This window comes from Malaclemys terrapin, chromosome 13 (genome assembly GCF_027887155.1).
Source record: "Malaclemys terrapin pileata isolate rMalTer1 chromosome 13, rMalTer1.hap1, whole genome shotgun sequence".
In the NCBI taxonomy this organism is placed as follows: domain Eukaryota; kingdom Metazoa; phylum Chordata; order Testudines; family Emydidae; genus Malaclemys; species Malaclemys terrapin.
This window is the reverse complement of record NC_071517.1, coordinates 6,614,556-7,105,516: the sequence shown is the minus strand read 5'-3', so window position 1 is coordinate 7,105,516 and position 490,961 is coordinate 6,614,556. Positions and strand designations below refer to the sequence as shown.

The 490,961-nt window shown below is 41.0% G+C and overlaps 2 protein-coding genes across 7 annotated transcripts; both read left to right on the top strand.

The window, feature by feature from the left end:
- The first annotated feature begins 5,060 nt into the window (after window positions 1-5,060).
- CEP112 (centrosomal protein 112) lies at window positions 5,061-296,210 on the top strand. Of its 5 annotated transcripts, none has more exons than XM_054048115.1 (28): window positions 5,061-5,443; window positions 9,221-9,339; window positions 10,913-11,103; window positions 12,620-12,789; window positions 25,298-25,394; window positions 28,204-28,278; window positions 44,458-44,505; window positions 44,634-44,711; window positions 67,380-67,466; window positions 71,127-71,226; window positions 72,483-72,601; window positions 75,764-75,907; window positions 88,298-88,452; window positions 88,795-88,924; window positions 90,502-90,594; window positions 91,584-91,643; window positions 98,607-98,686; window positions 143,010-143,145; window positions 151,833-151,940; window positions 172,271-172,453; window positions 207,410-207,640; window positions 220,054-220,125; window positions 240,043-240,105; window positions 245,155-245,304; window positions 272,861-272,950; window positions 290,452-290,553; window positions 294,213-294,277; window positions 295,727-296,209. In XM_054048115.1, the coding sequence occupies exons 2-28, from the start codon at window positions 9,240-9,242 to the stop codon at window positions 295,728-295,730; spliced, it is 2,931 nt and encodes a 976-aa protein (XP_053904090.1). In that variant the 5' UTR covers window positions 5,061-5,443; window positions 9,221-9,239; the 3' UTR covers window positions 295,731-296,209. The 5 variants fall into 5 exon arrangements, with proteins under 5 accessions (XP_053904090.1, XP_053904091.1, XP_053904092.1 ...); XM_054048114.1 differs by lacking the exon at window positions 5,061-5,443 and adding an exon at window positions 5,485-5,698 and having other exon boundaries at window positions 295,727-296,210; XM_054048116.1 differs by lacking the exon at window positions 220,054-220,125 and having other exon boundaries at window positions 295,727-296,205.
- A 52,464-nt stretch (window positions 296,211-348,674) lies between these two features.
- Window positions 348,675-378,298, top strand: AXIN2 (axin 2). Of its 2 annotated transcripts, none has more exons than XM_054048059.1 (11): window positions 348,675-348,918; window positions 350,913-351,881; window positions 358,383-358,523; window positions 366,040-366,142; window positions 368,304-368,444; window positions 368,744-369,231; window positions 369,402-369,584; window positions 369,902-370,132; window positions 370,791-370,886; window positions 372,150-372,317; window positions 376,512-378,298. In XM_054048059.1, the coding sequence occupies exons 2-11, from the start codon at window positions 351,058-351,060 to the stop codon at window positions 376,636-376,638; spliced, it is 2,502 nt and encodes an 833-aa protein (XP_053904034.1). In that variant the 5' UTR covers window positions 348,675-348,918; window positions 350,913-351,057; the 3' UTR covers window positions 376,639-378,298. The 2 variants fall into 2 exon arrangements, with proteins under 2 accessions (XP_053904034.1, XP_053904036.1); XM_054048061.1 differs by lacking the exon at window positions 348,675-348,918 and adding an exon at window positions 349,327-349,710.
- Window positions 378,299-490,961: the final 112,663 nt, after the last annotated feature.

Here is a 490,961-nt window from a genome sequence, read left to right as displayed (position 1 = left end):
AGCTTGTAGGAGGCGGCATTCCGCCCAATGCTAGGGCGGCACGGCCGTTTGTTGTTGTTGTTGTTGTTCCGCTCCGGCCGCCCTGTAGGGGGCAGCGGCGTGGAGGACGGGAGCACCCTGCAGCAAGCCCGGCAGGGCAGCCCGCGTCCTTCCCTCCCAGCCGACTGGAGTGGTGCGGAGCCCTCCCGGCAGGGGGCACAGTGGGAGGGGCCGCATGGCAACGTCCCGCTGAAGCCCTGGCCGCCCTCCTTCTCTCTCTCCCCCCGCTCTCTCCCCTTCCTCCCGCTTGCCGGGGCACATCTGCAGGGCAGGGAGTCCCCCTGCATCCTGGTTCCGGCCGTGCCGCAGGTTTGTTTGTTTTTTTTGCTTGGGGCGGCCAGAAAGCCAGAGCCGGCCCTGCCTGCTCCCTCCATGAATCTTTTAAGTGACCCTCTAAAAGATACACATCCACATGTTTACATTCGCCCCTCAGACTACGAGCACATTCTGTATTTCAAGATGCTCAGTAGTGGGCAAAATACGAGTAGAATGTGGCCCATACGTAAAAGCCAAATGCAGGTAGCTTGTTTGCAAAACAGGTTAGCTTCCTTGACAGCTCTGGAGCTTCAAGTTGGTCATCAAAACTGGTACACTATTATCAATGGCAGTGCAAGCTTCCCCATGCTCCCATAACATTCCATGGAATCACACAAAACTTCCATGAAAACTCACCTTGGACTGGGAGTTCTGGAGGCTTGAGGAAAGTTAATTTTCCTTATAAATTCAAGGGAACAAGTTTCAACTTTGGTTGCTTTTGTCAAATCAATTTTAACTCTGGAGTAGTGACCAGTGCATCCATTATCTGAGTTGTTACAGAGAATTCTTTCCTGGGTGTCTGGCTGGTGAGTCTTGCCCACATGCTCAAGGTTTAGCTGAGTGCCGTATTTGGGGTCAGGAAGGAATTTTCCTCCAGGGCAGATTGGCAAAGGCCCTGGGGGTTTTTCGCCTTTCTCTGCAGCATGGGGCACAGGTCACCTGCTGGAGGATTCTCTGCATCCTGAAGTCTTTAAACCACGATTTGAGGACTTCAATAGCTCAGACATAGGTTAGAGGTTTGATACAGGAGTACAGGTGGGTGAGATTCTGTGGCCTGCGCTGTGCAGGAGGTTAGACTAGATGATCATAATGGTCCCTTCTGCCCTTAAAGTCTATGATTCTATGTTAGTGTGCTTCAACCCTGTCCTGGAAGAAACAACTCTAGGGTAACAGGTTTGTCATCATTAGGTCTATAGAGCCCTTGGCTTTTCTCCTGAGTCGGCCAACAAGGATTCTTATTGCTATTTGTCACCTAAGAATTGGATTGACTTGGACCAACCAATTTCATATACTGCAATTACAAACCTGGGCTTTGAACAGGTGATTCAGAGATGAAAGTCTCTACATTTTATTTGATCACTTTGGCCAACCAGTTCACCAACACTATTTCTGTAGAGTACAAGTCCACTATTTTAAAATATAAAAAGATTACTTATTGTCATTATAATTACATTAAAATCTGAATTTAAATTTTTTTTTGATTAAGGAGTATAAGTCTTTTGTAGTCTGCTCATAAGATTGCACCAAGAGATGAAGCCTGGGTTGATGGACTCCATCAGTGGTTTTTGCACTGCCACTATGCAAATATGTGAATGGAATTTTCTAAGGAGTTACAGGCAATCTATCAAGGTAACTAGTAGTTGCCACAGCTATCTCTGAATGAACCTTAATCCAGAATGAATTCCTCTGAAGATTAACTGAGAAATCAAAGAGAACAATTTGCTACAGTATTTTAAGAAATTCTTCTTTGCTGTATTGGTGCATATGGAGCAGGATTAGTCATGATCTGAAAGAGTTTACTCACTCTAGACAAAAGCTATTTTAGATGCTTTGTGTAAGGCAAGGCCAGAGGGGGGAATTTTGGGAAGAAAAATAGAAATAAAATAATAAGGCTTGCCAATTTATGCTCTCTTTCACATTTAGGATCCCAAGTCATACAGACACCATTTAACTAAAAAGGGAGGCTGAATTCTACAGCTAACTCAAAACTCAAATATATGAATGCAGTTTAACTGGAAGGTTTGACCAGAACCAACTGTATTCAACAGCATATAAGAAGCTTGTTTGTTCTAGTCAATACTTGCAATTAAACAATGTTCAGCACCATTTCAGATGCACATGTTGACATTTAATGGAGAATTGCCAAAAATATTGTTCATTATTGCCAAAAGCCAGTTCTATTTTTTGTTGACCTTCAATTTCAAAATGACACACAAAAAATATTTCCCCCATTATTGATTGTTATCAAGCTATTGCTCAATAAAGCAAACAAAAAACAAAACCCCACCTGTCATCCACCAACCAATTCACTCTACAACTTCTCTCTCAATCCTTTTATCTATCTATCTTTGTGCTTGTCTACACATACTGTGCTGCAGCGCTTAGTGAAGACGCTACCAAGGCAAACAGGAGAGCTTCTCCCGTCAGCGTAAGTACTCCACCTCCCCTTCGATCAGCGGTGGCCAACCTGAGTCTGAGAAGGATGCAGAGTTTACCAATGTACATTGCCAAAGAGCCACAGTAATATGTCAGCAGCCCTCCCATCAGCTATCCCACCCTGCTCCCAGCGCCTCCCAGCCACCTGCAGCCCCATGGATCAGCACCTCCCCCGCCCTCCCAATCAGCTGTTTCTTGGCATGCAGGAGGCTTTGGGTCGGGGAGGTGGGGAGAAAGAGAGGGAGGACCGAGGACATTGCAGGCTCAGGGGAGGGGGCGGGAAGGGATGGAGTGGGGGGCAGGGCCTTTCGCAGAGCCAGAGGTTGAGCAGTGAGCACCCCCTGGCACATTGGAAAGTTGGCGCCTGTAGCTCCAGCCCCGGAGTTGGTACCTGTACAAGGAGCCGCATAGAGCCACACGTGGCTCTGGAGCCACAGGTTGGCAACCCCTGCCTTAGATGAAACCATAGTATGTATATGTGGCAGAATGAAAATAGTGAAAAAACAACAAATTCAAAGCTCCCCCCAGGCATTCACACACACAAAAGAGCTCAAACAAAGCCCCCTCAAAATGGTACGTGTGTTTGGTATGCCATTTTAATTGTGTTTAAACAATGTATTATTTAAGTCATCTTAAAGATTTATTCAGACACATGAAGCCTAAAAGATGCGTTTTGTGCACAAATCCCAACATACATCAAAATGAAGTAATTCTCCCAAAGCACCCTTCAATTAGACCCTTTCATAGAACTCCCTGCCTAGCAATGCCACTCCATACCCCCCAAACTCCTTCTTTTGGGCCCCACAAAACACGGTCTTCAAGATAACTGCCTAAACAGCTTTGTCCCCCCCAACCATCCCTCCGCCAACAGCCCACCTGACCTGACCCATTGCCACACCCCAGCAGAGCCCCACAAACCACCCATTCTACATCACAATCCCCCTGCCTTACAGAGCCCCCCCACTTCATCCATCTCCCGCCATAGCCTCCTCCGCATTCCTCCCTCACCCCGACAGTCGCCGACACAGCCCCTCACCCATCCCTCCTGCACCCCAACAGCCCCCCACCCCAATAGTCCCCAACACAGCCCCTCAGCCTCACCCCATCCCTCCCCCACCCCAACAGTCCCTGACACAGCCCCTCACCCCATCCCTCCTGCACCCCAACAGTCGCCAACACAGCCCCTCACCCCATCCCTCCCCCACCCCAACAGTCCCTGACACAGCCCCTCACCCCAACAGTCGCCAACACAGCCCCTCACCCATCCCAACAGTCCCCAACACAGCCCCTCAGCCTCACCCCATCCCTCCTGCACCCCAACAGTCCCCGACACAGCCCCTCAGCCTCACCCCATCCCTCCTGCACCCCAACAGTCCCCAACACAGCCCCTCAGCCTCACCCCATCCCTCCTGCACCCCAACAGTCCCCGGCAGCCCCTCCCCCATCCCAACAGTCCCCGACACAGCCCCTCAGCCTCACCCCATCCCTCCTGCACCCCAACAGTCCCCGACACAGCCCCTCAGCCTCACCCCATCCCTCCTGCACCCCAACAGTCGCCAACACAGCCCCTCACCCCATCCCTCCCCCACCCCAACAGTCCCTGACACAGCCCCTCACCCCAACAGTCGCCAACACAGCCCCTCACCCATCCCAACAGTCCCCAACACAGCCCCTCAGCCTCACCCCATCCCTCCTGCACCCCAACAGTCCCCGACACAGCCCCTCAGCCTCACCCCATCCCTCCTGCACCCCAACAGTCCCCGACACAGCCCCTCAGCCTCACCCCATCCCTCCTGCACCCCAACAGTCCCCGACACAGCCCCTCAGCCTCACCCCATCCCTCCTGCACCCCGACAGCCCCTCACCCCGTCCCTCCGCCACCATCCCAGCGCCCCACCCAATGCTGCATTTGTAAGGAAAGAGCTGCCCGAGCTCACGCAATTGTTTTACATTCCGACCGGAGGCAGCAAGCCCAGCGCTCCCCGGGCCATGAACTGCCCCACCCCGGGCCAGCCCCGCAAACCACGCGTCCCCCATGGCAGCCTCCCTCCTTCACAGCGCCCCCGAGCTCCCCCACCACGGCCCGGCATCCCCGGCAACCCCCTGCCCCCCAACACAGCCGCGTGCCCCTCCCCCGCCACAGCCCCCGCAACACCCTCCCGTCTCTCCCCTCCCCCCCCGGGCCGCTTCCTGCTGCAAACCCTCCCGGCCCCCCCGCAGAGCCGGGACCCTGCTCGCTGCGGCAGCGCCGCAGCTATGGCAACCCCCGCGGCCTAGCCCGGCCTACGGAACCGGAAGCCGGGCCCGGGGCCCCGTCACTCAGGGCAGCCGGGAGCGGCGGGGTGGGGTTGGTTTGAACCGTTGGCTGCTGAGCCCGGTTCCTAGGCTGGCAGCGCTCCCGGCCTCTCCGGGGCAGGGGGGCCAGGCCTGGCAGTGCCAGGGAGAGGGACGCTCCGTCCCCACTGAGCGGGGGGTGCTGAGCAGGGGCCCCTCCAGCCTGAGACCCCCCCAGACCAGTATAGGGACCCCCCCAGACCAGGTGCTCCCCTTCCCCTCCTGCTGCAGCAGCTCCCCCGTTGGGTGCTGTGCAAGCTGTGGGAGCTCCTGGTGAGACCCCCCCAGACCAGCATAGGGACCCCCCAGACCCGGCCTTGTGCTCCCCTTCCCCTCCTGCTGCAGCAGCTCCCCGGGTGCCCCCGTTGGGTGCTGTGCAAGCTGTGGGAGCCCCTGGTGAGACCCCCCAGACCAGCATAGGGACCCCCCCAGACCAGCATAGGGACCCCCCAGACCCGGCCTGGTGCTCCCCTTCCCCTCCTGCTGCAGCAGCTCCCAGAGCGCCCCCGTTGGGTGCTGTGCAAGCTGTGGGAGCCCCTGGTGAGACCCCCAGAGTGCGGGGCAGCTGTGCCCAAGCCTCGACGTCGTGGACCGGGAGGTAAATGGCGCTGCGTGGTCATGGCCCAGCTCATGGATTGAGGGGCGTGATGGAGGGAAATTGCCTCCCCCCCCATGCGAAATCCCAGCAGCGGGGTGCGAAGGTGGTTAAAGCTCTCGAAATCGTGGGGGAAATCACCTGTCATCACACGGTACCTAGTATCAGGGGGTAGCCGTGTTAGTCTGTATCTACAAAAACAACAAAGAGTCTGGTGGCACCTTAAGGACTAACAGATTTATTTGGGCATAAGCTTTCGTGAGTAAAAACCTCACTTCTTCGGATGCATGGAGTGAAAGTTACAGATGCAGGCATTATATACAGACACATGGAGAGCAGGGAGTTACTTCACAAGTGGCGAACCAGTGTTGACAAGGCCAATTCAATCAGGGTGGATGTAGTCCACTCCCAATAATAGATGAGGAGGTGTCAATTCCAGGAGAGGAAAAGCTGCTTCTGTAGTGAGCCAGCCACTCCCAATCCCTATTCAAGCCCAGATTAATGGTGTTGAATTTGCAAATGAATTTTAGTTCTGCTGTTTCTCTTTGAAGTCTGTTTCTGAAGTTTTTTTGTTCAATGACAGTGACTTTTAAATCTGTGATAGAATGACCAGGGAGATTGAAGTGTTCACTTACTGGCTTGTGTATGTTACCATTCCTGATGTCCGATTTGTGTCCATTTATTCTTTTGCGGAGGGACTGTCCGGTTTGGCCAATGTACATGGCAGAGGGGCATTGCTGGCACATGATGGCATATATGACATTAGTGGATGTGCAGGTGAATGAGCCCCTGATGGTGTGGCTGATGTGGTTGGGTCCTCTGATGCTGTTGCCAGAGTAGATATGGGGACAGAGTAGGCAACGAGGTTTGCTACAGGGATAGGTTCCTGGGTTGGTGTTTCTGTGGTGTGGTGTGTAGTTGCTGGTGAGTATTTGCTTCAGGTTGGGGGGGGTTGTCTGTAAGCAAGGACTGGCCTGCCTCCCAAGGTCTGTGAGAGTGAGGGATCATTTTCCAGGATAGGTTGTAGGTCGTGGATAATGCGCTGGAGAGGTTTTAGCTGGGGGCTGTATGTGATGGCCAGTGGTGTTCTGTTATTGTCCTTGTTGGGCCTGTCCTGTAGTAGGTGATTTCTGGGTACCCGTCTTGCTCTGTCAATCTGTTTCCTCACTTCCCCAGGTGGGTATTGTAGTTTTATGAATGCTTGATAAAGATCTTGTAGGTGTTTGTCTCTGTCTGAGGGGTTGGAGCAAATTCGGTTGTATCTTAGGGCTTGGCTGTAGACAATGGATCGTATGATGTGTCTTGGATGGAAGCTGGAGGCATGTAGGTACGTATAGCGGTCAGTAGGTTTCCGGTATAGGGTGGTGTTTATGTGACCATCACTTATTTGTACTGTAGTGTCCAGGAAGTGGATCTCTTGTGTGGACTGGTCCAGGCTGAGGTTGATGGTGGGGTGGAAATTGTTGAAGTCCAGGTGGAATTCTTCAAGGGCCTCCTTTCCGTGGGTCCATATGATGAAGATGTCATCAATGTAGCGCAAGTAGAGGAGGGGCACTAGGGGACGAGAGCTGAGGAAGCGTTGTTCTAAGTCAGCCATAAAAATGTTGGCATACTGTGGGGCCATGCGGGTACCCATAGCAGTGCCACTGACTTGAAGGTATAAGTTGTCCCCAAATCTGAAGTGGTTGTGGGTGAGGACAAAGTCACAAAGCTCAGCCACCAGGCTTGCTGTGGCCTCATCAGGGATACTGTTCCTGACAGCTTGTAGTCCATCCTCATGTGGAATATTGGTATAAAGTGCTTCTACATCCATGGTGGCCAGGATGGTGTTTTCAGGAAGAACGTCAATGCACTGTAGTTTCCTCAGGAAGTCGGTGGTGTCTCGAAGATAGCTGGGAGTGCTGGTAGCATAGGGTCTGAGGAGAGTGTCCAATGCAAACTGTAGAGAAAATAAATCCGAGAGGAGAGGGGGAGAAATAGCATCGCTCCTTTCCTTGCTGCCACCTTCCCTGGTTGGGTATGGCGGCTTGTTTGCAAAATTCTTAGCAGCGGGCAGGAAGGTGGGAACAGGTTGCTAGAAGATATCACATTGCTTAAGTGGTCGTGCAAACTGGAGATGTATGGAAGAGATAGCAAAGGAAACCTGTTCCGGTGTCTGGGAAAGTTGACGGGCTGAGTAAGATACGTATAGTGATATATCAGTCCAACTGCTAACAAGGGTTGGGAACCTGTTTAGTATGAGGCAAATAGCGCAGGATTGTAATATATGTAGTATAACGATACTTAAATCACAGAACATATAGATGAGGAAGTGGGGGCAACCTACCCTTGGATGGAAAATTACTGAATGATGAGTAACGCAAAGGGTCTCACATATCACTGACGGGTGGTTTGCAGGGCTGGCCCGGGATGGGACAGTTCATAGCCCTGGTACCGCTGGGCTTGCCGCATCCGGTCGGAATGTAAAAAAATGGCTTGAGCTCTGGCACCTCTTTCATTACAAATTGGAATTGTTTATATATAGTGATTTATTTGTGTAATTTCTAGCAGGAACAGCAAACCATGGACTACTTGTAAAGCATTGTAATTAGCATAATCTTGCAGTGTAATGTAGAAAATTTTTATTATTTTAAAATTTAGGTAGAAATTAATGATAACAGGAACCCTTGGCTCACTGCATTTCCAATTTCAGTTCGGTTTAATACCAATACCAACATTAGTATATGCATTTACAAATTTCAGTTCAGCACAAATGGAACACCAGATTAGAATGTTACATGATAGTATATGTTGCATAAAAATAGTTGAAGGAAAAGAAGAGGGAGGAAAAATACATTTTCCTCTTGATACGGAGTGTTATTGAATGTTAGAGCCGGGAGATAGATGGTATGTGAGGGAGGAGACTTTCCCTCTCAGCTGAAGATGTAAACAGGTAAATAGTGCATTGGATTATAAAACCTCAATCCTCCAAAGATATCTGTGCATGTACTTAAGCTTATTCACTGTCAATGGACCCAAAGGCTAGTGGGACTTGGGGTGTCTAATGTTAAGTACGTACATAGGCCTCAATTCTACAAACACCTACATTTAGCAATGATCATGCTAACTGCAGCCTAAAATATATAGAGAAAGTGTAAAATGCAATCTCCTGGATGGGAAACTAATGAATTTATAAATCATGGGATAGATAATTTGGAGGAAAGACATTTGTATGGCTCTCTCCAAACCCCGTAGTAAATTACTGTTTTTAAAAATGTACAACTGAGTGTTGTATTTTAGCTGTATCTTCTTGTCCCAAATAACTTTTTATCAAAATATTGTTTGTAATATTGTTCTTCCTGCTTTCCACATTGTTTTCATTTGTAAGTGGTATCTTGTCACTGACTTCCAAGCAGGAAAAGAGATTTTTGGATGAATATTAGCTTGTTTAATAGCTTTTAGGGAGTAATAAGATGGGTTTATTTATGACCTGTATCTTGCCAAATGCTTTTTTTATGTGTGGGTTATTGTTCTCCCTCCAATAAGCATTCCAAAATCAAACAAGCATATTGTTTGAGAAACTAATCCTGAGTGTTAGCTCTTTGCAAAGATCTGCTATTTTGTGTGTGTGTGTGTGTGTGTGTGTGTGAATGAATTTAATGCTAATGAAATAGCCATATTGTTGTTTGTTTTTTTTTAGATAGCTCAAAAAGTGAGTATTTGCATTTAGACATTAAGTAGATTAATCTATAGAACAATGAGGTTTTATATAATTTCTCTATTTCAATTTAAATTTTGCAGGTTGGCTGTTAAGTGCACAATGAGTAGTGAAGAGGAAACATGGGAGAAGTTGGATGCGGAATTTGATCACTATGTTGTAGATATGAAGCCGTTTGTGTTAAAATTACTACATAAATCAGGTAAACTGTGCTACGAATTTGCATGTAAATAAACATAACAGTCAGAAATACTCTAGTTTTACTACAGAATCTTGGTATATTATGAATCTCGAGTGTAAAATAATAACATCTGTATGCATTTATAATGCATTCTGCTAAATAACAAATCAAGTACCACAAACCTAATGTTGCAGAGTGCATCATCATATGTGCACAACTTTTAAAGTTTATTTTTAGGTTATCTTTTAAGCACCTTTTTGTTAATACTGTTTATTCAAGCTCATCCTTCTTATTTTGATGACGTAAATGTACTTTTGCATAAATATATTAATTCCTGTATTTTCCAATTAATGAATTCAGTGGAAATTAAAACTAAAATAGGCTTTGTCTTGGAGATTATGCCATTTATAAAATTGCAAGCATTTTTTTAGAGACCAATCTGTCAAGATACAATTATGTTCATAAAAGAAATAAATCCAGCACTGGAACTTTTTAAACTAATAGTACAAGTATCAGCTAAGGAGTGATGTTTTATGAGCTAAGTGATTACTTTATTTTAATAATATGAGAGAGTTGGGTTAGAAAATTGTTCCTCACACCTAAAACATGCTATTATATAGCGTTTCACAGAGTTCAGTCTTTTCTCCTTTCATGGTCAGCATGTACTTGGGGACATTGGGAGGGTATGGCTTGCAGCACTTTCAGTAGACTGCTGATACTTAACTTTTACTTCTCTATTGTACATAAACCAGCTAGTGCTGCCAAACACTTGGCTCAGTGTCTCACTTGGATGAGTTGGGGGCATTGAGTTTCAACCAGCTAGTTGTCATCCATTTGGATAAGACTGAGATGCTGCTGGTAATGTTGGGGATAAGCAACTGTAAATTATGGTGAATATTATATTTGTTGAGGATATGTGCCTGCTATTTGTAGCTAGAGTTTGCACGTTTAGGCTGTTGTTGGGTAGCAAGCTGATGTCAGAATATCACAAACCACAGTGTTGAGGAGGGTTTTAACTCCTATATGCCTGACTAGGAGACTGAGACTCTCTTTTGGATGTGAACCTTACTACTTTGATCATAGAAAGTTTAGATTACTGCAGTGTGCATGGGACTGTACTCTAGGTCAACTCAGAAATTGAAGCTGGTTCAGAAAGCAAGATAAACTACTAAGTGATATAGTTCTCTGGGAGTACATAACACTAGTTGTCCATGATCTGACTGCACAGGTTCTCTATAAGTTTCCAAATTGAATTTAAAGTATATGTTTTGAGCTGTATAGCATGGAAGTATTTCTATGGCACTCTTCTTAAAGTTAGTATGGAATTCAATTTTCTTTTTCTGTGATATTGTAGTGGATAAAATATTTTTCCATTTGTGTTTTGGTTGACCTGAAGTTCCTTTCCATGAAAAATATACACATCCTTGTAAAATTTCATGTTCTACCTTAAAACTTCCTTTGTGCAAAACTTACATTCTTGGTTGAAGAGATAGAGGTCTACAAAGTTATGCTGTGGTTCTTTCATAACTTCTGCTGTTCTTAAGTTTGTTCTGTTTTCTAAGAAAGTCTATTGTAATGGAATGTATTTTTCTAGAACGTCAGAGATGTGCGCTCTGGATTAAAAAACTCTGCGAGCCCTCAGGAGCAGGTGCAGGAATTATGGGTAGAAAGAATCGGAACTTGTATGCAAAATTGTTGCTGCATATGCTGAAACGAGGAATTCTAGAAGGCCCTTTTACACATAAACCCGAACCTGGAATATTGAAAACCTTGCCGTCATATATGGTGGGTATTCATTTCATTTTTATGGAGAACACACTTGAGTAGTTCATAAATGTAGTTTAAAAATTATATATTTAAGTATTCACTTTTGGTTACAGATGGAATCAAATTCTGCAGTGATTTCAGTGGAATTGCAAGGAGTGAATGTTGGCCTACAACTTGTACCCTGGTTCCATTAATAATTTGTAACTGGAGTTGGCAAACAGATTTCTAGGTCTTTGTGAATTTTTTGTGTGACCTGTTTTGTTTTCTTCTTCGAATAAAATAGAAGTTCAGAAAGTGTGGAAACATGCCTTTTTGATGATATCTGATTAGTTGCTAACTGATATTTACAGATAACTTAAAATATATTTAAAGGGACATAGTCAATATTTTCAAAGCTAGACTTAAACTTCAAATTGGTATTGTGAAAGGAAAGAGAGTCTTGTGCTTGAAGCTTAGGGCTGGTGTATTCCTGGCTTTGTTACAGACTTAGATGGGTAAATCAATTAAATACTCTACATGTATGTTTAAAAAAAAGTGTATATGGGGATAATGGCTCACATGGGCATTGTGAAGGGTAGGGCCTGACTTTTAGAAATTCTGAACATTCTACTGCTCCCATTGACTTCAGCACTTCTGAAAATCAGTTCTTTAATTTATTAGTATTGTAAAATGCATTTAGCTTTTTGGATGAAAGACATTACTCAGTGGTATTGCTACCCAATTTTTGGTTTTGAAGGGTTCTTTGAATTTTATATATGTTTGGATTAAACAATAATAAATTGATTATTAGATTGAAAAAATGTTGATTATTTTCTATACTAAACTAACCATCTCTGATCTCTTAGGCCATCAAAAGTATTTTTTTTTCCTGTTTGTTCTTTCCTCTTCCCTCCCCAACTTTAATGCCAAAAACTTAAAACAATTAATGTTTTAGAACAATGTTTTAAATGTTTCAAAACAATGTTCTCTCTGCGTGTTGAGGATGGCTTCATGATGAGCAGGGCCCCAAGGTAATGGGGATGCTGGGGTTGAAGTATTGGGCTGTGAATCTTACTATTGGAAGAGGCAACTGGGTCTGGATCATAAGGTGCTGGATTAGTGCAGGAAGGTTGGTCCCCAACTGGTCCCTAACATGGTATGTAGCTAAGCCTGATCCCACTCTTCAGAGCTAGTTAGCAATTTATGACACTGTTCAGAGAACAGTTTTGTTAGCTATCAGTAACAATAATACAGGCTGTGCAAAGATGTTCTGTGGTAATAAGTGCTATGTAAACTTACGACTATTTCCCCTTATATCCAGGACTCAATATTCTTGCCCCCCTATTTTAAGCATGCATTCATTGAACTTATTGGCAAACTCCTTTTGACTTTACTGGGAATGGAATTGCATTCTTTATGCTGCTATCAAACCAGCAAGCAAGTGATGATGATGATAAAGAAGGGTGCATATATTCCTGTTTTTTTTTTTTGGTCTAGATCTTACAATGTTAATCTTTTCTGACTAACTGGATCTTTAATTTTTTTTAAAATATAGTCAATCTATTTTGATGAACCAAATTCAACGAGAGCACAGAGTGGTAGCCCAGAAGCTTTACCTGACTGGGTCATGGGAGAACTAGGAACAAGTGAATTGAAATTGGAGGAATCATGGAAATTCTCTTCTAGAGAGGAGTCAGCTTTGGTAGCATCACCACTTGCACACAAGTAAGAATTCAAAATCTGATCTATAAATAATGCTTATTAACGTGGAATTGGACATAATCTTACTATAAAGTGCTAGTTTTTTGTGTATAATAACAATATGTTAAAAAAAGTTAAGGTTACAAAGTCAGTCACTCAAAAGTTTGGAAATGTCAGAATTAAGGTTGCCTGTACAATGTTAATTTGGCCCTTTGTGAGCAAGCACCATGATAGTCTTTAATTACATGATCACAAACTATTTTCCCTCCTCCACTGCTACAATTAAATTTTCCTGCCCTCTCCGCTCTCCCACTCTCTGGCTTCTGCAATCCTCCCTCTCCTTCCCCTCCCTTCGCCAGGTATTCACATCACTCTGTTTCCTCTTCCTCCTTGTACCCTGAGCATTGAGAAACACAGGAGAGAGTCTCCTTGTTTTCAGTTCCTGTGCCTGGCTTCACCGTGGTTTCTACAGCCAAGAAGAGCAATTGCAGGGAAAAGCCTGCCCTCTGCAGGAGCCCTGGACTCAGAGCATGCTCAGTGCAGACTCTTAGGAAATTTAGCAGCCAAACTCTAACAAGTCTCTACTGAGCTGGTGCAAACTGAAACGTTTGAGAAGCTTATAATTTGGCTATATTTGGGCAGTTTGATGGAGATCACAGAGATGGCAAAAGGTACATCCCTCACACCAGTGTGTCCCTTTCTGCCAATTTTAAGTCCCTGATCCAAAGCATGGAGGTGCTAGAACTTCTCAGCAAAATGATTTCATGTGGGCAAAATAATTTATTTTTCCTAATCTTGCTCAGAGAAACAGTTGAACGGTTTTTGCTGAAGTAAAAAAAAAAAAAACAAAAAACCCAACATTCAACCTGAAGCTGACAGCCAGCAAGGAAAATTTCAGCCTGAATGGTTAAAGTTTTTTATAAGCAACTGAAAGCAGGGTCTTATAATAGAAAGTGTTCATCAACCTTAACTATAGGTGGAGATTGACTAGTTGACTTTTGCAGGAAACTTTTTAATATAATCAGTTTAGGAGCTTTGGGAACAGCTCGCTGAAGTACAGTCAGATCTCCAGATCGACACTTGCAGTTGCTGAGAGTATTGATCAGCTATCAGATCTCTGAGTGCCTAACCTGACTTTCCTTAATGAACTAAATATAAAACTTACATTCCTCTTTTAGCAAGTTGGTTATCTTAGCAAATGTGATATTTTGATTAGAAATGTCTTTTGGATTTGTTTTATTGATACAGTCTTTGTTAGAAAAATATATTTACTTAAATTTCCCTTATATTTAATTCATGCATGTAAGGAAGCATGCTATTCTGGGCTGTATTCTTCTTCAAACTGCAAATTCTTCTGCAGTCTTCCCTAAATCTGTAGCTCTTCCTCTAACCATACATATGAGGATGAGGTAATATTTGAGATGTCAACTGGTGTAGTTTTATCTCCTCCAGTTGATCCAGCACAAATTAATAAATATAAAACCCGCTAAACAAACAGAAAAGTGCACAAGAAACTTTTATTTCACACGTGTATTTTTATAGTGAATAATTTATTGCAAATTGGAACTGAAGTTTAATGCTGCCTCATAAATTTTACAACCACTTCTACTTGTCCTTTGAAAAACCTCTTTTAATCTTAAAAGATTTTTCCCTCTTAGTGTGTTTTTGATCACTTTATAAAAACTTCCTTTACTTAGACCTTTTTGTATGTGAGGCATTTCTAATGACATTTTAGATTATGCTGTTTGTGTGCTAGCCCTTTTTTATTTTTTATTATTAAAGATGCAGTCTTTTTGAAGTCTTTTTCTTGGGGCTCTGTTAAGCAGCTCTTTCGTGTATAAATCCTGTGTTAGACTTTAGAACATCCTCCTGTGTTCTGCTAGCAGACATTTTCTATCAGTGCAGTAGTTCAAAGGTGGCTATGCTCTGATATCAAAGATTGGCCACAATTTTCAAGTCTGGATACTTACAATTAGGAGTGAAATCCTGACTCCATTGACTTCAGTGGGTGTTTAGCCATTGATTTCAGTAGGGCAATGATTTCACACTAGATACCCAATTTTCAGAGGCACTGAACATCCACATTGTTTATATTTAGATGATTAACTGTTGATTTAGGTGCTCAATGTTAGGCACAACCAAATTTGACATTTTTGCTATAAGATTTCAATATTATACCTCTCATTCATTTGCACACCACTGAGCCTTTGGTTTTTAAATCCATTATTTTTCTCTCATCTTACCCAAATGTTTTTGCCTGCGGAGGCTACTTTTTTTTAATCCAGGCTCAATTTGATAGGTGAGGAGTAAAACTTTCAAAAGTCTTATTGAAAGTCTATAGAAAAGTAAACATGATTTTTGGCTCCTATGTCAGTCACTTAAAGGGACTAAACATTTTACCAGATGGCTTCACTTCCTTCTAACAGTGACTTAAAATTCGGGAATGTCTTAATATCCATTAAACCTGAGATAACACATATATCACATTTGATACTCTTAGTTGGTCTTTCGGTTTCCTTCACTCATGCTCACTGATATGGACTTCTTATCTTGAGTGTAGATGCCAAGCATAGATGTAGAATATCAGTAGTTGCCATGAGAGTCCCGGCCCTGCCATGTTACTCTTCTAGGTTTTGTCATACATCTTGACACTTCTTCCCAAAAAGAAATGTCTAAATAGCAAAGGAAAATAAAATACATATGGCTTGATTAACCTTTTAGGCTTGGCCACCCTTGAATATGGGGTGGTGTGTAGCTGTGCCACCCTAAAAATAGAACTAGAAAGACTTTGTGCTTTAGAGATGCCTCTCCGAGACACGATTCCTCTTTAGCTCCCCTTTTATTTTGAGAGTGGAGTTGAATAGGGGTTGAAATATGTTGCATTAGCACTGTACAAGATGCAGCATACTCCTCCCCTCTTGCATCCAACCAACTCTGGTAGTCAACGTGTGAGGGATGTGGGCTGGAGCCATACCTCCATCTACTATCAGCCCTCCTTTTCCCCCCCTCCTTTTCTCTTTTCTCTGACTTGCTTGCAGGGAGGAATATCAGGGAACACAACTCTACCCATATCTGGACCCAAAGTCCAGATAGGTCCTATGCAACTGCACGGGGATGTGTGGTGGTGGAGAGTCGTTACCTCATTTTACTCTCCTGTGTTCTACATAACACTAAGATATTTTTCTAGACCATAGTTGGCAGCTATTGTGACTACTAAGAAGACAGATGTTGGATCTGGTATCTGAGAATCCCTCTAAAGTTCCATATAGTCTGTTAAGTGATTGTAAAAATGACACCCCCTTACTCATTAGATCTGGTCTCTGCGTGTATTCAGCTATCTGCTTGCTTACTTACTTACTATATCTGCTTACTTTAGAGGGGGGAAACCTTTTACTACTGTTATCCCTGCAGAATCAACCCAGTTCAGGCAGTATGAAACTGTTGCTTTTTATGACTTGCACATCAGCAGAAGAATTGTTAACTAAATTCTACGTGCCAGGCTATCTGCACAGATTATGCATCTAGTTAAGCCTGTGCAACCACAGGGAACAGAGTTGCACAGATGACACTGAGGAGTGGGGAGGTGTGGAAGGTCTAGGTTGGATATTAGGAAATACTATTTCACTAGGAGGGTGGTGAAGCACTGGAATGGGTTACCTAAGGAGGTGGTGGAATCTCCATCCTTAGAGGTTTTTAAGGCCCGGCTTGACAAAGCCCTGGCTGGGATGATTATGTTGGTGTTGGTCCTGCTTTGAGCGGGGGATTGGACTAGAACCTCCTGAGGTCTCTTCCAACCCTAATCTTCTATGATTCTATGATATCCTCCGAGGACAACAGGGTTGCATGGATGTAACTAAAGAGCAGCATTTGGCCTTGGAATCTTTATAGCAAGTGAAGATACATGATGCAATAAGAGCATAACATAATTTTCAGATCTCAGGCTGTGTTTGCCATGATGGTAAATAAATAAGCCTCATTCTACTTCTAAATTGAGCAAATTCAATATTAAAATTGTGACAGTAAATGTGGAACTCCATTATGACATTTTTTTCAAAGCCACTTTTCAGAGTAGAATTGCACTTTCATAGAAGATTAGGGTTAGAAGAGCCATCTAGTCCAAACCTCTGCTTAAAGCAGGATCAACCCCAACTAAATCATCCCTACCCTCCAGCCTATCTACCTCTCCTTCCAGCTTAGTGTCATCTGCGAACTTGCTGAGGGTGAAATCCATCCCATCATTCAGATCATTAATGAAGATGTAGAACAAAACCAGCCCCATGACCAACCACTGAGGCAATCCGCTTGATATCGGCTGCCAACTAGACATCGAGCTGTTGATCACTACCCGTTGAGCTAGCCAGCTTTCTATCCACCTGGTAGGCTATTCATTCAGACTATACTTCTTTAACTTGCTGGCAAGAATACTGTGGGAGACCATATCAAAAGCTTTGCTAAAGTCAAGGTATATCACGTCCATCGCTTTCCCCATATCCACAGAGCCAGTTATCTTGTTATAGAAGGCAATCAGGTTGGTCAGGCGCCCTTATGAATCCATGTTGACTGTTCCTGATCACCTTCCCCTCTTCCAAGTGCTTTAAATACATGTTGTCCTGTAAAGCATGATCATGGACGATGTTCTTTGGCAGTGTAGCGTTAGTCTGCAGCTAGTGGCTAGCAGGCAATCAAAATCACAAGATACTCACTTTTAGAAGTGGGTACTCGTTCAAAGAACACATCTGTTTTGTGTGGGGGGAAAACTTTAATTTGTGCATTAAATTTTTGAAGAGGAATAAAAATGGAGGAGAAAACCTGGGTTACTTTTACGCTTGGTAGTTCTTCTGAGTTACGTGTTAAAGTCATAAAGAGAGAGTTTCCACTTCACATAAACTGAATACAAAAGAGAAAATATTTAAAATATTTGAGCTATGCAAGGGGTAAGGAAGGGCCAAATGGAGCTTTATCTGTAAAAAGAAACAATATTTCATGGGAAGAGTTGATGTAAAATGTGTCTTTATTACTTTGTTAGCTCTTTGGGGCAGGGACCATGTCTTCCTTTGTTTTTATAGTGGTGAACATGCTGTCAGTGCTCAGTAAATAAATATTAAAAGTGTGAACCTTTTCCAGTGTGTTTCTTGGTGCCTCTGCAATTTATTGTAATGGCCAGCAGATGGCGAACTTCTTCCATTCTATGTAATAAAGCAAAACCTACTTTTCTTTGTACTGGAGAATGTGATCTATGTGGATAAGCAGTATGTTTTAGCTTTGATTAATATTCTGTTATCCTACTATTGGTAATTTAATTCTTACAGGTAGACTGTAGCAGTTTCTGAAGACATTTTAAAAATAAGCCATTTATTTCAAAGAAAGATGTTTATGAATTATGGTTTTGAGAGCAACTAAAACTCAGGTTTGAGTAACATAACCCAAGATTACCACCTCCCTTTTAAAAATCAGAGTAAAAGAGCACTTGTTGGCCTGCTGTACTCTGTTATTTTTGTACTGTTTGTGTATATGCTATTTTGCTTATGGAAATGGCTGTTTTTCCTAGGAACCTACTTACCTGTTACATTTGTAAAATAAATGCAGATTGTCAGATTTTTTTTTTTTTCTGCCAGAATGGGATTGGGTAATGCTGGACTTGATGGGACAAGAGAGGTCTTCATTTAAAAAATTGGGAGGGTAGATTTAAACTAGTATTGTATAGTTAGATTTTAATAGAAATCTGACCTTTCAAACTGAATTAGTAGATTATGCCTTAAAACCAATCCTGTTGTGTTGCACCACTCCAGGAGGAACCCACATTTTCTCCCACCTGGTTCCTAGTAGGAAATCATTTGCTACTTTCCTTTATCAGTAGAAAATTACTTCCTCTTTCCATGCCAGCCCACTGTCCTGGCTGGCGTCTGGGGGTGATGAAGTTGGAATCAAGGCTGCGGCCACTCCATGTCCACTTGCATTGGCACCCTTGTCTACTACTTCCAGAGGTGAACAGGGAAGACTACAAAGGAACTCCCCCTTATGTCCTGTATGGTTTGATTAAGGCTAAGCAACAGTCCCACTTAGAGCCCTTTTCAAGCTTCTACTTATAAAACTCAGCAATGCTGCTTCTTTTTTAAGGTCCTCTTAAAAATAACAAAGAGGTGCCTAAGTATATCTGAACACACTTTTCCAGTTTTAAAATACTTGAGTAATCTTTTGTGGGTAAGACTGAACATGACATCTGTTTTTTTTGTTTTTGTTTTTGTTTTTAAACCTGAAGCTTTATCTAGCCATCACATAACCTGAAAAGAAACAGCCTGTATTGAGATAAAGTATAGATTTACATACAGATAAAGATTTGTTGTCTTGCAATATAAAATAAATCCTGGCAGAATAAAATTCTGTTAAGGGTAGGAATGTTATGACTCACTGGAGACAATCTTTGCATTTTTATATTCCTTTTGTTCTTTTTCCTCCTAGTTTTTGTTTATCCAAACCATTCACTGCACTGCAATCACTATTGTTTATCCTCACACTTTATTGATATTTACTGATGCCAGAAGAAAGGTACGCTCCAGTTGGTACATTTCAGTGTTCCCTGCTGCTTAGATGAAAGCTCGGACTGTTTTCCTCATGGAAAGTTGGTTTGTGTTTCAATTTTCATAGAAGTGACTAATTTATACTGTACATCCAACAATTGTCTCTTCTTCATAAACACTTAATTCATCTCAGCATCTCTTGGCATAACTCACAGCTGAATTTTTTGCTGGGAGGGAAAGAATGTAAGGTATTTTAATAGTCTGACTTGACTTTAATAGTACATGGCTATTTATTAGTAGGTACATTGATTAAGGGGATATATTTTTATCTTAATGTGAATGGATTTGCACTGTACATTGAAAGATTCTTCTCTATAACCTCAAACTTATGGCCAAAGACAGGCTTATAATTCTTTCTCCCAGATCCTCTTCTTTACTTCTATTCTCCATTATGATCTAGATTATAGCCATTCTCGAGCCCATAACATGAGACTTACTTTCATCTCTCCCTTTCCTTCACATATACAATTCTGACACTTTTTACTCCACATGTTTGTTCTAAAAATACACCCTGTCCTTTCTTCTCTGGTGGACAAAGTTCTTGTCAATGCCCTAATCATCTTGTTGCTTAAATACTGCTGTCTTGTCCTTTTCAGGACTATCCCTACCCCGTCCAGTCAATGAGGCTGACATGAAATGAAACTCGCAAAACATTTCTGGCCTGTTGCTTTGACCATGTTACTTTCCACTCCCACCCTTTAAATTACTGGTTCCCCATGAAACGCAACATTAATTTCAAACTTCTTGTCTTTGCCTTCTAGATCTTACAGTGGTCAGTATGTGCTTATGTTTCTGACCTGCTCTCTTGTAGCTTTTCCTCCACTCTTGTGCTCTGTAGTGATGCCAGCCTCAATACTTGTTTCTTTTCCTTCTCTTACAGTTCCCATACCTTATTCTGTGCTTCCCTTTATGTTTAGAATGCCTGCCTCAAAATTGTTTACCAAATAACCTACTTCACTGCATTCGGGTCTATTCTAAAATCTGACATCTGTTGTCTTGTCTATGAGAAATAAGAGGAGGAAAGATAAGAGCCCTTAACGTTTGCACAATCCTTGGTGTATAACCTTTTTCTATGGTGTATAACCTTTTTCTATACCTCTTTCACCTTTTTTCTTCCTTTCCCCCATGTGCCTGCTCTGTGGCCCTCACTTGAATTTAAATGTTATAGTCCATGTGTTTATTTGTGAGCTGCCTCAGTTCTTCAGTGTGGCTAGTGCTAATGCTAGGGCCTAGAAATAGCCACACAAGCAGAGTTCCATCTTATGGATTCATTTATCCTCAATGATAGTAAGAAATCAAACAAGATTGTAAGCTCTTGGGGGTAGGGATTGCTTCTCCCTGTGTGTTCATACATTACCTGGCACAGTGGGGCCCTGATCTTGATTGCAGCCTCTGGGCACTACTGCAATATCAAAAGGTTATTCCTCCCTGTGGTATTTAGACCTTATCCTGGAAATATACATACTATTTTAAAGAAGAGTGTTTTTTCTATGTGTCTTTTTCCTAATTTCCTGTTTATATTTTTTCTCCCAATCTATAGTCCAGGTATCTAATCTTGCAGTGATAAGAACACTGCAGCACATTGTTTTGTAGGTTTTCTAGTATAATAACCTTTTGAAAGAGCAACTTTTATTTCAGCACACATACAAGATCTGTATTGATACTCTAGGCATTCCCATGGCAAGAAGTCATGAGCTATAGAAGTTGGGTTATATGCGTTTTAAAAAGCAGAGGCTATTGTTACTTTAAGCTGACATCATTTGTGACATGGGCCATATGGGAGCTCTATGTAATAGACAGTACATACATTTCTAACTTGTTTTCATAATCTATTTAACAAATAAAAGAAAATCTAATGTTTAATATTTAAATAATGTTTAATTTTTAAACAAAGGGGTTTTTGTTGTTTTAATCCATTATTAAAACAGGATAGAAATTTTGCCTACAGCTCTCTATGAAGGACTTCCATAATGCAAGTGTCATAAATGATGATGTTTTTGGTCACCATTATGTAGAAGGTTCATACAGTAACTGTGATTTAAAGTCTCCATTTTCAAATAAATTTGTGTTTTTCACCTTTTAAGCTTTCATACTGCTGGATGACTAAAACAGGAACATTTTTATCTTTCATGATAGAATTAAATCTTTTTTTAATGTATTTATAACTCTTGAATCATAATTAAGAAACAAATGTGTAAGCACTACATTTTTTGTGCAAAGAAATGACTGATTATAAAACTAGGCATTTAAAGTCTAACTATTATGATTCTAGCAACCTGGTAAAATGTTATGAAAAAAATATGATTTAACAAATGTTAGGGGCACAATTAAAATATTTTGATTACCCTAATATCTTGTCTGGGGCAGAACAATTTGATGGGTAATAGTTTCAAGAAAAGGACCATGTTTATTGTGAGATGTTGCTTGTAGTTTAAAAGTTCTGTTTGTCTTTTTTGGCTCCTGCTTCATATTGTACTGCAGGAAATGGTGGTAATGAATAAGTATGGGGTGTGCATCTTTTCTTGGTTAGTGATGAATTAGTGTCTGACTGCTGTTAGTGGGCCCTCTGTTGCTTAGTATTCTGTTTTTCTAGTATAGAGGTACTGACTACCTTGTTAAAAATGCCATGCTACTCTTTGCAGGAATAACAGTAATACATTGCAATTATCAGACAAAACTGTGTAAAGGACATGCAAAGGCCCAATGTACCACTTCTCTTAAGAAGTGTTGCACAGGCCTTCTGAACCGTGGGGGAGGGGGAAGAGTGAGCAGGAAGAATTTCACTAGCAGTTTCATTTTAGGGTCTCAGAAGACTTCCCAAATGTTAATTAAGCTGCTGTTCAACCTTAATCCAGCCCCCTTGTGCATATGCATTGTGATAGTTTTAATTAAATGAACACATGCTATTTTTTTTCCAGAGGACTCCTGCCTCAATGAGTGCTCTGAACACAGAATTATTAATTTCCTCGTGGACTTTTTTATGGCATTCTCCACTATATTAGCTGAGTGCTTCATAAACAGAAATGAATCTGCTTTCACAAGACCCCTGTGAGATGAGGCAGTATTATTTATCTCCATTTCACAGATGGAGAACTGAGGCTAAGAAATATTAAGGTAAAAAGACACCTAGGACCTAATTTTTCAGAGTACTTAGCATTATATAGCACTTCATATGATCGGAGGGTAGCTGCCATTGACTTTATTTGCAATTGTGAGTGCTCAGCCCTTTTGTCAATCAGACTGCAGGATGTCAAGTTGAGCATCCGGTATGTGAGGCATACACAATTAATGACCACGTCTGAAAAGTTTGTCTTAAGTGACTTGACTGACATCATGTAGGAACTCTGTGGCAGAAGCAAGAATAGAAATCGGTTCTCCAGGGCAGCATTCAACTGTCTTTACCATGAGACTGCCCTTTCTCGTCCTGCAGTACCCTGCCTCATTCACTGCATACCTTCCGAGCTTCTGTAACAAATCAGGTAGGGATACTACAGACAAAACAGCCCTTATTCAGCTCCAGAGGAGGTCCATCATTCACACTGAATGAAGCAGGGGTCCTGTGGAAAAATTAGTATGCGATCATGTAATTAAAGACTGTATCATAAAGCACACACACAGGGGGCTGAATTAAGTTTACACTCTTCTTCCTCTTATGTGGCATCTCCATTACTGGAGGTTTGTAACCATGGTAGCCCATTCTGTATGATCCTCTGCTACTCAATTTGTGGATAAATAATCCTTTTGATCCACCATTTATACCATCTCATCTGTCCAAGATCATCTTTTTCTGCTTAGTGTTTTTCTGTCGTCCGCTTTCTCTTCCAGTACCCATAACGTGTATTGACTGCTGAACCTCTTAGATTCAATTTGCAGGGCAAATTTTATCTTTCTTTTCATAAGATTTCTGACTAGCATTTGCTGAGTTTCAGTCATCTCCAATACTGTTTTGTTGGTTACTTGGTCTATCCATGATATATTTTCAGATTTCTTATATAACACCATAATTCAAAGGATTGTAATTTCTTTATTATCAATATTTTGGGGGTCCGTGTTTCATAACTGTAATTTAACACAGACCAAATGTAAGATTTTAAGAGTTAGAATTTAGTCTTCACATTTATGTCCCTTCTCGCAGGGCTCTGGAGCTGTGCTTCGGCTCCAGGCAAAAACCTGCAGCTCCACTGCTCTGGAGCTGCTCCGCGCTCCAGCTCTGGGCTCCGCTGCAAAGCCCTGCCTTTTCATCAGATATTTAGGTTAAGGCAACCTTAATGCTGGCATTTCCTAGCTTTTGAGTGCTTGACTTTGCAACTGTAGTAATATTCTTTTTAAATAATTTTTTGGTATGTAATTTCCTAGGTTTTGAAAGAGGAAACTGAACATACAAATTCCATCATGTGGCATCATAGTAACACCCACATGGGTAATCTGCAGGGTTGGAATCTTTAGCTCCACCACACAGACCTCTCTCACGTGAGCTAAGGGGGTAACTGATAGCAGGTAGAAAAGTCTGTGCCACAAGAGCCCGCTCCCTTCCAGAGCCTGGAATAGAACCCAAGACTTCTGAGTCTCACCATTCCTTTGTTATCAGCAAATATCTGTGAAACCCACTGGCAGAGTGTCCCATCTCCATCCCAAGTGATTGTCTAAACAGCATAAATATTCTTTTGTCAGCTATCACATTTAACATTTGGGTGTGGGGAACTGTGTGCTTCCTGCTCATCAAAGAACTGAAACAATGTTCCCGAGGCACTGAATTACCAGCTGTTGGGCTCTGACTAGAGCTGAACTGCCAGTGCCATCAGGAGTTAAAAATCTTGACGAACTAGCGGAACTCTAACCTGTGTCTGGTGTAAGAGATCTGAGACCAAAGAGCAGGGATCCAGTCAAATGATACCTTCAAAGAAGAATAACGGATGGTGTGTAATTTCCCTTCCATGTTGGATGAAATGATTTTTATGTATGGTTTTATCAAGCCCTTTGATCCTTCTGATGAAATGTGCTATGAACGGAAGATAATTGTCATATCACTGTGACCCTACTCGTGACATCAACTGAAAATTATCTCACCAATACTACAAGCTGCTTCATAATATAGCCTTTCTGTTTCTGAATATTATTCCACTGCCATAAATGCTTTAGTCATCATTAATTATGTGGAGCCTTTTCTTATTTTTCCCTTGAACTTAGGAAATTGTTCCAAAGTTATTACTTTGTCTATCATGTAGAGACCCAGGAATTTGATAGGTATCTTCAATGTACAATGCACAATATAATTATCAGTTTAGGGTGGGATTTTCCAAAAGCACCTAGGGGCATTAGGAGCACAAGTCTAATTGAAGCTGTGTGCATGATGTTAGAATTCTAATGATCTATATTATCAACAATTCACTTCCAAATAAGTTTTTCCCCCTCAAACTTTAGGCTATGTCTTCTGATGTTAAAAACACTATCCCTGGAGCAAAATCTGGGTATTTTTAGAAAATGCAATCTTTTAATTTCACAAAATAAAACCTAACTGTACGGGGCCAGTGCAAATCTTCTTTAGGAATAAATGGATTAAAATGTACACAATTGTAAAGAATAAAATTCCAGCTAAATTAATAATTGTCGTATCACCCAACATTCTTATCTATATAACAAGGAGAAACAAAGAAAACATGTTGAAATAACATAGCATTACATGGTATGTTAAATATTGTGAATTTATTTTTGAAGAGTATTTGAGAAATTTATTAATCTCTCCACTGTTTTTAAAATGCTTCAATGTAGATGCTACAAAAACACCATTTCCCCTCTTATTCGGTTAACCAATTTATTTTTAATCTGCATAACCTCACATAGTATTTTCTCCTGTATCTATTACTTTAAAAATATTTTGAGATCAAGATATCTGTTCACTGTGTTGTTAGATGTGAATTCTTTATATTCTGGTTGTTACTGTTTTGTGACGACAGGGAAAGATACAAGTATAATGGGAAGCTAGCGTTAAGGTCACATTCTATGAGTCCACCTCACCGGTCAGATGAGGACAACTGTGCCATGCAGATGCCTGTAAGATACTTTTTTACTTTTTTGTAATAAATTTGATCTTGTTTCAGTGAATTATTTTTATGTAGCCCCATAAAATTGTCATTTCTAATTGTAAAAGTCATCCCTGTGTGTGGGCAGAGAAATGTAGCAAACAACAGTGGGAAGGACTGAAGCTCACCAAAGTCTGTGCTCTGCAGTTGCCAAAAAAAAAATTTACATTGGTTACTTGCACTTTGTCCTAGGTGGATGACCCTGATTAAGTGCAGAACAAGGCTGGTCAGCTGCATTGTTCCCATTAAACAATTTAGCAAATTAACCGCTGTTGATGCCATCTTGTATTTTTCAATCATAGATTAAAGAAAACTGCTGAGGCTTTTTTGGCTGCATTTAATGATAGTTGACCTTTTGAAGGACTGAATTTTGGACTGATTGTTTTATCCAGTATCAGACAACCAGCATTGTGGCTTAGCAAGAGAGACTAAACAGACTTTATATAGAATCTTTTATCGTCCCAAATATTTGGTGATGATATGTCAATTGCAAGCAATTTAAAAACAAAAGTTCTTGCTAATAAATGTATACAGTTGTCAATATATTTGCTATTTCCCTTCATAAATGTGATATCTCTAGACTGTAGGTGGTATCATATGCCATATGTAATTGACATGTTTTTCAATTTAGTAGAGGTGCTAGACACTTTAAAAAAGTGTCTTATTGACCAGTATTTGCTTTATTTGAAGCAAAATAAGTGTTTAATATGAAACACTATTTTATAAAAGAAAAGGATGGTCTTACATTGAAGACTCTGGGCTGGGATTTAGGAGATCTGGATCCTGTACCTAGCTGTGCCACAAGCTTCCTGTGTGACTTTTGGCAAGTCACGCCATCTTATTTTGCTTTCCTTCATTATCTCAGGGTTGTCTACACAGTGCCTTAAGTTTCCACAAGAGTGATGTAAATTTTAGTCTGCACTAATATGTTGCATACTAACTGGCCTTTGTGGACCCTGCTGGAGCGCACTAACAGTTCCTTTAGTGTGTGTTAATGTAGTCCAGTTTCAATCAGTACTATGTTAGTGTGCACTAGGGAACTTCTAGTGCACACCAGAATGTGGGCCAGTTAGTGTGCAACATGCTAGTGCAGACTGAATTTACACCTCCCTTGTGTGACTAAAGCTCCGTGTAGCCAAGCCTTCAGATACCATTGTGACGAGTGCCATAGAAAAGCCTATAAATAAAATAATTCTTTTTAGCTTTGCTAAACAGTTTGGCTGTTTTGGCTGCCTGGAACAAATAGCATGGTATAGTCTATGATGTGCAGATGTTCTGGCATAATTCAGTCCCAGGTAGAGGAATTAGGGAGTTTACTTAAGAAGTAACGAACTCCCTCAATTGTGCGCTCATTCCTTGGACTAAAAGCTCAGTTCTCTACATGGTTATGGTGTCTGAATGAGAACACATTTTCGAACAAAGAGAAGCTTGCATGCGATCTTAAAAACTTCTAGTTAAAAAAACCTAATGAGACAAAATAATTCATGCTTCCGTGCATTGTTTTTTTAACTACTGTAGTTTACTACAATTAAACTTCTATTATAGAACTGAAATAGAAATGTCTGGAATATTTTTTTCTAAGTCTTTTTAATGCATTAAATAAAATAATTAGTTACTGTTATGCTACAGTGAAACAAACCCAGTGTGAAAGACACTTGTAGCCTAAAGCAATCACCAGTCACTGCTCAGTGTTGGAAACTGCTTTTCTGGTCTGGAGCTGGTCTGCTGCTCCTCTTGGCTCTGGTGGTGGCTGTTATGCCCAGTATCACCACTCCCTTCTATACTACAGTTCACTATCTTCAGCCTTCCTCTATTTTGTGGCTGGTCAGTGTGCTTGTTCCCCATCACAGGTAGTCCCACCCAGCTCTGTTTTGGGGTATTGCTAGGCATACATCAGTTCCTTGCAGAAAGGCGGATTTTGGTCTCATCTTATAAATTCACTCCCTGTGAAGGAGGTTACCACAGACAGGGAAAAAAATTATGTTCCATGAAAAATATTGAGGTTCTAAAATTTTGTTTCCCTTCCACCATGGAATGAAACAGACCTTTTGAAATTTTTCATGAAAAGTGTGAGAGAAACTCACACACCCCAGCATAGGAATATCGTAATAGCTGGGGCATTCACCTGGGATGTGGAAGATTCAGGTTTAAGTCATTGCACTGAATCAGACAGAGCAGGGACTTGAACCTGCATGTCTCAGGTGTGTCCCCTCACCACTAGTCTATTAGCTATTCTGGGGTGGGTTTTTCTATCTCTGATGTTGATTAGAAATTCCATTCTGAGAAACCATCCCAAGAAAAGTTTAGTGAAAATGGATATGTTTCCATGAAAAGTTTAAGTTGTGACAGAAAATGCTAATTTGACAGAAAAATGTTTTATTGAAAAATTCCCAGCCAGCTTTAATCACCACTCTGGAAACCTGCTTGGCGGGAGGAGGGGTATGTGGGGGGAGGGCATGTTCTTTCCGCTTTTATAATGCAGTTATATTTGTTGTTTTGTTACATTTTGAGGCTATGGAAAGGGAGCAACATTAGGCACAAATTATCTAGCAACAGGTAGGTGGTGGAGCTACCTGAATTGAAGCCAAGAGGAGCAGCAGCCCAATTCCAGACTGATGGTTTCTCGGGGGAAAAGTGAGTTTTCAAGGGGGACGAAAACTCTTCTTTCTTTTGATATGGCACCGTATTTTTTTTCCTTTGAGGGCAGTATGGTTCAACTAAAAGTTTCTTTAAATTCTATATTGGTCCGCTCTTCTAATATCTCCATTTTCATATTCCAGGGAGATCAACACAAAAAACCCATTTCTTTGGACGACAGTGATCTTGAAGTTCGTCTCAATAGTTGGAATCTTGGGGTAAAATAAATAGTGTATTTATTTATTGGCTTTAAATGAAAGCTGTCTGGTAATTTAGTCTGTTTCTGAAATAGTAAACAATAACTTGGCCATTCCTTTTAGAGATGGAAACAAGTTGGAAGCAATCATGACACTTTGAAAGATAAATCATGAATAAATGTCATTTTGAGAGGAAACTGTTAAAAAACACCTCTCTATATATCATTATTTTTTAAGGGATGCTGGCATAGGCTCAACACCTCTACCTTGGGTGTAAATCCAGTGATTTGCATAAATCCCTTGTGAAGCAGCCTGCAGTATTGAGGCTGATATTCCTGTACAGTCATGGCTTCCTAACATATTTGTAAATATTGTACTTTGTAACAACGTTGAATGTTGACAGACTTTACTTTAGCTTGTGAGATAAGTCATCTTTCATCACATAAATTAAATGTGAAAGAGAATACTTCATTCCGAAAATGAGATCGGATGGAGTTCTCCCTCCACCAAGTTCCACAGACAACCTCAGCATATATATTTATTGGATGTTGGCAGTAATGGATGATAGGGCTCTCTGTGCTTTATTTCCATTTTTATCATTAGGAGGACTTTAATTGGGCTTAAAACATTTAGATAGGACATTAACATTTTAAAATATTCCAGCCAGTATATTTTCAGTCTGTCGTCTCTCCTTAGGACACAGACATATTTTTAATAGTATTTTAATGTGCTGTGTGTTTTTGGCATTACAGTCTACATGAGGCAAATACAGTTAGACAATTAATGTATTTCTTATAAATAGGACGAAAGTAGTTGTTTGTTAAAATCAATTCAATATTGTATTTAAAATATTCTGTATTTTTTCATACATCTGTATGTGCATACAGATTTAGCACATCAGGTTTGATCTTTTTCTGTTGATCTTTAGCAATTAATTCAAGTTTTCTAGACTTGAACAAGTTTAGATTCTACTTTGATTTAAGATAGCTACCATATTGAGATTTTTCTCTCTTCATTCCTTCAGTTACACTCCTCACTATCTCATCACTCATCAGTATGGAACCTGAACAGCAGGGATTTGATAAAGTCCCTACTCTTTATAGCAATATTCTCTCATGATATTTTGTCTAATCCTTCTCCAATTTTATTAGGATTATGGATCTAGTCTAGTGGATCTAGAATCATCCAGTTTTCATCCACTTGAATAGATTTTTTTTTTCCCTCGCCCTTTTCTTTTTTCATCAGTTTTTCCACTTTGTATTTACTTCTGTGGAGCCAGATTCTCAGAAGATTGTTTGGATACTTATTGTATCCAGAATTATACAGAAGTATAATTAGTGTATAGGTTTTGTCTGAGTAAGGATTTGAGGATTGGGTTCAGTGTTCTGGAGTGGTGGTGGACACTCCACACTTAATACTGAAGCTTCTTCATATAAACCCATGACTTTACCAAAAAGAAGTCAATCCCCCTGAAATTTCCTATGTTGTATCTCATCTCAGAGTAGAGTTTTCTAGAGAGTTTGGAAGAAATTGGGAAAGGAATGTTAGTTACAATGTTTGAAGAATTTTTCTGTCATTCAGTTTTCAAAAAGTTTTCTAATATTTTTTGACTTGTATCTTCAAAATTGCTATAAATGTGTTTGACCTTGCTGAGGTGCCATTTGCAATTCTAAATTATTTTCTTTTCTTGAGGAGTTTGGGATTATTTCAGGAACAATGAAGATATAAGAGCTGTTTGGGTGTGTACAGTGCAATATTTAAAAAACATAAAAATGTAAAAGTTGCTCATATAAAATGGACCTTTCATTAACTCCAGGCTTTGCAACAGCAGCCTAGGCTGAGCAAGAGGTGTGGGAATTACTGGGTAAGTGATGGAGGAGGGAGTGGATGGGAGGGAGTGGGAGACTGTTGGATGTATGGAGATGGGATGAAGAAGAGCACGGAGGGCTAGGGAATAGAAAAGGGGCATGAAAGGGGAACAGGGGAAAGTGAACACTCAACTGCAAGTGACTGGCAGAGGCACAGGAAATATGCTTCCTATTAAAAGATCCATTTCCAATATTACTATAGCATCAGATCATTACTCATGTAAAAAAATGATGGCCAAGATGTTCAGAAGTGACTAGTGATTTTTGGTATCTGTTCTTGGCTGCCCAACTTGACACCTTAAAGGGGCCTGATTTTCATAAAGTACCAAGCACCACCCTCTGAAAAACAGGCCCCTTTAAGGTATCTCCTACTGGGCATTGAAAAATTGAGATACTCCAAATTGCTCACTGCTTTTGAAAATCTTGGCCTACACAGTTATGTAAATCTGCTGCACGATATAACCCATCATATCACTAAACAGATCAGTTATTCATAAAAATGTTCGTCTACTCCACCAACAAAATCATGCAATGAGTAAACTTACAGATCTCTGAAAAATTAATATATTCTGAGAGTATATTCATTTGAAAATCTTTCCTGCGTGGTTAAGAAACCATATACTCAATAGTATACCTCACACATTTCCATTACGAAACAGGAAACATTAAGGTTGAAAGGCTGTAATAATATGATGTGGTGAAAGTAAGCATTGAAGGATTATACTGCATCGAGGTACTGAGTGTTCATTTAGCCTTTTTTTTTCTTGATGTAAATCTGTAACTTTTTGGTAGGGGTGGAGGGCATGGAGGTAGGAATATTAGCTGGGTTCAGCTGAAACACACTTTCAACCTGAACACTTTTTGTTTAAAATGTTGTTTATTTGGGTTAAGATAACGTTTTTCTAGTCTATCTTCCATTTGGTCAAATGTCCGAATGCTGCTTATTTTTCTTATGCTGTGTCCAACACGGATGGACATAACCGTATTTAGAAATCTTGGCCCGTGTTTTGCATTCATGGTGTATGGTTTTCTTCACTAAAAATGTAAGCGATAACAGAGAACTTCTGTTTTTTTGCTTCTTTTTCACAGTATTATCTCTCATGCTTTGGTGCCTGTTGACATTCTAAATGTAAATTGCACACTTGCTTTTCTTCTTCCCAGAAGAGCAAAAGCTTGACCTTGAGCCAGTTCACTAGCTCTCTGCCTGCTTGTTCCAAATCTAAAGGAGAGATGAACGAAAGGGTCCTAGATGCACCTTCTTGGCCCTGAGAGCAACTCAACTTGTATACAGCGATAAAAGATCAATTTCTACCATTTTAAGACTTCTCTGAAAAACACATTTTTAAAAGATTCTAAATTACATACCGTGAAATTACCTGAATACTAAACTTCCAAACAGCCTTTTCAGTAGTAGTTGATGCTATACAAGAAATTCCTTGCAGGGGACAATAACAAGAACTTAACAGGCATTTGCAGACTATTGAGAAGTGCATTGTATGAATATCTAGCTAGATTAGATTACAAAAATTTTTAAACGTGTTAAGTATTTGAATAGTTGGGGAACTTCAGTCTCTGGATGTTTAACAAGTTATAATTTAGGGCTGTCAATCGCAGTTAGCTCATGTGATTAACTAAAAAAAATTAATCGCGACTAATCCCAATTTTAATCGCACTGTTAAACAATAGAATATCAATAACAAATAATAGAATTTACTAAATATTTTGGATGTTTTTCTACATTTTCATATATATATTGTATTCTGTGTTGTAATTGACATCAAAAAGTGTACAAAACCAAAACAATGTAAAACCTCAGAGCCTACAAGGAGATAATGCTGCTCTCTTAGGATCATAGAAGATTAGGATTGGAAGAGACCTCAGGAGGTCATCTAGTCCAATCCCCTGCTCAAAGCAGCACCAACCCGAACTAAATCATCCAAGGCACGGCTGTGTCAAGCCGGCCCTTTAAAACCTCTAAAGATGGAGATTCCACCACCTCCCTAGGTAACCCATTCCAGTGCTCCACCACCCTCCTAATGAAATAGTTTTTCCTAATAGCCAACCTAGACCGCCCCCACTGCAACTTGAGAACAGCTAGAGGGGGAAAGAAGTCTCAAAAGACCAGGAAAGGGTTTAAAGTGAGGGCCAATCAGCTCCTGGCTGACCAATGAGAGGCTGAGAGCTCATAGAATCATAGAAGATTAGGGTTGGAAGAGACCTCAGGAGATCATCTAGTCCAACCCCCGACTCAAAGCAGGACCAGCCCCAACTAAATCATGCCAGCTGGGCCTTAAAAACCTCCGAGGATGGAGATTCCACCACCTCCCTAGGTAACCCATTCCAGTGCTCCACCACCCTCCTAGTGAAATAGTTTTTCCTAATATCCAACCTAGACCTCCTCCACTGCAACTTGAGACCATTGCTCTTTGTTCTGTCATCTGCCACCACTGAGAACAGCCGAGCTCCATCCTCTTTGGAACCCCCCTTCAGGTAATTGAAGGCTGCTATCAAATCCCCCCTCTCTCATCTCTTCTGCAGACTAAATATGTCCAGTTCCCTCAGCCTCTCCTCGTAAGTCATGTGTCCCAGCCCCCTAATCATTTTCGTTGCCCTCCGCTGGACTCTCCAATTTGTCCACATCCTTTCTGTAGTGGGGAGCCCAAAACTGGACGCAATACTCCAGATGTGGCTTCACCAGTGCTGAATAGAGGGGAATAATCACTTCCCTCGATCTGCTGGCAATGCTCCTACTTTTGTAGCCGGCATTGCAAGGTATTTACGTGCCAGATATGCTAAACATTCATTTGGCCCTTTTTTCCTCCGGCCACCATTCCAGAGGACATGTTTCCATGCTGATGAGACTCGTTAAAAATAATGCGTTAATTAAATTTGTAACTGAACTCCCTGGGGGGAGAATTGTTTGTCCCCCTGCTCTCTTTTACCTGCATTCTGCCATATATTTCATGTTGTAGCCATCTCGGATGAAGACCCAGGACATGTATTCATTTTAGGAACACTTTCACTGCAGATTTGACAAAACGCAAAGAAGGTACCAATGTGAGGTTTCTACAGATAGCTACAGCACTCGACCCAAGATTTAAGAATCTCAGGTGCCTTCCAAAATCTGATTGGGATGGGGTGTGGAGCATGCTTTCAGAAATCTTAAAAGAGCAACACTCCGATGCGGAAACTTCAGAACCTGAACCACCAAAGAAGAATATCAACCTTCTGCTAGTGACATCTGACTCAGATAATGAAAATCAACATGCATTGGTCCACACTGCTTTGGATTGTTATCGAGTAGAACCCATCATCAGCATGGATGCATGTGCCCTGGAATGGTGGTTGAAGCATGAAGGAACATATGAATCTTTAGCACATTTGGCACATAAATACCTTGTGACGCCGGTTATGACAGTGCCATGAGAATGCCTGTTCTCACTTTCAGGTGATGTTGTAAACAAGAAGTGGGCAGCATTATCTCCTACAAATGTGAACAAACTTGTTTGTTTTAACTATTGGCTGAACAAGAAGTAGGACTGAGTGGACTTGCAGGCTCTAAAATTTTACATTTTTTATTTTTGAATGCAGTTTATTTTGTACATAATTCTACATTCGTAAGTTCAACATTCAGGATAAAGAGATTGCACTATAGTACTTGTATGAGGTGAATTGCAAAATACTATTTCTTTTGGTTTTTACAGTGCAAATACTTATAATAAAAAATAACTATTAAGTGAGCACTGTACACTTTGTATTCTGTGGTGTAATTGAAATCAATATATTTGAAAATGTAGAAAACATCCAAAAATATTTAAATAAATGGTATTCCATTATTGTTTAACAGTGTGGTTAATTGCGATTAATTTTTTTAATTGCTTGACAGCCCTAGTTATAATTATAATTTCTGATATTAACTAGGGGCAAAATGTAGTTTTAATCTTTTTTTTTTTTTTTTTTACCTCTAGGCGTGGCGTAGGAAATTAAATATTTCCTCCACATAAACCTGTAGGAATATAATCTAATAATCTTTTCTTTGTGGTGGGGAGCTGGAAATTCTTATTAACTGACCGGTCATCTTTTGGACAGTGCTAAAGACAGAATGTTTCCTTGAAAGTTTGTTTAATTTGATATGCTAACTAATCTCTTAATGCCGATTCAGTTATAACACCCACAATAAGATTGGTACCAAAGCAAAGGAATTTCCAGGGCTGCCCGGGGTGGGGGGCAAGTGGGGCAATTACCCCGGGCCCCACAGGGGCCCCCATGAGAATATAGTATTCTATAGTATTGCAACTTTTTTTTATGGAAGGGGCCCCCAAAATTGCTTTGCCCCAAGCCCCCTGAATCCTCTGGGCAGCCCTGGGAATTTCTGGGAATTCTGAGTGTAAAATGGAGGATTATTGGTCTAGGACTTATCAAAAGGAAGTAATAGTGGCAGATATTGTATATACAACTTTACACTCACATTAAATACATTTACCTTTCAGGGCTGTTCTGAGGATTATTTGATATATTTTAAAAGCATTTTACAAATAAAGTGTGTAGAAGTGCTCAATATTATAATAGATGTTTCAGAAAAGATATTTGAAAGACTTCTTATTTCATATGGTTGCATACAGGCTTTCTAACATTAGGCCTGGCAACATAAGAAGAATGAACAAACAAACAAACGAAAACACAACAACAACATAATGAAGCCCAGACAATCTCATTCTCCAACTCTAATATATGAGAACATATTTAATCTCTCCACAAATAGATTAGCATATTTGTTCTTTCGCAGTCATGGCATGTGGGGCAGTACAGAAGATGCTGCGGTACTGGAAATGCCATCTTTTGGATGATGCAGGTTCCTTCTTTTGAGCTCTTATGGCTCTGTCCATGAAATAGATTCCAAAGATGTAATTGGCTAATATACCCCATTTCTATTTAAAGAAAAATAAAGATAATAAAGAACTATTCTGTGGTACACACAAGTTGAGGAATGTGACCACACAGCCATTGCACTATTGGTATCCTGTCATTCTTGTATTACATGTTTTAAGGATACCCTGAATATGAGGCCCTATATACAATCAAAGTCTTATTCTGTTTATTCGTGAAATCTAACATTTCCCTTTGATTGGCTCTTGAAAGATTGTGTACATTTTCTTCACTCAAAACCATAATACTCCTCTGTAAAACATTTGAGAAATTACAGGTGGATAAAGACCTGCTTTTTCTTTTTCTCATTCTTATAGGGTTTTAAGTAGGGCCTAAATAAATAAATATTACAGTATTCGATGCGCTTAAATTTATATGTCCTCTGAAATAATCTTTTTCTGAATGTCTCTCTTTAAGATAGATCCACAAGTCAAGAGTGCTTTATGGCACTTCAGTACCAAAGCAGATTTAAATCACTCTCATGAAGTGGCAGTCAGGAAGCATAATGGACACCAGTGTGTATTCTTAAATGTCTAGTGGGAGGAAAGCAAGAAATCATTGGCTTGCGAGAGCTGGCAATATGTTTTGGCTTGCAATTGTAGCTTGAGAAGAAGAGTGAGACTGCTGGAAGCTTTCCAAAAAAACAATAACTTTTGCTTTAGTGTACATAGTGTATTTCCTATTCTAAATCTTCCTTCACCTTGAATTACCTTGATAAAAAATACTTCCAAATACTTTATGAAATGCATTTCCGTATGCTCAATATTTCTTTTAGAGAAGTTTGAATATTATTCTTCCTTTATCAGGTCAATTTACAAATAGAGTAACTCCCAGTCATCTGTGTTTGTATAAATGCTACTATCCAGGGCCAGCATGCTTGCTTTGTGGCATTATACTGAGAGATCAGAGTTCTGATCCTGAGCATGTTCTCTTTTTCACAGAGGAACATGCTCAGTTCTTGGGAGGACTGAAATGAAAAGATTCCTATTTCCACTGCTGCCATCTTTGTGCCATCTAGGCACCAACAAGCAAAATCTTATACTGTGCCCTGCCAAACCACTTGAAGGAATAGGTTTCAGAGGTGTTAGAAAGCACCCTGCTGCTTCCCACAAAGAGTTTAACTTAATGAGCTGACATAGAGAATGACCCAGAAAATAATTCCCATTTCAGCGCGCGCACACACACACACACTCTCTCTCTCTCCCTCCCTCCCTTAAGTAACTGGCACCCAGACCATTTATGGTTTTGCAGAACATAACAAACACCTTAGACTGCACAGGAAAGTGAATAGGAAGCAGGAATGGCACAAAGTAAGTGCTGGTGTGGCATGTCTAACAGCTTTCCCCATTAATAGTCCAAGTTACTTGCATTCTACCCCTTTTTTGAAAATACAGCCAGGTTGCGCATCCTGCAGTAATCTTGAGACTGTAAAGAAATGGATCACTGTGGTGTGAGAATTGCTTCAGAGAAGGAAAATGGCCTTATCTGATGCAGCTGTTTTCTGAGAGTCCATTCACAATGGGCCTGAGGTCTGATTTTTTCCAACGAGGAATCATTGACAGTATAAGGAAAGTATCCTCATCTCTGTCTTATCAACATATAAGTTCTGAGTATATGTAAAAATAGGATCAATAAATAAAGGCCTGATGCTGAGCTGCTAAGTGCTTGTAACTTCTTGTTTCTGGCTAAGTCAAGTCTAATTTGGTAGTCTGAATTCTTATCTAGATTTTTGACTGTTAGTACAGTTTTAGCAGATTTGCCTTTTTATTTGTTGTGTCTAGTTATATGGGAAGAATATGGAATTTAGAATGTGTTTGCAATAGTACATTTATAAGGTCAGATCTCAAATTTAACACTGCTTCCAAATATTGTCTTGTATGTTTTTTGATTCATGGGCCTGATTGACTCTACTTTTATTTTTTTAACGTGTGATTATGCATTTTTATTGCAGAATATTGCTTCTTATCAGAACTATCATGAAATGCTTTGTTTAGGGAAGTCAGTGTTTATGATTTCTGAACCAAATGGAGAGGTTAATGCTTAACAAGTATTATGATATGAAAGCTTCAAAGTATCTTTATGATATCAACAATGTCTTCCTCTACAAGAAAAATATTTAAACATCTATTGTGTCAAAAAGTGTCACATTGCTGAGCATAACCGTTTTGTTGCTTCTTGCTAGTAACACTATTGCCCCATTTGTCTTAGAGCATACTTGAATATCCCTATCACACATTAAATTATTTTAGCTCTTTAGATTCTAGTCATGTTTGGACACATTTGAAAAGTAGGCTTTTGATCTTGATAAATTTTGCCTTTCATAAATGGAACACTAATGTAAGATGACTTTTAAATACATTATAATAGTCTCTTTCTGAGCCTTTATTGAGTTTTATCTAAATTGATATGGGACTGTCCTTGATTAAGTTTTGCTGCCTTGAAGTTGAATTAGTCATGCAGAAAAAAAAATCTACTGTATTGCTGTTTTGAAGGAAAAAAGTTTTCCTTCTGTAAGATTAGTTGAGTTCAAATCTCCAATTATGTTGCAGCTACTTTGAACTCGTTTTGTCATTTTTGTAATTTATTTTAGAATCTGTTAAAAATATTTTTTTTAATTCTAGAGTATACAGCAGCCTAAAGACCGTAGGTATTCTATCACAAATTTTAATATACATTGCGAGTGATCAGACCTTGTTTTTAGTTTTGTTTTAGAAAAATTGCTTATCGATTGAGAGTAAAATAATTTATGAAGCAAACTTATTTTCCTTTAAATTAAATGTAACTGTTTATATTACCTTTGGACATTTTTTATTGCTTTTCTCTGATGTAAGCAAAGTTGTTGGTTAACTTTCTAGAGTGAAAAGAATTCCTGTGTGAGAGAATCTATATGGACAATAAAACATCAATGTGAGAAATAATATTTATACAGTATAACTGAACTAGTATTAACAAATGGATACTTTTGTAACTTCTTTCATCCAGAGCCCCCAAGGCAATTTGTAAACACTGAAATAGACTTCACCATATCCCTGAGATAGCATTTCATCTACCACTGAGTGGAGCCAATTCTGAAGTATGCTATGGTGGCTCTTTGATGTGTGATGGAAATACAACACAATAGTTCAGGAAAGGAAATGCACACAAATATTGTATCCAATTGAAATTGGAAGAGAATTTTAGTGAGGCAAGGTATGCTTTGATTATTTTTTTTGCATTGGAATTTATCCAACTAAAAATGGATTAACTCCCAACGTTTATCAAACGTACTATGCCATGGGATCTTTAATAAAAAGTGCTCAGGACCTTGATTTTAAGTCTCATCCCAAAGAATTTCTCATGTGTAAGATTCTCTTATAATAAAGAATTAAAAAGGACTGCCTAAGAAATTCTTTGGTCAGTGATTTACATTACATTTTCTTAGGTTGGACGGTGGAAGAAAGGGATAGAAAAATGGCTTAGGATCCACTGCTTAATTTTTTTTCTTCTTGGAGAAACTAAACATAAATTGGTTGAGTCCAGCAAGACTATTTCCTGGGTTCCTCAAAGTAATTAGCTGGAAAGGGATGTGAGGCTTTTCATTCTTCCTGGGGATAAATGTGTTTCTCTACAATGCTTATAGAGCTCATAATTAAACAGGTGTTCCTGGTGGGGCAGCATTTAGAGTAGTGGACTAGTCTAATTGTTTTATATTTGAAATAATTATAAATATAATTATTGTACTATGTATATAGAATACAATAGGTATGATAATTAAGTGATTAACATAATTTTCTTTTCAAATTTATGCTAAAATGTTAGTGCATTGATTCTTTCAGAAAACCCATCTAAAATGAAATGTTCTTGCTGCTTTACAGCATGTGTAAAACCACATTATAAAGTGCCTAGTCTGATCAGTAAAATGAAGTCCTCTGATAGGAGAACCATCCATTAAATTCTGTAATAGCTGGACTAATGTTTAGTAATTTCTTTACTTCAATATATTTTTTATTTCTTCATATTTTCAAAAATCTGGGCCAAGATTTTCAAAAATAAGTAGTGGTTTTGGTTATCCCAGGTTTTGAGTGCCCAAATGGAGATGTCTGAAAGTGTCCTTATTTTCAGAAGTGGGAGCTCTGCATTTTCTGAAAATTATGCCCCTTTAAGGTGTATGAAATTGGAAATCAAAATCCATTTTGAAAATCTAAAGTCCATCAATGGCTATTAGCCAGGATGGGCAGAGATTGTGGTCCCTAACCTCTGTCTGCCAGAAGTTGGGAATGAGCGACGGGATGGATCACTTGATGGTTCTGTTTCTTCCCTCGGGCATCTGGCATTGGCCACTGTTGGAAGACAGCATACTGGGCTAGATGGACCTTTTGTCTGGTCGTTCTTATGTAAAACCTGATCCATAATCTCTTGCTTTCCATTTGGGCAGGACTGTAGAAACAGTGGACCAAAGTCAGCCCTGCTGAATGTGGACACAATTTCCGTTCAAGTCCATTGCACTTGCACCCTCTTTTGTAGAAGGGGTAATTTGGGCTGAATGTGCTTAGTCCTGGGAATTTGGGGGCAAGGGCACTGTGTATTTCTTTCTCTAGAGACCCTTCTGGCTGTGGTAGAGCCGCAGCATTGACTGGCTGCCAAAGGAGATCTGTGCGTCAAAGATCTATCTATCTTTGTCCAGAAGGAATATAGCTGTCCTACAGGTTTAAAGTAGATAAAATTATGGCAAATTCTTGGGTGGCTTCAGCAATAGTGCAATGTATGCCTGAAGTTTCTTGGGTACTTGGCTCAGATCTTCCTTCTTGTCTCTCTATTCCAGTTAAACTCGACTATTTCTGTACAAGTCACGTCCTTTCTTTTGTTTGGTTTTTGTAGCTTCTCTCTGTTGCTTATTGTAAACATACCTACTGTATATATTGTGATGTTGGAGGGCAGCACCACTGTAAAAACTTTCCCACAGTGAACTCCGATTGGTGGTGTGCCTTCAAAAAATAAATTCAATTTTCATGCTGACAAATAGTTTTCAAGTCCTTTAATGTCCTTCCTCCAAGAGTGCAGCAGCAATCTTAGAGTGTACTTCACTACAAATCACAATGTTAGATAAGAATGTCCATACTTAAATTTCCTGAAACTATTCAGCATTTGTTTCTGTAGCAAACATGCTGGCTGACTGGGTTTGTTAGATTAAAGTAAGAACTCAGGTCAAGGTTCAGTTTAGTTGTTTACCATTTCAAAATCGTAAATGTTCTTAACTCTTTCATGTGTGTTTTTCCATCCTTGTTTTGAAAACCAAACATATTTTTCTCTTTGAAGAAGCTTACAGGGAAATGTGCAGCAAGCTTGCTGATTCAAATGTTTTTTTCCTACATGTTAAAAGTTGCCTTTCAATTCTAGTATTGAACTGCAATAAGTCCTGTATTATTTTAGTTTTCAAAGTATTCCTTAATAAGTGGCTTCCAAAGAACAAAATATGATGCAGGGGAGGAGCGGGAAGATTGAGTCCTGATATGTAGCCATTTCTGTGATATTTGCTGTTTAAAAGGAATAGGGACCCTGGTTATAATTTTATATATTTAGGGTTAGATTGAGCCTCATGCTAAACTTCGTATAAGGAATGGTGTGCAGCTGTGCCTAACCAGGAGAAGCCCTGTGGAAGGAGCTGATGCTCAGAATCACATTTCCTTTCCTGCTTCCTCTTTGCTTTTGCGGGAAGTCTCCTTAGTGCAGTTTCATTCCTCCACCATGCCAGCTCCACTCTGTTGGCTAATGCATTACAGGGACGGAGCCTTGGTTCCATCCACTGGCTTCCCGTCTTTCCCCTCCTTACCCACCTGCCTGAGGTAGTGGGAAGTGGAGGACTACTGGATGCATAAGCTTGCGGTAATGCAGTATGTGTGTACGCATGTGTGCTTACTTCACTTTACTGTCCTGCATGACCATCTAGGGTGGGGTAATATTCCAGGCATTAAATAGAAATTCCAGAGCAAAACTCAAATTAAATATGTACTGTTTTTTTTTTTTTACAACAGTATCTTGCCATAGGAAGTAAAAAATAAAAATAAATATGTAATCATTTATATACATGTTGGTATACAAATATTTAGCAAAAACATTGAACAGTGTCCGCTGGTTTTATGTGGGGTTTATTTGCAGCTATGGTTCTCTGTGCTTTGTCATATTGATGACTTAAAGTGGATGAGTAAGGTTTCACAGTATAGCTGATACCTTTTGACAACAGTGTCCAGATTAGAACAAAAATGTTGGTTTGTATAAGGTAATTGGGGCCTGAATTAGTGAGTGGAAGCCTTTTTAAAAATTTTTTTTATGTTGAGCGGCTTTGGTTCAGGCCCATAGGTAGAAGGCCACTGCTATATTAAGAGGTGTAAAAACACATTTTAGTAAATGGATGAAACATGCCATGGAAAGTTTTTACCAGATTTAACGTGTCTTTTGTTTATAGAAGTATAAAAAGTAATTTCAATACCCAGTGAAATACAGAACATATCTTTTTAAAGGTTATGGACTGTAGTGTGATAGCGCACAACAAAGTAAAGTGGATTATCTTTATCAGCTGATCAAACAGAAAACAACTTTTCGAATCAAGTGTGTTGTGGGTTGACATTTTTCCTGAAGCATGTATCGGTTGCTTTAAATTATAGGTATTAGTGGATATAGAGCTGAAAGTGTTATGGAAAATCCAGCTGAAATTTGACAGTTTGACTGAATTGCTCTTTCTTGCTGATGTGCTGATTTTCTGCCCTGCCCCACAGCTCTACTAATTTTGAAAAAGGGGGATAGTTTCCATAGTTTTTCCCCCCTCTTTGTTCTGAGTGTTTTTTAAACGGGTGTCCCCCTCTTAGCTTTCCCACCATCAAACTCTTGGCTTATGGGGGCTCAAGTGTTTTAAGGTGACCAAACTAAATTTCACAAAACAAAACGTGCTCTGTTGCCTGTATAATTGTTTGACTGACTAATGGGCAGAACAGAAGAATCCAAAATCTTTTCTACAAAAAAATGTTTGAAAAGTCAGTTTGTACTAAGGGTATTTGCAAATGAGAGTTAAACTGTATGTCAAGTAAAGATGTATTTTACTTCATAGCCAAAAAAATTGTCATGTGATTTACTATTCGACACATGGCAAACCTTCTACATCATACATATTTGGTTTGATTTGTCTTCGACCTTTGACTTCTTATTTTTAAATTTGCATGTTTCTCACAAATACAAGTCCCCCCCGCCCCCTTTTTGGGGCACTCTTCACTGTGATATTCCTCCTTTAATGTGGTCTAATTTTGAGAACAAGAAGTTTTGCAGAAGACTAGCATGAAAGGAATGAATGTTGAGACATTCAATGTTTACAGATCATTTTAAGTGGGTTTAATCCACAACAAGTAACAAAGTGGGAACATTTAACTTCAAAGCACATCTGGCTGCTGTTACAAAATCAGAAAATGTAAGACTTAGGCCATAGAACGTATTAGAGCCACATTCCCCCCCCCCCTTTTGTAAACAACTAGCATATACCTTCCTTATTCAAAGTGGTGCTGAAGTTAAGCAAGGCTGAAAATTACTGTGTGCATGCCCAAATAAATTATGTCAATTGGTTGTAAATCTTTAACAACTTTTATCTTTAAAAAGCTAAGAAAAATTGTTTACAATTTATGTGAAAAGTGTGGGGCGTTTAAAAAGCACTTACACCCTTGAAGCCTGATCCTGCATTCCTAGTTTCCTCATAACTTTCCTTGAGGTTAACTGAAGCTTACAGCATGTAGGTTCAGCCCCCCCCCCCCCCCCCAGCTATGGGGCCAAGAGGGCCTTATCCCTTGGAATCTATGGAGGGCTCTCTGCTCAATCCTAGATCCACGCTGGTGGGGAGGATTTGGCAGGGTGAGGTTATGGATAGGGACAAGACATTATGAAGAAGCAGAAAATTATGGCTTCAAAGTTTGTCACTGGAGCTGCAGCTTTTGTCTCTCCCTCTCCTGCTCCTTCTGTTAAGTTTTCTGTTTTTTTAATTTCTGTGCTTGCTCATTTTTCATTTCTCCTTATCCTTCAGTCTCTTCCTGCTTTCCTTTTCTTTCTCCCTTGTTTTCTCTCACTTTTTCTACCACGTTAATTTCATTTGATCTCCTTTCCCTACACCAAGGATACGATGGTCTCTTTTGTTCACCTTTGTCTGTTCATATCTGCTGTCAACCCAATATAAATCGGTAGTTTCATTGGTAATTTTTAAGGTGATGGTGTCCCTTCAATTCCATTATGCTGGAATATTTTTGGAAAGCCCTGACTGCACTTATTTAAATGTATAATCATGGTTTTTATGATGAAAATGGATAGCAAGGAAATAATGTCCTCATTATTCTAATAAGTGGATGTGGTCATTGTAAAAAGTTGAACTTTGATTTTTCTTTCTGAAATACAGTGATGCACATTAAATAATACAGGAAACTTTGTTTAAAAGAAGGTCTGGTTGGTCTGGTATAATAAATTCTTGCAAGGTAAATAGTGATGGGTTATTTAGAAAAAGGCTTTAATTTTTTAAATTATCGGCTTGGCTATAATGATGATCTTAAATGTATATAGCACCTTTCATCCAAATGGAACCTAGAATGTTTAAAAACGTTACTGTGTGTGTAAAATATGCTGACATTGCACATCTTTGAACTATAGCCACCTCTGGGGTGATATATGACAACTCTTCAGCAGCACATAAGAATACAACATAATATTTTAGGACAGGAAAGAAGAATACTGTGTCAGATTGAAATTACAGAGAGATTAAGCCTCCTTCTTTCATTTCTAAATTCAAAAAAGTGGCAAGCACTCTTGATATATTTCGTATTTGCCATGCCTGATAGATCAGTTTAATCTTCTCTAAAAATAAAGGACTTAATGTTGTAAGACGTGTATTGCAATCACATTTTCATTTCAAATCTTCATACCACATTTGACAGATTATATTCTTGAAAGCATTTCCTGGATGTTATGCATTCTGTGTGATGTGATGTTTGAATCTCATAATTAGAGAAAATTAAGTGAGATATAGCTGTCTGATAGAGGAAGTGGTTTGTGCACAGTGTTTCAAATGCAGTTCTTAAAGTTTGTGATTGAAAGGGCCGCTGTAATTATACAGTACTTTTAATGAATTTTTCTTTTTACAATGAGTTCCATGTATGATCGTTGTTTGTGTAGTCATATTGTAGTCAATTATATTTTTTGGAAAAAACATTACGCTGAATTTTTCTCTCAGCTTAACCAGTGGAAAGCCAGATTAACTCCACTGAAGCTAACAAAGTATATTTGCATTTACATCTACTTTTGAAAATTTGGCCATAGTTTTTAAAAGTTATTTTATAAGAAATAATGATGAAAAGCTATGTCACATGATCACTAAGCTGCTGTTGTATAATGTCTTGTTTTCCAGCTAGAAAATCCAAGATATTTGCGAGAGAAGCCCATACCTCTGTCTCTGGTAGGTGTTATATTCCCTTGATGATTTATGGAGGTAGACTGCATGTTGCCTTTTATATTTTTCACTTGAGAATGATTCTCCTCAAGGTAATGCTTTGAAATTTAAATATGATCTTTCTCATTCAATAGATGACACCCAAAATGGGCTTGGGAAAAATTAGCACTTTTCGGGATGAACAGTCACTGTTTCGCATGCACGAAAAAGAGGTAAGATACTTCTCAAGTATCTGGATCTTTAAATATCCTAAAAAAAAATTTCTTTCTAGTGAAATAAGTGATGGTTTGATCAGCAATCTCTGTTCTTTTGAAGAAGAGAGAGTATGTAATAAAAATAGTATATGTATAGCAGTGTAACTATGGATACGCTGGAAACCTTGCTTAAGACAATATACTTCAAGTTCACTGAGTTTGTGCTAAGCAAATAATTTATTTTACAACAATTTAGGAAAAAATTACACCCTCAATATTTAAAGAAAAACTGTACATTGGTAGCCCTTAAAAATGTCAGTTAATTTCCTTTGGTCCTGAAAACACTTACACATTATTAATTTTACCCGTGTGATTAGTCCTGTTAAATTACAGTATAATACAGATTCTAGTAACTGTATCTGTTTGACTTCAGTAGAATTTGCCAGTGTTCTGAAGGGCGACCACTCTATTTTAATTCATGTCAGTACATGCAAAATATGTGCTTTTGGAAATTTATGTATAGCATAAACATCAACAGCTTCCTTCTTCCTTTCCCTAACTCCCACCAAACTATCCTGTGAAACTGAGGAATGATATCTGGAATATACTGGAAGGCTGAAGGAGAAATGTGTCATGGGATGTGGGAAGTGGACAAGAGACCTAGGCTGTAAGAATTATTTTTGAAAATATGTAATGTATTAAATAATGTATCACTTCCTATGAACATAAATTAGGGGTATAATGGATTCTGGTGTCATGAACAAAGCACTCAAGCTTTGCTCTTATGGCTGATATCTTCACCAGAGCCCCTGGATGGAATTTACAGTCTTATTATGTACAATGTGGGGCACATTATTCCTTGTACTGTAAAACCAAATCCTTTAATACTGTAACAGGGAAATCTTTTTATGACATGCTTGTACCTATATTATTGTGACATCTTTGCTATTCCATCTGTACATATTCTATTTCACTGATGCATGTTAGCAACTTGGAGACTAGGCAAATACTGTGCATTCTATTATGCTCGGTCAGCCTAAGAAGCTGCTAGACTAGCAATTTGAAAATATTCTGAGGGTTAAACTTCCAAACCTTCAGCTAAGAGTTTGAGATCCATAAAACATGTACATTACTTCAGCCTAAATATCCCACAGTTCTGTTCTCGTGTTGTTGTTTTGTTTGTGGGAGGTTACAGTATTCAATTTTCATCGATCAGGCCATGCATCAGATGATACAGACATGGTGTGTGAGATAAAAGTAGCAGGCTGCAAATTTTATTCATTAAAATAACATACTGGGGTGCGTGGGAGGGCAACTGTCTCCTCTACCTTACCCCTTTGCCCTCGAGCTATCAGGCAATTATTTGAGTCCAGTGTGGGATAGTTGAGTTTGCTGATCCTATGCCTAACCCCTGGATAGCCTGTAACTGGGAATTTGACACTTCAGCTGGAATCCCAAACCATTTGTGTGTGGGATGAGAAATGCAGATGGAGGTGACTCAGTCTATGTGAGACTCAATTACCCGCTGCCCTGAGAACAACTGGGTTAGATGCCATTGGCTTCCTGGATGCTGTGCTTGTGTTTACACTTAGCCTGCCAGCACTGGATGCTGACTGCTAGTTGAACCATTTTTATAATTTTCCATTTTAAATTCTAACTAACCAAACAGGTCCTCAGGCTGGCATGGGGAGAGTTTTAAAAAGCAAACAAATAATCTCCCCTTCCACTCTATTGGATATTGGCCTATTTTATGCAATGGGAAAATCCCTTCCTCTTCCTGACCCTGAAAAGGCAATCTGGGTAGGACCAGGGGCTTCTAGCCAGGCAACTACAAAAAAGGGTGAGTTTGGGCGAGTGCATGCTTTGTGGGCTGGCTTGTAGCTCACATCCAGGAGAGGGCCTCTTATTCCCCCAGAGGGAGGAGCTGCATGAACCAGTCAGCTGCTCCTGCCTGCCCTGAACAGGTCAATCAGAGCTTGAGAGGTATCACTGTGATACTGCCCAGGGGTACTCAGGCACCTTGCTACCACCTCTGCTTAACTTGGGGAAGCCTTGTCTGTACCTTCCAGGGGTCAGCTCCCTAACTGTCCCAGTCACAGGCAACACAAGCTCTCCCCTCTCAGGCCACGTGGACTCTGCTGTCCCTCATGCAAGCGAACGATAGGCACACTCCAACCTCTGAGTCCTCTGAGTGTCACCCCATGGTGTCCAGCTCCTTATCCACTGAACACTCACAGAATTATTACACCTGCTCACAAAGGAACAGTGCAGTACAACTTACTAGTTATACCTTAGACCCCATCTCTGCTTAACACACAACATTTACATATGTGTATAGTGAAAACAAGACTAAGTTTATTTAACAAAGAACAGAGAGTCAAATGATAGCAAACAGAAACATTGGAAACAAAGGGTGACATATAATATCAGAACATACATTTTAGAGCCTAAACTCAACTAAGAAGATGTCCTCTTGTCTAATAAGGTACTATTTACCTCAAAGTCTTTCTCAGAGCATTTTTCAGGATGGCTGAGACTCTTTTCATGAGATTAGCCCACTGGCTACTTGCCTTCCCAGATGAAGGATAGAATCAAGGATGCCAAAGCATCTTTCTGCACCCCAGATATATCAGACCAGTCCTTTATTTCTTCACTTATAAAACAGGATTTTCACCTTGCTGTTTACCTATTCCTGTTAATTTTCCTTCTGAAGTCTCCTCAGTTTCTTCATTAGCATTTGATTCAGTATGCTAATTGTCTTCTATTGTAAGAGACAATACACAATGGTTGGCTAGGGAGATAAATGTCTCCTACCTCCTATTCTGGTGGAGTCTGTCTCAAGGCACGTTACCTGTGCATGACCTGCCTTATATAAGTATATGTATGTGTATATATACATAATCTCCGTACATATTATCCATGCATACATTTCTCAGAAATGTTGATGACCACTGTGACACAGGCTTTCAGGAGAAATCTTCCATGACACTCTTTGGTGAACTAGAATGTAAATACCAGACCCAGGGATGCCTATAACCTTTATGCACCCCTGTTCCCTCTGCCAGTTGCCATCAAGAGGTCCTTGGGTCACAATCACCTACCCCTGTTCATGCTTTTCCTGTGTGCCCAGGAAGGCACACTTTCTATGTGTCCCCACCCTCCAGACCCTGAAAAGAGCCCTACCGTGTCCATCTCCTGCTGGTCCAACAGAAAATCTCACCGCTTGTTTGGTGGCGGGGGCATTTCTTAATGACACTATAATAAATAAGATATTGATTGTTAACCAGTGATGTCTAGAACCTTAGCTGGTGTAAATCCTGTTTTTCTCAACTATGTTTCTTTTATTATCCTTCATCAGAAATGGCTGGCATTTTGTGAGATGATAGGAGATGTTTTGTGTCCAGGTCTTTTCATGTTATATCAAAGGAAAAAAACAAAACAATATTTTGTTATCATAATGGTAGTTTGCATATGTTAGATCCACCTGCTTTTTACTCCAGTTTTGATTCCACATTATTTTTGGACGTTTATTATTGAATGCTGTTCTAGTAATTTTTTCTTTAGAATATGTTACGTGAATAATTAAGAGGAAATGGTCACTTTTAATTATGTCTTGCATGTAGTGAGATCTTTGTTTTTTAAGATGACATTGTGGTACTGGAATAAATATCTGAATGCTACCATGTTTGAGCACTGAAAGAGAGAAAGCTGTGAACCTGTTCATTTATTGCATCTAAGATTCATTTTGAATTATTTTTTTTGTGGGTTTTGTGGGTTTCCAAACCCTGGGTTTGTGTGTGTGCGCTCTACATGGCGTGCTTTTATTTTTTGTGTCTTCTCTGAGAAGTTTGAAAATGCATTGTGAATTGGTGGGTAGCTTGAAATGTGTCCTGTAAACATCCTGGCCCAAAAAAGAATTGACTCTTTTGCTAAGTAACCCCATGATAATTGTTTTGTGATACCCTCCCTCCCAACCCCCATGCAGTAATGCTCCTTACAAACAGTACAGCAGAACTCTTATTATATGACTAGAATGATGAGCGTGAAACCTACTCTGCATATACAATTTTTTTTCAAAGCAATGTATTCAAATCTGAGAACACCACTTTCACCTGACTAAAATAAATACCCTTGAAAATGTGATGATTTTTGGTTAACTTTTAAAAATCTGCACATTTGTACTTTATAGCCTTTTTTTAATAAAATATTTGTCTTTCTTCCCTCATCCCCTTTTTAAAATTCATATTTTATGTATTTTACCTTAACATGCCAAATCCTGCTTGTCTTAACAAATCTTAGTAGTCCTATTGATGTTATTATATTTTATTCATTTATTTTGAGTTTATAAAATATCAGTCTACTCTATGCTCTGGGCTCTCTTGTGTAAAGACTGTCTCTATAAAATAAGTACCTTGTATTTTGTAGCAAGCTGCTCAGCTCACCATAATAATTACGTGAGCATCAGACAAAAACAGTAAATATAATGAAACAAATTGCCCCCATTCAGCACTCCTTCCCCAAATTCATAAGTAAAAAGATGGGCCTTGCGCATTGTCCAGAAAGTTAATTTCTCTAGAGCCAGTGGACCAAGTTGGGGGAAAGCAAATTCCATGACATGTTTAAAAAATGCAAAACAAAAAAAGATTTACACATGCTTAATTTTAAATATATAAACTACATTGTTGTAAGATTAAAGCATAGTACGTAATTCAGTAAACTACCCATAAATACTTAAAACTGCATAGAACTCCAAATCTATTAGCCAGAGTTGGAAAGGATAGGGCCATCATCTGCAAACAATTAGTCCTCCCGCCCTTTGATAGTGGATGTGTTTATAAGAACAATAAAACTTAGAAATGTCTTAACTTTATATGTACATGAAGGCTAATCCTAAAGACAATCAGTAGAAAAAAAAATAAATCTTTGGCCTAGACATGAGGAAGAGCAAGGCTGGGTGGCAACACTTCCATGACTAATGAGGGAATTAATCTGAAAAGCTGCTCCCTATCAACAACTACTAGTCCAACTCGATACTCAATCACACTGAGCAGGCTTGTGTAGACGTCACTTTTCCTGCCTTGCCTAGTCCTTTGGATTGGCAGTATTCAAAACCACCAGTTGTGCCAGGACATGGTAAGACAGGGTTTCATTAAAGGTAGAATAGAAAATAATAATAATAATAATTAATCAGAAGCACACTTATGTCAGCTGAGTAATATTGTGAACTGCAGATAGCAGGAATTCACACTAAGAGCCTCTGTAAAACACTCAACAAGTGATTCTGTTGAAATTGCAAAGTCTCCTGCAAACCACACAGTGGGGGATCCAGTCCCTTTTGCTAATGGTACTGTACTGTGGGCTATTTTTAACTTGAAAGGTTATAGAAAGTATTTCACAATCACCATATGCTTACTATTAACCAGGAGGCTTAAATGTGTTTTCTTCTTAGTTGGACTGTGAAGCTCAATTAAAAGTGAGGCCTTTTCATTTAGAGTATGGAAATATATTAACAGAAAAGTAGTGCTGTACAAAGGAAAGTTTTTCTAAAGATTTAGCTTTTTTTCAACTTCTTTGTGGTAAAAGGGGAGAGCATTAAATAAAATAACTGTGGTTTTTTGCTTTTAACCTTTAGCCCTTCATTCATAAGCCTTCCCTGCACCTGTTTTAATTTTCTAATGCCAAACACATGGCCATTTTCAATGATAACCACATCACAGAGTTGTTCAAATATGAGCATCATCAGGCAGTGGTTTGTAGTAGTTTTTCCCCCAATGCTTCTGACATGGATTAAACCATTTGGGAAACTGTCATCACTGAAAAATCTTGGATTCAAACAAGGAAGAGGCAACAAAACAAGGGCAGATCAGTTTTCAGCAGTTCAGAGCAACTGAGAACAGATGGCAGGAATGGTTCATCTTGAGGAATAGGCAAGCTCCCTTTGAACTTCACCTCCACCTATCCTGAATGCCACCCACCCATAGAGTGAAAAAAGGAGTGAAGTCCTTATTTATGTTTTTCAAAAACACAAAACTGACTATGTTGTTAAGATTTGATTTTGAACCTCTTGTGGAGTAGAAAACAAATCTATTTATATGAATCTACTATTTTAGTGGTTGTGGGTAGACCCCAATCAATTTACTTGACATAAAATACTTCATTTTGGAATTACTTTGTGTTTCTTTAAAGGGCTTCTTCGGTTCCATATTTTTTCAGTTTCACATTTTTATTCTTTGCTAGATCATTTTTTATCTTTGTTACCTTTATCATCTCTCTACAGTAGATTTTTTTTTCCCCAGTAAGCAAAGTATCTCAACTCAATAAATGCTCAACAGATCTACTCATGGCTTGATTGTAGATGAGGCAATTATTGAAGGCTATGCAGGGTGTAACAACTATGTTATGAAACTTGATATGTGACTTGTGAGACAAGGAAGGGAAATATGCAGTGTAGTTGTCGCCATGTTGGTTCCAGGATATAAAGCTACATCTACACTGCACACCTTACAAAAGCGCATCTCTGCCGCTGCAGTTGCCCCATTGTAAGTTGCACTGTGTAGCTGCTCTTTATCACCGGGAGAGAGCTCTCTCTGACATTTTTATAGTTAAATGTCTACAGGGTTTGAGATGTTGACAATGGAGTAACTCTGTCACCTTGTGGACACTTTGACCTGTGTTTTGAGGATTGGCAAATGTAGAGTCCATCCCTCATTCAAGAGGGAGAGAGAAGAAATGGGTTGAAAGGTGAGTAGAAATGGAGGACTATACCTACAGAAACTGTGACTCAAATTAAAGAGAACAGCTAAAATAAAAATGTCAAGTTAAAGAAGCGAGGGAATTTATAGAAGAAAAATGAACAAAGCATTTTAGAAAGATGAAAATGGTAGAAAAATAATTCAAGGAAAATGGACATTGAACAAGAATGAAGGGAAAAAATGCATCAAGCAGTGGGGAAGGCTGGCTGGAGGACCCAGATACCGGGACTCTGGTCTTAAATCTGGCAGTGTGATTCACCAGTCTGGCTTCTCCTTTCATTAGTTTTATGAAGTGGTCAGTGTGAATGAACTTTATAAAGGTTTTGATTCTTCCTCTTAATAGCTTTATTCCATGGGAAAATATTTAAACATACGAATTAGACATTTAAATGCATCCTTGATTAAGAGCAATTAATAAAAACTAATTTGATGACAGCATTCTAAAGGATGACTCTTGTAATTAACCTGAGCTTTTAAAAATGTAAAATTAAAATGGCTGTGCTTAGGGCTACATCACGGAGTAGACATTTTTCTCTTCATTAAAATCAGATATTTTTGCCAAGAATGTTATAAACTGTGTCAGTATTGTTTTCCTATAATGGGGTGTGTGTGCATATATATGTGTGTTGTGTGGGTTTTTTATCTATATCAATATTGATATATTTATATATCTATATCTATATCTATATCTATATCTATATCTATATCTATATAATTAAAAAAAACCCACACAACACACATGAGGAACCTTAAGAGCCTGAAGCCTGGGCAAAAAGGTTTAAGCCAATCTTTGTTGCTGTATTGTTTATATTTGTGTTAATAAAACCAAGCTCCAACAAGGGGCTGAGTTTGGACTCTCCCTAATATGTGAACTGTGTTAGAGAGCAGGTTAGGAAAGGCATCTGCTCACATGAGGTTTGCAAGGCTCTCTTCAATTGAAAGGTAAAGAAAGTCTTTGAAAATACAGTATAAATGTGATTCAGGCCCCAATCACCAATCTTTCATGAACTTTGTTTATTCTTAAAAGGAAAAGAATTTTTTGTAGGAGAGGAAAAAAGCATTCCACTTTGTGTTTCATCACAAACTATTAAACAGTTTATTAAGAGTATTTTTTTAACTTCTTAGTGTGTTAACCTGTATTCATTTATGAAGAAATGTAGCTGGGGTAGCAAATCATTGCACAGGGTTAAATTTTCTATATGTGCATTCTGCACATAAATTGCACAACTGTAAAACACCTGGAATCTCATATCAGTTGCTGATAATTAGGGGCCCTAAATCTATGCATAGACTTGTTAACTCATTTACAACTCCCATTGTGTCCATATTCAAATAATTTTACAACCACAAACTTAATTCTTTGTTGCTTGCTTAAATCATAAATAGAGACATATAGTACCAGTCCTGCACTACTTCTTCTGTTTATCTTCTCTGTATAGCTTATATATTTTTGCATTACAATAATTATTTGTTTTACAGTAGCACCTGGAATATCCTACCAAGATCAGGGCCCCATTTTCTATGCACTGTTCATGTGCATTAAGACTGTTCCTGCACTTTAGACCTTAGTCTAAATAGACAATTCAGACAAAGAGTGAGATCCATGAAATATTATTTCTGCTATTTTACAGATGGTGAACTGAAAGACACTGGGGTTAAGTGATCCATAAATAGTCTGTGGCAGCGCTGGCAGTTAAACCCAGATCTTCCAAGCCCCAATACGGTTCTTTCCTCATACATGGACATTCAAATTAGGAGAATCATCATGCAGTGGCTTACATACATACATTATAATCTCCATTATTGAATACTTCTGTTTCACCTGTGGGTGGGGAAAGCCTGAGGATTGCAGAAAGTAACATATTCAGAGGCATTCCCTCCTCCTTTCCCGTGTCTCTTCACAGTATCCACATGAGAGATGCCTTACTCCTGCAGACCTTATGAAATGTACAGGAGTAGGGTGAGTGCCTAAGTCTCCTGATGACCTTTAGGAACTTGTTGAAGGGGCCCGCTCGAGCCCCCACAAGGCTTTAGAGTGCTCTTCAGGGGCCACCTTCTATGAAAGATTTAGGAAGCTTGCTTATTCCAGACAAACCTAAATCGAATAGTTTGACCCCTGGCTTTGGAATTCATGTTGGTTTTTAATCCAAAATAGCTCAAATCCAATGATTGAGAGGGCTCATTGTGAGGCTCATTGTTTTCCACAAGCACCTGAAAACGGTATGGGGGGAATTGTGATTTCAGGGGTGGGGAATTTTTAAAGGGCCGGGGATTTGTGGTGGGTTATATTAAATTGCTGTTCTTATGATGTATTTTTTTCAGGACTTGTCTACATGTGGAGTTGCACTGGTTTAAATTAAGATGTTATTTTAAACTCTTTTAGTCAAGCCAGTGAAAAAGGCTGTGTGGATACTCTTATTTCAATTTAAACTAGACTTACTTAGGTCATGTCTACACTACAAAATTATGTCAACCTAACTTATGTTGGCATACAGCCATTACAGTTATTAAATTGCTTGCGTGTGTGAGAACACTTGGCTCCTTGTATCGGCGGTGCACGTCCTCACCAGGAGTACTTGTATCAATTGTATTGTCAGTGTGGGGCATTCTGTGATAGCCCCTGAAAGCCTGGAACAGTTGACATAAGCAACGTGATGTGTGCACTGACACTGCGTCAACCTAATTATATTTACTGTGACTCTACACCAGAGGGGGAGGTGGTGTTACTAAATGGGCGTAGAGAGACACTTACATTGGCAGGAGCCTGATTTAAATGAAGACACTTCCACAGCTACCTAGATGCAACTCAACTTACATAGATCTAACCATGTTGTGTTGAGCAGGGCTTACATTTACCTTATGTCTAATTAGAAATAAACAATGTACACCAAAATAAAAATGTCTGTATAGGGTTTCTACTAGTTTAGTTTATTTTAAATTCATACAAGAGTGTGAGCAGACCAGGCCAAAGTATGTAAAAAGTATATGGATGGCTGGGTGCCCTTTTTTAGAATTTCTATAATGCAGAATCAATAAATTATTGACTCCTATTTAGGCATTTAATGGGGCTGATGATCATACTTAGGCGTGTCCAATTCTGCTGAGTCTAGTAAAAGGAGTGGGAGGGGAGTTGTTGTGAAGCCTGTTATGGCTTACGGATGGGTTGATCTGTATTTTTTCCAATGTGCATTACTTTGCACTTATTAATATTGAATTTCATCAGCCATTTTGTTGCTCAGTCACCCAGTTTTATGAGATCCTTTTGTAACTCTTTTCAGTCAGCTTTGGACTTAACCATCTTGAGCAATTTTGAAATGTCTGCAAACTTTGCCACCTCACTGCTTATCCCCTTTTCCAGATCATTTATGAAAATGTTGAACATTGCAGGTCCCACTACAGATTCTTGTGGGACTCCACTGTTTACCTCTTTCCACTGTAAAAATTAACCATTTATTCCTGTCCTTTGTTTCCTATCTTTTAGACAGTTACTGATGTATGAGAAGACCTTCCCTCTTATCCCATGACTATTAACTTTGCTTAAGAGCCTTTTGGTGTGGAATCTTGTCAAAGCTTTCTAAAAGTCCAAGTACATTATAGCAATTAGATCACCTTTGTCCACATGCTTGCTGACACCCTCAAAGCATTCAGATGGATAGGGGAGGCATGATTTCCCTTTACAAAACCATATCTCTTGTTCATGTGATTTCTGACTAGGGTGACAAGAGGGCCCAATTTTATAGGGACAGTCTCGATATTTGGGGCTTTTTCTTATATAGGCACCAATTACCCTCTTACCCCCGTCCCGATTTTTCACATTTGCCATCTGTCACCCTATTTCTGACCCACTAAGTTTCTACAAAACTTTACTTACAAAAGTAGTCCCATTGACTTCAAAGTCACGAAATCTAATTTTTATTTACTTTAACTCTTCAATGTTGTCTTAGTAAGACCAAAAACTTATTTTAGTAGTAGATTGGCATGGCACTGAAATAATAGAGCTACAGACAATGTACAGCCGGGACGAGAAACATTTTTCCAAACTGACTTTGTAACTTTTATAATTTACTAATATTGATACTGCTGGTATTAGATTTCTTAACAATGCTGTATGTGCCACATATGTGACATTTACTTTCCATCTGCAATATAGTTTTTCTATAATAAAAAAAATGGAGTGGAAATTCTGAGATGAATTGCAATGTAATGGTGGATATGTGGAAAATGTGTGAAAAATGAATGTAAGTTTGATGTTTTAGTAGATACCGAGATGGCTGGAATTGAACAAAGACTCAGAGATTGATGAAATACACATTAGAAAACAATGAATCATATTTGTGAACAAAAAGCAAATGTGTGGGTTTCAAGTGTACATATATTTTGGTGCATAGAAACTGGGTTTATTTATTTATTATTACAGTTTATTTTCTAATTTCTGCTACATAGAGAAATCATTGGGATTTCTGTTGCTTAATTAATGTTTGGGGTGACAGATGAACTGGCTAATACAGTAACTCCTCACTTAAAGTCGTCCTAGTTAAAGTTGTTTCGTTGATCAATTAGGGAACATGCTCGTTTAAAGTTGTGCAATGCTCCCTTCTAACGTCTTGGCAGCCGCCTGCTTTGTCCACTGCTTGCAGGAAGAGCAGCCTGTTGCAGCTAGCTGGTGGGGGCTTGGAACCAGGGTGGACCGACAGCCCCCCATCAGCTCCCCGCTCCCCTAAGTTCCCTGTACAGCAGCTGCCAGCAGGCTAGCAATTGCAGCTATCCCTCCCCGCACCACTGCCATGTGCTGCTCCTGCCCTCCGCCTTGGAGCTGCTCCCTGAGCCTTCTGCTTGCTGTGCAGGGGGGGCTAATGTTAGAGTGTCCCCCTCCCCCCTGAAGGACCCGCCGCAGAATTGCTGCCGAAGACCCGGAGCGCCGAAGGACCCCCCCCACTGCCGAATTTCCGCCGAAGGCAGCAAAATGCTGCCCCCCCAAATCCTGATACCCTAGGCCACCGCCTAGGTTGCTTAAATGGAAGCGCCGGCCCTGCCTGCTCTTACACCCCCCCCCATACCCCTTCTTCTCCATATAGAGCAGGGTAGGGACTGGGAGAGAGACAGAGAGAGCCTGGGGCAGCAGCTGCTCTCTCAACTTCCTGATCCACTTAAAAAGACAATGCACTTAAGAGTGGGTCAGCTTACTTAAAGGGGCAGTGTGTATCTCTCTCTCTCACACACACAAGGTGTATGTCTGTCTCTGTCTGCTGTGCTATCTCCCCTCCCCTCCATTCCTGCTGCCTTGTAGAATGTGGGGTTACATTAACAACAAGGTCTTAACCCTTGAGGGCTCAGCTGAGTGCTAGTTCATCATTTAGCACAGGGGTTCTCAAACTGGGGGTCAGGGTTGCGAGCTGTCACCCTCCACCCCAAACCCCGCTTTGCCTCCAGCATTTCTAATGGTGTTAAATATATAATAAAGTATTTTTTTATTTATATGGGGGGGGGGTCGCACTGAGAGGTTTGCTATGTGAAAGGGGTCACCAGTACAAAAGTTTGAGAACCACTGATTTAGCAGCAAGACATTCCTGGGAAATATCCCACCCTCTTCCACCCTCTAACTTCACCACCTCAACCAAGCTTCACAATCATCATAGTTGTGAACAGTTAAGTATTAAATTATTTGTTTAAAACCTATACTTGTGTGTGTGTGTGTGTGTGTATGTCTGTCTGTCTGTCTGTCTATCTATCTATCTATTTTTTTGTCTGGTGAAAAACATTTCCCTGGAATCTAACCTCCCCTATTTACATTATTTTTATGTAATTCTTATGGAGAAATTGGATTCGCTTACCATCATTTCGCTTAAAGTCGCATTTTTAAGGAACATAACTACCATGTTAAGCGAGGAGTTACTGTAACTTGATTTAGGTAGTGGGATAATTGTCTGTTTGCCTCTCCACTCACTATGGCTTTGATCCTGCATGGGGCTGAGCATGCACAAATGCCAGTCGCTTCAATGGGAGTTGAGGGAACTGAGCACTTTGCAGAATTGAGTCCAATTGGAACTTTTGACTTAGGCCCTGATCCTGCAGTCTGGACTGATTTTTTCCTCTGTCACCATTTGAAGCCAATAAAATTCTGTGCGGGCACAAGATTCCGCCTGGATGAATCAACTTTCAGGATTGGAACTTTAAGCACTAAAGAGGATGCAATTTTTTGCATTTTAGAGCTGTTTTTTTTTCTGTTTATCAAGATTTGCTACTGTATGTGAACTTTGACAGTTAAACATTTCAGGCTTTTTGGCACTTACTGATCCTCAAGTGTCTTCGCTACAAGTGTTAGAGAATGTTCATGATGTATAAGAAGTGGGACAGTTGTCACTCCAAATAAAACTACTGAATGTTCTTTCACTGCAGCATTGAAGAATTCCTTAAAATATTTAATATGATGTGCTATTGTGAATAAAATTACTTTAAGTGACTAAATTTGATCAGGGACAAAACTAATCATTCACTTAAAAAATTTTTCCCTCAAAGTTGAAATCTATGACAATATTAAAAATATTTTCTTTTTTGAAAGACATGAAACAGATCTCCATGTAAATTGCGAAGTGACAATGGCTCTAAATTTTTAATTAATTTATAAGTACAAAAAGATGTAAAATCTGTGTTCAAACCAGTGCCTAAAGGATTTTGAGAAATATACTAGAGACTTGTTGGGGAAAATAAGTGACAGACTGAAAACATCAACTTTAGAGCAAACACTTTTATATTGGGACATTTAAAAATAATGTCCTGTTAATTCATAATTTGAGTGGCTATCACATTGTTTATAGCATAAGCATGTCCTTTACAAAAATTTTAACACTGAAAAACATCCATATAAATAATGAATATATGAGGCCTTTACCTTGTGAATTAACAATGAAAATTTTAAACCTTCAAAAATTTTCCTAGTGAAATTTTAATTTTCTTATTTTAATTTCCTGGTGAAAACTATAAATTATTAAAATGCAATTATATAGAAAAGGAGTTGCATACGAAGCCGCTCTTTTTATTGTGATTTTGGAATGTACTTAAAATTGCTTAATTGCAGTTTTATTTTTGTTGAGATATGGCACCAGTCTTGCAAAAACTGACACATATGCTTAATTTTATGAATTGCTCCATCCATGTAGGTAGAACCAGTGGTTCTCAACATGTGTCCTGTGGGCTGCTTGCAGCCCAATCAGCACACAACTGCGGCCCATGTGACATCCTCAGGAAAATACAGGTAGTATTGGATGTGGCCCACAATGGTAAATAGGTTGAGAACCACTGAGGTAGACTCTTAGATGTGTGAAGCTTTTCTATCTATGCAGATTGAATTGTAGGGTTAAGCCCAAAGCTAGATATCTACGATTTCCAAATGACAATTACCAAAAATTATTTCTACAACAGAAGTATGTATTTTAAGTAATGTAATTTTAATTTCTTCCTATATCTAACATTATAGTACCATGTGAGTTCTGTCCGTAAGTGAAATAATGTGTGGAGTTTTTTTTTAAATTGTACTGATACTTTTGATATCACTTGAAAAACAACAAGAAAAATGCCCCAGGTTAATGCAAATTCCAGATGGAAAAGCTGTTTTTATTGTGCATTATGTTCTATTAGGAAGAAAATTATTTATGACTTCCTTTAATTTGTAGAATGTGTTTGAAAATCTGATAGTTTTATAAATTTAAAACGAGTAGAAATGTAGGCAAAAAAAAATCTGTGCTCCCTAAAAGAATCATTTTTGGAAAATTCAAACACAACAATGGAGAAGCACAGTATCCTCGACACAGAGAAAAAAAGTAATTTTTGCATATAGCAAAAAACAATTCATATGCCAAACTCAGATTACTTGTTTATATAGAAACCTAGATTCATCAAATGGAATGAGTCAAACCTCTGAGAGGTGCCCCACTTGTTTAGTGATTAGATACTTTGGGGGCCCAGGAGGAAAGGATGTGTTGTTATTAGGCTTGATCATCCTGTTACATAAAGTCAAGGACTTCTCCTTAAGTTTTTAGCTGTGAAGGAAACCTGACTTTTCACCAGAGTATGATCTTTGTCAAGGATACCTTCATCTTGTTCCTTGATAAATTATTTGCAAAGTAGTTTGGTGTGGCAATGTAAGCTTTATTGTAGTCATTCATTCCACTGCTGGTGCAGCTTAGACATACTGTAGTTTTTAACCTCTGAGGAATTTTAAGATGAGATATTATATGTAAAATCATCTACAGTGAAGCAGTCCCCCTCTTTAAATCTTGAGATTTTTCTCCTGTTATTCTTCAGACAGCTTTATCCTAAATAGCTTAGGCAAAGGACACAGGCTGTGGACCTTCTTATAACTCTTGCAGAGAGCGGCTTTTTTTTGCTTAAGGCCTAAAGATCAGTCAGCTCTCATGTACAAAGCGCCCTTAGAGCGCCATGCTGGAGTTGCAAAGAAGTCAGCTCCACTGCACTTTAAGCTAAGGCCTGTTCTGTGGTCATGGTTGAGATTTTGTTCCTGACGTACACGAGTCTCACTTTCACTGCAGTTCTGTGTGTTGTTGTTCATTTTTCTGTTAATGTCTTGCCTCTTTTAGGCTTCAGGATGTTTCAGGTCTTATATTTCTGTTGGAAAGAATACAGTCAGAGTGATAAATAAACTTATGCCAGAAAAGGAGGTATTTTGTTAAAAGGGAAAAAAGTGTATGCCACACCAAAATAATCTCCTATCTCCTTCACCCTCCTCCCCCCCCCCCCCAATAGAGACCACTAATTTGTATTTTCTGCTTGAAATCCCTTTAAGATTAAGTGGCAGTACTGCTCTACAAAATCCTTTACTTACCAGTGAAAAGGGATGGTTTTAGCTCTTGCTTTATATAAAAAACATTTTATCTATCTATATACTTCCTTGCAAGTCATTATTCATGTATACATTATCTCACGGACAGACATAATGGGTTATAAGAAAGGATATGTGATTAATTTGAAAATGAGGAACTTTGTTTTGCTATTCTCTTGTATTTTATGAGTGCATCATTGTGGAAGTGGAGAGGGTAACTATATTTTGTAATGTCAACAGTTCAGTACTAAGAATTTAAGAGAAATTCATGCATCGATAAACTATACTCTAATTGCATAAACTTACGAAAAATAAACCAGGATAAATAAAGGTTTTATCGGTTTCCTTTTTCTGCCAGTGGCTTTCTGTGTGACTTTTGGCAAGTCAGTCATTCTGTCCTGCCTCAGTTTATTTTGGGGAATAAAATGAGGACAATTATCCTTACTCATCTTCATTGTTTAAAAATAAGGGAGTGGGGACAAACTTATTTTGTAAATATAAAATAATAAAACCTTGAAAGTGTTTCAGAATGTGCAGACAGTAGTTTAAATAAATATATAATATACCTAATTCTACTTGATAATTTGATGCAGAGAAAGTTTGACCTTTTGTCGCTAGCATCAGTTCACATTTCAACAAATTTTGCCATATATGTTTGTTACATACAGTCATGATAGCTAAGGAGAGTAGGTAACGAATTGCCACAGAAAATATATTATAATTGCGTTTCCCCATAGGATACTACAACCTCTGCACATTCTTCACTACAGGCCCTGTAGGAAATAGATTCTTGTTCACTTTCTTCACCATACTCTGTTTTCTGTGAAGTACATATACAAGTTTAAACTTCTTAGGATGAAATCATGTCCCCATTGAAATCAACAGGAGTGTTGCTGTTGACTTCAGCGGAGCTAGGATTTCAGCTTAATATCCTTGATATATGGTAATTGTTCCTTTCTTTCCATTTCATGGAAACATAAAGATGAGGTGGGCAGCAGCATAGATTTTGAGATTAGTGGGGCATCAGTCTGCCACAAGAAGCGAAAAACGGAATGTAATAACTACTGTACATGATGTTACACTGTTTGGAGGCATAATTTTAGAAGTGTGAAAATAGTATCTAATACTAAATAATGGAGACTTCCAATCATCTATAACTTAAAAAGATTCTCTACTCGATAAAATCTGTTGTTCAAGAGAAGTGCAGTGCAGTACTTCTACGATTCAACATTTGAATTATCCAGATGAAACACTATATGTGCAACGAATTCTTGTTTACTATTACTTAGCTCCATGTATTAAGAGTTTTGAGTAAATGGCATTCAGTAGGAAGTTTACTAATTACATGGTAAAGAATGAAGTTTTATTATGTTTCATTTTATATGATTATTAATCATTGTGGATTAATAATTTCTTTTTTGTCTTGGTGTTATGCAGGTGTTGAAAATTTTGTCTTGAGATAAAAAAAATAAGTTGCCCTACTTTATTTGTTCTAACTTTGAAGTTAGAATTTCCAGTTCACCCCTCACCCCACCCTATCCCCACACACACACTCACTGAAAAAAATCTGGCGAGTGAATGTAGAGTTTTGGCAGATATCCCAAAAATACTGATCTACATTAAACCTTCAAGATGCCACCTCTGGCCTGAAGGTGATTAGTCCAGTGAAGACAAGCAAACAGTGATCAATAGGAGTTCAAAGTATCTCTGAGCCCCAGGCACAAAATAACATGGCTGATCTGCATAGTGATATGTTTATATATCAGATAATTAAACAGATCAAACAGATTGTACTACTTCTGCAAATTCATGTGAAAAAAAAAATAGTGGCAGGATAAATGCTGGGATTGTGACATATGAAAAATTTGGGAAGCACCTAGATAACTGATATTTATGGCAGTAATAGGATGGCCACTAAGAGGTTTAGATTATGAGCTGCATTACTAAAGATTTCTGAAACTGCCTTTCTGAAAATGCAGACAAAGTGGGTGAGGTAACGTCTTTTATTGGACCAACTTCTGTTGGTGAGAGAGAGACCAGCTTTCAAGCTTACACAGAACTCCTACATTTCTGAAAAGGCTTTACAGTGGTGTGATGACATAATTGTTTGCTGTTGATGAGTTTTTGAAAATAGGAAGAAAGGAAAGTCTGACTAGGCACTTAAAAGCTGTTCTGTTGGTATCACCCTCCATAGCTTTAAATAACAGGGGCAGCACAGATGTTTGACATCAGTAATGTTTACATGGCCTTAGGGTTTAATTGCTTCATAGTCTCTGTGAGGAGAATAAACAATGACAGAAACCTAAAGGAATGATATTCAGACTGTGGCAATGGATAAATTTCACACTTCATTGCAAACTTTTCAGCTATGGATAAATATCTACTCAAAAATTAAGTTTTTTCTGTCTCAGGGATAGTGCATCGTGTACTTTCTGTTCTAAATTACCTCTTAATTAGGAATAAGGAGATGAATCCATATGTAAGCTGTTAGTGTACACGGACATCAGTACATAAACCAACAATTGCTTTTCTGATGAAGATGAATGCACTGAGGTCTAAATTGTTCTCATCTGCTTTCTTTCTGAAACACATGAAAGGGTTACCATGACGTTGTTTGTATCATATTTTGTGTTTGCAATATATATTAGACCTATAAAATATAACACAATTTAAGACCTAAAACTGCTGGTAGATGAGAGGAGCTGGCACAGAAATACTGTCAGCTATCACCAGTTTAATTTAGTGATAGGAGACTAACATGCTAGTAAGTAAAAGTTGCAGTTAACTTGACTTATTTAAGCGCATTTTAAATTTCAGAGATATTCCTTTCTTTGAGATAATTAAGAGTATTTGAAATGTAGGGGGAAAGCCCCTTCCCTTGCCCCAACCTGCCTCACACGTGCTTAACCCAGGGATGCTTAGCCCAGCTTGCATCCCAAGACACTGGGAGGCAAGCTGCAGGGAAGGCTCTGGTCCTGGCCCTGCATAGCAGTGACTCATGGCCAGGATTGCAAAGAGGAGGATGAGCCCTGTCCACAAGGTGCTTCTGAACAGTTCCTTCCCATGGATGGTTCCACATTCCTGGCTGGTGAGTGACAGAGCAGGGCCGTGACAGCAGAGCTGCAAAGGGCTCCCTGCCTGGCTGCGGGGCTGGTGACAGCCGACTCCTGCAGGTGTAAGGTGTGGGGAGGTCTGAGCACAGACCCTGCTGCTGAACAGCTTGTGCTCATGGACGGAGTCATTCAGTAGCAGGTTGGTCTCCCCGTAGCCAGGGACTCATCCTACTCTCTGGAGTCCTGGCCAGGGGTGTCTGCTCTGCCTCCCGAGGGTCTCAGCCTTCCCTGCAGTTTGCACCTCCTGGAATCAGGTGTTACTGGCCCTGTGGCAATGCAGGGAGCCCTCTGCAGCTCCGCTCTCATGTTCCCTCTCCCTCATTCTTATAACTGCAGGGCTGGTGCCACCCAGGCTGCACGACACCTGTTAGCAATTGATTTTTTTTTCTGGTTAATTTCAATGTTGTGCCAAAATAGAGGTTTGCCAACAAATATAAATTGAATCCTGCCAAACCTATCTATATGACTGCCCTGTTTGCCATTACGTCAATCTTTGTGTCACCCTTCAATTTTATATTTACTACCAAATCATTGATGAAAGTGTGTCAAGGTAAAAGTTCATCCCGACTCTAAGGGTTTGCCCCAGGCATATGCACAATTTAAAATCCTATTCAAGCCTTTAGAATAGGACATAAGTAGGACTTAAGTGGTGTCTAATCTTTGTACTGGCCCACTGTGCATCTCTATGTAAGGGAAAAGCTGTCAGTAATTCAAAAAATTAAATATTTTTAGGTTTATCACATTAAATAGTTGAGTTAATGGTTTCAAAATGGCTGTGGAAGATAATACAGCTGTACTTATGCCTCATGGACATAGAACTGAGTATCAAACTCATAATCTTAAATATTATGACCACAATTTTTCCAACAAGTCAATGAGTGCAGGATTAGTCTAACTTCAAAGATAAACTTTAAAAAACACTCTTTCCCAGCAAAAGAAAATCCTGATACCCCTAATTATTAAAATATATGCCGCCTTAAAAATTTGTTAATTAAATATCTGAAAAATAGGTTCCCTGTTTTACTTGTGTCTCTGATGTGGAGTTCCTCAGTATCTGGTGATGACATCACACATGGTGTCAGCAGAGCAGGCAGGGCAGAAAAACACTAGAATTTTAAAAAGTACCTAAGGGAGTCAGGCACCCTTCTGCCAATGAAAGTTGGGCATCTAACTTTTGAAAATCCCACCTTGTCTGCACAGTTTGGATAATGTCTTTATTTGTTGTAAATGAAATGGAGAATGCTGAGTATTTGGGACTTGTCAGGTAAGAATAGTTTAACCATTTTGTCTAAAATGGAAAAGGATTTGGAAATTTTAATCTACCTAAGGTATTTCAAATATTTCTATCCTTGAGTAATAAGCCTTCTCTCTCTTATCCTAAGCAAGCATTTTCAGAGTTTTTTGTACCGTATCTCTGGATACATTCATTAGCTAGTCCTCTTCAGATGAAGTTTAGAATCCTTTTCTGCATACTAGTGCCAGGTCCTGTTACACTTGAAAGGAAACTCTGCTGGAATTAGTACACTAGGCTACAATGCACTCTTGCTAATTGGGGAAAACTAGTTGCCAGTGAGAGAGCCTGTTTAACATATATATGGGACAAGTGCATATTATGAAATGTCTAAGCATTTGATTGTCTTGAGAATACAAGAGTCTGTGATACCTGGAAAATCAGGGGAATAGATTTCCTTTCCTTTGGATTAGACATCAGTCCACCCATCTGTGTTGAAAAGAGTTGTCTCTGTTGGCAAAAGACTTGGAGATGTTTTCTAGTATAGTAGCTTGCATAGGACTTCAGACCTATTTTGGGCTTTGGGTTAGACGTCCTTCTTAAGCATAGTACAGTTAGAGGTATTGGTACTTAAATGTGGAGAGTCCTTGATGGAAGGGCTTGCTGCACTTGCCTCTCCTACTTTCAACTGTTGACAGGATCTATTGCCCATAGGGTTTTCTTGTTAAATTCGGTGCAGTAATCGAATCGAAAGTTGTGATCTTTTCGTATGTGGATGTTTTCTATATACATTTACAAAAATATCTGTATTCATATATCTACGTGTTATAAAGAAGTGATATCAGCGTGTTTGTATTCAATATGTATATTTATATACATAAAATAAAATTAGATCAATGCTTGAAATATTGTGTTGATTTAAACCAAAGAAAATACAGAAAAATAAATGTAATGAATTAAGAATTTGATTCTTTGTCCCGGGGTGCTCCACTCACTGCCAGTATGGTGCCTCTTCCTGATCACTCTGGGGATTAGTTCTGGAGGCCAATGCCCCGTCCGCAGTTTGCATGCCATCGCTCTGGTCTGCAGCTCCTCTCGCTCCAGGACCTGCAACATCTTCTTTGTCACTTAGCCCTTTGGCCTGGTCACTCAGTCGGTCCATCAACAGTCCTAGGTGGTCTTCCCATTCACTGCCCCAGTGCCACTCCCTCAATGGCTGGTGGGGGAACCTGGGCCTGCCCTTTACTTCAGGTTCCTGTCCAGGGACCCTCAGTTCAACAGTTCTGGGCTTCCTCTCTCTGCCCTCAATGCTCCTTCCCTGGACTGCTTCCTACACTCTGGTTTCACTTCTCTGTCTAGGTGTACTAGCTCCAAGAACCCTCTCCCCAGGGAGTGACTGCCTTTTCTCTACAGCTTCCCCAGTCTGTAGCCCCCTTCTGGCTTTATAGGTCCCACCTGTTCCTGCACAGATGAGCCTGTTCCTAATTAGCTGCCTCCAGCCAAAAGACCCCCATTTGAAGCCTAATTAGCTGATTGGGCTCACCTGGCGCAATTCTGCTCTTGCAAGGCTAATGTGGGGATCTCAATCATATTCTTTTATATAATACAGTTTATCCATCATGTCGTAACCACAAGAGGCCAAATCTGTGGGTCCAGCCAAGCTGTGGGTGGAGGGAACGTGGCTGGGATCCTGTATTCAGCTGGCTGAGGAGAGTCGTGGCAATTCAGCATCTCTTAGAACAGCTTAAATGTTGGTCTAAGTTGTGCTAGTGGGAACAGTCCAGTAGAGAACATTCTGCTGGCCAGCCATTGCCACCCAGGACCCAGCCTGATGTGTCACTTATGAACAGCGGAGGTTGTAGGGCTGACTATGTTGGGGTCAGCTTTCTGGCTGCATTGCTCCCTGAGCAACAGAAGTAACTAGTTTTAAGTGGGAGAGCTACAGTATGGTCCAAAGTATCATTGGTCATTTTAGAAAGTTGTTTGGTAAACACAAAAGAGCTATGATACGTGGAGATATAATTCTGACAATGCTTTTCAAAGGCCATAATAAAAATGTATGAGAGATTTAAATTATCATCTTATCATCTTAGGTGAACAACTTGGCCTGTTTACAATGAACAGCAATATCATTGGTATGTTACATGGAAGCTTTTAAATAAACTACAATAAACAAATAAAAAGGCAAAAACAAGATGTTTCCAGCTTGCTGATTTGCCAGCAATAATCTTAATGATTTTGTAAGTAAAAGAATCTTTAGAAAAGGAAGTTTGTACAGAATATAAAATATGTGAATAATAGAAACCTACAAAAATAAACATGAGTGAGAGCTGAAGGACATCCTTTGTATAAATTGGAGAAACACCTGGCTAATAAATAGAAGAGCTTTTAGCATGATTTATGTGCATTATCACAAATATTAAAACTTTTTTTTCCACACTGTTTTGTTTAAAAATATAATTTTAGCTTTTTGGACAGTAATTGTTGTTTTTCACCAGCTGAAATCTTCTACAATTTTTTAAACAGTGGGTGCAGATTGAAACTGTTAATGTTTGTATGAAATAAATGGTATGAAATCACTTCAAAAACTGTACGTGGATTTTTTGTGTATCATTTATTGAGTAGCAACCCCTCTGCTCCCCCAAGCAAAAAACTAGTTTTCTAATTATGGAAAGTAAATAATCACCGAAGGGCCTTAATATAATTTTATTCTGAAAGTGAATTAATAACTATGAGCTACTTTTTCCTTTAAAGCTGGAGATGAAAACAAAAATAATGGAAGCTAAATTTCATGAAGAAAAGCTTAAATTACAGCAGAAGCATGATGCTGATGTTCAGAAGGTAAGAAATGTTTGGATGTTACTTCTGAGGGATGTACAGTACATGAATCTGTATAATATTGAATATGATCCCAATAAATAATTCAGAGCTGAATTTAGTTTCTTTAGCTTTTTCAGATTAACATTCATTTTGCTTTAAAATAAGATTTTGTTGTTTGTTGCAGTTTGCAAAAATTGATTTGAAAGGGAGATCTCCAATACTGGCATGAACTTGGAAAAGGAAAATGTTTCTGTGAAAAGTTATTTAATGTGCTACGTGATGATATTGCAGATATGGGTGTTTGAAGAAAAAAATTTTGCTTCACAACCCAGCAACTTCTGTGGCTTCATCTGATGGTGAAACTGACAACCTGTGGTTTTGTCATTAACTAAGAGCATCATCTGATTATTTTTCTTGAAACTCCAGCTTTAACTCTAGGATTCTGTTTGAAAATTTGTATTCCTTGGCTTTTATTAATTTTAGAGTAAAGTTCAGTGCCACTTAAACATTTTCTTTTTATTTTAATTGTTTAAATGAGTCTACGAAATGCATTTTCTTATCAGTATGGTAACAGTACTTGGTTTTACTATTTTATTTTGGACACCGTGCTTGAAAAAATAGGCTGTTTTAATAAATAGATTTGCAAACTGTTGAACACTTACAATTCAGCTTAACTTAGTTTATCAGACTGTTATTTTACTTTTGATTCTGCACAGCAATAAAATATCACTTCAGAATGGTTACTTTGGGCTATGTAGGATTTCTTCTGACTGTGTTGCAAAGCATCGCTTTGCAACTGATTAAAAAGACTGTCACCGCCTATATTGTTTATCTTAGTATCATGTTTTTTATCGTGTTTTTACATAAGGTCACATCCTCTGAGGTACTAAGTGCTTCTTCCAAGGTGCTGATTGTCCTTAATTCCCATGGAGTTACTGGGAGTTGAGTGCTCAATACCTCACAGGATGAGGTTCATGGGGCCTTATCCTAATTTAGGCTTTACTGAGTGTCTCAGTTTTGTTTTTCAAAACTGAGTCACAGACTTGGAGGAAGTCAGTTGACACAACACTATGACACATCAAAGACTCCCATAAAGGATGTTAATATTTGGTCAGGTGCATATTTGACTCATCTGTTCTGAAAGCTTGTAAGTGTAACTGGCTAGTGAAGTTGAGAGTCTAAAGGAAACAGCTTTGTAAGAATAAGAAATAGTTGAGATGCCTTCTCATCTCCTTAGTTGTTGTTTTTTTCAAACTGCTGTCAAGATTCCATCTTTTGAAGTTGTTTTATCATGTTGGGTATGTTTTAGAAGAAGTTAAATAGTGTTGCATTAATCCTTTAATCACAAGACCATTTAATGTAGGTGAGAGTAACGTTCTGTTTTGGGGTGGCAGCGTTCTGCTTGATGTGAGTTTTTAGAATTACTATAACGTTAAAACATTTTAAACATAAATGTTAAGTTTAACATTCAGTTTATAATATTCATTAAAATAGTGTCTTAAACTGCAGCCAGAAGCATAACAACTTACATAAATATACATCTTTTTATTTTAATATTCAGATTAGACAATACTATCAATTTAGTTTGTCTGTACAATTTCAGTGGTAAGTATATTTTTATAAATACAGAGGTGTTTGCATTTTTATAAATACAAATACTTATATAGGATTGTCTTTTGCTGTCAACATAGCAAGACAACTTACGTTGTTTAAATCTTTTTTATGAGAATGTGGAAAGAAAAAAGAGTAAAATATTTTTTTAAAATAATCTTGATGGTTTAAGGAAAGGAAGGAAGTCCAGATGAGAGGCTTCCATATCCCTACATATCTATGGCTTTCCTTCTGTGGCTTGCCTCCAACAGTAGTGCTCTCTTGGGATGGCCAGATTCATTCAGTGGAGGGAGGGAAGAAGGTTGAGATACCAGTGCAAGGAGTTGGTGGGGGTAAAGATCAGCAAAGGTGGGAAATTAGCAAATTATGCTAATGAGTCTGATAGGCTCAAAGTACTTGACTGGACAGAGAGAACTGGTGATTTTCTGAAGAATGAGAGTATGGAGATATAATGTTTATGTATAATCAAAGAGTGGTTATGGACAATGAAGATAGACAAAAAGTTGTCTTTACCTTTGGATTGTAGATTCCATTGTACATAGAACACATAGTAAATCTCCATTATAGAGTACTGTCTTTGGCTTGAAAGACCCACAAAACATAGTAAAGGAATTGCAAGCAAATATATAAATGGTTTCAGAGGTAAGGTAATGGGGAGAGGGAGTTTTTAATGAGATATTAAGGGTACAGGCAGATGTATTGCTGGGAGTGAAAAAGAAAACAACTGAATACTATTAAAAGTGTCAGACATGGAGAGGAAGTTGGAGTGGGTCATCAATGCGCACCCTATATCCCCATAGAGAATGTAGTGCTACCAAAAAACAGGGTAAGGACCGAAAATACTGTCCTTGCTTTTACTTTTGGAATAGCCAATTATATATTTTTGAGTGACCCAGCAGGGTCACTTGGTAAGATGTCTTACAGTATTTTAAAAGAAAAGAAAAGAATTGTTTACTCACTGAATGCCGAAGTGTTAATTCATTTATAAAGAAAACATTGCATCTTACATTTTCTTCCGTGTGTTTGTGTTCTTTGGTGGGATCCCATAGGGATTAATTGAGCATTTATCAATAAAATGTATGTTCACATTCTTGGATTGTCTTCAAAACTGTTAAATTTACTGTTACACTATTATTATATTGTGTTGGGGCTGAAACAAAAATGCGGGGTCTAGTGGTTGGAGCAGTAGTCAGAGTTGGGGAGTCAATCCAAGGGTCGGAGCCAGAGTCAGAATTGGGAGTCGAGCTAAAGGTTGTATCCAGAGTCAGAGAATCAAGCCAAGAAATTGAAGTGTCAAGCCAAGTGTCAGAGCCAGATTCAGAGCCTGGAGACAAGAATCAAGAACAGGACAGGATGGCAGGAACAGGTCCTGGAAGCAGGAACCAGGGGCAAGGTTGGAAAACAGGGTTGAGGAGTCAGGCAAGAAGGCGGGGTTCAGGGTAGCAGCCCGGTAGAACCCAGCTGCATGGACAACTTCCTCCTCGGATTTCAATAGGAAGCCCTGACCAATCAAAACTTAGTGTGTTCCTCCAGTCAGGCCCAGGGAAACCCTCTCTGTTGTAACTTCAGGTTTCGTGGTCTCTTCTGCTCAGTTGGTTAGTAGTGAGCCACTGGGTGGGAGCAGGTAGGTGACAGTCAGTTGGGAACCCTGTGGACCAAGGTTCAAGACCTGTGGAATCATGATGCTCTTGATGCCTTGTGAAGATCATTCTTTTTCAGAATCAGTTCTTTGTCTGTGTAACATTTTCTCTTCACCTTTTCTTTGTTTATAAGGACATTTACACTAAAATAGTATTTTTGTTGCTGAGAAGTTCATCTCCTGCTGTTGCCTGCTTGCCATCTGAATTCATCCTCTGTTTATAACCATTGCAGTTAGTTACTGTGGAAATGATAATTTCACACTTTTCATTACTTCCATGAGGCCAAAGCATCTCTTGACTACTACTCTTTTATAGATACAAAACCCTTCCACTGTTATATATCCACATATATGATATCGTTCTTTGGTTGTGGGTTATATTTTTATTTTCAATCACAGGTTTGTTAAAGTGTTGTGAATTTCTACTACAGATTTTGGATAGAAAGAATAATGAAACTGAGGTATTGAAGACCCTCTACAAAACTAAACAGAATGAAGCTGAGGAGACTATTAGGAAGCTAGAGAAGAAAGGTGATACTACGAGATAACTTTTTTTGCTTTCTATTTTTGTGTGGTGGAATTATATACATGAAAGACTGATGGCCACATTTTACCTTTAGGTGCACATGTTCAACTCCTATTGAATTTCAGTAGGAGTTGTGCGCATAAGTTTGCGGCAAAGATTGGCCGTAATTTTTCATTTGACTAGGGTGCTCATTTGATTCCCTTTGCACTCCATTTTCCATACTACATTTTTCAAGAGACAGAGTGTTCTTGTTAGGTTTAGTACTTACTGGTTTTTGAGGGGTCTAAAATACTACATAAACAGTAGTACTTGTGGCACCTTAGAAACTAACAAATTTATTAGAGCATAAGCTTTCGTGGACTACAGCCCACTTCTTCGGATGCCTATAGAGTGAAACAGTGTTTCTTGTGATAGAAATACTTTGGGATCTCAAATCCCAGTCAGAAGTAGAAAGTTTAGTGGCACATGAATTCTAAAACTAATTTAAAATAATCAGTTTGGAACCTTGTAACAAGTTCAAGATTAATTTTAAGCTCTGGGTGGAGAATTGAGCAATTTATTTATTCAGTGTATTTAGTCCAGCCCTACTTTATGGTTTATTTAAATCTTTATTTCAAGAATTTTGAAAAGTGACTAGTGATTTTGAGTGCCTCAATATTTGGGAGCCCAATGTGACATATCTTTAAGGGGCCTGATTTTCAGAGGGTAGATGCCTAGCTTCTTTTGAAAATTAGGATCTTTTCAGGTGCTTTAGTTGGGCACTCAAAATCACTAGTCACTTTTCAAAATTCTTAGAGAATTGTATGTAAACTACTATTGTTTTTCTGCTGTTCTGGTACATTTAAGAAAAATTGACAGCGCATAAAATCTTGATGCAAGGTATTTAGAGTTGCAATGTTTTTATATTTTCTTTAGGTTCTTAATTTTCTTATGTTACATACTTACTGAAGGTTTTACAGAATTCTGTATATTCATGTTTTCACAGAGAGAGAAAAAAAGTCACCAGGAAATATTTTATAAGTAAACAAAACCACAGTGGAAAGAGAACATCCCATATTTGTTTAAATATCCAGTTTTATGGCATGGAATTTAATGTTACATTTGTAAGGAAGTTATCACACAAACAAAATAATTTTTTAAAGCACAAAAATATCAGAAAGTGATATCAGAAAGGAAGACTGGAGTTATCTGATTGCATTTGTTGCCAATATTGGAAGAAGGCATCTCTTGAATTGGTTTATTTTCTTATTTTTTTTGACAGTTCAGACCCTTGTTCGCGAGTCACAAGTTGTCAGAGAGACTAAGGAAAAGCAGATTATGGAGTTAAAGAAGTTGTGTGAGCAGAGCACAGATTCTTTGAACAATGACTGGGAGAAAAGGGTAATGGATAACACTTTATTTGCTTTAAGTCTGAAGTTTTCATTCAATAGAAATGTAGAAAGATCAAATGTACAATTCATCATATTGATAATGATTAATTTTAAAAAATTAAAAGCGACACATGCTACTTCTGAAATTATTTTTCTGTATTCTCTGTGCTCACTTTTAGAGTAACGCTGCCAGTTTTTCTTAATATATTTTTCACCTAAAATAGATCTTTGTAAATTTGACCTACTACAAAATTTTGCCATTTTAATTTGTATCCACCACTATCACTACACCTAGTCCTCCAAAACATACGAGCAAATCCCAGTCTTTCTTTGGAGGCTATCTGCAAGCCCTGTCTTTTCCTTTTGACAAACCCATTTGCCTGGGTATACAAGGAAGGTGTCTTGTCGCATTCTTCTGGTGACAGTTTACCTGATGTGGATTTTTTATCTGTTGAACTGTTGCTGCCCACAGCCACAATGACTCTTTTGAACAGCTATTTGTGCAGGGACACTTAAATTGTTCAATAAAAGTTTTATTTACTTTTAGGCTTAAGGCATCATCAATGTGTGCTGAGACAGATGTATCACAGTACAGCTCCAGCCTTGCCACAATATTGTTGAGACAGTGTGCTGTTAACCCACTGGAGAGGGAGGAAGGTCGCCCCAAAGTCAAGGTGCCTCCCTTCCCAGAGAGGATGTGGTTAATTTTATGCCTTGGCACCTGGACCTATGAGCCAAAGGCCTTGTTAGTTTTTCTTCTTGCTTTGGAAGAAAACTTGCTCATACATTTTGTTTTTCCCAATAGCAAAAAACCTGAAGCAAGAATGCTCAGTGTTTTGTTTCTTACAAAAACAGTATTTTGACCCCGAGTTCATCGTACTTGCTCTGCATGGACAGTTAACTAGCAAGTGCTATGCCCAAAGCTGCCATTGTCATCAATGATACAAGTACACAAACAAGGATGCAAACAAAAATGCTATGTTAATTTAAAATCCACTAAAAACACAGGAGTGGTGTAAAGGCACCATTTACCCCTTGGGGAAAAAAGTGATAGTCCAGTGTTCCAAGACAATACAATAAAGATGGATAGGTAGAATATTTTTATAGTGTACATGAAAGTTATTTCATTTTGTCCTTCTCAAGTCCTTTTTTTCCTTTGAATAGATGTTAACCTTTGCAAACTCACATCATTACTGTCCTTTGTTGTATAAGGAGTCAAGTTGTTGACAGGAGACTCAGCATATTTTGCTGATGTAGTGTTGTAGAACAAACTAGAGGCTGTTTCCAGCATGATTTAGAGTAAAAAAAAAAAAAACATGTTGCTTCGTGTAACATTTACTTTAAAAAAATGTAATCAGGTATTCTCTGATTTTGTGCTTACTGAAAAGGCCTTTTTTTCATCTGTCCCAAATTTTTAATAAAGAAGACCTAGATAGCCATAAAATCAAGTTCTTTTTCTCCTGATAGTAAATATTGAGCCAATGATAAAATCATGTTAGTTGCTTTCATTGTGTGGAGTTCCATGCATCGTTTGGGTAAGAAGTAACTGCTACAAGGACAGGTTTCAAAGTAGCAGCGGTGTTAGTCTGTATCCGCAAAAAGAACAGGAGTACTTGTGGCACCTTAGAGACTAACAAATTTATTTCAGCATAAGCTTTCGTGGGCTACAGCCCACTTCTTCAGATGCATAGAGTGAAACACACAGACAGAAGATACTGTCCTATAATGGGTATCCATTAATTTTTTTTAACTTTGGTGGTCATTTTAATATTCCTGTGTGTAAGGATTGGTACTTTAATTTCTACTTTCAGATTATTTTTAAAAGCATGCTAACGACAATTGAGTTTCTTGCAATTGAAAAATAGATTCATTTTTCCAGCACTGACTTTCCCCCTCTATACAGTTTTAATATTTTCATTCTGACAGTTCTGGGGACTTACATTGTCCCTGTTCAGAGTAGACTTGATGAAGAGGTGGTCCTGAAGAATATCATCACTGCATAAATTTGCATAAAAATCATAAGATCAGCATTTCCAGTATGTTTCAGGCACCTGACAAGGAGACTGACCACTGCTGTGGTGTTTTTATTTAAAAAATAAATATGTATAAATTAATATGGTTTTAACAGATTTCAAAGTGTCATTACCCACATTTGTGTGACATTGCATGTTCTTTAGGTCATTATCGCGAGTGAAATGGGCATGTTTGAAACCTGAGCAACACACTGTAATGGTTCATACCATCAATCCGCCAGACAGGATCTGGCCAGTTTGACATAAAATTATTGCCAAGGTGACTTGTTAATTGCCAAGGTGACTTGTTTGAAGGTCCAAATTTTTAAATATATTTAGGTGCTTAGAAGGCTAAATCCTATTGAAGCCCTTTTTAAGATGAGATTTTTGCTTTTAAATCAGTTAGGTGTTGCAATGCTGATGGCAGCAACTCCTTAATACCTCTACAAATCTGGGGGCTCTAGCTCTTAACCCAGAAAGGGATGCACTTAGTGTTAGAATGGAAGTACACCTCACTCTGATATAACGCTGTCCTCGGGAACCAAAAAATCTTACCGCATTATAGGTGAAACTGTGTTATATTGAACTTGCTTTGATCTGTCGGAGCACGCAGCCCCGCCCCCCCGGAGCGCTGCTTTACTGTGTTATACCCGAATTCGTGTTATATCGGGTCGCGTTATATTGGGGTAGAGGTGTAATGTGTTGGGCAGTATAGTGTGGTAGCTCAGACTGGCGTCACAGATAACACTCTCTAATTCAGGTAAGTGGATAGTTTTGTTTCCAGGGTCCCCAGTCTCCTACATTTTGAGACATACTGTTAGAAGAAGGAAAGAGCAAATTATTTGTATAGTAGAAAATTTACAAAGTTTGTACATTAGTAAGTGGTTCAATTTCAATATTAAAATGAATACAAGATCAACAAAATTAATGGCAAAAACTACAAATATATTTTCAATGTTCTGTAAAAGGTAAATATAAATTGGTTGGTGTATTCATATTTAAGATTCTTTCCTTTTTAGTTCTGTAGCAGTGATACAGAAAATCTTATCATGTATTAATAAGGGGGGAAATGATAAGGTTTTTATTCTAAAGGTCAGAAAAGTCAGCTGTACAGTTTTATAAGTCACTCAATAGCCTGGTGATATTTTTTTTAAATATAGCTCCATAATGCTGTGGCAGAAATGGAAAAGGAAAAATTTGATCTTCAGAAGAAACACACAGAAAATATCCAAGAACTGCTTGAGGACACAAATGCACGTCTTAGTAAAATGGAGACAGAGTACTTGGCACAGACAAAGGCAACTGTAAGTTTTTTATATCCAGATCATGACCACAAATATGAATTGCAATGTTCAGGTTTTGTGCACCTGTGCATTTTGGAATGCTCATTTTTCTTAAGACATAGTGTATCAGAAAGTATTGGGGAAAAAGTTCAGATAAGAATTATTTTTATTTTGTCCCTCCACAAAAGTGTGCATAAAGACTGTGGGGCTGAAAAATATTTTTGACAGACTTACACTACCATGCTACAATGCTATGACATTGCTTCATCAAAGAGATAGTAGAAGTAACACTATTTCATTTCAAATGTCTAGGCAGTTATTTTTTTCAACAGAGTCAGATTAGAAATGATTGAATCTCACTTCCCTGCTTCTTTTAACAAAAGTAAAATTGTGAATTCTAGGGTTTCTGAAAGGTGCTGGATTGGTAGCACTGGAAGCTAAAATCCAGTGCAATGTGGACAGTTCCAATGCAAAATTCTTCAGACTTAACCATTAATATGCCTTTGATCTGGAGGGAGGATAATCTTTAGGAATGAAGATGATTCAGTCTCCATCTTTATTTAGTCCTTGGTTTATCTGCTGAGACTAATAACAACTGTATTTTTTGGGATGGAGGTTGTTAGTTGAAGTTACTCATTGATAAGGAATGTGACTGAGAGCGCCCTTTCATTACAGTAGGCAACCAACTTTCTTTTCTTTAACTGGAAAAAAAGACTGAGTACATACTGTAAATGCTTTATGAAAATGTTTCCTATTATTAATTTTACTTTCTCACCATTCCTCCTTCTAGCTACTGCTTTTCCCTATTCATGAAGCTGAACTTTTCCTCTTATTTTCCAGTTCTATTGGTTTATGCCAAAATAAGGTGGTTGACACTTTGTCTATGAAAGTCTTGAGAGTTATCATTTTGCTCAGCTACTCCTGTTGTCATATAAGCATAACCATAATCTGTTGTTGTTTGATAATGCTTAATGTGTCCAAGTCATTTTATTAGTGCTTTATGTCAGGGATTTTGTATGTGTGGTCCTTAAGAGTGTTTTTAAGAATTACTACACTAGAACAAACAAATATTAAATGAAAAGCTTCCATTTTGACATTACCTATTTTTTTCAGTTAGCATAATGAGTCCATATAATGCAGAGAGTATAGAAATAGCAGGATCCTTTTTCAGGATATATCTTTTAAGGGTAGGTATTCCAGAAGTCGTCACACATCTCCCTGTAATTGCTCATCTTTAGAGATCCACCATCACAGTTATAATCTTTTCAATGTAAAGCCTGGGTGAAACTCACTGAAATCCATTAATGCAGCTACCTCATGAATATGCTAAGAGATGTAAGTGGCTCCTTTTAAGGGCATGTCTACACTACAAAGTTAAGTCGACTTAATTTAAGTTGACATTCAGCCGCTGCAGTAATTAAGTCAGTTGGGTGTGTCCACACCCCACACATTGTGTTGGTGGAGTGCATCCTCATTAGCGGTGCTTGCATTGATGCCCAGAGCATTACACTGTAGGTAGCTATTCCACAGTTCAACTAGCCACATGGGGTTTTGGGATGGGTTTGCAATGCCGCATGAGACCAAAACGTTGTCATGGGGAGAGGATGGGACCATGGCTTCAACCTCCCATGATGCAGTTTCCTCCCTTCCTCTCTCCCATATGATATCAATGGCAAACAACCCATGTTTCTTCACGCCTTTTTTTGAAAGTCTGGCTTAGGCACATGTATGTCATAGCCTGAGAAGCATGGACCTCGCTCAGCTGTGCACTCTTGTGAGCATTACAAACACCTTAACCTGCAGCGTTTCCAGAGCCGAGACAGGAGCTGCCGCACAGAACATTGAGATGTTATTCAAGCAGCCCTGATTCAAGCCATAGAACAAAACAGTGCCCGGTTGCTGCTGACAGCTGTGCAGCAGCTGAACATGGTGAAGCACCATTTCTGGTCCCAGGAAACAAGCACTGACTGGTGCGATCTCATGGTTATGCAGCTATGGGATAATGAGCAGTGGCTGCTGAACTTTCGAATGCGGAAGGGCACTTTCCAGGAACTTGGTGCAGTGCTTTCCCCAGTCCTGAAGCACAGCAGCACTAAAATGAGACCTGCGCTAACAGTGGAGAAGCAACGTTCAGGACATAATGGATGGTTTTGCTGCGATGGGGTGCCCTAACTGCGGTGGGACAATAGATGGCACGCATATCCCTATCTTGGCACCAGAGCACCTTGCCAAAGAGTACATAAACCGAAAGGGATATTTTTCAGTGGTGTTGCAAGCACTGGTGAATCACGGGGGGCCTTTCACTGACATCAACATGGCATGGTCAGGAAAGGTGCATGAGGCACACATTTTTAGGAACATAGATCGGTTCAGAAAGCTGCAATCAGGGACTTTATTTCCAGATTGCAAAATAACCACTGATGATGTTAAAATGCCAGTAGTGATGCTGGGAGATCCAGCCTGCCTCTTGCCCCCATGGCTCATGAAGCTGTACACCAGCCACCTGGACAGCAGTAAGGAGCAGTTCAACAATAGGCTGAGCAAGTACAGAGTGGTGGGGGAATATGACTTTGGACATTTAAAGGGTCACTGACACAGTTTGCTTAGTAGACCTGGAAGCAATATCCCCATTGCTATCGCTACCTGCTGTGTGCTCCATAATAACTATGAGGCAACGGGAGAGAAGTTTCTGCATGGGTGGGGCGTGGAAGTGGATAGGCTGGCAGCTAATTTTGAGTAGCCAAATACCAGGGCACTAAGAAAGCCCTGCATCTCCGGGAGGCCTTGAAACCCGTTCCAGTAATGAGCCACAGTAATGTTTGCTGCTTATCTGTGTTGTGCCTTCCCATACCATCCCTTCCATTGCATCAGTTTTCCTGTACCTCCCTGCTCCCCTCCCCCAACCTGAATGCTAGGAATAAATAAAGAGTATTTCATTATTGAAAATTTGGCTTTTATTGCACAAACCTAAAAAAAAAAGAACAGGAAAATTATTTAACCTTGGGCAAACGGAGTGATAAAATTGGGAGGGGAGAAACCAGGTCAGCTTGTCTGTGAAAGCACAGAAGTCTTGCCCATCAAAGGTCTTTGAATGGCCACCTTTTGTTGTTAATACCCTCCCCCACCGCTTCCTAGAACGTTTGGGGGAGGGGGATTGGGACCAGGTCAATATTTGCAGGCCATTGTGCAGGGGTTGCAGAGGGAGTGTAGCCTCAAGCTGTTGTTCTTGTAGCTCAACCAGACGCCTCAACATGTCTGGTCCTTCATAATCCACAGCATCTCATCCTGCGTGGCACACTCATGCTCCTGGGATGCTCTCCATATCCAGTTTTTCAGACCATTAAATCCTGTAGGCTCTGAGCTCTGTATCAGCTGTCCTGGAGGTGTTCGTTACCTCATTGAACATGTCATCATGCATTCTCCTTTTCCATCTTCTAATCTGGGAAAGCCTCTCCGCTGGTGTGGAGAATGTTCTGAAGGCCCAGTGGTATAGGCGATGAGTCTTGTGCTGCAACTTGTGGGAACCCTTGTTGGGAGTGCAGGTGGACAATGCCATCTCCCCTCAGCAACATAGATGTTGCTTTGAGACCAGGGACCAACATTAAGCCTCCCAAATTGTGGTCTTTGTCCAAGGCGTTGGACTTGTCTTGGGTTTGGGGGTTATGGCCACAAGAGAACACAGGAAGCCCACCCCTCTTTCCATTAATGCTGCTGGTAGCAGTCACCCTAGGCTTTCAGATTCCGAGATCAACACCTGTTCCTGCCACCCGAACCACTGGCATGTTAGGGAAACTGTGGTTGAGGGGCCCGGAAATCACCATGGTTGGGGGATCACATGCTCTATCGTTTGAGGTACAAGCACTTGTAATGGAAACGTCCCCCGTCTTCTCAGGTGACCCTATGTGTAATGGAGGAGGCAAGGGAGCAGATGTTGCAACCATGTGGGTACAGACCTGGTTCTTATGCTGCTATGTTGTGTACTGCACTGATGCCAGCAGATTTAATACTGGAGTGGCATGGGAAAGTGTTCTGCTGTGCTGGAAGAAATAACGCAATCCTCCCCAGAAACCTTCTGCAAAGGATTGCTGAGTACCTCCATGAAAAAGTGTCCTGGAGATCTCCATAGAGGATTCCAAGACCATCCCTGTCACATATCAGGGGGCGCCTTCTGCGCAGCTGGAATGGCCACTGGGAAGCAGATACCTACTGCACTTCACTTTTTCTTCATATTAAACATAAAATATAAGAGCATGTAACCCCTATAGTTCGATTGGAATTCAGAAGCAGAATGTTGGTCAGAGAATGTGAAACCAGGACAAGGGAGTCAAACAGGAACTAAACACATTAAAGGATATACTGATGAGCCCTCAGTTTTCACTTCTTGGGAATAGCTCTGTCATTTTTCCTAGTGACATGGAGTTGAACTCCTTCAAATGAGTGAGTTTTTGAGACCGAGAAAAAGGCTATTTCATCCAGTTCCCACTCTGTGCCATCCTCTTTAAAATTCCATTCTCTCATCCATTTATATTGTTCCTTCTCAGTCACCTGGATCGGCAATGTCTATGGAAACTTGTAAAAACATGAATATAGAAAAGTTATATCTAAGAGCAATTTGCTTGGCTTTCAAGGCTTTCCTTCCTCACTTAATGGAAAAGTGGTCCAAGTGTTGATGGACAGTACCACTGTGACATGTTGCATTTCATCAGCAAGGTCGGGGATGTGGTTTATTGTCTTATCCGGAAGCAATTTAACTTCTGAAGAAGCTTGCCACATTTATTGCTGTCCATCATCCAAGGGAGGACACTGTCTTGACAGTTAATCTAACAGGATTTTATGTCCAATACAAATGGCAACTGAATTGTACAGTACTTCAAACGGTTTTATACAGGTCCATATTTGTACTGAAGGAGAATGCCAATAGTGACTCCTCACTTCTGGTCCAGAGGAGGAAGAACTTTTATTTTTCTCATTAGACTTGTACACCACTTAAAAGGAAAAGTCTATCCAGTAGCTCTAGGAGGTGCTCTTAACATTACTCAAATGTATATACAAAAAAAGACATCCACCTGACAATGTTTTTTTACTAGACTTGATTTTTGAGGTTTCTCTTTTCATTTCTTGCAATACTCTTCCTTCCAAGGATAATCAGGAAGATGAAATGGGAAAGAGTTTGGATTTTATTAACAGCTTTGAAGAGGGCATATCAGCGTTGGTACTTGGACTTCTTGGACTTCTTCTGGCAGCTGACTCCCCAATTCAACTCCCTTCTCTTCCCACCTCCTGCTTGTCACACACCAGGTACTTTAACTGGGTCCAGTATAGGGTTACAGGGCTTCCACCATCTAACTAATAACTCTCGTATCCTCTTTCCGCAAACAGGGTAGAGGATCCCAGAGGGGGACCTTGGTCTGTGAAGACTTGAGGTCTCCTTTTCTCGCAGAGACACAAGATTCACCAGCGAAATGGGAGCTGACCCTTTTAGCCTTTCTCCACATTGGAGACGGTCTGCAAGTTGTAACATAACTAAAATTTCTTCTTATAAATTCTTAATATTAAATTCCAAAGTCCTACTCCTTTTAACTGTGCCTCTATGATGCTGTGAGGAAGGCAAAAAGGCCCACCAGGCCTCTGCCAATTTGGTCCAATGGGGAAAAGTTCCTCCTGATCACAGAACAGGCAATCAATGAGACCCACAGCATCCTGAAAATATGGCTTCTAAACTATGACAACAGGGAGGGAGGAGAGGGCAGGGCAGCTAAAGGGCGAAAGAAGCCTCAAAAGACCAAGAAAGGGTTTAAAGTGAGGGCCAGTCAGCTCCTGGCTGACCAATGAGAGCTGGAGAGCTCATAGAAGATTAGGGTTGGAAGAGACCTCAGGAGGTCATCTAGTCCAACCCCCGGCTCAAAGCAGGACCAATCCCAACTAAATCATGCCAGCTGGGCCTTAAAAACCTCCAAGGATGGAGATTCCACCACCTCCCTAGGAAACCCATTCCAGTGCTTTACCACCCTCCTAGTGAAATAGTTTTTCCTAATATCCAACCTAGACCTCCTCCACTGCAACTTGAGACCATTGCTCCTTGTTCTGTCATCTGCCACCACTGAGAACAGCCTAGCTCCATCCTCTTTGGAACCCCGTCTTCAGGTAGTTGACGGTTATCAAATCCCCCCTCTCTCATCTCTTCTGCAGACTAAATATGTCCAGTTCCCTCAGCCTCTCCTCATAAATCATGTGCCCCAGCTCCCTAATAATTTTCGTTGCCCTCCACTGGACTCTCTCCAATTTGTCCACATCCTTACTGTAGTGGGGGGCCCAAAACTTGATGCAATACCCCAAATGTGGCCTCATCAGTGCTGAATAGAGGGGAATAATCACTTCCCTCAATCTGCTGGCAATGCTCCTACTAATGCAGCCCAATATGCCTTCTTGGCAACAAGGGCACACTGCTGACTCATAGCCAGCTTCTCATCCACTGTAATCCCAAGTCCTTTTCTGCCGAACTGCCGCTTAGCCCGTCGGACCCCAGCCTATAGTAGTGAATGGGACCCTATCCCTATCTCCCCGCAGCTTAGTGTCATCTGCGAACTTGCTGAGGGTGCAATCCATCCCATCATCCAGATCATTAATGAAGATGTTGAACAAAACCGGCCCCAGGACTGACCCCTAGGGCACTCCGCTTGATACCGGCTGCCAACTAGACATCGAGCCGTTAATCACTACCCATTGAGCCCGACGATCTAGCCAGCTTTCTATCCACTTTATCATCCATTCATCCAATCCATACTACTTTAACTTGCTGGCAAGAATACTGTGGGAGACTATATCAAAAGCTTTGCTAAAGTCAAGGTATATCACGTTCACTGCTTTCCCCTCATCCACAGAGCCCGTTATCTCATCATAGAAGGCAATCAGGTTGGTCAGGCATGACTTGCCCTTGTTGAATCCATGTTGACTGTTCCTGATCACCTTCCTCTCCTCCAAGTGCTTCAAAATGGATTCCTTGAGGACCTGCTCCATGATTTTTCCAGGGACTGAGATGAGGCTGACTGGTCTGTAGTTCACCGGATTCTCCTCCTTCCCTTTTTTAAAGTTGGGCACTATATTTGTCTTTTTCCAGTCACCTGGGACCTCCCCCGATTGCCACGAGTTTTCAGAGAAAATGGCTCTGCAATCACATCCGCCAACTCCCTGAGGACCCTGGGATGCATTAGATCCAGACCCATGGACTTGTGCATGTCCAGCTTTTCTAAATAGTCCTTGACCTGTTTTTTCACCACTGAGGGCTGCTCACCTCCTCCCCATACTGTGCTGTCCAGTGCAGCAGTCTGGGAGCTAATCTTGTCTGTGAAGACCGAGGCAAAAAAAGCATTGAGTACTTCAGCTTTATCCACATCATCTGTCACTAGGTTGCCTCCCCCACTCAGTAAGGTGGAGAGTGCGAGCCTTGCTCTGTGCTTCTACCCCTTCTTTCCTGGTCCAGTCAATATCCCTGCACGGTCAGGGGTGTGTGCGTGCGTGTGCGTGTGTGTGTGTGTGCGTGTCGGGGAGGAGGCAATCCTTGGCTACACGCCAGCCACATTGTGCTGGTCCACCATCTCAAATGGCCCATATAGCTGGCTTAGCTGGTGGTCTGGGAGAATCTCTCTTTGGAGTACTGTACGTACTATTACTTAATCCTCTGAAGTGGAGCTCTCTACAGGCAATATACAATGAAAGAGGTGGCTTCTTTAGAGCCTTTGGTTATAGATTTTGAATATGTAGAAGGAACTATACATTTGGGGTGGTAGTTTTTATAACCATGCCTCAAATGTTCAGCTCCATGGGGGAGCATGTGTGTGGAAGCAACAGTTGCTTCTTTTGAGAGGGTACTCATTTTGTCATTAAGGATAGTGCCCACCCAGAAGTGTGGAATTATACAGGCAGTGTATTGGAAGACCAGCAGTTATTGAGGGTAACCTTCCTTTGCTCAGTCTAGCAGTGATAGACAATCCTCCAAGGAAAGAAGCAGTAGGCAACTAACCTTCACCTAGATGTGTTCTAACACACTTGGAGAAGAAAAGAGTTCATTCTGAATTCCACATAAATTCTTACAAACCTCAAGGGAACTCCCTGTGTATCGTTAAAATACTAAAAGGCAGATAATTTGAAAGTCAGTTGTGAACTGTATTTACTATACACTGAATACACAGTTTATAAAGTAAATATTTGTTAGCAAAAATCAACAAGTCCCTTTCAAAGAGGTATCTTGTACTTTTGTCATCAATATGAGAGATTAAAGAAAAGTGACAGTTTGAATGAGCTAAAGGGCAACGTCAAACAAACTTTATTCTGTCATTAATGAATGTTGAATTGAAAAATTAGCATTCAGACCTTGTCATAGGCAACAGTAAATACGGAGAAAAATGGACACAGTCTGTCAGCAGGATTGAATTTAAGAACCATCAAAAGCAGACAGATCTTGCTGAGCAGCTCCTGATTTAATAATTAAACAAGGTAGAGTTCAAGGCATGGCTTAAGATGAAAGACTAGACTGTCACTGAAAATTAGTTTCTCTTTTTTTGTTGTTTTAGATTTTTTTCATTTTTCATGGCGTTTCATACTGTCAGGAGTGCCATTTATTGTGAACAAGTGAATTGGCTGAATGATATAACTCTTGTCAATGTTATAATACAAGTGTTTCCCCCACTAAAACAAACATTTATTTATTGGAAAAAATATATACTTTGGGTGCAGATAGCAATGGTTATGAAGTGTGTGTGTGATTTAGCATCAATAATTATAAAACACTGAAGCAAGAATGGCTTACTAGCTATGGAAACATTTTATGAAAATTTATGAAAGCTTTATGAAAAGGGGTTTTTGGCAGTAGTTTTATTACATAAGTAGCCATCTCTCTCTCTCTCTCTCTCTCTCTCTCTCTCTCTCTCTCTCTCTCATATATTTTCAGCCATCTCTGCCATAGACCTTACTTTACCATTATCCATAGCAGTTGTCCTGTGGTAAGTGTATATGTAGGAGGATATTTGGGAAAAAGACAAGGACTGGGAATGTGTGCACACCATGCAAGTGATTAATTGCAAGATGAGTTAATGGTCTAAATCATCCAAGTCAGCAGAGTCATTCTGGACTTACATCTGTGCAACTCAGAGAAGAATGTTTTGGGGAGGGGTTTGGGATATGTAATATTGCTGAGTCAGCCAACTTGAGGTCCTGAAGAGTGATGTCTTCTCCTAGAAGCTGAATCTCACCTGTGTAATCCAACCAGCCACTTCAAAGAGTTGAAAGCATAGTGTTGCTCCTTAAATTATTTCCCCCCCAGAACACTCATGCTGTATATTTTACTAGACTGTGACTATTTATGGTAAAAGGCCCTTAATAGTTACATCTCATAATTTGTGATATTCCGTAGTAAGAAATATGCTGTGCTGCTAAAAGGCATCTTCACCTCCTAACATTTTAAATAATAATTTGGGTGAATATTGATGCTTAATCTTGACTGAGTTTTTTTTATTTATTTTTGTTAAGATACAGAGGAACTCACAGTCCTAACCTGAGGAGTTTACAGTGTAAATTAAATGGATAATTCAAAATGCATTGAGAGACCCAGAGGAAGGCTCTGATTTAGCGCTTTTGTGTCTTCTTTTTAAACATTTGGGTGATAGTGTTTTCCACTGACATGGGTTAGTGTTTGTCATGTTAAAAATGTTTTGGGAGGGACATGCTTCATAAGTGAAAATGTAAGAAGAGGGAATTCCTTATGGATGGGTGACAGTAATTTCAAATTATAAATCTGTAGAAAAAACTCCTAAGGAGGGCCAAAACAAGTCAATAGTTTTGGAAGATCCTTGATGACTCTTGTTTGTAAATTGAGAGTGAAATCCGCCCATAGGGTATAATATGAATACCCGCTGTGGTTAGATTAGTGCACAAATCTAGATTGCGAAAACATTCACAATTAATTGGACAGAGTTCAATATAACCTTATGCTTAAAGGGCCAAATTCTGAGCTCAGACGTAGCTGCTTCTTTGACAACTGTTTTAGATCCTGATCTTGCATTAGACTCCCTATGGACAGCCTCCAGATGCAACATCCATGTAGTCCAGGAGGTCTAGTGACCCATACTGTACAGTGCACATTTCAGCTGCTGGATTATGGGGGGAATGCCCACAGTACAGCGCCTATCAGCCACAGTAGAGGATTCAGGGATATTCTTAAATATGCTCTTCATTAAGGAGCATACTGACCAAAATACTGACTGGATGAAGGATGGCCCCTCTTATTAATACTACATGTACATAATAAAAATGTCAACTGTTTTCATGCTATTTATAAAAGATATTACCCTGATTTGAAACTACGACTGTATCTTCTTCTAAAATTTACAACCATCAGTGCAGATTTTCCATATTAATTGTAACACAGTTTCATTGCATGCTACAAGCTTCTTAGGGGATTGGCTTTGTTGTGCCCCAATTGACAGCTTAAGTTATCTTTTATACTGTTATACTGTTCTCATTGGCAATTAAGTAGATAACTTTTTTACTTGCCAAATTTCCCCCAGCTGGCAAAGTGGGATATCTTCCTTATTTTATCATATGGTTCAATCTGTTGGGTAAAGGATGTCTGAAAGCTGCTGTTTGTCAAAAACAAGATAGTAATCTCCACTAGCTACATGACAAATCCTGTAACTTAAAAGTAAAATATACTTGAATTTCTTTGTTGTCTAAACAAACCAGACCCTGCAGCTGGCTTTGCATTGATGGAAAGAGTCTCTTTTAAAATGCAACACAAGTGTATGGTTAAGTTTGGTGTGTTTGAGAAAATATTTTAGACTGTTTTGCAAAGCTTGAATAATGCTATTCTGATTGCATGAGTGTGTCAGAAATGTCTCCAGGCACATTTAAATATACTACAAAACTTGAATGGAGTTGACAGATGTTTGAGTTTTTACTATCCTTTAACAGAGGGTGAAAATATTCTTCCACTTCCTCTCCCTTCCCCCACCTCCAAACCTTTGTTAATATAAAAATAACTTTGATTTGAACATCCTGAAAAGGCAGTTGTGTCTTATTTTCCCACCTCTGCCTTCTCAGGAATTCTATTCTCATTTCCTTATTCACTAAGATTACTTTAGGAAAGAATGGAGAAGAGAAAAAGTATATATTCTTTGGAATTCTCAGATATTTTTATTTTAAATGCTGAATGTTGTGAAATTGTGTTTAACACAAAAATGTTCAGTGTACATTTATAATTTATTGAAAAGGGATTCGTTATAAAGAGAGGTAAATATAGAGGGAAGCAGGCAGGGAATGCCTGTGTTCTAGGCCTGATCCTGATTGCTATGTCCCCTTGAGCCAGGGTATCTCTCTCTGTGTGCTTCCAATTTCCCATTTTTAAAATAGGGATAATACCACCTACTTCATGGAGTGATGTTTGTATTTGTGAATGGTATTTGTTAATATTTGTAAATTGATATGAAGACTTACTAAAAATGTGTCAAGCATTATTGAATATTGTAATACGTATATCATAATCAGTCCTCTTAATAGCCCCCTAATTTATAGCATGCCACACTTATCAGTATATCTCAAAATATCTCATACACATATGTGAGCACGTTTACTCAGATACACAAAGAAACAGTCTTTTATGTATGGAAAATATCTTTTATCAGCTGCTGTATCAAGTTATTTTTGCAGTCTCTTGGATATGACACTAAAAGAGACTTACTGCAAATAATGAACAACTCCTGAATTCTTCAATTCCTTGGTACCTCAGTATATTTATTGGGAACAGGCATTGGCCATGATTTCATTTTAGTAACTGAATAAGTATTTTATTACAGTAAACATTTGGTGCCAATATAACGTACAAATTAAATGAATTGGATTCCATAACAACATTATAAAGGCTTTATCTGAGCAACTGACTTGTTTGTTCTTGAAAGGGACTACAAATAAAGAAAATATATATGTGTTTCCTGGTATTAGTCTTGAAAGTTTCTTTTTTGGGCTCTGTCTTACATGCAGGCTGTCTATATTGTCATTGATCATAGTGTTGTTTGTTTCTGACAGGTATGAAGTAGTTCAAGATACATTACCCTCAATAACAATTTTTTCTTTAAACTGTTTGTTTTACTTCATATTATAAAAACTTTATTCTACAGAAATCTAGTGCGAGTATTGTTCCAGTTTGGGCCTGGGGGCAGAGGTCACACTTTTTACTTTGTTTGAAACATGTATATTTTGAAAGCTTTGATACATTATAGAATTTACTGTCCTGACTGATGACAGCTTTGCTTTTATAACTCTTGTTTTTCTGGACCACCAGAGAACTGCAGTTGCTCTAGGCTGTTGAATAACAACAGGAGTGTGCACTAATTTATTCTTAACAATGACCTATTCTTTTAGAACCAGGTGGTCAAAGAACTGGAGGCCCGTGTCCAGCAGCTGACTGTAGAGGCTGAAAGTAGTAATTTACAGCGTCAGAAATTATCTCAAGAAAAGACTGATCTAGAGCAATGCTACCAAGCAGTATGCACTGAACTGCAGGAGGTGAAATCAAGGTAATTAATAAAGTAGTCAGAGTTTAAACCAAAGCAATTCCAAAACTAAACATCACTCTCTGTCTTCAAGAAAATCAGTGGTCAATAATTCAGCCTTAGGAAATTGTCATGAAAATTTACCAACCCAGGTGCAAAAACCACTGTTCGACACTCACCAAGATGTTGATCACGAAAAAAACAAATATATTTTACATTGTACAATTTTATTTTACATTTTATCGAGTGAGAGGACTAAGTGGGTGTGTAGAATTTTGCAGAAGCTTCAAAAATTACATAAAGCAAATAAAGTGCCAAAATTTGAAGCCAATTTCCATTTTATTTTTCCTTTATTATTACTTGTAGGTGCAACTCCCTTCAGAAAGAGAAGGATCGCATAATACAAGATTATGAACAGAATATTCAGCAACAACAAAACAAATATGATATTGACATAAATTTTATGAAACAGGAACATGCTCTCTCAGCAGCTAAGGTATGTTTACAGACCTACAACCTCCCAGGAATAATGGGCATAAAAATGCTTGCCTACCAATTACGTATATAAGGGGACACACTTTCAAAATGGTCTGTAAGGCTTCAATCATGCAAATATTAAGGCACGTGAATAACTTTACTCAAAGGAGCTACTCACTTGCTGTGATGGCTTGGGGTATCTGTCTGTAGAACTTACGAAATTTGATTGATATTGTGAAGTTGTGTTATGAAATTACTGTAATTTTTGAATGCCTCAATATGTACGTGGATTCCACCCCTGCATGTGTGACCATGTTACATCCTCCTAGACCATACACAATGGAGGGTTTTAGAACTCAATGACCTCTATTCAGGTGAAAACACCTTGGAACATTGGGTTGGACTCAAGCCTAGGAAAACTAGTTTTATCCTACTCCTCTGCAGGGAGGTAGGAAAATAGGAGCAATGGAAAATAACTAAAATATAAAACAAAGAAAAGCCAGGTGTTGGAAAGGGGGGGGGCATATAAAGAGCGGAAGAGCATGGCTAAGAGGAGAGAAGGAAAGCTGGGGAAGAAGACTCCATGAAGGAGAAGTAGTGAAATGTGGGGGCCTGCATGAGGGAGCAGATCCTGTCTGCCTTCCTGAGCCCAGATGGCCCTCCAGGGACTCCCAAGGGAAGGATGAACTAACAAAGGGCATTGTGGTTAGGATATGTATTATTTTATATGTGATCTGTACTCTTTTGTGCATTTTATAATTACATAAAAGAGCAGTAATATGCAAGACTTCTGTGCAAGATGTCTCTCTGTGTTATATACTTCAGAACTGCCACATTCCTCCTGAGAGAGTTAAATGGTAAACCGTTTAGCTGAGCTCTTGTTTTGGATGTATGAATGTAAGGTTTTAGGTGCCGAAAAACTTGGGACATGCAAATTTTGACACCAAGCTTAGAGAGTTGGATGAGGCCTGTTTGAAAATTTGTTACCAAAAGAATTATGAAGGAAAATATTTTTCTTCAGGTACATATTAAAATATTGTCCTGTTTTTATTCATGAAACGTTTTGTTGCATACATCTTTGAGTTCAACCTTTTAAATAATCAGCACAAAAATGTAAGAAATTCGTTTTTTTATAAGTAGCCTTTGTGATAGGTTATCTAGCCTACATCATGTTCAAATCAAATATATATTATAAAAACATAGCAAATTTCAAAAACTGTAGCTTATTCTAAACATGATTAACCCAGAGCAAACATGGCATCCACATTTTGATCTGAATTACTGGAATGCTAAGATCTTTGATAAGAAAATGCTAAATGACTGTCTCCATTTTATTTTCAAATTTCTTAAATCAGCTGCTTGTTTGTTTTGTTTTTTATTTTTGTTTTATAATTTTTGACTACAGTCCCATCTGCACTTTTATGGACAAATAGAAATGAAGTACATATGACTAGTGTTGAAAAAGATTGTCTTTTCCAAATTTATAATTTTTTCTACTTTTTTGATGCAACTTTGAAAAGGAAAAGAGTAACTTATTTCTGTAGAGTAAATAGAGATTACAAGACAAACATTCACTCTTCTATTAAATCCCTACAGGCATCTGATGTGATTGAAGAATTAGAACAGAGTGTGTCTGAATTAAAACAACAGTTACAAGAATCAGAACATCAAAGGCAGCAACAGCTGAGGGTGAGCCCTGAATTTTTCACTCAGGAAAAATGAAGAGCCCTTTTTACTTGTTCCTAAGATTTGTATGAATAGAATGCCAAACTAAGATATATTTTGGAGCTCTTGGAAATCAGAGGAGCCGATCCCTCTACACGTAACAGAATAGAACTTGTTCTTATTCTTTTGGCTAAGCCTTTTAAAGAAACTTTGTGGCTATCTGTCTTATTTTCCTATGTGTTGAACTGATATAAAAATGTATATCAATGGATTATAGAGAAGTACAAAGTTGAAAAAAATCCCTGTCTCTGTCTTTCATAGCAGTATCTAAGTTTGTAAAAGTCAGGATAAACTTGTTTCATGACTGTTACAGTGCATCCCTGTTGGAGCCCTGGGTATTTCCTTTTCCCCACATCTCATCATGTTCTATTCTTTCTTGGAGAAGTGTAGCCATTTTGATGGCACAGGAGGACTATGTACTACTGTCTTTGGAATCCTTCAACATTTTTATTTGATAGGATGAATTGTTGTAAAGCAAGGAGAAAGCACTCTTTCTCCCCTCTTGCACTCATCAAGGTCTAACTTCATTGCCTCCCATCTTATTTTAGTCTGGGAAGCTAGGGACTAAGGGCTTGTCTATACAGATACTTACTGTGCAGCAAGCCAGTGTAAATCTTCAGCATATTAGCTTGCTGTGCTCTAAATGGCTGTGTGGACAAGCCCTGAGACCTGTAACTGAACCTGTGTCTTCTGACTGGTATTCTGGAGACACCCCAAACTAATCGAGTATTAGTAATAATGCTGTGTAATTTTTAGAACTAAAATAAAACATTAAAATTTTGTCAATTAATGTTTAATTATGAAATAAAGTTGGACATTTTGGTTGATGTGGACCATACTGTGTTCTAGTAAAATGTACAGGTTTTTTCTAGGTAAAGGCTGCTTTTGAATTATAGTAATCTGTTTAAAGAAGTAGCGATTCTTTATTAAAAAATCAATTCCTCAATTTGCAGGATCAAGAACACAAATTTCAACAGGAAAAACTTCATTTAGAGCGGAGTCATGAAAAAAAGGTAGAGTTTGAAGGAAAAATGAAAATGTTACGTGCACTTTCAGATGTCCTAGGCAGTAGCTAATTATTTAAATCCACAAATCCATAAAAAAGTGAATATTGGGTAGAAAGGGGGTATGTAACTGATGAAACCTAAAAGCTTGTCTAGTAATAAATAGCTTTTAAACAAGGATTAAGCTGTTAAAATGTTTTCCAGAAGTATAATGTCTGTGGTTCGAAACATATTAATGCCTGCTATTTAATTCACTTAGGGTGAAATTCACCCCAGTGAAGAGGATGCAGACAGGGCCCTATTAGGTACTCCTTTTGTTCTTATTGTGATTTTTCACTCTCTGCTATTGCTTTAGTAGAAGAGAGAGGGAGTTTGAAATTGCTATTGATATTTTAGCATTTCCCCCAACCAATACTTACTGTACCTTTTACCTGTACCCATACATATGCTCTATCATCTTCCAGAGGTAGTGTTTTGAGAGCAGATTTTTTTTTTAAAATTGTGCTTAGCACTTATAGTGCATATTTAATCTTGCAGCACTTTGCCAATATGTACAAATTTTTATACTTAAAACATCAAAAATGTTGACATGAAACAGTCATTCATTGCAAGAGTTAATTATTCCACGTGACTGTTTTTTTAATGATTTTGTCTTTAAAGTCAAAGCTGAGTTCAGCTGATGTAGTGATTAATAAGAGAATGTATGTATAAAAGTTTACATAATGGACTTGCATGACTTATTTTTTAAGCATTAGTGACAAACTCATGATGTGAATGAATTGAAATACAGCTACAAGTGAACTACTCTTCATTTACTTATAACAAAAGGAACAATGGATCTAAATGATGCATTGTTTGCTAGCTCAATGTTATAGAGGGCAAACAATTTATGAGTTTACCCTGTATAAGCTTTATAGAGGGTAAAATGGATTTATTTGGGGTTTGGACCCCATTGGGAGTTGGGCATCTGAGTGTTAAAGACAGGAACACTTTTGTTAGTTGCTTTCAGTTAAGTCTGCAGCTTTGGGGCATGTGGTTCAGACCCTGGGTCTGTGTTGGAGCAGACTGGTGTGTCTGGCTCAACAAGACAGGGTGCTGGAGTCCTAAGCTGCCAGGGCAGGAAAGCAGGGGCAGAAGTAGTCTTGGCACATCAGTTGGCAGTTCCCAAAGGGGTTTCTGTGATCCAACCCGTCACAGCGAAAGCTTATGCTTAAATAAATTTGTTAGTCTCTAAGGTGCCACAAGTACTCCATGTTCTTTCAGATCACTATAGTGACACTAGGGCTTGTCTTCATAGCCCTACAGTTCAGTACAGAGGTGTGAATTGCCGTGTGCAGTAGCATGGCGTCTTGTAACTGCAATGGGCAGACCCTGTGGGTGTGTGTCTAAAACATACCTCATTTGTGTTAACGTAGTCCTAAAAGGTGCTACCCCTTTTAGGACTATATTAATGCAAAACAGATACTTTTTAATTCAGACCTAGTTCACATTAAGCTAGTCCTAATGCCCCTGTAGCCCAGACTGTGGGGCTATGTAGACGTGCCCAAAGTTCAAATCCTGTCTTGCATCACAAGTGGAAATGTTTCAGTGTTATCCTAGACTCCATTTGCATGTGCAAAAAAATCACATAATTCAGTCTGGCAAAGTTAGCTAGTGAAGGAGCCGAGAATTTAATAATAAGAATGTTGAAGGTCAAAATCGAGGGTCGGTTGGCATAATTTGGACAGTATCTGGCTACAGAATGTTTATGCTGGAATTACAAGAGTCTTTGGCTGCACCCGATAACTCCTTCCAGTAGGGGAGAGTGAGAGACTGAGGGTGATAAACAAGATGTCATTGTGAGAGGAGTAGCCATGTTGGATCTATATTTTTTCTCTGTCTAATCTAATCTAGAGATTCCGTCCTGCCTGAGTATGCTCAAACCTCTTGTAGTTCCTAGTGCTAACTAGACTGGTCATGCACTATTAAAATTAATATTGCTCAATCCACTCATAGCTCCTATGTGTGACAGGACGGGAATATGCCATCCCTAAAAGGTGACTGAGCATATAGTTCAGGGCTACAGTGGCAAAGCTGAACTTTTCCTGTAAGGGATGGGTCTGGGCACCAGAACTGAGAGCAGGGAGTCTGTCTGTCCTGTGCTCTTATCCCGCCTGCAAGGCAGTATGGAGGAGAAAGTTGTATGATTCAAATTCAGAGGGTACAAGACCTGGATTTAGAGCATTCTGGGGGAGGCTAAGGGAATAGATTGGAACACTGAGTTGGGGGGTGGGGTTAAGACTGGCATTGGAGGCTGGCAGGGAGACAGATTGGGAGCTGGGGATGGAGACTGGGAATGGCAAGGCAAGGAGACTAGGTGTGGGAGCTAGGGAGGGAAAAGACTGGGGAACCAGAGGGCCAGTGATTTGGGAGAAACAGGTTGGATGAGGAGCTAAGTGGGAGACTGGGACTAGGAACCAATAGGGTGGGAGAAGAGAGAAGGAGCTGGGATGTGGGGGAGAACTGGGTATTAGCTGGATAAAGAGACTGGGTTAAGGAACCTGGAGGTGGATTTAGAGCATTCTGGGGGAGGCTAAGGGAATAGATTGGAACACTGAGTTGGGGGGTGGGGTTAAGACTGGCATTGGAGGCTGGCAGGGAGACAGATTGGGAGCTGGGGATGGAGACTGGGAATGGCAAGGCAAGGAGACTAGGTGTGGGAGCTAGGGAGGGAAAAGACTGGGGAACCAGAGGGCCAGTGATTTGGGAGAAACAGGTTGGATGAGGAGCTAAGTGGGAGACTGGGATTAGGAACCAATAGGGTGGGAGAAGAGAGAAGGAGCTGGGATGTGGGGGAGAACTGGGTATTAGCTGGATAAAGAGACTGGGTTAAGGAACCTGGAGGTGGGGGGGGGGGGGCGAAGATGACATAGAGATTGGATGAAAAGCCTGTGAAGGGAGATGGGGACAGGGACCGTGGGCAGGGGGAGAGCCAGAATGGACAATTGAGGAGGGAACTGGGACTGGCTGGACAAGAAGACTGGAAACAAGGAGTGGGGCGGGGAAGACTGGAGACAGGAACTGGGAGAGGAGGAGATGGGGACGGGGGCGTGCAGGGATAGACTAAGACTTGCTGAGCAAATAGACTGGCAGTTGGATCAGAAGTGTGGACAATGGAGACTGAGCTGGCTAGGTGAGGAGAATGGGACTGGGATGAGGAGCCAGTGGTGTAATATGGACTAGGACTGGTTAGAGGGGATGGGGCAGAAGGGATCAGGCTTAGGAGGAAATGCTTAGATGAGCCTGGAATGGAGCCCGAGTTCCCTGAGTCTCAGCATTCCACTGCTGTCAGCAAATATGTCTGGAAACCCACTGGCAAAGTGTCTCATCCCAGGCAGCCTCAATTCTAAGGAATGGAGCTGGAAGAGGCTGCAAATGGCATGGGCTCCAGGTAAAATCCCTAGAGCTAGGGGATGTGGACCAGTCAGCACCCCTCTCCCACAACTGGCCAATGGGTGCCAGAGACTCTAAGAGTGTGGGAGGAGCTTCAATGAGTGTGTGTTTCTCTCTTGCTGTGGGGCTGTCCTCTTCACCCCTGGCCCCATCAAGTTCCCCCGCCCGTTGTGGTGGGTGGGTGGCATTTCTAAAATGGCCTAACTTTAGAGTGCTTGACTTTGCAACGTTAATAATATTTTAATGAAGTTATTTGCATGTAATAAACGAGTCGTGTTTTTAAATGGCACACGTGATTTTCTTTAAAAATATGAATGATTACCAAAACAATTGTCATTGCTACAAGAACAATTCAAGTCTAAACTGATTCAGAACCAGGTCAAAATATATGTGCGCACATATGCATATATATATACACACACACACACACACGTATACACACACACACACATTTGAATTGGAATTATTACTTCCTAGCCTGTTCATATATTTTACTCTCTCTTCAGTTCAGCTTTCTTTTGTCTTTCTATCTCTGTGATATCTCTTGAGAGCTTCAGGTCAAGAACAACTATTGTCATCTCATCCCTTAGGGAATATGCCCTTTGACTCCTGAAATAGATAAGATAAAGCTTATTTCAGGATGGATTATATAACTATGTGATAATAAACAAGATGTGAAAAACTTTTGTTTTGATAGAGATCAGTACAGGTGTCCACATGTTCAGAAGCATTGATGTAACTGTGTACTGTGAAAATCTTTGAGATGAGACTAAAAAAATACATGTGAACCATGTTATTTACATACGCCCATAAAATAGAGGACTGATTCGCCTATAAAATACTAAAAACAATAGCCTGTTTTTGAGTAAAGGAAGCATGCATTATGAGTTATGTATTTAAGCAAACAGATTATACCAGTATCTAATAACCTTTATTGATCTATGGTGACTATTCCCTGTTAAGATCGTTGAACATCAAACAAACATTATCAAACAAATAATAAGTAATAACCCTAAATGTCACTGTTTGATTAAGGATACTTATCTACTAAATCAGGAACCAGTTAGACTAAATGGTTTTACAAGTAAAGGAAACACCTGCCTTTTACAAATAATCTCCTTGTATTCCAAACAGGCAGCTAAGTGTAGTAACTATGATACAATATTATCAAGAGCAGTTCTTGTAACAGCTGTTATACATATATAATATGCTAGGACAGTAAATACTGACTTCTGACCACCCTAATGGAAAATCCCTCTGTCTCTGAGAATGTTCCAAATCAACTAAATACTCTGACTTCTACACAGTTAGCTTCTGTACTGAAACTTTCTACCAGTGAGTCTTTTTAACTGTGTTTTTCATTTCTTGTTTTTCATCTGAGATATCAGTATGCTATATTGGAGTGTGTCAGTTGCATCTTGTTATAGACATTCAAGATCATTGATACAAATACAGATTCTTGCCTAGATATTTTCTAGAGAGATGATTTCTGATCATATTGTGCAAATACTTTTGCAATATGAAATCAGCTAAAATGTACTGGATTCCTGTGGTTCACATTGTAGAAGTTTATAGGGTGTGGGGGTTTATTGAATTTTCTTTTTTTTTTTCCCTTGAGGCTTCTGTAAAACTACAGAGTGCTTTGTGGAGCCAGAGCTGTGACTTCCCATCATTTGTACATGTTCACAACGCTTTTTAGCTGATGGCACATGTATTGCTTCTAAACGTTCTCAATGCCACTCTAGACTTCTGTACTTTATAAACCAAATTTTCTTTGTTTGCTCCATCTGTTCTTTTTCTCTCTCTGATGTAATTTCATCACACTCACTACTTTGAAATTAACAAATATTTAATGCCCACTTTATCCTAATATCAATTCTTCTATACTATCAATAAAATCATAATTGATGCAGAACCATGCAATCCCTTCAATTAGGTATGCATAGAGTTGTGCACCTATTTCCTAAGTCTCTGAGAACATTCATATTAATCAAACATCATGCTGCAAATAATTGGGTGCTAGAAGACCACTCCCTAAATTTACCACTACTCTTTGTCACAAAGAAAATATAGATATGAGGGTAACATCTCTACACTATTACCTCACAATGCTGAAAAAAAAAAAAATCCTTGACACCTAACCTGCCTTAGGCAAAAACCAGTGTGAACAGATAGATGTGCTTTGTACCATGCCTGGAAGGTTGACAGACTCTGAAACTCACTTCCCCCTGTTGGTCCAACAGAATCAGAGTAAAGAACCCTCCACAGATTAAAACTTGCTACTAACCACCTGACACTAAAAGGTAGGGCATATTAGAAACAGCCTAGGAGCTCTGAAATGGTTTACAGGGAGAGAGGTGATCTCAGATAGCTAGGATCTATACCATGTAAGGCCTTACAAGAACAAAATTGTCAGCTTGAATTGCACCCAGAAGTCAGTAGTCTTTTTTTTTTTAATCATTATTATTTATTACTTCTATTATACTAGCATCCAAAATGTGTTAGGTGCTGTGCAAACATTTAAACCAGTCCTTGCCTCAAAGAGTTTATAATCTAAATAGATTTAAAAAAAGAGAAAAAAGATGAAATTAGGAGAAATGGAGCCTTTAAGATAGAGTAAGCATGTGTGTCTGTACACATCTTCTGGAATCTGTACATGTGAGGGGGCAAGGGTGTTTGTTTTTTGTGTGTATGTACATATATATGTATAGTTATGTATGTGTATTGGCTGACTGAGGAGTTATATTTATGTTAAAGATTCTGTAAACTATTATGGGTGTGCATTTGTTTGGGTGTTAAGGTTAGATGCACAGTTCACATACACTGCAAAATTACAGTACCCAAGAATTTCAAAATGAGAACAGATTAATAAACCTTGACTTCTCTTGTGCTTGTTGAAGCATGTAGCTAAGAGAATATGCAGTCTTTCTCACATGCTTGTTGAATCACTCTCACTTTTTATTTCAATGAGGGTGAAGAATTCTAGAGTAGTGCAGTTCTCTTCTTCCTCTGTATCTTTTCTTTCCACGGGGGCAACTGCTCTTGGATGCCATAATATCTGAATGTATATTATACTGTGGCTAGTATGCTTAAGTAGCTTTAACCCATTTAATTTTATTTTTTAAAAATGCTTTGTGTAAGATATGGTTCAGACAAATCTGTATCTCTTATCTACCCTTTATTTCATGATCTCTCAGTATCCTCATACTGGCAATTAATACTAAAGAAAAAACTAGTTATTTTTAATACAGTTATTGTATTTTTAACACTAGAAGTTTAACATTTCTTTGGACAGGAAGAAAAATCACACTAGTAGAGAAGGTTTTATTCTGATAGTCTCAGCCTGCTGCTAATTTTGTCCCTAAACTTTGTTTGAACTGTGGAAACATCACATTACATATGTTGATTATATTTCAACAACTTCTTATCTAAACCTATGTGAAACTAATTTATTACGTTCAAAACTGATATAATGCTTAATCATTCTGTTGGTCACATGCTGTAGTAGCTAAAATGTAAAATTTTTCTTTGAAATGGTAGATTCATGGCTTCCAAAATGACCTTGATAAAGAGAGAGGGGATGCTCAAAAGAAAATTCGCAAACTGGAAGAGGCTTTGAAGTAAGTGAAACATGTGATAAAGAATAATTTCTTTCTTTAAATGTGTCTATGTTTTTATTCAAATTCAGTAAGTAGACCATATGCTTTGTGTTTTATAACAACACTCCTATAGTTTAGTTTGGGTCAACTTTCCATTATAAAACCTTATTTTTAGGGTTTTATTAGTCAGCTGTAAAAATTTAAAAAAAAATCCGTTCATCTGGTTTTAAGTGATAGGAATGTAACAAAATAGAAGTTAGTGGTTTCAGATGCTCTTTTCCCCTTAAGTAACTCAAACCAGCTTCAGTTTAGAACTGACATGTTTGCAGACCATTATTCCTTACTGAAGATTAGTTGTTGTGGACATTCATTAGGGGAATCAAGTTACAATTGAAATATTCATGTATTGTTGTTATTTATTTGTATTGTGGTAGTTCCTAAAGTTGTGCCCCTTGGTACTGTACAAACAGGATTCAGTGGTTAAGATGCTAGCTTGAGACTCAGGAGACCTGGATTCAGTTCCCTGTATCATTACAGATTTCCTTTGTGACCTTGAGCAAGTCACCTAGTCTCTGTGCCTCAGTTCCCCATCTGTAAAGTGGGGATAATAGTACCCTGGGGAATTTCCTTACCCTCCAGACCTGTTGTGAGGATAAATATATTAATAATTGGGACGTGCTCAGATATTGCAGTGATGAGCATTATATAAGTATATAAGATCGAAATATATAAAGGAGACAGTTCCTGTCCCAAAAAGAGAGTATAATCTAAGTATAAGATGAAACACTACAGGCGGATACAACAAATAGACTGGGGGAGTTTGAGGAACAATACCAATCTGCATGGCCTTGCATCTGAAGAAGTGAGGTTCTTACCCACGAAAGCTTATGCTCCCAATACTTCTGTTAGTCTCAAAGGTGCCACAGGACCCTCTGTTGCAATCTGCATGATAGCAGCCGTCATGCCACATCATCTTCCGTTCCGTTGTTGAGTTTGTAGTAGGCATTATGATAGAGGAGAGTTGGAAGGAGGGATTCGAAGAAGGAAAATATGGTACTTTTGTACATTTCTGTACAGAGTTCCTCCCATTCAAAAGGGGAATCATAGGAGAAAGCGTGAAGGTCCTTGTTGGAAAATTTTACAAATTGGCGGACCAGGCAGGCATCAATTGCACAGCGGATGCAGGTATTGACGTCTTGATACTGTATAAGATATTACAGGTAGGGCAGGGATATGCCATGAAATCCTTAAAATGAAGACTGATAATATGTGTTAGCTATGGTGGAGATTGGAGAGCCAGTGGAGGGTTATCAAAGCACTGGCCCAGGAAAATAATCTGCGTAGCAGCATTTTGGAAGGAAATATGTGGTCAAGATGGAATTTGTTGCGGCCAGAGAGGAGGAGGTTGCAGTAGTCAAGATGATGAGGTTAACTTATCCATTTTATTTCACTAAAAAGTGACTACTGGAAATACACACTAACATTTTCAGGGAAGAATCATAAGAATTTGTATCACTTAGATTTAAAAAGGCTGATTTGGATCTAAGATGCTGTATTTGAGCTCATTTTGTGTCATATTGCATCTAGTAAGTGATTTCCCAGGATTTGTGCCTTGTATCTGGAGGCAGAATCTGGGTTTAAAACATACATTTCAATTGTTTTGACCTAATACATCTCATATGACAGCTTTTCACAGTCTAAGTAGCCCATTGTGTCAATGATTAATGAACAAAGTAGACTGCCTAGTCTAGTGTGGTGTAAACCTTTGTAGTGTCTGATCTAAAGTGTAAAGTCTAAGCACAGGGGGCCAAAATTAAAGACAGAGGCCTGGATTCTAATCTTAGATGTGTAGTTGGAAATGCTACGTGTCCTGAAAATTCACTGTCATGCTAATTCAGTAGTGAATTTTTCAAGCTATGTGAAGACACGTGCTGACATCTGAGTTTAGAATTTAATGTGGGAGTCCATTTTTCAAAATTGAGCAGTTTAATGGGCTGTTTAAATCTGATAACTGGATTCTCAAATCAACACTTAAGAACATAAATAGCCCTTTTATTACACCTAAATGGTAATTTGAACACTCTAACATATTGAGATATCCAGTTTTGAAAGCTTTGACATGTAATGTTAATTTAGGGCCAGTCATTCTTAATAGTGTTGAGTAGTACCTTAATCTGTAAATAATCCCATTGATTTAAAAGATAAAGAGAACTGATGTGTTTTCCACAAGGAGCATTGCAAAGCATCCTCAGTTTTGCTTCAGATTGAGAGGACAGAGACTGTATCTGATGCATTCTATTGGACTGAAGCAAAGATCTCCTTTATACTTCTCCACTAATTCCATTATTTTTATTGGTGATCAGAAAAATCAGATTAGACCAGTATCCTTCTGAGTACTCTAGATTTGACAGGTCAGTGACGGTACTGAGATCTTCTGGAACTGTGATGAGAGAGCCCCCATATCTTATAAATATAATTTATATTGACACCCAAAGATCCCCAGTTAGGACTGGAGATCCATTGTTTTGGACTTTGTACAAAACATAGATAAGAGATAATCCCTGCTCCAGAGAGTTTACAATCTAAATCATCATCTAACAGTGACACCTCAGCTTCTTATGCACAGTTCTTCTTCGAGTGACTATACATGTGGATTCCAATCTTGGTGTTGGTGAGCCCAGCACAGGGTCATTGAAAACTTTTTCCCCTCAGAGGTATCCATTGGGTGGCTCAAGCTCCCATTGCTGCCGTGCATCACTGCATGAAGGTGGAAAGGGCAGAGCCTCCCCTAAGCCCCCTCAGTTCCTTCTCACTGCTTGTGACGGTCGTTGGAACTCTGTTCAGTACCAAAACAGTTCTGTCTCGGTCCCAGCATTTGTAAATATAGTATGTGTTTATATAATTAGTTTAGTCTTCAATATACTTAGGATAGTAAGCTTTAGTTGTGTTTAAAAGAAAAAAAAGATTTTTGGACTTGTTTTCCTGTTTGCAAGCTAGACATGGAGCAAGATTTGGGCGGGCTGTCCTTCAATCCCTGTTCAGAAAGGCTCTGATCCCGTCATCTGTTTTCATGACTTGTGAGTCACCAGGAGTGGAATGCACATGTGCAATCACTCAAAGAAGAAAAAATAATTACCGACCTGTTCCATAACTGTTATTCTTCGAGATGTGTTGCACGTGTCTGCTCCACGATCTGCCCTCCTACCCCTTGGCATTGGAGTTTTCTGTCTAAAAGGATCCGGTGGTGGTTGGAGGTGACTCCACCCTGTATACCTGCATGCAGTGGGAGCTGCCCCAGTGGGTACCCGCGGAGGGAGTAAAATTCTGACAACTGTTCTAGAGGCACACACACACACACCTACAGTGTAATGGACATGTACAAAACATCTCGAAGAGTAGGTTACAGAACAGTTCAGTTACTTTTTTCCCCTAGCAATGGAAAAGAACTTATTTCTATGGGCAACAGATAATCTGTCTCCAGGTGTGCCCCAATTTTATCTATTCTGGACTATTTATTATATCTGAAGTCTGAGCTTTTCCTTGTCACCATTCAAAGTGATCTATTGACATCTCAACATACTGTTTTCAGTTGGCAATTGAAAATTCTTCAGCCATTCCACTATTGTAAGATTCCTCAAAGGACTAGTTAAGATATCTCCACTAGTGAGAAAACCTATCGTGAACTGGGATCTTGGTCCTGACAAAGTTAATGGATGTTCCTTTTGAATAACTGGGAGAATGCTTTTTAATTTAACCTGTTGCGAAAGACATTTACAATTAAAAACTTTAGGTCATGTCAGACTTGATCATCCACATAAAGAGATAACTGCTCACCATGGCCCACACGTGCCTGTGACTGATGGGCCCCATGGCCGCGTGCACCTACGTGGTAAGCCATGGCTGGCTTCATCTGAGGCCCCTGCAAGCGTGGCTGGCCTCGGTTTACGTTCCCAGCAGCCATCCCCTGGACCAAGTGGTCGAGGTGCCGAGCCACATTCTCTCGTCTCTGGACTGGTGGCGGGATCCCAAGTCAGTGCTGCAGGGAGTCCCCTTCGCGACCCCGGCGCCCTCGCTCACCTTGGTCTCAGACGTGTCTGATCTGGGCTGGGGAGCCCATCTGAGCAAGTTCGACACCCAGGACCGTTGGCTGCAACACGACCTAACCCTTCAAATCAATGTCCGGGATCTCAGAGCAATTCGCCTGGTGCGCCTCGCTTTCTTGCCTCACCTGGAAGGCAAGGTGGTGCAGGTCCTGACGGACAATACTGCCGCAATGTGCTACATCAATAGGCAGGGCGGCGCCACGTCTTTGGCCCTTTGTCGGGAAGTGCTCAGCCTCTGGGACTTTTGTGTGCGGCACGCCATTCATTTGGGGGCCGCCCACCTGCCCGGAACCAAGAACGTCCTGGCGGATCGCCCAGCAGATCCTTTTCATCTTGCCACAAATGCTCACTCCATCCAGAGGTTGTCAGCCTAATTTTCCGCTGGTGAGGAACTCCCCAGGAAGTGCCACGTGTTCTGTTCTCTGCTGGGCAGGGACAATGGTTCTGTGTCAGACGCCTTCCTGATTCCATGGTCGGGAGTGCTGATGTACGCCTTCCCACCGGTGCTGTTAACCCACAGAATCCTGCTCAAGGTGAAGCAGGACAGAGCGACGGTCATCCTTGTAGCCCCGGCATGGCCTCATAAGCACTGGTTCACCATGCTCCTGAGTCTTTTGGTAGCCATCCAGTTGCAGCTGCTTCTTCAGCTGGATCTGCTGTCCCACAATCATGGGAATCTGCTGCATCCGAACCTGGCGGCGGTGCACTTGACGGTCTGGTTTCCGCGTGGTTGAGCGTGGAAGAATGGCAGTGTTCTGGCGGTGTCAAGCAGGTCCTGCTGGGCAGCAGGAAACCCTCCACCAGGGCTACTTATGTGGCTAAGTGGAAGCGGTTCATGTGTTGGGCCTTGGCGGAAGGCCCCCTTGCAAGAGATCTTGGACTGTTTACTGCACCTTAAGCTCCAGGGTCTGTCGCTGTCCTCAGTCAGGGTGCACCTGGTGGCCATTTTGGCTTTCCAGCCTCCGTCTCACGGCAGGTCGGTCTTCGCCCATCCCATGACGGCGCGGTTCCTGAAAGGTCTGAAGCACCTTTACCTGTATGTCTGGGACCCGGTCCCTCCTTGGGACCTGAACCTTGTGCTGTCCAGGCTCACGAGGCCTTCATTTGAGCCCCTGGCTTCCTGCTCCCTTCTGCTTCTCTCTTGGAAGGCCTTCTTTTTGGTTGCTATAACTTTGGCCCATAGGGTATCCGAGATCAGGGCGCTCACATCTGATCCGCCTTATACGATATTCTATAAGGACAAGGTCCAGCTGCGTCCGCCCAAGGTCATCTCCCAGTTCCATATCGGTCAGGACATATATCTACCTGTCCTCTGCCCGAAGCCTCATAATGTGGATGAGGAACGCAGACTGCATACTCTGGACGTCTGGCGGACACTGTCCTTCTACATAGAGAGGATGAAGCCGTTCCGTAAGTCTACACAATTGTTTGTTGCTGTCGTGGACCGGATGAAGGGTTGCCCAGTGTCTACCCAGAGAAGCTCGTTCTGGATCATGGCTTGCATCCGCTATTGGTATGAGCTAGCAAAGGTGTCCCCGCCAGTGATCATGATGGCTCACTCAACTAGTGCGCAGGCGTCATTGGTGGCCTTCCTCACTCCGGTGCCCATCCAGGAAATCTGCTGCGCAGTGATCTGGTTGTCTGTCCAGACGTTCGTTTCCTACTATGCACTGACCCAGCAAGCTCAGGCTGATGCTGGTTTCGGCACTCCAATCTGCAAGACTGTGAACTCCGAGCCCACCTCCAGGGATTTTGCTTGTGAGTCACCCTATCATGGAATTGACATGACAAGCACTCGAAGAAGAACAAACTGTTATCTATGGTTTGTAACTGTTCTTTGAGATGTGTTGCTCATGTCCATTCTATTATCCGCCCTCTTGCCCCTATGTCAGAGTTGTTGGCAAGAAGGAACCGAGAGGGCGCAGGGCCGGTGACGTCTGATATACCACGCCCTGAGCACGGCACTCCAGAGGTACTACTGTTAGCGGCCCTACGGGTACCGCTAAGGCAAAAGTCTCCAACGGCTGCGCACATGGGCGCATGCACACCTACAATGGAATGGACATGAGCAACATATCTCAAAGAACAACAGTTACAAAAGGTAGGTAACCATTTTTTCTCTGAGAGCGTTGCCTGTGTATATTCCACTGTGTTATGTCCACATTCCTCTTTTCCTCGGAGTTTTACTCTCCAAAGGACTCTGGGGTTTAAGAGAAGGAAACAAGGCAGTAGGGGACCACATGGCCTCTAGAAACCTATCTCCAAATACTTGGCTCTGTGAGGTGGTGCTTTTATAGTTTGAGTGGGGACACTACTTTAGAAAGTTTTTGAAGCTTAGCAGTGCCAGGAGTACATCCTACTAGTGTGAATGTGCAGTGGCATCTCTCTCTCGAGGAACTACAGTTACTAGTAAGTAATCTTTCTTTCTCCTTTTTTCAAAGATAACTGAGACAGTGCAGAGAATTGGCACACTCTGCTCTGAAAAGAGACAGATATATTGCACCAACTAAGTTTTTCATTGAGTTTGCATCTTGATCAAATTTTCAATATACAACAAACCCAGTATTTTCTGGGTGTATGAATGATTTACACACAGCAGATGTAAGTGTGACAAGTTTTGCTTCTTCCTCTTTTGATTATGTAGAATACTATTTCCATATGTTTTAGCCCAATTTAATTTTTGCCTATCTATTTCAAAGTTACAGAAATCATTTTCTTAAAAAAGCAAAGATTATTCTGAAACAAACCAGAAGTTATTTACTAAAAACTGCTCAGTCAAATGTTAGTGTTACTTATGTAGATGGATAGGGGCTTTTTGAAGATGGTTTTATACAGTAAGAATAGGCACAAAGCAAAAGTCTATATGTCTTTATTCAGATAATCTCTTAAGTATTTGGAATAAACAGGGAATATTTCAAAATGCTCAATACATTATTAAACTAGAACTTCCAAGCTTTTGGTTGACTATACTGTATATCTTTTTGTATTTGTGTGGGGAGCACATTCACTGTAACTATTTTCGCCTAAATGTATTGCAATGAAATTGTTTATTCTTCTTCAAGTACTTGCTCATGGCGATTCCAAGTAGGTGTGTGTGTGCTGCGTTCACAGTCGTCGAAAGGTTTTCCCCGTAGTGGTACTCTTCGGGTTGGCCGTGGAGCCCCCTGGAGTCACGCCTTGATGGAGGTGTATATAGGTCCCTGCTGACCAGTCGCTTCTTCAGTTCCTTCTTACTGCCAGTGAAGGTCATTGGAGCTGCTCTCTTCTCTTGCTATGGCAAGCGATCCCCTTCCGGACTTTCTCCTGTTGTATCTGTAACTAGTTAATTTAGGTTTAGTTAGGTTTCAGTATTTTTATAGTTAGTTAAGATAAGTTTCAATTGGGGATTCCCCCCCACCGCCACATTCATCTCCTCCCAGGGACCAGGGTATGCCTGGGTCTCAGGGGTTCAAACCATGTGGGTCCTGTCAGAAGCCTATGCCCAGAGGACACCCACCTGACTCCTGTTTGAAGTGTTTGGGGAAAGCCCATCAGACTGATAAGTGTAAAATCTGTAGAACTAAAACGGATAGAGACTTTGGCTAAAATTGCTCCTCATGGAGTCAGCCTTCCACCCCCAGCCAGCACAGGCGCCGTCCAACCCCAAGCCCAGCACTTCGGTGTGGAACGCGTTGACCTCTGTAAGAGAGGCTGCGGTGCCGAGAAAGGACTCAGCACTGCCACTCCCTGGCGCCAAAGACCACCTCCAGTGCGAGTGCCCGGCACTGCTCCCATATGCCGGTGCCTCACAAGAAGAAGAAGACTGACAGAGGTCGCTCTCCCACTAGAGCAGAGGAGTGAGGCTTTGCTAGTGGGATGCATCCTGCTCCAAGACACCCTGCTCCAGCTCCAACAAAGCTGGCACCATCGACTCCGGCCTCGCAGGGAGGTCCGTCGAGTCCGGTTCTTGTGGAATCCCCAGTGCGAGAGAGTCAGGTGGAAGAGTTGGACCTTCCCTTCACCCTGTACACCTTTGAGGTGGCCAGGGACCTTATATCTATGAAAGCACAGTCCCCTGCACTGGCCCTGGCACCACAAAGAACCATTGTGCATTCCAAGGGCAAGTCAGCTATGATGTGGCACCGTTTGCCCTTGCTTTGGCACCACTCCCTGGCATCATCTCGCTCTGCACCACCTTGGTCACCAACATCGGAATCATCGTCGGACTCAGAGGTGGAGTCATACAAATCTAGGCAGAACCCTCACCGCTCTCGGCACCGATCGAGACAGGCGGAGGGGCAGCCATTGCCTATGATGCCGTGGCCACCACAGTGACAGGCACCGGCTCAAAGGCCCTTTTGGACCTGGTGGGCCTACCACCAAGTCCAGGGTGCAGGGTCCAGATCACTATCAGTAGTATCAGAGGCACAGGCCCCTCCATCATCATCTGTAGCCTGGGAGCCTCTGCGAAGCCACGAGATTGGTGCCAAGGCCAGCACAAAGGCTGCAGTGGTGACCGGTACGGGGCCGGAAGCCGGTGCCTCTCCTGGCACCGTGGAAGGTGCATCATGCAGGGTGATCTCCGCGAGCTAGAGGGACAGGAGGATCCAGTGCCCCCACGGGCATCCTCCTCATCCTCCCCTGATGAGGCAGCGGCTGGCACATCTACCACACTACCGGCCATTGGCAACAGAGCTCACCAGGAGTTGCTGCCTGTGAAGGTGTTCCCATATGGCCCCTCATTTACTGGATAACACAAAGAGCTACAAAGCTCTTATGGGTGAAAGGTATAGCTTTGGAAAGTGATGTGATGCATCTGATGAAGTGGGTTTTAGCCCACAAAAGCTTATGCCCAAATAAATTTGTTAGTCTCTAAGGTGCCACAAGGACTCATCGTTGGTTTTGGTGATACTATTGTGTCTTCTTGTCTCTATAGGTAGCCTGTAGTAATAAGTGGCCGTGAGAGTGAGTGGTTGGACAGAATGAGCACATGCCCTGAATTGAGGAAAGCTCATTCATTGTTAAGTCTTCAAGGCTCAGTGAGTACTCCACTTCCACAAATTCAAGCCACTCCTTGACTCTTGATATCTGACATAATATTTGTTTTAGATTTTTAAAAATATTAGGAAGTGTGAACCTTTTTTTAAATCTGCCAGAGTCTCCTTTCCTTATATTTACTCATTTGATCATTTGTAAAAATCAGTAACTTACAATGGGGTCTCCCAGCTCTCAGTACAAATCAGCAAGATCCAACTGTTATATTAGACTTCTATATGAGAAATGTTTTGTTTTGCAGTGTTTCTTTGAGTATTTTTGGAATGAAAGTAAGTAATTACAAGCTAGTCCCTTAAAAGAGAGCGAGAGTAAACCTTTATAAAACAACTCTATCTCCCCTTGTGAGAGGGAAAAAAAAATTCACCCTCTTCAATAGAAACCATGCCTTGTGGAATTGCAGCTCAGAACACAGTAGGTGTGTCAGTGGTTTCTCATAGAGTTCTTTGATCTGGATGCACTTTGATTCTGAAATGGCCACAGGATTACATCTTAAGTAGCTAGTCAACTGGAAATGCATAGAAAAGGAAATGGTAGACATTTGGGGATCTTTTAGTGGTGTGACAGCATGCAGTGTTGTTGCAGTTTCAAACACATCCAGGTAGATTCATGGTAAAAGTGATTTGAGACAGAGTGTGGAGTAGTAAACTTCTGCAAATCTAAAGATATAGTACTTTAAATAAGGCTACCATAGTTTTAATGCAGTTTTCTACTGAGTTCAAATTTACATCATACTTCACTCAAGTTGTTTTCATGGAATTATATTAAATACCTGTAAAAAGCAACAGAGGGTCCTGTGGCACCTTTGAGACTAACAGAAGTATTGGGAGCATAAATACCTGAGGTCAGAAACATACATTTGCAAAGGGTTTGCTCTGTAATATTTAAAACTGCTGCAGGTGTCTTGGTAATCCTAATTTATATGTAATACAGGCACTACTTGTCAGCCATCTCCTTCTAGCTGAAATTGATAGGGTTATTTCCTACAAGGTAATGTAAAATTTGTTTGTCCTATAGCTAAAACCTTACTATCTGTTTGTTTATTTAGGACAAGGGATTGTTTTCCTGGTCCGTTTTTGCTGATTGCATCATAATAGTATGTTATTGGAGGTGGGCATTAATAGACTAAAGCCCCGTGTTTCTAGTTGTTTTTACTGTGAATAATGTAAGGGGAAATAAGAGAAAAGGTATTATTACTATTTATAACGTTCTAAGCTATGGGCCAAGTAAGCACAGACATTTAAAAAGGAAGAAAAATGCTGTATACCTTTGTTACTAATGAAAATGTCTTGTATGCAAGGAAAAAAACCCTATGAGAAATAGACAATTTGGTTTACTTATCTTCATCTAACACTAAACTGTAGCCTGAATAGTTTCTCACAACAGACTAATGACCTGCTCTGTCTCTCCACTGGTGATCTGGACACCTATCTATCTAAAATACTTATATGGCCTCCATCACCATAATATCTGAGCAACTCATAATCTTTTAATGAATTTATCTTCACACAACATCCTTGTGTATTAGAGGAGTATCACTTCCGTTTTACAGATGGTGAACTGAGGCAGAGATGATAGACTAAGCGACTTGCCCCTGGTTTTATAGAAAGTTGTTCCCTCACAAAATCCAACTCCACTGTAGAGTTCGAGCACACTCTGTCTGCCACGGGTTTCTCTCTGGCCAAACTCTGTCAGAAAAGGATGCCCCTTGTCTTAAATTATAAAATCATTTGGGCAGAGACTGTGTTCAAAGCTCCATGTAAACTTACAGCACTATATAAATGATTACCATCACCATGTATAAAATAATGCTTTTGGTTACAGTGGAACATCTCAGGCTAGGGATGGCCTATTTAGATTTAAAAATGAATAATTTTGTTTAAATCCAATTTTTTAGTGAAAAATACTTCTTAGCCTGTAAATGTTATTGCTGAGTTTAGTTAAACGAATGAAGTTTTTCCCTTAAACTAAGAGAAATAACCAGCAGTTATTGTTCATAAAGAAATACAGTATCAAGTTGTTTCCTAATCTTCGCTACTCAGTATGACTATGCTTCATTTCCTTACTGTTATAATATACGCAGTCTGAATGTTTTTATGAAACTGAATCTTTCCTTTTTATACACATTATTATAATACATTGATTCTACTTGTCTTATTTATATGCAGTTTACAGTATTTTAAACTATTTTGCCTTGGCTGGTAGGAGAAAATATGTCCATTTGTTATATTTCTAGCAAAAAATCTATTTACAAAAATAACTTCTGATGTGCAAATGATTTTTGATCAAAAATGCCAAAATACTGAATGCTTTAGTCATTCTGATGCATCCATTAGAAATGTTACTTATTCTTTCCAAGATGGGGCATACTTACTGGGTATCTGTCAAAACCAACAGTGTGTTACTCATAATAAAGAGCAAGATGAACTATATTCCTGTAACCATAAAATGTCACTAAACTGTTACCTTTCCTTTGTACTGTTTCTCTTGGTGCTAAATACCATGGTAAACTCCAGGCCATTCCATTCCCAGTCTTGTAAAATTGTATTGTATGAAGTAGTTATTTAAGCGGGGGGGGGGGGTGGGAATCCTGACTGCAAGAACTTTTTTAAAAAACTGAACCCTAATTAAGAATTTTATTGAAATGGATTAAAATGAGGTAGGCACAGTATTTTCACGGAACTCCAGAGGAGTTGTATGTTCAGTAAAGAAATACAATTCTCATGGTTGATAAATACGTAGTTATATTCAAAATTCAAAGATTGACAATTTGATGTTAGGGTAGAATCTATAACCAACGATATGCCAAGGATTTCATATTAAAATTACTTTTGTCCAGTGCCAATTATTCACTTTCTGTCAGTAAAAATGCACATACTTCCAGGGTTGGCATCAGTCCATACTGGCATACAAAATACAGCTTAAAAATGGTCACTAGGCTTCAAAGATGAAAGTGAAATTAAATCTCTGAAGTACAAATGGAAGGAGCAGAATGGGGATACACTGGAATGCTGACATCATCCACATTCTGTAAAGCAGCAGTTCTCAAACTATGGGTCGGGACCCCAGTGTGGGTCGTGACCCTGTTTTAATGGGATCGCCAAGGCTGGCGTTAGACTTGCCGGGGCCCAGGGCCCAAGCCCCATGCCTGGGCCCAAAGCCGAAGCCTGAGTGCCACCACCCAGGGCCAAAGTCCAAGGGCTTTGGTGCTGGGCAGCGGGACCAGGCTTCGGTTTCAGCCCTGGGCGGTGGGGCTCAGGTTACAGGCCCCCAGTGTGGGGCAGCAAGGCTCGGTCTTCAGCTTTGGCCCTGCCTCCCAGGGCAGCGGGGCTTGGGTGGGTTCAGGCTTCAATACCCCCTCCTGGGGTCGTGTAGTAATTTTTGTTGTCAGATGGGGTTCGCGGTGCAATTAAGTTTGAGAACCCCTGCTGTAAAGACATCAGAAAAATAAAGGTGAGAAGCAATCACAATAATATGAGCTCCAATCCTTTGAATACTAAAGGGGAGCATTCTGAGTCTGTCTGAAGGCAATTGCCTTGAAGGACATTTTCCAGATATTTTTTCTCCTCCAGGCCCATAATTACTGCAAGTATATTTACATAACTAGAGGTGAAAGGAAAGAATAAGGTGGAGTGGGTTATATAAACCATGGAGCTAGTATTTATGCTGCCTTTTCAAGATCTGAACAAAGCATATCTTCAGATCTTCTTCTTACCGGGGATCAGATCTACAGGCTGCCAGTAATAGTCTGGAATCCAGAATATGCTTGTGATTGCACGGCCACATAGAACTTTCACCTTGAGAGAGTCTCTAGGTAATATTTTATAGGTGTGTATGAAAGTGTGAAAATAAAGTTAACCTTAAATTTAGACTTCATACCTTCTGTCTTCACAGTGTAATATTGGCATTGCCAACTTTTGTGCTGTAGCTGCTTCCCTCATGAACAGAGTATAGTGGTGGTTACGTACATACCCCAGAAACAGTCGTGGGTCCTGATCCAAAACTTTTCTACTTTGAGTGCCTGATGAACCAATTAACATTATTTATTTTCCTTGTACTGCTAAAATCATAATGTTCCTACAATTTTTCACATTCTACAAATAAACATGGTTGAAGAAAACAAATTTGAAAGGAATGACATGGGAGAAGGAGAGTATTGTAACATTGCCTCTACAGGTGCAATCTTTTCAACTAAACATTCTTCTTTGAGTGCTTGCTCATGTGGATTCCATTCTAGGTGTGCGCGTGCCCATGTGCACCGTCGTCAGAGATTTTTGCCTTAGCAGGATCCATAGGGCCAGCTGTGGAAACTGCAAAGGGCAAGCCAGCCGCTGAGTCCCCTCAGGAGGCAGTGGACCGCCACCGATCCCCGAGATAAGGCCGCGCTCTCCATCTCAGTGCCACAGATCTCCTGTGTTGCAGCCCATATCCTCTGGGGCTCGCCCTCGGTCACTGGCACTGCGATCGCAGTACCCGCCCTCTTGACACGGATCACCTAGGGGGAGGCGCCGGTCTCTGAGCTACTGGCACCATTTGCCCTCCCACTGGTCATCCTCTCGGCGCAGATCCTGGTCGCCTGCCCCGTGAGAGCACTCCCCATCGTGATTCCGGTCTCCTCAGCCCCAGCACCAGTCCCCTTGATACCGGCACTGATCCTCCCACTCCAAACACTGGTCTCTGGCAGCGACAATCAGCAGGCAGACACAGGCGTCGACGGCCCCGCCATGGTCAATGGAAGGGGATTCCTTCAGCGTGGAAGGGCTGGTCAGCCCCTTGCCAAGACCCCACTGGCACAATTGGGCACCTGAGGCTGCGTTGACGTCTACGGCACCACCTTGGCAGCATGGGCAGTGGCCAGCACAGTGGCCTTATTGGAGTGCGTGGGGAATGCTGGTGATGACGATGGCCCCCTTCGGACCGCTCATCTGATGCCACATCGGAGCAACAGCTGGCAGCACCGGGCTTGGTGCATGTGACCTGCTCGGAGGTCAGGGTACAGGAGACAGTGCCCACCCAAACCCCCCTCCCTCATGGAGGATGATGCCCCAGAGACTCCTCTGGCGGGACAGTTGTTGTCTTCATCCCCGGGCGAAGCAGTTGCAGGACTCTCGAGGGCCAGCCCGCTGGATGAATTTAAAGAACACCAGGCCCTGCTTTGACGGTTGGCTGAGAACTTGGGTCTAGAGGTGGAGGAGATGGCCGAGCAGGCAGACACCTTGTTCAATGTCCTCTCTGCCTCTACCCCGGCATGTGTTGTGTTACCAGTGCATGACGGGGTGCTGAAAATTGCCACGGCCCTCTAGCAAACCTCGTCGTCCATCCCTCCCACCTCCCAAAAGGGCCGAAAAGAAGTACTTCGTCCTGTTCAAGTACCTTTATGCCCACCCACCTCCAGTCTCGCTGTTTGTCTCTGCGGCCAACAAAAAGGACAAGCAGGGGCACACCAGGTCAACTCCCAAAAATAGAGGCCAAAAGACTGGACCTTTTTGGGAGAAAAATTTATTCAACAGCCAGACTGCAATTCCGGGTGGTGAACCATCAGGCCCTCTTGGGCAGATACAATTTTTATGTGACTCCCTTTGTAAGTTGAAGGAGTCCCTCCCTCAGGGTTTGGCCCAGGAATTTGGCACCCTGGTGGAGGAGGGCACTGAGGCGCCTAGTTGCTCTCTCCAGATGGTGTGGGACACGGTGGACTCAGCAGCTAGCGTGGTCACATCAGTGGTGGTCATGAGGTGCAGCTCTTGGCTTCAGATTGCCAGCCTGTCTGAAAAGATGCAGACCTCTATCCAGGGGATGGGAACAGTCTCTTTTTGGAGCACACTGATGCGAGGCTGCATGGGTTAAAGGACACTCGGGCCACCCTTTGCTCGCTGGGCATGCATACACCGCAGTCTGCACAGAAGCAGTTCTGGTCACCCCTGCTGCCAAGGCCTTGTCAGCCTCGTCAGGGGTCTGCAAGAAGGGATAGAGACACGAGCTTTAGTCGCTGCTGCCCTTCCTCCTCCTGCTCACTCGTGCAGCCTGGCCTGGGAAAGAATCCCAGGGGCCAGAAGCGCTCATTTTGAAGGTCAGTTCCCGGATCCAGCTTGTTCTTTCCTTGACTGTCTTTGTCCTGACCATTCAGCCTGGTCAAGGGTCACCTCGGACCACTGGGTGGTGGACATAGTATCTTGGGGCTATACCCTGCAATTTTCAGCCGCCCCCTTCACCGTCCCTCTTCAGGGACCCTTCTCAAGAGCGACTCCGAGTCGAGAACCTCCTGCACCTGGGGCCGGTGGAGGAGGTCCCATGGGACATGAAGGGAAAAGGTTTCTATTCACGCTACTTCTTAATACCGAAAGCAAAAGGGGGTCTCAGACCCATTCAGGACCTGCGTTGCCTCAACACGTCTCTCAGAAAGTTGCAGATTTGCATGGTCTCCCTGGATCTGGGAGACAGGTACACTGTCCTCAACTTGAAGGACGCTTATTTCCATAATTCTATATTCCAAGGTTACAAGCATTTCCTTCGTTTCATAGCGGGCAGACACCATTTTAAATTCATAGCACTGTCCTTTGGCCTCTCATTGGCCCCTAGGGTGTTCACAATATGCATGGCGCCAGTGGTTGCTTACCTGAGACATTGAGGGGTCCAGATATTCCCGTATCTCGACGACTGGCTCGTCAAGGGCAGGTCTCAGGAGCAAGTGCAGAGGAGCCTCCATCTGCTGTGTTCCACCTGCTGCAACCTGGGCCCGTTAATAAATGAGAAAAAATCCACCTTAACGCCAGTCCAGCGAATAGAATTCATTGGGGGCAGTTCTTGACTCCACGTGAGCCAGAGCCTTCCTTCTGGAAGCGTGTTTTCAGGCCATGTCGGACCTGATCTCCCATGTAAAGAGCCACCCACTCACCATGGCTCATGCCTGCCTGTGGTTGTTGGGCCACATGGCCTCATGCACATGCCCAAGGTCGTTTCCCAGTTTCATACTGGTCAAGACATATACTTATCCATCTTCTTTCCAAAGCCTCATGCATCAAATGAGGGGCGCAGGCTACACACCCTGGACGTCAGGGGGATGCTGGCCTTCTACATAGATAGAACAAAGCCATTCTGTAAGTCAATGCAGTTTGTTGCGATGGCAGACAGAATGAAAGGTCACCCAGTTTCTGCTCAAAGAATTTCCTCCTGGATCACTGCCTGCATCTGCTACTGCTATGAGCTGGCGAAGGTGCCTCCACCAACGATCGTCACAGCGCACTTGACTAGGGCACAAGTGTCATCAGTGGCATTCCTGGTGCAGGTGCTGATCCAGGAAATCTGTCAGGCTGCTACCTGGTCATCTGTCCACACATTCACGTCTCATTATGCGCTTATCCAGCAAGCTTGAGACGACGCTGGCTTTGGCAGAGCAGTGCTGCAAGCTGCAAGACCGTGAACTCCGAGCCCACCTCCATTGATACTGCTTGTGAGTCACCTAGAATGGAATCAACATGAGCAAACACTCAAAGAAGAAAAAACTGTTAACTACCTTTTTGTAACTGTTGTTCTTTGGGATGTGTTGCTCATGTCCATTCCATTACCCACCTTCCTGCCCCTCTGTTGGAGTTGCTGGCAAGAAGGAACTGAGAGGACATACGGCAGGTAGCGCCTGATATACCGACGCATGAGCACCGCACTCAAGAGGGTGCCACAGCCGGCTCTACGGATACTGCTAATGCAAAAATCTCCAACAACCGCGCACATGGGCACGCACACACCTAGAATGGAATGGACATGAGCAACACATCTTGAAAAACAACAGTTATGAAAGGTAGGTAACTGTTTTTTCGACTGTCAAAAGAATACATGCAAGTGATCTAGTTAAGTGCTTCATGACTTTCTTTACTCTGTCTTTTTTTTTACCTGTCTGGAGAGCCAAGGCTAAGCACTTTGCAAGTGCTGATGATACAGAGCAAATGTTCACCAGCTGGCTCATTTAAATTCACTCTATAAAATTGTTTGTTTACACAAGAAACTAGCAACACCTCTTTTCTCCATTGCCTGTCTAGTCTTCATCCAATCTTGTTTAAAACTAAGAGCTTTGTATAATGTCACCGTTTTGGGGGCTATACTTTCCAGAAACTGACAAAGCCCATCTACTGACAGGCTTGCACTTTTAAACAGCAGTTACTAAAACATGTTGATACTGTTGTAGCTTTTTTTTGTGTGATCTGTTTCAGATGACATACCAGAATAGCACCACATTCTTTCAGTCAATATTCTTTCCCCCCAAAAGCTGAGGGGACATGGCCATGGAAATTCAAATCAATATTTAATCATTGTTAATTTTATATTTAAATGTTTTAACCTGTACTATTCAGATTTTTTTATTTATGTTTTGGAGTTGCAGGACAAAATTCTATTCCATTTTTATACTGGGCTAAATCTAGAATAACTACACTGACTTTGAGATTTGCACTTTGGATTTTCATCAGCATAATAGAGAGTAAATTTTGCCCAATATGTTTTTAGTCCTTTATTTCTGTTTTGTAAGTGATAGTTCAGAAACTATATTATTGTATGTTGATTACACATTTTGCATAAAACATGTAAAATTGGCAAAAGTTGGATTTTTGAAAATTTCATGTAGAAATGCAAGAGGTTATATTTCTTAATTAACAGTAGGGCTTGGTTAAAGCCTAGAACATCTGACCAGTCTGAACCTCATTGAATTTCAGGATTGTGCTTCTGATAAGAATCAATGGATTAGGACCCTGGCTAATTGGTTTTGTTGTAGGTTGGCTCAGAAAAATCAGAAAAAGATATTTCTGTTGAGGTTTTGGTTAAAATCTGATGAGAATTGTCTGTGAAATTTCAGTTGTGTCAAATCCAAACTCATTCCTGATGTAGCCTTGAATCTGAATTTAAAACTGATCTGATAGAACAGATCACTGCATCCTTGTTTCATCTTTAGTTATGATGAGATTTTTTTTCATGTACAGTTTGCAATCTAAACTAAAAGTTCAGCATCGCTAACATTTCAGGGTCTATAAAGAGGTATTTGTTCTAACAAAGTTAATTAATTGGTCTTTTGATGGTATCAATGTTTTTCCAAGTTTTAGAATATGATTAAAAATGCTGGAACTAACAGGTAGCATATATAAATATATATAACAGATATTAATTGGTTGGCAATTTAGGTTATTTGACAGCTGAGCACGAGAGATTGTTCAGCTTGGATATATAATCCAGTTCTGTTCCTGCCAACTTTCAGCCCACACCATATGTATAATTTTTTTTTTTTTAGGGATCCTTCCAATGAGAATCTGATAAGAGCAGAAGTGGCTCTTTTAAGGATGAGGCTAGAGAAGTGTCTCAGCAGTACATAAGAAAAGGTTTCTTTCACTTCATGGTGCTTCCTTATACTGAAAAAGAGAGATGACCTGTGTCCCATTATGGTAGTCTCATTACAATCTTTAACTTACACATGCTGACATTAGCATCTATTAATTCTACAATTGTCTGTCAAGTGTTGTTCAGTGTTCTCAACTTAAAGGATGCCACTTCCATGTTGCTTTCAGAATGGCTCTCCGAGGATTACTATAGCTATTACAAATACAAGGTTTTTCTGCATCCCCAAGGCTATTTAGGAAGTACCTCACAAAGGGGGTAGACAGACTCAGGCATCAAGGTGTTCATAGATTCCTGTACTAGCTGACTTGGTGAATTGGGGCTCTGTCTCACTAGGCCTTAGAATGGTCATTCACCATGGCATATGCACTGTTTCAGTACCTAGCTCTACATAAACCGGGACAAATCTACTCTTGTACCAACCTAAATAATTTCCGTTATTGTTTCTGGCATGGACAAAGCATTTTCTCTTACAGATATTTGCCAAACTGTCCTCCTGAGGAAAATCCTCTAAATTCAGGGAGATTCTAAACCTGTAGCTAATGGGGTTGTGATGAACTGAGAGATATCTGCATTATTCTTACGAATATTGAGTGACTCTGGTTTTCTTGTGCAGTTTTGTATCGCTACCTACTTGAACTTAAAGGGTTGCCAGATCAATGCTGAGGCTTGGCCTAGGCAGGAAATAAAACAAACATTAAGAGATAAGATATCTCAGGCTTTGGAGCAGCTAAGTGAACAGTGGGGCTATCATCAGGAGATGCTAAAGATCTAAAGGCTGAGACCCTATATATCAAAAAAGCCTGACCCATTAAAAAGTATGGTTAAAAGGTGCCCCTGGCAGAAAGCAAAGAGGGAAGTGGTCAGCATGCCACGAGACTGACGCAAAGTTGGGAGAGAGAGGTAGACACTGCAAGGCTGGCTGGCTGTCTCTGAGCAGGGCCTAAGTGTTTAGGGCAGGAGCAGCTAAAGGGTTCAGTAAGACCCATAAGGCTAGGTCTCTTCTTGCGTTATTTCTAACCAGTGTCTCTGAATACTGCATGCCTCGTGTTACCATTAAATAATACTGCTTGAGAAGTCTGTGGGGTCCCTGTAATATGGCTCCTGGATAGAAGTCAACAGCAGGGTCCAAACCTTACTTGGGTCTTCTGAAGTAAGTATGATTGCTATCCAGAGGGCAGTAACCCAGGTCCTGGTCTAAGAGAAGGCGAATTTCAGAATTCCACCCCAGGAGAGGTAAAAGTCAGAGGTCTAACACCGGTCAGAGTGCACTCAGTGAAACCTCAAGAAGGGATAGCAGTGGAGCTAATGCAGTAACCCTGACGGTGCTCATAATGAATGAGACCCTTACAACACTGGTTTAGTTGGCAATAAATTTTACTTCATCTGTGGATAAAATGTGAATACTTCTGAGAATTCCTCCAAATATTTTCTGGAAACCTTGTCAGTGGGAACTCTTAGATAACGTGTTGAAGGAAGTTTGCTTCAGTCCACTGTGTCGATCCTTTGTGATCATACAATCTGGGCTTGGAGCCCATCTCCAGAATCTGGCAGTTTATGGATGATGAATTGTGGGAGACCAAACTGCACATAAATGGTCTGAAATTGAGAGCTAACATGTAAGTTAGACTCTAACATTTTTTCCGTGATTGATCAGTGGCTTGATGTTTAATTGCTAACAGACATCAAATAAGCCATATATTACATCAGCAGATAAAGTGATCCCAACCTCTGTTTTGGGAGACAGTGGATTGGTACCTGACTCATCACATGCTTTCTATACCTCTACATCCAGCAGCCAAAAATAATGTGAGAGTAGGTTATGTCATTCATATACTGTAAGGATAACATTAGTGGTCCTTGAAACCACTGTACATAGATCGCAATCCATAGACCTCTTTGCATAAACAGTGATGCAGATTGCCCTCAGTTCTTCTCCAGAAGAGATATGGACTGATACTGTCACAGTCTCATTCTGCTGTGCTGAAGCAAGGAATTTCTTCATCTTTCAACCAATTTTGCTGAGACTTTGTTTTTTTAATAGATGCAAGAAATCTCATCTGGAATCATACTGGTTGCCCTCACATGCGACAGATGGTATTAGTAAACGGATTTCTTAGATCACGGGCGGGGAGCATATCTCCTACCAGTATCATTGGGCCTGCTAGCACAAGAAGTTGGTCATGTCATATATTTCACTCTGAAGTCACTTCACCTCAAAGTCTGAATCGCAAGGTGTTGTCTGCTTCTGATCTGTCGTGCTCTTGTAGAAGTGCAACAGAGTCCGCTTCAGTCCTGATATATTTCATAAGAAGTGGAAAAGGTGTTTCTGTGAGCAGCAAATAACAATCTGTCTCCACCTCATATTTCTGTATATCTCTTTCGTGTTATTTACTATACTTTGTCTTACTATAATTTGTCTCTTAGTCCTGAATCAAACTGTACTTGCCTCACAGCACAGCATGTTATTTACCAGTGCACAATTCTTCTATCTTGAATATCCCACACTGTCACAAGATATCTGAAAGGGCTGATTTATAATTTCCCCTAGGACATAGCACTGTTCTCACATAGGACTTTAACTTAGTATGGACAGGATTGAAGGTCTCCTCTTTTGAACCCTTGAGAGAGTGTTCTTTATTCCAGCTATCACTAAAACCAGAATTTTAGTTGCAGTAACATCTGCAAGAAGTGTCAGTCAGTTGTAAGCTTTAATAGTTTATTCCTCATTTCAGTTATTCTGGATCCTCAACCTAAATTGTTGCCAAAAGTGGTGTCGGAATTATTCCTAAATGAGACCATTGGTATTCTTCCTGAAACTACACTCTGACCCATGGCAAACTAGATTCCCCATGATATCAAGAGGGCTTTGAGCTTTTATGTGAATAGGGCTAGTGCTTTTAGAAAGTCACCTAGACTACTTGTAGCCTTTGGGGACCACTGTAAAGAGAATGCTATTTCCATTCAGTGCCTGTCTAAATGGATGAAGCAGTCTGTTGAGACATGTTACACGTTAGCTAGTATGATAGTACTACAGGATATTCTGACAGCCTCCTCTCTTTCCCATCTCCTACAGAGTTTCTTTTGAAGCTCTGTGGCTTAACAGAAGGCACAACGGTGGTTGGGCCTGTGTGATCCTTTTATAGACCCAGCTCTGAACACAATGCTGCGTGAGTGCTAGCATGGCCCCAACAGGCACTGATTTCTTGAGGTTTGTTAATGCTCAGCTCAGTTGGTGCAGTGGGCACAGATAAAAGTAGACAGAGACAAAACTCTCAAAAAACAAAGGTTTTTTTGTGTGTAACCTACCTTTCTTTGGCGTCGGCAGTGACTCTCTGGAATCATCCTTGGCTACATGGCTTTCTTTCCGTTAAGAAGAGTAGGCTAAAATGTTGCTTTATTTGAAAGGCATTCTGCTCTTCACTTCAGATTCAGCAAAACTTCTGTCAAATGCAGACATTAGAAATTCTACCTAGGGTCTTCCATCTTTTGAGATGACTGTTCTCCTACAGAGCTCCACAGTCATCTACTACATTTCTTTCTTTAGCCTTGTCCTGATAAATACATATAATGAAAATGATGAGGGGCACATAAAGCTGATGCCTCCTGAGAGAAATAGAACACACACTCTCCCACCCCTGAGTTGAAAAGAGAGAAATAGCTTGAAAGCAAGGAAAAAGAAGAACACGTATACAAAAAAGAAAAAAGATGATGAAAGAAGAAGGGGTGAAGGAGTACAGTGATGATCCAAGCTATTTTCCTTTAGTTCAGACAGTTATTGCATAATTCTGTATTGACGGTTAAGTTTAAACATGGACTACCAAAATTAGCCTTTCATTGTGTATAAAAATGGTAACTTTAGGGCAACTATGTTTTGCAGTGAGTCTTAGGAATTTGTTTGTCCCAAGTGGTTTAAATCAAAATAATTTAGGAACCAAAAAAGTCAATAAAAAAACAACAAAAAACATTCTGTCACTGGTACATATTTCCAAATTGCAATCCATAGTTGTCTCCATGATATCACAGTTGGCAATTGTGAAGATTGTTGTGATGTCATAATGAAATAATTATGGCTGCAGGTCAGATATCAGCAAGAACTGATATAAAAAAAAGATGAATAAACATCATTTAAAAATGAAAAACCTGAGTCATTCCCTTATGACACTGAAGAATAATTTTTAGAAATATTGTTTAGTTTTCCAAAGTGGTGGCTTCCAGCTCTACTTAGGTACCATAGCACGTGCTGTGTAAAACCAACTCTTCAGAGGGACAGCGGCACAGCAACTAGGTATAAAGTGTTAGGTGAATAAATGGAGCTGTAGCTTTAATTAGGAGTTTTCTTCTTAGTTAAATCCAGACTCTAAATATTTGCTTTATATTTTTTATTTTAATATTTTTCAGAATAATTGCTCAAAATGTAGCTGCTTTCCTGTAGTTAATTCCATTTTTACTTGAAAATGAAGAATTCATGTGTGTTTGGAGGAATTCCTGTAGGAATGGAAAAACTATTACTATATTTAAAGCAGGAAATAATTAAAGAAATATGAGAGGGCATTGTCTTTCATTCCAAATGTTGCAATAAAGAGCGTGTTAAGAATTTGTATTCATATTCATCCTGTTCATCATTCTCTTTTGTTGATTAAAAATTACTTACTGTTGTGTTGGCACAAATATTTGTATTATGTTGATTTAAAACCTCTGGTAACTTTAAGTGGTTGAACATTTTGAATATAATGTTCTCTCTTAAAACAGCTTTCCCCTCACCCTAAGAATCAATAGAAAAACAACAAGCTGTTCCTCACTCTGTGCTCTACTAGAGCATCTGAAACCATTTAGCACAGAATCAGTCAAAGTTTCCAGCATATTGTAAACATTCCTTTAGCTATAGTGAACATGCTGACATAACCCTCACTCTAGGGGGCACAATGTAAAGTATGAGCGGAGGACAGAAAATATGTGGTAACCTTATTTAACAGTCTTAGTTTAAAAGAAAAAAAAGTCCTATTAACTATTTGTAGCCTGTCATTTTCTCATATTCTCCAGAGGCCTGTTAGTACTGGTGAAGTTTGTATTTAAAGGAAAACTCTAGTTTGACACTTTTTTCAGAAGATCCGTTCATTTTTCGTCTTTTGTCCTTACATAATACAACAGCATGATTACAAAGTGTGGCACCTCAAACTTGTGTAATGACAGTAGTGTGACTACAATAGTGAAGCATTTGAAGCATTGTATTTCACTTGAAGACTAAAATTAAAATATTGCTGTATAATGTGTGTAGTCTGAATGTGTCTTATTATAACAACATTCGGATAGCAATGAAAACCAGTCTAATGAAAGTATCCAGTTTCCTTAATTTACTATATTTCTAGTTTTTGAACTTCTTCCAATTTCTTCCTCCCACCTCTTGGTCAAATAATACACTAGGAGTAGGATATTTTGCAAGACATTTTGCAACAGCAAAGTAACAAATTGAAAATATTTAGCTGGGTTCTGCAGCTCTTACTCCTGCTGGGACAGATTCTCAGCTGGTGTAAATTGTCCTAGCTCCATTGATATGAGGATCTGTCCCATTGAGTTAACGATGTGAAAACTCACCATGAACAAATGTGGCAGTGTCGGGGGAGATGAAAGGGATTTACCTCTTATGATATATTGTTTAATATATCATACTTTTTAATATAATTTTCCCAAATACACTGTCCCGTTAAGGTTTCTAACACCACACCATTTACAAGTGCACAGATTATGTATTTTATACCATTACATGACTGGAATTTGGGATGATATAAATTGTGTTGGGTTGTAATAGTGGCATGAAAGTCGTCTGTTGACGTCAGTGGGCTACTCATTTGCTTGAGGTTAGGCATGTGTTTAAATAACTTGCTGAATCGAGGCTATAGTATCCAAAGGTGAGAAATGAAAAGGAACCAGTCCTTGTATTGCCAAAAACAATCCAACTGGTTGAGGATTTGTTCCAGTGATTTAAGACAGTGTCATTGGTGCCCTTCTTTTCTCTGTCTACACCTTATCTCATCCACCAATACAAATTTAACTACCGTCTCAAATGGCTGTGACTCTCCGATCTCCCTCTCTGCTCCAGACCTAGCTCCTGTCCAAACTAAAAACACAGCCTGGCTCTCTGATATCTTGTTGTGAATGTCCAGCTGTCAGATCTAGCTCAATATGGTGAAAAGAGCTCTTAATCTTATCCCTCGCCCCCCAACCCCACCCCAACTCAGCCCTCCCTGCAATCTCCTTTCTTGATTACTATGACAACACTCCCATCCTGCCGGTCACTCAGCCTGTAACCTGGGCATCAGCTTCAATTTGGACCTCTCTCTAGGTCCTCACATTCAGCCTATGATTAAATCTTGCAGATTCTTTTGGCATAACATCTGAGAAATATGGCATTTCCTATCCATCCACATAGCTAACGCTCTCATCCAGGCTCTCATCATCTTGTGTCTCAATTTCTGCAACCACCGTGCATCTGGACTTGGCAAATGTAATTTTGCTCTGTTCATATCTATACAGAATGCTGCTGCAAAGATCATTTTCCCAGCCTGTAGCTTTGACCATTTACTGGCTCCCTTTTCTCTGTTTCTCAATCATAAGCTTCTTGTGCTCACTTCCAAGGCCTTCATGGTCTATCCTCGCTCTCCCTTTATCTCTCATTCGCTATCAAGATGTTGATTCCCACCTTCAATCAGCCCATGATGCCAGCCTCTCTGGCTTACTTGTTAAATTTTCAAACAACCACTTCTGTGCTTTTTTCCATGCTGCCCCCTCACACTTGGGAGTAGCTCCATGTAAATATCTGCACCGCTTCCTCATTAATCCTCTTCAAAAGAGTTATTAAAACTCTCCTTTGCTGCGATGCCTACAAAAATCTTGACAACGCTTAGGCTGCTGGTGTGCTGAGTAGGGATGTAAAAGGTTAACCGGTAAGCAATAATCTTACCGGTTAACCCACCTTAACCATTAACTCCAGGCTGGCCCCAGCAGCCCTGCGCTGGCCAGCCTGCCAACCCCTGCGGCCCCGCGGTTGCCGGTGCAGACCCAGCCGCCCCGCCCCGCTGAAGCGGGTCCAGCCGTGCCACCCTGTTAGAGCAGTGCTTCTGAGCGGGATCAGTCCCAGCCGCTTAATCGGTTAACCGTTTAAATGACATATTTGTTATCGTTTGAACGGTTAACTTTTTTAACGGTATTTACATCCCTAGTGCTGAGACCACTGCTTATCATACTAATATTTACTCATTGTTACCTTTTACTCCTCTGTCTGTTGCTATCTATCTGCTCTCCTTTTTCTTATACTTAGATTGTAAACTCTTTGGGGCAGGGACTGTGTTTATATTCTGTGTTTGAATAGCCCTCCTGCACAATGACTGCCCCTTGGACCCTGGCTATGGCTTCTAGGTACTGTGGTAATACAAATAAACAATAATAATAGTAATTATATTTAATCATGGTCTCCTTAATTAATCTACAAGGCATTTCTGCTGAACATAACTAAATTGTATTTCTGTTCTTTCTCATAACTGCATTTCTACACATGTGAAATATTTATTCTAAATACATTAATGGCTTTATGTAGTGGCTTAGTTTAATATCACCCATGATTTATGTAAAACATAAGTACATGCGGTTTATGAAAAAAGCATTTAAAATAATTGTATTCTAAATATCATTCATTTGTCACAGCCTATTTGAAATAATGCAGACTAGCTTTTTGATGTTAACATCCCAAATTATGCAAACTGTAAACATTTTATACGTGGGATTCATGCTTTTCTCAGCAAGACAAGCCCATATATACTTAAAATCAGAATAAAAAAATAAGATTGTCTACTTCACATTTTTATTTTATTTCTCTTCAGTGATGAATACAAGTTAGAATGCTTTCTAACAGCTTCAAAATATTAAAGTGCCCAGGGACAGGACAGGGATGATGATTTGAAGTCAATAAATATTTCAGCTTCACATTTCAGCCTTTCTTCTTCATTCCTTTGATCTGGCTTTGGTTTAGTTATCATTCCGCTTGAATGACTTCACACTGTCTTTCTTCCTCTCCACACCAAAAAGAAGTGGTTCTGCATATATTCCACATGTTTGAGCTTTGTCATTGTAAAAGATAGCCATAGTTTCCTCATTGTTTGCTGGTAATAACTGCCTCTAAAATAAGATATTTGACCACATATAAGATGCAAGCTTTTTAAACCTAATGCATAATTTATATAAAAAGCTATTATTTCATTATCACAGTTTATTAAATGTAATAAAGCATGAAAAGTAAAATTGTTTTTTGTGTTTCAGAGAATTCTTCATAAAAATGAAGAATTATTTTTTTACAATAAACAGTACAGAATGTTAACCCCCTGAATTCTAAATGATAAGTATTTATTATTTTATGCAGCTGAAAAGTCTGCATTTCTAAAGGTTGAATTAAAGAGAAGCTGGTCTATAAAGTTACCATCAAGAGATCTTTATTTTCCAACAGTTACTCCACCCCTACAATTGGAAATACTGGTTGGTCCTTGATCCTGCAATTGGATACATGTTGGGGAACTCCTGCACCTACATGGATCCCCATTAATATTAATGGGATTCCATGTGGGCAAAAGGGTCTTCCCATGCAGATCAGATTGCAAGATTAGGGCCTTGCTTTCTATTTTGTGTTTAGAAAAATACTATAAAATCTCAGCTACCTGTGGTAGATGGTGATATATGTGAATCTTCTAGTGGTTATTTTGTGCATGTTATAGACAAGAAAATGTTTACAGCAGATTATGGACTATCCTCTACCGTGAATGTCTGTTTTTCTTTTGGATAATGTCAAAATTGTTGAGCAGGGTAAATTTTAAATTTGGGATTTTACAGATACTCAACATTCTGTGCTTTATGATCTCTGTCGCATCTTCATGTTTGACTCTGATCTTGCATTCTTCCAAGTGGGCGTTATCAGCTTTACTGATTGTAAAGAATAAAACAAAACTATGGCCTGATCCTTCTTCCATTGAAGTCACTGGGAGTTTTGCCAATACTTTAATGGGAACAGTCTCAGACCCTGAATCACTGAAATGGTGTAAGTCTTTCCTTTAGCAATCCAAATGTTGGCTCCTTTTCATCTCTCCTTTGGGCATTATCACCCTGATTTAGCAAAGTACTTAAACACATGCCTAATTTTTCAAAACATTGCATCCATCTTTAAAACACAGACACTTCTTGGGTGAAATGTAGCCATTTAATATTGCCCGGGAAAACAAAACAGTACAGAATTCTATGTGTAACTCAGCATGATGTGGGAAGGGTGTGTGTGTGGGATTTTAGGTAAAGACCCTGTAAAACTCTGCTGGGACATTGGTTTAGTACTGACACGGGAAGGAGTGAATCAATCACACACCATTTCATCAAGTACCAGAGGATATTTGTGTAGGTGAAAAAAATAAGACAGATAGCGATTTCCCTTTGTTGAATCTCCAGTATATAAATGATGAAAACCAGATTTCATTATTTAACTTCGCAAATAGAACATTTGTGTTACATAGGAAGAGCAAGGGGGAACCTGTATAAAACTCCAAGACAACTTGGACTGTAGATACGTCTTTAAGATACTGATGAATGACTCTTTAAGATGTCTATCTGGAATATGTGTCATGCTTCTGCTGATGTAAGGGAGCAATTTGTTCAGATCTAATTCTTGGTAATACAGGAAACATCAATTAGCAACATAAGCAGGGTCCTACTAAATTCACAGTCATGGAAAATGCGCCACGGACTGTGAAATGTGGTTTCCCACAGTGAAATCTGGTCTTTTATGTGCTTTTACCCTGTACTATACAGATTTCATGGGGGAGACCAGCATTTCTCAAATTGGGGGTTCTGACCCAAAAGGGAGTTGCGGGGGGGGGTGTCACAAGGTTATATTAGGGGGGTTGTGGTATGGCTACCCTTACGTCTGCGCTACCTTCAGAGCTGGGTGGCCGGAGAGCAGTGGCTGGGTGCCCAGCTCTAAAGGCAGCGCCCCATCAGCAGCAGCACAGAAGTAAGCGTGGCAATAACATGCCATGCCACCCTTACTTCTGTGCTGCTGCATTCAGAGCTGGGCGGCCGGAGAGTGGCAGCTGCTGACTGAGGGCCCAGCTCTGCAGGCAGCAGCGCAGTAGTAAAGGTGGCAATACCATACCATGCCATCCTTACCTCTGCACTGCTACTGGCGGCAGCTCTGCTTTCAGAGCGGGGCTCCCGGCCAGCAGCCGCCACTCTCCAGTTGCCCAGCTCTGAAGGCAGCACCACCGCCAGCAGCAGCGCAAAAGTAAGGGTAGCAGTACCACAACCCCCCCTACAATAACCTTGCAAACCCCCCCCCATACAACTCTTTTTTGGGTTAGGATCCCTACAATTACAACTCTGTGAAATTTAAGATTTAAATAGCTGAAATCGTGAAATTTACAATTTTTAAAATCCCGTGACCGTGAAATTGATCAAAATGTACTGTGAATTTGCTAGGGCCCTACACATAGGCTTATATGTTGCAAAGATGCACTTGACTCTTTGTCTGAACAGTACTCTGATAAAACTTAATGTGGCTTGATAGTACTGATGAGATCCTACCATATTACCCACTTTTCCCAGCAATTCAGTTTTTGTCTGTAAAGTTGTCCAAACTAATTATAGCATAATGCTTCCATTAATTAGTTTATGCATGATATAATTTTGGCAAAACAACTAGATCAAGAAGGATTAAGTTATATAGCAAAAATATTTTCATCTGCAGGATGTCAGGATGGTGATTCAGTCTACCTTTTTGGCATCTAGAGCAAATACATTTTTGGTCTGGTCATAACTGCCTACTTGGAAGACCTTTGTGAGATGAAATTTTGGTGGTTGCAGTGTATCCCTTTTTTGGAAGACTTTTCCAGTCCTATCCACTTCCTTGAAAATATAAACAAGAAAATAGTCATGATATTTGACATGTGTAATGTACTGTAAAATGACAGTTATTTGGCTGCATTTTAGGAGATGTATGTTGGTTTGTCTGTACAGCATTTGTAAATCACTTTGAAATGGCAAGATTGAACCTGTTGCATTTGCCACACTGCTTAATTTTCTTTTACATGTTGATAAATGACTCTGCTACATATTTAGTTTATATGTATAGTATTTTGAACAGAAAATGAGCATTTTGCTTAAGCGAAAGACACTTCAGGAGACTATGAAGAAAAACGTTATTAAAAATATGCAATTGAAATGTTTTCAGAAGCTATAATGCTGTTCAATTTCATCTTCCATGTAGGAGAGAAGGAAAAAATACAGGACCAAATTCTGTTCTGTTACACCAATATAAATCCCTAGTGATTCCATTGACTTTAGGGAAGTTACTGTAGATTTACATCAGTGTAACACAGTCTGTCCCACAGGAGTTAAATTGCATTGTGTCTAACTCTAAAGCATTGTAGAATGCAGCTTAAATGAGACACTGTGTAAAATAAAATTGTATACGATAGAATACTCTTTTCAATGCCACTTAGTTTAAGGGCTCTCTACTTGCTGTAATTTTGTAGAAAGGAGTGGAGTGATTGGCTTCTTCGGCAACAATCCTATACATGGATTTTGCCATTGGACCAAAATGGCAGTCCTGGTTTAGTGTTATGGTACTTCAATAATAATACTTTTCACTTCGGTGCTCTATTTCGTCTGAAGATCTCAATGAATTTCTGAACATAAGCAACTATTGAGATTAATAAGGACTATGTCTATGGGAACACTTTACCTGCTACTGAAATTCCACTCTTCTTTGAGCAATTGTACATATCCATTCCATTGTAGATGTTTGCACACATAGTGCACGGTCATCGGATATTTGTCCCTCAGCAGCACTCTCAGCCACCCCTCAATTTCTTCTTATTGTCCGTGACAGTTGTTGGAGGTGTGTGTTTTTGCCATTGCAAGACCTTCACTTCTCCTCCTCCTCCTTCTTGGTTTAGAGTAGTTTATAAGATTTCTAGATAGTTTGAAGGTGGAAATAGTGTTAAGTTTTAGTTTTTAAGGCTTTGGCCTTGCTGGTTCCCAACTGGGAACTGGTGCTAGTACTAGGGTCATGTCTTGGTCTCCAGGTTTCAAATTTTGTCACTCTTGCAGTAAGCCTGTGCCTTCAAGTGACCTCACCCCAACTGTCTTAAATGCTTTGGGGAATAGCATGTGAGTGACAGATGTCACCTTTGTAGGGTTTTTAGCCCTGATCCAATAATGACAGACCAGTTTTCTTTTAATGGAGCAACTCTTCACCCAGCCTTGGAGCCTTTCTGCTCAGAGGGCGCATCGTGCAACTCCGAGTCTGTGAGGAGTCCCCGCTCCCTAGTTTTAACTGAGCTGAGAGGCTGTTCTTTGTTCCCAGTGCTGAAGAAGAAACACTGCAAGTCTGCCAGGGACTTGACACTGAAATCCAGTACAAACAAGGGCACTGAAGTGTACTTGAAGAAAAGTCACTTCCCAAGAGTGGATCAAGAGGGGGTCATTGATTCTGGATCCTGACCTAGGCCCCTCAAGACTGACCCCTGAAATGACTGCAGCTTCTCTATTGGTCCAAACCTGGGGCTCTCAGAGTCAGAATTCATTTCTGGCATAGTCTATGCTGGAGGCTTATGCAGTGTCTCAGGAGCTGCTAAACCTCTTAGTGCCTAATAGTCTGGCTCTGGCACACCACACAGTACCGATGATACCTTCAGTCCAAGTGCCTATAAGAATGTTATGGACTAGGGCAAAGTTAGCCATTTTTTGCCAGTACCTCCACCTCCAGGGTCTGAACATCCCTGGCCGGTACCAACGGGATCAGTTGCCCCTTAGCAAGAGGAAGCAGACTCATCATTGGATTCTGAGATTGGCTCTTACATGTTGCAGCCCAGACACGTACTGCAACCCTCCTTCCCCCAGGACTTACCCACCGTGGTACCTGTGGAATCCCCAACATTGGCAGTCACACAAAGACTGCTGGCCTGGGCATAACTGGGTCCCAGTCCAGTACCAGTGGCCCTTGTGGAACCTTAGGGGTTTTCCACCAGCATCCAGGTCATCCCCACATCCACCATAGTCTGCCTCTTTTTGGATAAGTGTCATAAATGTCTGCTCCAGAGTCACCAGCTACCTTCCCCTGGTACCGGGACCAAGCAAGAAGTTCTCTCCCTTGAAGGAGTTAATGGAGGCTCTACTTCACCAGCTTTTGGCTTCATGTTCTTCCTCTTCTGATGAGATGCTGATTACAAGGCTCATCAGCAATTGTTGAAGAGGATGGTTGCAGCTCTTGATATTCAAGTGGAGGAGGACCATGAGAAGTCACACAAACTGGTGAACATCTTAGCCTCGACAGAACCCTCTAGAGTAGCTCTTCCAATCAACAAGGCTATTATGGAGAACGTCAAGGTACTATGGTGGATCCCATCATCTCTTCTCCCATTGCAAAGAGGACAGAAAGGAGGTTCTACGTCCCTTCTCGATTTGAGCATTTGTATAACTATCTCTCTCCAGGCTCCCTGGTAGTCTCCACTACTGAGAGAGAGAGAGAGAGAGAGAGAGACACCATGCATTGATGCCAAAAGGAACAGAGTTGAAGATGCTGGACATAATTGGAAGAAAGCTTTATTCCACAGGAGGTTAACAATTTAGGATTGTGAGCCAGCAGATTCTTCTGTGTCATTATGACTTCACCTTGTGGGATAATGTTTTAAAGTTCAAGGACAGGCTACTGGATGAGGTGAAGCTAAAATTCAGGACAGTGGTGGTTGAGGGCAAATTAGTGTCCGGAACAGCTCTCCAGGCCAGTTTAGATGTGACTGACTGCAGCTAGAGCTATGGCATCTGCTATTACTATGCAGTGGTGTTCTTGGTTGCAGTCGTCAGTCTCCCTCCAGAGATCCAAGAGACCATCCAAGACCTCCCGTTGGAGGGTCCATACTTCTTTTCAGAAAACACAGGTGACAGGCAGCATAGCCTCAACGATTCAAGGGTGACACTTGAGTCACTGGACATCCAGTGACATAAATAAAACTGTATTCGCTGCAGCAGTCTCAGTGATACATATTGTTTATGCCTCGTTCCCAAAACCTATCCAGAAGAAAAGTTCAGGTTATGAGAGGCAACTGCCACCTCCCTCCTCTTCTGTACCTGCCAAATCAGCTAGGCAAGCTCAATCTTCTAAACAAGTGTTTTGACGTGTTAGTCATGGATACACCAGTCTCCAGAGTGACATCCTATCCTATCCTATCCTGTTGTTAGCCAATCATTTATCCCACTTCCTAAGTGCTTGGTCTTACCTCAGATCAGGTGGTCTTAAGCATAGTGGAACTGGGATACACCCTTCAGTTTGTTTCTGTTCTTTGACTGTTTGCTCATGTCCATTCCACTTTAGGTGTGCATGTGCTGCATGCACAGTTGCTGGAGATTTTTCCCTCAGAGGTATGTCGGACCGGCTCTAGCACCGTCTTGTGCCACACGCTCATGTTGTTATGCTCATACAAAGCACACGGGATCTTTATAGAGGAAGGTAAATACGCACAGCATTTATTGAGAATACCACAGTTAGCTTGGTCGGCTGGTGCCTGGAGCCGGCCCTGCAAGCAATTTACTTACCAACTTTCGTTCCAAAGTCTCATACACATAAAGACAAAGAAAAGATCCATGCGCTGGTCGTTAGAAGAGCTTTGGCTTTTTACTTGGCTCGGACATTTAGATCAATGTCGCAGCTGTTCACTGTGATTGCAGACAGAATGAAGGGCAATCCTGCGTCCTCCCAAAGAATCTTTTCTTGAATTTCAGTTTGTATTTGTTCATGCTACCACCTGGCTAACATGACTCCCCTGAGCAGGGTATTAGCCTATGCAACCAGGTCTCATGAAATTTTTGCAGCTTTTCACACTCACGTGCCCATCTCGGACATTTGCAAGGCGGCAACTTGGTCAACAGTCCCTACTTTTGCCTCATACTAGGCCATCTCCCCTGAATGTAGAGACGATGCTAGATTTGAGTGTGTGGTCCTCCAGTCCCTGTTCAGGTAGACTCTCAGCCCTCCTCCAGAACGAACTGCTTGTGAGTCACCTACAGTGGAATGGATGTGTGCAATCACTCAGGTTACTAACCTTTCTGTAACTATTTTTCCTAAGATATGTTACACATGTCCTTTCCATGACCCACCCTCCTTCCCTCTTCTACTGGAGTCTATCCAGTAAGAAGGAACTGAGGGGGTTGGGGTGGCTCCTTTCTTTTCACCTGCGCCCAGTGGTGAGAGGCAGCAGGGGGCTCTTGCACCGTCCCAAAGGGTACCACTGGGGAAAAAAAAATCTCTAACATCTGTGCATTGGATGTGCACACAGCTATAGTGGAATGGACACGTGCAACACATATCAAAGAACAAAGGTCAGTAGCCATTTCTTACCCAGGAGGTGGAACAAGGTGACTGTTTAACAGCTCAGAACCAAGGGTACTGTAGCATTGGATAGACAATAAAGAATGGATCCCATTGAAGCTATAGAAGGCATTTAAGGTCAATTCTCGTTACTCACTTTCATATTTAACTAGTTTAAACTAGATTCAACACCTTAGGAAATATGCCTGGAAATGTTAGTGACCACAAATACATCAATATTGTCACTCATTCCAAAAACTGGCACCCTTTAAATAAACTAGAAAATATACAGTAAAATGATGAACTGGTTTAAAAAAGTGACTCAGGATGGAAGCTAATATTTTAACAATAAAAATATCAACCTGCCTACAATATCTTGCATTCAATAGTGCTTTTTGTTTTAAAAGATCCCAAAACACTTAAAAATTTTAACTATGTACATGGAACTATATTCTCCAGGGAATATGAAAGCATTGGCTTAACAGTGTACAGCAATGCAGTTTAGGACAGAAGGTGAGCAAGAATAGAGCTTCAAACAAATACTGCACTTGGGTCTAACTACTCAAGTTAGAATTTGAACAGGACATTGGGGTTACTAGCTCGACTGTATAGATTACTTGTCTGTCTAGGGAGCAAGTATGTAGTAAGCAGTGGGTGGACTTGTATTTGGTAATTTCATATGTTTCAATATTTTATGACATAAATACCAGAGCTGATAATGTCACACAGTAAGGCTTTTAACTTCTGCCTTTTGAAGAAAGTAAAGATTAAATTTGAGAATGACACTGTGGAGAGTATGTATTTAGGAGAACCATTATCATTTACAGTTTTATTGCTGTCTGAGATCATAAGTGATGTTCTGGGAATTCAGGTATGCTTTAAGACTTTAGTGGCTGTATTTGTAAGTTTGTAATTAAGTGTAAATCTCCATATTAAATGCTTGCATAGCCTATTGAGACTTGAGTTCTATTGGATAGCCTTCTTTGCTGCAATAGAAACTGACAATGTTAAGGAATAAGTTCTTGAGAATAGGATATTCTGCTCTTTTAATTACTTATTTTATTATTTGAATTGTTGATTTCTTTGTAATCTTCTGCACAACTAAAATATCTTTGTTTTTACAAACAGAAGAAAATGGATGCAATTAAATTTTAAAGCTCTTTCCACAGCTGTGCCCTCCATAAATCCGCAATCATGCATACCCTGAGACCTGACAGTGGGGCTCATAAAGGTTTTGTCCATTGTCAAGGAATCATTATCCAGTTGTTTTTAAAAGAGAGAGAGAGAGACTGACTGGAATTTTTAGCTAATTGTTGTCTGTGTGATATTGGGCAAGTTACTTAACCTCTGTGCTTTTTCATTCTCCCTATCTGTAAAATGGGCATAATAGTATCTATTTCACAGAAGAGTTGGGAAGTTTTATGGATGTTTTTAAATGATTGTACACAGTCCTTGAGAATTTACATGATAAAAAAAAATTCAGGAAATTCTTACTTAAAAATTCAGTTCTCACTATTCTTCCACAGAGGGCCACAGTCACTTTAACATTGACCCTACATTCATTGACATGATACATCATTATATAAATACTAGTAGCTGGAAATCTGTGCTGTCACACTAGTGTAAAGTCAAGTGTTTTAAAAAAATGGCTGAGAACTTAAAAATTGGATGGTAACAGACTGTAAAAATCCAGTGATGAATGAACCTGATGATATTCTAAGCAAAAAGAGCTGTCAACCATGCTTGTAGCAGTTTGTGTTGCTTCCCACTGACTCAACATTCTAGGCTTCAGAGTGCTGTTGGGAGTTTATAGTGAGTGTTGGGTGTGGCGTTGGGTGGGTGGTTGTGTTAATTTGTGTGTGGGTTGTTTTGTGCAGGGAGAGTTGTGTAAATTTGTGTAGGAGGTGAATGAGGGATGTGTGCTATGGTCAAGGGCATATGTGTTTGGGATAATTGTGTATGCTGGTTGTAGTGTTGTGATGATTTGTGTCTAGGAGATTGTGCTGGGAGATTTGTGTTGATTTGTGAGGGTGGCAGTTGACAAAATAATCCACTCATTTGCACAGTCTCCCTCATACATCCAATTAAATTGTTATATGCAAATTAGCTGTAGAATAAGGATCGAGAAAGTCTCCCCGGGGCACTTTTTTCAGGTTACAGGCCTACTTCTGCACTTCTATGAGTAGAGCCCTGTGGTTCATCTCTGGTTTAGACTGTACCAACAGGCTACAGATCCTCCTGTTTACCACCTGTATTTAGTCACAGCAGGTCCAGCTGGTTTTGGCCCCTGTGATGGGATCCTCTCCAGGACCTGTGACCCAAGCTGGTAAAAGCAGTGACAGAAAACAGCTTGTTCGAAATAAATTATGATTTATCCATCCATAGGAACATCACAAGTAGAAAGAAAAGGGTTAAAAGTAAAAAGAATCTATATGCCTCTTAACCTTATCCTTTCCTTGCCCGTTTAGTCAAGTTCCACTTATCCCAGTCACCTCTGCTGAGTTTGAGGGTCAGCCTGCATCTCTATAGACCTTCTCTCTGAATTCACAGGCTGTCTTTTAACCATTTCAGAGTTCTCAGAAGCTGGTTCATACTGGTTTGTGAGTTTCTCCAAAGGGGATCAGAGATAATTTTCCAGCCTTGGATTTCCTGTATTGTCCATTTGAGCACAAAGCAATTAGAATTGTCTAGACTTATTAGCTTTGTTTGCAGGAACCAAGTTAACTGACTTCATACTTAACAAGCAAACCATCAAACATCAAACCCACAGATTATATAAATTATATAAATAAATAACAAAGAGACTTCTAAGAAGGCTCTTAAATATCTGCCACAAAAGTCAAATTTGTATTTGCCCAATGCTGTTACAGCTTAGTGAGCGCCTAGGCAGAGTTAAGGTGGTTATGAAACCGCATGGGAACTTTAACTGAGAAGTTCCTTTAGTTTTGAAGGGAGTGCTGCATTTGAACTCAAAGCAATTTTTCCTCTCCTAGTCTAGATGAGCTGTGTTGCTGTACCTGGATGGCACTGAAGTGTGGGACACAGCAGTTGAAAAATAGGTTTTAGGCAGTGTCCCCTCTCCCACCCCTCACCATTTTAGACCACATTGCACAAGACAAAAGGGTGGGGGTGATAGAGGAGATCTTTCTATATCGTTGATACTGGCATAAGAAAACTCAAACTGGAAACAGTAGGTTTTATGGAGGTAATGTCCCAGAGCTGTTTCATCTGCATTATCTTTTAATACGTGTAGGGGAAAAACAAGGAAATTGAAACAAAAAGGCATTAAGTTTCAAAAAGTATTTGAGATGTGCTAGAAACCAAATATATATTAAATACAATTTTTTTTATATACTTTTAATGAATGAACTATTGAATATTTACTACCCATCTGAAATTCTCTGTATTCTTTTGTTAGGAAAGACATGTTAAATCATGAGGACAATTGCATTGAAAAGAATAATAAATTCATAGGTCTGGAAGGGGTCTTGAGAGGTCATCTAATCCAGCCCTTTATGCTGACTCAAGGCCAAGTATACCTAGACCATCCCTGATAGGTATTCGTCTAATCCAGAGGTTCTCAAACTGTGGTCCGTGGACCACCAGTGGTCCGCGAGCTCCGTTCAGGTGGTCCACAGTTAGTTCCCTCTAAGGTGTGTGCCTGGGTGGCCGCACATGAGAGAATGAAGGGCCACCACCTAATTAGTGGAGCTGTGTAAGTGTGGCTGCGCTAATTAGGTGCAATGACCCTGGAAAAGATGCACATGTAAGGTGAGGTGGTGGCCTTGGGAGGAATAAGGGGTAAGTGGAAGGGGGCAGTGTGGTGCGAAGAGGGGGTGGAGGGAATTTGGGATGTGCTGGGCTGCGGCGACCAGAGAAAGAGGCGACTTTCCCCAGCTCCAGGACTGCGCCTGCCAGGGAGAGACGGCCCCCTTTCCCAGCCTCAGCTCTGTGGCTGTTGTCATGGGGAGATACCCCCCTCCTTCCCAGCCCCAGGTCAGGGGCTGCCACAGCATGGGAGAGAGGGAGAGACCCCCCCTCCTTCCCAGCCCCCGCTCAAGGGCTGCCATGGAGGGGGAGAGAGGGCACATTCATCGCATTAGAAAAGTAGGACTATTGATATGAAAATATGAGTTGTGTGCTTTTATTTGCAGAACAAAAAAAGTTAATTATTATTATTAAGGTTTTTTTAATATAGCGCTTTTATCCAAAGTGCTTTATAATAGTTAGCTACCGGTACAAACAACATTTGGAAAGATCATTAAGCGGTCCGCCGAGACCCTCAGCAATTTTCAAGTGGTCCACGAAAAAAAAAGGTTGAGAACCACTGGTCTAATTTGTTCTTTAAAACCTCTAATGATGGGAATTCCACAACCTCCATTGGGAGCCTGTTCCAGTACTTAGTTATCCTTATAGTTAGAAAGTTTTTCTTAATACATAACCTAAATCTCCCTTGCTTCAGTGCAACTCCACAGTGATCCCTGGGTATTATAAATTACATTGTTTTCTTTTCCTCAATGTTGTTACCTTTTTTTTTTTTTTTTTTTAAATTACACTGGGATTGTGAAGCTGTTATGGCTTGCAGTCAGCATGCCACTCTCAGAAACTAATAATGATTAAATGTTCCTGTCATTATCCATATTGTAGCTGACTGGTAGCTGGTGTGACTATAAATAACCAATGACTAGATTGTGGCCCTAAAGCAAGCGGATGGTTCCTAAGCCCTCACCTTCCCAGGAACAGCCCTAAAGGCACTGTGTCTCAGATGTCATACCTCTGACTAACAGTCTATCTCTGCATCTTCCTATCTCCTGGGAAGTAATAACATTCTTCTGGCCAACACAGCTGGTAAATTATTACTCTCCTGTACTGGATCTGCTCCAATGACAGTGAGTGGGGAATCTCCATTTAGTCCTCACTCAGCTGCTCCAGGGAGGGTGTAAGTGGGTGACTAGCCTTGCCTACACCTACTGGCATGAACCTAAAGTCATGGTAGCCCACACTGGGATGTATATAAAAGTTGGATTCTTAATCCACTCTTATTCCCTTGAACAGGCACATAATCCAAGTCAGAATCTGATCTCAAAATTAACATAATGGGCATTATCTAGCTTCCATAGAAAAAGCTCTCCGTGATTTCAGTAGTTGCCAAATGCCTAGGTTAGCCAAATACATCCATTTTAAATGGCAGGAATACTTAGCAGAAGGTAGACTATGCTAATGTGTTACTTTGAAAATTCTTTTTCTTTATTTTTAAGGGAATTGAAGTGGCTGGCACATGACAAATCTCAGGACTGTAAATGAAGCCATCTGTGTTAATGCTGTCTTCACAACTATTTTTGGGATAGAAAACATAGAAAGGGAGAGAAATTTTGCCTTACTGCGGCATGTTTCACACTGAATTTTAGTACATACACCTTGCTCATAAACTGGATATTTCATACTTTTGTTCTCTGTGTCCATGCCGTTAGGCTTCAGGAAAACACACTCTTCTGTAAAATACATCTTTGTCAAAGTTATTCCTTCATCTCCATTTATAGGTTTCACCAACCTTTATAAGCATTAGGCTGCTCAGTCCCTATAAGTGGGTTTCCACAGCTGCCAGAAATGTAAGAGGACATGGCAAAGAACTTACATAGTCATGAATCTGACTGACTGGTATCATTTTAACAAGAAAACATTAAGGACTGTTATGACCTACAAACTTTCAATATTACTGAAAAACCCTATCAACTACAAATTGTGTGTATGCTGAGCAGTGGGGGTATGAAGTAAAATTAATCACCCAGGAATGTGGTGTGTGTGCTTGTGGGGGTGTGTGAGAGAGAGAGAGAATTCTGAAATGTCATAATGAATAGAAGATTTGTGTTTGGTGGGTTCTTTATGCTGGGAATGGGTTGTTTATAAATTGGCTTATCTTCCCTACCATTCTGCCAGTGTTGCCTTTTTATTTAATTTTTTTTTATTGTGTCATATTGTGGTAGGCATCCAAAGGCCCTTGGGAACCTTACTCACAATAATACTGGTTCATACTACATCTGAGAGAGCCTCTTGAGGTTATTCTATCTCATGTAAATCACTGGACCACCACTGTTTTCCATTGATTTGATTTGTAATACTGTAATAGCTTACTGCATTTGATTATTACATCCAGGAAGACATTCTAGAAGCTAAGGGAAATGATTATGATGAAGCACTAAGGAAAAGTAAATAAAAACATTTTATATTCCATTTATAAATACACTTCACAGTGCTTCTTCCTCAAATTGCCATCCTAGACTTCATAGTCAACTTTAACTGCAATGATTTGTGCTTGTGTAAGACGTCTAATTCTGTTGCCTTACCTTTTATGCACTGACACAAGAGGAATTTGCTGCTTTTTTATAAATAAATTGGGGCCAAAGAGTAAATTCACCCTTTTTTTTATATTCATGCCGACTCAGCTTTAGGGGATTTGAGTGATGTAAGTGTATTGTACTGGGCCCCACAACTAGTACAACAGAAAAAATAATCTTCAAAGTGAATATTTTAGTGCTTCATGCAAAGCACACTGCTCAATGTCTGGGGGAAAAAATAAAGCTGCTCTTACATTTGTGAACCACAGTCCATTGTTGTACATGTTTTCTAAGCTCCAATATAAATCTTAAATGTATAACAAGTAGACAGTACTGACGCCCACACCCTTGAAAAAAATGAAGTCTTATTCCTGATTATAATGAGCATGTTGTATCTGTTCATGGGATTAAATCCTTGAAATAAAGGAAGGTACATAAAATCAGATTTCTAAAGGTTAAGTAGAGTTCATTGCATTTATTTCATAATATTTCAGTATGAAACTCTAGTCTTCAAGGAAGTAGATGCATGAAAACCAATTAGGAAGTTCTCTAATAGCATAAAGAGTGACACCTCCTTTTAAATTTAGTTTTATCATCACATTATTGGGTAGACAATGAGTTCCATTGTCTCTTGTGAATTATCAGTGGGGATATGTTTGAATAGGCTGTATGTTTGTTTTTACTTCTTATCTGGAATTGATGCTAAGGCTTCAGATGGACAGGAGGAGTAAATTGTCTCCCAGGATTCAGTCACCTAGGGTAGGGGCCCTTGGGGAGGATTAGAAAGACATTGAGGTTCCCCCTCACGATGTTTCCTCTAAATTAATTCTCCTAAGCAGCACCTTACTGGTGGCATTTTGCTAGGATCTCTCCAGTTTGTCTGCTTTTGTTACCTCACTTTAAGGAGGTTCTACAATGCACAGGGACCCAGCAGAAAATTAATTCAACCTATGCTGTATTAATTTTCCTGTAGAATCCCAATGGGGCTGGAAGAGGGGGGAATGATGCATGTTCTTCTTATCTCTGCTTTGAGCCTTCTCCTTCCCCAATTTCTACAGGCAGATGCCACCCTCCCCCCCCACTCCCAGTGCGTGGATTTCAGGGGGATGATTGAGTCTAGATATGAAGGTAAAGTATCTGGCTCAATGCATGACTCAACTGTCATGTGTCATGTGATAGTGGAAGAGTATTCCTGGCAATTGAGCCATACTTAGTACATAATTTGCCTGTGTTTTTGTATTTGTAAACTGTATGAAATATCATTAAATCCATAGCTCCTGACTATCATGTGGTATGGTACAACTTAAAATGTAGCCGTTCCCTCTGCACATTGAATCTAGAGATAAAATCATATGTTGGTTTTTTGCCACTTATCTGGGTATAATCTTTGGAAAGGGAGAATGGTTTAACAGTTCAAGCATAGAATTAGGAGTCAGGAGTTCCGAGGTCTGTTCCTGGCGCAATCACTGACTTGCTGCGTCATTGGACGATTCGCCTAAACTTGCCATGCCTCAGGTTTCCTGTCAGAAAAATGGGGCTCCCTACCTTCCTCACAGCAATATTTTGAGAGTAACCCAATAATGATTGTAAAGCATTTTGAGAGTCTTGGGTAGAAGTTACCATAGAATTACAAAATGTTATGAATCATCATTATTTTTCTATTTAAAGTGTGAAACATGACAAAAACAAAGGAAATGCAATTAAGTATATGTCAATCTAAAGAACTTGGTCTTCTTGGATTTAATGAAACATGTGAAAAGTGTGCTAGTGTAAAAGAATATGGGGAGACCTAAATTGTTCAGACAAGATCATAGGGAATGCAAAGGAGGGTGAGCCAACTTAATATGTATATAGTTTTAAAAGTAACTGAGAAGCAATATTTAATTTCATAGGTTAAAATAAGGGACTGTTACAGAAATAAAACAATGTTTTGTATAAAGAAAAAGCAGCTGGTACTAGTTGTTTGTAAAAAGAACAAGCTACTGGTATGTAAGTGGGTTGGAAATGTGGTGCATTAAATTCATGTAGAGGATTGCATCTTTACGCAGTCCATAAAAGGAAACTAGAAAATGGAAATGTTTTGGCATTGAGCATAAAGAATGTTTGCCTAAGGGTTATATATATCAGCTAACAATATTACGGCGAGAGCATAAAAAGGCTAAGGTGGTTGACAAAGAAAAATGGCAGAACTGTTTTCACAAGGATATTTCCAATGTATTACGTGAGAAAAATCTAACAAAGTATCATAATTAAAATTAGCATGTAAGTCTTTTTGTTGTGCCCAGTTCCTTTTTTACATGGAGGGGAGGAAAAATAGGTATGCTCTATATAAGGCTGGGTCTACACTACCCGCCTGAATTGGCGGGTAGAAATCGACCTCTCGGGGATCGATTTATCGCGTCCCGATGGGACACGACAATCGATCCCCGAATCGACGCTCTTACTCCACCAGCGGAGGTGGGAGTAAGCGCCGTCGACGGGAAGCCGCAGAGGTCGATTTTGCCACCGTCCCTACAGCGGGGTAAGTCGGCTGCGATACGTCGAATTCAGCTATGCTATTCGCGTAGCTGAATTTGCGTATCTTAAATCGACCCCCCCCCCTCCACCCCCCGTAGTGAAGATGTAGCCTAAGAGAATTCTCAGTCTCTTACGTCTGAGTTGTCCTACAGTAATACAGGTCAGCAGAAATATAGGGTATTTTTTCAAATATATTTTTGTTGTTACATGACCATTTAGTTTTCTGTGTGTATTTAGCCATAACCTACAACAGTTATTTGATCTTTTTGAGGATAGAATCCTCTCCTAATCCCCCAACTTGTGAAGATTTAAGATGCTTTCTTTGTCAAAGTTTGTTATGAAAGCAATAGAAGCGGGTGGGAATGCAGCAACTTCCAACATATTGGAGTTGGCAGCTCCCAGACCTTTATTAAAAGATTGCTTGTTGATAGCGAGCTCAGTGCTGGCAGGGTGATGGGATAGATAACTGTTGGTCTTTTCCATCTCTAACGTGTCTGATTTTGATGGCAATCATTTCAGTCAAGAAATGGGATATTCACCATAAGGGGCTATCCCTGCGTATAAAATGAAAATGTGAACCAGAACCACCTAGTAGATCCAGGCCTTGTTTTAACTATTTTTCTGTTGCTATTTATGCCACCATGCTATGCCTCTCTATACTAAAAGGTGTTTGTATGATCTGGCCTTTGATATTAAAAATGTAATATCCTTAAACATTTCCTATTAACTTATTTTTCTTCCTTTCAAAAGTTTGCATCAAAATGTTTAAAAATTATTTACGAATTAGGACAGTGATATGTCAGTACAGTGGCAGATGCCTATGATTTTTTGCTTATGTATATATTTTCATCTGTATATCGTGATAGTTTTGTTACATCTTGATAATTTGTAAATATTTTAAAAATAACAATGCAAATATGTGTACAGGTTCCTAAAAATAGTAGTTCGTTCTTTGATATATTAAGATACAGTGCCTTGGGATAATAAGACTTGGAAATTTAACTCATCACTTCTGTAAAGGCTGAATGGATGTCCTAGTATTAAGGGTTTTCACTAGATTTGACTATGCAGGTACCATATGCCTCATGTTTTCAACACTTAATATTTTGATATATGCCAGGCGGTTGAATAATCCTGTCTCCCCCTTGGCAGAGATGGTACAGGGGACATGATCAGTTAAGGGAACAATATAGTCTTACTGCAAAGCCTTTTTTTTTTTCTCATTTAAATATCAGTGGAAGATACATTATAGTTATTGAAGGAAAGGTTAAAGAAAAAGTTTATATGTGGCACAATAAAGCTGTATCATTTAAGCTGTTGTATCTTAATTGAAGGCGGTGTTGCTTTCATGATATCCGTATTGGGTTGCTAAATCCAATAAGAGAAAGTGAAAATCATGCTAGACTTCTTACCCAGGTTACTGTTCTGTTCTTCAAAGTATTACTAAGGAAAGTTTTGGGCATAAGCTGGGACAGAAAATTGAAACCTGAATACTATTTTAAACTGATAGGGTTAAAGGCCTTTCTTTTACACCAGCACACTTGTTCTTTTATTTGATACTTGAACTCTGAAAATGTTCTGTGACTTTCTAGGGAGAAGGAGGAGCAGCTGACTCGGGTGACAGAGGTACAGAGGCTGCAGGCCCAGCAGGCAGATGCTGCCCTGGAGGAGTTTAAGCGGCAGGTGGAGCTGAACTCAGAAAAAGTCTATGCTGAAATGAAACAGCAGGTGAGAAGGTCACAATGCCAGCCTTTCTGAAACGCTGTCTCAGTAGGATAGCATATTCTGATCTTCTCATGCCAGAAACATGTTTCACTTGATAGTGCTACATCAAAATCTTTCACAATGTAGTGACTTTGCTAGCAAGTCAGAGGGGGCTGTTAGCAGTTGATTCATCTTTATAAGAAAGCCAGAATTGTCATTGTTACACAGCTATCTACAGTTGTATTACTGATTAGAGCTTTTCCAGGATTCAGAGTAAAATGTCTTAGTCTATATACTTTTATGGAACAGTGTCTATACTTTCCCACTTTTTCAACTTTGTCTCTCTGGCTATTCTTTTAGGGACATGTCATTCTCCTATTAATGGGAATTTTGCAATAGTTTCAATGAGAACAGAGCCAGGCTCATTCTAATGGTGGTCACTGATGAGCAGATGACAACAAAAGCCTTTTTCCCACTTGAAAATTACTATTAACGATCATTTATTTACATACTACTTCGTGTGATAGTCATTTTACAGAACAAACTAGATTAATGTATTGTCCCGAAGGAGCTTAGAGATATCACACGAGTGAGAATAATGAACAGTAGAGTGGGAAGGGATGAGAAATAAAGGGAGACGCAGGTACATGGAGTGGCCTACTAATGTCATAAAAATGCTTATGGTATCTCAGTCTAGTGAATTGACCTGATTCATTCTGCCTTGCCAACTTGCCTCTTTAATGGGAAAATCCAGTTGTTTCTTATTACAGGATGATGTAGCATGAGACTTACAATGGATTTAAGGGGCAACTGGTGGTAAAGCACCTTGGTGAACAGTTCTATAAACTAGAGATTGCTTCAGTTCTGAGGCTTTCCTCTTGCTCTTGCATTGGAGAGCAATAGAAATAGTGGAAGATGTGATCTTGTTGCAGTTGCCACTTCTAGCCATCCATAGATCTCTATAAAATATCATTTGTGCTTCAGAATTGTTTGGGATGAAAGGAGCTATATGAATGTATGATACTATAAGAATCAACAACTTCTTAAAGGGATCGCTTCCGCATAATCCATATACAGCGTAGAGAGAGATAAGATTTTTTGTTTACTGTTTTGTTTCAGTATGAAATTGATTTGGTAAAATGATGGAAAAAGAGTAAAAATGATATAAATATTTACCGGTAACTGAAATGAAATATAGCATAAACATAATTGAGATAAATACTATACAGATATATACGTCTTATTCAGAAATCATTAACTTTTTAATTCATATTAGTGGTGTAATACGAACCAAATATTGGTGAGAAACAAAGCAGTAGTGCTAGAAATTTGATTTTCATTCTTTTCAACAAAATAAGCAACCTTTCAACTTTGCGTGCAGTCTATATTTTTAACAATTGTTGTTTTTGTTGTGAAATGCTGGTTTTGCTTCTTTCAAAATCTTCAGTATAAAAGCAGCAGAGCTGTAAGGCATCTTCTGTTTTAAAAGTCTTGTACAGAGAGCAGATAATGGAATTTTGAAATAAAAAAGCGGAGTCTGTTTTGAAAAGGCAACTTTTATTTTGCAAACTAGACCCATCAGGGCAATAAAACAGGCCCTAAAATTTCAAAGTCACTGTCCTACATTTTTCTCTAATCTGAATCTCTCCTTTTTTACTTAAATTACTACATTTTACTTCTGCCCCAAGTGAGAAATATATTTTAATTCTTATTGAAGATATGGTTTCATTGAGCCAGAAAGATTGGGCTCATGATTTAATTATTTTCAAGAAAAAGTTTGCGCAAAATAATCCTGAAAATACATTCATCATGAAGTGTGTGGGTTTTTTTTAATTTCCTTAAAAAGGAAACAAAAATCTGAAATGCTCCAGGAAATTTAAAAATACATTTCATTGAATTCCATAAAACTGCTGTTTTTTTTTCATTTTCTATGTGCTGAATACCATTCCATTTGTATGTTAAATACAGAGAGAGAAAATGTATTTAAGATAACAAAACTGTTCTTTCTTTCGGCTTCATTCACTGATGCCTCAGTCCAGGTTTGTGATACCTTCAGCTTCATCCAAAGTATTGTTGTGAAGGCCAAGATTATAATAGGGTTCAAAAAAGAACTAGATAAATTCATGGAGGATAGGTCCATCATTGGTTATTAGGATTGGCAGAGATGCAAAACCATGCCTTGAAGTGTCCCTAGCCTTTGTTTGCCAGAAGCTGGGAATGGGTGACAGGGGATGGATCACTTGATGATTACCTGTTCTGGTCGTTCCCTCTGACGCACCTGGAACAGGCCACTGTGAAGATAGGATAGTGGGCTGGATAGACCATTGGTCTGACCCAGTATGGCCGTTCTTATATTCTTATTGAATTGTGGTGAGAGACTGCCTTATGACAATGTCAAGCAGTGGTTTGTGTGGTCTTACTGAATGGAAATGGTGGATAGTGTTCAATAATTGACTGTTTTTGTTCATAAACAAATATCATGGTGTGAAACTATGGCGGAGAAAGAAATATAGAAGCTATCTAAGACAGTAAAATATTTATGTGATTTATTTTAATTCATCAAAGAGATAAAATGTTAATGGCCAAATTGTCAAAGGAGCTTTCTGAATGGCGCTGCAAAACCATCGGCAAATAGTCCCACCTGCATGCATTTACCCTCTATTTTCTGCAGTTGCTAGTTTTAAAATGAGTAGTTTAGGATGCTTCTTTGAAAATTTGACTGAATATCCTCTTTGCTATAGCAGGCTGCCCTAGTTATTATCATCATTGTGATCTTCTCTTTCTTTTTATTTGTATTACGGTTTCGCCCAGAGAGCTGAAAGAAAATTGGGGCTCTCTGTATTAGGAGTTGAACAGATAGATAGGAAAACCCTGCCTTGTCCTGAGGAGCTTACAGTTTGGGGCATGCAGATAATGGCTTGTGTTCAGTATTGAACTGATTTTCTTGGCAAAGAAAGAACAACTCAAAGACCAAATCCTTTTAATTCCCTGCCTTAGATAACTGCATTTGACGTATAGCTTAGGAAGTGTCATTAGTCTAGTGCTAGCTACTGCTGTTTCACTGTAATAATGCTGTCAGTGTAGACCTATTCTGGAGGAAGTTCTCCTCACCTGAGACAGCTCTCCTCCCTCTCCTCTCCTCTCCTCACCACAAGCTGGAACTTTGGGGATAGAGTGAGGAAAAAAATGGAAGAATTCCTTGTCTGTGGTACATGAAACCACCACCACCTAAGGCAGTGGTTCTCAAACTTTTATGCTGGTGACCCCTTTCACATAGCAAGCCTCCGAGTGTGACCCCCCCCCATATAAAATAAAAACACTTTTTATATATTTAACACCATTATAAATGCTGGAGGCTAAGTGGGGTTTGGGGTGGAGGCTGACAGCTTAGACCCTCCATGTAATAACCTTGCGACCCCCTGAGGGGTCCTGACCCCCAGTTTGAGAACCCCTGACCTAAGGCATTATCCACCTGATGTGTAAGACATTAGCAAGGTTGTTAAATTACATAATGATGAGAGAAATCCATCACAAGTGAGGAACTGCAAAACAAATGCTTACACAACATTCTTTATTTGGCTCATCATTGTGCTTTGTTATTACAGGAGTTCCAGTGCAGTATGAGAGTATGTGCTGTTGTACTTAGGCCTGGGAAAATGAGTTAAGCAATAGTTAGCCATAATTTTTAATCTTCATGCTCTTATTGGTTTGTATCAGTCTTTGTTTAATTTTTGTGTGTTTTGCATACTGACTCGGATTATTGTTTCCATCATTGGGATATTATATTTTAATTTCATAAACACTCAACACGCTAAGGTTAAACAATGAAAAATTGTAATAGTGAAACACTGTGTAAAATGATACGCTAATTTAAAGAAATTTGTTCATAGCTGAGAATTTCTTTTTTTAACATAAGAATGGCCACACTGGGTCAGATCAAAGGTCCATGTAGCCCAGTATCCTGTCTTCTGACAGCGGCCAATGCCAGGTGCCCCAGAGGCAATGAACAAAACAGGTAATCATCAAGTGATCCATCCCTTGTCGCCCATTTCTAGCTTCTGGTAAACGGAGGCTAGGGACACCATCCCTGCCCATCCTGGCTAATAGCCATTGATGGACCTATCCTTCATGAATTTATCTAATTCTTTTTTGAACTAGATATGCAGTAGATGTTCACATTTTTACTGTTTGAACTAACCAACTGTTAAACATTTTGTCTGTATGTATATTTCAGATATTATTGATTTAAGGCAGAATTCTGACTAGTTTTACGGCATGAGTAGTCTGTGACTTCAGTAAGTAGTAAGGTACTATTCAATGAACAAGAGCATCAGAATATGGTCCTTAATGTTAAAACTTAAACGTACTGAGGCAAATTATGCACTCAGTAAAACCAGTGTAAATCTGGACTGACTCCCTCGAACCTAGACTGTAGGAACCATTTGGGGCAAACAGGGTTGGTGAAGTGGGAGGTTGTGCTACCCACCTTTTACTCCCATTGATTTTGTGAGAGCTGTAGGTTATTAACACCTATTGATATCAGGCCCACAACGAACAAATAGATACATTAAGAGCTGATAAGTATTACCTTACATGGAGGTAGTCCTATTGTTGACTATTATAAAATTTTAGTATTATGCAAATTATTTGATATATGAGAGCTGTGCTGTGCTTGTCTGAGTAAATGTCTATGTAGTGATTTAGGAGAAGATTTTTGATAGAGGATTTTTTTTTTTTTTTTTTAGAATTTACACTGTTAATATAACAGGCATTCCATTAATGTGTGGTCTAACCTTATTTTGCTCACAGTACAACAGAAAGACGTCTCCATCTGGACATCATTTATTAACACTTGATCTATATGATTGTTGTGGTAAAACTTGACATTTTTGGGAGAATCAGCACTTTGGCAACTCTTTGATTTAAGTAAATTTCCAGCCATCTAACTAGCTCCCTCCCTGCCCCCAACGCTGCCCATTTGATTTTGAAATGCTTAATTAGGCACAGTGGAATGTCTGTTTATTTCTTGTACTTTATTGGAAAGAATTAGATTGGCAATAAAATTTTGCCTTGAAATACCTTGACAATTTCTGGTTTAATGTTGAAATTTTCAGTGGTTTTTTTTTTTAAATTGATGATTGTGGGGGAAAAAATATCCCTAACACAAGTGCCCATTTACCATTGCTGATTTGTCTGTGAAGGATTGAAATGAATTGAAGTGAAAGTAGCAAAGTATATGGGCATATTTCAAAGGATCATGTCATTACTTAGAAAGTAGTCTCTAATGGCAGAAAAAATTAGAATATTTTTGAGCGTTTTGGTGGAGAGCATTAAATGGATGTTGCATCTACTAAGAATTATCTTCTTTGGATTTACTGTTTAATGAGAGCTTCATTGTGCCAAGCCTTTTGTGACCATATAGAGGAGTAGAAGCAAGTAAGAATCTCCTTTCCCTTGCATGGCCACTTAAGGTCTGCCTGTATTGCAACTCTGGTGCTAGGGGGGAGAACAAAGGGCTGTGTGCCAAATGCTTCCCTTCAGAGCAGAGAGGGAACAGGCAATAGATGGAGCAATGATTTCTCCTATGCAAGCTTCAGCCAGTGGATCTGACTGGCCAGTTGGAGAGGATTATGGTGCACCCCACAAACGGGTGTCACAAATTACTCTCCAGCCTCTTGGGTATATGTTCGCCTGTGCAACCCCTGGCAGCAGGCCTCCCACTCCAGGTCGACAGACTTGGCTTACGGAGTTTGAGCGACTTCTTTAAAAATAGCTGTGTAGAGGGCCCTTTGAAGTTGCATCTTGGGCTGGAACTTGGGCTTTGTAGAGTACCCCCTTCCTTAGGCTTCAGAGTCTGAGCACCAGTCTCCAGCACGGTCTGTACAGCTATTTGTAGTGCGGTAGTGTGATCCTGAGTCTGTCAACCCTGGCTGGGGGGCTTGCTGCTGCTGTCTGGTATCTCTGAAACACAGTGCCTCCTCTTATTCTGAGGTGCTCAAGTAGCCCAGCTAGTTTACCCCTGGGTTTCTAACATAGCGCTGTGGGATTAATTATACCAAAAATACTCCAGTTGACTAATTCTTTTGCTTTCAGTGGGGCACCTTTCAGAGTAAGGTACTGTACTACCCAGTGTGACGAGTGTGGCAGAATTGGGCCCTATATGTTCATCCTAAACGTAAATGGAAAACTCAGATGTCAATTGCGCATTCCTTCTTGACAGAGCAAATCAGTTTATGCTTTGCCTTTATTAAGCATATAGCACACTTTTCTGTATAACGAGTATTTCAAGGCTATTGTTTTTCAGCTAAGACATGTCAAACCATGTTGTAAATGTTGATAGCATGTGGCAGTCATGCCTTCTAAACTACTAAGTTATCAAGCAGTTCAGAATATAGGGATTGTTCCTGAGCGGTACTGAACTCTTCAAACTCTCATTGACTTCAGTGAGGCTTGCAGGTTATGAACCTCTTGGGGTCAAGTTCATAAAGAGCAAATGATAATGTAAGCGATTGTAGGAAACTATGCTACAGTGACTAAGCTTCAAGTAGTACTTCAGAGAAACAATACTGAAGCTCTCTTTTCACCCGTCCTTTCTCATTTCCCCTCCACACATGCACCCAATTCTCAAATAAGCTACATATGTTCTTCCAAAGACAAAGTGATATAATATTGGAGCAAATGCCATTGCTTTCTCCTAGTTGGATAGAGCATAGAATGACCTACTGACATCATAAAATGGAATCTTTAGTAACTATAGTAACACTGGACTCTGAACTGCACTGCAAATATTAAACTTCTGAAATCCTCTTTTCATTGTAATGTTAATTAAGGAAGTAACAAATGGAGTGGGGTCTGGCATTATCAGTTAGTATAATTGATATTTGGTTTATTTATTCATGTAATTTATGACTTTGAGATATCACTTGCCATCTGCTTCTTATTTTTCAATAAGCTCATGGTTATTAAGTCATCTGATGTCCATTAGATGGGTGACTGAAACAATTTCAACTTTAAGCTCAGTTTTGTTTTTTCCTGATCTAGGTGGCTGTCCTATGACAAAACTTCATGTATTGGTGTTTATGTGGGTATAAATATAACTGATGTTTTATACATGCTGCTTCGAGCATTAGCCAGTTGATTTTAATAGCATACACTGCATGCTGCATCAAAGACAAAGGGAGAAAAATCAGACTGGTTTATAGAAGTTTAGATTAAAAGCACTGTATACACATCACTCACAAAAGAAAAGTATTTACAAAGCCAAATAGTAACTGCCAAAAAATGAATAAACAGAATATGTGACAATATTTTGGCTCTAGTATTTGTTGGGATTGGCAAATGAGAATCAGAAAACCTCATTGCACTTCATGGCCAATATGCATACTCTGTGCTAGAGATTAAATAACAGAAACATATTGTTTTATTTGTAGAGTTTATATAATATATTACTTTATTTGTATACATTTTCGGTGTCAATTTTTAGAACATTTTCATTATTAAAAAGATTCTTTTAATATTTTGGACTTTATTTTGCTTTAGTTTTTCATTTTTGTAAAGTGTAGTTGGGGAAAAACTAAGGGGCCTCCCTTTCTTTGATGTATGAGATGGGGAAATAAAGGACTACAAGGATGGGTCTAAACTGGATTGAGAGGAGAGAGAAGGTGATGATAGCAACGGAGGTCCCTCTTTTAAGGGCTTACTCGGGGCGGGGAGGAGAGAGACACAGAAGAGAGGCATTGCTGTTTGTGCTCTGCCTGCAGTTCATCCCCTTCCTATATCTGGGAAAACAATTCCTGGCCATGCATCTTTCCCTTTACTTGAGATAACTTTTAATTAAAATGGCTTCCCCATTGTTAGTGATCACTTTCCTCCTCCTTATCTGGCTTAGAAGTGGCATTGGAACCCATTGGCAAATACATCTATGGGCACTCCTTTAGGCCAAATAGGAATTTTAGCTTGGGGTACAGAAATTCATTGTTTTTCTTCTTCTGGTACGGCCGATGGACTTGCAGCAGAAAGTGGATTCCTTATAGCTATATTCCCTTTCCCTCTTCTACCCCCTTTAGGGAGGTACTGCTACTTAGGTTGGGAACTAGATCTAAAAGGAATTGGTGGGTAAGAAGTGAGGTGTTGTATTGTATGTACATAAACCCTTGGAAATGTGACACACAACTGATAGTTGTGCTTTTGATACAAAAGCTTTTGTTAACTAAGTTATGAAATTGCTTCCTTGATACCATGTAGGGGAATCTGTGTGACTCATTATTCATACGCAATGACTGTTTTCGGAGAACCTGCTGCCAAATAATTCTCCTTTAAGGTTCTTTACTGATTTTAAGATAAATTTATTTTAAATGTATAGATTGTGCATCCAACTCAGAGCATTACTTCCACTAAATTTCAACAAGCAGTATATTTAAAAAAAAATATTTTTAGTCATGTATAAATAATATTCAGTTGATTTTTGTGGGATGCTACAACTAGTGAATGAAAAATAAGACCTTGCATGCTAGTCAGAAACAGGTGATATATTTGTGTAACTAACTAATGATCCTCAATATACTGATATGTTCATTTCCTTACAAATGGGGATTTTTTTTATTGACTTTTATCTTCAGGCCTTTGATTAACCATCATCTATCAAAAATGTGTCAAAATGTGTTAGAAGCTATACATTTAAAAACTAAATATTCCCTTTGTTTACCTTGTAGATGGAAAAGGTGGAATCAGATCTAAGCAGATCAAAATCTCTCCGTGAAAAGCAGTCAAAAGAATTCTCTTGGCAGTTGGAAGAACTCAAACAAAGATATGAGCAACAGGTCAGTCTGCCATTTTTATTTGGTGAGACAAGGTGGGTGAGGTAATATTTTTTATTGGACCAACAAAAGTTAGTCCAGTAAAAGATATTATCTCACCCACTTTGTCTCTCCAATCTCCTGGGACCAACGCAGCTGCATTTTTATTTGGTGGTATTTGTCTTTTCAGGGTAGTCAGTGTAGTCCGTTCCAGCATCCAGCCTAGTCTTGGTCTGACTCGCTCATTATGTTGGCATTCTTTCCTTTCTGTCAAAGCTGGCTACTCTGTTTGCAAAGCCATGCATTAATTACAAAAGCTCCTTGTTTTCTCTACATCTGCTTTGCTATCTCTGGGCACTGACTATTTCCTAAAGGATTCCCAGCCCTACAAAAATAAAAAATGCATTTATAAAAAATAAAATGGCTTGACTGCCTCTGTCTATTTTTTTCTCTTATTAAAAAATTAGATAATTTAGTTTTAGTCTATTCTTCTTTTTAATATTTTAATTCATTTTTTGGTACAAACTGTGTTTTTAGAAAAGATTCTTATTTAAGTATAGTCAGTGTAGTGCATTTATCATTTTAAAGATGTAATAAGCTTTTTCAGTGCTTAATTTTGATAGGCTGTTACAGTAGCTCTCTGGCTTACAGGATGTACTAGCTTGCTTCTGCTTATTGTAGGAAGCTTCTTATATTTCTGTTCCTTTCCCTTTCACAACTACTGTGGCTCTTCAGTAACACTTTTTGGGGGCTGAAAAGTTGAAGCCATCTTATGGGCTGCAGCAGCAGCATTATTATCTTCTAAATAAAGGACTTCTTTCTGATTTATAGCAATGATATGGTAGCTCCATAAGCTGCATGTAATCCATTATCTAGATTTTTGGGCCAATACAAGTTTGTATTTCCGTGAGGGAAACCTAGATTCAGTTCCCTGCCCAGATTTGTGTCTCCAGGCTAGCATGAGCAGGAAGTATTGCAGAGGGAACACATTCAGCCCTCGGAAGTATGGGAAGAGATCACCCTGGCTTAACCAGGAGATCTTCAATGATCTAAAAATCTAAAAAGAGTCCTACAAAAAGTGAAAACTAGGTCAAATTACAAAGGATGAATATAAAGAACTAACACAAGTATGTAGGGACAAAATTGGAAAGGCCAAAGCACAAAACAAGATCAAACTAGCTAGAGACATAAAGGGTAACAAGAAAACATTTTACAAGTACATTAGAAGCAAGAGGAAGACCAAGGACAGGGTAGGCCCGTTACTCAATAGGGGGGTGGGAAATAATAACAGAAAATGTGGAAATGGCAGAGGTGCTTAATGACCTCTTTGTTTCGGTTTTCACCAAGAAGATCGGACATCTAACATAGTGAATACCAGTGAAAATGAGGTGGGATCACAAGAGGCTAAAATAGGGAAAGAACAAGTTAAAAATTACTTACAAATTAGATGTCTTCAAGTCACCAGGACCTCATGAAATGCATCCTAGAATACTCAAGGAGCTGACTGAGGAGATATCTGAGCCATTAACAATTATCTTTGAAAAGTCATGGAAGACTGGAGAGATTCCAGATGACTGGAAAAGGGCAAATATAGTGCCAATCTATAAGAAGGGAAATAAGCACAACCCGGGGAATTACAGACCAGTCAGCTTAACTTCTGTACCTACAAAGATAATGGAGCAAATAATTTAGCAATCAACTTGCAGACATCTAGAAGATAATAAGGTGATAAGTGACAGCACAGATTTGTCAAAAACAAATAGTGTCAAACCAACTTGATAGCTTTCGTTGATAGGGTAACAAACCTTGTGGATAGGCGGGAAGTGGTAGACATGGTATATCTTGACTTTAGTAAAGCTTTAGATACTGTCTTGCATGACCTTCTTATAAACAAACTAAGGAAATGCAACCTAGATGGAGCTATTATACGGTGGGTGCAAAACTGGTTGGCAAACCGTTCCCAGAAAGTAGTTATCAGTGGTTCACAGTCATGCTGGAAGGACATAACGAGTGGGGTCCCGCAGGGATCAGTTCTGGGTCCAGTTCTGTTCAATATCTTCATCAATAATTTAGATAATGGCATAGAGAGTACACTTACAAAGTTTGCAGACGATACCAAGCTGGGAGGGGTTGCAAGTGCTTTGGAGGATAGGATTAAAATTCAAAATGATCTGGACGAACTGGAGAAATGGTCTGAAGTAAATAGGATGACATTCAGTAAGGACACATGCAAAATACTCCACATAGGAAGGAACAATCAGTTGCACCCATACAAAATGGGAAATGACTACCTAGGAAGGAGTACTCTGGAAAGAGATCTGGGGGTCATAGTGGACCACAAGCTAAATATGAGTCAACAATGTAACGCTGTTGCAAAGAAAGCGAACATCCTTCTGGGATTATTAGCAGGAGTAAGCAAGACAGGAGAAGTAATTCTTCCGCTATACTCCATGCTGATTAGGCCTCAACAGGAGTATTGTGTCCAGTTCTGGGTGCCACATTTCAGGAAGGATGTGGACAAATTGGAGAGAATCCAGAGAAGAGTGACAAAAATGAGTAAAGGTCTAGAAAACATGACGTATGAGGGAAAATTGAAAAAATTGGGTTTGTTTAGTCTGGAAAAGAGAAGACAGAGAGGGGACATGATAACAGTTTTCAAGTACGTAAAAGATTATTACAAGGGGGAGGGAGAAAAATTGTATTTCTTAACCTCTGAGGATCGGACAATGGGCTTAAACTGCAACAAGGGAGGTTTAGATTGGATATTAGGAAAAGCTTCCTAACTGTCAGGATGGTTAAACACTGGAATAAATTGGCTAGGGAGGTTGTGGAATCTCCATCATTGGGGATTTTTAAAAACAGGTTAGACAAACACCTGTCAGGGATGGTCTAGATAATACTTAGTCCTGCCATGAGTGCAGGGGACTGGACTAGATGACCTCTCGAGGTCCCTTCCAGTGCTATGTTTCTATGATATTTGGGTTGCCTCACTAGATCTAGAAGCAGTTGAGCAGTTGAGGGATGGGATATCTTTACTAGGTCCTGAAAGAGGGTCCTGTCCAGAGCTTGGGTGGAACAATAATGCTTGTGATATGCCACTTTGAAGGTAAATTAAATTAGAGACTAGATGGTTTCAAATCAGAGTCTGACACATCCCCACACAGAATTGTCATGGTTACCAGTCATGATGTCACTATGTATACTGTGAAGGGTTTGACTGACACATAATGTAACTATAGTAATATGCAGGTATTAAGGCTTTATATTGCCACATTGGAACAATTATAGCTATAAATACCTATGAGTCTCCCATTTTTAGTTTACCAATGATTCACGAATAGTCAGGGTTCCACTTTTTTTTTAATTCCAGAGTTGGACTCCTGTGTGTACAGAGCCCATCAATAAGAGCATAGTTATGATTCCTGTCCATCACAATTAAGTAAAAGCTACCTGTAGTAAACGGATAGGGAGCACTCATATGTTTACCCTATTGCTAGTAGAGCATGGCAATAAGTTTTTGTTTCCTACACATGGAAAGACCATTGCAGAGGTTACATGCATTAGTGGATTAGTGATCCGATGGTTAAGGAGATTACAGAAATAAATAAGATAGCAAGAAAGTTGCATGAACCAAAGTCTAGGGATGGAGTAAATTAGTGTATATAGACTAAGATGAAACTCTGTACAGCAGCAGCCAGGCTACGTGTAGTAAATCTAAATCTTCGGGAGCACAAGAAGTAGCAGATCATTTTTCTCACAAAAGTAAAGACGATTGTGTTGTATTGTCAGACTGAATTGCTTTAGTCCAAGGTCATGTTTGAATTCAAGCTTTGGTGTTATGTGGTAGTTTGACATACTATAATAATCTGGATGCCTTATCTAATTTTGCAGTTATGATTAGATAGGTATTGCTACTGTGCTCCATCTATAGTAGAGTCGTCTTGGGAGAGTGAAGCCTATACCTCATCTTGGTAGCTGTTTAAGGTACATACTTTGCTTTTTGTACGATGAACTAACATGAGGTTTCCGGGACCACTGATACAGTTGGGTGGCAAAGGACATTTGGTCTGCTGACTTTAAATTACTACTTTTATCTTATGACAAAGTTCTAAGTCAACTCTAAGAACAATCTGAAGATCTTAAAACCTTGATCTAAAAGTCAAAACAAAATCCCGAAGCTCTGTGTTTCCCAGTTGAAATGGTTTCGTTATTAACTAGCGTGAAGATTATTTCTACTACTTCGCTTTTATACGCCAAGAGAGTATGTCATAAAAATGGGGAGGGAGTGTTATATCCTGTTACTCTAAGGGCTGGTCTACACTGGGGGGGGGATCGATCCAAGATACACGTATCTTGGATCGAATTACCTGGGGTCTAGACGCCGCAGGATCGACGGCCGCGGCTCCCTCGTCAATTGCGCTACCACCGCTCGCTCTAGTGGAGTTCCGGAATCGACAGTGAGCGCGTTCGGGGATTGATATATTGCGTCTTAACGAGATGCGATATATCGATCCCGGATAAATCGATTGCTACCCGCCGATACGGCAGGTAGTGAAGACGTACCCTAAGTCTGTGATCACTTTCCGTCTTTAATTAGTTGTATGATGTTGCTGGGCACTGCTTGAACAGTTGTCACATTTGACTCTAGAGTGAGTTCCAGTTCAGTGGTTGACGAAGTGCTTTCTGAGGTAATTTGAATGGTTTTGGAACTAATCCTTCATTACTGAGCGTGCTGGTTTCTTCAAGGAAAGAGCACTATGCTCAGCAGTAAGTGTTTAATGGACTGGGTCCTTTGTTTATAAGCACCTGGGGATGGAAAGCAATATTTAAATATCAGATCATAAGATCATTAATCTTGTAAATAGGTTGGGAAAAAGAACAGAGATCTTTCATAGTGGGTACCCCATTTTTTTACTATTTGCATTATTTAGCCTAAAACTGGCTGTGTGACATCTCGGTAAAAGGCAACGTTATTTTCTGCAGTAGTAATATTGGAGTCCAGTTTCAGACACTGCAAACCTGAGTTAATCTTGCTTTCATACTGGCTTAGCAATCAGATTGTTAATTAATCATTTGCTAATTTAAATTGTTCTTTAGCTTCCATTTTAAAGTTCATATTAAAACGGGGGGAATTAGTTCATAATCCTATACATGGATTCTGATATGCTAATGTTAGTAAATTGCTCTTCAATAAAGTAGCTCAGAAATGCCAAAGATACTTGAAAAAAAATTTTTTTTGAAATGAACATTTTGGGGCAGATTCGATGTTCATCCACAGCTCTCCTCATCACAGGAATGGAGTCGGGGCCAAAGGTGGCTTTAAGCCCCCTGTTGTTTCTCGCCACCTTTGCAATCTGTCCAAGGGGCCTGCCTGGCCCCAGTGTGAGGACTAACTGCTCCAACTTATGCTCAGCCAAGAATAACTATGCTCTCTTCTCCCAACATCCTCCTTACATCAGATGCGATTGCTACAGGTGTTTGGTCTACGTCCTTTCCAGTAGATCTGCTCAACCAGGACATGAATATTCTTTGGGGATGGTTTCAGCAATTATAATGACCTCTTTACACCATCAGAGTGACATAAAGGAGCTGGAGAGACTTTTTTTGTGTGTGTGCATTATAGATGTGGTTATAGACACTTCTTAGCATGTGGCCTTTCAGAACATTGTGTTTAGCAAAAATTGGTGCAGTTTGCTTTTACACTTGGTTCCTATCAGTTTAGTGTCACATGCCTGGTGAACTCTGCCATATGTAATTCTCCAGACTCCCCTTGTGCACGGTTCTTAAAAGTTGCAAGGAAAATATGCATTTAATGTTCACACAGATTGTGTTTCCATAGCTTTAAGAACGTAATCTGTAGTACTGTATGCTAATCTGCAGTTTGCCAAAAGTTAAACTGATGTTACCACATTACTGTTACTTGAAACCAATGGTAATTTTTTCTCTTGATGTACACGGCTGGAAATACCAAAGGCGTAAATATGTTTCACTGACAAATCCTTGACTGTTTCTGTCATACTTCAAAGGAAAACAGTCATTCTTAAAAATGTCATGGTTTGAAAAACCAGTGAGCAATTTCTTATCTTGTACCTCGATGCTTCCAATATTCAGGGCTTTTGGATACCTGGATCACAAAAGTAAAAACTCAAGTTAAAAGAAGAAAAACTTACAAGAAGTAAGTTTGGTATTTAAAACTATTTTCTAGTTAATCTTTTAAATTACTTTCTGTAGCAATACCGGTATTGGGGTAAACACCAAATTGAATATTATCCTCTAGGAGGAGGTCTTATGTTGTTTAATTTTGTTTTACCTCACTGCTACTTTTGTTATATCAAAAGAACATCTATGTTTTATGTAACATCACTGAAACCTAAGGAAAGGGTAGTAAGCATCAAGCTACTAGACCATCAGCAGAATATTCAATCATATCATTTTTATCCCTTACTAGCTTTCTCTGTTGTATCTGTTCAGATTTCACTTAAATATTCCTTAAAACCACGCAACCATGAAAAATAGGTGATCTCTACCATAGATTGTGATAGTTTGTCATTGGATACTATGTTCTTTTTGTGTTGTCCTTTCTGCTAATAATACAAGGCTACTTCTATGTGGTTATATTGTATCGAGAACTCTGTTCTTTCAGACCCTTTAAAATTTCCTTTTAATGGTGCCAACTTTTTGTGTCTCTGTGTACCATTTTTCAAAGCAGCCTTCCCCTTGCCTTGTTTTATTGGACATATATCTTTTGTCATTGTTTAGGAATTAATAGCTATATTTCCAAATATCGATTAAAGTTGACTGCTTGTTTGAGCAATAAGATACATGATTATAGCATGCCTCAGGTCATATAATAAGATAACAGGCCAAAGTCTGAATAACTTAAGTATCTGAAAAATGAAATAATTGCTTTGAAATGTTGTGCCTCAAGTGTCTGATTGCTATTATGAAATGGAATTGACACATAAAAATTAAAAAATACATTTTGATTGTCTAGCAACTTGAGCACATAGGGGCTGGTCTTGCAACCTTATCTTAAATGAGTAGCTGTCCTTACTTCTACAAGTAATCCCATTGATTTCAAAGAGACTAGTACTGTGAGTAAGGACAACACAAATGCTTAAGGATTACAGGATCTGCCTCTTATTGAGGCTTGAGGCTGGAAGCCCAATTTTCCTGCATACGGGATATGCTAGTATCTCCTAGAATTTGCATACTCTGGAGTTTTTAATTTTGCTTACAAAAGAAAGGTTTCCAATTTTGGGATGATTCTTTCTTTCTTTGATTTGGAATGTAATTTGTAGTCATTTAAAAATAATACCTGTATGTTTTATTTAATTTTTAATTCACTTTAATTTCTTAAAATTAGTAAAGAATTTAGAAGAAAGCCTAGGAACCTGCAATGTTTAGTCTCAGCCACACATCGTTCTTGGTTTCAGCTTCAGCTGATTCACAGTGTCACTTTCTTTTGAAGTATCTGCTGAGGGGACTCTCAGTAGAGAGAAATTGGTGTTTTTTAAAGAAATATACTTTAGCTCAGCTTTGTTCTACTTACAGTGGGTGGATTTGAAAGTACAGTATATTAATTCCCCCCCTCCCCCAATTTCCTGTCTGCTGGGAGCAGCTGTCATGGGTACTTCAAAGGCACTGGACACCACAGAGAAGACCACAGCCTTTCCTGCCTTTGAAATGGTTGCAGTGTCTATGGTCAGGCTTCAAGGGACCTTCAGCACAGGAAAAAAGCTTTTTTTAAAAAAAAATAGAAATAAAGCATATTGAACTACCTGTTAATTGTCTTTGCTGAAAGCATCTCCAGTATGAGCCTCAGATACTTGAAAGCAGACACGACCAAACTTCACAACAGCAAGGGCCATGTAGCTAACATGCCAGAAAACCTGAGGACCAAGCCTAACCTTCATAACTTTTGCAAAAAGCAGATGCAATGTAAAATTAGCTCGTACTTATATCTTTATTATAGTTTTTAATTACATTTCTTCACTGTCTCTTCATTTAAAGAATAATTTCCCCTTTTGTTTTACCCCAGGATCTTACACCTCTCAAAAGATTTCTCTCAATTTAGATAATAATGAAAATAAAAAATAGGTAAAAAAAATGTTTTCCCCTTTGTCAGATTGATCTGTGGAGGCTCTAAATTATTATTTCATGTTGTGGATTTGCTTCTCCCAGATCAAAATTACTTGTAAGTTTTCTTATCTTATCTATGTCTTCCCATTCCAGTGTATTTTCCAGCTAGCTTTCTGAATTTTACAAAGACCCACATACTGTAGTCTTTTGCACTTCAGTCTATCATATTTTAATTAACCGCCACATCATAAAGGCAGTGCATATAAGGTGAAACTTACTCTTGTGCAAAGAAACAACTCAAGTTGCACCATTTACGTCCCACTATTCCTCAAAATAGGCCTTAAGTGGTGCAGAGGTATTGTGCACAGGTGCAACTTTCACTCATAGACTTTATATAGAGCAGAGTTTCACAACTGTGGTGCATGGGCCACTGCTAGTCCATGGAACACTTACTGGTGGTCCTTGGAGACCTGGTTGGTCACACCTTGTTGGTCCCCAACTCCTTTTTTCCAGTTGTTAAATTGCAATACTAGAAACTGTGACTATATTAGATACTTTTACTTTTCAATGTAAGCAATTGTTTAATTATTGTAGTTGCCAACTGGATGTTTTGTTTCATGGACTTTTTCTCTCCCATTCACAATCTTTCTTTTAAAATGTGGACCATACTGTAAAAAAAATTTGAGAACTGTTGCCATAGTGAAATGGAGTCATTTGCACATTTATGGACATCCTCTGCATGGTTAGTTTGAACAGTATTCGTCTTTTTTTTTTTTTTTTTAACTGAGCTGGAACCATTCTATAACGGTAAGAGTTTCACACTTATGTAATAAAGTGGAAAGCAAGAAAAAGTATTACCTGATTGTTAAAGAATCTCTTCATATTTCAGGAAATCCTTTCATGCTACTTTTGTTGTTGGTTTCCGACTTCTATAGAACTTTTGAAGGAATAATTAGAATTGTCTTTTTGTTCCATTTAGTCAAACAGGAAAGAAACAGGACATCTTGATGAAAGCTTTGCTATATAATTGTGTGTGTGTGCGTGCATGCGCATGTGTACGTGTACCCAAGTAGCATGTTCAAAATGACATCTGTAAAAGAATTCTGCCAGCCCATGAACATTCCTTACTTTAAAATGTGCAGAAAGTCAAAGGAGTAGGTTGAGTTTAAATAAATGAGGTGCATTCTCTCACTAAAAGGCATGACATTAACTTGCATAAGTTAGATAAACTAGAGAAAGGGATACAGAGAAGTGCTGAATTAGTTAGTAAAAAGAAGTTTTAAAAAAGTGTCAGTGCATATGCATTATGATAGTCTTTGATTACATGGTGTGGCAGACCCAGACCAGTGGGGTACAGGAGTCTGGTAGAGGGCAAATATACTGGTCACTGGATGAGTAGTTTTCTGTTCCCTGAGTGACCAGAGCAGGGGCTGCACTAGAGTAATCAGGAACCTGCTAGAACCAGTTAAGGCAGGCTAATTAGAACACCTGGAGCCAATGAAGAAGAAGCTTCTAGAATCAACTAAGGCAGGCTAATCAGGGCACCTGGGTTTTAAGAAGGAGCTCACTTCAGTTTGTGGGGAGAGTGTGAGGAGCTGGGAGCAAGAGGCGAAAGGAGCTGAGAGAGAGAGAGAGAGAGTGTGTGTGTGTGTGTGTGTGTGTGTGCGTGCGTGCTGCTGGAGGACTGAGGAGCACAAGCGTTATCAGACACCAGGAGGAAGATACTGTGGTGAGAATAAGGAAGGTGTTTGGAGGAGGCCATGGGGAAGTAGCCCAGGGAGTTGTAGCTGTCATGCAGCTGTTACAGGAGGCACTATAGACAGCTGCAGTCCACAGGGCCCTGGCCTGGAACCTGGAGTAGAGGGCGTGCCCGGGTTCCCCCCAAACCTCCCAATTGACCTGGACTATGGGTTCTTCCCCAGAGGGGAAGGTCTCTGGGCTGTTCCCCAACCCACATGGTGAATCTCTGAAGCAAGAAAATCTGCAAATAAGCGCAGGACCCACCAGACAGCTGTGAGGAGCCACAGACACTCCATCCACCCAGGGTGGCGTTGGCCGGGGGGGTGGGGTGGGGTGGAAGTGGGGGGGCAGGGACATGGGCCGGGGGCTGCTCTCGGTCTCCCCCACCCCGAGCAGGTGGAGGGTCTGCGGCATGGCTCCCCATGCTGCCTGGGCTCCCCAGCCGGGCTCCAGTTGCCAACCTGCCCGGGGGCGGGGCCTCAGGGGGAAGAGGAGGAGCAGGGACAGTGAGTGCCTTGCAAGAAGTGGACGAGCTAGGCCCGTCCACTTTCAAAAAGTGGGAGGGCCATGGTCCCCTGGCCTTCCCTATTCCGGCGCCCCTGGCTGTGAGTGCTCAGCACTTCTGGCAGTTAGACCTCCCGGTCTGAGGTTGAGCACCCGGAAAATGAGGAACATGCTATTAGTGACCACCTGTGAAAACTTCACACAGGAACTTTGCCAGAGGCAGGGATATAGTCCAATTCCTAGGGTAGTATTCAACTTTCTTAACCATGAAACCATCCTTTCTCTTCCTGCAATCCCATGCCTCCATCACTGCATGTCTTCCAACTTCTGCAACAAATGACCATGTCTCCTTTACTACGCAACCCTGATTCATCCCCAGAATAGATCTCACCTGTGCATTGAATGAGGCAGAGGTCCTATGGAAAAATAATCTCTGAACATGTAATTAAAGACTGTGTCATCATGCACATGTCCCAGGGGGATGCTAATTAAAGTTGCACAGGCAACCTTAAGTCAGACATTTCCTAACTTTTGAGGGCTTGACTTTGCAACCTTAATAATGTTCTTTTAATGTATTTTTTTGTTTGTAATATACATAATTTATCATCTATTATGTGGGTGTGTAAATGTGCATGGAAGAATAATGTGGTGGGAAAGCAAATGGTAAATAAATGTATCATATACCTATGACTGCATCAACTGCCCACTAATTTATCTATTTGGGACTTCACTATAAACCTGGAAGGGGCTGAATTAGCTACAATATCATGACTTTTTATGTATAGAAATGCTATTTTAGTTAAATCCTGAAAGTGTTTTATACTTTCTAGTTATAGTTTTTCCCTTCTCTCTCTATTATTAATAATAATATATTATACCTAGCTCTTATACAGTGATTTTCATTTAAGCTCTTTACGGTTGGTTTCCTGGGAACTATAGCACCTATTTTACAGGCAGAGAGCGAGATGATGATAATTTTGCTGCAAAAAATGCAGTAATATGTGCTCGCATATTCAGAACACAAATTAAAATTTGTGTTATAAAATTAAAAACCAGACATGAACACTTCTGAAGAACTTTTATTGTAGAGGAATAAGTGTGAGGAAGAGTAAACAGAGGTGGAGAGAGAGAGGTAACCATTAGTTTACATTACTTACTTGCTGTTCCTCTGGCAGCTTGTGCAGGAAGAGGAAGTACTCAAGAAAATCTGAAAAATAAAAAGAGAATTCAGAGCAATTTGTAATTTAATTCAAAATTATATGTAGATTAAAGCTATTAAATTTCTGAACAGCACCTCCTCCCCACACATACTCTATTGCCACGAGCTTCCCCTGGAAAAGTCATCTCTTTGGTATCGCTGTTGCAAGGGGCAAGGGGTATCACTGCTGCCAAGAGGCAGAATGGGGAGTTGGCTTGGACTGTATGTGCCCATTGGCTGCTTTAATCAAATGTAGATTTGTCTATTCATATTTTAAAAAGCACAAAAAAATCCAGATTACTGAGCTCATTAACATACAATGCTAAACATAAAGCACAACGAACCCTTTCTATTATAAATGGATATTCTTTATTAAGTAGTTGGGAAACATGCAAGCTTAATGCTTTGCAAACTGAGACCAGTAGACTATGTCTTAGCAGATCCCTGAGACTTGTACTCCTATGTTCCAGGAGGCATTGATCCAGTGCTAAGACTGGCCATGCCATTTTTCCACTAGGCCATCATTGTGAACAGGTCTGACCACGCCTATTTATGTTGTTCCAGTATTTGGACTGAGCGGTTTTATGGACTAAATTATACTTTATGCAGTAACATTGATTGACATGTGCTTTACATGAGTTGTGTATATTTTATTGGAATCCATTATTATGTAATACAGTAATTCCCAGTTCCTTCAGGTGTTTATCTATGGTGTAACAAATGAGGAAAACCTTGGTGAAGGCCTCTTGGACACACAGACATTACTCCTGTGGCTTTGCAATGGTTAAGCAGGCCTATATGTCCCTGGGTCACCAAAAGGATTTAAACACCCTCAGAATTTGTCATCGGTTATAGTACTATAATTTAGAGCAAGGCTGCAGGAAAGAAGTTTAAAGTCTGGGCACAAAAGACATGCCAGCTGTTTTTTAGATGAGTTCAAAATTAGACCTTACGATTTGCTACAGCATAGATTTTGCACCCCCTCCTGAACTACATTCTGCTCTTGGTTTCTTCTCCCTCATTTTTGAATGGTCTCTTCTATCCAGTGGTGAGTGGGGAAAACATTGGCAAAAGCCTCTTTGAAATACACTATCCTCCAAGCACACTAACATTTCAGTCCTTGTGTGAACTGTACATTATATGCAGAATACTCCATTTATTTATAGCCATTTGCAATCCAATGGTTACTAGTACATGCATAATATTTTTCCTGTTATATGGTGGTGGTCTTTGGGGTTGTATTTGGCTGTGTTGGCTTGGTTATCTGGGATGTTGTCACTGTGTAATCAGCTTTGTTCCTTCCTCCTTATCTACAGAACACGAGCATTAAAGCATAGTTCAGTGCCTTACAAGGACTCAGTAAAAGAGTTAACAAAGACTTTCATTTTTTTTATCAGCAATAAGCTGCATAAATTTGCAGTTAATAAATTCATCCAGGAAACACAAACTTCCCCTTTAAACCATCCTAACTAACACATGAATGACAGCTGTCCAGACTCTATTCAGGAATAGTTTCTTCAAGAATAAATATCTGCTTTACACTTGGCCTCATAGTATAGCTCAACTTCACAGACAGGGCTAATAGACATTAAGTTAACATCATGCTAAGGAGCAAGTGGAGGGCACCTCCTTGTATTCAATCAATCTTTGTATGAATATTAATAACTTAGACTGTAACATAGTAAAGCCAGTCCAATTCTTTCAGTGCTCTTGCAAGATCCCCAGCTCAGTCCCTAAACAAAGATAGTGCAAATGTGCATAGTAAGTTTGGTACAGCAACATTCTAAGTACAGAGAGTTTCAATAAGTTAGTGTACAGTGTGTCAAAGGAAACAACTAGGATTTCTGTTCACAGACCACATGGCTGCATTGGCTGTCAAGGGGCAGCAGCAAACTGGGTTTGAGACAGAGGGTGTATGTGGCCTCTTTGAACTCTCAACACAGCATTATATTGATGTCATGTAACACAGGGAGAGACAGCTTCAATACCCATGGCCTGACCAATACATTGGGGAATGAAAGCAGTTCTGAAAATTCACTCACCACAGGAGGACATCAAGGCAGGCAGGCAGAAAAGTATATTAAAAAACCTATAACTGATTTCTGTAGGGTCTTTGTGAATAAAAATGTGTCTCTTTAGCTGTTAGAGAGACAAGATGAATGAGGTAATATCTTTTATTGGACTAACTTCTGTTGATGAAAGAGACAGGCATTGGAGCAGGTCTGGAAGAAGAGCTCTGTGTCACTGGAATGCTTGTCTCTTTCACCATCAGAAGTTGGTCCAATAAAACATATTACCTCACTCATCTTGTGTCTCTAATATCCTGGGACCAACATGGCTGCAACAACATTGCATCTCTTTAGGTATACCATTTAACAAGGTGGCTTCAGCAGCCTAAATGTGAAATGAGGGGCAAATGGTTCTGTTCTGTGCGTTGGGCAACTGATGGCCTTCATGACAGCTCATGTACATACCCACTCGGACGGTACGTGATGGTGTAGTGCAGTTCAGTTCATCTGAAGTGCACTTATACAGAACAGCTAATATTTTTTAGAGAATACCTCTACCTAGCAGTGGAAGCATGATTATTTCCTGTACTTCATAGGGAAAAACACAGGAAAACTGGGTAATGTTGATTAGACAGCTGGGCACTGCAGTAAAATGTCAGGTAAAACATGTAACAACTGTATGTTTGTGTTATACATGATGTATATATGTGGTCATGGCGGAGCTGCTGTGTAATATATTCCAGAACCAGCTGATATTTATTTATCATATGCTTCTATAATCATGCATTTTTTTTACTGCCTCATTTGCCCTCTGCCCACTAAGTTCATCTCCCTTCCTTATTCCTAACATTCCAAACAAGGCTGGTATGGTATTTACCAGAGGTGGCTTTTACTAGGTAAAATCATGGTTAATCCCAGTTTGAGGCATTTTCTATGTTAAAAATTGTTTGTTTAATGTACACCACATTATATTTAGGTTTAGTTTAGTTCAAATAGTGGTTACATAAGGCAGTAGATTTGGAGATTAATTTGGGGTTGCAAAAAGTGAAACTGCAATAGGGGTAATTCTAATATATGTAATATAATACTGAACATTGGAATGTCTATATATCTTGTGGTTTGGTATTTTGTCAAGGAAGTTATTCGTGTCAGAACTCATTTCAGTTTTCAATATTTAAATATTAGATATTCTGCAAAACTATTATTGAATTGCTAAATATTTCTCAGTAATTTTCATTAGGATCTTCTAATAATAATTTTATTTTTTCCCAGTTTTCTGGTTTATATGGGGTTTAAACCAGTATTTACCAGTGCCCTGTCTGAAATTATTTTTTCCTGGGAAATTGCTGATTCCTAACCTTTGAGCAGTTTTAAAAGACCCTATGTTTATCTTTAAACCAATCTGTTACAAAAATGTAACTATTTCCCCCTGCAAATGAAGAATTCTCCCCTCCACACACATATACACCTATCCCAACCAAAAAATGTTATACTGAGTGAGAGTCCATGATGGGCATTATTCAGTCCTCCACCAGTGACGGGTTTAAAGTCCAACATCTGGCATTTTGTTGGATTAAAAATGGGAGCTTTGTATCATTAGAAAGATGAAATTTCTAGCTTTCTAGCGAAACACAGTTTCTAAGTCTACAAGGCAGAAAATATTAGAGTTTAAATAACATATATATTTTTTGCTATAGAACAGAAATGTTATACTTTCGTTAAATCTTTTTATGAGTCCCTTCGGAGCCCTGTACAATTGGAGTGATGGTAAGTAAGGAACTTGATTTACAAATTAAGGAATTAAAAAGAAACCCCCAATAAAATATTTTAAAAGTCTCTAAAACTTTCGTAAGATTGACTACAGAGCTTCTATGTGCTACATGCACACTACACAATGATGTAGTTTGATATAAAGACTTCGTTGTCACTAGTTTAGGATGACCTGTATAACTCGCTGTTGGATTCCCCAGCCCTACGAAATGCAATCATCTGAAACACCTACTGATAAAATCTTTATAACACACCAAACCATCATGTATGTGCCCACTCCGACTGTACATGTTTATGTGAATATTTTATATAAATGAGTGTGTGTACACAAACAACATACACAAGGGTGTACAGCTTTTGAGATATCACACTTCGTGTGATAGGGGAAGGGTAGCTCAGTGGTTTGAGCATTGGTCTGCTAAACCCAGGGTTGTGAGTTCAATCCTTGAGGGGGCCATTTAAGGATTTGGGGGTTTAGTTGGGGATTGGTCCTGCTTTGAGCAGCGGGTTGGACTAGATGACCTCCTGAGGTCCCTTCCAACCCTAATAATCTATGATTCTATGTGTGTAGTGAAGCACATATATATTTAAAAAAAAAAGATTTTAAGAAAATCCCTATTTAGGTATCTAAACTGATGGCCTGTGTTTTCAGATGTGTGGGGTTTCACTACCAGGACTGATGTCTGAGTCTGGCTCTGTCACAGACTACCTGTATGACCCTTGTGCCTCTTTTTCCATATGCAGTAATATGGGGGTAATTATCCTTACCTCAGGTAGCAGTTGTAAAGCTGAATTCTTCTATGTTTGTGTTGCCCTTTGAGAACCTCATGGGAAACTCTACGGATGTGCCAAATACCATTAACTTTTATTTTAGGGAGAGACAAGCTCACAATATTTTCATAAATAAATTTAATATATTTACAATAGTTAGAAAAATCCTATTTTATATATAGACAGATCATGATATACAGTATTTTTATTATTTCCTCAGTTGTGAATTGTTGATTTAAGTGAATTTTCATACTTCAATGTGAAATCTTTATTGTGACAGCAATAGGTTTTCGAAAAGGCACTTAGACACGTAACTTACTCCAATTCCCTCCCATTGTGGTTTTGAAAATCATTTTACAGTTCCCACTTATTCATGAGCTTAACTTTTCTGGGAAAAGCCTAAGTACAGTTTGAGTTGTCAAAGCAAAACCTGTGGAAGATCTTGTTTACACTAGGGATATTTAAAAAAAACATCCATCATTGGTAGTGGCAGTAGGAGCTCTGTGACTTCTGCTTTCCAATGTACGTAATGCTGAAAACGTTCTCTGCAGCCAGCAGGCTGTCTACCCTAGAGCTTCTAAGGTTGCTGAGACCAGTTCATTTGAGTGAGTGCTAGCAGTTGTGGGAGTTTTTTCCAAAATGTTCCTAGTGTAGGCAAAGGCCAAGAAACTACCTTTATTAGGCAAACTCTCCTCTTAAGAGACTGTTCCACAATATCCCCAAGTGTAATGAGTACAGTTCTCATCCACTGTATTAATCACCTCTGATAAGTAGCAATGTTTGTCAATGCCCTGAATTGTTGCCTAAGATGGTCACATACTATGTTTTAGGGTCAACAATAAATTTTTATTTCGGTGATTAATGGATGACTTGTCACAATTATTAGATTAATCTTTAGTAATAGATTGGTACTTAAGAATTGCTTCCTTTTTTTTCTCCCTTCCCCTTCTCTGGCAAGTTGGGATAGGGAACTATTGTTAAATTTCAACCAGTGAACAAAGATTAAAAAGTATAGGGTGAAATCCTGACTCTGCTGTAGTCATTTTGAGTTTTGCCACTGACTACAGTGGGGCCAGGATTTCACACGTCCGGTGTTTAACATGCCGATAAATGGGAATTATTAAACGAAAACTGGGTGTCACAGAGTAAGAATTCAGGCGTGTAGAGACCATTTATTCAGAGAACTCCAGTTACTAGCAAGTAATGTAGTTTGATGATAATTTGGGGGGGAAATAGGGAAGCATCTGTGCAATATTGTATGTAATGTAATTTAAATATGAATGCGGTGATAGGGCACTTACCTCAGTTCCCTCAATTCCTATAGTCCATCTCCTCTAGAAATTTGTGATCTCTGACATGTTTCCCTTAGCCTCTGATTTTTCTCATATTATAGTCTTTCTTCAGATGATGTCCACTTCTATAGTTTTTGTGTCATTCTCTGTTGCTTGTTTATCTGCAGTCCATGGCACCATCAGCTCCATATCCTCTACTCAATTGTCAGAATATTTTGTAAAAATAAGAAGAGTCTGTTGAAATTACCCGTTAATTGTTGTTCATGCTTTGAACTGACATTATATTGCAGTCAGGGTTCAATACCCTGAAATGTAGAACACTTCCTTTGAGGTGCAGAGACCCCTTTCTGAAGGACTTGACTGTGCTGTACCCTTCATAGGATGTGCTCAGTGCCTCGAAGGAAAGGACCCAATATTAGAAAGAAGAAATAAAGATCTCCTTCTACTGAGATAAACTACATAGTGGTAGGAACCCCATGCTGGTTTATGAAGCATTAATACAGTTTTCAAGCAGTTTTTATCTTGTGAGGGTGTTGGGTTATTGCTGAAAAACAGCATGGTGTTCTTGTTCTTGTTCTTGCTGGTATAGATTAAATCTCCATTTTTATGAATAAAAACGTCAAAATTAAAAAAAGAGAGATAAGAGGGGAGGAGGGATGGAGTAGCACTGGTAGTGTAACCAAAGTCTTAATATGTTTAGGAGAACAGGGCGATCAAGGAGGATTCACTTGTGCAGTAAAATAGCTGTTCAATTATTCACTTCATATTATAAGTCATAATCAAAACAAAGTACAAGGAAGTATATTTAGTTGCTAATGAAACTTATATTTCCTTGCAAGTATGCAATAATAATTATTATTTATTAAAGGGTATTAGGTAGATCTGAGAACTTCCTACAGTTTTAAGCTTTTTTAAAAAATAAATAAAAATCAGAATTACAGGGAGTTGTTTGCTCTTGGAAGTTTTTGGCAACAAAATTGCTTTTTATAAAATGTGACTCTCCTCACACCCACATTGTTTCTATATCTAAAACTGTATTATTGCTCCAAGACACCCCTACTGTACATATGAGGGACAGTCCTTTCTAAAAAAATGTTTAAAGGATCTTACAGGCATAATATAAATATAGTAAATCAAGAAATGTGTGGTTTTGGGGGGAAAAACTGACTTCATTATAGTTACCATTTTAGTACAATCACAAATGGGGAGGTGGCCATCTATTCCTGTGGCTTGCTGGGAGAAGTGGAAAAAACAAAACTAAAAGAGCTAAATTAATAGACTGTCAGAGAAATCTAGAAGTAATAAAGGAAAACAGATATGTGAATAGACATATAAAGGTCTCTCTTGCAAGTGTAATTTCTCATCAGGTGTTAGTTATGTATTTGCATAACTTTTAAAATGTAAAATAACTTCATTTTTCTAAAATTCAAACAAACACTGGATAGTGATAAATTTTAGGAAGTAAGAACAATTGTATCATTTAAAGAGACTAAGGGCACAGATAGTCACAGAGTTTGAAAAGAAAATAGCATATACACAAACTTTTGACACAAGGCTGACTTAAAGCACTTTGTATAATGATTCCAAGTCAAGTACATATAATATATGCTTAATGTTTTTTTAAACTCCTTCTGGGATTGCACCCGTGGGTTAATGAGCTCTTTACTTTTACTAAAAGATGCAGACACATTTAAAATATTAAAATCTCTCTTTTGCTTGTGCCTTTTCTGATAATGAAACGCACCCCAGGATATATCAGAGAGCTCCAGAGTTGAAAACAGATTTTAATTTTAAATTCACAATACACTGATCAGCAATTTGCAAGAATGGTTTTGAAACGGAACAAAAATAAAACAGAACAAAAATCACGAAACAGCTAATGTTGATGCAGAATGCATGTTTCCAGAATTGAATGCTATAGCTTTAAGATCAGGTGCCTGGGCGCTTTCCTTACACAAACAAGATCGATTTTGAGCAGACTCCTACTGTTAGCTTTTTTGAAGAAGGATTCTCACGCTGAAAATAACCCAACATATTCTTGATAACGGCGTTTTTTTCTCTCCCTGAAATCCACCAAAACTGAAGAAAAATCCAAGTGACTGTTCTTAGCAGCTGTGTGGCCTGGAGTTCACTAGGGAAGCTGGCTTCCTGCAGTCCCCTATTCATCACCTGCTTCAAAGGCAGCCTAGCTGGCTATAGTTTGCAGGCCAGGTAGGGTGCCATTGTGCACAGTCTGGGAGGATTAGTATCAAAGCTGCGGCAACCAGGCCCTTGGTCTCGGGCTGCCATTCAGTCTAGCAGGGAGAGGCTAAGACTGGCCAAGGTCACAGTATCCAGTGTGGTGTGGACTGGGAAAGGATCCTGAGAATAGAATGCTCTTTATGAAATCATGGTGCAAGCTTGCCGCACAGCAGGTCCCCTTCTGGAACACATACATCTGTTTATGTTGGTATACCGTAGCTGACAACGAGATAATAGAGCTTTGCTTTTTTATCATTGTTTTAAAAAGACAACTGTATATACAACAACCCAGATGATTATTGAAGTAAGAGCTTTGATTCTGGAAATCATAAAGAAATCTGTAAAAGATTTAATTGCTGCTTTTTTTGTGTGTGTGTGTATACTTAAATGAAGAGGAGAGCAGACTGATTTAACCATTTATAATCCTTACCATTGTTGATTGGCAACAGCAGGATACTTCGGGAACATACACAGAATGCGACAATGATTTTTTTTTTTTAAACGTTCCCTCATTTGTACCAACAAATTGGTTAAGGATGCACCGGATTTGCTTAGTTGTCTTGAATGTTCAAATTATTTGGAGGAATTCTTTCAAGCCAAATGTCGTTTTAAAAAGGTGAGGTAATAATGACGTAAAAATAAAATTGCCAACTTGATGAAATTAGGGGGGAAAATTAAGCTGTAGACGAGTTGTCATGACGACAAGGATGTTCTATTGATGAACTGTACTCCTCATTGTCCAATCAGATAGTAGAGCTGAAGCTGGAGCATGAACAGGAGAAGACGCACCTATTCCAGCAGCACAACACAGAGAAGGATTGCCTGGTCCGAGATCACGAACGGGAAATTGAAAAACTGGAAAAACAGCTCCGCGCTGCCATGACGGAGCACGAGAATAAAACGCAAGAATGCAGGAAACGAGATGCACAGGTAATGATCAATAACATTTGAAAAGCCGTATGCTTATTAAAAGTATATGTATAATAATAAGCATTTCCCGTTTTCCAGCATTGTTGATAATGCACGCTGTTTGATCATTTGCGAAACTGACATATAAATGTGATTTTTTTTTTCTTTTTTCCACCCCGCACCCCCGACTGCTGAATAAAGCTTTAACTGCAAAAACCACAGGTAGCCAGATTAAAAATCCCATGGTGCGCTATAACTCGGCCTCTTATTTATAATCTTGTCTCATTTTCTTTCATGATGGATTTGTTTAAGAAAAAAGGTATCTATTCCCCTCCAACCCCCACACTCACCCCTCCTTTCCTCCTCCCTGGATAAATCCCTATGAAATATATCTAATTCATTCATATGCTTTTTTGTTTAAATCTCTGCAGGTAACCCACAAATTGCTTGTTTTCAAGATCTGACTTTATTTCTCAATAATTTTGTATTCCATGTATTCATTGTGTGTTTGATTGCATATGTCAGATAATCAGTGATAAGATGATTTGGGTTTTGGTTTGCTTCCCATCAGGTTTGCTATTTCCCTACACACACATACGCACCCCTCCCATCCTCCATCTCTATGGTCACTGTTGGAAGCCATTTGGCAGAATAACCCCCAGCTGTGGTAGCATTTGACTCTTCAAACTTATGGATGAAATGTGCACTGTCAGCATGAAAAATGATCTTTATTAGTTTCAGTTCAAAAAATCTTATTGGATGTATGTGGGAGTTTTTCTGTTTATTTTGTGAGGGTGTGTTTATGGGTGAGTGTGTGTATGGTGTATTTTTCTAAGAGTATATGTTATAAAAGGCCTGCAGTGAATACATTTAAAAATAGAGGATGATTTCAGAGTAGAACATTTATTTAAATGAACAAAGGGACAATAATTTTTACTTTACTGATCTGCATTAGAATTACTTATCATTAATTATTTTATATCAAAATGGGCGTTTTTGTATGGAAGGTATAACCATCATATGGTCTCCGCGCATCAGCTTCTTCCCCCCATAAGATCCTGGCAATAAGTCCTTTTCATTTTAACTTTTGTTAGGATTGCTTATATTTCTTTCTCACCTATACTATATATTGTAACTAAATGAAATTAAGGATTTAATTCTTAATTTCTTTTTTTATATTTGAAAGATTAATTATCCATAGAATCAACTACTGAGTAAATCTAAATATACATATACATGATAAACAGCAGTCTATGGGGGGAAATATCTTACAGAAACAATATTGATTTATTCCATTTGTACCATTATTGTTTTCCATGTAAAACAGGGAGGGACTCTGTGGGCATGCTCCGTAACAGGAAATTCAGAAGACTGCAGCAGAATTAAACATTATCGTTTTTTCCACTTATTTTGATGATGAATAAAAAACTTAAGTAATTAAAGGAACCAGCCTTTTGGCACTTAACTATATGGTTACTTTGCGAGTATCCCTTTGAAGTCGTATAATTCTCTCAGTTGGACCCCTAACACTGTATTGTCAAGCAGTGGCATTTGTCTGAATACCAAGAAGTTCAGTACTTACTGTGAATACAGGATGTGTTCATATCACTAAGTATAAAAATCAGTTTTATAAATATGCAGGATTGTGTAACGTATCTACAGTAATTCATTACCATTACGCTGTTGTGTCTAGATACAATGGGAATATAACCTTTGAATAGTAAATTCCGAAAGACTCTTGAGATGTCCTATATGTTTGTCCTACCTATTTAGTTAGATTGTGGCTCACTCGTGGCAAAGGTTGGCATCATGGAGTTTGGGAGAGCGTGTTATTTAAAATGAAATGCTGATGCTATCACAAGTGATATGTTAAACAATGGAGAGTTGAAATAGTAAAGGCAAAAAAATTAGTCTTTTAAAAGTCTTTTTCTTTTGAATATCTCTACAATATGAGCGCTGCTGTCATGGCAGTATTAGTAAAGAGAGAAAATACGTTTGCCTTGACTAGGGCAGCTGTTTCTAACAAAAGGAGAAAAATCATCTGTCTGATCATTGTTACCACTTTTAAATATACATTTATTTAGTTTGGTGAATAAATCAAATGTTAATTTGATAACTGTTAATGCCTTCATCTATAAAATATATAGGTATTTAAAATTTACATTTGACTTTGCAGTGGGGATAATATGTATTTAAAATTACTTCCCAGTGTCTTCAGTGGAATTTTGAATACTGCCATTTATTGTATTTTTCCAGCACTGTGTTTTTGCTCCCAAAATACATGTTTTTGGACTATTCTGGGATTGATGTACGGCATCTTTATGAAACAATTCTAAACTAAGATGCTACAGGGATAAGTAAATTATATGGATATGACTTTTCATAAAATCGTAAAATGGAATCATATTTGTAGATTGTAATGTCTTTAGTTTCTCTACGTTACTATGAACCTGCTTCAACACAGCAGAAGAGGCCATTTTGTTTAGCTAAACGAAAAGTGCAACTGCTAGATATTTCATATAGTTTTAATAATAATTAGAATATCCAAAAATTGGTAATCGCTTGAATCTTTTGGTCTGGAGAATCTAGCTGTTCCATGATTGCTGGGTTGTGTAAAAGTACCAGTTTTCCTTATGTAAAGTGGCATATTTTTAAAATAGATGTTTTACCACATTACCAATGACTGACAGTTTGATGGATCTCTGGAAAATAATGTATTCTGCAAAATTACTGAAAAGATTTGTTCTATTTTTATTGCATTTCCAAGGTGTCCAAGTTCAGTCAGATCTTCAGCTATGGTGAAAGATACTGTACAAAATAGAGAGACAATTTTAGATGTGAACCTATATTAACACTTTCCTGGTCAATAAAAAGTGTTGTCTCCCGAATTAGTTAAGATTTTAGGTGGGTCTATAGATTCTAATTAAGAAGAAAATTACAACTTTTGGTTCTTGTATTATAAATTCAGCATGGTATTAGGTAAAGCATATTGATTTAAAGGGGTAGCATGTTTTAGATTGTTGGTCAGTTACTTTCATTTTTATGTGGCATTTACATTCCATTTTAGTACTCAAATAATATCTTTTCAAAAGGGTTTCTTTGCTTTTTTCACCTAAGGTTGTAATGTTTGAGGAGGAATAAAATGACATATGGGTCAATAAAAGTCAAAAGAGCCTGAAGGCTTGTGTACCATACTGTGTTCTTATAATCTTTTTCTTTAAATCCTGTATTTTCTGTGAGCTGCAAAAAAATGTTGTTGTTGTTAAAATAATGCTTTCCCTTAAAAATATAGAACTTTAGATTTAAAAAGTATATATAATTTTAAATCCAAAGTTCTATATTTTTAAGGGAAAACATTATAATACATATATTTCATTAAAATTGTGGTGTTAGTTTAGCATTTCAATTTTATCTTTGATTCTGGATATTGTTCAGAATTTCCTTACAGATACCGTAAGTAAATTTTCCAAAAGGTGGTTTATAGTTCATTTAAAAAAAAATATTCAGTGTATATTTTCTTTCACAACACATTGTATTAATTCTTGGTAGAAAATGAGATTTTCAGAAATAAAACTCTTCTGATAGAAAATAATAAATCATATTTCATAGAAACAAGTTGTTTCTAAAAAAGGAAATATTCTCTGCTATCTTCTGCCTCAGTAGGCCAGATTGGATAATGAGGTTAGGAATCTTAATATCTAGTCCTAACCAAGCTATCATAGATATACCAACTGCACAATCTTCTTTGATCAAATTGTCACCCTTTCCCCAGTTTATGACATGTACCCTTACCATCTCTAACATTGCAGCGTTCCAGCTGCTGTATAAAGTTATATACTTTTAATGCTTGTTCCTTGGCTGTTTGACCTTTTGGGTAGGGAGAAAAGGAACAACCCCACTTAACTTCAAACTAAATGCTTTGCTTTACTGTCATGTTGTGAAAAAGGGAGCTGGGGAAACTGAAGTCTTTTTCCACTTTCGGTTGCCAGGTGATAATGTGCAGGTCCACCATTTTCTTCCATTTGTAACTGGGTCAAGAATAATTTAAACACTGAAGCACAATTCATCACCATTTGTCACTGTAATATTAACTTAAATACAATAAAATAGTATATTAAAATTATTCAAAACTTTGGGTTGCAATAAAATAAATGTAGCCATAATTTAGAGGTTTGTTAGTCTCCAGCCCATCAGATGCCAGGAAAAAAGAATAACCGATTAGTTCTGTAAGTGTGCAAGTCTAAACACAGCATATATGAAAGACATCATAAAAGCAGAAATGGGCTAGGGTGGGTAGGAAGAATGACTAAGGTATTTCACTTCTGCCTATATCTCGGTTTCTACGTCTTCCCACTCCCTCTGTTGCTTTCTGCACTTTTCCCAATGCCTGTCCTTACTCCTCCCTTTGTCCCATTTTGCCATTTGCAGATTTACAAGGCCTTCTGTGGTGCCCCTCTACGTATGGGGCAGCCTCTTGTCTTCTGAGCTCTCTCTCTGTTTCTTTCCTTTAAAGCCACTTCTCCCCTAAATTCTTCCTACATTAGACTCCGAACAAATGATCTTTCAACTCTCTCCCACGCTGAAACTGTTGCTCTGCATTTATTTTTTTCCGAGTTAGATTGTATGTTGTTTGAGCCTGACAACGTGATTATTTTATGTCTAATAAAATTCTGCTTAAGTTTAGGGTGCTGTATAAATAATAACAACTTAAATAAAGGACACCCCTCCCCCAAAAATATTGTCTCTTCCAATGTACTCCGCCTTCCTGAAATAACATTATTATATGATGAAGGCCTTTTATCAGCTAGAGAAAAGGTAAAAAATTCTGTTTTGTAGCCTGTTTTTGTTGTTGTTGTTAAAAAAACAAAACTATATGAACATATATATGAATAGACTGATAACTCTCCGGTGCTATAATAGTAATCCCTTAAGTATAAGAACCAGATGTATACTTCAAATGAAAAAGAAAAGATGTGAGAGAGTCTCATGCTGTAAACCAGGGGTTCTCAGACTTTGGTATGTGGAGCACTTGCTGGTAGTCTGCAGATAGGTGCTGACGGTTCCTTCTGTTTCCTTTCTCCTACAAAATTTCATTAAAAGAAGGCAAAAATAATCAAATTTTTCCCCATCTATTTCTTTGTACTGTAAATAATTACTGTAGTTTGCACAGGGATTTTTTCCCATTGTCCATTTGATGGGAGGTGGTTCACACGGTTATGGCTTAGAGGACATCTGGTTCACAAGACAATCCCTACATGAAAATGTGGACTACAAATGGGTATATCCCATTTAATCATTTCACTGCATTGTAGGGGCTTTGATCAATGGTGATTGTTGGTCTGTCTTGCTCTCTGTCTGTGGCACATAGTAGCTTAGTCTCTTGTGGGTCTCATTTACTTTGGACTCATTTCCACTTTTGGGTTTGGTGTGCTGGTGTTGGTGCCCCGTGGCATGCAGGAGCTCAGACTGGATGATCTGGTGCTCCATTCTCACTTTAAACTGTATGACTCTATGAAAAAGAGTGAGAATCACTGCTATAAAACTGTTTTGAGCAGATAACTGACTCTTTTTCTAGATTCTCTGTGCTGCTTCTATCAATCAGAAAACATCTTAGATATGAGAAGATTTGTTCTGTGCTGTACAGCCTTGTCCTGCAGACAGGCAGGTGGCGGTCTCAGTCTGAATTCATATATATGTTTGTTCCACTTACCTTGGCTGTTGCATGGAGGCTCAGGGCCAGATTTTAAAAAGAGCTCGGCAACCAATAGCTGTCGTTTAGGCCTTGTCTAAAACTGAAGTTTTTGGCTACATGGTACCACGTGTTAATTGATTGCCATTTACCACCTTTGGGCTAACAGGGTTGTTAATGCGAATTTAGATACTTCACCAGTGATTGTTCCAGGACATACACAAGTTTTCTCCTGATGTGTATCACTCTAGGCCGAGGGCTGAAGTTTGGATGGAGCTTATTGACACAGACAAAAGATCTAACAATAAGCCTCTGCTGTTGAACAGAGGTCGAGTTCAAATTTAGGCCCCAATCCTTCAATGAGCTCTGTGTGGGAGCTGCAGCTACATGGAGCCCCATTGAGGCCAGTGGGCCTTAGCTCAGGATCAGGGATCTGCCCACGGGGAATTCATTGCAGGATCAGGGCCTTAGTCTCCTATGTGCTGCTCCTCTTTACTCCTCAAATGAACCCAGTTTTGTCACATCAGTTGCTTTTCTAGCATTCTTGTCTCTGTACCTTCTTCTAGGCTGCCCCCTATTTATTAGATGCCCTCCCAAAATCTGTTCAACAGGCTACAAACAATCCTCTCTCCCCTTATTTGATGGAACCATCAGAATGTGTGTGCGCCTTAATAAGTGACTGTGTAGTGTTATGATTGTCAGCTTGTTGTTCCCTTTCCCCTTCCCCATTTTTGGTCTATTTATGACCAGTACCTGTTACATCATGTGTGAATTTAGACTGTGGTATGTTCAGGGCAGGAACAGTGGTTTTACCTGCTTCTGTATAGCATCTAGCACACTTCTGGGTGCTCAAAATTAATTTAAATAATTACTATACTTTACTAGAGAAAATTTTGAAAAGCAGCAAAATATATAAATTACAATTTGCTCATTAAAAATGTTAAACTGGCGTACTAAAGAATTCACTATACTTTGTACTGTATCCACAATATGTAGAAAAAGGAAAGTAGTTGCCATAGAAACTAGTACATCACATGATTAGTACATCACCTTGATCCTTAGCTGGAGTTCTTTACTGAATAATGGACTTCCTGTTTATATCATGTGAACTTGAAGATGTAAATTGGCCAGTTTTTATTGGACCATGATTGTCATTTTATAATAATATTTTATAAAATATTTGTCTTTTTAAAAAAATTATATGTGTAGTTAAATTACACTGGTCTACAAATTTTGAGAAGTCGTCTGCTTCAGAGATAAAATGTGCTATTTATTATGTATTTTGATATGCTGAATTCAAATATGACAATTAAAACAACTGATTGGCTACTGTTTCTAAGATATTTAAGTTTTTACATTTTATGTCTATGTATATTGTGTAGATAGTTTTAATTATAAATTGTAAACCTAGGTCTTTTCATGTGTTTATGGTTGCTTTACATGATAATATTTCACCTGTCCTATTTATGTAACACTTCAAAAATCAGCAAAAGGGTTATATAAATAAAATTTATTATGAAACAAAAGGCAAAAAACTATTATGTACATAGTTTAGTCCTATTCAGTGTCTACTCGGCGCTTCTTGGCTTGTCTCTTGTATTCCCAACTGGAGGCATCATTCAGAAGTAACAATTGCTGGTATGATCTGTTGGCTCTCTCCAAATCATTGGCACTGCAAAAGGCATAGATTTCCTTTTCCTGTTCAACCACTGGCGAAGATTTGTTGCACAAGTGTTGCAGCATATGTGTGGGGCCTACCTCTTGTCCTGATCTCCAATTTTGCAGCCAAAATAAAGGTGATAGGCTTTCTTAACCATAGTGGTTATACTGCGCTTTTGTGATGCAAAAGTCACTTCACCACAAACATAGCAGAAGTTATCTGCACTGTTCACACAAGTACGAGGCATCTCTGCTCACTTTGGCTAAACAGAAATGTGTCCCTTTGCAAAATCAAACACTGACAAATAAGAGAGCACGACACTGTATGATTTCTAGAGCTGATATAGGGCAATTTGTTCAGCAGAGTGATGTAAACTTCGTTATGATTGCATCATCCATGACTTCTAGGAATAACATGATGCAATTCATATCATGTATGATGCAATACCAGCTTCAGATTGCATCATTCATTGTTTTGCCTAAAAAGCAAGTACTGTCCAAACCCAGTCATAGATTTATTCATAGATCCAGTCAAAGATATATTTTAGTCATTTCTGGTTTAAATTAAGATCCCTTCCCTTTATAACTCACTTATCCTCCGCCATTCCCAAGTCAAGGGTCGTATATACTGACCCAATAGCATATCTTGAAAACTAGAGCCAATCAACATTTTCATTCTCAGTGACCCAGAATTAGTAAAGTTTGACTACATTTATTTCAGAAGCATTTTGGCTGTAGAGCGGTGTTATTAAAATGGAATATAAAATTCCATTTGAGAATTAGGGAATGCAAAGAGTGTAGTAGGCAAAGTTTATCATGTGGGTAGTTCTTTTATCTACCCAATACATCCAATGGGGAAGAAATGATTATTTCTTGCATAAAACCTGATTAGTCTAGGTTCCCAGCTTTAAAATAGGAGCTCCATATTATCCATCAGTTGGAAAAAGTTTCATTACATATTCCAGTTATTCTCATTATCTCTACTGCATGCAAATAGGCATGGCTTTTGTATACAAGATTTTTATGTCTCAGTTCAAATGACTCTTCATAAATTTGTTATATTGTCCCCTGCACTTGGAGTAACTATCCTTTTCTGGTGTACCATGCACCTTTTCCTCCTTCAAAGCCATCCTTTAGTTTTACTTTCACTTACCTTTCCAAAGCTGAGCTTTTTTTACAGTGCTGTCTGCTGTATCTTTATTCCTATCGTGTCCTGAAATTAAAAAAAGCCCCAAGTAAATGAAAATAGTAATGGCAAACTTCATATGCAACATAATTATCACATTATCTCCCTTTATTATAATGTTCATCCTCCCTTCTCTACACTTTCTGTTCCGTCATTTTCATTCTGTTGACAAATGCAAAGCAATATATATCAGAGAGGATGATGTGAATTACCCATACAGTTTGTTGGGTTCTAAGTTAACTGTGTCACCTCAGGAAAAAAGACCTGGGGATCACTATGGACAATTCAGTGAAGACCTCTTCTGAATGTACAAGCAGCAGTCAAAAAAACTAAAACAACAAACTGTGTTGGGATGTACAAAGAATAGAACGAAGAATTATATGGAAAATGTTACAATTATATAAATTGGTGGCATGTTCTCACTTGCTGCTTTCATTTTAACTCATTATCCTCTAAATCCTTCTTTAAAACTCCTGGCCTTCAAAAAACGACAATAGGTCAGCAGTTGGTGTGCTGCGACTACTGCCTTTCATGCCTCTCATTGTACCTTGTACTTCCCTATCTGTCTGTCTGCATTTGTTGTCTCTTGTCTTATGCTTAGATTGTAAGCCCTTTTGGTCCATGACTATAGGTGCTGTGGTAATACAGATAAATAATAATAGTAGATGATAAGCTGTTTGTGGTGGAAGCTGTCTTACACTGCTATATAAATATTAAATAATTTTGCTCTTCAAACTGTGTTCCATTGTGCAGCATCTTTTCTCAGTGGTCAGGTATAGTACTCATCACCAAAAATTGATAATTACTACAACATTTATGATATGCTGCTACACTTTTGCAGTTTCTATGTGCTTTTTAATTGTAGGAATGCCAAAAATATTGTGTTAAAGTAAATTTTACTGACATATGGTAACTTCTCAATTTGTTAATGGAACCCCTGTAGTCCAAAGTGTACTCCAGAGAATGAGATCTGAAAGCAAAAGTAGCTAATGCACAGGAAACAATCAAATTGCAATTTTAGAGCCTCCGTCTTGAGGTACCATACAGTCTCAGCTCCCATTAATTCAGCGGTTGTCAGGATCGGGCCCTGATGTTGCATTATGGATGTTATTTACAAAATGAAGACCATGTTAGAAGCTGTTACTGTTGTTTTTGTATGTTGTAAATACTGCTTGCTTGATGATAGTAAGTTTCTAAAGGATTATAAGGGTTGTTGGTTTAGTAAACACTTTTTTGTTGTGCAAGGAAGGGTGCTTAAGCAGAAATGTTTGGCAGTTTTGTGAAGTTCTGTGTTAATTTTTTTTATGTATTCCTTTGGAAAATGTACTTTTTCAGTGACTATAACCAGGACAAAGGCTTGTTTTCTTTTTAAAAATTGTGAATTTTAGTACTAATGGAAGGTGCTGGGTAGAGAGATGTTTAAATCCTTTGCTAATTCAGAGAACAGCTACCACTGTATGGGAAGTAGCAATGGAAACTTCTCCAAGCAGCTGTCTGTAGATAAAAACAACAAGGAGTCTGGTGGCATCTTAAAGACTAACAGATTTATTTGGGCATAAGCTTTCGTGGGTAATAAACCTCACTTCTTCAGATGCAAAAGCTTATGCCCAAATAAATCTGTTAGTCTTTAAGATACCTCCGGACTCCTTGTTGTTTTTGTGGATACAGACCAACACGGCCACCCCCTGATACATGTCTACAGATGTGAGGGTGCAGACCAAGATTCATGTTGAAGTCCTGCACTATCTACATAAGCCAGTAAGTGAACACCTCAATCTCCCTGGTCATTCTATTACAGATTTAAAAGTCACTGTCATTGAACAAAAAAACTTCAGAAACAGACTTCAAAGAGAAACAGCAGAACTAAAATTCATTTGCAAATTCAACACCATTAATCTGGGCTTGAATAGGGACTGGGAGTGGCTGGCTCACTACAGAAGCAGGTTTTCCTCTCCTGGAATTGACACCTCCTCATCTATTATTGGGAATGGACTACATCCACCCTGATTGAATCGGCCCTGTCAACACTGGTTCTCCACTTGCGAAGTAACTCCCTGCTCTCCATGTGTCAGTATATAATGCCTGCATCAGTAACTTTCACTCTATGCATCCGAAGAAGTGAGGTTTTTACTCACGAAAGCTTATGCCCAAATAAATCTGTTAGTCTTTAAGGTGCCACCAGACTCCTTGTTGTTTTTGTAGATACAGATTTACAGGGCTACCCCCTGATACTTGCACCGTCTACTGTGATTGCCAAATAGGAGGCTTGTTAGCGTCAGCTACGGTGGTGGCACTTTTCTTTGAACTCTGTGGTTTTTTTTTTTTTTTGTTCACTAAAAACTGTACTGAGCCTGGAAATCATTTTAACATACCCTACTTAGATCACCAGATATAATAACGTTCACTCACTGCTACTATAAATCAAATTTGAACCAACAATCTACCAATTAAAGGCTTTGTATGACAGTACCCCAAATCAAAGGTATTTTAAATACCAAATGAAAGAGTGAAACACCAAGACAGAAATGTTGACAATCTATAGTTTGAATGTTAACATCACTTGTTCTGGCAGTGTCACTGTCTTAAGACAATAGGATCCATGTGAATGCTAATTTTCCTAATTTCAAGTAGGAAATAGAACCTCTTTATGATCTAAATCCTATTATTACTCAGTGTCACTGGTGGGTCCAATAGGCATTTTTATGATGAGGTAATAAATAGACATTTTAGAGGTACAGTTATTTGTATTTCTCTTTTGTGTGGTTCTTGATGGGGGGAGAGAGAAACCACAAAACCAATGAAAAGTCTTGCCTTCTCCTGTAGCTAACATAGTTTGGCTGAAGATATGTCAGTTGGGAAATATGAGGCCTTGCATAAGGCTCTGCACAATCCCACATTAAAGTATTATAGAGAAAGATTCAAGTGGAAAACCAGCAACAAATTACAACTGAAATGCTCATGGCACCCTCCACCATGGTGGGAATCCCAGCAATCCTCTGTTTAGGCAGCATCCTGCTTCAGCCCAGGGGGAAACCTAGCATCCAGTCTACTCTCTTTCTACCTCATTGGGAGAAGCTAAGGCAAAGAAGGTGTGACCGGTGCTATGTGCTTCTGAAGAAGATGCTACTGGCACAGATGTCAGTCCCAATAACTTACTGTTGATCATCTTTACAGTTACTGGTCCACTGACCACACTCCTGCACCTTTTAGCAACTCCCTATAGGTCCAATTTCTGCCTCATGTTTCACAACTCTACCACTACATCAGCTGGACAGGTATCCAAAGCCACCTCCCTTCTTTGGCACCCCTGCTTAAGCAAATGCCACCTTTAATGGGTGGTGCTGACTCAGCGGTATCCTCCTAGCCTCAGGACATCCCTGCCCATCCTTACATTCCCTGTTCATTAGCTATCCATCTTCCTTTCCTACCCAAGGTCAGCTTCTATTCATTCTGTTCCCTTGCTACCCCAATTTTCAGTCAGATTCATCCCCTCTTTTTTTCAGTCACTGTCTTCTGCTTCTCTTCCCTTTCACCATGATCAGAGTCTTGACCTTATAAGATGGGGCTCTTGTGCTCTGCAAAAGGAGAATATCTTGCAAAGAACATTCCGTATCTCTTCTGTCTGGGATTCAGTGCCTTTGGGCCAGAGAAGCATTTTGTGTTAGGCGTATGTGTTCAAGTTGGCTGAATCATGTGTACTCCTTTAGTAAGGCTTTTTTTTAATCTAGGAAAGCATTTTATCAATAATTAGGCACTTATAAATGCATTCTCTTGAAATAAGATAATGAATAGTTGCACTATGAACTAAACTGTAGAGCCGCGTGTTGGTCCAGTCACCCTTAAAGAAGTGATTGTCATCTGTTGGTTCCTTTAATAAATGATGATTCCTTTCTGCTGAAAGAATGTCAGAGACACTGACAGTGATTTAACATTTTTGGTGTAGAGTTCATAAGAAAAAAATAAAAAAAATTTTTTTTCCACAGTGTGACTTTAAAGTGGACTCTTCCCTTCCCCCCCCCCCCCCCCCAATTACTATACATGTTGGCAGCAAATTAGCTTTGAAGAAATATTGTGCACATCACAATTCTCCCTTGATATACTGGGGAGTCATTTTTGGATCTTTTAGTTCAGTCAGACCAATGACTGACATTGTTAATGTCTGCAGTTGACGTAGATGTGAAAGACTTTTTTGTGACAAGGAAGGTGATGTGAAGAAGAAGCCAATGCAAGCTATGATTGGCTAAGTGTTGATATCATCAAATGCTCAAAGACTTTGCAAATTGAAGCTTATTAGGCTGACATTTTGTCTTCTATTCAGCACTAATTGGAATCATGCCTGGATGCCTGATGTGAAAGATATTTAATACCTGAGTGTTTATCATGACAAAATGACAGAAATTGATGTCAAGAGGACCGTAGACTTCTGTTTAAGGAGGAAAACAATATATTTCAAACGAAAATAATGTATTTCATAGTCACTAGTATTTATATTTATGAAAGCCCTCCTGAAATATTACATTTAAGAGCGAACTTTAGGGCCCCAAAAGAATTGGCCTGATTGCAAATATTTCATTTTAGGCCTTTAAAAGAGTTCTATAGAGTTTATAAAAACAGCAGTGATTTAGTCAGAAAACCTGACACAGTGTTTTTACTTGAAACAGATCTGAAAATTCCAGGAACAGTGAACTCCGCTCTTTTATATTGGTGATGTGGTTCTTTTAAAGTTTTTTCTGACAGCTTGAATTCTTTTGTAGTCTGTGCTTTCTGGTGTATTGACATCTGTAAAGTGAATATAGAAGAGAGAAAGAGAGAAAGCATGCACTTGGAAAGGCAAGCAGCACAAACATGCAGTATGTTGGAATATTTGAAAATAGCTGTGTTTTTATTTATATGCCCCTTTATATGAAATCTGGGCCTGAAATCGTTTGGAACATCTGAGCATTAACTTCCTATCACCTTCAGAGAGAAAAGTATGCTCACTAGCTATAATAAAATAGTTTACTAACATACAAGCTAGTCATCAACTTTATGTTGCTCTAGAGGCAAATATGGATTCATAAGTTAAATTCCAGTTTTATGGTAGACTTAATGGATAGTACAAATGTAGTGTTTATCTAACCTTTGATAGCAGTTGACCATCTGTTTGTTAAAATTAACTGAATTGTTATTTTGTAATGAAATAAAGATTAACCCTTGTGAAAGAATATAAAAAACAAACATATCAAATACAGGAATCATTGGTCAGTATGTGACTTACATAGGCTTTCTGTTTTTTATTGTAGTTTCTAGCCATAATCAGATGTTTGCAAGCTATGGTCTGTGGACCGCTGGTGATTAAGTGCTACAGAAATTCAAATAATAGTGGCCCTCTTGAGGATCGGGGCACCATTGTATTAGGCCAGTCATTCTCAAACTTTTGTACTGGGGAACCTTTTCACATAGCAAGCCTCTGAGGGCGACCCCCCCTTATAAATTAAATACTTTTAAATATATTTAACACCATCATAAATGCTGGAGGCAAAGCGGGATTTCGGGTGGAGACTGACAGCTCGCAACCCCCCATATGATAACCTTGTGACCCCCCTGAGGGGTCCCGACCCTCAGTGTGAGAACCCCTGCGTTAGGCACTGTACAAACACATAACTGTAAGATAGTCCTTGCCCAATGAGCTTATAGTATGAGTGTATGATAAGACATAACAGATGGATACAACAAGTACATGGTGGAACACATGGTAACAATGAGAAGATGGTGATTAGTATAATGAGCAGTGTTCATGGCACATGAGCTGGTTAGCCATTGTAGTTCTCTTGGTAATTTGTTGCTGGCTTCTCCTCTTCCTCCTGATTTCTGTGTGCCAAATTGAATCAAAAGACACTACACATACATTAAATACTTTCCATCTCAGCAATTTATTTTGCTGTCAAAAGCAGGGTTTGTTATGTCATCGTTTTTAAAAAAAAAAAAAAAAAAAAAAAGACAGGTGCATGCAAGACATTTTCTATTAAAATGTGGTCCACACTGTAAAAAAGTTTGAGGTCCCTTATAATTGATGTTGTTTTCATAAACACTAGTTTTGCAATAAATTTAAACTTCTGTATTATTTCACTTCAGTACAGCTAAATTTGACCCTTCTGAAGAAAATTATCATGATTGATTCACATGCATAAAAACATATTTAAAGGAGAATCTGAAAGAGGCTTTATTGATACTGAACTGCTGTGGGGAGTGGGATATCAATTTGCCATTGATGATGATGAAAATTACAATTTTCCATGCTGTAAATTTAATTCATAATGGCTGGCGTCTATGTGCACCACTGCCCCTTAATGGAAGGATCTGGTGGTGAAACCCTACCTCTAGATTGCCTAATGTTTCCATTATAAAAGATTCTTGCAGCTTTTTTTGTAAGAAACTCTAATACTGTGGATGTTTGTAGCACATCTTTGAAATTCAACAGGGAGAAAGCCCTGTGGCTAGAGAAGTGCCTTTCTTTTTTTTTTTTTTGTCTTGTGAAATTCCATTCAGGGTCAGCTGGATTATAAACCAGTAAAAATTGCCATTTCCATTCTCTCGTGCATGTTCCTGAGAATATTTTGACATGCTGGCAAAATAGAATGGCACATGTACATGGTAAAGAGTCACCAAAGCAACAGCACACACTACACTGGGAACATCTGGGAGCTGCCAGATCAGCACTAGCAGTCAGTGGGGGTGAGAGCTGGGCCTGGATCCTCTCTCTTAACCACACCCATCTGGTGGGGTACATTGCTTCATAGTCCCAACCCTCCGTTTGGGGGCAGCACATGGGCGAGAACTCCCCAAGCTCTCATGAGGCTGTGTGTGCGCGCACGCGCTTGCATGCGCACACACACCCCAGCAGATGGTCCCAGTAGCCCATTTTTACTCTGCCTGGTATAACAACCTTGCGTCAGTTGCCAGCTAATGTATTTTGTCCTGTAGCTCAAGTGGTAGAGGGTTGGGTTCAAACACTGCTGGTGATTCATGATTTTGAGGGGGGTGGGGGGTGTTATAATGTTACATAACAGAATTTACTTTTCCCTTAATAAACTACAGCACTTTGGAAATTACATTTAATAAAGTGCTATCAGAAGGCAGATCATTAGGTTGTAAAGTCAAGCACTCAGAAGTTAGAAAATCCCAGATTTACAGATGCCTGTACCTTAATTCTGCCTCCTTGTCCGTATGCATTATGGCATACTCTTGAACACGATCACATGTTGTTTTTCTCACAAGAACCTTGTCTCATTCAGTGCACAGGTGGGATGCACAAGGGGACAGACATACGGTTGCTCAGGAAAACAGAAATCTGGTATTTCCAAATGTCCATACTTAACTTTACAACTACACTTTTTCTTAACATTGTTTTTATTTGTAATAGGATATGTCCTGCTAACAGCTTTCCTTAGATTTAATGGTGTATATACTTGTGCCTTTTGAGCAGGAGTATCCAAGACCTATCTCCACTGTCGCTGTGAAGCTTGTAGTGGCCAGGGTTGGCAGTGTAGTGATTACTGGGAAGTTCCTTAATGGGTACAGATTTGATACAATATAAATACTCATGTTAATTTATGAAATACCTTAAATGTTGTTATGAAAACGTGGGGCTGGTTTAACACACAAACACACATACAGATGTTACACAACTGTGCCAGTGTTTCAGTCTTGACATTGTGCTTCTGTGATCTAACCAGACAACCATTAATTTAAATGAGTCATCATATTCTTATGTATTTGTGATTTAATTCATTATTTGAATTTGGGTCTTCAGAGGAGAAAGGATAGTGCATTAACTGACTTTGCCCCTGATATGATATCTTTATTTTACTTGCTGAATAACTGCTGTACGGTGTGACGCAATGCAGTGCTATATTTGCTTATACTTCTGAAGTCCTACTCTCAAACACATAGCTACTCAAACACAGAATGGCAGACTAATACAAAAGTACTAGTGCACTAAAGATGTCAGTTTATGCTTGGGAGCAGAGGGAAGTGTTCCTATTTTGTGTGCAGCTATAATGTGCTACAGTTATCATTCCTGATGGTTATTAAAGTAATTCTACAGCATGAATGATATACACATGTTAAGGGAGATGAAAGGTACTTCGATAGCTTCTTCTCCACCCAAGCGGAGAACTTTATCAGCATTAATAAAAATAGTTTTCTTTTTGAATAGGAGTAAGTGGTTTGCTAGAAATACTATTTTTTCCTAAATAACATTCCCTTTTCTGAAGACTCTGACAGCTCTTGCATTTTTAGGGTAAGTTGAAGAATTTTTCAAACATTGTTTTGATTTGACACAATTTAGTTCATCAATTAATTTTGAAGGCACACACATGGTTAAGTGCACATGAAGGGTATAAAAGTGTAGTCACATCCCATCTAACATATGCAAATTGTGATAGTATTAGTAATATCACCATTAAAGAACAAAAGCTGGCAACACACGGTAACTGTGTTTGGCCAATCCCATCGAATTACCATAAATATATGAAGCAATCCGAATAGTTTTGGACTGTCTAGTATAGCTTCCCTGTTCTTATCTAGCTCTAGAGGAATGTGAAATAAAGTATTCATTTAACCAAGTATAAAAATATGTATGCTATGCAGTTATAATCATATGTCATTAATCAGAAAATACTGCAGAAACTCTGACAAATTAAAAACACAAGGATGTGTCTGCAAGGGCTTTTTCAGTCATTAAAAAGCTGCTTCACCTCTCAGGCAAACTATTTAATGGCAACTTCTTGCTCAGTGTACTGACATCTTCAAAGGCTCTGACATCTGTCGGCCTTTGAACTACCATTAAAAAATATTATCCCATTTCCATTCTTTTATGCCCATTTTTTTAATTATAGCCCTTCTTTCAAGTTGGGAACATGGTTGGTTTAAATGATGCTGTCCTTTCGTTTTCAGCCACCCAGCTGCGGTTTGAATAAATTGATGTAGAATCAAAGGCGGGACTTTAAAGGGAAAAGGTTTGATGGACTTGGACTCCGAACCAGATGAGGTTTTATGATGAAAAGGGTTTAATCCCAGCACAGGCATCGCTTCTATCAGTCGAGCAGTACAAAGCGATTCATATATATAGGTTCACGAGAAATGATCTATTTTTTTTAAACAGCACAGATCTCTTCAGGACTTGCAAATGTGGCATTAGCTAATATTCAGAGAGCTGATTTCCTTTCATCCACCAGAAGCTTATGATTATAGTACAGTTCTCGAATTGGAAATGAGAGCTGCAACACAGATTTAAAGCTATGCTGTCTGATTTGTATTCAATATACATGTCACTGCGGGACAAGCTAGTCTAGGCCAAGCTGGTTCAATAAAAGAAAAAAACAGTTTCATCATCTGAGATTCTGAGAAGAAGAAGAAGAAAAAATGGTGCCAATTAATTAGTACCAGCATTACCTGACTACTGTGCTAAGGTACTTAGTAGATTGGTATCTTTTGTAAAATTGTGCAAGTAGCATTTTAAAACAAACTTTTAGTTTTGATAAATAATATTTCTTTGGATTCCTTCTGTGTTGGAGATTGAGAGAAAAAATTATGAAGCATTAATCAGTACTAGCTTCTGGTGGTGTAATCTGTATGGAAGACTACATTTGTTTTTCTGTACTCCAGTTTCACAGAGGTTCCAACTGACAGAATCATTGCTATTTCTTTATAACAGTGGCTTTCATTAAGGCAGAAATTATGCATGCTTATAAAGAGATCTGAAATCTTGCTATAAAAAACAAATACATTGGTTGCCATTTGCCAACATAAACCACAGAGTGGTATCTGAGATATCATCATTTTTCCCTGTTGTATTTTTTATCAGCAATATTTTTGTTCTCTACAGATGTCTTTGGATACAAATATGGTACCTAGTACTGATTGCTTATTTTTATTTACTCATATTGATGAAGTGTCCATCCAGGGCTTGGGAGCTGTTCAGAAAATTAGAAGCACTACATTTTAAAAGGTAAAAAGACCACAAATGGACACATCCTCAACAGACCACAGTTTTATTTTAAGTTCAGAAAAGAGTTGGTTCTGTTTAACATATCAACTCGCACCAACATTTTCCTTCCAGGCACTCCCCCAACTTCTCATTCAGCTCCCTGGTCATCCCGAAACAAAGAATTAAAGGAGGGATAATACACTATTCCAGACATCTGACCACAACGTCTTGGCCATCTGCTCAGCAGTAGTCAGTCTATAGTAAAATAAATACAATATAAAAAAAATATTTCCGTTCTAACTGCAGTGGATCTATTTGACTTCCAGTTCAATAGACTGGCCCTTCGAAGAAATGTCTGCTCAAGGACACGAAGATCCACCCATCAATTAGAAAATATAATGGGAGTCGACTGAATACAGGGAATAAATCAAAGAGTGCAAGAATAGTAGTGAGATAGGCCAATAAATGGATGCCGGAGGGAGATATTGAGCAGAAATTCACTGTTCCCAGGAAATGATCAAGGGAATCAATAGATGCTGTGCAGTAGAATTCTGTCTGGATGTTTCTACATGTGAGTCCAATGGAAATGTCCCTACAGTCGCAGAGAGTCTCCGTGGACTGTTCATATATACCCTGCTTGACAAGTGCCAGAAAGAGGTTATGAGGAAAACTCTGGACTTAGTGTATCGACAGATGGGTGACCACAAATAAAAAGTGAGGGAAGAAGAGCAGCCAAAACTTGAAGAGCAGGTTCCAGAAAAGGTGGAAGAGAGGCCACAGCCTGGCACAGTTAAGGTCAATGTGTGAGAGAGTCTGTGAACTGTGCCAGCAGCACACCTGTGCTCACAGAACCATAAAGGAGCCACCAACTAATGCCCCCAGCAGGCATAGGAACCAGGATGGAATAAAGGCTTCTCCACTGAGACTAAATGGCTTTCTGCACATCTGTAACACCATTCACCAGACTCAGAATGAGGCTTCCATGCTAGGTTAAAGACTGCGTAATCGTCAACAGAGCAGCTTGTCATTTCTAGTGAGATCACCTCTCAATGTCAGAGATTCACTAACATGGTGGACAGTGCACCCAGGCCAATACATTTCAGTCGTCTTCAACCATAAACCCAGATTAGAACAGATTGTACTTTTGTGGGTTACAGAGCTCACTTGAGGAAATGAGGCTTCCTATAAATACGTTGAAGTTACAGGTGATTTGTCTGGTTTTCAAAATGTTGATGGATTGAGGAAGAACTTTGTCAGTGTTGATAGGCAACATTGCAATCTTGATACTATGTGAATCTTAGGGCAGAAGCTCCCTTCTGAACTGTATGTCAAAAAAGCTGCCTGGCTCTGGGAATGGTATATTCTACATCACAGCACTCCTTGCGCTTCATTTGCCCAATGAGGAGATCATCTTGGCAGATAACTTGGTTAGGATGTACAGGACCCAATAACATTTCCTCAAGGCGGTGGCAGTAACTTCGATAATCTGAAGTTGGAGATCCTCTCAAATAGGCCCCTCTCTAACAAGGAATGATGTGCAATACCCTCAATTTTGTCCTGGGAGGGAGGGAGGAAGGAAGGTGAAATGAATCCAAGCTTCCTGCCAGATACTTCCTCTGAAATGTCAAGGTTTTGACATAACTTACTGCCCTTACCACTTCCTTCCAGGAATCTTCAGAGAAATAAGGCTAGGCAGAGCTCAGATGATTATAGTAATTCCAACTTTTGTTCATCAGTTTTGGCGCCAAATTTCTCCTAGTTTTGTCTTGTGGAACTTCTAGATCTTGTGTTTCTTCTGTCTGAAGACCACAGTCACATTTTTTATCCAGACCTGAAATCCCAATTCTGGTGTTAGGAAGATTTGAGGAAAATATATGCCTTAAAATGGAAGAGGTTTTTAATTTTTGTCTTGCAGAACAGACCTTAACCTTCAAGCTTCTGCAGTTCCTTTAATATTGGACAACTTGTTTTCGCTCAAGTACTCCGAGCTGTCTGTGAGTACACTGTTACAAATCCATGTGGCAGCCATCCTACAATACAGGGATGGCCAGTTTTCCCACATCCTAAAATAAAGACCTTTTGAAAGGATTGCTGTATATTCTGACCTACATCTGAGCCTCCATTTTAACATCACACATGAAGGCAAGCAACTAAATATTGACAAACTGTACAAATGCTCATATATATAAATGCTAGAAGTCTAAATACTAAGAGTACTCTAAATACTGAAGTGCCTGGAATAAAATGAGGATATTTGGTATAACCGGCAGATCTTACGTTCTTATATCTTCCAGCTTAGGAACTTAAATCTGTTCCTTGCTAAGTTAATAGAATCACATTTGAATCTTTAAGGAACACTTTTTGTTTCTCTTGCTCATTAGGACTGCATTAAAGATGGTGATAACAGAAGTCAGGAGAGTCAGTGAAATTCAAGTCCTAATAACTGCCCCCCTCTTTTAATATGTTCTATAAAGATATGACAGTAAAACATCCTCACTAGATTTCTCACTAACTTGGTTTCTGGCTTTCATTAAACATAAGACCATAAGAGTTGCCATACTGGATCAGACCATGATCCATCTTGCCAAGTATCATGTCTCTGACAGTGGCCCATACCCATGCTCAAGTGAGATTGCACAGAACAGGGCAAGTAAGGAGTGATTCATCTGTGTCTTCCACTCCCGGCTTCTGGTAGTCAGCAGTTTAGGGTTTCTCTGAGCATGGGGTTGCATCCCTGATCATCTTGGCTAACAGCCATTGATGAACCTATCCTTCATTAACTTACCTAATTCTTTTTTTTTGAACACAGTTATAGTTTTGGCCTTCACAGCGTCCCATGGCAATCTGTTCCATGGCTTAGTTGTGGGTCATGTGAAAAAGTACTTCCTCTTGTTTGTATTAAACCTGCTGACTATTAATTTCATCAGGTGACCCCTGGTTTTTGTATTGTGTAAAAGAGTAAATAACACTTCTCTATGCATTTTATATCATTCAGGATTTTATTGACTTCTATCATACCCCCTTTAGTTGTCTGTTTTCTAAGCTGAACAGCCCTAATCTTTTTGATCTCTACTCATATGGAAGTCGTTCCATATTCTTGATCATCTCTGTTATCCATCTCTGAACCTTTTCTAGTTCCACTATATTCTTTTTGACATGGAGTAACCAGAACGGGACACAGTATTCAAGGTGTGGGCGCACTGTGGATTTACATATTGGCATTGTGATATTTTCTGTCTGATTCTCTTATCTTTTTCCTAGTAGTTTCTAATATACTGTTGGCTTTTTGCCTGCTGCTGACAAGATCTTCTTTTTGGCTGTTTACAGCTAATTTAGAACCCATAAAAATATATGTATATTTGGGATTTTTTCCAGTATGCATTACTTTGCAATTATTAATTTTAAAACATTTTTCTTCTCTAAATTTCATTCCATAGTTAAAGACTTGTATAGTTTAGATGTTATATTAGTTCTTAGTTATTATATAGGGAACTAAATCTTTTAATAAATTACATAGATTTGCATGTACAGGGAGAGAGAGCAACAGAAGAACAGATTTGTGAATGTGAGGAGAGAGACACACAAGAGCAAATCAGTAGACAGTGATTAACTTTATCCAGTGAGGCCATAACACACATCACATGAAAGACAGCTAAAGATACATGAACACATATCTAATATTCCTTTTCTTTTTAAGGAATTGCTATAGTTGTCACATGTGCTATTTCATTGTGGAGAGGAGGTAAGGTACTCATGAGACAATCTTCTGTTAAGATCTGATCTGCCCTATAAAAATGTTGAAAAGCCTCAGTCTAATTCAGTCAAAAAAAATTGATGCAAACTTGTTATAACCTTGCAGATGTGTCAATCCCTGGAAATCTTAAGGGGTATATCTCCAGGTCAAAAAGAAGCATTTATTGAATGTCTTAGAAATACTACCATCACTGAGATATGTAAGTCTCCTATCCGGAGTTGTTCATGTACTGATGGAAAACTGCTCCCTTGCTTTGGCTTCTGGGTCTAATGTCTGATTAGGGAGAGCGGTCCCAAAATCTTTATTTAACTAGTCAGTTTCACATCCACCCGCTTACATGATTGTCACTGCTAATTAATCTTCCCTGAGTAGATATCTTAGCTGTCAATTCTTGAAGAAGATGAAAGATTGTTTGCCTTGTAACTGTCCATATAGACCCATGCTCCTCGTCCATATCTTTGGCTTCTTTAGTATGAATACTGTAAGGGGGTTGGGGCTGCTGCTTGTTTAATAATCTCAGATCCAAAGAGTTAAGTGTTCTAGGGGGTTTTGAACATGGTACTGAGTCTAAATGTGTTCCCAAGGCTTGTGAATCTGTGTTGTCAGTTTCATCAAGGAAATATTTACTAGATAAATGACATTTGTTTACCATTCTCTATGTTGTAGTTGTCTCTTGATTGCTGTAATCTTTTCTCTGGCCTCCCTACATTTCATCTTTGTTTCTACAGTTTATCCAAAATATCAGTAGTAGTAAGGATAACTTTTCTCTTTTGTCATTTTTACTATTTCAACCTCCTACTCCCCAAATACCTCTTGTCTTTCTGACTCTTACCACATCAGAGACAAACTCCTGTTCTCACCTTCAGGAGACCACATAATCTTGCCCCTTCCTACAGATTTGCTCTTATTTCCTTCTACCACTATACGTTTCTTGCATCACGCAATCCTCTTTCTTTACTGTTCCCTTCATCTCTTGTTGGCAGTCTCGACTTTATAGTTTTACTCATGTTCCTTCCTACACTTGGAATAGTCTCCCTTTTCTTTTCTGCCAAATACCCTTTCTCTCCTCCTTCAAATCTCTCTTAAGCCACTTTTTTGCAGTGGTCTGGACTACGTTCTTCTCATCATCAGTCTCCGCATTTCCTTACCTGAAATCTTGTCTTGTGTTTTGTCCTGTCCAAATCTGGGCTCAATCCAGTTTCATTTGAAGTCAATGGAAAACTCCCTTGGGCTCTAAAATTGTTGACTCACTGGTTCATGAAGTATGACTTACATCATATTTCTGTAGTGCCATGTACATTTATGCAACTATGGCCCATATGTTTGTGGATCTGAGCCTATATAAGTAATTTTTATAATAATTCTTCAGTGCATCAAAAAGAGAGCATGCCCCTCTTGTTTAAATGATTTACAGCACAAAAAAAGATGACACCAAAGCCCTTTAGCTGTCTCTACTTTTTATTTCTTTTGACGCAGAAGTCCTAGGGTGTCCTTCCTTTTTAAGATGTTCAAGAATCTGCCATTTTACGTCCATTTATCTTTTTGTCTTCCAGTCCCTCATTAAGCACCTTTTCCCCAACTAAGTGGATAAATGGGTAGGGTATGTTTTCTCCTTTAGTACAGCTGACAGTACTACTTTGTCATTAGCCAATGGCAAGGAAGGAAGGCTGGTTTCTTACAGGCAGTATAACCAGTGCCCTCTCTCGGGGCCAAACACAACTTATATTAGCAATATGTTTAATCTGTTCTGGCTCACACCAATGAAGGTCCTCTAGCAATCCCCAGATCCATGGTATCTAAATCTGTGAATTCTGTATTTAAAGTAAGTTTACAAAATGTAATAAATTGACATTTTAGAGGTTCAGTTGGAAAGGGGAGCAGCACAAATATGCAGTATGTTGGAATATTTGAAAATCTGAAATCATTAGGAATATCTGAGCATTAATTTACTATTACCTTCAGAGAGAAAAGTATGCTCACTAGCTAAAACAATATCTGTTACTAACAAAGAAGCTAGTCATCAACTTCCCATTTTACAGATGAAGAAACTGAGCCAGAGATGTTAACTGAGCTTTACTGTACGTGAGAGCTTCAAATAGAACAGGGGTCGGCAACGTTCGGCACGCGGCTCGCCAGGGTAAGCACCCTAGCGGGCCGGGCCTGTTTATTTACCTGCTGACGTGGCAGGTTCGGCCGATCACGGCCCCCATTCGTTGCGGTTTGCCGTCCTGGGCCAATGGGGGCGGCGGGAAGCGGCGCAGGCTGAGGGATGTGCTGGCCACGGGTTCCCGCTGCCCCCATTGGCCCGGGATGGTGAACCGCGGCCAGTGGGGGCCGCGATCGGCCTACCTGCCACGTCAGCAGGTAAATAAACTGGCCCGGCCCGCTAGGGTGCTTACCCTGGCGAGCCGCGTGCCGAACATTTCCGACCCCTGAAATAGAATATTATAATGAATTGTAAAGCACATTTAAAAACTAATAGAACAAAGTAGCTGGCAGTGTCAATCTGCATGTTTTTGACTTTTAATGGAGAAGAAAAGTATAAAAAAACCCAGTAACAAATAGAAACTCGCGGGCTCCTTTTCTAAAATGTGTATTCCCAGCGCTGCTTCATTGCTGTTCTATGAGAAAACATTAAAATGTGAAGAATGATAAGTCTTTAACTGTGATAATATATAATAATCCAAGATATTTAAACTTTTAAAAACAAGAATCTAGATTAATTTTAAGATAGATGTATCACATAGGAGGTGACTGAAGAATATTGATGTATTGCTGGATGAAGGTCTTAATTTTAGTAATTAACAGACATCTTGGTTATTGGGCTCTTTTGTGGCAAATAGGTGTTCATCTTTAAAGGTGTTATTGAAAAGAAGAAATAAAGTATCACTATGATACAAAGGAAACTTGACACTCAGGTATATAAAGTATAGTAGTAAACAGATTAGTGTGTAAATTATTTATTAAAATGTTGTGAAAGAAGGTTTCATTACAGAAATGCCTTGGATAGTTTCTTCCATGAATTGAAAAGAGAGGGAGCTAAGCAGGTGATGACTTCTCTTTACTGCTCTTCATGTGTCAACAGTTCAGTCACATTTCAAGAAAATGCTTAAGGTGCAGAGCAAGGGAAGACAAGATGCAGCATGTTCATCTCTCTCTCTGTATACATATATAGTTGTATAGCCCTTTCTTGGGGCTATGTATAAAATGCAAGAGAAGAGAAACAAAGAAGAGAGAATTACTTAGTTTGAGAACAAAAGAAAGAGGCTACATTAAGCCCACAACTATGTTCACTGTGTAAGATGGTGGTAAACTGACAACCCTAAAGATATTATACAAAAGAAGACAAGTTATAGAAGTTACGGATGCACCTTTAACAAATTCACAACAAGTAGTTAAACAGTCTTTGGAGCGTATACAATTTCCAAGCAGTCAATTTAAAGTATCTCATGGAAGAGCTTTGACATTTGTAAGTAGCTTAATACTATTAAAATTAATGGAGGAAATATGTAAGTTAGCATCAAAACACCTTACTTTACAAGTGCCACCAGACATTTTTTAAAAGAGATGTCAGAGAGATATTTGCAAAGGTGAAAAAAACTAAGATCATGTTGAGAGATAATTGAATGCCTCTGTATTAACCGCGACACTGGGGATTGGGATTTTGCTAGAACATGAGAATGACCATACTGGGTCAGACCAGTGGTCCATCTAGCTAAGTATCCTGTCTTCTGACAGCAGCTAATGCCAGGTGCTTCAGAGGGGATGACCAGAACAGGGTAATTACTGAGTGATCCATCCCCTCTGTCATCCATTCCCAGCTTCTGGCAGTCAGAGGCTAGGGACACCCAGAGCATTGGGTTGCATCCCTGACCATCTTGGCTAGTAAACATTGATGGACCTATCGTCCAGGAACTTATCCCAGTTACACTTTTGGCCTTCACAACATCTGACAATGACTTCCATAGGCTGACTGTGTGTTGTGTGAAGAAAGTACTTCCTTCTGTTTGTATTAAACCAGCTGCCTGTTAATGTCATTGGGTGACCCCTGGTTCGTATGTTACATGAAGGAGTAAATAATACTTCTTTATTCACTTTCTTTACACCATTGATGATGTTACAGACCTCAGTCATATCCCTCCTTAGTAGTCTTTTCCAAGTTGAAAAGTCCCAATCTTTTTTAATCTCTCCTCATATGGAAGCTATTCCATCCCCTTAATCATTTTTGTTGCCCTTCTCTGTACCTTTTACAATCCTAATATCTTTTTTTTATTATTTTTTATTTTTTTGAGATGGGGCGACCAGAACTGCATGCAGTATTCAAAGTGTGGGCATACCATGGCATAATGATATTTATTATCTATCCCTTTTCTGCTGATTCCTAACATTGTTAGCTTTTTTTGATTGCCACTGCACATTGAGCAAATGTTTTCAGAGAACTATCCACAATGACTCCACGGTCTCTTTCTTGAGTGGTAACAGTGAATTTAGATCCCATCATTTTGTATGTATAGTTGGGATTATGTTTTCCAGTGTGCAATACCTTGCATTTATCTATATTGATTCATATGCCATTTTGTTACCCAGTTTTGTGAGATCCCTTTGTAACTCTTCACAGTCAGTTTTGGACTTAACTATCTTGAGTAATTTACCCCTATTTCCAGATCATTTATGAATATGTTGAACAGCACTGGTCCCTGGGGGTCCTATGGTTTACCTCTCTCCAATCTGAAAACTGACCATTTATTCCTACCCTTTGTTTACTGTCTTTTAGGCAGTTACTGATCCATGAGAGGACCTTCCCTCTTATCCCAACACTAAAGCTAAATGCTAATAACAAAGTGTTTGCCATAATAACCATAATAACAAATACGGTTGCCATTTGTCCTATTTTGACATAACTTTTTTGGGGGGTGAGGGGAGCAACGATCATTCAAGTGTGTGATTGTAGAGAACCTGTCACACTTCTGTTACACCATCAAGGTTAATCATCATGGCTTTGCTTTACATTATACAAACTGATTTATAAATTCTGAACACTGATTTATTAACATCTGAATTACTGCATCCCTCCAGTGAAAAGTAACCACCTCTAGGGTAAAATATGGCTACTGTTAACCACACATATGCTAAAGCAAAAACATTGTGCAACAGTTGCTTTTTCTCTTGGTGAAACTGCAAGGAAAAGGACATTTACATGAGCACAAATATTTGGCAAAAGGGATTTTGTCTGTTAAAGGCAATTGATTGTTTGGAAAAGGCTGAATAAGTTCTTGAAGACAAACTCAGGCTCAATAATAAGATGGCTTTTTGAATACCTGTCTAACGGTATTCAGTGGTATTCTTGATGTCACAAATGCTGCTATGCTTGCAAACTTACAGCATGTTTTTATTCCCCTTGACATTCATAGCAAAGCTCTATTGACTTCAATGAAAGCATCGTTAAAATTTCCAAAGAAGAATCACTTAAGAGATTAAGATGTATCTATAAGCTGTCTTAAAGTGAATGAGAAAAAGACTTGTCCAGCTTCTGAAACCCTTTTAAACCTCCTCCCCAGGTTGGTGACTCATATGGCCTGTCTCCCACAACACCAGTTCTGAAGTTGGTCCCTTATGTTTTGAACTACCAGTAGGGAGATGGGTTGCATCAGGAAGTCAGGACAGGAATGGAGAAGAATTAGCAGTAGCAAGGTGTGGTTTATTTTTTTTGGGGGGGGGGGGAGTGTTTTATCTGCACTGAGAGGGGAAAGGACTTTTCCAGTGTTTGACTGGGGCATTAGGGTTGTGGTCTCTGGTGAAGGAGTAGTGTAGTTCCTGCTGGTGGTGAAAGACAGGAGGAGAGGGATTAGAATAATATAGCACAATATAGGAAAATATTCTCTGCATTGGACAGTGAGGACACACGTGCCTGGTGTCGTTAAGATTAGCAATAACTGTAGACCAAAAAGCTGAATAGACAGCGCCTTACATAGATCCCTTGTAGTTTCATGTTTTTTTCAGGTGAGAATAAATTCCTCTAGCAAGAGCATCTTTGGGATTTTAAGGTCCTTCAGTGGTCACTGAATTCATTCCTGCAAGAATATTTCTATCCTTATTGCTTGGATCGACAAGGACTGAACTGCTGCTGAAAACTCATAAACCATTAACCTGATGATAATTTTAGGAGGAGAATTTGGATATTTTGATTACAGTATACAAGAAGATACAGTAACAAGCAAAGTATATACCTGCCTCTGGAAATTTCCATTACATGCGTCTGATGAAGTGGGCATTCACCCACGAAAGCTTATGCTCCAATACATCTGTTAGTCTCAAAGGTGCCACAGGACCCTCTGTTGCTTTTTACAGATCCAGACTAACATGGCTACCCCTCTGAAAGAAGATACAGGACTTCATCCCTCTATATGATATTATGTAGAACAATACTACTACTATGTTTTTTCCTCTTGATATTACTACTCTCTTATGCTACCACTCCCCCCAACATAGAAAAAGTTTATCAACATTTTTTACTAAAGAGCATTTTGTATGTTTCATTTTTTTAAACAATGTTACCATGTTTCCTAAACAATTGCTATAATTGAATTGGTGAGTTGGGAAGGAAGAGACATGGCTAAGCTGCTGTGATAAAGATATTAACTGATTTTATTGAATCGGCCCAGCATCTCATCACACATCAGAAGTTAGTATGTGAAGTTGGATAGATTGATTTGTTATTGTTCTCTTAGGGGCTTGATGCTTCAATCAAAGGCATTATGTAAATACCAACTATTATTACTACCTTCTGTATGCATAAATGAAATACACCTCTACCCCGATATAACGCTGTCCTCAGGAGCCAAAAAATCTTACCGCATTATAGGTGAAACCGTGTTATATCGAACTTGCTTTGATACGCCGGAGTGCACAGCCCTGCCCCCCTGGAGCGCTGCTTTACTGCGTTATATCCAAATTCGTGTTATATCGGGTCGCGTTATATCAGGGTAGAAGTGTACCTATAGATTAGCATATCTCTATCCCTTCACTCCTTCTGAATCCTATTTTCTTCCACTTTACATCCCTCAAGGCTATCTTTCTTGGCCAACATACTTATGTTCCTTCTGAGTCTTAACAACCCTGCTTCCTGATAAGTTTGATTAAATCAAAGTTGAGTGACACAGTGGACTTCCTTCAGGATCTTTCTCTGTAGCATGTCTACACTTACTGAATAAAGTAATCAGAGTTAAGGAATAGAAATTTGACTAAGATCTCCTGTTCTGAAATTCAATACACAATTAAGCATTTTTTTGTTTGTTTGCGCTGGAATTTCTCTATATGGTAGAGTTTCATTCTAGTCATGGGAAGGAAGGAAAAAGTATTCCTGTGGTTTTCTGACTGTATCACTGTAGGGTTTGGGTTTTTTAAATTTTATGTGATGCTTTACATACATTCCCTGCTTGTGTTTCTGTAATGAAGTTTTATTCACTATTCACCTTTGGTTATACTTTATTGTTTTCTTGGAAGGATCAGATTGTGGTAGTACTCACTGGAACTGGTACTGCTAAGGAACTAGTTAGTATTGGTCATGCTATTTTTATTGGCAATATTGATGAAAATCCTAAACAATTTAGTCCTGAAGAACCCAGATGACGGACAGTGAAAGATAATATTCTGTAGAAGCCACTGCTTTCTTGGGAATTTTAGTCAGCGTCCATGTGTGCAGGTCTGGTTGCCCCATCTCAAAACAGATATATTAGAATTGGAAAAGTTATAAAGAAGGGCAACAAAAAGGATTAGGTGCATGGAACAGCATCTGTACAAGGAGAAAGTAAAAAACTGGGACTGTTCAGTTTAGAAAAGAGATGATTAAGAGAGTATATGATAGAGATCTATAAAATCATGAATGAGATGGAGAAAGTGAATAGGAAAGTGTTATTTACCCCTTCACATAACATAAGAATAGGGGTCACCCAATGAAATTAATAGGCTGCAGGTTTTAAACAAACAAAAGGAAGTATTTCTTCACACACTGCATAGTCAACCTGTGGAACTCATTGCCATGGGATGTTTTGAAGGCCAAAAGTATAACTGGGTTCAAAAAAGAATTAGATAAGTTCCTGGGGGATAAGTCCATCAATGGCTATTAACCAAGACGGTCAGGGATGCAACCCTATGCACCAGGTGTCCCTAAACCTCCAACTTCCGGAAGCTGGGACTGGATGACAGGGGTAAGATCACTCAAAAATGCCCTGTTCTGTTTACACCCTATGAAGCATCTGGCACCTACCACTGTTGGAAGACAGGATACGGGGTAGATAGACCATTGGTCTGACCCAGTATGGTCAGAATGGCTGTTCTTATTAGGCGCTAAAATGAATGTGTTTGACCTTAAACTGTTGTGCATTTGCACTTCATTCAGGTTGCCATCTTATTTGTATTCACCTTTAATGATTAGGAGTTAGATTACTTTTATCTATGGGAGGCTACACTCCTATGCAAAGAGCCTGTCAGCTCTACAGTGAAACATGTGTTGTTACTGAAATGGGAAGTCAAATGTCTATTCAAGAAATCTGGCTCATGTATGTGGACATTATATTGTAGGTATATCTTCTAAATATGCAACTGAAACTTTATCACCAATTATTAAAAATCCTTCTTTTCTTTGGCCATGTTTGATAGGCCTTTTACAAACAATCTACTGTGTGGTGAGCAGCACTCTGTCTACCACATCTTTCACCATGGTATCAGAGCACCTTAACAATGCTGTAGAAACAAATGAAATATCTCCTTTTGGAGTCAGCTGACAATTAGTATATTGAATTGTTTTAATGAATAAGTGAATTTTAATTTTCTTTGAAGTGATAAAGCACTGAGCAGGAACAGACACAAAGAGGCAGAAACTACGCATATAATGTTACAGCTAATTGGGTTATATAGAAACTACTCTGTGGCATTCCTCACTTCTGGCCAGTTATACTATTGCTCTCTTGATTCTAGGATGTTCTAAAACAGAGGCCATTAATTAAGATGACTTGACAACATGTTTAACATCTGACCAGGTGAAGGCAAGCCAAGTCTATGTGAGATAGTCATAGACACAGTAGCAACAGTTTCTAGAGTTGCAAATCATTATTTTCTCTCTTTCTCATGAAAATCTTCCTGGTAGCAAGCAACATCAAATTATCAGCATGGATTGTGCTTTGCATCCGCACATGCTATGAGCTCGCCAAAGTACCAGCCCTGGTGATCAGGGCTCACTCGACTAGGGCCCAAGCATCCTTGGCGGCTTTCTTGGCGCAGGTTCTACTCCAGGAAATCTGTAAAGCAGCCATCAGGTCGTCGGTACATACATTCACAGCCCATTACGCAGTCCATCATCAGACCAGAGAGGACGCGGTGGTCGGCAGGGCTGTGCTTCAATCAATTGTTACTTGACTCCTACCCTCCTCCAATGGTAAGCTTGTGAGTCACCTAATGTATAATGGACGTGAACAATCACTCGAAGAAGAAGAAACGGTTACCTACCTTTTGTAACTGTTGTTCTTTGAGATGTGTTGTTCACGTCCATTACACTTCCCACCCTTCGTCCCCTCTGTTGGAGTCACTGGCAAGAAGGAACCGAGGGAGGGTCGGGACCGCAAGGATATATATACACTAGAGCGGGGCACCGCTCTGGCGGGGGGGACCCCTGCCGGCCCGACAGGAGCCGCTGAGTGAAAAAGTTTCCGACGTCCGTGCACGCAATGCGCGCACACCTAATGTGTAATGGACGTGACCAACACATCTCGAAGAACAACAGTTAAGAAAGGTAGGTAACCGTTTTTTGCTATGACATGTATGTGAATGGATCCCAGTAAACTGTTTCCTATGAGCTAACCTATAACTATAACTATAACTATAACTATAACTATATATATATATATATATATATATATATATATATATATACACGCATCCACACAGTGTATAATCTTTCAGTGAAAATGTTCTTGTTCAAAACTACATACATATGGTTCATTACGTCATGTATTGTAATTCTTAAAATCAGAACATTTTTACTTTATAGTCACAAGATGGAAATATATTGAAGGTTTATCATGAAAAACCTACTAGAAATGATGAAATCAATAAAAGAATAGTAGAATGCAATTCTTGTATGTCTCTCATTATCTTCTGTTACTTTGTACTTTGCTTCCAAGGAGACAATCTGTTATCTTCTAAAGGAACTCAACATATGATAGACAAAAGTCAGGAATAATTGGACAATATCGAATGCAAAGCTTAGTTGAAATCATGAATCTTTTGAAAGAAATTCACATTTAGAAAATTACAAACCAGGGAAAGGAAGATGGAACAAGAATCCACATCATGAAAATTCTATTAATAGAAGCACTATGTGTTTAGAAATATAGTACAACCCTAGATTAACAACACTTGGTTACCCACAATTCCTTTTTATCCAAATGGAGCCAGGTTCTCAGTGTCTTAATTATCTTGAAAAATCCCTTGATTATCTAGAACCTTACTTGTCCAAATGTGTTCAGTGTTCCCTTGACTAAGATGTCTGAAGCTGTGTACTGATCACTTTATTCAGTCTTATTTACCGAAACAAGTAATGCCACAAAAGGTTACAAAATTGTGTAAATACATCCTTTTCAAAACCACAAGAGATGATGCATAAAATGATATAAATTATATATGGTAGACGAGTCTAACTTTGTGAAACTTACATTCTGAGGTGCTGGAAAAGAGTGAGTATTGTGTTATAATTAGAGTAGTCTGTTATTGCATCTGAGGACCTTTCTTTTGTAAAATTTTCAAATGCACCTAATAGGATTTAGGCTCCTAAGTCACTCTGCTACTTTTGAAAATGTTATCCCTTGCCTGAGACAAGTTAGATGAGTCTTGGCAATCCATCAACCTCTGTCATCTGTTGTTGTGCGTTCTTTAAGTCTACTCAAGATTTGGAGATGCATGGGAATGAATTGGCTGGGAATGAATCTGGCCATGATGGAAGTGTTGCTGCTAGTTTTGGGAATTCACATAGAGAGAAGAAAGACTGTGCCTGCACCTTTATCAACATAGTGCTGAGCCTGGAGGTTTTGTTAAATTCTTCATGGCTTCTTGGTATGTAGATAATGATGGTCCTGTGTAGTGTCTTCTTCTATTAGCAGTCAGCCAGTCATCTTTCCTCTCAGATGAAGATTTTGCCACAGTGACCCATGTCTTTGCCATCTCCAGGCTGGATTACAATAATGCACTCTCTTTTATGTGGCCCTTCATGAACCCTTAGGTGCTTCATCTTGTTCAGAACACAATGGCCTGTCTTCCAATTGAGGAAAGTCAATATACTTAGCTATATCGTCTGCACTGTCTACCTGTTCATTTCAGGGTACGGTTTTAGGCCTTAATGACCATACTGTAAGTCTTACAAGGGCTAGAACCCTGTTGTTTAAGTGGCTATGTTCCTTCATGACAATTGGAGTCTGTTGGGTTGTCTTGTTTCTCAGTGCTTGGAAATCAGTGGCAGAGGTCTCACGGTTAATGCTCCTTTTTCAAACTTACTTTTCATCAGAACCCAAATTTACCAAGTTTCATATCATACACCAAAGCTGCTTTGGTCAGTCTTAGAATCATAGAATATCAGGGTTGGAAGGGACCTCAGGAGGTCATCTAGTCCAACCCCCTGCTCAAAGCAGGACCAATCCCCAACTAAATCATCCCAGCCACGGCTTTGTCAAGCCTGACCTTAAAAACCTCTAAGGAAGGAATTTTTTCATGATTTTGACAGTATTTTGTTTTTGATATCTACCTTTTTTGTTGTTCTTCTCTTGGATTGGTTGTCTTTAACTAGGGTGGTTTTATGAACGGTAGGACTGTTATATTTAGTTTTGAGCTCAGTATTTTTCTATTAATTTTGCTGCCCTTTGTCATGAGCACTTTATCAGATCATAACTAAATCTAGAATAATATCAGGGTCCATCTTCCTCCAATTACCTTGCCAAAGACTATAAGTTTCAAATTGATACATGTTATTGTCATTGTTTAGATGGTCTACCCTAGCCAGGAATGTGGTTTACACTCAGTAGCTATCAGTTATAAGTGATTTTCATGTATGGTGGGTGAAGCACTGGTTGACCCAAATCCTGTTAATACAGAAAAATCTTTTTTTAACATACACTAAAAAAAAATGGCCTTGGGCATCACATGTTTGTATCCTCTAGCTGCCTGACAGGTTCACAAACAATGTTAGCTAGCCCTGGAGCTGCATCCTCTTTGTGTAGACTTTACTGAAGAAGTGTCTTAAGGAGGGAGTTTAATAAGAAGAGGGTGGGGGCTTGGCACACTGAGATTGAGAGGAAATAGTATAGGAAAAGATACAAAGCCAGGACTGGAAGAATGAACAAAATGAATGGTAAAGCTGATTGTTTGGTGGAGTGAAAGGGAGGGTGAGTGGGTACTAAGTTTGGAACTCTACCTTGGCCCTAAAGCAGGCTTTTCTTGCTGGCTTCTGTGGCATTGCTGATAGCCTCCATCCAAACTTTGGCCAGAAGGAAGCTTTTTCCGTTTGTGTGTGAAGGCAAAGGCAGGGTAAAAGAGAAAGGGAGAATCCTAAAGTGCAGATGAATTCTAATGGGAGGGGAGAAAGGGAATTCTTCTAGCTTGTTCCCTATGCTAGTCTTATCAGAGAAGTCATATAAGAAGTGTTCTTCCATTTTTTTTTTTTTTTTTAATTTAAGATTATCCATGATATGGAGGCCCAAATCCACAAGCTGAGAGAAGAGCTTATTCAGGTAAATGCTCAGCGGAAGCAGCAGTTGGTAGAGCTTAGCCTTCTGCGGGAAGAAGAAAAGCAGAGGGCTGCTCGGGATCACGAGACTGCCGTGAATAAGCTTAAAGCAGAGTCGGAAAAGATGGCCTTAGACCTGAAAAGGACACATGCTGCAGAGACCGAGATGACATTGGAAAAGGTAAGAGATTCACATGATACTGCACAAACCTGGTTAGGTCATAGAAAGTGAGGGACAATGTATCCGAAGTGACACACTCTATAACAAATTATACAAATCAATAACAGTAGTGAGATCACTTAAATAAAGGAAACTGCTACAGATCAGAGTTTGTCAAATCCTATGGCATTCAGGCCGGAGGAGCTCAGAGTTTTGAGGTCCTTGAATGAAAGGCTTCTATGATAACAAAATGCAGATTTCATGGTGATAATTAATATTGTTTTGACTAGCCTTCTTCCCCAGCAGAGTGCCACACTCTAGCAGAAGTAGCAGTAGAATCAGATCACCAATCTAGTATACAGTAGTTTAAGTAGGGGGAAATGGTAGACCAGAATAACAGCATGATTTGAAATGCAGCTTCAATCCAGGATGGGGTTTATCACTTTTTCTTGATTAGGATGGGGTTGACAAGGGAGATCCTACTTTATTAATCCATGTATTTTGCTCTGTAAAAAACAGTTTAAGGGGGAAAGTTCAGGATACAAGTATCTGGATATAAATTGCCTTCAATATAAAAGGGGGAAAGCTTTTGTGTGCTTGTCTTTATTTTAGTAAGTAAGGACTTAGAGATCAATTTTGTGGGGTGGGGAGGAGGGAAGGTTCGGAAGAGGGGTGTGAATGTTTAAGTTTGGGGATTCATGTTTTAAAACACACTGGTGTTTTCTCCCACCTTATGCTCAACCAGTTCATTCATAGTATGACTCAATGTTTGGCTGTTTTTGGCTGAATGTTGACTCCTTTTTATGGGCTTCACTTTCATTCAGCACTGAGCAGGTGTTTTTGATACAAATCAGCAAGATTTGAAATACTTAAGGACAGGAACACAAAGAAATGAACTCTGATAGAAGTGTGAAAACCTCACTGCTATGTGATATAGAAATAAAAATGGTTAGTTATATGTTACGATACTAATATTTTAGAAAACTGTGTATTCAACAATCTCTGTACATTTTAAATAATGCCATGCTTATAAAAGATGGTATTTTGAATTTCCTCAATAACATTTTACAATTTTTTTTTTAAATTGCTACGTATGTTTCTCCATTTCCTGTCCTTCAGATGTATTTATGTGAACATTTACCAGTGTTGTCAGCTAATATCATTACCATTTCCCTTAGGATGTTGGCTCATTGGCACTAAGGAACTTGCATATACATATTTTAGCTTTTCTTGGATCCATTTACTCATCTGAGATTGGATCCAACCTCTCTGTCCTGGGTGAAATCTAGACTGTTAATGGGAGTGGTTCAGTTTGTTTGGTGCTGCAGAGACTTAGGCTAGGTCTACACTACGGGGGGCGGGGGGAGTCGACCTAAGATACGCCACTTCAGCCACATGAATAGCATAGCTGAAGTTGTGTATTTTAGGTCGACTTACCTGGCTGTGAGGACGGTGGCGAGTTGACCGCTGCTGCGCCACTGTCGACTCCGCTTCCACCTCTTGCTGCGGTGGAGTTCCGGAGTCGACGGCAGAGCCATCGGGGATCGATTTTTTCGCGTCTTCACTAGACGCGATAAGTCGATCCCCAATAGATCGATTGCTACCCGCCGATTCGGCGGGTAGTGAAGACGTGCCCTAAATCAAAGTCTTGTAGGTATTCAATTCACAGTACTGGTGACTGCACTGCCAAATTAAAGCAAAATCTTTAATATCTTTTGCCAGTATGTAGTCATAAGAACCAAGTCAGAAAATAGATATTGCTAGATATTTAAGTATAGATAGCAGTAACATTGAAGGTTGAGATTTTCAAAAGAGAGTAGCTAGGTGACCAAGTTTCAATGGGATCTGAGTGACTAGCTTCCTTAAGTTCCTTTGCACATCCCAGCCTAAATATAGAGCCTGATCCTGCAAACAGTTATGCATGTGAGTAACTTCATTCAGGTCCATTGCAGTCAATCTGACTATTCATATGATTGAAGTTATTCATGTGCATGTTTGTAGGATTAAGTGTTTAATGCAGATGGAGTAGTAACTAATGAGCCTGGCCTTTTAAATAACTATGGCTCTGTTCCTTCAAACACTTATGCACATGCTTAACTTTTCTACTGTGAGTAATCTCACTAAAATGTCACTTATCTGTGGTAATATTGTTAAGCTTGTTTGTAAGGGTTTTCAAGATCAGAGTCTGATTCTGTATTGAGGGTTTTTTTTTTTTTCTTGTTTTAAAAATATCACCATTATTGGATTCTTATTTAGTAGGAATAAATTTTTATTTAGGCTGCTGCAGCTTTTAATGGCGTAATCAGCGTATAGTTATCTAGAAAAGATCACCAAGACTTTAAAATCTATTTTATAATATTTTCAGTTCCTTAGAAAAGAAAATAATTGTCATCAAAGGACATATTTAAACATTGTGCTAAACTAAAATGAAAACTACTTGATGTTTAAAATAGGCCATGTGTGTATGTAAGCATACAGTTGTTTTAAATATTTTAACATGTATTAGTGTGGTAAATTCCACATTTGATTACAAAATGATACGGAGCAACAAAAAATAAGTCTATGCATATACGGTTCAAACGGTCTTTGTGAAATTGACATTTCATTTACCTGCATCAGGTTCTTGGTCCGTAATTTTAAACAGCATTCTGAGGATTATGTTGGAAATCTGCCAGCCTGAAGCCATTAAATGGCTATGATCAACAATTCAGAATCTTTTTTGAATTTAAGGAAAGCTCCACTTGGCATAATTATTTAAAGCCAAGGTCACAGAAAGTATTTAAACCTTTGAAATTCATAATTAAAGGATTAATATTAACTCATGAAGACATTGTCATTTTTGCTTAAAAATGGAATTTGAATCTCAATTATTTTCTTTCTTTGATCTTTTTTTTACATTAATAGTACAGCAAAAGAAAAAAAGTTAACTTCTTTACATCCCCAAATTAAAGTTACAAATAATCCTTAAACACTTCAGAGGAAAATATTCTTAATAGTCTTGAATCACCATTACTGTCAAAAATATTCTTTTTAAACTTTCAGTTGAATTTTTTTCATTTTCCAAATAAAATTACATGAAGACATTTCTAATTTTAATTTACATTAGATGGCATTAAATTTCAAGGGAATATGTTTATCATTTAGCCTATTTCTTCTTTTCTAATTTATGATCAGGAGATAATGTGCTGGGGGGGGAAAAATTATTTTGTTGGCAAAAGGAGTTTTACATATTCCTGTGCAAGCAACCATGAACTACCTCTACTCATTCCTACCCCATTTCACCTCTTTGTAAAGCCCAATCTCGGAGCTCTGCAAAGAGGCCACCAGGTCCCAAAGGAGTTTGGAGGAGACCTCCATTTTCAGCTGAGAAGTGAAAATGATAGTGTTTACCAAACTGAAATGAAATTCTGACACAATTGAAGTCAAGTGAGGATTTGGGATTGGAGATTTTTTTTTTTTTATAAAAGAAAAGAAAAACAACTTTAATAATAGCCCACATGCTGCTTCTTTTAAAAAGTAACTTTCCTTCTGAGGTTTTGAATTGTTTAGCAAATCTTGTTACCTTTAAGTTGTTATGGAAGAAAATGAAAGGAAAGTTTTGTTTGTTTTTGTTCATGTTTTGTCTTCTAAGGTTTATGTTCTTCTATTTACTTGATTATATATGGTGCCAGGAACTGCAAGGTGAACCTCAGAAGGTTTCGTGGGTCTGGTTTTGGTTTGGAAAAGATCATATGAACGTCCAAACTTTCAGAGGCTCATTCCTTTCCCAGGTGAAAGGATTAATTCCCGTGTGGTCTTATATTCTGTGCAATATTGATTTCTCTGTGTGATGGTTTCAGGGGTTTATGGATTGGCACTCCCCTGATCAGGATCACAATAGGAAAAGTTTTCTAAAATTTCAGTGAAGACCTTAAAGAAGAAAGAGAATTTATAGAGGCATGTCATTCGCATACTTTTGCTTTCTCAATAACCCTGATGCAGAATGGGGAAAAAAGTCTAAGAGAATAAGCTTTATTGATAGCACCCTGCTCATGAGTATGAACAGATGTGATCCCTTGTAATGAAACATGTGGGATTAATTTGATGTTGCTTGCTACCAGGAAGATTTTCATGTAGAAGAGATGTTACTTTCTTTATTCTTCAGGCTCCTCTTGCGGATGGATGATTAATTGATACTTAAGGTCCATTGAACTTTGTATTGCAAATTGCCAGGCTGGGAATTAATGAGATGTTACTGTTCAAACCAGACATGGCTGGTAAATTTAAACAAGCAGGGGATTTTGCCAGTTTCCAATTTTGCCAGTTTCTCTGTATTGATTAAATGGGGGTGATGATGGCACTTTATTAGCATAGAGCAGGGCTAAATACAGATTATATTAGTTTGTAAATGGCAGGCCCTTATATGTAATTCTGATTTTGTGTTTTTTAATGATGCTCTCTATAATGAGGTAAACATGTTTTCGTTTGTTCGGGCTGTATATATTTTGGTATTTCTATTATTTAGAGTCACATACTGTCTCATCTTACCTTCTGAGATAAAGAAAATTAATATTTTAATTTCATTGTATTTTGGTAGTATTTAATGCATGATTAGAGTATTTTAACCACTATAAGGCTGCTCCGGAATAGTATTTAAGAGAAATTTTAAAAGTGTGAAGCTGACAGTAACTATCTGTTTATAATTATTTCATTTTAAAATGAGATTAATCAATAGGGAGGATAAAATATTGTGCTTCCTGGAAAAAATCCTTATCGGGCAGCCAGATGAAACTGTGTAATCCACATTGTAAAGAAAAGAAACAAGTCACCTGTTATGGAACAAAAAGGGAAAAAAAGTCCATAATTTTCCACTGACCTTACTCTGTAGCTGGCATTATTTTTATGTAACCCCGCTGTGAGGTGTTTTTCTGAAATGTGAGCTGTTAGAGGTGTAAATGTTTTGGAACTGGCTTACCATCTCTGTCCCAGACAAATCACAGCTCTGTTTGACATCTCCATGCCTGTTCTCTTTGGGGGAAATTCTGCTCTATGCATTATTAAAAGCACTGAATAGGGTGCTTTCCATCGCCTGGGATTTCCAGAAGGAATTCTGTCTGAACCAGTCAGAATTCCTGTCAATGTGTCTGGTGCAGCATCCTCCATCTCTGCTCCTGCCTCTGTACCTGGGTAGTTCTATTGATCATTGTGAAGGAGTGGGGGTGATGGCCCGGCTTTCAGTTTGCCCTGCCTTCCCCCTTTTGGGCAAGTGACCACAGTATGCGAGGCGGGACCAAGGTGCTCTCTGAGTCTGTAAAACCCCACCACAGTAAGAGGAGGAGGAGTAGCAACTTGTATCCCCTCTGCTTGCGCCCACCTGTGGAGTAGCTGGTCAGAATCAGGCTCTTTTGTTATATTTATTCTTGCCTGAAGATGCTCTAAAATATTTTGATTATGTAATTTACTTTTATTCTATTAAATTGGAAAGAGATTTTTAGTACCTTTTTATGCTCTTGCTAATTTGGGATTTGATCCTGTGAACCCTTACTCATGCAAGTAGTAATATTGAAGACAATGGTGTAAAAATAGATTTACATAAGAACATAAGAATGGCCACAGTGGGACAGACCAAAGGTCCATCGAGCCCAGTATCCTGTCCTCTGACAGTGGCCAATGGCAGGTACCCCAAAGGAAATGAACAGACAGGTTATCAAGTGATCCATGCCCTGTCACCCAATCCCAGCTTCTGGCAAACAGAGGCTAGGGACACCATTCCTGCCCATCCTGGCTAATAGCCATTGATGGACCTATCCTCCATGAATCTATCTAGCTCCCTTTTGAACCCCATTATAATATTGGCCTTCACAACACCCTCTGGCAAGGAGTTCCAGAGGTTGACAGTGGGTTGCGTGAAAATGCAGGCTTGAGCACTTAGTTATACGGGCCTTTTCCCCACGAGATTCTAAAAGCCCTGTTCACTGCAGGGGTTAAACTGCAGTTGATCATTGCAGAGGTGCACAAGTTAAGGGGAGGACACATGAGCTTCTGCTCTGCTAATCTTGTCCCCTCCCTGCTGTGTGAGTAGGAGCAGTCATGGGTTCAGTCCCTTACTATCCTGAGAGCATGAGTGTAGCCATGCAAAAAGGACCAGGAGGAGGCTCACACTGTTCCTTCCTAAAGGGGGACTGAAGCAGGTGAGCTTCCCAGTAGCTTCTGTTGGGGCAGCTCTAACACAGGCCTTTGCATAATAGGCACAATCTAGCCATATACATAATGGATTACTGAAATGCAGCCACCTCTGGGGTGAAAGGTGGCAGCCATTTATCAGTGCACAACACCACCATAATAGTTCAGGACAGAAAGTGTTACTGCAGTTAGACTCTGAATAGCCATGTTACACATAAATCAGGCAAGGAGTCCAAGACATTAGCAGGGAGAGTTGAAATTGTTTGTCATGTCCTTGTGTCTTCATTTATTTTCATGACATCCATTGTTACACTCAAACATAACACACCCTGAAAGATTACCAACATTTCTGTAAACAAAAGTAATAAAAGATTATTTCTGGGAAAGTGGACCATTTTAATTGTACTGATTTGATTAAAAAATGAAACAACCCCTCCGCCCAGCAAACAACCCCTCCACCCAGCAGATTTTATTTGCTTCCTCTTTAACGTATTTTATGTGTCAGTTGATTATATTATTATAGTATATGATGACTGTTTTGCATTGTAAGTTACACCCACGTATGAAAAATATTACACATCGGGTGTTTAAAAAATAAATACATTAGAGATGCTTACTACCGTTGTGTGGGCTGCACTAATGACTAATTTCAACAATAGGGTGACAGATGTTATAGGTTGTATCAACAGCACTTATGGCATAAACACTAGTCAGCCAGGTGTAACATACTATACAAAGCTTGTGTATATTTTCAAGTTTGCCAGAAATTATTAAAAGAAAGAGGAGAGCTACATTTCTAAGTGCGTGCAGATGTGAATTTTGGCTAACATAGCTGTTTGTAACATTCATCTGTGGTATTTTCTTGGCAAAGAAAATGAGTATTCAGAAAGCATGACCCTAACAGACCAGTAGACATGCTAACAATACTCTAAGGAAGCATCCTTGGAATACTAAATCTAACTCATAAAACAGTTATATCTTTGATACATATAAAAATACATATAGTGTGGAGTTGAAGTGGTTTTTTTCCCTGCATTTGAATAATTTCCATCTTAAGCTTTTTGTTGACTGTGTTCCTGGAGTCTAATAGACATTTTGGTTCCTTTTATCAAGTATTTATTCAGGTTTAAAGACTGTGTCTGTCTATTTCTTTCTCACTGCTACTTTCATTCCAGAGAGGAAGTATGTTTCTGTATGTACACATCCTGTTTAACACATATGATAGTTAAAATTATAAGATAAAGTAAGAGCCACAAAGAGAAAGAATAGTCCAGTAGTTAAGGTGCTAGCCTTGGACTCTGGAGAAAGTGAAAATCAATGCAACTTAGGCACCTAAGAGCCTAAATCACTTTTGAAAATGGGGGATAAGTGTCTAATTCACTTAGACCTGGCAATGCTGAGCAGAGCAATGCTTAAATACCTTTTAAAATGTGGGCTTCTATGTCTCAGTTCTTCATCTGTAAAAAGGGATAAGAGCACATCCCTACCTTGCAGGGTAAATAAATTAAAGATAGTGAGGCATTCAGATACTACACTGCTGGGGGCAATTGTGAGTACTTAAGTAAACAGATTTCACTGATGACAGATGGTTTGTTATATGTATCTTGAGGATCTGGTGAAATATGTATCCTTAGTCACAGTTATTTTTTGTTTACTTGATGGATAGCATGAGGTTTAGTCAGGAACATGTATCTTCATTAAAATCAGACATAAATTATCACTTTTCCCTCACGGATGCTTGCTTTACAGTAGTCTGTTAGAAAAGCACAGGAAAAACAGAGACATGTTTTGGTTGGTTCTTGCACATAAGCTATAATTTCAATACAATTATGAAACAGTTCAGTTTGTGGAGCTGGGCATGTAACTCAGCCAAAGCTGCACAATTCAGTTTTATTGATTTAAATGATGTAACAGTTGTTTGGAATTTTTTTTCTTTTCTACGCTTATAAAGTCCTGTATTTTATAGCTATTACAATCATGAAATATACCTCCAACAGGATTCATCTCTAAACTGTGTTAAGGTAAAGTTCAGGATGTAGGCACATAACAGTGTTCTGAGTTCATATTATCTTTCAAGAATGGGAGCGTTTAAATACAAGTTAGATAAATTCAGAGGTAAGGTTAAGCTTACGAGAAACACAAACATTTGAACATATGTAAATTCATCTAAGATGCCAAACTTACTTAACTCTGTCCCTAGAGATGGCCATTTCCTAACTTCTCTTTTTGTGTTTTTATAATTATTTTGTAACATGCTGTTTTTGTAAAAAGGACTTTTTCTAAGAACTTTGAGGTGTACAGCGTGCTGCTTACGTTTTGAACAGCTTCTGTTCCTGTGCAGTTGAATTTGCAGGTGGAGTTTTAGAAATGTGCACCACAGATAAATGGTTTCATCTCTCTATTTGTTAACTTGTTAGCTCTGTATTTAATAACATTTAATCATCATTGAGTTCGCAGGTTCAGTTGTAAAGCCCAATCCAGTTGGGTACTGAACACTTTCATCACCTTACAAGATTGTCCCCTTTATATGGAAAGAGAAATCATTGCAATGGAATATGCATTTGTCTAATACAGAATTTGTACATCACTGTTTTCCTGTGGAGCATATCTGACCATAAAAAAGGCCATAGTTGGTATAAACATTATGATTAAAGTATGCCTTTGTGGTCAATGATCAAATGAAACTGTATACGGTGGATAGTGTACACTGCTTTTCTGATTTCTTCAGGGTATTGCTAATGGGATGGATTTCAGATAGTTTTGGAAATTTAATTGAATTTCCATACTTTCAAATGTTTGGGTTTTATGTACATTTAAACTTAGATACTCAGGAAATTTAAAATATTTTTAAGCACTAATCTTTTAAGGTAATATGTATTCAAATCAGATATGTAATTTCAACCTTAACAAAAGTTTTTGCTTTGGAATTTCCTTTCCTTTTAGTTGCCTTAAGGTCTAATGAAGACACATTCTGCTCTTGCAGACCCTAGGAGTTCCACAAGAGGGAACCCTGGTCGAGCAGACCTTAAATGGTTCACTGAAGAGGGAATGCCACCTTGGTTTGCTGGCCATGAAATCTTCTAGTGGCCACTAGACTGGTCTCTCCTAAAATCTGCAGGATGGTGAAAAAAATGTATCAGCACAGTAGTTTGGGGTCAGCAGAACCAGATGGAAAAACCCTTCCTACACCCTTGGGCCTCTTGCTGCTAACCCCTAGCCCCAATTGAGCAAGTCCTGGGCAGTGAAAATCCCCATCCCTGCCCCTTCTACTGCATCCTGCTTCCTCCTCTGCTTCTCAGTTGACCTCCTGCTGCTCCTGCAAGGTATCACAGGAAATGAATGATCCGCTGCTCTACTACTGCTGCTGTTCCCTAACTTGGGGATTAGAGAGAGCAAACATCTCTTCCCTTGTTGCTCCTCCAGCTCTCTGATACTTGAAAAGGGGATTCTGGGCAGAGAGAAGATCCCTCCACTGGTCCCCCCTCACCCATTCTCTTTTTGAAGTTCAAACAAAAACGATATTTGTATTTTAAGGTCCTTTTCTAAGAACTTGGTGTCATTGATGAAAAAAACTTTCATGGAATGGCAGCTCCTATTTCTTCTTTAGGTATATATATGTCCCTGTGGGTGCTCCACCATGGGGCTCGCATGCACCCATACGTTCTTGACTGGGAAATGCAAAGCAGTGTCCATGGGCCTGGGCCTGTGGAGAACAGAACCTTGTGCCCCAAACAACAGCATATAAGGAGAGGTGGACCTGCCACCATTCATTTTTTTTCTCAACTGTCTGTGGTTCGAGACAGAGCAATTGCATGTCCACTGAGTCTCACTTTACACCTTCCTTAATATAATGATTTATTCTTAGTTTTTCCTGCATTTTGCTTAGTTATTTTATTTCTCTTTTAGTTTTAACACAGTTGTGTTTAGAAGGGGTGTTACCCTCTCCCTTTTTTTCCCGGTCCTGTTATTGGTGTATTTACACTCCAGGTTATGCCAAAAACCCCAGTTTAAGACCTGCCAGACCTGCCACAGGTCTTTTCCCTGCAGTGACAGGCATTTGAACTTCCTCCACTGCCTTGGAGACACCCACTCCTGTCAAAACATAAGGTCTGTAACGGATTTAAAGGCAGGTCTCAGAAAGACAGAGAGGCTAGACTGAAACTCCTTCTAATGGAATGCTCACGAGTTCTAGCAAGGTCCACTTCCTCTCTTCCTCCCAATATGTTGGCCTCAACATCCCAGGTCACTCTGATGGTTATTGCAGCTCCAGCAGTACCTTCAGAGGCTAGGACAGCTTTAAAAAAAAAAAAAAAAAAGCCGTCTCTTTCCCCTACTAGGGAACAGCTGAGGCACCACTCAATTCTGGTATGGAGCCACCAGTACTGCACAAGAAGTAGCATGCAGAGAAGTATTTTAATACACTGCACAGGGAGCTGTCTAACTCAGTACCAACTGACACCTTTTGGCACCGAGATGCACACATGCTCTGAGGTCGGAGAAGTTCCTCTATACTCCTCTCCCGTTCAGCGCTCAACATCTCAGCACCGACCCTTTCTCCAGACTCCAGTCCTGAGACTCAGGCTTCTGGATACCACAGCTCTCCAGCTCCATCCAGGTTTCTTTCCCCAGCGGACCTTTTCATCCCAGAGGCACTGGTGTTTCCCCTGTGACAGACCTCTGTGAAAGCCTCTTCCTTGGTACAGCTCAGACACCTTGCGACCAGAGTCCTCCAGGACTGAACCCCGACTGGATCTCTGGCATCTATCCTGTAGCTGATGTTCCCCCTTTCAGCCCAGGAGATAGTACTTCTTTGGACTCTGAGGTTTTGGGCAGGGCTCTTTTTTGGCACCATACTATCACACCCCACTGAGCCAGTATTCTGAAGAGGATCTTCCAGATCCCACCAGATGCCCTGTATCCAGGAGTTATGCATATCTGTGGGAACCCCCTCCATCCGCCCCCTCAGTGGGCTTACTTGCATCCCTGGGGTCACCTTGGTGAACAATTTTGTAGTGTACCAGCCAGAAAGAGACCACAATACCTACTAGTACTGTATCTCTCAAAGACATCTCCTGGCCAACCTGATGATGGCCCTCCAGTACCTTATGCCCCTTTGGCACTGGGAGACACTGGAGAACAGCAGTATTGCTGTCATTGGTTGCTTTAGCATTAACTTCTTGACTTCCTACTATAGATTTTTTTTCTCTCTGGTGTTTACTCCTCCCTGTCAAATATTCATGTCATTGGCATCTCTTCCATAACTTCTTAATGAATCACAATACCTCTCTGTTTTGGTGTGATTTGTAATTATTAGGCAAAAATAAGGATGAGATTTTACTCTGGGCAAACTTCAAAGCATCCGTAAACCACCAAAATATTCCCTAACTTCCTCTCTGAGCCATATTATTATCTGGACACCTCTAAAATCTGCAGTGACTGTGTAAGTCCCACCATGGGCTTTTCCTTTTTAGCCTAGTGAGACTATGGTCCTGCAGCCATTAACTTCTGCCAGGCTTGTCCTTGGTTGCCTCTTTCATCTCCTTTGGTAGACATTGTCTGATATTTTCCAGCAGTCCCTCATCTAGGAATGAGCAACCTAACATGGATTTTTCATCTTCTCCAGCACTCTAGCACAACTTTGAGTCTTTTAAGGAGGAATGGTTGGAGCTACCTAAGAGCCAGTTCATTGCCACAATTATGTCTGAGTTAGAGAATGAACAGGTACATCTCCAGATAATCCCTAAATGTCCAGCATTCCTTCTCCCTAGATGAATTTAGCCTCCAAGAATAAGGATACTTAGATGCAATTTCTTGGAGGAGAAAAATAGGTGTGCTTTCTAATGAGTGGAGCTCCCCAAATATATTGCCTGCACACCGCCACCCTACCAGTCCCTGTTCTTCAGAGACTGCATGCTGGACAGGAACTGATTGAGGATGGGGCATTGTACCTCCACTAGGTGGTGCTAGCATTGGTGCATATGCTGATTTATCTTGGGGTAACTGCTTTTAACAGCTCTTATTTAGCATAGATCTGCATCGGCAGTATAGTCATAGACTGCTACTGTTAAGTAACCTAGGTATTTTTCTGCTGCAGTTTATCTATCATTAGCATAATTTATGTTTACCTAGCTCCTTTAAAACCTTTTAGCAAAAAGATTTTTAGAAATGGATATATGTCGCTTGATATTATGTGATAGAACATGTTAGAGTATTAGTGAAAATAGGGTTTATACTCCTCCTACCTTCCCATTTCTTTTACCATTTACTCTCAGGGAGGGGTATCTCCAAGCAACCAAATCAGAGCAGTGTGGCTTCGGCAGAGACTAGAGATGGCATCATCTACAGTGAGTGGCCTTAAGATCAGTAGACTGTTATATAATGAATTTTATAAATGAAACACTGGTGACCATAATGAAGATGTAGTGTGAATCTTCCGTGATATGAGTAACCAAATTAACCCCTCATTGCACTGATATCCTGATTTTCCTCTTGGGCGGCAATGACATCAGTCATATAACATGTAGATATATATTCCCTTTCTATATAGTGAAGTATTGAAGTGGTTCTGCATTGTATAGATGCTGTTGCCTGCGTCTGCCCATATGGAATTTAAAGATTCTAGAACTCTTACCAAAAGAATAACCCTATTGTTTTGTTGTTCTGTACCATGTAATATCTCTTGTGTACATCACTTTTTTGTCTGCCTTACTGTTCCTGAGCAATAACTTCCTTGTTTTAGTTGTGTTGCACAATCCATGTATGTTTACTTATATATGGCCGTGGAGCGATTCCAACATACTAGCGTAGTGGTTCATGAATTAACACATTTATACTACCAAAAGTGAGCATGAAGCTTTGACTTTGATGGGAAAGTGTTTTTCCAAAGCTTAAAAGACCTAAGGAAAAAAAGTTTAATTTAAAAATGAAATTACATCATCTCATAGGGAAGCTATTTGGAAAAGTCTTCAATCTGTACCAAACTTCAAAAATAATATTAGAGAATAATCTCTCAGTGGTACTTTACTCAAGTGAGACTAAACAACATTTATGGCGCTATCCCAAGGACTTACTGGAGATATTTCAGAGCAGTAGTCTTGTTTGTTCATACATAGTGGGATTGTGCTTTCAATACCTTCTCTTTTTTAAAAAAAAATCCTTTTTTGCCCGTACTTCATGCTGCCACATGGATTTAAAACTGGCTGGAGAGCTACTAACAAAGAGTAATGCTATAAATGTCATTGTAATAATTTATATGGAGTTGTTTGCTGGGGTACTGTGCTGATCAGTGTTAGGGCTAGTTTTATTTAACATAGTCATTACTGATCTAGGTAGGAGGACAAACAGCACTTTAATTAAGTTCAAAAATGATACCATAGCACTGAAAATTACATTGACTGATGTTCTGGGACTTGTTATATCTGTCTGGACAATTGTCAAAAAAGTGCTACTAGATGGAGGAACCATTGACCATTATAAGGTTTCATTTCCGTCGATGTAAAGCATTCAGTTGTTTAGGGTAATACAAGGAGATGTAATTAACAATAATGGGAATAAGCAAATAACATTCTAATTAATTTCAGTGGATGTTTCCTGTGTGTGGTGCACACAAGGAGAGGCTCTCTTTACTTATTTCTAAAATGCACACTCAAGAATTTGTTCAAGAAGTTGAGCCCTTAGATCACCCCACAGTTATGATATCCATGTGAGAAGAGTTGTGCCAAAAGCTAGCACTATGGTGCTAAATTTTCGGAAGGGTGATTTAAAAAAACTAAAAGGAAGCCAAATAGTACCTAAAAGAAATGAAATAATTAGAACAAGAATGGAACTACTTACGCTACCATACCGGCATCTCAAGAGACATATCTACTCCTATAGAAAAAAAGAAGAAGCAAGAAAAAGTACAGTAAGACTAAATGACGAAGTATGAGAGAATATTTAAGCCAAAAAGATACACTTCAAGAAGTCCTGTGCCGGTATGTCTACATTATGGACCTTACAGTGGCACAGCTGTGCCACTACAACTGTGCTCCTGTAAGGTCTCCCGTGTAGCCACTTTTTGTGGGCAGGAAAGGCTCTCCTGCCGACATAGCGCTGTCTGCACCAGCAGTTTTGCCAGTGAAACTAATGTCAGTCAGGGGCGTGTTTTTTCACACACCTGACCAACAAAATTGTACTGACGAAAGTGGTAGTGTAGACAAAACCTAAAACTCACTTGCAGAGCAACAGATTATAATTAAGTCTAAGCAAGTGTTAGGGGAATTTAACTTGCACTACCTTATGCCTCACTTCTGAACATAGCCTTATGACTTTATCATAGGACCTTTCTCTGAACATGCTTATATATACTCCATTTCATATTACTCAGCTTGTTTGGTTTGCGGGGGTGCAGTTTTCATGTACAGAAGCTGTGGTGATTTGACCCTGTCTTACCATTCTTCTCTATTTATAATTCATTATTTCAGGTAATTTGCCTGGTTTACTGGTTTGTAATTCCCAGGATCACCCTAGTTCTTTTTATAAAGATAAGGACAACATTGGCTACTCTCCAGTGTAGTAGCTGATTGAGATGCAAGATTAAATTTTTTTTTTTTTAGCAGCTCAGCCAGTTCATTCTTAAATTCCTTTGAAATTGTTGAATGACTACCAACTGGTGGTAGTGTAATTTAGAGGACAGGTCCTGTAACTGGTTCCTTGTGGGTGTACCCCATGCTTGTATGGAGCCACATAGATTTCAGTATATTCATTTGCATGATCTGATCTGATGATGAATTATCATTTAGCTTAAACATCTCTTCTTTTGACATCGCACCATCTAGCAATTGCAATCCCTCATCTTTATTACGAAGAATAAATAAGTCTGGGTAGATATCTCCCCAACATCCTGTATGATAAACACACAGGGTAGGTGAAGTAATATCTTTTATTGGACCAACGTCTATTTGTGAAAGAGAGACGCTTTCAAGCTTCTTCAGGTCCTTTCACCAGCAGACATTGTTCCAATAAAAGGTATTACTTAACCCCCCTTATCTCTCTAATATTCTGGGATCAACATGGCTGCAACAAAACTGCAATGAACACACAAGTCATTTAGCTTCTCTGCAATCTCTCTATTCTCCTGGAGTGCTGCCTTTACTCCATAGAGTAATATAGCAGACACACTACTCTTGTAGGCTTTCTGCATTTCATATTTAACAAATGACTCTGCATTTTATCACATGGAATTTGTACAATATGTTCTTGCTTTGTAAATATTCATTTGGATATCTAAATTATTCACTGTGGTTTTCTTTTTAATATAGTTTTCTATTTAATAGTGCACACTAATGCAAAGCATCTGTTTGCCCCATACATTTATACTTGTGTAGCATTTGTATGCATTGTCTCCACTGTCATGGATATCCTTCATTTCTTTGGAATTAACTTGAGAAATTTTGCAGTTTTTTGTTTCTTGAAGTGGGAGGATGGGAAGTGGATGGTTGGGAAATAGGGAGTGGGTAAAATGATGTTATTAGCCCTACATAGTCTTTAATGTGAAAAAACAAAAGTGTTCCAAAATGACTTGCTTGCAGCTGCAGAACATGTCACGGAATAAAAACCACCGTTATTAAATGGGTGAGAAAGAATTATAATTGTTTTGAAGTTCTTATGATCAGCCTGCATATGCTTCATTGTAATATGATACTAAAGTGCCTCAATTATGATTTGTATATTTTGGTGCCAGAAGGTTTTTTTTTTTCTTATGCTAAATTATTAAGTTCTCTCAGCTGCTGGGCTGTCATATAGAGATACAGTAAATCACGTTATATTTTGTCATGGATTACACAGAGCAATAAATTTGGGAATAGAGATCAAAGTAGTTTCACAATCACATCTGAGTGTAGGAGGGGTGTTTAACTTGTAGAAAATCTGATTTAGGTGAAACTGTTGCAGTTCTTGTGTGAATTTGAAATGAATTTGGGTTTTTGATTGAAAATGAATGAGGTACAAATCCCAAAAAGAGTTTTCTTTTTAGTATTTAGTTCAGAGGAGTTAATTCTGACCTACAGCTGCAGAACTGAACACAGATAAATAATTAAACATTGAGAATGTTAGTCTCCAAAAGTGTTGTTTGTGTTTTTTAATTGCTTTCATGACTGAGCAATGTATTCCATTCTACTTTTAATTAGGTTTTTGCTGGACTTACAGCACCAATGACTAAACATGCGCAATACTTTCTGGCTCATGAAGTTGTACTATTCTTTTTTGGAAGCTTTTGTTTTATCTGAAACTATTAAAAGTAATCCAAGGTAATCTCACTAAGGAACACTGGTTACTTCAAATCACGGGCTTGGGTTTTTTGGCTCTGCTTCCCAACCGTAGGGCTTTTCTATTTATTACACTGTGACATCAGTTCCCCCCCTCTTTTTAATACTTACATTTCATGGAATAAAAATCTGTCTCAGAATGATGCACACTCACAATTTTTTTATTTTAATCGTTATCTTCTAGTTAAACGTTGCTTTTTATTGCCTCAAAATGTAACTGAAAATGAGTCTGTCACACTCATCTAGAACATACATTCTAATCTTTCTGTACTCTTTCCAATAGCCGTTCGCTCATGTACCATATGTTGATAAAGTCCAACGGTCACATCCTTAGATGATGTAAATTGTTATAGCTTCATTGAGGTCGTGTGGCTATGGCAGCTTATCTCAGCTGAGTATGTGTCCTCAAATTCTGACCGATCCTGCCTGCTGTAGAACTCATACCAGGTTAGCCTTTAGATGAGCCAAGGATCATAGCATATATTTGAATGACATTACTACCTAGTGGTAACATGTAGTATTTAAGAAAATGACTTGAGCTAGTGACTTTATTCACTCTATAAATGTGTCTGTGGTATAAGTGTAGCTGGCAGTGACCCTTATATTTAGGGTTTCTCACACTTTGCATTAATAAAGATACTTAGAATCTTTTTGGGAAGCTCCAAGAGAATGCACAGATAGCATGTGTTTATAAAGTCATAAAGATTAACATAAGAACAAAAGAACGGCAGTACTGAGTCAGACCAGTATCCTGTCTTTTGACAGTGGCCAGTTCCAGATGCTTCAAAGGGAATGTGCAGAACAAGGCAACTATTAAGTGATCCATCCTCTGTCATCCAGTTACAGCTTCTGCCATATTGAAGATTTAGGGGACACCCAGAACGTGCAGTTGCATCCCCAACCATTTTGGCCAATAGCCACTGATGGACCTGTCCTCCTGGAACTTATCTAATTTGTTTTTTAACCCAGTTGTACTTTTGGCCTTCACGACATCATCTGAACATAAGAATGGCCATACTGGGTCAGACTAAAGGTCCATCCAGCCCAGTATCCTGTCTGCCGACAATGGCCAATGCCAGGTGCCCCAGAGGGAGTGAACCTAACAGGTAATGATCAAGTGATCTCTCTCCTGCCATCCATCTCCACCCTCTGACAAACAGAGGCTAAGGACACCATTCCTTACCCATCCTATCTAATAATTTGCCAACAAGTTCCACAGGTTGTGACTGTGCTTTGTGTGAAGAAGTACTTCCTTATGTTTGGTTTAAACCTGCTGCCTATTAATTTCATTAGGTAACCCCTGTTATCGCGCTATAGAAAGGGGAAAATAATATTTCCCTATCCACTTTCTTCACACCATTCGTGATTTTATAGACCTTTATCAAATCCACCCTTATTTGTCTCTTTTCTGAACTGAACAGTCCCAGGGTTTTTTACTGTCTCCTCATATGGAAGCTGTTCCATACCCCTTAATCATTCTTGTTGCCGTTCTTTGTACCTTTTCCAGTTCTAATATACACCTATACCCCAATATAACGCAACCCGATATAACACGAATTCAGATATAAGGCGGCAAAGCAGTGCTCCGGGGGGGAAGGCTGCGCACTCCGGCGGATCAAAGCAAGTTCGATATAATGCAGTTTCACCTAGAACATGGTAAGATTTTTTTGGCTCCCGAGGACAGCGTTATATTGGGGTAGAGGAGTATCTTTTTTGAGATGGAGCAGCAGAACTGCATGCAGTATTCAAGGTATGCGCATACCGTGGATTTATGTAGTGGCAAGATTATATTTTCTGTCGTATTATTTATCCCTTTCTTACTCGTTCCTAACATTGTCAGCTTTTTTGACTGTTGCTGTGCATTGAGCAGATGTTTTCAGAGAACTATCCACGATGACTCCAAGATCTCTTTCCTGAGTGGTAACGGCTAATTTAGAACCCCTTCATTTTGTATGTGTAGTTGGGATTATGTTTTTCCAGTGTTTATTGCTTTGTACTTATCAACATTGAATTTCATCTGCCATTTTGTTGTTCAGTCACCCAGTTTTGTGAGGTCCCTTTGTAACTCTTCACAGTCAGCTTTGGACTTAACTATCTTGAGTAATTTTATATCATCTGAAGATTTTGCCACTTCACTTTTCACCCCCTTTTCCAGATAATTGGAGTTACATTAGCTATCCTCCAGTCATCTGGTACAGAGGCTGATTTAAGCACTAGGTTATATACTAAAAGGTTTTAAAATAGGGCTGTCAAGTGATTTAAAAAATTAATTGTGATTAATCGCACAATTAAATAAATTAATCACGATTAATTGCATGATTAATTGCATTGTTAAATAATAATAGAATACCATTTATTCAAATATTTTGGATGTTTTCTACCTTTTCAAATACCGGTTTATTGATTTCAGTTATAACACAGAATACAAAGTGTACAGTGCTCACATTATATTTATTTTATTACAAATATTTCCACTATAAAAAAACAAAAGAAATAGTACTTTTCAGTTCACCTAATATAAGTACTGCAGTGCAATCTCTTTATCATGAAAGTTGAACTTACAAATGTAGAATTATGTACAAAAAAAATGCATTCAAAAATTAAACAATTTAAAACTTTAGAGCCTACAAGTCCACTCAGTCCTGATTTCTTGTTCAGCCAATCACTCAGAAAAACAAGTTTGTTTACCTTTGCAGGAGATAATACTGCCTACTTGTTCACAATGTCACCTTAAAGTGAGAACACAGGTGTTCTCGTGGCACTGGTGTAGCTGTAGTCACAAGCTATTTACATGCTAGATGCGCTAAAGATTCAGATGTCCCTTCATACTTCAACCACCATGCCAGAGGACATGCGTCCATGCTGATGACAAGTTCTGCTTGATAACAATCCAAAGCAGTGCGGACGAATGTATGCTAATTTTCATCATCTGAGTCAGATGCCACCAGCAGAAGGTTGATTTTCTTTTTTGGTGGTTCAGATTCTGTAGTTTCTGCATCGGAGTGTTTCCCCTTTAAAACTTCTGAAAGCATGCTCCACACCTCATCTCTCTCAGATTTTGGAAGGCACTTCAGATTCTTAAACCTTGGGTCAAGGGCTGTAGCTGTCTTCAGAAATCTCACATTGGTACCATCTTTGTGTTTTGTCAAATCTGCAGTGAAAGCGTTCTTAAAAAGAACATGTGCTGAGGCATCATCCAAGACTGCTATAACATGAAATATATGGCAGAATGCAAGTAAAATAGAGCCGGAGACATACAATTCTCCCCCAGGGAGTTCAGTCACAAATTTAATTAACACATTTTTTTTAATGAGAGTCATCAGCATGGAAGCATATCCTCTGGAATGGTGGCCGACGCATGAAGGGGCAAACGAAAGTTTAGCATATCTGGCAAGTAAATACCTTGCAATGCCGGCTATAAAAGTGCCATGCGAATGCCTGTTCTCACTTTCTGGTGACGTTGTAAATAAGAAGTGGGCAGCATTATCTCCACTAATGTAAACAAACTTGTTCGTCTTAGCGATTGGCTGAACGAGAAGTAGGACTGAGTGGACTTGTAGGCTCTAAAGTTTTGCATTGTTTTATTTTTGAGTGCAGTTATGTAACAAAAAATAATCTACATTTGTAAGTTGCACTTTCACGATAAAGAGATTGCACTATGGCACTTGTATAAGGTAAATTGAAAAATACTGTTTCTTTTGTTTATCATGTTTACAGTGCAAATATTTGTAATCAAAAATAATAATATAAAGTGAGCAGCGTACACTTTGTATTCTGTGTTGTAATTTAAATCAACATATTTGAAAATGTGGAAAAACACCCACAAATATTTAATAAATTTCTATTTGGATTCTATTGTTTAACAGTGCGATTAAAACTGATTAATCGCAATTAATTTTTTTTAGTTGTGTGAGTTAACTTCAATTAATCGACAGTCCTATTTTAAAACTTTTAAATAGAAAACATACCATACTTTCTGTAATTGTCTTATGCTTACTTCTACTAGACAGACTACAACAGGAGATGAATAAAGTAAGAAAACACTAAATAATAAATACCATACTTGTACTGTACCAGATTTAGGGAAAGAAAAGTTAAGATAGGCAGCAGTGACTTCAGCTAGACAGCCACTTTAGCTTCTAATTCTCTCACAGTTTATTTAGTGAAAGCAAACACCAAACTCTTAAAAATAAAAATAATAATCCTTCCCTTCCAAGCTTCCATACACTATTTTACCATATTTTACAATTTGTTGCCAAAGCGTTCCATGCTCTCAGTTGCTAAGGGCCTTGACATGTTACAGGCTTATCCTGTGAAATGGTGAATAAAGATCTGAGGAAGAGTGGTTTGATAGTATACTCCATAAACTAGAACAGGCACAGGGGTTTGCCTTTCAATGTGGTAGGGAGGACTTGGACATTTATTTTACCTATTTTGGGGGGCTATGGATTATAAAGGGCCTTGGACTTCCCTATATAGGTTTATTTTCTATTTCAGGGTCTTTCAGTGGTAGGTAACCTAGCTGTTAAATCTGTCAATCTTCTCAGGAGTCATGTAAGGATCCTTTCACTGGTAAGCATTGGGAAAGAAGTTTCTATGTCTGCAATTCTGGTAGCCTGTCCTGGGGGATCCTCAAAGTACTACCACCCACACCTGATGTCCCATTTTATAAAGGGACGTCATGCCCTAGGCTCCTGCTATTGTCCATTTTTTCAGAATTTACTAGTGCAATTCTAGCGGGGTGATGGTGGTATTTTCCTGGCAGTTCCTGATTTATTATCACTCATTGAAGAGCGAGGAAGAAGCCAATTTGTCTGACCATTCATCTTATTTGGATATTGGAGAGAAGAAGGGAGAGTATTTTATAATGCAGAAACCACCTCCATAACATTTTTGGCACAATCCAGTTATAGAAGATTGTGTCTTCCAAATGATTCAGGTAAATGTAATTTGCTGTTTGCTCTCTAAATTGCTTATATAGACATGCTGGGTATTGTTTTGTTGTGTAAAGTAAATATATGGCAGTTGCTGACTAATTTAAGGTATTATTATAAAGAAGGCATGTTTGAATCAAGTAAGTAAACAAGCTAGCAATGTCAGAGTGAATCAGAATCAGCTTCATCAATTCCGAGAGGCCCAGAGAGTTGATGGGGTTGAATTTGTCATTAAATTTGTAGAACTCTGGATATACCAAAAAAACATTTTTTCGTTTAAAACTGCTTAGAACTTAGATCCAGTCCTGTCATTCTTATTCATGAGATGTGCTGCTTACTCGTTCAGGGAGTCAAATCAAAGTCCATGGGACAACTCGTATAAATAAAGGTGACAAGATTAACTCATATGGATGCCAACTTCCTAAAGAACTAATGGCATTGTGATTGAACTGTTGATTTGTGTGATTGTATTCTGTTTTCAAGAAAATTTTGAAAAATGTTCTCTCTTTACTCTTCAGTTCTATACTGTGTTTAAAGGAAATCATTAGAAGCTTACAAAGATGTACATTACAGTATTTACTGTTCAGATTTTTTTTTTTTGATTAATGATTCTTTAAATATTCTTTAAAAAGTGAAAAAAAGCAAACATTGTGGGCATAGTATTCTTATTTTAGCAGTACAGGATTTCATTTTGCGTGATCAGTCTGTAATTAACATGTCCCATTATTTGACTCCAGTAACCATATTAACTTGGTTTCGTATACCTAAAACATTTGGACTGTGATAGAAGCGTGTAATTCGTGAGCATTAGGAAAGGGTTCAATGTCTATTTTTCCCCCTCAAATTGCACAATAGTTAGAAATACTCTATTGGGTTAAATAGACTCTTCAGGCATAAAGCACTGGAAAGAATTCAGTAGAGGAAGTTGTTTTCATTAAGCACAAATTGCACTAGTTGTTTTTTTTTTAGTTGACCCCCATTAAATGTGGAACTGTAGGTTGGTGCAGAAAGGCATTTCTTCATAGAACAGGTAGAATGTCAAATTCTTTTCTGTTCCTTCTTGTTTCTTCCTCATGAAAAGTGCTTAGCACATGAACAAGAGGGTTTTTTTTCTTCCATAAATATATCAAGAAAATGCCATAGGATTTATAGATCTGCAAAAGTGGAGTTACAGTAGAATATTAATAGGATTTGTGGGTATGACAGATTGGGATTTCTATCATTCACTTTCAGAGCTCTTGAAGTCATTTGGTACTTAACTAATTACTCTGTTAACATTGTTTTAGATATTGAACAATTTTAATGGTCTTTTTGGTAGCTCAAATTACATATTTGAACTGGGTCTGCTATCTTCGCTTTTACACAGACGTTCAGTTTTCCACATCATATGTTATCTGATTGGTGGAAAGAGCAGTAAAAAGGAAAAGCGTATTGGTGTAGAAAATTATCTACTGTAATAGTTAAAACACTTGAGAGAATATATTTTCCAAGGTTTGAAACTGAAGTAAAGTTTTACATTCAAGTGAGATGAATTTGAGAGCTGATCTGCTAATCTCTAAAATTTAAACAGATGATGTACAAAGTGTTTTAATATCCTTAATAGCAACCAAAATTGCTTGAGTTGACCGATCCGAGGGTCATTTTCCCTTAACATCTGTCAAATTACGCAATATTGAATTTTGGTATAAAGCATAATGCTGTCAGACTCATAGAAATATTCCAGAAGGTGGAGTTTTTTTAAGTAAATGGGCCCCATTTACATTAGCTCTTTGATGTTAAATTCTTTGCTGCAGATCAGAGAACAGTTGCTTCTTCCCTGAAGCAAGTTTTCATTTTCTCTCTCCCCTTCCTCCCTTCCCCCCACCTCTTTTTTTCTTATTTTAAGTTTGCTTACACTTCTGTGAAGCTAATTAATGAGCATCAACTTGTATATGACCATTATTTGACTAGTTTTTGAAAAGTGATTAGTTCTTAGCTGGTTTCTTAAACTAGTTTCTTAAACCTGCTTCTCTGTCAGTGCATTGGGATATATATATATATATATATATATATATATATATATATATATATATATATATATATATATATACACAAAACACCCTCTAGAGTTCAGGGGAGCTGTCCTTTTAAATCATTTGTATTTTAAAGAGAGACTAAGGATGCAGTCCTTGCCCACATCAATGGCAAAACTCCCATCTACTTCAAGAGTGGCAGGATTTCACCCTAAATCTTTAAATATCATGACCTCTCAGTCATATTATTTATTTTTACTGCAGCAACTAATTTACTTACAATAATTAAAACTTCAGTTATATACCACTAATTTTTTATCTGGAAGTCACTATTTGAAAGCTGAAAGATTTGCATTGACATTGTTTATGCCTATCTGACCTCTTTTTTTATTAATTAAAAAAAAATCATTGCTCTAACATTGATTCTGCAAGGTGTTCCACCAAGTCCTGGAGGTGCTGTGTGCTCTCAGCTCCTATAGTCTTCAGTGGAAGTTGAAGATGCTCTGCTGCTCCAGAATTCATTGAGTTCCTTTCAGGATTGAGCCCATAACCACTGGGAAGTTGTGGTTTATCAAACTCTTCATAAAAGTAAAAAGGAAATAATGAAGCAAATTATTATTTTAGCAGCAGTTCATTCTTTCTTCTTCATTGTAGGTGTTGCCAAAATGAATTGTACAGTTGAATGCCATATCCTTATACCTTGGGAAAGCCAATTTCTGACAGATTCTGTACTCTGTCTACAGTGCATTCATTAATGACAGACCACTTTGCAGAATGCTAGAAAATCAAATCTCAGGAAAGTGACACCTCTTGCCATGGATATCCACAAGAAAACTTACGGGGTGGGAAGAATTAAAGAAAACGGGCTGTTCTTATGTCTGACTTGGTGTAATAGTGACCTATAATAATTTGATGGTATGTCAACCAATCAATTAATTGACATCTATTTCTCTTCATGGAAAGATATCAGTTGTACTGCTGGCAGTGACTAAAAAAGCAAAAATTAGGCAACAAAAATTATGAAATGAAATATGCTTCATAAAAGCAATAACATATGGATTTTGAGTCATTAATAATTCAATAAAAATCAAAATGCAACTTAACTAAATACAGTTTTGAGGTCAGATTGTCCTCTCATGGGAGATTCATGTCTGTGTAACGCTGTTGACATTGGTGGAGTTACTCTTACTTTACACTCAAGTAAGAGGAGAAGTGGGCTCATTATTTGAGTAGAGACCATTTAAAATAATACTTTTGTCTTCATGTACAGATTAGACTATATTTACAAGTGACCAGATTTACAAGCTACAAAGAACAGCAAATGAATGGCAGATTTCTGTCATGTCATTCCAATAAACAATATTTGGCAGGCTGAAGCAATTAGTAGGTGACCATGATGATAGGTGAAAATTAATAGGATGAAAGTCTGTTTGGTTATAGCCATACTACTTATATTTCTAATACTATGAAGCTACAGACAACTTTACAAGGGCATTTTCCTTTAGTCCTACTCTTACAGCGATAATATTTAAGGCTGTAGTCCCTGTTATCTGAAGAAATGACCCTATTTCCCTTAGGATATTCCACATTGTTACTTCCTCAAGACTATCTAAACCAAGGGGTCTCACAAGAATTTTTTTGGTGGCTTCAGAGTGCGGCCATCAATTCTCAAATACCTCATTAACTTTAGGAAAAACAAAAAACTTGCAATATACATGTCCAAATCATTGTAATTTTCTTATATAGGTTTTTATTGCAGACTCAATAATAAAAATAATGTACAGTTGTCTCTATTCTTTACTGGACTTAAATAGAATAGAAACAAATAATGTGCTTTGCACGTTCTTGTCTTTTTTGTTGTTTCTTGTGCTTTTTTGGTGGCCTTTTTTTTTTTTAAAGACTTGCTAGCTAGTAAGCCGGTTTCTGTGAAAAATGATATTTTTATGTTTGTTAACACTGCTTCCTCCCATCCCCATCACCGCCCAGGAGACTGTGGTCTGCAGAGTTATTCCCTGCGGCCCGCCATAGGCACCAACTCCACTGGCAGCCAAGCTCCCCTCACCCCCCGCCCCCTCCCTCAGCACGCCGTGTCCCTGCTCCTCCACCTACCTCCCGCAGCGCTTAGGACTTTCCAGAAGGAGGGGAAGGAGCGAGGATGCGGTACCCTCGGGGGAGGAGGCGGAGAAGAGACGGAGCTGGGGTGGGGATTTGGGGAAGGGGTTGGAATGGGGGCGAGAAAGTGGTTGGAAGAGGCGGGGCAGGGGCGGGGCCTCATGGACTAGACGAGCAGTCTGAGGTATGAAGTTCAGCATGTATGATTCTTTGCTGTGAGTAGTTGGGAAGCATCTTTGTTAAAAATGGCAACGTATTTTGTATGAATAGTTACTTTAAAAAGTTCCTTCCATTACAGCTATGTTGATAGACTGTTAGTGTAGATCATCATCAGTGTTACTGACCACATAAGGAATAGTTACAGGTGTTTATATTTTATTTAAACCCCTCTTTGCATTATAGTTTTTAAAAAGTTAATACATTGAGTTTTAATAGCATACTATATTACTCTTCATTTTTGACTATACTTTTGTATCATTGTATGAAAAGGTTTCAGTGATGCGGCCCTCGGGCCAATGTACAAGTCTTCGTGTGGCCCTTGTGTTGATTTGAGTTTGAGATCCCTGATCTAAACAGATGACCACGTATTAATGTTTGGATAGGATTTTTTGCATAATTAGAAAAATGTGTATTTCAAATATAAATACCAAGCTCCCACCAAGTAGTCTTTTGCTGTCTCTGCCCCATCCTCCCCAATTATTTGTTATCTAATTGGCTGTCATAGTGCAGATTCTATGCTACATTGGGGCTGCTTTGCACGATTGTTCTGGTGCAAAGCAGCCCTAGAGAAGGTTTCTTACTGGATATGGGAAATCCATGGCAGTTGGAGTGGGTTTTTCTCCACCCTCCCAGCTGTTGACTTGGGGAATCTAGCTGGGGTTTCCTTATTCTCAGCAGGTCCTCAGGTTCTGAAATGACCCCTGGGGTTCATTGGCAGTTAGGGTGAGCAGACAGCAAATGTGAAACATCGGGACAGGGGGTGGGGAATAACAGGAGCCCCTATAAGAAAAAGACCCAAAAATCAGGACTGTCCCTATAAAATCGGGACATCTGGTCACCCTATTGGCAGTTTGCTCTTGCTAATGCTTATGTTGCCTCTTCTGATTGCTCTGAAAGCTGCTGCTGCTGCTTGTCTTCTGCTGGTGACAATATGAACATTCTGGCCGCAGGGCTGGGGGCTCACAGCCAGTCTTCACATGCCATCATGGGGGAGATCAATTTCAGAGCTAAAAAGGTAGAGCTGCCAGTGTAGACAATCCCAAACGCTATCACCTGCTGCATGGCACAGGAATCTTAAAGGAGGATGAAAATAGATTTTAAAAAGCAGACATAGATATGCAGTGAGGTCCTGCACTTTATTCCACCATTGAAATATTATCTGAATGATGATTGAATAACTTAGCCATGCTAGCACTGAACAAACCAGTGCTTGTCCACCTCATTTTCTTGGCCTAGAAGTAGAATCATTAGGTCTGTGAGGATGAAGGAAAAAACTGTAGGCAACATATATCCCTTAATCTGCTTGTGCAACTCTCACTGGCATCAGTATGACTTCCATGGATTGAAGGCAGTATATGGCCCTAATTATGCACACTACACCTGTATACCTTATCTTTTGATCGTTAATCGACCTTATTTTGCATATGTTTTGTAGATGTCTCCAAAGAATGGGAGATTTTGAATGCCATATGTTCTGCAGTAACCAGGCAAAACAGGATGAGTTAAGGACAAAATCATAAACTTGGAATTTCTTGCTATTATAGGCAGAAGTAAGAGCCTTAACATTTCATAGAAACCCTGCCACATTTGGAAACTAAAAGACATATTTTGCCAGAACCAACTCTAATTGTCATTATCTTTCTTCTCCGCTTTTACTCACCAAGATATTTGTTTATAAATAGAAACTTTGACTTACATAAGTAACCTTCTGGTGCTGACTCATTCAGGAGAATTATAATCTAGTGTTTATAATGTCAGAACTAGATCTGGGCAAATAATGGATTTTTCAGTTTGCTGGCAATGCCAAAATATACGCAAAAAGCTTCATTTTGGATCAAACCAAAAACCATTTTTTCTAACTGTTTTGGTGAATTGAAAAACAATATCAAGTCAGGTCAAAATGTTTCTTTTTGATCTGACATTTTTACGAAAGCAAAGGAGGGACCTCTTTTATAACCTTTTGCTCAGTGGTTATGGTTCTAGCCTGGAATGTGGTAGACACAAGTTCAGTCCCCCCCCCTTTTACCTAATATGGAGAAGAGATTTGAACTTGGATCTCCTACATTGCATAAGAGTGTCCTAGCCACACAAGCTATGGGATATTTTGGTGTGAGTCTTTGTCAATCTCTCCTGTTGAAGCTGTGCCACATTTTATAAATAATTAAATTGTTATTGGAGCAGGGACTTGGGTCTCCTACATCTTAGATGAGTGCCATAACTGTCAGGCTATAGAGTTATTCTCACTCTTTTTATTCTCTCATTCTCATTCTCTCATTTATTTGCCCCCGCCCCGCCCCCTCCAAAAAAAATCCACCTAGCTCTAATCAGAAGTGACCACAAGGTAAGTGGTTATAATGTCACTAAAACAGGACCATAGTTCCATTGAGTGAGTTAGGCAGGAATAATGGAGTGATTAAAAGTTGTTTTCTCTTTACACACAAATATCTTGCTAATCATCAATGATGTTACTGAAAAGTAGATGAAAGTTTTTGGTGACGCACAATATTTTTCAGACTTTTCTGGAGTGTGTTGCCATAATTGGTTGTTATGTTTAAGTTCCTTTATTTTTAACAGTACTATTGTATTTCATGAAAAGAAGAAAATAAAATTCAGTCTTCATTAACCATAGTATCCAATATTTCAAACATCGTAAAATGTAGGCTGTGGGTCTAATACCATTAAATTGTTTGTATTCAATGTGCCATTGAAGTCAGTAGAGTTTTACTTAGTATCTATAGTTTGGATATAAACAGTATGGATTATAGATGTATGAAACTTGTTACAAAACTGTAGTTGCTTTTTAAAGCTGAAAAACTGTAACAAGGCCATAAAATATTTTATTGTAATGCAAAAGACTCTACTCTGTAACATAAACTAAGTGCGTATAATATTTTCATAATGAAGTCAGTTTTAACTAAAGTTTGTCTTAAAACATGTGAAACTAAACAAAAACTACCATGGCTTATTGAATTTAAGCCCTTTTGCTATGAAAATGCACATCATAGCTGATATTTCAGCCAGATGTGAATTACAGAAGTTACATAAAGCACATGAAAAACTAGGTTTTAGGACCATTAACTGTATTGACCCTGCTGTCCATTGCCATGAAGTTAGACCTTAATGAATACTGTCTGACCTTCCAAAGGATTGTTATCCAGTTTGATTTCTCTTCATCATTGTTTCTGAAATACATGTCACCTGAAAGTGAGGAAATATGCTAAAATTAATACAGAAGCAGCTTATGTTTCATATAGTACATGATAGAGTTGGCCTATTATGACAGTTGAACTCAGTTTTGAAACCGTCCATGAAAACTGATGCTTCTTTTCACCATTCCATTTTTAGTCTCCTCATTTGTCAAGATAAATTTAATTTAAATCCTAAACTATATTCTCTACATATACACCTCTACCCCGATGTAACGCGACTCGATATAACAAGAATTCGGATAGAATGCGGTAAAGCAGCACTCCGGGGGGGTGGGGCTGCGCACTCCGGCGGATCAAAGCAAGTTCGATATAACGCAGTTTCACCTATAACGCGGTAAGATTTTTTGGCTACCCAGGACAGCGTTATAGCGAGGTAGAGGTGTAGTTATATGTAAGCACTTCATAGAAAAATGCTTACCCGGCACAAAGCCTAAGTAAAAGCGCTTTTGCACAGCCATGTTCCATGTGTTGGCAAGGGGCAGATTTGCCTTCCCAGGCTACAAAGCAAGAGCCCATAGTCCAAGATCTCAAATGAATATGGGTGCAGGTTCTGTGCAAAATGGGGATGTGTAATATGTTCTGGAGTAACATAAGATAATTGAAGTGGATCCCCAGTGTGTCACCATAAGTTTAAAAAAACAGTTTGATTGACCAGTGTGATATAACTTGTAGAAATTACATACTACGTAGCACCAGCTTTAAAGCCTGGGTTGCAATGATGTCAGTCCTGTAAAATGGGACAGAACTACATATAAAAGTTGAAGCATATACTTTCAAGTGTCCAGTAGTTTTAGATGCCTCAATTTTTAGGTGCCCAACCTGAGAAACGTAGAGCCTGTTATTCAGGTGTGCTGAGCACTCACTTTTCTATTGGTTTCAGTCAGAGCTGTGAATGCTGAGCACCTCAGAAAGTTTAGGCTTTAACGTGTATATAAAAATTTGGGGTTAATTGATTAATTTAAAGAAAAGCAGTAAATGAGCTATTGAGGGTTGGTTTGCACTTCTGATGCCATCTTATTAAAGCTGTTATGTCTTTAGTTTTACAAAATTAAATACAATAGTTAATTTTAAATCAGATTACTATAAACAGTATTATAGAGGTTTGAGTTCCGCTAGGAATAAAGCCTTGAAATTTAGCAAGTTTCTTTTTCAGATCTTTTTGGTCATTGTTTGTCAAACTGGCTACCCCAGCTCGGTTCGGTGTGGACTAACTTCTGATATGTTTGTGAAAGTTATGGGTGTGTGTGCCTGTGTTATTTATTAAGATTTCTTCTTTGGGTTCAAGAGGTTATAAAATTGACTATATGAGAGATGAAGTCCTTCAGTCTCAGGCTGATTAAGAGTGAACACAAGGGTAATGTGACACTCTTTGCACAGTCTTGCTAACAACTCTCTCTCTCTCCACACACACACTATCTATATATATGTGTGTATGAAAAATCTTTCTGAGAGTATAAAGTAACTTAATCTTTCTAGTACAGTAAGTATTTTTTTAATTTGCCCTAAAGATAAACATCCAGTTACAATAATTTTATGACCCACAGTGGTGTCAATAAGTGATCTGAAACCAGAAGACTATTAAGGAAAAAAGTGTTAAATGCAGAAAGAAGTGTAGATTGGAACAAACTGTGTGATGCTTCCACATAATAAATTCTTCATCAATTAACCCATCACTATGTTGTATATTGACTAGGATTGAGTGGACCCCATATTCAGTAGATTACCTAAATTAGATAAACAGGTTACTTTTAAATGAAATTCACCTGTCATTTCAGAATCTTTTACTTCACTTCAGGAACACAGTATTTAGAGACATTAATAGAATCTTAGGCACGGATTTAGAGGTAGCGCATCCACTCATGATATAGAACACGTGATTAGTCCTACAATTAAATGGTAACATTCTCATCTCCCTTGGACTTAAAAATTATACTCATTCACTAGAAAAGTGTTTCTGATGATGCTTTAGAGCAGTGGTATTTCATACCATATAATAGTTAAATATGGAAACATCTATGCATCTTCCACCTTTGTACTAGTTAAATCCGAAGAAATTTGGGATTTAAAAATGAAATATTTTGGTGAAATAAATTTTCGTATGTGACTAATATATTTTACATTAAAAATAGCATTTAGAAAGGCATGGATTGTAAAAGTTTTCATGTTCTACTAGAATAGCTGTTTCACATTTTCTGTACTATTTTAATGTATATTCATTAAGCCTCTGATCTTGCAGGCTTATGCATGTCTGCAACTTTAAGCATGTGTAGTCACATTGAAGTAAATCAGACTATTTGCTTGAGTGAAGATGCATGCATAAGCATACACAGGATTTGGAGCCTTAAATCCCAATTTTGCAACTGGCTCCACACAGGGCCCCTACGCCCATACAGAGCCCCATTGGCTTCAGCAGTGCTCCACACTGACATTGGGGTCTGCCTGCGCAGACCCAGCCGCTGCATCAGGACTTTGTGATGGATTCTGTCCTCTCCAGTGTTGTGAACAGAACCTTTTGCATAAGATCACTTTGAAAGGCTGCTCGCCCTAGACTTGCTTCAAAACTCAGCTTTCAGAGTACTCTTTTACTGAAAGATACATTTTTCTCAGACATTTAGCCTCAAATTTTAGAACCAAAAATACGAGAACCATTAACAGAACATTTATGAGGAAACTTTTTGAGACAGGTCTATCAGATATAGTACAACAATGGCTTTTAAAACTCCAACCCATTTCAGAATTGTGTCCTTAGTTTGGATGAAAACTAATGGTGAATTTAAGAGCTGTTTTTTTTTTTTCACTAGATTACAGCTACACCTGCTTCTCAATTACCCGTGATATCAGAACAACAAAGTGGCCTTGTTTCCAATTTTGTTTTATTCCTTATCTTTGAGATATAAAAGATATGCCAGGAGGCAGAAAGAGCTGTGTGTCAAAGAGGGCCCAAATGGTTCAGATGCATCTTGGGTTTGATTTTCAGTTTAATAGCAGCAGTCTTAAAAAAGAATGTAAGATTTGACAAAAGGAGCTTGCAGACATCAGCTGGCACATGAAAACATATAATACATGTCACACTGAACCCTCACAGCCTCCACTGGAACTTGTGGCTTTTTTCTTCCCTTTTTTCCTCTCACAGAGATGAAGTCATCCTGATAAACTTCTCTCGCTCGCTCTCTCTCCCTCCCCCTCCTTTTTTTTTTTATCCGTAGAGGCCTTTATGTTTTTCTAATAATTGGCAGCAGAGGTACAATTTTTTCTCTCTTTTAAGTGATGAATAGTTGGCCCTAGATCAAAGACAAGCCCTTGTGGTTTTCTGGCTGCCACAAAAGGGCGTTGGAATTGGCACAGATCCCAGCTGCTTAGTGATAGGCATGTAGATGAGGTGCCAAGCGTAGGGGTCAGTGGCAAAGTGTCTGTACACATTCTTCATCTGAGCTAATCTGGTTTCCTTTTGTGTGTGTGTGTCTATTTCAGGCCAACAGCAGGTTGAAGCAGATTGAAAAGGAATACAGTCAGAAGTTGGCCAAATCTTCACAGGTAGGCAACCTGAAAACAAAAACCTCAAATTAGTAAGCTTGATTTGGAAACTTGAAATGAAAAATGTATTTACCGTACTTCTATTCTGGAACTTTATTTTTCTTATGTCCAAAACTCCCTGCTACTCCCCCAAAATCAAATATCAATTGCCTTTCCCAAATGTTATTACAGTACTTTTTAAAAAAAAAAAAAACACAGAAAATTTAACTGACCAATTAAAGCCTTTTTTTTAAGCTTGCTGTTTCTTAGCTATTGGGAGTCAGATCCTGCCGGGAGCATGAGCACCATTGACAATGAGTCAATGAGAACAGTCAATGAGAACTGAGGCAAAATTGGCCCTGTATGTAGGCCTGCATAACCGTGTAAAGGTTGCTTGCATAACCATAAAGTGTATAGGCTATTACAAGGCAGTTCTTGGCCACATATCTGATGACAGGATTTGAGCCCAACGATGCAGTTTTGATATTTACCGTTTGTAGGGCTTTAACCAATCCAATAATTTTGCTGAATGCTGACATAGCTTTTTAACAGCCCAAAACATTTAAAAAGAATTCTAGATTACATCATGACATAAAAGATAACCTCTTTTTCTTAATTGAGGGAGTTTTTGTTCATTAATGTAAAATGGTTTTTTGATGACCCTTGACGTGGGAACTGAAAATGTATATTCAATTTACCCTTACAGTTAAAGTCAATCCAAAAAAATGGAGGTCGTAAGCGATTCTTCACAATTGCTTTTGAGTACTTTAAACCTTCATTTTAACTTGCACATGGTATTGAAACTTACGTTACATCTACATTGCAGACTTCTGCTGGACCAGCTGTGTTGATCGAGGAAGTGAAGAGGTGTGATCCATGACCGAGATAGCTAGTCCAGCAAAGCCCTCTAGTGTAGATGCAGTTACACTGTTAAAACTGCGCTTTTACGGGTATAGCTTCCTTCGCTTGGTGCAGGAGGAAGTAGTGGTAGAATAAACTTAGCACAGCTTTGTCTGTATAAGCTGAGCCAACACTAGGGGCACTTAGCCAGTGTAGTATATTGGTACAGCATACCAGTAACATGCTCCTAGTGCATGGTTTTAGACAATGGTAGAATATGTAGATGCAATTGAAGGTTAAAATTTTAATAGTGTAAAAACTGTCATGAGGATTTGCATGTAGCAATCATTCTTCTCTGAGAAGCAAGAGTCTCATAACCACAAATGTAGCCTTGAGTTTGGTTATAAAGGTTTATTCACAGCAAAAGTAATATTGGACAGATATTCCCTTAAGGCCAACAAACATAAGGAATGTTTCAAGCGCCCACATACTAGGCAGCAACATGGAAGTTACAAATCATCTCTTTTACTGTTAAGCCAGAAACACTTTGCAATTTATTAATAATAATGAATCTTAATTTCTACCTTCAAAAGTCTTTCATTTCAAAGGAACATCACCACAACTGTGGACATAAATACTGTGGCGGGATATCATAGGACTCTCAAGTCTGCTGCACTAAAAACTTAGGGCACTATACATTTATCAGAAAACTTTGTAAATATGTTATATATAGTTATTATGTCTAGGTAAATAATATGCATTTCTAAAATAATCTAAATGCATATTTTCTGTGCATGCGTTTACATGAACGTGGGATGACTGACTAGAATGCCAACTTTAAAAACTTCTTTGAGAAACTTTTTATAAAATCCTCTTGCATTTGTTATGTCACCCTGAAGAGAAATAAAAAGAAAACAAACCTCAAAAATAGAAAGTTTGACATCAATATAAAGAAATTCAGGCCTGAGGTTGAAGTTCCCTTAAGGCCTGGTCTACACTGGGGGGAGGGGGAAGATATCGATCGAAGATACGCAACTTCAGCTATGAGAATAGCATAGCTGAAGTTGACCTATCTTAGATCGACTTAGAATCACTTACTTCGTGTCCTCGCGGTGCGGGATCGACTGCCGCCGCTCCCGCGTCGACTCCGCTTCCACCTTTCGCTGTGGTGGAGTTCCGGAGTCGATGGCAGAGTGATCTTGGATCGATTTATTGCGTCTACGCTAGACATGATAAATCGATCCCCGATAGATCAATCAGTACCCGCCAATCCAGCAGATAGTGTAGACGTACCCTTAGCTACAAACTCTGTAATACCTTGCTATGTCTATGGCAGGTGGGGGATATCTAAACAGCTCTGAATATGTAAAAGGTATAAACATCAAGGAGGGAGAGAAATAGCTTAGGATGTTACAAAAAGACTATATGAGTAACAAGGAATAAAACTGTGAAACTAAGATAATGAAAATTTAAACTGAAGATCAGGACAAACTTCATAGTAATGAAATTTATTAGACTGTGGAATAGTCTCCCAAGAGAAGTGGTTTGAGACCCATTTAAGGAAACTGGACATTGCATTAACAAATATATTGTAAGGAATGTCCTTTATTACAGGGGGTTGGACTAGATGACCTAATCAATCTTTTACATTTCTACTTTTGGTGATTCTGTGACAACCATTGTAAGGGCTTTCTAAACAGTGGCTGGTTTTACAGACCATACATTGTATGCTACAGTTATTTGATACAATGGGTGAGGTTAAAGATGGGGTTTTATTCTGAATTTCTTTACTTTTGTGGGTTTGAATCAGACCCTTAATGTTGTTTGAATATATTTTTTGTAGCTTAACATTAATAAATGGTCATTTGTAACTTTCATTTGGTTATGTTGCTGACATCAGCCTAATCTTACTCTCTCTGGCCTCTTGGAATATTCACTTTTAACACCCACACAAAGAAGATATTCCCGGAAATTCTCTTTGAAGTTTACACAAAATAAACAATTAGATTTTTTTTCCTGAGAATTACTGCCGAAAGCAGTTCCTTGTCTGGCAACTTTTGTCAAGATTTTCTTAAAATATTTTTAAAATGTTTATGTATGTCCAGGTTCTTAACCCAGTAAACTTCTAATAGAGGAAGTCTGCCCAGTATGTCAGTGCTTTCCTCTCCTACTGCTGCATTTTAACCAACTTACTATTTTTTGTTACCCTAAATAAAATGGACAAAATTCAGCAGACATATAGTGATATAACTACGCATTGGTTGTAAATGGCAAAGTAATGTAATTTATACTTATTTTGTGTTTTCTGTCAAATGAGTGCAATTTACATTTGTTACCACCCTCTTCTACTTCCGTTTTAAATACCCAGTAAATGCCAGATTGGTGCTAATTTCCTGACCCAGACTACCATTTATATTGCTGCTGAATTCAGACTACAGACTTTTACTGGAGTTGCATTTGCTCAAATTAGCTCTACATTTGTGCCCATTGATTTTACTCGTAGAAAACGGTATCTCAGTACTTAAATATAGAACTGAACATTTCTAAAGGACTGGATAGCAAGTTCTTATGTGGGTTCTTATATTGCTCCATACCATCTGGTCATTTACAATCTTTTTTACCTTTTCAAAGATAATTTTCTTGTTACTGCAGATGCCTAATTATACCCAAATAATGTAAAACTTAATTTTCCACACAAAGGGGAACATTTTTGCTCATTTATCATTCTTGATATTGCCTTTCTCTTAATTTACATTTGTATTTTACAGACGTTACTAATATTAATACCAAATAATGTTCCCTGCTCATGTAGACGCAGGAATTAGAGATTCTCCAATATCCATGCCCTTTCGTTTTTATGGACAATTAGTTTGCCCCTTAAAAATTATGAAAGCATTAAGTCTAACCAGTTGTCAGTTAAATAAGAGTTCAAAGGGATACTGTTCATATGAAACTGGATACTGATAAAAGTTTAGATTATTAACAAGATAAGAAGTGTTAATTTTGCAATTTATGTCATTTGTATATTTTGGCAGTTTTGTCCACTGTGACTGAAACTGGCAGGATCAGTTTCACTTTTTATTTACAGTCTATCTCACTTTCTGGTTTTCATCCATTAGCAAACTGTAGGGAAATAAATTCACAATACATTTGTTAAAAAAAATTACTTCCCTTCTCCTCTTCCCAGGATTCCAATATTTTTATTTAAAAATATTTTATAACATTATTTATAATCATATCAGATATCATCTGAAACCTCCCATTTTCCCCCTAAATAAATTAAATAGTGTGGCCTTAAAATAGTTATGTCTCTTTGCAGTCTAGGGGCCCAGTCCTGCAATCATTGAAGCATGTGTGAGTAGTACAATTGTTATCATTGGACTATTCGTATGTTTTCAGAATTGGATTCTATGGCCCTAGTAGAGCAACATAGCTTTAATCACATCAGTAGTTGCATTGATGTCAGTGAGTCTGCTCTCATGCTTAAAGTTAAGCATGTGCTTAAGTGCTTTGCTGGATCAGGACACTTGGGTCTAAGCGTAGCATTCTATAATATATGCCCCTGAAGTGTGGCTTAATATGGCTTTCTACAGTGATAAAAAGGATAAAACAACTAGATTTCAGATAGTCAACAATCATGGGTGTTTCATGTAAAAAGTCCATGAGCGTTGAACCAGACCTCAAATTTATTGTTAAATAAAATACATTCCTCCCAACGACACAGGAATGCCCTGTCAAGTTTAATATTTCAGTTAAGTATGTAAAGTACAACTTTTTCTTATCTACAGTATCAAACTATCATGTATCTTTCAAACAGACAAAGAGCTATTAGCATGTTTATTTCAGTGTTCTTTGATTGTTATAGTGCAGAAAATTCTGAAGCCTTGCTAAAAATCCCAAGAAGACATTTCAGTGAAGTGGAAAACTGGAAACATCTTATATGTTTGAGATCACAGATGTGCTTTGTTCTGATGAGTAAATATTATGGAATGTTATAGTGGAAAACTCTTCCAAATATTTTGTGTTCAGCAGTTTTATGCCATTCACAGTTTTATTATATTCCTTTTCTCTGTGTGGAATTTCATGCTTGCCAGTGTGTAATATGTTAATTTAAAATATTTAGTTTGCACAGTGGAGTTTGCCAACTCCATTCTTGTGTCAAGTATAAATACATGCAAAGTACATACCGCTCACTAAACAAGGAGTTTTAGCATGCTGTTTTCTTTTTAGATCGTAGCTGAACTTAAGACAACCATTTCCTCTCTGACAGAGGAAAGCAGCCGGCAGCAGTTTGCTGCAGAAAGGCGGTTCCAGGATGTTGTACAAAAGTTTGAAGATGAGAAGCAGCAGATGATTAGAGATAATGACAGAGCAATCAAGGTAATCTGCGGAGTTCAGTCACTGATGCTACTAGCTGTTTTTGTGTAATTAAAATTTGAAATCATGGCAGTAGGCAAATGAATGTAGGTATCATTCTTGTTCATACAGCATTCAGTAATTGTATTCACTGGACTTTGACTTTGATGTATCCAGTGACTCAGTCTAACTTTCCTCTAGTAGATCATATGCCTGCATAAAAAGTAACTTTTTGGCAAGTCCAATCCATTTACATGAAGCAAATGTTTTAAACTACCCTGTTCTTTTTCTTGGAGGCCTAGTTTAAGATATTCTCATATAAACTCATTCATATAGTTACGCATGTTTTCAGCATGATTCTGTATGCATTTCTAAATATTGGCCCAGATCCACAGCTGCCGTAAATCAGCACTGCACCAGGGACTTCAGGAGAGCTACACTAGTTTCCACCAGCTCAGAATCTGTCCCACACACTCACCTTCTGAATTAAGGCCTTGATTCAGCAAAATATCCATTGCCAAATTCAGCACATGCTTAAGTGGTTTGTTGAATAGAAATGGAATTAATCACATCTTTAAATATATATTCTTTTGTACCAAATTCTTTCATTATATTTCTGCATAATATAAAAATAATAGTTAAATTCTCCCGTCTCTTTTTTCTTTTCTTTTTTAAGCTTTGCAAACCTGCCGTTTTTTATATTTTCTGACACAATAAGCAATGTTATCTCTGGTCATCTTGAGACATAGCCTGATTCCCAGTGACTTCAGAAATGATGCTTACATAAGCAGCAGTGCATTTTTCCTGGTTTTTGATGCTCAGATGGTGGGAAGTTTCTTGTTAAAACATTCCCCCCCTTAGAACAGAGTAGAGCTGATGAGTTTCTGAACCAAGCAACATTTAATCTGTGAGGGTCTGCACCTAAAATTCATAAATAAACATAGTTTAAAAGGAGAAACCTCTTCTTCCTGTGTTTGTAAGAAAAGCTTTTGTTTGTATTAAACAAAAAAGCTGTTTTGCTAGGGGAAGGGGCTTGGGCTATATGAGATAGGTAAACTTCTGTAGTGCTATCAGAACCAGGCTACAGCTGATCTTGTACTCCATAAATTAATTAATTTACATAATGAAATTCACATTTACATTACTATCTTATCTGCACAATGTTCCCTTTCACTTTGTTTTCATAAATTGTTTAATGACATTTTTCCTGTATATGTGTGTAAAGGGATGAAAGCTTTCTTTGCTATCATTCCCTAGTCTCTTCTGTATATAGACAATGATTGTAATCTCTTATGTAAGTCTGATTATTACAAGTAGCTCTTATTAGCTCAGTGACCCCAAAACTGAGCACAGTTAAGGCACGTGTTACAATTTTTTGGAACATAATTTAAAAATAAATTAAGAAAACTATGTATTAGTAGTAGTCTAGTCAAGAACCTCTCACCTTAAAAGTGACTTTTTGGATGTACAAGAAACCCCATGACTTCAAAAGGTGCTCTAAATCATCAGAAATGTGCATATATTAAACAGTTCTCATGTATTATGTACCCTAGAATGGCGCATGTTGAAAAAAAGTCTTCCAAAATGCTTTTCAGTTTTCTTCTGAGGCTCTGATACTTGTCAGCAAATTACACTGTTAAACTTATGGCAAGATCAAGTAATTTATTTCACCAATCTAGTAAAAATGGAAGGATGGGAAATAATTGAGTGGCTACTAAATACCAAACATTAATAATTAAATAATTGTATGACATCCTTCTTAATGTAAATCCTTTACTGTGTGTGCATTTATCATATATTTCATCTTTAATCCTCATGAGCAAGAAATATAAAATGAAAACAGTATGGATAACGTAACCAAAGGGGAGTCTGAAGTGAAATTGATACAGTGAAAGAGAAAACATTTCTCTTTATTAAAAGTAAAGTGTTATATGTACCTTCCCCACAGTCTAAAAAACAAAAGGGTTTTATGCAGTGATTCTGCATTTCTCCCTAAATTCTAGATTGTCTACTATCCTACCAAGTTTCTACCAAAATATCCTTATTTTATAAATATATCCATCTAATCAGTCTTGTTTTCCTTATACCATCGACTTAGTAGTGCAATTCACCTTTAGGTATGTCACAGGGTGCCACTGGCCCTTTAAGAGGGAGCAGGACCAGTGCACTCTGTGTCTGGTCTGCTGACCCCAGTTAGGGTTAAAAGAGGGCACTTGGGCCTAGAGGGGAGGAGAGACCTCATCAGAGCCTGGGAGCTGCAAGAACTGGGAGCAGTGAGAAGAGGCAAAAGAGGGGAGGACGACCCTGGGAGCTGTAACCCAGAGTGGACTGAAGAACTGTTTTTTGTTTGTTTTGCCTATACTGGGAAATCAACTGCCAGAAAAGAGATTCTGGGTGTGGCAGAGAGTCCTTTGGGAGCTGAGGAGATGGCCAGCTTGTTACAAGGTCATGTTCACATCCTGTGATTTGTGGGTAATCAAGTTCATTAAGCTAACATTTTCAGAATTCAGTGTCTAATATTAAGCACCTAAATAAAAATAGCCTGATAAAATATTGAATATCTGAGAAATGGGGGCTATGTATTTAGGTGACTAATTATTGATATATGGTGCCTAATTTTGGCCTAAACTTTGACATAAATAGCTTCATCAAACATTTATTGATGCTTTATTGTGCAAAGAACTTAAATTCCGTCTGCACATAAAACATTTTCTGTCTTTCATTATTTGTGTTTTGTTGTTGTGTTTTTATCTCCTCAACAATAACTTTGTGTATGTATCTTTACATGTATAAGGGAGGTATATACATTTTATATAGGTTTATGCGCCTCGTATTTTTTCCCCTTAAGCCCTTTTGAGGATCCCAGCCTGTGTGGATGTGTGTTGTGTATATAGTATGAGGTATAAAAGGCTTCCATCCTACTAATTCTAGGTACTATATAAAAATAATATAAAAACAGACAAAATGGGAAAATCACCCAGTATATCAAACTTGCTTCTTGAATCATATGTTAATACCAATCCAAAAAATGGATTGCCATTAATGAAACACAGATATTCTCATAGGACCACTCTTATTCCTAACCCACCCCTTGCTAAATCTCAAAAAAACGAAAAACCTAAGCATTATGCCCTTAAAGTCAGTTAGTTTGGGCTCTGGCAGATTAAGGAAGAAATTGAATTCTAGAGTTACAAACACCTATAGAGAAAACCTTGCAACCAGATCTATGTAAATACCTGTTTGATTCATTGGCCATTACAAAAAATGGGGTGGGGAGGGAATTGTGTTGGGTCGACCCAAAATGAAATTTTTTCAAAAATTTTGGCAGACCTAAAAGTTGAAAAATTTCATACAGGGTTGAACAAAACATTTTGTTGAACTCAAAACAAAACATTTGGATTTGGTTTTGAGCTGTTTTAATGTTTTAATTTTTCTAAAATAATACATTTCAAAGCAAAATGTCATTTTGAATCAGAAAATTGAATAATTTTGTTTTGGAAATGTTTAAATGAAACTTTTTTGATTTTTTTCTCAGAATTTTTCTTTTACTTTTTGTTGTGGTTGAAACAATTAGGTGAATTCAACACACATTTGCAAAATATTTTATTCGACTCGAAACAGCATTTTTCAGGAAAAAAAGAATTTTGGCAGAAAAATTTTGCTCAGCTTTACTTGCAACCAGGCCTCACCTTTTCAAACCAAGGAGGTTAGCTTAATTGCCTCCACTGATCAAAACTGCACCAGTGTCTCATGGGCAGAGAGGCACTCCCTCAAGTAACCAAGACCCAAACTGGTTCAGGTTTTGGAAGTCAGGACCAAAACTTTGAACTTAACCCACAACTTAATCACTGGCCAGTACAGACTACAGAGTTACTGACCAAATGTGCTTATTATATAAAACATTGCCTAATAAGTAGGCAGCATTATTCTGCACTTTTGATTGATCCGACAGCTCTGTGTACAGCACACTCAATTAGTCTAAGCTGAAGGTGAGAAAGGCCTGGACTGTTCTGGAGCTCTCTACGTGAAAGAAATGATTGTACCATTCTTCCATAGCACATATGAAGCACAGTATTCTTGGTCACAGCTTCTAAATGAGCATCCTGCACCGATCATACTAGAAAAAAAAATTCTTAAAAAATCATTTTCAAGTGTTTAGACAATAGGATTCAAGTATTGGGGGCCAGCTGTGTTAGTCTGTATCCACAAAAACAAGAAGGCTGGGATTTCAGAATGTGCCCAAGGGAGTGAAGCACCTAACTCCTACTGAATTTCAGTGGGATTTGGGCACCTAATTTTCTTAGGCTACTTCTGAAATTCCCCAGCCTTAATTCCTTAATTTTGTGAAATGCTCTGGGGTCCTTTTATGGAAAGTGCTTTAGAGCTGCAAAATTGTTTTTCAAGGATTTTAGGGCGGCAATTAATGATTAGGTGGAGTCTCCACATCACAAAATGGGCTCTAAACGTACGTTAACATTGGAGAGCACAAAGTGGGAAAAGTAGAATTGAATATTTTCTGTTTTCCTTATAAGGAGGAACTCCTATTTTATGTAGGTTTTTGTCACTGACTCAAGGTTTCTGTTGAGAACGCTATCCACCTGAATTAATATTCATAAGGTTGGGCAAAATCTCATTAGCATGTTGTGGTCTGGTGGCAAAATATTTCAGGGCAACACTCAATTTGTATTTCACCCCATTTAACACCAAATTGCTGTCAGTTAATAAATGGGACTCCAGAGTTTTCTAAGAAATAATGTCTTATGGCGTTACCTTTTAGTTTAAATAATTATAAAAGACCATTTTCCTTCAGTGTCCCTTAACTACTTTAAGAAAAAATGCAGAAGCATATTTTAGTTATAAATATAGAGCCAAAACAGAAAGGGTTGTACTTAGAACACAGTAGCTTTTTAAAAAATAGTCTGTACCTCTGTGCACATTATATATTGTTTGCATCACCACCATTTATTTCCTGGGTGTTGTCACATCTGGGGACAGGAAAAGAGTTGTCTCTGATGCCTATGTTAGTCTGAGGGCATGTCTATACAGGAAAATTTCCAGGCATACCACAATAATTACTTTGCTATGGTTATACTGATATAGGTCCCTGAGCGGACACTATTCACTTTCATTTGAGGTATTTATATTGGTAAAATTATAGTGGAATAATTATTCCAATATAGCTATGCTGGAAGATTTCCCCATGTAGACAAGCCCTGAGTCCGTGGGCTTAGCACTTGGATTCCCAGTCTGCGTTGTAGCCCAAGACTCCTGCACATCTTGTAACATTCTGCAACAGGGCTGCATGGCTGGCTGTATGCCCTTCTTTTTTTATTTGGATAATCCTCCCCCTCCTTTGCCCTTTCATGTTTGGTTCCTTCTTAAAATAAAACAAATTATTTTAAGCCTTAGGGTATTTAAAGCATTCAGAATATTTCTGTTAGGGCGCCTGACACCTTATTTCCAGAACATAGTTGGCAAAAATGTACCTGTAGTATTTACAAACCTGTCACAAATGCTGAACGTTGGAACAGCCATGCTTTCTAAAACCTCATGAATATGCTAATTTTGCCTGTAGTTCTGTTTTCTTATCAGCCATGCTATGTTTATTAGCACATAGCACTTGTAATTGTAAATAATGTTTCACGTTTTTATAAGAAACATGTCTAAGCTCAATGCGCTATGGAAAACATTGACTCAGGCTGGGTCTACACTACCCGCCTGAATCGGCGGGTAGAAATCGACCTCTCGGGGATCGATTTATCGCGTCCTGTTGGGACGTGACAATCGATCCCCGAATCGACGCTCTTACTCCACCAGCGGAGGTGGGAGTAAGCGCCGTCGACGGGAAGCCGCAGAGGTCGATTTTGCCGCCGTCCTCACAGCGGGGTAAGTCGGCTGCGATACGTCGAATTCAGCTACGCTATTCACGTAGCTGAATTTGCGTATCTTAAATCGACCCCCCCCTGTAGTGTAGATGTAGCCTTAGTCATTGGAGGTCTTCTAAACCATTCTGTCCATTTGTCCTCAGCGTACATCTTAGAATGTCACTGTAGCACACTGTAATGTCAGAGGTTCAGGGCAAGCCAGTGTGTCTTTATATTCCAGGTAGTGTCTAAAGGTTGAAACCAAAACTGGCATCCCATTGTGCTAGGCGCTGCACGAACACAGAGAGACGTTTTTTGCCCCAAAGAGCTTGCAAGATAAAGGGTGGGAGAAAGAAAGTGTTAATGACCTTACTTTACAGCTGGGGAACTGGTACAGTGAAATTTAGTGATTTGCCCAAAGATACACAGTGAGTTTGTGGCACTGTTGGGGATGAACCCAGATCTCTTGAGTTCCAGTTCAGGGCCTTAACCCCAAGAGCATTCTTCGCCTCTCCGAGGCAAGTCTCAGGAATCAAGCAACACTAAATCTACATGTAGTGTCCTATCGTTGGAATGAGTTTGGAAACAGTCATGAACCTTTTAACAGAAAAAATATGTAAAATCAACAACATATACACATTCCAAAATTCTAGTCGATCTAGTCAAACTTAATGGAGAATTGTGAAAACTTCAGTGGTTTGATAATGAAAAATATTCAAGGTCATTTACTACACAATTAATCTGTCTCAGAAATGATTCTGCTAGGTTGCATTGTGGTTTATGTTTTGAGAGGGGTACTTTGGAAGCCATGGCTATTTCTGCTATCATATAATCTGCAAAGTGTTTGAGCAAGTATTGATCCATTAGCTAGCCACATTTGTCACCTGTAGTGCTGAGTATTATCTACTATTGGAAGTTTTCCCTGAAAATGAGATGTTGGAAGCACAATTAAGAAACAAGACATTTTCAAAGTATTTTGTTTAATTTTGTAAGAAAGCCCATGGAGGCGAATGGGGTGTCTGAATAATGAGCTCCTGCTGTTACATAAATGCTGGGGTGAAACAGAGGGATTCATCAAAAGAAAACATTGAGGCAGGGCAGAGCTGGTTTTTGATTTAAGACTGAAAGACATTTATCCTCTGGCTTCGTTCTGTTTCAGTGATTCTATTTCCAGGATACCAAATGATCAATAAGGAAGAGGACAAATACATCAAGTTTTGGGGGGATATTAGTACAGTAGATTTACACTTGTGCAATGTGCCACTTTTGAGAGACTTATTTTGTAGGATCCTTTCCTTGCTTCATACTCAAATTACTCCTTTCACAAAAATGACTATTTTTGTTTTTAAAAGTTGGCTGATTGTCTGAAAGTTTTATTTTTAAAAGAACACTTTTATCGGAACTGCAGTAAGTTATCCACCATTTTTTCTGCCAAGGGACTGTAGGTAGCCATGAAAGGTACTCATTTAATAGCCCAGGAAACAGATAAAGCACAGTTACTGACAATTAGAGAGACAAGGGGGATGAAGTAATATCTTTTATTGCACCAGCTTCTGTTGGTGAGAGAGAGAAGCTTTCAGGATTCACAGAGCCCTTCTTCAGGTTAATGTCAGAGATGTATGAGGAAACTTGCAATGTGATTCAAATCTATTTTGGTGAGTCTACCATCGGCAGTGAGAAGATAGTTGAATCTTATCCAGTTCAGTTCTTTGCCCTTTTGTTAAGTATGCCAACAAGTTTGCCAACTGTGTCAAAAAAGAAATGTAGTTGGGAACACTGGAACATTTTACATGTTCACCATTCTCTTTGATGCTCTCTGTGTCTTTGGAGATGAGAATGTAATGGTCATTGGTTCAGAATGCTGTGACGATGTTGTAACTGGCAAGCTATGGAAGAATTACTGAATGCAAGCAATGGTTAGTGCAAAAATGAAAACATGGATCACAGCTTTTTGTACCCTATGACTTTACTTCTTTTATGTCAAATGAGTATTGAGTTGCCTTTTTATCAGATGTGCGTTGATGCAGTAAGATTGTAACGTTGTTGAGTATCTGTGTTTTGACTGTCCTACATAACATACCTGTTCTGTTCTTCATCCAGTGAGAAACCACTTTATTCATAATTGTTTTTGTGTGTAAAGTTTACTGTGATTTTTGTAAGTTAGCTAATGTTGTTTCTGTTGTCTGTACCCATAAGAAAAGATCAACAATTCATCTGCTGCAGTCGACACGGATTTCCTTTCTGTAAGCCATCTGGTTAGAACATGTTTTATTGTTTTTAGTGGTTCTACATCCACAAACATGCCAAATTCTGTCAATCATTAGAGGTCTCTTTCTGAGATGAATATGCAATAAGATTCTCTAGAGCAATCTCAAGTCCTTTTAAATTACTTTTGTAGCTAAACATTGCCCTAATGAGCAATTTGACATAGAGACCCATATAGTTGCATAGGATATTTATTAGTCATAACACATCATTTTCTCGATCTGTATTTCTTAATTTGTAACTTCAATCTTTTAATAATAATACCATTGCAATGGTTTAACTAGGAATATAGTATTTGAATAGACTGCAAGCCCAAAAAAATCAAATCTTGAACCTCAGCCTTATAAAATGGTCATGAAAATTTACCAGCACAGTCACATTATCTGCTGCCCACTCTTCATTACCATCCTTCAAAACATCATGAGAAAAAGACCCAGTGATATTTGCCTAGCAAAGAAAGTTATTCATCCAAGGGAGTGGGTAAGTAAAATTTACAAGATTTTTATGGTATATCCCAAGGATTTTCTGTATTCCCCATTATAATGGGCCACATTTTGAAGTCTTTACTCAGTCAATATTTTCATTTACATAAGTAAAAGTTTTGCCTGAGTGGAAATGGTGTGTGGACTTCAGGATTTGGCCCAAGCTTATTGATTTCAGGAGAAAGAACTATGTTTCAGCTATGCTGCTGCCTTGATTCTATTGTCTTGGGTGTCTTAAAAGTCTATCTCGGCACATAAAAGGTTGTTACAAATAGGAAGGAGAAAAATTGTTCTCTTTAACCTCTGAGGATAGGACAAGAAGCAATGAGCTTAAAATTGCAGCAAGGACAGTTTAGGTTGAACATTAGGAAAAACTTCCTAACTGAGAGTGGTTAAGCACTGGAATAAATTATCTGGGGAGATTGGTGGAATCTCCATCACTGGAGGTTTTTAAGAGAGATTAAACAAACACTTGTCAGGGATGGTCTAGATAATACTTAGTCCTGCCTTGAGTGCAGGGGATTGGACTAGAAGACTTCTCGAGGTCCCTTCCAGTCCTACAGTTCTATGATTCTGTACAGTAATTCTGATTCTATGAATTGTGTCAAACAGAGTGAAAACAGAGGTTCTTTCAGGTTGACATAAAAGTTCACTTTAAAGCACAATTATCTAATTTAAATGAAATTTTAATTTTAAAAAATTCCCTGTTCCCTTTCACAGTAATACACATTCCAGTTACAGAAAATGTTCCATTGCATGCAGCACAGTATCTTCTCTTCAGAATTACGTGGTTTCAAATGTACAGCCAATCAGGCAATCTGAATTGCTGAGCATCTGTAAGCACTTTATAATGTCTTTAACATGCTTTGTGAGACAAAGAACTGAGTCATCTTTTTTTCCTGCAGTTAGCTTTGCGCTCTGGCATTTCTCTTGACTTTTCATGTCTCAACACGTTGAAGAACTTATCATGGACAACAGCGAAATCATACTTACAAGTTTTACCAAAGGCTAGAACTGGTACTTGCCTACTATCTGAACTGCACTCCACTATTCTCCAGTATCTCTTGAAGTTGTATTTTCACTTTCTCTTGTATTATTGTTGTCTTCAATGTTTTGCTTTTCCTAATGCATGACATTAAGTTCTCTTCATTCATTGCCAGTTCTGGGAGTGAAGGACCCAAAATTCTATCTACCAGTGCAAAGATTATGAAAGATAAGAAAAAGATCTATAAATACATAATTCTGCCTAGCTAGTGTTGCAGCGTTAGGTAATGTTTAGTATACACTAATTGCACAATGGAAGAATGGGAAAAGAAAGGTAAAAGAACCCAGAAGGTCAGTGCTTTTAGTAGCTAAAACCATAAAATTTAAATATTGTGGGCCAAACTCATCTTTAGTGTAACCATTGGAGTGCCTTTGGCCCTAAGCTATTAGCAGTGTGTGAATAAAAAGTCATAGTATGGCTACTAACTAAAACAATATGCTTGAGATACATGTATACACTTTAGCCAATGAACCAGTAAAGAAGGGTAGAAACAAAGTGTTTTAAAAATTGTGATATAAGGAAATAAGTTTCTTAAAAGCTGCCACTCGGGAAAATAATAGAATAGACCACTGTCTGTTCTCTGAAATGCAGGGAAGATCTGCTCTCCCACAGAGCATTGGGGGGGCACATGGTGAAGAGAATGCTAGGTTTGGAAAGAAAGAATTGGGGGGAAACCCAGAAACCATGTTTCAGGCAGCCTTTGTGTCAGGGATAGGTACTGAGAGGAAGAACTCTTGCTCAAAAGTCTGTGACTTTGCTTAAAAAAAAAAAAAAGATAAAGTATCTAATGTTCTCAAAACACAAGGTACCTGTAAAACAGTCTGTGCATAGCACTCTGTTGACTTTCCAAGGGTTGTTCTTTATTCCATTTCCAATGACTTTCTGGAATCCTGCCTTCTTCCTTCTCTCTTCTGGAACTGCCTCGACTTGGAGGCTCTTCCAGCAGTGTAGGTGGAAACACAATATGCATGAACTATATTCTCACCACCAAAAGGTCGCTGAAGCAAATAAACATCTTCAAAGCAAGCTTTCCATAAGGTCACAAACATTTATTACTCCATAGGTACATTTGAAAGCTTGGCACAATAACATAGGTTACAGTTTTTGGCAAATTAACATAGGGGCCAGGTTTAGTTATCAACATATATTTCAATACTTTTTTTTTATACAAACTGTCCCCGCCTAAGGGTGAGATAAACTAATACCATATTACACTGGAGTATTCCAAAAGAGAAACAGACATGCAACACATATGCACAATTTACAGTTTTATTTTGTGTAACAAATTATTTGCAAGGTTTTTCATAGTAATATAGGCTGTGATTCTTTGTTGACTAATCATGAAGGTATCTGATGAATGGATATCAGCAGGGGAGGGTCACCTAGGACTTCAACTTCATATGTGAAAAATGTCTTGCTAAAGCTTTTATTGACTTTAGGAATATTCAGATTCCGTTTTAGCATTTTCTGCTGGCATGATAGTTCTGCTTATGATTCTGAACCTCAAATAGATCTAGTATGAAGGGGCAGGAAACAACAAAGCTAGTATTACAGCAGGCTTTTCTGTGCATGCAAAGTTCTTGTGAATTTAGTCACAACTTACTAAAAAACAAAAGCATGACAAAAGCGAACAAACCATTCTTCTTGAAATGATAAATACATAGGAGAATAGAATAATCCTTATTAACATGAATATTTATTGTTTATTATGCTAATTTCCTTTTTTTTTTTTTTTTACGTATAGGTAGGGGAACTGTTGTATTTCTGATACTGTTGACCAATGGTAAATTTTTAATAGTGACCATTGTACTTTAAGACATAAGATTAACATCAGCAGTGAGTGGCCGCTATCACTGTCTTGTCATTCCTGGAAGGCACTGCCTTTATGTTTATAAATATAGCTCTGTTTTCCATACAAAATGGAAATACATACAGTTCCCTGAGCATTAAAGATTAGTTACAAGGAAATACTAAAAGAGAGCAGCCTTCGCTGCCATATATCTGCCACTTTCTTACGTGAGTGGAGTTTAGAATAAAGGCACTTTCCAAATTATAGTAAAATACTTGCAAGGAAAAAAGTACGCAAGGACTTTTATCTTTGTATCCAGTAGATCAGATGGTAAACTCCCCCAGACAGACTAGCAGGGGACCCAACTTCTGCTTTTCTTAGTAAGACTTGAGTGGCATGAAGCAGCAGCTAAGTCAGACATCAAAAGATACAAATGTATGGAGTCGAAAGGTTTGATTTTACAAACATCTTTCTAATTAGCACCACTTTAAAAAATTGCAAGATCTGGCATTGATTTTCTCATGGTTTCATGCTCAGTAAAAGTGGCATTTTCATCTTGCAAATATGTATAAAGCAGAAACTTACAAATACTATCCCCCGCAGCTGACATTTCCTATCAGTGTTATAAATGCACTCTATTTTCCTCTATCAGCAAGCATTCTACGGTTCCATAATCAGCTAGGAACTGTTTTACTTAGCCAAACTTCTCCTGGAAGAATCGGCTCATTTTAGGTGAACATTATTATTAGCCCCACAGATAATTTATATCTAAACCAATTACTGTGGTTTGAGAATGAAACTGAATGAAGCGGTTCAGCTGCCTAGAAAATGTCCAGGGACTAAGATAATAAGATTGCATTATCAGTCAATCCCAATCTGCCTTCATCATCAAGGGAAGAAGTTTGATTTGTCCCTTAGTGGATATTTTATTCTACATAAATTAGCCAAAATATCACTAGAAGCCAAAACAGAAGTAGACCTCTATGAGATACTTTAAATAATATAGATATTTTGACAAGAAAAAGGGGCATTTTATTTAAGTCTGGTACCCCTGGTTCCCTTTTGATGCCCAGGAGATGATCTGTAATGTGTTCATACAGTACTGGTATAAACCATATGCGAAATAATAAAGGTAATAGTTAATTTATAATATAATTTAATAAATAATATCGTTTGGGCCCTGTCCTGTGCAGTGCTGAGCCATCAGTAACTTCCACTGCATTTGGAATGGGGACCTCAGTGGCCTGTCAGAGGCCAAGTTCATCCTTTCCTGTGGAAACACCCACTGAAAGAGATCTACGAGGAGAACTTAGCATGGAAACCTACCTGGAGTTTGTCACAAATTATTCCATGGAAATGGTGATGGAGAAACAGAGGATTTTCCCTCCTACCAAATGGCCAGTCGTTCTGCCCCAGGACCCAGCAGGTCTCCTGAGCTCTGCTGTCAGGGTCTCTCCTGGCCACAGCTGTCGCTGGGAGCCTCCATTAAAGGGGGTGTGGGTTGAGGTTCAGCTGTGTGGATTGGGGCCGTGGGAGAAGTATTACAGTCTGGAGCTCTATTATTTTGTCAACATATTTGCCAACAAGCCCACTCCACTTCCAGCCCCAGCCTCACCCTGTCTCCACCCCCTCTCCACATGCAGTTTTCATCCCTGCAGAGTCCCATGAAGGGATGTGTCCCTACTGAGAGGAGGATACCCCAGAATTGATGCCCCCATCGGTTCTGTGCCAAGAGACACCAGGCACTATCTGGCCTAGTGTTTAAGTCCAAGATAATATGTTGAAGAGCAGATAGAAATACGAATGAGAGAAAATTAAATATGAAAAGTAAGTTCATTGGAGGTTTCTTAACAGGTAAGGGAGAAGCTGAATGAAATTGTAAAGTAAAAATTCAGATCACCAAATGTTAGACACCTATTGGAACCTTTGCACACTATGGAACAGTCCAACCTTTATGAGATAGTTTGCAGCAGAAGCTGGGAAATGTAATGGTTTCCTTTAGCCTTTTAAAAAAAAAAAAAGACAGTTTGTCCTTATAGGGCTATATTTAGTTTCCTTATATTTTTGTTTCTAAAGTTAATATAATTCATATCCTTTACAGTTTAGCACTTGCAATTCACCAGAGTAAAAGCAGCAATTACGAGAGGCTATGTAATAATCTGAATCATATCAGCGGGTTCTAATTGTCTGCATACCTGGTAACACCCTTGACCACTACTATTTGCCAAGCAGCCATAATCAGCGCACCCTTGATATTATGTGTTTCCTCAGCTCTACCAGAATACCCATATAGCCTTTACCCACAGTAGTGTAATGCTTGCAAACCAGAAAAAGACACCGGAAAAACAGAAGGAGATGGATGCGCAGAGATTATAGTGCGGTCTGAGTTGTCAGTCTTAATGTTCTTCACTTTAAGTGTTTTCTTCCATTTATTTTATATACTGTTTTTCCATTCCTGTTGCCCTCTACCCAAACCACCTCTCCTTCCTGGATGCTATAAAATTCACATTTGCAAGTGGAGTTTGGCCCTGTTGTGAGTTCAGCTTTGCCAGCACACGTCTCTAATGAGCTGAAACTTTATTGGCTTCTGTAGTTGCAGTTTTGCCTTCTGTTTCTTTAAAAGGTTGCCTATGAAATGTAACTGCACAAATGAAAAACTGGTAAGGCTTTAGCACTTGACCCGTTCTGTTGCTCTTAATGCTTCGCATTTAAAAAATGTCATCTATATCTCCAAGATATTTGGTACTATACATATATAAAAAGTAAGAGACAATTAAAAGGGCCTGTTTTGCTTAAGATATGCTAAGTAGGTTTGCCAGTAATTCACTTAGGATTGATCCAGCATTGTTCAAACATTCTAACCCTCTGTAACATTTCCTACCTGCCTGAAAACATTTCAGTCAAACATTTGTGCAGACATTGGCTTGGAAACTTTTTTTCTCATTTTCAGCATCTTAGATGGTAACTTGAGTGTGTTTCTTTTTTAGGAGGTAATCAACACATCAGAGGCTAAATATATTTAGAGGTCTGGGGTGCTTACATCAGATAAATTTCAAGGCCTTTATTAGCTCAGGATACAGTTTATTGTACCCAAATATGCTTTTCCTCTTCTCAATTATTTTTTTCATCTGAGCTGCTATAAATCCATCCTCTTTCATAGATTACTGTCCACAGGTCTCCTTCATCCCACAACAAACATATCTATCCTACTTTTAAGCACTTTTCCACCATATCTTAACTCTTGTTCCCAGTATCTATACTCTAATCTTCTTTGCCCTTTGATGAAGGTTGACACCTTCTCCATTCACTGCGCCCCCTATATATATATGTGTGTGTTAAAAGTAATTCCTTTAAAAATTAAACTGCATTTACTGTCTGTCATTAGATTATGTGACATGGGGGGATTCAGAAGATGAGGCAGATATATTTGTGATGGGCATATAGATAGGCTACCTACCCTCAGAATTCACTGCCATAGCAGATCAGTTTGTAGTAGCTGGAGTAGAATCTTTTCTAGGACCATTGTACAAATACTGATAAATTAATCTCTAATAGAAAAATAATGACATATTGGTCAGCAGTGCATATAAGTGGAAAAGATAATGGCAATAAAACCAGTTAAACTTCATCTCAGACACGTGGAAGAAGGTGCGTATCAGAAAGAAATGGTCACAATAGACACAAATTAAAAAGGTGGTTTTGGCCACCAGTTGGGGACACAGAAACAGGCGCAGACAGCAGATCTCTTGGACTAAAGGAGTCTGAATCACATCAATAATGTGAAAAGACCCCATTTCCACCATACCTTCAGAGTGCTCCCTTCATCCTGCCAGTATCCTTTCCATCTGCTCTAAACTGGCTGAACTGCCAGTCCTTATCTCAGCCGAGCACTGGCACAGCAAATAGACCACCCCACATCTTAGTTCAGTGATAAAGTAATCTGAGCCATGTCTCTGCATATAGATGACATTGCTGCCCGCGTCACCTCACCTTACATATATATTGAATGACACTTGAGTGAAAAGGTCCCTGCACAACCTCACATCAGAAAGCCTTTAGGCAATTGCTCAATTGCCTCATTGCCACCTTGTGGGAACTCTTTAAAAGGAAACAACAAATCACTGAAGAGATGTCCTGTCGATTCCAGTCAAGGTCTACACGGAAGTCAGCAAAGCTGCGTGGTCAATGGTATCAGAAGCTGCTGACGGATCTAAACAAATAAGCGAAGACAGAGAGTTTTGTCCATCAGTAGGAGAAGATCAACTAATGAAACTAGTGCAGCTTTTGTGCAGCTCAGAGCCAGATCAACAGACTTTTAAAACATTATTAGGACTCCAGTGACACCAAATTTGCTTTGCTACAACCTTCTTAACAACCTCACCCAAAAAGGATAGGTTAGAGTCAAGAAACAAAATATACTTTTGGCATTGCTTTGGCAAATTTCAAAAAAAGAATTATGCAAGAAATTTGGAATTTGTGCACAATTATATTTAGGATGTAAGCCAGGTAAAGATGGACTTTTAAAATTGTATCAGTTTCATGGGGGTTTGTTCTTTGTTTAGTTTATTCTATTTTGCACCAGATATTCTATATCGCTAAAATACTGGGAAAGAAATCTAAAAAATCTATAGTAGATTTTTTTTCCCTTCATTTAATTTTTTTATATAAATTCAAAAAAGGATTTTGAATTGCAGATGTACTTGCACATATAATTTATGCTGACAACCATCTCCGCCATAACTTTGTGTTACTAACTAAATCAGACACATTTGGGGACAAGCTTATTTCCAATCAATTTGTTAGTATGTCTTTAAAAAAAATTTGACAGCCAATGCTCTCTAAAGTATATACTTGAAAAACAGTTTTCTTTTTCCTCAGGCTAATAAGATTAGATTATAGTAATCTATTTGACCAGCTGCAGAGGGCCGCCTTTTTACCTTTTTCATTTTTTCTTTTTCTTTTTAAGTAAATGAGTTTCATCTCAACGTGATTAAAAAAAATTAAACTTCAGAATGTTGTTTCCACCCATGTATTTAAATAGGAGCAATTGCATTATCAAGTGTGGTTGCAAATGTAATAGGGCTAGGTCTCATTAAAGACTTTGAAGAAAAGCGTTTGAGTTAAACTACTGTATATCCTACACTGCCAAGAACCATTGCAGGTTTGGCTTAAAGATGTAATTTTGAAAAGGTATTACTCTGCTGCCTTTCACGTCCCAGAGCATATATTGGATGTGCAGGCTCAGTTGATTCAAGCTAGCTCTTGTTCAGTTCAAAAAGCAGCCGTTTGCCTTGCAACTTAATGTAGTTGATTAAGGTGTAAAGACATGATTAAGCGCCTTCCTTCATCTTTTTGTGTGTGCAGTAGAACCTAGTGTTATTTTATCCAACAAATACTGCTCCTACTGCTACAGGGAGACTGCAAGCAGTCCTGAAAGTAGTAATTGGTAGTTCAGTCATCTGCCCCGCAGAGTACCACCTTTTAATTTTATACTTACAAAGAAGCAAATTAGCCTATTGATTAGAAATTCCTGAACCTTTAATATTGACTAGAAAAGGAGCAAAACATCATAAGATGCTTCCTGAAAATGTCTGAAACATCAGGGCTTCATGAATCTACAGCAGAGAATAGTTTTTTAAAAGAAGGTTGTAAAGAACTTTGCAGCCAGTGCAACATGCTGATTGCCATCTGTAAGCTGCTAAGTACCACAAACTTCCATTATAATCAATGGAAGTTGAGGGTCTTCAATATATTGCAAGATCTGGTTCCACTGTCTAAAGACTGAATTGTTTAGCAAGTGGTATATAAATAGGCTTTTTCACAAGGTAGGAGCACCTCAGAAACGTTGCTGGAAGTATTGATAGGAGCCTGATATTTGCTCTTTTTGAATTATAGGAGAAATCCAATGTGTGCTGAAACATCTCATGATAGTGTTACTTATTAACAAACATTCTCAATAGTAATCTTCCACTGATATATATCCAGTGATGCTACATTCCAGGTATGCTTATGGCATAGGTTGACATATACCAAAAGCTTAAAATTAACTTCAGGGCTTCACAGAAAACCTGCTATGAAAACGATAGACTCCTTGCAGCTTCCTTTACTTATATGATTTAATGGGGTGCGGGGGGGAAGTATCTAGTGGATCAGTCAGACATAACCTTTATGCACATTCAGCATAAAAAATAGTTTATTAGGCATTTAGCTTGATTGGGACACTTTTATTTTGCTTAATAGTCCTGAAATCAAACTGAAAGGCTGACTTTAAAAAATACCTTTGCATGTGTGCTCTGAGGTTGATAACAAACTCTGCAATTCAAGCTTTAATAACTAGAGGGAAGCTAAGAAACTTCAAAAGGTTGTGTGATAAATGTTTTTGACAATGCGTCAGCTGAACATTAGACAGAATCTTGGTAAATCCTCTCATTCTAAGTGGTTTAAATTGGAAGTTTTGAACTTTTTCTTCATAAGTGTATGCTAAGGATGTCATGGTATCTTTGGGTTTAAAAGATCCATTTTATCTAGAATATATGAAATACCATGTGTTTCCCCCCCACATCCCTCAAAGTGAAAGCAGAAAAGAAATTAAGTAGTTGACTTTCCTTTCAGTGACCTCTGACCTCCAAACGCTCCCTGAGTACTCTTGACCATGATCCTAATGCAGCTTGGGAAAGACTTGCTTTAAAGCATACAAACAAGATATTCCTGTAGAAATACCGCAGTAACTGGAGTCTGATCGCTGACAAGCATTCCGAATATCTTAATCATGACAACTCTAATGCGTTCTGGTACTAGACAAAACAGTGTTTTCACATGATAATACCACTGTTTGTTGTTTTTTGTAGGTCAGTGAGAAGGACATGTGAAAGCCAGTTTATTATTGCTCTTTGAATCTCCCTGTCATTCCCCACCACCACCACTGCCACCTCAAAAAATCTTGTGTTTTATGTTACCGTTTTATTTGAGTTCATACCTTTCCAGGACTTATCTTACCTTATTTCACCCTGTACGTTCCAGTTTAGCAAGGTGCTTAAAGCACATGCCTAACTTTAAGCGTACCAGTGGTCCTGTTGACTTCACTGGAACTGCTTGCATGCTTAGAATTAGGTTCATGCTAAATACCTTGCTGAAAAAGGGACTAAAATGTTGGGCCAGCAAACCCAAAACGTTTCCAGAAAATGCTGAAAATACACAAACCAGGATCTAGCAGAAAGAACGCAATGGTACAGGAGTTTGCATCGTTAGAACCAACAATGTTGAAAATCTTGACCAAGAGTATTCAGAGAACTCTGGAAGACACCACTTTGGATTCCCAGATGCAATTTGTTGGATGGACTGAGCTGCGCAAGAGCCAAAGTATATAGTGTATTCTATGACTTGTATATAAGTCTTGAAACTTAAAAACAGGGTGGTCTTAGATCCTATGATATTCAAGAAAACGTAGAGTAAACAATCTCTCTCTTTCATGGGTGGTTTGGTGGCCTAGTAGCAAACTGTTCCCTGCTACTACAGAGACTTAAGCATGATCTTGGACTCCAATGCTCTTTTTATTTCCCCTCCCCCGCACACTAGTGGTATGATCAAGTGGAGGGGGAGGAATCTTGCGTTACACAACAGCAATTCCTACTGGCAAATGTAAGAAGCCGTATTGACAAGCTCAGAAGAGAGCCCTGGCCTAATTTTAAAAAGCTTCAAGAGTCACAGCTAAGGCCAAATTCCCAAGAGCTCTCAGCTCCCATGTAGGCACATCAGCAAAGTGGCCAGATTTTCAGATTTGCTCAGAATCTAGCCATTGTTCTCAGGGGGAGCTGCTGAATCCAGAGTCTTTTGAAAATCCGTCTAATTCTTGACCAAAGAAACTTGTTTTTCATGGTGGTAGCAGAGAATGAGGAAAATATGTTGGGGTTCTTTTAGAGGCATATAGCACTGTGGGGAGCATATTTTTGGAAAAGATTCACTGGTTAACACTTGTGTTTTCATTCCATGGTGTGATTGCTGTTTGAACATTGAGAAGCAGTATTAGTTAGTAGTTTGCACAAGAGATTAGCTATCAGGATTCCTGGAGTCTATTCACAGCTTTGCCACTGTCTTGCAGGACCCAGGAAAGTCAGTTACTCCCTATGCCTCAGGTCCCCATCTGTAAAGAGTATGTAATCCTTATCTATCTTACATTGGTGACAAGGCTTAATTGCTCATAAAAGGCTGAGAGAACCATGGGAGGAAGGTGTTATATAAATGGAAAATATTGTTTCAGATGTTTTAATTTTTATCCCTGGTGTACAATAAATCATCGGCGCTATCTGTATAAACATAAAAATAATTCCAATGTTATTTATAGACTGTGGCTCAGATTCTGAAAGGTATTTATTTAGGTGTTGCTGCAGTAGTGTTGCAACACCTAAGTGAGGTAGGTGTCTACATCTCATTTTCAAAAGGGATTTAGATTTCTAACTCCATTAGGCAGTGCATTGCTGAGCGTCACAAAGCCGAAATATTTTTAAAAATCTGGGCCTGTAAGAATAACTTGAGTGATTAAACCCACAAACTATTTTCAGAGCAGAATAATAATATGAATTTTTTTCTTTTTCAGTTGCAGTAATATTGACCACTGGATATAGGCTGAGGGGGAAGCATTGTTTGTGAAAACAAAGCTATTGTTTTGACACAGACCACAGAAATGTTGCTTTTCATATTGAATCAGTAGCCTAATGAGTAGTGTAGCAATAGTTCAACATCAAAGCAGAATTTCTTGGATATATGGTGTGTTGCAACAACAGCTAAAAAGTTCCCACCAGAAAGGAATTTTGCCATATGTGAATAGCATACATATGTATTAGGTTAAAACCATAAGATTTCCTTTCCTTTACACCAAAAACAAGAGAGAAATTGAGCACAGAGGTTTTGAAACGATCATGCACTGGAATGCAGAACAATAGGGGAAAAAACCAAGGTCCAAATTCTTTGGTGGCGTAAATGGGCAAAACTCTATTGAAATCAATGGAGCTGCATCAATTTTGCACCAGCAGAAAATTTGACCCAAATCTCAATCCTTGTCCCTATACTTTTGTGACTCGAGCACAGCAGTGGTCTCTGGAATGACATTTTCCCAAGTTTTATTTTAATAACAATAAGCCCAGCCACCTTTCGTGCAGCGGTTCTCAAACTTCGGGTCAGGACCCCCAAAGTGGATCATGACCCCATTTTAATGGGGTCGCCAGGGCTGGCATTAGACTTGCCTAGGCCTGGGGCTGAAACCGAAGCCTCAGCATCACCGCTCAGGGCCAAAGCTGAAGCCCGAGGGCTTCAGCACTGGGCAGCGGGGCTCAGGCTACAGGCCCCCCAGTTGGGGCTGAAGCGCTTGGGCTTTGGCCCCCCCTGCCCAGGGCGGCGGGACTCAGGCAAACTCAGCCTTCACTCTCCCCTCCCGGGGTTGTCAGAAACCGGTCGTGGTGCAATGAAGATTGAGACCCCCTGCTTTAATGTAATGTCACCCACAGGATCACACCACTTTATTTAATCAGGGAATATTTGAACAAAGAGAACAATTACTTAAAAGGAGATGATGGGACATTAATTTAGTTGGAGAGTACCTGAGATTACTTTTGATGATAAACTTGACCTATTTTTCAACTAGGAGCTGCAGTTGCTTCTATAAATAGAGAAACCACCCAACTTAGAAGATGAATTCTTGCCTGTGTGATCTTTAGACTATTCCTGACCTACCACTCCATAAACAGATGACAGGGCTCCGGGTTGTGTCATTGCTATTTTGTCACGGTTTTAGATAGTTTACAAGTGCATATGTAGTTCTAGAACAAAATGCTGTGTAGTTTGTGTTCATGTTTGTATAGATTTTCCTTAAGCTTCCAGAGTTAGGCTTTTCTTCACATGTTAGTGGAGAGAAAAGCCATAAATGATTTTAATCTGAATTAAAGAGATATGCAAAGGGAGACCTGTACTCCAGAATTGTTGGCGCAGATTTTGAGAGTGTAAAGTAGAAGCACTCTTCAGTGGGCATTGTTAGTGAGAGAATTAAGACAACAGTAGGTAATTACAGTAGCTTTTATTACTGCATCTTTCATTAACTAATTATATTAATTGGGTAATGTATGTGAAGCCCTTTGAAGATGAAAAGAACTAACTATTATTACCCCTATTATTAGTATTACTCTACATTGATCATAAGAACTGAGGCCTGTTCTCTTCTTGATGTGCATGCATAGCTGCTTTGCAACCAGTAAGAGTTATGCATGTGTATCAAAAAGAGAATATGCCCCTACCAGGCTTATGCTGATCTTGATGAACAATGACTTTCGAGTCTAACACCCTGCTCTTCAAGATTAGAATACTGTCAGGTCTTGCATGGAGAACATTTTAAAAGACTTCCCCTTCCCTACAAGCCTCTCTTCTTATTTATTCAGCTAATTATATTGAAGAGGAGGAATAGCATACCATGTTCACTGTGGCCAATTCTGTACCACTGAAATCATTGGGAGTTTTGCCATTGACTTTAGTTGGAGCAAGAACAAGGCCTGTGTGCTCAGTAACTTACATAAAGGAGGAAATAATTTTCGTTGAAGGTTTCTGAAGAAAATACAATAGTGAAATACTTCACATTATGCAAAAATAGGTCAAAACAGTTTTGGTTTCTGCCTGTTCAGTTTTTCCAAGTTTTTATGCACAGTTTTTTCTCTTTAACTATTTCCTGTACAGTGGTTAAAGTACGAGCAGAACATTTTTTCATATATTAAAAATGAAAAAAAAAAATCCTTCTTGTATCACCATTGTATGCTTGTTCGTTTGATCCTTCCAGGTCTTTTTTTTTTTCTTTCTTCCAACTAGACCTTGTAACTAATGCCTCACTGTGTGTTTCTGTCTGAAAAGTGACTTTGTAGAACTGGCATCATGCCATTCCATATTTATGTCTGTGACTCCAAGTCAAAACTATATGGTTTACAAGTTTTAAAAAAAATCTGTCACCGTTGCAACCTCTGATTTAAAAGTCAAGTTGGATTTTTCTGGTCTCATATGTCACCCACCAGTATAAAAGATTTTGTAGGACAAGTGCTGCACTTACTTCCACATGTGCAATCCTATTGTCTCCAAACCCTGTTCTCAGTTACCAAGAGTGGATTTGCTCTTCCAAATGAAAGTTTAGTTAAAAGTTTAGTTGGCTCTGCTATGTTCGTGGGGGTTAAAAATAAAACCTATCCAAGCCATAACATTCTGTTCACACATTCCATCTATCTGCTAAAATCCCCATCGTATCTGAGTGTCTCACAGATATTAACAAAAGCAGTGTTAATATCCCCATTTCACAGTTGGAGGAGAACTGAGCTACAGAGACATTGAGTGACTTGCCTGAAGTAATAAAGGAAGCCTGTGGAGCCAGGAATTAAACCCAGATCTTCCGAGTCCTAGATCAGCACCTTAACCACAAAACAGTCCCTCCTCTTTTCCATCAGGCCCGTGACTATCAATTTAATGTGTTCTTTGCATCTTATGAACAGTTAGTTAAAACTCAAAAACATTTGCAATATAAAATGTTTTAGTTTTTTCCCATTTTTATCAATAAATCTAATGAATGTGCCTTTTTCCGCAGCTGTAGTTCACCCACATTGTTGCAGTAGAGCTTATTATCTCATTTACATGTTTAAGTGCTTTTCAAAGTGTAGGATATCTGGGCTGGAAAGCAAAACATTTCATTTCTTTGTTCTCAAGCCAACACAAAGCACTTCCAAGGTCAGGTATGGTGTAGACTTTCAACAGCAAACATGTTTACATGGCATTTGAAAGCCAGTATAACTGAAAAAATACTGTCTTTACAGCAGTGATGTAAGCCAACTCAGAAAAGCTGAGAAAGGGATGAATTTTGTACCTTGAACAGTTTAACTGATTAACAAACTGTTAACGCATGTCAACAGAGTCCACATGGACAGTTAGTACATGGCAGGCTAGTGTGGGTAGAGTCACACCCCGAGTTTGCAGCAAACTTTGTGTGTCCAGACAAATCCTAATTTGTTACGCTTTTGTTTTCCATTTGGAAAAAATGGAAACTGCCTTTGTGGTTCAAAACTTAAGGCTGGATTTTTTAATTTTTACACTATACTGTGTTGTCCATCCCATCAGTCATTAAACGTAGGCATCGGTATTCCATGGGTAGAACTTTGCATTTTGAAGATTTTGCATAAAAGCTTATACTTCCATAAAACAAATGCCCAGTTGTGTTACTGAGTAATTGGGGTGAGTGCAGTATAACCATTTTTTTTGCTGAATAATGACTTTTGAACCCTAATCCTATGTTTAATTTTCCAAAAGAGAGGTTATACCGTGCTCCCAGGATAAGCTGTCAACTGTTTAATACATTTTAAGTGCATCCTGCATGAGGACAGGTAGATTGAAGAGCTTTGTGAACCCTGGATTCATAGCTACCCTGAGCCGCACACTCGGTAAAACCTTGGATAACATTCCCCCCGCCCCCTTCTCTTTTTTTCTTGCAAGTCAGTCAACCTGGCTTCAAAATTCAATACAAACTTGGCAGCATTGAATAGCAGACATTGCATCCAGGCTGTTCTCCTTAAATATGAGGTTTTAGGCATTCAAAGGAATTTTGAGTGTAATTACTAAATATCAGAGGAGGAGGGACATTACTCTCATTTGAATAACAGGGAGCTGCATATATCTGAGTATATATTTTAACAAAAATCCTCTTGCCAATTATCGAACCAACATTTCATATTTCACAATGATGAGGTAATCAGAAGGTGATAGGTTTCAAGTCTCTAGCATCAATAGTCTGTGGAGCATTTTGAAGGGTTTGTGTCTCAAGAATCTTATTAACTATAGTCCAAGAGTAATGTTGTTGGAGCGATCTTCCTTCGGCATAGAAAAGTGAGACTAGATATAAAAGTCTCCTTGTCTATGCTGTGGAAGTGCCCTTTTCATTGACACTTTATGCAGCTTTACACTCTGTTTTCTTTTGGGATATCCAGCAAGGTTCTTACTGTGTAGGAATGGGAATCTTGCACAGGGAAATTATTTATCTGTAATTCTTATTCTCTGGAGATATTGATATGCAAGGATCACACACCTCCAACCCCACACTTTTTCTTTTCTTTTCTTGGATGGGCTTTGATATAATGCTGATTATCTTGATTTGATGTTTCCTTCTGGATGCTTCACTTCCCATGCAACGAGGAGAACTAATGGAATCATTCAGAGAACAGCCTTGCTACACAACAATGGCTGCTGTGAAGTGACCAGTATTGGACTTGGCTCGCACTCTACCCCGCTCAGAAACCTTAAGTGCTAGATGACTTCACCAGACTCTCACAAAGGAGTTAAATGTCTCTCCACCGTCCCAACACCCAAGCACGTTAAGGACTGACAGTTATAATAGATAATGGGAATTGTCTATAAACTCACACAATATATTCTATGTTGGATAATTGTTTAATGGTAATGATCTCTGTAATAGAATAGAGTTTACAACATTTTAAGAAGCAAATGTATGATAGTTAAACCCACATATCCTCAGATTGTCATGTACTTTTCACTGTAGGCCCTCTGCACAATATATTTGTGTGCTTTAAGAAAATAATAAAGACAAAAGGGGGAAATTGATGGATGAGATGGTGCTTTACAAGTTCTCTTCAATGGTGCCAAGTTGTTGCTGTGTTTACTATCAGTACGGTCTTGGTGGATGTATTTACTTGCTCCGGACTTTCCTAGTGGAATCCAATGAAAGTTGTTGTTTTTTCTCAAAGACGAAAATAAAATAAAACAAAAACGTATACATGCATGCTTTTTTATACCACAGAAACCAAGCAAATGAATGAAACTTTCCAGTTAGAGGAAGGTTGGCAGCTTTGAGTGAAGGAAATAAACGTGGTGAGTGGGTGGCATCAGCACAGTTGAGGATCCCTTCCAGTGTACGAACAATTCCCTAATTCTCTTTTTCACCATGACATGCTAGATGGATGATATTAGTTGCTCAATTGAAAATGGAGGTAGAAGGTGGGTCCTGTAGGATCTCAGACAGCTAATACAAATATGGCTATTGGACATTCCTGATTTTAGTAAAAAGGGAAACAAATTTCTCTATATGCTCAATCCCATTGAAATCAATAACAAAACTCATTGAGTTCATTGGGTCCATGGCCTGCCTCAATTGATTTTCTAGTACATGAAAAGACCCCATTCTTTTTACAAATTCATGTAATAGTATGACATAATTATTTGAATCCTAAGTTATAGCTCTATTTTTAAATTGCCATATCAGAAATACTAAAACAAACCACACGTTACATGAATAATTTTTTTCAGGATATTAATACAATGTATTGAACTTCAAGACGTGTTGAGCACAGAAGACTGGCTACAAAGACTGATTTTCAACATTGTCTAGCAAAAATGATAGTGTAAAAGCCACTGTGCAGGCTTAAAGTTCATTCCTGGGTCTGGTTAAACTTTTTGGCATCAGAATATGTAATGGTCTTATAGCTTTAATACTTTAAAGTTAACGCCTGGCATCACTTCAAAACAATGTGCAAGATCTGTCATAACTAGTCCTCTTATCTTATCTGAATAGCAATTTTATGCTGTAAATGATTTGAGACTACAGTATTTCAGTGCTGTGGAAAAGAGAGAGATTTTTTTTCTGTTAAATCTTTAGTACTGCAAGTACCTTTAATTATTCCGATTTATTTATGGGTATTCCACGTTCAATAGCATGTGATATCATACCACATGCTCTGCAAAATGCATTAAGGGAACACAATTTTGCTGATCTCTCTTTTACAGCAGATTTTAGAGTAGCATGTCCATGCTGTTTAGATTTTTAAGTCATTATAATTATATTTGTTATGATCGTCAGATCTAAATTTCCATTTTCAGAGACAGTCCTGACCCTGCTCTGTACTTTCCAGCTGATACACTAGTTGTGTTCCCAGTTCCTAGTCTTCTACAGATAACCCTAAATGCTTCTCTTCTGCTACCATCACCACCTCTGTGATGGTGTCTCTCTAGCATAAGCATTGTGCACCTTGCTTCAAGTCAACTCTTGAGGTACCAATGCCCAGATTCAAATGGGGGCCTATAATTAAGCTTTAGTAAGTAAATATTCAGTGTGCATTAAAACATTTAACGATAACGTTAACAAACCTTTTTGTTAATTGTTTAGTTGTTGGAATTATCATATTTTGATTATAACCTCCTTGGGACATGAACTGTCTTTTTGTGTGTTCTTACATCATCTAGCACTTTGGAGCCTTGGCCTGAGAGTTGGGGCCTGAGGTCCAGCAATACAAATAAATAATAACAAACCAAATAAGTAATGGGTCTCATCTGATTTTATTAAAAATTGTGATGATTTAAGAGCAAGACAAAGATCAGTTAAATTAGCATTGTTATTAGCAATCATTATTTATTGGATTTGTATTTCTCATTTGTATATATATGTGCTAGGTGCTTTGCTAGCAGGTAAAGCCTTACCTCAAAGAGCTTACAGTTTAGATAACCTTGAGTCCATTTCCACTGCAGATGCAAGACATGGTTCCTGAGAGAGCAGATTCCCCGCCCCCCTTAAGTCAAAGTACTGGTGCACCATGAAATCATTACAAACAAAACACAGGTTGTACAAATAAAAAGAGTAAGGGGAACTTTATGAACATTAGCAATACTTATAAATAGATGAGAGAGCTCAATTCTGTTACCCTTACTCCTACATTGGTAGTCCTGTTGTAATCAGCGGAACTACCTGTGTAGTAAGGGGTTAAGTGAGAATAAGTTTGTCAGTGGCTCTCGTGATATTGTTGAAAACGAAGATTGAAGAGTATACAATACCCAGGACTTTCGCTACCAGCTGAACGCAATTACACCTCTACCCTGATATAACGCTGTCCTCGGGAGCCAAAAAATCTTACCGCGTTATTGGTGAAACCCCGTTATATGGAACTTGCTTTGATCCGCTGGAGCACGCAGCCCCGCCCCCCCGGAGCACTGCTTTACCGCGTTATATTCGAATTCGTGTTCTATCAGGTCATGTTATATCGGGATAGAGATGTATATGGGTTTTTTTCCTTCCATCTTCTAATTTTTAACGTGTGTTTTGTATTGATTGATATTGTTTCAGGCTTTACAAGATGAAATGGAAAATTATTGCAATCAGGTACGGTCTACAGAAAAGAAGCTGCAGCACAAGGAGTTGGAGACACAGGAACAGGTAAACTGTACTGTCCTACTAGATTTCTTTCCTTGGGCAAACAAACTCGACATTTGACAATAATATCTTGCTTCAAGAGAAAATCTTCTACCATATTTTCAGCTAGCTTTCTTTTTTGTTTTTGTTAATAAAAGAGAATTCAACTGTCTGAACCCCAGGGGCAAATACTTATCCAATGCTCTTTGTTTCAAGATGGTATTTCAGCTATTTTAGCTGTTAAATGATGCTTTTTAGGCAACAATATTGTTTTGAATGGAGGTTTCTGGTATTACTATAACCTGTTATTTCATGACTTCTGTTAAGAGAGCTATAATTTGACAACACTTGGGATAAAAAAAATGTTTATTGCAGATCTTATGTATTCATTGTGTTAGAGTATTGTACATAAATGATTCCATATGATTAGCACTGCTAAGATTATTCTGGACATGGTCAGTGAAATCAGAGATTCCTAATGTTCATTTTTCCTCAGTCTGCTCCATTGCAAAGCTCACTATTTGTAATGTACAGGTTGGGGAAATTAATCTAATATTGTTATCAGCAGGGCCGGCCCCAGGCAGCCAAAAAAAAAAAAAAAAAAAAGCCGCGATCGCGATCTGCGGCAGCAATTCGTCGGAAGGTCCTTTGCTCCGAGCGGGCGTGAGGGACCGTCCGCCGAATTGCCGCCGAATAGCTGGACCTGCCGCCCCTCTCCGGAGTGGCCGCCCCAAGCACCTGCTTGCCAAGCTGGTGCCTGGAGCTGGCCCTGGTTATCAGAATTGTTACATAAAATTATCACTGAAATGCAAAGTGATTTGCCTGCATTAGAACCATGTTGTAAATTGAAATATGCAGGAAAATACAGAAGTAGTAGAGCTTGCACAAATCCACATATCCCAGTCTTTGATCATGAACTCACACAAAGAGTACCAACCTGATGTAAGGAGAGATGAGTTTGTAGAATCTCCCCTCGTCTCTACTGTTTTTTCTGTACTGACTTGTAAACACTTGTGCAGTGTTTCAGATCCTGATTCGGTGCCAAAGTGCCCATGGCTCATTCTTTCTGTTCCTGTATCTGTACTTCCTAGTACAGTAACATTTCGGGATAATCATCGTCAGAGTATCTCAAAAAATTCATAATGATTAGCAAGTATTATTGTCCTATTTACAAATGGGGGCTGGCCCATTGAGACACAGACATATAGTGACTTGACCATGGTAGTATAATGAGAGTAGCAGAGTCTGGAACAGAACCCAGCTTTCTTGAGTCCTAGGTCCCTCTCCAACTATTAAATAGTGTTTTCAAGCATCTCTTCTAGATGTGTCAAACTGTTTGCCTAGTCTTCTGCCCTAAGCTGTTTTTTCCTTCCAGTAGGTGTTTAACTCATTTTTAACGTATTAATATCTTAATAGTTGCAGTTCTGTTGGTGCCTTTGTTAGTTCATTCCACACATATCCTCTTGAATAAAAAGTTTCTTAGGAACTTCCTTAATACCCATTCCTTTCTTAGTTTCAGTTTATACCTTTCTAGCAGTTTTTATGGCATTCACCTTCAGTTATTATCTTCTACTTTACATCTCAGTAATGTCCACTCAAGTTCCATTCCTTTTCTAATTCTTTTATATCTTTCATGTAAAAGAGTTCCCCAAAATTGTACTTGTTCTTCTAAGCATTGGGTAATGTTCAGAAATGTCTGAAGTGACGTAGGATCCTAAGTCCCATTTTCAGACCTGAGGTAGAAGCCAAATTCCCATTGATTTTTGCACCGTCAAGTCCAGAGCTGCTTCTGCAATTTGTTAATATATTAGCACTGGAAGATGCTGATTCTTAGCCCCAGTGAGTTAATCAACAATTGAGACTTTGTTGAATGAGTTCAATCTTACAAGGTTACTCATCTTACAAGGTTTTTTTGAGTCTTTCCTTTTAATTTTTTAATATAGTCTCTCTCTCTCCAGTAACTCAATGGTAAAATGGATATCTGATATATTTTTCATTGTTATTCCTTGGCCAGACTACCCATAAATATGTTCAGAGAAGGGGCAATAATGGTAGACCGCCTCGGATCAGCCACTTAGGCGGTTGAGATATTCAAGGCACTTACTTGGAACTTTCTTCCTACACTTACCAAATATTGTTGCCTCGATACCGCATTGCATAAAGGATTGAAATTTGCCTTGGCACCATTACAAAGGACAGTTTTCTGGGCTTTTACACGTCTCCTTTAAAAAAAATAATAGGAGGAAGGGGGTGGGGGTTAAACTGCTTCTGCTTTTCATTAAAAGGAAAAATTCTGTGTTTTGATTCTATAACAACAACAAATAAGTGAATGAGACATGAAAAAAATATTTTGTTGTGCTTTTAATTAAAAACAAAAAGCTGGTTCTTGTTATGGCTTGTTGGGTGGCATTTTAGTGCTACATGTTTATCTTATTTCTGTAGGGACATCCTTATAACTCTGCAGTCTCCAGAAGCGATTGACGAATTTACTAAGCTTACCCTTTGTTCCTTACAAAGAATTAACCTGTTCCTTATTAAATTGGTCAAGACAGATACAATATTTACACACACATTCTACACAAAACGCTATTAAAAGATGATTAAGGTTGCAAAGTACTAAGGCAACTAGAACTGAATGCAATATCCCAGTTGAGAGTAAGCTATTGATTTGTATAAAGTACTATAATATTTTCCATCTTGTTTTCTGGCCTAGTCTTTGTGCACCATAACATTTTGTTTGCGTATTTGACCACCACGGCATACTGAACAGAAGTTGTCATGCACTGTCTTTGTCTTTTTCCTAAATGGTTACATTTAATTTAGAACTCAACAACGTGGCTGAATGTTTCAGTTTATTCTTTCCAGTGTACATTACCTTGCATTTCTCAATATTGAGTCTCACCTGCTGACATGTTGCCCATTCCTCTACTTTTCTTAAACCCCTTGAAAGTTTTTCAGTCTTCTTTAAATCTTGACTAACCTAAATTTTGCATCATCTGTAAATTTTGTTGTTCGCTTCATTTTCCAGTTCACTGAGAAATGCATTAAGTAACACTAGTTCTCATGTGGAACCTTGGGGCACCTCATGCCTAATCTTTTGTGATGTTGAAATATTGAACATTTATTCCAAATATAAGCTTCCCAACCACTTGAGACATTTTAAAATTGTATTCCTGGTGGGCAACTAGAGAGAGGTCAGTAGAATTTGACTCAGAATATTGGAGATACGAGGTTTCCTTATAGGAGTGCCTGGACCGTTAAAACAACCCCAGAGAAGTTCTTGGGAAATCCAGGAGGCATCCCAATGTAGCAAATAACTAGAGCTATTTCCTAAAACAGGGCTTTAAGGTTTCTTGCTTCCCAGTAATATGTAGACTTTGATTTTAGATTAATTTCCCATATTGTCTGTTCTGTGTTGCAGCATTTAATTGTCTTTGATAAATGCATAGTTTCAACATTGTCCTATACATTCAAGCTCTCTAATAGGAAGATCTGCATCCTTCACTTTACTGGAGAACCATTCTGTTTCTTGAATCATATGGCTTCATATCAAGCTGCCACCTTTATAGAAGTTATAAAATCTGAGTCATTGTTGCAGCCATCCCTATATTGTTTGTATGACTTCAGTTCAGCAGGGTATGTAAGCACATGCTCAAATCCCATTGACTTCAATGGGAATTAAGCATATGCTTCAAGTTAAGCACGTGCTTAAATGCTTTGCTAAATATGGGTGGACTTAAGCATGTGCTTAAGTGTTTTGCTGAATTGGGGCTTATGTAAATATCTATGGTAGATATCCCAGTCGTGTTCTGGCTTGAATATCTGGACTTCTTAAACAAAAAAAATTTAAAGCAACTGCCACACTGCAAAATATACAAAAAGCTTCTGGTAGACAGACCTCTGGGAAGTTCTCCCATGGGAACCTTACCTCAGAAACCATTTCAGAGTGTTGCTCCCCTGTTTACTTTTTCATTTTGAAAGGACTCCCAAAGATTTTAAATTTTGGAGTGGGAAAGACATTGGGTGAAGTTTGTACCCCATGAAAGAGGAAGAAAAAAATTATAAAATTCACCTTCTGCTCACAATTACATGAGCACTGTAGTACAGCTGCTACTGTACAACACTGAAGATGTTTAAACCATAGCAATCATCCTCAAGGGTAAAAGCATCAGTCATTCTCACAAAAAGAACCTTAAAGGAGAGAGATGCTGTTCAGACAGAAAATCAATTATGTACAATTCATGAATATTATTGAGGGGAGTGAGGGTGAGTGCCAATACAGATTTCCAAGCCTTTAATTTCCATTTTCTCAAATTGATTAAAATAAAGGCAGAGGGAAATTAGATGAGTTAGGGTTGTGTTGGAGGTATTTGGAGTGAAATCTGTTTAACAAACAAAGCTGCTTCGTTTTATTCCAAAGTACAAAATGAAAACAGGAGTGATAATTGAGAGCTGTGACTCAATAGCATTTATTGAATTTTTCATGTTTCATGTTTATTATTCTGACTCGCTTAATTTTATGACTGCTGGATATTTACCACATTCGGTTGCCATGCCAACTTAATATATTTGTTCACAGACAATGCTATTATGCAGCATTCTGAAATGTTGGTTCTTCAAGTGGTTGCAGACGTGTAGTCCACTCAGAAGTACACGTGCCCAGTGCACCAAAGCTTGGCAGTACCTGTGGGGGGTGGGTCAGCGCTCGCACACTTTGGCCCCATAGCCCCTCCCCTAGCTATTTAAGGGCAGCACCCCCCCGACCCTCCTTGGTTCCTTCTCACTGTCTGTGATTAGATTGTAGCGTTGGGTGTGGTATTTTACCTTACGCTTCTCTATGTCAGTCTTTCTGGAATTTTATTGTGTATAGTTAGATAGTTTAGTAGTACCCTTAGTTTTAGTTAGTAGAAGTCAGTTATGATCGATAGTTATCCTGGTATGATGCCATCACCACAGTTTAAACATTTTCCTTTGCACGGGTTGCTGTCCTCAGTAGTGATTCTCAGATGTGGTGTTTGTTGTGCCTGGCAAAAGGGAACACTGAAGAAAGGTGCACCATCTGCATATGTTCAGGTGGTGAGGGACTTACACCTCAAGCAGCACCTTATGGAGCAGGCCATGAGGCTCACTTCGGCACCAGGGACCTCTAAGGATCATTTGGCCCCCTCAGGCAACTTTGGAACCAGAACAGGCCAATGTTCCTCTGCCAGACTCTGATACCTCTTCCTGGAGGAAGATAAATTGTTCTCCTTCCTTCCTTGGATCCGTTAAAAAAGAAGGTCTCAGAAAACTGACTGCAGCCACTTCAGAGCTCAGAGAGATTCATCCTCCTTTTTCAAGAGGAAAGCAGACTGACACCATGAGTCTTCTGGCACGTGTGATGGAGCTGGGCCACCTACCCACTCTCTGGTACTAAGGTGGCATCAGTTGGACACTGTAGTGTCGACTCCAGTACCGTCTGTGTGACGCCCATTGAGTCTGGTACTGATGACATTGTTCCCGAATGGTTCCATGCCATTGGCATAGCAGGTAGCATTGGACTGGCTTTTCCTCTCTGTTCCTGACTCATCAGTTATTCAGGAACATTCAGCGTGTCAGGCCTCCTTCTGCTTTGTCCTCTGTGCCTCTTGGAGTAATTGCAGACTTGTTGCAATTGTCTGCACCATCTTTGGCACAGCCTAAGACTCAGAGTGGGCACTTGAGGTCTGCCTCCTTGTGGGTACCAAGGTGCCCATCAGCACAGTTACTGGGTTGGCTCCTCCATTGTCTTCAGACGCTTTGGAGAGTTCATCAAGATAGAGCGCGGAGACATTTTCCCCCTGTCCCTCATCTTTGAGGCATCATTATCAAAGATTGTTGAGATCTCAAGTGAATCACGAGTGGTACCGAGGTCAGCACAGAACTAAGGTCTGGGGCACATGGCCCAGTGCCTTGACTATGACAGTGTTAGTTCTCTGGCCTCCTTAATCTATTGGATTGACCTCCCATATCTCTTCCTCTTTATCCTGACCTACTGACTCAGCACCACAGTCAAACTTGGCACAGCGAGTGTGCTGTGTGGCTAGATGACAAGGAGGAACAATGTTTGTAAGCTGTTCGACCAGTGCTACTTAATAGTAGGAAACAGTCTACTAGATTCATTCATTTGGCCGAGTGGAAGCGATTTTCAGTTTGGTTGCTAGCTCACGGAATTCAACCAATGCTAGCCTGCATTCCGGACATTTTGGTTTAGCTGTTACACCTTCAGCTGTCTGTCACTCAGTTCTTTGAGGGTCAACTTAGCAGCGATCTTGGCATTTCATCCTCCCATCCAAGAGAAGTAAATCTTCTCAAACTTCGTGGTAATGAGATTTCTAAGAGGGCCTCCATTTGAGCCCCTGGCAGCCTGTTCTCTGTCCCTCCTGTGCCAGAGTCAGCCTTCCTTGTTGCTATAACCTCCGCAAGAAGAGTAAGTGAAATGCACATCTTAATGGCAGAGCCCCCATGTACGCAGTTTTTCAAAGGCAACGTGGCCCTGTTGCCACATCCAAAATTTTTGTCAAAAGTGGTTTCAGTTTCACCTTACTCAAATGATTTACTTACCGGTGTTCTTTCCTAAACTGCATTCAAATGCAGATGAACAGTGACTTTGCAAGTTAGACTGTGCTTGACATTTTTATCTGGAGAAGACTCGGCTTTTTCGTTCATCACCTCATCTTTTTGTCTACTATGTGGATCATATAAAGGGTCAGTCTGATGGCGTTCACATCCCCCCGCCCATCCGTGGCCTGCCCAGGTATTGCTCTCATTTTTTTAGTGTCAATTCTATCATTTATTCAAGTCCTGTCCATCAGCACCTGTACAGTGCAACACAACCGCTAATCCCTTTGATCTTCAGCTCCTGTTCATCGGGCCCTAGGAGGAAAAGAGATCTCTCTTCCTTGGGATTTCCTTCAGTCTGGGCACAGCTAGTCCTGTCCTCTTCCCCCAGTGCTTCTTTCCTCCCTTTTATTAAGCTAGTCGGATGGTAGGCCAATTAATTCTTTAACTCATCCTTCCTCCCTACCTGATTAGCTACATCCTCCCTATTTACTCAATCAGCTGTCACTGGGGAAACTAATTGAGGCTCCAGTGATCAGAGTGCAGACCCACCTGCCAGGCCTCAGCACTCTGTCACAGGCAGTCTCTTCACAGATGATTTTGAGTTGGATAACTTCCTGCTGTTACTACTGCGTCCAGGTCACATGCAAACTTTGGGAAGACAGTTCTGCCGTCATTTTTTAAGTAGACTCAGAGCCCCACCTCCTGCTGGTATTGCTTGTGAGTCACCTGAGTGGAATACGCATCTGAAACCACTCGATGAAGAAAAAATGGTTACCTACCTGTATTGTATTTATCTATTCTTGACGTTCGGTGGGAAGGAACTGAGGGGAGTCAGGGCAGCACGGGAGGGATTACAGGGGCCAGAGAGCATGAGCATTGTCCCTGTGGGTACTGTTGTGAAGTGAGGTTCTCCAGTTTTGGCGAATTAAGTGCACGCACACCTGAGTGGAATACCCATATGCACCCATATCTCAAAAAGCAACCGATACAGTACAGCTAGGGAACTTTTAACTTTTGCCACACCTTGTTCTTGATGGACTCTTGAATGAGACTAGTATTTTCTCCTTCTGCAAATTCATGGATCTGTGAGCAAAGAGTCAGTGCATCCAAACAAGATACATCTTAAGTGTTTCTATGTCCAGTAAATTGCTTGTCCTTAGTAGCTCTTAGTGATGATGGAGGCCAGACGACTTAAATATGTTTGTTGCATGTATTTATTCATTTAATCTTTTATTGGCCAGATTGTTTCTCATACTCCTCTCTGAACATACCACAGGCTTAAAAAATAAATGTAATATTTACTAAACTCACAGAAACCTTCTCCTACTCCTGCATAATCTCCATTCTGGCCAGCTTTTACAGACTCCCTCGTGACATCCATCACAAACCTGCTCAATCTTTACATGCCCAGGGAAAGCATTCCTAAACTGGGGCACTGTAGAACCCACGGCAGGCAGTCTGTTCCAGAACCAAAGATCCCTCGTTCAAACACCAAAATCCACCAGCCCCTTCCTGTGGGATTTTTAGCTTGAGTGCCTCAGATGATTGCAGTCGTCCTGGTACTCTGTGAAGGGAGAGGTGGTCCCTTGGGTAGATGGGGGATGCAGACGATTTAGAACTGGTCAAAACTGGCACCTGGAATTTCGAAATGTTGTCAAGGAGTAGCCCTACGTAGAGCATGCTGAAATAATCTAAACTCAAGGTGACAATGCTATAGATTACCATGGCGAGCTTTGTGTTTAAAAGTAAAAGATGCAACTTCTTTGCTAAGTGCAGGTGATCGGTACTCTTGCCATCCATGGCTTCCTAGACTCTCAGCGGCAGTCCAAGACCCAGCATGAGTCAGAATCTGCTCAAATTGAGTCAAGCCCTGAATTTTGTAATGACTCCCCAGACCATTGTAAGAAATAACTTGGTATATGAACAAATAATAAACTTATTTTATGTAGCATCTTCCATAACAGGGTTTCATAAAACACTTTACAGGTTAACTTATTACAGAATTAAGTATTAGATAATAGTAATATTATCCAATTATGCTGTTATACATAATATCTATAGAGCAGAAGGGGGAAGAAACAGGTGTAGTAGGCACAGGAAAACAGACTTGGAGGTGGGATTTGAAAGAAGATGGTATATCGATGGGGTTGAAAGATGCAGAAAACTTGTTTCATATGGCAAAAGTGGCAGGGGAGGAGGTTCTCGCACCAACAGTGCCATTGCTGGAAAGGAAAGGGGGAAGCTGATGGTATATCTGGGGAGGTTAATAATCAAGTATTAACTCTGGTAAAAAGTACAGTCTCCCAGAAAAGTACAAAGGCATGTGCACCCCATGGCAGTGAGACTATTGGAATGAAATGAGCAGCTGGAAAGAGAACTAGAAGATGAGTGTCAATAGTTGAAAGGAGACAGAATTTTTACCAACAGTGGCAACATTTGTGCTCATATGCAAGAAATGCATACAGTATTTGAAAATGTCAGTTATTTGCATCTTGCCTGTTAAATAATGATGAGTCAAAGGGGGACCTTTCCTTTTGTGGGGAAAGTAAGTTATTTCATGTGATTTAGGTGATTGCTTGCATAGAAATAAATGAAGGAATTGTGTTCTTTCAGAGAAAGAAGATTAGAGGTTCCACCGTAAGGCAAATAGTCAAATGAGGGGAAGTTAAGGGGGAAATGGTATTTCTTGCAGAAATGAGCTTAGGTTCAGAAGAAGAAAAAGAAGTAAGGAGAAACACTCCTGAGCCTACACAGTGGTTAGAAGAGGCTGGGAACCCAGAGACATGTGGTAGGCTAGTGAGGTGTGTCTCTCTTCCTTCCAGGGGATGGGGCTGTCTGGATGGAGTTTAACGCAGTACAGATTCTTATTTCCTGTGTTTGATAAAGGCTGGTATTGATACGATACTAGCCAAAAGCTGGCCTTCAATATTACTACATTTTTACCCTCAGACACAGTTTCCTTTTTAATCAGCCTCATTTGTGAGAAATAGAACAAGTATAGCAATGTTTACCTTCTCTACTAACCATGGAATTTGAGCAGAAATGTTAAAATGCTTGGGGTCGATAAGAACCAGAATCTTACCAACGGTGATGCTTTGAAGAACCGGCGATAAGTTTGCTTGTAAAAACCTTGCTTCTTCAAGGAGAGGAAATTGTGATCATAGAAGTAATTTCTAATTACTATCTACAAAGGCCTTGCAAGAAAGTTTTAGGCAGTCTGAAAATATAGAGCCTGATCCTGCATGTTGCTAAATACCCTCAGCTCCAGCTGACATCAATGAGGCCTGAGGGCTCTCAGTGCTTTGCAAGCTCAAACCCTTAAACCAGTGGTCCCCAACCTGTTTGTGGCCAGTAGCACATTCATGTTTTCAGAAGAGTGTGGCGGGCACCAACAATTTTTCAAGTTTTATTTTGTATTTGTACGTTAAATAATAGGAAAAACATCATATTTAATATTACATAATATATGAATCAAGAGAGAAGCTGCGAGGACAGAGAACACCGGCACCCGCAGCCCCAGCAGGCACGGGGCCCCGGCTTCTCTCCCCTGCTGGGCACTAGGCGGGCCCTGCGCCTGCCAGGGACAGAGAACACTGGCGCCCGCAGCCCTGGAGTTCTCTGTCCCTGGCAGGCACAGGGCCGCGGCTTCTCTCCTGCTTAAGCCCCGGCCCCGTGTCTGCCAGGGACCGAGAACACTGGCGCCCGCAGCCTGAGTTCTCTGTCCCCGGTAGGCGCGGGGCCGCAGCTTCTCTCCCCTGCTGGGCATTAGGCGGGCCCCATGCCTGCCAGGAACAGAGAACACTGCACCCGCAGCCTGAATTCTCTGTCCCCGTCAGGTGCGGGGCCGCGGCTTCTCTCCCTTGCTGGGCACTAGGCAGGTGCACATAAATGCCCCAGTGGGCACCATGGCTCCCGCGGGCACCGCATTGGGGACCACTGCCTTAAACCATTGAATCGTTCCACACTGGAAAGGACTATGCAGCAGGTAAAGCAGATGGAAGGTAAAGCTGTAATACATGAATAAATTCCAGTGGTGGTGTCAGAGAATCTTATTCAAACTGCATTTCAGATGTAATTCTCTTGATAATGTTTCAGAAATTCTCTGCTATTAACAAAACCAGGAATTAATGGTGTTTGTTTGTAGGGCTGGGCCAGTGGTGCTGGTTAGTAGCACTGACAATGAGCTAATTTCGATTTCTATTTGTCCGCTCCCCAGATCAGTGTTGGAAGCACTGTTGAGGCCTCCCCCTTACATGTAACAGTGACTTCTCTAGCCAGTTTGTGGAACAACATGGATGTGAGCTGAAGGCAACAGTCCTCCACCAGCAGTGAAAGTCCTTTGGATAAGGGGTTAAGGAATTGGGGACCATGAACATTCCAACAGAGACAGTGGAAGCCCCCTACTGGAGGGGGGGCAGAGGAGGGAGTTTGTTAACCACAGCATTCCTTGTTATTCTGTGGTGTTGACAGTGAAAGCTTTTATTCCTATCCAGCTCATGTAATCTCAAGAATGCTGTTCTTGTCATATGCAGCCCGCTGTTTTTTAAAGTTTTGCCTAGCTTCTCTTCCTTTGCCGTTATGAATTATATAGACCTTTAGTGCTTAACTACAAACAGAGGATTTTCCAGGTGGGGGATCTGGGGTAAGAACAGAAAGATATTGAAATACAAGCCGCTGAAGTAATAAGGTCTCTTGGATGCAGGTTGAAAGAAACTGATTTAGAACAGAAAGCTAAGATTGTGAATTGAGCAGCACAGCATAACTGGTGGTCCTTAAGGGTTAGTAAAACAGCAAGGCAAAAGACGTTTTGGACTCTCAAATGGCTTACTAGCTAAAGAGAGAAAAACACAAAGGTTGGATATGCCACCACCATATGCTTTATTGAAATTGTGAGAGTAGGGTAGGTCTGTAGCTGAATTTATTTTACTGTCCTAGAACAACATGGTGCATATTTGACAAAAGAACATGAGTGGCTGATATTACTCTACAATTTTCAGTTGAATTGAATTTATGCAATTTTAATGTTTATTACTAATGAAAATTTAAGAATAGTGTAGTCAAATGAAATTGTTGTGTTTCTTTAAATCTGTAGGAACCACATGTCAGCATGCATTTCACAGTGAGGGTAGTAACTCCAACCTCCTATCCCTGTAATAGGGAGAGTATGTGAACCAAAAAGGAAAGAAAGTTTGTATTCTAGTACATTGTGAATCAGGTCTGGCTCTGGGTCAAAAAGTGCCTTGGGTAGCCCAGAATTTGGAGGTCCAAGACAAGCAATTTGGGACGGTCATCTGCAATCGACCCCAGATTCTATTAAGATCTTTCTGGAGTCGGAGGACACCTGAAACCATAATGAAATTGGGCATGTGGATAATTGGGTTCCTCTGATTGTAGAGAGTTGGCAGGCTTCCCCAAGGCCAGCTGAGAATCACAGCAGCCTTGTTTCCCTGAGAACTTGTTCCCGGCAGGAGCAGAGAATCAGTCACTGCAGCCAGGGAGGAGGTGGCCAATCTTTGATTAATCGTGAGTTTCACATATCCGGGATTTTGCAAATTGGGGCTGCGTTGTAATAATAATACTTAGATATTGAAGAGCTCAATGTCGCCTGTTGGAGGTGGGCAGTCCCATGGGGCAGAAGAAGAGTTGCTGGGTTTGGAATAGGATGAAGGGCTTAGTTTTGGATACATACACAGCCAAACGAAACGTCTATCTCCTGTGAGATTTGTCTTGACTCATTATGACAATACATCATTTTATGCCATGCAGTTCAGCATTTCCTATATTTCATGTTGGAGTGTGTGGGGATGGTTCAGCTCTTACATTTTTCCTAACTTGTGTGGCCAACCAAAGGTTACTTTATCTATCTGTGGCAAATACAGCTTTTAATTGCTTCTGTTGACATCAAAGATGATTAATGTAGAATTTCAAACCGCATATGCCATCCACATACTTGAGTAAACAAACAATCAGTGTGACAACGTGTATTAAAACCTATAAAACCTTTCCTGGGGGTTGCTGGAGTAAACCAGCTCATCGAAATGAACAAGAAAAAAGGCTTTCTCATGGCTGAAGAAAACCTAACACAACACCAAATAAAACAGAGCTAGCCCATCCAACAGACTAAAGCCCTCCTGAGGGATGAAGAATTGCAATTTTAAACATCTCTTAAGGATATAGAGGAGACAGAGCTTTGGTGGGTCCTAGGTAGGCGACTCAAGTCAATAAAAGAACAAACAAGTCTTTAGGGACAAAAATCCAAACCAAACAAAAACACGCTTCAGTTATAGTTTTCCTTGGTCTAAAATAAATGTTAAAAATATAGAACCCCTCCCCATCAAAATTAGTATACCAGACCCAGCTATATGTTGCGTGTTAGTTATGAAGAAGTAATTTAGATTTTCACCATGATCTATTTAAATCTCTTGGGTCAGTAAATCTTGTTAGTAACTTCAGCCAACAACTATTAGCATGTTGTTTAGCACAGTGTGATAGGAAACATCTGGGATCTTATTTTCATCCCATTGTGCAATTATTAATGAATATAGTTGAAAGTAATATACTTTCAACAAACTAGCTTAGCGATGAATTTATAGGGTGATCCTCTTCACCATGATATTAGGGTCTAGTATTTTGCAGATCAGTTTTCACTGCAAAATGGTGCATACACCTTCTCACTGAAGTCCAGAAAGAAATCATTCTAAGAATCAGCCCCAAGCAATCGTTCAGCTACCAGGGATTGTTTCTTGCTTTGTCTGTCTCTCTCTCTTTTTTTTTTTAAATAGTACTCAAGAATTTCCTTCCAGCCAACTTAGTAATGTGTATCTGGATTCCAAAGCATGGTACTTATTTCTTTGTGACTTTCCAAGAATTATCTTCCTCAAAAGGGAACAGCTCTCTTCAGCATTTGCTGGATTACAGTGTGAAAAGTGTACAACAGTTTTGTGAAAACATGCAGTTAGATTGCACTTGAAAATTATACTGGTAAAAAATAACCAGGTTGGAAGAGGCCTGTCACAGAATTTGACCGTAATTAGTGCACTCACAAAGCCATATCTTACCTGAAGTTTTCATTACACATATTTGGAATAAAACTTACTTGACTTCCAAAAATTGCACAGGAAGAATACATATTAAGGGGCCTGATCCACCCTTCTTTACACATCTAAAACTCCCATTGACTGAATGGCCGGTTTGGCTGCAGGGGTGATGCTGGTTTTAGCCCTAAGTGCTACCAGCAATCAGTACGGTGAAATTTACCCCATGGTGGGCTAGAGCAAGACCAGTCACAACACAATATATCTATGGTGTGGCAATGCAGATGGGAACGGGACACTGCAATGGGGCCTGCACACGATGGAAGGGTATCTCGGAATATGCAAGTGTGGCAAAGGGCTATTGGCAATAGAACTGGTTAGCCACACTTGCATGGATCTAGTGACCAGGAATTTTCACATGAAAGACATAGAGGTTCTGCAGCCACTATTCTCATAGGCTGAAATGATGGTAACAGAAGGACTCGACTGGCATCCCACTGCTTGTTTGCAGAGTGGGGGCAATGGGATTCTTTTCCCTGGACCTTGCAGCCCCAATTTTACAAGCTTTGTGCATGCTTGTAATGTGAATGTGAATTTCACCGTTATTGTATTATCTTTAGATATGAGCTCAGAAAAGCTCTCCAGCACAATCTGCCTGATTGGTGAAATATAGCTTTTATTTTTTCTTAACTTCCACCAAAAAAAAAAAAAAAATTTAGCAGTTCTAGCTGTCTGTTTCTTCTCCTCTCTCACCAAGAACATGTATAACACATGTTAAATGAACACAAATATGCATGTTCTGCTGCATCCAGAACTCCACCCTAAATGAGCTCTTGGCTCAAAGAATATTTATCCTGGCAAAGTACATACCTCATAATGTTTAAAGACTCACACAAATAATAGCATAAGTGTATCTAAGTTATTTTATTTTTAAAAGAATACAAATCTCTCTCTCTCTCTCTCTCTCTCTCTCTCACTCACACACACACACACACACACACACACACACACACACTTCAAACAAGATTCTCTGAGTCAACAGTGAAATGGTGTTGCAAAAAAAGTGAACGTCGTTCTGGAATATATTAGCGGGAGTGTTGTAAGCAAGACACGAGAAGTAATTCTTCCACTCTACTCTGCACTGATTAGCCCTCAACTGGCGTATTGTGTCCAATTCTGGGTGCCACATTTCAGGAAGGATGTGGACAAATTGGAGAGAGTCCAGAGAAGAGCGACAAAAATGATTAAAGGTCTAGAAAACATGACCTGTGAGGGAAGATTGAAAAAAATGGGTTTGTTTAGTCTTGAAAAGAGAAGACTGAGAAGGGACATGATAACAGTTTTAAAGTATGTAAAAGGTTGTTACAAGGAAGAGAAGAAAAATTGTTTTTCTTAATCTCTGAGGATAGGACAAGAAGCAATGGGCTTAAATTGCAGCAAGGGCAGTTCAGGTTAGACATTAGGAAAAAGTTGCTAACTGTCAGGGTGGTTAAGCACTGGAATAAATTGCCTAAGGAGGTTGTGGAATCTCCGTCATTGGAGATTTTTAAGAGTAGGTTGGACAAACACCTGTCAGGGACGAGCTAGATAATATTTAGTCCTGCCACGAATGCAGGGGACTGGGCTGGATGACCTCTCGAGGTCCCTTCCAGTTCTATGGTTCTGTGATTATTTATATTCACCTGAAACTTTTCTCCTTACTGTAGACATCTGCAAAGACATCTTGCTTTAACCCTCCATCCAGTTGCATGGCCTTTAAGTACGAATGCTCCAGAACTGTTTGATAAAACAATAATCACCCAAACTCCCCTGAGACTCAAGAGTATTACATAAACAATGCACCAGCGCAGCATAGCCTAGGCAATGAGAGACATGAGTCTCATGGGTCTCCTGCGTGCTTTGCTTACAACCAAGCCTCTAGAAATGCCCTTTCCCAGTCAGTTTTAGGTGGGGGATTGTTTAAAATACTAATTAAAAGGAGGGGGAAATTAAGTATAAAAATAATTAGAAAATGATGACTGCAGCTGGTTATACTCTTTCCTTAACGTGTATAAATTAGTCCTGAAGTGCATAGGACATACAGATATGGGCACTGCTGGTAGGTTCCAAAGATGCCATGGTAGCAATGCATATCTATGTCAGAAACCCCAAACGAAATAGTACAGAACTCGTTTACTTCAGCCTTTATTTATCACACCTTCTTTTTGAAAGTTTAAAAATCATTTTTTTTCACTTTTGCAGCTATTTCTTTTTGGGAGTTACACACCCTTTTCATATTTAAAGGGCCTGATATAATGCCCACTGAAGCCAATAAGGAGTCCTTCCATTGACTTCAATGGGTAGTGAATCCATCCCTCAGTGACTGGTGATCATTTAGGTAGACAAAAATCAATTCATGATTTGCTATATAGTTAGAATGGAGACATAACTGTCTAGTGATATTTTTAAGCATATACAGGGATGAGCTGCTAGGGTGGTAATATTTCCTTGATATATACCCATAATCATGTATAAGGAGATCACACATTGGTCTTTTGAAGGTGCTCACAGAGTCATTCCAAGTCCAAACATTTTAGAAATCTCTTTGAGCATTTGAATCTCCAACAGGGTCTTGAATTCATTGCAGCCAAAAGGGAAAGGTCAAGCAGAAAGCAAAAGCATATGGAGATTGCTGTAGTGTCAGATAATGTGCTTAGAAATTATTTTAAAAGAGAATAATCATTTCAAGAGACAGGCTTTGGTCCTACCCAAGTTAATACTTTTAGAGCTTAGTTAGAAAAATAGTAGATCAACAATTTTTACTCTGCTGCAGTGAATTTGACTGAAAAATGAGCTGTGAAGAAGGCAAGGAATGTCTTGCAAATTTTCCGTGTAATAATAAGTAAGACAAGATGCTCAAAATATCTAGATGGGGATTGACAAGCCATTAAACTATTCTGACTGCATCATTTAGCTGGAGGGCAATAATAGTCCTTGAATGAAGTCCAAGAAATGCCAAGCTGTAAATAAAATTTAGTTACATCCATGGACACAAAATGTTCCTCCTTACAAAACTTCTTAACTTCAAAGTGTTTTGAAAAAAATTCTGGATACAGAGTTATTTTGTCTCGTATATTAGGAGTGAGACACAAGCAATGCCTGTGGGCCTGAGCTAACGCCCATTGAAGTCAACAGGAAGGCTCCCATTGACTTCAGTGGCTACTGCATCAGGCCCTCTGCCCAGTCCCCAGCCTTGCTTTCATTAAAGCTTCCCATGGACGGATTAGAGGGAGATAGCCGCATGGCCCTTCCTTTCTCCTCTCACACCATGTCTTAACAGAGCCCCTACCGTGTCTCCTTTTCCTGCCCATTTTCTCCTCACTCTTTTTCTAGCTTCCCTCATTTTCCTTCTTCTTTTCTTTTCTGTCTACTTGTTTTCTTCTTTATCCTCTTTTGCTCTTTTACATGTTTTGGAGAACACTTTCTCCTCTCCTTGCTCCCCACCCACCCATCCACCAGTACAGCAGAACCTGCTCCCTATTCTCCCACTCACCAGAATTCTGCATGGCCCTGGGGATCGTAACTAGTGCCATACAAAGCTGAGATGAGTAATGAGAACTACAGCTGGTTGCATAAAGGGCACAGCAGGAGCAGAGAGGGAAGGTGGGTGACATTAAGGAGCTGCCTACCACTTTACCTGCAAAGGTGGGAGCATGCTTGCAGTGTCTGTGTGCGATGGTGGTGGGTAGATCTGCATTCTTACAGCTTTCTTCATCCATACTGATCCTCCCTTGCCCCCAACCCCCAAATTAGTCTTGTTCTGGCCTCCAAATTAGGAAACACTGCTCTAAGAAGAAGCTGACTGTGAAGATTCTCTCCTGCCTCCCCAAATTGGTTATGAGTCATTTAAATCTCTTTATTTAATTTCAGGTGACATACATACGACAAGAATATGAAACCAAACTCAAAGGTCTGATGCCAGCATCTTTGAGAAAGGAACTCGAAGACACCATTGCATCTTTAAAATCTCAGGTAAGATATCAGCACTCAATTGTCTCCAATTCTAGGGTTTAAATAACACTCATCTCTTTTATAAAGGAAACTATGAATGCATTAAATTTGGCAATATTGGATTGAGGTCAGTGATAAACTGGCAAGAGTCCAGTGCTTATCACACCATCACCTTTCTTCTAGGATCCCCCTTACCCCAGCTCCCTCATCTCGCTAGGTAAAGAGTCATCTCTCTTGAGCCAAGCGATTTACCTCAAATGCCTGCTGAAAGTAGAAAATAAAGTCAGCAGTGATGTTGCAACTGTTACCTTTTTTTCTCAAGAATATGCTGCTGAAGACAGGGTATGGTTAGCAACTGTCTATTATCAGTGTTTCTTCAGAAGAAGCTGTGTTCAACATGCACTGGTGTAATCTTTGTTTCCTTTGCAGCCTGCATAATAAAGCAGCCCTTTGGTTTTTCAGGTACTGCCTCAAAAGCCCATTGTATTAATTCCAAGTTTGGTTGATAAAGGTAATAGTGTTGATATAATATATTGACAAAGACATTTGATTTGGTACACACAACATTTTAGTTTGGATTTTAAGCAGGAATTCACTCAGGGAATCCTATGATCTATGTTGTGTTAGATAAAACGAGATGGTTCCTTCTTGTCTTAAAATCTATGAAACTGTAAATTAATTGAATGGCAGCACTAGAAGTAAGAATAGTAAAGATGAAGACAAATTGTTAAATGTCACTTTCTTAAATCAATGACTGATTATGTTTAAAAAAAAAAGCGTACCCCTTTGGTAGGGCTACTGGCCTAGTGGATAGTTTGGAAGCAGTAGATATGATATATCTTGATTTTAGTAAGGCTTTTGACACAGCCCCACGTGACATTTTCATAAGGAAATAAGAGAAATGTGATCTAGATGAAATGACTATACGGAGTGTTCCAGAACTGGTTGAAAGACCATAATCAGAGTAATTAACCATGGTTCACTGTCTAAAGGGGAAGGTGTATCTAGTGCAGTCCCGCAGGGGTCAATCCTGGGTCCGGTAGAATTAAATATTTTCATTAATGACTTGGTTAATGGAGTGGAGAGTAGACATATGAAATTTGTGGATGACACCAAGATGGGAGAGATTGCTAGCACTCTGGAGAACAGGATTAGATTTCAAAATTAACTTAACAAATTAAACAAGATGACATTCAATAAAGACAAGTGCAAAATACTGCATTTAGGAAGGAAAATGCACAATAGCTGGGTAGAAAATAGTACTGCTGAAAAGGACTTGGGGGCTGTAGTGAATGACAAATTGAATACGAGTCACTGATGTAATGCAGTTGCAAATAAGGCTAATATTCTGGGCTGTACTCATAGGAATATTGTATGTAAGACATGGGAGGTAATTGTTCCACTCTACTAGGCACTGGTGAGGCCTCAGCTGGAATAGCATCCAATACTGGGTGCCATACTTTACGAAACAGGTGGACAAACTGGAGAGAGTCCAGAGGAGAGCAACAAAAATAATTAAAGGTTTAGAAAACCTGACCTTTGAGGAGAGATTTAAAAAACTGGGCACATTTAGTCTTGAGAAAAGAAGACTGAGGGGGGACCAGATAAGTCTTCAAATATGTTAAGGGTTGTTATAAAGAAGACTGTGATCAATTGTTCTCCACGTCCACTGAAGGTAGGACAAGAAGTAGTGGGCTTAATCTGCAGCAAGGGAGATTTAGGTTGGATATTAAGAAAAACATCCTAAGTACTGGAATAAGGTACAAAGGGAGATTGTGGATCCCAAATCTTGGAGGTTTTTAAGAGCAGGTTAGACAAACAACTGTCTGGGATGGTCATAGAATCATAGAATATCAGGGTTGGAAGGGACCTCAGGAGGTCATCTAGTCCAACCCCCTGCTCAAAGCAGGACCAACTAAATCATGATAGGTATATTAGATCCTGTCTTAAGCGTGAGGGGTGGACTAGATGACTTCTAGATCCTTTCCGCCTTACATTTCTCTGATATTATAAATGTATGCTATGTATTGTGGTGATGTGATGTACAAACTCCACTCTGGGGAACAGAATCCTTCAGGAGCCATTCATGATCCACGTGGAATCATTTGAAATGCCAAGACATGCCATATGTTCATCAAATGCCAAAGGTTTTGGGGGGAGAGAGGGGAATGAAAGGTTAAACTGGTATCTGAGATGTTAAGAGCGTTAGTTTTTTCGTGCAGAAGTCAATGTTTTTTTGGCTCGGATTTATTTGGTAAAATATTGTTTGAAATGAAGTCGTTACTTAAAATCATGAAACTGATTCATATTTTTTGGTACATAAGATATTAAATAGACCCACATCAATTTCCAAGAAACACTCACAAGCTGATATAGATATACACACTCTCCATGTCCATCTCTCTCCCTGGAAATGGTTGTTAGTTTAATTTACTTACATTCTCTGTTTATAATGCATAAAGGTTAGTTTGTAACATTTTTTGCTGTGCATGGAAATTTCCCTTAGCAATGTCTGTCTTTAACAGAAATATGAAATTTCCAAAAGAGAGAGCTTTATATTCCCACATGCTAACGGTGACACAAGTTAATAGTTATGATGGCAGATATTTATTTATTACATGTAAAGGAATTTCCAGTGGTAGTGATATTTATTCTGATTAAAGTCACTGCAGACCAATAAAGGGTTAAGGATCTACCAGGATGATCTATTTCCAGTTGATAGTAAAAGGCCATTTAAAAGTATGGTTTACTGTTAACTTTGTCTGGTAGGAAGCATTCCATTGGGACAGATATAAGAATTCTTCACCTTACAGTGAGTTTTGTTTTTTAAAATTGAAACTGATATACCCCTGCAGGGCTTCTTTTGGATCAGCAGGATTTCAAAGGACTAAAAGTAACTCCAGACTCCTAAAACTGGGTGTTAACGCAGAAACACGTAGCTGCCGGCTTCGTTTGCAGCAATATATGGTAGTCACAAACCATTCAGTAAGCAGGGTTCTCTTCTGAAGCACAGGTGTCCTCGTCTTTGAAAATTGTTGAAATTCCAGTTTGAAAACATCAGAGGAGAACGGCAGTGGAATCCTTGCACCTGTCAGGATTATTAATTGTTCCTGGGGGGGTGACGGACCAAGAACTGTTAAAAATGAACAAATATTCACTGCTCAGCAAAGTTTTCTAAAACTTTAGTAAAGTTTAAAATGCATTGCCACAATTGTTCACTGCACACCCCCATGAGCTCTTTGTAAGCTATTCTAACATGGTAGTGCTACATAATATAAGCATTAATTCTCTCACACACCCTGTGAGAAAGTGGAATAGTGTTTTAACCATATTTCAGATGAGGAAACTGAGGTAGAGAAGTGAACTGACTTAGCGTCAGAGCTGGGATTAGAACTCAGCTTCTCAGTATAGCTCTGAGTCCAAAAAGTTTTCGTAGCTGCCTTGGCTCCTGACTGAGGGGGTAGGGTGCAGGATTAATGCTGTGGGTACACAGGCCAGGGAAACCACACTAGCAACTATCATTCAAACATCATGCTTAAATCCAGCTCACGTCTAAGGTGCAATTGAGGTTTCTCTAGTGTAAACTGGGCTTTAGACAGTAAAGTCAGTCTCCGTGAAATAAGTACCAAGTGATTCATTAAGATTTTATACACCACTTTCATATAGGATGTATTTTGTAGGTAAACTTTCTGCAGAAGAGAGCATCTGTCCTACAAGAAGAACTGAATGTGTACCACACCAGAAGGTAAATGAGTATCTTCTCATCAATTTGTACCATTTCACACCTGTGGGTCTCAGCTATTGAAGTTTTACAGCTTAATTAAAATGCTTACATATGGTTGCAGTTTAAAAAGAACCTTATTTTCAGTAAACAAGCTGTCTTCGAGACGTTACCCAGCTCTTCTAACCACACTGCTTAGTCAGTACTATTAGAGCAAGATTAGAGAACTTGCAGGTGCAATGCAAGTCTGGGCTTTGCCTCCATGTTCATGAGACAGGGGCACAGTGCACAGCTGCAGGCCTGCGGTGATGCTGCCTTCTTTTAAAGATAGAAAACGATGATGCAATTCTGAATATTACAGCTCACAGATTCAAAGTACAGGATCTTCATAAGCTTTAGATTTGTTTCAGAGCTGTACACCATCCAAAATAAATGACTACAAGTGTTGCAACAACAATAAAAAGATTCTCTGTGCCCTGAGAGTAAATGATTCACATGGATGATTGGGAAAAAGGAAACTTCCAAGCAAGGTCATTGAGGTTTTTTGTCCTTATAGGGTTCATTGATAATTGTATATCTCACATCAGGATTTCTGCAAAGAACAGGATGTGCACATATAAACAGCAGATATTTTAATGAAAACCATGTAAGATATAAAAACTAGTCTGAAAATATGAATCTTAAAAGGACTTTTTAACATTTTGTATATTTGTAGCTGAGAGTGATGATAAAATATGTACAGGGGTGTGTGTGTGTGTGTGTCTGCGTGTGTTCATATATTCTCCCTGAGATTTTGTATTATAGGAGACATTGTCAGATAAACATAATGATTCAATGTATTGATTTATCCCCAACATATCTCCATTGAGAGCAATGGAATTACACAGCAATGCTTTTGGCCCAAAAGTTTCCACTGAGCCAGTCAGTCAGTGTCTTCACACAGAGTACTAGCTGGCTAAGAGATTGGTAATGGTATATAGATCCAGTCATAGGTTTAGATCCAGGGCAATACTGACCAAAAGTTGAGCAACACATTTGAATGTGGCTTATGTGTAATGACGTTAGAGCCATTCTTAATGGAGGAGAAGGGTAGGAAAATTGACTTTACCATTGTATTCCAATGGATATACCTAAGGTTCAGCCACATTAGCAGTCTAGTTTGGAGAAGCTTGTACTGCTACAGGCTGTTCTGTGATTAACAGAGGACCAGGCCAGAATCTTTCACAAGGACTAAACTCATGCTTATTTGGGAAGGTGGGGGGGGGAGAGTATCATCTTCACACTGATTCATTAGCAGACCCTTCTTCGTTAATGTTGTGCAGTGTTTGGGAATACCTGATCAGCTTTTCAGTGCAGTAATATATGTGTGTGTAATACGTAGCATAAAGGGGCTAGATCCTGATTCGTGCCTATGAGCACTTTCTAATACAAATAATAGTAAGATTTAACTAAGGAGAGCATTTTCATTTTTAGGTAACTGCTGGAGCAGAGGAAATCGTTCAAGTGACAAATGGACAACTTTCAGCAGGTTTGAAGATTTGGATCTTGTCAATTAAACTGTGAGATCAGTGGCTGTTTTGTTAGCACAGAAAATGTAATTAAGCTCATGAAAGCACATCCATCCTTCATGCCAGTATTTTTTCAGTTGTATCTTACTTGAATTATTTTTTACCATTATCTTATTACAGATTTACAATTTTGGTATACTAAGTGTGTTTGTGTGTGTGCTCAATTTACTTATTGCGAGACTAAATTCCCTTGACTATTGATTTTGCTATTATTTCCTAATATCATTTTTATTCAATTTTATACATGATAAAATCATGTTTCTATTATTATTATTATTATTCAAAATTTTTAAAACATATTTTACATTGTTTTCATGTTCATATGTTTACATAATATTAAAATATTCTTTTGTACTTTTTTGTTTTGACATTGTTTGTGGTCCCTGAACATTTCATTTGCTGAAATAGTCATGGTGTTTGTGAGAGTTTTACATACCGTGATGTATTCATGGGGAAAAATCCTGTTCTGACTTCGGAAACGTCACACAAGTGCTGCCTCCAGTCACTATTCTGATTAATGGCCTTTAAGGGGCATCAGTGGGCATTACATGGACGAGGCAGCCACAGGACAGGGTTCTTTACCATGAAAATGCATTGAATTATATGGTGTATTTTGAAAAGATAAAAGGCAAATAAGGGCCCCTAGTCTGCAAAAACATATGTGCTTAACTTTAAGTATCTGAGTAGTCCCATTGAAGTCACTGGGGCTACCCATGTGCTTAAACCCTAGCAGGTGCCTAAGGGCTTACAGGCTCTGAGGCATTGAAAGCAATGGGAGTTGAGAGCACACAGCACCTACCTGGAGGCACTCATCACCTTCTAAGATTGGGTTCTTCTTTTCTGTTGTTCATATTGTTCAAGAATGGCCATTACTAGCTAGTTTTAATCCACAAACTGAGAAGTGGGGAATATAAGAAACCAGCTGTTTTTTCCTCTGTGTACCTCTGGCAAACATGACACAGTTAGTGGTCTGTGCACAGGATACGGAGACAAGAATTTACTGACAATGGCCTTGGGCAAGTTATTGAACTTCTCCCTGTCAGTGATAAATGGTGATGATAATCCTTAGATATCTTCCTCAGAATGGTGGTGAGAGTATTAATGTACACTGGACCCTCACTAGAACGTGGGATTTGGGATCCATGCGCGGTACCGCGTTAAAATGAATTGCAATTAAAGTAATTAAATTTGGGATCCATGGCCGCAACCGCGTTATATGTGAATTTGCGCTATATAGACACACGTTCTAGCGAGGGTCCGGTGTATTGCTATTTGTAAAGAGATTTGATGATGAAAAGGACTGCGTTGTTAAGCAACAGCGATGCAACTGACCTCTAGGGGCACTGTGGCATCCATGCTGAGTCCCCAGCTCACAGGCTGCTCCAGTATCCTCTCCCTTCTGGCATCTAGATAAATGAAGGAGGAAACTTGTTGGCAGACCAGATTATACCCACCCCCACCTCTTGGCAGCAGGACCATTGGGAGAGGCAACTTTCTGCCAGTTTTCACCCTCCCTTCCCACACATCACCTCTCCACCTTTGCTTGGTGCTTTGTTAATTGGGAGGCTGGTCCTGGCCTATGCATCCAGTACATCCCTCGGCCCACGCCGCTTCCAGCAGTTCCCATTGGCCTGGAGCGGCGAACGGCCGAACCTGCAGACGCAGCAGGTAAACAAACCGGCCTGGCCCGCCAAGGGCTTTCCCTTCACAAGCGGCGTCCCAAGTTTGGGAAAAACTGAATTAGTGATCCCACTGCTTTTGGATAAAGGTTCTTCATAGCTCTCAGATAATCAGAGAAGTAATGCAGCAGTGGCACTAAGCCCTGCCTTGGGTGATGGTGTGTTTTACTAGAGTGATGTGCCAAGATACGTTTAATTTGTTGTGGGTAGAAAAATTAAAAACTGTTTACTCGGAAAGACGTACGGCAACATTAATTCAACTCGTCAGAAGAAATTTCAAGAGTTCACTGAGTTGCAGATTATGAACTGAGTGGATTAGCTTTTGTAAATTGCTTTGTGTTGGGTCTGAGATAGAAGCATCTATTATGATGAAACCTCTTTTCCCAAGCACAAGTGAAATGAGATGTTTCTGATGATTAGCATGCTGCTAATATTTTTGCACCTATCAGAGTGGTTCTAGGGCTCTTGAAATCAGCGGAGTAGCCAAACTAATGCACATAAGCTCCGTTGCACATGGATCCCTGAGTAGACTGAATGCAGATCTGAATTTCATTATGTACCAAGGAAATGGGTTGCTAACGTCAGCGATGATCTCAACAAACAGTTTAAGAATGAGCGAGAAAAGCAAAGCTTGGTCAATTTGAGTGTTTCAGAGAAAGTACTGTGGAGGCCAAGGGTAAACTAAACCAGGATCTGGGGTTCACCCCATAAAATGAATTGCTGTAATTTTTAAAACATTTCTTACATTAAAAAAAAAGTTGAGGTTTGTGCCTTGGCTGTAATTGGTCTATGATCAAGAGGTATCACACTGGGATGTGATTAACTATCAGGTAACAGTTGGTTTCACGTCTGTAACTCTTACTGCTGACTGGCTAGTCAAGGCCCTCTACCCCAGTTTCACCTGCTAGCAAAAGAGTTGTCAGCTGAAAGTGGCTGATTTCACCACACAGTAAACACACTGTAGCAAAGCAGGCTTCTTTGTGGCTTGATGACGGCTCTATTTGTGCATTATTATTTTACTGATTTTTTGCAGTAGAAAGATGACTGTTTAATTCTGTATAAAAAAATCACACAACTAATTTTTTTTTAAAAAAGACATCAAATCATTCACCAGTGGTGAGGGAGTCCTTGCCCTTATCAAGGTGAAACTTTGTTTCACTGCCGCTTACAGTTCTTGTGATACATGTAACAAATGTTTATTTCTCTTAAAGTTGGAAGAAAAGGGATAGAACCCCCACCCATCATCAAGCCCAGTGATAAGCAGTCTTAATAGAGAATGTAGCAGGGATCTGACTTTTTAAAATTATCTTAATGCAAATCACAATTCACTGAAGGCACTAGGCACTAATTAATTTTACTAGGTCTCATTCTGATGGTAGAAAGGGAAGCTAGAACATCAAGTATCATATGAAAAAGTTTCAGAACACAAGGTCATTTTAATTCGTACTTTCTTTCTTTTTTTTAAAAAAGAACTGTCTTTTCTCAGCTTTGATATTTTGTTCAGAAATGTCGTTTCTTTTAAACCTTGTCATTAAAGAAGGTTTGCTCTTTAAAGTGCATTATCAAAGAGTGCAGAAATTGCAAGTTACTGAAACTAAAATGCATGATCAGTTTTAAGTCCACCAACTAAAGCCCACTTAAAATGAAATGTACTCTTGTGCTGGTGGCTTCTTTGATAAAGCCCGTGAAAGATACAAAGTTGGTCAGTTCAAACCAGGAAAATAAGATAATTAAGTAAAACTTTTTTCCTACATTTGAAATTACTTTTATGGATGATAAGCGTTGAGGGGACTGATTAAGGGCCCAATCCTGCAAACGTGCTCTCACATGAGAGAGAACAGATAACTCTGTAGGGTCAGGCTCTTACAGAGCAATTACACAGTCATCATATGTGAAATTTGAGAATTTGGAATAATGTACAAGCCGGACCACCAAGTCTGCATTTCAGAATGTCTTTTTTTTACCATTTGTATGCCACAACCATAACATAAAGGAGTGCAGGTCTTGTGCAGTGTACCTGCTTTACCATTTGTGAGTATTTCAGATTCCCCTCTTTTTCTTGGTGCAGGTTTTCCCCTATAAACTGCTACGCTTGGTTACCAGGCTTTGGGTGCTTTTCTAGCTTCAAGGGGACACTGATAAAATATGGGGGAATGGAGAATTTTCAGTGACTTCTCATAATTCTGTTATTCGCAACAAAGGAACTTGAATTTTCATTTGACATGTTTATACTCAAAATCTTTGAAATAATCAAAGGGATATTAACAATCAGAGAGCAGGTGGTGGAAAACCATCATACAGACCAATTTATTTCTACCAAGAGCCATTAATGTACCAATCTCTATCAATAAGTGCTGCATTGTACACTATGATAGCACATGGTGATCAGTTGTTTAGCCACTGGCATTAGAGGCTTGGGGCCTGGTTCTTATCTCTCTTTACTCTAGTGTAAATCAGAAGTAACTTCATTAAAACTCAGTGGAGCTACACTTGAATTAAAATGGTGTAAGTGGAAACTGTATCAGAATCAGGCCTGAGGCCTTCATTAGTTACATTTCAGCATTATAAACTGCTTAGTCTTCCTACCTCTCCACTTCCCAACACCTAGTGAACTTTTTACTGTTGATAGTACCAGGAGTTTCTGTTCTCACGACCAATATATATTTAACATTAAAGCTGGGATTTTCAAAGGGAGTCGAGTGGCCAGACCACATTGATTTTCAGGGGGATTTAGGCACTTGAAAATGCTAGCCTAAAACAATATCATGTATAGGCTGACTCATGATTATTCCATATGTTCTAGAGGCCTAGAGCTCAGTGGGAGGGGAAGAATATAAATTTAAAATGTGAGCTGATGCATCAGAATCGACATGGAAGATGGGTATTATTGTACAGGGCTAAAACCAAGCAAATATACATGTTCCTGCTCATGGAATGAGTTAAGTGATAGGATAGTTATCTCCCACACTTGGTAGATAAGTTAAACTTGCAACATTTTTAACTTACTAGCTTCTATGTCTCAGGTTGGCTCACTAAGGATCAAATTCTGCTCCCACTGATTTTGATATAAAACTACCACTACTTCAGTGGGAGCCAGATTTAGGCTTATTCAAGCAAAACTGCCCCCGACCTCAAATTAGTCAAGCTTTGCCTAAGAAAAGTCTTCAAGATCATGACCCAAGATGAAATTCTGGCTCCACTGAATTCAGAGAGAGTTTTGTCATTGACGTCAGTGGAGCTAGGATTTCACCCCCTGTTGGTTAATCTGCGGCCAGTTCCATCCCATCCCTTTTGATATCCACTGTCCTTTCTTTTCACCTTTCTCTCGATCCCTTTCCTGCATAATTGGAAATGTCCTACAGCTGTATATGACTTCAGACAATGGAATTTTGATGGTTACTTTTATGACAGGTTCTTTCATTTAACTAGTGGGGAAATCAAAGATACACAGAGGGCATTTGTGAAGGTAGATATGTCCCTAAACATCATGTTTCCCGCAGAAGTGTGATCTAGTCAAAATATCTAGAAGAGGATTCCTAATTCTGTAAGAAATCTGTCATTGAGAAAGTGATCCTGAGCCTATAAAGAATATTACTTAATATCTTTGTCCTTTACCATGGAACAATGCAGTGGGACTAGAGCTCCCCGATGTTATGAATAAGCCATATTTAATTAGACTTATTTCATTGTCCTTTAGCTTTTATAAGGAAAGAAAATTAGTTTGGAGACAGTGGATTACTGTCAAAAGTAATCCTTAATTTTTTATTTATTTGTTTGTTTGTTTTGTTTTAAGAAACTGTATTCCTCTCCACCACTACTTCAACAGGCGGGAAATCCTCTGCACAGGAAAATGCCATGTAAAATGCATAGGGTTACAGCAGGGTGTGCTCTAATACTTAAAATCAACAACTCAGCACAGCAGCTACATTGCAGATATCCACATTTGTATCTCAAGGGCCAAGGAAATCATTCAAGATTATGCATTACGATAAAATTCTCCTGTATACTCTATATTGTACTACAATCCCTTCATTGTCTTTGGGGCTGCATATACTAAGGATTCCAAACAGCACAGCAACTGATTGATGGTTACTCTGAAGGGCAGAAGCTTGGCCCAGCTGAAGACCCATAAGAGTTTTAATATGAACTTCAATGGACCAAGGAGCAAAACCTACAACCCAAAAATTGGACTTCAGAACTGATCAGTTTGTTTTCTTGACACTGAAACCCATTATCTCTGCATAAAATGGAATAAAGTCCCTTTCTTCAAATAGGGCTTCCTGGAACAAGGAAATAAGCCAGAGGGTTTATAAGAGAATGATTGGGGTGAGGGGGGCTCATGTTTGTTAGAAAGTTAATGGGCCCATTTCTATTTCATGAACACACACCCTCAAAAAAGTTGGAGCCTGAATCTTTATTAGGGCTGTGTTTAATTGTATTCAGGAATGTCCTTACATCATCTGGCATTTATTTGGGACGCTCACTTGTCTTCTACTAATTTGCTTCATCGGTGTTGAGTGAGCTGGCATTTCAATACAGATGTGGATCTATAGGTCAGTGGAAAAATATTCTAAGCAGGCCTCTCTTAAATATATACATAAGACTGGGCTTCCCTCACCCCATCCCCCCAGTACAGTAGATGGTACTTCACTTTTCCAAAATTGGTTTTATAGGTAGGGGTGGTCTTGTGTTTAAGGCACAGAACTGGGAGAGCAGAATCCTGTTCCGAATTGCCATAGACTCAGTCAGCATGTTGTTTCAACACGAGAACAGTCGCTTCTTCCAAGACAATGAGAGGCTAAAGTAATGTTTATAAAGCACAATGAGATCTTCAGATGGAAAGAAGATAGAAGTGCTAAATTGTACATGTGTGTGTGCACTTCCATATGTAAATAAATTAGCATAATCACTGCTCCTATCCCAAGCTTTGAGTGCATAAAGAATGTAATATTGTGCTTTCAAAGATTACAAACTCCCTTTGATCCAATGCCAACATTAAAGTGCTCTCCAGCCCACAAAGCCTGAGATCTCCCTTCCCCCACCACACCTCACTTCACTCCTCTCCTAAGGAAGTAGATTTTTAGACAGGTTTTGCAATGTGCTCTAAAGGGGGATAATAAGTTTTAGGGGGCCCTCCACTAAGAATGCCTCATGCCCCAGACTAATAGAGGGATCTCATAGATCAGTCGCTGGTTAAAAGGAAACAAAGGAAGGAATAAATGGTCAGTTTTCACAGTGGAGAGGTAAACAGCAGGAAGGATCTGTAGTGGGACCAGTGCTGTTCAGGTAAATAGCGATGTGGCAAAGTTTGCAGATGATACAAAATTACTCAAGATAGTGAAGTCCAAAGCTGATTGTGAAGAATTACAAAGGGATCTCACAGAACCGGGTGACTGGGCAACAAAATGGAAAACATAATATACATACAAAGGATTGCGTCTAAATTAGCTGTTACCATTCAAGAAAGTCATTGTGGCTAGTTTTCTGAAAACACCTGCTCAATGTACAGCAGCAGTCAAGCTAAGAGAATGTTCGGAACCATTAGGAAAAGGATAGATAATAAGACAGAAAATATCATAATGCCACCATATAAATCCATCTTACGCCCACACCTTGAATGCTGCATGGAGATCTGGTTGCCCCGTCTCGAAAAAGATATATTAGAATTCGGAATAGTATAGAGCAGGACAACAGGAATGATTAGGGGCATGGAACAGCTTCCATATGATAGAGTAAAAAGACTGGAACTATTCAGCTTAGAAAAGAGACAACTCAGGGGGAATATGATAGAAGTCTATAAAATCACAAATGGTGTGGAGAAAGCAAATAGGGAAGTTATTTGTGAAGGGGTAAACAATACAAGAACCAAGAATCACCCAATTAAATTAATAGTCAGCAAGTTTAAAACAAACATAAGGAAGTACTTCTTCACACAATGCACAGTCACAACCTGTGGAACTCATTGCTAGGGGAAGTTGTGAAGGCCAAAAGTATAACTAGGTTTAAAAAAGAATTAGATAAGTTCCTGGATGCCAGGTCCATCAATGGCTGTTAGCCAAGATGGTAAGGGACGCAACCCCATGTTCTGGGTATCCCTAAACCTCTGACTACCAGACGCTGCAACTGGACGACAGGGAATGGATCACTTGATGAATTGCCCTGTTCTGTTCATTCCCTCTGAAGCATCTAGCACTGGCCACTGTTGGAAGACAGGATACTGCGCTAGATGGACCCAGTATGGCCGTTTTTATGTTCTTACTGTTCCAGCTGAGCTCAACCACCTGTTCACTTTTGCAATACATACACTTGCTATGGCTACTGTACAGATGTTTGGGGAGATAGTGAGGAGATGTTTCCCTTCTTTGTTCCACAGAAACCCTGGGCTGGAAGAGCAGGAGAACTGCAGGTCAGGACACATGCATCTGCTATTCCAGGCCCTGTCACATGAGGGCTGGAATAGCAGAGGGTGTTGTGGGCTGGGATCAAGCTGCACTGGTGAAGTAGAGCGAGGAAGTTTGAATTGTAATTTCCTAAGTACTATATCAGTATTACTTGTCTGTTAGTAGAAGGGGATGGTCCAGTCATTAGGGAGTTTATCTGGGACTTGGGAAACCTGAATTCAATGCCCTGCTCAGCCCCAGAATTGCTGTGTGACCATGGACAAGTCACAGTGACTCTGTGCCACAGTTCCCCCTCTGTACATTGGGGATAATAGCACTGCGCTACCTCACAGGGGAGTTGTGGACATTCACACCTGTGTTTGGTGTACAGATAAATACCAAACTGCCACCAGATGAATTTTAAAAATGAATGAATGAAGCAAATCTGCAGACAAATGTTTCCGCTAAATGCCTTCTTCATGTCTTCTTCTAAGTGTTCTGAACGCTAAAGGAGGTAAGTCACCAAAAAACTTAGCTACAGAATGGCTTGCTACATTGCTAGAAACCTGTTCCTCAGTTGGCTCGTTGAAAGATAAAGGTCATTGAGGGCACAGTATCTAAATCAGATAAAACACTCAGGGTATGTCGACACTGCATTTTAAAACCAGTGACTCTGAGAGCAGTGACTCTGAGAGCGAGCCTTTACCCTCAGGCACATGTGGCTCCCACTCAGGCACTAAAAACAGCTGTGTAGATGTTCAGGCTCGACTCTGAAGCCCAGGGAAGGGGTGGGTCAGTAGGACCCGGGTTTTGAGACTTGCTACCATCGGTTTTAAAACGCACTGTAGACATATCTTCAGAAAGCTCCGCTTCCTGATAATTTATTTCTTCTAGCATGATTGCCTGTAGTAGCTCCAAACTGTCAATCTGTGTTAAAGAGTCGGTATTTTATGGTGTCAAAGCCCCTGTTAATTTTGTATACAGTTGCAATGACACCACTAGTTAAAAGCAGCTATGAGTGAAGTTCAAAAACTTCTATGATTGAGTTCAAAGGCTTCACCAAAGCTTATGTGGATTTATCCAAACCCCACACAGAGTCTAAATCCGAGTGGAATTTTCACAAAACCAGGCTTTTTTGAATGATTCCCAGCACATCCCATGTGTGCCTAGGCCAGAAATAATGAAAGAACAGTCTTCCGTTTTCTCAGCTGTCAGGTCAGCAGAGTCAATTCCCAGAAACTCTGTGCAACATTGGTCTGAAGTTCCGTGACTCTGAGCACAAAGCCTGAAAAACCCAGCACCAATTAGGATACAAACAGTTGACAGTTCTGCACAACTAAAGATTTCCCAAGAGGAAACAGAAGTTACCGAAAGATTAAATGAAATGCTCCACCCCAGCCACAAGGTAATGAGGTGGTAAAAGCAGCTACAAAGAGCACTCAATCAATGGCAGAATTAGAGGGCCAAGAACCTCATTGTCAGGTAATTGTGCAGTGTGTGCTTTTCCTCTTTTTTTTTAATTCCAATTAACAGTATGAAAGTTGTGAGGTGGGTCCCATTAGCCAGACGTGAAAGCTCACCACAAAGATGGAGCGCTGATAGAAGCCAGCAGAGCAAGCTAGGCAGCTTGTCATGAGTCTTTTGGGAACCCTCAAGGAAATGGTTTTGAAATTCCAGTCCTCCGCTGATAGTGCAATCGGCACCAATTTGCAACTTACCCAGAGAAGCCAAATGAATCAACAGTTTTTGAAAAACTATCCCTGTGAACTCCATGGAGTGAAAGTTTGATTTCATTTTTTCTTTCTTTCTCTTCCCTCTCTCTTCCCATGGGAGGCAGGGAAGAGGAAGCCAGTTGTATCCCAGCATTTAACGTCTCACTCCCCTCCTCACCATCCTCTCTCTTTAGGGTGACCAGGGGTCCCGATTTTATAGGGACAGTCCCAATATTTGGGACTTTGTCTTATGCAGGCGCCTATTTCCCCCCATCCCGATTTTTCACACTTGCTGTCTGGTCACTCTGTCTCTCTTGTTTATATCTTATCTGCTTTCAACAACTCTATGACTAGGGGCCTGATCCAAAACTCTGTGAAGTCAATGACAGGTTTCAGAGTAGCAGCCGTGTTAGTCTGTATCCGCGAAAAGAAGAACAGGAGTACTTGTGGCACCTTAGAGACTAACAAATTTATTAGAGCATAAGCTTTCGTGGACTACAGCCCACTTATGCATCCGAAGAAGTGGGCTGTAGTCCACGAAAGCTTATGCTCTAATAAATTTGTTAGTCTCTAAGGTGCCACAAGTACTCCTGTTCTTCTTTTTGAAGTCAATGAGACACTTTCCATTGACTTAAATGGGCTTTGGATGAGGCCCCAAGAGCTCTATCTGGTTTGGGAAGAAACTTGGTAAAAGGGGACAGTCCAGTTTATTGAAGAAGTCACTCCCATAGAAGGGGCTATGCTAATTCAGAGGTTGGACTACTGCCCTATTTGATAGATTGTATTTCCTAAATGGACAACCTACCCTAATTCTCAATTACCGAGGGACAATCTCCACTCATTGATATATTTTGCTTTCCACATCCAAACCTCTGTACAACTTCTCATGAGTGACATATCCAAATACTTGGGTGCTAATATCTAAACTGTATTCTTACATTTATTCACCTAAATTTGGGTTATTGCTGATTATGTACTCCATGTATCATATGACTTTTAAAAACAAACTCTGTATTTGTGGATAATCTAAGCACTAGACCCAGATGTACAGACACTCTTTTCTCAACCTATGTATTACATTAGCGTTATTAAAATGTTCAGTTCTGAGCCTAGTCGTGGGCAGTTGAAGTTAGCTCTGGAAGAGAAAGGAGCCGCAGATAACGGCTTTGTCTACACTACAAATGCTTTGCTAGTATAGCTATACCAGCAGAGCCCCCTAGTGTAGACTAGGGTGACCAGACGTCCTGATTTTATCGGGACTGTCCCGATATTTACTTGTTTGTCCCGCGTCCCAACCGATGTTCGGTCAGGACGCGAATTGTCCCGATATTTTGCTCGCGCCCTGGCCCCGCCCCGACTCTGCCCCCCCCATTGGATCCCTCCCCAAATTCCCATCTTTGCCCCGCCCCCTCACTGCCCCATTGGATCCCTTCCCAAATCCCCGCCCCAGCCCCAGCTCTCCTCCAAGCACACCGCATTCCTCCTCCTCATCCCTCTCTCCCAGGCTTGCGCTAATCAGCTGTATGGCGGCGCAAGCGCTGGAGGGAGGGGGGAGAAGCAGGATGCAGCAGCCAGCTCAGGGGAGGTGAGCTGGTGCGGGGGGGTGGGGCGTGGAGCTGCCGGTGGGTGCTCAGCCTCCAACAATTTTTCCTATGCTCCGGCCGCTCTTTTTTTCCCCCCTCCGCCGCCAGCTCTCTGGGTTTTGTTTTGGTTTTTTTTGCTCTGCCGGCACCCCACCCCCACCCCGCGTCCCGATATTTCACGTCTCTCATCTGGTCACCCTAGTGTAGACGGAGCTTATGCCAACAGATGGCGTTTTTCTGTCAGCATAGTAACACCTCTTCCCCAAACATCATTAGCTATGCTGACAGAAGCACTCTTCCATCAACATAGCTGCATCTACACTGGGGGGTTTTGTGTAGCTGTGGGCGCTGGGGGGGTGTGTGGTTTTTTTCACATTCCTCACCGACATAGCTGTGCCAACAAAACATTGTAATGTAGGCCTGGCCCGAGGCTGCTTAAAACTATCCTTCTAACTTTAAAAGGTCACCTCTCCAGCAGAGTGATTTCCAGTGAACAATACTGAGCCCTTGTAAAACGTATAATTAAAATGTTAAGGCCCCAGGACTGTATGGGCTTTGTGGATATACACAGTGGACATTCCATGCAATCTCCCTTATTGTCCTCTTTGTTTGGTTTCATTCTCACTTGCGTGCTGTGACGATATTCCGTCATAAAAGTCACACAAACGCTGTGTGTTGTGCAGAGTCTGGACCAAGGAATCGTATTTACAACCCTCCACTCCTCGTCGCACAAGACCAAGGTGATGCTGACATTTCCTTCATGCCAGGCTGATCCTTTCACCACTCACTCCAAAGAAGAAAAGCAAATTCACTGAAACTTAGTTCAATGGCATGGATTCCTCTCCAGCGTTCATCAAATCTAGCTGCTTTCTGTTCGAAGCACATGCACCTCTAACGCTCTTGTAAGATTAGCTTTTCAAACATAAGATAGTAGGCCAATCCTTCTGGCTGGTATCAGACACAGGAATGCACACCCCTATAACACCACTGCTTTCTGTTTAGCGGGGAGTCACATATGCCCCATAGTGGCATCGCTTTTGTGGCTGTATTTAAACAGCGTTAAAACCAAGTATCCGTATCACAGAATCCATCACCACCGTTGGCACAAACCAGCCCTCCTGTTATTGAACTCTCCGATCAGAGAATGGGGATTTGAATGGGTGATTGAAACGGAACGACCCTCTGAGCCGACAGCGCAGGGCCCTGTGAGGACATTTACACTGCCTCTGTCCATGCTCCTGGATAAAGAGAGAGCTTCAGCCTCCAGGGCCATCAGCCTCAGCACTTCAATTTTATAAACAACTTTTACAAAACCCCCATTTTCACATTTTTTTAAGCCATTCATTATGGTTAGTGTGTCCCCTGGCGCCCCCTTTGGAGCCATTACGCAGATCTTTTACATGATCCTTCCTGACATCTCTTTTGGAGGCATAAACTATCCCATTAATCAGCGTTGTTGTTACAGTTTGTAATACAAATACTTTGGGGGTTATAAAAACAATAAGCACCTGCAGAATCATGGGCTCTCCCCTACCCCGTACCAATAAAAGTGGGGACTAACTGTTTGGCAGCCTGGAAACAAAAGAGAGCAGGATGAACTGGCTTGAATCTAATGGGGCACCTTTGGCCCCCAATTGAGCAAAGCACATATCCACACGCTTAACCTTAAGCCTGTGCATAAATCCATCCCTATTCGGGAAAGCATAGCTGTGTGCTTAAGTGCTTTGCTGAAGCGGGACTTTACAGGGGTTCTGAATCTAGTGCTGAATTTCATGACTGGCACTCTGCCTTTAGATGAGCATAAACCAGAGCCTGTATACGCCCCAACATTTCTCTCGCAAAGTTAAATGAATCCTCCTCCAAATAACACATTCTGCATGTCTATAGCACCCTCCCTCCTGGGAGATCCTAAAGCATATCACAAAATATATACATACAGACTGCAGAGGTCAAGCCCGCTGAGATCTGGGCGGCTACCTATGGACAGCCAGGAGGTGTCAGAACCATCGGAAGCCTCACAGGCCGGAGACCCTGGGAGGGCCCCAGAGAATGGTGGACTGGAAGACGGGGTAGGAAGCAGCCCAGGGGAACTAGCTAGTGATCTGGTCATAGGACCAGGAATTAAGTCAGTGTGTTTCAGTTGGATCCCCGCGACCCAGTTGTGAGTACACTTGCCGCTAATAGGACCCTGGGCTGGGACCCGGTGGAGTAAGGAGGGCCCAGTTCCCCTACCCTGGCCACCACCGCCCTTGCGTGGTGGCCCATCTCCCTCTAGCCATTAGGCCAACAGTCTGGTGAGAGAGGGTAGCCATATTGACTTTGGCATTAGGCCACACAGCCCTGTGAGGAATGGAGGCCATATTAACTCTGGCCACTAGTCCTTATGGTCAGGTGGACTTAGCCGCGGGGCTATAACACCCCTTTCCCCTCCCAAAAAGGAGGGGGATGGGGTGTACTTACCCCACGACAAGGATCCCATCTGTTATAAATGTAATGTAGTGTCGGGCTGCCCAGGGTTTTCCCACAACCGAGGCCCAATCCTGCAACCAGTCAATGGGAGGCTGCACAGGTGGGAACATCACTCATACATGTATTGATAGGACTGGACTCATGCTTTGGTTTTGCTGTATGTTGATGGGATCAAACTGTGTTTAACTTTTTATAGGGAACCAATAGGGGCTGTAGCACATCTTCCCTAACTTATATGTTGTGTGGTTTGGTCACATCTCCGCAGGCAACACCAAACCATGTTATAAATTTGATGCACACAATCTTGTAATGTGTGGCCCAAGACAGTTGCAGCTGTAGTGTAGATGGGACCACTGAGGCAGCACTCACAGTGTTAAGCAAATTGACTAAACCCATCACTGCCTGGCATGTTAGCCCTACTGAACAGATCCAAACAACTAGCAAGTTGGCATGATGCCATCTTAACAGATGGGTTTGAGCAGCCAGAGACCATGTGTGAGCATTAAATGTGTTCGTTAGGGGTAGGATTTCCATCTGGAAATGTCCAAATGGCTACCAACCCTAGGCTGACATGCCTAAGGATACAGGGTTGTGCTGTCCCTAATTCATCTCTGGGCTGGATTGCTTTTCAGACTCTTTCAGCTGGGGAAGGAAAGTTCTTTGTTCTGGTTGAGTCTGTGAAAGGTGCAGATTTTTACTGAAAAGTATTTGCTTGATTATTAAACATCTATTAGAGCAGGATGCAAATTGCTGGGAGATTTGGAGCAGTGGGGCCCCTGCCTCACACTGCTGCTGTTGCAGAAGATGCTGGTTTTCAGCCAGATGGTCATTGTGTGGAACAAGTTTGAGACATGCCAAACTGAAATTATTTTGAAATGCAAGGAGTAGGAGCTCTCAGAATGCTGGCTGCAGAACAGACTGGAAGTACAGGTCTTCAACTTTCTTTTAATTTACAACAATAATCCCTAAGTAGTTTGGAATGGTAACCTGAATTTCATATACATAAAGACAGTGGAATATCCCCCAAGGGAAGTGATGGAAGCTTAGATTCAGAGATTTTTAACCAAAAATGGGCCATTGTGAACATCTAGGCTGACCTCCTGCATAACACAGGGCATAGAACTTTTCTCTATTATTTCCTGCTTCAAGTCCAATATCTGTAGTTGGAACTAGAGTGCATTTTTTAGAAAAAACATCACATCTTGATTTTAAAATTGCCACTGATGGAGAATCCACTGAGATTCCCGCTAAGTTGTTCCAATGGTTAATTACCTTCACGGTTGAAAATTTGCACCTTATTTCTATTCTGAATTTGTCTAGCTTCACCTTCCAGCCATTGGATCTTGTTATACCTTTGTCTGCTATACTGAAGATCCCTCTATTGTTAAGTTTCTGATCCCTCTGTAGGTTCTTATAGACTGTGATCAAATCATCCCTTAACATTCCCTTTGATAAACTAAATAGAATGAGCTCCTCAAGTCTCTCACTATATAAATCTTTCCAATCTTTTAATTATACTTGTGGCTCTTCTGTGAACTCTTTCTAGTTTTTCAACATCTTTCTTGCATTGTGGATACCAGAACCGACCACCGAATTCCAGGAGCAGTCACACCAGTGTCAGTGTAACGCTGTTGCAAAAAAAAAAAAAAGCAAACATCATTCTGGGATGTATTAGCAGGAGTGTTGTAAGCAAGACATGAGAAGTAATTCTTTCTCTTTACTCTGCGCTGATTAGGCCTCAGCTGGAGTATTGTGTGCAGTTCTGGGCTTCACATTTCAGAAAAGATGGGGACAAATTGGAGAAAGTCCAGAGAAGAGCAACAAAAATTATTACAAGTTTTGAAAACATGACCTATGAGGGAAGATTGAAAAAATTGGGTTTGTTTAAACTGGAGAAGAGAAGACTGAGAGGGGACATATACAGTTTTCAAGTACATAAAAGGTTGTTACAAGGATGAGGGAGAAAAATTGTTCTCCTCAACCTCTGAGGATAGAATAAGAAGGATTGGGCTTAAATTGCAGCAAGGGAGGTTTAGGTTGGACATTAGGAAAAACTTCCCAACTATCAGGGTGGTTAAGCACTGGAATAAACTGACCATCACTGGAGATTTTTTAAAGCAGGTTAGACCAACACCTTTAAGGAATGGTCTAGATCAGGGATCGGCAACCTTTGGCATGTGGCCCGTCAGGGAAAGCCACTGGTGGGCCGGGACCGTTTGTTTACCTGCAGTGTCCGTAGGTTCGGCCGATCGCAGCTCCCACTGGCCGCGGTTCGCCGGTCCAGACCAATGGGGTTGGTGGGATGCGGCGCAGACTGAGGGATGTGCTGGCTGCCGCTTCCCGCAGCCCCCATTGGCCTGGACTGGTGAACCGTGGCCAGTGGGAGCTGCGATCAGCTGAACCTGCGGACATTGCAAGTAAACAAACCGTCCCGGCCCCCAGTGGCTTTCCCTGACGGGCCACATGCCAAAGGTTGCCGATCCCTGGTCTAGATAACAGTCCTGCCATGAGTGCAGGGGACTGAACTAGATGACCTCTCAAGGTCCCTTCCAGTCCTACGATTCTATGAAATACAGAGGTAAGGTAACCTCTCTTCTCTTATTCAATCTTCCCATTTATACATTCAAAGCTCACATTAGCCCTTTTAGCCACATCCTCACATTGGGAGTGGAGTTCACGTTCAGATTACCCACCATGACGCCCTCTCCCCTCCCCCCCAAGTCTCTTTCAGTCACTGTTTCCCAGGATAAAGTTCCCCGTTTTGTTTGGATGCCCTACATTCTTTGTTCCTAGATATATGACCTTACATTTGACCATACTGAAACACATATTGTTTGCTTGCACCCGGCTTACCATGTGATCCACGTTGGACTGTATCCATGACCTGTCCTCTTCATTATTTACCACTCCCCCACTCCTTGTGTCATCTGCCAAATTAGAGTGATTGTTTTCTTCCATTTGATTCCCCATTCACAGTTGCATTTTGATATCTCAGTCATTTAAAGCCCTTTAATATGTACCATATAGATTTTGTAGTATTCTAGTTTTTTAGTCAAAATGTCATTCAGTTCCAACTCAAAAGCCTTACAAACGTCTTAATTTGTTATAGCAACACCATTACTTGTCATCTCACAAAAGATTATATAAAATTGCTTTGACAAGATCTGTTTTCCACAAGCCCATGCTGATTGTGTTGTTATATTACCCTCCTTTAAATGTTAACTAATGGAGTCCCCTATCAGCCATTTCATTATTTTGTCTAAGATCAAATTTGTGAAAAGTCAACCTGTTTACTCTTTTTAAATATTGGCACATTAGCTTTCTTCTACTCCTTTGGAACTTCCCCAGTGTTCCAAGACTCCTTAAAATTCAACATTAACGGTCCACAGACCTCCTCAGCCAGCTCTTTGGATACAAATTATCTGGACCTGCTGATTTAAAGATGACTAACTTTAGTAGCTGCTGTTTTGCATCCTCCTTAGGCCAGATCTACGCTATCAACTTACATCAGTTAAGTAGTTATACCGACCTAGCCCCTAGTGTAGACAGCACCATGCTGATGGGAGGGCTTCTCCTGTCAACATAGCCACCACCTCTCATAGACATGTATTAGCTACGCCGATAGGAGAAACTCTCCCGTTGGTGTAGTAGCGTCTTCACTGAAGCATTACAGTGGCAAAGCTGCACCGGTGCAGTGTTTTTTCCCACATACATAACAGAAATGTTTATTGAGTACTTCTTTTCTGCATCATTATTAACAATTTTACCATTTTCATCTAGTAATCGACCAATACCATTGTTAAGACTCTTTTTGTTACTGATATACTTAAAAAACTCCCTCTTGCTTACTTGTAGATTTCTCCTTGTGTCCTCCTCCTTCCCTTGTCAATTTCCTACCTTTACCTTCTAATTTATATTCATTGCTATCATGCGTGTGTACGCGCGCACGTACGTGTGTGTGTGTGTGTATATATAAATGTATTGCTGCTTTCACATTCAGTTTAAGGTGGGTTGTTCTATAATCAATGTAACCTTCTATCTACATTGTGAAATTGTTGCTTTTGGGTATCTAGTAAAATGTTCCTAAACAGTTCCCAATTATCTTTCACATATTTGAGTTGCGATTATTTCTCGCAGCTGATCTGTCTCATCATTGTTTTCAGTTTTGGCCGTTTTAAAGCATCAGGTATTTATATTATTCCATTGCTTGGGACAATTAAAACTAGATTGGAGATCAGACCATAAAGCATATTGTAGAGAGGAAGAATTTCTCTCTTGGATTAGTCCAAAGTATGGTAAGTGATTCTATGGTGTCAATCCAAAAACTGTGGTTAAAATATTCTTGAAATCACCTTCCATTGTAAATGTCAGCCAAGGGACTCCCTGCAGCTCCTTCTGTTGTTTATGTGCTGAAAGGTCACAGCCTTTGACCTTGCACCCAGCCTGGCTTTGTAACAGTGAATTCTTTCAGAGAGGGCATTGTTTACCAGTCAGCCAGGTTAAAGCCTTTCCCCTACTCAGTGTGCATTTGAAGCTGTGTTTACAAAACAGCTACAGGTTTTGATGCCTGTTGGGTACTTTTAGCTCTCAGATTTGAAAGCCCTGAGGCCTCTTTGATAGAAACTCTTCACAACTTAATGTTCTCCTGCAAATCCAAACACCTTGAGTAATTACGTGAGTGCAAATATGAATGGTGAGATGGGTAACGATACAAACAAACAAAAACTGTCAGCTGGATGGACCTTGTTACCTCTAAGAACTGAATTCTCCTGAACTTTTGGCCTCAGTTCAGGGAAGTACCTAGGCAAGTGCTTTGTGGGGTGTGGAATTGAGATCTGAATTTCATGACTGGCTCTGTCCCTTTCCAATGGAATAAGCCAAAACTCCTAAATCGAAGGTGGGATGGGATTTCAAAATCTGGATCCAGATCCAAATTTTAGAGCTCCTGTCCGATCTCTACTTCAGTCTATTTTGCCTGACATTGATAGATAGGAGAAAACTATCTATGTGTCTGAAGACTAGGTCTTTCTATCGGTGACCACTTGATGTTTCAGTTCCTCTTCTGTGGATAGGAATAAAAAACTATTTGTGTTTAAGGTGAGAGTGTAATGTTTAGAGAGAGTGCAATGCTGGGCCTGAGTATTTGTGAGACAATCCAACAGCTGGTGTCTTCTGCTTGGGTTCTTTACTGTTCATATAAACTGTACCCAGAGATAAGACTAACAGCCATTCCACACCATGCAAACTGCTCCTCACTAGCAATTCACCCCATGGTAATTCATTTTTTTTTTTCCTGCCAAACCATGTTTTATTGCTTATGTGGATAGGAAAAACAAACTGTCCTAAGCATATCAGAGAACCATGACTTAAGCCTGGTAGATATTTAGGCTAAAACAGAATTCTTTGACGTGACTACAATTTTTATTGTATTTATTTATTTTTGCCTACACAGACAATGTTTTGCTCAGACTCATTTTTCACACCCATCGTTATTTCTGTTGTGCAGACAGTGAGTATATTTTCAAAAATGCCTTAGTCACATTGACTTTCAATAAGATTTAGGCTCCTATGTCACTTGTGAAATTGGACTTAGGTGCTTTTGCTCAAGGAAGATACTATTAACCATTTGTCAACCTGGTTGTGCTGAGATGAGTTTACCACCTTGCTGTTGCCACAACTAAGAAGAAAATGTGGTACAGAATCGCTTTCTAAAAACACCTTCCAAACAATATTATAGCAACATTTTCATCCATACTAAACACAGCTACCAATGGTGTTATAACCATACCCAGAGAATTTGGTGGAGCTCTATGTAAGGAAGAGTCTATAGCAGAGGTGATTAAGCTGGGGGTCTTGATCACCCTGCCTTTCCCATATTACTAAAGGGGAGACTAGATGGGAAAAGGGTATTGGGGGTGGGGAGGGGTCCCCAGTATGGAAAAGGTTGAGAACCACTGGTGTATAGTGTAGTTCAGAAGCCCTGACCCCACAATTTATTAGCATAATAATTAACAACAGCCCTCTGTGCTTATATGGCACCTTCCAGCTGCAGCTCTCAAAGCCCTTTACAAACCTAATTGTCTGCTTCTCCTGGCCCCTCAAGATGCACTGTCTAAGAGAGCTCTGTCTTGAGAGATCATCTCCTCAGATTATGTTTATGGCATGAAGATTGGCTGCTAGTGCTTTGAAATGCCTATTTCAAAAAACAGATCTGCATTTCCACTAGATGCCAAGAGGCATGAGCTGTAGGAGGTTATTAGAGATGTTACACAGCATAGACCAGGACTTGAGCAATGAGTTTGTCGGCATCTCTTTATTGTGGCTCAAAGTCTGGCCCCATCCTGGCCCTGCATGAAAGATCACGTGGTAGGCAGTGTGATATCTGGTACTAGGTGAACAAATAATTAGTAATGCGCACAAAGTTTGGGGCCAAATATGGTTCCTTCTCTGGGCCTTCTCGGCCTTTTATATATTGCAGATGTGGCCTGCCCTGGACCACTCACATTTTTGTCAGGTGATGGTGGAGGGGGTGGGGTTTCAGTTCAGCTGCCAGCAGGGACCACAAGGCAGTTGGGAGCTATGCTGAGATCCTGGACGTCCGTAGGATGCTCCTGCCCTCTGAGGGCCTCCCGAATTCCATGCAGCTCCGAGTCAAATTCAGTGTCTGTCCCCCACATGGGAGCAAGATCCCTCCCTCTCTGACAAAAGGAGGCTGGGTAAACTCAGCCTGTGGAAACTGGTGGAGTTTCCTCGCACCTTGTAAAGAGGGTAGAATTGGGGCCCTGGATAAGGGAAATGGATGGGTGGGGAACATGCTCAGCTGTAAATGAAAGTAGGGGAAGGCTTAACATTTTCGTAGAAAATACTCAGCCTCTCCCAGGATTAGGTCCTTAGTTTTCCCTCAGCCCAGCCCTTCAGGAGTAAGGCTGCTGGGATCCAGCCCCTTGGTCTCAGGGTTTTGAGCTTGCTGTAGCATTTCCTGGCAAAAGGCTTTTCCAGCGGACAGCGTTAACATGCTGTGTGACTTTGAAAGCACCCCTCTCCCCAGCAGCTCAGTACCATTGTGGGGCTGGCAATAGCCAATCAGAGCCGGGCCTGATTCAACGTCCAGGTGCCAACCAACTTGAACTCTCCAGCTTCCTGCAGTGAGGCAATTATTCTCTCAGACGCATTCATTGTTCTCCTTACACCATGAATGGTGACTGAATTAAACATGCACTTACCACTGCACCACAGCTGGGAGGAAAAACACACAAACGTCAGCCAGGGCTGGATCCTGTTCCCACTCAACTCAAGGGCACGTTAGCCGTTCACTTCAATGGAAGCAGGATCCGGGGCCACTGTACCTGATACTTTAGCAGAGGGCCAAATCCCTGCTCTTGTTTGTACCAGCAGAGATCATATGTAACTCCACGGTGGCAGAGTCCAGAATCTGTCCCATAAATGCCCTTGGATATGTACAATCCTAAACTTGTTCATTTGTGTCTTATAAATGGCATACCATTGTCAAATATCTACAACCGGGGAGAATGTTTCAAGTATAATTTTAGTCTGACAGGAATAGATAAAGCATGTTGTGGCCACAACTACCACTGACTTCAGTGAGGACACTTAGGTCTTAATACACAATGGGTCATCCACTGTATTAAAGCAGAATAAGGCCTGCAGAAGGTTGATGTCACCATGTGTAATTTTGTTATATGATGTGTAGCCTACATATGCCAGAGGGAAGCCATCATGGAAAAGGACATCGTCATTCAGCACTGTTATACTGTACAGTGCTATGTAAATAATAAAATATCCTGACATGCTGATTGTTGGCTCGGACTGTTTGAATAGCTGTGTGTTTGTGTGGGGGGAAAGGGGGAAGGTAGCAGTGCTCATGTACTTAGGGACCCATTCTGACCACCCCAAAACTCCCATGAACGTCAAGGAATCAGACAAGGGACAGATCCTCTACTGGTGGAAATCAGCATAGCTCTATTGAGCTCAGTATAGCATTAATTGAGATTGATGGAGGAGCTGGCCCATAGCACCACATTTCAGCGATGGTGACGCACTACAGTGCATGGATTCCGTAGTGGGACTGTAGTTAAGCTGACGCTTTGCTCTTCCATCAAGAAGCACAGATTTTCTTTTGTTGTTGTTAAATCTCCTCTGTGTGTCCACGGAGCTTAGAAGAAGCTGGAACCGTTCCCTAGCGTGTCGGCTGATAAATTCCTTGATTGTACGTGTTTTAAAAAGGGGACCTGGAAATCATGGCTACCTTGGTGTATAATGTCAGGATTCACCAGACAGGATTACAGAAAGGGCTTTTCTTCTAAGCGCTGGCGCTGGAAGTTTGTCTGCATTTCTGTTCTCGCACCACATCTCCAAGGAGGTTTTTCACTTTCTAAGAAGGATGCTACCCACTGAGCTATTCATAGCAGTTAAATGAGAAAGGGGGTTAATAAAATAAATGCTAGAAAAAAGAAAATAAGATTAGAGGGACTGATGTTTTGGCTGCAAGACCTTCTTTGGGCTGGGGGGAAGAGGAGCAAACGAACAAGATTTTTTTTCCACCATCCCAAAGAACTTCATGGCCAGACTGCCACCACTAATCCAATTTTCTCTCTAACAAAGTATTTTATCAACATTGACACCTTTTTCCCCCTTCTTCTCCCAGTTGCTACACTGACATATCACTAGATGTGTTCTTAGGGGTATGGTCTCAGTTCAGGGCTTCAGCTGTGCCGTTTCCACTGTGACTATTATTAATAGCCTATTAAGGAGGTTTGTTTAATTCAGGTCCTGGGCCCCCCCTTGAAAACCCACCCATGGAAAAAAAATTGTTACTTTTATGACACCTGATTTTTCCCCCCCTTCTATCACCAGCCTTTCCCACCTCAGAAGCGTGTTCTTTGGGAATCAGTGTAGCACAGGTTGGCTAAGGATCAGCAGGCACTTCCATTTAAAACAGAGGGAATAAATATTCCACAATACGATTTTAGTATTATAAATTATGAGCATGTTTTCCCTCATATTCAGGGACCCCCAAACACTTTACAGTCGCTAAACCTCACAACAGCCCTGCAAAGTAATACTATATCTCACATGCCCTTTTTAACAGATGGGAAAACGAAGGTTGAGTTTACTACACTTACTCATATTAATTCAATGGAACTACTCAAAGGATGGAAGTTTGGATCCAGGAAAGTATCTCTATCCAGGACAGCATTTAAGTACATGCTTAAGTACTTTTGTGAATCGGTGCCTAAGTGAGTTGCCCAAAGTCACAGGCCCTGAGCCAAGCCCATTTGACGTCCGTTGGATCAGGGCACAGTGGATCTATGGCGGAACCAGGAACAGAACTCCTGACTGTGTTCTGTGCTCTGACTATTGGACTAATGCTCCTTCCCTGCCGCATTCTTGCTAAGGCTGAAAGTACATTTTGATTCGCAGTGTATTAAACCTGACGCTCTGTGTTCACTATTAACAGAGCAGCTTTCATCCTCTCAAAGAGCTCTACAAACTGAAGACCCAAACAAGTTAGTAATAGGAATTTGTCATTGACTTCAGTGGGAACTGGATCAGGCCCTGAAAGTCAAGCTGCCAACAGGATCACGTCACCCAAGTTACTTGCATTCGTCCTTTGTCAGAGCTGGGCACAAACAATGCAGCCACTTCTGGGATGGGCCACCACACTCCCCAACTTCAAAGAACACAATCCTCCTGCTTCAAAGCTCCAGCTGATATGAATGGATATAATTTATCTGCATAGTTTTCAGTGATACCACATGGAGACACCAGTTCTTGGTGACTGCTGGCTACTGGCCTTGCTGATTGGCATCCTGTGTGTAGTGAACCGTGACACGGTGAAGGCATGAGCAGCACAACCTGGAACAGACCAGGAGACATATTGGGGCCTGTTAACGGACAGCATTATTTCAGCGTCATCCGCAGAAGCCTTGCCCCTCACAAGCTCTAGCCTGGGGCACAGCAGAGTTGCCCTGTACTCCAGCACAAGTGAGAGTGGAGCTGCCCTGTGGCAATCCATTGAGCTGTAGGTGGAAGCAGATCCCAAGCCCCAGGTGCACCTTCTTTTTATTCTTCCCATCACCCCAATTAGCTCTGCACGTCATTCTTGGGCTTCACTCTCACTACTAGCCTGAGTAACTTGGCTATGCAGCAGCGCACTTACCAGTGGAGGAGCGCACCCCATGCTGCTAGTTACTTTGATAACCTTGCAGCTGTACATGCAGCCCTCCACATCTTCAGTGCGGGTAGCAGAGAGGAGAAGATTCCCATTCACCTGGAAAAGATATCATCAGTCAGCAAGATCTGTGGCACCAGCAGGAATATTCCTCATCCCTCAATACACTTCCCAGAGGAAGACGCCGGTGGAAGCGGGACGCTAAGCAGCAATAGGATACAGGACATGCCAGGCTTCCACTGCCCCTGAGCTTGGTACGTTTCTTGCATTCATCCTTTATCAGAGCTGGTCAGAAACATGCAGAATGTTTTGGCTGGCCCCAGGCTTTATGCAGATCCTGAGAACAGGGTGAAGGCTGAGGGTGCATGAGAATGAATGCATCTTCCTTTCCTAATGGAGAGGCTTGAATGGCATCCCAAAGCTCTTCACAACAGGAGTTGCGGGGGCAAATATGTGACAAGTGCTCAGTCATAGATAATGTGGTCTGTAGCCTTGGACATTAGATCTTATCCCTCTGGGAGAGGCAGGATGTTTCTCAGGAGGCTGGCACCGTCTTCCTCTGTTCTTTTAAAAGAAGGACAGACATCATAGGAGTAGGATTGTCACCCAAATGACAGCATCTTTGATGGATCAGATATCAGAACAAGGGTAACTTGAGCGTGGAATGACCTGCCTGCATAGGTAAATGAGACAGCGTTCCTAGAGACTTTTAAAACGTTAATTGGATAAAACCCATAAAGAACAAGTGCTTGTGAGCTGCAAGAGGTAACTTGGGGCTAAGATGATCTCCTGGCACCTGCCCTCTAGAATTGCATTGGCTACTGGGTCAGTTCAGTCTTGAACTCACAGTTATTTGACCTAGAGCAGGGGTCAGAAGTGGTGTGCCGAGTCTTCATTTATTCACTCTGATTTAAGGTTTCGCGTGCCGGTAATACATTTTAACGTTTTCAGAAGGTCTCTTTCTATAAGTCTATAATCTATAACTAAACTATTGTTGCATGTAAAGTAAATAAGGTTTTTAAAATGTTTAAGAAGCTTCATTTAAAATTCAATTAAAATGCAGAGCCCCCCGAACCGGTGGCCAGGACCCGGGCAGTGTGAGTGCCACTGAAAATCAGCTCACGTGCCGGCTTTGGCACGCGTGCCATAGGTTGCCTACCCCTGACCTAGAGGTAATGATGTTGTGAACTGTGCCAGACTGACCCTCTCTTAAGGAGGGAAATGGGTATTGTATTGTGGGTGTGATTTGAATATGATTATTTATTTCACAGATGAGCACCTGAGGCAAATTGTAAGGATTTCTCTCTCCATCGCTCCTCTTTTAAATCAAGTGGAAGAAGAAAAAAAGACATATCACATGGCTTATGGAAAGTGTGTGTGGGGGTTCGGGAACTGGTAAGGAAAGGCCCAGGAAAAGACTATTTATCTTGGGTGGGGAGAGAAAGAAACTAGCCTCAAAGGAAAGGGATTGAGCTTCATTAGCCTGCGGCTCCTGTCTGGCTGTGCGATTCCTGGCATGTAATGGAGCTCTCCCTCCTTCAGTGAGAAGTGACTTGGGGTAAGTGTTAAGTGTGTCTGATGCTGAGAGGCATGGGAATGAAGTATACTGATGTTAGGTCTCAGATTGACTCACCTCATCTCATGGGAAAATCCATGGCTGCGCCTTAAATTCTGTGAGCTTCCCCTCATGGGGTTCCTTTGATTCCTTCTCTCTCAGTGGAATGGCATGGCTTTCTTCCCCCTTGAAAGAATCAGGGGTTTGGCCCCGCAACCCAATAAATCACCTCAAGATCTGCATGGATCTTACAGAGTCGGTTGTAGGCCCAGATCCTCAAAGGTATTTATGTGCCTATCTGCCTCTTTAGGCACATATGTCCACCACTTAGGGGCCTACAGGGTTAGGTGGCAGCTTTGAAAATGTTGGTGGAGCCTAAGTCCCCCAGATGCCTAAGGCTTTGGCTATACTGGCGCTGTACAGCCCTGCAACTTGCTGCCCTCAGGGGTGTGAAAACGCCCCCCCCCCCCTCGGAGAGGTGGAGTACTTGCAGCGCTGCGAGAGCTCTCTCGCAGCGCTGGCGGTGCGACTACACACAGCAGCGCTGTGAATCCCCAAGTGTAGCCAAGGCCTAAGTTTCCACCGGTTGGTATTCGGCAAAGCCACTGAAGTCCTGACGCCTCCCCACAGTGAACAAGCAGCTGGCCTGGCTTAGGTACCTAAAACTCCAGGAGAGGGTTCACAGCTGAGGATCTTAAGCGAAGGGCAGTATCTATCCCTGGGCCCATCAGTCACTCAGATGCCTCTCCTCCGCATGTCACACCTGGCTAGCTTAGGCAGTGCCCCTCAGCTTGCTGGCTTCTGGGAATTGGATTCCCTTCTTAGGCACCAACTCTCCCTAGGCATTGTATTGGGAACATGGGCACCACGCCTGGGGCTGAGAATTCCACTAGGCAGTAGGTCACATTAGGTGTTGCAACATGGTGCAGAGCAGATCAATGCCTAATACTGTTGAGAATCGGGGCCAGCGATCCTGCCCCACCCCTACCCCAGTGTGCACTGGCTGAGCCATGTTGAAAACAGCTCCTGAAGAGGGCAGGGAGTTTCAGCAACATGGAGACCTAGACCTTCCTTACCAAGATGAGAGACAGTGGTGTATCATGGGACATATAGTCCAATTAGGTAGCCTGGCTATAGAGTAGAATGGGAGCATGATGCATCCAGACTACAACTCCCATTAGGCAACGTGTCAGCATGTCAGAATTGAAATTTTTTCAGTTGAAATATATCAGTTTTGAATTTTTCACAGAAAACTCCACATTTTCTGTGGGAACACTCTCTCCCCTCCCCCATTTTCTAGACCACTCTAGACATGATGTTAGAAACCAAACACTACAGCCCCTGTCCACACTGGCTGCTAAATTGTATTTAACATCATGCTCAATAACACCACTCCACAAGGTCATGTTTTAACACAACCTCATTTTAGTCCCTTGGAGGGATTGCCAGCCTTTCCTCTCCACACCAATCCGAAGGCTTGTGTTTGCGACAATCCTGGGCTTGATGCCGCAATTACTGGGTGAAATTCTGGGGCCTGTGTTAATAGCTAGATGATCACAAGGGTCTCTTCTGGTCTTAAAAATCAATCAGTCACTTGTGTTTGATCAGAACAGAGTCCTTATCCTACAAGCAAAAGGCCATATAGGGACATGTCAAAGATTTAAAAATTGATCAAAATCTAAAAATAATTACAATATTTTAAGGCCTCCTTTAGTCATAAATACCCTAAATATCAATCATTTTCACTTGCAAATACAAAAAACACAGTTGTTTAAACGTATCAAAACCATTTCTGTATAAAGGACACATTACAATTACTTTCTCATTTTGTTTTTTAACCTATGGGTTGTGTTTTTAAAACCATATTTTTTTTTCATATCAAAAGAGCAAAGCTGAATAGCAAGATTGCTAACAGGAATGCAAATGAGGACCATACAGTTCTTTTCTATGTGCCCCCAGGGGCATTATAATCACATTATAAAACAGTTTTTAATGTATGCAAAATAATTAACTTGTTTAAAAAAAGTTTGGGGTTTTGTAGCGTTAACTCTAACTTGGAGCAGATGGCTTGTACCGTGAGACACCCTATATTGATGGAAAGCATGAACCTGCAGTCTTCACTCAGGCAAAAAGTCCTTACACACATGGGGGAAAATTCACCCCTCTGTAGAGAGCTGGCTACAGCTGGTCAGGAAATGGTTTCTTCCCCCTGTGAAAATGTCAACTAAAACAAAAACTTGTACTTTGTCTAAATGTTTCTACAATTGTTTTTGTGGGGGGGGGGAAACCAAGAACCTAGTCTGCTTGTTTTACAACCCCTCCCCCTCAAATTATCCACAAAAATGGAAATATTTTCACATAAAAATCCATTTTGTTAAGTGGACATTTGCTGTCATAAAAAGAGCCTCAGCAGAACATTTTCAACAAACTCTAGTGCCAGCACAAGGGCCTATGCACCACTGAAATCCCTCTTAATCCCTGTTGGATTTAAGTGGTGTGTAGACCTGCGGGCCTCTAACCAGGAATGAATTTCACCTGGGATGAGAGTGCTCTGGCAAATAAGGGCTGCAGGATTGGGCTCATATTTCCTACAGTTTTAAAATGCTTTTTCTCAACTCTAATAGGTTGGTGCCTGGGAAAATCTGGTAGCAAATGACAGTACATGTTTAGCTTCCTGAAAAGCACAATGGCAATGGCTGCTGGCACCTGCCGCATGCACATTCCTTTCAGAGAACGCTGTTTGGATTGTGTAAACAGGTCTCTTACCTCTCTGGCCATGATTCAGTTTACCCTCTTCCAAATGACAGTCTGTCGCTTCCCCCTGGCAGATGGGTGAGTTAATGCTTAGCCCTCTGGCCAAACCACATATTGCAGTCCTTCCCCATCTGGGGAATCAGCAAAACACATCCATAGCGAGCAACCCAAGTACTCAATCTCTCACTGTTCTCTCTTCGGGCTCAGTAATCCCATCTGCCCCTCGCTGGTCTCCCTGGAGATGGAGGTTTCCAACCTGGAGATCCTTAACTATGAAGCAGCATGTCCTCTCTACCCCAGAATCACTTTACTCTTTCACCAGGCCACTCCCCACATCACCCCCTAGGCCAGGGCTTGATGGCCAAGATCCTCCCAGCAGGTCTCTCAGTCATTTTCTCCAGACTCTAGAGTCTCCAAAGTTCCTGCCTCCACCCTAGACTCTCAGTCCTACATGAGGAAGCTACTTTTCCCAGAATGCTTTTTGTTATAGGGCCAAGCCCTGGAACAAAGCTGCTTGGTTCCATCCCACCACTACACTTAAAGGGGCCAGACTTCACTGTTAAGAGACCTGACCCTTACAGGGCCAGAACTTTTGTAAACTCTTTGGAGGCCGGCACTGTCTTCCCTGTGTATCTTGTACAGATTGTTAGTATTTAACAAGTAACAATGAATTAATTATTATTAATAATTGAGGGTAGTGGGAGTTTTGACTGAATGAGGAGTGTGGAATCAAGCCAAACGCTCGCTTCTGAAAAATGTAACAAAGGCAAGAGTGGCTGTTTTCTTGAGTAATAGCAGTGTACAACAATAATTGTCTTTGGGCTACCTGGATTGTGAAACAATGTTCTCAGCCTTTAAGCTTCATGGCCTCTATCCCTTATTTTTTCTCTTGAGCAATATTTTACTGCTGTTGCCATAAAACCAATTATTTGGGTATGTGTGTATTAGAAATGTAACCATCTGATGTGGTGTGTGTGTGTAGCACATGATCAATCAATCTATATCCCAGCCAGAAAAGCAAATTCATTCTTCATTTTCTACTACATTTGCACCAAATGAAATTAGACACAAATCCAGATATCGTCACTGGCTCAAATCAAAGTGGTATTATTTTCAAAAAGAAGAACAGGAGTACTTGTGGCACCTTAGAGACTAACAAATTTATTAGAGCATAAGCTTTCGTGGACTACAGCCCACTTCTTCGGGCTGTAGTCCACGAAAGCTTATGCTCTAATAAATTTGTTAGTCTCTAAGGTGCCACAAGTACTCCTGTTCTTCTTTTTGCGGATACAGACTAACACGGCTGTTACTCTGAAACTTGTCATTATTTTCAAAGGTGCTGAGCACATGGACATCACTGCAAATTGTGGGTGCTCAGAGACTTCTGAAAATCAGGGCACTTTGATTTGATCTGGTACCAAAATTTGGATTCTAAATGTGGATTTGAGCACCTTACTTTTAGGCCCCTCAGATTAAGAAACATTTGACTGTAATGATACACCAGTTTCTTCCTCCATGGGCAGAATGAAACAAACTGAAATTCTGCCTGTCTTTTTAACCTAACAGATCACTGCCTAGTCACTATAAAAATAATTCACTGAAAACCTGAAACATGTACATTCCCGGAAACAGAATTCATAGCTGAAAAATGCACAGGCAAAAAAAAAAAGGTATCAAAGTTATGTGTCTGATCTTTGTTCCATGAGCTCTCCTGCTTCAGAAAGGTGTATTCCTAGCACCACTGCAGCTTCATGACATATTTCAGGAGATGGAAGGTTTAGCTGTTGTGGTTGAAAATGTTGTATCAGGGGGATGTTGCCACTCTGAGACAAAGAGGACAATAGAACAGAGTTGGTGGAGGGACAATAGCTAGGAAAGTGGCCAGTTGTGATCATTGCTGTTGTATGAATGAGAACTGCCAGCATCCCATTATATTTGTTACCCTATTCCCCCCTCTCCCCAGCTCACTCACCCACCTGTTATACCTTGTCTTTTAAACTATTCGCTCTTTGGGGCAAGGGTCTGGCCTTTAGGGGCTACAGTGAGATAAAATGTTTTATAATAATGACGTAGAGACAAGAGCAAAATGTGATCTCTCTCGTCCAGTATTATTAGTAATAATATCTGCACTCATCAAGGGGGCAAAAGCACAACAAAATGGATTCACTGTGCTAGCGAGCAGCATGCTTCAAACCCAAACCCCTTCCTATTTAATGCTGCTGCTACCTCTTCTTCCCTTCCCCCTCCCCTTTTAAGTTAAAACAGATCATTCAATAAATCTTGCTGGGTTTTAGAGGGGGAAATCTGTGCTAGCTCTACAGATATTTCCCTCTGAGTTTTAATCTTTTCGATGTAGGCAGGCATTCAAAATGGGATTAAAGGAAAAGGGGTTGAAAAATGAAACGTGTAACCATTAGTTAGCTGCTTTCTTTTCTTTTCTAAACAGCATAATGAGCACAAGAAGGTCCTTCTGCCAGATCCGCAGGGCCCTTGTGAGACAGTGTGGAGTTTGTTTGTATGTTGTTCTTCTCTAGCTAGCCGGCTTTCCTCTATGGCTGGGTTGGGCCCAGGATGAAAGATGGAAACTGCCTTTTCTGGGGACAGATCTTCCTCATGCTGTTTCCTGTTGTCTCAATAGCTTGATGCTCCAATGATTCACTTCAGAAAGATCACTGCTGTAACTTCATCGTTTTCAGTTGTTACTCCTTATTGAGGCCCCTGTTCAGTAAAGCTTGTACGCTTAAGTCCATTTCTCTTCAGCAAAGCATTTTATTTGTCATTGGGACCCAAGCACTTCCTTAAGTGCCTTGCTGAATAAAGATGTGCTGGTGAATTGGGCCCTTAAACTGCTGTGAGTGAGTGGAGAATCAGACTGCACTCTCTGTTCTCTCTGCCCCCTTTAACAGAATTATGTACCATGTCGGACATCAAAGCCCTGATTAAGCCAATACTTTAATTGTATCTTTGTGCTTCATTACTTCCCCCCCCTTTCCTTTGATGAGGTCTTCACCTCTGTTCTCCCCCCAATTATTGCTTTTGCTTTATTTTTAGTGGTGATTTGGAAATTGCTGGGCCCCCTTTATAAAAAAAAAAAAAAAAAAAAAGATCATATCACAGAGAACAATGTCCACCCCTCTACTCCCCCCCAAAACTCCAGCCAGCTGTTAAAGAGACATTCACACCTATTTTCTATTTTCTTTTGCCTTGTCTCTCCTATTCTCATGAAGCTCTCATTGATTATTGCCCTTAAAATTCCTCAGTCTGGTCATAGATAAAAGGATAACCACTTCAAAGAGAGGTGTTAAGAGTTTAACCTCAAGCTAAAAGAGTGGACAACAAGGTAATTGAGGGTAATAACTGATCACAGACCTGCTTTCAAAGGCCCATGCAAGCCTCACTTTCAGATGGCTTTAATTTTATTAACATTTGTAGCAGCTCTAGATGCTTTTGAATCATTACAAACTTCAAAGCTGAAGGTAACACTCCAAATGGAGAACCTGACACCAATTTTTTTTTTGTTCAGACTCATGTCCTATTGATAGCCTCTGTTGTGAGTATACCGCATCTCTTCTCAAACTGTAAAATCCTAGATTTAAAAAAGAAAAATATTGCCAAGAAAAGATCAAAGGCTTGACTTCTTTTGGATTACACAAGACACCAAAACACGAAGAAAAAAGTATTTGTATTATTCCAACCATGTTCATCCACATTTTAAAAAGTTTTTCTACTGAGGTGAATGATGTTTCTTATGAAGGTTATCACCAACCTATTTGGCTCATTCTTCTGTCCTCTGGAAGTTTAGAATGTAGCATTGTGCTAACATTCCCCCATTGCTTGAGGTGTTTAAAACGAGGCTGGCCCAACCATTAGAAATAGTGTAAAGGGATCAGTCCTGTAGAAAATCCATCTCTGTCATTTAAAAAACAAACAAAAAAGCAAACCTACCAAACCTTAGCTCATATAGCACTTTTCATTCATAGATCTCAAAGAGCTTTACAAAGGAGGTCAGAGTCATTATCCCTATTTTACAGATGGGGTGACTGAGACAAGAGATAAAGTGACTTGCCCAATGGCACCCAGTGGTTGGCTACATTGAGATCTAAAATGGGTTTGTTGCAGTTTAGCACAGATTTCAAGATTTGCTCCTTATGTAGTCATGATGGAACACCAAAAGCCTACGGGCCTGGTTCAAAGCCCATTAAAAATCAATGGAAAGACATAGGTATGTTTCTCCGGGGTGTGCACCATAGCTATGTGCCATCTGGGAGCATCACAGCTATGCAGACATAATGCCTGCTGTGGGCGCAGCTTGGTTGATGGAAGAATGCTTCTGTCAACCTGGCTACTATTGCTCGGGGCGAGGTGGCGTTCCTACAGAGATGGAAAAAGCCCTTATGTCTCCGTAGTCTCCATCTACACTGTGGGGTTAGAGCAGCATAGCTGTGCCCCTGTAAACGAGGCCTTAGTCTTTAATCTGTACCAAACAGTGCATTCTTTAGTAACTGGAAACAATTCATATAAGCTGCTCTGTATTCTGATGTTAGGTACGTATTTGTGTAATGAAAGGACAATGGAGGCACATTGCTTAAATCCATGGAATTTTTGTTGTTGTCTAAAGTTACATCTGGAATAATAAGCAGTGATTTTAGCATTTCTAGTGTGCTTTTAATGAGTCTATTGTCAGTTGCATAGATGGGGGGAAATGAACCAGACTCAACATTAAAACGTATGTTACGAGATGCCCACAGCAAGCCCTGACTTGCAAATTTAGATTTGCACAGAATATAGTTCTTCTGGAAAATTACAGTGCCTGTAACTTTGGTTGCTTACTCATTTTGGTGCAAGACATCAAGGATTCCCCACCCCAATGGACCGTGTATATCCCACTGCCACCACCTTGCTTGTCTGACCTGAGATGTACTAGTTTTTCCAGAGAAGAACAATTCCATGTCATTTGAATGACAGACATATTACACAGTTCTCATTTAATTTACCCCAAAACCTCAATACATGGGGTGCAAATGACATGAGAAAGAGGCCCTTAGTCTTCTCCACTGTTGGAAACCTATATTTCCATAATTTTCAAGCTAAAGCTTACATGATAAAGACAATAGAGCATTCTCTTTTCAGTGTACATGGGACTTGCGTGCATAACTCTCATTAACATGAATAGAAGTTATATGTGCAGCCAGAGGAAAACAGGCCCATAAATGTATCATGAATATGACCTTTAGAACTGCAGTTTGAATTGTTTTAGATTTATACCACCTCTGCTGCAGGGGCGCTGGAACAATTTGTATAGTGGGGGGCGGGGGGCTGAGAGCCATTGAACCAAACTGTAAACTCTGTATATAATGGAAAGCACTTCAAGCCAAGGGGTGTGGCAGTACCCCCAGCACCCCCAGTTCCAGCACCTATGCTTTACTGCTGAATTATCCTGTTCCCTTGGGTGCTGGCTACTGGTGTTACTTATAACAGGGTTTTAGCTATCCGTGCTTTTTAAAAGACAGAGATACCCCAAATATAAATGATCATTTTACAAAACAAACGCCTCTCAGTAAGAGAAAACAGCAGAAATAAAATTCAAGTTAGGATCTAAGAGGTTATATCTTCTATCCCTCTGTCTTAGGGTTTTCTATAGTGCCCATCACCGTATTAACTAACAGTTTCTAATTAGTAATGACTAATTAACTGATCTGAACAGTTTATAGGAACATCTTTTTGATGGGCATGAGGGAGAGCGTATATTAGAATTTGCCAATAACCAGCACTGTAAGAACTTTTCCAGTGCCTAAAAACCATCAAGAGAACATTTTACATACTGTACAAACTAAGGAAACTGGAGGGAATTGGGGAGGGCAAAGGGTGTTTTTAGGGAGCTTGGAAGGGGCCTAATCCTACAAGCACTTGATTACTCCTATGAATAGGCTCAGACTTTTTAACACTAGGCTTTTATCTAAAGAGCTCTCTTTCCCACCACCCTTTCCATTTCTAACACTGGTGCAGCTTTCCTAATGGTGGCACAAAGTATCAGTCCTTTCAACCACTCTGTCACATAGACCTACGCAGAGCAAGTTTAGATTTTATGGGGCTTAGTCCATAGCTGCCAACTGAAGCCCTGTCTACACAAGCACTCCCACCATTGCTACTACTGGTAGGAAGCTTTTCACAATGAAGGCTGGTGTAGACACAGCCTTTGGCATCTATAGCACATTAGTACTATAGGTTTCAGTGGAACTACTCGCAGTAGTAAACTCTGTGTAGGTAGCAAGGGTTTGCTGGGTGGTGGTGGGATTAGATTGTAAATTCTTTGGGGTAGGGACCATCTTTTTGTTCTGTTACTTGTACAGCGCCTAGCACAATAGGGGCCCAGTCCATGACTAGGGCTCATAGATGCTACCACGACACAAATACATACTAATTTATTATTAATATTAAGAGTCTTTCTAGTCTTTGATGCATTCATTGTGCCCGCAAACTGTGCAAATGAGACAAATCTTCAAATGTTTCCCTTCTTGCGTCCTTTTCAAATATGTCACTTGCTCGATCTGCCAAAGCTCTTCACATCTGGGCTGCTCGCAATATTCTAGCAAGCTGCGGTTAAGCAGCTAGTGGCTACAAATAGATGAGATTAAATTCCCATGACCTCTACTGGTAATACCTACGATAGCAGAATAGAACCATAATTAATAATAATGCTTTGCTTCAACCATTCAGAAATTCTCTTAACACTCTTGTGAGATTATTGTTATTATCCCCATTGCACAGAGGGGAAAAACGAGGCACACAGAGGTTGCAGTGCAATGGTCCAGCCTAGAATATAAACCAGATATCTTCTGACTCACAGTCCTGTGCTTTCACCACTAGACCTCATTTTAAGATTTCAATGCCATACAATTATATTAAAAAAAACAACAACCTTACATGTGGTCACAGCAAAAAAAAATGTAGAACATTGCTTGACCAGTCAATGTGAGCGAGGGCTAAACTACCTTTTAAATGCATTCATGCATGGGTCAGACCTAGTTAAAATAAACCATAAGGGGCGGGGGGAGGGAGGGATCCTCCATGTTCCAAATACCTGCTTTTAAATTAAAATCTACCACTTCATCTCTGGGATTGTTTGTTTTTAAAGTTACTATAGGCCCTACAGGAACACCTATTTTACTCCACTTTGAAATGCTGCAGGAACATTTACTTGGTGGTTTCCAGGGTGGTGATGGTGGTATTAGCAATGATGCCAAAGCACAAGGATTATTTGGGCAAGATAACAAGAGACATAGGTTAAATTTGCTCTTAAAGAAAACAAAAGGCGTATTAATTTCAATTCCATTCAAAACACAGGGATGAAAAAACCCAGAGCCTGATTTTTCTGTAGTTTTACACTAATGTAATACTATTGTGCCAGATTCTAAGATGCTGTAAATCAATGTAGCTTCATTGACTTTAATGGAATTACATCACTTCAGTCCAGTTGGGGTCTGGCCCATTACTCTAGTCTGTATCAAAGGAGAATCAAGCCCCCAGTCTCCTGGCACATGAAAACAGCTACAGAGGGTTAATGATTTCCAGGCTTCTAAGAATGTATTAGAAATCATAGGCAGTAAAGAAGATATTAAAACAAATTTTTGGATGCTCTCTCCCTCTCAATATTATGGTTTGCAGTGGAAAAAAAAAATCAATAATTCTTAACAAAAGATATGTCCAAACAGCAATCTGTGTGTCCTGTCTGGGGATATATTGACCCAACACTTACCAAGCTTCCCCTAGGTTTACTAAAAAGGTGAAACAAAAGTGCCAACGTTAATTATTTAACCTCACTTTTAAGGACTATAGTCAAGGTTTTCCGCAGGGGAAGAACATGCCTTTTGTATAATCAATAGGGCTTTGACAGGGAGGGCACCGGCCATGTAAGGAATTAATGCAGAAATGAGATAAACTGGGGTGGAGGTGGGGGAAATGCAACCCCAGTACCGTGCAACCTTTTGTTATAATTTTGCATTTTGCAGTCCTCCGTCTAGTGCTGATAATGGGCCCAATCCTGCCATTCTTACTCAGGCAAAACCCCCACTGAAGTCAGTGAGACTTTCCCCATTTCAAGTAGTGAGTGAAAGCAAAATGGCATCGCGTTGTAACCAGGTTGGTAGACAACGGCTTTATAACTGAGTCCCCAGAACTTGTTGCATCTGTGAAGTATTTCAGCTGGCCCACAGTAGCATGTTTCCACGGCCATGAAAGGCCAGCAAGTTTTTCTGACCCTAGATCTAGAAATTAACCAAAAAAAAAGAGGTCCAGGATGAAATCAATTGAAGTCAATGGCAAAACTTACTTTGACTTCCACCGGGCTAGGATTTTAACCCTAGGATCTAACCAAGTTCATTCTGTCTGAAGATGCAAATTTAAAAACCAGAACGAGTTCTGATTTAGGTTAAATGAGGTTAGTTAGCCCCACCCCCATCTCCTTTAGATTCGGGGGAGGGAGGTGTCAGATTTTTACAACATGAATTCTATCGTCAACAGTGGCCAGTTATCCAAAAGAATCAGCCTTTGTTTTTACAGTCGTTAGGGACCCTCCCTAGGCCCCATGTATAAGTATACAGTTTGCGTTCAATAAAGAAGAGATAATATTTAACCCACTTTGGTTTACCTGCCAGTGACACATTTTGTGAAGGCAGAATCAAGCCATCCTCTGTGGTGTTTAGTGTGGAACTTTACTACATGCTTACATACGACGTAAGGCACACGCCAGCTGCGGGTCATCAATTATCTCCTATTTATTGATACTGGTCTACCCAGACTCAGGGTCGCTGCTGTCGTCCCATCATTTCTAAGGCAGACAGTCCAGGTGAATTATTTATAGCATCAGCCACAGAGGTTAGATTCCAAGAGGTGTTGAGTAGATTCAGCTTCTATGGAGCGCAAGCAGGATTAGCCAAGATAGTTCTGATTCCAGGATCAGGCCTACAGAATTCCTGGACTCAGCACATTTCACATGCTCTCCTCAACTGTGGGAGAACCTGCCCTTTGGCACTATGATGCTCTCTGTTCATGTTTATTCACTTTGTATTTTACCAGTTCATCTTTTCAGGACGATCCAACCACTATCTTTTTTTTGGGGGGGGGGGTCCTCTTTGCTCTCCTGGAACTTCCTTCAATTGAGAGGTGCCCGTGATATTCCTCCTGGTGGTCTCTCGAGTAGCACATGCTTTGTTCCAGATAAAGGTGCTGATCTTGCAACTAGCTATGTGCAATGTGCTCCATGCATTGGTCTGCCCTGTGGAACCACTTGGAGGATTTGCTCATGCAGTGGTCATCTATTCACTCCTTTTTACACTTACTAAGTGAAAATTACGGCCAAATTAAAAAAAAAAATCTTAATGATGCCTTGCTGGTCTGGCTTATGAGAAGGTAGATTATTGGAATCAGACAATGCTCCAGCACTCTAAAGTGCTCTCCGGGCTGGTACCTTGTACCATTCCATATTGTATCAGCTAGCAAGAACTGAATAGACAGGAAGAAACAAAACAACACACAGATGGCAGGTATAATTTTAGGGTTCTGAGATTTGATAGCATCCCTACAAACAACTGTGCAAAGGTCTCTTTCTTGATGGAGAGCTTTATGTGACTTACTGATCCAAAAGTCTTCCTGCAGTCACTAAAACCTATTAGCACTTGATGGTTGTCCCCTCGTCTTTCCACTATCATCCTTTGGCTGTCAGTTGGATTTGGGGACACAGGATCCTGTTTGTCCAGATATGCTTCAATTTCCATCTTCTTTGACACGCATCTGGATTACCCATTGGCCAAAGTGAGTCAAAATGGGATATGCGCCAGCACGTTTAGGAATTCTCACCATTTTTCAAGTTGCTGGCTTTCCTGTACCAAATATCAGCCCCATCATATGACCTCCTCAGTCTATCAGCATGTCTTATGTAGAATGGCCGTAGCTAGCTCACCACCATCATTACATAACATAAGAACGGCCGTACTGGATCAGACCAAAGGTCCATCTAGCCCAGTAAACTGTCTGCTGACAGTGGCCAATGCCAGGTGCCCCAGAGGGAGTGAACCTAACAGGTAATAGTCAAATGATCTCTCTCCTGCCATCCGTCTCCACCCTCTGACAAACAGAGGCTAGGGACACCATTCCTTACCCATTAAAAGAAGAACAGGAGTACTTGTGGCACCTTAGAGACTAACAAATTTATTAGAGCATAAGCTTTCGTGGACTACAGCCCACTTCTTCGGATGCATATCTGATTCCTTACCCATTGTGGCTAATAGCCATTAATGGACTTAACCTCCATGAATTTATCCAATTCTCTTTTAAACGCTGTTATAGTCCTAGCCTTGCCTCTAAACAAATTCAGCAGGCTTACTATTTCTCCATTTTATTTATTAATTATTCCTGAATGTCAGTGACCATTGCTAATGTACCTGGATGGTTCAATCATTAAAAATAATAATTTACAAAACCCAGGCAGGGGCATCATTTGGTGAGGTTCACAATTAATCAGTGAGCTTTTAAATGATCAAATAGTCCACTGGAAACGGAAACTTACTGAAATGAAGACAATTTGCACAGCTAAATCTCATTCACACCTTTTTGCCTGATGCCTAGGCCCAAAAATGCAGGGAGCATGGGGTAATGGTTAAAGCATGGCCCTTGCACCCTGGGCAGCCTAGGTTCCATTTCCAATTCTAAATGACTTGCTGCATGACTTTGAGCCAAGTCACTTATCCTCCCAGTGTCTGTTTTCCTGTCTACAAAACGATTACTTATCGTATCTGGAGGCTATGAGATCTAAAGCATATGATGGGTGAAGTTCACCCTGTGAAGAGGGTCCACACAGGTCTATGGACCAATTAAACCCCACTTTTGCCCTATTTTGTGCACTTAAGTAGAAGATAGGCATTGTGCTGGTCCTTTGCACAGGGGTGACATTTACCCTAATGTCTGTAAAAGACTTTGATGAAAGGTGCTAAGGAAGTACTAGTCATGATCCTAAAAGGCCTCTTGATGCTTTGCAGTAAACACACCCGTTCCAGCATAGGAAGGGTTAAGTTTTATGCTGCAACTGCAAAGCCCAATTTCTTTATTTCCTGTTAATGACATTATTGCCTACATAAAACCATTGGAACATGTTTCTTTCATTTGTTTAATTTCAAGTTCTGAGCACACGAGCTGGAAACTATGTTTAATAGTTAAACTCAAAACATTTGGATTTCCTTTCCTCTCTGTGATTTTCAGTAGGACGTAGTTTAATTTTTAAGTAACCATTTTTTTACACAGCTATAGAAGCCAGCCGGCAAACAAAAGGGATTATAGTGCAGCATCAAATCACATCAGTTAAGGCTAGTAACACATCATATATTTCGCTTCCTCCATAATCTTGCCAAGATCTCATCAGACCCGACTTGTTACCAAACTGAACAAATTCACCCTTCCATAGGGCAGGGTGTCCAGCCCTTTCAGAAGGAAAGCCAGGCCTCAGCTTGCACTATAGACATAAGAACACTTTCCCTTAACATGCATGGAAAATATGTTCCTGTTTCCATGAACAAACAGGATGGAATGTTACCTTAGTCCTTTCCTGCCTCTCATTGGCAATGGCATTCCCTTTACCTTCTGATCTTTAGACTTGCCCTTGCTCTCCTACTGTAACTCGCTTGCCAAATTCACACTGTTTCATGAAGTGCTCCATTAAGTCAGGATAAAATGGGAATGCAGATCATTTAATGGTAGCAGAAAATCCCATGTCCTCTTGTTAGAACAGGGTGTGTGGATCTAAACGCCTTTGAATATCAAAGGGAAACCTCAGATTGGAAACTGTGCTCATGGTTTTGTTTCAGGTCAGATCCAGACAGCTAGGGATCTATTTTCTGGTTCTGAATACATCGGAAACCTTACAAAGACAGATGATTTTAGTCCTCGTAATATGAGGGAAATTTCACAACTGCTGATTACGTGAGATTTCCTCCACTCAAGCTGCCCGGCCTAATGGTCTAGTTGCCAATTGGGGCTGCAATCTCTCCAAAACAACTTGTGAGGTTTTGATGGGCATTGAACCCAAACCAATAACCCAGCTTAAAAACTATTCTGGACCCAGACTCAAAGAGACAGTCTCCTTTGCACATCTGCACCCAAAGAGCCAAATTTATGCCTGATGGAAATACACTGGAGTCAGTGTAGCTACTCCAGGAATGAATGTGGCCAGGGATATCTGTAGTCTCCAAAGGGTTAACTCATAGTGCCTGCCAAGTAGGCAAGCCTCGGTTATTAGTACTTGATACTACTGTGCCATTGCAGCCATATGGCCTGATCCAAAGTCCATTGAAGTCAATGGGGATCTTTTCACTGGCTCCAAAGGCCTTTGGATGACCTGGTGAGGAACAAATTCTGCTCTTGGATGTGCATGTGGAGCACATCGCTTCAATGGAACCCAAGTGGATACACTCAAGGGCAAAATTTGCCGCCAAGATGGAGAGTTCAGTCACTGGTTGTTACCTTGTGAACAGAAAGTATGTAGCATAACTAGCTAGCTAGTATTAGCATAGAGCCCGATTCTACACCCCTTCCTCCAATGGAGTAGCACTTCCCTATGCAAATAGTCCTACTGAAACCAAAACTTGAGTCATGTTTGGCATAAGGGTTGCAGAATTCATCTCATAGTGGTTACTTGTAAAATAAGACGTTAGTTAATAGGGTTAAGTGGTCAATAGCTAGTCTGTGTCAGGGGGAAGAGTACATGAATGAATGAATCATGGAAATTTGGTCACAAATGTCTTAGTCCCCGACTCTGTCCCCAAACCTCATTTCCAATCAATATTCCACACAGGTGAAGGAAACAGTTCAAAAATGTTAATAGATAGCAAAGTGCTTGTGTGCTTTATCAGCTGCTATAGAATGTTTAATGATGATATGGTGCCCCTTTTCAGTCTAAAAAATGTGGCCAAGAGTGAGCAGATTGCAGGGAGTGTTTTCAACAAAACATCAAGGAACATGTCTGTGTTGGGGGATGGAAGCGTTAAAAGGATTCTAGTAAGAGAAAAAATTATCAGACCTATCTGGTAGGATTCAGTAACAAAAGTATGTTCGCTTAAGGAACAAACTTCAAATCCCATAAATCTAGTTGTGTGTTTCCTTCTCTTATATTTGAGTCTCTTTCATAATCCTTTTTTCTCTGCTGTAAATATGTATCTGCATGTATATTACTCTGCACTTGTCAACTGACTGCTTGAGAGAGAGAGAGAGAGAGAGAGAGTACACAGATAATCAGGTTTGCACTTATTAAACTAATGATGTGAAACTAACTTACCAAAAAAAAAAAGGAAGGAAGGAAGGAATAACTTCAAAGGTATTAGCTCACATGTGGGATGCAAACCTCATGTCTTCTATATACAGGGCCTTCCTCTTATTTTGATCAAGTCTGTTCCCAACACTTCTGTTGAACTACTTGCAAGCCTTTGATCTTGTTATCAACATGACCACCAGTCAGAATACTGCAGCTTGCATAGCATATGACAGTACATATGACATCAGTCACAAAGTGTGAATAACACAGCTTTTGGGTTTAAATTTTACTGTCATGTTTCTTCCCTGGGCTGCTCTTTTTCCTTCAGTCTCATGCAGAAATGTACCATACTTTAATAATGATTCACACCTTGCACTTTTTCATCCAGTGATACCGATACACGTCACAAAAGTGGGAAGAGTAAATAGTTCTACCCTTCTCTCTCTCTCTCTCTCTCTCTCTCTCTCTCTGCCAGGTGGGGACAACAAGGTACAGAGAAGCTTGGCACAATTGGGATTGTGCAGGAGGGTTTTGACCTGCCTTATGGTACCTAGGAAAGCCAGGAAGGATACTTGTCACCACTGGAGGTGAGGTGACAGGGGTTTGGAGAGCTGAGGGTGGACAGGATTTGAGACAGCCAGCAGCTAGAAGCGCACTCATCTTTCTCCTTCCAGCCTCAAACTTCCCATCCTAAACAGAGACGTTAGCTCACTGGGCAGGCAGCTATATTTCTTCTTGACCTAACAGGGCAGACACTACTCCCAGCCAGGCAAGCAGCTCTCGCTAAGTGCATCTCCCCTTCCCACGTACCCCTCTGTCGCACACGCCTTCCAGATACATGCACGATTAAATGACCAAACTAGGCAGCATTTGCCTCTGCTCAGGCTTAGTTTCCCTCTTGTGCCACCAGCTGCCTGGTGTAATTGTGCATACTAGCTAGTAAGAGACAGGAGAGTATGCTTAACATTTTCCAATAGGTACTGTGGTAGCCAACATGCTCAATATGACACCAGGGTAGCAGGTGACACGCTAGCAGCACTGGGGCTCAGCAGAGGCAGCTAGGCCCTGTCTCAGTCCTTCAGTTGGTTAGAGCTAGCGGAGGCACCATGGAGAGAAAGGTCAAGGAAATGCAGTGGGAGAGTCACACAGGGGACAGAGCAAGGACACCATACGACAGCATCTGCCCTGGTGGCTTTTTGGTGGGGTGAGAGATGCTTTCATTTTTCTGCTCTTTCTGAGTCTGCAGCCCCAGGTGGCTGCCTGTCTAACCCAAGCACTGGTTATTTACAACACACAAACTGATTCCAGAGATTGTGATTTAATTAAATGGAGAATAAAATGACCTGGTGATTGATTGATGTGCCAGGCACTTTATATCTCTTATATGTTTTGATGAAGGACTGGAGTGTTGTGTTTACTGCTGAACTTGGAAGTCCAAACTACTTCTCTCTTAACAAGATGAACTTTACAACTAACAGTGCTGCTACATTGTCCACACCCTATGCCCTTGTGTGAAGGGGTTCACGTCCTGCAGGTGGTACCTCATTGTGGCTGTTCTAGGATCAGCTCTCAGCCAGTCCGGTGCCCTCTTCCGTCAGTTACTCAAGCTGTTACTCCCCCCTGTCCCCTTTCACAACTCAGCCCTCCGGCCTCATCACTATATAATCCTCCCCTTCCATGGTAATAAAGTATTTCCAGTTCAGCTATCCAGTTGGGATCTTCAACACTCCTATGCCACTTCCCCTACCTCATAGGGAAACCCAGGCCAACCCTCTACACTGGGTTCCCTTCCAGCCCAACAAGCAGCCAACATTTGCATAATCCTACCCCTGGCTGCTGTTTCCCTGGGCTTCTTCCTACCTAGTCCTCTTAGGCTTTCTTTCCCCACAGCTCCTCTGGGGTTGACCCTTCTTGCAGGGCTAGAACCCCAGGTCTTATACTCCCTTTCCCCCACTCCCAGAGACTCTTTTCCTGCAGCCCCTTTCTGCTGCAAACTTCCTGGCTTTATAATCTAGCCTACTCCTACCCATCTGGGCTTCTTTTCAGTTAGGTCTGGCTGTCTTCTAAGTACACCTAGCCACCTTAACCCCTTCAGCGGCTGGTGTGCAGTGAACTCCCCATCACACCTTCTGCAATAGGGATAACAGAAGGGATTTTCAGGGGAAGAAGAACACCTATATAAATAGACTCCAACTTTTCAATATTTTTCATTAGTAGAAAATATATAACACCAGATTCCATGGTGGGAATTTCAAATTTTGTGTCCACTTAATAGTAATTCTGCCAAGCCCACATTTCTCCAGCTTACCTATCAGAATGTCACGTGGGACTGTGTCAAAAGCCTTGCTGAAGTCCCGGTATATTATGTCCACCTTCCTTGGTGATATGTCCCTACTTCCACTCCCCGTATGTATCCCTTTTGGTTTTTAGATGGCTCAAATATGCTCCTTTGGGCAGTCACATTGGCCTCCTGTGCCTCTGCCTTGGAATAGCCGCATGTTGAACCTCCAATATTATATCTTTTAGGAACTGCCAGCCCCCTTTAACTCATTTTCTGTTAGCTCAGAACAAGCATTCACATGAATAGGTCAAGTTTTTCCAAGTCTTTCCCGGAACGATTGGGGCCCATTTTGAACAGAAGGTCCCCTTTGTTTGCTGGATCAGAAAGCAAGCCCCGAAACAATTTAAACTCAGGCTATTTATTCAAAAGTTTTCCTCTGGAGAATCCAGTTTGAACTAGTCTAGACAAGCTTCCCTAGGAGGTGGTACCTCTGTAGAGGTGTTACAACCTGAGTGAATTTGCCTAATCGCCCCTCCACTGTTCTTAATTCCTGGAGAAGCTGTGGTTTCCATCCCCCAGGGAATTACATACAATCACTGGCCCACAATGGTATGTAAACTTAATTCAATAAGGTTTAACTTAATTCAGTAAGCGTTGTCCAAGATATTGCAGGAAGCTGCCCTAGCTCTCACACTGACTTCCTTTGTGAAGCACCTTGAGCTCTATGGATGAAAAGTGCTATAGAAGATCTAGGTATTATTATTTCTCAAGGCCTTAAGATGTGATTGTGCAGTGGTGCTCTTCACATCATTATTCTTTCCAGGAAGCACAAGGTGCACAACACTTAAAACTAATGTTGGCCGTCAAAGGCAATTGCTTAGGATGCTGGTTATGTGTTTTCTTCTAAACAAAATTGAGCCAGATTCTCAGTCAGTGTAAATCAGAATAGTTCCACTGACAACAGTGGAATGACACCAGTTTACACCAGATGAAGATCTGGCCTAATAATTTGTCCTCTATTTCTTTTGTGAAAATCAGAGGTAGGGTCTAATTTAGCATCTTGCAAAACATCCACAAAACTGCTCCTCCCAGTGGTACCGGGAGGTGTCAAAACTGATCAAGTTGTCCTTGAGCAGGTGGACAGCTTCAGCTAGGTTTGAGCTGAGAAATGAAACAAGGCATTAGAAATTCTAGGAGACCAGAAGTGGCTTGATCAAATATGTCATCACAGACAGGGATATTCCAAGGTGAAAACAGTTTTTTAAAATGACCAAATTTAGCTCTCTTCGTTTGATTATACCCATAAATAACTATGGTCAGGAGAGCTGACCAGGGCTGCACTGGTGTAGTCTTTTGAGATTCAGCATTAGTGGCATTTGACCTACTTTTATGCGGGAAGGCAACTATCTGGAGACGTCTCTCTCAGAGTGAGACACCAGCGAAGCAACTGCCTTGTGGGCAGAGAAGACATTGATGGAGCAATATGCTTGAAAGTTAACTAGGGGAAGTTTGGAAGAATACACATTGGTCTAGAAAACGTTTGTGTTATAATGGGCCCTCTGACTGTTGTTTGGCCTCATTGCTAGCATTACACAGAACCACTGAAAGCCGAGATGAAGAAACCTGATTTGATCAACTACTCGAGTTCCTAAAGAAGCACAATATTTTTCCATACGAATTTTCTTCCCCTCTGCTCCAAGGAGGCTTCTAGGAAAAATTCCCTTTTTTCCAATAAGCTGATTTCAAGCTCTTTGCCCTAAATGTAAATGTCATGTCCATAATGTCAGAGGGGGTTGGCCTGGTTGGCTGCCACTGCTTGAACAGCCCATTTTGACACTTTATGACACTTTCACTGTGGCGTTATATAAAACGCAGAATGTAAGGTGCTGTGAAGTGAATATAAATTGTTAATTTTGCTATCTGTTCAGTGTGGGAATTCAGATTCAACTGTAGGCAGGTGAATCACAGGGAAAATCAAAGATATCCAGTTTCCTTGGTAGCTGTAGTAGCTCCCTGAACATAGAAACTTTCCAGTAGGCTATAAACAAGGATTTCCACAGTGCCAGATACTGGTAATGATGAAACAAACTCTGGAAGTTCTACTTGTACCCACCATTGTCTATTTATTTCATCAGTCTAGTCCCAAGTGGACTCTAGCAGTGTATGTACCACTCAGCATGTTTAGACATCACAGATGATAATGAGAGAATATATTATTATAAGGTTACAAAGTTTTCATTGATGGGGAGAGGGATAGCTCAGTGGTTTGAGCATTGGCTTGCTAAACCCAGGGTTGTGAATTCAATCCTTGAGGGGGCCATTTAGGGATCTTGGGCAAAAAAATCTGTCTGGAGATTGGTTAGACTAGATGACCTCCTTGAGGTCTCTTCCAACACTGATATTCTATTACATGACTTGGGGATGTTCACATTACCCAACAGTGGCAAATCACACATGATTCATGCAGGATTGTCCCCAGGTTCCAATACAAGCTTTATAGCACCCATACACCACCATGTATTCTGTACACCATGTATTCTGGCTTGTCCTTAACACCAGGCTACCTTCTTTACTATGAGTCCAACTGTCCAGGTGTTAGGGGGAGAGGGATGTGGTAATTAATACGTTTACAAAACCTTTCGAAGTTTCCCAAGTTACCTGGCCCAGCTTGTGCTTGAGGTTGGAGGGGAACGGAGTCCCTAACTGGGCTTGCATAAAAGTGTGCTTGTCTCTGCAAATGTGGGCCACGGTGACTATTTTGAAGGACAATGATGGTCAAGTAACCCCACGGGATATAAAAGAAATGGTACCGAGTCTGCGTTAATGTATATTGGCCCCTGTGCTGTATCACCCTCCAGGTATCATTTCCAGGGCAAGGGCAGTGTTATTACATGAGGGCTGTTTACCAAAATGGCCACTATTTGTTTAAAATACACTTTGACAAAAATCACATTTTTGAGAAGCTAAACTATGAAAATGATGCCTGGAGACTTCTTTGAAAGGGGGTGCGTGTCCTGTCTCACACATGTTTGTACTGCTTTGACCCTGCTAGAACAGAATTCTAGTATAGCACATGATGCTGTTTCAGCCAATCAGACTAGAGTATATAGCCTGGATAATTAAATGGATGTTACCCATGTACGACCTTAGAGCTCCAGTTCTTCCCCTGTGAATGATTTAACCACAAGAGTTAGTAAATGGGAGAGAGAGCTTTTAATGTCCAAATTTCTGGTTCAAAGTCAGTCCAGGAGATAGGTATCCAGAAGCTACTGATTACCCTCTGATGGCTGTTTGGTGATCTGTGTCTACTCCCTAGTCAACAGGTGTCCCCATCAAAAATCTCACCACTGGAATGGACAATGAGACAAGAGTTGTAAGCTCTTCAGGGAAGCGGCCATCTTTTTATTATATGATTGTAGCGCCTGGCACAGTGGGGCCTAGATCCATGACTCAACACTAACCACAAAAAATACTACTACTACTACTAATACCAGGTGCCTTGTAGAGAGAGTTCTTCCAACTCAGAGTTGAAACACAACAGTGGGGCAGCCATAGGGAAGCTTGCTGTACCTCCCCTATGGATAGAGGAACTCCATCTTCCAGGGTGGAAAAACTGGACACTTTCACCAACAATAAATCCCCTTAAATTATATTTTGTTTTAAATTGAAATGGCACCAAAAACCTCCCATGGTGCCCAGGAGATGCATATATTAATATGTGACTGTGTTAGATACACGGTTTCTGTGCTGTCCAAGATTCAGCCAGCAAACAGTTAATCAACAAATGCGCTCTTCAAGAGCCACCAGTCTCTTAGGGTACGTCTACACTACCCGCCGGATCGGCGGGTAGCGATTGATCTATCAGGGATCGATTTATCGCGTGTAGTGTAGATGCGATAAATCGATCCCCGATCGTTCTCCCGTCAACTGCTGAACTCCAGCTCGGTGAGAGGTGGAAGCAAAGTCGATGGGGGAGCCGCGGCCGTCGATCCCGCGCCGTGGACGCTAAGTAAGTAATTTTAATTCGATCAAAGATACGTCGACTTCAGCTACGCTATTCTCGTAGCTGAAGTTGCGTGTCTTAGATCGAACCCCCCCCCTCCGCCCAGTGTAGACCAGGCCTTAGTATTTTGGACCTATAGCTCAGGCCTAGGGCCACTGGAATACATGAGCTCTTCATTGATTTATTTGTAATCTTCCAAGAGGTGGTGGTCAGGGCTGGGAGGAAGCCATGCAAAGGTCTCAAAACCACAGGTCAAGGGAAATAGCTTGTTTAGCAATGCAATTAGTTATGGATATTGCAAACCTAAAACATGTTTTTAAAGGGTATAAAAGAGAAGAGAAAAAGATGCAGTCCTTGTCTGGGAAGATTCTTACAGGGACACTCTCACTTGAATGAGCATAATTTAACTTACTATTGTCACAAGTATCATCTAATATTAAGTGAAAGAGACTAGAGAAAAAGTATATATTTCTTTTGTTTTTTCCCCCAATTTGCTCTGTGGATTGACAACACTTGTTATAATTTTCTCCCCTGTATAATCAGTTAGGGCCTGGGCCTGTGAGCACATCAGCATATGGATAACTTAGCTGAGGAGTCCACCTGTCTTCTACAGGACGACTCACATATGTAAGTGCTTGCAGGCCTGGGCCCTTCGTTGTTTGTGTGGGGTCTTTAACACAGCAGCTAGGTGTGAAACACATAGGGCCTGATTTTCAGATGACGAGCATCCACATTTCACTGCATAACCCTCTCACACTCCGATGGAAGGCAATGGGAGCTGTCAGGTGCCCAGCACTTCTGAAAACCAGGCCCTTAAGGAACAATCTATTCCACCTTGCATGTGACACTCCTTCCCTTTCCCACACCTGACGAAGAGCTTGGTGGAGTTCAGAAGCTTTGCTAATAGAAGTTGTTTTTCACCTCACCCATCCTGCCTCTCTCAAGCCCTTAAGGAAATAGGCGTGATTGTAGAACACGATAGTTGACAGGGGAGCGTAGGGGCAGGTGCACTACTTCAAACTGCTTCCCCTTTTTTTCTTTCTTTTTTTAAACTGATGAAATTGGCAGGGCCTCTTTGATGTTTAAACCCAGGGAACAGATAGCTTTGGATGGGAGATGAGTTCACTGCATAACCCCCCCCCCCCCCTCTCTCTCTCACACACACATAAGGATAGCAAGTATGAAAAATCAGGACGGGGGTGGGGGGGTAACAGGTACCTATATAAGAAAAAGCCCCCAAAATCGGGACATCTGGTCACCCTAATCTCACACACACACACATACACCCCCTCCCCCTTTCCACTGGGACTCCTGCAACAGGGCTGAAGAGAGGAACAGGATTCCCATCTATACTTCAACCTACCCAGCCCTTACGCTTTGCTTAAAGTGGCTGGCCTTTGCGTTTCCCTGCCGATCACAAGGGCTCGCCCATCCTCCTCCCTCCCCCCACCCTGCCAAGCGCGCAGCTCATTCATGAAAGGGAACGCAAGCCCCGCCTCCTCCGCACGCCCGACTGCAAATGTATCAATCGCCGGCATGTGGCTCTCGCCCCGCTGACTGTCCAATCAGAGAAGCCAGGGGAGGGCGAGGGGCCAATGGGAAGTGTCCGAATGACACACACCAGCTGCATGGTCGAACTAGAGCTGTCAAACCTCATGCTCTCTGGGAGAGATCACTCCCCCCCCCCCCCAAGGCTTTTTCTTTGACACCCTCGGACCTGCAGAGCGGCACGAAGACAAAGAATCATGCAATAGCACGGCGGGGGAGGGGCTGTGTGTAACCATCCATTCCCAACTCAGAAATAAAAGCCCCCGCTCCACCACAACATGATTATTCCTCCCCCCCCCCCGCACCACGTACCGGTTATGGCACCCCAATTCCTCCAGGCCACTTACCAATTATTCCCCGCACAGAAAATGCCCGAGCCCCTCATGCTGATTATCCCCCCAAATACCCCAGTGCCACGTGTTGATTGTAGCCCCCAAAATATGCACCACGGACCCTGGCCCCCCTGCCTATAATGTTTTCTTGGTACCTCAGGTCAGGAAATTAAACCCAAACATGCATTAGAGACAAGTAAGGGTCCCACCAACTTTCCCACCACGGCATTAAATGTGCATCTTTCCCCTGGCCCATAAAGTCTAGTGGTTTCACTTCAATGACACGCTTCGTCGGTTAGCTTTGATTTTACAGAAATAAGCGGCCAGATCCTCAAGAGATATACACTGGCACACATCCAGGAGAGTCTCTGTTTACAGCAGCTGGGGGTGTGGCTCTATTGACTTCAATGGAGCGACCAGCTGAGGATCTGACCCCATTGATTTCAAGGGAGCTATGCCAAGTAACATCCGTGGGGATCTGGCCCCATTGTCTTCAGTGGATATGCACTAGCGAGGATTCAGCCCAAGGTTGTTTTAAAGAAAGAACCCTCCAGGGACAAAGTACGTTTCTGTATTATCCGCCTTTTTTCCATAGTATTTCCTCCCACTTACTCCCAAACCTAACCAAAAATGCACCAGTTACTGTTTACATCTGGCCAGTGGCGTTAAATGATGGTGAACAAACGAGAAAGACTGCTCCAGACTCTGGGTACTGGAGACAGGCTGATGGAAATTCTACATAATTGCTATTTGCATTGCCTCCACTACGTATACTTTGGGGAGGTGGGGGGAATGTGTGCAGAGCAGAGAGAGAGGCAAGTCTTGTAGTTAAAAGTTAGTCTGAAAGGCTAATAACAGGTTGCATGTAGCTTTTGCATTTCCAAGGGATTGTCATAAATTACATTCACAAAAAAGAAGCTGGTGTTTGAAAAGCATAGCCCATGTGCTGCTTGTAATTCACTTGCAGTGCCAGCCCTGCCCTGCAGTAGTCGCCATTCTAGACACTGACTTCTCCTCACACAGGCATTGTCGAAAGAGTCCAGCGATCTCAATTTTGGCACCTAAAGCAAGTGGTCTGATTTTCAGCTTTTTCCACTGAGAGCAAATGAGTGCTGAACCCTTTTCAAAATTCAGCCCTTGATGCATATAGTAACGTTCTGACCATAACATATTTTCCTTAGATTGTGAGCTTTTTGGACTGTGCTTTTTGAGCTGCGGCCTTGCTGTAAATAAATAAGGACATGTAATAATGCATGCAACTCGGTGCACATGAATAGTCCTATTGGGCCTACCCACGTGAGTAAAGATACTTACATGCATAAATATTGGAACGATGAGGACCTTACATCATCTACTCTTCAGGCAGGGACTCTGTCTTTGTATGTACTGGGACAAAGCACTGTGAGTGAACCTGTTTGCGGCCTCTGGGCGGAATCATAATCTAAAAAATAACAAGAAAAATCTGATTGCAAAGTTTTTTCATGCCATCGAGGACAAAAACACCAGTTGCCTTGTTTTGGCCAGGCAGAGGGAAGTTTTCCCTGTTTTTTGTTCATTCCGTTTAAAAAAATCTGAAATATGTGTTCTGTGTTCCTTAGAGGGGGACACGAAAAGTTTTTCAGTACACTAAAACTAGAGATGAGCTGCAGCCATAAAGTTGGGACTGGACCTTCCACTTAGGACAGGGGTGTTCTGGTTCTGCCTTTCCCCCCAAAATAAACACATCTGAGTAAGGGGGGAAAGGAATTAGTGCAGCCTATAATGTGGGACTCCGGTGACATGAGTTCTAATCCCAGCTGGATTGCGGGGTGACCTTAGATGAGTCCCTGTACCTTAGTTTCCCCTTCTGCAAAACGAGGGTAGTGATTTACTTAACCTCCCTTTATAAAGTGTGTTGAGACCTCCTGATGAAGTGTCATGCAAGAGCTAACCTCGGGGAGAGGAGACGGATTGAATGAGGAATACAGGTTTGGGGTCCAATCGCTAATTGAAGCCTTTTGTATAAAGTTTAAAAAAAACCCCATTCTGTGTCTGGTTAATATTTCACATATGGGGAGAGAGAGATGTGAACACAGCTTAAACCAGAGTTCGGTTGATGTGCCAGTTACATTACAATCCGATATTGTTTAAGTAGGATGCAGCCTGAAAACAGGCATTTGGATAATTAAAACGGGCCAATTTTCTCCTAAAATGAAGTTTTTTTGGAGGGGGAAGTTAAGGGTTTTTTTTGTTTTTTTTTTTATACCGCAGAAAAATGTCACAACCCTCCGGTACTAAAGTTGACCAGAAAAATAAAAGCAATAGACTGTTGGTTGGCATGGTCTAAGGAGGGAAGAGTTCAAGAACAACTGATACCTATCTCGCTGGCGGCTGGTTACAAAGCAGAGACAGAGCGAATGGGGGGAGGAAGGCGGATTGAGCATGGAAAGGGTTACAGGCCGGGCGCAAAGCTGCGAGCAGCCGTGGTGAAGGGGGGTTGCCTGTCCCTTTAAGGCTCCGGCAGCTCTGGGAGAATTGCAGGGATAATACGATTGGGGCGGCAGGATCACTTACTTCTGACGTTCCAAGGCCTGGGGGAGTTGGCTGGAGATTGTTTCCCTTTGATAAGGTCCTGGCAACTTAGTAACAACTCAAGAGATGAAAAAAAAAAATTCCAAGTCTGAAAGCTTTCATTAAAAAAAAAAAAAGCAACATAATAAAAAATCCTCCTTTGAAAAAGAATTAGCTCCAGCTGTGTGCCAGGCTGCCACGGGAGTGTCTGGCGCGATGGTGCAACAGGAAACTGAGGCGTGTATGGGATGGGTTTTTTTTTTTTTTGGTGGTGGTGGGGGGGTGTTGCAGAAAGGCGCTTATCTCCCTTGCAGGACCGTTCTCTCGGTTCTTCACTTTGATGTGCACAGTTAAACCCACAGCTCAGTGTTTGTTGGAATAGCCTGGAGGACATTTGGTGCATGGAATGACTGCTTGAAACAGGACCTGAGTTGAAAGAAAGGGGGGGTAGGGGGTCAGGAGAAGCAGGGAGGGATCAGCTCTTTTGTATTTTTTTAAAGGGGGGGTGGTGGTTGGTAGAAGGAGAGGATCACCCTGAACTCTTTTGCTTTTACTCATACATTCCCTGCAGCCGCTTTCGTCCAATGCTCTCAGATGCTATTGCAAAGCCAGAGAGGAGGAGGAAGAAGAAGAAAATATAGGGGGGGCAATCGGGGCAACATTGCGGATACTTTTGGTGGGAAAGGGCCGGGGGGCGGGAGGGGGGTTGTTTTAAGGAGGAACGGAGCGGCGGCGGTGCGGAGAAAACTACTGAGATCCATGGTAAGTTGCAAAAGAATGTATGTGTGATCCTAGCGCTGCCCCCCCGCGCTTTTCTCCCTCTCCGGGGCGCTTTGATGTGCTCTTCGCTGGGGCTTTGAAGTTTTAAGGAAAGCTATTTATGTGCTAGCTATGGGCAAGCAGGGCTGGGCTGACACCGGAGTGGGGGTTTATTTTATTTTTGAATTATGTTGCAAAAATCCGAGCTCTCGGTGCCTTTTTTTTTATTTTATTTTCTGCAAGAGGGGAAGCTTTTATTTTATGGGCATGGTGGGGAAAGAGAGGCAGACATAGCAGGATGCATTTTTGTTAAAGGTGGATGTGGTGAGAATGAGATTTCTCTCCTCTCTTTCTCCCCCCACCCCTTCTCCTCCTCCATACCCCTCCCACACCCCTCAGCACCCCCTGTGAACTCCAAAGAGGCGCTGCACGCTTAGTTAGGGGTCAGTTGTTGCACAGGACTCGGAGGAAGCAAGTAGTTTAGGACTCTCCCTCTCTCTCTCTCTTTCTCTAAGATCTCTTTCCAACCTCTCATTTCTCTGCCCGTCGCCATTTCTGGAGCAGGTTTTTTTTATTATTATTTGGCAGGATTGTCCTTTGAGGGCTTGGCGCCTCCTGGATTGTTTCTTCCCTTCTTTAGTTTTTATTTTTATTTTTGGAGGGTCTCTTTTTTTTCTTTTCTTTTTTGTTTGCAGGAGGGGTGGTTGGGTGTATTTATTTTTGCTCTAAGGTGGGGAGCAGGGGCTGAGCTTGGAGGAGATGAGAGCCCAGGCACGGGATGCCTCCAGCAATCAGGTACATTATAGATAAGGGGGAGGCACTTTCTCTCTCTCTCTCTCTCTTCCTTTTCTGCAAACGGGACTCGATATTGTGAGACTGATGATAATAGGGGTGACACTGCTTGTTTATGTGTGTGTGAATTTCTGCTTGGGTTTGTGCAGCAAAGAAAAAAGCCAGGAACTCAGTTCACGCTTTCTGATTAGTTTGAGAGCCTTTCACATGCTTATTAAACCAGCTTTTTATTGGATGGAAGCAGGTTTTATTAAAACTGTAGAGAAGCTTTTAAAAATCATTCTGCACCGTAGTGAGTGTTTACTTTTTATTGATTTTTTTTTAAACCTATAGCAAGATTTAGTTAGTTTCACATTTACCTTCTAATGATGGAAACTTGTTCTAATAAAAAAAAGTCACTAGTGAGTCAGCCTTTGGAGGCAAATGGGTTGGTGATTTCTTTTTCTTCTCTCCTTCAAACTTTTAACAAGTGCATGTGCTTAACTTAACCAAATCCATGGCAGTTTTTTTTTATTTTGAAGGCTGTAGTTAACTTCTAAAATGAGTCAGAACTGTTTTTAAAATGAAACATTGTAGTGATTCCGCCCCCCCCCCAAAAAAAAAGTCTTTCTGAACGTGCCGTTCCAAAACAGCATTCAGCATTGTGCTAGTAGGGCTTCTGGTGATCATAATCTAAATTTTTAAGGAGTGAGAGGAGAGGGGGGTAAAATGGAAACCAGATGCCGAGAAAGGCACGTCTTGTTCCCTGCCTTGAGTTATCTACAAAAAAAGAGGCAAAATTGGGGGGGGGGGGGAGTTGTGTGTGCGTGCGCAAAACTGGTTTACCCTGCAAACAGCAGGACAGAGCCAAGTTTGTGTGCCTGATGCTATCACTGAGAGGGGAGAAGGTTACCTGTATTTTTGTAAAGAGGGGTGTCTTCACTGGAGACGGGTTTGGTAGGTTGTGATTATATATGCAGTGTAAATGAAGGGTTAATTCTTTTTCTTTCCAGCCCCCCCCCCACACCCCCCAAGTTAAAAGTGCGCCGGGAGTTCAGAAAAGCATATCTGATACTTTTGATTAACACTGCAGATAGCTGTGCGTTGCTTTTTTTTTTTTTTTTTTGAATGTGAAGAGTTGAAAAGCCTGTTTACTTTTTGTCTTTGATGTTGGGTGGATCTGGTTTTGATTAGATCAATACTCTTTTCTTTTCTTTTTTTTCCAGAGAGGAGGCTCAGAGGATCTCCTGCTGACTTGAGAGAGAGAGGCGCACATACACACACACACACACACACACACACACACAGAGGTAGATTACTGAGGAATTTAAGGGGGGGCGGAAAAACCCTACCAGAAGAACTCGTGGAGCCATGAGTAGTGCTGTGTTGCTGACTCACCTTCCAGACCCCAGCAGCAACTTCAGGGAAGACGCCCCCCGCCCCCCTGTGCCAGGCGAGGAAGGAGAGACACCATGCCAACAGCCTGTAAGCTCGTTTGTCATGAAAAGCCAAAGCTTCAAGGCCATGTCAATTTCTTCCAACCCAAGGAGGAATGAGGATGGTCTTGGCGAGCCGGAAGGCAGTGCATCTCCAGACTCCCCTCTGGCAAGATGGACCAAATCTCTGCATTCCTTGTTGGGGGATCAAGATGGTGCCTATCTTTTTCGGACCTTCCTGGAAAGAGAGAAATGTGTGGATACCTTAGACTTCTGGTTTGCCTGCAATGGCTTCAGGCAGATGGACCTTAAGGATACCAAAACTTTAAGAGTAGCCAAAGCTATATACAAAAGGTACATTGAGAACAACAGCATTGTCTCCAAGCAGCTCAAGCCTGCCACTAAGACCTATATAAGAGATAGTATCAAGAAGCAGCAGATAGATTCTATAATGTTTGATCAGGCACAGACTGAAATTCAGACTGTGATGGAGGAAAATGCTTACCAGATGTTTTTAACTTCTGATATATACCTCGAATATGTAAGGAGTGGGGGAGAGAATCCTGCTTATATTAACAGTAATGGACTGGGGAGCTTAAAAGTTGTCTGTGGCTATCTCCCAACCTTGAATGAAGAAGAAGAATGGAGCTGTGTGGACTTTAAAAACAAAATCTTGCCTTCTGTAGTTGGGCTATCCAGCAAGACTTTGAGGGTTACAGCAAATGTCAGAGCTACAGAAACGGCTGAGAATGGATACAGGTAAGAAAACTCTATGGAAGAAATGGTCTTTTGTTTTGATTTTAATGACTTTGAGACTATTATTCTTTAAAAGGTTTGAGAAGTGGGTGTTCAGTGTTAGGTAGTTTTAAAACAGAAAGCTAACAACATAAGCCCCCCTCCCCGGGTTTTGAAAATAGTCCAGAAATCCTATTAGTTAAGCATGCCATTGGTAGATTCAACGCAGATGCTTATCTCAACCTTAAATATTCAGGTATTTATTTTGTTTTTTTGTTGTTGCTCTTTTCTGAATAGAAGAAACACTGTATTGTGCTGTTAAAGCTTATTGGCTCTTCCAGTTCTTATACACCAAAAACTTCATAGCAACTACATGCATTAATTATTGCAGCAACTTTCAAACATATTCCATGTAACGGTAAAGAGCATCTATATAGGCATATGAAAAATGAAACATTAGTTCACCAACTTCACCACTAACCGGTGCTTAAATTGGTTGGTTACATGGAATGCAGTTGTGTAATAATGGAGCAGGAAATGTATGCACTTACTACATAATAAAATACATGTAAAGTTCATATGTGTAATATAAAATCTCTCTCTCTCATCACATTCATTATTGGTATCATGTCAAAGCCATTCCAGATGGCTTTGAGTCAGTGTATACAAGAGCATAAGATCTTAGCATCATGTATTTAGGGTTATAGTAGGTCTGGTATTCTCTTATTGGCAGTGTGCTTGAAGTTAAACTTATTAAAAGTTGGATCTATGTCTTAATGCCAAGTTCAGAGTGTGTAGTGTCTGTTATGCGATACCAGAGGCAAAGTCTTAATTATGCACTTGGGCAGAGAGATTTCTGTGATACTGAGCCCTTCATTTTGCTGTATGCTTTGTTGAAAAGGTGGACTGAGGGGGCAAGTAGCCCCTTACAAAATGACCATGATCATATTCCAAATGAGTAAAATTGTCTTCTGAAAACTTATTTTCCCTCCCCAGCCCCTTGTCCCTTCTCCTGCCAGCCTTTCCATTAATGTGAATTGTTGAATAAAGATCGGGGGCAAAGTGATCTGTTTTCAGTTGTATGCTCTGTCTGCTAGTACAGATGCAAGGAGTTTGTTTTTCAGTGTGGTGAGTGTTTGACATCTGGTTTACAGGAATTTTGAGAACAGTTTCTGTGATTCATGGACATCAAAGGGCTTCAGGCTTCTATTTCAGTTGTATTCTGCCTCTTAGAGGAGGGTGATTGTAGTGCATCTCTCTGTTCCTTTCCTGCCCTTCAGAGAGGCTGCAGCAGCGTGGCTGTGGTGATCAAAGTGGATCCAGGGACTGTGGGGTTAATTCTTCTCTTACACCTGTGTAAATTTGTTAGTCTCTAAGGTGCCACCAGTACTCCAGTTCTTTTTGTAAATTTGGAGTGACTCCTCTGACATCTATGGTTACTCTCCATCTTACATCGGTTTGACTGGGAGCAGTATTTGGCCCCTTGTCTCTTCTTGAGACCAGCTTTTTAAGTGAAGAGGGAAGGGGCTATAATGCTCTTCCATTCAAGGGAGTTTGCCTGTCTCAGGGCCTAACTGGCAGCCAATCTGTGGGGACTTACAAGTGCTGTGAGCCTCACCCTCTTGCAGGAGTGTCCTAGCTCAACAGTCTACTGTTCTCTAGTATTAAACAGTGCTGAGTTGTGATGTTCTGTTATCTTTTGGTCTTCATTGGAATTCAACAGAGGGTCCTGTGGCACCGTTAGTCTTAAAAGTGCCACAGGACCGTCTGTTGCTTTTTACAGATTCAGACTAACACGGCTACCCCTCTGATAATTGGAATTCAGTGCCCAGTTGGGAATGGATTTTACATTCTACCAGTTGCTTCTGGCTCAAGAGAACTTTTTCACAACCATGACTAGTGTTGCCTTCCTGGCCAGGAGTACTGATGGCCATCATGCCTTGAGATTGCAGCTCTTTCAAGTGAAGCATTTTTTTTTTTTTTTTTTTGCGCTACTTAGATGTCAGATCTGCCCCCAGGAGGTCAGGTGGTGCTATCTGCTTTGATCACCTTCTCTTGCATTTTCAATAGCTTTTTGAATCAAGATCTCTTGACTCCATGGAGAATGCAGAGAGGGAGGTCAAGCTGAGATTCTTCCCAATCCAAAGGCCAGGAAACCGGTTTCCCTCCCCCTCTCCAAGTTATCCTTGTTCAAAGGTGTGTGCGCCCGCCAGCTGGTAGCTAAGGGGTGCATGGATGAGTTGTGTATCACTATTCACTGCATTTAGGAGTGGAGCTTGATAAAGAAGAGTTTTCACTGAGTGGTGGCCAAACCACACCTCCATCCTGGCATGTGTACGATTCAAAGCACTACACAGACGAACTGCCTACATCTGCCACTGTCTCCTAATAAATTTCAATTTAAGTATAAATAATAAGACAAAACATAGGATTAGAGACTGGAGGGAGGGGAAAAAAGGGAATTTGGTGTGTATTAAGTATTAGTTAGATATGTGGGCTCCTGATGTATAATAAATACTTTGAGTTTGTTTCAGATTTCCCCCTCCCCTGAAACACTTCTTTTTTAAAGTATTAGGTGTGTGTCTGATGGTTTTTGTGAGACTGCTACCCTCAAACCATTGAGTTTATGTTGGACCCAGGAATGTAAGATGGAATCTGACCATTATTTATATTTGGTTCTGAATTTATCATGCCTATGTTTTATGTACATGGAACTTTAGAGTGCTGCCTTTATAATATATTTTTATTCAATCCAAGGTGGACTCATCTGCCTCCCATTATGTTCTCTGTTCTAACATCTCTGAGACTGGCCTTGCTTTAAATAAGTTGGGGCTAGCAGATGGCCCTCTGCTGGCTCAAAGTGCTTCCTGTCCTTTGAAAGAACTCGCTGATGGAGCTCATTTTGTGTGAAGTTATTGGAACCAAGTTTGGCTTCAATTATCAAAGTAAATGATGCCATTGTAAAGCTATGCTTGAAGCAGTGTCCCACAGTTAGAGCATGGAAGCTGTGATTAACACCATTTTGCTAATACATATATTTTTAAGGGTTTTTTTTTTTTTTTACCCCTGTTGTGCAGTGATGTTTGTGTCTCAGTAAAATATTTAGTAAGCTTCAGTCTTGCCTTGAAAAAACGCTGCTTGAGGATTTATTTCTCAGTGTATAAGTCTTCGGTTTAAACTGCCAGACTGATTTTTTATTTCAGAGAGCCATAGGTTGACTGTGTGTGCGCTCACCAAAAATCAGGGGTGCTGGAACAGTGTGTATAGTGGGGGTGCTGAGAGCCATTAAACCAAACTGTAAACCCTGTATATGATGGAAACCACTGCAATCCACCCCTAGTTCCACCACCCATGCCAAAAATCTCCTAAATTGCATTGTTATAACAGGGGATCCAGAAAAGAGCCCCATAAATTCTAGTTGCATTGTAATCCCTCTGATTTTTTTTACCCATTGCTTAACATAATGTATAGAGAGCTACATGCTGTGTCATCTCATCAAGATAAGAGATAAGAATAGACTGAGAAACATCAGTCGTTCTCCTTGACGCTCCAGAGCAACTGCTACCTGACAGCTGAAAACACTTTGCATATTGAGTTTGAAGATTTTTGTGTATGTGCAGAATCTGCATCAGAGAACTCCACTTTCCATAGGAATTTAAGATCCTAGAAGGCAATGTGCTGCATTACTGGAGTGTGGTCAAGTTTTTAAAAAGTTCATCGTAAAAAAAACAGCCCTAATCAGTTTTCTTGAAGTATGTGGGAATTTCTATGTGGGGCGATTCTGAATCTTTTTCTGCCCCCCCCCCCCTTTTTTTTTAATAAGATGATTAAAGACAAAGTAAAAGTATGTGTGTTTTTAAGTTAACCAAGTTCTGAAAGGTGACATTCTTAATTATAACTTGCACAGTGGTTCAGTATCTCTGGTGGGGGAGGCGGGGTCGATTTTGGAGTACAGTACTCATCAGTGAGTTAAACTTGATTCACATAGGGTAGATTAAAAGCTGAATTTAGAGAGATGAAGGTATTTTACACACACTGAACCATCTTTCTATTAAGTGATTAGATAGCTCTACTGATTTGTTTAATAGGGTTGCAGCATAAACTATCAAATGATTAATTGCTTCTGTATTAGCATGATTAAATAGCACCACTGAACATGAAATAAAAGGACGGTACTTAAGACTCACTTAAAAGCAGGATTGCTTCAGTACATATGGTGAACATCTTGAAACCGAATACTTTACAATAATAAGCCTAATGGGTCTGGGTTTTGTAGAAGCAAGACATTAAACAGTTTCCAGTAGAGTGATAAAAAGTAGAGGCTTCAGCCTTTCTGTGAGCTACCAAAAACTAGCAGTGGCCTAAAGAATGTCATTGGAACCTTACAAGCTGACTTGTATTAGCAAGAGGGTTGTATTATTTTAAAAGGACACCTTTTTTTGGGTAACTTGGCTTTCATCAGCATGTGGAATTAATTTATCTTTTAAGACTTGACTTCTTTCCTGTGGCATTCCTTACTATCATCTATTTTTTTTTTCACTAAAAAAAAAGTCTTGATCTTCCCATTGAAATGACTTAGCATGCTTTGGAAAAGAATGTAATCCCAGCTGTGCTTAAATACCTGACTCTTTGCAACAAGGCCTCCTGCAAAGTTCAAGCCTGAAACTGGGGCCTAGAACTTCAGTCATGCTATTTGCAGTAGGGCTCTCATACCAAAGAGGCCCATCTTCTCCCCGCCCCCGCTTAAGCCTTTGCGAAGGCTCATGGTTTTCCCCTTGCTAGTGAAACAGAGGAATGCATCACAGCAGGGGAGTAGGGAAAACTTGTTGTTTGTGAGAGAACTGAATTAAGACCACTGAAGAGGTCGAAAGTGGGTAACTGGGGCAAATGAAACAAAGGGACTGGAGATACTAGCAGGAGGGGAAGTGCCACTTTCCATTAAGGCAGCTGTGCTGCTCACTTAAATCAAGCTGGCCTCATCCAATCCCAGAAGCGTTGGGGTGGGGAGTTTGAAAGACCATTTAAAAACCTGCAGAGCATGCTATCCTGTTCCTGAGGCCCCAAGTGCTGTGTAAGTGACCCTAATTATTAAAATCAGCAGACCTTATCAGATAATGAGGTTCTACTTTGAGACACAGACTCAAAAGCTTAACAGCCAAGACCTGCATTTATATATAAACAAATATACCTCTGAAAACCCCTAGGCACAGACCACTTACCACAGATTGAAAGATTTGTAAATGAATTTACCCTCTTAAAACTTGGAATCATTTTGACCTAAACATTGTCCAGTGGTTAGGTGGTCAGGGCATCTGGGTTCTCTCCCTCGCCCTGCAATACTGTGACATGTTAAGTCAGACTTTACAGAAGTGTCTGCTAATTCTTGATTTCTCCGTTCTTGGATACTCAACTTGAGACACCTAAGGCTGTTTTTTCATCCCTTCCCTAAAGTGCATTGATCTTAATCGGCACTGAGCACTCAGAACTCCTAGGCACCTTGAGGTGTCACTAAAAGTTAAAGTACTCTTGAAAACTGGCTTTGTAGTTTCCCTCTTTGTAAAGGGGGCACCAGGGCACTCACCTTTGTAAAAGCAGTTTGAGATCATATTGTTAAACTGGCTTGTATAAATGCTTATTATTTATTAGTAATTCTAAAGCTTGTCTGATGTCAATGGTTGCAGTCAGTCATCTATGTGCCTGAAAGGAAAGGTGGTAACATTTTCAAAAGCGCCTAAATCCTATTTTCAGAAGAGACTTAGGTATTAGCTCAAGACCTAATGACTTTCCGTGCACTAAGGGCTAGATTTTTAAAGGTATTTAGGTGCTTCTGAGATTTTCAGAAGCACTCTTTTGAAAATCCCAGTAGGTGCCTAACTATATCTTTAGGCACCTCAATACCGTTAAAAATCAGGCCTCAAATCACTTTTGAAAATGGGATGTTGGGTATGTCTACACAGCAATAAAAGACCTGCAGCATGGCTGAGGCTGGCCTGGGTCCGCTGATTCAGGCTTGTGGGGCTTCAGAGCTAAAAACTGCAGTGTAGACGCGCAGCATGAAGCCCAGGCTCTGAAACTCTACAAGGGGGTTGGTGTCTCAGAGCTTGTGCTACAGCCCAAGTCTGAATGTCTACTCTGCTATTTTTATCCCTGCAGCCTAAGCCCCTGAGACTCAGTGCTGGGGCTTTTTACTGCAGTGTAGACCTATTCTTCGAGTCCCAAATCCCTTAGGTGCGTTTGAAAATCTTCTCCAGAGTGCTCAGCCACCAGGTTGATGTTAGTGTTTATGTAGAGAATGGTTGGTGACTGTGTAGTTCTGGGCCCGTCTTAACTCTGTGTTCGCTGTCAAGATAAACTTCTTGTGGACTAGAAGCATTCTGAGTGTCTATTGGACGTAAAACAGCGGAGGGATAGTTTTTTTTAAAGACACTCATTGTGTCTTACGTACACACCTACCATGAGCGTGACACTAACCTGTGCTTTTTTCAGATGTCAAAATAACGCGACCACTATTTTGCTTGTCCCTAGGTCATTCAAGAGGAACGATCCTATTAACCCATACCATGTGAATTCTGGCTATGTTTTTGCCCCAGCAACTAGCGCAAATGATAGCGAAATATCTAGTGATGCCCTGACTGATGATTCCATGTCAATGACGGACAGTAGCGTGTAAGTATTCCACTTTAGCAAAGTCCTTTGGCATTTACCTCTTGAAAACTACCTGTGCTGATGTACCACAATGACTTGCCAGCATGACTGTTCTATCATTTTAATACTGCTTCCACTTTTTCCATTGGACGAAATCACTGGAAGGCATCTTAAGCCATCCAGAAGTATTGCTATTTACTCAAATGTCACAGAAATTGGCTGCAGTAACCATGGTGGGTGGTTCTTCCCTTTTTGTTTTTGTTTTTTGCCACTTTGCAACAATTCTCATTTTAATCCTCAACTGAGCAAATGTGTGTTCTCCCATATGCTGAAAGAATAAAATAGAAACACTGCTACTAACACATGAAATGTATTTATAGTTCATCACGCCTTTTTATTTGAAGGCCAAGCCTCCAATAGTATTTGATTTATCATTTGAAAAAACACACACAACTTTCTACAGGAATTGCTTTCTGTAATTCGGGTTCACCAGTAATGTCAGAATCAACACTAACAGGGTTACTGACCTGAAGGGACAATAGCTGCAGATGACGATCTTTCAGAGAATTGTTTGAATGGAGCTTTATGGATTAAAATGTCAAGAGTCTTAAGAGCCTGTGGAGGAGAGGAAGGATGGGCCTGTGGTTGAAGACCAAGCTTGAGAATCATGAGGTCTGGGCTCTGCCACAGATGGCTGCATAACCTTGGGCAAGTTGCTTAACTTTTAAAATGGGGATAATGACACTTTTTTTTCCTTCCTCCTGGGGGTGTACTGAGACTTAATTCATTAATATCTGGAAAGCACTTTGAGATCATTTGATGAAAGGAAGTATAATTAAGTGCAGGTCATGCCACTGAAATGGACCCAGTCCTTTGGAAAAGGTGTTTGTTAAATAAAGTAGTGTGTTCAAGGCCTTAATCTCATAACTGCAACTCCTTCAATGTCTCTGTTGGATGTGTATAGTGTATAGTTTTTCCCCCCCCTAAAGATCTGCTTGCTGGCTTTTTAAAGTCACCAGTCTGCTGCCTGATGATGTACACACGCTTTAATGGAAAACAGAGCACGTTTTTTTTACAAAACATCCTCGATGTACAGATGCGTTTATTTTATTTTTTTTAAAATGCACATGTGTGTTTTGAACTGATATTATGGAAAAAATAGCTTGTTGTCCCACTGGATTCGCTTATTGAACAATATTGGCATTAAATAAAAGAGCTGAATCATAGGGTGACTTCTTTATTTCTTCTTACTGGCTCTAGTTGTATGTGATCATGTGTCAACAGAGCATTCATTGGGTTAGTCATTTCTGGACCAATGTAGGGTCACTTGGGATTCACAGGGCTAGGATTAGACCCTCTCTTCACAGCAATGCCAATTGTAGGCCTTATACAGATGAGAGCACTGAGTGAGAAATAAAGTGCATGGTGGATGAAAGGCTTAACTGAATCGCTTTCAGCCTATTGTTAGTCTAGGGGAGCTTAGAGGGGATAAGAGGGTAGCAGGCCGCTTTGAAATTTACTTGAACAAGTGAATAGGAGCTCCCCATAAAGCAGTGCATGAAAGGAGCCTGGCTGTTTTTTCCTGCCGTAACAATAGCCAGTGCAGACTGAGAGGAGCTTGGGGAAGCTTGGCTGATTAAACTGCTAGGAGCTTCAAGTTTTTTTTTTTTTTTTTTTTTTTTTGGGGGGGGGGGAGAGGGACGGGACAGGGAAGAAATGAGAGAAGAGAGGGCATGTGTGGATTTCAATAGAATGCAGGTTTACATAGTGTTAAGAGACAAACCTAGAAAAGTAATAGTTCCTGCTATAAACTGAGCCAGTCCCTGAATCTTTGAAAGTGCAGGACTCCCTCTAGCCAGACTTACTCCACGGGGGGTGGGAATGGCCCAACTACTGGAAGTGGTGGTGTGTGTGAGGTGTTTTATTTTTCGTGTGTGCGCGCGCGTGTGCGTGCAGGATGGTAGAACAACTAAACTTGCAAAATTACCATAGCTAAGGCCTGATTTAAGTAAAACTGCCTCTACAGAAACGTCAGCAGCTATTGCCAATATTGTAATGCAACGTGCATAAAATGTCTGGGATTAGTTTTCTTCTCTGCCTTGGATTATGTAGAAAATGGACTTTGCGAGAGATTCTGAGAACTTTCTAAAAAGTTCTGCTGCGTGGATTCCCACCGTTGTCACAAGCTGTGTCCTGGTGTTTTCTTGCTGCAAGTGTGCAGCACGCCAGCTTTCACACAAGGCTTTTACTATTAAACCAGTGTAAATGCAAATCAGCTCCTAGTGGAGTTACTCCCTGTTCATACTGATGTAAACTGAAGAGCAGAATTTGTCCCATAAAGCCTATGTCAGTCATACCAGTAAAGTGAGGTATGAATTTTATTAAAAAATCTAATGAATTGCAGCTATAGGTAAAATTGCCAAACAATACACACCCTGTGTGTGTGTGTGTGTGTGTGTGTGTGTGTGTGTGTGTTCGTTTTTTAAATGTCAAGTATAAATTTAATTTTGTAATAGCCATGAAGCATCATGCAAATTTCCCTTTCTTGATTGGGGGAGAGGGAAGAGGAAAGGGGATTTTTTTTTTTATTTGCTTATATCTTATTTATGGATTTACTTTGGACACAGGGGAATGCTGCTGAGCGAACTTCAAATATTACCTTATCTTACAAACCAGGCTTTTGATGTTGGCAAGATCAGAGGCTTGTTTCAGAGCCGTTGCCAAATGAAGATGGGAGTGAATGCATATGCGCATGAGTCTGATATTTCAAAGCAGCAGTAAAACTACATTCAGGTTAGGTCAGGCACATCTGAGTCAAAAGGCTAAGATAATTGGCTCAGTTTAAATGGCAGCTGACTGGAAAGAAGATTTCAAACTAGTGTTTCCCCCAGAAAGAGGTTGGCTTAGCACCAGACTGGGTAGCTGAAATGTTTATAATTAAACTATACTGTTTAGTGCCTAAACTCTGTAGCTCTTCAGCCCACAGCTTTTAGTAGCCAAGAAATGTGAGTGCATATGTTTACTGCTGGAGAAAGAGAAGAAGGTTATATTGAAATGACCTATTTGAGGAACTCTGTTTTTAAAAACAAAACACAACACCCCCTCTTCGCTCCAAATAGTAATCCTGTGCTATGCTCTATAACATCTGGCAAAGCCTAACCCTTTACAATAAAAGGCACTTTCTAGTTGTCACTGTGGCCTATACACATTTCAGCTTCAGATTTTTCTGTAATATCTTTTTCTTATTGCACCCAGGCTGGCTGTAAACTCCCAACTCCAGCTGCATGTCTTGTCTGTAATAAGTGATTGCCCATTCTTGTTTCCCCCTTAAACCTGGCATCATCCCCTGTTCCTCATTTTATGTGGAAGGCCTACATTTAAAAAGCAGACATCAAACCAACTACAAAATTGTCTCTTCCTTCTTTAGAAGGCCTGATTCTCCCAAGGCTACTAAGTAACCTTCCCATCTCCGTGAAATGTCTTTCTTTTTTAAAAACTGTATCTTGTTACAAGCTGTATGAGCAGGAGCTGATCCTGACTCGTGTAACTGCATTGAAGAGAGAATCGGGGCCCCCTTCTCGCTAGCCCATGTTGGTGTCATCTTTTCCATACCTTTTCTGCAGTTATCTATGACATATACACCCCACGCCCCACCCCTTTGTTGTCTTCCACCTGCAGCTATCTCATTGCGGCTCTGAATAAGCCTGACCATGGCTGGAGAGGTGTTCGTATGCTTGTTTCCAAGCCAGTGTTGTCAGTTGTCCGACAGCTGCCTGGGCTGCTCTTAAAGAACAAACGTACCATGCTTGGAAAATCCTGGCTGCTTATTGACTGAAAATGGTGCTGACTCAAAATTCTTACATGACACGAAAGTGATTAACTTTAAACCAACCCAAACCAGGCACGTCTAAATGGAGATGGAAGTTCTGTCCTACGGTCACTTTTTGCGGCTGATAGGGCAGAGATGCCTTTTTACTATGAGGCAAATCATCCCGGTTTGGTAGGAGCTACATCCCCGTGGGAAGCACTGCAACTCTGTAAATTCCAGCTTGCTTTCCATTACTGCCCCCATGGCTGGTGCTGAAGGTCTGGCCTCTAAAGGCTGTCGTCCCCAAAGCTGGAGCACGGAGTGTTTTGGAGGGATCCGTCGGACGTGGAAGGGACTGGCAGCAGAGTTGTCCTTCTAACCCTCGCCACAGAATGCCATGGCCAAGATAAGCAGGACTGGGGTGAGCTGTTCAGGTTGTATATTTCTGCTGATTTTGGAGGGGAGCAATGCTATAGACAGTGGTTCTGTTCCCTCCCTCAGCTATCCCCTCTCAGTTCCTGGAGCCCTGAATGCGTGGGCTTCAGGCAGGGATGTTGCAGGACAGGCTTATCTCCTACCTCACCCCACCTCTCCTCCATCCATGCTGTTGCATTTTGGTTAGTGTTTGTGCAGGCTTCAGTGTGTGTGTTATGTACAGTACTAGCCCAGGCAGGTGGATACTTGACATAACATGGAATTTCTGTCAAATAATACGAAAGCAGACAGTCTTACTCTGGTGGAAAAGATGCAGGGGGCCTTTAATTCCTCTGTATGGACAGTCTCATTTAAAACATCCTCACCTCGGTAACCCTCCAAGAACAAAATCCCTCTCACCCAATCCGCGTGATGAGCATTGACTTCCTTCCTCCTCTGTCCCCATAACTGCTGCTCAACCTGGCTACAATCCAACCCCTACTCATGTGTTGTTGCGAGGGGCAGGGCCTCCAAGCCAAGTTCAATAGATAATTTCATACTTTTATTGCCCCTTCTTTCATCATGAGCATAAATGTTTAGTGCTTGCGATAATGACTGATAACCCCGGTCGTGGTATGAAACAGTGCAGACAGATGCTATGCGTGATTCTCCAGAGTGTGTTCCCATATGGGGCTCTGTGCAGACCTACCTGAGGCAGAATTGAAGGCAGATTTTCATTAGGAACTGAACTGAGGCACCCTAAACTCACTTTGCTTGTGACATAATCATCACTGGAGACATTGGCTGTCCACTCTGTTAAACATTGCCCCAAACATCTCTTCTCTTGACCAATGCTCTGTTCTGTCTGGATTTTCCAAAGTTTCAAACAATAAACTGGTTTGACCTTTTTCTTCAGTCTTTGCTACTCCGTATCGCTTCTGAATTAGTTGCTTTGTAATGGAAACTTAGAAAGCACTAGGCCAAGACTTTCACAGATGACTAGGGGTTGTGCGCCTCAACATTTGGGTACTCAACTCAAGAAACTACAATGGGGCCTGCTTTCCTTCATGTCCCCCCTAGCCCCTTGGGGGTGGATGCTTGGCACTTTCTGAAAATTTGGCCTCTTCAAATTGTCTCAGGCTGGGCACCCAAACATTGAAGCATGTGCATGGCCTTAGTCCTTTCACTGTTGTGAGAGTGGGAAGTGCCATGCTGCCATAATGGTGGTGGATCTTAAAATGGGATTTGTGTGAGAGAGAGGGAGTGGTGTGAGGGGTTTTTTTTTTGGGGGGGGGGGAAGGAAAATTAGGGGTTGTGTGGGAGGGGAGAGATGGTACAGAAAGGGAGAAGTGCATAATAGTCTTTTCACTGGCTGTGAGTGGAATTTATATTCTACTCTTCTATAGGTCCTTATATCTAAGGACTTCTAAGGACTTTATGTACAGTACTAGCCCAGGCAGGTGGATACTTGACATAACATGGAATTTCTGTCAAATAATACGAAAGCAGACAGTCTTACTCTGGTGGAAAAGATGCAGGGGGCCTTTAATTCCTCTGTATGGACAGTCTCATTTAAAACATCCTCACCTCGGTAACCCTCCAAGAACAAAATCCCTCTCACCCAATCCGCGTGATGAGCGTTGACTTCCTTCCTCCTCTGTCCCCATAACTGCTGCTCAACCTGGCTACAATCCAACCCCTACTCATGTGTTGTTGCGAGGGGCAGGGCCTCCAAGCCAAGTTCAATAGATATTTTCATACTTTTATTGCCCCTTCTTTCATCATGAGCATAAATGTTTAGTGCTTGCCATCTTAAAATGGGATTTGTGTGAGAGAGAGGGAGTGGTGTGAGGGTTTTTTTTTTTGGGGAGGGGAGAAAGGAAAATAGGGGTTGTGTGGGAGGGGAGAGATGGTACAGAAAGGGAGAAGTGCATAATAGTCTTTTCACTGGCTGTGAGTGGAATTTATATTCTACTCTTCTATAGGTCCTTATATCTAAGGACTTCAGAGCATTCTACAAATATTAATACTCAGGTGTTACCTCCCTATCCAACATGGTGCTGTATTATCGCTTAAGGATTTGAGGGGGTGGGGGGTGGAGAGACTGGAGCACAAAGACCATGGTTGTGCCTCAAATTTATGGGAAATCTGAGACTAGTAGTCATGCTTTTCAAACACTGGACTATCCCTGCTCAAAGTTCATTTATTCATGGAGGATAGGTCCATCAATGGCTATTAGCCAGGATGCAAAACCATGCTCTGAAGTGTCCCTAAACTCTTTCCCAAAAGCTGGGAATGGGCGATATGGGATGGATCCCTTGATGATTACTTGTTCTGTTCATTCCCTCGGACGCACTTGGCACTGGCCACTGTCAGAAGACAGGTTACTGGGCTAGATGGACCTTTGGTCTGATCCAGTATGGCTGTTCTTATATTCTTAATACTAATGTGGGTAAATTTTTGCATGACTAGATGACAGCATACCTCATTGCTAGAGAAAAATTATTGCTTCTGCTCTCTTGATGGCAATTTTCATAGCTCTTCTCACTTGGTCTGGGGATTTTTTTTGTTTGATTGCTTTATCCCAATGGGCTGACATAGCCAAGAAGAAGAATGATGTCCCATAGCTTTTGGAGCCTGTGTTCTGTTGCTGCACCTTGTAGTGACTTTACTGGCTTGTGCATGACAACCTCGAAGGCAGAAGAGGCATCTTGGGTCCCACCTAGGGGGGGAGCCCTTTGTGACCAATCATTTTGTTATCTTATCTGCATAGTGTTGGCAATCTATGAAGTGCTTTAGACCTATCAGCCCCCCTACAGTCTATAGTGACATACAGAACAAGTGTAAGGAGTGTGTGAAACCTATTATGGAAGGCCCCAGTCCAGTAAGCTGCTGTGTACGGGCAGAGCCCTGTTGAAGTCAATGGGACTCAGCAGGGATCTATCCACATTCAGATGCCTACACGAAGGGGGACGGAGCTTGCTCTGCAGATCTCGCTCAGCTACTGAACATCCAGGCCTAGTGACTAAGGCTTGGTTTCTTTTTTCAGAGGCATTAAACATCCATAGACTTATTGACTTCAGTTGGAATCCTCAGTGCTCAGGACTTCTGAAAATCAGGACCCTCAGTCTGTTTAGATTATTTCAAAGAACATGGAGGGGGCTTGCTGGGAACAGTAAAATGATTAGATCATTTTGAATTCTGTCTTCTGTTGTGGAAAGTACTTGCAATGGTCCATTGATTTGCAGCATACTAAGTTGAAATAAGTAGGCCTAGGATATCCTGGTTGACTGTGACTTGTCTTTCCGTTTGCAGAGATGGAATCCCTCCTTATAGACTTGGGAGCAAGAAGCAGCTCCAGAGGGAAATGCATCGTAGCGTTAAAGCCAATGGTCAAGTTTCTCTACCTCATTTTCCGGTAAGTCTGATGCAGAGTTCTCTGAAAAATGGCTGGAGAGAAGGCCCTCTAATAATGCTAGACATTGCAACACCTGGAAGAGACTGGGAGAAATCATCGCAGGTTTACAGGGAAGGGAGGAAAATGGCTTCCTTCTCATTAGCTTGTTGCATCCTTTTGTCTCTGAATGCAAAGATTGACAGCTTCAAGAAGAGAAGCGAATAGATGGGTCAGCTCTTCAGCTGGAGTCAATAGAGCTACAGAAACCCAGAGGACCTGGCTTATTATTCTTACTTCCATTGGCTTGAGGTCTTTGGGCTTATTCTGTTATATAATTATTTATATTCTATAAACCCCAAACATCAGCTTAAAACACTCCTGAAAAGTTTGCTTGCATAGGGTTGCTTTGGTCACTGGTTGGGTTCTGTGTAAGGTTTTTAGCCTTTCTCTGGATCGTTGACTAGAGCTCACCTTCTGGGTTCAAGCTGGGAGCACCCCATCTGGTTGATTGTATAGATATGAACATGGCTGCGTGGGTCCTTCCTGTCTAAATCTAACCTTCTCCCTCTCCCCCCTCCACCATGTTCACAGCTTCTGTGCTCTGATGAGGGTTGTGTTTTGCTTTTCCTGTACTGCCCCAAGACTTCAAAAACACAGTTGGCAGTTAATAGGATTTACTAGCTTCTCAGAAGAGAGAGATTGGTAGCCAGTATGTGCCTTCTAACAATAATAATAAAACAACTTCTGCCTTGGTTTTGAGGAAATCCAGTTCTTCTAGTTGTGTTGCTCCTGAAAACTAACTCATTGACTTGTTGATTCAGTGCAGACTTCAGGAAGGTGCTGCTGGTTCTTGCAGTGAATAAACTGTTTACACAGACAAGTAGAAACATATCTTGTCTTGAGATTAATATTCCAAAATTCCTCTTTCTTCTTTTTTAAGCAGCAAGACATTTTAGATACTGTTTCTGGGGGGTGTGTGTGTGGTGGTGGTGGGGGGGGTATGTTGGATTGAATGGGGATTTTATTTTTTGGAAGGGAGGGTGTTCTTCACCCCCTTCTATAAAGAAAGTTCTGTAGCCTGAGCTTGTAAATTAGATTATTTTGTCCCAGGGCGTGCAAATCGACTTTCTCTGTAAGGCAGTGCTTTGATCAGGGACTGAATAGAGCTGGCTTGTGTAAGAGTGACAATTCCAGCAGAGCGGCCTTTTTCTACCCTCACATCATTTCTGGAGCTAAGTGGTTGTCGGAGAGAGGCCCTGCCTCATCTGGTGGGTAGTACGTGGAAGAGTTGGCAGTTCAGCTTTCTGCTTCAAAAAAAAAAAGGTGGGGGGCAGAGGGGAAGCTAGGGGTGAGGGCGAAGAGTGGGGTGTGTTTGGGGGGAGAAGATGACAGGAAGGAGGAGGAAGAACTCTGGTGGGTGGTTTCTCTTTCTTTTCTCCCATGTTTGCTTCTTTTGGCAGAAATTCTCGTTTGCCTTTTTATATTCTGCACTTGATTTGGAGATGTTCCCTTTTTCCCTTGATAGATCTGCTTGAGGCAGCCAAGCTCAGCAGTGTCCCACTACTAGCCTGCAGCAGCTTTCTTCATTTTCTGTACAAAGAGATTGGGGGAGGGGGGGAGAGGGAGATCTAGGACACTGTTGAGACAACACTACCTCAAAGGTGCCCAGTGTGTAGCCAGGAAATAAATTACCAGCACTTCTCTGATCTGCAACTGTTTGACTTTTTTTTTTTCTCCCTTTTTCTCCCCCATCTTATTTTTTTTAATTTCCAACTCCTTTCTGTTTATACTCCACTTTATTCCTTCAGTTAAAGGCTCTCCCTCCCACCTCAGAGGTTTTTTTTTTTTTTTTTTATTTGATGTTTGACAACAGTCTTTGAAGATTTTCTACTTCAGAGTAGCTACTGATGGGCTGGTTGTACTACAGAGAGAACAGGCGGGGTTCCTCGGAGTGCGACCAACTGCTCCTGCCGAAGGCAAACGCTAGTGGGAAGGATGTCACTCCATGAGGCCACAGCACTAGCTCATAAAAATCCAGGGCAGGCGATGCCTACTTGCGGTAGTCTCTTCATCCAAACATGGAGACACAACAAGCATAGTGGGGCCAGAAATGGTGCACCAGCTAAAGTGCTTGCACTGCCTGCTAAACATGACTTACCCCTTTTGTCCCTGCTCTGTGTAGAGAACCCACCGTCTTCCTAAGGAAATGACCCCTGTGGAACCAGCAACCTTCGCGGCTGAACTGATCTCCCGGTTGGAAAAGCTGAAGCAAGAGCAAGAAACGATGGATAGTCTGGAGGAGAGGCTACAGCAAATCAAAGAGGTAGGAGGATTAACCCCTCCGGCGCCGGTGTGGTGCTTGGCGCCTGCTGAGCCGACATCTTTCTTGGGGGTGGGAAGGAGCGGCATAGCCTGTCTGCACTTAGTGTAATGGAAGACCGCTTTTCTTTGTAAGCTGTATTTTGCATGCTTTAATGATCTGTCCTCAGTACCGGTGTGTCTGCTGTCCAGCAGCAATGCACGCTCTGCTTTCCCCGCTCGCCTAGTGGGAAGAGCCCCTGTTCCAGTGCAGCTGGCACCCTGTGCTTTTTATTTAGTTCTTACTAATGTTGCACCTTCAAGGAAGAAGAGAAGGAGGGATCAGAGCTACCTGCCAACACGCAGACCAATCGGGAGGCAGCAACCACTCAGCATCAGCAGCACTCGCTCACTCTCCTGCCATCCGGCAGCTACGAGGAGGACCCGCAGGCGATCCTGGATGACCATCTATCGCGAGTGCTGAAGACTCCCGGCTGCCAGTCACCTGGCATGGGGCGGCACAGCCCCCGCTCCCACTCCCCGGACCGCCTCCCGGGAGGCAAGCCACAGCCAAGCCCGGCGTTGCCCGCTGCCTGCACTCTCATCAGTAAAGGATTTATCACCAAGCAGACCACCAAGCACGTCCACCACCACTACATCCACCACCACACCATCCCCAAGACTAAAGAGCAGATAGAAGTCGAGGCAGCACAGCGGGTCCAGTGCTTCTGTCCTGGGGGCAGCGACTCCAACTGCTATTCGAAATGCAAGAGCCACTCGAAAGGGACGGAGCTTCCGCTGGAGCAGTTTGGGTAAGTTACAGGAGTTTATTTTTCAGTAAGAGGGAGGTGGGCTTGATTTAGAAAACCAGGTGGAATTAGCTCCTTAATAACATTGGGAAGTGTGGTCATGACACGAGCCCAGGATATTAACAGTGCCTGCTGGGGGCGGGGAACCCTGTCCCCTGGTATCTCATCCTTAGCAAACCCGGCACGCTGACGAAGAGGAACGGCAAAGTAACAGATGGCGTCGCCCTGCCGGCCGGGGAAGCAGGGCTATCCGCAATGCCCGGGCTCCAGCTACCTGGGGGCGAAGCAGATCGGTCACAGAACGTCTGGCAGTGGATGCTGGAGAGTGAGAGACAAAATAAGCACAAGCCTCATAGGTAAATATACAGCTGTCTACAGCAATATCGCTCCCGGTAAATATTTATATATTACATAGGCTGTCTATTTTTACAATCGCTAAAAACAAATGAGACTCTTTGCTCCTCCGGTTTAATATAAAAGCCATTCTGCAGAACCAGAAAAACCACAAAAATGTCATGTTTTTGGCAGTAAACCCTTTTCATGTTATGACAGACTTTGGGGAGGGAGCGAGCAGAATAGGAGCTGCTATTGAAGTCATATTTTCCAGCTTTTATAAGCCGGTTCCTTTCCTTTCCTCTTCTCTTCCTCCCCCCTGCCCTACTCCGCCCCCCAGCACACAAAGCACAAAGAAGGCCTACAATTTGGAGTCTACCAAAGGGATCCCCAGTGAGCGCCCGGCCCGCCATCACCTGTGGGGGAACAGCAATCACTCACGTGGGGCACAGCCTGCCCACCCGTTCGTCCAGGATCCCACCATGCCCCCGCTGACCCCGCCCAACACCCTCGCCCAACTGGAGGAAGCCTGCCGCAGGCTAGCGGAAGTGTCCAAGCCTCAGAAACAAAGGTAACTACAAAGGGGAATGGCGGGGAGGGGGAGTGAAAAGTCTCCTTAACTTTTCCAGACCTGAGTGCCTCATTTTATTAGTTCTCTCTGAGAGGCAGACGCCCCCTGCAGGGAATGGGTGTGAATCACCAATATGGCTTTCTTTAGGAGGAGCCTTATTTCAGGCTGCTTGTTTCCTTCTTCCCGCAGGCTCCCCGCCATCTCCCAAGGGGCATTACTGGCTGGCAGGCAGGTGAACTTAGCAAGCTAACAGTAGACATCCAGGTAGCTAGAAATTTTATGTGATGTGCATGTAGTCTTGCCTTCCACTGTAGGAAGAGGTCCAGATTTGTAATGGGAGGTGAGAAAGGGGACGCATTGCCACAAAACATATAACTTAAGCCCCGAAGATTAATTGTTTTTGTTTCGTTTTGTTTTGTTTCCCCCCAGTCCTCAATAGTTTGAATTCCACGTTCTGCCTCTCACTATCACAATGTGTTGAATTAGGTTGTTTATCGTGCATTTGGATACGGAAGGGTAAATTAGTCCATAGCATTCTTAATTCTTCCTTTTGATTGTGTTTTGATGCAAAGAGGGAACTTAATGTCCTACAGAAGACTTCAATTAAGAAGATGTATTTTAACTTAATTTTGTTTGTTTGTTTATCCCCCAACTTCAGATGTTCAACCTCAAATCAGCAGAGGGATCGAAACCACTCATCTTCTGTTCAGGGGGGAAATGCCCCTTTTTGCAATGCAAGTCTAACTACAGAAGAGTATGTACATATATACATTCCATGTATTTCCACGGCTTTTAACTATACTTACATTAAATGGATGGCACTTTGAAAATAGAAGACATTTTTATATCTGAAGTTTAGTCTTTCAAACATACTTTTGTTCTCTTTCTTTAAAAAAAAAAAAAAGAGAGAGAGAAATTTTAAAATCTTGTTTCTGGTTCTTTTTAACTTGCATTCCTGTAAAGTGGACAAAGATTGGATTAGTCTAATTACAGGATGGTTCTTTTAACAAGAAATCTGCTACAGAGAGGTCTAAAATGGCCTAAATAATTAAAGTTTTCTTTTTTACCCTCTTCATCTTAAGCAATGAGCAATGTTTGAAGTCCAGACTAAGCCACCTGACTAGAGTCTTTCATTTTTAATTGGTTGACCTTAAATCCACCAGCTGTCTTTGCTAGGAGCTTTTTTTTCTGAAGCCACTCTACAAAGACTTAGAACAAATTAGGAAGACTACATTACTGTGGACTAACACTTTGTGACCTTTTGACATGCCAAGTATACATTGCCTCACAAGTAGTTCTGGATTTAGCTACATGGCATTCATTGCACTGTTACTATTTTGTTATGTAGTAATTTTTTATTATTCTTTAAGAAGTGTTCCTCATTTCAAGTAACAAGGTCCACCTTATTTTTGCCTGGTTGTTCACGGCTACAGTAATGCTACCTGTGCATTCGGGACAAGTCCTCTTAGTGCTTTGAGCAGTTTTTGAATGGCAGGCTTTGAAATTCCAGCAACACCCATTAACGAGTGTATACCTGGAGCGAAATAATTAAACTGTTATTCTCTGCCATATAATTTTTATGAATGAAAATGGTGCGAGTTATCTTTGTGACCTTTGAAGGCCAGACATGAAATAGTTAATTTGGCTTAATGGGAATGTGTTTAGCATAATGGTTAGCGCCCTAACCACTGGGGGTTACTGTTTGAGCCTCAGCAGACCATGTGATCTCTGTCCCTCATCCATAAAATGGGAACAGTTCCCTGTTGCACAGGTGTGCTCTGAGGCATGGTTCATGAATGAGCCTCTTATTATTTGTATTAGCACAGCACCTAGAAGCGGGCCAGGACCCTGTCGTGTTAAGTGCTATACAAACATGGCACATACGTTTGCCTTCATTGCATCGGACTTTCAAATCGAACCTGGCATCAATCTGGTTGCCATTGTCTATAGTAGAAATATTGGATTTCAGTGAAGTCTTTGTTTCCAAATAAGAAACATGCTTTGTTTTTTGTTGCAGTCACAAAGAGCCAAAGAAACTCCCAGTGGTTCATGCCTCCCAGTCCAGCGACTTGGTCGTCACTTATTTTTTTTGTGGAGAAGAAATACCCTACAGGAGGATGTTAAAGGCCCAGAGCCTGACACTTGGGCACTTTAAAGAGCAGCTGAGCAAAAAGGGAAATTATAGGTAAGAATCTCGTGGTTTCTTTCGTCTGCTGAGACTATGAACCAAAATAACCAGCAAATATGTTTCTGCAAACCCGCCCACAAGTAAAAACGTACAGCACCTTTTTCGGGAGGTTGGCTGTACTGGCTCACTCAACTCTCTTCTGTCCTTTTTCTACTCCCCCACCAAAGCCAGGGTGGTTTAGAGAGACAGGCTTGGGTCTATGTTGTTGAACTTGGCTTTGTCTCATGGGTCAGTGAGCTTGGTTGATGTCCCCCCTGATGTCTGTCCCCCAAGAATTGCATAAGAGAACACTGGCCATGGGCAGCTATTGCCTACATGTTGACTCCCACAAAAAGGAAAGATGCTCTTGTGGTTACGGGGTTGGGCTGGGACTCTGAGAGATCTAGGTTCAGTTCCCTCTACCTCTGACTTCCTGCCAGACCTTGAGCTTAATCTATCGGTGGCTCCATTCCCCATCTATAATGGCGATAATGGCACTTCTCCGCCTCACAGGGGCGTTAATGTTTGTGAGGCACTTGGCCTCCTTTGGCAGAGCCTCCACATAAGTAAGGTAGGTTCATTCTGGGGTTGGGGATGTGAGAGATGCTTTCAGGAATTTTGTTTTCAACCTAGTTGAGTTCCTGCAGATGCTCTTGGCCTGTTTCTAAGCGCCTTTCAGTTAGAAATACCAAGCCTTGGAGGATGAATTCCATTGAATGACACTTAAAAAACCAAACAAACCCCGCCCCCCTGTCTTCCCGCTCCTTCTTATAGCCACCCATATGAATATAAGGAATTCTAATGGTCTAAGATTGTGTCTGGTATCTGCGGCTTAGAAGCCAGTTTCCCCTGTTTGCTGTCTTTTTGTAACGTTCATTCCAATTACAGTGGCTTTGTCCTCAGTTATTTTTTACCGTATTAGCCAAACGGATCTGCTCAGTAATGAACTGACCATGTCCTATCGGTTGACGAGGCTCTTTCATCTGTACAAAAGAAACAGCCAGGTTTAAGTATTTTTAAATTTTTGTTTTGAATTCGGCACTCCTCCCAGGTGCCAGAGGGCGCCCTCTGGAGACAGAAGTCACAGAAATGTCAAAATAGTACAACTTTCCCCAGGTGGTCCCACCAGTGAATCTTCACTGGCTTTGAAAGGTCCACTAGAGTCTAGTCACCTGGTGGCTTTCTGTTTTATGTGGATGCTTGTCCAGTGGGGCTGGGGTTTGAGACCCCCATATCCCCCGTCCCTCCCAACTGCCTTCGGATGGCAACAACTTGTAATTGCTACCAACTTGAGCTGGATCTGAACTGGCAACCAAGCAGTGCAAAGGGTGTCTCTCCTATTACCCTGTTCTCTCAACCGTCATTTAGTGCCTCCAGAACATCTCATTCGGTTTCCTATGAAATTCTTTCTTGTGATGCTAGGGTGCTTGAATAGGATATTAAAACTTCTGTGGCCTTAAAGTCCCTGCAGGTGCAATTATTTGTGCCTTGTCAGACTGTAATTACTTTAGAAAATGTTTTTAAGTGACTGACAAGGATGAAACAATGTTTTGCTTAGATCTCTCCCCTTTACACCTGGGTAAAGACAATACAGAAATTTATAAAAGGAACTTGGGTACGTGCCCAGTATTTTATCTTGCACAGACACAAGGTGAAACTAATTACACAAATGTGTGTACCTCCAGGGAATCATTTTGATCTAAGCTTTGACTTTTGGCTGGACTTTGAGTGAAACTGCAGGTGACCTTCAGGGAAGAGGGCCGTGTTACCCAGAGTAGAGTGAGTGTGTGTCTGTCTGTCTGTGCTGGGGAGGCAGTAACTAGACTGCTTTGGTCACATCTGGCATTGATTTCTTTTTAAGGCACACTTAATAAGCATGTCTTTGAAGCTTTTGCCTTTCATTTAATGCACAAAGACATGCATAAATGGTCGACTCTCAAAATTCTTTATTGATTGAATCAGTTTGCAACATGGGTACCTAAAAGCTCTATTATTGCTCCCTTTTCAGTGCCAAAGTCAGGTGTCTGACTATGCAGTGGGATATTCACCCGGCACATTGTGTTTCAGTCTTTTTCTTAAATAAATAAATAAAATTAAAAAATTTTAATGCTGATGGCATTAACACACACACACACACACACACACACACACACACACACAAACTGGGTGGTGTCGGGTAATCTTAACATGGCAGCAGTTCAAAACAGAACAGCAACACCAGGCCTGCTAGATTCTATTGGTGCCAGATGTCAGGGGGGAAAAGGAGAAGCAGAGCTTGCCACATAAAACATGTTTGAATGGAAAGCCCATTTCTGTGAGCAAATAAGTGCAGAGCGACTTGTTTGAAGATGATGTGCGGGAGGATATTGCTTTGCTTCTCTCGCGCGCTCTCTCTCTCTCTCTGTGTGAAATAAGGTTGTAATTATGTAAAAGGTCATAGTGTGTTTTCTTAAATAAAGATTCAGTGTTCAAACAAACACAACATTTTTTTGTAAACCCCAGCAGAGTTTGTTTGTGGGAAGTTATTGGGAAAGCAGGCTGCTCTCTGAAAGAGGGGTGGGGATGGGGAAAGCGGGGAGAAAGTCCTTAAAACTCATTCACATTTTTTTGCCTTTTGGTTTTGTTTTGGGCTTACTGGCTCATGGAATTACAGCTCTGACCTGCACCATTAAAATCAGTGGGAGCTTTGCCATTGACTTTAGTGAGTGTAGGTTCAAACCTTGTATGAAGAACTTAAATAAGAGTTATTTTCATGACCGAACCATTAAAAACACAATGCTGTACATCAGTCCAACTGGGAATGACTTTAAAAAAACCCAAGTAAATGTACCTTGACTAAATGTAGCTGTTTCACTCACCCCTCTTCTCTCCCTACCTAATTTAACTCGCCTTAAAAAATAAATTAAAAACTTCTTGTTACTAGGTGTTTAGTTTTTAAATATTTTTATAGCAAACTCATTATTTTAAAACTGCTAAAGCCCAATCCATGTTTTTAATAAAGTGAAAAATCCAAGTTAAATTTTGGGGAATCCTCCTATAAAAGTTATGACCTTTAACCCTCCAACACCTTGTTTGAAAATTACGGAGCAGGGGATTTTTTTTTTTTTTTTTAAATCTTATCTGATGAGGATTTTCTTTTGCTGGTGATCAGATCACAAAGCGCTTTTTAAAGAGCGCGAGAGAGCAGGGCAGATTGGAGGAGGTGTGTGGTAGCAGACGGGCAGGCTCCTTAAATGCTAACCTTCTGAATGGAAGCCCTTCATTTGTGCATATGCAATTAAGCAGCCTTAGAAGGAAGAATGCTAGAAAAGGGATAAAAGGAACCTTTAATCAAGAAGCTGAACGGTCTAATTCGGGATAATAGAGGGGTCCTTACTGTTTGACACAAGAGGGGTGGGGGCACTTTTTGTCTGGGTGAGCATTGGCTTCATGATCTAACGACCCAGAGCAAAAGAGAAGGAATGCAGGACACTTCTACTTGACCTTCCAGTGTCAAATATTGCAAGCTTGACCAAGATTGCTCTTTGCATGCGACCAGTAGGAAGCATCCGAGAACAAACACAGCCATATCTGTGGATGCATGGTTTTAGTTTTGTTAAATGCAAGGCACCCTGTTTCACAAACTGGACTAAGGGAGAAGTGCCACATACTTAGTCTTGTTTTGCAGAAAGCATGTGACAGACTTTGAGTTACTGTTTTTTTGGTTTTTTTTTTCCTAAAGAGCCTTTTTTAATAAAAGCTTCTCAATGCCATATTGTGCCCCAGAATTTATGCATGAAAGAAAGGAGAACAAAAACTAGTTTTTTATTTTGTTAAGTAAGATGTTTGGCCAGAGTTTGCTCTGCTTTTTATTTTCTCCTGTTGAAAATATCTGCTGCCAACATGTATAACTTGTTCAAGGCGCACTGTCCCTGAGGTGCCCTATTTTATTAAGTAGTATACTCCATTCCTTTGCTCTTGTTCCTCAAACGCTGCTTGGGCTGGCTGCAGTTGCATCCATTCTAAATCGAATATTGGCAGATGCATGCAAACAGATCACTTGTGAGTTATGGAGGATTTTAATGGTATTGGACTTTCTTGGTTATCTTGTTACGCTCATGTGAAAGGAGAATTGGACCCTTTGTTGGAAATGTTTGCTGCTGTTATCTAAAAAGAATTGTAAAGTAACACTTCATTATTTAAACTGCTTCCTCCCCCCCCCTTCTCCCTCAGGTATTATTTCAAAAAAGCAAGCGATGAATTTGACTGTGGTGCAGTTTTTGAAGAAATTTGGGAAGACGACACAATTCTGCCCATGTATGAAGGAAGGATTCTTGGGAAAGTAGAGAGGATTGATTGATGGCATCTGTGTTTCTTTAACGCAACCTAAGCTAAAGATGTCTTTGGACACGCAACAACAACAAAAACTTTGAAGGAAAGTTTTGAACCAATGAAGAAGAAAGTGAGGCCTATGAAGACTTTGCCAAATTAGCCTTAGAGGAAAAAAAAATGGCATTTATTATTCATGAGTTGGGTACTGAGATGATAAAAAAAACAACAACCCTGAACTATTTATTAAAAACATGACCACTGTTGGCTATTGAAGATGCAGACCATGTTTGAGAGACTTCCATACATAATATATGACTTCCTGGGGATCTGAAATCTATGGACTAAGAGAAACTGTGTATAGCTTACCTTACCAGTAATCCTTATTGATATTTATTGAACAGTCTGTTTTCCCTTAAGTCCAGTTTATGGATATGCTGCTTTAACAATGGTGAAAAGAGGGGTTGTGGGGGGAGAGGGGGAAAGAGTTGAAGGGGTTATTTTTTATGTCCCACAAGCTACAACTTGGGAGTTCAGCTCTAGGAGTGCATTAATAATTTCTACCACTTTAAAGGGATTGGGGTGGGGGTGGGGGAATTATGCTGTGCCCAATATTTCTCCAAATGAAGATAAAATTCTTTTCTAAAGAAATAATAATTTAAAAAAATGGTCCTGCCATTCACTCATTTAGAGATTGGTGCATTTTAATCTAAGCTGCTCTAATGTGTAATAAAGGTCTTTAAGTGTTAAATATGTTAGATGCAATATAGGAACAGCAATTGGTTTCTGTCCCTGGGTGGTGAGGCTTTTTCTTTTTGTTGCTCTCATTGTGTGGGACTCCATGTTCTGTCCAGTGCCTATCTTTCGCAAGGCAGACTACAGCCAATCCCAAACCGAGGAGGAGGGCCGTAAGAGAAGCCAGTTTTCATTTACATTGTTAACACACCAAAAGGACACATTGCAAAAGCCAGGTTAAAACCCAGATGTGTATTCCACATAGCTAGCTAGCCTTTTATTTTGTTGGTAATTCTACTTCAATGTTAGCACATCTTGTATTTAAACTACATTCATATATGACAGGGTGAATTTTCTGATGCGTTTTTTGGTCTTACCTAAATGACACCCATTCAAGCCAATGGGAGTTGTGGGTGAAGCTCCTTGCAACACTTTGAAAAGTTTCCTCGTGTGAGTGGGTGTGCGTGCATGAGTGTGTGTGTGAGTGGGTGTGCGTGTGTTGGGACAAAGCAACCCTTTTCCAAGAAAGACCTTGCATTTCTACATTTGGGTTTTGTGTTGATTAACTTAATCTGTGCATTCTGTTTGCCATTGCTACTTTGTATAATACGTCTGTATATATTGTAGAAAATGTATGGTGGAAAAAATAATAATACACTATCTCTAGTGTTTGAAAATTTATTCAGTACAGTACCTGTGCCGGCATGGTGTTACTTTGCCATGTGTTGCCCTATATTCAGGGTTCAAGCTTTCCCTTGTTTGTTTAAGGGGTTTATGTATAAATATATTTTATGCCTTTTATTACAAGTCCTGTACTCATGACTTTTGCCATGGCATTTTGTTCTACTTATACTGTAAATTATGCATTATAAAGAGTTTCATTTAAAGAAAATTACTTGGTACAATAATTATTGTAATTAAGAGATGTAGCCTTTATTAAAATTTTATATTTTTCAAATTAATATGGTCTGGTTTTTAATGTCTTAGGTTTATGGTTTTGAATGATGGTAGCACCTCAAGGCCCGGACTGAGCTCTGGTCCCCATTGTGTTTATGGGCTATCCCTGGCCTGGATAGCTTGCAATCTAAATAGACAAGACGGACAAAGAGTCAGGGAGAGGAACTATTACTCTTATGAGACACAGTAAGGGCTAAAATTTTCACACACACAACCGTAAGTCCCAGTTTCAAAAGTAACTTGAGTACTTAGGAGTTTAAGGCCTTGGCTACACTCAGGACTTCCCAGCGCTGTGAGAGCTCTCTCGCAGCACTGTAAGTACTCCACCTCTCCGAGGGGAATAGCGTGCAGCGCTGCGAGCGAGCGTGCAGCGCTGCAGGCACTGATTACACTGGTGCTTTACAGCGCTGTACTCACTGCGCTCGGGGGGGAGGGGGTCGTTTTCACACGCCTGAGCGCAGCAAGTTGCAGTGCTCTACAGCGCCAGTGTAGCCAAGGCCTTGGGGGAGTGGGGAGGACGCTCCAGAAAGTTAAGGCAAATTAACTAAAGGTGTGAAGTCAACCTGCATCAATCAAAGCCTATTAATCCCCGATGTAGATGTCTCATTCAGGAGGAAAGTGGCCTTAGATTGCTGTAACTTAATCCTCCTCCAGGTATAGAAGATCAGGGTTGGAAGGGACCTTAGGAGGTCATCTAGTCCAACCTGCTCAAAGCAGGACTAATTTCCCAACTGTTTTTTTGCCCCAGCTCCCTAAATGGCCCCCTCAAGGATTGAACTCTCAACCCTGGGTTTAGCAAGCCAATGCTCAAACCACTGAGGTAGTAAATCTCATTGCCTAAATCCCACTTTTTTTTTTTTCACTTTTCACTCAGCGATTTAGGAGCCCACGGGAGTTGTTCCAAGGTCCCACAAGAAGTCTCTGACAGAGCCAAGAATTGAATCCAGATTACCTGACTGCCAGTCTGATGCTTTAACCACAAGCTCCTCTTCTCTCATGTTATGGTGCAGAAACTTGTTTTAGGGATGAACAAGCCTCATTAGGCCCTATTCATCCCTGGTGGAAGTTATTGGTTTCAGTAGCATTACACCAAGGATGAATCTGACTCCAAGCAATCACCGACAAGCCTCCAAGTCTCATGCAAGTAGCTCTTGAAGAGTGATCATGGGAATGCCTTTGGCCCGTTGTGTTAGTAACTGAAGCCTAATCTTTTTCTTTTTGATACACCTGTGGCACCTATTGCTTTTTCCCCCACCCTCTTTTTTTTTTTTTTTTTTCCATGTAGTTTAAAGTATCTGGGTTGTTTTGTGTGTATGAAAAGACTTCATTTAAAACATCAGTAAAACTTCTATCAAAGGGCTCAACTACATACCGAGTACACAGAACTAAGAACTGAATCCTTCAGTTAAAAAATAAAAAAAGCTGCAGGCGCTCTTGCACATTTAAATGCCTGGTGTCTTTTATATTAAACACCTTTTGAAGTTCATGGGGTTCATCTTAATTGATAAGCTGGACATAACGGATGGGTAGGGAGACGTCAGCAACATGGGGGAAGAAAGGTGTGTTTTTTTCCTTCCCCATTCTACCATCAAAAGTTAGGAACTTCAGCACTGCACAGTAATATTATTTTTCTTCTGCTATTAAAATGAGTCACACTGTGCCTAATTCTTCTTGGGAAGATAAATGTGTTTGAGGCTGCTTGAAGTCATTCACTGCCAGACGAGCCTTTGCATCTTTTTATCAATGTTCCAAAATACTCACCTCTGTTGTTTTTTTTTCCCGGATGTCTGTAGAAACAAAAAATAAAACGGCTTCAAATACATGGCAGGCCGTTTAGCAGAGATGAAAGAGTATTTGAACAGTCTTTTAAAAATGAATGAAAAGTGAATACTCTTCTGTTTCAATGATAAGTGGGATGTGGAGATCATTAGACACCACCTTAATGTGACACTTTGAAAGTGTTCAGCTACCTTGACTTGTTCAGAAACCTTGTTTTGAACTTGTCCCAGGGGCCAGACAACCTAGCCACAAATGTGCCCATGAAATGAGAGACCAGCATGAGCAAGGGCTGTCTACATGAGAAAGTTGTGCTGCTCTAACTTAATGGGTGAATTTAAGGCAATCTAATTAAACTGGTAGCTGGGTGCCATACAAGCTTTACCTCACCACACCACGGTGGGAAGTGCACTGACAAGAGCCAGATTTTTAATGGTATTTAGGGGTCACGTGACTTGTCTCAGATCACACGGGATGTCTGGCACAGCAGGGACTGGACCTTCCCAAGTCCTAGGCTAGTGTCCTAATGACACAACCAGCCATCTTTGCCTGCACTGCCTTCAATGCTGTGCTTGCAGCTCAGGTCGGCCTATGTATGCTAGCTTTAATTTAGCTATCATGGGTAACTATAGCAGTGAAGACATGGGCAGTGTGGGTTATCGATACCAGTACGTACCTAGGGACCCAGTGGATGTGTACACCTCACACTGCTGTATGCTCACCGTTATTTTTAGCTATGCTAGTACCAGCAGAGCTAGCACGGGGCTGCCTACCCGGGCTGCAGGTGCACCTCTGATTTATAGACATACCAAAGTAAGACTTTCTACCAGTGGCTTATATTGGGTTAGCTTAAGAAGGCTGTTAAGAACAGGTTTAACTCAATCAAAAGAAGCTGCTCATACTGAAGTAAGTGCATCTTCCGCAGTTTAACAGTATCAGTTTGAATGCAGCTTCAAGTTATGCCAGGGCAGCTTTCTTGTGTCTTTGACTGGTGAACTGACCCCACACACACAAACTCCTGCCAAAGGCTAGTCCCGGGTAGTTGCTGGGCTGGTTTGAAGAGTCACTGATGCTAGTTAGCCAACGTGATTTAGTATAGCCACCCTCCCTGGCCAGATTTTTTGGGGGGCCCGGGGGTGGGGTTGTTCCCAAAGGGGTAGTGTCTTGTACGAAACATTTTTCTGCAAAAACAAGCCCCCAGCTATGGTGCCCACAGACTACACGGTGCAGACACAACTGCTCTACACACTTAAAGCATATGAATACTTAGTACTCACTGAGCTTTTTCCAGGTTTAGCGCATGCCAGAATTAAACATTCATTAAACCTCGTGACACCCCAGTGACGTAGGTGAAGCCAGAATGTGCTAAACTACAGTGTGGTTTATAATTGGTGGTGCGGCCAGGGCAACTGCCCCAGTCTGTAGCTCAAGAACACTTCAAAGGGAGTTCTGGGCCTGCTGTAAGGTGGTTTGTGTTCCAACAAAAATAAGGAACTTGGTTACAACGTCATTAAAATGTGTAGCTAGAACTGTAACGGTCTCCTATAGCTGAGCTAAATAACCAAGTTATGATCCTAGGCTTTGGTCTGGTACTAAAACACAGTTAAAGGCCTGGCCATGCGACACATTTTAATTGTATTGCCTCGCCATTTTGTTCTGTTGTGGTTGTAGTGTGGAGTTGCCCTTCAAGAAGATGCTGGGACTGTGGAGTTTGGTCACAGTGGGCATGTTCTCACTGATGGCATAATGTCCCTGGGACCCTTTGGCAGAGAAGCCTGCTTCTTCAGGTGCATGACAACGGCAACAGCTGCTGCTAAGGATCAGACTTGAGATAGATGGTCCGGCACTTCATGAACTGTATCATACATTAGACAGGTGCTCCTTATCTTGCAGGCCCAGATAAACAGTAAGCATGACATTCATTCTATGAGCGCTCTCCATTCTGTTGGACACAGGAAGCAGAGCAGAGAAAATATGTAGCATCCCTTCCTCCTCCAAATAGCCTGGAAGGGGCAAGGAGGAAACACTTCTGATGCTCTTCCAGGAGCGAGGATAGCCCATGCACTAGACAAATATAAAATAATCATGGTACAGCACATTGCTTTGCAGCAGAAGTTCAGCACATGAAACTGACCCATGATAGTACAACAGCATTACAAACATGGTAACACTGGGTCTGTGTCTCTTTAGTTCGAGGTGGATGAGGATCGCTGCATTAGAGAACACGTGACCTTAGCTCCGAGGAGCCGAGAAGACAGTATTTCAAGTGTGAGTAACTGGAGGGTAACCAGGCTCTTCTTTGACCTATGACTGTGAATACTTTAAATGTGTGGTCCAAGCGGGTCTACTATTGCTAATAGCATGCATGTTTTGGTGGCTATGTAGTCCATTAGTGACTGTGTGTTACAGGTCTCCCTCTGTGCTGAAGCCACATAGGCTGAGAGTTGTTACAGCCCCCACCTCTATAGCTCAAGCTGGAGCTCATGCTTTTAGCGCTGGTGCTGACACTGTGGGTGCTCCGGGGAAAAAAATAGTGGGTGCTCAGCACCCACGGGTGGCCCCACCGATCAGCTCCTCCTCTTCCCCGCGAGCACCTCTTGCCTGCTGGTGATCAGCTGTTCAGCGGTGTGCAGGAGGGCTGGGGAGGAGCAGAGGCAAGAAGAGGCGGAGCAAGAGCAGGGGGGTGGGAGAGGACAGGAAGAGGTGGGGCCTTAGGAGAAGGAATGGAGTGGGGGCGGGGCCAGTGGTGGAGTGGGGGGTCGATCACCCTCCGGGAAATTAGAAAGTCGGCACCTATGCTCTGGAGGGCTCTGGTGTGTTGGCTATGGGGAAGGCCCTCACATACGTACTACGCGGGGGGGGAGAGGGGGGGGGGTCAGTCGTCAGACGCAGCATGTTATCATCATTTCAGGGTCAATGATGCAAGGGCTGACCAGCTGGCTTCACGAAATCATTTTCTAAAACAGGCCTCCCTCATCCAACCTGTATTTCTGACTCTGAGGATAAACAGGAAACAAAAGCCAGTCAGCTCCTTGGTTTAGCTGTCAAACAGATAGGCCCAAGAGCAAGCGAGTGTTCTTATTAATGACATATGTACTGTGAAGCATTTGTTCCCTTGCTTGTGATGGATTAAATATTCAGTATTACTAATGCCAAAAAAGTTCAAATCTCATCAGTCAGAGCCTCCCCCCCCCCCCCCCCCGATGCATGAGCTTGGTCCCCCCCAATAACATGAGATTAAAAATATAGATCTATTAACTCACATTGGTGGGGCTGTTTTTTGCATGCTCCATGCCCTTACAGTGTTGTCAACGCACGCAAATTTATAGCGGCTGAAACGCTTTTGGCCACTGCTGCAGGACTGCTCACTAGAAGACCCACCTGACATCAAATTATACACCTTTGTGTAGAAGTGCACACAGCTGAATCACGTGCTCCCCTCAGGACGTGGGGGAAGGTCCTTCTAGCGTCTCCTAACACCTCCTTCCCCGCATGCCAATTTATTATTCATGCACTCCTCAGCCCCACATCAATGCTGCGCCAGCCGGCCCCACATTTGCCTGTCCCTAGCTACACATCAATGCTGTGTTGCCTTTCTCCCCACCCCCACCACACAAGAGTTAATTACGCAACCTCTGCCCCATCTATTGCAGCCGTAAAGGATCTTCAAACCTCCCCCATCCCAGCCATCAAGGTAAGCAGGGCCAGCCAGGATCTTCCTCTTTCCCTGTCCAGGGCTGGTGTTGCAGGGCTAAAGCTGAGGCGCTGGGAATGGGGAGAAGGGAGAAGAATCTCACTGAGCTGCTGGGGGGGTCCTTCTGCTCCCTCCTCCCTCAACCCCTCTTGCGAACATGGAATCAGCTGCTTCCCAAAACCCAAACAATCTGTCAGTTCCTGGTTGGGGGGGCAGGGAAGAGTTCAGCCTGCAGTTTGCCACGGGTGTGGTTGGCTGGTCTTCCTCCAGAGGCGGGGAAGTGGGGCTGGCAGCCATTCAGTGGGGTTTTCCCTTTGGCTGGGCTGAAAAAATCGCTGGAGGCCTCACCAGATCATCTGCAGCAGGGGCTGAATTCATGACAGTTGGCAGCACTGTGCTAGTAGACATTTGGGGCCTACGTTTCTGGGGTGTCGGGCACCCAAAAACCCTATTGAACTCAACAGGCGTGGCACATGCTCAGCGCCTTCAAAAGTCAGCCCATAATTAATCTTTTAGTCACTATTAAAATGTTAGTCATAGAGCTAATGAGACAAAAAGCTTATTAGGCCCATCAAGGCTCTCCCCTTGCTTATACGGGGGTGTACCCTGCAGCTCATTGGCTAGGGGTTTGCCACAGTACCATCCACTGGACGCTCACAGAGGCCCTTGAATTAAGCTTCACCGTTCTCCCCTATGTGGTAGATAAGCACTAACCCCATTTTACGAGACAGGTAACTGAAGCACAACTTGGTTAAGTGCCCTGCTCAGTGTCCTGCCGCCACTCTGTAGTAGAGGCTGGAATAGAAGAACCAAGACTTCCCAATCCTTCCATCCCATGCTTTATGCACAAGAGCCTCCTTTCCCCATTTAAAATGACCCAGCGCATGAGGGAGGGGGGGTTTCTCACTTTATCCTCGCACTGTTTTCGATAAACCCACTTCCCGTAGGCAAGTGCCATGCGTGCAACAGTTAATTTTCATGGGCACCTATCAGGCTGGAGGATCTCTCTAACTGTGGAAATTTCGTCTCACTCCACCAATCCCATTGCAACTCTCCCCACCCTTCACCCTTCTTTTTCAGTCCCTTCATTAAATCTTTTTCTAAAACAGTTTATTCCCTTCAAGTTATGATTCAGATGTATCCCTGGATTAGGCTGAGGAAACCTATTGTGTTCACATTTTGCTTGGCTTGTGTAAGAGCTTCATTTTCTGTTCTTTCACTTTCCATTAACATCACATTAATGAAGCTAAATCAAACACACACATCCATCCATTTCACAACAGTAGAAACCAAACCCTGGATTCATTTTAGAAAAATACCAGGGATATCGTGTCTTTAAAATAAGAATCATATTCCAGCACTCTCAAACATTTTCTCTATTAATCATCCTGCCCAGGAAACACCCACACAAAGGAGGATCTGACTGGCTGAAGAACTATTTAAAGCAAATCCTTTTCTCTATCCCCCCCATCCTCCAACCCCCAGAAAAAAAAAAAAGATCAGAGTAGTTATGGGTATAGAAATCAGCCCTAGTTTGGGTTCTTTGAATTCCACAAGACACTGGTGATGTCCTCGATTTCTGTGAGTGATTTCGTTGATGAATGTGTGGGCACTGGCTGCTTCTTGTCCTAAACTTCCTTAGACAGCATTGTACTCCTTGGCTCTCTAGCCATTTCTTCCTTTACACTTTATTTCATTAGGACATTAATAATAATGGTTTAAAAAGTCCTGATCTGCATTTCCACGGCTTTAAACTACATGCGCCGTAAAACTGCAGACTCCCCTGTTAGATTATATGAATGCTCGGATACATTTAGGCTGCAGGGATCTTGAAATCACGTAGTGAGAGGATGTTAATTTTGGACACCAGGTCTAAGTAGTTGCATAGTTTAAGACAGTCTCTGCTGACCTCCCTGGGCAAGGCACCTCTTCTCTTTCACAAGAGAATCTATCTATTGGCAAGGCAGTCCATTAACTCTCACCTTCCATAGTTCAGTGGTTCTACTTGATAAGATTTGATGGGAAGAAATTTTTCAGCAACCAGAAAGAACCTCTGGGATTTCTAGCTTTCAACATTTGTCTTGGGCCCTACAGGAGTCTGGAATGCTTCTGAACCCTACAGTTCATTCATCTTTGAGAGCGCCACAGGTTCACTCATAATGTGCAGGCTACCAGTACATCCTTCTAATCTGTAGTCAGAACACTTTTAGCTACTTGCTTCCGCAGATAGCAACAGCACCTTACCAAATCATCTATAGCTGTTGTTCTTTCCAAAGCAAGGTCACGGGCACCTTCTCTGGTTAGGGCAAAGGTCCTATTTAATTGTTACACTCAAGGAGGTTAATGAAGCCAACTGGGATGATACCTTATAGGCCTAGTAGGCCATTATAATAATTATTGTCTTCAGCCACTGGTGCAATGACTCAAAGTGTTTTCTCATCCTCTCAAGCAACCTTGGTATATTTGGAGGGAGGAGAATATGGGAAGGCGGTTAGACCACTTGTGGTGGCATCCAGATTGGCTGCTGTACAAGGAGTTGCTAAAATCCTCCAGTACCACAGCTGGTGAGGACCCTGCCAGCAGATCTGTTCCAGGCAGTGTACTGTTTCGAGAATATGGATTGCTTTCTCTTGGCAGGCGAGATGAACGGTTCTCACAGAGCAGAGTCCTCTATCTCCTTTGGGGACAATGCCAGGAAGATTCTGGTCAGACTGACCGGCTGCGGTGGATCTGTCTTTGGAAGAGGTTAAAGGAAACATACATTATCTCTGGCAGGGCAGGGAGTTCTCCATCCTTTCATGGCCTTTTAACCCTGCTCACTGCGTTTTGGTCATTTTCTTTCAGAGTGGTTCTAGAAGTGCAGGGGGAAATGGACAACTGGCCCTCTTGACTAGTAAAGCCAGGGCAGGAGGCACTGTGCCCATTTTTGGTAGATATCATTAATGCCTCCACCTTGGAGGAGAGGACCCATTGTCCCTCAAATCAGTGATGGGCTAGGTCTATGCTGAAGAAACCAGGCTTGATTCTGTTGATCTCTGTGTCTAACCTTTTCCTTTTGATGAAGGTTGCAGGGCAGCATTTTTGTCATCTGGCGTCTTCTGATTTCTTTGATCCTGATCTTTATTTTATATCTGTGTCTATGTGGCCCATATATAATATGACACATAGATTGTACTCTTCTCATTGGTCGATGAGTTCTTCCTAGCGATAGACATAGGTTTAGCATCCACGTTGATTCATTCAGATCTGTCAGCATGTCTTGATGTAGGGGGATGGATAGCTCAGTGGTTTGAGTATTGGCCTGCTAAACCCAGCATTGTGAGTTCAATCCCCGAGGGAGCCACTTAGGGATCTGGGGAAAAATCAGTACTTGATCCTGCTAGTGAAGACAGGGGGCTGGACTTGATGACCTTCCAGTTCCTGTTCCAGGAGATAGGATATCTCCATTATTTTAATTTATGAGGTTTTGCTGAGCAGCCTGGGGTAGGGATGGGAGCCAATTAACTCTTGGGGAATTTTGATTTTTGCACTATTGCTCCACTGCCTTGGGGGAATCTCTAGTGTCTCGGACACCCCATCAGCGAGGCTGCTGTGGGAGATACTGAGACGATTTGGCCTATGATGCAGCCATTATGCAGCTGAGAAGCAGCTGTATGGCTGCTTGCCATCTTGCCCTGACAGCATGGTGTCTCCTGCTCTCTCAATGCCCAGCCAAAGCAGAACAAGCTCGCTGGAGCTCAGCTCAACTGAGATGGAGACCATGTATGTAAGGGGAAAACCTTTATGGTATGTTGGGCATGGTGCCTTTCATCGCTGTTGAAAGGGTTCTCGATCTGCAGGAGCTTTTTGGATCTTGGATTCCTTGATGCTATTGGTGGCCAGAAGTGGATTTTTTATCGACAGCAGGCGAGGCACATATTATCGTATCGCTCAGTGGGAAAGTGTGCCCCAGCTACCCAGACAGCTGTGACTTTTAGAGCTACCCTTGAAGATACAGCTGGCACAGAAGGCAGCTGCCCACCTATATGGTAATGTGAGCTTCTAGGCATCTATGACACCATTACATCAAGTTTCTAAAGACTGCCGGGAGCAAGGTGGAAATTGGTCAATAAAGCCTTCTATGGCTTAGACCCCCAGCTACTTTAAAGACGGCTGCTATGCCCAAGTGCTGCCACAGCATTTGAGATCAGCTGTGGCACTCTGCTAAAGTGCCCTAGATTTGCTCTTGTCACCCAGAATCCTTCAGACCATTCTCTTCACTTATGCTTAGCCTGCTTTGTTAAGGAACATGGAATTGTCAGACTGGATCAGACTCAGGAGCCATATAGTCCAAAACAGTGGCGAGTACCAGACGCTTCATAAGAATATGCCTGGGAGTAAGTGGCTATTGAATAACTAGCTCACAGAGAAAGTTTCTTCCTAACTCCTGTCACTTATGACTTATGTCCTGAAGCATGAGGGTTCGTAATGCTTCCAAAAATTTGCCCTTTAAAAAAAAATCCTTACTGTTGTAGCTTTGGATTTTCTTCGTTATCTATACAAATGTCCAGTCCTTTTTGAGTCCATGTTTGTTGGAAATGCTTAAGACTGCAGTCGGCTGCCTTTTCATTTGCATTTACTTATCAACTTAATTTACGAAACTGAACAAAGTGAAAGTGGAAATGAACAATCCTAAAGTAATAACACAGGGGATAATAAGGGTAACTTCATTACGAAAATCTGATTCAGAAAAATACCAGAGGAGGAGAAAAGGAAATTGACTTTATAGGATTATTCTATAGATGTATATATGTAAATAGTTAGTAAATAGATACAGTGCTAGTCGATGGTGCACAAGAATATGTAGTTACTGGGTTTGTAGGACCAATAAAAGTTGTTGTGTGCTGCAAACAGTATATGAACAATGGAATAGCTTCCTCTGGCAGTTCTTTACATCAGCGCTTGAAACTTACAACCCTCTGTTCAGTTTCAGACAGTAGCATGCACAGCATATAGGCCACCAGGATTTATGGGGAAAGAAATGGAGCACAAATCGATGGAGATGACAAGGTCAGTGTAGGAAGAGTGGACATATTTTTACAGGACGAATTCTGAAAAACAGGCAGGTGCGTGGAAGAGGGTGAAGATAATAAACGGTTTTGAGAGGCTATTGTCTATGTGGCAAGGGTATTCACCGTCAGAATATGTTATTAAATTGTTAAACTGGGCAGCGTTTGTGGTTTCCACACAAAAGCAGATATGAACATTTTGATTGAGTTTTGTGTTAAGATTCACTCACAGCTCAAAGCAAAACTCGGGGAGGAATGTGCCAATTTAGACTAGAACTAGAGAAAATGTTCTCAGCAAACTCCTGGGAAGTTAAACCAGCAAGTTTCATAAAGCTCAATTCAACAGGTAATTTGAAGAGAAATAATTTTCCTGCTGACACACTCACTTCCAGAAAGGCCCCTATTACTGAACACCTTCTAAATAGCAATACACCCTATATATTTGACATTCCCCAGTATCGTTTGGACCTGTCATTTAATTCCTTTTCAATTCTTTCATGCCTTTTAGAAAGAGATGGGCCTAAACAAATAGGCTTGATCCTATCATCATCAAACTTTGGTGACATTCATATGTAGGATTTCCAGTCTCGCTAATGTATTAAATCACCCACCTTAAACGTTCAGAGATAGTTCACATCCAGATTTATAAGTCATTGCCTTTTTTAGATGGGCTTGGACCCATCTCGAGGAGGAATGACCCAGGTGACAAAATAGCCAAATCGTATCTCCACGTTTTTCTTCCTTACTGTTTATTTTAAAACAAACAAACTAGGACTGTCAAGCAATTAAAAAAATTAATTGCGATTAATCACGCTGGTAAACAATAATAGAATACCATTTATTTAAATATTTTTGGATGTTTTCTACATTTTCAAATATAGAGATTTCAATTACAACACAGAATACAAAGCGTAAAGAGCTCACTTTATATTTATTTTTGATTACAAATATTTCACTGTAAAAAACAAAAGAAATAGTATTTTTCAGTACACCTCATACAAGTGCTGTAGTGCAATCTTTTTATCATGAAAATAGAACTTACAAATGTGGAATTATGTACAAAAAAAAATGCATTCAAAAATAAAACAATGTCAAACTTTAGAGCCTACAAGTCCACTCATTCCTACTTCAGCCAATCGCTTAGACAAATAAGTTTGGTTACAATTTACAGGAGATAATGCTGCCCATTTCTTGTTTACAATGTCACCTGAAAGTGAGAACAGGCGTTCGCATGGCACTGTTGTAGCCGGCGTCGCAAGACATTTACGTACCAGATGCACTAAAGAGTAATAAGTCCCTTCATGCTTCAACCACCATTCCAGAAGATATGTGTCTAAGCTGATGATGGGTTCTGCTTGATAACAATCCAAAGCAGAGCGGACCGACGCATGTTAATTTTCATCATCTGAGTCAGATGCCACCAGCAGAAGGTTGATTTGCTTTTTTGGTGGTTCAGGTTCTGTAGTTTCCACATCTGAGTGTTGTTCTTTTAAGACTTCTGAAAGCATGCTCCACCTCGTCCCTCTCAGATTTTGGAAGGCACTTTGGATTCTTAAAGCTTGAGTCGAGTGCCGTAACTATCTTTAGAAATCTCACATTGGTACCTTCTTTGCGTTTTGTCAAATCTGCAGTGAAAGTGTTCCTAAAACAAACAACATGTGCTGGGTCATCATCTGAGACTGCTATAACATATAACTGCGAGTAAAACAGGAGACATACAATCCTTCCCCAAGGAGTTCAGTCACAAATTTAATTAACACATTATTTTTTTAACAAGTGTCATCAGTATGGAAGAATGTTCTCTGGAATGGTGGCTGAAGCATGAAGGGGCATATGAATGTTTAGCATATTTGGCATGTAAATACTTTGCAACGCCAGCTACAAAAGTGCCATGCAAATGCCTGTTCTCACTTTCAGGTGACTTTGTAAATAAGAAGCAGGCAGCATTATCTCCCGTAAATGTAAACAAACTTGTTTGTCTTAGCGATTGGCTGAACAAGAAGTAGGACTGAATGGACTTTAGGCTCTAAAGTTTTACATTGTTTTGTTTTTGAGTGCAGTTATGTAACAAAAAAATCTACATTTGTAAGTTACACTTTCATGATAAAGAGATTGCACTATGGTACTTGTATGAGGTGAATTGCAAAATACTATTTCGTTTATCATTTTTACAGTGCAAATATTTGTAATAAAAATAATATAAAGTGAGCACTGTACATTTTGTATTCTGTGTTGTAATAGAAATCAATATATTTGAAAATGTAGAAAAACATCAAAAATATTTAATACATTTCAATTGGCAATCTATTGTTTAACAGTGCGATTAATCTCGATCAATTTTTTTAATCTCGATTAATTTTTTTGAGTTAATCACGTGAGTTAACTGCGATTAATCGACAGCCCTAAAACAAACTGATGAAAATGGTTTTTTTAAAGTTCATTATTGTTAATTTGGGGCTATTAGTTGGTCTGTCTGTCTGTCTTTATTCTTTCAGTCACTACAGTGAGCTGGTCATCATTGGGGGATGAAGGAGAAGTCATTTAGGACATACCTTCCCTATGTGACAGACTGCCAAAATAAGGCAAAAGCAACTAGTCACTTATTATATTAGCATGTAGAGCCTTTGTGTTTAGAGTCTTTGTAGATTTGCACTGCCTTTAAAAACCTTCACAACTGTCCAACATGGGGTGTTTAATTACCAGGTAAAAGAATTTTTTTTGTGTGACTCCATTTAATTATTTGATTGCACAGTAACCAAAGAGTGTAACAGGGCTGTAGCCAGAAGGCACTTCAAAGCAATGCCTTGATGTTTCTTAGTGGGCATTAATGGTTTCTGAAGGCAGGAGATTGTTTAAAAAAATATTAAAACCCTCCTCGTGATTTCGCCAGCAATCTCAAAAAAATGCATAAACACTGGAGTCCTCTGCCAGCGAGGAGGAAAAAAAAAAAGTTCAAAGGGATCTGAGAGTTTTCATGTAAAGTTTAGAGTTTAAGGCGTGACTGTTGGCTATGGAGCCCCACTGTTTGAACTCTTGTTTATTAAAAACAGTTTCCCAGCATTTCACAGAGTTCAGAAAGACAACAGAAAAATGCAGGCTTTTTCCCTGTGCAATGTTTAAAGGCTCTATTGATTTCTACCGATATCCTTCATCTTTTGTGTTTTTTTATCACTTTCAAAAGTATAGCACAATATCCAAGAGAAGGCTGAGCAGGGTTTCAGGAACAGAACAGGCCTGGAATATGTTTTTTTTCCCCCAGTACTGCCTTAAAAACAAACAAAAAAAACACGAGTAAATATTCACTCCAAGTTCTCAAGAGACACAAACATTTGGATGACATCAACATTACCTTCAATAATGAACTGACAATTCTGTTGGCATAACAACACGTTTTGCTGTCACTATCTACCCTCCCCCCTTCCCTGACAACAAAACTGTTGATTAATGTCCCATCAAACAATGGGACACTGGGAAAAGAAAAGATTGCAATGTCTCTGGTGGGAATTGATCATTCAGCCTATCTTGTCTCATCACTGTAATATGCAGGCACCTCTTTCCTCTTATTATCTACTTGTATCTGGCATCCGCTGATTTAGCCAATCTGATTAGCTCAAAAAGCCCTCCATGAAATCCAGGGCTTTTCATTCAGATCGGAAATGGACAAAGGGGGCAATGGAGTTTGCAGTGCTCCAGTGTAATACGATTATGGTGGCTTTGGTTGCTTAAGATGAACTCAAACTGGAACGGGTGCAGAGAAGGGCCACTAGGATGATCAGAGGAATGGAAAACCTGTCGTATGAAAAGAGACTAGAGGAGCTTGGGTTGTTTAGTCTGACAAAGCGAAGGCTGAGGGGGGATATGATTGCTATCTTTAAATATATTAGAGGGATTAATACAAGGGAGGGAGAAGAATTATTCCAGCTTAGTACTAATGTGGATACGAGAACGAATGGATATAAACTGGCCGTGGGGAAGTTCAGGCTTGAAATTAGACGAAGGTTTTTGACCGTCAGAGGGGTGAAATATTGGAACGGCCTTCCGAGGGAAACGGTGGGGGCGACGGACCTGTCTGGTTTTAAGATTAAGTTGGATAAGTTTATGGAGGGAATGGTTTAATGATAAAACATAGTAGCCAAGGAAAACCAAACAATGGTAGGTAAATCGTATAATGGCTGACAGGGGTCAGGCTGGTGACTCTTGCCTATATGCTCGGGGTCTGACTGATCGCCATTTTTGGGGTCGGGAAGGAATTTTCCTCCAGGGCAGATTGGCCGAGCCTCTGGAGGTTTTTCGCCTTCCTCCGCAGCATGGGGCAGGGATCTCTAGCAGGAGGGTCTCTGCCGATTGAAGTCACCTAAAACAGGATTGGGGACTTCAACAGCAGAGTCCAGGGAAGGGGTAGGGACGGTTTTATGGCCTGCAGCATGCAGGGGGTCAGACTAGATGATCATAATGGTCCCTTCTGACCTTAAAGTCTATGAGTCTATGAGTCTATGAGCTAGGCTTGTGAGTGTGGCATCAACTAGACCTTCCATACGGTAGCTACATTCAGCCCAAACAGAATGAGTTACAGTGATTTAACCAAGAGGTCAATGGAGTTATACCAGTGAAAGGTATCTAAGTATCTAATTAGCTAGCTATCACTATAGTATCTGAACACTGGGGGACGTATGAGCACCTGGTAATATCCTGCATTGTCCTGGAAAATAAGCTTACAAGTTGTACATTTTATACAGAATTCTTAAACCCAATTGAATATATTTGGAGGTAACAAGGCTCAGAGCCACCCAAACTTTGCATTTAACGACAGAGGCTGCCATCCATCCAGCATAGGCCTAAAAATCATGTCAGGAGAGATTTAAAAGGTGTATTAGGAAGAGAATCAGAGTACACATAAAAAAACAAAAACAAATTGAAACATCTGCTGACCAGGTAGCATTGGTAACATGAAGTCTGTTCTCAAGGCCAAATCCTCAACCCTAAATCACTGGAGCTACCCCAGCTGAGGCTCTGGCCCTGTCATTGTCTAAACAATGTGTAGGAGAAAGTGCTGATAATAATGTAGCATCAGAATCCAGTCTTCCCTTGTGTAAGCATAACAAAGAGATAAGAGAATATGATGGAAATAAGGGAACAGATGTTAGTTTGAATCAAACTGGGTTCAGTTCTACTCAATTTCATTGTGACGATAGCTTGCAAGCATTTATGTTGTTTAAGAAACAGTGATCTTTCTGTGAAGGTCTTTCCACTTCTGTGGCTTCTATTTCAGCTAGTTGGCGGGGCAGAGGAGGGGAGGGGAGTACTGAGGCCAGGTTCTGATCTCTCTTACACCATATAAATCAGGAGTAAGTCAGATGAAGCCAATGCAATTATAATGGCATAAAACTGGTTCAAGGGAGATCCGACCCGGTATACCGAAGATTAGCATCGAAGGCAAAGACCCAGAATCTGAGAGTGGTTGAATGTTGTTCTGTTGACCAGCTAACAATGATTAATATAGTTTATATACATTGATATGGATAGAGAAAGAGAGCACAATGAAAGTGTTTTAGGAGCTTTATAGTCACATAGGACGATGGGCTCCTGCCCCTAAAGAATGAACAAACTAAGCAGAAAATACAGAAAGGCTACGAAAGGATGGAAGGCTACAACACGCGCCTTTGTATGTGTAGGTAAAATGGTATCCTTTTCCCTTCAACTTATTACTCTGACGGATGCCTTAATGGCAGGACTGTGTTCCAGAGATGCCCCACAATCACTGTCACCTCACCACCTGACGCTGTGTGAGCGGTAGAGCTGAAGAGATTTCTCCTTGCCAGCCCCACTTCAGGGAGAAAAAAAAAAAAAGCACTCAAACTGCAGGGAGGGATTGATGGAAAAATATGAACTTAATTTTGGGTTCTGTTTTCCCTAAACCAGAGCAGCACCAGTAAAATCAGATTAAAATACCTCCAGTTCCTGATGTTTGGGGATATTTAAAGTCAGATCAAAGTCCTTTTAACCAGCTCTTTTGGTAGCACGTTTGATGAGAAACACAGGTGCACTAATATATTAAGCTAGCAGTCAGGCTGATTTTAAATACCGCCTTGAAATCCTGTTTCTGATCTCCTTAAATATCAATCAAGAGGGAAAATGATGTTTTAATAAAACCAGGGATTTTTTTCTGGATACAATTTGAGCTGCTTCGCTTTCTGCATTATTAAACTTTTGACTTGCTTCTTTGTTAAAATAGTTACTATGGGAAAAGGCCTCTCACTTTGGAAAGGCAACTCTGTTTAACATTCAGAATATGCCCAGCCACATGAATATTGAGGACAGAATGACTTTCTAGGGGACGTCTTCTGCTGGGGGACTGCATGGCCTGCACTTGTGTTTGCACAGAATTACATGTGCCCAAACATATAGCCAGCACAAACACCTGCTCAGAATTCTAACACTTGTGCCTACTCTTTAAACAGTCCAATGCCAGCACATGGGCAAGGTATAGCACAAAATTTGCCAGATTCAGTGGGACTGTGGCTTCAAGTGTTAACGTTTGTGCATGAGCAGGCATTAGGCTATTTAAATGGTGTTCATGGAAGTATTTGTACCTGCAAAATGCAGGCACAAGTTTGTCATAAATGGAGACTGAGGGTTGAAAATCTGTCTTTGTGAACCTAGCAAGAGACACCTTTCCATTCCCACATCCACTCGCTCTTTATAATCATTGCAAGATTGAAATTGGAACAGCATAAGGCAAATCAGTAAATGAGGCAGACACATGCTAATTGCATAGGTTAGCCCCTCTCCCTTTGTTGTATGATCACATCAGATAGTAGAAACTCTCAAATGCCAGAGTGGTGGGGTGAGGGAGTTTAAGGGATTTCCCCAGAAGCATTTCTTTAATGAAGATGGGTATTTTTCTTTTTAAACATTTAACAAATGTGATAATCAAATAGGAAAGAAACAGAGATATTTCTAAAATTATTTCTAACAACAGCGGTGGTATTGTAGTGGGCAGTGCATAAAGCAAGTCCACTTTGAATAGAATGGGCATCTTTCATTTGCACACAGATTTTTGGGTTTTTTTGTAGATTGTTTGTTTGGATGACAGATTCTAGAAAAACTCTTAGTGATCTGGAGAGCTATGTTTCTTAGTGGCTCCAAATACTTGCTTTACTTAAAAAGCATAATCGGTGTCTCCTATCCTCCATCCCAACTGAGAATGGGCCAAATTACATTTGTTATTCATAACTTTTTACTTTTAAACCCCAGGAAAATTAGTTGCGTCTCACTAAGGGTTCACTCCTGCTTTTTTTGTACAAGCAAAACTCCCCTGGCATTACATATGTCATGGGACTGGATGGCATGCAGTATAAAGTTTTCTGAACAGGGAGCATTTAGGTTTTATTGTGGTTGTTTAAAATGCAAATAAATAAAGTAAAATTAAACAATATTCCATACAACATTCCCTGGTGAAACAAAGCTGTCAAAACAGAAGAAGAAAAAGGGAGGGGGAAAAAAGAACAAAGATTATTTCCTCTCAATAGAAAACATGAAAGTTTAACCAAATGTATTGTTCTTATCAAAAAGAGATCAGTTTCAACAATTTATTTTCCAATTCTCTGTTTTCTACAATTAATATAGAGGCCCCTGGACACTGATATACAGGTGTATGCATCTCAGAGTTTATGGTCCAATCTTACAAAGAGAATGGTGAGGGTGGATCAGCCCCATTGAAGTTAGTGGGTAAATTTAGAGGGGAATATAGGTGTTTGTGTGTGTGTATACACACAAACACACACACACACACATATATATATATATATATATATATACACACACACACACTCTCTCTCACATCACTTCATCTAGTGTAATGCAGCTACCTCTGGGTGGAACACAGCTGGTTCAGAAGGCAGAGTATCATCTACTGAGTCACCAACACCACTTTCTACAGCAGTGATTCTCAAACTTTTGTACTGGTGACCCCTTTCACATAGCAAGCCTCTGAGTGTGACTTCCCCTTCTGAATTAAAAACATTTTTTAATATATTTAACACCATTATAAATGCTGGAGGCAACACAGGGTTTGGGGTGGAAGCTGATAGCTCGCAACCCCCCCACATAATAACCTCACGACCCCCAGTTTGAGAACCCCTGTTCTACAGCAACTACAGAGCTTCCATTGGAAGTCTCCCATCCAAATACTGGCCACACCTAACCCTAATTAGCTGGTGAGAGTTGAGTGGCTCAGCCTGAGGTGGTATTGCTTTAGGCCATATGGAGCACTATTGTAGTGACACCATTCTGTCTACATGAATTAAGGGTCTGGTTAGACTAATTGCTTTTGCTAGTTTGAAGATACAGTGTGAATTATTTCGTCATTCAAAATGATATATTTTTCTTTTCAAAGCAAATGACATTAAAATAGAATTAAAAAAAAACCCCACAGAGACATGAACAAGATATTTCAGGATTAACAGAGGGGTCACAATTATAAGGGAAGATGGCAACAACCCCCATATGTAAGTTGCCAAACATTTTTCTTTATAAAAGATTCTTATGACCTTTTTATGAGAAGCTCTAACACCTCCATTGTTTGCAATTGGCCTTTGAAATTCTGCAGAAAGAAAGCCCCGGGGCCAGACAAATGCCTTTTCTTTGTCCTATGAAATTGCCCTCTGGTTTGACTGAGCTATAAACTATTACAAATACCATTTCCCTTTTCTTGCTTGCATTCCTCATGAAAATGTTGGAAACATGACAAAACAATAACTGAATATGGACGGTTTAAGGAGGCCCATTATGCCACTAAAGCAGCATCAGTCCACTGCACTAGGAATGCCTGGGAGCTGCTGGATCAGGTGTAGCAGAACAGGTATGTGTAGGTGGGGGGAGGCCACCCAGGGTCCCTCATACCCTGATCACTCCCTTCTGCAGACCTGGCACATGGCCCCAGCAAAATACCACATGGGACAGGAGCTTCTGCCTCCTGGTAGAGAAGGAACTGGATCCCCTCACCAGCATACGGCACCAAGGGCCCATCTTGCCCCCTGGGATAGCATCCTTTTCCTGGTGTCCACTAATGTTTGCATCTCAAGTAGTCGCAGTCTATGCTGCAGTATTAAGGGTTCACAATGAGAGGGTTGTACAGAATATAATTAGTCTTTAAAAAAAAAACAACAACAACAACCTAGGAAATCACATACAAAAAATGTCAAAAGGATATTATTTCAATGGAAAGTCAAGCACTTGAAAGTTAACAACTCCCAGATTTGCAGTAGCCAGATCAGTTTTAATTTTGCCCCTTGTGCATATACCTTAGATACAGCTTTTAATTACATGATCACATGCTGGCTTTTTCACAGGACCCAGAGGGCATAGAATGAACACAGAAGAGGACAGAGTTAAGTTTGCACAGGCAACTGGAAACCAGGCATTTCCTATTTTTCAAGTGCTTGACGTCACAACCTAAATAACATTCTTTTAGCATAATTCTTTTGTATGTAATAATACAAATGATGAATCAGCAATTATACCAAGCCTTACATTGTCTTTTCTATGAACAGATCTAACCCTGTGGTTTAAAACACTATAAAACAATAATTTAAAAAAGATTATAAAGCTCTACTCGTTGACTCTTGTGATAAATGACAAGACTGAACAGCAAACAAAACCAATATTAGGGAAAAGAAAAACAAAACGTTTCATCTATTGCTTATCTTAGTCAGTGAGCTCTTTGAGGCAGGAGCTGTGCATTTGGACACCATCTGACATAGAGGGGATACTCCTGTAATACAAATAAGAAAGAAGAACAATTAGCTGATGATGGAAAAGAGGAAATTTCAGGAGTTCTCCCTATCTGCAAAATAGCCCCCTAAAATCTGTGGGTCGCACCTGCAGAAGGTGTAAATTGTGCAGCTCAACTGACGTCAAAGCTCAGAACTTCAGTTATTGCTACCCTGATTTACAGCAGCTGAAGATCTGGTTTGTGGTGGGAACACCTGTTCCCTTCGTTCTCACTGGTGATTGTACTTAGAGTTGTGATTTTCCTCTCCCCCTTTCCTATAGCCGTCGACCTTCTGTTATCGTCCCAAATCAATAGCAATGGCTTCCTTTAAGCTTCTTCTGGGCGCTCACTCTTTCCGACAAGATTTTGGTAATTTTGATTCTCCCCAACTCTTTTTTTTTTTCACCCTTCTCTCCTCACACTGCTTGTCTGCCTCTAATTCACAGCATTTCTTCTGAGATAACATCAACGGGACTTGAGGGTTTGGGTGACTTCTATTGCATGGATGGGAATCAGACACGAGATATTGAGAGAAGCTGTAAATCTCAGACTCCTTCACTGTGTGTGTGTGTGTGTGTGTGTTTGCACGCGTGAGGATCATTTTATGAAAATGTAGCTCTTTCCATAGTGATTCCTATTCAGAGGCCGCCTTCAAAATAGACATTTGGACATGGGGTGGGGTGTAACCTGTTGATTCCGTTCAAACCAGATGACTGATATGCACACAAGACAGGACCCTCAGCAGATGTAAAAGGGCGTAGTTGTAGTCAACAGTTATAGCAATTTGTAGAAGCTGAGTTTCTGGCCCAAAGAGTTTTCAAACATGTGGAGATTAGATTATATGACATGGACATGTCACCAGATTCTGCCTACAGTTTGGAACACATGGTACTCCACTTTAAAACTCTGGTTAATTGGCCAGATTCACCCCTGGTGTGATCTCATAGACTACAAGTGGGTTACACCAGGAATTTATTTGGCGGACGATGTTTTAAGGCTAGTATACCCAAGTGACTGGCAGAAAAAGAAGGGACCGTCCTTTATCTACATTTCTTAATGTGTGAGATAAATAAGAAAATCCCAGCGCTCCATGTCCCACATGACACCAGTTATCAAGACAGAGAGTGGTTGAATTCAGAAACTTAAAATCACACAGTGCAAAGAGTGCTGATGACAAGTTTAGCTTCAAATGATGACTTTCCATAATTGTTACATTTCAGCACCTCTCTGCTCCTATGATCACTCCATAAGTGGGGATAAGATCTCTTCATTTGGTGGGAGAAGATGACAGTGTGAGACAGGCATTGTCTAGCAAGAAACCATGCGTGGTGCACATACTCACTAGAGCAGGGGTAGGCAACCTATGGCACGTGTGCCAAAGGCGGCACGTGAGCTGATTTTCAGTGGTACTCTCACTGCCCGGGTCCTGGTCACCAGTCCGGGGGGACTCTGCATTTTAATTTAATTTTAAATGAAGCTTCTTAAACATTTTAAAAGCCTTATTTACTTTACATACAACAATAGTTTCGTTATATATTATAGACTTATAGAAAGAGACCTTCTAAAAACGTTAAAATGTATTACTGGCACGCGAAACCTTAAATCAGAGTGAATAAATGAAGACTCGGCTCACCACTTCTGAAAGGTTGCCGACCCCTGCACTAGACCTTTCCCGCTACACCCAGAACACCAGCAAAGATGCTTTGCAGGACGGCTCCTCTGGGGGTCTTCTCAAATAAGGAATAATAAGTGAAATTTCACATTTTTTCAGCGACGTAGGAGCAAGACTATTACATTCATGCTACAAAAGGGTAAGTAGCTGTTGACACAGATGGGGAGGACATGTCAACAAAGATCCCCCGCCCCAAATATTGCAAAACAAACCCAAACATTTTGAGAAGGCCATTCTGAGGGCCTGCGATCGAGTGTGAAGCAAGCCCTAGCCCTGCACTCATGGCGCCACGACAGAGGCCCATCTGCCTTATACGCGAGATGTTGGAGAAAGTGCGATGGAGGCAGCACTCACCCAGCGTGAGGCTTCGTGTTTGGATCCCAGGTTGATTATCCAGGCCATTGAATTCAATGGAGTTACGCCCACTTATACCAGAACTGAACTTGGCTTGCTGACATTAATAGCACCACTTGCTTGAGAGTAAGGTGAGCAGTACTGTGCCCTTAGAGAGGAGGTCATCAGTTGAGTGCCTTGTTAATGTTCAGAGCAAGCATTCTGACATGCTGAGCCCCTGAAGACCCTCTCCGAGGTTTGAGCTGTTGGCGGTAGTTTCCCCCTCCCCCACCCCCAACTTTGTGTCCTGTTAGTAGGGAGGGAGAGAAAGTGGATGAGTGGGGTTCTAGTTAATTGATCCTCAAAAGGTGCCTGACTCCCACTGAAATCATTGAGAGTTAGGAGCCTAAATACCTTGGAGGATCTGGGCCCAAGTGAGTTGCGTTCACATTTTGACTTGGTGAAAAAAGTCTGAAAACAAAAAATACGATTTTTTTTTTTTTTAAGAATGACAGTGACTCACTCTACCCGAAGCTGTCACGCAGTCTCAGACACAGATTGCTCGCCGGCTTCACTGCTGTCTGCTTATGGGCTGTAAGATCTGAACTGCCCCTGAGATCTTTCAAAAGAATTCAGGATTGGGGAGAGATATTAGACAGACAGATCTGGAGACTGGAGGCCTCCGTTTATGCAGCGCACAGACGGCAGCAGCAGCAAAAGCACCCTCACGCCACTCAGCTAATAGATCTCAGCCCTGACCTCATCTCTGGGGCTGAAGGGCAGCACAGCTTCCGTGGCCCTTTTACTTGGCTGAGACAGCCAACCATGGTGTCAGGTAGAGCTTGTAAGGTGGAATCTTGTCCACAAAGAAGCTAGCCGTGAACTAGAGGTGAATGGTTTTATTGATCAGCTTACACGGCCACAGCATCTGAGTGACTCAGAATCTTTAATGCATTTATCCTCACAACATCCCTCGAAGTAGGGACAGCGAGGCTAAGTGATAGAGCAGGGATGTAAACCCATGTCCCAAGTCGGAGGCTAGTGCTCTAACCACTGGACCATCCTGCCTCTTAGCCTGTACTCAGTCTCACCACATTATTTCACATAGGCATGATTTGAACTGATGAACTAGAGGTAAAAGGCCTATTACCAATTCCCGGAACTAGCCCATTCCCCCAGTTACACTCTCAAGCAGGACTGGCTGTTCTTAAAAATCTAATCACCCACAGGGAATTTCGTTTTTTGATCCTGGGCTTTCATTTTTACCCCAGAAGGTATGAAACTCATCTTGCTAACCAAGGCAGAGGAGACCTCAGTCTGACTCAGTTGATGGATCACAAAAATGATGGATCTCATAAAACTCAGTTAAATGAAATGTCTTTGGAGGAGAATATTTCCAGTGCCACTCTGATTACTTGCCCTCTGTTGTCTTCTACAAAGGATACTGTGAAGCTAATGCTCCAGCCGTGGAATTTTAAATAGCTGCTTCATGACTAACAACATGTGCTCCGGATCAGCTCAGGCTTGTATTTACATATTTCCCATGATAAGTCAACATATGGTTCTTGTTTGTAATGTGGAGTTGCGCTCTTCATATTATTGCTATGATTTTTTTCTTTCACAATTATGGCGGAGAAATCTTTTTTTTTATATAAATTATTGTTAGAGAATGTGTCATACAAATAATAGGCTATTAGGGCAACAAGAAATCGGCTAATTGCTTTGTTTTGATTCCCACTAAATCCTGAGCCACTGTTAGTCATGAAGGGAGTAGAGATTGTGACTCACAAGCAGTATCATATGCACAAGGTCAGTTATATTATGCTTCATGCTCCTGCTGCATGAAAAGGGATTTCATGACAATCTTTGAGGGCTCAATAATGATTTTCCTTGGGAAGCTTTGTTGAACGGTTTCTATTTCTTGTCTCCTAATTTTTGCATGTAGATAATTTGTACAATTATAATTTCCCCCCTTATTTTCCCCACATCAAAGAGTCATTTAATTACTGGATACAAATGTTCTAAATATTCTTTTATGGCATGTTTGGAAGCATAGAAATTAAAGCTGGAAATCCCCTATGTCTGTTCCCTGCATTACATTCCCCAGTACTGGGTCCTCCTGTCTAGTTTGTAATGACTCAAGTCAGGGGGCTTCTCCTACTTCTCCTAGGAGACTATTCCACAATGAATAGATGTAACCATGAAGAATATTTTCCAACTCTTCAGATACAAAAGTCTTTTCCTTTATTTAATCCAATTACTCCTCATTATAACCTCCCTCCCCCACACCGTTTTGAACCATTCTCAATAATTCCTCTCCTCCTTTAGTGTTTATACCTTCACATACTTGCAGATGGTTATTATATCCCACCCTTAGTCATCATCTAGCCAAGCTAAACATATGTAGCTCTTTTAATCCTTCCTCATAAATCAATCCAGCCCTTTCATCATTTTTATTGCTCTTCTCTGAATCTTGTCCAATTTGTTGACACTGTTCTGGTATTTAGCTACCCGGAGAATGGATATTTCAGAGGAAGTCTCATCAATGGGGCAGTATCATTGCAAAGTTAAAACAATCGGCTTACTCCGATTAGCCTCAGTCATTTTTAGCAGCCTGGGGCTTGCTTCTACAATCCTTACTAATGAGAGTAGTGCTGATTCACACTAGTAGGCCATTAACTACACCTGGGCTAACGAATGAGTAAAAGCTTCCAGAGTGTTTTCAAGCTAGCTAAGTCCAAAGCAGACTGTGAAGAGTTACAAAGGGATCTCACAAAACTGGCTGACTGGGCAACAAAATGGCAGATGAAATTCAATGTGGCTAAATGCAAAGTAATGCACATTGGAAAACATAATCCCAACTATATATATAAAATGAGGGGGTCTAAATTAGCTGCTACCAGTCAAGAAAAAAATCTTGGAGTCAATGTGGATAGTTCTCTGAAAACATCCACTAAATGTGCAGTGGCAGTCAAAAATCTAATAGCATGTTAGGCTTTGTCTACACTGGAGTTTTGTTGGTAAAACTTTTGTCGTTCAGGGGTGTGAAAAAAACACCCCCACCCCCAAATGAGAAAAGTTTTACAGAAGAAAAGCGCCAGTGTGACCAGCGCTTTGTTGGTGGGAGAGCTCTCCTGCCAACGAAGCTACTGCTGCTCATTGGGGGTGGAAGTTTTTTATTGGTGGCAGAGCTCTCTCCTGCTGTCAGCCGACAAACAGCGGCTACACTGCGCGCCTTTTAGGGACACAGCTGTGTCGCTAAAAGGTGGGTAGTGTAGACATAGCCTTAGGAACCATTAGCAAAGGGATAGATAATAAGACAGTAAATATCATAATGCCACGATACGCCCACACCTGGAATACTGAATACAGGTCATTCGAAGAACTTCTCTTTCTTGCGCTTTCACTCCTGTGTCAGGACAAGGGCAGAGCGTCTGGGAGATGCTGGTGGACATTTCAGTGGCGTTTCTGACCCACCAACAGCAACTGACAGAGTTTATGATGGACCAGGAGGAAGAAGATGAGGAGAACAGAGACACAGCAGACTTGAACTGGCTGATGCTGTTCGTGACAGTCGGTGCATCCGCTGATGCCTCCTATGTGGGCCGGCACCTCTGGAGCAAGGTCACAAGCACAGACGGGCGGGACCCCGTTTTCATGCAGACCTGGGATGACCAGCAGTTGGTCCAGATGTTTAGCATGACAAAAGCTACAGTTCTCAAGCTTTGTGAGCAGCTTGACCTGACCCTCCAGCTTAAAGATATACTCACTAGGGCAGCCATCCCGGTCCAGAAGTGGGTTGCTATAACAGCTGGAACCTGGCTCCTCCAGACTGCTACAGGTCCATTGTCAACCAGTTTGGTGTTGGAAATTTGACTTTGGGTAAAGGGGCGGCAGAGGTTTCTGAGGCGATCAGGCGTGTGCATGAACAAGTGCAAACAGTGAAACCATCTACAAGACAGAAACCGCCTATCATTGCACGTCCCCCGGCCCTCCATTTTCTGCACATTTGGCACCGGGCGCAGAAGGTGGAGGCATCCACAGAGGAAGTCAATATGGAGGGCTGCATGGGGCAAAGTTGCCCTGCCCGGCCCCTCGTGGGGCCCAACTACATGGAGTTTTCCAAGCTGTTTCTGAACTGCATCCCAGGGTACCGCACAGGGGACTCAGGCTGTGGCATGAGTGATGCAGCAGGAGCTGGTATTGCTGCGGCCATTAGTGAGATCAGCTCCTCAGACAGTTCTTCCTGCTGAACTCTGTATTCCTCCCTTGGCCACCATTCCTGTCCCAGGAGACAAGTGCCTGAAACCCTGATCTCAGGCTGTGCAACCAGCCGGAGCCTTTCCTCTAGCCGTAAGCCCTGTCTTTGGTTCTGGACCTGCTTGTTGGCTTTGACCAGAACTTCAACCATAAGTTCATCATGGAAACGCCTCCTCTTGGATTGGTCCATGAAGGTACATTGGTCCAGGCTTCTGCTGCAGTATGGGTGAGCTCTAGAGGTACTGCAGCCAGTAGAGGCAGAGGGGCCTGGAATAAGACAAGACACAGGGGGTTATTGTCTCAAACAGCTCAGTGCAGGGGCACATTAAAAATCCCTGTGGAATTTCAAGGACACAAAATGTTACTTTTCCGAACAGAACTTCAGTATATTGTGAGAGGGATGCTACAGACCACAGAAACTCCCCTGGACAAACCCTGTTTAATCACAGTGAAAGACATGCTGAGACAATGGTATATTAAAAATTCAAAGCTGTTTTTTGTTTTCTAAAAATTGCAGAACTTCTTGGGTTGGGGGAGGAAAGAGAGAGAGTGCCATCAGTGGCCATGCTACCAAAGCTTTTTCTATCACTTCGGGCCTTCCACCTTGTAGAGGACATAACAGTTCTCATGGTGTCCGATTGGCAAAGGGAGATGTTATTCGAAGCTGCCAGTAGGAAACCTGCGGCTTATGCAGCTGAAGTATTCCAACGTATAGTAACTTGAACCGCACATCTGTGAGTGGAATGGGCTGATCAGCCACCGAGGTTGCCTGGGGAAATATGCCTTTCCCCGAAATGTGACTACCTATCAGGAACTCCAACATCAGGAAAAGTTTGCAGCTATCAGCACTCGGGATTGGGTCAGAATTCATGAAGGAATCACATGGCCTGTTATGGCTACATGCAAACATACAGAAATGCAATAGCCATCCTCCTTACCCCCTTTCCTCCTCTCCACTCACTTCTGGACAAAATTTCAAACCCTAGTCAAAATGATTTTGTCACCTATGGACTGCATGGACTGCCTTTAACTGAAATGGACGAGAGTTTTAAATGGAGAGCATTTCCCTCTCCCACTCAGTTCACTGTTTCCAGGCAGCTCGTTACTCCGTTAAGTGGTTACAGAGCAGCGTCTTTCAGGCAGGGCAACGTAAGGTCATTATTTTTAAGGAATGCCATAGCAAAAACCTGTGCCTTCGCAACTAAAAATTCACTTTCCAGGTGTTTATACTGTTTGCATTTCCTAGTCACCACAGTCAACTTCACATGGTGAGGGTGGGGAGGTGACGGGGGAGTCAAGTTGCTGGTGGCATGCCCAATACCGTATTAATAAACATTAAAATGGAGCCAGGAACTTACTAGGCTCAGGGATGGCTTTTGTCCCTTCTGTGTCTTCTCCGGGAACTGAAGCAGGCTGTTCTCAGGGGGAGCATCAAACAGCTCCTCTGAGCCCTGGTCTACACTGGATGGGGGGGAATCGATCTAAGTTACGCAACTTCAGCTACGTGAATAAGATAGCTGAAGTCAACGTACTTAGATCGACTTACCGTGGTATCTTCACTGCGGTGAGTCGACTGCTGACGCTCCCCCATCGACTCTGCTATTCCTCTCGCGGCGCTGGAGTACAGGAGTCGATGGGAGAGCGCTCGGGGGTCGATTTATCACGTCTAGACTAGACACGATATATCGATCCCCGCTGGTTCGATCGCTGCCCACCGATCCGGTGGGTAGTGAAGACATACCCTGAGTATGGCTCCAGGATGTGCTGCTACTGCTCTTGCTCCAAAGCCGCCTCTGGGACCAATTTCAGCAATAGACTGACTTCACTGTCCTCACACGGAGCCTGCTGCTAGCTTCCATCAGTCCCCATGCTGGTTTCTAGGGCCAGCAAGGTGCCATCCCAGCTGGCCAGGTCTTTATGCATCACCACTGGCTCCATGCTCAACACAGTGCCCAGCACCCGGTCATATTCCTTATAAAACAGGCATGATGTTGGCAAGTTGCCTGAGGTGCAGTTCAGGCCCCGGATTTTCCTGTACATACTGCATAATCCGCTCCCTGAACTGGTCACTGGTCTGGTAAATTTCACTATGTGCTGGTACACCTGATCATTCCTGGTATGCTTACTAAAGTCCACTGTTTTGGCCTCGCACCAGAGATGCACCAAAATCTGGCTGTGCTCCCTGACCATGAAGCTACCCACTTTGCAAAAGTCTTCTTCTGTTCAGTCTCCATTGCAATCACAGATGGTTCTCTGATGGTGTGGTTGCAGCTGGGTGTTCAGAAGACATTGGGAGGGTTAAACACTGACTCGCTGAGCTGCTGTACTACACCAAGGCAGGCTGCTTCCATTTCCCTGGAGTTGACTGGATATTCTTGGGATAGAGTGGCCAAAGGAAGTTGGCCCATGGGATTGTGGGATACTTTTGGTGAACGAGCAGGACCTGTGTTGAAGGTGTGGGGGTTGTGTGTATAATGCTAAGCAATAGGGCTCCAACCTTGGGTCCCAGTCTGATTTTGGCTCAAACTGTCCAGCCTCCCAGAATCCTAGAGCCCTTGATCCAAGCCCAAGTCTGAGAGACTTGTGTCTAAACAGAAGGGGGGCTTGGCCTCCAGCCTGAGACTGATCCCAGGCTTACATTGCAGGGTAGACATGCCTTCTGAGACCAACAGTGTCAGAAAGCCGGCAAGGAAGGGATAGGCAAAGCAATGACTCCACCTCCTCTACACGCTGGGAATGTGCTGCACTCCATAAAACCCTGGGAGGAATTTGTGTCTCTTCTTTCCAAAGGGAAACTCAGTATAAGACAGACCTGGGCTCCATGTGAGTAAGCACTACTTCTTTGGGACCAAGGGTCAGGCCCCAAAACATAACTAGACAGAGGTTACTGGGCTCAAAGTCAAAGTGGGCTATCTACCCCTTGGAAAATTATTGTAAGGAAATTCCCAAGACTGTACCCTCTAGGGCTGGGATTTTGAAAGGAGCCTAAGGACGTTAAAGGCCCAGGTTTTAAAAAGTATTTAGCTATTGCTCCACTCGGCCCTGTAAGCCCTAAAGCCCAGATCCTCCAAAATATTTAAGCTCCCAACTCCCACTGATTTCAATGGGACTTAGGCACCTAAATATCTTTGAGGACATAGGCCTTAGAAGTCCAAGTCTCATTGAGAGGTGCCTAAGTCCCACTAAGTGCTTTTGTCATTTTTGGAAATGGGCCTTAGCCACATAAGAGATTTAGGGCCAGATTTGTACAGGTATTTAAGTCCTGAAAGATAAGGTGCCTGTCTTCAGCTTGAGGCAGCTAAATAACTTTAAAAATATTGTCATTAGGCCTTGCAACACTGATGGAGCAACTCCATACCTTGAGGGATGTGGGCGTAAGTGTCTAACTCCCTTAGGCACCATTTAAACCCCACCCAAGATGTACACAGATATATTTCATATTGTGACCCTGTTCCTAGTTTAGCCATTGCTTGCACTAGCTCCCCCTTCTCCCCCCTCCCCCCTGTTCTAACATAGCAGCAGGCAGGGAATAGGAAACATTTCATGTAAGATGCTACTGCATAGTTGGCAAGTGCAAATATGTAATCACTTTAAATTTCACAATTCTGAGCAGGGTATTAGGAAATAACCACTATTCTAATAACAATGTGTTGTAAACTAAATGAAAAAATGCAAAGAATGCAGTCACGCCTGTGCCATTTTAAAGAGAGCCGAGGGGCCCATCTAGTGAGCTCAGGGAAAAACTTTTGCATTGAAGGTCCAAATAACAGAGGTGATGAACCAGATTTTGCCCCAGTGCAAATCTGGAATAATCCCACGCAGGCCATTGGCATCACTCCAGATTTACATTGGTTTGAGAGCAGAATCTGGACCAACATTTATTAATTAGTGTGTTAAAAGCAGGACTCAGTCAATAGCACAGAACAAACAAAATTTGAGATCCTTATGTTGTTTAATATTATTTATATGTTGGCTATATTACTTTAGTACCTAGAGATGCTGCATTGTACATACTCGTGCCTGCCATGAAGAGTTTGCAGTCTAAATAGACATGACAGAAGGGGAAACAGATGCACACGGAGATGGAGTGCAGAAGGTCAGTAACAGAGCTGGGGGAAAACTGAGCACCATGACCTAGCCACTAGAATACACTGCCTCAACTCTTGCTACTGAAGACTTGCCCAAGTTAAAATGTGTTAGTACAGCGAGCTACTGTTTCTCTTTTGTTATTTAGCAGGAGGCATATTGCTACTTCACAGCCAAGCAGTGGAGGCGGGTGACACCGGAAAGCAAGTCAGTAACACTGACTCATGCGTGTGCTCGGAATCAGTTTTCAGGACCAGAGCACACTGCACCTGACTCAGTTGGATGGACAGCACCCATGCTGCAGAGCCTTCCCCAGAGCGGGATCCCTGCCTTCTTTCTGCTCTGAGGATGGTGTTAGTGATGGGCACCCCCAGCAGATCTAGTTCTTTGCATGTGCCAAATGGGTTCCTGCCGTGGGCCGAGCTCAGCCAGCTTCCTCCGTTTCCCATCATATGTCCATTACGTCTCCAGTCCATTCCTCTTCTGGTGACACACCCGCTGTGGAAGATTGATTTGGGCCTAGCTGCCTGGGGGTGGCCCCTCCACTTTTAATTTTTCCTGACCCCTCAGGAGTGACAAGGTCCTTGATAACACCACCCAGCTGCCATAATCTCCCACATGTCCCTTATGTCAAGCATCCCAGCCTGACATCCCTTCCCATGCACCAATGCCCAAACCTCCTACTTCCTTGGGCATGTTACCTAGGTCATAGACTCTGGCAGAAGCCTGCGCATCCCTTGTATGGCCCCCAGCACCTATGAACCAGTGGCTTATCCATGAGGGACTGGGCGGAGCCCACCCACTCATTCCACACAGGCCTCCTGGCATTTTAAAAATGTGGCTGGAGCTGTGTGGGCAAAGTTAGGGGCTCCATGCCTGAACCTCAGCCCCTGCTCAGTGAAAACAGACTGAGGGCGGCTGCCCCCTTCACAATCCAGTGAACCTTCCCTCAGCCATCTTCTCTTCCCCTCCCCTCCCCAACAGTCAACTGGTTCCCCCGGCAACCAGTCCCATCAAGATATTTAAGAAAAAGGGGATCTGGGCCTTGCTGACTGTTGGCTGCGGTGGTGGGAAAAGGTAAAGCAGGGCTAGCCGTTGAAGAGCTCCCCTTGAAGTTTGGATTTAATTGATCTTGGAGCCGCTAGGCGAAGCTGCAAAGATATGTCACGCATCCAGCCCCTGCCAACCCAAATCGCAGGAGTCATTTGGCCAAACCCATTTGTGAACGGAACCCTGCAGAGTTTGCACAGCCCTATACATGTGCCTGACTCTCCTCTCCAAGCCACACTGCAGCTCTCAAGGGCAGATTCTGCCAGCTTTCTGGAACTTTCATTGACGTTCTGTGCATAGGGGTGTGGGGGAGGGGAGGGAGGTGCACACAAAGTCAATGAAACACAATGAACGGAGTTAAGAAGCATGTGAGTGTGTGTGTGCATGCGTGGTATATGCTTGCTGCATCCTATCCCTTGAACAAATGCAGATTCCACGGGAGAATTTTGCCCTGCGTTCCCTGCCCCATAGTCAGCACTTCTCGGGATGGAGGCAGAGCAATTCCCCCCCGTTTTATTGTGGATCAGTGGTGGGTTGAAAGGAGATGGTGTGTGGATGTGAAAAACAGGGATGGAAGGAATCAGATCACAGCCAGTAGCTAAGAAACAATGTCTAAAAGAAGCCACTGTTGTGACTGGCACCAAAAACTAATTTGCTGATTACACCTTTATAAATGGATTAGCCAAAGCTGTATTGTTTAGGTACTGGGTTCTTCTGAGGCATTGTTAAGGAGGTGTGACTCTTCCCAAGTTTATGGTCCTACTTCCTTTTTACTCCTTCTGATGAAAGATTGCATTCCAAGGCACTACATGCTACAAAGCCAAAAGGCTTTCTGTTAGAAAGTTAATTCACTTTGGCTCTCAACAACGCCACAATTTGTAACAAATAGACTATGATAATAAATACCTTGGTGAGATCAAAAGATCCTTAAGCTGCCTTAGAAAAATCAGGGAAGTGTGATTTGGTTCTGTCTTAAAGGCACTTTTCTGCCACTCATTGCAGAAGGTGATCGCTGTGTAACTTTTACATTTCAAAGATCTGGATCTCATTTTATGTAAAGAGGCAGTCTGTGTGCTTTGTGTTCTCCTCCAGCTTTTGTCCAGCAGTTGTCCTGCTAACCACCTGTCTACCAGAGGAAAGATATTTCTCCTCTTCCTGCTGACAGCATTTTCACTTTGAAAGAGAGAGTCAACTGCTTCTTAATTAGTGCTGTCATGAGCAGGTCACTCAGAGCTGGGAATCTAGTGAACAAGCTCATGTTTGCGCATACAGCTTGGTGATGCAAATCCAGCTGAAAATCAGCTGAGACTGCAAGCAACTCGGAGGGCTATTCCTAATGGCCCAAATGTAAACACGTCTCATAAACCTTACACATAAACATATGACACTTAAAAAAACCCCAAACAAACCCAAGAATGGCCATGTTAGTACAGAGTACTCTTTCATACCCCAAGTATCCCATCGTGCTTTGCAAAATAATATCAGGGGCCTGCACGCATTAGAAAACTGGCGTCCCATTTTGCCAACACAATTGTGCAAGCATAGCTAGCGAAAATCAGCATAGCTCCATTGAAGTCATAGGAGCTATACCAATTTACACCAAATAACGATCCGGCCCATAGGGAACTGTAGCTGTGAACAATGCCAGATAGACATCTGTCATCTAAACCCCACCATTTACAGGTGCCTGATGGGAGGCCATGCTCTAGGAGTGAGAGTCCTGGAATTTAACTTCTTATCTTCTGGCCCACAAATTAGAGAGCCAGTTTTTCATCTGATGTTTAATCAGCACAGCTCTGTCAAAATCAATGGGACTCTGTTGATTCACACCAACTGAGGAGCTGGCCCCATCTCTTCCCTGTAGTCTTCCTTCCTAGAACAGCATCCCATGATCAAGGAAGCCATAGAATCATAGAATATCAGGGTTGGAAGGGAGCTCAGGAGGTCATCTAGTCCAACCCCCTGCTCAAAGCAGGACCAATCCGCAACTAAATCATCCCAGCCAGGGCTTTGGCAAGCCAGGCCTTAAAAACCTCCAAGGAAGGAGATTCCACCACCTACCTAGGTAACCCATTAAACTGATTCACTGGAGTGATTGTGGAAAATGGGTATGGGGTGAGTTGTTGGAGCATAGCTACAGGTAATTTATTAGAAATATGAATGAATGTTTAGGGTGAGATATTCAAAAGCTGCTAATTGACTTCAAAGAACAAATCCCCAAATCTCACTATTAGGGTCCATCCCCCCCATTATCTGTGATAATCTACAGGACAGTATATCCCAGGGCAGTGTTTTTCAACCTTCTTTTCATTTGCTGACCCTCTAAAAAATTTCAAAGGGAGGTGTGGACCCCTTTGGAAATCTTAGACATAGTCTGCGGCCCACCAAGGGTCTGCAGAGTACAGGTGGAAAACCACTGTCCTAGGGGAACCGGTAACAGCACTACTGCTCACTGAGTACCCCTTCCTGGCCAGGGGTGTGTCTGCAGGCTCTCTGTTTTTCCTCTCTCCAGGGCCCTATAAGAACGCTCAGGGGTTTTCTCTGGTTAACAATACCATTGCTTAGGGCTAGTTTAATACCAATACCAGTTTACAACAACCCAGAGTCCCAAACGAGATTCCATTCCAACAACACAAAGAAAAAGTCCAGACTTAGGCCTTGGCTACACTGGCAATTCACGGCGCTGCACTTGCTGCGCTCAGGGGTGTGAAAAAACACCCCCCCGAGCGCAGCGAGTGCAGCTCGGCAGCGCTGTGAATCCGCGAGTGTAGCCAAGGCCTTAGTTCTGGAATTTTCTCTCACCCTCTGGACTCTTTTTCTATCCTAGTCTGATCTCCCAGGCAATCCTCCCAGCTCTCCCTTGACATCGTCTGACATCCAGTCCCAAACACACTCAGGGTTTCCAGCCCCCAGGAGCTGCCCACTTGGCCTTGGCTACACTTGAGAATTCACAGCCGCGGTGTAGTCGCGCTGCCAGCGCTGTGAGAGCTCTCTTGCAGTGCTGTATGTACTCCACCTCTCCGAGGGGAATAGCTTGCAGCGCTGCGAGCGAGCGTGCAGCGCTGCAGGCGCTGATTACACTGACGCTTTACAGCGCTGTACTCACTGCGCTCGGGGGGGGGAGAGGGGCGTTTTCACACCCCTGAGCGCAGCAAGTTGCAGCGCTGTACAGCGCGAGGGTAGCCAAGGCCTTTGTGTCCTGGTCCTTTGGGACCTGTTTTTTCTCCTTGTAGTGTCCATCAGCATAGCTGCAGCTCCCTGGGCTCCCCGCACATGCTTAATTTTTTAAAAAACAAAACACTGCAGCAGCCACCTTCTGCTCTCTATAGGGAATTACCTGATTCCCCTCAGGTGGGGCTCATGCTGTAATCAGGGCTGGGTTAGCCCCAGGTTCTCCAGCCTACTGAGCAAGCCATCCTGTTACAGGGATGGACTAGACTATCTCCCTCTTATCTCTATGATTCTACCTCATGCATAGCCCTTGAAAATGCAAGACCTGGGGCTAACTTGCACTCGATGAGAGGTGCACCCATGAAATGGAGAGCTAATTTTGGACTCTTTTTTCCAGGCAGGGCTCTCTGAACCTGGAAAACTTAGACTTTGTTAACAGAAAGCGTATTGCTTGGAAAGTGAATTTGTCCTTCTTCTGGAGCCGTTGAGGTTTGCCTGGGTTTTGTGTTCTGAGGGACTAGTTTTAAGTACAAGCGATACATGGATATTAATGGCCAAGTAAATAGTTCTTTGCAGCCTGAAAAATCTTCATACTTTGCAGAGACTTCAGAAGACTGAACTGCATATAAGTTGAAATCAGTTCAACCGCTTGCTAAGAGGTATAAAGAAAGACGACACCTATTTTGCATGAATAATGGTATTATTCTGATGAATTTAGTTAGACTAATGGGGAAGCTTAAAGAATAAGCTACAGCCTATGATGGATTTTTTTTTTAAGGCAAATAATAAGGTTCTGGAGGGTGTAACCTTAAACAGACATTTCATAAAAGATTCATCCTTGAACAAAAATGTCATGAAAGCATGAAATGAGAAATAGACGACAATCAGAATTCCACTTGAAGTGCTTTGTAGTAATTATTTTAAAAAATCCTCACAAAAGACTCTTTTCAATTGCAGAATAGCAAGCAAGGTCTGTATGGTTCAAGGCCAAATAATTTCTGCAGTGGAAAAAACAGCTTCAATTCTTCGATTCTGAGCTAAGGTATTTTAAATGGGCTTGACTTTCAATTACTGCTTTCTTTCCACCCCTTCCCCCCTTTTTTTTAACTAAGGAAATGAACCATTTCTGAACAATATCAGTAGAGTCTAGCTTCCTTGGGACATGAATTATCTATAGTCAAACCACTGTAATCCACTGTTATTGGTGTGATTTCCATGGACATATATATCTTTTGGGGGGTTGGGGGGGTTATAAAAGTCATGATGTTGATAAAAATTAAGTCTGGAAGGTGATGGTAATTCGGGGGCCAGTCGGGTATGTACTGCATGTGCCGGCATCATCATTACAATACATATCAAAATATTCATTTACTCAATGCATTCCTTCCTATAATGCCTGTTCACTCAGTTTTAAACAAGAGTCAAAGGGTTGTAAAGCTGCCCTTAATTCCAAGAGCTAAACTCTGCCCTTATGCAGTCCCTGAAGTCAATGGGAGTGGTAGCTGTACAAGGGGAGCCCTAAAGTCGTTACATTCCTACTCTTAGAAATACACCTACTCCCACCATCAGCGTTTCAGGGTGGTACTACAACAGCGTAAATAGGCAAGTCAGTCAGTAGACACATATGGGTGGGTGGTAATAGGCACCTATGTAAGAAAAAGCCCCAAATATCTGGGCTGTCCCTATAAAATCGGGACATCTGGTCACCCTACTCACATAGAACATATACTGCTCACTGGTATCTGTACACTCAGTCTCCTACGTAAGAGAGAAGGAGTGAAGTGGGATAAACAGCTCTGCTTGGCTGCTGACAGGTATTCCACCCAACCCCTTCTTCTTACCCAAGGATATTTCATGCTGTCTAGGCTTTTCATGTCTTTGTTTTTCTCCCCTATCTCCTTTAAGAAGAGGCCCTCAGATGCAAAATCAGGGGTGTTCAGATCTTGGTGTTGGTTGGGGCCCATCTTGGATTTTGAAGGGTTAATAAATACCTTAAGTTCAGTAGCTGTAATGGGTTGTAGTTGTGCATGGCACCTTAGTGAAGCTAGCCAAAGTTCCCTGCTCCCAAACAGAGTCGATGTCCACACTGTCAGTGTGATTGTAGCTTTAATCTAGATAGCACAGGTAGCAGTGTAGATGTGGTGTCATGGGCTTCAACACAGGCTACCAACCTGAGTACAAGTTCATTCATTATACATATTGGTGTGAGAGATAATTAGATTTCTGTGAGGGAACAAAAAGCCAGTGCCCTGAAATAAGCACTTATTTAGCTACTGATGCCCGTAATCTCTCTCTCTTTTTAGATTCCAAATGCATCCTTGTCCCCTCTGCTCCAAAGCCCCATGGTTCATTCCAGACCTTTACCAACTCCTCTTTTTCCTCCATGCTCTTTGGTCTCTGATCTCCTGAAAGTAATTATTTAAACCCTACTGGTGGGCTACCCTGTTTTCCAGGTTCTCACCATTCCCAGTTGCCATGTTATTTCCCCTCGGTGCTACAATTTTGTTGCCTGGGTCTTGAAGATTTCTCATTTTTCTGGAAGAGGATGACTCCACTTTCTTTTAAACACACTTCTCTTTCTGCTGCTCTCCCCATCCCTAGCCCCCAAGCTCCTCAGTGAAGAAGAGCTGATTACAAATCCACAGCATGCAGAGATTCCATTTCAAAGCGTGTGCGTTCCTAATCAGAACAATCAGTTTAATCAATTGGTCTTTAGTTCATAGACAGACCGCATTCCTTTCCCTCCATTTTTGGGCTTGGTGGGAAACTTGGGGGAACGGGATAGATCAACGGGAGAGAAAAGAAATGTGGAAAGAAAGAAAAACAACACCTTTTGTTTAGGGAGAGGGGCCTTGGGTGACATTGTTTATTGTAGGTAAGTATTGGTGCATTTATGTTAGCAGCTTCATTCCCAGCATAGGCTGTGTGTTTTCATTCACTGGAGCCAGATTCATCCTTTTGCTTCCCAGTAGCTCTGAAACCCAGCCACGCTTTGCATGGGCAATCGTGACATGCTCGCAATTTAACCCGGAACTGGCAAAACTCTGAATCTTCAGCTTTGTTAGACTTGGGGCTTAACTAAACAAAACTTGTTTTCTGAGTATGGCTGTGGATTGGCATCCACACAGCCAACACCCTTTCTAAGTGCCCTTTTCTCCAGTTTTCTACAGTCTTTCTATTTATGCTCTGTGCCCTTTGGTGATTATAATTTTGCACTGAAAATCCTTCTGGTCATTTTTAAATTGAGTGCTGACCTTCATTTAAAACTCCATTGTTTGAAGCAGAACTTAGTCCACGCACCATCCCAGAAGATTTTAATTTTAAACTAACTGTTATGCTTTGTTTCCAAATAGTTTGTTCAAGGTGTCATTTTCTAAACTTTATTTCATCTTTTCTGAGACGTTTTTTGGTCCCTGATTTTTAGAACTGCTCTCTCTTCTTTTAGGAGGAAACATAGTCTAGAGAAATTAGCACTCCTATATTCTGTTCCCTGACTCAGCCGCAGACATGTTGTGTTATCTTGGACTGATCTTTTGAACTGTGCCCTCAATTTACCCATATGCAAAACACATGTAATATTACTGACCTGCCTCATAGAGTGAGGCTTAATTAATGCTTGCAAAGAGCTCTGAGACATTCAGGTGGAGAATACATGTTCTAAGAGTCATGGTAAGTATTTCAAGATTAATCTATAATAATAAAGGGATTACGGGCAGGGGGCTGAGGCTCTCTTAACATTAACAATGTTGTACATCTCTTCCCCTGTGAGGGGCTTGTTCAGAGTTGTGGTGTGGATAGCACTATCTGGTTTCACAATGGAGATCTGACATTGATACTTGATGGGATAGTTGGTGCGGGAAACATTATGTCTTTGGAGGACAGGGAAGAGTAGGTGAGGGCCAGCATACAGTAATGGAGTAAATGAGAATGGTAAGATCTGTACTCAAAGAGGCCAAGGTCTATACTTTAATGAGGCTCCCTTGGCATTCACATTTTTTTGGTCCTTAATAGGTTTGGAAGAGCCTGTACCGAGGACATCTGGGCCTCCCAATGAAACATTGATATTGTCCTATTTATTAACCTGCTGGAAAAAAAGCCGCTGGGATCAGGGATGACATGGGACTGTTGGAGCATCGGCGGTTGGAAGGAGTCTTGGTTCATTGAAATAGGGGACACAGAAGTGATGGCAGGAACTAACCCAAACCTTGGTGATACCGATAACCTCTATTTTCATGTAGTCTTACTACAATGCTTTTGGGCTTCCATGGAAACAGTGGGTCTGACTCGCCACCGTGATTCCAGTGCACTGAAACGAAGCGACATGAAGTGAATCAAGCTCAGTGCTTCTCAAACGTCATCTAAACTGCCATTTGTCTACAAATGGTTTGGGCTTCCTGCTCCTCCCCCAACCCGTCAGTGACCAACTCATCCTGACTAGACTCAGAAAGCAAGAGCAATGCCGCTGTGCCAAGCACCCTTCTGCTAGAGCTTGAGGCAAACCCAAGGAATTTAACAAAACGTCCATGTTGTTTCTTGTGCTCCTGAGCCTAAGGCCCTATAGCTGGTGAGAGCCGGGAGGTGCTAAGCCAGGTAAAATAATAATATATAACCCATCCCTGAGCCTGCAACGGAAGGCCAAGTCCCACAGAAACGGTGAGGGAGCTATGAGGAATGGATTCCTCATGCCCAACCTGGATGCAAGGTCTGAGCCCAGTTCCAGAGGTGCCTATGTCCAACTATTGCTGGGTTTGAGGTGGGGTATAGTGGACATCTGCTCCCCTGCTGCATGAACTTGTGCTGTGCATGTGTCCCGTGGCTGTGCCCCTCTCCAAGGCTATTCTATTCCATCAATATCTTTATACTGCACCCATCACCATGGCGTCTGTGGTGCTGCAGGAACCCATGCTGCTTTTGGTCCCCCTTTTGTACTGCAAACATCCTGGTGGCTAATTACTGTAAACCCTCCATGCTATTAATTATTAAGCTGGTCGGCTTTGTAGCAGCAGACAGGCATGGCTGGAATGTGTTTGATATAGAAGGGGTTGACGGGGGTGACAAGGCTAAGAATGGGCAAGTTGTCTGATTTTTTTTCCCCCCTTGCAATGAATTTTTGGAGGCGTTTGCTGATAGAAGGAAATGAGGCCCCCGTCTCTTTGCTGTGAAGAAGATGGCGAGAAGGGGAGATGAAGTTGTGGCTCATGCATCTCATGGGGGTTGGCCAGTAAGGATATTGGGCAAGCTCAGAAATACCACTTCACTGGATGGCACAGGGGCAGGGCTCACGTCCTAGAAAAATTCTGGGGGGTGGGGAACTGTGTCAGCATATAGAACAATAATGTGATTATATTACATCCCACAATGTTGGATGACATAATGGAGCATATAGACCTAGGAAAAATCTGGTGGGAGGGTGCAAACCAAGGTAGCAGAGGGCAACTGCCCCTCTTGCCCCAAAGCAAATGATGCCCCTGCAAAGGGCATTGCCAGCTAGACTTAGAGGGGAAAGTCTTGCATTGTATTGTCCAGTGGAAATGGTATATGATTGCGGGGGAGGGGGAACTCTTTTCCCCACTCCAGTTCCTAGTGCAGCCATGCGTCAGCTGGGCAGGATTCCAGCCCAGCGCTCCCTAGAACAGCTGCATTTGGAGTATGGGAGACTTCCAAGGAATATTTGGGGTGGGGAGAAAGGGCAAAGGAAATGGTGTTGGTGATTCAGTACCGGAGGTGACACTCCTCCTATTGTGCGAGTAGTCAACCGAAAGCTCAGCCTGATGTTAGGGGGCCTGTGAAAATCATGGTGTTTGAGACAGAAAGCAAATGTCCAGACATTCTGGGTTAGAATAGCTCTGCATTAGGTAGGAGTTTAATGTCTTACTATCTGTTTGTACAGGGCCTTATGAGGCCTCTTGGTGCTACCACAAACTAAATGAATCAGTGATAATACCACCGCCAAGCAGCTATCCACTTACAATCCTCTTTGCAACTTCAGTGGAATACGACAGTCTTCTTTACTCTGTGTCCTAAACTGCTGTGCAATATTGTTAGGCTGAATAGCTGCTCTGTTCCACCCTAGAGGTGGCTGCACTTCAATGTGATTTTTATATGGACAGGTATAAATGCGTACAGTGCATATAGTCCTTGTGCTAGCCTTCTGCCCAAGATTGCATTTTACTCTTTTATGAATATGTACAGTACACGCATTCCAAAAGCGAAAGCTACCAATGCAACAACCAGTTAAGGTTGCTAAGTGTTTATTTACTACATCATTTATCTACTGCATCATCCACAAAACCCAACTCTTATGAGCAAAGAAGTGAGCAGTTACACTGCCTACATCAGTGGTTCTCAACCCAGGGAACGCGTACCCTGGGGGTACACAGAGGTCTTCCAGGGGATACATCAACTCATCTAGATAGTTGCCTAGTTTTACAACAGGTTACATAAAAAGCAGGCGCGAAGTCAGTACAAATTAAAATTTCATACAATGACTTGTTTATACTGCTCTGTATACTATACACTGAAATGAAAGTACAATATTTATAATCCAATTGTTTCATTTTATAATTATATGGTAAAAATGAGAAAGTCAGCAATTTTTCAGTAACAGTGTGCTGTGACACTTTTGTATTTTTATGTCTGATTTTGTAAGCAAGTCGTTTTTAAGTGAGGTGAAACTTGGGGGTACGGAAGACAAATCAGACTCCTGAAAGGGGTATGTAGTCTGGAAAGGTTGAGAGCCACTGGCCTACATAATAAACACAGACACATTCTTATCAAGTACAAGGAAATGCATATTTCATCACAATACCAGCCACAACAAAAGTAATTAATAACTGCTTAGTTGCAACCCATTTTCTTTAAATACACAATTATATGGAAAAAATTAACTATATGCAAAGTTTGAAGGGGTAGTAACAGGTCATTTCTGAGCAAGGAGGAGACTATAGACATTAGATAATAGGTAATGAACAGTCAACATCAGGGTATTTTAAAATGACCAATAACTCAAAAATGGCTTCACAGATTTTCCTCAAACTTGGCAAAAAAATTATTTTTCACCTTCAAAGTAGAAAATGACAATTTTCAAGTCAAACAAATTTCCCAAGCCATAGTTGGAGGGGGTGAGGACAAAGAGAGGGCTTAAATAATGGTATATCATGGAGGCTGGTTGCAACCTTAACTAAGTGACTGTCACCCTTCAACGACATTGTGTACACAGTACTATATGTAATAATGTATATCGCTGGACAGTTTGTAAAGCTCTTTGGAATCCCTTAAGATGAAAAGTGCTATCGTGAATGTAAAAATACGGTGTTGGTTATTAGAAGTTAATATTATACATAGCCGCCACAGTTTTACAGTCCCAAAAAAGTTAGCTCTTGACCTACGTCATTGCAGAGTGGGGCTGAGTCATGTAAACACATGCTGTATGTGCTGTTAAGTTGGGAGTGGTATTCCCTACCTCAGGCCAAAGCTCAGCTGTTTGCCACATGCAAGTTTGGTCTACTACTATAGAGCACATTCCAACTAGTTGAATGTCCCCTGCCATCTGCTTGCAACCTCATGCAACGTTAATGTTGATGAGCTCAGACTGAATTTCAGAGGGACTGTATTTTGCATTCTCTGGCAAGTGATCATAATGTGCACAACTGGAAGGTCAATATCTTTTCGCAAGCTGTAACGGCTCCAGAAAATTACCCATGTTGTTCATTCATCATTGCTTCCAAAGAACTAGCCTTCTAGACAAAAAGATAGCCAGCAACAGGTCAAAATCAGGGATGCTAGCTAACAATGGGGCCACAGCAGAAGCTAGATGTCTAGGAAATTCTCACTGTGTTAGTCTATGCTCACTGGCACATAGCTGGCAATCGACCGAGTCTCTTTCATTCTCAGAGCTAAGCACTTACCATCAACGACAGCTTACAGAAGAGCTCTGAACCAGGAGGGACCATTAGTAAGAACAAACTGGTCCACAGACATATGAAGCTTCCCTGTAGCATTCATGTCGAGTTGCTCACCAGAATTAATCTGTCCATTTGTGCATCTATATCCTGCATTGCATAGAATAAGCAGTCCAGTGAAATTATGCACAGGATGGGCCTTAACAGGGGCTCAGCAGAACAAAAGGAAGGCAGAGGACCGAGAGAGAGGTGGTGACAGAGGGAATGAATAATGTGGTCGTGAGGGAAGGGGAGATAAAGGAATGAAGAGGAAAGCAGAGAGAAGAAAGGAACAGGAGAGAACAGGAGACGAAAAGGAAAAAGAGAAGATGAAAGAATAGCACTTCTCAGAGGGAGGGTTCTACTCTTTCTTTCTCCCTTACCCTGAAATTCCACAACCAAGCCAGTCAGCGATAACCTGAATGGGGGCATAGCAATATTGCCAACCTCAAGCCCAAAATGATAAGATTTAAAAAAATGTTGGTATCTCTTGATTTGCCCTCTGAGCCCCTCTGGTTCACATTCTCAAGCTTTACTCTGCAATCAGGTAGGCCAGAAGCTTGTTTCTAAACAAAAGCCGAAATTCCCACATAAATCACATGACTCCAGGAGCTCAGGACTTCAGAAAAACACCAAAGTTTGTGAGGGTTGGTCGTGCTTTCTCTTATCTCAACTCCTCTTTATGGTCTGGGCAGGATCTGGCCCAGCATGCAATAACAGAACTGAGACTGCAAACAGCTCACCACACTGCTATTGCACTGATCTGTGAGTAAGTCTGTAGGCCTGATGGAAGAGCTTGGAACAGAAAGCCCTCACTTCTCCATGTCGAACGAGTGCATCCCTGATGATTCTGACAAAGTTATTTAGAGAAGTCTGAGATACCCTATTCATTATTACGTGCTGCAGGTTCACTACAAAACTTTGCTACAACATTTCTGAAATGGTTTGCGTTCCCCGAATAGCCTGATATATTTTGAAAAGTCATAAACAAACAAACCGGCTTTTCAAGTGGAATTGAGAGATGCGTTGCTAGCATTGTGTTCCATAATTGCCCCCTTTGCTTCTAAATTAGAAACATTCTTCATAGGAACTGAAAGAATATTAAACTTTACCAGGTATTTATTATTATTTTTACAGTAGAACCTCAAAGATACGAACACCAGAGGTACGGACTGACTGGTCGACCGGACCCCGTGTGAAACCAGAAGTAACCAATCAGGCAACACCAGAGGTAAAAAAAAAAAAAAAAAAGGCAGCAAGTACTGTACTGTGCCTGTATTGCATCTTAAAGGTAGGCACATCTGGGCTGCCTGCTCCCACCCCCACTTGTGGGCAGTCACTTACAGCAAGACACTGGGGCTGCCAGCTCAAGGCAGCCGGAGCCAGGAGAGCAGGATCAGTGCTGGGGTCTGTGCAGCTTTCACTCCTTCCCCTGCCGCCAGGAGGGGGATGCGCTGTTTTTACCCCACTCTGCCAGGAGCGGGACACACTGTTTTTTCTCTCTCTCCCTCACACACTAACACACACACTCTGCCTGGAGAGGGACAAGTTTGCAAACTCATGCCGGGGCCGACTAGGTTGCTCAGCTGCTGCGGAATCCTGGCCTGGAGGGTCAACTGCTGGATCTGGGGCCCGAACTGGGCTTTGTCCAGTTACAAACATTTCAGATTTATGGACGATCTCCATTTCCGAGGTGTCTGTAACTCTGAGGTTCTACTGCACTACTACATGACTAAGATGGCGGTTCTGAGGGGCAGTATGTTTCAGTGGATAGCCTACAGGACTGGGAGACAAAACACCTAGGCTCTAGTCCTGCCTCTGCCACTGATTTGCTGTGTGACATGGGATGAGTCATGATACCTCTTTCCCTCCGGTCCTGCCCATTGTCTGTTAACGTGTCAGACGGGGGCTGTCTCTTACTAGGTTTACAGCACCTAGCTTAATGGGACCCTGATCTTGGCTGGCTGTAATACAACAATAATAGCAGGCCATTGCAGAGACTGACTGTCCTTACTCGCCCCTTGGAAATTTGGGTTTCAGCTCCACCTGCTCTCTGACCATCCATCGAGAGCTGAAGAAGAGCTCTGTGTGAGTGTGAAAGCTTGTTTCTCTCCCCGACTGAAGCTGGTCCAATAAAAGATATTACTTCATCCACCTTGTCTCTCATCTATCCATCATGACGTCCGAGCGCCTGCTGTCTCCATGTAGGGCACTCTAGGGCCTCACAAATAGGGTGGGTGTGGGTGTTTCACCGCAGCCTAACTGGTGGTGTGGAGGGGAGAGAAGGGCAGTGTCAGGCTCATGGATAGTTGGAGATGTTTGGATATGCTCAAAAGAGGGAGGGAGCTGGATGGGATGCCACATGTGTTGCTTTAGATAGGGTCCCTGAGAACTCAGGTGTTGGCCATGGTAGTGATGATGGACAACCCTCAGCTGGGGGCACTTTGGTTCAGATGAAACTCTGATGTTCAGATGCTTTGCTGAATTTTGTGAGAAAGGAAAATCGAGCTAGAAAGGTCTCATTAATAAGTGTTCTCTTGATGCTTTGGTTCTTCTGACCCACATGAGCTGGGAAACAGAGAGAGTTGTATGAACACAAAGGAAGGAGAAGGACAAAAACCTTCAAGAAGTAAATTTATTAAACCTTTCTGAACCTCCCAAAATCCCTCAATTCAGCTTTTGGATGAAGGTCTTCTCCAAATCCAGACATCTCATAAGTGTCCGCCACTACACAGAAGATGTGGGGGAACTGAAGAAACCGATTTTAAAATGATATACATAGAGATGGAAACTGGAGTACGTCATTGAAGACACAAGCTCAATTAGGGCGAGGTGAATCTTGTGAAGTCAGAGCTTTTTGCAAACCTTTCAAATTATTTTTTTTGCAAAGCTCTAGCTTGTGAATCTTTTCCCACCTGTAATGTAACTGCCTGATGGATTTGTCAGTTGGTGTCTTAACATATGATATGAATTGTACTTGCTCCATACATTTTGTTGATTTTTCACTCTGTCGGCTCTTTCAGCTGAATTGTTTTCCCATTGAATTTTTATCGTTCTGATGCTCTTTTCTTCACTTTCTATTGAGTGGAATGCAACCCAGTCAGGTCCAAGTTTGAGTCACAATTTTCAATGGGTTCCCAAGTTAGATAAAATGAATGTACCCGTCTGCCGTTTAAAACTGTCACTGCACACAGGCTCAACTGCTATCCCCAAATCCCAGTTCTTGGTCTGAAGCTCCAAAAATAAGTTGGGAAGTTGAAGTATGCATCCGAAGAAGTGGGCTGTAGCCCACGAAAGCTTATGCGCTAATAAATTTGTTAGTCTCTAAGGTGCCACAAGTACTCCTGTTCTTCTTTTTGCGGATACAGACTAACACGGCTGCTACTCTGAAACTTGGGAAGTTGAAGTTATAAAGAGCTGAATGCAAGAAGCCTCTAAAAGCATTAAAAAGGCAGAATGCAAACTTCAAACACTCACCATGGGGGTAAAGTTTTCAACGAAGGGTTTAAGCTCTTAACTGTTAACATATGATACTATTTACTGGCTTCCATTGGCTACTTTAAATATGTCACCCACAGTACTAGCAGCTGGCCCGAGTATTATTAATAATGCATTCCATGGTCATTAACTTGAATTCAGCAAGTCACAAGTGACTTTAGCAGGCATGATCTTGTTAATCACCATGTATAATGACACTAGCTGCCCTCCATGCCCAGCCCAGGCCCAAACTATTTAAAACTATATAACATTTTCCTTTCTTTTGGACAGTTCAAGATGCTCTCAGATGGGGCCCTTTGCCAAGAAAGGAAATGGCAAGTAAAATAATTTGGCTTAGAAGCTTACCCAGTTCTGAGCTCCTTTGAGGCATATGCCACATCTGGTAAGTATCTTGGCAGAAGCAAGACTGCAAGAAACAAATTCTGTTTAAGATTTTAATTAAAAAAAACTAACAGAAAAACTAAAGGAAGGTGCTCAGAGCAGCAGGGCTGAATCTATTGGGTATTTTTTACGAGATTCTCCACTACGGAACATCGATAAAATGTGAAGTTCATGTAAGAAAATGCTCTGATTGTTTTTATTACCATCAAAAAACCCTGCTTATTCACAGAAACAGGTAGGCAAGTGCAAATTTTTCCCTGTGCCGCTTCCTCACCTCTGCATTAGAGCAACATAGAAACATATGAATTGCCAGACAGGATCAGACCCAAGGTCTGTCTGGTTTAGTGTTCTGTCAAGGACACTGGCCAATGCCAGATGCGTCAGAAAGTGCTCACAGAAGTTTCTTCCTAATCCTAAACATTTAGTAGTCAGTTTACACCCTCAGGCATCAGACATTATATCTCTGTACATTTATATCCTAACTGATATAACTGGAAATGTTCTTTAATTCAGATCCTCCAAAGGTAAGAGGATATTCCTTCTCCATGGCCCATTCAGCCTTTGGCCTCGCTGAGTCTACGAAGGTGCTGATTGCTTAAGGCACTTTTTGATAGAGAGTGAAGACCACTAATTCACTTCACGCAAGCCTTTGAACAGCCATTCAGTGACAGAACAGTTGGTTCCAGGCTAGGCTGGCTTTGAAGTAGTGACCTAGAAGTGAAAGGCGCATGTCACGGCTCGAGTTGAACTCCTTTTCTGGACTCTTACCAGACTGCTGTGTATACTGGACCCATATGCTTTAAGCTTCCTGAGTCGAATCCCGCTCTAGGCCCATTCCTGCAGTGCAGATCCTGTCTAGCACCTCCTTCTGAGAGCTGAGACCCCAAGGACCAACTGCCTGAATCCTGAAACTAGTGCCAGCTCCCCCAGACCCCTCAGTAGCTTGATCACATGTTTTCCCAGGGCACTCTGGATTACAGTTAACCTCTCTGGGGACACGTGATAGTTGAAGCCCATAATACATAGACTTTGCTAACAGGGTTCTCAAATCAATCACTCTTTACTTTAGACAAACAAGAAACCTACAGCTCTAGAGAAAGCAATAGAACATCTATACACCATTCCCTACCTTATCTTCCTCACCAATCTGGAGTGTTCTTCAGGATTTGGGTTAGCATCCTTTCAGGACTGCAAGTCCCCTCTATTGGACGCTTCTGCTCTGGAAAAATGGAGTCTGCTCTCTCTCTCTCTCACTCGCTCTCTTCCAGACAGTTTCCTTTGACTTTGACTGGCCCCACAGTCAAAAAAGTTCCCTCTCCCTCCAAAAGCCTGTGCATTTGTTCCTCTTGAAACCACATTATCCTTAGCATCTCCACTGCCTTGCCAGAGGACAAGCGTTAAGGTTAACAACTTCTTTGGTTGGTTCCGTAGGTTCTTCTAGGATGACACTGGACAGGGACCTTGTCATCCCATGGTTGACTGGCTACCCATTGAGGCATTCAATGATACAGCAATTTCATGAAATTAACCAGAATTCATAAGCAGTACATAGATGGAGCCCTCCAATCATCACATTTTAGCACCAGTTTCCTCCTTCATTTTATCTTTTGTAGATCCAGTCAAAAATTTTTGAATTTTAAAACCCAGATGAAATTTCAAAGTTCTTAGAAAAATTGTGCTGAAATTCTCTCCCTCCCCCTACTTTCTTGACCAACTATAGAGTTGGTTGAAGTTTTTATGAAATTTCATATTTTGAAATTTAAGAAAAAAGGGGAAAGAACATTTCCATAACATATTATCCCCTCCCCTCCCACCCCGATCATCTCTGCACTTTCATTTTGTTACTTTGAAGGAGAAACCTAAACTATTCGAGTCACCAGAGCCCAGTAGAGGATTCTGCTGCTCCTGTTACCAGGTTCAACATTCAGTAAAGACACCCCCTATGTAGAACCCCATGATAGAGAGATAAGAGCTTCACATAGTCTCCGCTCTGATTCATATTTAAAGTTATGTTCATGTATTTTTATACATGTTCTAAATAAATCTCATATTAGGAATGTATTGTCATCAATATTGTGGGCCACATTCATGAGCAGCTTAACCCTGGCCAAGGATGATTGTCTTGTAATTTACACGGGGCATTCTGGACTCTTCCAGTAACAGTGCAGAGAAACTGAGAACATACATTTTGGTCAAATTCATGTAATAATAGGCTGCCTTCCTCAATTCCCCTGATATTTTAAAATTGTATATGATAATTTTCTTTACTTTTCTTAAGTTGATGGGTAGTGTGGCACTTACCAACAGCTGCCATACTCCACTCCAAAGGTGGCTGCATTGCAGTGGTGGGTGAAGTCATTCCTGAGTAAGCAGAGCTCCTAATGCACTTCCAGATCCTTAAGGACATACAAATGTGAAGTTATTATAAAGGAGGCTTTCGATCAAAATGACACTATACTTTGACTGCAATATCAGGGACCCCGATATAAGACTTACTCCCCAGTTGTACAATGAACTCCATGCTGACAAAGGCCCATGTCTGTACGGGGTCCCATTGCAGTCAACTAAGCCTTGCATAGGCGTGGGATATCTGCCTGTTTAATATTAGAGGATTGGGCTCTTAAAATTCCCATTCCAACGTGGGTATGTCATTTTTGCATACTATATAGATCTTAACTGAGATTTTTTTAAAACATTCAGTAATAAACACATTTGCTGTGGAACAAAAAAAGGAAAAGCATTTTGATTAGTTTAACCCCTACCATATTTTTGGCAATGTAAGATTATGTGTTAATAAAAAATTAAACCACTGCAGCATGGTTTCAGAATATATACTTTTATAATAGAGTGCTGTTTAAGTTTTCATATCATGTGAACTGTAACACACAGTAGCAAAAGAACAGACATTCCTATTCCCCTTAGATTGTACAGATGTTTTGTGCTCCCAGACAGTATTCTAAAAGAGACGAACAATGTTACTATGTATCTATTATAACATTATTAGCTACACTCCTAATTAATTCTTAGGAATTGCAGGCATTTTTCATTTAGTTCTTAGCAAAGGAAAGAAGAAAAAAAGTAGAAGAAGGTTCCTTAACAACTGTTTGACTCATAGAGTTCATAAATGAGCCCATCACCCTGTACCAGAACTGGTATAATTTTATCGGAATGAAAACCATTCTCTTTGATCTCCTCCAGTTCTTAAATCCAGCAGTTGTGTATTCGAACATCAATGGAAATGTGGTTTCAAGCTTCCTCTTTCATTATCTTTCTCAAAGATAAAAAAGAGCAAAAGCAAAAAAAAAAAAGTTCTGAGCTTTGGAGATGAGGCAATATTTTTACAGTAATTTCTTTATCTGATTTCATCCTGTTTACCGAAGCTGCTGTTTGGAGGATCTCCTCCCTTCCCAGCCATTTTTAAAATGGCTTTTCTTTAAATAAATTTTTATATATATAAAGTATACAACACAGTCAGCTTCCTGCTTGCTCTTTATTGTAAAGGAGATAAGGTTACTAAATGCTATAATGTCTGACTTAGGTTCAGTGCCTGACCTACATGGAACAAGATGGAGATTTAATGATTAAACTTAACTCCTTTATCTTCAGCAAGGGAGAAAAAAACCCCAAACAAACTACTTTATGTTCAGGGATGATAGAATTACAGTTGAACACAATAATTAACTCTCTGACACATTCCTGCAAGGCAGTAGATGTTGCTAACCATTCTGAAATGCCCCCTTAATGTTGTTATATTTGTTATTGTATAGTTCTGCTCAGCAGTATAAACAAGCACACACGCTAAAGAAGGTCAAGGCTGGAGGGAAAAAATTATATATATATATATATATATATATATATATATATATATATATATATATATATATATAAAATCTCTTCTCGGTTGATTCATACATACCACAGGTGGGTTTCTTGGTTTTATGTTATATCAGTTAGGGGCAAATTTAAGGGTGAATTGAATTAAACCAAAACATGGCCCTGATCTACTAAAACTTCAAAGTATTTTAATCCCCTTGAATAGATTTTTCCATTCAGCCCTGTCCCATGAATTCCCAAATCTCATTGCTACACACAGGGCTGCCCTTGAAAGATGTATTGGTCTCTCTCACCCAAACTGCCGTCCATCCAGGACAGACTGGTTGTTGCTCCATGTTCTTTCTCAATGAACAAGCTAGGGAAGAGCGCACCTCTCTCTCGATCTCTCCCAAACTGGTCTTTTCTCATTGCTGCATCTGAGCCCCATCCAACCCACTGCATCCAGATCCCAAGCATCTTGAATTAATCTGCCCGAGAGTGAACTTCAAAAGGTTCAAAAGTGTCAGTGCTAAAATGACAGTAAAAGTTTCAGACATTTATCCAAGCAAGACTTGTGCAAAAATGTTGGCAATGCAGCAATCAAGCCATGCAAAATGTTGGGTTTCATTACAAACTTGAAGCTTCATCCAGATTCACTGGAAGACTTGCTGAGGATTGTGAATATTTTGAGTGAACCTTGGGGCTGGTGTGAAGTGGACCCTGGGGTTGGTTTATGGCTTTGTATCAAAACTACTTGAACACGCTCCCTTCTGCCTTATCGTTATTGTGAAACTCTGGAGCTGCTGCCATCCATGTAGATCCAAACTGCGGAAAGTATTTTCACGAACCTCTGTAGCAACTGAAAGCATCAAAAAGAATGAGGAGTACTTGTGGCACCTTAGAGACTAACAAATTTATTTGAGCATAAGCTTTCATGGGCTAAAACCCACTTCATCGGATGCATGCAGTGGAAAATACAGTAAGAAGATATATATACACACAGAGGACATGGAAAAATGGGTGTTGCCATACTAACTATAATGAGAGTAATCAGTTAAGGTGGGCTATCATCAGCAGGAGAAAAAAAAACTTTTGTAGTGATAATCAGGATGGCCCATTTCCAACAGTTGACAAGAAGGTGTGAGTAACAGAAGGGGAAAAAAATTCTGCAGTTTCTTGTTGGAGTCTGTTTTTGAAGTTTTTTTGTTGCAGTATTGCGACTTTGAGGTCTGTAATCAAGTGACCAGGGAGGTTGAAGTGCTCTCCGACTGGTTTTTGAATGTTATAATTCTTGACATCTGATTTGTGTCCATTTATTCTTTTGCGTAGAGACAGTCCGGTTTGGCCAATGTACGTGGCAGAGGAGCATTGCTGGCACATGATGACATATATCACGTTGGTAGATGTGCAGGTGAACGAGCCCCTGATGGTGTTGCTGATGTGATTAGGTCCTATGATGGTGTCACTTGAATAGATATGTGGACAGAGTTGGCATCGGGCTTCATTGCAAGGATAGGTTCCTGGGTTAGTGTTTTTGTTGTGTGGTGTGTGGTTGCTGTTGAGTATTTGCTTCAGGTTGGGGGGCTGTCTGTAAGTGAGGACTGGCCTGCCTCCCAAGATCTGTGAGAGTCAAATACAGACTCCAATGAGAAACTGCAGAATTGGAATTAATTTGCAAACTTGATACCATTAAATTAGGCTTGAATAAAGACTGGGAGTGGATGGGTCATTACACAAAGTAAAACCTATTTCCCCATGCTATTTTCCCCCCCTTCTGTTACTCACACCTTCTTGTCAACTATTGGAAATGGGCCATCCTGATTATTACTACAAACTTTTTTTTTCTCCTGCTGATAATAGCCCACCTTAACTGATTACTCTCGTTATAGTTAGTATGGCAACACCCATTTTTTCGTGTCCTCTGTGTGTATATATATCTTCCTACTGTATTTTCCACTACATGCATCTGAGGAAGTGGGCTTTAGCTCATGAAAGCTTATGCTCAAATAAATGTGTTAGTCTCTAACGTGCCACAAGTCCTCCTGCTCTTTTTGCTGATACAGACTAACACAGCTACCACTCTGAAACCTGACAGCACCAAGTTACACTTACCATCAACCCAAACCTCTAGCGGTTGCAAAATTGGGCTGGAATGCTCACAAAACCCGGCTCCCTTACAAGCTTCCTAGTACCTCCCACATCCACCCAGACTAGAAATACATCAAGAGCAGCTTTTCCCATGGCAGGCTGGTAATTCCACTGCCTTGTCAACTCAGTGAATCAGCTAAAATGGCCACTAAGGTCCAGTCTGCTCCATTCCGCAAAATGAGAACACAAAATCTGAATATTACTGGGTTTACTTTCAAAAATCCCTGATCAGGTGCCAGCCTAGCTCTGTCAGATCCAGGTTGCATGTAGGGTCAACTGTCTGAAGCCCCAGACTGTAAGGAACACATAGGGGGCTTCCCCTAGGGAGCCTCAAAGCCATAGCAGTAACGCTTTACTGAACAGCAGCCACAGCAGAAAACCGAACACATCTGCAGCTAAGGTGAGTTTTATCCTGCCCCACCCAAAATGTTGACCCAAACCCACCATTGTTCTTCATCGTATCCTAGCCAGGAATAAGGACCTTCTCTGGTCCTGCTGAGCTGTGTTTATGGCAGGAGCTAGAGGAAAAAGCAAAAAGTAGCTTTAAAGCCACCATTTAAGGCCCCTCTACACCTCAGTCTTGGGGCCAATTCAAGGGCTGAAGCAGTCTCCAGTCTACAACAGAGTAGCATCAGGCCAGTACTACTAGTCTTCACCCCTGGCTATATGGGGATTGCCAGAATGTTGGGCTGCCCCAGCCACACCCCCTTTCCCTTGGGCATTCCCCTTCCACTGGAACCTGGACCGGGAGGTGGTGGAGGAGCTATCATATGGGCACAACGCCTCTGGATGGTTCCTTGATTTTTCAGATAAAGTGGGTTGGGTTTCAGGTTTGGGTGAAGACCTGGGTCAGATTTATTTCTTTTCAGAACCATTTCTCCCATCCCGACAGAGCTTGTATATTCCCCCCCACACACACACACACTTTATAAACTGCACAGCACCATAGCAGCTGAGAAGTTTGGCCAGGAAATAGAGTGTAACTTAATTGATCTCAGCCCTTGCTGGTTAGAAGTGCTGGAAGGAAGCAACTTGGAAACACAGTGCTTACCCCTCTGTTAGAGAAGAGGGATTTTCTGTCTGGAATTCTATGCATGCCTGTCACACTCAGAACAGACTGTCTTCCAAAAGATGCAGTTTAGCACCAGGGGAAATACTGCGGCACCTTTGACTCAGTTCTTCAATTACATTATCTTGGCCTCCGCATCAATCGGGATTAGATCATTGTCTCCCTGGCTAATCATTACTTGGACAGTTAGCTGTGCTAGATTCCTATGGACCGCCGTTGTGGCTTGAAGTTACAGTGTTAAGGAAACCATTAGCTAGTGAGGAGTGAGATGTGGATTTCTCTGAGTTCGCTGAAAAAATTGAGATGTGCACAAACGAGAACACCAGCCCAAAGCCTCCTGCCCAGTTGGACGGGGTGGGGGGGATTGGCAGAATGTAGAGCTGTCGTTTTCTCTGAAGTTACTCCCTATGCTCAGGGGCAGGACGACGGTTAGGTCTGGGAGTCAAACTTCATGGACGTTTGGTTCCAGAATAAGATACAGAGCAACAAACCCAAAGAGCCCTGGTGTTTGGATTTGGAGCCAGTTCAGGGATCTATTGATACTCAGATTCTAAAACTAAACAGATAAAGTTTGGATTTAAAAGAGAAATCCAGAAGAAACGAGAAGCTGCTGAGCTGCGTGGAAAGGGAAAAGGAAGAATTTCTTTGTTGTCATATGGGCCATATTAATTACACCCTGTCTGTCACCCAGAGAGATCGGTGCCATTATATGAAATAAAATGTAACACAATTCAGTTGTACAGAACTCATGGTGGGGGTAGGTATACTTTGCAGGGATTCATGCCAAATTGCCTTTGGCTTCCATCCAGGTAGCTTTGCACCCCTTCAAACCAGCAAACCTAACCTCCGAAAGCAAAACTGCGTGGGAACTTCTGAGTTTGACCCGGGTGTCAGTGCCAGTGAGAATGGCAAATGTTATCTGATTTTGATGCAAACCCCACAAATCTGCCCAAAAGTTCGGGGTAACTTAATGAACCTTTACACAACCATGGCCCACCACATTTCAAGGCAATCTGTGTAAGCATGTGGATTTTAGAGCACTTAGAGTCAAGCTTTACCCAGAAAGCTGATCTAAAGGTGATCTAGAGTAGATCCCCTGTAATATCAGGTGGTTTCGAGCGATGTTACGAACATTTCACACAGCTCTGTTCAATACAACACCAAGCTTCATGTGTGGGCAGCGATGGACCTACAGCAACAAAGCTCAGGTCCAACTCCAAATACTCACTATGTTTGAGGGGGATGTTTAGCTCGGGGATTTCGTTCAGCACATGACAGAGGCAGGGCCTAGCGCAAAGTTTGGATGCAGATCTGACCTCTCTCACCCGTGCCCCAAGTTCAGCGGTGTTTGAATCCGGGTTTTGAATTCAAGCCCAACTCTGCCCAAAGGATGGACCGACTGGTGATGGGAGTTTGAGGGCACAAACAATAAGCAAACTGACCCACATTAGAAAATGGCAACAGGCTTGATCAAGCAGATGATGTTTTGTTTTGTTTGGGTCTATTAAATGGCAGGGTCTGTTGTCCCTTAATAAATAATAATAATCAATAAAATACAGATGACCCCTGCTCCCCAAATAAACCTCTTTTGAAATTAACTTTCAATCTACCCATTTCTTTTTGTTTTGATGAGGTTACTTTAACACGATGCACATTGAAAGGGGTGACAGTAGCGACACATACGTATTTTGATCTTTCCTGAGCCATATCTGTTCTTCATCCGCTTAATGTCATATTCACTGCTAAAGTAGTTAAGCCCCTTTTGGGTTTCACAACTGGATGAAACTGCAGGGTAGAAGTTGAGTCCTATGATTGAATGTCTCTATATGCCGCTGTGCATGGTCCAATTTGTTGGACTGATGCGAAAGCTCGTATCATTGTTGTGAATTTTATAATTGTATGGGAAAATATTTACAGTGTATGTTTTATCTAGTGGCATAGATATATGCCAATTGTCACAGCAGTTAAAATTAGAAATTGGCCTATACTATGAAATTTGGGCCCAAGAGTAAAATCTAGATCTGGATTTACCTACGGTTCTGGAAAGGATGAAACCCTCATGCATCAGGGCATAAACCAGATTCTAATTAATTGGGGGGGGGGGTGATGTCAGGAAGAAACTTTCCCTGGGGGCACGTTATCCCTTTAATCACAGAGTTCCTTATATCTACCTCTGAAGCGGCAAGTACTGCCTACCGCCAGAGTCAGAATACTGGGCTAGATGGATCACTGGTCTGACCCAGTCTGGCAATTCCTAGATATGGTTTTGAATTCATGTTACAGATATGGGATCGAGCTGTGAAGTTTGGATCTGAATCTGACTCCGACTCCCCAAAAGTTCAAGGAGTTTTGAGTCTTGTGTTCTGGTTTAAATATAGTGCTTGTTAATTAATAAACAAATGTAAAATCCCTGTCTTGTAGGGGCAAATAATGGACAAGGAATAGCCCAAGGATGTTATTGGATATAGGCGTCGCATGACCTATGGCAGTCAGCGAGGTACAAAAGCAAGAGCACTGTGCGAACGTTCATTGTGAAGCTGTCCCACGTAGACCAGATAGCTCAAAAACCAGCACAGGACTGGGGGTGGGCAAAGTGGACAGGCTGGATGTGGAGGATAGAGGGGGGGACTTGAATTATTTTGTTCAGAATTCATTTTCTCTTCACTGTGTTTGGTGAGGCCCCAGAGCTGTTTTCTTTCTATTTGCCACAGTAAGCACTGGGAATCTCTCTAATCACGTTCCAGTTCTCCTAGCTCTGTTACGCTACGTGGTGCATCACTTGTCCTGCTCATTCTCCCACGTGTCCTGGCTCTGAAGATGTGGGAGAGGATCCAGCCATGTGTGAATACACAGGACAGGGAAGATTTTCAGAAAAATTTTAGGGGAGCTGGTATGCCCAGCCAGAGGGTTTTGGCAAGCCTCTATATTGAGTCCTCCAAGCTCGGAGCAGGGTACCAGTTACATTCTTAAATCTTGCTGTGTCTGGAGAGAAAGACACAGGGCCCCCTGTGGAGACCCAGCATGGTGACGAGATGCCAGCCAGGGCCATAATTCACCCACAGCTAAAAAGGCATTTTATAATAATAATAATAATAATAATAAATGGAGATATCCCATCTCCTAGAACTGGAAGGGACCTTGGCAGGTCATTGAGTGCAGCCCCCTGCCTTCACTAGCAGGACCAAGTACTTATTTTGCCCCAGACCCCTAAGTGGCCCCCTCAAGGATTGAACTCACAACCCTGGGTTTAGCAGGCCAATGCTCAAACCACTGAGCTATCCCTCCCCCCTCTGCTCAGGTGAAGCCCTAATTTTGGTAAGTGGAGCTGAGTTAATCAGGGCTGCATTGAATCGCTCACACTGCAACTGGCTGATTAAAAAGAACACAGAGCTAGACTTGAGTAAACACCTGTAAAATAGCTCTGTTGCACTTTTACCACCCTAGATCTTGTGTGTCATCGTTGGGAGCAACTACGGCTAGAACAAAGACAGGACTTACATCTGCCCTTCTCCAAGCCTCACACTGAAGCTAAGTTCCTTGATAACAGTGATATTAGATAGCAGAGCCAGGTATCTCAGCATGCCCCACTTAAGGACATGAGTGTTGCATCATCCCTGTCCCAGCATACCAGGTTTTGCAGTGACGCTTCCTTAAAGGTGTCCTGAAAAGGGTTTGAAATAAAAACCCCGTCTGCCAGGTTCCACCCAAGGACAGAAGTTCCATAGATGCTGTTCAGAAATGCAATCAGTGTGGGATTTTAACATAATTGAAGATGTTGCTAGGTCCCTCAGATCTTCAGCTGCAGAATTCCGGAGACAAATACATACCCAGGGTGAAATCCTGGCCCCAGTGAACTCAGTGGGAGTTTTGCCATTAACTTCTCTGGGCCAGAATGCCACCCTTTGTGATTTCAATGGGGTCTCAGGCTGCAGGGATTAACCTAGTTTATGTTTCCTCTACTACAAGGTGTGGCCACAGGACCACCATTAAATACAAGTTCAAAGATCCATTCATTTCCAAACACCTGAGTTGCGACTTTTTAAAAAAACATCCATTTGGCCTGGAATTTCTCATACTATCAGCCCCCAAACTTACTTGATTGATTGATTGAGGTGGAAGCTCTACAAAACTTAGCCCAGCTGTTTCTGACTGACATGAGCATGAAAAAAAATCTCCAAAAATTGTATGTTCGAATAACACAAAAACGGTTTAATTTTTAAACTGCCCAGACGTAGCCTCTCCTCCTCTCCCCTCGCCCATGAGCACAAGTGTCAGTCAGGTGTTTAAAGAAATTTCTGTAAAAGATAAACAGTAAATGATTGACAATGATGTACTGATCATGCCCCAACCTAGTGGTGTGACAAGTTTCATTGGTGAAGAATTATTATTGTGCTGTACCTTCCCTGCGATATTACACACACAGTGTGACACAGATAATGCTGTTGGTAGACTAGAGAAACAGCCCAGCGTAAAGTAACAATCTCTTTATTCCATCAACAAGCGGCACTTTGGGCCAGATCCACAAAAGTGCCGAGGCTCCTAACTTCCATTGATTTCAATGGATGTTAGGAGCTTTGTGGATCTGGGCCTTAGTTACCAAGGTGATCGCTGCCTAAGGCAAATAAATGTAACAATTCGAATTGTAATCTAAGCCATCACATCAGCATAGCAACATACCAGGGTGCATCAGCACCCCCATAAAAAGACTGTTAAGGTACACAGTGCAGTTGCGCTATTCTTTTGATTACAGTGTGTAAGATGACAGACAGATTGATTAGAGAGGGGACAGCTCCTGGTTATCTGCAGGTATCCTGGTAGTCAGCGATGATTGGAAGGTGTCTGGAAGAAACAGCTTTAGTAGAAAATAGGATGATGGAGTCAAAATTCTACCCGACAGCACTATACAAAAATAAAAGCAATATTTTTTTCTCCTTTTCAACAGGAAATTTCTCCTCCCTTCACCTCCCTGTGTGAATGTAGACGGCAGAGCAATGGGAAAGGAAATGCAGAAAAACTACCCAAGGATTTAATGGAGCGTTAGCAAAATATTATCATTCGAAATGTTTGTCGGCATGTGGCAATTTGCTTTGAACCAGGGATGGTTTAGATTCCTTCCTTCTTTGCAGACTTAATTTCCCCCATAATGATTATGGAGACCATCGTGGATAATTTTAGGACTCGGGAACACTATTTGCTGAGCTCAGGCGTGTTGGGGATATGAGTTTATTTTATTTGCCACCTGCTCTGGCTGGAATGCATGATTTTTCACGCATCCACTCACGGAGTTACAGCACTCAGCTAATCATAAATCACTGACAAATCATAATCAAGGTCATTCATTCTGGCCCTGATCCTGTAATTGGATCTGTGTGGGCCGACCCCTCTGCTCAGGTGAAGCCCTAAATTCAAGCACGCAAAATTATTGGACAAATAATTCCTACAAATAAATTGTAGGTCCCAATCCTGCAAATACTTATACAGGTGCGTAACTCCACACACACAAATTCTCAATATTCAATTCACTGGATGGGCTCACATCCATCAAGCTACTCATGCATGTTTTCAGGATCGGGGGAGCTAGGTTGGTCGCTTTTGAGCAGTTTGTTACTAATGTTCAATATCCAGAATGTTGAGGTTTGGCTGGATGCATATATCACACAGCTCTGTTTTAACAGATGTCTAGAGAAGTACTGTACTTATGCCCTTGAAGTTTGATATGTGCTGAAGTACCTTGCTGAATCAGGGCCTAAATCCAGGAAATTGCAAGCTGCTCATAGACAAGCCACAAAAGGTGAAATACATCTGACGGCTTCTGTGGTACTTGAGCTGTGCGTAGGACCTGCGTGGGCCCTCCGCACAGGGGTGAATGTCACCCTAAGGTTGTAATCCAACTTCCCTTTGAAATCAGTGGGCGTCTTCCTACACATGTCAAGGGGAGCTGGCTCTGAACCTAAATGAAAAGCACAGGGTACAAGGCGTGAGGCGGGGCCAGGATTTCACCCCCCGTGTTGCTTAGACAATCTAGACTGATAAAGAAACCTTTCTAAAACAAATCGTCATGAAAATCACTGCACTGGCAGCCCTAAAAAGCCCTATTTATAGCACAGGTACATGATGGGCAGCAATAATGCAAGCTTCCCTAACACTGACCTCTTTGTGGCCTTATCCCTGGTCTGGAGGAAGAAAGAGAGAGTCCATTTTCATCTCTCCTGGACTGCCAAGAAGGTTGGCAATTTGCACCAAATGGTACGGATTCCCCATGATCTGGAAGCCTATTGTCCTTCGGTAACTGGATTGGGAACCAATAATATCATTTCAAACAGGCCACTAAAAGAGTGTCTGATATTTTGGTCACTACCTGGGTCTGTATTGGACCCAGGTACCTAGAAAGATGAAAGAATCTGTATTGTCCCCAGATATATCACATGTTTCTAGCCGCTAAGTATTTGGGATAGAAATTCTAAACATAGAGCCGGTGACTTGGTTTTTTTTAAATGAAAACAGGGTTCTGTTTCTTTCTTTTTCTTTTTTTTTTTTTTAAAGTGACTATTCTGCCAAACAATATGGTGAAACTCTACTTTTGCAAAATGCAGATAGAGCAATTCCCCCCTTTTATGGAATAGTGACCGTTTGTTATTGGAGAAGCATATCTTTAAAAGTAGCCATGATCCATGAATGTTTCATGACATTGGTCCTGGTTTTTGTTATTAATGGTCAGTTTTCATGGCTGATAACTGGATTTTTGTGGCAACTAGCATTTCTTAGGCATTTTACAATTCATTTAAAAATAATAAGAATGATTAATAATAATAAAAAAAAACCCAAACAAACAAACCAAGGTTGAATGTATATATTCAAGGTCTGGAATTCTTATAAGCAACATGATGAGTACATCAGTGCATGAAAATACATTGAAATATTTAAGAGAACACAGCAGGGATATTTTTCTAGATGTTCATGAAATGCATGGGAATGAGAACTTTTGGTAGTCAGCACATTTCTAGCTGGCTCATATAAGTCCACCCAGGGATGGAGTATTTATTTATTTGGTTTTTTAAAAAATGTTCCCTGAGGTGCTTTGGGTTCATGTACATGAAAAATAATAAACCTTACCAAAAAAACAAACAAAAAAAACCAACCTAGTAATGAAATTACAAACACTCCTCAGTAAACGGCTTTTTGGAAGGAGTCATGTGACCACATCTTCCCTGTGCCTGAAAGTACTAATCTGCCCCTGTGTCCTCCACTTATCCCACTCACTTCTTCAGAACTGGATGTGCCAGGTGGTCAACAGATCTGGGTTCTCTCGCATCTAGGAGGAAGCTATTTCCAGAGTGGAGAGATCTTTGAAAGCCCCCTGCCCGCAGCCCCTTTGCAGTTAAATCAAGAGGTGGTCAGCTGATCTCAACTGCTGCACTATCACATGATATCCCTGGTGGGCAGGACCCAAAATACAAAGGGTTAAAGGGCCAAGATCTGCCAAAATTTCAGCCCAACCATACTAAGGGCCGCAAGGAAAGCTCTCTCTCAGCACCTGGCCTCTAACCACAACAAAAGGAGACACTTCAAGTGCTGCTCCCTCCTATTGCCTTCTAGCACTAGACGGAGTCTACACTCCTAAGTCCTTTTCATCTTCCTCTCAGAACCAGCAGCCCAGCCTACCGTGGGAAAATGACAGGAAGGCATCTAGGCTCACTGCAGTGTCAGGGAGTGGATTCCAAGAATCCTTCCTCAATCCTCTTCATTACAAGAGACTAGACACTCACCCTTCTCAGCTGACTGGAGACATTTAGGCCCAAATTTTCAAAAGCATCTTCAACTTTTGGGTGTCTCCATTTCTCAGGATACATTAGTCCTGATAGTCAGAGATACTAAGCACCAGCTGCTTCCATTGGAGTGGTAATCTATGCTGTCTCTCTAAAAATCAGGCCCCGGGTGCTTTGGGTTGACCACCCAAAAAGCAGAGGCACCCACAGTCAGTGGCCACTAATGAACATCTGGTCCTTGGTCCTGTCATTCGTGCTTCCCAAGCCACAATGGACTTCAAGTACACAGGTCTTTGGTAAAGCTGCACACCACACCGTGTGTTAGTGATGTCAGTGGAGTTACCCCATATTGACATGGGTACAAGTCACAGAAGAAGCAGATCCTTAGAGCTATGAACCAGTTTGACCTCATGGACCTTTCCTCAATCAATCAGTCCCAGTCGCCATTTCATTCTGCTTTCCCATCCCTCTAACTTCCCAGATATTTTACCTTCACTCTCACTAGTCAGTCAATGGCCTGGGTCCAAACTTGCCCTGGCTTTAAGCCTTGCTCCCATTATAATTGCAAAGAGAAATACAGAAACCATGCATGTCTGTGATTGTGGGGGGGAACCTTTTGGTGTGTGTTTCAGTCTGTTCATTCAAGCTTGCAAAGGTGACTCGCAGGATCCTCCTGACCTTTGATGCATCCGCTCATTTCCCTTCCAACTCGCTTTCTGTTGCTTTACAAATTAAGGCGCACGTGAAACCAGAGCAGTTTCTGATCTCTCATCCGCCTAAAAAATTAGAACATCAAAACAATTTTTACAACCAATAAACTAAGCTACTTTGAAAAGTGAGGCAAAGGATCTATCCAGAGTCAGTAAGACATTGTTAGGATCTCTTTGATCGGGAGCCTTAAATGAAAATTATCAAATGGCGCTTTAAAACATACACCCTTTTGTTTGATTAGCCTGCTGTAGATAACCTTTATTAAACCTGATCTAAAATTACAGCCATGCACTGGTGCTTCTTTGATGCCTTGGCTGTTTCATTTCCTGTTTATACTATGATACACGTTGCACTAGGAGATAAAGCACTTCTGAGGGATATTAAGACATGAAAGTCCCTTGGCTATTTGCTGGCACTGTTTTGATGTTTTCTTGCTCTCTAGAAATTAGCATATCCTTTTCAAAGACTGCCTCTGATGAGAGTAATCCTTTGCCATGATGTATTTGCTAAAAGTCATAAATGATAGTATATTGTGTAAAGAAATGACACATAAAAGGGACGATGCTAGATTATTGATAATGAGGCAACTTGTGCACCTCCGCTTTTGGCTTTTATAAAACACATTTTTGACACCATAAATACATTGAGCTTCTATTAATGAGGATTTAATACTTCTGAGATTTTGGAAACTTGCTTAGAACAACTTTTCAAAAGAAAGCTTTTGGGGGAAGTTTAATGTTTTCACTAATTTCGGTAAGATAGTCTGTTAAGCACATTTTGCTGCCTTGGTAATGAGCAATGATGGAAAGGTTTTTAGCTCAGCTTCATCAGAATTAAACTGTGCTGGAATATAGTGCCTATTGCCGTAGGTGGCTTAATTACAGACATTTGCAATGAAATTGTACCATATATTTCCTCTTCAGAAAAAAATAACTTTGACGTACATGTCATCGGAAAGACAAGTGGGCAGCTCCTCAGCTGGTGTAAAGCAGCATCGTTCCATTGAAGCCAACAAAGTGACACATCTGTATCAGCTAAGGATCTGGCCCAGCTGTTGCTAACGTGTTACCTGTGCACTGCCATGGAATGGAAGGCTATGCTCAGAAAATACACAGCTAATGAAAAAACGTTTTCGGGCCTGAGCCGAAGCCTTTTGAAGTCAACGGGTGTCTTTCAAAGGCCATTGGACCAGGCTCTTAATATGAACCTATCTGAGTCATAAGAAAAAGAATAATATATCAATAATAATAGTAACAACAACAACAACATCACTTCGTGCTTTTCATTTGCAGAATACGATACGAACACCCTCCAACACTCATACTAGATAGCAGTAAATAAGGAGCTTAGATAGTACAGTGATTGTGTGGTATAAGAAAGTAAATAGACTAGTTAGCTGGAGCCCAGAGTCTTTCCTAGCTGGTATAAATCGGTGTAGTGATCTGGGTGAAGCAGTGCCGATTTCTAGATAGGAGCCTGACTCATTATCTTCATGTTACGAGGGAACGGAGGCAGAGAGGCGAAGGACATGCTTTCCAAAATTGGTTGCCTACAGTTAGGCTTCTAAATTTATATCTAGGCCTCAAAATAAGTGGCACGGGAGATCGTCGACTGAAGCTCACAGAAGCTGAAGGTACCCAGCACTTCTGAAAATCAGGCCCCTTATTTAAGTGCCTTTATGTAGACGTTAGGGTCTAACTTTGGGCACCCAAGTTTGAAAACCTTGGCCGAAGGGAGTCATCCAATGCCCACTGAAACAAACAGAAATTGACTGGAATGGGCATTGGATCAGGCCATAAAGTAATTGGCCCAGTTCCACGGAGGGAATCCGTGTCATAGCCAGGATTAAAAGACAGAAGTTGCTGGGTACTATTCCTGTGCTCTGACCATGCCCTTCCCTGTTCATTCTTTTTCACGAGCAGTCTAGCACAGACCATTTAAAGTTGCAGCCTGTGCCATTTAGCACAGATAACTATGGGATTCTCATCTTCTCCCCTATATGCCTCAGTATCTTGGCCTAGTACACTGGATATTTACTGGTCTGGATGAATTGCGAGACAGGTTGAAAAGAAGGGAGCAGGGAGCACTGGGGCATGAGAGGCCAAATTCTAGCCTTACGGTTCCTATATCCTTGTTCCACTGAAATCAAGGATGAAATTCTTGTTGACTTCAGTGGAACCAAGAGATGGCCCTGGGAAAGGATAAGCAGGTGGCTAGAATTAGACAGGTCACTCTTTCACATTCAGACCAGGGTCCTCCAGTTGTTTCTGGCGGGATTTGCCTTCTCCCTGCTTTTACTGGATCAAAAGCACGCAGTGCGACAAATTATTACTATTTTAATGGCTGTGAAAATTGCAGCTTGACAGGAAGTTGACAATTGACTAGAAAGAGTTTTTAAAAATTGATGGCGGTTTCTATATCTTCATCAGAAATACTTTCAGCTTTGCTCGCAGAGAGGAAAGAGATGATGAGGATGCTGAGAAGGAAATGCTGCATGAGCCCCTGCTGTCTTCCCTGCAAGGGGTGATGTGGAGTGAAGCCATTTTGGATTAATTCACAGGAAATGGTGATCCTCAAGCCTCCTTTATACAGGGGCCTTTGCTTATTGGCTGACATGACATCCACTAATGGGATTTGTGTAGCCTTTGCCAGCTGCTTGGGGAACTTGTCCCATTCCAGTGCTTTGCCATGTGTCAGATAGTGTTTACGGCAACAGGCATGACACTGAAAATCAGCTTACCAGGTATGCGGGATTCCTGCAAATTCCAAATGATTGAACTGAACATGCTGTGTACAAAGACATGCTTGTGCTGTGTTCATATTCCACTCTATGTTTGAAGCCCATCACCACCACAACTTAAGCAGACCAAGAGGCAGTTGTTGAATAAGGCAAGGGACTCCCTCTTTACAAGGAGCTGAGCTCTATGGCCCCGATCCACAAAGGAACTTAAGAGTTGCAATGCTGAGCGTTATGGTGCCTAGAAAAATCACAGGAACAACAATGTGAGCCACAAAGCCTGAGTTAGGTGCCAAAGCTCCTATACAATGAATGGGGAGATATAAGCACCTTAGGGTGTGTTTCCACTTACCAGGGGATCGACATGTGGTGATCGATCCACCGGGGGTTGATTTAGCAGGTCTAGTGAAGACCCGCTAAATTGACTGCCGATCACTCTCCTGTTGACTCCGGTACTCCACTGGAACGAGAAGCATAAGGTAAGTCGACGGGAGAGTTTCTCCCGTTGACCCAGTGCGGGGTCAGGTAACTTAGGTCGACTTAGCCCTGTAGTGTAGACCTGCCCTTAGAATGGGATTTACAAAGCTAGCATGCTAGACATGGAGCCACCTAAGCTAGCCAATGGCAGATGCCGATGAGAGTGGTGCATGCCAAGCCCTGCCCCGTCTGGGAATTTAGCACCTCAGTCCAGGCTGCAGGGATGCTCCTATCTCTGCTTGTGATTCACAAACCGGGGAATATATGCACTAGGCTGCCTAAATCATATATGGGGCCTGATCAGAGGCAACCTAAGGACACAAAAACAGCCTGGGCTGAGGGCTCCCTCAGTCCCTCCTATTGAAGTTGTTCCACTTTAATTAAACAATTAAATATTAATTGGGACAAAGAAAGAGCTAGAATGACTCTATAATCCAGTGCTTAGGGCCCTCACCGGAGAGGTGGCAGATCGCTGTTCAAATTCCTTCATCAGGCAGAGGGGTGACTTGAAGTGGAGGTGTCCTATGTCCCAGCGGAGTACCCTAACCACTAGGCTGAAGGTTACATGGCAGGGTTGGCCCCTGCCACCTCAGCTGTTTTGTGTGGAATTAGGCGGCCTCTGAATACACCTATTGGATCAGGCCCTGCTTGCCACGTAGGCGGTCGAACACCTATCGTTCCCTAGTTCGTGAATTACTCTGGGCTTAGGCAGGAGACAGGTGCCCAGTCTAAGGTTGCCAAACCTCCAGGATTGCCCTTGAGTCTCCAGGAATTAAATATAAATCTGCGGGAGACGGCTGAGAGCAACCCAGGAGATACATCCTAGGGCATTCTGAAATGTTGAGTCCGATCCATACAGTAGTCCAGCTGATGTTTAAAATGCCATGGCAGTATGCATTTGCCTGCCCATCAGTTGCCCTGTGCATGGATTTTTTTTTATCTTGTGTGGCTGCAACTTTATGTCATGACATAAAATCTGTGCACTGTAACTGACATATGCACACACACAGGCATGTTCATGTTGTCTCTATAGTCTGTGCTACACTGCACCTGCCTTGCCCTTTCCAAAAAAAAGCACAGAAATGGATGATGGTGAAGGCTCTTCAAAACATAGCAGCTCCGAAGGTACCGTAAAAAGGACTTGTTACAATGATGGCTGGTGTAAAGACCCTGACTATAAAAACTGGCTTCACAAAGTCAATGAATTTACAGCGGAATGCATTTTGCATTGTCAAGCATTTTCCGTTAAACATGAAGGGAGACAAGCTGTTAACATCCATGTGGAATGTACGAAACACAAGGAATCTGAAAAATCAGAAATGAACACCTGATATTACTTTTTTTTTTTAAACACAAAAAGGACACATCTCAAGAAAATCTAGTGATGGCAGCAGAAATTGATTTTAAGTCTAATCAATGAGTTTTTGCTGTATCTGCCATTGTCTAATGTCTAAATTGTCTATTTTATTTTCTGTATTTTTAAATAATGGAATCAACTAACACTTAAAGATGCCTTAACAAGCAAAGTAACCTAAACCCAATCTCGCTATTTAAAAATAAGAGATTCATATTACAACTGGAGAATTTGCAATGTGAACTTATTCATAGATTCATAGATTCTAGGACTGGAAGGGACCTCGAGAGGTCATCGAGTCCAGTCTCCTGCCCGCATGGCAGGACCAAATACTGTCTAGACCATCCCTGATAGACATTTATCTAACCTACTCTTAAATATCTCCAGAGATGGAGATTCCACAACCTCCCTAGGCAATTTATTCCAGTGTTTAACCACCCTGACAGTTAGGAACTTTTTCCTAATGTCCAACCTAGACCTCCCTTGCTGCAGTTTAAACCCATGGCTTCTTGTTCTATCCTTAGAGGCTAAGGTGAACAAGTTTTCTCCCTCCTCCTTATGACACCCTTTTAAATACCTGAAAACTGCTATCATGTCCCCTCTCAGTCTTCTCTTTTCCAAACTAAACAAACCCAATTCTTTCAGCCTTCCTTCATAGGTCATGTTCTCAAGACCTTTAATCATTCTTGTTGCTCTTCTCTGGACCTTTTCCAATTTCTCCACATCTTTTTTAAAAGATGTGAAGATTATGATTCATACGATGCTCCTGATTTCCACCAAAGGCAAAATGATGGCTCTGTAGTGAATGAGTTTTAGAGTAGAGTAGGTCAGACATTAATGCCGTTACGTCATGTAATGAAACCTCTCAGAATAGATCCAAACAGAGTTGGCAGCCCTAGCCCGGGCCCTGAGAGTGAGGCAGCCAGGCACATGCTCAGAGGCAGAAACTAGGCACCTGGAGAATTTTTATTGCAAAAACAGAGGCGGTGAGTGACTTTAGATGTCTACAGGGTGAGGCGGCAGCCGAGCAGGCATTTTGTGGATCACAGTGGCGCCTAAAAGCAGGACTTAGGCGCCTTTACCTTTTTGTATCCTGCCCAATGAGTCTGCCTCCTTCCAAGTGCCTCACAGGCTAGCCGTGGGAGAGAAAGACGGGCCAAGTGCAAGAGGCTGCCAGTACGTCACAAGGTGGTGAGTAATTTGAGGATCATGAAGAGGTGTTGCTCTCAAAATGGAGTTTAATAACAGTAGGTATCAAAGCATAAGCACCTTTAAATGAGACAGCATATAAACTTCAGAGCCTTGCAAGAATGCTGGAGGGCAATTACTGCATTTTATTCATTGTTCAGTCTTGCTCGCTACACAATTTTGGTGCTGATGTGTCATTGCCCCAAGCACTGCTTTGTGGGGCAGTGTTTCCAGGAATTCAGCTTCCAGGATGGTAGCACCCATTAGTTGGGAGGTAGGTGGGATCTCTCTTCTACCTGCAGGACTAGGAATGTGTAACATAGCAAACAAACCAACAATCAAACATGGCTTTATTGCATATAAATTCATCAGGTAAAGTCATTGCAGCTTATGCTGTTGCAGGGTAAGTCATACACAGCCACGGAAAGGCAGGAATAATGAAGGCTTGCCCTTCAGAAATTCACAATTCAATAGGAAAAGAACAGATGGCTTGTTCAGGTATTTCCCACACACTGCACACCAACGCCTGTAGCAATCTCAACATCCTCTTTCACATCTCCCTCCTGGATCCCTGTGTTCCAGTCTCTGCTCCCACTGCACTGAAATTGCCCTTAACGTAGTCACCAATGAGCCATTCTTGGCCATATTGCAGGGCCTCCTCTCCATTGCTTAATCCATGCACTGTCTCCAACAAGGCTGATGTCTCCTTTCTCATGTAAACTCTCTCCTCACCCCATCTTCAGAGACGTTGTGCTTCCCTGGCTCTCTTTCTACCTCTCTAATTGCTCCATCAGCATCTCCTTTGATGACTTTCTCCTGCTGTTTGCCAGTGTCCTCCAGGAGCCCTCAGCTCTCTCCTTTGCGCTCTGTCACTCTGTAGTCTCATCTAGTCACACAGTTTTAATTACCATCTCTGAGCTGAACAATTCAAAGGTCTCCCTGTCTGGCTTGAGCAACCATCCTCTATTCACCTCTCCTGGATGCCCCATTGCCAACAATTCCACGTGACAAACAGAACTCCTTGTCTTTCCATCCCTTCTTCCATAATGGTCAGCAATTTCACCAGCCTTTGTCCCAAAAGCTTCCAATCTCCCTGTCATTCTTGTCTCTTCTCTTCTCCCTCAATACAGTAACTGACCCAAATGCCACCAGTTTTATCACTTCAGAATCTCCAATATCCATCTGTTCCAATAGTTTGCAAGCAGTTCACAGCCTGCAATATCTCTGCGTAGAACCCCATCCAATAATGTCTATTCTAAAGATCTAAGGATCTGCTTGTCTTTTCATTGCAGTTTGCAGAGTGGAAACCTTCCTGCCTTCCTTGGGGCCCGATTCTCCAACCCTTACTCACACATGTAGTCCCCACGGCTCTATGCCATAGATGGATGATATGGGCAGGTGCCGGGCACCCACCTCCACATTTCTGGCACTGCACCTCAGTTCTTACCAGTAGCATTTTCTGTTGTGCTAGTCTTGGGGAGAGACTGATGGACGTTCCAAACTGTATGGAGCCTGTGGTATGAAGAGATGTTCTCTGGCAGGCACCCCAGGTTCATATATAGTATCACTGAAGCTCACAGCTTTGAATGCTTCAGGAACCACTTCTTTTCTCACTTGCTTCACTTTCACACTGGTATAACTCCACTGAAATCAATGGAGTTACATCCAGGTTACACCATGTGAGAGGAAAATCAAGCCCCTAGACACCCGAAAGTGGCAAAAGGATGAAAGAAGAATACAGTGAAATGAACTAGAAAGCACATGTAACCTATTGGGGAAGGTGTGTTATAGGTCCCCCTCTAGGCCAGATCCACAGAGGACATAAGTCTGTTACAGCCCCAGTTAGGCCACGCCCACATTATGAGCTAGGAGCGTGAGTCCCAGCTTGTGTTCAAATACTTGTGCTAATTCCCTGAGAGGTAGCGTGGGTATAAATAGCAGCAGAGACACCATTGGCATGAGCAGTGGTGGCACAGTGTGAGTATAAACTCATCTGAGTCCTGTGAATACATACTTGGCACAGCTAAGCTGTGCTTCCACCCATGCTATGGTAGAGATACTATTTATACCCGGACTCTCTCTCACTGAGAGACATGAACAGGAACTTGCATCCCCCAGCTCGTAGGGGAGCCATAACCTAAGAGAGGCTTAGCTCAACCTGCAGCAGCTCAGGCTTTGCGCTCTGAAGATCCCCAGTCCAATCGCTGTTGTGTTAGCCAAGGTAGGGGCCATCTAAAATGCATGTCCCCCTCTCCCAGGTATACCGCTGGCTGATCCCAAGATTTCCCTGTCAAGCAGTTGCGTTACACAAGGGCCAGGGGATCAAAAATATTTGGCTTGGGACTTCAGAATCTGAAGTGTTTATTTCTGGCTGCCACAATGGTTGTTTTCGGGTGCTGCTGATGGAGTTGCTTGGTCACACTCAGTGGAGCAGGCAGGTTCATTCCAAGAGGTGTAATCCCTCTGGAATTCCTCCCTCTCCCCCCCAACCACACACCTCCCCTCTCTTTGTCTCTCAAGCGTCATTACAGCTTAATAATGATCTCAGAGGCGCTAAGCCGAAACCATCTCCCTCAGATCCTCCGCACGCTCTTGTCAGGCACGTTGGTAATGAAAACACAAAGTGTAAAGATATCCCCTTCCTCAAGGTAATGGAAAACCTGAGTGAAGATTGACGGTGGAAATGAGATCGTCTGATTGAGAAGCCAAATAAAAAGGAGGAACATCTGGTTCCATTTTTCCTTGTGAAATTATCTCACACTGACCAAGCAGGACCTTCTCTGAAGTATATAAATGTCGAAGACACACACACATGGTTGTTATCAACCAGTATTGTGCAAAATTAAATTGGCTACTTTATGGTGAAATGGAGAAGGAAAGCAGGCATTTCAAACACATGCGTGTCTCTCAGCAAGGTCTGGAAGCGATCACGCCACAAGGATGGCTACTTTAAAATATCTACAAGTAGTTAAGGCCATTCTGCTGGATGAATAAGCTGGGGCTGAATTTAATAAAGTTATCAAGGCCATAAGAATCCAGGGGCCACTGCCTGAAACTAATAAGCTGTTTGGTGAGCTTGAGATAGTTCATATGTGCAAAGCATTCCTTTAGAGCTGACCTGCAAAGGTAAAGTACCATACCAAATCCCACTAACTTTACCAAGATGTGCGGCCTACCCGCCCTTGGCTAGGCTTAGGCAGCTAGACAACAGGGGACATTCAACACATTTTTATATAAAAACTGGTCAGGGGGGCGGCTTCTTTCAAGCTCTGCAATGCCCATCACTCAACACAGCTGGCCAGTGATGGTCCAGCGTGTGCTTTGCAGGCAGTGGCATGACCAACATAGAAACTTGATGAATACAGCACCGGGTTCTTGAAGGTCATGCCTTTTCTCAAGTATGCTGAACCTGACACATATTTTTGCTTCATTCAAAATGGCAAATGCGAGAAAACAAAACGGAATGATGAAGAACTAGGAGAGTTACCCAGCAATATCTAAGGATAATCGGTTACAGTAACAACTAGTTCCACATCCAGCACTTTTCAGCCATAGACTTCAAAAGCACTTTACAAAGGTGGGAGCTATCACTAGCCCCATTTTACAGATAGGGAAATGAGGGCTGGCAGAAACATTTCTGATGGAACATGCTGATTTGACAGACTCAAAGTGTTCTACAGGAAACGTGTTGATTCAGACAATATTTTTGATGGAAACTAGGCAGGCTGGAATGCCAGCCATCTGGGTGCCACTGGGGGATAGGATGCCCAGCTCTCCGGTGGCCAATTCTCTGGGCTACCTGACTCCTCAGTTAGCTGGCTAGCTCCCCAGCTGCCTGCCTGCCCAAGCTAACCACCTGTTGGCCGGGTGTTTGGCTTGATACCCTGGCAGGACAGCCTTCTCACCGTCCCTGAAATTTTCAAACCAGTTTTTGGTTCTTACAAAATGGAAGTTTTCAAAAATTTCCATTCCGTATTTGAGGTTTTGTTCAGCTTTGGAACAAAAGTATTTTTGGAACTGGGAAATTCTCTGCAGGAGGGACATTCTGATTTCTGCACAGCGCTAGGGGAAACTGAGGAAAAGAGTTTGAATTGACTTGCCCAAGTTCCCCCAACAGGTCAGTTGCAGAGCCAGGAACATACCTCACTTCTCCTGAATCCCAGTCTAGTGGACTATCCATTAAGCCATACTGCCTCTATAAGTGTTCCATTAGCGTAGCACACCTTTCCAACTGAGAGGGAACCACGGGCAAAGGAGAAGATTTCAACATGCCTAATAACAATCCCAGATATTCCAGCAGATTTTAATTTTCCAATTCAAATTCAGAAACAGAGCACAAAAAATTACAGAGACAAATTCAGAGCTGGTGAAACTGGGCACAACCCCCAGGCCTCTGAGAATTCCTCTTACGCCAGGTTGGAATTTGGTTCATCATTTGACACCTGAGTGCTGGAATTATGGGGCTAAATTCTCAGGTTGAATCTTCGGGAGATGCTGACTATATCTGAAACAGCTAGAAGAATAGACTCAGCCATATTTGGTTCTGACCTAGTGGTTCATCTAAATTCCTGCCCACTCCTTCTCTCCACACTTACACACAGTTTGAAGGGGTTCTGAATGTTGGTTTTAGCTTTTCTCTGCTGTATACAGGCACTAACTAGGAAGCCTTTGCCCCTTGAAGTCAATGGTAATACTCATGTGACCAGTGGGAACAAGGGTTGACAATTAGGCCCACACTATTATTAATCATGTTAATTACTGTAGTGCCTTGGCATCAACCAAGAATGGGGCATTGTACAGACAGAGCAGTAGACAGGCCCTGCCCTGAACAGTTTACAATAATAGCTACTTAGGAAGAATTTACCAGTGCATCATCAATGCCACATAGTGACCGAAAGGTAGATCAATCTTTAAAAAAATATATTAAAGCAAGTTCCCACTGCAATTAACTTTAAAGCTCTCCACTATGGCTCTGTGAAATGATAGTGAAGCTGGCTTCAGAGGCGTCCTGTAATTTGGACTTGGATTTAACAGGGAAAGAGTTATGGACAAGACTTCCAAATTGCCTTGGGAAACATGAAACTGAGCTTCAACTTTCAATGGAAATGCAGTTAGGAAAAACCTCAAAAAGCAAACTGCAAGCTTCACTCCCTGATTTCCTCTCCCTTTCATGGCACAAATTAGAGAATACAAACTTAGCAGAGTTGCAGGCATCTAAGAATAGCTTTGATTTTCCTAAACATTTACAATTCTGTTTTATGTATGTAGTCAGAAAAAAGAGCAAGGAAATAGGAAATGTAAATCTTTAAATGAACCTGAATACCAGGGAGACTTTACATATCTGCTCATAACAAATGGGATTTTGCAGCTCAATCTCAAACAGGGAAATCACAGAGACTCAATAGCCATGGATGCATGGAATAAAATCAGACATGAGATGGTTTTTATAGGATCTTTTTTTCCTCTCTTGTAAGTTAAGAAAACTATGGTGGCTTATTATATCCCTGTTTACTTTGATGCCTGCCATCCATTTCTGTTTCCCGGCTCACAGAGATGGAACCCACAGCTGTTTTGAGGACAGCAACATCACGCCAAGCCAAAAGTTGTATTGCTTGCCTCTGCAAACAGGTCGAGTGGTCACTCCTTTGCGCTTGTATTCTGAGCGCTGGACAGTGTTGCCATTAAAGCCAGCGATGACGTGTAACTGTTGATGCGGGGGCGGGGAGGCACACAATTTAAAGGTTCTGGTGGTAGGCAATGGGGTTCAGGGCAGGGCATATAAACCCTGGCAGAAATTGGGGTGAGGGACATGACCCTGTGTGGCCCCCTCACCACCATGCGTCACCTCTGATGAAAGTTAATATAATGCAAGGCTTAATGAATCTAAAAGCTGGGGATTTGAAACCACCTCGGGACATGGAAGATTTACAAGGATTCTGGAGCGCCTGTTGGGAATTTTTGATATAATGTAACATTTACAACGGGGACATTGTTCTCCTTGTCGCAGCAATGCTGAGGGAAGAGTTGCATTTGGGGGAGGCTATTAGATCTTCCCTCAGCAGGATGGCCCTGATACGGCAGAAAGCATTAAAAAAGCAATTTAAAAAGCATAATGCTCAGGAAGCACCTAATTTTACTGCCAGCTGGGCGTTAAATTAATTGCGTGTGTGTAGAATGCAGCACAAGATGGAAGAGTCGGTCTTTAAGTGCATGTACTTTGTTAAGAGTGGTTTTGTTTCTCTCTGGTCAAAAGGAATGGGGTAAACATAATCAAAAGCAACCAGGTGAGGAGTGTGATAATGAGATCAATTAGGACAATGCACATTTGCTAAGTGCTACTGAATTGCGATAGCAACATAACAGTTAACAACAATACACACTTATGAGCATGTGTTCCCATCGGTTTGGAAGCAGAAGATCTCTCTGAAATCAATGAGGAAGGCTGCCTAAACATGGAACAGCTTCCATATGAGGAGAGATTAAATAGACTGGGACTTTTCAGCTTGGAAAAGAGATGATTAAGGGGGGGTATGATAGAGGTCTATAAAATCTTGACTGGTGTGGAGAAAGTGAATAAGGAAGTGTTATTTACTCCTTCTCATAACACAAGAACTAAGGGCCCACACAATGAAATTAATGGGTAGCAGGTTTAAAAACAAACAAAAAGAAGTACGTTTTCACACAACACACAGTCAACCTGCAGAACTCTTTGCCAGGGGATGCCGTGAAGGCCAAGACTATAATGGGGTTCAAAAAAGAACTAATTACGTTCCTGGAGGGTAAGTCCATGAATGGCTATTAGCCAGGATGGGCAGGGATGCAACCCCATGCTCTGGGTGTCCCTAGCCTCTGACTGCCAGAAGCTAGGAGTGGACGACAGGGGATGGATCACTCAATGATAGCCTCGTCTGCTCACTCCCTCTGAAGCACCTGGCATCGGCCACTGTTGGAAGACAGGATACTGGGCAAGGTGGTCTGACCCATACTTTGGTCTGACCCAGTATGACCGTTTTTGTGGGAGGGACATTCACTCAAGTGTTTCAACGCACTTGACCGGCATATACTGATTAAGCCTTGGACTGGCCCTGGAGATAGTTATTATTCCCATTTTTCAAAGGCGTAAATTGAGACCCAGATGCCACTTGCCCAAGGTCAAAAATCATTAGTGGCCGAGCCAGGAACAAGACCCAAAACTCCCCTCCATTAGTAATTAGGAGACACAGTGGCTTGCGTTCCAAAGACAGCAACATTAGGGGCCTGTTGTTGAGAAAAAACCTTTTCATGAACATGTCCCTCTGAGCAGCCTTCCCTCTCTGTGGGTGTCATTTCAGAAGCTCCACCCAAGTAAGTGGCTCTTTGTGGAATGGCATTATTGTATTAGCATCTGCTTACTAGCTGACCCTTAGGCAGTGAAACTGGTGCAACTCCACTGGCATCACTCCTGATTCCCACCAGTGTCAACAAGATCAGAATCTGGCCCCTCATCTCCATTCTCAAAGGCATTATCTTCATTCTGGTTGCCTGATGCATTATGCAAAGCAAGAAACTTTCATCTGAAGCCATGTGCATCTACATTATTAGTATTATTATCTGTATTATCATAGCACCTCAGAGTCCTAGTCGTGGACCAAGCCCACATTGTGCAAGGCACTGTACAAACACAGAACACAAAGATGGTTCCTGCCCCAACGAACTTATTATCTAAGTATAAGACAAGAGACAACAGAAGGATAGGTGGATCAACAGGGCGTATAAGGACACAGTGAGACAATGCACATCAGCATAAAAGGTAGTGGTGTCAGCTGGAAATAACCAGAGTTGTTTTCAAATTTACATCTCAAAGTTCAGGCTATTTCAAGCCTTTTTATTTAGTCAGGAACTCATTTTTGTGCTGGAAATACCCCAGACTGTAATAGTTTCTCTCATACTAGATTACTTGGTGTTGTTCATGCACTGACGAAGTGCAAACTCTGAAGTCCTGCCAGACAAAAACAGGCACCCTATACGGCTGAAGGAAACTTTATGATGATTATTTATTAGCTATGTAGTCTCACGCGTGCTCCCTAAGTAAACATATAACAGGTCCCTGACCAAAAAGAGCTTACAATTGAAAGGCATAAGCAGAGTCCGACACAAGTGACTCACACAAATCTATGGAGAAGGAAAGTGTCAGAGCCAGGATTAGAACTCAGTGGGTCCCAATTCCCATTCTGTGTTCAGATCATAGCTCTGTCTGAGCTGGGGGAGAGAAACTAGCAGTTTAGCATCAAAAGGGTTTTGGGGAACCTGTTTGATTGTTTCCGTCCACACAGTTCTCACACGGCTTGAATTTTGGGTGGAATGTTGGGGCAATTTGGAATCTCAATTAAATTCATTGGGTTTCATGGGGTTTGCAGTAAAACCGTAGCCCAGAACCCCCGGCACAGGTTAGATTCAGCCCTTCTTCATTCACAACTTGGTCCTGTTTCTCTGAGGGTTTGGCCCCATGATAGCATGAAGCCTGGCCCCAGGTTTGCTTGAGACTCAGACCCAGAGTCTGTAAATCTTAATTAACTTTTCAGAAAACCGGGCCTGACTTTTGAGCAGGGCCGACTCCAGGGTTTTGGCCGCCCCAAGCAGCCAAACAAACAAACAAAACAAACAAAAAAGCCGCGATTGTGATCTGCGGCGGTAATTCAGCGGGAGGTCCTTCGCTCCGAGCAGGAGTGAGGGATCGTCCGCCGAATTGCCACCAAACAGCTGGACGTGCCGCCCCTCTCCGAAATGGCTGCCCCAAGCACCTGCTTGGTAAGCTGGTGCCTGGAGCCGGCCCTGCTTTTGAGTTTAACACAAAACACAAGCCCAGGCACTTTCCTGTGGTTTGAGGTTTTGTGGCGAAAGATTCATTGGGCATGACAGTTTAGCTCCTGGTTTGACTGTGTCTATCTGGTCACCCTAGACAGCTAGGCGTGTTGTGGATGTGGGTCCAAACCTGTCTCAGGTGTTGACTATTTGTGAGTGATCAACATTTTCAGTCACTCACTGGGAGGTGAGAAAAGACAGATGATAAAGTACAAAGCAAGATTGTTATTAACTCTTTGCGTGCTGCACAGTAAATCTTTTACACACTAGTCAAGAAATTTTATACTGTGATTATTTTTTAAAGGCCCCATCATAGACTCATAGACTCATAGACATTAAGGTCAGAAGGGACCATTATGATCATCTGGTCTGACCCCCTGCATGCTGCAGGCCGCAAGACCCTTCCCTGGACTCTACCGTTGAAGTCCCCAATCCTGTGTTTTAGTGACTTCAATCGGCTGAGACCCTCCTGCTAGTGATCCCTGCCCCATGCTGCGGAGGAAGGCGAAAAACCTCCAGAGGCCCAGCCAATCTACCCTGGAGGAAAATTCCTTCCCGACCCCAAATATGGCGATCAGTAATACCCCGAGCATATAGGCAAGAGTCTCTAGCCTGACCCTTGTTGGCCATTATGCTGTTCATGTACCATTGCTTGGTTTTCCTTGGCTACTATGTTTTATCATTAAACCATTCCCTCCATAAACTTATCCAAATTAATCTTAAAACCAGACAGGTCCGTCGCCCCCACCGTTTCCCTCGGAAGGCCGTTCCAATATTTCACCCCTCTGATGGTCAGAAACCTTCGTCTAATTTCAAGCCTAAACTTCCCCCCGGCCAGTTTGTATCCATTCGTTCTCGTGTCCACATTAGTACTAAACTGGAATAATTCCTCTCCCTCCCTTGTATTAACCCCTCTGATATATTTAAAGATAGCAATCATATCCCCCCTCAGCCTTCGCTTTGTCAGACTAAACAACCCAAGCTCCTCTAATCTCTTTTCATACGACAGGTTTTCCATTCCTCTGATCATCTTAGTCGCCCTTCTCTGCACCCGTTCCAGTTTGAGTTCATCCTTTTTAAACATAGGAGACCAGAACTGCACACAGTACTCCAAATGAGGTCTCACCAGCGCCTTATACAACGGAAGCAGGACCTCCCTATCTCTACTAGATATACCTCGCCTAATACATCCCAAGACCGCATTGGCTTTTTTCACCGCCACGTCACATTGCCGACTCATAGTCATCCTGCGGTCCACAAGGACCCCAAGGTCCTTCTCCTCTTCCGTTACTTCTAACCAATGCGTCCCCATCTTGTAACTAAAATTGTTATTATTCGTCCCCAAGTGCATCACCTTACACTTTTTACTATTAAATTTCATCCTATTTCTGATACTCCAATTCACAAGCTCATTCAAGTCTCCCTGCAGAGTATCCCTATCCTCCTCCGCGTTTGCAACTCCTCCCACCTTCGTATCATCCGCAAACTTTATCAGCCCACTCTTGCAATCGGTCCCGAGGTCAGTTATAAATAGATTAAATAAGATGGGTCCCAAAACCGAACCTTGAGGCACTCCACTAGTAACCTCCCTCCAACCCGACAATTCACCCTTTAATACGACCCGCTGCATTCTCCCCATTAACCAATTCCCTATCCACCTCTGGATTTTCATATCGATCCCCATGTTTTTCATTTTAACCAATAGTTCCTCATGGGGTACTGTATCAAACGCTTTACTGAAATCCAGGTATATTAGGTCCACCGCATTTCCCTTATCTAATAAGTCCGTTACTTTCTCAAAGAAGGAGATCAGATTCGTTTGGCACGATCTGCCCTTCGTAAAACCATGCTGTAATTTATCGTATTTGCCATTAACTTCAAGGTCCTCAACTAGTTTCTCTTTCAGAATCTTCTCCAGCACCTTGCACACTACTGATGTTAAACTAACAGGCCTATAGTTACCCGGGTCACTTTTTTTCCCTTTCTTGAAAATAGGAACCACATTGGCTATTCTCCAGTCTGACGGGACTACCCCCGAGTTTACAGATTCATTAAATATAGTCGCTAATGGGCCTGCTATTTCCCGCGCCAATTCCTTCAATATTCTCGGATGAAGATCGTCCGGTCCACCCGACTTAGTCCCATTAAGGCGTTCTAGTTTTGTTTCTACCTCGGATGCGGTAATCCCCCATCCCGTATGCCCCTCTGTAACGGTGCTAGTATCCCTAATACCTTCATTGGCCTCATTAAACACCGATGCAAAATATTCATTGAGATATTGCGCCATGCCTAGATTATCTTTAATCTCCTCTCCGGCTATAGTCTTCAGCGGTCCCACTTCTTCTTTCTTTGCTTTCTTCCTATTTATATGGCTGTAAAACCTCTTACTATTACTTTTAATTCCCCTCGCTAAGTCCAACTCTTCCCGGCCTTTGGCCTTTCTCACTCTATCTCTACATTCTCTGACTTCACTAAGGTAAGTTTCCTTACTGATCCCTCCCCTCTTCCACTCTTTGTACGCTTTCTGTTTTTTCCTAATCGCCCCTTTCAGCCGGTCGCTCATCCAGCTCGGTCTAAGTCTCTTGCTTAGTAATCTTTTTCCCTTTTTGGGGATACAGGCCTCTGACAGCTCTTGCATCTTTAACTTAAAGTAATCCCAGGCTTCTTCTGCCTTTAGGTCCCTTAATACGTTTGCCCAATCCACTTCCCTTACCAGTCCCCTTAATTTGTTAAAATTGGCCTTTTTAAAATTATAAACCCTAGTCTTTGACTTAATTCTGGTACTCTTTCCATTTAGTTTAAAGCGAATTAGCTCATGATCACTGGAGCCCAAGTTGTCCCCTACTACCACTTCCTCAACAAGGTCCTCACTACTTACCAGAATCAAATCTAAAATGGCCTCCCCCCTCGTCGGCTCAGCTACCACTTGATAAAGGAATTGATCCGCAAGCACATCTAGGAACATCTGAGCCCTATTATTGCTACTAGCGTTTGTTCCCCAATCTATATCCGGGAAGTTAAAGTCCCCCATAATTACACAGTTTCTATTAGTATTTACCTCCCTTAATACATTAAACAATTCCTTATCCATCAGCAGAGTTTTATAATGGCTATATTATTTAAAATATACCAGCTCACATGTTCATTTGAGTTAAAAACATTTTAAAAGTATATCCTTAACTTGACTATGATCCACTACTTTGTTACTTCACATATATCACTGCCAGTTTCTCTCTCTATTGCACCACACACTGATTTTAATGGACTCTCAGCAATAGCCCAGTTTTCACACAAACATGATGGGCAACATATGAGAACAGTCTCCTGGCAAATCCAGTCCTTGGAGGTACTTCTGCATGTCACCATTGTAAAGCACCAGCTTGCTGGCCAGTAATTAACTCTGCTGAAACATAGAATATCAAGGTTGGAAAGGTCCTTAGGAGGTCATCTAGTCCAAAGCAGGCCCAATCCCCAGATAGATTTTTGCCCCCAATCCCTAAATAGCCCCCTCAAGGATTGAACTCACAACCCTGGGTTTAGCAGGCCAATGCTCAAACCACTGAGCTAGCCCTCCCCCATGAAGTCTGACACAGCAGATCTAACTACAAAGGCATGCATTTTTGAGGCACTTTCTTGCGAGAGCCTTTCTAGAAGGGATTGCTTAAGTCCCTCCTGTGATCTCACACAGTAGAGCTAAAAAGTGGATTAAGAAAAAGTAATAAGATAAAGGAGGGTGGGGGGGGGGAACAGTGCTTTGCTCATTTATTTTATATATTAAGGGGAACACTGACCTTTGTGATATCTTTTTTCCCCTAGTATTCATTGGTGATGAATAGAATGTATTCTGACTTTAAATGAAAGAGAGTGCTTTGAAAAGACAGAAAATTAGCAACATATGGACCAAAGAACCAAAAGAGATGAGAAAAAGGGAAGGGGGGAACTGAAAAAAGTTTCAGATGTCTCTGTGATCTTGCACAGAATATTTTAATGTATATATTTTCATATAGTGATTAGGGAAGGTCGGAGCCCCCTTGGACAGCTCACTGACTAGGTCTTTGTTCATGCAATACAAAGCAGGAACTATCACCCATATCACCCAAATACGTCTTGCCTCCTCATTTTGATATAGAAGCTGACCCTGTAGAGGGGAAGTAGCATAATCTAAAAAACAAGGATATTTCTCCCTTCAGTATCTCACCTGCACTGTGAAGCAGAGCTTTCTGCTCTCCATGGATATCAGTCTGCTCTCACTTATACCACTGACTTGCAATTCCACTGACTCCAGTGAAGTTACTTCTGATTTACACCTGATTTATACTGGTGTAAACAGAACCAGGCTCTATGATACCGATCTGCAGGTCCAGCTGAGCTCTGCTCAGTGCAGGACCCAAGATAAGGGGGGTACTTTTTGTGCTTCCTTCAATGCCAGCTCAAGTCAGAATGGCCTCAGGACAACTATAGATTTTGCCGGCTGGCAATGGTTTCCAAGGGGCTGTTACAGCAGCTAAAGATCATTGGCCTTCAAATGCACTCTACACAATGCCCCAAACGGTTCTGACATACCCTCTACTCCGACTCAGCCTAGAATCCCCCAAACCCATTAATGTCCAACTTTAACTCTTTCTTAATAAAGTTTTTTGTTTGGAAATTTCTTTAGTTTTTGCTCCAAGTTTCACCACAGTTGTGCCTCCTCATCTGTAAAAGAGAAAAGGATGCACTTCCTAGGAGCTAGATCCTCATCTGATGCAAATCGGTTGAGTTCCACTGAAGTCAAGAAAGCTACACTAGTTTACTCTAGCAGAGGATCTGGCCCATAAATGGTTCATAGTGTTCCGATGAGCTGGAATGGTCTTCAGACCAGGAAGTGGCTGAAACAGCAGTCGGGCACCAAAAGCTGTTTACAGTTAACTCTAATTCAATCATTTAAACATCTTACTAACTGATTCAATATTTGTAATTAAAGACACACAGAAATTGCATTTTTAATTAAGGTCTGATGCAAGCCAACCAGATTTAGGAAACATGGAGTTAAGGCTGCCAGTTCCACCCTTCACTCACTTGCAGCACATGTGTTGAAATGTCACATGCTGATGTGAAACACCTTTAGAGAGGTAATTAGCATGGTGACAGATGAGATTAACCTGGGCTTTGCTGCCTATAGAACAATGGCTTTTGGAAATGCCACATTGTAGATTATGCAGACAATTCATATAGACAAAAGTGTCTTTTCCGGGTGAAACCAGTCTGGGTACAATTAGCACTCTATCGTGCTAGTCTGTTCAGCACAGAGCCAAGTCTGCTTAGCTTTTCCATTCTTTGTCATTTGAACTCAGTTTAAAAAATAGTAATATGCTTAGTACATAACAATATCCATGCTTATGTGCTCCCTACATTACTGATAAGCACTAGGTATCTTCTACACTTCCTGTAGTATATATTACATTACCATGCTTAGACACTTGCATAGACCCCTTATCAAGATGTTTATTTTCATCTTGAACTGTCTAGCTAGAAGCTATTCTGAAACTCAGCTTTGTACATTGGGCATTGATGCTATATGCTTCTGAACAACACAGACAAATGTTTCTGAATATCTTTTAGCAAATACTAAAAAAAGTCCAGCAGAACATTCTGTTGAACCAGCTAGAGAGCTAGAAGCATTTTAAAGCACTGAAAGCCAGATGGAAGCTAAAGACTGAAATCCTCCATCCACATGGCAAGTGCAAGTCTTGCGGTAGCAATACAAATTCCCTTCCCCACCCATTCGTGTGTTTCATCCATGACCTGGACTGACCACCCCTACTGGTGGAAGGGTAGTTGGGTCTCCATGGTGTATTCAGTCCTTGGCTTCTCTGCTGCACCTGCTTGCAATGTTGCCAGTTTGTGCCTGTTTTGATTAGGGGTTTGTGTTATGGAAACTGAGGCCACCAGTGCATTTCACACAGGAGGTCGCTAAACAGTAATGACAGCTGGTAAAGATGGCTACCCAATGCTACTTGAGATTGTCCAGAGCTGGAACCTTTTGACTGAATCCTTCCAAACTTTGGTGGGTTATATTAAAATGAAACATAAATACAAACCAGCCCCGGCATTTGCAAAATTAAAACTTGACTCAAGATTTTGCAAAATCTAAACTTAAACCAGCCTGCCCTGTTTGACTTTTATGAAGTTGGGAAAAAATGGGAACCTTTTATCTAAAACTTTCCCAAACCTCCCCTTGTTGGGATAAAATGGATCCCAGATGCAAACTACCCTAAGTCTGGTTCTGCTAAACAGGACCCTGCATCCTCAGCCAAACTCTGAACACTCCCAACATATGTTGCATTAGGACCAGTGGCTTATAGGTCCAAGGCTCTGTCCTCCTGAGACCATCCCACACCCTGCTCAAGGCACTATTTTATTATACAACAAGATACATAGTCAAATTACTCCCCAAGCGGCAGAGACTCCAGGCCTGTTGTTTATTATTTGAGTGGACTTTCCAAAGCTCCTAAGTCACGTTGGAGTTTTGAAACCTCCACACTTACAGCACCGAGAAGAGTGCTACGTGCCGGTGGAGTGGCTGCCCAGCTCTGGCTCTAGTGTGCAGGATAGCTGCAGCGGTAGGAAGTCAGGGCATAGGCTTGTTCACAAAGAAGTATCCCGAGCACTTTGCTGCTCTTTATGAAGCACGCGCCCGCGCACACACGCAGACACTGGATGCATGGAGATGCCAGCACGCTGGCATTCAGAAGCAGCAACGTGTATAGCTGGAGATTCCTGACATACACTCCTTTTGCTGGCTGAAGTTAAGCAGCTTTTCTGAAGGTAGCATATGAAGCAAATGTGTTTAACTCTTCCCACCATTTAACCACAGGAACCTCCTGGAGGAACCTTCTGGATAATGGGCCCAATTTCCCTCCTAGGCAGAGATACCTAATGTCATGATTCTTTCCTGCCCTCTCTCTCCTCACTTCTTTGTCTCATTCGCTTGCTATGTCTTGTTGGTTGTAAGCTCTTTGGGACAGAGATGGTCCTTTCCTGCAAGTTAGCAAAGTGCCCAAGCACTCCAATCTGGCTCAGGTTCCTTGGTGCTACCACAACATAAGTGTTAATTAATAAATCAGAATCACCACCACCTTTGTGGGCACCAAGGGCGGTGCATGAACCGCCGGTTGGGGGAGGCTAGCCCCCAGCGCTGCCCCTTCCACCTGAGGCGCTGCCCCTTCCGCCCCCCACCGGAGCCCAGAGTCCCCCACTCCAGCCACCGGCCCAGTCCTGCCCCAGGCTAGCCCCCCAGGCCCAGAGCACCAGGAGGGCAGGCAGCCCACGGAGCGCCGGGAGGTGCACAGCCCCAGGTGGAGCACTGGGGGCTGGAGGACTGGAGCTGCACACAGGGAGCGGTGGTAAGCAGAGGGCGGGGCCACGCTTAGCTGTTTAGCCTCCCCCAGCCTATGCAACCCGATGCCCATGGTGGGCACAAAAATATACCACAATTATTTGTTGGCACAAAACATACCTGCAACCACCAGAGGCTATTTCTGGAAATCAGGCCTGCTGTAGGTGCTGGGAAGACAGCACCACCTCCCGTTTGGGATCATGTCACCGAAACCCTTTTCACCTGTGCAGCAGGTTTGCTTTCTCTTTTGTTAATAACTTATTAGGTGCTTCTACACGCCATGTGCCTAAAAATGAAACACGTGGCCCTAAGTGCAAAGCATTCCGATAATGATTTCTAGGGTCAAATAAATTCTGCCCTTTTATTCTCCGGTGGGCAGCTATAGGAACCATGCATCCAAGAATTTGGTTAACAGATGGTACAAAGCACCTAATGTAGGTTCTACTCAGAACAAAGTGTGACATTGGGTATTGTCAGCTGTTGGTCCCGATTTTAAAATATCATCATCAGTGTTCTTTCCCAAATGTAGCTTTTAAAATTCACTATTGTGGTTTCTTACATCGATTTCACTCAGAGATAAGGCTTTTTTTTGGCTGATGGCCAGCTTAACTGTGGTCGGCATCTTATAGTTTAGGACTGAGCTGCTGGACTCTTCTATCAGAATAAAAGGGCCTTTCAGTTTATAGGCACAAGTTCTTGAATAAAGGCATATTTCATGCGTGATGTCTAAATATATCAATCAGATAACTGGAACTGGTGTGCGTGTGGGGCAATTTCTGACGTAACATCACTTTGACATAGAAGAAAGGAGCTTTCATTAGTCCTGAGTGTGGAATGTTAGTGTACAACTAACAAGTGATTCAGTAAAAACTTGAAAAAAAACAAATTTAGCCAGCATTTTCGAATATCCAAGAACCTCCACTATCACCACTGTAAATCAGCAGCCCCAATTTACAGAGTGAAGAGAGTTCCAAATCCCAGAAAATGAAAAAAAGAAGGGAAAAAAAAAAGTTGGAAAATGCGAAGCGACATTCATAAATAATGCTGACACTGCCAATAGATGAATCGGTTCGCTTTGCCACCACTGTCTCCCTCCTGGTTTGTTTCGTTATTTGTTAAAAATCTGTGCAGAATAAGGATATGGAGGTTTGAAACATGTGCCAATCTTCTCATGCAAATAGCCTTTTGTATTACAAACACAGAAGTGACTTTCTGACTCCTGTTAAGATTAAGAATCTCCCATATTCAAATCCCGTGTCCTGTTGAGATTTTCAGCTTATCTGTAATGTTGAAGACTATCCTACCCTGTCTTTGAGTTAAATGCATTGTGGCAGGAGCATGCACCATATTATATACCAAAACAAAACACACTAGCAAGGGGGGCAAACTGCAAAATTATGATCCGTCAGCTGGATTTGAAGACCCTGAAGTCTGGTGGGTTTGTGTTTAGGTTCATCTCTACAACACATTTAATTGAAGTTAAATGAAAGGTCTGATTTGAGCCACAGAAAGAAAGGAAATTAAATTCCGTCTGAAATTCCTTCCTCAAAACCCCCTCTACAACTTGCCCAGGTATTCTAGTACCTGTGATGTACTAAGTCTGACCACTCAGTGTTTGGAAGTCCCGGCAACAGATACAGTACTTCCTATGTATGCACAGCATGATGGATTAATGACACCATTTTCATCTTTAACCAGAAGAATTTCCTTGTCTTTGAAAATGCTAGCCAGACTCCTAAGGTTGCTTGCTTGTCAATTTTTCTATCTTATTTATCATACGTATTTATAAGGCACCTCTCACACTAGGATTTATGTACCAGTTTGTCAGATGGAATGTCCTTTGATTTGTTTTAAAGTCATTTCCTACTAAAAAGTGAAGATTTCATATTAAAAAGTATTAAAGTCTACAGTTGTTATGGTCTATTGTAGCAGTTCCCAAGATCTAATCTTGAACCACTGGTGGTCCATGGAATATTTCCTTGTGATCCACAGAGTTGGCTGGTCACATGATGCTGGTTCCCTTCCTTGGTTCCAGCTGCTCTATTGCATAAATAGACAGCTAAAAATGCACTTAATACTTTCCTAGTATGACTTTCCCATGTATGCAGTTGCTGTGGTTGACAGAAGAATGTTATTCAATCGTGAATGAGCAGGGAGGTGATCTATGTGGGTACCTCTCCTCCCACTTGCAATCACAAGACAAGCACTCTATTAAGACGTTCTTATGTCTTGACAACGTCCACATCTACTGAATCGAATGGATGAATCACTAGTGAGTGAATTGTTGTTGTACAAAGAGCTGTAATAGTTCCATTGCTAGAATTCAGCCGCTGAGTCTTTTAAACTCTAGGCTGTTGAAAGTACCGCGCATGTCTGGGACCAAACTGCAGATCACAGTGCCAGGAGGTAGCAGTGGCACATCTGATACAATATCATTGTTACATGTCATGTTGCAACCTGCCATTGTTTCACAGGCAGCAGAAGTGACAGTGGGATCCTTTAATGTCCTGCAAGCTAAATTTACAAGGTGGGAGTTCAGGTCCTCAAAAATGTCTTTGATGGCACCTTGCCTTTGGTGGTGGTATGTGCTGCATAAGAGCAGTTTCAAGGAAGCATGAATTTTAAGCAGAAGCAAAGGAACTGGGGTGTGTCATGAAGGCAGACAGAAGGCCAGATGGCACCAGTTAATATTCCAGTCATTAACATAAAAATATGTCTGCTGCCTATTTCATTAACAAAGATATGCCTGAGCTATAGAGGTGAAAGAGCCGTATCTAAACAACACAACCTCACTTGTTTGCAACATTTCTATGACTCAACTACAGAGGGGCAGATTCAGATGGGAGTCTAAACTGCTGTAATTTACACCTTTTTCTGTCACCATAGCAAATAAATTACACCATTTTACAGCCAGATTCAAAGCCCATTGAAATCAACCACTGATTTTAATGGCATTGGAACAGACCTAGGGACCAACATGTAAAAACACCCCATTTAACGTCACCTCTCAATCTGTCCCTGAGAAACTGGCTTTGATCAACTGCGCTATAAAGCATGGTGTTTCTGGCCAAAGACCTTGCATATAAAGATTTAGTCTGAGCCTCGTATGGCATTTATAAACATCTTATGGTATGAGTTCCTGGGAATATGGTCTATAATGGAAATATAATGATAGATCTTTGATAGCTGTAAGTTGTGGTGCTGCTAATCATCTCTATTTAAGAATGGAGGTACTATTTCAGTCTTAACATTACTACCATTATACTTTTAAAGTGTGTGTGTGTAAAAAACATCTATAGATATATAGTTACATCTCTGTATATAACACACATATATACGGTGCTTCAAAAGACGGATATAGAATTGACATCCCATATGCAAATGATATTGTAATCATGTCATTTCATCTAGTTCTGTGGAATAGAACAGCACGATCAAAAAGGACTCTGCCCACTTCAAAGAAAAACGTTAACAGTTATGCTGAGCTAATAGTATTACTGATAAGGAAATGAACTTCACTATTCCATCTTGGTTTACATTTTAATATCCAAGGTCTGTTTATTTAAGGTAAACACCCTCAAATTATATTTTTTAAATAAAAAACTTGCACTTTAGTTTTCAGGGATATATGTTCATTCAAGATAAGGTGATTTTAAAAAAAAATCTATTGTGTAGTACTGAATTGTAAGAGGAAAACAATATGCTCCTCACGAACAATGCACAAATACGGTACCACACAAATCTCTAGAATTAAAAGTTCAGTCATTGTTATTGAATACGATGTGTGCAACTTTTATTTTTGTTTTTTATTTTTTCTCCCAGTTAGCAAGCTAGCTCACAGACAATGATCTAGAAACACACATTCCCTGCATGTTTGAAGCAAATAAATGCAATTGCAATGGAAAGCAATGGAGGAATCACTCCTGCCTTGTGGGCATTATATTTTTTAATCTACCAATAAGTTTGGGTTTTCTTTCATTTTTTAGTTTTACATAAAGTAATTCCAAACTGTAAGCCCTGGCTGACCTAACGACTTATTAAAAATGCTAATATGCTTTTGTGCTTTGATGTCTGGTGAACAATAAAAGGGAGAGAGTTACTCTGGGACACTGTAATCCTTTATTTGTCACTAAGTTATGACACCCAGCAGAGCTGTGTGACAGTCCAAATCAATCATCCCGTGTGCACTGCAGGCCTTCTCTGCCTCCTGCAGAGTCTATGCAGTTTAATTAGCTTTTTTCACACTAGCATAATGTACATCTGCAGCTTCAGCAAGAAAAAGAAATGGAGGATAGTTCACTGGGATATGGCGCCTTAAAAAAAAAAGTTCATATAAAAAAAGTCTGAAAGAAGAAACATCGCAACCCTTTGTAGTTTACTTCAGAGGAGTTTGCAGTGGAAATCTACAGGACTGGGTACTCTATATTGTTAAATGTAGATTTTTTTAAACTTAATAAAGCCCTTTTCAGCTAAAATATCAGATGGCATTTAAAACCTTTTTCTTTTCTAATGGTCTATATCTTTTATACCTTTTTTGCGGTTGATCATGCAGTAGCTCACTATCGCTTCACCCTCCCCTCCCCTCAAGATTTCCTCCATTACGAAAAACCAGAAAATTCTACTGTATCAAACCTGTATTTGCTGATTAGAAACTGTTAGCCAGATCCTCAGCTGGTGTAAACCGGTGTAGCTCCATTCATGTCAATTATATGTTGAACTGAATGGAGCTATACTGGATTGACACCAGATGAAAGGCCCCTGTACCTGTTCATTTTCACATGTATTTGTAGCGGTGGATCTGTGACAAATAAATACCACTCAACAAGCAGCTGAAATCAGACCCTGCAGGACTGTGGTTGGGAAGAATGCGTATCATTAAGTGTGTGGGGGACCTGCTCAGTTCTCAGTGTCAGACACCAAACAATGCTTCGTCTTGGGTCAGAAGTTCTTCAGACAAATGAGATCATGTCATCCTGAGAAAACATTTCTGGCCTTAATACACTAGTGGTTTGATTCCACTGAGCAGTCTAGCAGATACAAACGACATGGGAGAAACTCCCTAACAGGGCTCCTGTCTGAAGGAGGACAAAGATTCCCTACTAGCCTCTACAGCTGATGTAGAAGAACGGTTAATTTGATGATGCAAGATAAAGCTAGTTAATTTTTTATTTGGCTTTGTAATCGGGCCAAGATGCATTTTTAAAGAAATGAATTATTATCCCCTTATCCTGTTCCTCAGACTTTGACCCCACAGGAGTCACCTGCAGAATACGGCTCCTTGATTCAGTGACAGATTGCATTACTGGAGATGTGTTACTCTTAATAATCTTTCTACAAAGAAATACATCTGAGGAAACGACAGAGCAGGTTCAAATGACAAATATTTAGTAACCACTTCCCCACCACCAGCACCACGGCCCGTTTAGATGTGATACAAGGGTGAGAAAGTCAGAGAGGTGCCTGCTAACTTATCAGGTTACAAACTGTCCAAGCTTGAGTCATTTGCAACAATGAAGTTCATTACAAAGGTCAGAAAAATGTATCGTCTGTGGGGCTTATTGGGCCAGAATTTCTAAGCACATATTAATGAAATAATATGGAGTTTTGCTAAAAGTCTGGTAGTACAACATAGTCTCCTATACATTGTTATCCACTCTGCAGACACAATCTGATTTGTTAATCTTCAGGACTGAAGTAACTTGAGTATAACTAAGGGGAACTCGGCCCTACCCATGAATCTCTCTCTGTGATGATACCGTCTTTAAGGTTCTTTAAGGTTACTTTAACCTGGTCATTTTGCCAATTACTGCATCTTAAACAGTGTTTTTTAAACTCCTTCTCTTTAATTCTTCTTTATTCTCAGGTGCGTGTTGTGGTTTTCCCAGTTCAGGTGGGTGTAAAATATAAATGCATCTCCTGTACAATTTAGCATTTAATAATAATAAATAGCATGTGTACATTGCTTTTTCATCTGTAGATTCCAAAGTGCTCAGGGACCTAGAAACAATACATTTCCTTATTGTATAAACTCTGCTCCCATTGAATTTAGTGTAAGTTTTACCAGGGAATTCAACAGCAGTAGAGTTAGGCCAATGTTAAGCCACTTTGAAAAATCCCATCCCACCTCTTTAAATGTTAGAGTTGGTCTGGAATTTCTTGACAGAAAGTTTTCCTGTTGAAAAATGCCAATTTTTCAAAACCAAAACCTTTTGCAGGAGACTATCAGTTCTCATAAATTTCCCATTGAAGATTAAATTATCAAAACATCTCAATTTGACATTCTTGAAACAAAAAGTTCACTTCATCTCAGAAATTTAATTTGATTTGTAGTAACAAAAATTAAAAGTTCAAAATTAAAACAAAACATTTCAAAATTAACAAAACGAAATGGTTTCAAATTGACCCAAACAGAAATTATTTTTTGGATTTTTTTTATTTTAAAAAATATTCAAGATTTTGACTTTTTGTCCTGAGTGAGGACAGGAAACTACTTCTCTCCCAGCTCTAATAAATACCAGAGATACATGGTAGATAAAGAGATTAAGAGAGAGAGAAAGTGGGTCAATATATTATTCCCATTTAACAGGTGGGAAAACTGAGGCACAGACAAGTTAAGGCAGGAATTTTTCCATGGAGTATAAGGCAATTCCCTTAGGAACAGCACAAAATAAGAGCTGCTAGTAGAATCCAGATCTGCTTAATCCTGTGACCTCGCCAAATACAAAACATGAATCTGAGTATATTTTCATGATGATAAACTTGGCGTAAATGCAGAGAACTCTAGTAGGATTCCAGAAGAAGAAATACTTGATTTGCCAACAAATAGAGAAACTATAAAATGGATACATAAACAATCAATGTTTCCACAGGTAAGAGCCATAACAGTTTCTGTAGGTGAATTACAAAACAGGCTGAAGGCAGGGAAAACATTCATTTTTATTTATAAAAGATCTTGTGAAGAAGTGGGCTGGAAACATACTGAACATGCAGATAGCCACGTCATTCACTTCCAAAAACAAAACCACATGGAATTAACTGGTAAAATTCCCATTGACTTCAATGGGGCCAAGGATTCCACTCACGGTGCCTCGTAACAGAATTGTCGTAGCTAAACATGTTGCTGTCAGACCTTTGGCTACTGCTGCTGTTGTGAGGCGAAGGCACTAGTAATGATCTTGCAGCTCAAGGTGGGCTCTGTGGTCAGATGTTGACCAAATCTTCCAGAGCAAAAAGAGACGAAGCACTTAGGTGAATTTCACCCCTTCGTGGACAGGGTCAGCAGTGCAAAGGTCTAATGCTGAGCATGGGTCCGATTCAGAAAGGTGCTTGAACCTAACCTTAAACAGGTGAGTAGCCCCGTTGAAGCTGATGGAATGAATATGTGCTTATAGCTAGTGTTGCGGTGCGCGACTCACCGCTGTTGCGCCTCCTGCTGGTCGTCTCAGGGAATTAGCGCCGGAGCGCCCTCTGCAGGCCGGTGTCCTGCTGCCGCTGGCCCCAGTGTCCCTCCCAGAACCTGGTGCCCCTTGTCTTTGGGGTGCTGCCCCCCTTGCAGTACCCCATAGTCTCTCTGGGTCTCCCCTCCCCAGGGAACCCACAACCCCCTATCCCCACCTCGCCTCAGTCTTTGGCTACTGCCAGTCACCATCTAGCCCCCACTCACTGGGGCAGACAGCAGGGTAAAAGCCACTCATCATAGGCAAGGAGGGTTTAGACCTGCTGCCTCTGCCTACCCTTGGGCTGCCCTCTGCAACCCCAGTACCTTTTCCGGCCTTTAGCAAGGCCTGCAGCCTGGGGATCTTCCAGGCCAGAGCTCCCCACTCCTCTCGCCTTCCCCCAACCCTGCTCCAGTCTAGGTACCCTGCTCAGCTCCCAGAAGCCAGGTCCCTCCCTCTCAAAAGGCTAGAGAGAGAGTGTCTCCCTTTAGCTTCTGGCCCCAGCTCTCTTATAAGGGCCAGCTGGGCCCTGATTGAGCTGGCCACAGCTGTGGTCAGCGAATCACTCAGCTTCTCACAGCTGTTCTCACTCTCTCTTACCCTGCTGAAGCCCTCTCCAGGGCTGCTTTTACCCTTCCAGGGCCGGAGCAGGGGGATCACCCCGCTACAGCTAGGCATGAGCTAAAGCACCTGGCTGAATCAGGCCTGGCTCAGCATTAGACCTATGTAGTCAATGGAACTAATACACACATACTTTAATTTAGTCATGTGCTTAAGCACCTTGTTGAACCAGGGGCAACCCTCAGCACAGGGGTGAATTTCACCCTTAAAAAGACCAGGAGTAAGCAGTGCTATGTGTGACTGAGATCAAAGGGGCACGTTGCATGAAATGGGAGACTGCCTCTTGGCATTTCATTTCAGTCGTACACTTGAAACGGGAATGGAGGATCTCCAACACAAAGGGGAAGGAGCTCCTGGAGCTTAGTCAATGAGAAACATTTGAGCAAGCTGGCACGCTTCAGGTGATCTCCTAGGAAACCAGGGGTGGTTTTTATTTATTTTTAACCTCCTTCATGATGCAGACCATGGAGATGATCGAAGACAGATTCCACAACAGGTAATAGGAAGCTGAGTAGCATCACTTGACCACAAGAAAGATGATGTTTCACTCCCTCTTCTCTCACTCATGCTCTTTTTACCATGGAAAGGTTTTTCTGCTTGGTAGAGATAATAATTTAAGCCTACTTACAAGGAGAGAAACTGGAGAACAGGAAACAATTTTCCTTTTAATTCAGCATTTATACATGAAGATGGGGAGCCTAACCAAATCAAAATAAAACTAATTTGTGGTCGGACATCCTGCCTAGCAGAGGGAAAATCGTGGTCCTAAAGAAGAGCAATATGCGGAAGAACGGCTTGGACCATTCTGGGAAGGGCATACCTGGGAAAGTAGAGTTTATTGTCTCTCTTGTTCTTTAGAAGTTGGGGAGAGGGAGTGATAGAAGTTAATTTTCTTTTTTGCCTCTTCTGGAAACCGTTGATAAGAGTTTCCTCCTCCCCTACCCAAGTACATCCAGCATCGAGGTCTGTGTATGTTAGTCAGATAAAAGGCCAGCTCAAATTTGGTCTTGGTGCTTGCATGGCAACCTCAAGCAAAACCACAGACCTCCTGTTCAAGCCGGGATCCAGCAGAAGGGGTTCAGCCCTACTTCTGATGGGAGCCTTTTATAGTCTCCAACTTGCTGTTACTTGAAAGGCATCAGAGAAGGTAGGAGAGGGTTTCTGCAAAGACTTCTATCAATGGGAAGGCTCGTTTTCAAAGCTTTGATTTTCCCGGGTGCTGGCACCCCTTCTGAGAGCTGTTATTGCTTGGGGTGATTCCTTCCTGAAAGACCTTCACATCACAGAAGGGGAAGTCCCACTTTGAAGATTCTCACTAGAGATGGGCCAAACCTCCTACTTTGCATTTCATTTTTTAAGCTGGATGAAGTTTGCTCATTGCAAAATGCTTGGTTGGTGCCAAACTCTTCTAAAGCAATGAGGCAACGTGATCGCTCAGTGTCAAGTGGCGCATGTGTACATATGACTGAGAAATCCACCATCAATTTAGGTAGGTATGCAAGGTGAATTCGGGTTAGGCATACTCCAAATGTAGTGCTGGTTTGCTCTGGCAAGTTGGGGCAAGCTAGATGAATACCACTTGGAGGAGAACACTTCCAGAGTTTGTCCTTGGCAGTACATTTGAATTCTAGAATGAAGCAGTAAATAGCAATTACGAGGAATTTGATCTGTTTTCAGGTTGCCTCGTAATTGCTTTGTTGCCGGCCCTCCAGTTCCGTGCGACTCTGGATTATGGCAGTGAAAACCTCCCATTGGGACATCAACACTTCAAACATGATCCATCTGGTAGATGGCAGAGCACTGGGGGTATTTTGTCCCATATACTAGACAGATGAGGCAGCAGTAAACAGTTAATTTCCTTCTTTTTTAGCTCCATTTTACCCCCATCTTGCTGCAAATGTTTCTTTAATTGGTCAAACACTCATAGCCTCTTGTGCAGTAGTGAGACGATCAAAGCAGCCAGGATTCCTGGGTTCTAGCTCGGATTTGGCCATTGACTGCGTATCATTTTGGCCAAGACATTTAACGTTCCTGTGCCTCACTTTCCACCATGTTCGAAAAGTGAACACGATGCTACCTGCGTTTCAATGGTGCTGTAAGCTTCCATCCATTTAACGTCTGTAAAGGAGTTTGTAGATCATCGGCTGACAGGTGCTGCCGAAAAGGCCAAGTCTAACCATCTTGACAGTCCGGCAAGTCCTTTCCTGGTGCACACAAGGTGCACCAAGCTGTCATCCTCCAGTGCAAATGGACACAAGAAATGTCCTTCAGGCTGGGAGTGAAATACATCCATGGTGCAGAGGGCCAACACAAAGCCCTCTGCACCACTTAAACCTCATATAGGGGTGGCACTAGGGGTCTGCTGCCAGAAAGGCCTGTGCACTGTGCATGTTACACAAAGGGGTTCTGCAGAGACCCTCTATAGTCCAGAGCAGAAGGCCCATATTGGGAGATCGCCCAGTGCAGGGCTGCAAATATACCTTTGTGAAGCTCCATGGGCCCCAGAATTCCATGCAGCTGGTACATGGGGGCTGCAGCTGCTACTCCAGCCCATATGGTTTCACCTCCCCAGCTGCTCTGCACTCCACCCATGTCCCTTGGGCACTTGAGGATCCCTCTCAAGAGTACAGGAGTGGGGTTTGAATGGAAAATGGTGATGTCTGGGCAGACAAATATCTTGCGAGGCCAACCTTTTCTCCCAGGTCCACGCATGGCAGCCAAAGGCGTCCGTACACAGCTGGGCTGAGATTTTTACCTTGCCGTTCTGAGAGTTCAGGTCTGCTGCTTCTTTGTTTAAATGTGGGTCATTTGTTGACTCAGATGCGCCCACTTCTCAGTCCCAAAGGTGGCAGTGCAAATTATACATCACTCTAATGAGCGTCCCTTCAAATAACCATTGCCCTGATTTTGGATACCTGGAGAGAAGATGCACATGCTAAGGAAGAATTATCGAAAACACACCACTGACTAGACATCAGAGGGAACCTCAAAGGGACAGTGAAGTAGAACAAAGAACAAAAACATTTACAGAAGTGCTATGGGGCGGGAAAAAGGTGGGAGGAAGTGTACTAACAACAGTAACGAGGTCAGCTATAAAAAACAGAATGAAAGGGGGCTGCTAGGGAAAAGAGGCAATCTCAAAAAACACCAAGAATTAAGAACACAGCTTGCTAATCAAATCTTGATGACTCCCCTTGATATCTTCCTATCAACAGCCTTTTCTGCAGGAGAAGGAAGAAGTTTACGTAGGTGGCTTAGTTAAGTTGGGTTAGACACATTATAGTGAGTCACAAGCATCCATGATATTTAACCAAAAAACTAAGACTCTGAGTCAGTGGGATTCCTCAGATGGCTCTAAGGGTTTGGTATTTTAGTAATGGTCAATGAGAGTTATGCCACTGACTTTACTGGGAATAGAGCAGCTCCTAAATGAAGCAATGTATCTAAGCAACTCTAATTCGTTTTAGGCCCGATCCTGGATTTTGATATGGGTTGGCAGATGCTCTCACCTGCTCAGAGACTCACTGACGCCCTCTAATACATTTGGTGCTCCGCCCACGTGAAATGAATGGAGTGACACCAGTATGAAGTCAACATAAATGAAATGAGGCTCAGACCTCTGAGATTTACCAGACTAGGTGTTCTAGATAGGGCTGGTTGAAAATTTTCTGTCAAAACTGCTTTTGGTGGAAAGTTGGGTTTTTGACTAAATAAAAAAACTTTTTGTGAAAAGTGTCCATTTTCCTTGGAAAATTTCAACTGTTCATTGAGAAATCAAATGCCATAGAACTGAAAAGTTTTCAGTTTTTGTCCAAAACTAAAAAAAATTCTATTCAGAAATGCTGCCGCATTGCTTCATGGGAATTGAAGTTTGGGATCCTTATTCTCCATGTGCTAGGCTCCCCACCTGGACTATATCTCCCATGACGCAGGGCAGTGGTTCAGCAGAAAAAAACATACCGTGGTGCATCATGGGAGATGTAGTCCAGCCAGGGACCCAGGGCCATAAGTCATCCTATCTATAACTCAAAGTTTTGTTTTCATTCTTTGCTGAAAATTTATAATTTTCCATTGAAAACTGATGAAAACGAATGGGTTTTGTTTTCATTTAAATTTTCAGCAGGATTTTGTGTGTGTGTGTGTGTGGGCCAGCTCTAGTTATAATGGCAATCACTCTTAACTAGTATAGTACTAGACATGTTTGAAGCACTGTACAAACATTAACTAATTAAGTCTCACAACACGCTGATGCGATATTATCATAGAGGGGATGGGATTTGCCCAAGGCCACACAATATGCCAGGGCTGGGGTGCCTGGCTCCCAAGTCTGTGCTCTGCCCACTCCCTCACTCTGCCTCTCCACTTTAATGTGAGCTCGATGCCATTAGGTATGTGTTTATTTAGACTTATGCCCACATCCATTCAAAAGGAGTGCCTGTCCCTTGCTCCCTCAGAACAGCCCTGGAAAAAGACCAGTCCCCCACTAAATGACCAAACCCTGCTGGGCTTTACAGAGAATGTCCTGCCAGATTCCCTTTCTTTCTTATAAACAAGCGAGGCCCTACTCAGTCACAGCTGTGGCTGTATGTGATAACATGGAAGAGCCCAGCCTTGCAACACTTAATTGAATGCTTAGTCCTTATGCCGTTGCAATCCACCTGATTTCAGTGGAACGCCTCTCCAGAGTAAGACCACCACCCATGAGCTCATTTTGCAGAACTGGGCCCTAAATTTTCATTTTAAGGCAGGTCCCATATTTTCCCCCAATGAATCCCTTTCCTGCAAAGCAATGCTTGTTAGCAAAAGTGAAGAGACTTTTACTATCTAAAGCCAACATTAGAATGAGCTTTCCCCCCATGAGAGCACCTGGATCTCATGTTTAATGAGTAAACACAGAGAAAGAGAGGCTTGCAGAATGATTGTTCCCAACATCATTACTTCTGAACCCGACATTAAAGAGAAGTAAAAGACAACAGCACAGCAGTTCTTTGTTTTTCCACCACTCTTCCTAAAAAATATCTTTAATGAGACGCATTTGAAGTCTAACATGGGGCCGTTCTCCTAGATTATAATTGATAAATCTTCCAAAGTGGTATGGGGAAAGGATTGTGTAATAATTACTTGTTTCTTTTGAGGAAATAAATAAAATATGAAAAATGTAATTACTAACCAACAAAACGCAGAGAACTTGTTTCCCGCCGCTCCGCCGACCACAGTGTGAAAAAAGTCGGCATTTCAAAGGTCTTTCTCCGAGTTTGGCATGACACACAACAGTGTTGTTGCTCTTGTTTGTTTTTCAAGTGCCAAATTTTCCAGTTGGAGTCATCAGTTTGTTTGCAGTTCTTGCATTTATTTGTGTGCTGCAATTAATTTTTCTTTAAAAAGGAACAAATTGCTGTTCTCAAAGGGTGGGAGGTGCTGAATTGATTTGCTTCAGAATGGAGGAGTGCTTCTTTCAGTAGTTTCAGGGGAAGGCAGTTCAGGACTCTTGGGGTCTCTGGACAGGTTGATGCAATGCTACCAAGCCCACAGTGGGCAAGAACCCAGGGGCACCACCTCCTCCACCACGCAGGAGTAGAAGTCTTAGGTGTGATCTTTACTGCTCGTGCTCCAGTGGTAAATGGGTTGAGCGACAAGCTGTTTTATGGAGACTGAAAGTAGGAGAGTCCTTGGGTAATGCCACCCCTCTTACTAGGGCATAGCTGAACCATCTCTTCCCCCACATCCCAGCCCATCTCCTTTTTAACAGAAATGCTCCATCCACTGTACTCCTAACTCCCTCCACAAACAGCAGTTCTGGGCACAATCCAGATTTGTCTTAGAATCTTGTGATAAAACTATATTGTAGGCCCTCACCTCAAGAAAACCTATGGTTTTGCTAACATGGTTCTCAGATGCACAGGTTTATAACACTGATCTTAGACTAAAAGAAACGCCCTCCCCTCCCCGCCACCCGCCCCCTGAAACCTGTCACCAGAACCCTGCTGACAACAACTGTCCATTTTTCTCCTATACACTCATGCATTTCTATGGTACATAACAACAACAATGATCTAGGCAGAAGTTCCATGACAGTTAAATACAGGCTGGTTTAAAGGCTTTCAATTTTGCCTCAGACCCTTCTGGTTCTTGGTGGCCTGGGGCTGTAGTACTGGGCACCTGCAAAGAGGTAGAAACACACCAAAGGGGAAACAAAATGTTGAGGCACATTCTGTGCTGCACCTCAGAAGGGGCACAGCCCAGGAGGGCACAGAGGTGGCTTTACACTACCTTCCTGCCACCTGAATTCTGGCTGGCATAAGGTAGAGCAGCCATCTGGACTGCTCTAAATTACACTGTCTTAAATGGCTTCCAATGGAGCTACCCAGAGCACACTGAATACACTTCCCTCTTCCTCTGACATGCCCTACTCCTGCCCATGGGCTACCCTGCGCTGGGGCTATGATGTGGAGGTAACAGCCCAACACCACTACATCAGCTCTGTGCTGCCCACGGTACCCCCTGTGATGAGGAAATGGATGGCTGAGGAAATCCACCAGGGTTCCAGCCACTTTATGCCACGGGAGCAGCCTAAAGGACTGGGCCATGGTCTCTTTAATACACATGCTTTTCAGCATGGACTCTCTTTGCTCTGACTGGCTTACAGAGGGATAGGAACAGTCTTCCCTTGCCAAATCTAGGCCAGCTCATTTGACCTAAGAGAAACCAAAACAATGAAAGAAAACAGAGTCTAACTTAGAATCTTTGATGAGAAGTATAACCCTTTGGTGGGCCTGGCATTTGGTGTCAAGGCTCCCTATGGCCTTAGGGCTGGAACTGGACCTCTCATGCCTCTATTAGAAATTAACCCCTTCCTCGCTTGGGTTAGTGTGGAGCATGCACACCTCTTAGTCATAAATTGCTAGGAATTTCCCTCCCTTTCAGTCTTTATTGCTTAACCCTACAACCGGTTCATGTGCCAGATTCTTGGTTCCCAAAAAACACAGTCAAACACATATTTAATACATTCCTGATTAGACTTTGCTTTCTCATGTTTTTTTTAACCGTTCTTTAGAACAATAGCATATAAATTTAATGTAGTTAGAAGACTTCAAGCCACTTCCCTCTTGCTTAATTTTGTAAAGTTCTATCATAAATATTTGATGGCATTTTTTTAACCTTTCCTTAAAACAACAATCTACATTTTTCATGCACAACTAAGACCCTCAGCAAACTTTATCTTACATGTATTTGTCGCTTGATCTTTAGCATCACAACACAGTAATTAAAAAAATGGATTTGGTTTGCCTCAGGTATTTGCCGACTGGCATGTGTTGTGTATTTAGCTATGTAGCGGATACACCTTTGTTTGCTGTGTACTGAAACCTTAAACTTTTGTTTTCAGAGACAGGTAGCTATTTGTGTTTAGTTCAGGGCAGACTGACAGAGAACACATACAGGCTGTGTCTACATTAGGAAGACAAGAGAGTTCTTGACTCAAATTTACTAACATGAGGTAAAATCTTAATCAAGACAAGGCAGTTTGTAGTTTTCACGTGAGTTACCAGATCGAGTTAAAGATTCTAAAAAAGGGAGGATAGGGAATTTTCTGAACTGTGTGGTTCTACTTGCTTTTGGGAACTGTTGAAATGAAAGGAGTTCTACCTGCTCACACCAAATCTAGTCACAGCCCAGAAAGAATTTTCAATAAAGAAACACAAAATGTTACCCTCTCCTCTCCCCCATGCACACACACTGTGCCAACAAGAAAAATCCATTGTGTGTACCCAGTGTGTTGCCAGGCTACCGAACGTGATATTTGCTACATGCACAACACAAAGCTTTTCCACAATGATGCTCACGCAGCACTAACACCTCCTTCTATCCCTAAACCCCCTACCAAAAATGTTTTTTAATTAGCAAAATCTTTAAAAAGAATTTAAAAAAAAATCTTACCCTAAGCAGAGTTTTGACCCCAAAGAGAGAGACGTTCCAGAGACTCCATGAAGTCCAGTAGGGACTTCGCTATTGCTATCTCTATTATGTGATACTATGGGTACTGTGTGACAATACAGAACTCTAAGATAGATTGATAGATGTAGCATAAAGTTACAGTGCTTTGCATACAGTCATTAAAGCCCAGGCCAAGGCCAAATGTGCCAAGGCCAAGAGGAGAAAGTGTTATTTTGTTTACTTATACCATGGCCCCCAGGAATGCAGTTGTCTATGAACGAGACTGAAAGGTCTTGGAAACTTGGACTGGCTTCCCCTCCTCTCAACCCATCCATCAAGAAATTGATTCCTGTGCTCTACCTAGACAAGGGTCAGGTTTTGCAAGCCTGACTCAGGTTGAGTAGCACACTCAGGAGTAGTCGCACTGAAGTCACATCCCACAAGATTTACAAGACTCCCTGCTATGCTGGAAATAAAACATAGGCCCTTTGGGCTTATCCAGTGAATAAGTGCTGTTCAATGTGAATATGGGTTGCAGAATCCAGCCTTAAAATGCTCTGTTCATATTCCCAGGCAACTAATTTTCTGCCCATCTCTTACTGTTGAGCATTCTGCCAGCATTTTCCACTAAATGCCAAGATGTTTAGCCTTCTAACCCTCTAAACTCAATAGCACAGGCTGTGGGGATCTGTTGTCAGTTAAATTCACCCTAGGCACTCACTGGTACAGCTCCCCTCTTATATATTCCTTCCTGCTGTGTGTACTTATCCCCGCATTGTAAATGTGCTTTCTAGACTAATGTGCACCATTGGTTATTTTTAGGTATCAAAGACATTTTTCTCAAGATCTTTCTTCATTAATTCACTAATTCACTTTTTTGTCTTGATCCCAGTTGCTCCATTTTCTTTATTGTCTCTTAACCTTGATGCTCAAAAGGTGTCAGCACAGATTAGCAGGGAGTTTGATAGCTGCTGGAGAAATGCATTTCATGTTTTCCTGCATCGTTTTAAGCATGCTACAATGATTTGCTCTCATGGCCTCATATTTAAGTTTGGCTGGTAAATAGCCTGCAATCACTGAAGAGCACATAAAACAATTTAGGATTTTTTCCCCTGTTTTAAAATAAATATGAAGTATAACACAATGCAATAAGAGACAAGCTACAAAAGTCATGCACGTTCTAAAAGTCTGGCCCTTTAAATAATTTGCATAATTAACTTTCCCTATGAGTTGATCAATAAGTAGGAAAGAATCATATGACTTGCTGCTGGGAAATTCCCAATGGGAGTTAGGCACCTAAATACCTTTGAGAATATGGACCTAAGTATGATTAGGAATTCTTGTTGGAGTTCATCAGGCTCCCACTGACATCCCAATGGCAGTTTTGCCATTGACTTCAATAGAAGCAGCAGTGGGACTTATCTTCATTTGGGTTTTTAAAGATACTTCTCAAGAGACCCAGTAATGTTGAGTCCATCTCTCAAGATACCAAGGGTATGCCTACATTGCAGCTGGGGGCTAGCCTCCCACCCAGACAGAGAGACATGTACTAGCGCACTAAATATAGCTGTGTGGACACTGTGGCACCAGCAGGAGCTGGGCTACCCCGCACTGTGGCACTGTCCATACAACTATTTGTAGTGCACTAGCGTGAGCTCTGCTAACACAATTCTATTACCTGGGCTGGGTGGCTCCTTGCTGCAGTGTAGACTACTCCAAGAGCCACTGAGAGGTTGCTCTATCGATGGGAAAGCTGTCCAGTGCTGGAAAAGCCATACAGGCCAGAGAAAAGTGACAAATTCATGGACCACAGCTGCTACCCTTTCACATGCTGAATAGGACCTTGATCCTCAAATAGCCAAGGACTGCTCAACAGGGGGTAGAGTGACACCTGGGCAGGGCTCTCACTAAGATAAACCCAGAGACTGCCTGTCCTCTTTAATATAGAATCATAGAATATCAGGCTTGGAAGGGACCTCAGGAAGTCATGTAGTCTAACCGCCTGCTCAAAGCAGGACCAATCCCCAGACAGATTTTTACCCCAGTTCCCCAAATGGCAACCCTGGGTTTAGCAGGCCAATGCCCAAACCACTGAGCTATCTAGATAGCCAAGACATAAGGGCCAATAGGTTCACCCCCATGGTAACTACAGGGGAAATTTGACACAGATTGCCTTCTGGGCTGGGGAAACCCAGCCGACCAACTCACTCGTCAAGACTTGGGGCGAACAAGGAGGACCTTTAATAACTATGCTAAGACAGGTTGGGTGAAGGATTGCTCCGCTCTTGTCACTCTTCAGTGGAATCGTTACATTCCATTTGCTGTATTGTGGGGGGGGGGGAGAGGGGTGTGTGTCAAAATAAAAACAAACACACACACACACACACACACATAAAAATGTGAGTTTATGCTAAGCAGAGTGTACTTGTCACCTCACCTCTGCCAATCACCAGATAAAAGGAGTCGTTATTTTAAGACCCCTGCCGATGTCTGTCTGTCTTTGTGGCACTACTAATTGGAACACCCACTGTGCTGGCTTCTGCAAGGCCTGGTGTCTGTGTCACACAAATATTTCCTCTTTCCAACAGGTTTAGATAGATAGTTATGTGGTTCCAGGTGGCTCTAGATTGCAAGACTCCTTTTGAAGATTTCCCGGCGCTGTCTCTTCCAGAATTGTCCTGCTCTGCATCGCATCCCACGGCACCAAGAAGGATGCAAGGTTGACGAGGTGTAAACCAGCATGACTGGCCACCCAGGTGCTTTAGCATTTGACAGCTTCCACCTGCAGCCCTAAGCTCAATCAGATAATTAATACCAGCCTTTATTACCTGCCCCACTAGAACTGCTAGGGAGAATAGGGTTGGTTTTTTAAGAGCTTTCATGTGGTTACTGGGACTTATGAAAAAAAACAACCCAACACTCCCCCGGTAACCGTCTGTACAGCTCCCTTTTTCTTTTCTTCCCCCCTACTTTTGGGCTTTCAAGTCATTTAACGTTTCGACGTGGCGCTGGGAGAACAGAATCATCACAAAGATGTTTGAAAACCTTACAAAATACATTAGCAGCAGGGCTGAGATATTTAGCTGCTTTGTTTGGTTCAGTTTCTTTTTGTAAGTTTTTTCCCAGGGAAAGCTCAGCACTGGGTGCAGCATCTGGCTTTCCAGGGAGGAGGCTCCAGTCTTGTTTTTTTTTCCCTGACATGCACTTTTCCAGCTGGGGTTCACTGAGACACAAAGAGGTCAGTGACTGGCCCAGGGTTACAGAGCAAGCTGGTGGCTCAGCCCAAAGGAGAAACAGGAATCTCCCACCCCCATCCCTGCTTTGCCTCCCAGTTCCTTGGTCTGAATCACCAGACCACACAGCCTCGTTCTGAATCTTCTGGGGATTTCAGATCGACTCCAAGCAAAAGGTTTCGTACCCAAGCTAAGCACATGGCCCCACACACTTATATAAAAAACGACAAGACACAACACGCAGCGTGAAACCACACCCACCCACACAAAGTGACGACACCACCCACAGAGACCCACACGTGCTGTGAGAAAAAGATTTTGAGATTTAGAGAGCTTGATGCCCTGGTTCCTATTTTATGTAATGATTCTTTGTATTGGATGTGTTATGTTACATGTATTCGGGACCTATCTATCCATCTATCCAACCCAGCTAATGTGGGACACTGGACCGAATCACTGCACACATCTTCTCCTAGGAACCTCTGTGATTCAGTCTAGTTGCCTAATGAAATCAGGGCCTCAGCTGCCCCTTCTCCAGGTACTTCAGAGGCCATCCTCCTCTTACTATTTAGCCTTGCTATTCTAGTCTGTTCTGGTTCTTATCCCACGCCCGTCACTGTGGTATGAGATTCCCTGGTCCACCCTCTGCATAACAGCACTTCACTTTAAATATCTTAGTTAATGAAGGTCTTCAGTCCTGCTCTCCGTGGGTGCCCAAAACTCCCATTGACTTCAGCAGGAGTTTGGGGTGCCCCAGGAATGCAAGATTAACCCTTAAATCCCTATTGCAGCTCTCCCTTAAGTAAGACTTGTTACAGCTAGACAGGGCAGGCCAATGCATATTGACACATGAGGTCAAATCATGACTAGGGTTGAGAGAACATGTCCTGACAGGGGAAAAAAAATGTATAAACGGAGAGCAATCTTCATGCAAAGCTTCCTGAGAAGTGTAATGACAGCACGAAGGACGCGCATCGCATGCCACCATTTATAAGGGAATATACATGATCACTAGAGAAACAGAGAAGTTGTGAGGAAGAAAAACAAAACAGATCCAGGACGCTTTGCTCATGAGTAATACTGTAGAACCTCAGAGTTACGAACACCAGAGTTAAGAACTGACCAGTCAACCACACATCTCATTTGGAACCAGAAATACACAATCAGGCAGCAGGAGAGACAAATAAATAAATAAAAACAGCAAATACGGTACAGTACTGTGTTAAACTATTAAAAATAAATAAAGGGAAAGCAGCCTTTTTCTTCTGCATAGTAAAGTTTCAAAGTTTTATTAAGTCAATGTTCAGTTGTAAACTTTTGAAAGAACAACCATAATGTTTTGTTCAAAGTTACGAATATTTCAGTGTCATGAACAACCTCCATTCCCGAGGTGTTCGTAACTCAGAGGTTCTACTGTAAACTAATAAATTAATAATAATAAATAATAAACAACCTATCTAGCATTTGTTATCAGTAGATATCAAAGCGCTTCACAATCTTTAATGTATTTATCTTCCCAACAACCCTATGAAGTTCCAGACTAGTGCATTGGACGTGTTTCCAAAAATCACAGTGGGTTATTTCAGCTCGAATCATTTAGAAATCTAGTAGATAGACTGCCACACACTCAACCCGATCTTTCTATGCATCAGACTTCCCACAGGTTCCAGTAAACATCCATTTTCTCTGTAGCGGTTCAACTAGCTCTCGTTGGACTATTTGGATAAGAGGGGGAGGGATAGCTCAGTGGTTTGAGCATTGACCTGCTAAACCTAGGGTTGTGAGTTCAATCCTTAAGGGGGCCACTTAGGGATCTGAGGCAAAATCAGTACTTGGTCCTGCTAGTGAAGGCAAGGGGCTGGACTTGATGACCTTTCAGGGTCCCTTCCAATTTTACAAGATAGGTATATCTCCACCAGACTGAGAACTAAAGCAAAGATTAGGTTTAGAGGACCTGGAAGAAGTGTGTCATAGCAGGAGAAAATGAGGTACTGTACAAAGACAGTGCACATGTCCCAATATGAGGAAAGATCACTGAAACAGACATGACCAGAGGACTTATGCAGTGTTGTTATATCCATGTTTGTGCCAGGATATTAGCAGGACAAGGTGGTTGAAGTAATATCTTTTATTGGACCAACTTCTGTTGGTGAGATAGACAAGCTTTTGGCCTTACACAGAGCTCTTCTCCGGGTCTTGTCATATGAAACTCATCTGGGAGCCTCATAGTCCCCAGTATATGCTTCATAGATTTAATAGATTTTAATACCAGAAGGAACCATTATGATTATCTAGTCTGACCTGTGTAACAGAGGCCATAGAATTTCATCCAGTGATTCCTGCATGGAATCCTAGAATATCAGGGTTGGAAGGGACCTCAGGAGGTCATCTAGTCCAACCCCCTGCTCAAAGCAGGACCAATCTAGCCCAACAACCATAGGCACCCACTGGAAAAAAAAGTGTGGGTGCTTAGCACCCACCGGCCACAGATGTTCCCCCACCACACACTCACCGGCTGACGGGGGGTGCCACAGCTGATGGGGGAGGGAGAGCAGAAGCAGGAAGAGGCGGAGCGAAGGCAGGGCATTGGGGGAAGGGGCAGAGTACTCCCAGGGAGAAGCGCAAGTCGGCACCTGTGCCAACAATATATTGAATGAGACTGTATATTTTAGAAAGACATCCAATCTTGATTTTAAAAGGCTCCAGGTGATGAAAAAACTACCGCGTCCTTTGGAAACTGTTTCTCTGGTCAATTACCCTCAGGGTTAAACATTTGTACCTTATTTCCACCTTACCCTTCCCTAGTTTCCAGCCACTGGATCTTGTTTTTCCTTTGATAGATAAAACAGCTGTTGAGTATCAGATCCGTATTCATTACTGTGGAGAAAGTGGTCATCTGCCATCCCTCAAAACAAGAACGGGGTAATTTCTCAACAAGTATAATCCAGGGAAGCAGATGTCAATATTGCCATCTTGCAAAAGACTCCAGCTGAATGTAGACACCACATCTGCCTTTCTAACGTAGGTTTCTAAACATAACTATGGAAATCAAAATCATTCTTTAAAATGGACAAAAAAGAGGAAGAAAGCAAGCCAATGTGTTGAATTCAGAAGTTGTGATAGGTTTCACCATGCTTGTTGGATTGCATGGATGATTTACTTCCCCACCAGCTCTCAAGAGGAGGAGCAGCTCTCCGGAAAGTATTCCAAATGTGCAGTGAGCTCAGTGGCCCCTGTCCAGGTCTATGGAGAGATGGCACCAGTTCAGGAAGAGTGCGGACACTGGTGCTGCAGCTATGAAATTATCAGACAGCCACAAATCACAACTTGAGAGGGGCTGTCTGGACCCAAGCACACAGTTTGCTTGTGACACTGTGAAGCTGTCTCCTTTGCAAAGCCAGGCTTAGCAGTTTAATAACATGACGAAAGCCGGAAATCAAAGTCTAAAGGAATTTTCCTACAGTTTTGTGATCAGAAAGAAATATGAAGGGTTTAGTCTGGGAATAGAAGAATTACCTCACCAGTGCACATCCCAAGAAATAGAGACATTATCTGGGTTTATGTCGAGTTAGGGCCAGATTGTGATATTCTTATTCACATCAAGTAGTACCTTACTCCACAAGTTGTCCTATTGACATTGGTGGGAGTACTCAAGAAGTAAGTTACTATTCTGTGCGTGTAAGGGTAGCACAATCTATTCCTTAGTAAAAAGGAAGGTATCACTCAGGAAGTGCAGAAGAGTCTATTTTCAGCTCTTGTGGATAAAGCGTTCTATTTTGAAACAAAACTTGGCTAATTCCTGTGGTTACACAGGTTTCAGAGTAGCAGCCGTGTTAGTCTGTATCCGCAAAAAGAACAGGAGTACTTGTGGCACCTTAGAGACTAACAAATTTATTAGAGCATAAGCTTTCGTGGACTACAGCCCACTTCTTCGGATGCATATAAAGCTTATGCTCTAATAAATTTGTTAGTCTCTAAGGTGCCACAAGTACTCCTGTTCTTTTTGCGGTTACACAGTGGATCAAACTGTTTTTTTGAACCAAAAGGATGTTGCACTTTTGTCAATCAGATTAGACTTTGTATTTACTAGACATTTTGGGCCAGATTTTCAAAAATATTTAGGCAACTATAGATGTGTGGGATTTTCAAAAGTGCCTACGTGAGTTAGGCACCTAAGCTATTTAGGCATTTTGATAGGCACCTGTCTGTATCTTTAGGCACCTACATACCTTTGTAAATCTGGTCCTATAGCTACAACTACACCACCACTAATTGAGGTCACATCACTGAATCCTCTACTTCAAATAACAAATTCAGCCCCTTTTCTACAGACATCAGCTTTGAAAATACAGGCATCATCCTCATCCCCAAGGCAAAACATTCTATTGGGAGCGAAAGCAGTGTGAAGCTGCAGGTCCCTCACAAGCTCTGAAGCAGCAGTGGGTCACATCAAGGAACATGTCAGAAAGTTAGCAGTGCTTATCCAGAACAGGCTGCTATAACAAAGCAAAATCATCCATCACACCCTCACGACAACAGCTTTATAGCTGGGAGGACCCAGCCTGGCCATCACAACAGAAATATAGCTTACAGGTTACGCTGAGACCAACTGGTACTGTGGTCCAGCGTTCTGTGCTGAGACATTTGCATTTTTATGTTACTATATAGAGGCTCTTAGTCTGCTCTCACAGTGGTGCTCAGAGGATGCCCACAGAGTTATACCTAAAGAGACAGAATAATTAGATACAGAAAGTCTGCAAAATAAATAAAGAAAATGCAGAGTCCCAAGATGGAAATGCCCTAGGTCATGACCTGGTCTAACACATGCAAATAGCAAGATGCTGCTTTGTAACTGGTTGAGAGCGATGGACTGTACAGTGATTAACTGCAGCCATATTCGTCTGGCTTTGGGGCAATGATCTGTGAGATCACTTGAAAGCAGAGACAGGCTCGAGCTACAAAATTTGGATCTGGGTTTCAAACACTCCAGAGTGCAAGGAAGTTCAGATCTAGAATTTAAATCCAGTTATAAAGGAAGAGAGGGGGTCATAAGCAAAATGCAGATTTGCATTCGGATTTTAAACAGGAAGGTTCAACTGTACGGTATATGTGGTGTTGGTACAAGCCCATCTCAAATTTAAAGAGTCTGTTTTCTGGCTGCAAGAAAAAACCCACAAGATTAACCATATGTGTCCTGATACCATGGTGTGGGTGAATTTACCTGACACCGGCTAGTCCTGGGCAGTATGCTGTCTTTGAATCTTGAACCCATTTTGCTGATGCTGACCACAAGAGCCCAAAGGAACAATCTTTCCCTCTGCCTGAAGTGAGAATCTCTTGATGTTTGTCATCAAATCCTGTGCTCCTAAAATAAAATGCCATCTCATAAAACTAGGCTGGAGCTCATGGGAGTGGAGCAGAGAATCACATGGGCTGAAATAGTGAGGTCACTTAATCAGGGATTGTTTTGTTTGGCCAGTGCTTTTTGTTTTGTGTTTTTCCACCCAACCTGCCATTTTCTCAGGCACCCGCTAACTCTATCCATTGGGCCAGGGCTGGCCTTAGGGAAAACGGCACCCCCGGCTCCTATGGGTGCCCCACTCTCCCTTCACCCCTAACCCCTGCACTTCTCTCCTGAGCCCCAAACCCTGCCCCCTCCTACATCCCAACATTGTGCTCCCTTCAGCCCAAACCCCTGCCCCCTCTTGCACCCCCAGCTCCTGGACTGTTCTCCCTTCATCCTGCACCCCAACCCCTACACAGTGCCCCAACCCCTACACAGTGCTCCCTGTGCCCCAACCCCGACACCTCCCTCCTGCGCCCACATGGGGAAACGAACCTGGATGCTCGGAGCAGCTGGTATTGTTGTTCGCTCTCCCCCTTGAATGCTGCTCCTCTGTGCACCCCTAGGGGGCTGTGAGGGGGACAGCGAGGAGCGACATCAGGGCTCCCTGCTTCCAGGTCACTTTCCCCACCTGGGCTGAGTACGGAGAGGGCAGAAGAGCAACAGTTCCTGATGCTCGCCTCACAGCACTGCCCAGGTGGGGAAAGTGACCTGAATCCAGGGAGCCCTGATGTCACTCCTCGTTCCCCCCTTAACAGCCCCATAGGGGGATGCAGAAGAAAGTGTGTGGGGGGGGGAGCAGTCTCTGTGGGTCACCACTCGCCCTCCCCACCCCCCATGTTCCTCTGCCGGGAGGAAGCAGAGAGAAATCTGGGCAACCACCATGTGGCACTCCCCAGGGAGCAGTTTCTAACACTACACCCGCAGCGCGCACCTCTGCGCTGCAGCCCGGCCCCCCCTTGACCCCTAAGGCCGGCCCTGCACTGGGCAAATGAAAAACCAGCAGAGAACCAAAAGGGAGAGCTCCATGCATTCCGGGAAAACCAAAGCTCCTTGCAGTAATTAAATCTGGTGTAAGGAGATCCCAACCCCTGATTCACTAAGCAGTGGTTTATGTAGTGAGGCTCCCACTCAGAAGGAGCTGCCAAGTGATTCACGTGTAGGTCATTATCATCATCTTATTGTTACAGATTCATCCATAACCGTTTGCTATAGCTGCACTAAGGAAAGACTCATTTTGGCTGTAATGGGAACTGGATCAAGCCCTAAATTAGTTAGTCATGTCACGCCTAGAACTCAGCCTGTTAGCTCCCACACTAGGGACAGGACAAAATATGTGTCAGTACTTAGAACTCACTCCTAAATCACGGGTTCTAGATATAGTTCAAAACCCAGCATTTTTCAGGTCTGAGTTCCATTGGGCTCTGGCAAAATGCAAATTCTGCAAAGCGTGAGTCCTATCTGAGGTTTCATTTTCTTCCTCTACTCGTCCTAGAAGCAGGGTGGGAGTTACTTTCAAACAAGATCCCATTTACTTGGAATTTAGTTTGGTTTTATTCCATTGCAGGGAAAGTGTGTTATCAAAATGTCAACTTTTGCAAAAATGATCTGGAGGTTTCTCAAAACCCAAACTCCGCTGGGTTCTTCTATTACTAAACCCCCAATGGCAGGAGCCTTTGCACGCGGTTCATCAACATTGAGGTTGGACCTCCGCACTGCTACTGAATTTGTGCATCACAGATCTGATCTAAAGTCCGTTGAAGTGAACGGGAGTCTTTCCATTGATTTCAGTGAGCCTCGGATCAGACCCAAGGTGCAGGTACCATACTGATTACATGGCTGTAGGCAGGAATGTTCCGTGTACTCTGTAGTGGACATGTTTTACTTTTCTGGCAGTAACATTTCTTATGGCAAATGGCATGATTTCTTTGTTCTTCATCAGGCCTTCTATGTACACATCACTGGATCTTTAACTGCAGCTGCCATGGTTAGCAAATAGACAGTGTCCTGACCATGTCTATGGGGGGGGGGGGAGATTATGTCTTATACCATAGACTAGAGATGGACAACAGCCTGCCTGGGAAGTTTTATACTGATTAATACACCCCCAGGCCAGTTCCCTGCCTGAATAAGCCATGTTAATATAAGGCAAGGATCAGAGACCTTCCATCTCTTTTCTCTATCTACATTACAAGAACCAAGAGAAAAGTAAAGTCCAACAGCTCTTTATTATTTAAAAAAAAAAAAAAAAAAAAAAAAAAAAAACCTGAAGACCTTACAGGAGGTCCATATGCACCTTGCTGTGGAGAAGGCAGAAGACTCCAGAAGGAGACTAGTAGTTTCTGGGTCGGTCACTGAGCCTGCCCTAGAGAAGGATTTTGAGTAAAAAAGAAAACAGTGAGGAGTTTGGAGAGAGAGAAAAAGATCTAAATGTCGGTGGCTTTTTATGCAGTTCTTTTCACAACTGAGCAAGCAGGTTAGATGGATGCCAGGTTTGTGTGAACGTTTGTGCTCCTGGAAGTACATCAGTGTCTACCGAAGATGGTGCAGTATTTAAAACCCATCCGGGAATGTCATTTTAGTTTTGCTTGACTGACAGGAGAAACGGAGATCCCAGCATACACAGAAATGAGAATTCAGACAATTGACAAATGTTCAGAACATCTGGAGAGCCCAGCACTGCACCAAAAGTCCAAGAACATACACCGCAGCTCTTTACCATGAAAGTAAATCCCGACTCAGAGGACATTCTTCATTCCCAAACCCGGCTTTAAACACCTACAGGCCAACTAGCCAGCCAAGCTCACATTTTAGCTTTGGATAGCAAGGGTTGACAACTAATCCTTTCCCAGGGCTTTGGTACAAGTGAAGAACTGCCTTTATGCGTTGGTGGTTTTGGTTTTTGTTCCCATGATATGACTAGTTAATTGTAATCAGCAGAGTTCCTCTTGCTTCTCTGTCAAGTTACCATTCTGCCTCAGAGGATGGGAGCCAGTCCAGGGGCAGGGTACATGCTGATCTCTCTCGCTTCAAGTTAATAACCAACCTTCCTTTGAAACTATTTGCAATGCAAATCTTCTGAGTTCAGGCATATTGCTTTTTTCTCATTGGTTATACACACTGAGGGAAAACACTGTTTACAATGCAAAAAAATAAAGGAGACTGCATGAGGGGAATATTGGGAAGTCACATTTGGTACTTTAAAAACAAAACAACCCCCCATCCTACACCCCAAAACACCCAACCCTTGAGGTGTTTATATAGAGGTACCTATGTCTATACCAGTAATAAGCTTTTGGGTGAATAAAGCAGTTGCTGTTCTCAGCAAGAAAAATAGATCCTTTGAAGGCTGAAGGTCTATATGCATCATCCCAGGGAGGAAATATAGCATCATTATTAAAACAAGTGTCTGTTCTAGTCCACTGACTTCCTAAGGGACCTTACCTTCTCCAAGCATCAGTTTCCCTAACTACAACAGCTAGGAAAGGTATTATGAAAGTGAATGAATTAATGTTTGTAAGTGCTTTGAGATGCTTAAATGAGAAGTGTCATAACAGAGGGTAAAGCATTATATTAATGGTGAATTATTATTGTACTTTGTCCTTCTATCAGGAGCGCCGCCAGCTTTTCTGCTGCCCTAGGCGGCGGAAGGTCCTGCCCCGAAATGCCGCCCCCCACAGAGATGGCGGAAGGTCCTGCCACCGAAATACCGCCGCGGTCACCGCCCCCCCAAATTATAGCGCCCTAGGCGACCACCTAGGTCGCCTAATGGGTTGCGCCAGCCCTGCCTTCTATGCAAATCTACACATGATGATCTCAAAGCACTTTACGGCACTAATTAATGGATATTCCAAGCTTTCCATTTGGCCTGTTTGGTTTTTAACCTATCTAAGAAAAGAACTGGAAAAAAATCAATCAAACCAACATGTTGGC

Bases quoted from the DNA above. Each gene is read 5' to 3' on its own strand.
- AXIN2 (XM_054048059.1), top strand. From the start codon at position 351,058: ATGAGTAGTGCTGTGTTGCTGACTCACCTTCCAGACCCCAGCAGCAAC. The intron at 351,882-358,382 runs GTAAGAAAACTC...GCTTGTCCCTAG, and splicing joins ACGGCTGAGAATGGATACAG to GTCATTCAAGAGGAACGATC. The intron at 369,232-369,401 runs GTAAGTTACAGG...TCTCATCCTTAG, and splicing joins CTTCCGCTGGAGCAGTTTGG to CAAACCCGGCACGCTGACGA.
- CEP112 (XM_054048114.1), top strand. From the start codon at position 9,240: ATGAGTAGTGAAGAGGAAACATGGGAGAAGTTGGATGCGGAATTTGAT. The intron at 28,279-44,457 runs GTAAAATAAATA...CTTGTTTTCCAG, and splicing joins TCAATAGTTGGAATCTTGGG to CTAGAAAATCCAAGATATTT. The intron at 143,146-151,832 runs GTGAGAAGGTCA...TTTACCTTGTAG, and splicing joins ATGCTGAAATGAAACAGCAG to ATGGAAAAGGTGGAATCAGA.